Here is a 492848-nt window from a genome sequence, read left to right on the forward strand (position 1 = left end):
AATTTAACATCTGTCTTACATATGTGGAGTGTATCCCATATGTAACTACTGCTTCTTTTATATTTTTAAAGTCCCTAGTTGAAATTGGTTGTAATGTATATGTCATATATGGCTCGGGGTGTGTGTCATCAGTTGGCTTCTCATGGGTGATAACAGGATAAGCCATTGTATGAGAGCCATTTGGAGATATTACAACCTGTATGGTCTTGCCCTTCTGCTTATTAGGTCCCTTGTCATGTTTATTGAGAGTTTCCTCCAGGGCTTACAAATGAGCACCTAGGGTCTGTTCTAGGGAGTAAACCTCCTCTCTTACAAGGGATTCCAGATATCTCATGGAATCATAGAAGTTTTTATGTTCTTCTGAAACACATGATTCCATGGACCTTATCTTATCAATTAATGATAATCTTTCTTCCTTATATAGCATCTGAGTAGCCACAACTTCACTCTGGAGAGCCAGTGTTCTATCTATTAATTACTCATATTTATTATCAATAAAAAATTTTGGGTACAAGCCTGTTTTATAAATCCTGATTAGCAGATTCCTGAGGAGGAATCTTTTCCTGTAAGCCTTCACTGCTATCTTTGAAAGCCTGTAGATCCTGGTTAGCAGATTCCAGAGAGAGAATCTTTTTCTGTAAGCCTTCATTGCTATCTTTTAAAGCCTGTATAGGTCCCAATAATGACTCATCTTTGTTCTTATTATTAAACCAGTGTTTGAACACTGTGTGAATTATTACGATGAATGTCAAAATGGTACAGGCCAGATATGCCTTAGGAAGGTTGTATATTTCCAGGAAAATGTCATTGATCATACAGGCAAAAAGGTTTTTAAATTCTTGTGAGGTAATGTTGTCGGCCATATTACAAGAATTACTCAAAATTTGTTAGTCAGTTTTAAGGTGTAAAATTATCAAGTACTTTTACTAGAAATAAGACGCTGCTTTGCCTATCTTACCTTTCTGTGGTTTTTTTTTTTGGGGGGGGAGGGGGGGTGTAGTAGCACTTTTCAGCCAACAGGAGGCATTGATATAGCTCCAAAGCTGGTCCTGTTGAATGCCTTGGCTGGAGGCAGAGTGAGCACAGGCTGTAGACAGTTTTTCCTTTGACTCCCTGGAGCTTCAGGGAGAGGAGAGTTCCAGGCCGCTCTAAGCCCCTCTCCTGCCTCTACAGATGGGAGATCTGCCAGCAGGCATAGCTCCAAGCCCTCTCTGTGCCTCTGTAGGGTGCCAGGGACAGTGCCAAGTCTATTTTAACTAAGTGAAACTGTGGAAGCCTCAGGCTATTGCAGGGAGCCGGCATTCAAGGAGGAGGGGAAACACCTCACTCACAGCAGTTTCACTGGTCTGGGGGCTAAACTTGCTGTGGAACTGAGACCGGATTAGCTCTTTTTCAGGAATGGAACCCTGTAGTTTTTTCCTGGTTTTTTGGAGCTCTGCAGGTGGTACCCAGCAGCTTCAAGTGCCTGCCAGCCAAGGAGAAAGCTGAGGGCGGGAGCCACCCAGGCCTTTGGAATTTGCCCCATGTTGGGCACCAGATATTGGTGAAATTATTAAGGCCACTCCACATAGTTAAAAGGGGGGTTTATTTTGTGGGGTAACTTACAAGTGAAGGGATAGGTAACAGGGTCTGGGAAAGGTGTGTCACAGTCCAGTGGCGTTCTCTGGAGAACTCTGCTCAGTCCACCTGCAGTGTCCAGAGTCCAGGAACTAAGAGGGCCTGCACATCTGCATCTCGGGTCTTCAGGGTCCTCCCTTGGCCCCACCTTGTAGGCGTGACAGTTACCAAAGCCTCAATGGGGGTTGGAACTTCCAGATCAAAGCTGGAATGGCTACCCATTATAGTTGGAATGCAAATTTATATAGCCACTTTGGAAATTGATATATTGGTTCCTCAGAAAACTTGGATTCAATCTACTACAAGATCCACCTATACCACTCTTGGGCATATACCCAAGAATGCTCCATCATTCCATCAGGACACTTGCTCAACTGTGTTCATAGAAGCTTTATTTGTAATAGCCAGAAACTGGAAACAGACTAGATATCCCTCAACTGAGGAATGGATAAAGAAAATGTGGTATATTTGCACAATGGAGTATTACTCAGTTGTTAAAAATAATGACAACATGAAATTTGTAGGCAAATGGATAGAACTAGAAAAAATCATCTTGAGTAGATAACCCAGACCCAGAAAGACAAACATGGCACGTACTTACGCATAAGTGGATATTAGCTGTAAAATAAAGGATAATTACACTACAATCCCCAGAAGAAAGGCTAGGTAACAAGGACGGTTCAAGGGATAGTGGGTGAAGGGTAGGGAGGAATGCCCAGTCTCCTTAGGAAGAGGAAATAGAAGAGATTTCATGAGTAGACTGCAGGCGGATGGGGATGGGAACATGAGGAATTAGGTTGTTGAGGATGGAGCAGGGAGAATACTGAAAGAGTCTACTGGAAAGGGGGGTATATCAGGGTCATGTAGAAACCTGGCATAAGGGAATCTACAAGGATGACCCCAATTAAGACTTCTAGCAATGGATAATGTAGTCTGAAATGGCCATCTCCTGTGACCAGGCAAGACTTAAGCAGAGGGATTGGGTCATCAACCCAGGCACAAAACCTTCAGCTTATAGTCTGTCCTGCCTATGGGACGTGCTAGGTGGCCTTAGATTGAGGGAGTGACCAACTAGTGATTGGTCTAGCCTAATACCTATGCCAGAAGAGTAACCCTACCCTTGACACTGCAGGCTGGATGACCCAGAGACCTAGAATAGAACCAAACATGACTGGAGAAAAAAAATGTCAATGTAATAATGCCTAACGATATTCTGCCTAGCCTAGTTGTCCACAGAGAGTATTCATCCAGCAAATAATGGAAACAGGTACAGACCCACAGCCAAACATTAGGTGGAGCTTGGAGAATCCTGAAGAAGAGGGAAAGAAAGGATTGTAGGATTCAGAGGGTTCAAGGACACCACACAAAAACCAACTTGGGCTCCTAGGGGCTCACAGAGACTGAACCAACAACTAGGGAGCCTGCATGGGACTGACCTAGGCATTCTACATATATGTTGCAGTTGTGTAGCTTCGTCTACTTGTGGGACTCCTAACAGCAGGAACAGGGGCTGTCTCTAACTCTTTTCCTGGCTTTTGGGACCCTACTCCTCATACTGGGTCACCTTGTTCAGCCTTAACACATGGGGAGGTGCTTAGTCTTACTGCAACTTGGTGTGCCATGTTTTGTTGATATCCATGGGAGACCTGCCCCTTCCTGAACAGAAATGGAGAAGGAATGGATTTAGAGGGGATATAAAGGAGGGTGGGGAAGGGACTAGGAAGAGAGGAGGGAAGGGACACTGTGGTCAGGATGTAAAATCAATCAATCAATAAAAATATTCATAAGCAAAGAAGAAGAAAAGGAAGAGAAATAGAGTAAGAAGAAGAAACCCAGCTTAAAGGCCCAGAAAATATTTTCAATAAAATCATAAAAGAAAAATTTTTCTAATATAATAATAAGAGATGCCTAGAAAGATACATAACACCAAATAGAATGGACCAGAAAAGTTTCCTCAGCACATAATAATCTAAACAGTAAACGTATAGAACAAAGAAAGATTATTAAAAGTTGCAAGAGAAAAAGACCAAGTAACATAAAAGCAGACCTATTAGAATTACATCTGACATCTCAGTAAAGACTCTAAAACCTGGAAGGGCCTGGACAGATGTGCCACAGACTCCAAGAGTCCACAGATGCCACCCCAGACTACGATACCCAGCAAAACCTTCAATCACCATAGATAGAGAAAAAAGAAGATATACCATGATAAAATCAAATTTAAACAATGTTTACTTACAAATTCAGCTCCACAGAAGGTGCTAGAAGGAAAACTCCAAGCTAAGGAGGTTAACTACATCCATGAAAACACAGGGAATAAGTAATCTTAGACCAGCAATGGCAAAAGAAGGAAAGTACACACGTCCTCTCCCTACCCCACCTCTCTCTCACACACACACACACGACACACACACACACACACACACACACACACACACACACACACACACACACCATCATCACAACCACTACCAAAACCAACAACAACAAAAAAGCTCAGCAGTCATTGGTCATTGATGTGTCTCAATATATATACTCTCTATTCCCTAATAAAAAAGACACAGACTAACAGAATAGATGCAAAAACAGGATCCATCCTCTGCTATATCTAAGAAACATACCTCAACATCAAGGATAGATATTACCTCAGGATAAAGGTATTCTAAGCAAATGACCTACGAAGCAAACTGGTATAGCCATTTTAATCTTTAACAAAACAGACTTTAAATCAAAACTACTCCAAAGAAATACGGAATGACACTACATACCCATCAAAGGAAAAAAATCCACCAAAATGACATTTCTATTCTTTTTTTTTAAAGATTTATTTATTTATTTACTATGTATACAGTGTTCTGCCTGCAGGTATCCCTGCAGGCCAGAAGAGGGCACCAGATCTCATTATGGATGGTTGTGAGCCACCATGTGATGACTGGTAATTGAACTCAGAAGCTCTGGAAGAGCAGCCAGTGCTCTTAACTGCTTAGCCATCTCTCTAGCCCCGACATTGCAATTCTTAAGATCTATATCCCAATCCCTAGGGCACATAAGCTTGTAAAAAAATATTACTACAGCTTAAATTATATATTTACCCTCACACACTGATATTACCCTCTTCTCACCAATAGATGGGTCATCCAGAAAAAAACTAAACAGAGAAATGCTGGTGTTAATAGATATTATAAAGCAAATGGAGTAACATATATCTACAGAATATTTCACCCAAACAAAAAATAATATAGCTTTTTCTCTGCACCTCATGGAACTTTCTCCAAAACTGACCATATATCAGACATAAAGCAAGTATCACATATACAACAAAACTGAAATAATTCCCTTTAACCTATCTGACCACCATAGGTTAAAGTTGGATATAAACAACAGAAACAATGGAAAGCTTACAAACTCATGGAAACTCAACAACTCCCCATTGAGTAAAAAAATGGGTCAAGAAAGAAATTAAAGACTTTCTGTAATTTAATGAAAATTAGTATACAATATACCCAAACTTATGAGACAACAACGAAAGTTGTGCTAAGAAGCAAGTTCATAGAAGTAAGTGCCTACTTTAAAAAACTGGAGGGATCTCTTATTAGCAATTTAACAGTACACCTGAAAGTGTTGTACTCAGTGTGAGTAGACAGTAAGAAATAATCAAAGTCAGGGCTGAGATTAATAAAATAGAGACAAAGAAATTAACACAAAGAATCGATAAAACAAAGAATTCTTTGAGAAAATCAATAGAATCAGCAAACCCTTATCCAAATTAACTAAAAGGCTGTGAGAAAATATCCAAGTTAACAAACTCAGAAATGAAAAGGTGAGCATAACAACAGATACCTAGGAAATCCAGAGAAACACAAGGACATAGTTTAAAAACATGTACTCTACCTATCTGGAAAATTGAAAAGAAATGGATAATTTTCTCAATAGATTCTGCTTGCCAAAGTTAAATCAAGCCCAGATAAGCAATTTAAAGGGACCTATAATCCCCAGTGAAATAGAAGCAGTCATTAAAAGTCTCCCAAGCAAAAAAGGCCCAGCCATGGTCAGATGGTTTCAGTGAAGAATTCTAGCAGACTTTCAAAGAAAAGCTAATACCAGTACTACTCAAATTATTGTAGAAAATAGAAACAGAGGGACATTGCCTAATTCATTTTGAGGCCACAGTCACCCTGATACATAAATCACATAAAGACTCAATAAAGAAAGAGAATGACAGACCAATTGACCTTATGAACATAGATGTAAAAATATTCAACAAAATACTCTCAAAATGAATCCAGGAACACATCAAAAACATCATCCACAATGATAAAGTAAGCTTTATCCCAGAGATGGAGAGATGGTTCAATATATGAAAATCTGTCAATGTAATCCACCCTATAAACAAACTGAAAGAAAAAAACACATGATCATCTCATTAGATGCAGAAAAGACCTTTGACAAAATCCAACAGCCCTTCATGATAAAGTCCTGGAGAGATCAGGAATATAAAGAACATACATCAACATATAAAGGCAGTTTACAGCAAGCCCATACCCAACATCAACCTAAATAGAAAGAACTCAAAGCAATTCCACTAAAACCAAGGATGAGACAAGGTTGGCTTCTCTCTCTAAACCTATTCAGTAAAGTATTTGAAGTCTTATATAAAGCAAAAAGACAACAAAATAAGGTCAAGGGATACAAACTGGAAAGGAAGATGTCAAAGTATCTTTATTTGCAGATGATATGGTAAAGGACATAAGTGACTCTAAAAATTCCACCAGGGAACTCCAACAGCTGATAAACACTTTCAGCAAAGTAGCTGGATACAAAATTAACTCACAAAAATCAGTGGCCCCCCTACATACAAATGACAAACTGGCTGAGAAAGAATTCAGGGAAACAACACCTTTCACAATAGCCTCAAATAATATAAAGTTTCTTGGGGTAACTATAGCCAAGCAAGTGAAAAGACTTGTATTATAAAATCTTTAAATCTCTGAAGAAAGAATTTGAAAAGCTATCAGAAGATGGAAAGATCTCCCATTTTTATTGACTGGTGGGATTATCATAGTAAAAATGTTTGCCCTAACAAAAACAATCTACAGATTCAATGCATCAAAATTCCAACACAGTTCTTCACAGATATCTGAAAGGACAATAGTCAACTTCATGCACAAATACAAAAATCCAGGATAGCTAAAACAATCCTGAACAATAAAAGAACTTCTAGAGGTATCAACATTTCCAATTTCAAGTTATAGTACAAAGCTATAGTAATAATAGCAGCATAGTATGTAAACAGACACATTGGTCAATGGAATCAAATTGAAGACATAATTTGACACAGCTATGGTCACATGATTTTAGATAAAGAAGTCAGAAATTTATACTGAAAAAAAAAAAGACAGCATCTTCAACAAATGATGATGGTCAAACTAGTTGCCTGCAAGTAGAAGAATGCAAGAGAGTCATACTTTTCACCCTGCACCAAACTCAAGTCCAAGTGGATCAAAGACTCAGTGTAAGACCAGACACACTGAATCTGCTAGAAGAGAAAGGTGGGAAATAGCCTTTGAGCTACAGGAAAAGACTTTTTGAACAGAACACAGACAGTGCAGGCACTAAGATCAAAAATTAATAAATGGCACCTCATGAAACTGAAAAGCGTCTGTAAGGCAAAGGACACTGTCATTTGGACAAGCAGGACACTACAGAAAGATTTTCACTAACTTCATATCCAAAAACATATAAAGTACTCGAGAAACTAGATATCCCAAACCCAAATAATCCAATTTAAAATGGGGTACAGATCTAGTCATAGAATTCTAGAGGAAACTCAGCTGGCTGAGAAACACTTAAAAAAAGGTTTAACTTTAACCATCCAACAAATGCAAATCGAAACTACTTTGAGATTCCATCTTCACACCTGTCAGAATGGCTAAAATCAAAAACACAATTGATTGCTCATGCTGGTGAAGCTGTGGAGCAAGGTGAACACTCCTCCACTACTGGTGAAGGGCAAACTTGTATAGCCACTATGGAAATCAGTATGGTCGTCCCTCAGAAACACTGGAATCAACCTACCTACCTCAAGATCCAAGTAGACTACTCTTGGATATATCCAAAGGATGCTTCATCCTTCCACAAGGACACTTGCTCAACCTTGTTCATTGCTGCTCTATTCATAGTAGCCAGAAATTGGAAACAATCAGGTAACAGTTATCATTGGGGGAAGTCAAAGCAAGAATTCAAGCAAGGCAGGTACCTGGAGGTCGACACTGAACCAGAAGCCGTGGAAGATTAATCCATGTTATTAATGTTTTTAGGATTAATCTTTGATATTAAGACTACTTACTGTGCTTCTTACTAGCTTGTTTCTCGTGGCTTGCTTAGCTTGCTTTCTTATAATACCCACTACTACCAGTCCAGGGTGGCACCACCCACAGCGAGATGGTTAATCACACATCAATCATAAGTGAAGAAACCATAAGCCAATGTGGTAGGGACGTTTTCTCAACTGGTGTTTCCTCTTCCTCAATCACACTAGATTGTGTCAAGTTTCCTAAAAACAAGGCAGCACAAGGTATGTACATTTCTAGAAAAATTGCCAGTGTGACATTGACTGTGACTAGAATTGTTTTGCTGCAGTAAAACCAGCTTTCTGCAGTTCAGGAACTGAAGGGGAGGCATGGAGTCAGCGAACTAACCACTCACACAATTACTTTTTTATCTGAATGGGTAAAATTGCTCTGGGGCTGGCGAGCAGGGTAAAAGTTAATTCTCTAGGGCTGGTGAAAAAGGGAAACACACACACACACACACACACACACACACACACTTAACATGTTAGGGTCTCTCTATCCTCTTTACTTCTCCCTTTACCCACTTCCTGGTGTTTCCCTTTACATCTCTCCTGATGTTTACCTCCTGTATTCTTTAATTCTTTTTCCCTTACAGCTTATATACAGCAGCAAAATCTTTCAAGCAATATAAGAATTACAATGTGGTTACATTCTGTTTTTTAAGTGAATGATTACAATGCACACAAGTAAAAAACAGCATGTTTCCCATTTCCCTTACATGATAAACATTAAATATTAAAGGTAAAAACAAATTATTTCCAAGGACCCACATATGTTCATATCTAAGCAACTTGTTATGGATTAGCAAAATGTAAGCAAGCAAGGTGTTTTTCTCAGCCAGTTCTTTTACTGGAAGGCTGCATTTTGCAGTTACAATCATTTCACTATTTATCTCAAAAGGTAATCTTTTAAAAAAAATCTTAAAAGAATCACAAATTTAAACTTTTATATATGAAAAATATCTCTACTTTAAAATCCTCAGGGTGTATACTCACTCATCAAGAGGTTTTTTTTTTTTTTTTTTTTTTTTATTAAATCATATCAGGAAGCCGAGGGCAGAAATGGATACAAGGAATTAATCATTACCCTTCATGACCAACCAAGAGGTACATCTTCTGTGGGATGAGGACCAGAGAAACTTCTGGCTACATGCATCATCTAGCAATAGCCAGGCTGTTATTGTTCCTGTTCCCTGACCTCCACGTCCCTCACTCAATTATTAAGTGTGCCTTTCTAAACTTTAAACCCCCCCCCAAGATTTTCTACATCAGAGCCATTAACAAAAACATCTTAACCTAACTTTACTAACAATCTACATGTCTAAATTCTTTCTAGGGGTGATGGTTGAATCATTAATCTGCTCTAGCATCAATGCTTGGAAAAAGTCGATCACTGTTATGATGTACCAGTAACACTGCCCAGTGAGAGGTTCAAAACTCCCTTAAGGTTTTCATAGAACTTTCTATGTACATATGATTAGGAGGGACATGGTGACCTCGCAGGCAATAAGCAGAGCTATGTCAGTAATAACAGCATGCTGTTATGTAGTCCTCAGGGCTCCTGCTGTTTGCTGTTCCTCTCAAAACAATGACATCTGCGCACAATGAGTCAGAAGCTGAGTGGTAGCCTTTGTTCTGAGTAACTTACTCATATATGAGGTGGACACTTAAAATGTTTTGCCACATTTTTCTGTGTTCAGTTACAGACTGTGTTGAGGGTGCAGCGATAAACAGTGAGCTAAACTCCACTACATCATTGTATTAGTCTTTACTTTGTTATCATTTACTACATCGGAAAACAGTTTCACTATATTCAGCGCACATCTCTATGTGTCTCTTCATGAATTTTAATGCTGTCTTTGCTGGCAACTATCCTTGACTTCACCTATCAGCTGTTCTTCCTCCAAAAATAGTTTCTGTAGATGTCTTGCAAACAAGCAAAAGTTAGATACTGATTTTTTTCTAAAATAATAACTACTTAGTGATTTTAGTGAAAACAGTGTCTTGTTGGGAAAACGGTGTCCAGTGGATCTTACTGCCACTTGAAGAGTGGGAATACAGTGGTGGTTACAGCAGCTTCTGTCAGCTCAGGAAGGGCAGCATTTCTCTCCCCTTTGATGGTGAGCTTGACTTACACAGCATCCTAAGAAGAACTTAATCCCATCTTATTCCTTCTCTCCTTGATGTCACTCACGCCATTTACTATTTGTAGCCTATTCAACTCTGAAAGGTAGTTCTGAGGGAAAATTCTCCAGTTTGTATTCTGAGAAGCCACTGTATACTTATTTGAAGTCATATGAACACAGCAAGATGTAAGAAAGGAAAGAGGAATGGAGCAGTGTAGTACATGCTGTAATTCCAGCACTCAGAAGCATGAAGCCACAGGACTGCCATGAGTTCAAGACAGCCTGGGCTTTACACAGCAAATAAAAAATTCAGCCAGTATTATACGACAAAGTTTTGTCTCAAAACTCAGGAAAAAAAGGTGTGTTGGGGGTGGGAAAGAGAGGAAACAAGGAAAGAAGTCACATTTTGTGCTGACTTTTCTCTGCTCGCTCAGTCCTTTCTCGTACTGAAATCCTTCAGCTCAGGCCCAGCCGCACTAACAATTTCCCATTCATGTGAGAAGCAAGCAGCAGTCAGAAGTTTCCCGACACTCTGTGAGAACTCCTGAGTTTCCCCAATGCCCTTCTCAGAGCTCCAGTCACATCCTTGTTCCTCAGGCTGTAGATGAGGGGGTTCAGCATGGGTGTGAGGATGGTATAGAACACAGAAAAAATCTTGTCTTGGGATGGTGAATGGTAAGAATGTGGCACCATGTAGGTGTAAATGGCAGCCCCATAGAACAAGGTCACCACAGTCATGTGAGATGAACAGGTAGCAAATGCTTTCTTCCTCCCTTCCACAGAGCTCATATGGTAGACAGTGGTCAGAATCCGGGCATAGGAACAGATAACTACAGAGAACGGAATCAGCAGCATCAGAACACAACACACATACATCACTGTCTCGTAGAGGGCTGTGTCTGCACACGCCAACTTCAGCACAGCAGGTGCCTCACAGAAAAAGTGATTAATCTCTCGAGAACTACAGAAAGGAAAACTCATGGTGATTGGGGTGAGGAGGAAGCCATCCAAAGATCCGCCAAACCAGGAGCCTGCTATGATAATCCAGCAGATTCGGCGGCTCATGAGGACAGGGTATCTTAGTGGATTGCAGATGGCCACATAGCGATCATAAGCCATGAGGCCCAGAAGAAAGAACTCGGCTCCCACAAGGGTGAGGTAGAGAAAGTGTTGAGCTGTGCATCCCACAAAGGAAATGGTCCTTTGCCCTAGCAGATAGTCGATCAACATCTTGGGCACAATGGTTGAGATGTACATCATGTCAATGAACGACAAGTGACTGAGGAGGAAGTACATAGGGGTGTGGAGGTGAGTGTCCGTCCGGATCAGAAAGATCATAATCCCATTGGCCACCAGAGCAGTGAGGAAGATGACAGAGATGGTGGCAAACACCAGACCCGAGGTTTCCTCTGTGTTAAACAGCCCCATGAAAGTGAAGTCTGTAGATGATGTGTTGTACCCTTCCATTGATCCTATGATGCTGCTGATAAGATATAAAACTTTCCCAATAAGATGGTGATACTTCCAGAGAATTTAAATTACAACCTACGGATTCAGTAAAAGAAACCATTCAAAACTGGTTCCTTGATATTTTTAAATTGATATACAACAACTGACTCATATAAGAATATTAGTATCTACAAGTTTTAAGCACAATTTATCATTATTAATCAATAATTCCTTAAGTACATTGAGGAAGATGTCAGTAGATGTTACTATACCATAGTCATACTCATATTTTACATCACCTAAACTTATGTATTATACCATAGTCTAATGTGTGTAAAGTTGGGTACCACTCATCTTACCTTAGGTGAAACTTGCTTGGTATTTTTTTAAAGGTATCTTAGCAAGGGCCAGCATAGCCACCATCATCAAAACATTCCTGACCCTGGCTGTGCATTGTTTCTCTACCATTTAGCCCTGAGTGCATGTAATCTAACATTAGCACCATGTTATATTATGAGAGCACATTTGCTTCTGTTCACACATGTAACAATGAAGTGTGTAAGGCAAAATGCACTGGGAAGGCAGAGTGCTCTTGAAAACTCAGATATCAAAGGGTCTGAAAAACATTCTTACTTTTAAGAACAAAATTTTATCTTAGGATGATGAGGAAATAGAGTTATGATTATGATTAGCATAAGCATTAGTGAGTGAGATTAGCAATTAGGATTCAGAGTAAAGAGCACAAAGAAGTACATAAAATGTATATTAGATTTTGAGCTACAATACACTTTTTTTTGGAAAGAATTTTTTTTTTTTTTTGAGATAGGGTTTTTCTGTGTAACCCTGGCTGTCCTGGAACTCTCTCTGTAGACCAGGCTGGCCTTGAACTCATAGATATCTGCCTGCCTCTGCTTCCTGAGTGCTGGGATTAAAGATATGTGCCACCACTGCCAAGAGAAATTTGAATTTTTGTAGTGTTCATAATTAACAAAAACTCAGTGACTGTGTCGCATAATCTCAGATATGAGTAAGGGAAAACATCATCACTTCAATGTATGTGAAAGACAAAGATGATCTTTTATGTGCTTTATGGCTAAGGTTACAGGAGACCTTTTCCCAAACTACCTGTCATTTAATTCTAATCTGATGCTCCACTAAACACTCTAAACCCATGAGCATTTGAGATGATTGCAAGAAAACGACAGTGAGGACATTGTGGAGAGTATAGTTGCAGGTGCTGTGTATCCATCGATTACCTTTCCTAAATCAAGAGTGAGGACCAGTGAAACTCCCTTTTCTGGAGGTCTGGAAGCTATGCCTGTCTGGTTGGCAGCTTGTTTGAGGGATTTCTCAAACAGGAGGAGTCTCAATTCATTCTGTGTTCTCACCATCTCCCAGAGCAGCAGCTTGGCATTTGCTATAGCTATCACATATGTGTCAAATATATGGATCTGCTTATTTTAGATATGTATGATCATTAACTTGATTGATGAAAATCATTTACAATGGGGCAATGCTATAAATTGTTATAGCAAGGAGTGCTTCATCTTAAGCATTCAAGGTTACCATACTTACTTTATTTTTCTGATTTCAAAATGTTTGGTACTAGATTTAATAACTTACTCTAATACTATATAAGATTTAATTATTACTTACAATAGTCCTACTTATTTTACCTTTCTAATTTATTTAATAGAGTTTATTAAGATATGTAAGTACATAAAAATGCTGGTAAGTTATAGAATAGCCTACACTATTCACATTCTGACCGTTTGCATGCTTCATAACTTTGAGTCTATGAGATCTTCTGACCCATGAGGATAGCCATATGTTGTTCTTCATATTTAAACACTTACCTCTACCCTTCAAACTCACTCCTAAACAGATCTTTAGAATTTTCTGCTGTCCATCATTTTTCAGTAGCCAGCTGGTCTTCACATCACAGCACAGTGAAGACTAAATCTAAAAAACATTCCTCATCACAGCTGCCAGCCCTCTCCTTCTGTCTGCACAGGAAAGAGCTCATTTGTTGAAGAGAAGCTCCTTGCTGTGAATTAATAGGCTAAATAAACTGTCCCGACACGTTTATTATCATCTGCACACTCATTAGGAGGGAAGATCACAAGCCAAACTGTACTTGTTAAATTCTGCTGGTCACAGATTGTGTCCATTTGTAATGATTTAGTACACAAGAAAGGAGTCAGAAAACACCTGTAATGGTTCTGTACTTTCATTCATAAATGTGCCTCTGGGGCGACATAGCACACATGCAGTAAGACAAAATTTGAAAATAGTGAATTGAGTTCTTTTCCTGGTTATAATGTAAATTAATTCTCTGACCTGGAATTTTCTCTTTGGACTCTGAGTTTCAGTGTTTACTTAAATTAGATTGATCTAATAAAGCAGTCAGAGTTAATGATAGATTTGTCATATTTTTTCTAGTATTGAGTACAGGAAGAATATTTCTTCTCTGTTTTTATACTAGACCCATCCTATTGCTGACACAGTATTTATACATTAAGTTTACAGGCAAGGCATATAGAGTTTTGCAAATTTGAAATTAAATAAGAAAACAGTATGTGATTATATTATGCCATACAGAGTATTGGCAATAGTTTGTAAAACTATTGAGAAATATGTTTCCCTCTCTGATAATAAGGAAAGAGCCTGGGCTTAAAATGAGAGGATCTGCAAAAGCTGCCTTTTTGTTACATAAAAAAACCCCCAGTTCCCCAACCAGCCCTGTCCTTACACCCCCAGTTCCCCAACCAGCCCTGTCCTTACACCCTCAGTTCTCCAACCAGCCCTGCCCTTGACTGTGATGTGGGGGTGAGAATAAAGAACACTTCATTGTGCAGAGAATCAAGGTGCCTATGTTTAAATGTGTTTTATCTGTGACTCTCAAATAGCTTTTTAAACTTTTTGAATTTTTTGACATAATTACATTTCTCCCTTCCCTTTCCTCCCTGAAAACTCTCCCCCACACCCTTCCTTTCTAATATTTTGTTGTGAATCAATCTAGTTCTCAAGACCAACATTTAGTTACTTCTTAAGGAATAAAGGGTGCCAAATGAAGTACTTAGATACATAAATGTATTATAGAAGATGTATTGCACTTTCTGTATTCCATGGTGCCCTTTCCTGTGACATTTGCTTCATATTCCAACAGGAAACCTGATTCTGAGAACACTTCATGTTTGGTTTGGGAGGTGTGAGATGATCACAGAGTCAGCAAATTGCTTTTGATTTGTATTCCAGAACCTGAGAGAAATGGTGTTGGGTTAGAGCACACGGGGATAAATTCAACCGACCCTCTCAGTGCTGTGGAAGGCCAGTCTTCATGTGCTGTGCTACTGAAGTGATGCTGAGGAGTCATCACCTCTTTGTCTTTCCCTTCTTAAATTCCTGACCAATTTCAACAGGAACAGTTCTTCAATGTGAGGTGGAATAAACAAAAACTTGTCTAAGTACAGCAGAGAAACTCCTAGATTGTTCATCACATGGCTTAATTTAATCTATAATTTCATACTGTTTTAAAGAAAACCAAGCTGGGTGGTGGTGGCACAAATCTTTAATCCCAGCACTAGGGAGGCAGAGGAAGGCAGATCTCTGTGAGTTCAAGGCCAGGCTGGTCTACAAATTGAGTTCCAGGATAGACAGAGAAACCTTGTTTCAAAAAAACCAAAAAAAAAAAAAAAAAAAAGAAAAGAAAAGAAAAGAAATAGAAAAGAAAACCACAAATTATTCATCCAATACTTTGAATTTTAAAAGCCTTAAAATAATTTGCTCATTTTCCCTGTATCACTACAAATCTCCAATCTTTTCTTACCATACAATCTAAATACTAGCTATTAAGCACATCACAACACACACATTTCTTTTGGTAAAAATTATAGAAAAAACACATATCATTGATATCTAACACCATTCATTTGATGATAAACTGCTCCAACTAAGTGAGATCATCTGACATGTGAGATCAGTTCTCTGCCACATCCATTCAATATAGAAGGCATGTCTTAAAGGTGGGAAGAGTTACACATGATTTAACAAAATTTCCAGCAAACTACTACAATTTTACATTAATAAATACATTGTTAGAGTGAGAAAGGACTTTTTAGAAGATGAAAGGTATTCTGTTTCTACAGGAAAATATTGCTTCAATTAATAGACTTTCAGTTTGTACTGAGATTCAAATACACAAGCAATCCACCATTATGTAACTCCATAACAGGATATAGTCCACCTATGTGATCAGCTTTTGTCAGAACATAACTAGACAAGATCCAGCACACACAGACCTTTACATATATTTAAGGACTAGAGGTGTTCTTCATATGCATGTCCTTCATGCATAAACAGATGCATACAAGTTTGTAAGAACTGTAACTTTAGTAATAGCAATCAGCCAAAGACAGCATCATTAAAGAAAAAATAATGCATACCTAAATCCCCCAAACAGCATGTAATACTGGACCAAGAACACAGATTCTTCAGCCTCCAAGAGAAATGTAACATTGCTTGCTTCCAATTGCTAGAGGGAAATATTTTGCAACTGAAGAAGAATAAATACCTGTGAACAACTTTTTCTGTTCTTTTAGGAGGAAAATCTCATGCCATTAAAGGATACTGGATTCATTTGGAGTTTCTGGTTGGAGGTCACTGGTAAGATAGGAAGTACCAGAGTGAGAAGATGAGGCATTAAATAGTTTTCTGGAAAGCCACAGATAGAGACAGACAGAGCAGGTCTCTTCTCAGCAGTCCTCAGGGGACTTTGCTGACAGGCTAGCTTCATCCAATGGGACATTTTCTGATGGAGGAGAATGTATCTAAAGTCACGTGGGCTTTGAAAAAGTCTTTCTGCTGCTGATTTCAAAGTGTTGATGAAGTATGACAAATTCATATGCTAAATGTGATTTCCTGAGGATTTCTTCAGAAATTTCCTGCCATTTCCCCATCAAAACAAATGTTATAAACAAGTGAAAAATAGATTTTTGTAATAGTTTAGTGTTTTATTAATATTTTAATAATTATTGATTTTGAAAGTGTTAATTACTATGTGCCAGAAATGTATAAAGAAAGCATAGGAAGTCCTCTTTTTCCATAATAGCATAAATATTCATAAAATATTGTATGGATAACTATTACATATGGATATATGAATTTGGGCTTATGTGTTTAGTTTCTTATGTGTGTGTATAACTATTCTAATGCTAATTATTATGCATCAACATAGATATACATATGCCTCTGTATAATGTGCTTTGTATTTACATATAATCAACAATTTGTGTAGTTCTTAAAATATATCACAGGCTCCTTCAAGTGTAACAAATTATACCATGAACTATTCTTTTTCATTGAAAACGATTTAAAACAATATTCTGATCATAATTTCCCTCCTAAGCCATGAACCCAAGGAAACAATAGCATTTTTTTTCAAATGATCTATCTTCAACACATGTATTGTTTAAATTAATGGGATTGGCAAACTATGTACTGATGAATGTCATTTTTGGGATAGACCATTAAGTGTTTCCCTCAAAATGTCTTCAATTTGAAATACCAAATAAATTTTTATAAACAACATGGATTATGATGCTAACTTTTCAGTTAAAATATTACAAATTTGTCCTTCATCCTCATAGATTCCATTTCACTGGAGCACTTCGTGACTCTATCTCTGTTTCATCTCTAAGAATGAATGAATGAATGAATGAATGAATGAATGAATGAATGTCTTTCACTTCTTTATTTAGACTTTTGAGGCTGCTGTGAATGAGATTGGTTTCCTGATTTCTTTTTTGGTATGTTTGTCATTTGTGTGTAGGAAAACTACTGATCTCTGTTTGTTAATCTTGCATCCTGCTACATTGTGGAATGCATTTATCAGATGTAAGAATTTCTGGTGGAATATTTAGAATCTTTTATGTTTAGAATCATCCAATCTGCAAATAAAGGTAATTTGATTCTTCTCTCCCTAATTCCTTTATTTTTTTTACCTTTCTTGTTGCTCCAGCTAAGACTTCAAGCACTATATTGAACAGAAATGGTAAGAGTGGACATCCTTTCTTGGTTCTTGATTTCTATTTTAGTTGGTGTTTCTACTGCTGTGAAGAGACACCATGACCATGGCAATTCTTATAAAGGAAAACATTTAATTGAGGTGGCAGTTTACTGTTTCAGGGGTTTAGTCCATTATTATCATGGTGGGGAACATGGCAGCTAGGAGTATGGTGGCATGCAGGCAGACATGGTACTGGAGAAGGAGCTGAGTATTCTACATCTTGATCCAAAGGCAATAAGAAGTGAACTAAAACACTGGGTGTGGCTTGAGCATATATGAGACCTCAAAGCCCACACCTACAATGACATACTTCCTCTAATAAGGCCACTTGTTATATATTTTTGTCACAAAGAGATATTGGATTTTGCCTAACAGTCTTTTTTTATCCAATGAGATGATCATGTGGTTTCTGACCTTGAGTCTGTTTATGTGGTAGATTATGTTAATTGACTTATATATATTAAATCATTGCTGTATCTCTGGGATTAAACCAAATTGATCATGGTGAATAATCCTTTTTATGGGTTCTTGAGTTCCATTTGCAAGTATTTTATAGAGAATTTTTGTATCTATGATAGACGATTAATTTTCATTTTTTGTTGGATCTTTCATTTCGTTGGACCTTTTTGATGGTAATCCCAGCTTCAAAAAAATAGTTTGGAATTGTTCCCTAACTTTCCTATTTGATGGAATAATTTGAAGAGTTTTGCTGTTAGTTGTTTGAAGGTCTACTCAAATCTTTTGATGCCTCCAGCTGAACCTAGGCTGTTTCAGTTGTGAGGTTGTTTTAGGTTTTCCAGTTCAGTGGAGTATAGATTTAAAAGTAAATATATGTCCATATGATTCTCTGAGTTTCCACAGTATCTATTCACCTATGATTTTATTAAATTGGGTCTTCTCTCTTATCTAGTTAATATTTTCAAATAACCATTTCTTGGTTTCACCTTAAAATTTTTCAAAGATTTGGACATTTTGGGGTCCTCATTTTAAATGTTGACAAGTCACCCAAATTTGTCACACTCAGGGATAGGTTCTATAGTTATGACCCCAGACCTGCAGATGTATATCATTTGGACCTCCAAGAATCTGTAACATTCCATATTATCATATTGGAGAGAATCCAGACAGGAAGTGTGAATGAGTCATGTGCTTTATCTTTTGGACTTCCTTGAATCTGTAGCTTCCTATCCTGTGTCTCCAAGGAACTGTAGATTCTAATAGAAGATGAGTCATGTGCCTCATGCCTTTGTGAGAATTTAGATCTTGGGCTATTTGTGCTTTTTTTGACAGACTAAACAGAAAGAAGTGGAGTTACTGGGCATATTGTCATGGAACCCAAAAGCACTGTGTTCCACAGGGGACACTATACATCAACATTAATCTTTCCAAGTAATTGATTAATCTGATCAAAAGATACCCCTACAGAATCATTATGCATTTTCTTATGTTCTCTTTTCTCCCTGCATTGACTCCTGCTGACTCCTAAGTTTTGCCCTCTTCTGCCACACTCAGGTTGTAGTCCCCCTCTTTCACTGGAAACAGAAGCTAGAAGACATGATAAGGTGATTAGTTATTTGTATTTGTCAGAGTTCTGTGAAGGATTAGAACCAATAGAAAGAATAAATACTAAAAGGAGGAATTATTAGTTTGAATTAATCAGCTGCCATCAAGGCTCCAAGGGGCCTGCGGTGGAGGAATGAGGTATTTTTAGGTCTGACATAATCACCCCCAATACACACCCATCAACCACATCATGGTGCTTACAGTTGCTCCAGGCTGAACACAGCAATGCAAGAGTTAATGCTATTCTTGGAGAAGGACAAGTCTGAGAGAAATACCTTGGCATGGCCACCACATACCCTGCTGTCATTCTTTGGGGACTTTCTATGCCCAAGAAGGCCCCTACCTGGGGGTAGGTAACCCAGGGACATAGAAAAAGTAGAATAGGTGGTCACGCAGACACCGCTCTCCCATCCACACCAGGCATATAAGCTGTTCCTTCCCAGGACTTCCCTAGCCAACCCCAAGGTCTGCAGGAGAATGACTAAATGGTAGTGGTCCAATCTGTAATCTTAGTGTTTGGGAGACAGAAATAGGATGATCACAAGTTCAAAGCCAGGTTGGTCTACATCATGAAATGCTGTCTTAAACATATATATATATATATATATATATATATATATATATATATATATATGTGTGTGTGTGTGTGTGTGTGTGTGTGTGTATGTATATATGTATATATGTATATATGTATATATACATACACACACATACAGTGTATATTATCCATAGTTAAACAGTTATTTCCCAAAATGTTCTCACTAGAATATGTTTCTAAAATATAAATTTTATGAGTCATCAATAATAAAAAATAAAATTGAGAGACTAGCCCCCAGCTCCCATCCAGCTGGAGCTCCCATCCAGATCAGAGACACCCCCCCCCCCCGCAGTGGACCCTACAATCTACATGCCCTGCCACCACACCCATCTGCCCAAGACCCCCACACACACTTCTTGAGAATTGGAGACAGCCCCCAGCTCCCATCCGACCCAGAGCTCCCATTCGGCCCAGAGGTGAGTATCTATCTGGGGTCATACCCAGGGAGGCCTGCCCCTAGGTCCCATCCCTGGGCACCAGCCATTCTTGGGGAAGACCTGGCCAACTTGGCCCAGTTTCTGGCCATCTGGCACACACACACCCTGCAGGAAGGTTCCCCTGCCCCAAGACCTCCCGGCAGACCCTGCAATCTACACAACCTGCCCCCACACCCATCCACCCTGAGACCCCCGCCACTTCCTGAGACTTAGTGACCAGCCCCCAGCTCCCATCTGGCCCAGAGCTCCTATCTGGCCCAGAGAGCTCCCATCTGGCCCAGAGAGCTCTCATCAGGCCCAGAGAGCTCCCATCTAGCCCAGAGAGCTTCCACCTGGCCCAGAGAAAAAGAGAGCTCTCATTGGAAAAAGAGCCATCATTGGACCAAGAGTAAACTCAAGAGACAGGGAATCTGCCAGCCCTGATTAGACCAAGAGTGGCTTTCTGAGAAGCAGAATCCATCAGCTCGGTCTGGACCAAGAGCGCTGATAAGACCAAGAATGAATCCACAAGGAGATGGGTAGATGTCAAGGCAGAAGTATATACAACAAAATAAAGAGCAATACAGCATCACCAGAACCTAGCCCTCCTCCAACAGCAAGACCTGAACATCACAAAATGGAAGAAGCAGAAGAAAGCAACCTCAAGAACAACATCATGAAGATGCTAGAGGCTTTTAAAGAAGAAATCAAAAATGAAATGGAGGAAAAGACAAACAAAAAAGTGGAGGAAATCAATAAAGAACATAAAAAGTCAAACAAAAAATGTAAAGAATGCTATAAAAAAAACTAGAGGAAAGGACAAATAAAGCAGAAGAAAACAATAAATCCCTGAAAGAAAGCCATGAAAAAGCAATTAAACAGATGAGGGAAACAGTCCAAGACCTGAAAGGGGAAATAGAAAAAATGAACAAGACACAAACAGAGGGAATGCTGGAAATAGAAAACCTGAGTAAATGAACAGGAAACAAAGATGCAAGCATAACCAAGAGAATACAAGAGATAGAAGAGAGGATCTCTGGTGTAGAAGATACAGTAGAGGAAATGGATTCGTCAGTCAAAGAAAATACCAATGCCAAAAAAATTATAACACAAAATGTCCAAGAAATCTGGGATACCATGAAAAGACCAAACCTATGGATAATAGGAATAGAGGAAGGAGAAGAATACTAACTCAAAGGCACAGAAAATATTTTCAACAAGATCATAGAAGAAAACTTTCCCAACTTAAAGAAGGAAATGCCTATGAAGATACAAGAAGCCTATAGAACACCAAACAGACTAGATCCCCCAAAAAGGCCCCACGCCACATAATAATTAAATAACTAAACATACAGAATAAAGAAAAAATATTAAGAACTGCAAAGGAAAAAGGCCAAGTGACTTATAAAGGCAAACCCATCAGAATAACACCCAATTTCTCAATGGAGACTTTGAAAGCCAGAAGGACCTAGACAGATGTAATGCAGACACTAAGAGACCATGGATGCCAGCCTAGACTAATATACCCAGCAAAACTTTCAATCATCATAGACGGAGTGAACAAGACATTTCAAGACAAACCTAGACTTAACCAATACTTATTGATAAACCCAGCCCTACAGAAAGCACTAGAAGGAAAATTCCAACCTAAGGAAGTCAGATACACCCACGAAAACACAGGTAATAGATAACCCCACAGCAGTAAACCCCAAAGAAGAGAAGTACACACACACTACTACCAAAAAATAACAGTGATGAACAATCACTGGTCATTAATATCACTTAATATCAATGAACTTAATTCACCTATAAAAAGACACAGGCTAACAGAATGGATGCAAAAGCAGGACCCATCATTCTGCTGCATACAAAAAACACACCTCAAATTCAAAGATAGACACTAGCTAAGAATAAAAGGCTGGGAATAGACTTTCTAATCAAATGGTCTTAAGAAGCAAGCGGGTGTAGCCATCCTAATATCCAGCAAAATAGACTTCAAACTAAAATCAATCAAAAGAGATCAAGAAGGGTATTACATACTCATCACAGGAAAGATCCACCAAGATGAAGTTTCAATTATGAACATTTATGCCCCAAACACAAGGGCACCCACATATGTAAAAGACACATTACAAAAGCTTAAATCACATATAAAACCCTACACATTAATAGTGGGAGACTTCAACACCCCACTTTCACCACTGGACAGATCTGCCAAATTGAAACTTAACAGAGAAATAAAGGGCTTAACTGATGTCATGACTCAAATGGACTTAATCGATATCTACAAAACATTCCATCCTAACAAAAAAGAATATACCTTCTTTTCAGCACCCCATGGAACCTTCTCTAAAATTGACCACATACTTGGCCACAAAGCAAATCTCAACAGATTCAAAACAATTGGGATAACCTCCTGTGCTCTATCAGACCACCATGGTTTAAAGTTAGATTTCAACAACAACTACAGAAAGCCTACAATCTCATGGAAATTGAATAATGCTCAACTGAATCACCAATAAGGAAGAAATAAAGAAAAAAATTAAAGACTTCCTAGAGATCAATGAAAATGAATATACCACATACCCAAACTTATGGGACACTATGAAAGCAGTACTAAGAGGGAAATTCATAGCACTAAATGCCCACAAAAAGAAGTTGGAGAAATCTCACACTAGTGACTTAATAGCACACCTGAAAGCTCTAGAACAAGAAGAAGAAACAAACTCACCCAGGAGGAATAGACACCAGGAAATAATCAAATTGAGATCTGAAATCAATTAAATAGAAACAAAAAGAACAATACAAAAAAATTAATGAAACAAAGAGTTGGTTCTTTGAGAAAATCAACAAGATAGACAAGCTCTTATCCAAACTAACAAAAACAGAGAGAGAGAGAGAGAGAGAGAGAGAGAGAGAGAGAGAGAGAGAGAGAGAGAGAGAGAGAGAAAGAGAGTCCAAATTAACAAAATCAGAAATGAAAAGGGAAACATAACAACTAACACTGAAGGAATCCAGAAAATCATCAGGCCATACTTCAAAAACATCTACTCCACAAAACTGGAAAATCTAAAAGAAATGGCTAATTTTCTAGATAGGTACCACATACCTAAGTTAAATCAAGACCAGATAAACTATTTAAATAGTCCAATAACCCCTAAGAAAATAGAATCAGTCATTAAAAGTCTCCTAACCAAAAAAAGCCCAGGACCAGATGGTTTTAGCACAAAATTCTACCAGATCTTCAAAGAAGAGTTAATACCAATACTCTTTAAATTGTTCCACACAATAGAAACAGAAGAAACATTACCAAACTCCTTCTATGAGGCTACAATTACCCTGATTCCCAAGCCAGACAAAGATGCAACAAAGAAAGAGAACTACAGACCAATCTCCCTCATCAACATTGATGCAAAAATACTCAATAAAATACTGGCAAACAGACTTCAAGAACACATCAAAACAATTATCCACCATGATCAAGTAGGCTTCATTCCAGAGATGTAAGGGTAGTTCAACATACGAAAGTCGGTCAATGTAATACACTATATAAACAAACTGAAAGAAAAAAAACCACATGATCATAGATTTAGATGCTGAAAAAGCATTTGACAAAATCCAACACCCCTTCATGATAAAGGTCTTGGAGAGATCAGGAATACAGGGAACATACCTAATCATAATAAAGGCAATTTACATCAGGCAAACAGCCAACATCAAAGTAAATGGAGAGAAACTCAAAGCGATTCCACTAAAATCAGAAACAAGAAAGACAAGGCTGTCAGCTTTCCCCATACTTATTCAATATAGTACTTGAAGTTCTAGCCAGAGCAATAAGACAACATAAGGAGATTAAGGGGATACAAATTGGAAAGGAAGAAGTCAAGCTTTCCCTATTTGCAGATGACATGATAGTATACACGAGTGACCACAAGGAACTGATACAGCTTATAAACACCTTCAGCAACATAGCAGGATACAAGATCAACTCAAAAAAAAAAATCAGTAGCCCTCCTATATACAGTTGACAAACAGGCTGAGAAGGAAATCAGAGATACATGATCCTTTACAATAGCCACAAATGATATAAAATACCTTGGGGTAACTCTAACTAAGCAAGTGAAGGGCCTATATGACAAGAACTTTAAGTCCCTGAAAAAAGAAATTGAAGAAGATGTCAGAAAATGGAAAGATCTCCCATGCTCATGGATAGGCAGGATTAACATAGTAAACATGGCAATCTTACCAAAAGCAATCTACAGATTTAATGCAATCCCCATCAAAACACCAACACAATTCTTCAAAGACCTAGAAAAAACAACACTCAACTTCATATGGAAAAACAAAAAATCCAGGATAGCCAAAAGAATCCTGTACAATAAAACAACCTCTGGAGGCATCATGATCCCTGACCTCAAGCTCTACTATAGAGCTACAGTAATAAAAACAACATAGTACTGGCATAAAAACCTACATGTGGACCAATGGAATCGAATTGAAGACCCTGACATTAATCTGCACACCTATGAACATATAATTTTTGACAAAGAAGCCAAAACTGTACAATGGAAAAAAGAAAGCATCTTCAACAAATGGTGCTGGCATAACTGGATGTCAACATGTAGAAGGCTGCAAATAGATTCATATCTGTCACTGTGCACAAAACTTAAGTCCAAGTGGATCAAAGACCTCAACATAAATCCTGATAGAAGAGAAAGTAGGAAGTAGTTTTGAATGCATTGGCACAGGAGATCACTTCCTAAATATAAAACCAGTAGCACAGACACTGAGAGAAACAATCAATCAATGGGACCTCTTGAAACTGAGAAGCTTTTGTAGAGCAAAGGACATGGTCAACAAGACAAAGCGACAGCCTACAGAATGGGAAAAGATCTTCAACCCTACATCTGACAGAGGAATGATATCCAGAATATATAAAGAACTCAAGAAATTAGACATCAAAATGCCCAACACTCCAATTAAGAAATGGGCTATAGAGCTAAACAGAGAATTCTCAACAGAGGAAGCTCAAATGGCTGAAAGACATTTAAGGAATTGTTCAACATCCCTAATCATCAGGGAAATGCAAATCAAAATGACTCTGATATACCACCTTACACCTGCCAGAATGGCTAAGATCAAAAACACCCAAAACAGCTTATGCTGGAGAGGATGTGGAGCAAGGGGAACTCTCCTCCACTGTTGGTGGGAATGCAAGCTTGTACAGCTACTTTGGAAATCAATATGGTGCTTTCTTAGAAAATTGGGAATCAATCTCCCCCAAGACCCAGCTATACCACTTTTGGGTATATTTCCAAGGAATGCTCAATCATACCACAAGAGCACATGCTCAGCTATGTTCATAGCAGCATTATTTGAAATAGCCAGAACCTGGAAACAACCTAGATGCTCTTCAACTGAAGAATGGATAAAGAAAATGTGGTACATATACACAATGGAGTACTACTCAGCAGAGAAAAACAATGACATCATGAGGTTTGCAGGCAAATGGATGGATCTAGAAAAAAATCATCCTGAGTGAGGTAACCCAGACTCAGAAAGACAAACATGGTATGTACTCACTCATAGGAGGATACTAGATGAGCTGGGTGGTGGTGGTGCACACCTTTAATCCCAGCACTCGGGAGGCAGAGCCAGGCAGATCTCTGTGAGTTCAAGGCCAGCCTGGACTACTAAGTGAGTTCCAGGAAAGGCACAAAGCTACACAGAGAAACCCTGTCTCAAAAAACCAAAAAAAAAAGGAGGATACTAGATATAAAACAAAGGATGACTAGACTGCTACTCACAATCCAGGGAGGCTATCTAGAAAACAGAAAACAGGACCCTAAGAAAGACACAGGGATCATCCAACAACAGAGAAATTGATGATATCTACATGAGCAAACTGGAAGTGGGGGTGGGGGTAATGAAGGGCAAGGGTCAAGGGAAAGGGAGCTTAGGGGAGCGGGAGATCCCAGCTGGATCAAGAACAGAGAGGGAGAACAAGGAAAAAGAGACCATAATAAATGAAGACCCCATGGGAATATAAAGAAGTAAAGTGCTAGAGAGGTCTCTAAAAATCCACAAAGATACCTCTACAATAGACTGCTGTCAATGCTCGAGAGAAAGCCTGAACTGACCTACTCTGGTGATTGGATGGCCACACAACCTAACTCATGCTAGAACTCTCATCCAATGACTGATGGAAGCGGATGCAGAAATCCATGGCCAGGTACCAGGTGGAGCTCTGGGAGTCCAGTCGGCAAGAAAGAGGAGGGATTGTATGAGAGAGAATCGTTGAAACCATGATTGGAAAAAGCACCGGAACAAATAGTCAAACTAGTGGAAACACATGAACTATGAACCAATAGCTGAGGAGCCCCCAACCAGATCAGGCCCTCTGGATAAGTGAGACAGTTGATTAACTTGAATGGTTTGGGAGGTCTCCATACAGTGGGACAGGAACCTGTCCTTAGTGCATGAGCTGGCTGTTTGGAACCTGGGGCCTATGCAGGGACACTTGGCTCAGCCTGGGTGAAGGGAGGAGGGGACTGGATCTGCCTGGACTGAATCTACCAGGCTGAGCTGAATCCCCAGTAGAGTCCTTGCCCTGGAGGAGATGGGAATGTGGGGGGGAGTGTGGTGGGGGGGCTGAAGGAGGGAGGACAGGGAAATCTGTAGCTGATATGTAAAATTAAATTAAATTATAAAATAAATTAAAAAAATAATAAAATTACAGATACTTAGGGAATAATGGACCAAATTGTGTTCACCATGATTTCCTGGAAATCAAACTTCCAGTATGAGTTTATTCTGGAAAAAAATTTTTAAGCTATGTAATCAAGGTTAAGTGAGTTCTTCAGGGTGGGGCCTCACTCCAATAAAAGTATCATGTTAATAAGAAGTGAGTAGGCATAAGCGCCATTGAATGAGTATGTAAGGAACAGCAAGAAGATAGTCAGTCATCTGAAAACCACACAGCAATAATCCAGAAAAGATCAAACCTACTTGTCACCCCAATATTGGATGCCTAGCCACTACATCATACGGAAGTAAATTTCTATGTTTAAAACTTCCCAACCTGCGCTTTTGCTACAGCAGCAACCCATATGCAGGTGTCACATCCCAATGCTGTTGTTGTAGCAGTAGTTCATATACAAGCTTTGATGGTTGTCTTCCTGTGTAGAAATGAAGTGTATGTAGTCACACGATGTTTTCTCTGTTGCAGATCATAGGGCTTCTTTCTCTCTCTGAACTGAAGATGGATTCACACCATATTCTGGATTAATGGCTGTGGTCCTTCAAAACTTGGAGCCCTTCTTGCATTTAAATTTTCTATTAAGTGCCAAGCTATGATTCCGATGGTCCTGTTTCTTCTTCTATAACTTTTTATTTTTCCATGACAGCTTGCTTTTTATTCAAATTTTATTGTCTCTAATTGAAATAGAATTATGGCACTTCCTTCAGCCCTTCCCTCCCACCCTCCCAGTTACCCTCTTGACCCCTCCCATCCTCAAGTTGATAGCTTATTTTTCTTTTATTATATTTATTACACACAAATGTATGAAAAAATGTATATAAATAGAGCCTGCTGGGTTCATTTTTGTTGCTTGTATATATATGGTTTCAAGACTGACAACTCTGCGTTGGACAACCAATAAGGGGGCTCATTCCTGATGCACCAATTGCTCTATATATTTAGTGTTTTATTTTGGTAGAATGTGAGACATTTGTTTTCTGGTTCTGCTTGGTTTTTCCATATGCCTTTGGTACCTGGATAATCTGATATTTCTCTTGACTTAGATGTTGGACATTGTCTGAATGTATTGAAAATATTTTCTATGATTTTGGTATAGAGTTCTCATATGCCCATAATTCATAGAACTGATCTTTTGTGGTGTCCCAAAGCTCTCACATGCTCTGTTAATACATTTAAGACTTAGTGTCCTTGACTAAATGTACCAATTATTCCACCTTGTCTAGAAAATTAATACCCTGTTCTCTGTCCTCACTATGTCCCATACTGTTATTGGGGTTTTGTTTTTAAGCTTTATATTTGATTTGTTGAACTATTCATTTCCAGCATCCCAGGCTTTTTTCTCAAGTATTTTTAATTCAGTTCTCATATCCTATAATGACTTCACTTTTTCATTCAGCTGTTTATTTGTGTTCTTATTCGTTTTTTGAATATACTCATAATCACCATTTTTATTATTTTTTTTTTACTGAAAATTTTTTACACAATGTATTTGGATCACACGGTTTTCCATCACTGACATTGCTCAAGTGGTCAAGAACCTGAGAATTGATAGGTCAAGGGTCTGGGGAACCCAAATTCTACTGTTCTGCTGTGGGAACGTAGCAATAAAAAAGACTCCTAAGGCGTTCTTCTAGTTTACTCATAGATCAGTGTCTCACTCAGCCATCATTAGAGAAGCTTCCTCCTGCACTAGATGAGAACAAATACAGAGACTTACAGCCAGAAAATGTACAGAGAGTGAGAGACCTTGGAACACTCAGTCCTAAATAGGATGTCTCCATCTAATCCACGCCCTGCCTCAGGGTTCAGGGAACCCTGCAGAAGAGAAAGAGGGAAGATATTATGAGTCAGGGGGGGTGGATGATACACAATGAGACAAAATCCATATGAACTCACAGAGTCTGAGGCAGAAGGCACAGGGCCTACATAGGTCTAAGCCAGATCAGGTCCCAGCACCGAGTATGAAGTGTGCATGAGCTCTCATCCCTAACCAAGAAACTGACTCCTGTTGACAACCATTTGCAAAGAAAAAAAAATTAGTTTTATCCAACAGAGTCTCACTGGTTATATAAACCACACAAAGGCGGGTCCCATGCCCCAAAGTAGGTGGCCAACACAGAACTCACTCAATGGTATTATGGGAGATTTTTTTTCTCATATTGCTTTGTGTAGGTATTGTTTAGTGGTCTTTTACTTGTATATTATGGTTATTAATTTTGTGTTTATATGTTTGTGTATATGTGGGTGTGTGAGTGTGAGTTTCTTGTGCTTCTCATTTTCTTTATTCTGGTTTGTTTGTTTTATTGCCTGTTTCTTTTCTTTTTAAACTTAAATAGACTTGTTTTATTTAGAAATTATTTCCTTTATTCTTCACATCTCTTAAATGATAAATGTTTCTTTTTAAATTTTTCACGGTTAAGCCACAACCTTCCCTTTCTTCACCCCCAAGATCGCACTTACTAGTGACATCACAATATAAAACATTTACAAACATAGTCACAAAATCTTACAAATTCAAACATTAAAAGTTCAGTATCGAAGATGGCGGAGACAAGCAGACGCAGGTAGACCTGTGGCAGCGGCCCGCAGAGGTAGACAGGTCCGGCGGCAGCGGCCGACAGGGACATTCAGGCCCGGCGGCAGCTGGCAGAGACATTCAGGCTCAGCGGTGGTCCACAGAGGTGGACAGGCCCTGCGGCAGAGATAAGCAGACGGAGATGGACAGGCCACGCGGCGGAGACAGGCGGACGCAGGTCGGCGACCTGCGGAGGTGGACGGGCCTGGTGGCAGCCCACAGGGACATACAGGCCCAGCGGCAACCGGCAGAGACATACAGGCATGATGGCAGTTCGCAGAGGTGGATGGGCCCGGCAGCAGTGACAAGCAGAGGTAGGTAGGCCCGTGGTGGCAGCCGGCAGAGACATACAGGCCCATCGGCGGCCCTCAGAGGCAGACAGACCCAGCAGCAGCTGACAGGGACATACAGGCCCTGTCACACAGGTGGGCCTGTGGCGGCGGGCTGCAGGGGTGGACAGGCCCGGGGATGGAGAGGGGCAGACGCAGCTTGGAGCGGGGACGCCCCTAGCCCCAACACCTGGGGAAAAGGCTATATCTGTGGGTCGGAACCAGGGCGAGTCTGGGCAATACCTCTGGGGACAACCCAGGGCCCAACTGCTGATCCTGTGAAACCCAACAACTTGGAGGTGTTGGTGAGACTACCCTGCTCAGCTGAAACCCATCTGAGAGAGGATTCAGATGCCTACAGTTTGAAGTCTGAAGAAACAAGATCAGCTGAGGAGTTGACAAATGAACAAAACGTGACCTGGGAACACAGAAGAAGGCACTACCCAGCCACTAAACCAGATCACCAGAATCATAAGTATATAATTCACCGACTGAAATCAGCTGTCCCTGAAGAAACAGCCCAATAGCACCAATTTAACCAAGAACCCCTACTAAACCAAGACTAAAAATTAGAACAAGAGAGGCACTCTCAGACATAGACACCACCTGCACCGCACAGAGGAAAAGATGAGTAGACACCAGCGCAAAAATACAGGCAACAACATAAAGACCTATATGGCAACATCAGAACCTAGTGATTCTACACCTGCAAGACCTAAACATACCATGACAGAAGAAACAGAAGAGATCAACCCTAAAAATGACTTTAAGAAGATGATAGAGACCCTTAAAGAAGAAATAAAACATTCCCTCAATGAGGAAATAAAAACTTTCCTTAAAGAGGAAATGAAAAACTACCTTAAAGAGGAAATAAAAACTTTCCTTAAAGAGGAAATGAAAAACTCTCTTAAAGAGGAAATAAAAACTTCCCTTAAAGAGGAAATGAAAAACTCCATTAAAGAGGAAATAAAAAACTCCCTTAAAGAAATGGAAGAAAAAACGAACAAAAAATGGGAAGAAATCAAATCAAGCCAAGAAAGAGCAATTAAACAGATGAAAGAAACATTCCAAGATCTGAAAAATGAATTTGAGACAATAAAGAAAACACATGCTGAGGGAATGCTGGAAATAGAAATCCTGACTAAACGAACAGGAACTACAGAAACAAGCATAACCAACCGATTGCAAGAGATGGAACAGAGAATCTCTGACACTGAAGACACGATAGAGAAAATAGATTCGTCAGTCAAAGAAAACACTAAAGACAAAAAAGTCGTAACACAAAACATCCAGGAAATTTGGGACACCATGAAAAGACCAAACCTAAGAATAATAGGGATAGAAGAAGGAGAAGAATACCAACTCAAAGGCACAGAAAATATATTCAACAAAATCATAGAAGAAAACTTTCCTAACCTAAAGAAAGAAATACCTATGAATATACAAGAAGCTTACAGAATACCGAATAGGCTGGATCCAAAAAAAAAAAAGTCCCCTCGCCACATAATAATCAAAACACTAAACACACAGAACAAAGAAAAAAATATTAAGAGCCGCAAAGGAAAAAGACCAAGTAACATATAAAGGTAAACCCATCAGAATAACACCAGACTACTCAATAGAGACTATGAAAGCTAGAAGATCATGGACAAATCTCATGCAGACACTAAGAGACCACGGATGCCAACCCAGACTATTATACCCAGCAAAACTCTTTTTTTTTTTTTTTTTTTGGTTCTTGGTAGCCCAGGCTGGCCTCGAACTCACAGAGATCCGCCTGGCTCTGCCTCCCAAGTGCTGGGATTAAAGGCGTGCGCCACCAACGCCCGGCCCAGCAAAACTCTTAATCACCATAGGCAGAGTAAACAAAATATTCCAGGATAAAACCAGATTTAATCAATACCTGTCTACAAATCCAGCCCTACAGAAAGCACTAGAAGGGAAAATTCAACCCAAAGAAGCTAAACACATCCATGAAAAATCAAGCAATAGATAATCCCACACCAACATACACCACAGAAGAAACAAGCTGGTGTAGCTATCCTAATATCTAGAGAAAAAGGATGTTTCAAAAGAGAAGAAGTCTTGTGGCAATGCCTCAGTGGTCCAGGTAACTACCAGAACTCGGAAAAGTTGGTTGAACTTGGGATTGACTGGGAGGCCAAAGATTTAAAAAGCAGAAGATTCTCTCAAGACACAAGTTGTGTGATAATAGCGTGTTTTGTGTGTGTGAATGAGAATTTGTAAATGTTGAATTCTAGGCTTTGACAATCATTGTCAGTGCAGATTAAGCTGCAAGTATTTATGTTTTAAAACTTAAATTATAAAGCTAGTTACGTCTTTCTAACAACTAGTTTTAATGTTTATGAGCATATTTTACCTACATTACCTTTTCAGGATGTTGAGAAAGATGCATCACAAGCACAGGCTGGAGGCTGGGGGCTAGATGGTTTTGAGGAAGAGGTCTTGGTGGACTCTTTCATAGAGCAAAGGGAAGCAATGCCTTCTGGGAAATGAGCTAAGTTTTAATCTAGTCTTTAAGATTAGAAGTCAAAAACAAAAATATTAAGGAAAGAAAAACCTAATTGATCTTTGAAGTATTGTTATGTGGAATTGAGTGGGACTTTTGAGGCCTTTCTTCCAGAAAACAAGGACTTGGTTGTCAGGCCTATATTAGGCCTAAACCTTGGTGCCATGTAGTTGTACTTAAATCATTTCAATGGGAAGTGTCTTAGTGATTGGAACTTCTAGTGCAGTTTGGAGTTCTTCCATTTGAAAAGTGTGATATTTGCGTGGGATTGTTTGAATCTTGTTTTCTAGTCCCTCCCCATCACCACCCTCATAGTCTGAAGGTAGATTTTTCTCTTGATAAAGGAACAAAAAAAGTGAACATCTTGTTTGTAAATAGGTATCTAGTAACTAGTGGTAAACTTGAAATGGTAGAATTCTTTAAAGCCTAATTCTAGGTAGCCTTAAGAAAATGTATCTTAATTATTTTTGAACCTGTATTCACCTTGTTTTTTTCAAATATCTTAAGTTATATTTTCTTTTTCAGAGCTGCTTCTTATTTGGGGCTCCTTTTTTTTTTTTTTTTAATTGAGGCGTAATTCATAAAAGGGTATATTGTTTTGATGAGACGTTTTACAACTGTGGCTGGATGTCTTTCTTTAGTCTTCCAAGAAGGGCCATTTTACTTTTTTAGAGTTACTTTTTAAAGTCATGAGGTCAACAACTTGGACTACTATGCATGTAAGTGCTAATGCAAATTAAAGCCCAAGTTGACCTCCAGCAGCAGTTCATTCTATGTTGACAGTGAGAGAACACTTTGCCTGTTAGGATACTGTTACTCGTGGACTGAAATGCTGAAGAACCCCCCCCCCCATTTTGTTTTTTGCAAAAATCAAGGTATATTCTAGGGTTTCCTGGTTGACCTCAACAGATAAACTGAGATGATAGTCTTAGTTCAGAAATGATCTGAATGTAGATTTACAGTCTACGTGTACAGCTGGCTAAGTGAGATCACTTTCACAGTTCTGCTGTATCCCATCGGCTCCCCATTAGTCACTGAACTCTTAAAACTGGTATTGTAACATTATCACAATGTTTTGCGCCAATTTTATAAACTTTACAGTGCATTATGTGTTCCTTTTCTGAGGCAAACCAAAGGTATATTTCTCAAGGTTCTGCTGCTATCAGCAGCGTTGATGGAGGATTTTTTTATACATTTGTAATAGATAGAAATAAACCAGAAAAAAAGAAGAAGAAAAAAGTGGTGGAGGAAAAGGTGAACACTGCAAGAATACTCAAAAGGGCTGAGAGTTGCAAACGCCAAGAATGGCTTTGCATAGTAAATGGAATAGAACAGCTCTGAACTATAGCTAACTTTTCCTGGTTTGGTCTGACAGAATGATTGAATGCTTTTGTACAAAAATCAGAGCCTTAAAAACAAGGATTTGGTGAGATTGTAAAATGGTGTGCCACTTTGGCAAAACAGTTTGGTGGTTGGTCAAAATGCAAAACATTGTTACTCTGTTACTCAACAATTCTACCCTTGGGAATATATCCTCAAACTACTGAAAATGTGCACCTATGAAACATGTACATGAAGGTTTACAGCAGTGTGTTGCTAATAGTAAAAAAGTTAAAATAACTCAAATAGCTATCAAATACTGGAGAGAAATAAAATGTGGCTTATTCATACAATAGAATATTATTAAGACATAAAAATGAATGAGAAACTGACAGATTAAATGACTTTGGTGAACCTTCATAATTTCATTTGTAGATCTTTCCATTTCTAATTTATAAATACATTTGGGGTTATAAATTATAAATGTACTGCCTCCTGTCAACATTGTATACTTCTATTTGATGATTTCTGTGTCAAACATTATATGGAGATGTTTCCAAGTATTTTCTGTATTAACTGTGAATGAATAGAACAAAATAAATTGCCTGTGATGGAAAAAAAAGTTCAGTATCTTTTAAAAACTCAAAAGCCTCTTTTAAAATCTAAAGTCTCTCAACTGTGAGCTCCTATAAAATCAAAAATATGTTAAATACTTTCTTGGGGTTTTTTTTGTATGTGTCATTGAAAATAGGTTTCTTTTCATTCAATATATTGTGATTGTGGTTACCCCCACCCCAGGTTCATATCCTTTCTTGCTCTTTCTCTCTCTCATTAGAACACAAGTATTTAAGAAAGGAAGAAAGGAAAGCAGGCAGGCAGGCAGAAAGAAGAAGAAAGGAAGGAAGGAAGGAAGGAAGGAAGGAAGGAAGGAAGGAAGGAAGGAAGGAAGGAAGGAAGGAAGGAAGAAAATAAAGGAGGAAGGAAGGAAAAGAAAGGAGGAAAGAAAGAAAGAAAGAAATGTCCAGACAAAGCATTATTAGACAAAAAAAAAAAAAAAGCCTTCAAAAATACCATGAAGTTCTTTTTGTATTGGGGCCTGGCCTTAAGAGTTGTTTGTATGCCCAGTGAGACTTGAGAAAACTAATTTTTCATTTGTGCTGAGCAGTTATCAGTTTGAGAAGCTTCTGGGTTGGGGATGGAAGCGTGTGTCCACTTCCACTCCCAGCACTGAGATCCCATCAGGCTGAGGCTTATGGATGCCCTGTGCATGCTGCCACAGTCTCTGTGAGTGCACATTGGCACTAGGCCTATAGTGTTTAGAGGGCTTTGTTTCCTTATCATTTTCCATCTGCTCTTGTCCTTACAACTTTTCCTCTTCCTTTTTTCCTGAGCCATTGGAGGAAAGAATTGATGGAGACATACATCTCCAGGATGTAGGACTGAGTTTTCCAAGTTCTCCTACTCTCTGCACCTTGTCCAGCTGCAGGCCTCTGTATTTGTTCCCATTAACTGTGGGATGAAGCTCCTCTGATAATGGCTGAGCAAGGCACTGATCTACGAGTATAGCAGAATGTCATCAGAAGTCATTTTATTACTACATTCCTTTAGTGAAGCAGTAATATTTGGTTTTCTCCTAATTCGCTGGCCTATCTATTCTCAAGTTCTTAGCAACCCTATCAGTTTCAAGAATGAGTTCCACTCATGGAGTGGGCCTTAAATCCGATCAGATATTAGTTAGTTAGTTCCTTAAGCTTTGTGCCTCTATTGCACTGTGCATCTTGCATGCAGATCGCCATTGTACATCAGAGGTTTTGTGTTTACTTTTCTTCTTTAGTAGTGTGCATAGTATCAACAATATTCTGAACACCAGTCAGTAGGGGTGAAGGCAATAGGTAGGCACCAGCTCAACCTGTCTATGTTCAGTGAGTTGTGTGGGTGTTGTCTTCAATGATAGGGCTTTACCATCAGTTTGCAGAAGGCAACCAATAGTCTTGGCAACAGCCTAGGTTATTTGGGGGTTCTCACAGAACCCCTTGGGTCAACAACTGGGTTAGATAGAACTCATTCACAGAACTGGAGTGTTCATTTGTTTATGAGTGATGTCCAGCTGGGGCTCCATCTTTTCTGTTACTTGGATATTCCATTTAGATCACCTTTATATTTGTTAATATAAAGCTTCTATTGTGCTAGACTTCCATACAACCCCTCAAATGGACCTTGGCTTTGGTTGCCTCTCCTCATATTCCCTCCCTTCCCCTCGCCCCATCTTTCCTCCCCTTTTCCATTTGGTCCTCCAATTACAGTACCCCATCTACCCACAACTATTTATTCTATTTCCTCTTCCTATGGTGATCCAATCCTCCTAAAGTTTCTTACTTTATATTTAACTGCAGTGATTATATAAACTGCAGCCTGCTTATAGAAAGACTTAACAGCTAGTATCCATATGTAAGTGAATGCATACCATACTTGTCTTTTGGGGTTTGGGTTACCTCACTTGGGATGATTTTTTCCTAACTCCATTCATTTACTTGTGGATTTCATGATTTCATTTTTAAAAGCTGAATAGTATTCCATTGCATAAATACACCACATTTTCTTCATTCATTCATCTACTATTTCACTTTGTCCAATTTCTGGCTATTATGAATAGAGAAGCAGTAAATATGGCTGAGCAAGTGTCTCTGAAATAGGATGTAGAGTTCTTTGGATACATGCCCTAGAATGGTACAGCTAGTCGTTGAGGTAGATTCACAGCCTCCTGAGAAATCACCACACTGATTTCCACAGTAGCTATTTAAGTTTGCACCCTGACAATTTATCAGCAATGAATGAATTCCCCTTATTCCATACCCTCGCCAACATGAGCTGTCATTTGGTTTGTTCATCTTAGCCATTATGACTGATGTAAGATGAAATCTCAAAGTCGTACTGTTTTGCATTTCCCTAGAGAACTCCCTATCAGATGTTCCCTGGCTCTTACCATCTTTCCTCCTGCTCTTCTGCATAGTTCACTGAGTTCTGTGTATTTCTCACCTCTGCATGGTTTATTCCTATTTTTACTTCTCTCTTTAAAGACTTGACTTTATTTTTTTTTAACTACAATTTTTCTTTTTTTTTTTTTTCTGGTTTTTCGAGACAGGGTTTCTCTGTGTAGCTTTGCGCCTTTCCTGGAACTCGCTTTGGAGACCAGGCTGGCCTCGAACTCACAGAGATCCACCTGCCTCTGCCTCCCGAGTGCTGGGATTACAGGTGTGCGCCGCCGCCGCCGCCGCTGCCACCACCCGGCAAAACTACAATTTTTCTATGACTGTCTATATCCTTTCTTTTTTCTTAAGCCTACACACATTGTTAAACACATTGTAACCTATTTAGAGATTTTTTTTTCCATTTGGACCTCTTTACTGCGTATCTCTAGTCTTTTTTGACTGCATGAGCCTTTAAACTACTAAGCAGCTTGGCTAAGATGTCCCCTATAGCATGAGTGGCTAGTTCTGCTCATTGAGAACCAAGCCTAAAGCTCATAGCTTGGTTGGAGATATGTGACTGGGAACTGCATTCAACCACCCAGAGCTCTAGAATGCCAATGGTTGCCAATGCTTGTGCCACAGCAAGCATTTTTCACTTAGCTTTTGTTTTGTTTTGTTTTGTTTTTAACTTAATGTACTGGCTGCTTAAGGGCTTGCTGTAAGGCAGAAACTCTTATGGGAGCCATGTCCAGGTTTTTGTTTTCAGCTTTCTCAGGCCCTGCATGGAAATATGGGCCCATGTTGGAACACCAATATATAATTAGTGGGTTTTTTTTTAACCATTTACTCTTTGGGGGCCCCCATTCAGCTCCCAAATAAACACACAGTGACTTATTCTTACTTATAAATGCCAGGCCTTAGCTTGGCTTATTTCTAGCCGGCTTTTTTTAAATTATACCATCTACCTTTTGCCTTTTGGATTTTGCATTTCTCTATTCTATATTTCTTTCCTTCCTTCTTACTTCATGTAATTTTTTATTACATAAGTCTTTTACTTGCTTGATTTATTCATGTCCTCTTTAAGGTCCTTGAACTTATTCATGAGAAGGGTTAGGCACTAATCTCATGAAAATATTCATCTACTACAAACAATATACAGATGAAATATAATATGTAAAATACTAATATCATTAATCATATAATAAATTATAAGTCTAAAAATTGTATGAAATTACAAGACTGTGTAGTCAATGAAATCTCATGTAAAAATTATAAAACTGGAGTTTTCATACTATGTTACTTAAAAGACTAGAAAACTATAGAATAACCAAATTGGTATGTCACTAGCTTACAAGCAGAAAAATAAAATGAGTGGCAGAGCCCAGAACTAAATCAACCAACTGATGTTCCACAGAAATCTGAAGAATACAAAATGAGGAAAGAACAGCTTCTCCCATAAATGCTACTGAGAAATCAGGCTATCAATAGGCAAAAGAATGAAAGTAGATCCCTATCTCTTACCATGTACAAAATCCTTCTTTGTATAGACAGAATACTCAAAGAGAAGACCCCAAGCTACCAGGCTTGCATAATAAATGACAAGGGAAGTGCCACAAGACACCATGGAATATCTTTTGTTAAGACGCTTACATAATAATTTAAACATAAATTGCCAAAAATGAAACCCAATTAATAGTAGTGCTTCAAACTAAAATAACTTTGCCACAGCAAGGTAAAAACAAAATATAGAGACAATCCAAAGGTACATATAACATTCTCAATCCAGATATGTGATAATGAGTTAAAACCTAGAATGTATAAAGACATTAACTAAATAGGACAGCATAAACAATTTAATTTAAAAGTGAGCAAGTGACACAAGTAGCCATTTTTCAAAAGAACATATACAAATGACCATAAGATACATGAAGAACACTAAAAATTATTAGCAATAAAGGAAATGTAAATCAAAACCACAATTATCTATCTTAACAATAATGGCCACAGTCATAAAATAGAAATTAACAAATGTTAAGTGAAGATGTTGAGAAATAAGAGCTCTGAATATATCTGATGAGAATGTAAGCTGCTACAGTCATTATGGAAAACAGTATGGGGGTTCCAGAAAAGAAACATATATTGAAATAATATGACACTCTGGATGTATGTTCAGAGAAATTAAATCAAGATATCAATGACAAAGTTGTCCTACTGTGTGAATTGTAACAATGTTTAACTGGAAAAGTTAAACATTAAAGAATAAAGTTAATGGGCATATAAAGTAATGTATATAGAATATGTGGAATCCATTTCGTTCATAATGGAATACTATTTGACCTTCAAAAATGAGATATAACCATATCATTAAAAATCACGTGGATGATATGGTAAGCATTACATCAAGGGAAATAAAGCAGACTTCAAAAACAAATGCTAAGAAATCTAACCAGTGTGTGTGTGTGTGTGTGTGTGTGTGTGTGTGTGTGTGTGTGTGTGTGTGTTTTACAGTTGATCTTATGTGAGCTTAACACCAAATAGCAATACTAAAGGTTGTGGAGGATAAAAGGGAAGCAGACTTTATAGATTGTGTGTAAGGCTCAGGAACATCTTAAAAGAGATGTTTTAGTAAATGTTGGAACCCAGCGATGGGGAGAAGGGTTATGAATTCCTGTCTTCTGAGCACGACATGGCCATTGCAATCATTAATTTATAATAACTGTGGTTGCCTCTACTGGGTCTCCACAAGGCTGGACCTCTCAATTTTCAGTAACAGATTACTTACCCTATCTGAGGAGCTATTGGCTGTTGACGGATGCTGGAGAGTCACTATCTTTAATTGTATATCCACTGGTGAACCCAGCATGTTTCAATCAATAATTCCACACCTATGCATACACAAATAAAATAAAAACAAAAATACATCAAAAGGGATAAGAACTCTTGGGACGGAGGGGTTGATATGATTAGAGGGTGATAGGAGCAAGGATAAGGATAATAAAAAAAGTATAAAATACACATATGAAACTGTTAGAGAATAAATTAAAATAAATAAAAATCAAAACTTCTTTGAGAGTTATGTCAGTAAAATGGCAATTGCCAAGGATACAACTGACAGCAAATGATGGTGAAGATGTGCTAAAAGGGGGACATGTGTATACTGTTGGTGGAATAAACTGGTACAACCACTGTGGAAATCAAAGTGGAGATTTCACTAAGTACTAAAAATTGAATACATATACCACCCATGGGCATATATCCAAAGGGGCCTAAACACTATGTCATAGACATCTACACAGCCATATCAATTGCTCTCCTATTCACAGTGGCCAGAAAGTAGAATCAGCCTTGATGACTATCACCTGATGAACAGTGTCATACAATACTGTTCTAAGAACCAAGAAAACTGTATTGTGGGGCATTCATCTGTGCCCCCCTGCAAAAAACCATCCCAGCTGAGCTTGCTGACTGTTTATGCCTTCTCCTGGAGGGGCAAAGAAGGTCAAGAGACCCTCACTTGAGTATCCAGCTGCTCTCTTACCTGTTTTTGTATCTAATTACATGTGGCCTTGGGGAAGAGCATATAGACAGAGGAAGACTAGGGAAGGCGGACGCTGTTGATGTAGCTACAGAGATGCCCTTATGCCTGATGGGTAAGGCTTTTCAGGTGTGATTGGCTGGGGGGAGCATCAGCACCCCTGTAAGCAACTTCTCACATGTGCTCTGTAAAGAAGCCCAACAAACGCACTGGTTCCTTCAAAGTTAACTAATAAATCCCCCCAAGGGCCCTCCTTGAGGAGATTTCTATCAGGGTCCTTAACAGATGCTACAAGTGGCTAAGGATAATAATCTGAGGGACATCAAATGAATCTAAGCACACTGAGTTCTTTAGTCCATCCACTTTATTCTTCTAAGTCAATTCTATCTACACAGTTTCAGCCCTGTCCTCACATTGAGCTCCTCTCTGTGCCCAGTTTTCCTGTCCTCATAGTTTTAGTGAGCTCTTATGCTTTTGACCTGGTCTTCATCATCTTCCTTTGTCCTCCATCTATATCCTTGCTGGCTCCTTACCCCTGGCCCTGATAAACTCTACAAGAGATCTGCTTTACCTCTACTGAACCTCTGTCTTTCTGTCTTCTCTCTGCCCATGTGATCCTGTGTCTGCTGTTCCTGCCTTACCCTTCCCTCTTCCTCTCCTCTCTCTGGCCACATGGTTCTGTGTCTGCCTGTGGAATTCTGCTCCAGTCCTTACTGCACCTGGTTATGTAAAATGCCCTATTGTCCTCAGTCAATCTCTGCCATGCCCCCAGGCCCAGAGGAAGGGGATGATCTGAGCTTCATTTGCACAAGAAACAAAGCTATGCATCTATATCCTGCTTGTCTCCTAGGCTGGGGGAGGGGTAGTTAGTACCAAGTAGAACAGTGTCTGAGAAGTTGATCTGTTTGCCAAATGGTCTATAGTATTTGGGCACACAAGAATTTCATAGCAGAAAACAGCTGAAATATTAAAAACTGGATAACACCAAATATTCCATAGTAAATGGCTTGCCTTTTGTCAGAATCTTGGCTGATCAAAGTATAACTTTAATACACAGCTGAATCTCCATAATATATTCTTGTGGGCCCGTAAGAGTGAACTTTGAAATTCTGCCTCAGTTTGTCTTGGGACCTTAGGAGAATGGGCAGACATTGCTAAAGTCTACCTTTGGGTTACCTCACTCAAAATCACATTGGCATTCTATTTTTTGGGTCTTGTTTAGGCAGCCATATTGTCTGTAGTATCATTGGTGTATGTTCCCTGTCATTTATAGGAGACAGTCTCACAGTTGACTTCCTGGCCCTTTGGCTGTTAAAATATTTCTGCTCCCTCATCTGTGATGTTCCCTGAGCTGTAAGTGTGTTGTAGATGTAGCCGATGGGGCTGTGCAACCTTGTGATCAGTTGTTCTCTGTATTTTGACCAACTGTGGCTTTCTATGATTGTTTCCATCTGATTCAAAGAGAAGCTTCTTTGATGAGGGGTGAGAGCCACTCTTATCTGTGGGTATAAGGAGAAATATTTAGAATGCAATTAGGAATTATGCTGGTTTGGTAAATTGATTGTTGTAGGTTCACCTCTAAGATCGATGACCTCACTAGTCATAGATAATTGATTAGTTTTCCAGTACCAGACATGATTTTCCTCCTGTTGAATAGGTCTTGATATCAATTAGAGGTAAGTTGGTTACCACCAAGATAGCAGTCCACTATTGTATCTCATTATTACAGGGCTAGCATTGTTGTGATTCATAGGCATCATAGTTGGGTAGCTCCTAGGCAGATTGTATAACAAGCACACACACACACACACACACACACACACACACACACACACACACACACACACACATAATTAATCTATCTCTCACATATATATCAAATGTATCATATATATATATATGATATATATATATATATATAATATCATATCATGTGTGTAGCAGGAAAACTCTAACTACATATGTGTTATATGTAATTTTAGGTAAATATAAAATAATGTTTCCTTAGAGCTTTTTAAACATCTTTAGTGTTATATCCCTCTTTCCTCCTTCCTCTCCAATTAAAGTGCTCCTCCCCACTCTTCCCATCCTCTACTTCATATCACTTGTATCTTCTTATTTCTCTCTCTAGGGCCTTTCACTCCCCATGAACCTCTTTTGCTTTCCTGGTTTCTGTGATTACTCTAATTCTCTCCCAGCTTCATGTCTATTATCATTATCATTATCATTATCATTATTACTATATCATTATTATTATTATCAACCCAATGAGTTCAGTAATGCTGTGATGTGTGAATGAGTGTGAGACTATCTGCTGGGGTACTGGAAACCTACCAGAAATCACTAATGTGATTAGTAAACTCCAAGGAGCCTTGTTTATACCTGAACTATGCATTTTTACTTAAAAAACTAGTCAACATGTCATTGTAAAGCATTATATCAGCATATTCATAATATTAACTGTGCTCTTATCAGTATACTTGAAATATTTTAAGAAAAATAAGAAGTTATTTTAATAAATTATTCTGTTTATAAGGTATGTAAACATAATTTAATTGTTGACATTAATAAAAATACAAAATTGTACTATTAGATTGTCAGTTTTGAAGAATACCCAAAGTAAATCTGCATAAATGTCCAATGACCCTTCATGAACTCACATCATGGAATATCTTCTCTAAGCATATTGAAAGGAAGTAGATTTTACCAAATGTGCTTTATGTGTACCAGATTAATTATCAAAATGAATATATGAATAACATTTTGAATTGAACACTTGTTTTTCATGCGCCTAATTGCTTTTATATTTCTTAGTTTAAATTATTGTATAATATCTTGACTTTGTTTTAGGGCAACAGAGTTAAGTTAGAAGTTAGCAATCAATGCATACAAAGCAGAGGCCATCTAGCAGACAATTAGTTTAATATTTAGTTCATAGAATAGTAACTATTGCTATGAGACTCATTTCTCTGCTTACTGCAACTGCATCAAATGCAACTTTGTATGTTTTGAATTTGCTAGTAAAAGGTCCATATTGTTTCAAGACAATTCACTACAGTTTCTTTAATATATTGAGGATCCAATTAACCACAAGTCATAAGGGGAAAAATAAAGTTTTAACTCTTGATAATTGGGAAGCTATTTAGCAAGGCTCCCTGGGAACTCAGTGTTATCAAACTCATTAAAAGTTTTCTTCCACAATCCCCAAAGCATGACTTAATGGGTCTCTGAAAAAAATACTCTTATTAAGAACTCTCTGTTCCATAACTCACGCAGGGACATACATTTTCCTTTGATTGGTGCCTTACTGCCTTTGTTAGTGAACATCCCTACTCCCATGTGTGTAAAACTTAAAAATTAATTTAAATTTCTGGTTATTGAAGAAATTGTTTTATGTATTAGATATTCTTTGCATTTTTGTTTAGTATAAATTAACTTGTTATGTGGGCCCTTGTTTTAATGCCCTTGACTCATGAATGTATTTTTAATGGAAATATTAAAATGTTTTAATTACTATAGAATTAATAACTACTTAATTTTTGTAAAAATTGCACCTTTACAACACACTCTGAGTCAGGTAATTTGATGATTCAGTACTTTTGCGCTAGATTTTTTTTGGCATATTTGTGGGTCATATGAATGTTACAATTAATTTTTTCAGCTTATTTACAAAGTTGCATTAGAGTTCTTTATATTAAATATATTTTAATATTAACTTATACAATTTTACATACACATATAAGGCATTTAACTCAACTGCTGAATATAATTCCATAAAAAAATAAATACCTAAAAGAGAAAAATTAAGTGGACTAAGAGTACAAAATACACATAATATATTAGAAGTATTTTATTTTATAAAAATTAATGAAAGGTATGTTTTGGATCATAAGCATGTGTATACATGATAGGCAATCTGAAGAAAATCTTGGAAAATCCAAGAGGAAGAAAGTAAGTCCTAAAATTCATTTCTCTTATGAGCAGAAGTTAGTGTTAACATGCATACAGTATACAATAGGAACAATGCTATCATGATTAATTATTTGCTGTATTATTTATAATAGGTACCAAGGAGTTCCCACTCCATTCGCTTATAAAAATAGGACTTTACATTTTCTTTATTATAATTAAAAATTATCTTTTTTGACATTAAATAATGTTTGTCATAAATTATGGGTAAGGAAATTCAAGTGAGAAATGATGAATTTTTCAAACTACGGAAGCCCATTATTGTATTCCCTAAGCTGTCACGAATGCCTTCTATTGTCTACTGCTCATAACCAACTTTTCCCCTCATAGTTCCACGTTTTCCTACACAGAGATTTTCTTTGTTTTTATTTAAAATTAAAACACAATTACACCATTTCTCCTTTCCCTTTCCTCCCTTCAGTACCATCCATGGATAACCTGCACTGCTTCCTCTCAAAATCGTGGCTTCTTTCTCTGTAGTTGTCATAGTAACACACACACACAAATATATGCATGTATATATGTATATACATATGGATAAATATGTCAATAAAACATGCTCTATCTGTCTTATATCATTGTGTGTATATGATTTCAAGACCACTTGGTATCAGAGGGCTCATCCCTGGAGAGGAATGTTTCTCCCACTCTCTGCATTCCTTAGTTGCCTGTATTCTTTGTCTAGGAGTGGAGCCCTGTGAGACTTGACCTTTCCATGTTAGCATGTCTATTGTTATTCTCCAGGTCTTCTTTTGGCAGCCACATTCCTTGTTGAGGTATCATGGAGAAAGCCTCCCTGTCATTTTTAGGAGACACAATCTCACAGCAGCTTTCCTGGTCCTCTAGCTCCTACAATTTTTCTTCCCCCTCTTCTGTGATAATCTCTGATCCTTAGATGCAGGAGTTGTTTTATGTATGGATCCTTTAAGCCTGAACGCCCCACGATTACTGGTTCTCTGTATTTTGAATAGTTGTTGTTTAGTGTAATGGCCTTCTGTTGAAAAGAGAAGCTGCTTTGATGACAGGTGAAAGCTATACTTACTTGTGGGTGTAAGGGTAGGTTTTAGAATGCAGTTAGGGTTAGGCTGGTCTAGTAAAGTGAGGATCCGTGTTCTTGTCTAGAATCTGTGACCTCACTAGCCCCAGATGGTTGGCTAGGTTTCTACTATCAGGCATGATTTCCTCTTGTTGAATGGGCCTTGAGTCTAACTATAGGAGATGTTGGTCACCACCAAGATCTGAGCCCCACTATTGCACTCTTGGGCTATCATGCCATGGTCATTGTGGTCATACTATCACAGCTGGGCAGGTAGGGCTATTGGTTCCTATCTGCCCTTGGAAACTTGTATAGCATCTTCTTCTACTATGAAACTAATCTTCAGGGAGGATACTTTCAGCTCACATCTTTCCAAACTTGTTTTTGAATTTCATGGTGTCTTAAAAGTAGGGCCTTACCTTTAACCTCTGGGAGGCAACCAAAGGCAACATCAATAGCCTATCATATTTTAACAGTCTCTTGGACAACTCTGACCAACAATTTGTAAGGGGGCTTTTCATGCCTGGTGTTGGGGGTTTTGTTAGATGGCCTATGGCTTTTGGGGAGGGGGAAATCATTGCCAGCCCAAATGGGAAACTTAATTGAACTCTATGTATATGTATACACATAGAATTACATGTATAGTATGTAATTTAGATAAATGAATAATAATATGATTTCTCATGACTTTTTCCTATATCCTTGGTTAGTCTACCCTCAGTCCTTGCTCTCTTGTCGTGGTCTTCCTCCCCTAACCTCAGTTAAACTCCTACTTTATACACTTCCCCCTCCCAAACCATTTGTATCCCTTCTCTAGTGATCCTCATTCCACCGTAGTCCCCTTTACCTCCCCTGACCTGTGGTTACTCTAGGCTGTATACTCACATCAGAAAATCTGTGGCTAAGAACCACAGATGAGAGAGAACGTGTAATTTGCTTTTCTGCATCTGGTTTACTGCACCCCATGTAGTATCTTCTAGTTCCTGATGCAAAATGTACAGGACCAGGCAGGGCTAAAAATCTAATGCACAATTAGATTTTTATTGGGAATGAATTATTTATAGATCACTTTTATATGGATAGATAGCTAAAACATGGAATACAATTTATTTTATTGCAATCTATTAACTTCCTATAATCTAGTTTTAAGTGTATGGATTTTTTACCTACCTGGTTAAATTGATTCCTCTTTTTATATTTATTGTAAAGGTGATATATTTTTCATATATATGTCATATTTATATCTACAGATATAGGTACAATGCTTACTTATGAGTCAAAATGTCAAAACTTTTGAATCAAAAGCCCCAATAAAGGGACAACAATTAACAGACTGAATTAGAAAACATGACACATCTTTTTGCATCAGTGATAAGCATCATATTAGGGTAAAGAATGGGAAAGGTATTAAAAAAAAAACCCAAAGAGGACACCATCATCCAAGGTGGGTGTTTATGAATTCAAGCACTAACTAATTTAACTCTCACCATGTGTAAATGACTACTTTCCTACTCTCTTCTACTCCTTGATGTTTCCTTAGTTAAGGCCTAAAGGAGACGGCTCTTTTTGCACTTCATCAAGCCAAGCATGCCTGCATAGCATTTTATTTAGCCCTAGCTAGCTAAGATTCTGTACCTTCTTATCCTGCTCCTAGGATTCCTGGTGTGGCAACACATACTTAACTGGATAGTTGGGACTCCTCGGACACCAACCATGCCTCCTTCCTGCCATACACTGGGGAAGCTGTGTCACTACAAGATCAGTTGTCCATCCCTGCCTTGTCCTCTTGTCCACCCCAACTCCCCTTCCAGGATAAAGGCTCTGATGGCCTTGACAGTCTAAAAGGACAGGGGAAACCTTTAACATGTAAGAAAAGGAGATATCCCCTCTGGGATGCACAAATCACACCCCTGCCATGCATGGAGTGGGGGTAGTGTTGGTCTGGCCCAGGAAATCCGCTCTCTTAGCCTCCTACCATCCTCAGCAACCCCCAGGCGTTCCTGAACCGACTGTTATGACTGCCGGGGGCCAGGCTTAATGGAGCTCGAGGACTCGACTGTTCGAGCCTCAGATGAACATTAAGTAAGCACCGAGTGCACAGTAGGGACAGCGCTTCGTTTCTTCTGTCCTCCCTTTCATAGCAGATTAAGTGACACAGTCTAACCCAGCAGCTGCCATTGCCTAAGAAAATGGGCTAACCCTGCGTTGATTTCATATTCAAAGGACATCTGCTAACGGCAGCCCTTACGGACTTACAAGCCTTTATTTCCTTGTATGTGAGAAGACACACCACATGCCATGGTGCTATGAACCCATGAGTCAGGGAAGGGGTTCAGGCTTTGGAGTCAGTGGTTCTCAACCTCCCCAATGTTGCAACCATTTGTTCCTCATGTGTGGTGACCGCAACCATAAAATTATTTTCATTGCTACTTCCTAAGTGTAATTTTTCTACTGTTACGAATAATAATGTAAACATTGGTGTTTTCCAATGGTCTTAGGAGACCCCCATGAAAAGGTTGTTTGACCCCCCCCCCCAGGGGTCACAACCCACAGGTTGAAAAAGCACTGCCCTAGAGGCTGACTTCTAGTTGCCCAGCTTACAGGCTCCACAATTCCAGGTGAGTTTCTGAGATGTTCAGTCTGTTTCCTCCTTAGAGAAATGACATCATGGCCTTGCCTATTTTATAAGATTGGTATGAGGGTCGAAGGAACTGATGTACTTACTGCTTTGCCATGGCAAACAACTCTTTAAAGTCTCAGTGATAATATTTATTCTATTTTATTATGATTATACAAAGGCCAACAAGAGGAGGAAAATACAGTAGAACAGAGAAGAGGGAGAGGGGAGGGAGCCATGAAAGGAGCGTGTCATGAAACCAAGGGGAAGGATGCCAGGAAGGAGGGAGACCACAGAAAAGGCCACTCAGAGGCCAGATGCTTCTGACAAGACAAAAAGTCATTTTCAGCCCATCGTGACCAGTGAGGGTGGAGGGAGAAGGGGGAAGATAAGCCTTTAGATTGGAAGGAAAGTATTACAGTCAGATTGCCCTAGTCACCTTCCTTTAGCAGTCTCAGTGGTCCATCTGAAAACCCACATACCCAACCTGAGAAAACTGTGCTTTTCTTGCATAAAGGAAGGGGTGCTATCTTATAACATGAAGTAAAAGAAAGAATGGCAGTTAGGTTAGCAGAAATTTTGAAGTAAACAGTTTTGATGTGCACAAGAGAGGCTGGGGAGGGCTGAGAGAGACAACACCCAAGGATCCCAGAAGGGATGTTCTAAGCACTGCTCTAGCTCCAGTGAGGACAGTCATGAACAGCCAGGACTTAATTCTTTTCCTTTCTGTGTTTCTACCCTTCCTGGGCCAGAAAACAATGCTGGTACCATAGTCTATGTCTATGGGCAGAGCATTCTACAAGTATTTAAAGAGTGAAATCGAACAAAGTTGATTTGGAACATAGAACTTTTTAAAAGCTGTGCTAGACACTGGGGACAGGTATTTAGCAAGGGAAGATGTAATGCTTAATTTTCATTGTCAGCTTGACTGGATCACTATGGAAACACATCTCTGGGGATGTCTATGATTGTGTTTCCAGAAAAGTTCAGCTGTAGAGGGAAGACCCATCCTGTATGTGGGCGGCACTATCCACCCATAAGTTGAAGTCTTAAATGGAATTAAAAAGGAAAGGCAGATGAGCATTGTTATGCCCAGATCTCAGGGACCCACAAAAGACCACCACGGAGACTGAATCCCATATGGAAAAGCAAAGAGCCTTTATTTCAAGCTTGGAGGTTGGTCTCTATGTCTGTCTGATGCAGTGGTGAGAGCAGAGGACCCAGAGCCCAGGCAGGGTGGGGTTTTTATCATAGCAGAGGTTGGGGTGAGGAGAATTCCAGGGTTCAGGACTCTGATTAGCTGACATTTGTCAATGGGTATAGGGAATGTTTGGAAAGTTTTTTCCCCTTAGATGCAGGCCCTCCCTGGGTGGAGTCAGCTTATGGCTTTCCTGGGTCCAGGTGTTGCCTGCCAGTAAGCCTGTCACAGAAGTTGTGTCTGGGCCTCTAAGTCTGCCATGGCAGCTGTGTGGTCAAGCTGTTTTGGGCCCCCACAAGCACAGCACTCGCCTCTCTGTTTCCTGACTGAAGGTGCAGCATGACAAACTGCTTCATACTCATGCTACCATGTGTTCTCCACCGTGATGGAGTGCACTGCCAAACTGTGAGCCAAAACAAACTCTTCCAAACAAATAAAAATAAGACCACAGATGAGCCCCAATACTGTCTGCAGGGAATCGTGGAACTGGAGCTGTTAGCTGCCTTGAGACCATATTTCGTAGGTTTTTCAGGTGAGAGTCCGTGGCCCCTGGGGCACTGTGTAACTTTTAGTTCCTGAGAAACCGAGGCACACCCTCAGGCAGTGGAGCAATCAGGCCACCTGTGCATCTCCGCATTCCCCAGCAGTCAGCAAAGCATAGAAGTCTGGCAGAACAATAATTCTTCTGTTAATCTGTGTGCCCAGTATGGCTTGCATATGTCATTGTGTCTGACAACTACAGCTGTAGTCTTCCTGGCAAACTGCCATTATATCCTGATAAGGGTATAAAGGGCCTGATTGCTTACAATAAACTGGTCTCAGCCTCAGTCTTGCTGAGACTCCTCAGAACCAACCTGGTTTTAGTTCTACTCACCTCATCAGGAGAACCTGGTTCAGTAGGTGGTGGCACTTGCAGGTGGCACTTGAACAGAAAACTGAAACATGGGTGTTAGTTATTTAGCTGCGTTGTGTTCTTACCCTGCAAGGAAACATCACGAAACACGACAGAATCCGCTTATAAGAGTTTATTAGAGATAAAGGGATAGAGAGTGCACAGGCCTGTGGGAGAGACACGTGCATGGAGAAGAGGGAGGACTGGGAAGCATGGCGCTCCACTTTAAAACCGGCTGGGGGCGTGGCCAGGTCACGTCACTACTCCACGCGTGTGCGTAGATCACATGGTCACGTTGCACGCTAACGTGACCATGTAACGTCATGGACCCTGATCATGCGAGACCCCTTGGCCCGGAACTTGCTAGGTGGAGATGTCTGGGTCCACCGGGTATCCTGGCTATGAGAGACGCTTTGATCCGGAAATGGCTAGGCGGAAGTGTCCGCCTGGTAAATAAACCCTTCAATGGGAATTAAAACAAAATTAAAGTAAAGACCTCCTGGTTGTGGTGCATGCACAAGTGTAATAAGGCAGGAGATTAATTCATAGAAGGTAATATGGGACAGACAGGGTCGAAGGAGGGACATTTGTTTACAGAAGTTCTGTGAACTTTGTTGCTGGAAGGAGTTAATGTAGGATACCATCAACTGATGAAATTTCTGGAGTTCATTAGTGAACTTCAGCCTTTTTTCCCTGAAGAGGAATCTCTGAATCATAGAACTTAGTCCCAGTTAAGAAGAGCAATTCAGGGAGAATTAGATGCAAGAGAAACAGTGAAAAATCCTAGTAATGCTTTTCAGCTTTGGAAAGAAGTAAAAACAGTAACTGATAAAACTGATGTAGATAAAATTAAAAATGAAAGAGATCAGAAAGTAACATTGGGAATAGAAAAAAATTAGCACCCTAGAATATATGCTCTAGTGTCTCTCTCTGTGATAAAGTTGACTGTTTGCTCTTTCGTGTGCTGATTTTACCCCTCCACCTCCTGCTCTGATTCCCTCCATTCCTAACCTCTTGTAGTGCTTAATATAAAGGACTGTTTCAATACTAGATCTTTACATCCTAAAAATTGTAAAAGATTTGCCCTTAGTGTACCTTCTCTTAACTTATATGAACAAATGAAAAGATATCATTGGAAAATTTTGCCTCAGGGAATGTCAAATTGCCCAACTTTGTGTCAAAAATCTGCTGCTGCTGCTGCTGCTGCTGCTGCTGCTGCACAGGACAAAGTTAGGTGGAAGAGCCAAAGTAAGAATGCTGGGAATAAGGGCAGAGTCTGGAATAGCCAGCCAGATGCAGAAAGAGCAGGAGATGAACATGCCATGCTAATAAAGGTACCATCATATGGCAGAACATAAATAAGAAATATGGGTTAACTTAAAGTGTAAGAGCTGGTTAGTAATAAGCCTGAGCTACTGGCCAATCATTTATAATTTATATAAACCTCTGAGTTGAGCCAGTTATTTGGGAAGTGGCTGCCAGGTATTTGGGAGCAGGAGGGCAGGAAAGAAATGTCTGATTACACATGGCACTCCACCATGGGGCCAAAATTTCCAGACAAAGCTTAAAAAAAAGGTTCCAGATACACAAGAATGGAGTCAATCATGGCTTCTTGGTAGCTGCCTTTTCTCAGGTAGGCTCTTTTTCTGGCAGTGAGCATAGGCATGGCTCCTTTAAGAGACAGCTTACTAGCTCAGAGCTAGTGGCAAAAATGGCAAGGCTCTTTTGAGAGGCCCTGGTACTGAACACTTGGATGGGGTTTGTGAGCAGCAGGCAGCGTGCTGCTCAGTGGCAGCATGGACTCAGAAGCTTCTCAGAGTTGGGGTGGCAAACATGGCTCTTGCCAGTGCCTCTTCCATGAAGGTGAGCTATTAGGGAACCAGGTAGGGTAGAACCAGCTGTCAGGGTGGAGGCAGAGGTCCTAGGCATGCCACTTACCAGTTTAAAGACCCATGTGGTCAGAAAAAGTTAGAGATCTACAGTAAAGCCAGATTCAGATTTGGAAAAAAAAAACTCGAAATGATTTGCAATGGGTTTAAAAATATACATAGGTTTGGGAGAGAGAAGAGATTATATACAGTCTTAGATGAAAAAATACAGTTTTAAAATAATAAATTCCTTTAAAAAAAGGAATAGAAAGATAAAAAATATAAAAAGCCAAGTAAAGATGGAGAATTCACATAGAGTCTGGATACTGTATATTATTGTGTTGTCTTTGAATTGTTTGCCTGCTGAAGAAGGAGCAACAGCTGTTAGGAGACATTTGATTATAAATGTTGCTGGATTAATCCAACCTACATATTTAAAAAAATGTCTTGACTGTAAAATTTAACTCAAAATTTGCATTACTTTGGGGGAGAGATTTTGCTTTTACTTCCACAGGAAAGGAGAGGCTGTAGATTCATTGCAGGTTAAAGGAAATCAGGTTTGATCAAGGACGACCCCCTGTAATCCTGACTACAGACATAAAAAAGCAAACCTAGAAGAACTATAAGACATGTGATGCATATTTTACTTGCTGAAACACATAACAAAAATCATCTTTGGCTGACTTTTGTAAAACACACAATCTATACTCATATTCATGCAGATATATATTTTACTGTTGCTTGAATCCTAATTGGGCTCAATAAAAACCTGGAGCCAGATATCAGGCTGAAAGCTGAATGATCAGAGAAGTAGAGAAAGCCACAGCCACCACCTCTTACCTCACCAACTCCTCAGCCTGAAAGAACAAGAGTTCCTGTCTCCTCCCATTTTATATTCCTTTCTCTGCCGAGCCATATCCTTTCTCAACCTTCCTAGTGCTTGGATTAAAGATGTGTTTTTTCAAGTGCTGGAATTAAAGGTGTGTGCCACCACTGCCTGGCTCTGTTCCTCTTTTAGACTGGATTAATCTCATGTATCCCAGTGTGGCTTTGAATTCATAGAAATCCAGATGGATCTCTGCCTCTGCCTCCCAAGTGCTAGGCTTAAAGGTGTGTGCCACTACTGCCTAACCTCTATGGCTAACTGTATGGCTGGCACAGTCTTCTGATGTTCAGACAAGCTTTATTTCTTAGATTACAAATATATTACCACATTTCCCCCTTTTGTCTAAAATAATCAAAAGTTATAATTAATATAAGAAAAACTATATACAATAAGTATAAGTATATATAATATACACAGCCAAGAATTACATTAATAATGTCCAGTCCATTAACATTTGGCAAATTCAGAGAAATTGCTTCATTATTTATTCTATTTTGGTGAGTCCAAGGGTAATGAAGACTACTGGGGTCCAGCCTCTCTATGGCCTTCTCCCAGAGTTCCAGAAGAGATGCTACCAGTGGCAGATTAATTAAGCTGAGGGATTCTCAAATAAATCTATATACATGAAATCTTTAGTCTGTTCATTTTATTCTTCTGAGTCAGTTTTCTCTATATACAGTTTTAATTCTGTTCTCATACTTAGCTCCTCTCTGCCCCTTTCTCTCCTGTCTTCCAGTTGTTCTATCTAAGTTCCTTCCATCTTTGTTCTCTTCCTCTCTCTCCCCAGTCCAATTTAAATACACATACAATCTGCAATTCTCTGGCTCCACCACTTTCTGCTTAGATGGGGCAAGTCTGTTCAGTGGCTAGGAAACCTGCGCCATAGCTTGATGCACCTGGTATGTAAAAAAAGCCCTTTAATTCTGAGTTAATTGTTAAAATAGAAGTCTAAAGATACTATTAAGGCTATGAGAGAAAGGAGGGTTAAGTTTAATTTGAACAAGAAATAAAAAAGTATACCTAACATCCACCTGACCTTGGCATTTGTCTCTGGATGGATATTTACATTATTTTAAGAGACTAACAGATGATCTGGAATGTTTATCTGTCTGCAGTAATTACTTGGAATTTTGAAAAATCTTAGACAAAATGCATTTGTCTGGAGATGACCCTGGCCCCAGATACTTGCTAATGAAAATAATTACAGAAGACAGATATCTGAGTCTAATGCTAAAAAGGGAAGTTATATGACTGTTGTCAATACAGTTGGGGCAAGTATCCAAATACCTTAATTGTGTGGGGAAAAATTGTGCCCAATAAATGATCAAACACACTGTAAATAGTTCTAAGGAATAAGAATCAGGTGGGAAACTATAATAGCAAACATAAACTCATTGCAGGAAACAGGAGATATATACAAAATCTAAATAACACCAATATTCTTTGAGCCTTGGCTTCCTCTGGAAAAAGTCTTTGATTTCTTCAGGATTCTTTGTCATAGTAAGCTGAATTCCTACATCATATTTCTCTGGCCCACAGCACAATTAGGTATTGTACCTAATTCACTTTCTATCCTGTCTTATATTATCAATGGAAAACTATCTTTTGATGTCTTTCAAACTTATGAACTTTACACCTCTTTAGTTTCTTTTCTGAATTTGTTAACAAGAAAAACTATAACTATCTAGTCTTCAACTCCCTCAGAGACCCAAGAAAAAAATAATATTAACTGAGTAAGCAGGAAGCGCAAGCAAGTGACTTCCAAAAAATGTGAGAAGTGACAGAAACAGCTGGCTGCCTGGACAGTCACCCACGGTTCCTCTGCAGTGTTGGTCTACATCCATCTTTGGTCTACAGGCCAAGCATATCTGACAGGCTCATCGGTGAAGCAGGATTTTCTACAGCACTGTCCTACCTTGTCTTGGCAAAGTTTGTCAGTCCTTTCTTTTGTGTCCTGCTTTTCCCATTTGGACTGCATACTGTCAGCAGTCACGGGAAGGGCACTTTCTTGCTCAGTGGCTAACGTTTGCCACAAGAAAGAAAACTCCATAATGAGTTTCTTCAGTGCCCATCATCTTCTCTGAAATAGACTGATGCTGCCAGAAGCAGACATGTCTCACTATCATTAAAAAAAAGAATCTATGTTTTTAAAACATCTTAAATGTTTTATTTATTTTTGTTTTTTTTATTTTTCTGTATTGATTTTATTTCTTTTTTTTTTTCATTTTTCTTTATTAAGAAATTTCTACTCACTCTACATACCACCCAAAGATTTCCCCTCCTCTCTCCTCCCACTCCCCAGCTCTCTCTCCCTAGCCACCCTAAATCCCCACATCCCCCAAATCAAGGTCTCCTATGGGGAGTCAACAGAGCCCAGCACACTGAGCCTAGGTAGGTCCAACCCCTCTCCACTGTACCAAGGCTGCACAAGGCATCATACCACAGTCACTGGGCTCCCAAAAGCCTGCCCATGCACCAGGGATGGATCCCTATCTCCCTGCCTGGGTGCCCCCCAAACAGTTTGAACCAAACAACTGTTCCCCTGCTCCACATCCTCTCCAACATAAGCTGTCTTCAGTGTTTTTGATCTTAGCCATTCTGACAGGTGCAAGATGGTATCTCAGAGTTGTTTTGATTTGCATTTCCCAGATGACTAAGGATGTTGAACAATTCCTTAAATTCTTAAATGTCTTTCGGCCATTTGAGATTCTTCTGTTAAGCTCTGTAGCCCATTTATTAATTGTTGCTCTCAGTGCCTGTGCTCCTGGTATTACATTTAGGAATTGGTCTCCTGTGCCGATGCATTCAAGACTACTTCCTACTTTCTCTTGAATGTTTTATATTATAATCTATATTCTATAGATCTCTGAAGTATTTGAAGACAACCTATCTAAAATATATCTGTTTGATCTTGAAAACATACCTAACATGACTACAGGTTTGATTGTAATGACTAACTACTAACTTTCATTTCTTTATATCCTAATTAGTTGATAATAATAACTTTCAAGGACTATAAATTTGCGTTACTTTGGTTCTTCGGTTTTTGTTTTTTTTGTTGTTGTTGTTGTTGTTGTTGTTTTTGTTTTTGTTTTTGTTTTTGTTTTTTCGAGACAGGGTTTCTCTGTGTAGCTTTGCCCCTTTCCTGGAACTCACTTGGTAGCCCAGACTGGCCTTGAACTCACAGAGATCCGCCTGCCTCTGCCTCCTGAGTGCTGGGATTAAAGGCTTGCACCACCACCGCCCAGCTGCGTTACTTTGTTAAATGAGCTGTATCAATACAATACCTTGAACAAGAGTAGAAATATATATAAAGTATATTCTAACAAAATTAATCTCAAATTTGTATCAATATACACAAATGCAATCCAATGTAAAATATTTAAAACTAGTAGTAGATTCAATAATCTACCTTTTTATTTTACATCTATATTCCTGTTTTTTTCTTTTCAGAGTAGATTCCATAATCTATTCTTTTATCCTATCATATCTGTATCCATCTTTTTTCTTTTAAAAACAAGAAGCCTGAACCTAATCTCCTTTGTTTAGCTTTTTCCTGACCATTACCAATAACAACTTATAACCAACCATCCTAAACAATGACAATTATCTATAACTCATTGAACAACCAAAAACCACCCACCCCACCTCTTGGGAAAGTGGGCATTGTGTCCTTAAAATTACTTCCTGCTGTCTGGAGGTAAAGAAAGCTTTAGGAGATCCCAAAGAGAGAAATTTAGGGTTAATTGTCAAGTCCTGGGAGAGGGACCTATATCATCTGTTTTCCAATCTCCGCATAATGGAAAAGTACAGGGCTTGTCTCAAGTCGGGGCTAGAGTATTCTGTGAGGCTGGATCATCTCAGCTAGCCATCTCGAAATTGTTCTGAGCAGTTTATAGTCAAAGCTGATCTTTGGGTAGTGTTTGTCAGCTTAATGATTATTACAGTCCATGTGGAATCATCATTGTGGACTCCTATCATCTTTTTGGAGACTTCAGAGATTGCATTAGGTCAGATTATTTCTTTTCTTGGTAATTGTTTCCTGATAGTTCTTCCTTCTTCTTTGGATGCTTATTTGTCGAAAGGTCTTTCAATTTTTAAGATAGTTGTTTTTATTTTCCTGAAAAGATAAAAGCAAATCCTTCCCCAACTCTAACTTTGGGGAGTTTTCAAATCTAATCTTTACAAATTTTGATTTGTGATTTCTCCTTAAATTTTTGTTTTATTTTCTAAAGCTGTTCTATCATCCAGAGCAGTATGGTATTTTACAAAAGGAATGAGATTCTTTAACTGCTCTGGGAAGGAGTTTCCTCTATGATGACAGGAAATGACTGAACTGAATTTGACATGGGGGTCTACAAGAGGCCCCTCAGGGAGTTTCCTGATGGCAAAGGCAAGGGATTACCTTGCTTGTTCCTTGTTGATCTACATTTGTGAGTCCAATGTCTACCATTTCCATACCTTCACATAATCCAGAAGGGAGAGGCATTTTGTTAGAATTATTTCTTTAAAATACATTGTTTCTAGGAACGCTCTGTTTACACTCTCTTTTTAGGTGACCTTGTTTACCACAATTGAAACCTTTGACATTTCAATTTTGGTTCAAACTTCTGGAAATCACTTCTCCTACCCAAGCATCATCATGACCATGAGATTCAATATTGATTCTATCTCAGATCCATTCCTCCAAGGGTGCTGATCCTGCCTTTAATGGCCTAATTATACTTTTTATTGTGCATTAGCATTTTCAAAAGCCAGAGATTCAATTATTATTTCTCTAGCTTCTGAATTTGGTATCACTCTATTTATTGCTGAAGTCAATCTTTGCAAGAAAACAATGAAGGTTTCTTTTGGGCCCTATATAACTTTTATGAATGACTCAATTTTCTTTCCTACTTCTTCAATTTTGTCCCAAGCATTCAAGGCTGCTGTGTGGCATAAAGCCAGAGTGTGATCATCATATAAAGACTGTCTTTGTATATCAGTATAATTAATTGCTCTCTCCAAGAAATAGATCTTGGAATATTTCAAAACCTCTAGCCCTACTTTGTTGTTCAATGGTCCTAGCCTTATCTTTACACCAGGCCCTCCATTGTAATTTGGGACCAGACTCCTAGAGTGCTGTAACCAATTCTCTCCAGTCTTGAGGGATAATTCTATTATAAGTTGACCAGGAGTTTAACATCTGCTTCACAAAAGGTGAAAGCATGCTGCCATATGAGACTATTTTTTTCCTTGAATCTCTTCAAACCTAACATTTGCGTACGAGTCCATTCAGTTCTTACACAATCTTGGGGATATCTATCATTTGGCAGATCCTGTAAAGTTACTGGATAAATTAAGGTTGGCTGTTGGAAAGCCTTAGGCTGTTTCTCTGTAACCTTATAATGCAATGCTGAAACTGGTTCTCCCTTAAGTTCTTCTGTCTGGGTCTGAATATCTCTATGATCTGTTTTAATAAGTTTTTCTAAGACTTGTATCTTGGCATTCATATTAACCAACTTTTTAGGGATAAAACAAGAATGATCAAACCAATAATGTTTATAATTGACATTATATAAATCCCATGTAAGTTAATTGTCCTCTCATTTAATTGTTCCATGTTCAAACCACCTAGCATATTATCAAACAGAGACCAAACTCCTTCCATTGTAATGGTGTTTCCCATTTTTTAATATGGGAAAATTCTCTGACTTTTTTAAACCAATCCCCCACCTTTAAAAAATCCCATTTGACACACCAAGTCTGCTGACAATAATGATTCAAATAATGGCAAAGTGAGGCAGCCACCTCGTGTGGCTGCAGCTGGAGGAGGGGCTCCAGTGAAAGCCACAACCCATCAGGACAGACAAGAAGTGAACAAGTCAGTTGTCTAACTGGCTGTGTGAAATGTGTGAAAGCTGCTAATTCTTGTGACTTTTGAAGCTCAAAAGTCTATGGAGTTTGCTGAAGATAGGCTGTAACAGAAACCTAGCCAGCAGGGAAGGGACTCTGACCCAAGTAGGGTGGAGACTCTGGCCATATGCAGCTCCAGCCTGAGCCAGTGGCTACAAAGCCACAAGGCAAGCTGCTTTTTCATGAATTTGTGACCCAAAAGTTGGATGCCAGATATTGATAGAATCCTAATTGGTCATAATAAAAACCTGGAGCCAGGGGAGAGACACTGCAGCCACTGCCAGGACAAGCAGCATGTAAAGACTCTGGTAAGCCACCAGCCACTTGGCAAGGTATAGATTTGTAGAAATGGGTTGATTTAAGATATAAGAACAGTTAGCAAGAAGTGTGCCATGGCCATACAGTTTATAAGTGATATAAGCGTCTGAGTGATTATTTTATATGTGGATTGTGGGACTGCGGGGCTTGGTGGAACCTGGAGAGAAGCTCTCCAGCAACAAATGGCGCCCAACGGCTCCAGTTTCCACGTTAAACCTGAAAATATTTAATAACCAATTCTAAACAGAGCCAAAACCAGGTTCTTGCTTCATGTCTATAAGGGCAGCTAGACGCCGCAAAAGGCAGGTTTCAACTACTGACAGGTTCCTGGCGTTTTCGTTTGACTGGCAGTATGGCGGTAATGAGGTGTCTGCCAGCGGCACATTATGCTATGTGGTAGATTTAGTCTTTACTAGTATTAAAAAAAAAAAAAAGGTTTCTGGGCTACACACTGCTTTGATGAAAGCTTAGACCCATTATTTCTGAGACTTGATGACTCACAAAACTGGCGGAAAACGCCATGTTGGTAAGCTGAAATGGGCGGAGCCAGCAGCCACAGCTCCGGTTTAGTCTTAGAATACTGCAGTTTAAAGCAATACATTCACAATACGTAGGATTGAAAGAAACAAAAAAAGATAAATTAATATAAAAAGCCACGTAAAGATGAATATTACACAGACAATCTGGATTGTGTTGTCTTTGGGATTTTTTTTTTGCAATGTGAAAATAAGGTTTATTGACAAGCATTATGGATTTCTTGAGTACAGAAGGGGCCCCAGAGCTGGGGAAAACACCAACCCTAAGGAGTTTGGATTTTTATTTGGGTTTAGGGTGTCCTATTGGTGATTCCCTCTTCTCTCTTTTTTCTGTTGGTCTAAAGCCCTTCTATAGCAGGGATTGGATCTGTCTCTGTAATTGATGATTGGCTGGGTTGAGAGTGGTCACCTCAACCTTCTCTGTTCTTTGTGGTATAACAAGTACAGAGAGACTCACTGTGTATGAGACATGGGCTACATTTCAGAGAAATAGAAACTTATTGCTGGACACAAAAAACCCACAAAGACATGAAGGCTTACTGCCTATTGCTGGGGGCAGAAAGGCATAACAAAATCTCAGACTGGGATGTGTATGTTCCTTCTTCCATCCTAGATCTGACAGCCTCCCCCCTCCCTCCCTCCCTCCCTTCTTTCTTTCTGTCTGTTGGTTCTTGGCTTCAGGCCTCTTCAGCATCCAGCTGACCCATGTGAGGGCTAAAAATAAAACACAGAGGCCTCACCACTGTGTTATCCCTTAGCCCCTGAAGTCTACAGTCACTTTTGAAAACATTTGTTAATGGACTGTAAATCAGCTATCATCCCTTTTCCTTGTTTTTTTCCTCTCCCACTTTTAGCATCTTTTCTGGCTACCTATAAACTTATTTCTAGGGTCTGAGCTTTGTTTAGGAGTTGTGAGAGAACATGTCTACAATATTATCTCCTGAAAGTGGAAGCTGCACTTGATTTTTTTTTGTGATATATATTTTTTTATTTTACAATACCATTCAGTTCTACATATCAGCCACGGGTTCCCCTATTCTCCCCCCTCCCACGCCCTCCCCCTACCCCCAGCCCACCCTCCATTCCCTCCTCCTCCAGGACAAGTTCTCCCCCGAGGACTGTGATCAACTTGGTAGACTCAGTCCAGGGAGGTCCAGTCCCTTCCTCCCAGACTAAGCCAAGTGTCTCTGCATAAGTTCCAGGTTTCAAACAGCCAACTCATGCAATGAGCACAGGACTTGGTCCCACTGCCTAGATGCCTCCCAAACTGATCAAGCCAATCAACTGTCTCACCTATTCAGAGGGCCTGATCCAGCTGGGAGCCCCTCAGCCTTTGGTTCATAGTTCATGTGTTTCCATTCATTTGGCTATTTTTTTTTCAATAATTGAGTAAAACTGAAATTTGTTATATGCCACAGTCATCCTAGGGACCTCCATGCTATATATATAGCCTCTATGGTTCTATGGGTTATGGTCTGATTGTTCTCTATTTTATATCTAGAATCCACCAATGAGTGAGTACATACCATAACTGTCTTTCTGGGTTTGGGTTACCTCACTCAGGATGATTTTTCCTAGTTCCATCCATTTGCCTGCAAATTTCATGCTTTCATTGTTTTTCTCTGCTGAGTAGTACTCCATTGTGTATATGTACCACATTTTTTTCATCCATTCTTCATTGATGGGCATCTAGGTTGTTTCCAGGTTCTGGCTATTACAAATAGTGCTGCTATGAACATAGCTGAGCATGTATCTTTATGGTATGAATCAGCATTCCTTGGGTATATTCCCAAGAGTGGGATGGCTGGGTCTTCAGGTAGTTCGATTCCTAATTTTCTGAGAAACCGCCATACTGATTTCCACAGTGGTTGTACAAGTTTACATTCCCACCAACAGTGGAGGAGTGTTCCCTTTGCTCCACATCCTCTCCAACATTGGTTGTCATTGGTGTTTTTGATCGTAGCCATTCTAACAGGTGTAAGGTGGTATCTCAGAGTCGTTTTGATTTGCATTTCTCTGATGATTAAGGATGTTGAGCATTTCTTTAAATGTCTTTCAGCCATTTGTAGTTCTTGTTTTGTGAATTCTCTGTTTAGCTCTTTAGCCCATTTTTTAATTGGATTGTTCAGTGCTTTGATGTCTAGTTTCTTGAGTTCTTTATATATTGTGGAGATCAATCCTCTGTCAGATGTGGGGTTGGTGAAGATCTTTTCCCAATCTGTTGGCTGTCTTTTTGTCTTATTGACTGTGTCTTTTGCCCTGCAAAAGCTTCTCAGTTTCGAGAGGTCCCATTTACTAATGGTTGTGCTCAGGGTCTGTGCTGTCGGTGTTTTATTTAGGAAATGGTCTCCGGTGCCAATGCGTTCAAGAGTGCTTCCTATTTTCTTTTCTATTAAGTTTAGTGTAACTGGATTTATGTTTAGGTCTTTGATCCACTTGGACTTGAGTTTTGTGCATGGTGACAGATATGGATCTATTTGTAATCTTTTACATATTGACATCCAGTTATGCCAGCACCATTTGTTGAAGATACTTTCTTTGTTCCATTGTATAGTTTTGGCTCCTTTGTCAAAAACCACGTGTTCATATGTGCATGGATTAATGTCAGGGTCTTCAATTCGATTCCATTGGTCCATATGTCGGTTTTTATACCAGTACCAAGCTGTTTTTATTACTATAGCTCTATAGTAGAGTTTGAGGTCCGGGATGGTGATGCCTCCAAGGGTTGCTTTATCGTATAGGATTCTTTTAGCTATCCTGGGTCTTTTGTTTTTCCATATAAAGTTGAATATTTTTCTTTCCAAGTCTGTGAAGAATTGTGTTGGGATTTTGATGGGGATTGCATTGAATCTGTAGATTGCTTTTGGTAAGATTGCCATTTTTACTATGTTAATCCTACCTATCCATGAGCATGGGAGATCCTTCCATTTTCTGATATCTTCTTCAATTCTTTCTTTAGAGATTTAAAGTTCTTATCAAAAAGGCCTTTCACTTGTTTAGTTAGTGTTATCCCAAGGTATTTTATATTATTTGTGGCTATTGTAAAGGGTGATGTTTCTCTGACTTCTTTCTCAGCCCTTGTATCATTTGTGTATAGGAGGGCTACTGATTTTTTTGAGTTGATCTTGTATCCTGCCATTTTACTGAAGGAGTTTATCAGCTGTAGAAGTTCCCTGGTAGAGTTTTTGGGGTCACTTATGTATACTATCATATCATCTGCAAATAGTGAAAGTTTGACTTCTTCCTTGCCAATTTGTATCCCTTTGATCTCCTTTTGTTGTCTTATTGCTCTAGCTAGGACTTCTAGTACTATATTGAATAAATATGGGGAGAGTGGACAGCCTTGTCTTGTTCCTGAATTTAGTGGTATCGCTTTGAGTTTCTCTCCATTTAATTTGATGTTTGCTGTTGGCTTGCTATAAATTGCTTTTGTTATGTTTAGAAATGTTCCTTGTATTCCTAATCTTTCTAAGACCTTTATCATGAAGGGGTGTTGGATTTTGTCAAAGGCTTTTTCAGCATCTAATGTGATGATCATGTGGTTTTTTTCTTTCAGTTTGTTTATATGGTGTATTACATTGACTGATTTCCGTATGTTGAACCATCCTTGCATCCCTGGGATGAATCCTACTTGGTCGTGATGGATGATTGTTTTGATGTATTCTTGGATTCGGTTTGCCAATATTTTGTTGAGTATTTTTGCATCAATGTTCATGAGGGAGATTGGTCTGTAGTTCTCTTTCTTTGTTGCATCTTTGTGTGGTTTGGGTATCAGGGTAATTGTAGCCTCATAAAAAGAGTTTGGTAGTGTTCCTTCTGTTTCTATTGTGTGGAACACTTTGAAGAGTATTGGTATTAGTTCTTCTTTGAAAGTCTGGTAGAATTCTGCACTGAAACCATCTGGTCCTGGGCTTTTTTTTGGTTGGGAGACTTTTGATGACTGTTTCTATTTCTTTAGGGGTTATTGGTCTATTTAAATGGTTTATCTGGTCTTGATTTAATTTTGGTATGTGGTATTTATCCAGAAAATTGTTCATTTCTTCCTGGTTTTCCATTTTTGTGGAGTACAGGTTTTTGAAGTATGATCTGATGATTCTCTGGATTTCCTCATTGTCTGTTGTTATGTCTCCCTTTTCATTTCTGATTTTGTGAATTTGGGTGCTCTCTCTTTGCCTTTTGGTTAATTTGGCTAGTGGTTTGTCTATCTTGTTGATTTTTTTCAAAGAACCAACTCTTTGTTTCATTGATTTTTTGTATTGTTCTCTTGTTTTCTATTTCGTTGATTTCAGCCCTCAATTTGATTATTTCCTGGCATCTATTTCTCCTGGGTGAGTTTGTTTCTTTTTGTTCTAGAGCTTTCAGTTGTGCTGTTAATTCATTGGTATGGGATTGCTCCATCTTCTTTATGTGTGCATTTAGAGCTATGAATTTTCCTCTTAGCACTGCTTTCATAGTGTCCCATAAGTTTGGGTATGTTGTACTTTCATTTTCATTGAATTCTAGGAACTCTTTAATTTCTGTCTTTATTTCTTCCTTGACCCATTGATGTTTCAGGTGGGCATTATTCAGTTTCCATGAGTTTGTGGGTTTTCTATAATTTTTGTTGTTATTGAGTTCTAACTTTAAGGCATGGTGGTCTGATAAGATACAGGAGGTTATTCCAATTTTTTTGTATCTGTTGAGATTTGTTTTGTGTCCAAGCATGTGGTCAATTTTTGAGAAGGTTCCATGAGGTACTGAGAAGAAGGTATATTCTTTTGTGTTAGGATGGAATATTCTGTAGATATCTATTAGGTCCATTTGAGTCATAACATCTGTTAGGTCCTTTATTTCTTTGTTAAGTTTCAGTCTGGTAGATCTATCTTTTGGTGAGAGTGGTGTGTTAAAATCTCCCACTACTAATGTGTGGGGTTTGATGTGCGTTTTAAACTTTAGTAGTGTTTCTTTTATGAATGTGGGTGCTTTTGTATTTGGAGCATAAATGTTTAGAATCGAGACTTCATCTTGGTGGATTTTTCCCGTGATGAATATGTAATGTCCATCCTGGTCTCTTTTGATTGATTTTAGTTTGAAGTCTATTTTATTAGATATTAGGATAGCTACACCAGCTTGTTTCTTAGGTCCATTTGCTTGGAAAACCTTTTCCCAGCCCTTTACTCGGAGGTAGTGTCTGTCTTTGGAATTAAGGTGTGTTTCTTGTATGCAGCATATGGATGGGTCCTGTTTTCTTATCCATTCTGTTAGCCTGTGTCTTTTTATAGGTGAGTTGAGACCATTGATATTGATGGATATTAATGACCAGTGATTGTTAATTCCTGTTATTTTTTTGGTTGTGTTGTGTTGTCCTTCTGTGGTGTATGTTGGTGTAGGATTATCTATTGCTTGATTTTTCATGGATGTGTTTAACTTCTTTGGGTTGAATTTTCCCTTCTAGTGCTTTCTGTAGGGCTGGGTTTGTGGACAGGTATTGATTAAATCTGGTTTTATCCTGGAATATTTTGTTTACTCCGCCTATGGTGATTGAGAGTTTTGCTGGATATAATAGTCTGGGTTGGCATCCGTGGTCTCTTAGTGTCTGCATGAGGTTTGTCCATGATCTTCTAGCTTTCATAGTCTCTCTTGAGTAGTCTGGTGTTATTCTGATGGGTTTGCCTTTATATGTTACTTGGTCTTTTTCCTTTGCAGCTTTTAATATTTTTTCTTTATTCTGTGTGTTTAGTGTTTTGATTATTATGTGGCGAGGGGACTTTTTTTTGGATCCAGCCTATTCGGTGTTCTGTAAGCTTCTTGTATCTTCATAGGTATTTCTTTCTTTAGGTTAGGAAAGTTTTCTTCTATGATTTTGTTGAATATATTTTCTGTGCCTTTGAGTTGGTATTCTTCTCCTTCTTCTATCCCTATTATTCTTAGGTTTGGTCTTTTCATGGTGTCCCAAATTTCCTGGACGTTTTGTGTTACAACTTTTTGTCTTTAGTGTTTTCTTTGACTGACGAATCTATTTTCTCTATCGTGTCTTCAGTGTCAGAGATTCTCTGTTCCATCTCTTGCAATCGGTTGGTTATGCTTGTTTCTGTAGTTCCTGTTCGTTTAGTCAGGATTTCTATTTCCAGCATTCCCTCAGCATGTGTTTTCTTTATTGTCTCAAATTCATTTTTCAGATCTTGGAATGTTTCTTTCATCTGTTTAATTGCTTTTTCTTAGCTTGGTTTGATTTCTTCCCATTTTTTGTTAGTTTTTTCTTCCATTTCTTTAAGGGAGTTTTTTATTTCCTCTTTAATGGAGTTTTTCATTTCCTCTTTAAGGGAAGTTTTTATTTCCTCTTTAAGGGAGTTTTTTATTTCCTCTTTAAGGAAAGTTTTTATTTCCTCTTTAAGGTAGTTTTTCATTTCCTCTTTAAGGAAAGTTTTTATTTCCTCATTGAGGGAATGTTTTATTTCTTCTTTAAGGACCTCTATCATCTTCTTAAAGTCATTTTTAGGGTTGATCTCTTCTGTTTCTTCTGTCATGGTATGTTTAGGTCTTGCAGGTGTAGAATCACTAGGTTCTGATGTTGCCATATAGGTCTTTATGTTGTTGCCTGTATTTTTGCACTGGCATCTACTCATCTCTTCCTCTGTGCAGTGCAGGTGGTGTCTGTGTCTGAGAGTGCCTCTCTTGTTCTAATTTTTAGTCTTGGTTTAGTAGGGGTTCTTGGTTAAATTGGTGCTATTGGGCTATTTCTTCAGGGGCAGCTGATTTCAATCGGTGAATTATATACTTATGATTCTGGTGATCTGGTTTGGTGTCTGGGTAGCGCCTTCTTCTGTGTTCCCAGGTCACGTTTTGTTCATTTGTCAACTCCTCAGCTGATCTTGTTTCTTCAGACTTTAAACTGTAGGCATCTGAATCCTCTCCCAGATGGGTTTCAGCTAAGCAGGGTAGTCTCACCAACACCTCCAAGTTGTTGGGTTTCACAGGATCAGCAGCTGGGCCCTGGGTTGTCCTCAGACGGAGTGTTCAGATTCGTTCTGGTTCTGACCCACGGAGATAGCTTCTTCCCCAGATGTTGGGGTTAGGGGCGTCCCTGTTCCAAGCTGCGTCTGCTTGTCTTTGTCCCTGGGCCTGTCTACCTCTGCGGTCCGCCGCCGGGCCTGTATGTCCCTGTCAGCTGCCACTGGGTCTGTCTGCCTCTGGGGGCCGCCACCGGGCCTGAATGTCTCTGCCGTCTGCTGCCGGGTCTGAATATCCCTGTCGGCTGCCGCCGCTGGGCCCGTCTCGTCTTTGGGATTTTTAACTGCAAAAAAACATTTGATCGTAAAAGATGTTGAATTAAACCAATATGGTGTGGGACAGAGATAAACCAATATTTTTATTTAAAACAGGTTGATTATAAATGTGATCTCTTTCTAAAAAAGAAAAGGGGATATGATATAGATATATAGGAGGATATAGAGATGATAAGATAAAAGGGTAGATTAATGAACCTACTTTTAAACAACAACTTGTTTAAAATGTTTTACATTTGTATAGATTTTAGTTTATGTTTAAAATGTTTTACATTGGTATAAATTTTAGTTTATTGATACAAACTTGAAGTTAATTTTGTTATATTGTATATATATATTTCTATTCTTGTTTGAGGTATTATGTTTATGTAACTCATTTAAAATTGTAATGGATAATTAAAAAATAGATTAATAATTAGTCATCTATGATAATCATATTTGTAGCCATGTTAGTTAAGTCTTCTAGGTATACATAGATATATTTCAGATAGATAGGTAATCTTCAAACACTTCATAGACCTAGAGAATATGGCATTTAAATAACTTAGAATTCTGTTGACGTGAGACACAATTGCTCCTGGCTGCACCAATTGATCCCAAGAGAATGTTGGGCTTCTAAGACATTTCCATTTAGAAGTTTGTCTTTTTGGCACAAAATGGCCTACTGGGCAAAGAACTGCCCTTGCCTTGATGGCTCACAGTACAAATGCAACGCTGTCCTTTCTGGACAAGCGGGACACAAGGAAAGCGACCACTGTACTCTGCCAAGACAGGGTAAGATGGTCTTTCAGAATTCCTGCTTCTGAAAATGGTCTGTCAGATACTCTAGGCCTGTAGCCAGTTTGAATGCACCAACAATGCTGAGAAATATTAGGTGACTGTCCAGGCTGCCAGCTGTCTTGGTCTACTCTTGCAAGATTCCCGAAAGTTGCTTACATCCATCTACCATTTCTCAGGTACCATTATGTTCCTTCTCAGGTCTTTGATGTGGTTAAAGACTAGATAGTTATAATCTCCTCAGTTATGATAAAAGATAAGGTAGATATAAAACCTTAAACTCACAAATATAAGATAGATAGGACATCTTCTTTAGTATTGTAACTGCAATTCTTGCTTGATAATTGTTTTTTAATATGTAATTTTACCATGTTAAAGTTAAAACCTTCCTTTTTAAAAAAAGAAAAAAAAGGGGAAATGCTGTGGATCTCTCTCTCTCTCTCTCTCTCTATATATATATATATATATCCAGGCAGCCAGATGTCCCTGTCATTAGGTAACATTTCACCCTTCTGGGGTCTTTGATGGAGTTAAAGGCTAAATAGTTAGACTTATAGTTTTCTTTAGTTAAAATAGAAAGCAAATTAGGTATAAAACTTTAGACTCACCAAGATAGGATAGATGATTATTTTGTCTGTATTTGCCCAATATAAATAGACTGGATATTTTAACTGTGATTCTTACTTAATAACTCTTTTTGTTGTATGCAATTTTACTATGTTAAAATTAAAACCTTTTTTTATTAAACAAAAGGGGGAAAATGCTATGCAATCATCCTTTTGTATAGTGAAGATTTGTCATTTGTCATTTGTCATGGTTGAATAAAGAAGCTGACTGGCCAATAGCTGAATAGGATAAAATTAGGCAGAAAAGCCAAACTGAAAATGGTAGGAAGAAGAAGGGCAGAGTCTGTAGTAGCCAGTCAGATGCAGAGAGCAGGAGATGAACACATCATGCCAATAAAGGTACCACCATGTGGCAGAGGGTAAATAAGAAGCATAGGTTAACTTAAAATGTAAGAGCTAGCTAGTAATAAGCCTGCATCATTGGCCTAGCATTTATAATTTATATTAAGCCTCTTAGTCAATTATTTGAAAAACAGCTGCCAGATATTTGGGAATAGGCAGGTGGGAAAGAAATGTTCATTTGCAGGCCTAGGTTAAAAAAAACCCACACCACAAATACAACCTTTATTTGATGTTTTTAAGGGGAATTCTGATCCTTCATCTCCTAGGGAATGGACTGAACCTGAACATATAGAATTATAGTCAGTGGAAAACGAGTGTAAGAATGAATGCTCACCGTCAGTGCATCTCAAATTCCTATGCTGTTGCTGCATCATTAGTTATCATTTCTTCCAACACCCCAGAGAGTTGCTCTGAAACAAGGTGCCAAGATACATCTAGGATGAGAGACTCGTCTGTCTATCATTCCAAAAAAGATTATCACTCCATATTGGCTTATAGTTGCTGAATTGATAATTCTTGAGAGGTCTCATGCAAAGTAATTATTTGGACAAGAGCTTATAAAAATTTTTATTCTTTTATGTATGTATTTTTTTAGGTATGAGTGCTCTCTCTGCACATATGCCTGCATTCCAGAAGAGGGCATCAGATTTCATTATAGATGGCTGTGAGCCACTATGTGGTTGCTCAGGATTGAACTCAGGACCTCTGGAAGAGCAGCCAGTGCTCTTAAACACTGAGCCATCTCTCAAGCCCAAAATTTTTATTCTTTATAAGAAAAAACAGGACTTTTTGTTAAATACCTCAGATAAGTTAGCAATGGCTTTTCCTGTATATTCTTTTCCAATTAATAGTCATTTCCCTGCAAGCAAGCTTATTGATTTTGCATCCTAACATGCTCTTTTATTTCCTAGAAGTACCAGGCTTCAGCCAATACCCTCTGCACAAGTCATATTTGTAGATGGCACAAAAGATGGTAGGATGCCCTTGTTTCTAGAGATGCTTCACTGATTTTAATCACCCAGCTGTTTCTGCACAACAGATGGAATTACACATGACTTACATCACCTTTCAATGTTACCCTCAACCTCAAAACATATATTCTGATTCACAGCATGCAGTCCGGGCAGTGCAGAGTCTAAAAACAGTATGGATCACTTCATCAGGGACCTCTGGTCATGATTTGTTACAACTAATTCAACAGGAATTGCAGACATGGGAAAACCCAATTTGTTTTGGCTATATTGGATCACATTCTAATCTTCTAGGACCTTAGTCTGAAGATAATGCAAAGGCAGAATCCCTCTTAACACTGTCTCTTTTCCTAGGAACTAACAACCTAAAAGAAGCATGAGAATCTTTTGCACACTTTCATCAAAATGCTTCAACATTAAAAAAACATTTTTCACTAACTAAAGAGCAAGCTCCTTTGATAGTTAAGGAATGACCTTCATGTATAAAAATTAATATCATGCCTCTTCCTTCCTATGCCATAACTCCCCAAGGAATATTGACAAATCATATTTGGCACATGGATGTTACTCGTGTCCTAGTTTGGGAAAGTTAAAATATGTTCATGTCATTGTAGACACCTATTCATTGCTCATTTTCACTGTTCCCCTATCAGCAGATAGGGTGTTATCACCTTTTTACTGAGAGCTTTTGCTGTTTTAGGTCCCTGTGAAATATTAAAAACTGACAATGCTACCACATATACTGCCAAGTCTTTTCAGGAATTTTGCCAGCAGTATGCTATAAGCCACATCACAGGCATTCCACATAACCCTCAGGGTCAATATTTTTGGAAAGAGCTAGTGTACAACTTAAATGTTATTTAAAAATAAAGGAAGGGGGAAGGGTAGCATGGCTACTCCTCACAATACTGATCTCCTATTTTATATGCTTAAAATTTTTTAATTTGGGCAAGGATGATTTTACTGCTACAGAACATTTTGGGCCCCTCCAAAACAACTCAAGGTCACAGTTCTCTGATGAGATACTATGTCTGATCAATGGAGTGGCCCAGGTACTACAAGGTGCTGAAAAGCCAGTGTGGAGAGCTGAAAGACAGACTTGAGTTGTGGAAGATGGATGAAGAGGTTCCAAAGCATCTGCAGAGGTTACACCTGAAGAGAAGGGAGAGAATGGGGTGACATCAAGCCATGAAGAACAGAGTCTGCCTATGAACACTGGCTCAGATGAAGAAACTAGTGACTGAAGGAGAAGATTTAGTAAAATCTTGTGGGAAGGATCTGTCTGTAGAATTGCTATTTCTTGCTATGTTGTCTTTGCTGAATGCATCTGTTACTGCTGAGATATACTGGGCTTATGTGTCGGATCCTCCTGGGCTTCACATTGTTAACTGGGAAGAGAACAAATTTCCTGTTTATGTCAATTATTTTCAGACTTTGAGTGCCCCTACTGCTGATAATATTGTTTCCCAGACAAATATGGTCACTTAATAGTTTAAGTATTGATGTGCAAGCCTTGCATGATGAAATATTAACTGTTCAACATTCAAAGTAAGATGGATTGCCCTCCTCCATTACTGTACAAAACCTTGCAAAGAATTTTGGTTATTTATTTTTCTGTCTTTAGCTGGATTTCTAAACTGTGGTCCATAAGAATGTCTCTGGGAAATTTGTTATTGGTTATACTGGGAAGCATAATAATTTTAAGATTAATTTGCTACTCCATGTCTGTTTTGAAGATTGACTTGCACGGCCTGAAATTAAAAAACAAAAAGGGAAAAACTGCAGGGGATTATGGAGTTGGCCTGGTCTAACTGCTTTGAGAAGTATGCATCATACGATTTTCAGGTGAGAGCCTGTGGCTCCTCTGACAATGTGTGTCTTTCAGTTCCTGAGAAACCAAGACACTCCCTCAGGCATTGGAGCATTCTGGGCACCTGTGTGTCTCTGCATTCTCTAGAAGTCAGCAAAGCATGTAGACATTTGGCAGAGAAATTAGTCCTAGAGATTAATCTTGTATGCTCTGGATGGGTTGCAAACCTCATTGTATCCTGGTACCTACAATTGTTCTCTTTCTGGCAACCACCTTTATGTTCTTTTTTTTCTGATAAGGGTATAAAAGTCTAATTGATTGCAATAAACTTATCTTAGCCTCAGTCTTGCTGAGACTTCTCCAACACAACCTGGTTTTAATTCCCACCAACCATATCAGGAGAACCTGGTTCAGTAAGTGCTTTCTCTTACAACTGTAGTTATAGGGTTATATAGAGAATGGAAGTGTTCCATTCTCAACAGTAGATAGGCCATTTGGTCAAAAATTAAGCAAACGTTGTAGTTAATGGGCTCGTGAGTCTAATGGACCTAATGGAAATCTATAGAACATTCTACCTAAACAATAAAGAACACACATTCTCCTCAGCAGTCCATGTAACTTTCTCAAAAATTAATTACATATGGGAATACAAAGCAAATCTCAACCAGCATAGGAAAATAAGATAATATCCTGCATTCTATGTGTCCACAATGGAGGAAAGTTAGATATTAACAATAATGGAAAGGAAACAAGTCCTGGAAGCCGAGTAACACACAATTAAATGACATTTGGTCATAGAAGAACTGAAGTAGAAAATTTAAAAATTTCTTGAACTAAATGAAAATAAAAACACAATATATCAAAATACATGAGACATAATGAAGGCACCCCTAGTGGGAAAATTTTTAGTGTTAAAAGTCAACATAAAATATTTTAGGAGATTAATGATTTTAATGAATAAGTTATGGTTTTAAGGTTTTGGAAAAGCAAGAACATTCAAAATCCCCAAACAGTAGATGAGGAGAGAAAAACAAAATCAGGGCTGCAATTAATTAAATAGGAATGAAGAAAATTATATAAAGAAAACAAAGAGAGGTTCTTTGAAAGGATAAACAAGATTAATAAGCCCATACCCAATCAATGAAAATGAGAGAAAACACAAATTATTAAAATTATAAATGAAAAGGGAGATGTCAAGCAGATACTAATTAAATTCAAAGAAGTATAAGGACATACTTTGAAAATTCCTGTTCAATGAAATTGGAAGCTTAAAAGAAATGGATAAATATCTAGATGCATAACATTCCAAAATTAAACCAAAACAGTGCAAATAATTGACCAGAAATTAGACTGAATCTGTAATAAATGCTCTTACAACAAAAAAGCCCAGAACTTCAAAAAAGAACTAAAACTAATACTACTAAAATCATCTCATAAAATTAAAAAAAGAAAAGAAGGTTTCCAAATTCCGTTTATAAAGGTAATATCTTATACTTGCAAAAAACTACTGTTTATAAGTATTACATTGGTACCAAAAGAAGATAAAGATATAACAGAAAGCTACATATTGATCTTGATAAACCTACATAGATACATTCTCAATAAAATACTTCCAAAGAAAATTTAATATCACAACAAAAAATTATTCATCATGACCAAGTTGGTTTTATTTAAGAGATGCAGGATGGTTCAACATACAAAAACCAATAAATGATTCCCATCACATAAATAGACTCAAAGACAGAACTTGCCAGGCAGTGGTGGCACATGTCTTTAAGAAAAACTCAGTTCCCAACTTAGACCAGGAACAAAATGAGAATATCTACCAGTCTCTCAAATATAATCTGACATAGAGCCTTAATTCTTACCTAGATCAATAAAACACAAAGAAGAAGAAAATAACATGGATAAGAGTAGAAAGAGAAGTCGAAGTACTACTATTTGTGAATGGTATCATTTATCTACATAAGAAACTCTAAAACCCACTAAAAGAATCTTAGAACTGATAAATGTTTTCAGCAAAGTGGCATAATACAAAATTAACACAAAGAGCCCAGTAAATACTGTCTTTGTGTTCTATTGCTGTGGACAGACACCATGGCATGGCAACTCTTAGGAAAAAAAGATTTTGAGACTTGCTTACAGTTTCAGAGGTTTAGTGCATTATCATCATGGCATAGAGCATGACTGAATGCAGGCAGACATGGTGTTTGAGAAGTAACTGAGAATTCTACATCAGGATTCATGGACAGCAGAAAAAAATAGTAAGCCACTCACTGGGCCTGGTTTGGGCTTCTGAAACCTCAAAGACCACCCCCAATGACACATTTTCTCCAACAAGGACACATCTAATCCTTCTCAAATAGTGCCACTCCTTAATGACCAAGTTTTCAAATCTGTGACCCTACAGGACCACCACCACATTCCACTCCCTGGCTCCCATAGGCTTGTATCTATTTCATAATGCCAAAAAAAATACATTCAGTCCAACTTCAAAAGTCCCCAGTTTATAACCATCTCAATACTGTTCAAAAGTCTGAAGTTCAAAGTATCTTCTGAGACTCATTGCAATCTGTTACCCCTACAAAATCAAGATCAAAAAGCAGATCACATACTTCCAACAAACCATACATAATATACATTACTATTCCAAAATGGAGGAAATGTAGCATAGTAAGGAAATACTGGAAAGCAAAATGGAAAACCATCAGTGTAAACTCCAAATTCTGCATCTCCATGTCTGATGTCAAAGCACTCTAACTCATTTTAGCTTTGTTGACTGTAACACACTTCTTTCTTTTGGACTTTTTTCACTTCCTGTTAGCAGCTCTCCTTGACAAGTATCCCACAGCTTGACTATCTTCAACATTTTGGGATTTCCAAGGCAATCCAGGCTTACCTTCACTGCTTCACACAATAGCCTCTCTAGGCCTCCATGCAAGAACACCCTGACACATGCCTGGCCTTAGTGGATTTCTTTAGCCATGGAGGTAGATTCCATGACCCCTTTCTTCTATCCTTGACTCTAAGTCAGAACCATGTGGTTGAAGCTTCCTACTTCTTCTGTTCTCTGGGGCCAGACCTTGGGCCCTTGTTCAAATACATTTTTATCAGTTTTCTGTTTTTAATGGTTTCCTTCACTACTTAAGCTTATCTTTAATTTCTTTTCACAAGTTGGAAGCTTATCTGGGCAGGATCTTTCCCTGAGGTCACCACTCCCTTTATCTACTTAGCATCAGGCTTTTCTTTAAAGTTTTTATCTCCTCGGGCACTGGACTTGAATCCATTACATTTCCTGGTACCCCTTTTCTCCTCAAACTGTATATTATGTATTTTCCCTTGCTCAGCTTCCTCCTTCTCATTATAAATCTGACTAAGTGGTTCTAGTACTAGAGCCACTAATAACTATGTGATACAGTCAATACGATAGTTTTGACAACATCTCTGCCAATGCCATTAATCCAAAAGTCACCAATTTAGTCTCAGGCATATTTTTCAGATAAGAGCAAAAAGCAGCCACATTATTTGCCAAAAAAATTACAGGAATTGCTTCTAGGCCGCTTACTAATCTTCTTATCCTCTAAAACCTCTTGATCCAGGCTCCCACATTCCACATTGCGCTCAGCACCATTATCTTCCCTGCTTCTACTATTAAGGCCCATTAAACCTAGCTTAAAGTATCTGGCCAATTTCCTAGTCTCAAGTCCCAAACTCTTTCATAGTACCCCCACAAACAGCATGAGGTTGTGGCAATACCTCACTCCTGGCACCAATTTCTGTCTTACCCAGTGTTCTACTGATATGAAAAGACACCATAGCTACAGCAACTCTTAAAAAGAAAGGCATTTAATGGTGCTTGTTTACAGTTTAAGAAATTTAGTTCATTGTCATCATGGTAGGGAACCTGGCCACATGCAGGCAAATGTGGTGTTGGAGAAGTAGCTGGGAGTTCTACATCTGGATCTTCAGGCATTAGAAAGAGGGAGCCACTGGGCCTTGCTCGGGCTTCTGAAACTGCAAAGCCCACCCCCAATGGCACATTTTCTCCAACAAGGACATACGTCCTAATTCTTCTCAAGTAGAACCACTCCTTAATGAGCAAGCATTCAAATATATGAACTATAGAAGCCTTCCTTATTAAAACCACCATAGACAGACATACTGAAAAAGAAGACAATTCCATTCACAGTATACACACACACACACACACACACACACACACACACACACACACACACACCTTGAAATAAACCTAACTGCTGGTGGCCATGTCAAAGGAGCAGTAGGTGGCAATTGAAGTTCAAGGTGTCAGCCAATCAGGAGGAAACTCTCTGATGGGTGAATCTTGGATAGGCAAGGTTCCAAGACCCCAGACCCCAGAATGTCTTTTGCTTCTGCTGTGCCTTTACATGTTTGGTGCTACTATCTTTCTCTAGTATCTGGCATGGTGTGAATGGGTATGGGGAGATGCCCACTACCTGTAATGTAGTATGTTTATCTCATGGAAACATCCCATTCTACAGGGTATTTTACCTGTGGACTATTGTTAAGATGATTTCTTCCTAAGCTGTACTGTCTGAATGATAATAATGTTAGTTTAAATAGTTTTGATTATTACAAATATAAATAAGGAAGTGTCACACTGCTATAAAAAAACACATGAGTTTATATTGAGGAGCCATATAGACTGTGGCTTAGGTTAATGATTAAGAAAAACAATTGAGTGCCAGTTAGCCCAGCTAGTTTAAATTTTTTTTTACCTTAATGTTGAGAGATGTGTTCACAGGTTTCAGAGTGTATTGTAGCTGAAACAAATCTTTGAAAACAACTTAAAGTTAAACTAAGTTGTTTTTTGTCAAATAGCTTTGAGGTGAAAAACCCAAGAAGATAATATAAAGTTTTAGAAAGGCACAGAGTTGAAGGCAGAACTCTTTAAGGTCAGGGAACAAAAACAAATCAACCCAATTATTGTTAGCTGATGTACTTTTCTTGCTAGCATTGGTTAATGGCCAAAGGTTATGATCAAAAAAAAAAAAACCTATTTTTGCCCTCCATCTCCTGATATAATAAACTATTGATGAGTAGGTATGCATCCCAAAGATTTAAAGTAAAATAGAGCTAACTGATTCTTTTTCATATATAAAAGTTTAGGTTTGTGATTCCTTTAAGACCACCTTTAAAGATAAGTAATAAAGTAATTGGCCCTTTCTTTGTAACTGCAAAATGCAGCCTGCCAGTAAAAGATCTGATGAGAAGAATACCTTGCTTGCCCACACAGTTGATCTATAATGAGTTGCTTAGGTGTGAATGTACATAGATTCTTAGGATAATTTGTTTTTCAACTGTAATAAGTAAAACATTTAATCATGCAATGGATATGGAAAACATGTTGCATTTTACTGTTTGTTTTGTATTCATTGTAATCATTCACTTGGAAAACAGAATGTAAGCACGTTGTAATTTTTATATTGCCAAAAAAAATTTGCTGGGGTGTATAAGCTGTGAGGGAAAAAAATAGAGATAGAGTTAGGGAAGGTTAAAATGGGCTAAAGGGAAAATATTAAGAATGAGAGTTAGAAGGAACTAGAAGGAAAACATCAAGAATAAAGATAGAGCTAGAAGGAAAACATCATGAATGAGAGGAGGAAATCACCAGGAAAATAAAGAATAGAGAATGCAAAAGAAGAATAAAGAAAAGGGCTGAAGGAAACCATCAAGAGAGTGTGTGGGTGTCTTTTTCCCTTAACTCCCTCAGATAAGAAAGTCACCTCAGATAAACCTATTCGCTGACTCTGGACTCCTTCCAAGCCCTGTACTGCAGAAGGCTGACCCCCCATGCAGCGATACCTAACCAGGAAAACAAGAGAGATGTTTTTAATGAAAACTTTAAGTCACTGAAGAAAGAAATTGAGGAAGAAAACAGAAGTTAGAAATACTACCCAGGGTCATAGATTGGAAGACTTTTAATCTTATGAAAATGGCTATCCTATCAAAAACAACCTACAGATTGCATTCAATCCAGTGCAAAATATTGGGACCTTTTTTTCACAGATATAGAAAAAAAAACAACACTAAAATGTGTGAGAGCCTGAACACCATTGAGTATTAGAAAACCAATTGGTATGATCTTTGTAGAAAAGCCTATTTCTCCAACTTTCAGCATTCCTGTTATACATATACAAAATGGAAAATTATTCAGCTTAATAGAAAAATATTTTTTTATTTTTAGGTAATGAACATTTAGAAATGTTCAGGTAAATGAATAGAACTGGAAAATTTATACTGAATGAGATCATCCAGGCTCCAAAACACAAAAACCCATGTTCTCTTTTTTAGCTGACTTAGTCTTATGTTTTATTTTTTTATAACTTGGATTATATCTGGAATTAGGAAACTGAAAAGGGGCCATTTGCAGGGCTCAATTAAGGGTGTATTGGGGCATAATAGGAAATAGGTGAAATAAAAATAAAGAGTAGTATTATAAGAATAAATAATTGGGACAGAAGGGACAAAGACACAACAATAACAATGAAAATTATGAGCCTGAGTCCTTGATGAACACTGGTGGGAAAAAATTCTTAATAAAATATTTGTAAACAAAATTTAAGAATATGTCAAAAAGCTTATTCATCATGAAGGTTATTTGTAAATGCTTTGCTTCTGTATACATGAGACCCTAAACTTTAGGGCCTAAAGGCACCAGAAAATTCTCAAAACTGTTAAATACTTTTAGCAAAGTGTCAGGATACCAAGATGATATTCAATACCATGAAGGTGGCTTCATTCAAGGGATGTGAGAATAGTCTGACATATGAAGATGTATAAATACAATATACCACATAAATGGACTCAAGGACAGAAATCACCTGATCATCTTAAGAGATAAAGAAAATTCTTGTGACAAAATCTAATACCTCATCCCAATAAAAGCCCCAAAGAAAATAGAAGAAAATGAATAAAGCATAACAAAAGCTATACACGGCAAACCTGTTGTCGTGGTTTGAATAAGAATGGTCCCCACAGGCTATTGCATACTTGGTCATCATGGTGTAGCATTATTTGAAAGGATCAGGAGATGTGGCCCTGTATACTAGGGTCATTGTATGTTGGAAGTATGTAAATTTGGTTTTAGTTATGTGGGATTTCAGTTAAGAGATTATTGCAGTAAGTCCCTTAAGAAACTTTGCGGGGAATAAAGCTTAACAAGAAAAAAAGCCTAATAAATTGATTCAATGTAAGTTTTCTATGACATTGAGGCCTTCAGCATAAAAATCTGAATGTTTGGTGGGTCCTATGTATTTTTCTGGGTGGCCAAGCAGAAATTAGAGTGTAGGACAGTGGGAATGATCTAACAGCCATAACCTGGGAGAATATGGTGATTTCAATAGAATGACTCACTCTGGCTCATCGATTTGACTTCTTGGATGCCTGGAAGTGCCACTATTTGAAAGAATTAGAAGGTGTGGCATTGTTGGAGAAAGTGTGTCACTGGGAGTGGGCTTTGAGATTTCAAACAGCCCATTCCAGGCCCAGGGTCTCTCTCTTCCTGCTGTGTGCAGATTCAGATGTAGAACTCTCAGCTACTTCTCCAGTACCATGTCTGACTGAGTGCCACCATGCTACCTGCCATGATGACAATGAACTAAACCTCTGAAAATGTAAGCAAGCCCCAGTTAAATGTTTTCTTTTATAAGAGTTGTCATGGTTACAGTATCTCTTCAGAGCAATAGTAACCTTAATGGAGATACCTATAGTCACCATTATACAAAATGATAGAAATATAAGTCATAGCCACAAAATGCTTTCTCTACTTTTTGAATATAGTGCTGTAGGTCTTGCCTAGGTCAAAACAAAAAAAGTACAAAATAGCAAAGGAAGAAATCATAGCACACTTTTTTGCAAATGCTTTGCTTCTCTGCATACGAGACATGAAACTAAGGGCCTAAAGGTCCAGAAAATTTTCAAAACTGAAAAACACTTTCAGCAAAGTGCCAGGATACTAAGGTGATATGCAGTGATCTGTAAGTAGCCTTTATGCCAATACCAATCACATTCAATAACCTTCCAAATCATAAAATGCTTTGGAGCAAATGTAACAACAGCCATGAAATACCTCCACAGTGAAACTTTAAGACACCAAAAGAAAGAAATTGAAGAACACACTAGAGAATAGGAAGACCTCCCATGTCTATGGAGCATCAGAGTCAATGTTGTGAAAATGATTATGCTCTCAAGTGCAATCTACATTTCCAATACACAACCTGTCAAGATGCCAATGGAATTCTTTACAGAAATAGCAAAAACAGTCAGACAAATAATTCCAGAACAAAATGAATAAAGCTGGAGGTATCACCAATCATGATGTCAAGTTATATTTTAGACCAAAAGTGACCAAAAAAATCACATGATCCTGACACAAAAAGTAGACACATAGATCAATGGACTATAATATAGAATTCAAACTCATCTACCTGGATTCACATGATTTTTGATACAGATGACTAAACCATAATTTGGAGAAATGGCATCTTCTTCATCCAAAATGCTAGAAAAACTGAATATCCACATGATGCTAGATCCATATCTCTCACCGTGTATTTAAAAAATATGTCAGCAAGGCAGTGGTGGTGCATGCCTTTAATCCCAGCACTTGGGAAGTAGAGCCAGGCAGATCTCTGTGAGTTTGAGGCCAGCCTGGTCTATAGAGCGAGAGCCAGAACAGACACCAAAACTACACAGAGAAACCCTGTCTCAAAAAAAAAAAAAAAAAAAAAAAAAAAGTCAAGTCAAAATGTACCAACATTCACATAAATCCTAATAGCCTGAAACTTTTAGATGAAAATACCTTAAAGCATATTCATGGGAAAGAACTTTTTTTTCTTTTTTTCCTTTAGAGCATCTAACTTTTTATTATTAAGAAATCTTCTATCCATTTTACATACCAACCAAGATTCCTCTGTCCTCCCTACTCTGACCCCCAACCCACTGCCATTCCCACCTCCTCTAAGGCAAGGTCTCCCTTGGGGAGTCAGCAGAGCCTGGTACATTCAGTTGAGGTAGGTCCAAGGCCCTCCTCCCTGCACCAAGGCTTCTCAAAGTGTCTTCACTATAGGCACTAGGCTCCAAAAGGCTGGCTCATGCCCTAGGGACAGGTCTCTATCCCACTACCTGGGGGCCTCCTATACAGTTCAAGCTTATCCAGAGGACCTAATCCAGCACCATGGGGGCTCTTCAGCTATTGGTCCACAGTTCATGCATTTCCACTAGTTTAGCTAGTTGTCTCTGTACTTTTTCCAGTCATGATCTCGATATCCCTTGCTCAGAGTCTCTCTCTCTCTCTCTCTCTCTCTCTCTCTCTCTCTCTCTCTCTCTCTCTCTCTCTCTCTCTTTCTCTCATCGATTAGACTCCTGGAGCTCCACCTGGAACCCAGCTTTGGATCTCTGCATCTGCTTCCATAAGTCACTGGAAGAGGGTTCTATGATGACTGTTAGGGTATTCAGCCATCTGATCACCAGAGTAGGCCAGCTCAGGCACCCTCTCCACCATTGCCAGTAGTCTATGTTGGAGTCATTTTTGTGGTTTCCTGGGAACCTCCTTAGCATTCTGCTTCTCCTTGTTCCCATGATGTCTTCATTTATCATGGTATATACTTCCTTGCTCTCCCACTCTGTTCTTGTTCCAGCTTGAACCTCCTGCTCCCCTAAGCTCTCTTCCCCCCATCCCTTGCCCTCCATTAGCCCCCCACCCCCAGTTTGCTAATGTAGATCTCATCCATTTCTCCATCACTGGGCAATCCATGCATCCTTCCTAGGGTCCTCCTTACCAGCTAGCCTTCCTGGAGCTATGGGTTGCAGTCTGGTTATCCTTTGCTTTATATCTAGTATCCACTTATGAGTGAGTACATACCATGTTTGTCCTTCTGAGTCTGGGTTACCTCACTCAGGATGATATTTTCTAGTTCCATCCATTTGCCTGCAAATTTTGTGATGTCATTGTTTTTCTCTGCTGAGTAGTACTCCATTGTGTATATCTACCACATTTTCTTTATTGATTCTTCAGTTGACAGGCATCTAGGTTGTTTCCAGGTTGTTTCTGGCTATTACAAATAATGCTGCTATGAACATAGTTGAGCTTGTGTCCTTGTGGTATGATTGAGCACTCTTTGGGTATATACACAAGAGTGGTATAGCTGGGTCTTGAGGAAGATTGATTCCCAATTTTTTGAGAAACTGCCATACTGATTTCCAAAGTGGCTGTACAAGTTTGCATTCCCACAAACAGTGGAGGAGTGTTCCCTTTGCTCCATATCCTCTCCAACATAAGCTGTCGTCAGTGTTTTTGATCTTAGCCATTCTGACAGGTGCAAGATGGTATCTCAGAGTCATTTTGATTTGCATTTCCCTGATGACTAAGGATGTTGAGCAATTCCTTAAATGTCTTTCAACCATTTGAGATTCTTCTGTTGAGAATTCTCTTTTTAGCTCTGTAGCCTATTTTTTAAATTGGACTGTTAGGTATTTAGATGTCTAGTTTCTTGAGTTCTTTATATATTCTGGAGATCAGCCCTCTGCCAGATGTGGGGTTGGTGAAGATCTTTTCCCATTCTGTAGGCTATCATTTAGTCTTATTGACCATGTTCTTTGCCCTACAAAAGCTTTTTAGTTTCAAGAGGTCCCATATATTAATTGTTGCTCTCAGTGTCTGTACTACTGGTATTATATTTAGGAAGTGATCTCTGGTGCCAATGCATTCAAGAGTACTTTCTACTTTCTCTTCTATCAGGTTCAGAGAAACTGGATTTATGTTGAGGTCTTTGTTATGCATGGTGACAGATATTGATCGATTTGCAATCTTCTACATTTTGACATCCAGTTATGCCGGCACCATTTGTTGAAGATGTTTTCTTTTTTTCATTGTACAGTTTTGGCTTTTTTTGGTCAAAAATTAGGTGTTCATATGTGTGCAGATTAATGTCAGGGTCTTCAATTTGATTCCATTGGTCCACATGTCAGTACCAAGCTGTTTTTTATTACTGTAGCTCTATAGTAGAGCTTGAAGTCAGGGATCATGATGCTTCCAGAGGTTGCTTTATTGTATAAGATTCTTTGAGGTATCCTGGGATTTTTGTTTTTCCATATGAAGTTGAGTATTGTTCTTTCCAGGTCTGTGAATAATTGTGTTGGGATTTTGATGAAGATTGCATTGAATCTGCAGATTGCTTTTGGTAAGATTACCATTTTTACTATGTTAATCCTACCTATCCATGAGCATGGGAGATCTTTCCATTTTCTGATATCTTCTTCAATTTCTTTCTTCAGAGACTTAAAGTTCTTGTCATACATGTCCTTCACTTGCTTAGTTAGTGTTACCCCAAGGTAGTTTATGTTATTTGTGGCTCTTGTGAAGGGTCATGTTTCTCTGATTTCTTTCTCAGCCCTTTTATCTTTTGCATATAGGAGGGCTACCAATTTTTTAAAATAAATCTTGTATTCTGCCACATTACTGAAGGTGTTTATCAGTTGTAGGAGTTCCCTGGCAGAATTTTTGGGGTCACTTATGTACACTATCATATCATCTGCAAATAGTGAAAGTTTGACTTCTTCCTTTCCTATTTCTATCCCTTTGGTCTCCTTTTGTTGTCTTATTGCTCTAGCTAGAACTTCAAGTACTATACTGAATAAATATGGGGAGAGTGGACACCTTGACTTGTGTCTGATTTTAGTGGAATCACTTTGAGTTTCTCTCCATTTAATTTGATGTTAGCTGTTGTCTTGCTGTAAATTGCCTTTGTTATGTTTAGGTGTGTTCCTTGTATTCCTGATCTTTCTAAGACCTTTATCATGAAGGGGTGTTGGATTTTGTTAAATGCTTTTTCAGCATCTAATGAGATAATCATGTGGTTTTTTTTCTTTCAGTTTGTTTATATGGTATATTACATTGACAAATTTTCATATATTGAACCATCCTTGCATCTCTGGGATGAAGCCTACTTGATCACGGTGGATAATTTTTTATGTGCTCTTGGATTTGGTTTGTCAATATTTTATTGAGTATTTTTGAAACAATGTTCATGAGGGAGGCAGACTCATCTGTAATTCTCTTTCTTTGTTGCATCTTTGTGTGGTTTGGGTATCAGGATAACTGTAGCCTCATAAAAAGAGTTTGGCAGTGTTCCTTCTGTTTCTATTGTGTGGAACAATTTGAAAAATATTGGTATTAACACTTCTTTAAAATTCTGGTAGAATTCTACACTGAAACCATCTGGTCCTGGATTTTTTTTTGGTTAGGAGACTTTTAATGACTGTTTATATTTCATTGAGAGTCATTGGCCTATTTAAATAGTTTATCTGGTCTTGATTTAACTTTGGTATGTGGTATTTATCCAGAAAATTGTTAATTTCTTTCAGATTTTCCAATTTTATGGAGTACAGGTTTTTGAAATATGACCTGACAGTTCTCTGGATTTCTTCATTGTCTGTTGTTACGTCTCTCCTTTCATTTCTGATTTTGTTGATTTGGATGCCCTGTCTCTGCCTTTTGGTTAATCTGGATTATTAACCAAAGGCCTTATCTATCTTCTTGATTTTTTTTGAAAGAATCAACTCTATGTTTTATTGATACGTTGTATTGTTCTGTTTCTTTTCCATTGATTCCAGCCCTCAATTTGATTATTTCCTGGTGTCAATTCCTCCTGGGTGAGTTTGCTTTGTTTTGTTCTAGAGCTTTCAGGTGTGTTGTTAAGTCACTAGTGTGATATTTCTCCATCTTCTTTATGTGGGTATTTAGTGCTATGAATTTTCCTCTTAGCACTGCTTTCATAGTGTCCTATAAGCATGGGTATGTTGTACTTTCATTGAATTCTAGGAAATCTTTAATCCCTTTCTTTATTTCTTTCTTGACCCATTGGTGATTCATTTGGGCATTGTTCAGTTTCCATGAGATTGTAGGCTTTCTGTAAATTTTGTTGTTGTTGAAATCTAACTTTAAGCCATGGTGGTCTGAAAAAAATAGAGAAAGTTATTCCAATTTTTTTGTATCTGTTGAGATTTGTTTTGTGACCAAGCATGTGTTCAATTTCAGAGAAGTTTCTATGGTGTGCTGAGAAGAAGGTATATTTCTTTGTGTTAGGGTGGAATGTTCTGTAGATATCTACTAAGTCCATCTGATTCATAACTTCTGTTAGGTCCCTTATTTCTCTGTTAAGTTTCAGTCTGGCAGATCTATCCAGTGGTGAGAGTGGGGTGTTGGAAACTCCCACTATTAGTGTGTGGGGTTTGATGTGCAATTTAAGCTTTAGTGATGTTTCTATTACAAGTGTGGGTGTCCTTGTATTTGGGGCATAAATGTTCAGAAATGAGAATTCATCTTGGTGAATTTTCCCTGTGATACGTATGCAATGTCCTTCCTGATCTCTTTTGATTGATTTTAGTTTGAAGTTTATTTTATTAGATATTAGGATAGTTATTCCAGCTTGCTTCTTAAGTCTATTTGATTGGAAAGTATTTTTCCAGTCTTTTACTATGAGGTAGTGTCTGTCTTCAAAGTTGAGGTGTGTTTCTTGTATGCAGCAGAAAGATGGATCCTTGTTTTTGTATCCGTTCTGTCAGCCTGTGTCTTTTTATAGGCGAATTGAGACCATTGATATTAATGGATATTAATGATCAGTGATTGCTGATTCCTGTTATCTTTTGTTGGTAGTGTTGTGTGTTTCTTTTCTTTGGTATTTGTTGGTGTGGGATTATCTATTGCCTATATTTTCATGGTTGTATCTAACTTCCTTACATTGGATTTTTCCTTCTAGTGCTTTATGTAGGGCTGGATTTGTGGATAGGTATTGTTTAAATCTGGTTTTATCATGGAATATTTTTTTTACTCCATCCATGGCAATTGAGAGTTTTGCTGGATATAATAGTCTGAGTTGGCATCCATGGTCTCTTAGTGTCTGCATAACATCTGTCCAGGACCTTATGGCTTTCAGAGTATCCATTGAGAAATCAGGTGTTATTCTTATGGGTCTGCCTTTATATATTACTTGGCCTTTTTCCTTTGCAGCTCTTAATATTTTTTCTTTATTCTGTATGTTTAGTTGTTTGATTATTATGTGGTGATGGGTCTTTGTTTTGGATCCAGTCTATTTGGTGTTCTGTAAGCTTCTTGTACCTTCATAGGCATTTCCTTCTCTAAGTTGGGAAAGTTTTCTTCTATAATTTTGTTGAATATATTTTCTGTGCCTTTGAGTTGGTATTCTTCTCCTTCTTTTATCCCTATTATTCTTAGGTTTGTTCTTTTCATGGTATCCCAAATTTCCTGGATGCTTGTGTTATGAATTTTTTTTTTGCTTAGTGTTTTCTTTGATTGATGAATCTATTTCTGCTATTGTATCTTCAATGCCAGAGATCTGCTCTTTCATCTCTTGCATTCTGTTGGTTATGCTTGCATCTGTAGTTCCTGTTCATTTACTCAGATTTTCCATTTCTAGCCTTCCCTCAGTTTGTATCTTTTTTATTGCCTCTATTTCAGTTTTCAAATCTTGGACTTTTTCATTCACCTGTTTAATTGCTTTTTCTTGGTTTTCTTTAAAGGATTTATTGATTTCTTCCAATTTTTTATTTGTCTTTTCTTTGAATTCTTTAAGGGTAGTTTTCACTTCCTCTTTAAAGGCTTTTATCATCTTCTTAAAGTCATTTTTAATGTCTATTTCTTCTGCTTCTTCTGTTTTGGGATATTCAGGTCTTGCTGATTTAGCACCACTAGGTTCTGATGGTGCCATATTGGTCTTTATGTTGTTGACTGTATTTTTGCACCGGCATCTACCCATTTCTTCCTCCACTCCATGCAACTGCTGTCTGTGTGAGGGAGCCTCTTTTGGTCTGATTGATACTCTTGGTCTATTGGTAGCTCTTGGTCTAATCCAGGCTCTTGGTCCAATCAGTGCTGATGGATTCTGTGTCTCAGAGAGCAGATCTTAGTCCAATGGGCACCAGTGGGCTCTGTCTCAGGGAGAGCTATTCCCAATCAGCACAGGGTGAGGCCTGTTTTCTGTTCCCAATTGGTACAAGATCGGCTTATGTCTTCTGTTTTCACTGATGTCACAGGGGGCTGTTTTCTTGGTGATGGGGCAAGGGAAGGGGCATCTGGCCAGTCCCTGGGACTCCAATGGCTTGGAGAGGGGCATAGGATGTGCCCCCAGGGCCTAGGGACTAGGGACCTGGTCTGCCCAATCCAGAGATAGGGTCTTACCTCTTCCTAATTGGTGTAGGGTGGCAGGAAAGAACTTTATAAAAAGAACTCCAGTTGCTTAGGATATTGTGTTCATAAATAATAAATAAGTTTGCATAAAATTAGAAAATTATAGATGTAAAGAAAGCAATTTATTGAGTGAAAAGACACCTAAGGGGTAGAAGAAAATTTTTGCTTACAATACATTCAACAGAGGATTCTTATCCAAATTGAAATAAATAAATGAATGAAACTCATGACTCAATCAACAATGGGCATTTGAAATGAACAGAGATTTCCCAAAAAGTAAAGTAGAAATGGCTAGTAAGGATGTGAAAGTTTGTGATGTCACTAGCCGTCAGAGTGGCACAAACAGCATTCACCTGAGATTTTGTCTTGCCCTGTTAAAACTGTAATCATCATGAATATGGATAACAGTGAATATTTGAGAGGAAACAGAGAACATAAAACTTTTGTATGCTGCTGGAAGAAATGTTAATTAGTCTGTCCTGAGATATCATAATCCATATCTCAAAGGTAGAAGTAAAGAACTTTGAAGAACCAAAGAAAATTTATAAGATATAAAAAGCAAAATAATGAACACATAAAGTATTAACAATTTCTTTGACAGAAAAGAAACTTTACAGGCCAGAGGAGGGGAGCATAATGTTTTCACAATAATGAGAGAAAATAAAAGATAATCCTGCCAACAGAGACTATAATGCCCAGAAATTTATTTTTTAGGGATAAAGGTTGGGTAAATATCTTATCCAAACAAAGCCTGAAAAAAGGTACCTCCATCTTATCTGTCATTTAAAAATGTTTACATTTATAAGACTTAAAGAAAAACACATCAAAGAAAACACAGAAATGTACAAAATTCACTAGTAAGAGAACAGACAAAATCAGAATGTTGTAATATTTCAAACATTAGTTATGCACCATTCATATCTTTTCTATAAAGAAAACAACAATAGTAACTACTTTAATATGTTAAGAGATAAGCAATATAAGATTTAAAGATATCAAAAATTCAAAAATCTCAGGAAGATTGTAATGCAATTGTAAACAGTATATTTTTAAATTATTAATGCTTTGAGAAATTTGTACAATGTATCATAATCATATTCACCCTTAATTCCTCCCAGATCTGCCTCCTCCTCTCTACTCCTCCCTTTGTGGTTTTTTTTTTTTTTTTAAATAGACTGTTTTTCAGCAGATTCCCTGGTCCTTTGGCTCTTACAATCTTCCCCCCCACCCCCCGCCCCACGTTCGGCAATGTTCCCTGAGCCTTAGGTGTAGAGGTTCTTGTAAATGTGCTGGTTAGGGCCAGACACCCTCAAGGGCAGCTCATTTCTATATCTGAACATTTGTGGCTTTCTGTAGTGATATCATTCTGCTGCCAAAAGAAGTTATTTAGATGAGGGGTGAGGACCACACATACTTGTGGGTATAAGAATAATTATTTACAATGTCGTTAGAAATGGTACTGTTTGGAATGTGGCAGTGGCTCTAGGTTCTGTGGCATCACCAACCACAGGTTGTGGGCTAAGTTTGCAGTCCAACCATAACCTCCCTCCTTTTGAGTGGGCCTCGAGTGTAATTAGGTGACTACTGGTTACCCCCAGGATGTTAGTGTCACTACTGCACCTTTCAGAGTATCTTGCCATGCTAGTCATCACAGGCTGAAATCCCATAAGGAGGCTCTCATGTCTGTGAAGTATTGGACTTGCTAGTAAGGTGAGAGCAAGCAGGTGAAAAGCAAAATTTTCTTCTTCCATGTCCTTGTATAGGGTTCCAGCAGAAGGTATGGTCCATATTAGACCTGGATTAAAGATCTGGACTGAAGATGTGTCTTTCTGCCTCAAAGATCTGAATTAGAGGTAGATTTTCCCTGTTCAAATTAAACAGAAATCCCTCAAAGGCATACCCTCTATTTTGAGGTTTTAGTTAATTCCAGATGTAGTCAATTTGACAACCAAGAATAGCCATCACACCCAACTAAAAGCAAAAACAAGGACCAGAGAGACTGTAGAGTTATACAAGAACTTCAAAGAATAACTAATAACAATGTACTCAAAGTATTCAATAAAAGTAAAAGAAAGGAAGTTTTCCAAATATTTTTAATGAAGTCTCAGTATTACCATGATACCAAATCAGATAAAGATACCACAAAAGAGAGAAAATTATAGACCAAACTCCTGATGAACATATATGCAAAATTATCAATAAAATACAAACCAAATTCAGTATGACATCAACAATTTCATTCTTCTTGACTAAGTTGTGTGGTGGTATTGTGTTCACCAAAATATTGTGTACTCTAATAAATTTATCTGGGGTCAGAGAACAGACAGCCACTAGATACAAAGGCTAGAAAATGGTGGCACTCACACCTTTAATCCTAGCATTCCAGAGATAGAAATCCCTCTGGATCTCTGTGAGTTCAAGGCCACATGGTGACACGCCTTTAATCCCAGAAAGCCAGCCTTTAATCCCAGGGAGTGGTGATAGAAAAGAGAAAGATATTATAAGGTGTGACGACCAGAAACTAGAGGCATTTGGCTGGTTAAGATTTTGGCTGGTTAAGCATTCAGGCTTTTGAGCAGTAATTCAGCTGAGGCCCATTCCGGATGAGGACTCAGGCCTCCAGTCTGAGGAGACAAGACCAGCTGAGGAACTGGCAAGGAACCTTTAAGATTCCTGCTACATCTGGCGCCCAACGTTCGTATTACGAATTCATGAAAAAGCTGTTTGCCTGTGGCCTTGTGAGCTCCAGCTCAGGCCCAAGCTACACTCAGGCGGTTGTGGTGGCGCACACCGGTAGGATTTGCTGAAGGAGACAGAGGCAGTAGGATCCCGAGTTTGAGGCCGGCCTAGGAGGCTTGGGAGAAGCTTTGGCCCGGATTGAACCACAAACAGTGGTGGGACCATGGAAGCAGTGGCTACTGCTCCACATTGCCAGCTCCTTCTCATGGTGTTGGTGACTGCAGTGATGCTGCTACCTGGAACAAAAGGTTTACTGCTGCTGGTTCAGAGAAGAATTGCCAGGACCATCGTGTTATAAGAAAGCATCGGCAAAGGTCAGTTTGGAAAAGTTTGGCAAGACAAATGGTGGGGAGAAATTGTGAAGATTTTCTGTTCTAGGGAAGAATGTTCATGGTTCCGAGAGACAGACATTTATCAGACTGTGATTGCTCCAAACCACAGAGGAGGCACAAAAAAAAAAAAAAAAAAAAAAAAGTCTGCAGGAAACCATGACCATGCCTAACAGTGACTTTGAAATCTTCAAAAAGATGACAGGATCCTACAATGATGATTCCACATGGACTATGATAAAGCCATTAAGCCGATTAACACCATGGAAAAATCGACTTTGGACAACAAACTGGTCAGAACAATTTCGAGAGGACTAGTTGAGATGATCCAGCCTGACAGACTACTCAAACAAGGACTTGAAACAAGCCCTGAACTTTCCTATTATCCAGAGACTGGACAAATGATACAGGACTTGATGATTAACCCCAAAATTTTCTTTTCAAGAGTCCCTAAAGATATCTTCACCCCTAGAAAGCAAAAAGAAAAAGAGAATATAGATATGAGATAGATCATCGAATCTACTCTGAAAAAAAAAAGATAAAGAAATAATAGGATAAATAGGTGGATCATTGAATCTACACTGAAGAAAAAGGGGAAGATATAAAAATGACAAAAGGTAGACTAATGAATCTATTATGAAAAGAAAAAAGAGAAAATATGGATATGATAAGATAAAAAGGGAAATTATGGAATCTACTTTTAAAAAAGAACTACTTGTTTTAAATAAGATAAGTAATGAAAATGTTTTGGTCTGAGTTTATCAGATGTTACTGGACTGGACATTGTTAATATATATAATGGAGTTTTTTGTCTGGATCTGTCAAATGTTAATGGACTAGACATTGTTAATGTAATCTTGACTGTATATTGCATATGCTTATTGAAGATAGTTTTTCTTGTATTAGTTATAAGCTTTTTAAATTTTAGACAAAAAGAGAGGAAATGTGGTGGTATTGTGTTCACCAAAATATTGTGTACTCTAATAAATTTATCTGGGGTCAGAGAACAGACAGCCACTAGATACAAAGGCTAGAAAATGGTGGCACTCACACCTTTAATCCTAGCATTCCAGAGATAGAAATCCCTCTGGATCTCTGTGAGTTCAAGGCCACATTGGAAATAGCCAAGCATGGTGACACGCCTTTAATCCCAGAAAGCCAGCCTTTAATCCCAGGGAGTGGTGATAGAAAAGAGAAAGATATATAAGGTGTGACGACCAGAAACTAGAGGCATTTGGCTGGTTAAGATTTTGGCTGGTTAAGCATTCAGGCTTTTGAGCAGTAATTCAGCTGAGGCCCATTCCGGATGAGGACTCAGGCCTCCAGTCTGAGGAGACAAGACCAGCTGAGGAACTGGCAAGGAACCTTTAAGATTCCTGCTACAAAGTTGATTTTATTCTAGTGATTCAGGAATCGATCAACATACATAAATCAGTAAAGGTAATTCATCACAAGAGTAGACTCAAAGATAGAAAATACATGGTCATATCAGTAGATGTAGAAAACATCTTTGACAAAATCTAGAATCTCTTCATGATAAATATCATGGAAAGAACAGGGATAGAGGCAATATATAGAAAGGCTATGTACAACAAACCTATTGGTAACATTTTGCTAAATGGAGAAAAATTCAGAATATTTCCACTTAGATCAGGAACAAGAATGTCCACTCTCTCCACTTCAATTCAATATAATCCTTAAAGTCTTATCTAGAGCAATACCACAAGAGAAGAGACTATAAAGAATATAAAGGGAAAAGAAGAAGAAAGAGTTGCCACCAAAAGTCTCTTAGAACTCAAAAGAGATGTTACAGGGTACAAAATTAACATGTGAATAAATAACTTTCATGACAAACATACAGAAAAAGGAGACAATTTTACTCACAACACACACACACACACACACACACACACACATATCCTAGGAATAACCAAGACAATAAAAGACCTCTACAATGAAATTTTTAAGACTCTCAAGAAAGAAGACAACAAAATATGGGAGAATGCCCCATGGTGATGGATTGGAAGAGTTAATGTAAAACTGGCCATATTACTAAAAGAAATTTAGTGATTCAATGCAGCTTCATTCAAAGCACTAGAAGTCTTTTCACAGACAGAAAATGCAATCTAAAAGTATATACAGAGACCCAAAAAATCAGGGCAAAGTAAGCCTCGACAAAAAGAATATTGCAGAAAGTATCACCATACTTGATTTCAAATTATACTAAGGTGAGCTATGGTAATAAAACAATGTGGTACTAGTATAAAAACAGACACATAACATAAATCAATGGACTAGGTATGTGCAAACTACTCTTATAAATGTACTTTTAAGCCTGTCATCTGGATGATTTTCTTCTTCAACACTTTCTTATTTAACAAGTTCAGTCACCACTTTTAGCAGATACAACTTAAGAATTTTTGCTCAGTCAATTTCCCACAACCTGATTTATTCATAACTTTGTGCATGCTCAGTTGAAGTTGTAATTGAATAATCACATCTTTGTTCTAATATGTGTTTGCATACAGGTGTGTATATGTATATATACTTATATATTTTACATAATTGTAGGTAAACATAAAATTATGATTCCCTATGGCTTTTTCAAATACCCTTAGTGTTACTTATCACTCTCCCCTCCCTCTGTATTGTCCTCCACCCACAGCCCCAGTTAAAGCCCCCCTCATTTTTCATTTTCTTCTTCATAATACTGGTATCCTGCTATTGCCCTCTCTAAGGCTCCTCCCCATTTCCACCCCATGGTGCTCTTTACTTTTGGCTTCTGCACTTACTCTAATTTATATGCACACATGTGAAATTCTCAGTGAATCATATTGCATCAAAAGAAGAAATCCACTTAAAACATCTTGGAACTAGAGCAATTATCAGTAATCAAGCAATTTCCAGATTCAGTTTCCTCATCTATGACCTCTAGTTCAAGAAAATATAAACTTTCTTGTATTCTGAATTAAACAATTTGTTTAATACATAATATTTTATGATTTCCAAATGAACCCCTCTATTTCTTGCTCTTTACTTCATTATCTTGATTCTATTATATTTTGTATTCTACTATTCATTTCCTAAAATTTTCTTTTCAGTATTAGATTATAGGGAGTTGGGAATATGGCTTAGTTGGTGAATGCTGTGAGTGCTTGCTTAATATGCCTAAAGTCCTGGATTCCAGTTCCAGAACTGCATAAAGTTGGGCATGTTGGCACATCTCTGTGATACAGTACTTGGGAGATAGATAAGGGAGGGTAAGAGTTCAGGCACTTTCTCTGCCCCCTACTGGTAATCCTTCTTATAGCTGCGATTTCCCCACTTTTGGGGTAACCACCTACTTACTGTTGGACTAGTATATTTTAAAAGTGCCCCTTGATCTATGATATTATTGTTTTATTATTACAAAACTATCAAACTGCTACCATGTTAGAATATCTTTCCCAGTCCATTGACACTTATATTTAGCTTCAGAATAAATTATCTCTTATTACCCTGTGGTGATATTTTATTTGTGCTGAAATGTGATATTTTATTTGTATGTTAATAATAAGTTTGCCTGGAGATCAGAGGTCGGTGGTGGTAGCACATGCCCTTAATCCAATCACATGGCAGGCAGGGTCTTTGTGTGGTCAAGGACACAGCTAAGCATGATGACACACACCTTTAATCCCAGTACCAACCATAGAGACCTGGAAGTCTATATATACAGGCAGTGATGAGTAAGTGATGTGGCTGGGCTTACAGCCAATGAGAAGGCAGAACAGAAAGGCAATAAAGGAACAGGTTAGGCAGGAAGAAGCTCTCTTGGGAAGCTACAGCGAAGGTGGTAGGCTAAGGCTAGTTGTGCCTATTCGCTATTTCTCTGATCCCTTCGGCTATTACCCCTGTATTTGGCTCTGTGTTTCTTATTTAATAAGACTGTTTAGAAATTTGTATACATTACCCTTTATGTGAAAGCTGTTTGTTTTTGTGTAGACACTGTGCACCCTCTATGGTTATCATTAGTTTTTTAATTCAAACACTGACTCTCTGGATTTCTTCTTGAGGTCCAAGGGGAAAGAAAATTTCTGGCATATGAAGATTCTCCTGACACATTTCTTAAACATATTTACTTCTGCAAAGGTTTCTCTTTATTCAGTGGGACCCACAGAAGGTACAATTTTTCTGTGTACAGGTCTTCACTTTGAACAGTAAGTGCTCCAGTTTCCTCCTCATTTCTTACATCACCTCCATTTAAAGCCTCCCTGCCAGGCTACTGAACCAGTAGCCTGGAAAATGCTACAGGAAAAAGGGAACATCCACCATTGTAGATGTAACCAATCGTCTTATTAAAATAAGAAACACAGAGCCAATGTAAAAGAGAAAGCCGAGAGGTCAGAGCTCAGAGATAAAATCTTACCTCCTGCAGTGCTCCTAGCTTCCCCGAGAGAGAGCTACTTCCTGTTTGTCTGTGTTTAAATAGTCTTTCTGTTCTGCCTTCTCATTGGTTGTAAACCCAACCACATGACTGCCTCATCACTGCCTGTAAGTACCGCCCTCCAGGTCTTAAAGGCGTATGTCTCCAATACTGGCTGTATCCCTGAACACACAGAAATCTACCTAGCTCTTCTAACCACCACGCTCTTGCTATGGCTCTAATAGCTCTGACCCCAGGGCAACTTTATTTATTAACATAAAATTAAAATAACATTTCAGTACAAATAAAATATCACCATATTTCCCCTTTTCTATTTTAATAAAAAGAAAAAAGGCAAAAGGTTATAACTAACAAAAGAAGAACTATATACAAAAGTACAATAACTATATACAATATATACAAGTAACAAATACCTAAACGATGTCTAGTCCATTTGTATTTGACAAATCAGAGAAAATAATTCCCTTATCTATCCTATTTTAGTAAGTCCAAAATGTATCTAATTCACTTTCTATCCTAATTAATCTTCAAGTATAACTAACTAATCTTCAACTCCCTCAGAGACCCAAGAAGGAAATAATATTAGCTAACAAAAATAAAAACAAGAAGAGCACAAAAGCAACTTCCAAAAATTTTGTGAGTTGACAGAAACAGCCAGCTGCCTGGACAGTCACCTGAGGTTTCTTCACAGCGCTGGGGCATCATCTTCAGCCTATAGGCCTATCGTATCCGACAGACTCATCTGTGAAGTAGGCTGTACACAAGGTCAACAGTTCAACCTCACATTGGGTGAGAGCAGTCCATGTACCAGAAACACCTGAATTCCACTAGTGTCATGTCATGATTCAGGATTTTAAATTCTGGAAATTGTTGATGGTTTTTGAATTCAGCTGTCCATTCTTCTTGGCTGTGTATATATGGCTTCATCTCAGCATCCCCTTCTTCTCCACATCCGTCTATTAAATGCCAGTCTACTATTGAGAGGCGTGAGCTTTAGTTGCTGTTCCATTGCACAACAGAAGCCATCGGCCCACTGCCTGTTCAGCTGCCTTCGAAGAAAAGGACACTGTACCTTTTCCGGATTGTGAAGTCCACTTCAGGGATGGTGCCATATTGTCCTGGCCTCAGAAGATGCCTTTTGATAAAGCCATAACCACACTTGTTTTGGCAAGAATCAGTAGTCCTTTGTTTCGTGTTCTGTCTGTCCATTTTGTCCTGTTGATTTGAGGATACTTTGTTGTCCAGTGGCTAACTTTTGCCACAATGAAAGTTAACTCCATATGCAGTTTCTTCAATGCCCATATTTTCTCTGAAGTAGATTAGTACTGCCAGGAGCTGACATGTCTCAAAAAAGAAAAATTTCTAAGTTATTAAAACATTTTAAATGCCATATTCGGTAGATCTCTGAAGGGTTTGAAGATGACCTGTTTAAAACATATCTGCTCAATTTTTAAAACGTATCTAATATGACTACAATTTCTATTGTAATGTCTATAACTACTAACTTTCATTTCTTTATATCCTAATAGTTGGTAATAATGTAAAGTATTTAAAACTAGTAATTATCTTTTTCTTTTCTTTTCTTTCTTTCTTTCTTTTTTTTTTAAACAAGAACCTTTAATCTAATCTCCTTTGCTTAGCCTTTTTCCTAACCCTTGACAACAACTTGTAACCAACCCCCCTAAACAATGAAAATTATCCCAGACCCAAAACCCATTAAAAGAACCAAAAAACCACCTGCCCCACACCACTTCTTTGGCAATGTGGGTGTCATATTCTTAAAATTGTTTCCTGCTGGGTATGGGCAAAGTTATCTTTATCCTGAAAGAAAAATTTAGGTTAATTGTCAAATTCTAGGAAAGGTAACTATATCCTTCATTATTATCCAGTCTATGTATAAAGCCAAAGTTCAGGGTTTATCTCAAGTCCTTATTCAAGTAGTCTTTGAGACTGGATCATCTCAGCTAGTCATCTCAAAATTGCTCTGAGCACCTTGTAGTTCAAAGCTGATCTGTAGATGATGTTTGTCAGCTTAGTTATATTATTATTGTCCACGTGGAATTGTTGTTGTTGTTGTTGTTGTTGTGGGGCCCCATCTTCTTTCCAGAGACTTCAGTTGATGTTAGGCCTGGCCGTGATTTCCTGCAGAAAACTGATAAGAGACTCGAACACAAAGACATATATATGCAGCTAATTGAAGCCTTTTTTCTAGAATTAGTTAGTACTCTATATGACCATTCATATCTTAACAAAGTTTAAAATGTATATATATATATTAATCTTGTAAATTTTGATATAAAATTTATACTTTAAGAAAAGTTTAAAGAATCAGAATAGAATCAAAGAGTTGAGATTAGTAATAGAATAGTCCCTTAATTAATTTGGCTTTTGTCCTGTCCCATAGCAGAAAATGGCTCTTTTATTCTGGCATGATACAGGGAGTTTGTATTTTCCTTTTAACAACATGCTTGAGTTTAGAGAAGGAGAGAGCCATTCTCCAACTCCAAAGTCAGCTTTAAATTTTAATTGAACTGGGACTATTAGAAGACCAATAGTGTTAAATCTTTAGAGAAAAGCAGAAACAAACATTTAAGAAGACATAAATTTTTTTTTTTTTTTAGATAATATATACCCATACGCCGTTTCACTCTGTTTCCTGGGATAGATGATTTGTCCCTTTTCTTCAGTTGTATCATTTGTCTTGTGTTCTTCAGATTCCTTAACCTTCATCCTCCTAAAAGACAAAAAACAAAAACCTTTCCCCAAGACTAATTTTGGGGATGTTCCTTTTTGGCAAGTTATTATCTGATTAAATGAAAAGACATGTGTTACTGGTACAAGTTAGTTTAAATTGGATGTTCATGCTGGTTGATGAACTATCACCTCCTCTAATTAAGAGGTTTTTCTTGTTCAAATCGAACCTTTATCAATTTTGATGGTATCCACAGCTTATCTTCTCCTGTAGAAACAAAAGCAAAACCTCGTCCCCAACGTAATACATACCCTGGCTTCCATTCTGAGGTCAGCACATCATTAAAGTATATAGGCTGATTTAATTCTGTAGTTTTTTTCTATTATCCAATGTCTCTCTGCAGCTGTTGTTCCTTTCTCATTGGCATTCAGAAAATTCAAAGTTAGTAGAGCATTATGCAGTCTATTTCTGGGGTATTTTGTTACCCCTTTCTGTTTACTTAGCATATCCTTTAGAGTTCTGTTTGATCTTTCTATAACTGCTTGACCTGTAGGATTATGTGGTATACCTGTAATATGCTTTATATTGTAATAAGCAAAAAACTGTTTCATTTTAACAGAGACATATGATGGAGCATTGTCAGTTTTGATTTGTGCAGGTATACCCATGATGGCCATAACTTCTAGCAAATGAGTGATTACAGAATCAGCTTTTTCAGAACTCAAAGCAGTTGCCCATTGAAATCCTGAATAAGTATCAATGGTGTGGTGTACATAATTCAATTTTCCAAATTCTGCAAAGTGAAACACATCCATCTGCCAGATTTCATTCCTCTGAGTACCCTTTGGGTTACATCCTGCTGGTAATGGCGTTTGATTATAGAAGGAACAAGTAGGACATTTCTTTACTATTTCTTTGGCTTGTTGCCAGGTTATGGAAAAATCCTTTTGTAAACCTTTACTATTGACATGATGTTTTTTATGAAATTCTGAGGCCTCCAGCACATTTCCTATCAATAATTTATCAATCTCGTCATTGCCTTGTGCTAAAGGGCCTGGCAGACCAGTATGAGATCAGATGTGAGTTATATATAAAGGATGACTCCTTTTCCTGATTGTATCTTGTAATTGAATAAATAGTGAAGTTAATTCTGAAGCATCAGGGATAAATTCTGCAGTCTCAATATGTAATACCACTCTTTCATCATACTGAGAGTCAGTTACTATGTTGAGAGGTTCTGAAAAATCCATTAATACCAACAGCTCTACCTTTAAAATGGTTAACAGACAAGCCTGTATGGGTTCAACAATGGCCTTTAACAACAGAGGAACTCCAGGCTTTAGAAGAGCTGGTAGAAGAACAGTTAAATGCTCAGCATATTGAACAGTCAACCAGCCCTTGGAATTCTCCTGTATTTGTTATTAAAAAGAAATCTGGTAAATGGAGAATGGTAACAGACCTTAGAGCAATTAACAAAGTAATTCAGCCAATGGGCTCTCTACAATCTGGAATTCCTTTGCCTACTCTGTTACCAAAAGGATGGCCTCTCATAGTTATTGATTTAAAAGACTGTTTCTTTTCAATACCCTTACAAGAAAAAGACAAAGAAAGATTTGCTTTCACAGTGCCTACTTATAATAATTCTCAACCGGTTAAAAGATTTCAATGGAGGGTCCTCCCACAGGGAATGTTAAATAGCCCAACTCTGTGCCAATATTTTGTACAACAGCCATTGGAAGTGATACGTAAAAAATTTCCTAAATCTATAATTTATCATTATATGGACGATATTTTACTAGCTGACTCAAATGCAGATACTTTAGAAAGAATGTTTGAAGAAGTAAAGAAAATTTTGCCTTGCTGGGGATTACAAATTGCTCCTGAAAAAATACAAAGAGGGGATTCCATTAATTATTTAGGATATAAAATAGAGCTACAAAAAATTAGACCCCAAAAGGTGCAAATTCGGAGAGATAGACTACAGACTCTTAATGACTTTCAAAGATTATTTGGAGATATTTCTCATCTACGAACTATTGTTGGGGTAAAAAATGATGAACTGACTAATTTGTTCAAAACCTTAGAAGGTGACAAGGACTTAAATAGTCCAAGAGAATTATCACCTGAAGCTGAGAAAGAATTGGCCTTGGTAGAAAAGAAAGTACATGAAGGGCACGTGGATCGTATTGATCCAAAGCTGGATTGCATTTTGGTTATTTTACCTTCTAGGCATTCTCCTACTGGAATATTAATGCAGAGGGAAGATATTATATTGGAATGGATATTCTTACCAAATAAACCAAATAAAAAATTAAAAACTTATGGGGAAAAAAATCTCTGACTTGATTTGGAAAGGAAAATTGAGACTTCGTCAATTAGCAGGAATAGACCCAGCAGAAATTGTCGTACCTTTAACTAAGGAGGACATTGAAAAATTATGGACAGAAAGTGAACCTTGGCAAAGAGCTTGCAGTAATTTTTTGGGAGAAATTAACAGCAAATATCCCAAAAGCAACAGAATTGATTTTATAAAGAGAGCTGATTGGATCTTGCCTCGAATTGTACGGCAAAAACCCATATCTGGAGTTCGTACATTTTATACAGATGCCAACAAACAAGGAAAGGCAGGTTACAAATCAGAAAATTTAAGTAAAGTGGTACAAAGTCCTTATAATTCAGTGCAAAAATCAGAATTGTACACCATTTCTTCTTTTGACCAAAATCTCTGAACTTTAAAGATCACTGAATCACTGAATGGTAAATAGGAAAAAAATTACTTGCTAAAAATCCTTTATGGCTTACTATGTGATCCATGTTGAAGAAATTAAAATAAAATTGAGTGCACTAAATTCAACCCAGAAGAGGAATCATCTCTGCTTGGTATGAAGACAGCAGAGTCTGTTCCAGGCCACCTTACCCCCTCTTATCTCCACATATTACTATGGCTCCTTTTAGTTTCAGCTGTCCAGGACCTGTAAGGTTATTTACTTATGAGTCTCAAGATCATCCTTCGTCCCTCCAGGAGGGAGTGTCTCAATTTCAAAGAAATTATTGTATAGCATCCCCCTTGGCCACCTTCTTCTCTATCTCTGCCTTCCCATTCCTGTTCAAACCTTTACACTGCAGAATCCCCCCTCTTGGTTTTCATGGTACCTATGTTCTATTATCCCCCTCTATATTGCTTTAGGCTTTTGTTGCTGTGATAAAACACCATGCCAAAAACAACTTGTGAAGGAAAGGGTATATTTCAACTTAAAATTCATATTACATTCTATCACTGAAAGAAGTCAGGACAGGAATTTGAGGCAGAAACTCAAAGAGGAACACTGCTGACTGGCCTCTTCCTGGTGGTTTGCTCAGCCTGTTTTCTTATATGGCCCAGGACTACCTTCTCTTGCTTGTGTTAAGTTGACAAAACACTAACCGTCACACCTTTCTCTAAGGCATTCTCCACACCAAGGGCCCCTTGCTAGTTTCCTGGCTTCTCCAGACACTCCAGGTCAAACATGTGGACCTAAAGAGTCAGTTCTGGGATCTACATAAGAGAGATAGTGTGCAATATTTGTTTTTCTGGGCCTGGATTATTTCACTCAGTATAATTCTTTTCAGTACCATCCATTTACTTCCAAATTTCATAATCCCACTTTTCTTTATAGTTGGATAAAATTCCACTGTATATATGTACTACATGATTACCCATTCATCAGTTGATGGACAAACAGATAATATTCCTAAAATCCATAGGTTATTAAACAAACATACTAGTCCTAGATGTGGCATATCTCCTTATAGTTCCTGCTTCAGGATGTTAAGAGTGACCCAAAGGGCCCTAAATCAGTGAAGTTCTTTTCATTTCTCTTGGTTGACCATGAGAACTGGTTGCTAAAACTCTATTGCTGAAGACATGACACACCTTGATTGCAAGAAATAGGGAAACCAAGCTGGAACTGAACCAGAAACTTGTTCACTGCAGGCTAGCTTTTACAGCACCAGAAAATGCTGTGTAGCATCCTGAACTTAAAAAAAAAAAAAGAAAGAAAGCATCGGTGGTCTTACACAGCAATGAACACTGTGAACTCCAATGCCAACTCCCAAGCCAAGATGTGCCCCTTGATGCAACAGTGCATAACTGCTGTTGAGGTGACCAATAGCTCTCTGACTGTCTCTGAGGCCCCTTGCCTAGTGTAGTTGGAAGTTTTCCTGTGTCCCGCCCAATCCTGCAGTCACTTGGACCCAAATAAACACACAGAGGCTAATATTAATTACAAACTGTTTGGCCATGGCCTATGGCTCAAGCTTCTTGCTAGCTAGCTCTTATACTTAACTCAGCCTGTTTTTATTAATCTATATGTTGCCATGTTTTCCATGGCTTTACCTGTGTGCCATTACATGCTGCTCCCTGGAAGACAGGATGGTGTGTTTTCAGCCTCTCCTTTCCTCTTCCTCTATCTCCAGTTGGAATGTACTGCCTAACCTTATTCTGCCTCACCATTGGCCAAACAGCTTTATTTATCAACCAGTCAGAGCAACACATATTCACAACATACAGAAAGGCATCCCACAGCACTTCCCCTTTTCTGTCTAATCAAAAAGGAAGGTTTTAACTTTAACCTAGTAAAATTACATATATAAACTGGACATGCAGGACCCATAGGAAGGTGATCACTGAACTGTAGTGGGTAGCCATTCCAGCTTAGATCTGGAAGTTCCAATCCCCCTTGAGACTCTGGCAACTGTCACACCTACAAGGCGGGGCCAGGGAAGGCACCTGGAGACCAGAGACCTGGAAGGGCGAGTGCGCTCTCTTGGTTCCTGGACCCTGGACACTGGAGGTAGACAGAGCAGAGTTCTCCAGAGAACACCACTGGACTGCATGCGCACGCCTTTCCCAGACCCTGTAAACTATCCCTTCACTTGTAAGTTACTTCATAAAAATAAACCCCCCTTTTAACTACGTGGAGTGGCCTTAATAATTTCACCAATATCTGGCCCCCAACATGGGGCAAATTCCAAAGGCCTGGGTGGCTCCCACCCTCAGCTTCCTCCCTGGCTGGCTGGCGGGAACTTGAAGCTGCAGGGTACCTCCTGCAGAGCTCCGTAAAACCAGGAAAAACCTACACAGTTCCATTCCTGAAAAGGAGCTAATCCTGTCTCAGTTCCGCAAGTTTAGCCCCCAGACCCGCCAAACCACTGTGAATGAGGTGTTTCTCCTCCTCCTTGAATGCCAGCTCCCCCCCAGCCCGAGGTTTCCACAGTTTCACCTAGTTAAAATAGACAAGGCACTGTCCCTGGTGGCAGCTTCACAAAATAAACCTCCCTTTTAACTACATGGAGTGGCCTTAATAATTTCACCAATACTGAACTTTGCAAGGCAAGATGGTCCTTCAAGTTCCTGCTTCACAGAAGAAACTGCCAGACATTCATTCTACAGGACACAGAGAGAAGCAACTGAGAGACTCTAGACATATAGACTGAAGATGGATGCCCCAACATTGCAGAGGAACTTTGGGTGACTGTCCAGGAAGCCAGCTGTCTCTGTCATTCTAGATTTTGGGGAGTTGCTTACAATGCACTTCCTCTGTACTTAGGTAATATTATATCCTTCTGGGGTCTTTGATGTAGTTGAAGACTAGATAATTATAATTGTAATTTTTCTTTGTTATGATAAAAGATAAATTGGATATGAAACTTTAGACTCACAAATATAGGATAGATAGAATATTTTCTTTAATTTTGCCAAATACAAGTAGACTAGATATTGTAACTGTAATTCTTGCTTGATAACTGTTCCATTATATGTAATTTTACTATGTTAAAGTTAAAAATCTTCCTTTTTGATTGGACAGAAAAGGGGAAATGCCGTGGGATAATGCTCTTGCACACTGGTTTAATAAAGCACTGATTGGCCAGTAGCCAGACAGGATGTATAAGTAGGGCAAGCAGACAAGGAGAATTCTGGGAAGAGGAAGGGTTGAGTCAGGAGTCACCAGCCAAACACAGAGGAGGCAAGATGACAAGGCAGAACTGAGAAAAAGGTAACAAGCCATATGGCTAAACATAGATAAGAATTATGGGTTAATTTAAGTGTAAGAGCCAGTCAGTAATAAGCCTGAGCCAAGCAGTTATAATTAATATAAGCTTCTGAGTGATTATTTTGTAAGTGGGCCACAGGACTGTGGGGGCCTGATGGGACGAGAGAAGAACCTCTGACTACAGCCTGGTACTGTAAAACCAATAAAAAAAATTGCTGGGGAAGTAATAGGCCCTAGGGGAAAACTAAGTACTGTTGGCTAGTTAAACTGACTTAGTATCAAACTACTTTCTAAATATCTGTGTTTATTCCTATAGACAAATATTACTCTCCTTGTTGATCACAGAAGTCTCTCTCTCTCCAGTTAACAGCAATAAATGCAGAGATTCACAGATGTTCAAGGTGCTAAGTACAAGTGATGGTGCTCAGCCCTAAACAAGGCTATCCCTTTTAGGGCTCAGAGAACATTGCAGAAATCAGGTAGGGACAGAAAGAATGTAGTAGCCAGAAAACAGGAAGGAAGGCTGAAAAAGCCACCATCTGGGCATGAAATAGCCCTGAACACATGAACTCACATCAGATGTTGTTTCCTTCATGGCCCTGTGTAGCTAGAGTTTTCCTGCCTTGCCCACAGTCAGCACAAATCTTTGTCACCCGCCAGTCCCACAGCCGCTCAGACCCAACCAAGTAAACACAGAGACTTATATTGCATACAAACTGTATGGCCATGGCAGGCTTCTTGCTAACTGTTCTTACAGCTTAAATTAATCCATTTCCATAAATCTATACCTTGCCACGTGGCTGGTGGCTTACCGGCATCTTCACATGCTGCTGGTCATGGCGGCGGCTGCAGTGTCTCTCCGCATCAGCCTTCCACTTCCCAGAATTCTCCTCTCTCCTTGTCCCACCTACTTCCTGCCTGGCCACTGGCCAACCAGTGTTTTATTTATTGACCAATGAGAGCAATTTGACATACAGACCGTCCCACAGCACTTCCCCTTTCTTTTTTTTTTTTTAAAGGAAGGTTTTAACTTTTACACATCTCCAAAGTCAGCTTGGTATATTTGGGAATTTGGGCGTAGCATCTCTTACTACTTCCTGCTGGAGGGGGGCGCTGTATCTTATGGGGACACAAAGAAAATTTTAGGATCATGGAGTAGTCCGTGAGACCGTATCGTCTGAGCCAGTTGCCTTGAAACGATTCTGGATGTTGGATCATCTGGGCCATGGTGTCATCGGAGACCTTTCAGGTGGTCTTGGCTGGTCAAACCTGATGTATCTTAATCTGGAACAAATCCATAGCCTCTGGCTTTCTGTGGAAAAAAAAGCAGAGCCTCCTTTCCAAAGCAACATATCCTTACATCCAAATTTTGAAGTTAAGGTATCTTTAAAATACACATTTTGGCATAACTCAACAGCTTTTGCAATCAAATGTTTCTCTTTAGTTACGAATATCAAAGAGAACATAATCCAGATTCTCTGTGTGGTAGCCATTTTTATGTGGCTTATGTTTTATATTACCTTGAGCCTATTGCTTTAAACTGCAGCCTTCTAAGCCTGAAATGGCGCTGTGGCTGCTGGCTCCGCCCACTTCAGCTTCCCAACATGGCGGTGGTACGTTTTCTGCCAGCTCTGGGATCCATCGTGGGTCTATGCTTTTATCCAAGCAGCATGTAGCCCAGAAACCTCCTTTTTTTGTTTTGTACTAGCAAAGGCTAAATCCACCATGCAGCTTAATGTGCCCCTTGCAGAGGCCTCATTCCTGCCATACTGCAGGTCAAGCGCACACGCCAGGAACCCGCCAGAAACTCAAACCGGCAGCCGCTGCTCATTTGAGAGAGACAATTAGGAAGCTGTTTTTAGTTCCGTTTTAGAATCTTTTCTCAGGTTTTAGGTAGAAACTCTTGCCAACACGTTGGGCGCCATTTGTTGCTTGAGTTTTCCTGCCTTGCCCACAGTCAGCACAAATCTTTGTCACCCGCCAGTCCCACAGCCGCTCAGACCCAACCAAGTAAACACAGAGACTTATATTGCATACAAACTGTATGGCCATGGCAGGCTTCTTGCTAACTGTTCTTACAGCTTAAATTAATCCATTTCCATAAATCTATACCTTGCCACGTGGCTGGTGGCTTACTGGCATCTTCACATGCTGCTGGTCATGGCGGCGGCTGCAGTGTCTCTCCGCATCAGCCTTCCACTTCCCAGAATTCTCCTCTCTCCTTGTCCCACCTACTTCCTGCCTGGCCACTGGCCAACCAGTGTTTTATTTATTGACCAATGAAAGCAATTTGACATACAGACCGTCCCACAGCAGCCCTGCACAAGACTGGCCCTGTCAACAATCAGTAATGAATAGGGGATACAATCATAGAGCCCTACTGTTCCCTGCAGTCTACTGATACATTCTGAGAAATGGGGAGGCATTGTTGTATACCCACTGGCAACCCCACTAGGTTCCAGTGAATAACTCCAACCCAATTCTTACCTGGTTGAGCCTGGTTAAACTCAGTGGGTCACCAAACAAGTATGCATGAATACTGGAGAAAATAGTTTATAAGGAGAGAGAGTTCCCATGAGTGGCAGGAAGATAGGAGAGGGTGGCATGAGAGTAATTGGAGTGTCTTATGTACATGTATGTAATGGCAAAGAATAAACAGTAAAAGTTATAAAAATAGTTCAGACTGCAGTGGTAAAAGTGATAATTATGAAGATATTGCTACAGCCATTTTAGTAGTCTTACACATAAATAAATAATGTATACCTATTGCATACATAGCCACACACCAGAAGAGTAGGACCTAACTAAAGGAATAGAAAATCTCCTGTACATTATTGAGGATGCTGTAAATGTACCTTGAAGTTCATTTGGCCTGGTTATTTCTGTCTCTTGACCACATCTTGGGAATCTTTCTGAAGATGAAAAACTGTTTATAGGTATTTCTACAGTTATTCATAACTGCTGCCCATAATGGCTCATAAAGGAACCATGGTAAATAGATTTTAAAGACTACATTTTATATCATTTACTTCAAGGCTGTTAAACTAAAATTATAAAAGTGCAAGACTGTTTATAATGCATTTTGAAATTAACAAATTGACTAGACATATTTAATTATGTGGCTTAGCGATGATGTAGCATCCTTTTAAAAGCACATATCCCAAAATAACACTGGATTTGTGGTTGGTAGAATGGCATAGTTTTAATTATGATCACTTTTACCCAAAACCTGTAAATCTTCCATCTCTAGAGAGAAAATGGGTGAGTACTGTAAACTTTTCCAGCAGCTCATTTCAATTATAACAAGAAATTACTCTAAAATGACTTACTGCCTTAAAAAAAAAAAAAAAAAAGGAAAAATGGCTTTGTAGGCCTGAAGAGATGACTTAGGAGTTAAGAGCACTAGCTGCTCTTCCAGAAGTCATACATTCACTTCCCAGCATCACTGGCACAGCTCACAACTGCATGCAGTCCCTGGGATCTGATGCCCTCTTCTGGTGTATAGATGTACATGCAGGATGAGATATCTATATGCATAAAATACACTAACAAAAAATCTTTTTTAAAATGACTTTGTGAAACTGTGTATTCTTTATTAAATGAGAACTCTCAATCTAGGTTAAAATAGGGTTTTGTTTTGTTTTGTTTTTAACAATTTGATTTTCAATTGCATACTTAAAAGTGTTCAACAGCAATACTTTCCATAAATTGAATTGTTGCTTTAGTTCAACTATTAAGCAAAATCTTGCCTTGAGCTGTTTTCTTCTCAGATTTCTCTTTGTCTCTGCTGAATTGATGAAAATTGGCTGACCATTCTCAAAGGATAAAACACAAATGTCCAATAAACATGAAAACAATGTTCCACCTCACTAGCCATCAGAGAAATGCAGACTGAAAATACACTGAGATTCCATCTATTTCCAGCCAGAAAGGCACTGATTAAGAGAACAAAAGAAATGGCTGGAGAGTTGGCTCAGTCCTGAGTTCAATTCCCAGCAACCACATGGTGGCTCACAACCATCTATAATGTCATATATGCAGGAGCATATGCAAATAGAGTATATATATATATATATATATATATAGAGAGAGAGAGAGAGAGAGAGAGAGAGAGGGAGGGAGGGAGGGAGGGAGGGAGGGAGGGAGGGAGGGAGGGAGGGAGGGAAGAAGGAAGGAAGGAAGGAAGGAAGGAAGGAAGGAAGGAAGGAAGGAAGGAAGGAAGGAAGGAAGGAAGGAAGGAAGGAAGGAAGGAAATGACAAGAGCTAGTCAGGACATGGATACAGGGACTTACACTCTTCTGATGAGAGTGTCAACTAGTCTAGCCATTACGTTAGTCAGTATGGAAGTTGCTCAAAATGCTAAAAATTATCCTGCTGTGTGACCTAGCTCTTCCTCTCTCGGGTGTGTAGCTGAAGGATTAAGCTGTCACAGAGATATCAGCACATCAGTGTTTACCATAGTGCTATGCACAAAGCTACAGAATCAACCTTGGTGTTCTGTAGCAGAGTCACAGGTCATGAAAGTATGGTATACACATAAGAAAGATTGTTTTCACCCATAAAGAATGAAATTGTGCCATTTGCAGGGAAATGGACACAACTGGAAATAATCATACAAAAAGTCAAATATTATGTTGTCTCTCAATTGTGGGTCCTAGGATTTACATACACACAAAATCTTACGTGAATAGATGACATGAAATTGGAAACTGTCTAAGGGAGCAAAGGGGCCTCGTGAGTGGGAACAGGAGCAGGGAGGCTAGTGTGGTATGAGGGGTGGGCATGGGGGGTTGGCATGAATTGCATGATACACTTGCTTGAAAATAGCCCCATATCACCCATCTAAGGTTTGTAAAAATCTTTACTTATTTGTATTTAGTTAATGAATGATAGTAATTGGGAAGCTACTTCATAGAAGAGAAAAATGGGAGTGCTAGAATTCTGAATGTAAAGTGCCTAATTGAGTGAGTACATGAACTGCTTCCTTTCTTTGGCAACATTCCAAATATTACTAAGTTAGACTCTAGAGATATGAGGGACATAAGGATTCTGGTGATGAAACATTCTCTCAACAGTTATCCTCAAGCTGTTAATTAAAAGTGAAGTTCTCTTCAAAGATGGCCTGTTCTCTGCTTGCTATCTGGCATTGTGAGTGAAGGGTCTGCTTTCAGGCTGGGCCAGTTTAATTGATACCCTCTGGATTCTTAGACATTTTTCCTATGAGAAATCTCAGGCTTGTTATGATGTCCTTTTCTAAGTTATTTAAACTTTCCCTTCCTTGGTTGCCTAGCACTGTGTACTCCAACTTTGTGTAGTGATCAAGTGGAAAGCCAATGGCTCAGGTAAGTGGCCATCTTCACAGGTTCTAAGTAACTGTCCTTCCTTGATGCTCTGTGCTTTTCAGCCTGGATCTCAGAGAGAGAGAGAGAGAGAGAGAGAGAGAGAGAGAGAGAGAGAGAGAGAGAGAGAGAGAGAGAGAGAGAGAGAAATATGAGCACAGAAAACAGGAAAGCCAGATAAAAACTCGTTTACCTCTTCGATTTCTAAAATCATATCTCTTTTGAAGGTTGTTGTAACTGATTTTGGCTTTAACTAATATTCCTCTTTCTAGCTATGTTAAACTTATAAGTGATCCATGTCACCATCTTCCACTTTCATCCTGAAGGCAAGAAGGTCACACATCTATCTTGGATCATGTCTAAGTAGAACTATAGATAAGGGAGATTCCCCATTTGGGACCACTCACATAACTTGTAGTTTTTGAAGTGACACAAACTTTCTATAAGAATGACACACAGGGACACTGGATAGGACTGGGAAGTGAAGTCTTTTCTGGTGCTGTAATAAGGATGCTCACCTTACAGAGACTGGGTCAGAAACAGACAAAACATATCCAGCAGTACAAAGATAATTATTTATCTGGGTTTAATACATTAAAAACTTCAGTCAAAAGTTTAGTTCTCAAACACAGAAATAGATTTTTTAGCTCACTCGGAGATACATTTCTGATAGGAGTGAAATACTTACAGTCAGCAGTAGACCATAAGAGTCGAAAGATGGGAAAGATTGCAAATGTTCCGCAGCTTTACGTACCAAATGAAGCACTTGCCTGTCTGTGAAACAAACCTGACTTCACTACACAGTGCCTGGACTGGACATAGGATGGACTGCCCTGCAGGCATTGTGATACTGAAAATTGGCTATAATGGGGACAGATTTTACTTATGACTTTGATGGTTCATTCAAGACACACCATGAAACAGACCTGGAGCATAGGCACACTCTCACTGTGAGGTGGTTTATGTATATATGTATGATATGAACATATCCATTATAGGGAGATTGGTCAGATGCCATCAGTCACACTGTATTGAAACTACAGGCTTGACGTACTCAATTGAGTTAGAAGAGAGCAAATGATCTGCACATTTTTATTTCCTCTGATTGTTGGTGTCATCTTCCTTTCTGTTCTCAAGGTCTCTCTCTTTCAGACTCAGGTTAGTCCTTTTTGTGATGTTAGATAATAGAGAAGAACAAGGTAAATACATCTTCGGGCTTTTGTTCTCTCACTTAAGAGTACCAAGTTTGGGGTAGAAAATTATTGCCTATAACATCATTAAACTCTAGAAGTGATCAATGTATTGACTAGCTAATGGCTGTGGGTACAAAGACCATTTAAAGAAGACTACATTCACAAATATAACACGTTTGAAGATGTATAAATGTGGAATAAGTAACCCGGGACATCAACATGACTTGTAGAAGAAAAATAAAGACGTACTGAGAACAAGGGCAATGGGGATTCCTCTTGGACAGAGTTAGAGCACCATAAAGTAGAAAGGGTCTGCATGGCCTCTATAGAGCAGCAGAGTCTAGTTTTACTAGGTTTCAAGACATAAAATATATAGTTATTAGCATACAGCTAAGTAAACTACCTAGTTTATTTAATATTTTTACATATATCTCTGGCTTTATGCTATGTTCTTTATGTTTAAGAATAAATTCCTAAAAGTGGTTGAAACACAGATGATCTTCTAATAACTTCAACACATTTTACCAAATACTCCCACAAAATTGTTTGTTTAAATTCACAGTAGTAGCACATGGTATCACCTACATCCTCACCTTGAAGCTTATAAATGATGCTGTGATCACACACACACACACACACACACACACACACACACAAACAAACAAACAAACAAACATGTATATGTTCTTTTGCCATTTTGCTATCAGTGCAGAGAAATATTTTGTTAATAGTTTGGCAATGTGAAAATTGTTGGCATATATACACACACATAAATATTCTGCTGTTAAAATAGTATACCTTTTGCTAGAGAGATTCAAACAGTATACAAAATTGTCTTTAAATACATATTTTTACTCATATTTTTGAGCCACTTAGTCTAAAGATTTTATTGTTTAAAAGTCTTATTCTACATCTTGAAGCTTCAATTTTTGTTTCCATGTACATATTGTAAATTCCATCATTTGAACTCTTATGTATGTGAAAAAAATCCATTATGGGGATTTTGTATAGTTTCTTTGGCAGTTTTGATAATTATTTCTAGATCTTCTTTTCTGTCCAGTTGTTCAACCCCTATTGTTTTGTTGTGTTCTGTGGATTGTAGTCATGTTTTTAGATCCACCCAGAAAAACAACCACCAATGGTCATTCTTCAGATTGCATTTTAGATGAATTTTGTAAACACTTCCTAGAAGAATTTCTGTTGGAGTTTAAGACTGCAATTCTATTAACTTTATAATTTTCCTTCAAGTTTTAGTAAATGTACCAGCTATTTCAGTTTGTATTGTTACTGCATAGATGTTTTCTGTTGATATGTCATTGATACAATTAAAGCAAGCTTATTGGCATATGACGGGGCATGTGAAGCAGGTATGTATCCCAAAGTGACTTCCTGAAGTGTATATATATATATATATATAAAGAGAAGTCAAGATCTGGAATTGCTCAAACAGATGAGGAGAGAGGGAGTCTGTTCTGGGCAGAGTTCCTCAGTCAAGTTGTTTCCTAAGAGCCAAATGTTAGTGATTGAAAGCCCTGGAGAGCCAGAGCCCTGTCCAGGTCTCTTACCAACCTGTGAACTGCACTCAGGATGTTTTCTTTAGCCAACAATTATTGCAGAATGTTCTAAGGGAATTGAGAAGCCAGTGGACATTTATTAAAAAGTGTGTATATGTGTGGTTATTGATGAACTGCTGAGGTTAGATAACATTCATATGTAAGTGAGATGGGTTTATAGTTACGGATGTTATAAATAAATAAAAATTACACTTTTCTGCATAAATAATTTTGGAATATTTTACTCTTAGAAGAATTTCATTTCTTTATTAGTGTGTAGTAATTATATCAAGAGCTTAATTATAACCATGTTATAAACATGGTTGTTATAAACATGGTTATAACATAATTTGATCACATCTACAATCCTTATATTAATGCTCCCTTCCTCCCCCCCCCCTTTCCTGTTTGGTCCTCTCTCTCCTCTTCCATAGCCTCCCTCTGCTTTCTTTTTCTTCACCCCACTCTATTCCACATCAGAAGAAGGAAGCATTCAGTGCTTGCCCTCCTGAGTCTAGATTGTTTCATTTAACATGGTTTACATTTCCATCTCTGTTTCCTGAAAATAGTGTGATTCCATTCTTTTTTATAGCCGAATGCAACTCTACTGTGGGAGCTAGGAAATGTCTCTCTGTAGTAGACCACTTTGTCAGGTCTTGGGTTTCTGGACCCAGAACTGATAAAAATGGAGGTCTCTTCCCATACACCACATTCTCTATCTATTCAACCACTGATTGGCACCGAGGTCGAATCTGTGGCTTTGCTCCTGTATCTGGTGGAGTGAAAGCACAGGTAGGTATATCATTATCATGCACTGGCTCTGATCCCTTCAGGTATAGACAGAGCAATGGTGTTGCTGGCTCACTCAGATATCTGCTCTGTCCTGTGAGGAGCTTCCAGAATGACTTCCATGGTGGCGACACTAATTTAGGACAGGTAACTTTTCTCCTGTGCCTTACCAGCTGCTTATTTTTTTAATTTTTAGTTTTTCTTGGTGGTAGTCATTTTGAATAGGATGAAATGGATCTCAGTGTAATATCATTGTGTTTCCCTGATGGCTAAAGATGTTAAATATTTTAAAGATGTATTCATTGACCCTTTTTACTTCTTCTGGAAACTGTTTGGCTCATTTGATGATTTATTGAATAGATTTGGGTTTGGGTGTTTGCTTGTCTGAGTTCTGTGTTTGTCTCTATGTTACTAGATGGTAAATGAAGAGCTTGCTAAGCCTTTCTGTCTCTAAGCTGTCTTCACTGCGCTGTTTCCTCTGCTGTGCAGGACTTTTAATGTGATGTGGTATGGTTTGTTTTGAGTTGCCATGGTCTGGATTACTGGAGTCCTGGGAACCCCAAGCCTGTACCTACATATTGAAGAGTTTTCTCTCTTTTCTTAAGGTAGCTTGAAACTTCCAGGTTCTTATACTGAAGTCTTTAATTCATTTTTAGTTGATTTTTTTAAATGAGATGAGAGAAAAAATTCTAACTTCAATTTTAGGGGTGTTATTAGTTGCTTTCTCAAGTAGAAAATTTAAAGGTCCATAGTTCTACTTTTAAAAATTCCCATGTCTTTCACATTTATAGATACTAGTTAACATTTTTAGATTTATTTATATATGCATGTTTATACATTGTACCTATATCTAACATGCCTATTATATATACATATGCTAATAAACACATAAAATTAGCTTCATTGGAATTTCCAAATATATCCATATAAACTTAACATATTTACTTCAATAAATATGTTGCTCTTGTCTTATCTGTGGCTCAACTGTTTATTTTTATTTTTAAATCATTTTCTTCCAACTATTATTAGCATGGAGAAATATGGGTGAATTTTATCTCTGTTTCAAAGAAACATGTTTTTATTTAATTCATTTTGAGTAAGGATGTTCCTTTTCCAAAATGGATATGATGGATGCTAATGTGATAAATGACTTATTTAAGAAAGACTCTGGAGGGCAAGGCCAACTCACGCCTGTGAAGTATCAGTGGAATCCTTGGAGCCTTAGTAAGTCTCAGAGACAGGCAATAGAGGGAGGGAGAAGCCCTCCCTACTCACCCCCTACCCCACCCCTTTACCCCACCCAAGCCCCCATAGGACCTGAAGGTGAAGCATCCAGGGAGGTCAAGTAGCAGGCCCTTCACCCAGTGCCTGGGGTGTGGCAGTGTGAGTGAAAACGCTGGTGGGATAGGCCAGTAGTAGCTGGCTTTCAGGAGCCACACAGGTGGTTTGTCTGGTCTAACACACTCCTACCCAACCACTCCTGTATCTCAGGGTCTGCTCCACCCTCCGTCTGCTTCTAGTCCTGCCTTAGTGATGGTACTCTGACCCTTTATAGGAGATGTAGGTGGCACATCTTCTCTGTCACGCAGGTCTGATCCCATGGCAACACATAGTGAGTATCAGGCAGGGATGCAGGTCCAGACTCTCTTCAGTGACTTTAGATGAGGTCTGTGTAGTGGTAAACATGGTCCCCTCAAGTGCCACATGGCCCTGCACAGCCCACCATCAATTTCAGAATACATAGGCATTTACCTTAGAGTCCATGGGTGTCTGTTGCATATTTTTAGTTTAAGACTAGTTTTAGAATTTCATATATGAGTATTGTATTTACATAATTTCTACCTTTTTGTTCCTTGCCCTCCAACTCCTACTATGCCTCTGACTCCCTCTCAAACTCATTAGGACATATTCAGCATTTGTCATATGCATTTTGGGTACAGACTGATAGGTGGATGTGTGGATGTGCAGTGTCATAACAACATTTTTAAAAATTACCATTGTCATTTTTGCAACTCCCCTTCACGTGTGTGTGTGTGTGTGTGTGTGTGTGTGTGTGTGTGTGTGTGTGTGATGAGAACATCAGCTATTTTCCAGTTACTTTGAAATACACAATGCGCTATTACTCACTATGGTTGTCCTGACATATGTGAATGTATTCAGATATATATATATACACACACACACATATATATATATATACGTACTTTGTATAAAAGGTGACAATCTTCACACCTTGAACCCTCTCCTTGCCCTTGCTATCTACTAGATCTCTCTATTCTGAACTTCCAGGATGTCAATTTTATATTCTGCATATGAGAAAAAGCCTGTGATATTTATTATTTCATGTGAGTTACTTAATGTCATTTCATTATAGTTATATCTGAGCTGTATTCTGTTGTGTGTGTATATATGTGTCCTTACCCACTCATTCATATTTGGACAGCTATGTGGCTTCCATTCAGTGACTGCTGCACTGTGGGAGTTAGTGCTGCCATTAGTATGGGAAGGCAGCCATCAGCACTTGTTATTTTGTCTTTTTGACAATAACCATTAGCTGGCAGTGATACTGATTCATGATTTTGATTTGAATTTCCCTGATTATTAGTGATACTGAGCAGTGGTGCTGGGATAAAATCCAGAGCCACATGCATGCTAGGTGTTACAGTTAGGATATAAAATAGTCCCAACAAACTCATATTAAATATTTGGACTCTAGCTGTTTGTAGCAGTGGGCTTTGTAGAATTTTTGCAAGGTGAATATATCTGGGAATCAGGCCATGAGGCGTATAGTCTAGCCCATTTTTCTGTCCCATCTCTGTTTCCTGATCTGCCCAGATGTGAATAAGTGCCTTCTGTCACAGCTGCAAGCGGCAACCTACAGCCAAGCCTTCCCTGCATGAGAGCTGCACCCTCCAACATGTGCCCAAATAAGTCTTTCCTTTAAGCTGCTTCCTGTCAGTGACAAGTTCACAGCAAGGATAGAGGTGTCTGATAAGCTAGGTATGTGTTCTGCAACCTAGGTCTCTGCAAGTCAGGTGTGATTTGCCCTACACAATGGTCTCAACCCTACACAAAGAACTACATGTGGGCCAGGGGTGTAGTGGTGCACATCCTTGATCACAGCACTCATGAGACAGAGGCAGGTAGATCTCTATGAGTTCAAGTGTAGCCTTATCTACATAGTGAGTTTCAGGACAGCCAGGGCTACATAGTGAGACCCAGTCTCAAAAGAAGAAGGAAGAGGAAAAAGAGAAGGAGGAAGAAAGGAGGAGGAGGAGAAGAAGGAGAAGGAGGAGAAGGAGAAAAGGAGAAGGAGGAGGAGGAGGAGGAGGAGGAGAAGAAAAGAAGAAGAAGAAGAAGAAGAAGAAGAAGAAGAAGAAGAAGAAGAAGAAGAAGAAGAAGAAGAAGAAGAAGAAACAGTACAAATGTTGAGAAGGGAGGATTTCCTAAAATATCAGGATAACCATGTAAAATATTATGTAATTTCTTAAAATCGAACCACAGTTCATTACACTGGTAATATTTAAAAAATTAATTTGAGCTCCTTACTCTGGCCCCCTTACTTTGAGAAACTGACTACCAATCCCTCGCTATCCCTTTCCCTGTTTTCTGTCTGTGTAATGTGGTGCTGAAGATGGTACCCAGGGCTTCACATATACTAAGCAAGTGCCCTACGACTGGGCTCAGCCCTCAGCTCCTCCCCCACAGTCAGTTCGCCTCCTGAGTTGGCTTTTGATTCCTCCATAGACTGAGTTCTGTTCTGCTTTCCAATATACAGTTGTCTTCTGTAATAAAAGCCCAACTCAAAGTCTACTAGTGGTCATTTTATGTCCATTCCGTGATAATGTTCTCCCCCTAGCTCTTATTAGCGCTATCCAAATGCATTTCCCCTCCTCTGTTACTTCTATCAGTGTTTGTCTTCCAAGAAAATATTAACACAAATGAAACACACTCCTTGTCATCTACAACATTGTCACCAAAATTTATGCACAGGTGTCACTGTATAGACAGAATATGGCTGTAAATTAACAAGAAATTGACTAATGATCATGGTCAGTTATGAATGATATTGTTATCCAATTCACTACAGCTTATTAGTTTTCAGCAGAGTCCACACGTTATGGTATTTCTAGTGGAATTGGTAAGTTTTAATATTTCTTTTAAAAGCATTATCACATTTTTTTTGTCTAGCATGTATGAGGGGGCATCCTGGCATGGATGTAGGCATCAGAAGAGAGCTTCCAGGAGTCAGCTTTCTCCTTCCATCATGAGTTCCGGGCTCAAACTCAGGTCATCAAGCTTGGTGATGAGCACCTTCATCTGCTGATCCATCTTTATGTCTAGCCTGGGATTGACAAATTTTAAAACTGGGAAGAAAATTCACAATCTGATCAAATATCATTTTGATTATGTGGTTGTATATATGAATTTAAAGTATCAATTGTTTTGCTGTTCAATATACATTTTAAGTAATTAGGCTGTGCTCCAAGAAAAGGAGCCTCTCTGAGACCCAGATTCTATGCAATGAAAATGAAACTTTATTGTATTAACTACTCTTTGTCAAATATCCACTCAATTTTGGGAAGCAGACTTTTGGGTTACTCTCCAACAAGAAGAAACGGTCAAAAGCAAAGCTGCAACTGACTTCCCAGAAAGCGCTTGACATTAGACAGATGAGTCTCCCTTAAGGATCTCATTCATAGATTTGTAATGACTCCTCTTACCTTCATGATTACAATAACTCCTGCTTCTCTCTTAATGCTTCCAGCTCAGGAATAGACATATGGATGGAAACAAAACTTTTCCCAGTGACTTCACCTTCGTGGGGCTCTTTACTCACAACAAATCCTCAGGATTCCTTTTCAGTGTTATCTGTGCCACATTCTTCATGGCCATAATGGCTAATGGGGTCATGATTTTTCTCATTCACATAGATCCTCACCTCCACACCCCCATGTATTTCCTCCTCAGCCACCTCTCCTTCATCGACATGATGTATATCTCCACTATTGTGCCTAAGATACTGATTGATTACCTTGTGGGCAAAGGGACCATCTCCTTTGCCGCCTGTACAGCGCAGTACTTTCTCTACATGGGCTTTGTAGGGGCTGAGTTCTTCCTGCTGGGACTTATGGCCTATGACCGATATGTAGCCATCTGCAACCCACTCCGTTATCCTGTCCTCATGAGTCGGAGGGTCTGCTGGTTTATTTTGACCAGCTCTTGGTTTGGTGGTGCTTTGGACAGTTTTCTCCTCACTCCCATCACCATGAGTCTCCCATTCTGTGCATCCCACAAGATCAACCACTTTTTCTGCGAGGCTCCCACGATGCTGAGGCTGGCCTGTGGTGACAAAGCCGCATATGAAATGGTGATGTACATCTGCTGTGTTGTGATGCTGTTGGTCCCCTTCTCAGTGGTGATCACATCCTATGCACGGATACTTGTCACAGTACATCAGATAAAGTCAGAGGAAGGGAGGAAGAAGGCTTTTGCCACTTGCTCATCACATGTGATTGTTGTGACTTTATTTTATGGGGCTGCTTTGTACACCTATATGCTTCCCCAATCCTACCACACCCCACTCAAAGATAAAATCTTCTCAGCCTTTTACACTATCCTCACCCCCTTACTAAATCCTGTTATTTACAGTCTGAGGAACAGAGATGTGGCAGGTGCTTTGAAGAGAGTGATAGTAAGACATAGAGGGACTTGCAGTGTGGAGAGGAAATAATTACAAGAAGCTAAAATTCCTGTGCCTATCTGGGATAAATCATGGATAATGTGGATATGCTACAGTGATTTCAAAAGCCAGTTCCATAAAATAATGCATCATCAGTGTTTACATCAAAGATAAGGAGCTGTGACCACATTTCACTCATAAATGATGCTAACTTCACATCAGTATCACTTATTTTCAACTCCTTTGTTTCCACTGGCTTTAATTCACTTTTAGGAATTTTTTTTTTTGGTTTTTCGAGACAGGGTTTCTCTGTGTAGCTTTGCGCCTTTCCTGGAACTCGCTTTGTAGACCAGGCTGGCCTCGAACTCACAGAGATCCACCTGCCTCTGCCTCCCGAGTGCTGGGATTAAAGGCGTGCGCCACCACCGCCTGGCTTAGGAAAGTTCTTATTGAAATTTATGTACATAGAGGTCCCAAAGTGTGTGGTTAATGTTACATAGCAACCATCAGTGGCCTTATAAGAACCTGTGAACTTAAAAACATTGTTTAAACTATTCAATAATATATTTTATGAAACTCTTATGAATGTCAAAATTTAAAGGACAATAACACATTACTATAAATCTCCACAGGGAATACCTACAGATACTCAACAATAGAATTTATAAAATCCAGACATTCCTTTATGGAATAGCAATTGAAAAATTCTCCTTTATCTAAGCTTGAAGGTGGAACAAAAGGAACCATATTAATATAGCAATTCAAAGACCAAATTATCACAGAGCAAGTGTCCTATTGTATTTCCTGCTCATTATATTAGGGTATGTAGGGTATATAGTTGAGAAAGAAGTAGCTCATGCAAGAGAAAATTCTACAAGTCTACAAACGTCCCAGGTTCTTTTCCAAATCATTGTGATTCTTGGGCTCTCAGTGTAAATGTTAGAGATCAGAGGGACAATGCCATCTTCTTTCCACATCCAGAAAAAGGCTGTTTTCTTCTCCACAGGCTTTTTCACTGGATACATATAAGGAGGAAAACGGTTAACTCAGCTTTGTATTTGTAAGTCACAACTAGAAAATCCCTTTTGGAGATAATCTAATATCATTTCTGTTTTAGGAAATTAAAAACTGGTAAAAGTATTTAGAGTGGACACAGTCATAAAGACCACACACACCCCTTCTTGGACCAACTCTGTGTGGTACAGTGCCAGGCTTCGTACCTCTGCCTATTGGACAAAATCCAAGCTGTGTCTAGTGATGTCCCACTGCTCTGATAATAGTGTGTAGATTGAACAGAGCCAGACTCTTGTTGTACTGAAATGTTGCTGGGTATTAGACACAAAATAGTCAAACTGAGTGGTCTTCTCAGAGTTCTCAAACTGAGCAATTTTCTCAGAGTTCTGTGCTGGGCTACCAGCTGACTCGGGAGAAAGACCCAGTCCTGTTTGCCTGTGCAGTTTACCACCTTTAAGAAGAAAAGCAGCCTCTCTGAGACTCCGTCGGGAGAATTTTGTGTACTTTAAACTTGTGAGGTTAGTTCAGAACATACCGTATGTTGGAATGTAAAGTTGACTAGCCATTATGGAAGTCAGAATGGAGGTTTCTCAAAAAACAAAAACAAAAACAAAAAACCAGGAGTTGTACCATATGACCCATCTATACTCTGTTGGGTGAACACAGAGTTGCTGGTGTAATACTTGTATACTAGTTTATTGTGGCACTGTTCACAGCAGCTAAGCTACGGAGCCACCCAGCATCCATAACAGAGGAACGGATGAGAAAAACATGGCATACACACACAATGGGTTTCTTTTTTTTTTTTTTTTTTTTTTTTTTTTTTTTTTTTTACTCACTAAGAAGAATGACATTGTATTGGTTTGGGAAAAATGGGTGCAACCTGAGATAACCATACTAAGCGAACCAAAGGCAGTCATAGAAAAAGAAATGCATGCTTTTCTCATTTGTAGTTTCTAGATTGTTTACTGATACATAAAATCGTATGCATGCATACACATACACACATATGTAAAACTTGCCACTGGAATGTGATTTCCAATCTAGGAAATGACATTCGAAAGGCCTAATAAATGAGGAAGGATGGAGAGGACTAATGCATGATAGCTGTGTATCCATTTCTAGTATATGCTTGGTCATTAACTGGCTTTGGTTATTGGGGCTGATAACCCAAAGTAACAGAAAATTATTTTAAAAATAGATGATTCAGGCTGGTTTTCCTCCCTCTCCTCTCAGGCATTGCCTCTTTGCCAAGGGCCACATATTGTTGGGGGCTGTTTCATAGGCATCTCAAGGAATTAGCTCTGCTAAAAGACACCAAAATAAAAACTAGGAACTACAGGATTGCCTGTCTTTACAGCTACTTCTGCTGTGGGACTATCAGTGGGGACCATTACAAGAACTAGCAGGACTCCCACTAGTGCAGAAGGCAATGACCATGAACAATGCCACTCTGGGGAGTAAGATCACCATATCCAGCCCCCACTTTACAGCACCAGGAGAAAATCAGTATACAAGATGGAGCCAGTCCAGATATGCACAGGAGATGTACCTTCTTCCCAGGGCCACCCCAAGTAGAGACCAGTATCCATATAAAAGCTAAGCCAGTTTTTCTAGAAACTATGCAAGTCTAATATTATATTTTAGCTAATAAGTCACTAGAAGCTATTGCCAAATAATTGTAGAAGTTTAGGGACTAGGGTGGACCTGGACATGACAAAAGTTTGTTCATAAAACTAGGCTTGGGCTTATGAGTATTTAGTTGAAGACCGTGTAGCTAGTATTTATTGAACATGAAAAGTAATAAGAAAAAGATGAAGTAAATTTTAGCTTCCCACATTGGAGATATAGTGGTATAATAATTTGTAATCCATGTTCTAAATTAGCTTCTATACTGGTTGCTAATGCACTGTCTTTGTACAGAGGGGAGATAAGTGGTTTGTTTTAAGAGAATAAAACATTCTACCCCAAATGTTTCCTGTCATGTTTCAAGTTTTTCAGATGCTGCAGACCTCTGAGGACAGAAATGGCTCTGAACAACTGTCTTTTCATAATAAGAAATTCACATCTGCATTAGTACAGCGAATAAAGACTGTTGCCTCTTACCTGGTATCACCACCTCCTCTCCTGAATAGCAAGGGTATGCCATGGCCACACAGACATTACGAGAGGGCTGCTACCTGGACATCTATCTGCACAGTGACAACTCTTTCTTACTGTACACATTCTCCCCAGACCTCCATCACCCATCTCCTTCATCCAGAGACTTGGGCATCCCTTTGCTCAAATCTGCATGGAGTTAAATGACCATTTCACCTGTCCTTAGGTTTCACAGTCCCAGGCCTCCATCTTGTAATAGAGCATGCATACTTTTTTTTTTAACTCTTGTCTATTGTCAGTTTATTTCATGGACCAAAAGTATTTAATCCTCAAAGGAAAAATATTTCATGTAAAACATAAATGCCCTGCAGTGTATTTCTGTGAGATCTGCAGGTCCCTTCTTACCAGAGTCAACAGCCTATTGAACCAAGGCTGTTAGAGAGAATTGTCTTTTCTTTTCTTTTCTTTTTTTTCTCGAGACAGGGTTTCTCTGTGTAGCTTTGCGCCTTTCCTGGAACTCGCTTGGTAGCCCAGGCTGGCCTCGAACTCACAAAGATCTGCCTGCCTCTGCCTCCCGAGTGCTGGGATTAAAGGCGTGCGCCACCACGAGAATTGTCTTTTCTAATTGATATGACTAGTTGGTTATTTGTCTTTGTGGTACTTCATCCTTCATTGTAAGTCTCAACCCCTAAAAGTTCTCTCAAAGGACTATGTAGTTTAAGTGGTTATCGCTGTGAGAAACTAAATGGAATTTTAGATTAGCCCATTTCTCCTCTCAGTCATCATGCAAGAACTTGCACTCCTTTGTGGACCCCTGTGAGGATCTGACATGTCAGGCACTTACTCCTCTGTGAGCCTTTTGCCTGTGTCTGAATGAGACTTATTTCCGTGTCTAGGACGGTGAAAATCTTAGGATTTTGTGCTCCTAGTAAAAAGAAATTAGTGAAACGTGTAATTTATATTCATAGAAGAATCACTCAAGAATGGAGAAAGAGTATTTAAAGATGTTATATATGTGTTTGCAGCCTTTTACTAAATATCTCCCTCATGCTGACCCCTAATAACTAGGGGAGAATGGAAGGATTGTAACCTGGCAATGACATAAGAATGCAGAACTCTAGAACACCAACCCAATGTAAGATGAAGCAGAGAGCAAACCAAAGATATCAAATGCTTAATTGGCTCTAGGGCCTTAGCATTTGACCAGACTGTAACTTCTTGGAGATCTTCTTATTCCCCTGAAGAACTGCGTTAATTCACATTACCTACTGCAAGATATACTTCCAATTGATTTTATGGCTGTATGCCCAGGAAATCTATATTTCTCACTCACATATTCCCATGATAAGTATCAAGAGCCTGACTGTAGCATGAATCTTAACAGTTCTTATTAATAAAATCAAACTTGGGGCCAGTTATTGGGGTGAAATGCTGGTTGGCAGAGAGACAGAACAAGCCACAGCTAACCTCACCTTGCCAGATCCTTAGCTTGTCTTGTTTCCTCAGACTGGAAGCCTCTGTGTCCTCATATCCGAATGGCTCTCAGCTGAACTGTGCTGCTAGAAGCCTGAAAGCTTAACCAGCCAAATGCTTAACCGGCCAAATACTTCTAGTTTCTGGTCCTCATGCCTTATATACCTTTCTGCTTTCTACCACCACTCCCTGGGATTAAGGGCTTGCTTTCTGGGATTAAAGGCATGATGAGTCATTATGCCTGACAGTATCTTTGAACACATGGATTTCTGCCTCTGGAATGCTAGGATTAAAGGTGTGTGCTACCACTGCCTATCCTTTATGATTAATATTGTGGCTGCTCTGTCTCTGACCCTAGATAAGTTTATTAGCATGCACAATATTTGGGGGAATACAATACCACACCTGACATTGTCAATAGGTGTTTACATGTGAATCCTTTCTCTCTCCTTTCATGTATATTCCTTCTAACACACATGTGAACACACCTCCAGATAACATATAGGGTTGTTTTCATCTTGACTCATCACTATTGGTGCTCAAGGGAAACCATAATGGAGAAAATGTAGATCAGGTGTTGAAGACTCTACGTAAGATTAAAATCATTTTATAGTGTTCTTGTAGAGTTTTTTAATGCTTAGTTTAAGTTATAGTTTTTCTAAGATCATAAATAATTGAGTATGGACCTCCTTTTCAATTTGGGGGAAAATATTCTTGTCTGTTTAGAAGTTTTCTCAAGATGCCAAATCCTTGCCACTTAGGACCAATGGGACAGTACTCCTTTCTGTCCAGGAGTCTTGGTCCCCCCATTCCTCTGAGATTGACCAACTCTCATAGAAGAGAGCCAATAATGGCTCAAAGAGGAATATTTCTGATGACCTTACTCAGGGCAGTATGATAAGGAATGTTCTCTGTGTTGTCTCATGAAACTTTATGGATCAACATTGACCTGTAGGTTGCAGGGTATACAGCACATCGTCCAACTTTACCCAGCTTCTGAATTCCTCTCTTCAAGGTGCTTGTTTTCACTAACTATAAGATAAAATAATTCAAGCTCCAATAGTTTTTAATTTTTTAAAAAATTTATTTATTTTTATTTTACATTTATATGCTGTTGGTTGTTTTTTGGCTCTTTTCTCTTTTGGGGGCCCCATGAAGGCCTATTCTTAATTATGAATGCCTGGACTTAGCATAGCTTGTTGCTAGCCAGCTTTCCTTAACTTAACCTATCTGTCTTTTGTCTCTGGGCTTTTCCTGTTCTCTTACTTTTATAAATCTTACTCTTACTCCATGACTTGCTGTGTAGCTGGGTGGCTGGTCTCTAATGTCCTCCTCCTTCTCTGGTTCTTTCTTCCTTTTCCCATACTTCTCCTTCTAGTTATCTTCTCTGCCTGCCAGCCCCACCTATTTCTCTCTCCTTCCTCACTATTGACCATTCAATTCTTTACTAGATCATCAGGTGTTTTACACAGGCACAGTAACACAGCTTCACAGAGTTAAACAAATGCAGCATAAACAAAAGTAACACATCTTAAAATAATATTCTACAACATTTCCCCCATTTTGTCTAAATAAAAAGAAAGATTTTAACATTAACATAGTATAACTACATATGACAAAAACAGTTACCAAATAAGAAATAATTTACAATATTCAATCCATTTACATTTAGCAAATTCAGAGAAAGCACTCCACCATCCATCCATCTTAGTGACTCCAAAGATTTATACATAATCTACTTTCTATCATAACTAAGGAAAACTGTAATTATAACTATCTTGTATTCATATCTTTCAAAGATACAGAAGGATGTAATATTATATTATCTAACAACATTTGGTTGCCTGGACAGTCACCCAAAGTTCCTCTGCAATGTTGGGGCATCCATCTTCAGCCTATAGGCCTAGAGTATCTGGCAGATTTTTCTATGAAGCAGAAAATTTGGACTGTTCTGCATTGTTTTGGCAAAGTTCATCAGTCACTTTCCTCTGTATCCTGCAGAATGTCTGGTAGTAGTTTCTTCTGTGAAATATAAACCCTGAAAGACCACCCTGCCCTGTTCTGGCAAAGTTCAGTGGTCATTTTCCTGTGGGTCCTGCATGTCCAGTCTGCACAGCATGCAGTCAAGCAGTCAAGACAAAAGCAGTTTCTTTGCCAAGTGGCTAGCCTTGCCACAAAGAAAGCAAATTCCAATAGGGTTTCGTCAATGCCCATCATCTCTGAAGCAAATTGGTACTGCCAGGAACAGATGTGTCACATTATAATGAAAAGCCCTAAATTAGCAAAACATTTTAAATGCCATATTGTGTAGGTCTTTGAAGCGCTTGAAAACCATTTACTATGTAAAATATATCTCTTTATGATCTTGAAAGCACACCTAAAGTATCTACGAATTTGATCCTCATAAATGACTAACTACTAACCTATATTTCTTGATTGTCCTGTATAGTTTATAATAATAGCTTTCAAAAACTAGAACTTTATCTTCCATTTTTAAATGAGCTGAATAGATATAATACCTTAACCAAGAGTAGAAACATATATACACTATGTTACAACAAAAATAACCTTGAATTTGTATCAATATACAAAAATTCTTTAAACAAGAGTTAAAATATATATACAGTGTAAAAAAAACTTTAAATTTGTATCAATATACTATATCCACCTAAATGATAACAAATATCCATAACCCATCAAATAACCAAAAACCACCTATACCCCCCAACTTTTAGGAATGTGGGTGTAGTTTTCTCTAAAGTGCTTCCTGCTGTCTGTGGATGAAGCATCTTTAGGGTCTCAGAGAGAAAATTTTGAGATAATGACCAAGTCCTGGGAAGACCAGCAGTAACCTTTGCTGATAGATATCACCTGTCAAGTTTCAGGAGGTCTTGCCTGATCAAACCTGATCCATATTAACCCTGAAGGAATCCACAGCCTCTCATCTCCTGTGGGAACAAAACTACAAAGCATTTTTTATTTCCTTTTGGACTTTTTAAAAGCTAAAGCATTCCTAAAGTATAGAGGCTGATTTTTTTCAACAGTACCTCTTTCAATTCCAGGTCTCTTTGCAGCTATCCTTTGCTTTTCAATAATCAAAAAATTCAAAATCAACACAATAACATACAAGATGCAGACTCCCTGTGTATTTCCCATCTTATATGGTTTTCTTCTTTTATTTTGGTTTTACTCTCTCTTTAAAGACTTTATTTTTGAACTATGTATTTCTTTCTATAACCGTTTATACCAATATTCTTTATATCTTAAGCCTATGCACATTGTAAAACACACTGGAACCTGTTTAGAGATTTTTTTTTCCATCTTGACTTCTTTTACTGCATATCTTTTAGCCTTTTTGACCATGTGAGCAAACCTTTAAACTGGTTTAAAGTCTATGCCTGGATCCTCTATAGACAGCTCTCAGTTGGCTCTGCCTGCTTCTCAGGTCATGAATGTCAAGTGTGAAACTTGAAGCCCGTCAGAGGTTTGTCTGACCAGGAACTTCATTCAACATTCCTAGAGTACTAGAATGTCAATGCTTGCACTGTGGCAGGCATCTTTTCTGAGTTTTTTTTCCTACTTAACATACTGTCTGCTCAAGGGCTTGTGATCAGGCAGATACTCTTAAAGAAGTCGTATCTTCTTTTTTTCCTAAGCGTTTTCAGTCACTATGTAAATTTTGAGCCCCATGTTAGGCACCCAAATGTTGGTTGGTGTTGCTCTTTTGGAGGGCCTGCCACCCAAATCCCAAATAAATACACATGGAGGCTTAGTTTTAATTATAAATGCCCAGCCTTAGCTTAGCTTAGCTTATTGCTAGTCAGCTTTCCTTAACTTAACCTATCTGTCTTTTGTCTCTGAGCTTTTCCTGTTCTCTTACTTCTATAAATCTTATTCTTACTCCATGACTTGCTGTGAAGCTGGGTGGCTGGTCTCTGATGTCCTCCTCCTTCTCTGGTTCTTTCTTCCTTTTCCCAGGTTTCTCGTTGTGTCTATCCTGTCTGCCTGACAGCCCCACCTATTTCTCTCTCCTTCCTCACTATTGACCATTCAGTTCTTTACTAGATCATCAGGTCTTTTACATCAGCAAAGTAACACAGCTTCATAGAGTTAAACAAATGCAGCATAAACAAAAGTAATACACCTTTGACTAATATTCTAAAGCACTTATGGGTGTTTTGACTGCATGTTTGTCAATGAACCATGTACGTGCTGTGCCCAAACAGGCCAGAAGAGAGTATTAGATCCCCAGAACTGGTGTTATAGTGCTGGGAACTGGACGCTGTTCCTCTAGAAGTGTATTAAGTTCTGTTAATCATTGAGCCTTCTCTTTAGCTCCTCAAGTTCCAATATAAAGATTACCAAAGGTACTATATTATTTAATTTGGGGTAATAATTCCTTATAAGTCACTTGATATCCATCTTTATATGTCAGGGAAAGGAGGTATCTGTATGTTTTCCACGGGGGTTCCACTTTCCCTTTATCATTGGTATTGGGGAAATGAATATTTTTTTTACTATGATGTACCCATTACATTTTAGTAAATTTTATATTACTATTGTGTATGTGTGTGCATGAACATGTACATGCATGCATGTGTGTGCGTGTGTGAGAGAGGGAGGAAGGAGAGATCTATTTGCTCTCATCATCCTCTGGATGCAGAAAAAGAGAGTAGAAATGACTGCACCCATGCCTGTGTAGTCCTAAGTTAAAGAGCCAGGATAGGAACGGAAGCACATGGCCCCAGTAATAAGGTTATTCATTACTCAGCTTTTATCAGACATCATTAATTACTCTCCGAAGGAATTCCATGATCTCTATAAACACTTAAGCTTCTTTGAGCCTATATAAACCCTATATACTATCTGCAGTGTAAGATAGTGGCAGTGACCCATAAATCAAGAATGGAATCACTATACTAAGATAATGGATTTTATTACAATCATTATCTGGAAAGCACATGGAAAGCCCTGATGCTTTTGGACAGGTCACATATTCTGAAAGTTGGCACACACTACTTAGGATACCCAGTGAATCTCTGCCAATACTATGACCCTCCTAAGCACATGCCCCAACACTTGTAAAAAAAAGGGGGGGGGATAATCCATTCATGGTTTTTGAAAATTATTAAATATACATTTATCATAGAAAGTGATGCATTTCATAGTGACATTTTTGTCCATGTACATCAAGTACCACATTTTGACCATAGTCACTCTGTTACTCTTTCCAAGTCCACTGTCCCTCTCTCTCTGGTCCTCTTGTTTTTCCAAAAAGTCTCCCTCTTCGATTTTTATGCCAACATCGTTCTCTAAAATAGGAATAGTAACTTAATTTCCTTTTTAATGTTTAATATTGTGTCCATTATAGGTAATTATGTCTATTTAGGTAATGTTTACTTCGGAGGAAGAGAATCTTACCAACTGATACCTGATTCAAAAGGGAATATAGAATTGTCAGACATGGGTTAATGATTGTATGCTGAGGTGACCTGGTAAGGTTTATGTCATATATCTAGATAAATATCCAGTAGTCCAGTATAATTCTCAGTGACAAATCTTTCTTTCTTTCTTCCTTCCTCTCTTTCTTTCTTTCTTTCTTTCTTTCTTTCTTTCTTTCTTTCTCTCTCTCTCTCTCTCTCTCTCTCTCTCTCTCCCTTTCTTTCTTTCTTTCTTTCTTTCTTTCTTTCTTTCTTTCTTTCTTTCTTTCTTTCTTTCTTTCTTTCTTGAGACAGGGTTTCTCTGTGTAGCTTTGGCATCTTTTCTGAAACTCACTCTGTAGCCCAAGCTGACCTTGAACTCACAGAGATCTGCCTGCCTCTGCCTCCCAAGTGCTGGGATTAAAGGTATGCACCACCACCGCCTGGCTGATAATTTTTTTATTAGTGTATGCTTATATTGCTGGATGTGGCAACACATGCCTTTAATTCCAGCATTTGGAAAGTGGAGGCAAGTGGATCTCTGTGAGTATGAGGCCAGTCTGATCTACACAGTGAGTTCCAGCTAGAGCTATGTGGAGAGACCTGCCAGGGACCAGCCTCAGCAGTTTCGGGGTTCTGAAAGGATGGGATACCTGGACGGCACAATAACAACTCAGAGACAATGTTCGTGCAAGCTGACAGGGCACTTCGGGCTTCTGCAGTTGCTAAGTTTCCTTTGCTTCCCTGGCTTCTCTTAGGGTCTCTTAGTTTCTCTTAGCTTCTTTTAGCTTTTGAAACAGCTTCTTTAGCTTCTGCTTTTGCCCTGGTGACCTCAGTCTCTTATTATCATAAGCAAGGGGGAACAGAAAGGAAAGGGGAAATCACCCAATACAAAATGTTCTCATGATTCCAAAGGTTATTCTTAGAAAATCTCCAATATATTCTTCATCATCTTTTACTAAACACAGGAACTATCCTAGACTTAACACCAAAGCAAGCATAATCTATTTTTATTATTAATGACTATACAATCTTTTGAGCACTTGACCCAAAGGCTAGAAACATGCAATTTTGCAAAAAAAAAAAAAAAAAAAAAAGTAAAAATAAGAACCATGGTCATGCTGGAGAGATAGATGGCTCAGTGGTTAAGAGCACAGACTGCTCTTCCAGAGGTCCTGAGTTCAATTCCCAGCAACCACATGGTGGCTCACAACCATCTGTAATGAGATCTGGTGCCTTCTTCTGTCCTGCAGTCATACATGCTGTATACATAATAAATAAATAAATAAATAAATAAATAAATAAATAAATAAATAAATAAATAAATAAATAAATAAATAAATCTTTTTAAAAAAAAGAAGAAGAAGAAGAACCATGGTCAATGTACCAGACAGTCATTTCCCTCTCACACAGCCTGCTCCAACCTCAAGACCCCTGCAGCCACCTAAGTTCCTCCTCAGCCCTCTGCAAACACCAAGCCCCATGACAGGTGGGCCACAATGACCTCAGACAAGAATCTGTCCCTGCAAGTCAGCAACTTCTGTCCTTCTACATCCAACAATTCCAAGGAACACTGATCTAATTTTTAGAGCTTCTATGAAAGGAAGCTCACCTTTCTTGGCAGCTCTTTTCAACCTAGGAACCCAGTAAAACTTACAGCAATCTCTCCATCAATTGTCACATTATCTCCACACTCCTTCAGGAGGAATAAAAAATATCTGAATTAAAGTTGCCATCTCCCTTTCTTGGAAGAGGCCACTATTTTCCTCCTATTGTAGGTTCCAACACTTTAGTTTGACATCCCATCTGCATGTTACTCCATCCACAGTCTTCAGCCAATACCCTTTAGGGTCTCAAGTTTTACACAATGTCCTTGGAATATCCTCAGAAACTGAATTATTCGTCATGGCCAATTTAAGTCCATTGTGTTGATACACATCATACCATGTGCTGTAGTTGACCACACATTCGGTACAGTTTATCCAAGCCTGAAAAGCTTCCCTAGGCTGCAGGTTCTTTTCCATGAACTACATAACTGCCTCAACCCCAGTCTGAGTGAGAGATGCTGGAGGTAGACCAAGCGGAGTTCTCCAGAGAACACCACTGGATTATGCTACACTTTGCCCACAGCATCTCTGTATAATTTCTGTGAAATTTACTTCACTCCTTTCTGCATCACAGAAATCACCAATGATCTATGAACACAGGACATGAAGATCAGATAGAAGAAAAAGACTAGCATTACAAGAAGTATTTATATGGAGGAGGGCATGACATGTGCATGCCATAAAGCATGACCTTGGGACGTGTAGGCATTTCTGCCTTGGCCCTCTAGAGGCATGCTAAGCAAAACATCTGGAGGGGATCAAACGGAGGGTTGGTGTTCCACAATCTCGGGTCCCCTTTTCTCCAATCTCTGCTGGCAGCATGTCAGCCATCTTATATGCCTTCCCCGGCAGAGACCCTGTCTCAAAAAATAATTATTATATCATTTTCCGCTCCCTCTTTCCTTCCAATACCTCTAATGACCCTCCCACTGCTTCCTCTCAAATTCATGGACAATTTTTCTTTATTGTTGTTACATATTTATTATATTGTGGAATGACTCAGCCCTAACAGGCCTGAGGGCCAGCCAGCCCAAACCAGTAGTGAGAGCATCCACATAACATACTTCCTGAGATCCAACCTGGGTCTGCTTGAGGGCCTTGACAATGGTATCTCAGTGGTGGCATGAGATAACCTGGACCAATGAGGGGGAGCCACGTTACATCAACAGATACCTGTGAAACAGACCTCCCCAGGTATGGTGGAGGGTATATAAAACTTGCTCCTTCTGGAATAAATTGACCTGACTCTCAGCATCTATTGGTTGTAGTATTAAGGCAACTCTACATGGTTAAAAGAGAGGTTCATTTTGTGGGGTAACTTAGGAGTAAAGGGATAGGTTACAGGGTCCAGGAAAAGTGTAGCATAGTCCAGCGGTGTTCTCTAGAGAACTCTGCTTGGTCTACCTCCAGCATCCAGGATCCAGGAACCAAGTGAGCCAGCACATCTGGATCTCGGGTCTTAAGGGCTAATGTCTCAGCCCTACCTTGTAGGTGTGACAGTTACCAAAGCCTCAATAGAGGTAGTACTTCCCAGTCAAAGCTGGAACAGCTACCCACTACATCTCCCCCTTTTGTCTAAATAAGAAGGTTCTGATCTAATACAAGACTATATACAATAGGAATGATTATCAAATATTGTCCAGGAGGAATAAGGGATAATGATGTAGATAAGATGGAACTACAACCAATGCGAACAATATCAAACAAGGGACACATACTAAAATTCAGAGAAGTCTGGAGCATAGGTAAATGGCATGTTACAAAGATCATTCCAAAAGATGTTCTATCCTAAAGAATCTAAAAGCTACCCAATACAGGCATCTGTGTTATTGATGCTGTGCCTTCTCATTCCCTCCCCTGAGGGAGCCATTAGGACTCAGCAACAGCCGGCACCTGAACAGGGTTCTGCTCCTCTCCCTGTCCTCACCCACAACACTGGTCGAATGCCCCCTTGAATGGTGCATTTCGGTGAGTAGGCCCCTTCATGTTCATTGTTTTTGGTCCTAGTGGCTAGGTAACTGTCAGGACCCCCTCTCCTCTCCTTGTTGTTTGTCTTGTTTATGAGTCTGTCTGTACAGAAGGGTGGCACATACTTTTGTTCAGGTTTCCCCACATTTCCATATAAGGGCTGGCCACACAGGAAATGGAGTTATGGTCTGAGTCCCGACAGTCAACCCTTGTTTGGAGACACTTGGGTCTGACACCCACTTTCACTCTCTGTTGTCTATTGTACCTTCTACTGCTATGGATAACCTCCCCACTCACTGTAAAGAGGCTCCTATTGGAGCCCTCAAGTCCCTCCTAACCAACAGAGGGCTCTGGGTTACAACACCGAACTAGAAAGGTTTTGGATGGAGGCTGGAGTGCTTGGCCCATGGATCTCTTCAAAAAATCTTAAAAGTTCTTATAATTAAAAAGAAGACCTGAAGCCAGATATTGGGGTAAAAGCTGAAAGATCAGAGAAACAGAACAAGCCAGCCATGTTCTTACCTCTATGAAATTCTCAGCCTCAAGAGAGTGAGGTCCTATTTCCTCACGCCTTATATACCTTTCTCTGCCCTGCCATCTTACTTTCTTCCTAGTGCTGGGATTAAAGGCATGTGCCACCATGCCTGGCTCTGTTCCCAGTGTGGCCTTGAACTCACAGAGATTTGGATGGATCTCTGTTTTCTGAATGCTAGGATTAAAGGCATGTGCTACCACTGCCTGACCTCTATGTTTAATGTGGTGGCTGGCTTTGTTTGCCCTCTGATCCCCAGGCACACTTTATTGGCGTACACAATAAAATATATCACCACACAGATGATAGGGTCTTCTTTGATGATATTGTTGTCCATGAAAAAAATGGACCTTACTGACTAAGACCCAGAGCAGCACCCCCAACTCTAAGGGCCACTGTCTTTCCAAAGTCCAGTGCCACTAAACAACCAGATCCTATTGCAATCAATTGGCCTTCTAACCAAAATATATGGGTGGAACAGTGGCCCATTATTGAGCTTAAATTATCAATATTAAAACAGGTGGTAGAGGAACAACTATGTGCTGGACATATAGAGCCATCCACCAGCAGAAATAATACTCCAATATTTGTTATTCCAAAAAAGTCAGGAAAGTATTGTCTATTGCAAGACCTCCATGCAGTCAATGATCAGATGGGGAAAAAAATGGGTTCAGTGCAACCAGGCCTCCCGCATCCCAGCATAATTCCTCCTTCCCATTATATCACAATAGTAGACGTCAAGGACTGCTTTTTCCAGATTCCCCTAGTGCAACAAGATAGGAATCACTTCGCCTTTACAGTCTGGCAGCCAAGCATGCATAAGCCGGCAAAGAGATATCAGTGGGTGGTCCTCCCACAGGGAATGAAAAACAGCCCTCGATATGTCATTTACATGTTGCTCAAGCCTAGTTAATATTCCTAAGGATGTTGTAATAGTACACTATATTGATGATTTGCTATTGGCACATCCTGATTCGACTTATTTACAACAAATCATTAAATCAATAATACAAGACTTGGCTTCCTTAAAGTTAATTGTGGCACCAGATAAAAATCCAAATAGTACCTCCCTTTTTGTTCTTGGGCTTAGTTATTGCTAAGGATGTTCGCCCCTTGTCCTTCAAATTAGATATAAAAGACAGATACTCCCTTTTTGAACTACAACAATTATGTGGGACAATGAATTGGCTTAAACCCTTCCTACCTGTTCTGGAACAGGAAATGAGGGAACCGTTCTCACTTTTAGAGGATCCTACATGCCCCTTACAGAATGTCAAGCTCACTACTGGGGAGAAAAAAAAATGTTCTAGAAAAGGCTCTTACTATACTATTCACTGTCAACCTGCAGCACCACTGTTAAAATGATGGTATCAGTTATCTCATTCCCCTTGACTAAGATTCCTGGCAGTTTGGAATGTGACTGAATATATGATAAATAACAGGGCTTAATTCTTTGATTCAAAACATCTTGTATTAAGAGCATTGTATTGGCTATTGGATTTAGAGCATCTTTAACCCTTGAGAATGCCAACACTCTTATTGCCTGTAGCATACTGACTATCATAAAAGATGTTAACAGGCTTATTTTGACACTCCACTGGGATTTTGAAAAGTGCCAATAATTCTCCCAGCTGCACAGAACCATTAGTGTTGATTCACATGCACACATGCATGAACACATGCATGCATATGCACATACTAACAGCTTATAGCTCTTCATCTAGGGGTAGGGCCCTGTAAGATTTGCCACTTCTACATCAACTTATCTGTTGGTACTAATGTTGCTCAGGTTTTGTTTAGGCAGCCATATTGTTGATGTTTCATAAGACAGTGCCCCTGTCTTTATAGGAGATGTAATCTTGAAGAAGACTTCCTGGTCCTCTGCCTCTTACAGTCTTAGTACCCCCTCTTCCACAGTATTCACTGAGCTTTAAATATGTATGTTATATAGTAGGTGTATCAAGCCAGGATGAGCATCCCATGGTGAGTTCTTCTCTGCATTTTGACCATTTGTGGTTTCTTGTAATTGTCTCTGTGTGCTGCAAAGAGAAACTTCTTTGGTGAGGGGGTAAGAGTATAAGGGTAAATGTTTGCAATGTAGTTAGGAATCATGCTTGTCTAGTTAAGTGCCAGATGTAGGTTCTCCTCTAAGATATATGACCTCGCTAGCCATAGGTTTTTGACTAGATTTCCAGTATAAGACATGGTTTTCTTCCTGCTGAACAATTGGACAGTTGTTGATGACCACAAAGATGCCATTAGGACACCTTTAAAGATATCTTGCTATGGTTCATATCCCAGTATCTGCCATCACCCAGATCATATGCTCACATCTGAAGATTTGGAGCCAGGACCCACAGATGAGAGAGAACACGTGGCATTTGTCTTTCTGGGTCTGGGTTAACTCATTCAATAATATTTTCTAGTTCCATCCATTTACCTGAAAATGTCATGATTTCATTTTTCTTTATTGCTAAATAGTAGCCCACTGGGTATATGTACACATGTTCATTATCCATTCATTAGTTAGAGGACATCTAGGTTGTATAGAAGAGTAATATTAAGAATCATTTCATTGCCTTTTTTCCAGTCATGTTTGGGTCTATCCTGTATCTCTGGGCTATCCGGCTTCCAGTTCCTGGCCATCCAGGCTGTGTCAGGTGTGGGCTTCCTCTGTGGTGTGGTCCACAGGTTGGACCAGTCATTGGTTGGCCACCCCCACAAGTTCTCTGCCACTGTTACTCTAGCATGTCTTGCAGGCAGGACCCAGTCCCACCACTGGAAACCTTGCCTGGTTACAGAAGATGGCTGGTTCAGGCTCTATATACCCCATAACTAGGAGTCTTTGCTAGGGTTACTCTTATAGATTCCAGGGTGTTCCCATTGCACTAGGTTGCCATATCACTCCCCAAATGCCCCCCAATTACAGCTGTCTCTCCCAGGACTCTCACCCTTCATGCCTTCTCCCACCCCCTTACCTGATCCCTCCTGTTCCCATCAGCCCACAGTCCACCCACAATATCTATTCTATTTCCCCTTCCCAGGGAGATTCAAGCCTCCCACATTGAGCCTTTATTTTTACCTAGCCTCTCTGGGTCTATGGATTATAGTATGGTTATCCTTTACTTTACAGCTAATATTCACTTATAAGTGAGTACATACCATGTTTGTCTTTCTGGGTCTGTGTTACCTCATTTGGGATGATCTTTTTTAGCTCCATGCACTTCCAGTAAATTTCATGATGTCATTGCTTTTAACAGCTGAATAATACTCCATTGTGTAATGTACCACACTTTCTCCTTTCTTCAATTGAGGAACATCTGGGTTGTTTTCAGGTTATGGTTATTATGAATGAAGCTGAAATGAACATAGTTGAGCAAGTATCCTTGTGGTAGGAAGGAGTGGCATGGCTGTGTCTTGGGTGTAGATGGATTCCCAATTTCTGAGGAACCACCATATTGATTTCCAAAGTGGCTGTACAATGCACTTTCATAAGCAATGGATGAGTGTTCCCTTACTCCACACCCTCACGACATGAGCTGTCACTTTTGTTTTTGATCTTAGCCATTCTAACAGGTGTAAAATGGAATCTCAAAGTTGTTTTTATTTGCATTTCCCTGATGGCTAAGGATGTTGAACATTTCTTCAAGTGTTTTTCAGCCATTTGAGATTCCTCTGTTAAAAATTCTCCATTTAGATCTGTAGCCCCATTTTAAATTGGATTATTTGGCTTGTTGGTGTTTGGTTTCCTAAGTTCTTTATATGTTTTGGAAATCAGCCCTCTGTTGGATGTGGGGTTGGTGAAAATCTTTTCCCTTTCTGTAGGCTCTTGTATTGTCCTATTGACGGTGTTCATTGCCTTACAGAAGCTTTTCAATTTCATGAGGTCTCCTTTATAAATGTCCATTTCAGTGACTCTGCCAATGTGTTCAAGGCTATTTCCAACTTTTTCTTCTGTCATGTTCAGTGTATCTGGATTTATGAAGTCTTTGACCCACTTGAACTTGAGTATTGTGCAGAGTGATAGATATGGATCTTTTTGGACTCTTCTATGTGGTAACATCCAGTTAGACCAGCATCATTTGTTGAAGATGTTTTCTCTTTTCCATTGTATATTTCTGGATACTTTATCAAAAATCAGGTATCCATGGGTGTGTGGATTTAAGTCTGGGTCTTCGATTCAATTACGTTGATCAACCTGTCTGTTTTTATGCCAATATCATCTGGTTTTTATTATTATTACTCTGCAGCACAACTTGAAATCAGGGATGGTGATACCTCTGGAAATACTTTTATTGTACAGGATTGTTTTAGCTATTCTGAAGTTTTTGTTTTTCCATATGAAGTTGAGTATTGTTCTTTTAAAGTTTATAAAAAATTGTGTTGGAATTTTGATGGGGATTGCATTGAATCTGTAGATTGCTTTTGGTAAGATGTTCAATTTTACTGTTAATCCTACTTATTCACGAGAATGGGAGATCTTTCCATCTTCTGATATCTTTTTCAATTTCTTTCTTCAAATACTTGAAGTTCTTTGTCATATAGGTCTTTCACTGGCTTGGTTAGAGTTACTCTTTAAGATATTTTGTATTATTTGAGGTTATTGTGAAGGGTGTTGTTTCCCTGATTACTTTCTCAACTCATTTGTCTTTTGTATATAGGAGGGTTACTGATTTTTTTAAAGTTATTCTTGTTTCCAGCCACTTCACTGAAGATGTTTAGAACTAGTAGAACTTTTGGGGTTGCTTATGTATGCTATCATATCATCTATGAATAGTGATACTTTGACTTCTTCCTTTCCATTTTGTATCCCCTTGACTCCTTTTGTTGTCTTAAGGCTCTAGCTAGAACTTCAAGTACTATATTGAATAGATATGGAAAGAATGGACAGCCTTGACCTGTGGGATTGCTTTGAGTTTCTCTCCATTTGATTTGATATTTGTTGGCTGTTGGCTTGCTATATATTGCCTTTATTGTATTTAATTATGCCCCTTATATCCCTGATCTCTCCAAAACTTTTATCATGAAGGGGTGTTGGATTTTGTCAAAATCTAATGAAATGATCATGTGGTTTTTCTTTTCCTTTCAGTTTGTTTCTGATATAGATATGGATCTTTTTGTAATTTATGTAATCTATGGTAGATTACATTGACAGATTTTCATATGTTGAACCATCCATGCATCTCTAGGATGAAGCCTACTTGATAATGGTGGATTTTTTTATGTGTTCTTCAATTTGGTCTGGAAGTATTTTATTGCATATTTTTGCTTTAATTTTTATGAGGGAAATTGGTCTGTAATTCTCTGTCTTTGTTGAATCTGTGTGGTTTTGGTGTCAGGGTGACTGGCCTCATAAAATGGTTTTGACAATGTTCCTTCTGTTTCTATTTTGCATAATAATTTGAGGAGTATTGTCCCATAAGTTTGGGTATGTTGTGCATTCATTTTCATTGAATTCTAGGAAGTCTTTAATTTCTTTCTTTATCTCTGTCTTGACTCAGTAGTCATTCAATAGAGAATTATTCAGTTTACATGAGTTTATAGGCTTTCTTTTGTTTCTGTTATTGTTGAAATCTAGCTTTGATCCATGGTGGTTTGATAGGATGTGGGGGATTATTTCAATTCCTATTCTTGAATGTATTGAGACTTCCTATGTGTGTGAGTGCATGGCCAACTTTGGAGAAAGTTATATGGGGTGCTGAGAAGAAGGTGTATTCTTTGTGTTTGAGTGAAATGTTCTGTAGATATCTGTCAGGTCCATTGGTTTCATAACATCTGTTTGCTCCAGTATTTCTCTGTTTAGTTTTTGTCTGAATGATATGTCTATTGATGAGAGTGGAGTATTGAAGTGTATGAGGGTCAATGTGTGATTCAAGTTTTAGTAATATTTCTTTTACAAATGTGGGTGCCCTTGCATTTGGGGCATAGATATTAAGAATAAAATGTCATCTTCATGGATTTCACCTTAATATTTTAGTTAATTCTTAAATATTTCATATTCTTTGATGCTATTGTCATTTGGAGGGTGACCATGACCTCTCATTTATCTTCTGATAGTATGTGGAAAGGCTACTGACTTTTGTAAGTGAATTTTATATCCTGCCACTTTGCTGACCTCATTGGTAATTTCTAATTTTCTTGTGGAAATGTTAGAATCTCTTACACATAATATGGTATCATCAGCAAATAAGAATAATTTGAATCCTTGTTTTTCCATTTTTGCTCCTTTAATTTCCTTCTCTTGCCTTATTACTCCATATGGTACTTTGAGTACAATATTGAAAAGGAAGGGGATAAAGGACAGTCCTGTCTCATTACTGATTCTAATGGAATTGTTTCAAGTTTTTCTCCATTTAAGATTATGTTGACTGTGGATTTCCTACATATAGTCTTTATTATGTTGAGACAGGCTTTGCTTTCAGTTCAACTTTGTAACTATATATTGAAATGTACTCCCTGACTTTTTCTCTAGCAGTTTCAGGGTATCATATCTTTATTCTTTTTAAGATTTTAATTAATTAATTTATTTTTTATGCACATTGGTGTTTTGCCTGCATGAATGTCTGTGTGAGGGTTTCAAATCTCCTGGAACTGGAGTTATGGACAGTTGTGAGCTGCCATATGGGGGGTGGGAATTGAACTCAGGTCCTCTGGAAGAGCAGCTTGTACTCCTAACTACTCAGCCATCTCTCCAGGCCCTTAGTGTATCACATTTTATACTGAATTCACTGACTCATTTGATGTTGAGGTTTGTGCAGGGTGAGATATAGGGATTTGTTTCATTCTTCTTCATGGTTTCATTCCATTGATGTCCAGGATTCCCCTCACCATTTGTTGAAGGTGCTGTATTTTCCTCAGTGTTTCACTTCTTCATTAAAAATTGAGTGTCTGTGGTCATGTGTACTTATGTATGCATCTTCTATTCTATCTCATTAACTTATGTCTGCTTTTACACCAGCACCATGCTGGTTTAATTACTATGGCTCCACAAAGTATTCTTTTTACTTGAGATTGTTTTGTCTATCTTTGGTCTTTTGTGTTTCCATATAAACTTGAACATTCTCAAAAATTACTAAAGGGCAGCCTTAATAATCTTCTTCCCAGGGGCCCAGAAAAGAGCCTATGAACAGCTAGAATTATTTTCGGGAATACATTAAGTACACTAAGCTCTTTTGCCCATCTGCTTTATTCCTTTGGAATAAAATTCTGTCTACACAGCTTCAGTTCTGCTCTCATGCCTAGCTCCTTCCTTGCCTGATTTGTCTTTATATTTATCTGCTGTCCTCTCTAAGTTCTATCTTAATTCTCTCATCTTAGTTCTGCCCCATGTATGGTCCCATCCATCTAATTCTTTCCTATCTAAGCTCCTCTTCCATCTCCTTCTTTCTCATCTTGTTCCTTCTCATCTTGTTCTTCCCCATCTAGTTCTTCCTCATCTTCCTAATAGTCCTCTCTTCTACCCCTTCAATTTAGTTCTTCCCCATCTCAGTTTGCCCCTCTCCAGTTCTTACCCATCTAGTTCCTCCATTCTCTTTTCTCTTCTCCCTCTAGTCCTCCTAAGTCTCTGAGGTTTACAGTTATATATCCATGCAATAATAATGCTCTGGTTAAAGCAAGGTCACCCAGCTTGAATTCCCTCAGGGTAAAAAGGAGGGACAATAAGATCCACACAAAAGAGCAGTAATTGACAGCCATCATCTGCAACCCAAAAGGGAAATGACTACCAGGGAATAGAATCAACTGAGGGTTAAATTCAGTTAGTATCTGAGCAAGGGAGATTTTATGTGCTCAACTATATTCTTAGAAGTGGTTAAAGTGCTAGGAGTGTATCAATGACAAATGAAAACAAAACTGCCTTATTTTCCTTTGGTCCCTTATCTGTCCAAGTTATCTTAGCTACTGTAGTTTCTAGTATGGCAGGGGAGTGAACTCAGTGGCTGGGCAACCTGAGTCAGCTTGATGTACCTGTAAGTAGAAACCCTTTAGTTCTGAGTTAATAGTTAAAGGTAGATCTAAAACTAGAGATAAGACTTTGGAAAGGGAGAAAAGTTAAGCTTAATTAGCATATCTGTCAGGCCTTCTCAAGCAGATAGTCTGGATGCTTAAGTCTGTTCTTAGAGAGTACAGTGGTATCTCTGATGAGATACTTTTGTTGGTCCAGAGATGGTCCTGGCCAGATGCTGCTAGTGACAATAATGATAGAAAGGCCTGAAAGTAGGGATCCTGGCTGTGTTACTGTACAGAAGGTTATCTAAATATTCCATTAGTAGAGGCAAAATTGTGCTCAATAAACGATGGAAAGGTTACAATAGCACACAAGAAATTCATGGTAGGAAATGGTTAATAACCAAAAACCAATATCACAAAGGCTCCTTGAGCCTAGCTTGACCTCTGGAAGGCTCTTGGCTTCTTCCAGGAATTAGCTTTTCATAATCAGTTGAAATCCTACTTCATATATTTTTGCAGCTTACAGCAAAAGATTTATTTCAAGGTCTGTGAAGATGATTCCTTGAATCTAATTGGCATTGTATTGAATCTCTAGATACAATATAACCTTTTGTAGCAAGGCCACTTTTACAATATTGATTATCCTAATCCATGAACATGGGAGGTCTTTTCATATTCTAGTGTCTTCCTCAATTTCTTGAGTGTCTTCAGGTTTTTATTGTAGAAGTTTGTCATAGGTTGGGCAGTGGTAGCGCATGCCTTTAATCTCAGCACTCAGGAGGCAGAGGCAGGCAGATCTCTATGAGTTCGAGGCCAGCCTGGTCTACAGAGAGAGAGATCCAGGACAGCCACCAAAACTGCACAGAGAAACCCTGTCTTCAAAAAACCAAACAAAAAAAAAGGAAGTTTGTCATAGAACTCTTCATTTCCTCAGTTACATTTATGCCCAGGGGTTTGTTTTTTGTTTTTTGTTTGTTTTTTTTGAGGGGTCTTTGTAAGTGTGTGTGTTGTTTATTGTCGTGGGACAGTTTCACTTATGGTTTTCATTATGTTTTCTTTAATATTTAGGAAGGCTACTAATTTTGGTGTGAACTTTGTGTGGTGCTTTGAGTGAGAGTGGTTCACATAGAACTTTATGTTGGTGGAACTGTTTGGGAAGGATTAGGAGGTGTATTCGAGGAGGTGTGTCACAGGGGTGGACATCCAGGCTTCAACCGCATCCTCTCATCCCCACTGCATTCTCTGCTTCCTGCTGCAGATCAAAAAGTGAATTCTCAGTTTTTCTTGTCGCTCTGCCATCATGGACTCCAACCCTCTGGAATCCTAACCCCACTTCAACACTTTTCTTTTATAAGTTGCCTTGGTCATGGTGTTTTCTATAGCAATAGAAAAGTCACTAAGACACTATATCATGACACTTCGCTGAAGGTGTTCATTATCTCTAAGAGATTTTGGTGGAGTCTCTAGGATCTTTTATGTATAGGATCATATCATCTGCAAAATAGGGTCCTTTCACTCTTTTTTCCCCCAATTTGTATCCCTTTTATTTCCTTCTTTTCTCTTAAGGTTCTGTCTAATGCTTTAAGTACATTGATCAGTAATGGAGAGAGTGGACATCTTTGTCTTGTTCCTGATCTTATTGGGAATGCTTTGAGTTCACCTCCAATTAGTATGCTGTTGGCTGTGTTTGTGTTATACAGCTTTTATAATGCTGAGATTTAATGGATGCAGTATTCCTGTATTGTATACTATCTCAAATCAGATGCCCTGGTCTTCCAGATCTTACAAATTTCCATCCCTCTTCCAGGATGTTATTGAGCTTTCTGTGTGTGGGTTGTTTTGTAGATGTATCAAAAGGGGTTGGGCACCACAGTCAGTTTTGTTCCTTGCATTTTGATCAGCTATGTTTTTCTGTAATGTTCTGATGCTTCAAAAGACGCTTCTTTGATGAAAAGTAAAAGCTACACTTCTTTTAGATCTTTTGTATTATGGAAAGATTTTCTTTCTTATTCAACCATGACAGATAAATTTGCTGGGTATTGTAGTCTAAGTTGGCATCCCTGCTCTTCAGGAACTCGAAGTGCCTTGCTCCAGACTCTTCTGCTATTTAAATTTTCCATTGAGAAATCAGCTGCATTCTCATGGTTTTTCCTTTGTATGTGATTATTTTTTCTGTTTTTTTTTATTTTACCTTATCTTTGTTCTGTATATTTAGTGTTTTAACCGTAATATTTCTGTTTTCTTTGGCATCACTCAGGCATTAATAGTCTTTTTAAAGTTCATTGAGCTATTTTTGCATTTGTTCTTTAAATTACTTAAATTGTTTTATGATTTTTTATTGTTATTTTAAATTATGTGTTCTGAAGTTCATTTATATAATCCTCATTGGAAAACTGTTTCCATGCTGCAAGCAGGTTTGAGTGTATACATATTGTCTTGGTCATTTATGCTGTGTTTTGGGGATGTGACCTGGGCATCTGAACTCCTTCCTTTGCCTGTGTTTGTGTATCTGATATGAGAATCCAGCCTGCCTCAGTGTGGCCTGGGAAGGAGTGGCATGATGAGGACTAGGCCCCTGGGTGTGGAGATGGTGTGAGGGCCTGGAGGGAGCACAGCCTGTATTCTTCAGTTCTGTTTGCCAGTATTTTATTGAGAATGTTTGCATCTCTATTCAATAGTTGATAATTTTTTTCTTTATTGGATCTTTATCTGGTTTTGGTATCAGGATAATACTGACTTTACAAAAGGAATTTCAGTGTTCCTGTCTTATTTTGTGGAAAAATTTAGACTATTTGTATTAGTCTTTGAAGGTCTGCTAGAATTCTGCAATGTATTCAAGAGGGCCTGGGCTTCTTTTGGTTGGAAATTTTTTAATTGTTTATTCTATCTCATTGGTTGGAATGTATAGGAAAGAGAGGGTACATATGGAAGGAGTTATAGGTGAATATAGCCAAAATACATTGTACGGAATTCTAAAAAAATTAAAGTATTATTTTAAAAATAAAATTGAAGACGATATGAGAAGATGCATGCTCACTGACTGGCAAAATTAATAATGTAAAAATATCTATATTACTAAAAATAATTTATAGTTTCCATGCAATTTCCCTCAATACTTTTTGATATAAAAATATATTTTGTTATCAAGTTTTGAGAATATTTACAAAAGTGGGTTGTGATAAAAATATACTAAGCAGTGTCATTATACACTACTTTGAATGAAAATTATCATGTTCCCAAGAACCAATTACTTCTTATGCAATACAACTTGGCTTTAAAACAAAGACAAAAGGCTATGTGGGTCAAACAGTGGAGTAGCTACTCAACTCCAGGTTACCTGGCCCTGCCTTTGCACTATCTTTCTCCTTAGACAGCACAGGGCTTCCACAAAAAGAGTGTAATTAAGTTCATGGCTTATAAAGTTTGATTATAGAAGTACAGCAAATGAACAGTCACTACAGTAAGTTTTCACCTCACACTGCAAAGCAACAATGTTGCTGAGGGATGCAGAACTGTTCTGTCTTGTACATGTTGGTCAAGCAGACCTTGTAGAAATTGAGGGAAGTCATTACCTATCACAGGGAAAGTCCATTCATAGAAGTTTCATAAAATTACTCTTCAAAACTGCTGTATGAGAACAATTACAGAGATATGTGCAAAGTCACCTGGCGCCACTCACAGATGTACAGTGCGTCATCAATGGTTGGGACAGGTAAAAGGGACATAGGCCTGGGTTCAAATCCATGTTTGGACTCTATGAACAGCTGACCTTATGCCTCAGTTTCTTTAAACTTTCTTGGCCATGTGGCTACTGTGAGGACAGTTTAAAGCATAAGAACTTACAACACAGAGACAGCCCATAATGTCTGTTTCTTCTTGGACGTTTTTAATTTTCTGCAGCTCCCTGCAGCTACTTTTTCACCTATGAAAGCACCATCAATCTTGATTTGCTCACACATGAGACCGTTTCCTCTTAGCTCTCTCTGAATCAGTGTTAACTAGCAATACTGACATTCCAGTTTGTCAGAGATGCTCACACATGCCCCTCTTCACGGTCACACTGAGGAAGGGAAACAGGAATTTATGATCTCAATTCTACAGACTGAGAAACCAAGCCAAGACTTGGGTTTTCTGACTCCAAATTTCTACTCTTATTGCAGTAAAGGAATAAAACAAGAATAAAACCTACTCTTGGCAACTTCTGAGCAATGAAGAAACAAAAGACTCTATATTTCTTGGGAGAAGGTGGTCCTGGATCTTTACTTTTCTTTGGGTAAAGCACAGATTGAATCCTTCAATATTGTAATGACATTCCTAATAGAAAAAAAAAACTAAAATATAAGCAGAAATACCAAGGGCCATACATAACCAAAGTCATCCTAACAAGAAACTATGGTGATATTTTATTTGTATTGAAATGTGATTTTATTTGTATGTTGATAAATAAAGTTGCCTGGGGGTCAGAGCTAATAGTAAGCCATAGCAGAGCTGGGCGGTCGTGGCACACACCTTTAATCCCTGCACTTGGTAAGCACAGTTAGGTAGATCTCTGTGTGGTCAAGGATACAGCCAGCATTGGAGACACACGCCTTTAATCTCAATACCAACCATAGAAGACCTGGAGGTCTGTACAGACAGGCAGTGATGAGGCAGTCATGTGGTTGGGTTTACAACCAATGAGAAGGCAGAACAGAAAGTCGATATAAAGACAAACACTCAGAAAGTAGGTCTCTCTTGGCTGCAGAGGATAGCTGAAGCAGGAAGGGTAAGGCTCTTAGCTCTGACCTCTTGGGCTTTTATCTTTACATTGGCTCTGTGTTTCTTATTTAATAAGATGGTTACTTCTAAAAGAAACAGCAATATCAAAAATATCACCATGTCTGATCACAAGCTATTCTACAAACACATAGTAATAAAAATAGATACTAGCATTTAAAATATATTGTGGTGATATTTTGATGTACCGTAATAAAATTTACCTGAAGATCAGAGGACAGAACAAGCCACTAGATTAAACATAGAGGCCAGGCAATGGTGGTACACACCTTTAATCCTAGCACTCAGGAAGCAGAGATCCATCTGGAGTTCAAAGCCACCCTAGACTATATGAGATTGACTCAGTCTAGGAGAGAAACAGAGCCAGGCAGTGGTGGCCCACACCTTTAATCCCAGTACTTGGGAATCACATGCCTTTAATCCCAGCACTTGAGGTCTCATGCCTCGGCTACCAGTATTTGGGAAGCACACATGCCCTTAATCCCAGCACTAGGAAGGAGGTGCTATGGCTGGCAGAGGAAGGCGTATGAGGCGTGAGGAGCCGGGAAGCAGAGCCTTTTGGGCAGAAGCCCTGTCTCACTGGAGCCCTTTTCGGCTGGACGCCTTTCTGTTGAGGACTCAGAGACTTTCAGTCAGAGGACTGGTGGAGTTGGTGAGGTGAGAAGTAGCTGTGGCTTGTTCCTTTGTCTCTCTGATCTTTCAGCATTTGCTCCAATATCTGGCTATGGGTTTTTTATTAAAAGATCTATTAGATTTCATGTTACAATATATGTAAACTAATGGACTGAAGTGGAGGACCTCAAAGTAAAATCACATAGTTACAGCCACCTATATTTTGACAAAGGTGTCAAAAACATTTATTTGAAAAAAAGGTAGCCTCTTTTAAAAATCGTTCTTGGAAAATTGGAGGTAGCCCTTTATAAAGAATGAAACTAAGCCCGGCGGTGGTGGCGCACGCCTTTAATCCCAGCACTCGGGAGGCAGAGGCAGGCAGATCTCTGTGAGTTCGAGGCCAGCCTAGGCTACCAATTGAGTTCCAGGAAAGGTGCAAAGCTACATAGAGAAACCCTGTCTCGAAAAACAAAACAAAACAAAACAAAACAAAAAGAAAAAAAAAGAAAAAAAAAAAAAGAATGAAACTAGACCCGGATCTCACACACTAAAAAAAAAAATCAATTCAATTTGATTGTACCAAAATGTATCCAAGCAGCGAACATAAATCCTGAAGTTTAGAAACTGCTAGAGGGAAGATAAAGGGAAGACACTGAACATAGGCAAGTACTTTCAGAAAATTCATCCAAGAAGACAAATCACACTCCCCCAAACTGACAAATATGATTGCATAAACTTGAGAAGATTCTGTTCACCAAAGAAAACCATTAGTAAAGTGAGGAGACAGCCTACCAAATGAGAAAAAAAATGCTTCCCAACAGTGTTAAGACAGGAAATTAGCATTCAGAATTGAAAAGAACTATAAATATCAAATACCAAAAAACAAATGACAAGTTCACCAACCAAGCCCTTAGGTGCTGATGGCTATCTTACTCTGGAAGGGTCTGTCCTTCTGTGGGAAGACTGACAATCATCAGCTGGTCCTTGAGGTTTGCGGTCCTGTACTAGGAAGCATGGAGAATTGGGACTGTGCTGTGGGCAAACATTAGGGGCAATCAGCAGGATCTGAACTTGCTAACAATGGCTCCATCACTAAGACACTTACTTATCTTTTACACACACTGAACATATGCAAATGAACCTTACTCCAGCATATTTACTCATTTTGATCATTTTTCTAACTCTAGCAAAATGTAAACATATAATAACTCCATTATAAATAAGCTTGCATAACAAACATGTAGGCATGTGATTATACATATCAGCTCCTAGCATCTCAGGAATCAAATCATTAACCTCAGGCTAAAGAAACAGCTCAATTGGTAAAGAGATGGCCTTAAAAGTACAACAACCTGTGTTTGGTCTCCAGAACCCACATATGGAAGTAGGGCATGATGGCACACACTTCTAAGCTCAACGCAGAAGAAGCAGAAACAAGCAGGGTCCTGCTGCTTGCTTAACCTGGCTTAACCTAATTGGTGATCTCCAGTCCAATGAGAGACTGTCTCAGGAAACATGGTGGCTGGTTCCTGAGGAACAACAAGCGTGTGAGGTTGACTTCCAGCCTCCGTATTCACATGTGTTGGCATATATGTGCACCCAAATGAACATGTACACACACACACACACACACACACACACACACACGCACACGCACACGCACACACACGCACACACACGCACACGCACATGCACACAATGCTAAATACTTTGGTAAATTAATTATGCATTAATAAAATGTTGAGATATTAGAAGAAATTCTTTATTTTAACAGAATCATATATATAGAACATCTCATATACAATATAATATATCTCATATATATATATATATTCCTCTTAAAACATATATGCTATGTAACTCATAAGAATACGGCAGAGGCAGTAGAGGTACAGGGAGGCATTTTTCAGGACACACTCCAGTTCAGCTATTATTAAAGCTGTAAATTCAGAAGGAGAAACTTGTAGCCACCAAAATTTTCAGAGCACCAGCCTCTAGACTAGGAAGGACTCCGTATACCTTCAGTATTTATAGAAATCTGAGATGCTTCATTTTTCTTTCATATTTGAGTTAGATTTTTATCCTGCAGATTCATGTCTGTCTTGTGCAGGGAACTTAGAGTATTACAGAAAAAAAATACTTTACAAAGAGTGCTACACAATATTACTGGCTGTCTCTCAGAAGATTGAAATATCCATTTAAGAGACAGTATAATCAGCCCTAAAGGATGCCTAGCTCAGGGCACATGGGTCACACAGGTCAGCACCAATAAGAATGCAAAATCTCAGACAGTTCTGCCTCTTGCCAGTCCTGTGACTTCCAGTGCCTGCTCTTCTTCATGACTTATTTCCTAGTCTTTCTAATGGGAAATTGTAACTAAAGTTAACTGAACATAACAGCAAATGGCTGTTAAAATTATGTTTATTTAGGGGCATTAGTGTTATTTTTATAAAGTTGACTCAAGGAACTGACATGCCAACTGACGAACATGTCTTCAGTCTGTATATTAAAACAAACCCAGGAAATAAGGTGTTGAATATTTCCCTTACCATTTTTAGGGATACATCTCCCCTCCACATATGCAGGGAAGACTGACAGAAAGTGTCTTAGACTCTCCACACCAGGCTAGGGCCTACCTGTTGCTGGGAACTGCTAGTCTCTCCTCTTTATCTGGAACCACATCCTGTAAAATTAAATCCAGCTGCTATTTTCACCCATAGTTCTTTTGAATACCAGGAGATACCAAATACTCGCTAGACAGGTACATGTTCAGACAGAGAAAGCCCTAGATTATTGGGGGGGTTCATAGATCTGATTTTAGTGTAAACAGATGGTGGAACACTTATAGCAACAGTAAAAAAAAAATACAAAAGCAAAGAGTTGGTGAAGTTGCCTGGTGGGTACACTTGGGGACTCATGCTTAGATGTCAACTCAGAACAGAAGGATGAGGACCCCAAAGCTCACAAAGAGAGAGGTCAACCAAGGAGATGAGATATCTCTTTTTAGATATCATGTGTGCACTTAGTGTGGGTGACCTCATTAACAAAGAAGAGCTGGTTAGTGAAGAACATGTCAATAGGTGGAGTCAGGTTGGAGTAGACAATCAGGGTGAAGAAGACAACCGAGCAGATTGTCTCCATCATCTCACAGGGATCTGTAGCAAGCTTGGTTGTCAGTTGCCAGCTCACAAACAATGACACAGAGACTTCTTATTAGTTATGAAAGCTTGGCCTTAGCTTAGGCTTGTCCCACTAGCTCTTATAACTTAAATTAACCAATTTATGTTAATCTACATTTTGCCTCATGGCTTTTTACCTTTCTTTCATTCGGTATGTCTGACTCCCTCCATGTCTTGTTGGCATCTCCCACATTCCTAGATTCATCTCTTTCCTTTCTCTCTTCCTGGAAGTTCTGCCTATACCTCCTGCCTAGCGATTGGACATTCACTTCTTTATTAAACCAATCACAGTACAAATATCCCACAATAGGGATCCCTGGAGCGTGGACTGTTGTGCTCCATGTAGAATGTATGGATATTGATAGATTCTTTGGATTTGTCTGCTTCTGTTAGCCACCATTCTCTAGGTATCACAGTATTTTTAGCTTCATTCTGGGTCTTTCTGCCAAACAAGAAACCAAAGTGTTTTAGGATGAAGTTGAGAAAACTATGAATGGCCATGAATAATCATGGCTTCTTGCTAGAGAGAGATCACACTATTAGGACGTCTGCATGGAGGCAATGCTTTTGGTAACTACTCTATTGTAGTTTGGATATGAAATGCTCTATAAAAGCTCATGTTTTAAAAGGCTTGAGTCCCAGCCACTGGTGACATTGAGAAGTGATTGACTTACAGGGGTACTGTCCATCAATTTGTTAATGCCTTGAGTTGTAGTTGAATGGGCTACTAGAGGGTGCAGGTGTATTGAGTCACTGGTTTTTTTTTTATGAAAGTATACCCTTATCACAGGCCAGAGTAAACATTTTCAGTTCCTTACCCCCTCAGGTATTTAATCATGGTGACAGACGTGACCAGCTCATACACCTTGGAAGAATTGGGTCCATTCAGGTCTCCATCACTAATGCAGGTGTTGTGGGGAAGGGTGACCATGGCCCATGGCACAGAGCTCTTCTGAGAGCAGGTCGGGACTATAAGACACACTGTAACGGAAAGGACTTTCTCCCTGATCTCTTGTTCCTTTATGTCTGTGAACTTCAGACTTATACACAAGATGCATATGAGAAAGAAAGGCTGACTGAAAGTTGATGTTTTTGGGTAGACAGCATCTTTAGACAGGACTTTTGTTGTTGTTGAGTCAGGGTCTCACTATGTTGCCCTGGAACACACTATGAAGAGCAGGCTGACCTCAAATTTACAGAGATTTTCCTGTCTCTGCCTCCCAGTTACTAGGAGTAAAGGCATCCATAAGAATGCCCAAGAAGGGGGCACCCAGGCAGGGAGATCCGGATCTGTCCCTGGTGCATGGGCAGGCTTCTGGAACCCAGTGCCTGTGGTGTGACACCTTGCACAGCCTTGGTGCAGTGGGGAGGGGCTTGGACCTGCCTAAGCTCAGTGTGCCTGGCTCTGCTGACTCCCTATGGAAGACCTTGATTTGGGGGATGTGGGGATGTGGGGTGGCTTGGGAAAGAGGGCTGGGGGTGGGAGGAGGGAGGAGGGGGCAGTCTGTGGATAGCATGTGGAATGAGTAGAAAATTTCTTAATAAAGAAAATGAAAAACAAAAAAAAATTCTAAAAAAAAAAATGCCCAGGAAGACTGACCTTTATGGAAAGTGGAGCTTGGATTTCTTTGCTAAAGGCATGGCCATTCACTGTGTGTTTCTTGGAACTAACAGCCCAGTCTTCATATGCATCTTTGCTTATGAGTAGATTCTGGACACCGTTTTATTCACATACCATGTATAGTATGGACTCAGTCTTTGCACGATCCTTATAGTTACAAAGGGGCTTGATATAAAGCTCCAGTTCCTCCGGACCTATACACATTCGTGGAAGTCTTAGGATGACCTCCACAGTACCTCTTTTGTGGGGATTGAGGATCAGTTTCCATATAAAGTTATAACATTCTGGTAGCATAAAATAGACTGCCCCTTAGCACCAATTTCAGCAAATCTTTGGATTCTACTTTCACAAAAGTCAAGCATATGGTAACCATCACAAAGAGCATGACCCTTGGATCCACACATCCTTCATGGGACATCATGCCTCAGGACCCAGAAGAGTTTAAGGCCAGCATAAGAAGTCAGCTATACAAAGTATTCAGTTTGAGTCCAAAGATAAACTTTGTTGTGAACCCAGAGTTTACATTAATTAGAAAAAAACCTGGGGTTAAGAGGTGGAACCAACAACTTGTTGATAGAGAGTAATCACAGAGAGTCATAGGGTGTCTATAAGACTATAGAGGGATGCACAGTGGGGAGGGACTGTGAGTCTTTTTTGGTTTGGATGTTCAGGAACTCAGACCGCGCCAGGTGCTCCCGCCAGTGTCCACGAGGGGACGCTGCAGGCGGCGGAGTCAGAGAGGCAACCGGAAGTCAGGCTGGCGGCTACAGGCGCCTTCCGACTCCTCCTGCTTCCGCTGGTGGTGCCGGACGGCGGGCGCTCCGTTCCTGCGTTGGCTCCTCGGTCGTCGCCATGCCGCTGGAAAACCTGGAGGAAGAGGGTCTGCCCAAGAACCCCGACCTGCGCATCGCGCAGCTGCGTTTCCTGCTCAGCCTGCCCGAGCACCGCGGGAACGCGGCGGTGCGCGAGGAGCTGATGGCGGCCGTCCGGGAAAACAGTGAGGCCCGGGAGCGCCGAGTCAGCGGCCTAGGCCGGGGCGGTCCGGGGGGCCTGGCTGGGCGTCTCCCGCTGGGGCTTTTCGGGGAACCCTGGGGCGCCCTCCTAGTGCCGAGGGGGCCCTGCCTCAGTGGTTCGTTCCTGCTGCGGGCTGCTCAGGGCAAGCCTCGGGTGCTTGTCGAGGTTAGGCTCCCAGCAAAGGCTGCGCGGGTTTTGTTTGACAGTTTGTCAGTGTTGCGCTCCCTGTCAAGGGACAAGTGGGGTCTGTCCCTAGCAGTACGTGTCGAATATGTGTGCTGTCCCTGACATAGGGACTCCTTTGGAACAGGAGCTGGATAGAGCGTGCTTAGGAGCGATCGGCCTTCAAGCAGGCCTCTCACTTGCAAAGCCTTAGCAGTGCTATGCCAGGCCCACAGTTGGTAGGCGTCTGCTGGCTGACCTTTGGTGGGATGGGAGGAAGCAGGCGGGCACTCATATGCGGCCTCACGATGCACGATTTGTGGCTTTTAGATATGGCTCCTTATTATGAGGCCTTGTGCAAATCCCTGGACTGGCAGGTGGACGGGGATCTCCTCAGTAAAATGAAGAAGGCAAATGAAGAGGAGTTGAAACGCTTGGATGAGGAGCTGGAGGATGCAGAGAAGAATCTGGGAGAGAGTGAAATTCGAGACGCAATGATGGCCAAAGCGGAGTACCTCTGTCAGATAGGGGACAAGGTCAGTCTCTGGAGGTATAGACTGATGTTGGGGACCAGCGCAGATGGGTAATAGTTCACTGAATAAATGAACTTTTTTGTTGTTTTTTCAAGACAGGGTTTGTCTGTGTAGCTCTGGCTGTGCTGGAACTCACTCTGTAGACCAGGCTGGCCATGAACTGACAGAGATCTGCCTGCCTCTGCCTCCTGGGTGCTTAAAGGAGTGGGCCACCACCGCCTGGCAACTCTTTTTAAAAGGATAATCCTGTTTGCCTTTACTAAAGAGTCAGTATAAAGACAGTAAATACATGATAACGTTGCAACACCCGATTCCCTGCAACCACCAGTAGCCAGGTGTACATTACTTCTCATTTCTGTGTCGTTAAAAACAGGTGCACATGGGGCTGGAGCTGTGGCTCCGTGGTTTAAGAGTGTGTACTGTCTGGCAGAGGACATGAGTTTAGTTCCTAGCACCCACATCAAGAGGGTCGCAGCTCCAGCTCCAAGGGATCTGATGCCTTTAGCCTCCGAGGGCACCTGCACTCGTGTGCACACACCCCCAGACAGACAGAAACAAGACTTGAAAATAATAAAAATAAATCTCCAAAACAAAACAAGTGCACAGCTAGAGGTTTTGGTCACTCCTTTTACAGCATTGGGGTCATTAGCAGTAGTTCACTTGTTTGGTTGGGAAGCATTTTATCGTATATTTTAAAAGGTGTACAGTAGGGGAATGGAGAGATGGCTCAGGTTGAGAGCATCGGTTGCTCTCACAGACAACCTAGGTTTGATTCCCAGCATCCACAGGACAGCTTGCAGCCCACTTGACTTCCAGTTCAGGAAACCCCACACCATCCTCTGAACACCGCTGGCATCAACCAGGCAAGCACATAGTGTACAGATATGCGCCGGGCGGTGGTGGCGCACGCCTTTAATCCCAGCACTCGGGAGGCAGAGGCAGGCGGATCTCTGTGAGTTCGAGGCCAGCCTGGGCTACCAAGTGAGTTCCAGGAAAGGCGCAAAGCTACACAGAGAAACCTTGTCTCGAAAAACCAAAAAAAAAAAAAAAAACAAAAAACAGATATGCATATAGGCAAAACACTCATACACATAAATCTAAAAACTTCACTGATTTTTTCCATCCGAGGATCTATGACAATAGATGCTGCAGTCTGACTTTTTCTTCTTCTATACCTTGAGAGAGAAGCTCGCTCAGTGTGCAGTTATTCACATGTGTATGCATGTCTTGTAGAAAGTGAGGAGTAAACACTTTTATGTCCTTGAGACCACAGTTTGTTCCAGGAGCCCTCTTCATCCTTTCATCTATGACTGCATTTGAGAGAACTTTGTTAACCTTCTGGTTCACTGCCGCCTCACCCACTGTGGAGCAGGTCGTCTGTTGTTACAGGACACACACACACACTTTCAGTTGCCTTTGCTTTAAGCAGCTGTAAAAGCTGATTATCTTAAACAGGTTGCTGTAGTGAACAACGTGTTCACATGTTTTCTCGTGATTAAAGGCTAGTGTTGCTTTAGGATGCTGATTAGTCAGTGAGGAGAAATTGCTGGCATAGTGAGCATTTATTTTCCTATGTTTGGCCAGTTAGTCTACATAATCCTAGTGTTGGATCCACTCTTTAGTATTTAGATGTAGAGTGACATGGTTCCAATATTTAAAATAGTGTGAGTTCTTGGATAAGTTTTCTTGGGCTGTGTTTCTAGCTTGAGTATCATTATTTACTGCACCTTCGGTTTTCTTGGGTAAAATAGGATGTCTTTCTGCCTAATGCTGATTAAAGAGAGAGGCAGAGAGTTTAGAATTGCACTTGCTCAAAGGAAGGGCTTAAATTAGAAGCTATTGAATTTAAATTGAAAACATCTGTTTTTTAAGTTTAGTACTTGTTCATTTTAAAAACTTGGAAATATAGACAAAATTAAAAACATTGTGTGGTTTTATTTCAAAGATTAATCAGTATTATATGTGAATGAGAGATTTGAAGGTTTTGACTCAGGTCTTGAATTTAATCAAGATTATGGGTGAGGCAGCATCAGGCGATTATGATTGTATACTGATGCTATATTCCTTCCATGTTGATGATTCAGCAGCATCCTGAATAGGATAGAATAGAAAGGTCAGTTTCTATTTTGACTTTAAATGTTGAATGGCTGCAGTGGCGTTTCTTGTTTATCACCCGTGGTTTTTATGGTGCTGAGTTTGTTGCAGATGTGTCAGTGGAGTCCCTTTAGCACAGTCCCCTTGTCCTTTTAACGCCATCTTCTCATGCTCACCTTTCTCTTTGATATGAGGTGGCATAAACTCACTGCTATTTTAATTCACTCTGCAAACTTGCAGTTGTTTCTCCCCAAATCCTGTTTCCTAGTGAGGAACAGAATTACCTATCCAGGTCTGGGTACTAGGTACAATGCTGCTGTTCTGACAGTCCCTTTTATACATTTATAAAGCATGACTAATAACTGAAACAGACTAGCTAGTCACGCTCTGAAAAACACCAGGTATAAACATCTGATTTTATCAGTGTTTTTGTAAAGAGCAGGAACATTTTATTTCAGTTGAGATGAACTTGCATATGCATGGATGCAATGGTATTTAATATAATCAGTGATATGTCTCTTCTTATAATGATTAATAATTTATAGTGAACTTATTTTGAAGTAGTGTAATTGTTAAAGGCAGAAACACAACAGTACCATTGTGTATACCCAGTGCTTTTCATGTCATTCTCAGAGTGAAGTAGCCCCTGGGCATTGTCTATACTTTGTACAGCTGAAGGAACCCCCTGGTCCTTCCTTCAAGTACAGCAGTGACGCTTTCACTACCGTGTTATTTCACCTCTGCTTCCTAGTTTACCCAGCCACTCTTGCAGGAAAATCCGGGAAGCTGATGGCATTGCTAAATTGTGTACTTTTCTCCCCTTTGGTCTTGAATTTGACAGGAGGGAGCTCTGACAGCCTTTCGCAAGACATATGATAAGACTGTGGCCCTGGGTCACCGACTAGATATTGTATTTTATCTCCTAAGGATCGGCCTCTTTTATATGGATAATGACCTCATCACTCGAAACACAGAAAAGGCCAAAAGGTACTTTTAGCAGTGGGTATGACCTGGAGGTAATGGGCTGTTAAAAAGTCAGTAGGCCTAAGCTTACCCATTTTGTTTTGTTTACAGTTATGGAGTTTGGTCAAATAGTTGACATTTATGGAAATACTTCAATTAAAATTTTTTTCTTTAAAACAAAAGCTTTAAGAATTAACATTATCTGTTTCATTTGTGTTATTTGCTAGCCTAATAGAAGAAGGTGGAGACTGGGACAGGAGAAATAGGCTGAAAGTGTACCAAGGTCTATACTGTGTGGCTATCCGTGACTTCAAACAGGCTGCAGAGCTCTTTCTTGATACGGTTTCTACATTTACATCCTATGAGCTCATGGACTATAAGACATTTGTGACTTACACTGTTTACGTCAGTATGATTGCGTTAGAAAGACCAGATCTCAGGGAAAAGGTAAAGAATGAAACCATAATACCTATAAACACTGTTTCATGCTTTCCTAATTTAAAAACACAGAAATCATTAAAATGTGTTTATTGGTTTTATCTTTTGCTTTTTTTTTAATACCCAGGTCATTAAAGGAGCAGAGATTCTTGAAGTGTTACACAGTCTTCCGGCAGTTCGGCAGTATCTGTTTTCTCTCTATGAATGCCGTTACTCAGTTTTCTTTCAATCATTAGGTAAGGATTGATTATCGTCTTTATCTTCTGATCCTGTGGGTAAATAAGCAAAGCTGCATTTTTCACATCTAAGAGATAACTGCAGGTCTTCTCATTTTCTGCCTCTTTTGCTTAGAGGAATGTCAGCAAACTTGATGTGTATTTATGTATCTCCAAATGTAAGAACGATTGTGTGTGTGTGTTGTGTGCACATTTATGCCAAGTGCCATGTACGAAAGTCAAGACAACTTTCAGGAGTTGCTTCCCTTCCACTGTGTGGGTCCTGGGCATTGAACTCAGGTCATGAGGCTTGGTGGTAGATGTCTTTACCTGCTACACTAGCTCACTGGTCTGATTTTTGGGTTTTTAAAGTGGCATTTAAAACAATCGAAAAAGAATGCATGACAAAGAGCTATGTGTTTGGCAAAGCCCAAAACTGTTGTCTGCCCTGTGATGTGGGAGTTTGCCTGACCTGAGGTTTAGTCTTGAGGAATAAAGCGACTATGAACAGATAGTCTAGTATTGGGTGTGGTGAAGGATGGAGGGATTTGGCGTCCCTTGAGACCAAGATTAGTTGTCACTCCAGTCAAGGATTCTTTTTTCCATTTTTAAATAATAGCTAGGTCTGTGGATTGAAAGCATCATCTGTGGACAATTCTTATGTTTCTTCCCAGCTCATTTACAGAGCCCCGTGGACACCAGTTTGCTTCTTTTGGGGACTGTACTCCCTCCTGGCCATTTGGTTTGCTACTGGTGACTAAATTACTAAGATGATAAAGGCATCCTCCTCAAATGCTTTCCCTGAAACTGTTCATGACAAATGCTGCTGCTGTTTTATAGGGAAGTGTGTTCTTTCTAGTGCAACTAAATTGATGACTTTGGTAAGCTTTTGGATGTTAGGGCATCAGTCTTTCCCACTCACTCTGTTCTTCACCTTTTATTCAAGTAGTTCTGAATGAAAGATTTTAGGTTTAATAAATTTGTACACTTCCCAGGTGTATTAAATGCAGAAAACAATAAAGTTCTTATTTTTCATTTGCACTCATGAACCATGTAAAGCTTGTTGAGTTTTGTGAGATTAATTCTTAAATAATCATAGACTAGTGTGTTTACACTTCAGCTGCAAAGGCAGGGAGTGTGCTTTTGAGATCCCGTAGACGTAAGTGACTCTCATGGACCGAGTGCAGAGTGTTCAACTGACTGGAGTTCTTTAGAGCTCCTCCCTGAGCATGCCATGTGCCTCGGTTTACTGTCTGATAGACAGTTCTGAGGTCAGCTTAGCCTGTCAAGTCGTCTGGTTTTGAACATGCAGCTAGCACTGCCGTTCCACTTCTTAGGTGGAGTCGAAGAAATCAAGTGAGTGTTAATTTAACACCTGGGCCATGCTGCCTGCCCCTAGAAAATTGGTGCCACTTTGTGAGCATAGCATTTATACTTCTCTCATTTTATAGTATTTGAAAGAACCCATCTCCACATTTTAATAAAATTTTAGGCAACTTGAGAGAAAAAAAGGAATTTTATTGGTCCTACGTATCCGTATCTTACTGTTGGTGAGAGTGTACCACCATCTTAGTGCTGCTCCTTGTCATCATCCTGTCTTACTGGACAGAGGACCATCCTTCAGTTTTCAGTTTTGTTCACTTGGTTAACATACTCTTTTCTTTGGACCTTCCTTTCAGTGACTGACTGCTTTTGTTGCCCCTGCCTTGCCTCTGTCCTCTTTTAGAAACTATAGCTGGATGGCTGTGTGCCCCAGATTCCTGGTTCTAGTCCTCAGCCTTCATCAAATACTAGACCCATGCCTGACCCCTCCTTCATATCTTTAAAGGCTTGTCTGATGGGCACATCCACTTGAACAGTGCCACAGTATATTTGAACCTCATTCTTTACCCTCTAAAAAACATTAACTGCCAAACAGACTACACCCGAAATTGTTGCTTTTCCTGGGATTTTCAACTTGTTCACACCAAATTCCCTTATTCACCTTGTCTCTACCCTCTTACATTTTTGCAGTCTTTTTTTTTTTTTTTTTTTTTTTTTTTTTAATTTCTGAACTTAGTCACACCTTTCCTGCCTTTGGACTAATGGTTACTAACGCTGCTAATAATGGTCTCTACTAAGTTTCTCAGTTCTTACCTGTCTATTGCCCCAGACGAGGGCTTTGTAATCCTGCAGCCACTGCCATTTTCTTTATATGACTTACTAATTTTGTGTCATCACTGGGGATCCAGAGCAGAAGGATTTTAGTAAGGTAATTTATATTCCTGAGGCTTGCCCATTAGTATCCCGTGTATACTTAACAAAATTTCAGTTTTGTTGTTAACTTACTCTGTTACATAAGCCTTCTAATTTATAATTTGTCCTCAAACTCTACATTTCTTATAATAGGTTTCATCACTATAGTTTTGTGACTTCATAAAAATGTCTTTTTGGTTTTTGTCTTTCATTTTTTACTGTCCCTGCTGTTTCTGTTATAATTATACATGAAACTACTGAATTTTGCTTGAATACATAAAAAAGTTCCCCAATGGGTATGCCATAATCTGGTGATAGTTCAGTGGGTATGTCTTCGGTGCTGCCCATCCATTGTTGGATGGTGTGAAAGGACAGTGATACATACTGGACTCAGAGCTATTAAACTTCCAATTTCTTAGGTGAGACTTGTAATTTGTCATCTTATTTCTTGTAGCGATCGTGGAACAGGAAATGAAAAAGGATTGGCTTTTTGCGCCTCATTACCGATACTACGTAAGGGAAATGAGAATTCATGCATACAGCCAGCTGCTGGAATCATATAGGTCTTTAACCCTTGGCTATATGGCAGAAGCATTTGGTGTGGGTGTGGAATTCATTGACCAGTAAGTTTAACATGTTTATGCATAAAAGCTGCCTTTTAATGTGTGGTTTTCTACATTTTCTGAATTTGTACTGCTTCTCTCAGTTTTATGGAAGAAAACAGAGTGAAGACTTTCTGAAGTATTTTAACAGTGGCATGTGTCCATGTCCTTGGGATATAGTTTCTAGTGAGATGAGAGAAGCAAGGCATGGAAAGTGCTATGAGTAATTTCACAGTTTTCCCAGGGTTGCAGAGGATCACACTGCACTGTGCTCACAGTGCTGCCCAGATCTTGTTTTGTATTTTGTATTTAGTGGCATTTCCTCTGATAATGTTGGAGTTAGGTTGTTGACAAAATGTGGGACTGGAATCATTGATTCATCAAATACTGAGCTGTTCATGTTTGGTGCTGTTGTAGATCTCTTAATAATGCACCTTCATTCAAGTAAACAAATCAGTACTGGAGTGTAGCTAGCACAGCGGAACTGTCTGCTTCAGATATGACATGCCTAAAGAGAGAAAGTCTGCTCTGACTTGAGAAATGTCAGCCATATGAAGATCTCCACATGTAGAAAAGGAAAAAGAACAAACACAGCTTACAGATGGGAGTAAGTTGTACCATAGTTGTGGAATAGCAATCGACTGTGGTCTTACAGTTTAAGGTATAGAGCTTAGATTTTTGAATCTGTGCTATGGGATACCATAGGAGGGTTTTTACATGAGAGCAACATGGTTCCATCCTTTATCTTCAAACAGTGAGGGGACCTAGAGAGCAACTGGCTATCAAATAGCACACAGAAAATGTTAGTGTGGTTTAAGATGTGCTAGGTGTTGATGTTGATTGTTCATAGTCTACAATGAAAAAGTGATAGCACTTTTCATTTAAACCTCACTATTCTCTTGTGTGGCATACATTTTTAAATTATAGTTTAAGAAAATTAAATTCTAAATAGTACAGTGAATTTTCTCTTGTTACACTTTCTGAACCCAAATAACTTCCAGGCAAATTTCAGACGTCAACAGATGTTTCTAAGATATTACTACGCCTTCTTTGGGGTAAAGTCTGTCTTCAGCGAGATGTGTAGATCTTAAATAACTCAAAGCCCCTGTGGAGTGCTTCACTCATTTTAGCTTTTCAGATCTCCCTCACCAGCATAAAGGGCGGTTGCCCACATTTTTCTTTTTCTTTTTTTTTTCCACTTCTGAAAGAACCTGCTCTGATGTCCAGGTGTGACTGCCACTGCAGGCTGTCAGGTGTGTGTCTCATGGCTGGTGGAAGGAGTGGCTTGTGAAAGGTTCATGAACCAAGGACTAGACCTGCCTTCTGATTTTACTCTGCAACTAAACTACTGTGGCCTTGGTCAGTTTTTCTTTCTTCCTGTCTTTGGCGGGTCAGTCTTGTTCTGTAGTCCTGGCTAGCGAGGGACTCATGAGAGCAGCTATCCTGCTGCCGTATCCTGAAAGCTGAGGTTACACTGTCTCCCCCTTTCGTGTCTTTAAAGCCTTCTCTAGGAATAAGGGGACAGTATGACCCTCAACCCAGATGCTTACAGGTGACACACTGAAGTGACCATGCTTTAAGAGCTGCTGTCGGATTCTTTAAATTGTGTTGAGAAGTGGGGGCAAAGCAGGCTGTTTTTCATTTGTGTTCTCAGCATAACCTGGATTTTTGGGGAAGGAATAAGCTGCTTTTCCAGTACAGGCAGCTGTTGCATTTCGGGCCAGGGTTTGCTGGTTCTGTAAGTTGATTCCTGTCTGAAGTTTTGTTCTGAGCACTCCACCTTGTGGTATTTTATTCTAGTGATGATTCAAGTCCGCAACAAGTCGGGGATGTCGCTGCTGTTACGCGGCAGTTGAAGCTGGAGGAAAGTGAGATCTTGCCTGTAAGACAGAGTTCAGTTCTTCTGACTCTTCTTGGAAACTAATGGGGAATTGCTTTTCTTTTTCTGAATCAGGGAACTGTCCAGGTTTATTGCTGCTGGAAGACTACACTGCAAAATTGATAAAGTAAATGAAATAGTAGAAACCAACAGGTATTCTTGTTTCCATCATTTCCTATTGCTGAGACTGGGGGAGTTTAAGTGCCTGTGTATACAAGTAGGTAGCTCTTGTCATGGAGTCATGTGGCTGCTAACTAATTCATTTTTTCCCTTAACTTTATTTATAGACCGGATAGCAAGAACTGGCAATACCAAGAAACCATCAAGAAAGGAGACTTGCTGCTAAACAGGGTTCAGAAATTGTCCAGAGTAATTAACATGTAAAACTATTTAAAAATGTATTCCCTTACAGATGTTACTTGAAGCTTTCAAAAATTTCTTCACTTTGTGCCCACTTCAACAGCATCAAATAAATATGCCATTGTTTCTTTAATTTTTGTTTTCTTAAACATACATGTCTTTAGTACTGGGTCCACTTATGCCATCTGAATTATTAATAAAAAGTGTTCTTAGACTTTTGCCTACCACAATAGAAAGGCTATAGTCAGACTTACTCGATACAACTCTGCCTTATTAGTAAATTAGGAGGTAACACAAGCCCATTATCTCTTGGTTTTAGATACTTTTAACCCACAACTCACCAGTAATTCCCACTTAGAATATAAAATGGAAATTTCTCTTGACACAGTCTTGTTTTAAAAAAGTGGTGCCCCTCTCTAAGAAGCTGGCATGAACTTGATTCTAGAATATGACTTACCTGAACAGATAAAGTCCTGTAGAAATATTAGCAAAATGAATCTTTTTTTTTTTTTTTTAAATAGCACAGTGAGCGTGAAGTAATCAAAATTGTGCCTTATCTTCTAAGATACGAAAGCACATAAAGGGGATACAGGTTGTGAAGCGAGCTCTCTTCTGTGCATTACTTGAGTGTAAGAACATGCAAATTGCTGCCTGCCTAAGGGAGTGGGGAGACAGTGGGGACACTGGACAAAGGGTGACCAGGTTGGACTGAGTGTTTTGCTCTGTCACTACATTCAGTTGGGAGTACTCACCAGGTAGAGGCAGCAAGATTAGTAAAGGTAGAGTAAGGCAGGGGACGGGTATAATGGGCCAAAGGAGATCCCTTAAGTTAACGATGAATGTCACCCTAAAGAGTCTTGATGGAGGCCAATTATGAGTTTTACCATAAAAGGCAAGGGAGGAAGAGGGAGAGAAGAGGTTTCTGGTGCTTTAAGAACACATTCATTCATAGGAATGACCAATTAATGTATTAATGAAGATACAACATCTCACCCGACTGAAAATAAAATTCAGCATTTCTCCATTAAAAAAAAAAAAAACTCGACAGGAATTAATGAGATGAGAAATCAGAGACCCACATTGTAAAAGAGATACTCCATGCCAAAATGTTAGAAGCATGATCTTCAAAGTCAAGACCATGTCCTCAGAAGGAATGGCCACTGATATGAAGTAAGGGTAACATGGCCAGAGTTGTACTTAAAAGGAGTTCTTGGAGGTGCTGTGGTGGGCAGGAAGGAGGCTTGATGGATATGCCTAAAGTATTTAAAAATACCAAGTCAAGGATTTCTAAAAGTGTTTATCTTGATAACTTTGATAAATTGCTTATTAGACTTTTTGTCAAGATTAAGTATAAAATCTGTTTAGAAATGAAAGAATTGAGTTGCTGAGTGCAGTTTCTGTAAGAACTTACTCTGTTCCTCAGCCCTAAATGGGATGTCTCCAATAATTCCCTCCCTGCCCAGGGAACTCCTTGGGAAAGCAGGCAATGTATGAGCCAGAGGGGATGGAGAACACCAAGAAAACAAGGCCCTCTGAATCAACACAATTAAAGCTCATGAAGTCACAGAGAGACAGCATGCTCAGGGCTTGCACAGGTCCTCTGCATGTACATTATGGTTTCCAGTTTAGTGTTTTTATGGAATTCATGAGCATGCAGTGGGTCTCTGATTCTTGTGCCTTCTTGGGCTTTTTTTCTTCTGTTGTTTTGTCCAATTCTGATGTGTGTGTTTTGTTCTGTCTTACATTTTGTTATCCCTTAGAAACCTGTTTTCTAATGAGAGACAAAGGCAGTGATCAGGGAGGAGGGGAGAAGAGGTAGGGGAAACCCTAGTGAAGATGTATTAGGTGAGGAGAAAAAAAAAATGTATATCCAGGAAAAGGAAAAAGAGAACGTACCAGGTTCTTTTAAAATTAGTATAATTTTTTTTTTTTTTTTTAAAGTCACGTTTTCCAGCTTGCGTGTGAAATCAGCTTGGCCTGTTGTGGTCACAATTGGCTTTCAAGGTCAGACAATGCCCTGCCCACATTGTTCTTACTTAAAATGTGCTCAGTTTTACTTTTACCCAGTAGCAGCAGAAATAATCCAACCTTCAGGGGAAGAAGTCAGTGCTTTTCTTTTTTTTTCATAAAAAGTAATAAATGTTCATTGAGAAAGAAATCCAAGCACTTAAAAGTAGAACTACTTGGGCTGGAGAGATGGCTCAGAGGTTAAGAGCACAGGCTGCACTTTCAGAGATCCTGAGTTCAATTCCCAGCACCCACATGGTGGCTCACAACCATCTATAATGAGAGCTGATGCCCTCTTCTGGCATGAGGGCATACATGCAGGCAGAACACTGTATACTTAATAAATAAATAAATCTTAAAAAAAAAAGTTCAAGGACATTGTTAGTTACACAGGAAGTTTGAGGCCTATCTGGGCTTCATGATTTAAAAAAAAAAAAAAGAACTACTTTAAAATTATCTTCTGAATAGAACAATGTAGGAATAGTTCTCTGTAAAATAACAACATTGTGATTATTTTGTGTTCACAATCTGCATATAACATTTATAATACAAAATTGGAGGCCTTATTATATAGTTTAATTATTCCAAGTAAACCCTCCAAGTGTCAGCTTAGAACTGAAAATAAAACAAGAACTCAACATTTTTTCTTTAAAGATTTTTATTCATGTGTATGGATGTATGCACATCTGTGGAATGTATGCCATGTGTATGTGGGTTGTATTCAGGAGGCCAGTAGTAACTCTTGGATTCCCCTGGAATTGGAGTTAGAGGAAGTTGTAAGTTCTGGGAACCAAACTTGGGTCCTCTCAATAGTAAATGCTATTATCCTTGACAGAGCCATCTAGCTCCCAACATCTCTGAAATATGGCTATAAGATGTGGGAGAAACTGCTCCCTGTGTACTGTCAATCTATACCCAGAAAAATCACTGTGATTCTATTTCGGCATCTATAGAAAGTGGGCTATAATCATGTTCCTCCTGAGGTTTATTTTACACTCAAACCTCAAAGTCGGATACTTATAGAACCATGCTTCTGTGAAGAATGTTAACGGAGGTCGCTGCTACACTAGCATTATTACTGAACCAAGTCATCTAGACCAATGTCATGAAACTGACTTAAAAGTTTGCAACAAATGTAAATCTGTTATTAAGATTACACAGACTGGTCATTTCCAGCTTTGATATTCTGTCTCTTGGCCTTTTGATTTTAAAACATGCCACTGAAGGGAATTTCCCAGCTCATGGCCCTATGTCCCATGGAAAACTAAAACAGAAAGCAAGGGAGGCTTCCTGATGCCACAAAGTTGCATACTGGTTACCTGTAAGTTTCACTGGGCCATTTAGATATATTCTAAGGAGAGAAAAAAAGTATGGCCACCATCTAAACACTAATAGTTTTCAGGCAACCACACCTAGTCACATTAACCTTGAACTCACAGTTCTATGTGTTCTTCATATTCAGATTCTAGATGCAAAATAATGGCCCCTTCTGGCAAATGAGTTTGTTTTCTCTGCACCTGTGAAGCTGCAAATCAGCAGCTTGTATTAGAAAAATTAGCCAAATAATTCTTAACTCTCACCTATGGTTGCTTTAATTTATAGAGTTTGCTTTTTCTATCTTACTTAAGGGTCCTTTACAGAATAGAAAAGAAGGAAAAATAAGTAAATAGTAAACTGGTGCAGAGCTAAAACAATGTAGCTCCTTTTTAATACTGGTGAATGTTGAAATATGTGGCATATCAAAGTATGGTTTTAAGAACGAAAGAATACACCACACATACTACTGCGTATTTTTCCAGGTACAGTCAGCCACTTCCTTGACACGGCTGTTTCACAGCTCCATTCAGACAGCAGCCACCCGAGTGATGCTCCTATCGCAGCTTCCTTCTCGTGCACTTCCTTCTCTGTCCCAGGTTGCACATTTCCCTTAAAGCTCATCACTTGGTAGGTTTGGCCAATCTAGAAATCCTGTGGACATGTAACTAGACCTCAAGTTCTCTGAAATTATTTCCAGAATTATTTCTCTTCCTGCCCTTGGCAGTTTAGAGACCCAGCAGCACTTACCTAGCTCACTGCAGCAGGCTTGCAGTTCACGCTGGGCCTCAGAGTCTGTCCTGTCCTGTGTGCCTCCCACCCCCAATTCTCTCTCCAGTAGTTACTGGAGTAAACTAGAAGTGATGGAGATAGTTTTAAGGCAAAAATATGAAGTGTTTGAGTGTCCTGAAAAATTCTACTTTGACTGAATCATGACACTAAGAGATTCTAGAAGTATCCACTTTGGTCCATGAGCTTTGGCTGTATTAAATGAGGATAACAAGGTCCAGTAACTAGCTTTATAAGATCAATGTCTTAAACTGCTTACAGCAACAAGAACATCAAGACCTTAGAAGAAAGATGGGAGGAAGAGTAGTTTTGGGTTTTTTTTGTGTGTTTTTTTAATTTCTCTGTGTGTAAGAACACATGTATGTATACATGCTGTGGTGCATGTATAGTTAGTAGATAGCTTGGAGAAGTCTGTTAATTTACAATGTATATCATGGGGATCAAACTCAGGTCTTCAGGATTGGCAGCAGGTACCTGTACCTACTGAGCCACCTTGCTGCCCCAGGAACCACCTTCCAATTAGGAGTTGGAAGAGTGAAAAGAGACTGACAGTGCAGTAAACAGGGAAGGAAGAGTCCTGCATGCCTTTGACTTCCAGGCTGCTCTGGAGACCTAAGGGGCCAGCTGCACAGACCCAGGAAGTGTCTCTCTGGGTTTTAGTGGTTACATCTAAATCAGTGTCAACTTGCTCCTTATGTTCCTGAGGACAAAGGCTCAAGACAGCCAACAATGACAGCTCCATCAGCAGCACCTCCTCTCCTGTCCAGCAAGTTTCATGAATAATCTCCCACGTTTCTCACACTTTGTCCTGTTAGCTCCTTCACAGAGTGCATTTCTGCATTTCCACCTGTCAAATCCCATAGGACAAGATCCCAAAACTGCTAACTCTACCCTTGAGATTTTTTTTTTTTTTCTTTTTCTTTTTTGCCATCCAGGGTCAAGTTACCTTCAAAAGAAAGGCAGTAGCCAAAGTAATTGGGTAGTTGAGCCTCTTCTTTGATGGCCTAGAGACCCTCGGTGAGAGGATTTATCCACAGGGAGATTTGTCATTCATCATCTCACTAACCAGCCAGAGAAGGAACTGGAAAGCTGACAAGGCAGTGAAGGGTTGGTACAGTTTGGCTAGTTCATGTACAATGTAAGTGTTTTTCTAAATGAGTGGCTTCTTTTATTTTAAGCAACAACAAAATTTAGAATGACTATCTATACAATTATATTGTACTCTGAATAAAACAAAAATGAATGTGTATGGCTAGTAATGGGGGAGGGCACAAAAAATATATCAAAGAAGAGACTATGTGAGCTCCAAATTTAAAACCTCCCTAGCAGGTAAAAATCTAACACAAACTTAAGTACATGCATCAAATTCACAACGGAGCAAGTTGAAGTAGAATGTTGTTTCTGCACTACTGACTTCATCTCCTTCAGGGTCCAACACTGTCTGCTTACACAGGGATTAACGTCATCCAAGGCAAAGCAGTGTGAGGTCTCTAGAGAATTCACCTGTCCTGTATGAGGGCTGAAGCAAAGATGTCTGATGTGAAGCTCATGGGAAAGGTACTAAGTGAGAGGGCTTAGTACCACAACAAGGCAGAAACATGTAAAATAGTTCATGCAGCCAACCTTATTTATTGAGAAGTCCTAATTTTATTGCCCATTTAATAACATGTTTGTTCAACAAACTAATTTCTCATAAAGCAAAGCACAACTTTTCTTATAAATAGTATAAATTATTTTATTTACAGAAACTTGTTACAAAACAAATAGACTATATATTTCTTCTCTTTTAAATATCCAAAGTAATTTTCTATCCCTTGACGTTTGTTCATTTCTATACAGCAGCCAACACAAAGTCCAGCTGAGATGCTCTTGATTATGTGTACACATTTATCAAACTACTCACACATTTTAACACAGGAGGATTGCTTTTATAACCAAGCTTTAAAAAAAAAAAAAAAAAAAAAAAAGCAAAATTCTTTCAAGGCCCTGCATTCACACTGACAATATGTAGTGCTCATTTCAGTGATCTGAAAAGGTAAAATGTTTTACAATAAGATGTAAAAATGATTATTTTCTTTTAAACAATGAAACTTTTAACAATCATTTTTCAAAGCCTAACTTTTCCCCGGCCTGGGACAGAATGGAGACAGACATTAAGAAACCCCTTGGCAACAGAACTCTTACAGGAGACAGCTGCCTTTATAAGTTACATTGTTTTTCAAATTAAACATTTTGTCAATGTTCTCAGAGGTACTTCTTGTATTTTTTTAATACAAAATATTTTAAATATCCTATCTTAAACTCTGTATTTCATGAGTAACAAACAGCTGCTGGCTGACAACAGTTGATAACCCTTGGTGGCACTGGGCAGTCCATTGCCAGGTAGATGACTGTGAACCAAAATGTCTTAATTTTAAAACCCCTTATAAAAAATTACCAGCCTTGATGGCTTTTAACTTCTCCCCTAAAACTTTAGAAATAATATTTAGGTGGAAAAGCAAACTCCAGAAGTTCAACTCAGCATTCAAGTCTTTAAAGAGAATCTGTCTGAGCTTCAACTAGGTTCAGGCACTTTCAGTTTTGTTTCGTTTTGTTTTCCCATTAGTTTAAACCACGTCACATACTAATAACACAAGTGTGCTCAGAGTGTTACACACACACACACACACACACACACACACACACACACACACACACACACACACACAAACTAAAAGAAAAGCAGTGTGTCACTTAGTTCCATGTAGTCTATCTGGAAATCAGGCAACTGAGAGAAGCTACGCCCAATTCATCTGCATGAATCCACTCCAGAGACACTAAAAAGGACAGAGACTTTCACAGAACAGAGGCATCCCTTAACTGTAAAGGAAGCGGTTTCTAAACTATTGGCTTGGCAGTGAACCACTTCAAATTATAAAAAGGTATTTATTTTTATTAATTAATAAATAAATACTAGATGATCTCAATTGTACCAAAACAGGATATCAGAAAAAAAGACCTGTGCAAAAATACATATTTAAATATGTACAATTCATTTTTAACAAAATATGTCTTCTGAAATAGGGATACTTCCATATTTATAATAGAACAAGAAATTCCAAAATAAAGATACAAAAGTAGTTGTTTTTTTTTTTTAATAATTCTTTGTTCATCATTGCAGCACTTTTTTTTTTTTTTAAAGTTTAAGAAACTGCAGAAACTGTCAAGAATTCTATTGGAAAGAATATAAAAATTATCTTAGTTTTAAATTGACACCGAAGTCTGTCTAGAAACAATCCAAGTACTGCAAATTTGGTTTTTGCAAGTTAATCTAATTCAAAAAATATTTGTACTCCCATATTTTAAGTGGTCTTAACTGTTCATCATCATAAAAAGTAGTTGTCAGAGAAAATAAAATATCTGAACAGTCTAAACTTTAGTAGCACTGTTTAGAATATGTCTGTTTGTGGCAGGCAGAATCCAAAATGGCTTTTCCTAATCCCGAGGCTCTGTGTTACCTGGAGATATAATGAAGTTCAATTAAAACCCCAGTCTAAGAAATCAAATGATAACACTCACTAATCTAAGTCTCTACTTTATTCTGAATAAACTTCCAATTGTGGCTCCTATTCACATCTTTCGGAACAACATGACCTGTCTATAAATTCCATCATTAAAAGCAACTTAATTTATAACCATCAAGTCCCCTTGGCTCTGAGAATCAATTCTACCCACACCCCATTGCACTTGTCACCAAGTAATTACTATGTAACTGAGCCCCTCCTACCTTCTCCTCCACCACTGGGATGAACAACAGACCGGCCCTCCTAACCTGACCACACTGGTCATCCATGTTCTCTCCTTATAGCTCGCTTCTAGCGTCATCTTTAAAACATTCACTGACTGATTGCATAATAAGTGAATAAGATTCTGTTTTCCCTCCCTTAAAAAATTCAACATTTTACATTAATTTATAGTTAAAGTATCTGCATAAAGTCTTTGTGTTCTTACAGAGTAAAAGTGTAGCAATTCACATTATGAGGCTGGTAACCAAGTCTTTATTCATTCTACCTGTTGTTGACTGAAATTCCCTGAAACTCTAGTTTGTTACCAAGAACTGAAGGGAAAGGATGCACTGACTGGACTCTGCCCAGACACCGGCCAGGACAAGGAGCAGAGCCCCGGGGACCGGACTCTTTTGGCCACTCGACTGTCCTCTCCTAAGCCAGAGGACTTGGTTGTCTGTGCAGGAGCTGTGGTACTGGCCCTAGATCCTCCCCAAATTCACTGGTAGACAACTTTTCAAGCAATGTTAAACATTCTTTGGGAGTGGGGTACTGAAAAATCGTAAGAGGGATTTACATCTCACTGAAGGAAGATGGCTGTCACTATCATGAGGAAGGAGGGTGTGCGTGAGTGAACACTGCTGACCCTCACGAGCTGCTCCCCTCCCCGGGCACACCCAAGGCTCTCTGACTACCCTTCCTTGTGTCTGCTTCTTGGCCCACTTGCATCCACATCAAATCTCTAGTGGCCTGAAGGGGGCTGTGACACACACAAGGATGGCAGTCCTGAAAGCAGACACCTACACTTCTCCAAACATTTCTGAAAGAGGAAATGGGAGTAATGCCTTGGAAATATTTAAGGACATCATAATAACTTTAAAAAGGCAAATCTTAAAAAGCAGACTGAGTAAGACAATCAGCCCACTCTGACACACTGTTCAACATGAATGCATTGAGAAGAGAAGTCCGTGTCTTTGGAAATCCTGTAAGGTTTGCCCCACTTCATGATTTTTTTTCACCTCCCCAAATCCGGTGTCCCAGCTGGTTTTTCATCACCAAAACTAGTTTTCCTTGTCTCTCCGTCTTCCTTTTCTTCATTGTTCTTTATTTCTCTCCTTTTATCACACATGCTTTTGTACCATGAAAACTAAGCTTCTGAGATACTTTCAACTTAATATCCGGTTATGAGCAGCTTCAAACCAGTTCTTAAGTTTGAAGAACTTGACAAGCTTCTTATCCCACATTACTTGGAAAGGGCTTGGCTACTATGTCATGATGTATTGACCAACATCAGTATTCTATTCCTGAACACTGCTATAAAAAATCTAAAGCCAGATATCCTCTAGGAGGCTAGTCAGGATGCAACTCGCTGCCCTTTCTTTGGAAGGCCTCCAGTCTCCAGTTAAAGTGCCTACCTCCTGGAGAGTGACCTACAGGTGAGAATGTGTTCAAAAACAATTCTGGCAGAGAAAGGAGGAAGAGACAGAATGCTCTTGCCAAAACATTCTTTTGCCCAGCCAGTCTACTTCAAGAGTGGCTCCATGATATGCTGTAAATTAAAAACAAAATGGAAAAAACAAAACACAAACAAAAACTTCTCACAGATTGGTAGCAAGCAGTCCAGACCACTTTAACACTGATGAAGCAATCCGGTGGCTGAACTTGATCCAGTGTCCTTTGTGAGTACTCACGGCTACAGACACAGCTTCAGGAAATCCTTGTCAAACAGCCACAGGTTACCCTGGAGCCCACACGAGTTTACAAAGACTCAAAGGCATCGTGGGGTCCAGAGTGCAGAGTAGAGGTGTAACTTGTCTTCAAAAATGTCTGGATTATTCCTTCCAGTGGTACTGTCAGCTGTCAGGGACGTGCCTTTGGCTTTCAAAAGAGAGTGAGAAAATAGTAAGTAATTGGCTAAAATGCTGTGCTCCCAATTCTACACCAAGAGATCTCACACTGAAGCTCCCCTGACCTGCTGGGGCCAGGGAGAGGCCCTCACAGGGCCGGCCTCAAGCTTTGTAAAGACTTCCTTCGGAAAACCGGCAACAAGAGGCGCCTGCCTGGGTTTCCAGCTCTCAAGTTTACCTAGTCTAAGTGTTTTGAAATTTGTACCTTTAACGGCATTCTAGGATATTAATTTGGAACAGAACAACATGTGCTAACACACAGGTGTGGCAGTTGACACCAAGGCACTGCCCACAGCACTGGAAAGAAACTCTGCCCTTCTCATGGGGTAAAATAAGGCCTATTGGCCAAGAACAGACCGAGGGAGGGGGCACTACTACTCATTGCCATGGCTTGGGCTTCCCATATCCCTTCTGTGTTCAAAGACCAGCCAGCCTGAGCAACACCATTTTAAAAGCCGTCTCCTCAGGGAACAACAAGATGGCGTTTCTACTTTTCCAGAAACAGTGTTTGTTTTCAGACAAAATCTCTCTGTGTAGCCCTGGCTGTCCTAGAACTTAGTATGTAGAACAGGCTGGCCTTGAACTCAGAACTGCCTGCCTCTCTCTCCCAAGTGCTGCGATTTAAGATGCATGTCCCCGTGCCCACTTCTAGAGACAGCATCCTTTAAAGTGCTTTTAAGCCACGTGTTCCTCTGAGATTTTTATGCAGCTTTTTAGATCCCTCCCAGTCAGATAAAACACTATGTAAGGTTCACAATTACCTCAGATTGCAAGCCACAGGGTCTCCACAATTTGTGAAGTATAATTAAAAATAAAAGACAAAAGCATCCTCAACAGAGAAAATCTATACCATAAACTTGAGCTGCAATTGATTTTAAGAATCCAAACTTGAACTGTCTGGATCTTCCTAGTAAACAACCCCCAACCCCATATGGGAAAATTAACTGGCAGAGCATAAACCAAATTGTCCAAGATATGTAGGCTGTACTACTACTATATGTAGGGAGCAAATTTCACACCCAAGCCTAGCTCTGCAATTTCTCTTTAAACTGGTCCCATGTTGGTGGGACCATACTCCACTCCCAGATCTCCCATAAGCATTAAGTCCCTGCTGCCTCCAACACCCACCTCTACCTCCACCTCTCCCATCTGTTACTTGTGGGGAAGAGGAAGGTCTATACAAGCCCAACAGTTTAAATGAAGACTGTGCTCTATGCTGCAAACGTGGAGTTGATCTTACAACCTCTCCTGTAGAGATATCAACCCACAGGATCCACGCTCAGAGGGGGTTTAGGGGTGACTATATTTTTCCTTGCTGAGTTTGTACTTCTGCCACATGAACTATATGAATAACCACAACATAAGCAAAAGCAAAGTTCACATTTGCCCAAGTACTCCTACTCTGAAAGGCCAAACTTAAGCAGGTACTTTGAATTTAAATAGGTATCTCCCCCATTAATTTTGACACTGTCAATTCACACAAATACTGGAGCAAAGTAAATTACAATAGGAAATGCCTTGACATTTTTCCAAAATAACCCTAAGTACTTAAGTTCTGAGGATGAGGAAAAGGAAAAATAACATAAAAGAGAGCCTCACTTTTTAAGTCAGGGCTCTGGGGTGCTGCTGCTGCAATTCCTGTTCGTAAGCAAGGAGAGAAGATATCCTGATGAATGAAATAACAAGATGAGAGATGAGCTGAAGTTGGGGCAAAAGAAGCTGGAAGAAAGAACTACATGAGCGACAGTCAGAAGAAACCAACAAGAAGGCTGGGGAACAGACAAGACACAGCACAAGCAAGGCACGACTACTATGCACCCAGTGAGCCGCCTCCTAGTGATGGGCTGCACAGTACAGGTCCTCTGAACGTCTCACCTGGACAGGTTTCGGTCTTCAGCTGTGCCAACCCTGAATCTTATTTCCCACCTCCCTTGAAAGCAGGGAGGAGAAAATATGGGTGCAATTTAACTAGAATATCTGAAATTGCTCAAGATGAAAAACATTTCAAGCTCTTTTTTTTTTTTTTTTTTTTTTTTTTTTAAGGTTTAAAGTAATCGCTTACTAGAGTCAGTTGGTTTCAGCCTAGCTTTTTTCCTGGGAACATATTAGAACCACTGCACAGATTGAAAATGCTCCCTTCACTAACAGCGTCAGTCAGGACACCAGCTCTGTGTCCTTTGCGGTCATGCCTGACGCTTTCTTCAGGTCCTGAAGGCACATTTGCTTTATCTATTCACTAACATCTTTGAAAGGTACTAGACATTCTGTAGAGATGTTTCCCTTCAGATGGACATAGACTTTCCTTGGTTAAAGATTACCACGAAAGCTGGACATCCATTATGGGCAAACCAACCAACCCAAGCATAGTTTTCAAAGCTGGCAAAAGACCCCAACAAAGAGGCAGCAGACACCTCCAGAAGGTCAGAGTCCACGTCCTACCTGATGGAGGAGGGAATTGTTCGTCAGTCCCTGGGCCCCTGGGATGGCGCCTGTGTGTTTCATGTGGACGTTGTTCATGGCTGGCAACCTGGCAACCTTTGGAGGTTTGCTGCCACTGTTGCTGACGTTGCTAGAGCCCGGAGAGCATTTTCTTTTCTTTCCTATGAGTTTGTCTAGAGGAGTGTGCGAGTGTGAAAAACTGCCCTGTGAGTTGACAGGCAGTTCACTGGACTGATGAATGAATGGGCCAAGGGAAAGAGTGGAGTCGCTGCTATTCACCATTACACTCATCCTCTTGATGGACTCTGCAGAGCTCACACCAGGGGGACCCCGTCCTGCCTGCTCATGCCGCAGGCTCACCGAGAGGGCTTTATTTGTCACACAGTTGAGGCTGATGCTGTGGGTCGATGTTGCTGCAGACAGGTATGGAGTCCCAGAGTGAGCCACACAGTTTTTCCTAAAAGAGTCCACGGAATGAGAAGAGGAGGAGGATGACGAGGAGGATGACGAATGAACTAACAGTGGGGAATTGCTTTTGCGTTTCTTTCCTGAGCCACCACTGGTACTGCTACTGGCATTGTGACAGTTACTGCTGTTAGCATAAGATTCCTTGGGCCTTACAGACTTGCTAGGTTTCAATTTCTGAGGTTTTCTGGACAGAGGGGAGGAAGGGACTGAAGAGAGGCTGGAGGGTGTGGAGGGAGATGAGGATGAAGCAGATACTTGTCTGGATTGCATACTGCACACAGGATCCATTGCTCCAGAAACAGCAGGCTGTGCATTTAGAGTGGTTCCATGAGCTGGTACCGATTTGCTATTTGGGGAGATGCAGGTGGATGACAGCAGAACTGGGGATGTAGAGACAGTGGTTGCTGCAAAATAGCTGATCCCACCTTGTGATGTCGGCACAGAATTTGTCCGGTGAGGAATACGGGCAGAAACAGGTGATGTGCTACAGGGCACCGGTGGGATTTTCCTGTAAAAAGGAGATACCATGGGCAATAATTAACAAAGCTAGCCATGGATGGTTACAGATGGGCACCCCATTATCTTTGGCACTGAGAAACATACCCTCATCAAAGATCAATCCAAAACACAAACCCAATCCTGATGTATCTTTCCTTCCAATTCTTTATGCTTCCTGGAGTTCTGGAAACACACTGTGTATGCCTCACTCCGGTTACAATTCTAGCTTCATACCGCCACTGCTGATCTTTCTTACACCCCAAGCACATGCCATAATGCAAGAACTCCTGCATGTCCTCTTTCTGGGCCACGGCAGTTAGCTCTGGTCTCTGCTCATCACTTTAGTTTCAACTCATCACACTTCCTTAAGAAGTCTGCCCTGGGGGCTGGGGAGATGGCTCAGTGGTTAAGGACACTGGATGCTCTTCAATTCCCAGTACCCACATGGCAACTCACAACTGTCTGTAATCCAGCCCCAAGTTATTTGACACCTTCATACAAACATGCAGGTAAAACCATGTGATAGATTTTGTGAGACTGGAGGTGACTTGAATATGTGACTACAAATCACTTACTCTCTTGCAGATGTTGTAACCCACAGCTTATATACCATTTTATCCATACAGTATTCAAACACTGAGGAAATTCAAGCAAGGATGAGTTAATTAAGCAATAGGCAGGTGTGACTACTGGCCAGGACACTGCATAGGGGACTTTGTTTGGGTGGTATGAGGAACTATTATTATGTTTGTAATGTCTGGGCAAAGTACTGAGTAGGGGATGAGAGATGTTTGGAGAGTCAAACACAAGACATCCCCCTTTTATTTTAGCACTGAATTTTTAAAATGTGACAGCATAAAAGAAAACCTAATGAGCCTGATAGCAGCAAGAAAATTCAGGTGGTAACAGCTGGACATAAAGGTCCCGACAAGAGAGAAAGCTGGAAGATGACAACTGCTTGAACCAAGGGATGAAGCCATTTGGTCAAATGAGACCTGCACCTATTCAAAACAATACAATGGGCCAGCAGAGACTCTGTCCAGACCATCCTACCTTAGCCTGGATGCAGGGACCCTGGCTGATCCAGTGATGCGGGCTGAAATGCTGCCATGTGAATTCACTGCTAGCTCGAGGAATGAATGACTGTGTTTCTAAATCCCACACTGCACGTGGGCTTCTCCACTCAGCGGCACATTACAAGCACTTATGGAGCTTAAGCCACAACCATACTTACCACACAGGAAATCTCAGCATGAGCACACAGACATCAGCCAGTTCTCAAGTCTCTCTAGCAGAGCCCAAGGTGAAGCCCACAGTGAGAAGCCTGGCTCTATCCTTGTGATACTCACTGATATTACCTAAGAGATCTGCCAGAAACGTGAATTCCCAGGCCTCAGCCCAGACAACCTCAGCAGAATCTGTCTCTGAACAAGGTACCCAGGCAAGTTCTTGAGTGTAGGTTGCTCACTGGATGCAGTACCTGACTATGGCCACTGGGTGGCTCGTGAGGCTGGGACTTAAAGACTGGCTGCCTGAAAACAAACCCCAAGAAAAGATTTCTTCCATAGGCAACACGTGAACCTCTTGGAACGATATAACTGCTTCCTCTTTTAAAATATCTAATGAGCTAGATAAAGGTATAAAAGAAAATAATAAAAAGAGTACTATATGTGGAAATAGGAAGGTAGGAGATGGGGGAACTGTAAAATATCTTTGGGTGACATCTGTCCCCTGCCCTTCCAGATCAGGGGCAGGTTTCAGAGAGCACAGGAGCTTGAGATGGTCTCGAGATCCAGAGAAAGGGCTGGTGGAATTCCACTACTGTTCAGAGCACCCAGGAGCTACGGAGGATTCATTTTAGGCTCACACTCTGTCTCTGACACCCAAATTTATTACAACAACGGAAGCATAAGGCTACGAGAGTGCTGCTCAGACGGGGTCTTCTCAAAGGAAAGCGCTTCGCTGAGCCAGTGTGACAGGCCCAGGACACTGTGACAGTACCCTGCAGTGTCTCACAGAGGCCGTGAGCAGTTCCCTGGGCGAGAAGTGCTAAGCTCCCCCAGTATATTAAGGGCCATGAGAAAAGGTTGGCCAGAAATCAACTTACAGCGCTTTGGCTGCAGGAAGCATTTCTAGAACACTTATGGCTGGGTCCCAATCCACGTCCCTATCCACCTCAAGTTAGCTCATCACTGAACCACACATATTCCCCATTGCTTTACTGACTTTTAAAAACAAGTCCTGACGCTAGGATGTATGTAGCTCGGTGGGTAGAATGCTTACTGAGCATACATTCAGCTATGGGTTCGATCCACAACACCACATAAAACCAGGCATGGTGTGCCTGTAAGGCCAGCACCCAAAAGGTATAGACTAGAAGATCAGAGTTCAAGGTCAACTTTAGCTTCATAGCAATACTGAGGCCAGCCTGGGATAAAAAAAGTAGCTACTGTGAATGAATAAACCAGAGTTCATGTTAATGGATAGGAGGAATAAGTAATGAGGTGGTCATCCTTGACAGACCCTGCCAGAGCAGAAGGGCTCAATCTCAGAAACCTGCCCTTTCAGAACTCATGACTCCTGTCCACACAAACCACTAGGAACTGAAACCTACTCCATTGCTGGCTGCAGATCACTTACTGATCCAGGAAGATTAGCAGTGTGAGCAAGTGTGCTGTCCCTCAAAACGGAGGAAGTACAGGAAGAAGGGGAGAGCCACACTGGCTGCCCTCAGCCTACTCACCGCTGCTCCATCTGAGTCCTACCAACGTCATGGAGACAGACTTTCTGACTAGAGTTGAAGGCCCCAACCAGCTGTAGCTGACTATCAGGAAACCAAGCCATGAGGGCAAATGGCCTATCATCCATTCAAAAGGTGCTAGCCAATGATACCCGCATGGTGAACCCTGGATGGACAGGGGATGACTTGAGAGTCCCCTGTAATAAAATATCCCACTGAACACAAGTTTTCCCAAACATTCTTCTAAAAGACATCCCAAAGTCAAAGGAGCTTTGGAAATGTTCTTCAGTACAAAGATATCTCCTGCGCTGACAGTTGCAGCACTTAGTGCTGCGTATCAAAGTAAGCTTGCTTGACATGCTGAATTAAAGATTTTTTTTTTTTTTGGTCAAGAATCCCTTATTTTTCTTATAAGCTTTTTAGTAAATATTAGCATACACACTACTACACAAGATTTTTCAAGGGTGGGATGACACAGCTAAGTGAATGGAGTGCTTAGCTATCCTGAGGACTCTGTTCCATCCCATCACGACAAAAAACAAAAACTCCTGATGTAAAGCTACAGATCCAAGCTTGTTGTGGGATGTCTGTCCGTACGCTTGTGAATGTGTTGCTCTTATTGAATAATTAATAAGCTGTTTTGGCCTATGACAAGAAAGCTTACAGCCAGGTGGGGAATCCAAGAGAGGCACAGAGAGAAGAGGGCGGATTCGAGAGAGATGTGATCCAGCCATCCAAGAAGGAAGATGTGAAAGTACCAGTAAGCTACAAAGTCATGTGGCAAGACACAGATTAGTAGGAATGGGTTGAATTAAGTTGAAAGAGCTAGCTAATATACGCTGGATCTATAGGCCACACAGTTTATAATTAATATAAGCTTCTGTGTAGTTATCTTCTAAGTGGCTGTGGGACCGGGAAACTTCGTCTACACAAGCTCGCGACTCCTCTACTTAAACCAGCTCCCTCTGCACCCAGCAGCTCCAGTGCTGCCCGGCCCTGCTAGTCTCGTGGGCCCTGTCTTGTCATGTACTCACGCTCTTGCTGTTTCTCAAGGCATCACCTTTTCTGACTAGGGACCTTCACACATAGGTCTCTCCTCTGGAGAGAAACACTGCTCACGCCCTAGTGACAGCTCTTCCAGACCCATAGTCTATTATTTTCCCATAGAAGCTCTGTTTGGAAACAAACTGCCACCCAGCAGTCCCACCACTAACCTGTACATCTGCTTAATTAACTAAAAAAGAGGAAAAAAGGATAATCATCATCATGTAGCAAAGACTTGTACAAATTCAATAGTTAACAGTCCCCAGCATACAGCTAGCTCCCAGTAGGTGTAGTGGTGACTGTTTCTTCCAGTATCTCTCTGACAAGCTGTAATCTCTACTGTTGACTCATTTTTGTGTCCCTACTGACATGACGAGGTCCTTACGTGCGGGAGTCCTTCTACTTTGAGCCCAGAACAAGACGTGGTTGCTGAGAGTGAATGAATATATGAAAGAGTAGTACTTCCTTCCTACAGCTAGCTAACGGCAGAGTCTTAAAAACAGAACTGAGGTCACCAAGAAAATGCAGCCCTGGGACAGGTCACCTCACCACCACCACCACAAGGCACTTACTTCCATAGCTGCGCATTCAAATGCTTCTCTACCATGAGGTTAAGGGCACAGCGAAGCCGGTTCCACCTGGAGTCAAACACGTAGTAACCTCTTCCAATCTGCCGGCTCCCAAATGTGCAAAACTGAAAGAGAGCAGAGTGTCCCTGCGTGTCACCTCTGCTGCCAGCACAGGGGCCAGGGGTCTTTCACATTTAAGAAAGAAACAAGACACCACAGAAAAGACAGCTGAAATGCCTTGAGGACCAGAAGCTATGAGACATGAGAGCAACAATGCCTAGCACTCAATTTTGAGGAAGGAAAATATGAGGGGCCCAGGATAAGTACATCGCACTCTAAGGTGCTCCATGGACAGCCCGGCCAGGGCTCGGCCACCACCGCTCAGTGCCCTGTCTATCTATGCTGCACTGGGGAGGCCACCACAGTGGATGCAGAACTTACCGATGCTGGCTGAGGATGATGACCTGAATAATGACAGTCCAGTTTTTCAACAGACTCTTCTTTGTCATCGCCTTCACCCTCCTCACTAGACAACCGAGAAACTGGCTCAGTGGCAGGCAAGGGAGGGTGTGGAGACTCGTGGCCTGGAGGAGGGTCAATGGGGGTACTCCCGCTTTGCTGAGCAGGGCAGCCTGGAGGCCTGAATGAGGAAACAGCACAGCACGGCTCAGAACAGAAGCACAAGCTGGTCATCAGCATCCTTAACTCAGACACATATCTAAAACCACAGAGGACAGAGGAGAGGAAGCAGGTCCACCAGCCCTGAGGCAGCATGCTGTGTGTGTGTGTGTGTGTGTGTGTGTGTGTGTGTGTGTGTGTGTGTGTGTGTGTGTGTGTCTCTGTCTCCGGGGGGGTGGAGGTGGGGTAGGGGGTGAGGGCAGGTGGGCATGTGAAGCAAGTCCATCAGCTCTAAGGCAGCATGCTGACTCTGTGTGGGGTGGGGCTTTCCTTAGCATCTCAGTTCTAAGGTTAGTGTCTGGCAGATACAGCCAAAGGCAGCTGTAACTGTTCTTCCCCTGGGGCCATCGGGGTCCAAGCCCTTCTTCCACTCTCCCTAAAGAACAGGGACACGTGTGAAACCTAAGAGGATTCTTTCATTGCTACTCTTCACATTTTCAAAGTATTTTAAACAATATCTGATTTGTAATTGGCAAAGTACTCTAGTATAACCTAAAGGGACAGAAGGAGAGGAAGACTGAAGTCTCATCACTGCTTCCCCAAGGTCAGCCTGGACATCATTACTCAAGGGTAATGATATTTCTTCCTACATCTAGGATAGCCAGTGGTTTCTAGGCAAATCTTACTTCAGATGAAAAATCTTCATTGAGAAGATGCCAAAGAAAGAACGCGTAAGGAATTTTGGTCTGAGGCCTGACTGTCTTCTTGGAAGCCTCCACTGACTTCTCTACACCTTGTTTCTAACCACAGGGCTCATGCTGGGCTGCTCTGACTTGGCCAAGTGTACACTTAGGTTATCTAGAGGAAGATGTGTCTACCTTAACGGAGTCATCCCAAGGACCAGATACAAGAGGGAAAAAATTCAGCAGCAGTAGCCAGGGGCTGGCACACCAGCAGAAGCCCTGTGGCCAACTGCTAAAGCACACACTGCATCCTCACACCTCAGCCCTCCCCCGACCCTTCTCTGGAAAAGGGTCCAAAGTCCTGTACTTCAGCTTCGTTAAACAAGCACACATACATACCGCCATCACTGTCTGAGTTATGAACACAGTAAATTCTTATTAAATCACTCTGACCCACTGCTTTCTAGGCTGCTAAAATGCCTACTTGATGTTGAAGACAAAGTCCCACATTGAGTAAATGAAAATCCATGTTGATAAATAGATGCTATTAACGCTATATGCTTGTCTACAAGATTTCTCACTACTTTAATTTGCAAAGAAAACCTAAGAAATAAATGGCCAAAGCCATCTGAAACATTCCTACTAGGAACCGGAAGGCAAGACCCCATCTCAGCTCTGCTTATCAAGAGACCAGGCACAGGACCACCGCAGGGCAGGCACTTCTAACTTTACACTAGTGTTTGCATTTAGACCTAGGAGCCCTTGTCAAAAGTTATTGAAGACTTCAACAGTTTTTACAGTAAAACCCAATTTTAAAAATGCCAACTCCTACTGTGACAGTGGTGTAGACTTCTTGATGGCACAGCTGTGCAGGAGATGGAGAGGTACATAGGACACAGGGTGTCTAGACATCCATTCCCTGAAGGCTTGGCTTACCTTGGAAGACTAGGGGTATGAGGTTTCGGTTTACTAGCTACGAAAGGCTTTGCTTCTGAAGAAGGGTGTGGTTCCTGTGGCGTCCGAGGAGGGATAGGATGCGGGTCCCTGAGAGGATGTGGTGGTTGCTGAGAGTCTGGATGGCGAATCAATTCCTTTTCCCTGGTTTTGTTTTTGTGCTCGGCCAGTAACACATCAAATCGTTTTCTTCTACCCTGAACAGCTCTCCGCTGGGTTAAGGAATGTGTCTACAACAGACACACGCAAACAAAAACAACAAACACAGAAACCGAGGAATTTCAATAAAAAGTTTAATATGCTGTATATCCCAAGCATAACCCTGTAAAAAAGCATGCTATAGCTTTCAAAGATGAGATGTCTCCACATTTACTAAACGGAAATCTCTTCAGAGAAGCTGGAATCACACTCTAGCTTTAACCATACCAACTTGGGCATGCTATGCCTCCTGCGGAGAGCAGCAGCACTCCGTGTTACCAGGACAGGCACGCATGCTTTGTGCCATTAAAGCAACTCACGGGCTCTTAGGAACTTCATTACATGTACAGCATTTTTTGAGTAACTGAGGACAAAAATTAAACAAGGCTGCTTTTCTCTGCTCTAGCAAAATAAGGAATGGAGAGAGGGGCTCAGAGAATCGTGAAGACGGCCTGGGGCAGCCAAGAAAGACTGAGAAAGAGAAGAACGCAAGGCAGAAAGGGAAAGAGCTGTGAACAGGAGACAGAGCGCAGTAGCCACCACAGACACACAATGGCATCTGGCTCTCATGAGTCCAGTCAGTATTTCAGAGACAGGAGATAGGCACACAGAGGATGTGGCAGTTCTGGCTTTAAAAAGGTGACTAATATAAGCCAACTCTTGATCACATCTTACAAGAAAACACATTATCAAATGCACTTGGTCCTCCATGTGTATGCTGTGGTACTCACACACAAAAATGTACCCAAAAATAAATGAAAAGTTTAAGAAAAATAAAAGCAAAGCCTCTCACACTGGTACAGAGTCATGGTAACTCACATAGCATTTTATTAAATTGGGATTTTTTTTTTTTTTTTTTTTTTGTCACAAGTAATTTATACAACCCAGGGACCCAGAGAACACTGGCTCCCTATGGGTTAAGAGAGCAGTGGGAAAGTGATGGTACTAACAGCCCTGTATACACCAGCCCTGACTTCAGCTACAGAAAGCACCTACCTTGCAAGTCAAAGACCTGGTGCAGGGCTTCTTGGTATCCAGATCAATGACCCCGCAGTGGATGTCAGGATCAAACTCTCTTTCTGCCAGGAGCACACAAACGTTATTGCAGTAGGTGTACCAAACCCATCCTTCATTGTTTAAATAAGAGGAAATCTCAAGGCAGACAAACTAAAGCAGTAGGAAGTGCCATGTTATTAATGAATACACTGCAGATGAGGTTTGAGCATTGTAATGACATTATTATCCTCACTGAAAGGCTACAACTACTACCAGATGCCTGAAAAAACATTTACTTATTTTGCATAAGAATATTTATATTCAGAAAAATCTTGAACAAATTTTCATTACAGCACACAAGTGTGTGCACACACAAGCAAGCATGCTCTTTAAAACTAAGAGTAAAGATGGGTCCACCCTGAAGGACTCTCTCCCCATGGCTCAAGCTGACCAGCTTTAAGAAGGCCTTTCATTTACAGCCTGTGCACACCCAACTTTCTATAGACAGCTTAAGAGAGAGCTGTAATGTTACCTGATAATCTCTTATTTAAAAACTTCCTGTTATTAGAACCGTCTTCCGATTTCTTTTCCAGAGTGGGCGTTGCAGGCAGCCCTTTGCCATTCAGAATCTGTCCAGGTGAAGGCAAGGTTGGCTTTGGTATTGAGGGGCAGTTAAGGCCAGGCTTGACTGCAGAGCTCACAGGAGCAGGACAGGCTGGCCCCACTGTGGATTTCAGTAGTGTGCCATCCATCTTCGGATGTGTCCTTTCCACCTTCACAGAGGGCGCCATGCTGTTGTAGGGGAAGTGAGAACCAATCAACAAGTGTCCTGTTCATTCCAAAGGGATGGAAGCAGAGACTAGCTCTACCTGAGTATGCACAGGTCTGGGAATGCCCTTGTACATTTTGTTTGAACCTCTAAGAAAGGTGAATGGTGATGTTCACAGCTCTTTTGACAAAAAGCCCAGTGGATAAAACTGACCTGTTTCAGAAACATTTTCCCATGGGCTGACCAATGGGGAACTCAGACCTAAGAGTCAATGCAGTTTCTTTTCTTTTTTTCTTGTTTTGGTTTAACAAGTGTTCATTTACTGATTAGTGGGAATACAGTCCATCAGAACACATGGCATGCACTTGGGGGAGAATCGGATCAACTGCACCGCAGCCCTTCAGTGAACCTGCTAGTCAATGCAGATCTGAATCAACTGTGCACTGCAGCCTTCAGTCAACCTGCCGGTCAATGCAGATGCTGCAGGCACAACATGAATGCAGCATTCTAGAAAGGACCAAGATGACACCACAGAATCCAAGAGAATACCTCACAAGAACTCTCACTTTAACAAAGGGAATTATTAAAACAAACACGACTGAGTACATGTCACTCAAGTCTGCAGCAACTGTTTCTGCCAACAAGGAAGAGTGCTGACTCAGCACACGGTGCTACCAATCGGGTTCCCCAGTCCCTGAGCTCAGGCTCCGAGGACGTGAGCTTAGGGTAGACACACCTCGCAAGTGGTGGGTGAACAGGGAGACCTGTGCCACTAACAATTTCTCTTACGTTCCAAGTGACACTGTCACTTTGTTTCTTGGTAAAAATGATGTCAACAAATCCTAATGGTTCACACGGTCCCCCTTCTAAGCCTTCACATGACAATGGAAGTTTGGTGAGTGCAGGCAAACTCTGGTGGAGTCTGGACTCTAATAGCCATTAAGCTGGCAAGTGACTTAAACACTGCCCTGCTATTGTTTGTTTGTTTGTTTGTTTGTTTGTTTGTTTGTTTGTTTTTTGGCTTTCAGACAGCTACAGAAGTGAAAGCCAATTTCCCATGCTCATTCTCGATAAGTTGAGGCTGGGGGCTCAGCCACAAGGATAAACAGCGGTGAAGAGCAGCTGTATGTGTGGTAGCCTGGCAGCAACAAAGCTATTGCCAACTGTTCTGGGCTCTCTCAGCTGGCAAGACTCTTGAGTAACAGCAGGTAATGGACTGTTTTCGGGGATAACCAAGGGTATTAGATATTGGGAATGAATGGATGGCATACCCTCCCAAAGGAAAGCAGCCAAAGAAAGGCTGAGAGCTATCACGACAGAGCAAGATGTTTCTGTCAGTGTAGACTGCTGCTCCTTCAAGTGGCCTCAAGGAAGCTCCCAGGCCCAGACCCCCTCCGGAAGCTTGTCAAAGCCACAGCAGGCAAGTGAGAACTACTTCCAGTCTTTCCTCCTCACGCCGGCAGGAAACTGTTTTGTTGAAGACCACTGGGGGGTACTTCATTTTTTCTTACCTCTACTATTAGCACCAGAGGCAGCAGAAATGTCAGTGGCCACTCACTTGCTGTCTCCAACCGCTAAATGTACAAAAGTCAGGTGCCTGGCAGATCCTAAATACCTCCAACCCCACAGTGGCTGACGCCACAGACTCACTTCCACCAGGAAGGAACCGAAGCAGGATTTGATCCCAGACATATATGACTTAAAGGCCTTCTGATATAGAGCATCTCAACCTGTGCTTCCTTTTCCCTTGTGAAAAAAGGGATAGCAATACATAATTCCACAGGGGCGTTATAGTCAATATATGACATCACAAATACAACTCACACAGGAAAAGATCAATAAATATTACCAGCCATATTATTATTGTGATAACTAACTTGAATAGCTTCCAACACAAGGTAGGGAAACAGAAACAGTTAACAGTGTCCTTGCCCCCTCCCCCAAGTGAACTCTTTACGATGACTCACAGGCAACCCTGGATGGCGCCTACACAGGATTCATCCTAGCAGCCAAGCCGTACTTACACTCTACCGTGGGGGACTTTAGTCTGTTGCATGGGATGCATGGGCCTGATGTTCCCCCTGAGCTGCAGTTTCTCTTTGGGTAATTTGAGTAACTTGGAGCTTGACGAGGATGTGCAAAGGACCCCTCCACTGGAAGACCGGCTGTTTCCACTGGCACTGCTGCCTTTGCTTTTGGACAGAGAAGGGAAGAGGGAAAATACTGAAGTGTGAGGAACAGTCAAGGAAGGCTTGCTAGATGAGCTATGTCTTCTTTCTGAAACAGAAACCAAAGACAAAAAAAAAGAAAGAAAGAAAGAGCATGTTTCAGGTAAGCCTCAAATGGAGAGCTGAGCCAATTCTTTGAAATCAACACACATTTATATCAAAACATAAGTCATCAAGTAAAGCATGCTAAATCCAGCAGAGGTTTTTGTTTTGTTTTGCTTTTCAAGACAGTTTCTTTCTTTTCCCCCCCTAAAGACAGGGTTTCTCTGTAGCCCTGGCTGTCCTGGAACTCGCTCTGTAGACCAGGCTGGTCTTGAACTCAGAGATCCCTGGCCTCTGCCTCCCGAGTGCTGGGAGGGCACCACCACCGTCCGTCAAAACCAGCAGTTGAAGAAAGCTCTTCTTATGCAGGCCCCACAGCCTACCTAGGACAGTCCCTCTGTTTCCAATGTATATTAACATAAAAGGCTTACCATGTTAACCCATTTGGAAATCGAACAATCATTCTAAACATGAGCAGAGCGCCTTGTGGGTCTCGGACACAGCAATTCACACTGATAGGAAACTATCTGCTCACCTGCAAAACTCTGTTAACTGACACTGACTGGGTGCCTTCATCCTTTCTAGCACTCACAATACCTCTGATTCTCAGAAAAGGAAACTGTAAAAAACTCACCCACCAAGCAACCTATGACACCAAACAAGAATGTTTCTAGGACCATCTTATCGCTCCCTAAGAATCTGTTAAACTTTTCCAGTCAATCTTTTCAAACCCCTCCCACCTTTTTAAAAATAATCTCACGACTACAGATGGCATAACTCTGCTTCACACCACTAAGATGCCAAAGACTAAAGACAAAAATATCATAAAGAGCTACGCCTGTTTCTTTTTCTTCTTTTGAAACCAGGAAGTAATTTATGAGTAAGTACAGTCTACAAAGGTGTAACTGAGAATAAATCTACCTACCTGAATATAAGGTTTTCTGAGAGTAGATGGAAACTACTGTAAATCAAGAGCTACTGAAAATGCTACCATAAGAACACAGTTAGTCATTTGATAATGCTGTTTGAGGACCCTGTGGTAGTAGTTTAGTAGCAGCCTTTAACTCAGAATTTAAAACCACGGTGTCTTAATTTAAGGATTTTTATAAGATATGCGAACCATCAAATTAACAATATGGAAAGCCGTAGAGATACTTAAAACACTGTGTTGGAATCAGTGACTACAAGCATCATTTAAATAGCTAATTTCCAAATCTTCTTGTCTCAGTGAACCTATGACTTCCAAAGGGCTAGTGGCTCTGTAGTCTTTTTTTTCTTTATTTGAGGCAGGGTTTCTCTACCTTGAACACAGGATCTTTCTGCTTCTGCCTTCCAAGTGCTGGGATTAAAGGCGTGTGCCACCACTGCCTGGCTAGTTCTGTAGTTTTTACCAAGTACTTCAGGGCCAGGTTCCCATCAAGACAAATGATGCTAACAACCAGAAAAATGCAAATTCTCCAGACCAATGCCATGGATGCTACAACTGAGTGAAGAGGCTAAACCGAGAGCCAACTGCTCTCACCCCCACTCCTGCCCCATGAGACTTAGGTGTACAAGGAGGAACATAAGCTCAGTTTAACACTTTCTCCTCTTTGGTACCTAGGCTGTTCTGCTCTGACTTTAGTTTTCTTAGCTTGGAATGGCAGTGCTTGGTCCCTACACAGAAGGCTGAGGAAGGCTGAAAGCCAGCCTAGGCTGATGACTAGACCAGTACTAACTGCACAATGCCCCACCACAGACAGACTCAGACAGACAGACAGCTGTGAATGCGCATAGACACACATTAAAAACAAGGAAATGCAGTTCGGCTACAGCCACGGCTCAGGTTCTAAGTTCAACTCCTAGCATTGCAAATCTATTTAATTTTTAAAAAGTCAGAGACCAGTCAAATTTAGCCCTTCTCTTCTGTTATTCCAAAATGCTCTGAGCATGTACCCAAGCTTCAGCATTTTTCAGCAACAAGTGTAAAGATATATTAATAGTTTTGCCACCTGCCCAACATAGCACGCATTTCCAGGAGCCCTGTCTCTTACCCAAAAAATAGGCCTTCAGTTAACATTATTAAGACTAGTACAGCTTTTCTTTGGATAAGACTATAGTCGCCCAGGGGTTCTCAATCTTGGCTATACCAGCACGATTCAAAGAGCTTTCAAAACGCTCATGAGTCTGAACATGGTGGCTGTACCTGTAAGCCAGACTTGGAGAGGTGGACACAGAAGGATCAAGAGCTGCAGGATGGCCTCACATTCAAGGCTAAGTAAGACTGAATGCAAACACAGGGTAGAAGATGTGAAGAAAAAAGGTGCTGCTGTGGTAAGTTGGTTTGATTTTTTTTTTCTCTTCTCTGAGTATTACTGAGAAGGGAGAGCCCTCAAGAACAGGCCGCTCATGATAAAGATCTATGAATAACGGCTATCCAAACCAAGAAATGTGCAATTCACAACATAAACACACACACACACACACACACACACACACACACACACACACACACCCATAAAAAAGCAAGTCAACAAAACTCCTCTAAAGGATTGCTACCAATCAACTACTGAATTTAAAAAATACTAAAATGGGCACAATGTTGCAAGATGTAAAAGTGTATTAAGAAAACGAAGAAGAAAATGTCAATAAAATAACATTTTCAGAAAAGAAAAGGTAATTAGGGTACTGCAATTGAAAGAAGAATATAGAAATGCTGGAAATGGGCATCACCATCCCTAACATCAAGCTCTACTATAGAGCTATGGTAATAAAAACAGCTTGGTACTAGTATAAAAACCGACATACAGACCAATGGAATTGAATTGAAGACCCTGACATTAATCCACACATATATGAACACCTGATTTTTGACAAAAAAGACAAAACTATACAATGGAAAAAAGAAAGTATCTTCAACAAATGGTGCTGGCATAACTGGATGTCAATATATAAAAGATTACAAACAGATCCATATCTGTCACCATGCACAAAACTCAAGTCCAAGTGGATCAAAGACCTGAACATAAATCCAGTTACACTAAACTTAATAGAAGAGAAAGTAGGAAGTACTCTTGAACGCATTTGCACAGGAGATCACTTCCTAAATGTAACACCAGTAGCACAGACACTGAGAACAACAAAGTAAATGGGACCTCTTGAAACTGAGAAGCTTTTGTAGGGCAAAAGACACGGTCAATAAGACAAAAAGACAACCTACAGAATGGGAAAAGACCTTCACCAATCCCACATCTGACAGAGGACTAATGTCCAAAGTATATAAAGAACTCAAGAAACTAGACATCAAAATACTGAACAATCCAATTAAAAAATGGGCTAAAGAGCTAAACAGAATTCTCAAAAGAAGAATCACAAATGGCTGAAAGACATTTAAAGAAATGCTCAATATCCTTAATCATCAGAGAAATGCAAATCAAAACGACTCTGAGATACCACCTTACACCTGTCAGAATGGCCATGATCAAAAACACCAATGACAGTCAATGTTGGAGAGGATGTGGAACTCGGGGAACTCTCCTCCACTGTTAGTGGGAATGCAAAATTGTACAGCCACTGTGGAAATCAGTATGGCAGTTTCTCAGAAAATTGGGAATCGATCTACCTCAAGACCCAGCTATACCACTCTTGGGCATATACCCAAGGAATGCTCAATTGTACCACAAAGTTACATGCTCAACTATGTTCATAGCAGCACTATTTGTAATAGCCAGAACCTGGAAACAACCCAGATGCCCATCAACTGAAGAATGGATTAAGAAAATGTGGCATATATACACAATGGAGTACTGCTCAGCAGAGAAAAACAATGACATCATAAAGTTTTCAGGCAAATGGATGGAACTAGAAAATATCATCCTGAGTGAGGTAACCCAAACCCAGAAGAACAAACATGGTATGTACTCACTCATAAGTGGATACTAGATATAAAGCAAAGAACAATCAGACTGCAACCCACAGAACCAGGGAGGCTACTTAGCAGGGGGGACCCTAGGATGACTGTGGCTTAGAATAAGTTTTGGTTTTACTCACTTACTGGGCAAGCCTTAATCAAACATTTCACTATTAGGGTAAGAATTTATACTGTATCAAGGGGCTGGAGGGAAGGCTCAGCAGTTAAGAGCACTGCTTGTTCTTCCAGAGGTCCTGAGTTCAATTCCCAGAAACCACATGGTGGCTTACAATTACTTGTAATGAGATCTGTTGCCCTCTTCTGGTCTGCAGGTGTACATGCAGATAGAGCACTGTATACGTAATAAATAAATAAATAAATCTTTAAAAAAAGATTTTATACTGTATCAAACTGATAATAGAAAAATAAATAAATAAATAAATAAATAAATAAATAAATAAAATGGGGGAAAATAAGTAAATAAATATTAATTAAAAAAAAAGAAATGCTGGAAATGAAAAATACAGTGGAAAGTATTACTATGGACTTGATCAGGAAATAAAGATGACATTTAAACGATAAAGAAAAAAAACTAGACGTCAACTAGGAAGAGCTGACCACACATCTAAAACATCTGGACATAAACAAGAGATCACCCCTAAGAGTCCATGAAAGCACTACAGAAATGAAAGAAGAAGTCATCGACTTCCTAACACAAAAGTATTTAGAGCCTAAATAGACGTGATCATAGAATCAACTCTCCCACAAAATACTATGTAAGATGTTAAAAATCACAAAAGCAAACAAACAGCCAGCACCAAGGGGAAAATGCCAACAAAGGCAAACACTCCAAAACAATATCTTACCTCTCATAAGCAGCTCCCAAACTCTCTGCAGGAGGCAAGAGGCTTCTTTCTTTTTCAAAGATGTAGTTTTAAATGTTTGTTTATGTTTGGATGTGTATGCCACGTGTATGCAGATGCCTGCAAAGTGACACGTGGTTGTGAACTACCCAACATGGGTGCTGGGGTGATACTTGGCCTCTAGAAGAACAGCAAGAGCACTCAACTGCTGAGCCATCTCTCTTGCCCCTTATGCAATATATTCCCAAATTTGAAAAAGAGTACTGCCAATTGAATTTGCTATACAGCTAAACTTTGAACCTGAGGGAGAAATACATGTACTTCAAGACAAGCTAAAGCAACTCATGACTAGCAAGTTAACAATGCAACAGATAACTGAAAAGAATACTGTACATTCAAAAGGACAATGTCAATAATGAAACAGGAGAAAAATAAATTTTATTAGAGGAATTGATGGAAAGAGAGTAGTAAAAGGAGGGAATCCACCATGTCAAATACAAGTGTGGTATGTCACAGAACTAGGGAAAAAAAATCCTAAAATTCGTACAGAAGCACAAATGATCCCACAGAGGAATCCTATGCAGAAAGTAATGTTGGAGGTATCACAACACATGAATTCAAGTTTAACTACAGAGCTACAGGAACAAAACCAGTATGGCACTGGCACAGACAGACGTACAGATCAATGAGAAAGAAAAGAGGACACAGAAATATGACCATACAGTCACAGCCACCATACAGCCACAGCCACCTAACCTTTGAAAAAGGTGTCAAAAACATCCACTGGGAAAATAAAGGCATGAAAACTCCATAGACACATGTGAAACAATGAAACCAGATCACAGCTCTTACCTCTTACAAAAATCAATTCAAAATGGATCAAAGACCTTAAATGTAATATTTTAAACTCTGAAAACTGCTACAAGAAAATGTAGGTAAAACACTGCAAGGTATAGGCAAGGACCTTCTGACAGGGATTCCCACAGGGAGGAAGCAACAGAGAACTGGTAATGGAATTGCCTAAGACTTCAATACTTCTGTGTAACACTGGAGCAACGTAAAGAGATTGTCTAGACAATGGGAAATACTTGCCAATCACATATCAGAGAGGATTAACATCTAGAAATGTATGAAGAACTTCAAAATTTAGATACCAATGAAAGCAGCTCATCATTCAATAAACAATGAAGACCAAGGACTGTACACATAGTTCTCCAATGATAAAATACAACTAGTAAATACTTGGAAAAGCACTCAACATCTTGGGCCCTCAAGGAAATGCAATTTATAATGCTTTAAGCTTCAGTTTTTTTACCCTAGTCTGAATGGCTGCCAAGAAAACAAAGGAGATGTAGCTCAAAGCCTAGCATGTACTGGAAGCCCAGAATCTCAGGAAATGGGTATAGTGGAGAATACCTATAATCCCAACACTGGAGAGGTTGATCAAGTCCAGCCTGGGATACATGAGATTTTAACTCAAACAAATAAAATGAAAAGACAACAAATGCTGACAAGGACATGGGAGAAAAGGAATCCGTACACACAGAGAGTATAAACTGTGAGAGTCACTATGGAAATCAGGAAGTTTCTCAAATCACTGAGAATAAAACTACCACATGACTCTGCTATGGCCACTCCAGGGTATATGCATGAAAGGTTCTAAGTCAGCCTACCATATTCCTCTGCACACTGTGAATATTACTCTCATTGGTTAATAAAGAAGCTGACTGGCCTATAGCAAGGCAGAATAAAGTTAGGTGGGACAATCAAATTGGGGATACTGGGATGAAGAGGGGTAGAGGCAGAGAGAGGAAGATGGGCATGCCATACTGAGAAAGGGTACCAATCCACATGGCAAAGCACAGAAAAGAAATGAGATAATTGAAGTGTAAGAGTTAGCTAGTAATAAGCCTGAGCTATCAGCTGAGCATTTATAATTAATATAAGCCTCTGTGTGGTAATTTGGAAGCAGCTGCTGGGATGGGAAAACTCTGCCTACACATCTATGTTTATTATTTAATTATTCACAACAGCCAAGATATAAAACTAGTACTGATTAACAGACAATGAAAATGCAGTACATACACACAGTTCAATTTTGTTCAACTATGAAAATTAAAATTGCGATGTTTGTAGGAAATGGAGCACTGTGTTTCCTCTCATTGGTAGAATGTAGACTCAAAATGCACATACACACAAAGTAGGAAGGACCATGAGAGGGGAAGAAATCTACAGGAATGAGGAAGGAGAAACAAGAGAGGTAATGGAATGTATCATGAAAACAGAAGGGGAAGAGTACTTCAGGGAAGAAGGAGAAACAACATGGTGCCATGAAGATGTATGGGGAGAGACGGGGGGGGGGGACACAAACCCCCCAAAGTATAATGATGTAAGTATGAAAATATCACAATAAATCAACTTCTTTGTATGCTACTTTAAAAAGCTTATTAAAAAAATTAAACACCAGCTAAAAAGATACCTGCTCTCTCTCAGACTGTGATGTATCTGGTTTGAAGCATGTCCAGGGCACTCAGACTTCCACAAGCTTCCCTGTGTGATAATATGTACAGCCTAGTCTGACAGCCTGTGCTAGACTAGGCTAAAGCGTCAAAAACCATTAACCATGGCTAAATGAGTTAAAATCTGCACAGGCTAAGGACATATGCCATACGGCACTATATACAGGGTTTATGAAATAGGGCTCACTGCTACTGCAAATCTTTAGTGTTTTCCAAACTTCTATGAAAAGCAACTTTTTATCCTTCTTACCAAAGCCACATAAAATACAGGTATTGTTGTTGTGGATTTAGATTTGTGTATGAATGTTCTGCCCACACGTGTGTATGTGTGTCACATGCATGCCCAGTACCAGTGGAAGTCAGAAGAGGGCATCAGATCCCCTGGAACTGGAGTTATGAACCTGGGTCCTCTGCAAGAGCAACAAAGTGCTCTCAACCCCAAGTCATCTCTCAGGCCTATTCTGTTGTGTGTTTTTAAAATCAACATTTTTGTGTAAGTTAATTTCAATTTTGCCACTTTCTCCTCCCCCTTTAACGAACTGCTCCTGAGGGCATTGCTGGTATCTTACGATGACTGTTCGTAAGTGTTTCAGGACACTTAGCATTCTTTTAATCACAGCAGTGCCTATCTGCTGTGGACAACTTTTCCCACATCATCATTTCCAAATGGGCTCCAGGGTGAAGTAACATGACTGTCAGCTGACAGCTACTTTCCAAAGCAATATGTCCTCGAAGCAATAATTTGAATGAGCTTGTCATATGTGACATTAAAACAGCTGCCTGTGGCAGTCTACATGTGCTTTCTGTTGCTGGGATAAAACACTGACCGAAAACAATGTGGTGAAGAAAGAGTTCACTTGGTTTACAGGTCACAGACTATCAAGGGAAGCTACACGAGAATTCAAGACAGGAACCTGGAGGCAGAAACTAAAACAGAGACCATGGAGGAAGAACACTCGCTTCTTTTGGCTTGCTCAGCCAACTTTCCTAATGCCCAGGTTTATCTGCCCAGGGTTGGCACTGCTCACAGTGGGCTGGGCCCCCTATATCAACCAGCAATCAAGAAAATGCCCCAAGACATGCCCACAGGCTAATCAAATGGAGGCCAATTCGTCAAACGAAGTTCCCTCCTCCCAAGTGTAGTAGTTTGAAAGAGAAACATCATCTCATCTGGGGTATTTGAATACTTGGTCCCAGTTGATGGTGCTGTTTGAGGGAGTTTTGGGGGTGTGTCCTAGCTTGAAGGAAGTATGTAACTGGTGGTGGTGAGGTGTCTTGGGAGCTTAAGGCCTCACCCCTGCTTGCAGTTTTGCCTCTGCTTAGTGCTTGCAGTTCAAGATGTGAGCTCTTAGCTACTGCCCCAGATGCCATGCCTCCACCCCACTCTCATGGACTCTTAGCCATATGGAACCAACCAGAAGTGAAAATAAGCTCTCTGTTTGCTTTTGTGTTTCAAGACAGGGTTTCTCTATGTAGGGGTGTTCTGGAACTCACTCTGTAGACCAGGCTGGCCTTGAACTCAAATAGCTCCACCTGCTTCTGCCTCTTGAGTGCTGAGATTAAAGGTGTGTGCCACCACACCCAGCTGAAACAAGCTCTTTCTTGGGTTGCCTCTGGTCATAGTGTTTCATCACAGCAAGAGTAAAGTAATGTACCAGGTCTATCAACTTGACAGCTGACGCTCTAACTGTAGACCACACAAAGACAAGATGCTTGTCTACCTGTTTAATGAACACACTGAAGGAATGACACCAGGTCTGTGGTACAGAAGAGAAAACCCCCTAGAATTGTGAAATTTTTTAATATGCTGAATATCAGATTTTCAAACAGGTGTCTCATAGCAAATGTATACAATTCAGGTCTCCAATTGAGTTAAGTCAACTTACCTTTATTTTTTTATTTCTTCTTCTTTACAATTTCATTATGGTGCTATAGTGATATCCACTCAGGAACACAGTGCTTGAATTCTTAATGTGCACTGTTTCTAAACTAAAATGCTCATATTAGGTATATTTAATGTATTCTTGACTTACAATTTCATCTTTCTACTTTTTAAAATAAGATTGCTAGCTATCATGTGCAATGTACTTTCTCTTAAGATCAAATGACTAGATAAAATGACCCATCCACTTAAATAAAATCATTTTGAGCATATTGCTTATTTTGAGAATGTAAATTTATTCCAAAGCCATCAATACACTATGGAATAATTTGGCCATAAAAAATTTTTGCATTTGCTGTATATGTAATATATATGAGGTGATAAAGTTTTTGGTCAGAGGTGTCTAGAGCACAACCTCCTCCAAACAATACACTATTGCCATTGCTCTTGGTTGCTCACCACAACTCAATGGTAAAACCCATTGCAGAAGACACCACATACTTTGACTATAGGACATGGAAAAATCGTTTTGGTACTGAAGAGGAGTCATAGTTCTGGATGTTGCTATGCAGGCTTCTGGGAAAAACTTGTCATCAACAGTCTTACCTAGCTATGAATCCCGTCAGCTACAGAATGACCAGCACAGTAAGGTATAGGGGGTAACCAATCACCCTCCTAAGGCCAGCACCACAGGAGGAAATGCATACCTGGTTCTCTTAAGTCTGGAGTAAGAACCTACGGTTGGGGAGCTCAGAGGGTTAGGGGAGAAGGATCTACTACTTTTATTTTGATAAGTGGACAGTGTACGAAAGTGCTCTCTAAATCAATATCTCTATGTGTGAGGCCAGCTCCCACATTTTAAAAGGGTTCCTCTGAGGAGGAGAGAGGGATAAGAAACTTTTAGAAAGATAGCAAAGAGGAGAAAGAAGCACAGGACAGCTTCGGGAGGACCTGGATCAAAACGGCCCCTTCTGCCTCTATAAAAAAGGGATTTTTATAACAATGCCAAAGGACGGGAGGTGGAGCGAGACCTTCCCCTTGCTAGATCAAAGCACACCACACAGCTGAGTGTAGACCCTTGCAAACACCTGGTAACCACATCCATGGCCAAATCATCCCCTTATGCAGCCCTGCAAGGGTAAAGCAAGCTCAGATTCTGGGACCCAGAGTAAATTCTCACTGGGAAACCTCTGTGGGTCTCTACATCTATGCTCACAAATTAGTGTAGCTGTCAGGCCTCATCAGAGAAACTTCTAGCCATGAACAGAGGTTGACACAGACACTCACAGCTGAGAAAACTGTAGAGAATAAGTGTCTATAGAATGCTGGCCACAATAGAACATCTATATCATATTTCTTTTCAAGGCTCATGGATCATCCAGGCTGAGGAAGGTGGGGAGACTATCAGACACAGAGGTTGGGAGGAACAGACCAAAACAGTGTCACATGGATGTGACAAGACCACAAGCATTCATGAATCAGCTGTGGTTGCCTGTACAAGATATGCACAAGATCAAGCCAGCCAGCATTCTAGCATGAGGGGGAGGAGAAGGCGCAGGAACTGAGTCACTACTGATAGCTGATGGCTTCTGGAGGAGGAAGAGCAAGGTCTTCTTAAGAGTGTGGTCCCTGGTAAGTCCTCCATTTAAGTACTAGTGGATGGCCCCATACCAGTTTAAGCACAGCACAAACTGGAACCAGTGGGCCATTATAAAAAGGGAGTTGAACACAAAGTTGGGAAGAAGTGGGGAAGTGGATCTGGGAAGCATTAGCAGGAGGAATTAGGGTGAATATGACCAAAATAATTATATGCACGCATGAAACTCTAAAAGAATTAAAAATATTTTAAGAGAAGAAATAGGGGGTGGGTGTAGAAAGCTACAAATGGCTGAACTAGCCACACAGAAATATATAAAATGCATACACCTTCAATACCCATGCATGCACTTCGGCTCACCATGGATATCATGGACTGTACCATCAATATCTGGTATTACATCTTTCTGTCCATCTTTATCACCTCCTCTACCACTTCTCAGCAATTTACAAATGGTGACCCTTTTCTACACCTACGCCACAGGGAAATGCCAGGTCTTTTCGGTGTCAAACTATGCCGCCATGCCATTTTCAGATCTATCTTTTCTCATCCTAGAAGGGTCTGCATGCTGTGCTATAACCTCATGTAGCTTTTATTGCATGATTTGTACAATGCAGTAATGCTTATAATGTATGTTGGGTTAGAGCATAACTTTTGGCTTGTTCTTTCAGCTTTCTACTGTCCTTGTTTTCTTTAGTTAACATCTTTTCTTGCCTATTAACTCTAAATAAGCATTACAGCAGTGGTTCTCAACCTCTTTAATGCTGTGACCCTTTCATACAGTTCCTTATGTTGTGACCCGAAGGATAAAATTATTTCGTTGCTACTTCACAACTATAACTTTGCTACTGTTAGGAACTGTAATGTAAATATCTGTTTTCCAATCGTCTTAGATGACCCCTGTGAAAGGGTTGCTTGACCCTCAGAGCGGTCTAGACCTACAGGTTGAGAACCACTGCATTAGAAAATCAAGACCCAAGATTTCTAATACTTACTTTGGAGGGTGTGCAGGATGTGTAATTTGTGTCTGTATCACATGTGTGTGCTCCTGCAAGCACAAATGTGGCAGGTACATGTACAGATGTTAGAGGAGACCCAAGGGCAGCACTCGAGAAAAGTCGTCTTTGCTGCTGTGCGCCTATGCCAAGGTGACGGGCCTGCTAGGCTCCAGTGTTTCCTCTTAGGATTACAGACTTACTGCAGTGTCCAGAGTTATGCAGGTTCTTGGAATCTGAACTCAGGACCTTACTCTGTCAACAATCACTCTATCCAGAACTAGATTTACAATGTGAAAAGTCTGCAGATATGTATTTCTCAACAATCATAATTCTTTCTTATTAAAAAAAATCATGGAATTTTAATTTACTGAAAAAACTGAGCCAGGCACTGGTAGCAGTGCACATCTTTAGTCCCAGCACTCAGCAGGCAGAGGCAGCAGAGCTCTGTGTCTGTGGGCCAGCCTGGGCTATAGAGTGAGTTCCATGACAGCCAGAGCTACAGGGAAATAGTGTCTAAAAAAAAAAAAAAAGAAAGAAAGAAAGATAGATAGGTAGACACACACTGTGTCATTGTGTATGACTTAGATAAAGGCAGAAAATACCAGCTCAAATATTTGTTATGTTATGCTCAAATACGAATTCAGGTGTTTCTTCACATGAGGAACTGGCACCTTACTCTGTGAAGAACAGCATCTGGCTTTCTCCTCAAGAGAAACTAAACTTAATTAGGTTTGCATTAGACTCCTCTAATCTTTCACAATATCTCCTTATTTTCATCAGATTTTAAGCTGAGAATATAGTTTTGTTTTTAATGAAGTTGTTCAGAGATCAAGTAAGAAATGCCATGGTTAGGGTAGAGTCGGTTAGGTAGACAGAGCAGTGGTGGGTGCTGAGCATAACTAGCATGTGTTCTGCTGAGGAGTCCAAGGTAAGTTTTCAAAGCACTCCTCTTTCTGCCATCCAGCTCCAGGCCAGAGCAAGCATACTTTGTTCCTGGAGGTACTATGAACAGCTCTACCAAGAGAAAGCCGTGCCCACCGTAGGCAGACAAACACAGCCACGGGAGAGACAGGGAAAGGAGGACACACTGTAGACAGGCGTGGGGTGGGATGGGGTGGGGGTACACAGAGTGAGGGATAAGCGGGTAGTGGGAGTAAGGGAGAGGAGACAGAGAGCAAGGGAGGTGAGAAAAAGAGAGATTAGGACACCCTCTACCAACACAGGTGTGACATGACTGGGGGGGGGGGTATGAGGGTCAGAGCAGGGAGGGTGAGAGGGAGGGAGTGCTTTCTCTAGTTTCCAAATAGAAGGCACGAGTACTGAGTTTATAATTCTGAATTCATGCTCAGTTGCCCCCCCCTGCCAATTATAAGTTTTAACACCCAGGTATAAATCAAAAGGAGTAAAGCAAATAATTATACCTTTTAATATTATAAATACTGCTTTGAAAACATATATATATATACACACACCAAGTATTTTTTAAGGTAGTTTACAAGTCCTTAAATTTTGAGAATTTTTCAATACTGAACAGAGTAGACATGATTATTAAACACATAACACTTTTTACAAAATGAATCTGGGCTCAGTGACCACCACATGAGGACCCCTCCTTCAGACATTCAGAATCTACATAGAACTGGGTGCAGCCCCATGCATCTGTAATCCAGCAGTAGGATGGCGGGACGACAGGAGAACCTCAGCTTACAACAGGCAGGTAGCCTGGCTTTTACACAGTGGCAAACAGAGGCGAGGACCTAGGACGGGCACCGGACCTCCACACTTCTGCTATGGCACATGGATGCTCCACACTCAAGCACATACACAGATACATACCATATACATATACTACCCTCCTGCCCCACAGAGAGAGAGAGAGGAGAGGGAGAGAAAAGAGGGGGAGAAAGATCTAAAGAATCTATTTAGAGTTCTAGTCTCAATTTATACATCCAAAATACAGCAAGGTATACCACCATCCATGACCATTCTATTAATTTGTCCTTTTCTCAATGAACATCATGCAAAAAAGGATAAGTGCTTAGAAAAGCCCCCTTAGCATAGGATTCTTTTCTTGTATCTTTTATTAAATGTTTGATTATTCTTTTATAATCTAAGCAACTAACTGGTGAACAATATATCTCACCACCACCAGCAGCAATTTGTGCCAAGCACAAGCACACTGTGGGAATAACAGGGCCTGTCTCAGTCCTGACCAATTTTCTCATCCAGCAGTAAAATGTCTCAGGCTGGAAAGGGTTCGTAGTGGAAAAAAGTTTTAAAAATACCATCTCTTGCCGGGCGGTTGTGGCGCATGCCTTTAATCCCAGCACTCGGGAGGCAGAGCCAGGAGGATCTCTGTGAGTTCGAGGCCAGCCTGGGCTACCAAGTGAGTTCCAGGAAAAGGCGCAAAGCTACACAGAGAAACCCTGTCTCAAAAAACCAAAAAAAAAAAAAAAGCATCTTTCGAATACTATATAGTACTGCCACAGTGTACTGCAGACTAATAGTGTACTCCAGACTACACAGTGTACCCCATACTAACAGCCCGTTCCCCATGACCTCACGGCTGACAGGAGGGCTACAGGCTCCTGTTACCCAGGATCCACAGACAGTAACAAACCAGCCATCCCTGATCTGGGAGAGATCAAAACGGGAACTCTGCATTTGGTTGTAGCAAATGTGGGTTTTACGAAGCTCCTCTGCTCAACTTGGGGGCAGGATCCACCATGCTAATGTCTCTTCAGACAGCAGTTTAGGGGAAACTTAGAACTCATCCAAAAATAAATAAATTCACAACAAAATGTTTATTCAAGCTAATTTCATTTTATAATTTTAAAAGTTGGCTTATTTTCCTGACAGGACTCAAGTGAAACTCAGGAAAAAATGGAGGTAGAACAGCAGAAGGTGGTCATGGTACACATTCAGCTTATTAACAAACCTATGACTTTCCTTTAAGTGAAACTCACATTTCAAGACACTGCCAGAAAAGGCTAAACAGTTTGCATTTGGCATCAAGCAATATAAACTTTCATATAGTCTCTGAAAGCCTCATTCCAAGAACATTCCAACAACACTCTCCATTAAAGCAAAGACTTAATATTCAGCCTTATATGTGGTCATAGCATGTAAAGTACATGTAAAACACAGATTCCTGCCAGGCATAACATGCAGCAATACATTTTATTGAAAGCTCGGTTTGGAATCTCTTTTTCATTCATAAGATGTCTTCACTGACTTATTCTAATCACTTATGTCCAGGTTGAAAATGCCACGTTACTAATGGTGCTCTTCCTCAACCCCAATTGTCAGACTCTACTTTCAACCTGCCAAAGGCCGCGAACAAAAACATCAATTGTATCATCTGTCCTTCCTTGCGATCGTGACCTCCTAAGGAACATCCAAGAAAAAGACCTGCAAAGAGGGGCACATCGAGACTTACATTCCCAGCAGTCCTTACTACACATCGACTCTGCACTACACCAGTGTTTCCCCTAAAGTTGTCATTCACATCCGAGTCATGCTTCACACCTTTCCTAACTCTCTACACTTGGTTTATTATCTACTGTGTTAAGTAAATGTAGTAACTGACTAGGGAATGACTGCTTCAGCACTGTTCTAAGCAATACCTATCAAGCAACGGCTTAGGTTTAATGTAGGAGTCCATATTTATTTTAAGAATAAATCTCAGCATGGATTGACCACTCGGGAACATTTCTATTTAACAGTGTCACAGCACTTTACAGGTACCAGCTTTTCCTGTCATCTTTTTAGAAGCACTCCTCCCATGCACTTGACCAGCAAGCACAGCTCTATCTGCTCCAGCCACGGTTATCACAGGTTCATTTCAGTTCTTGAGCTGCTTTCTCTTTGTTTCCGTATCTTTAGGTTCTCCTGGCACATGACAAGATGCTCGAGAGAAAGTCTGACACAGTCTAATTGCTGAAAGGGAAGCCACTGGTGGGACTGTCCGTGGAACATTCAAATTCTAAGTTGGGGAATCCAGAGCTGATCTCTGGCACGCAGTGCATCAAAGGACAACTAGCCGGGGCTGGGGCAGGGAGGCCTTCACAGCATGTGTTTAGGTGGGTTACAAACCGCACTGGAAAACACTGGGAAAGAAAACTCTTTACCACAAAGCCCTTGGCATCATTTCCACTAGAGAGATTTAACTGAAAGGGATGATTTCAATACTGGCTGCCCTAACAAATTAGTCTCCAACTGCTACCTCTGCCAAAGCATTTTCCTGTCCTCTAACGTAGAGGTGCTTTTTAAATTAAAACGTAAGTGGCAAGTGCAGAAAAGAGAGTCATTTAAAGCACTTGGGCCACTTGAAACAACTTTTCACCAAAGGTCTATAATCAAATTATCAAGCTCCTCAAGTCAGTGCTTTATGACGGAAATAAAGGCCTCACTAAAGAATCCGGGCCTCTTGGCATTTCCACATCTCTGGGCAGGGCTCACACTGCAGCACACCATTCACACTGCCGCATGAAAGAGAACAGATCACAAAGGGCAGATTACAAGGGAGAATGACTCCACTGGTGGGGGAAGGGACAAGCGTGAACGGACTGTAAATAATGTTGCTAAGAAAGGAGCAGGAATATGGCAACCTCAAATAATCCTCCTGCCAGGAATGCTTCCCAGAGGACTGTCCTTTAGCTGTGCTCTCAAGTATGTGAGAAATATGAAAACCTTGTGGGACATCTAGGGGTAGTTCTCCTTTGCCTGATTAACTTGCAGCATTCTGAAAGCATTTGTAAAATCACTTTTAAAAGGTACCCAATACATCACCAGAAATGACAGAGTACTGAATGTTATCAGCCCTCATCATTGTGACTAGGAGCAGCACCTCTTCTCCCTCAGGGCTGTCATGAGACACCATTTTGGAAGGAAAACTGAATGAACGCTCAAAGGCCAGCTGGGCTCCCCAGGGCATCCTATGTATAGTTCTGTAATCCAGCCACGGACTCAGACTTGTACTTGAGGGCTACTATCATCTCAGACACACTACAGAGAAAGGGCATGGTCGGAAAAAGCTGCTAGAGCTTAAATAAAACCCAACTGTTAAAATGTTTATGTCACCACTGTGATCTAAGTGTCACTATTTCTGATTACATCCACTGTCAATCCATGAATACCAAGCTGGCTGACACTTCTATTTTGCCAACAACAGTCATAGGGACTTCCCTGTCTTTGCTGTCCTCAGGAAACTAGGTATTATCCAAAGGATGTTGACAGAGTGCAGCCACCAATCACTGTGCCGGAAGTCGATATGACCTCACATCATCTCGGATATCCTATCACATTACTCCCTTGCAATGCTCCAGTTCTCAGGTATCAATATACGACAAGAAGAGGGAAAAGCAAAATACAAGAGGTGACACTCTGCAATCCATCCATCTCTAGGTACAACTATCTGTTGAGGGGGAATTTATCACCCTATAAATTCACCAGTTTGCCATTAAAATCTTAGCTGTCAGCTTATTATATAGGTATGATTGAAATACAAAAATAAAACTAAAGAAAATAATGAGCCAGAGGTAGTGATTCACACCTGTCATCCCTGTACTCGGGAAGCTGAGGCCAGAGAAGCACCACAGGGTCCAAGGCCAGTGTGGACTACAGCATTAACTTTAGGTTTACAAGTGACGAGAAAACATTCAAAACAACACGGCCAATTACAGACTTGATTTGTTGTCACTGCTTTTTAAAGGTGGAACTTTTGTGTAGAACCCCCAGCCAGTCTCATCTACCAGGTCAAGGAGGAGGCTCAACACCCAGAAGCAACAGACTCGGAGCAGCACCTGCTGAGTGCTGTGCTCAGTCTGTCTCAGAACCATAATTCTGCACCCTTATTATTTCATCTTATTCTGGACAGAGGACAGCAAACTTAATGAACTAAAACAGACTAAAACAGGGTGACAGCAAACCTCAGTGAGGACGGTGCCTAGCAGGCCCCGCCTCCACGCACCTGTCAGTCAGGAGTGAGGCAGGCAGGGTGCCTCTTTGTGGACAGTTTGTCTAACTCTCTTCTCTACAGAGAAAAGTGTCTGCTCTACCTGCAAGTGAAAAGCACCAGTGACCACAAAACCAAAACCAAAAACACCAACACTAAAGCCAGCAATTTTTAGAAAAATCATTTCACCAGCATTCTGATTAAAGATCTATTTCCATTTAAAATCCAAAAACTGGGGAGCTGTTTGTTTTAACCTGAACTGAAACCATCCAGTCAAGCACATTATCGAAGAAGGCATGAAATTTGAACCCAGTAAAAACTAAAGAACTTGGTTGTCATCTTACTCCGGCCCAAAGACAGAAGGAATGAGATAATTAGTTTAGTTCTGCTGGCGCTGCAACAATACAACCAAAAAAAAAAAAAAAATCAATAATTTGAGTAGAAAACCATAATGAAATACACACAATTTCAGCTGCTGAGTGACTTCCCAAGGTTATTTTGAAGTTGTTGTTCTTCACACAGTGTTCTATTTAAAATTTGACTGTGGATTTAAAGTATCGGACAAAACAACTTTCAAACACATTCTACAGGAAACACTGTGAGCTGTCATGAAACCTCACTCACCGCAAGATTAAAAAAACAAAACAAAACAGTCAAAGGGTGTTACAAGGCTCTTCCACTTTTAGGGAGAACTCCACGCTTTCTCCCTGTTCTGAAATCCCAGAGCTGTTTGATGCAAACCTCAGCATTTTCTAAGAGTTAATAGCAAACTCAACTCCTGCCTGCATCTGAACTTTGGCCAGATCACTCAAATGACATTTCAGAATGGCTCCTGTGGACAGCTTGCAGCAGCTAATCCCTCTGGCTGAGATTAGCACTGACCTCCCCCCCCCCCTCCCCAGCACTGCAGAACTCCCTCCCTCCAGCACTCCAGCAGCTGAGCCCTCCCCTCCAGGCCTGTTAGCAGGACAGGACAAACCCAGAAGGAAAAGAGGCCTTCATAAACTCTTCCAGACTCAGCTGGGCTCTAGGCGAGTTAGCAAAGTCCTAACCTATCTTCCACAGGCTTATTCAAACCAGGCCCCAGGCCAAACCCAGCTTCTGAAAACTGCCAGGAAAAACTCACCCAGCGGAGCTCTCTGCTTCTGTGCAGAGGAAGGGCTCCTCCCAAGAGGCTTCTTGCTACCTTCCATTCAGAGCTGGCTCTGCTTCATTGCACACTTGTTACTGCAAGCCTGCATCATGATTTGAGTCGGCCCACCAACTCCAAATATGCTCCATGTTTGAGCTTATGTAACATTTGCTACTACTGTAAAAAGCACTTGAATTACAAAGGTCCTGGCAGATCAACAGAAAAACAGGGGGTGGAGTCTAATTTCATCTAATATGGTCATACAAAGCATGCCGGGCTGGTATAAATTAATTTCTCTATTATCAGTGGTTCTCAACTTTCCTAATGCTGTGACCCTTTAATATAGCTCCTCATGTTGTGGTAACCCCAACTATAAAATTATTTTCGTTGCTTCATAACTGTAATTTTGCTATTGTTATGAATCATAATGTAAATTTCTGATGTGCAAGATATCAGTTATGTGACCCACAGGTTGAGAACCACTCTTCTGTATTAAAGGACAGGCAGTTTGTCAGAATTGAATAGGGAATTTAGAAATCTGCCTGCTACAATGTGAATTACTCCAGTTGTTTTCTAAATACCTGTAGATAAGCAATGCTACCATAGGGTTTACTAAAATAAAAGTAGGACTGATTTAAAACCTGAGTCCTTAGGGTATTTCTATAAACATTAGTAGCCTTTCTCCATGTTTTGTTTCTCTACACTAGCTACACTCACTAACGGTCAAGAATATTAAGCAAACTTTTTTTAAAGCCAGCTTTTCCTTCCTGAATCAAGTAACAACAATCTGGACTTGTTTTTGATACATATTTTCACAATCTGCCCAATATCATACATGCTTATTGTGTGGTTAACCATCCAATCCCTGGAAAGCCAAAGGGGAGAGAGCTTCTGCTCTCGATACAACTGCTCTCCGTGGCTCCTTGTCAGCAGGTGATGCTGGCATGGCTGTCCCCTACCTCAGCACTGTGACCATCTCCACAAACTACCCCTTCCTGTCACCGACAAACCTCAAGTTCAACAGACCTGAGAAAAACTGCCAGCTGACATGAGTTTTAGGGAATAATGAATGGCTCAGACACTTGGTGGGTCAGAATGAACACTTTAAATGTGAGAAGGGAGGGGGGGAGATGACAGGATTCCTGCATAAGAGAGGTTACCGTGAGTACCAGAAATAAGTTCTCAATTAACTCGAAAACAGAACTGCCACACTGCTTTACATTTACAGCAAGGATTCAGATTCCAACGAGATTGCAATTACAATTCCCATTCACTAGTGCATTGCTGGCAATCTACCCTCCATGTCTCACAGGTATAATCACAAACTCAAAACTACAGTAGCCCTGAAGACACTAGAGGAGAAGAGCAGGCTTCTAAGTACAAGATAAGGAAGGACACTACTCCTGAAATCCTTTAAATTTAATTAGCATAAGCAAAGATTTCAAGTGGGGGCATCTTGGTTCACACACTGTAGTCTCAGTTCTTGGATGACTGAAGAAGTGTCTCTGGGACTCTAGGGTAGCCTGGGCTACATATCGAGTTTCAGGCAAAAGTGGACTACTAAGTGAGACCCTACTTAGTAATAATAGTTAACAGTGAAGATTTCAGGCTAATCTGTTAGATTTCTTAAACTAGAAGAGAAGCAAACTGTATCATTTATGATCTAAATGCACAGTCCTTAGTTTGGTCCACAGTGACTCACGTGCCCACCTCAGGGGATGGTGGAAGGGTCTCTGGGACAAGGGGCCTTTCTGAAGCTAAGCCACAGTTCCACTGCACCCGTGGCATCAGCCTCCAGTGCCCGTTTGTGCAAGTGTCTGACTATCTTGTTTTATTTCAATTTATTTTAAATTTTATTACCACAAAATCACATACCCTAATTAATCAGACCCCGAGACTGCACAACTCAGCGAAATTCTATACAGTTACAGTGGCCACTTGTGACAGAAGCCATGGAGCTTCACACTGTCTTCCATACATTCACTACTGAATATATCCTATGCATTGCCACCAAAAACGAAAACTCCATGAGAGTTAGAATTAGAAAGACAACTGTCTTTCTATCCATCTTCATTTTAAGCAAGCATTCACTCCGCATTCCTAAGATTTGGTCTTTCTGGCTCTTTTCTACTTGTTATACAATATCCACAGATATACTTGTTTACATATAAACACTTTTATTTATTAGACTGTAAGGGAGAACATATGAGCCTTTTTCTTTCTAAGATTCTAAGACCTCATTTAATATTCTAAGTTTAAAGTCTATCCATTTCCTAGCAAATTTTGTGATTTCATTTTTCTTCAGAGTTGAATAGTATTCCGTTTTATTTAAACACACCACATTTTCATTATCCACTCATCTGCGGATGGACGACTAGACTGGCTGCATCTCCTTGCCATGGTGAATAAAGCAGCAGTAAACATGGAGATGCACTATCTCTACACAGGGCAAGAAGTTCTCTGTGTGCGCTCAGGAGTAAAATAGTGGGCTCGTATGGTAGGGGATTTTGGTTTGTTTTGTTGTTGTTTTTAATTTGGAGAAATCTCCAAACTGACTTGTACAATGGCTATATTAATTTGCACACTCACAAACAGTATATAAGGATTTCTTTCTTTCCAAATCTTTTTCAACATTTTTGTTATTTTTCAACATTATTGATGACAGCCATTCTGACTGGGGTGAAGTGGTATCTCCGAGTAGTTTTAATATGCATTTCCCTAATGGCTAGAAACAATGAGCAATTTAAGAACCGTCACTGTGCACTTGTGTGTATTTCTTGTGTACTTTTTTAACGTTCCCGTCTGTAAATAGGGACAGTGCTAGTAAGGAAAAGTCCTGAAAACAGTAACTCTGTAAGTGCTCTGAGACTAACTCAGGGCACTGTGCACAGCCGGGGGAGGTCTCGACAGCCTGCCCACTGTCTGCTTTATTTTGAGACAGTCCTGCTCATGATGAGGCTGGCCCTGAAACCCGTGACCTCCTACTTCAGCCTATAGGGCAGCTGCAATGTAGGCATGTTCGTGGATAAGAGGTATAATTTGAACTTGTTCTTTTTAACTATGTTAGAGAAAATATGAGTGATAGTGAAGGCCAAGAAAAATGTAATTTTGTACATTGAGAACGTATACATAAATACAAAAACTAAGAATAAAGATCAGATTTCAGATTAAACATTACTCAGTGCTCTGAAGAGAATCTTGTTTAAGCTGGTCCTGGCTTTATTTTTCTTGGAAAACATTATTATTTTGTTTAAATAATTTCCCAAGAGTATACACAAAGTTTTTTCTTTGTTTTTGTTTTGGTTGTGGCTTACTTTTTTCCTATGAAAATAATTAAGGAAACTTATTAAAAAGACAAAAATATCATTTTAATAAGAATAAATAACACCCTTACCTTACAGACCAAAAATCCTGTACCTGCCATAGTATGAATGGTATACACATAACCATTTTACTGAGGCGAAGAGTCATGAGTGGCCCTGCTGCTGTGGAAGTGTGATCTGGAAGGCCTAGCAGCCAGAGGGCAGTGCTGGCTTGGGAAGAAGGCACAGAGACCAGCCAGAGAACCTCCAACTGTATGGCCTAGGGAGAGAGGATCCCGGCCGGCTTCACTGGCATCATGCCTCCTCCTCCTCCAGGTGGGGAGTAAACCAGTGCAGTACCAAGTACACAGCAGGCATCCAGTGAGTCTTATCTATTATTGACGACAACCGAGGGGAAAATACAGGGTGGACAGCATTTGAAGAGACAGAATTAGAGTAACATACAAGTCTGTACTACAGAAATTAGTCTATCCTTCACAAACCTGGACATTTCCTAAAAAGCACCCCTAAAAGCCATAAGTGCCACCCTATGTTCTGCAGGGCACCAAACAAGCTGCTGGCAGTTATGAAATACTGTGTTCCGGTCACTGGTGTAGGCAGTTCTTCATCTTACAAGAACACAAGCCTCCACTAACTCCTCCGTCTCAGCAGGCCAGGCCGGTTATAATTGGCCTTAATTGGCACTTAAAGCAGCTTTAACATTCCTTAGCTGCTGCCAAGGAGCACTTGAAAGGGGAAGAAAGTATTTTCAAACTTGGAAATACCAAGTAATTCATTCAGCTGAGAGCCTGAAAGACTGCTATCTTAGAACCAGGTTAGCTTCACCAGGAAATGCAGCCATGCCATCATGTCATGCTCATTAGGAGAGCTGGGAAATGAAGTTTATATGAGACAATTAACCTTGGGGGCTGATCCTACAGAGTAGCTTTGCTCTGGCTTACGTCTTCTGATCTTTCTGGGCTAAATCAATACTTCATGTACACAAGGCAGACATTATACATTACTCTCATGGCCTGATTCCCAAAGATGTGTGTGAACCATCATCTGATCCCTAAGCTTTGTTTATCAATTCATAGGCAAACATGGACACTATTAAAAGGCAATCAATTACACCAAATGCAAAGAGGGTGTGAGCCCAGAAAAGTGGTGATACACTTTCCTTGGTCTTCCATTAATCCGGCCAAGCACTCCATCCTTAAGAGACTACACATTCTGCAGGGGAGAATCTTGAACTGAGAGAACTTTCTTCCCTAAGGTAAAAGCCATACAGAATGAACAGAAATTTCTCACAGATGCCAGAAAAATTATTTTGGTTTGAGTATTTCAAAGTCACTCATTTGAAGTATCTCTCTGCCTTACGTGACTAAATATTGCCTAGATTTAAGAGGCATTCTACTACACTAGCAGGAAGAAAGTACATGGGCTGAGAAATTTTCTTCCATCTCAGAATACAATTAAACATGTGAGTGTGTGTGTGTGAGTGTGTGTAAGAAAAAGTAAGTAGAAACTCAGCCAGTAAGTCCATCACCTCCTTCTAGTGGGATCAATATTCTCAGTGGCTAGTACAGTCCTAACAGCTCTCCATCTTTTCATAAAGCCATCGAGCAGCAGTTAGCGCGTGCGCGCTCTCTCTCTCTCTCTCTCTCTCTCTCTCTCTCTCTCTCTCTCTCTCTCTCTCTCTCTCTCTCTCGTACACGTATGTGTGCATATTTCTTTTATGAGACAGGGTTTCACTCTCTCTCAGGCAGCCCTTGAACTCATTACGTATCTTATCTTTCCCAAACCTCCACCGTGAAACAATCCTCCTGCATCTGCATCCTGGGTGCTGGGATTGTAGGTGTACACCATCACCCACGGTTGAGTATATATATTTAATATGCCCAGGAAAATACCTTTAAAGAAGGCTGTTTAACAATTTCTAGTATGAAAACTCATCCAGCTACATAAACAAATGTCCACGACACTGACCCCACTTCCTTTCCCACATTGCTCCTACTCCGTCCACAAGGACACCTCTCTGCTCCAGCTACCACAATCCTAATCTAAATGGTTTTTCTCATCCATCTTTAACCCTAGCCATGCAAAACAACATACCAACTGGTTTCTCTGGTTCCCTCGGTGGCCCCTATGTCCACCAAGCAACCAAAACTAGAGCCTGACACTTTTCAACAGTCCTCTAGTGACAATGCATGAGCACCGTTCAACTGGATCGCTCCCATACCTTACAGGAACCACCGCATCAACTGACCTGGTCTCCCTTTTCTAAGTTCAATCCAGACCCCTTTCCTCTTGGTACACTGTTCTGTCTCCTCATGAGCCATTCTGCCAAGCCTACTTCCAACTTCCATCCTGAACCTTTTTTTTTTTGGAGCTGAGAATCAAACCCAGGGCCTTGTGCTTGGTAGGCAAGCACTCTAGCACTGAGCTAAATCCCCTCCCCCCCCATCCTGAACCTTTTACAGTTGCTGTTTCACAAACCCTCTTCCTCTAGATCTCCAATGACTGGCTTTAACTCTTACAGAAGCTGTCTCTCACTAGTAAAGGAGCCCAGCTACTCCTCCTCACGTGATTCCCATGAAACACTCCTGCAAACACTCTAGCTTTGCCTTGTTGTCCTCTTTATCTCTACATCCCCTAAACAAATACAGACTGCATGATATCAGTTCCTCTTCTGATAACAGTACATAGAAATCCCTGGCATTTAACTGGAACAAAACAAATATTTGTTAAACATAAATGTCATGGATAATTTAATGTTTTCTAAAACAAATCCTAAAGACACAGATATTAATAGAAGCAGGTATGGATAGGAAGAAAAAGTCAATCTATTTTCTAACTAGAAATGAAAATGCTCCTTCAAAACATCAGTGTGGAGTTCTCTGATCACATAACAACAACAACAAAAAAGACAAAATGATGTTATCGAGAACAAGAACATTCTTTTCTCTGATGCTACTGAACTTGTAAGTTTTAACTAGCACTATTTGGCTTGTGGTAAAGAAAAATGTGAATTTATTTTACAACATGTAATTAGGCTACAAAGAGCGTGGGAGGAACTGTCCTCTTTGACTGACTTCCACAGACATTAAGTAGAGCATAGAAGGTTCACCCTGATGCCACTCCTGCTAGGATGTATCATTCTGCTTAGCACCTTGGCCCTCCCACTGCTGGGGAAAGACCTGGCACACGTTTCTTCTGCTCTGCAGTTGTAACAGTTTATCTATTAACTGTAGAAAGAAAGAAAGTAGTAAGTTCTCTCAAGAGCTACAGAGCCTTTTCTATAAAAAAGGGACCTTGGCTTTGGCTCACTGCCACGACTCTGGGTTAAATACATAGGCAGGCAATAGCCAGAAGAGAAGCGCAGTGACCGCTGAATCCAACAACTTTCAAGTACTAAAGGGTCTCTCTGATCTAACAGGTTTACAATGCTGATGCAGCTACTCTAAGCAAACTTAGAAAATTTACCTGAGACTAAACATCTGTCACTAATCACATAGTCCAGTACATGTAGAATTCATTTTATCTTCTTGGGTTTTTCTTTTAACTCTAACCATCCATATTACATGCAAAAAAAAAAATAGGTAGCTTAGTGTATTTTATCTGTGCAAATGAAACTCAATTTAGGACTTTGATCTATAAACCAGGAATAAAACAGAAAATGGAATAATATATGCAAAAATGCTTTGGAAATCATCAAGTACTATTAAAAATAATCAGCAGTCTGTAGAAATTAGATGTTTTAATTAATACCAATCTTAAAAAATATTAGTTATCAAAAAATTTCAAAGTAAAAAAAATACCATACTATCGTACTATAATTCATTGGCAAAATTTTTCCCACACTTAAAACATTTTTTCCTCATTCAAAAAGTCACCAAAATATTCAAATAAAATAAAAACACCCCAAGTCAGTCATCACTTCTTGTGTCTAAGTCAATCAGATCAGAGGGTCTGTTCTAGATTCAATAGCAAACTCTCTGTGAAGCAAAGTAACCCAGTCACATGACAGCAAATGCTGGTCACAAACGCCTGTCCATTTTGTCAACAATGAAACCAGGTCTAGTACAACAGATCAGGGTAAGAATCATTTAACTCTATATTAACATTCTTTGAAATCAATTAATTAGCACAATCACCAAGAGTGATTTCTCCTGAGTAAGTTACCCATACTCTGATGAAAATGACATTTTGTTGAATGTAATTTATGCTGGCACCCACAAAATACAGAGCACCCAATTCATGAAGTGCAAGATTCATCATCAAGAGGAAGGAGCTGTAAGGTGACAGTTTGTGGCTGTCATTTGTGAGCAGAGGTCTGACACAGGCTTGAGTTTCACACTAAGGCCTGACCAATGGATTCACATGCCACTTACAGTATGAGCAAGAGATGGATGACAAAGGTATTGGCATGTGAGCCTTCTGCATAGCAACAACAGAGTCCAGCATTCTGCTTCCCAAGTCTATCATTTCCCAGGGGTAAACTCCTAAATCAAAGGAAATAAAATCCAATAGCTTAAGCTGGTGTTTCCCAAAACATGGACTATACTTCACTCCTAACATTATTAATATTAAATCATAAGTAAAGCAAACACACTTTCCAAACCTCTTCTAATTCTGTGGCTAAACCATACTGTATGTGCATAACTGTTTTACTCCTAGCCGTTCAGGTCCTTTGAAACAAAAGGGGCAGGTCTCAGGTTTAGAGCCAACACTGGCAGACCATCAACAAAGACTAAATATTCTTTACCTTACACTGTCATCCTTTATGATAAACAACACTAGCCTTTTCCATGCCTCCCTTAGAGTTTTCTTTGTAAGTGATTTATACAAATAAAAACTGATTTAAAGAAAAGAAGTAGGTGAAATCAAGTCAGTAAATAAGTCAAATTTCATCAGCTAGAGTCTGATTAATATTGGGAATGACTGGCTTAGTCACAAGTTACTACCATGCCCTAGAAAACCAAGCAGATCCACAGGGTTAATGAGTGGATCGGCCTAACCAATCTAATGCAAAGTGCTCCAAAGGCTGACGTTTGATCAGGGTTTCAATTAACTATAGAGATTCTAAATATGGTAGCTGTCCAGGATCAATCAGTATCTCTCATCCATTTCTCTTACATTAGATCACTCCTACGTCTGTACAAAAAGTCATAGTGTGTGCCGGGGATGGCAAGTCAAGGCCCTCTTCCTAAACAAAAATGGTGAACAGAAGAGCACAGGGCAGTGGGGCCTCCCCAGGGACTCTGTGGAGTCGCTAGGAAGGACGCGTGCAACCGCAGGCCAGCGACAAGTCCTCTCTAGCTATACTCCATCGCCACCTGTGCAGATCCAGAGACAAGTGATGTGGCAAGACCAGTTATCCAGTAGCACATGGTCAGCAAACCCATCACTAACTCACTAAGATTCCCATTTCAAAAGAATGGCACATTCGGCTTTAGAGAAAGTTACCATCTTAGTCCTCATTCATGTTTACAGTTTCAGCAGCAATTAATGTGATGCTACCAGCCATGACACAAAGACCTCAAACAGGTTTCTAAAAACAGGGCCTCCTTCTCGGCAGCACTGCTGGTGTCAACAAGTCAGTAGGTGTGCACCATTCCCTGTGCCAGCCCCCTGAGCACTGTAACATTCCAAGAGTGAATAGTGTCTGTGAAAGCAGGGAGCGTTGGCCAACGTGCAAATCTCAAGCAGCCAAGGGAGCTCGGCACTGCCAGTTCCTGGGGTCTGCTCCTGGAGATCCCAATGTGGTAAGTCTGAAGTGGGTTTTGGAAAGTGGTCTAGTCAGAACACTCTCTTGATTCAGATGCAGGTGCTTTGAATCCACTTACTCAAATTATATCTTTGAAATCTGATATTAACCATAAGAAACATCCTGTACTTAAAAATACTGAGTAACTAATTGAAGATAAACATGAAGAATACTGGAGTATTTCAAAACATCACAGCAATATCAAGAAAACATGCATTACTATTACTATACAGTTTCAAGAAAGAAAATAGGTTATACCGCGAGAGCCTGGGAACACTACAGCGATACCAGCCATCACCGTCACTAGTCAAGTATTTCCTCCAAATGCAACTTGCTGGCAAAAAACATGTGGCCACTTCTCTAAGCAACAATGTGCTGTCCACCAATCTCCTCAACACCCATATCACCGATGTAAGTAACTTACAAGTGGCACCATGGCGTCCTTTCCTGTCCTGGCATCGGCTGTTTTCACCGAACTACCTGTAGGATTTCGCAGCAACTGCCTGCTTGTTCCTAAAAGTCATAGGTCAATACCAACAACACATGAATTCACAGAAAATTACTAACATGTTTTTGTCAAAAGATACACACTCACTCCATAGGCAGGTATGAGATTTTCTAAGACAAGCTCTGACTCCCAATGCTGAAATCTCCAGGAATCCAAAGCACTCAACAAAGTCAAGTAAGTAAGTAAGATTCATCACACCTGCAAGTGGGAATCGCTGGGAGATCACAGGAATGCTCATGCCGAAGCTGCCTTCCCACAGCCAGGGCAAAGTCAGATTCTTTTAATGACTTCCTTGACCACACAATGATGTGAAAACAATACACCTTCAGTAGAAGCTCTAGTTTGAATTGTGAATTCTGACCATTTTCCAGGCCTGATCCTGAGTGACAGCAATAGCCTATAGCTCCCAGCCAGCCACAATCTCAAGGGAAAAGTTTCTCTTGGCTACAAAATCGCTTACCTAGGTTTGTTCGAAGGATTAAAACGCATCTCCAACACCCAGTATTTTCAACTTACAGTGGCTTACTAGTATGTAGTCCCACCATTAGTTAATAGCATCAGTACTGTAATAAACAAATGACTGGCTACTTGGCAAGATTCTGATTTTGAAAAATTTTTGTATTTACCAACTATAGAAAGAGAATGCAAGAATAGTCCTCCTGGAATTTCATCAAAGAGGAAAGGGAGAAGGGAGGAAGTAAGACTGGTTTGCAAAAATAGTTTACCTTCCACAATTCCCACACACACAAGAAGTGACAGGGCAGCGCCAAGAGTGGTTCTCCTTGGCCCTAGGGCCCTGGGAACCCCCATCCAGGGAACACGGTGGCGGCCCTCCTCTACTTCACAATGCCCGGTGCCTGCCTGTGCTGCCTCATCTGCCTTCCTAACTCCACCAACACTCTGCCACTGCTGACTCAGAGAAAGGCCTCCAGGACACTCCTCCTCTGCCAGGACCTCTCTTCTCCTAACCTGTAATATTTCCCTGGCCACTAGAGGGACCTCAGCCTCCCGCTCAGGATCTTCGTTGTCACTCTGCACTAGGGATTGACAGAGAGAAAGGTAGACATGGGGAGATTAAATCTGGGCATAATATCGGCATTAAAATAATGGCTTTAAAAATACTTACATGTTGCTTCCTTGGTGCTCTGACAGTTCCCTACACTAAGCCTGCATCCCTAGACAGGAAACACACTAGGTAAAGTAGTCCTAGAAGATGACCAAGAATCCAAGAATTTTAAGCCTAAAAAAGTCCTGCAGGAGACAGCATGTTTAGAGTTTCCCTAGTGCTTCCTTCTAATCCAGTCTACCCATCAGTTCCCAGAAGCATCACTAAGTCAGATTCTGGTTCTGAGGATCTGCAACAGGTCTCCACTAACACACAGAAAAGGCCTGCGAGTTGCTCCCAGCCTACTTTTGTACAGGGCTCATCCACAAATGGGTACAGCAGTTCTGGCCAATGAGAACTGTCTAGCACATTCCAGACAGCCTGGATGTTCTTGGCGCAGAGCTTCCTCATGTCACTCTGAAACCAGCCTGGACCCACCAAATATGGTTGTTCAGTACATAAGCTGTGCAGCTGCCTGTGGGTGCCTTGTTAGTCTCATCCAAACACTTCCAGTTTCAGGGGCTTAAAGGCCATTACAAACTACATTTCCAAAACAGGCTTATAGAGCAAGTTTAAAAACGGAAAATATTAAACCTATAGACAGACAGCAAAGGATTTTCCTTTTCACATCCTCATGTGAAGGCTATTTTCTCTAAGAAGACTCTCAGTCCTTCACTATACTGGCTGGCAATGTGTTCTGCCTTATTCTTAGGCCCCGGGCTGTTTTAGCTCTAGACTAGACACAGACCTTCTTGTGTCTGGAGCTGGACCTCTGTCCACTCTGCTGACCCCACCCCTGCCCTTGGACCTGTGGTGTACTAAGCACTGCTGGTGGCACTCTGCAGTCTCAGCAGGAGCCTGAGGTTGCCACTACTTTCTGGACTGTAAAAAGCAAACTAAGGCTGGGTCATTTGCTTAAGGCAAAGAAAGAACCTGTTATTCTCACACGTTTAAACTGAAGTCCAATCTAGTCCAGGCTTCAAAGGCCTACGTCCAAATATTAGGCAACTGAATGGCTTTCTTTTCCAGTGTCAGTCTTCTGTGTGGTAGTGCACACCTTTAATCCCAGCACTTGGGAGGCAGAGGCAGGCAGATCTCTATGAGTTCAAGGCCAGCCTGGTCTACAAATCGAGTTCCAGGACAGCCAGGGATACAAAGATCCTTGTCTTAAAACACCAAAAAGCAAACTAACCACCAACCAAATGAACAAAAACACCTACTAAATTCACAACCAAGGACTCAAGAAAGAAACCTTTAACAATATTGGTGTAAAGTTTCAAGATACTTTCTCCTCAGATTTCAGGAAAAGCCAGAAAATGTAGATCAGAAAATAAAAATATAAAATTCAGAAATCACCCAACACGATAGCTTTCAGCTCTTTCTATGAATTGGAATGCCTACTTCCTGTGAGGAAAGGTGCAGATATCCTCCCCATTCAATCACTGGCCTTCAGTCACGCATGCGGCTTTACCTTTCCCTCCTGATGATTTTCATGATGCAACACTTACCATAATGAGATTGAAATGCCTGCGGTTTGACAACTTGGTTGCAGTCATTACACACCACCAAGTAGAAATCATCATGTGCCGGACAGAGACCAAATATTGGCATATCTGCAACAAAGAAACAGCCATCACTCATTTATCTGCTAGGCTTGGAAGCACTCGGAGGAACACTAGTTTCCAAAGGCAATGCCTCATTACAGTAAAGAGTACATGGACCATTTAGGAGCCTATCACAACTGAGAAAGAAATCAAACCAGGCTAAGGCCTTTACAAAGGGCTGAAATATGATGCATCAAAAGTTATTACAAGGTGTAAATAGAGCTATTAAAAGGTACACAATGAATACATTAACACAATAAAATGATTAAAGGTGAACTCTACCATGATTGAGGAACAATTTGCAAGAATATGAAATGTGATTAGTAATTCACAAAACTATAGTAAGGTTTTTATTTGCTTAAATATGTACTCTGTTCCAGTCAGCTGATCCCAAGTCCTATGGAGCAAATAAGAAAGGTGCAGAGATACCACCAGAGAGAGAAACTATCCTTTTCTCCACTGTGCCATATGAAGAAAAATTTTTTACTTCTTTTTAGGGACCAATAACCTCTTACATCTTGATTCCACCAGACTGACTTGGGTACAAACACATTAATTTGATTTTTCATAGTAGGGCAGACAAGTTTTATTTTGTTTTTAAACAACAGTGAAAACCAAACTATGTGCATATACATGAAAATGCAAAGTAATTTCATTTCCTGTAAATATGGCTAAATATAAAAAGCTTTAACCGTTAGATATTGTTAATAACAATCTAGGAATCTGCTCAAAGTTTAGATCCAGAATCTAAACTTTTTTGTTTTGTTTTGTTTTTTGAGACAGGGTTTCTCCATGTAGTTTTGGTGCCTGTCCTGTATCTAGCTCTGTAGACCAGGCTAGCCTGGAACTCAAAGAGATTCACCTGGCTCTGCCTCCTGAGTGCTGGGATTAAAGGCATGCTCCACCACAACCCAGCTAAACTTTTAAAATACTTCAAAATTACCAATTATAAGCAAGTATTTCAATGAGTGGATAAATAGCACATTTTAACTTGGCAAATATTTTAGCAGATCAAACTAAAGAAGGCAGGAAAGAACAAAGTCTGGGGATGTAGCTCAGTGGTAGAATGCTTGCCTAGCCTGAGCAAGGCCACACAAAATAAGTAACTAGTGAAAAAGTAAGTGGGAAGCTAAACAGCCTCTTTTTTCATTCCTATAGATTTAATTTCACTTTCCGTGCATAATGAATGGTATTGGCTTGAAAAGAAAAAGCAGTAAGAGATGTCAGAAAATGATGTCTAAGATATCAAACTGGTGATCTAGTCTTCACAAGTGGTTATCGCTAACACTTTCCTGACAGTGTCTATTATATTGAATTGCATGTAACAGCCACAAATCCAAAATGAACTGAGGACATCATGATTCTGGGATGCAGGCACCATCACTGAGTAGTCTGTCCTGATTTCTCACTTATCTGGACAGCTACTTACACAGGTTCCACTACGTCACTACTCCAGAGAGAGGAGACTGAGTCAGGCAGTGGTGAATCTAAAGCCAATATTCATCTAAAGCCAATAGCAGGGAATCAATACTAATACATACATTGGTTTGAACTTGGTCTCTTAAGACCAGAGAATGATTCCTAGGCATTCTAGATTCTAACAACAACCTGGAATGTCAGAGCCAAACACCTTTGATTATACAAACTGAGTAGATAATGTAAGGAACTTGCAGCACACTGTTATTTCCATGACTAAGCTTAAATAAATGAAAAGAACTAAACAAGGTACTATTTTCTTTAAAAGCATGCTTACTTTAGGGTAAACATAGTATATATTCGAGTAGGGTAAAGTTATAGTCCATGGAATGATGTACATATAATATGCTATTTTTCTTTTTCAAGACAGGGTTTTTCTGTGTAACAGCCCTGGCTATTCTGGCACTCACTTTGTAGTCCATGCTGGCCTCAAACTCACAGAGATCCACCTGCCTCTATCTCTTGAATGCTGGGATTAAATGTGTGTGCCACCATGCCCAGTTATAATATACTACTTTTCTAAGGCTATTGTTTGACATAGAAGTTGCATTACATCCCTGTGATAAGTATCCTAACAGGGATACTAATGAGAAAAATTCTAATTACTAGAGTGGCATGAATTTCATGTTCTGTGTTACAAAGTATAAAATGTCTTTAAATATCAAGTTAATAGTTTAACTGATGAAAACAAGCCAGTTAACCTTATTTAATAAACAAAAGTTAAACAGCATTTAAGAATGGTTGCAACTTCCTTTTAGCCTGTGATGAGCTGGTCTGTCGTTTCTTCCTGTGCTCAGTGATCGGCAACGTTCTGTGATACACACTCGTCAGGGAAGCACAGCAGCAGGAAATGATGGAACCCTGCACTCGGGAGGCTGAAGCAGTGGATGAGTGTGAAGCCAGCTTGGAACATAATAGTGCTACATAGCAAAGTGCTGTCGCAACAACCCAAATCAAATGCGTTTATATACACATTCAGACACTTCTGGTGGCTAACTCTCTACCCCTTTAAAACAAAGGCCATTTGAAAAACTAGGGCAGAGTGTAGTACAGTGGTAGAGTGCCTGCCTAAAATGCATGATGCTCTGAGAACAATACCCAGGGCTAGGAAAAGGAAGGAAGGAAGGAAGGAAGGAAGGAAGGAAGGAAGGAAGGAAGGAAGGAAGGAAGGAAGGAAGGAAGGAAGGAAGGAAGGAAGGAAGGAAGGAAGGAAGGAAGGAGATGAAAGAACTAAAGAGAGAAAATGTATAGATCCTTGCAAGTAACAGTGACTGATAGTGCCACAGGGACCTTTATAGAGAACATAGTGTCGTTGTCTTTAACCTGGTTTCTATCACCCTTTCAAAACCAGCGAAATGGAGAGGAGTTATTCTGTAAGGAATCTATATTTATGCTAAAATTTCAATTTCGTCAAAAATGTAAGATCACTTGAGATTTAAAACGACAATATGAGAGCCATAATCATAGTTGACTTTTAGTGACTGACACTATTTGCTATGACCTGTGCCAAGCACTTTTTATAAGGCTTATCACATTTGTTTCCTTCTCTTTTGTTCAGAGCCTATTTTATTATAACCTTTATTAATTGTATATATTAAGATTCACTCTACTGTTTCCACACAGGCATCAATCATGTCCATCCACTTTTCGACTCTCACTCTCGCCTCCCACTGCCCTATTCTATTTACATCTGAAAAGAATCCTACAATAGAATACTCTTTTGACTTCAGGAGAAATGAACCCGTCTAGTACCACCCAGTGAAAAAGCATGGCAGCAGGTCTGAGGTTTGCACGCTATAAGTGCCTCCTTAGCCATCAGTCACACCGTGTCTGGCTGGGCAGCATGTGCATACGTACACTGGCACAGTGGAGACCATGTGAAACGCTGAGTCCCACTTCAGACCACCCTGGGAAACCCAGTTCCTATTCCAAAATCTAAACAACTTTAGTTTTAATTTTGTAAATTATTTGGTTTTAGATAGTCATATCTGGGTATAAGCTAGAAAACACAAAATAATTTAAATAAAATGTCTTTGGGGTAGGTTCTATAACCATTTTCTGTACTAAGACATTCCAGAGTCCTTAGCAACAGGAACAGAGTGTAGAATGTTGTGGCAACCAAAAGAAACAAAGTGATTTATGAGAGAGGCAGTATGTATGTATATATACATACACATATTTAAATATATAAATATATAATATAAACATAAATATATATTATATAGTAATATATATTTAAATACATATATTTAAAGCATAAACTTCACAATCAACCCACCTACAAATTAACATATGGGTTCTATCAAAAAGGAGAAGTTTGACTTACAGCAGAAAAAATTATTTAATAAAAATGAAGTTTCTACTGATTTAAAGTTTACAAAATACACTTTGGACACATACATTAATTCATCAACTGGGTACTTAAAATAATGAAAAGCTTTGAAATTGTACTTGAGTTTATGAATATGAACTAATTTAAAATGAATAAATGCAGTTCTGGTAAGCCCTAAATTTTCCTCAAGATTTAGGTTAAATAAACGAGGACTGGCCCAGCACCTATATCTAGGCTATCACTTACTTTGGGGACCCTGCCACTGTCTCCGTGAGAACAAAGGCTGTGTCAGAGGCTAGTCCTCCAGCTGTAGAGAATATACTGAGTTCACTCTGGTGTTGGTACGTGGGAACGAAGGCCGTGTCAGAGGCTAGCCCTCCGGCTGTAGAGAATGTACAGAGTTAGCTCTGGTGTTGTCACCTTCACTTTGAGAACTTTGACAACAGAAATTCAGGTGTTGTAAGAAACCATTTAATCTTTTCAGGATCCTGAGTATCTCCCTTCTCACACACAACCCAAACTTCTATACATCAATGGCTCCCATCTTCAGCCCAGACTACCCCCAAGCTCTGTCTAAATCAGTGGTTCTCAACCTTCCTAATGCTGTGACACTTTAATATAGTTCTTCATGTTGTGGTGACCCCAACCATAAAATTATTTCATTGCTACTTCATAACTGTAATTTTACTACTGTTTTGAACCATAATGTAAATATCTGATATGCAGGATATCTGATATGCGACCCCTGTGAAGGGGTCATTCAACCTCCACCCCCTACTCCCCACCCCAAAAGGTCGTGACCAACAGATCTAGATTCTGTTTCCACCATGTACCAGATGCTATCCTCTAGCTACATACATCTCACACAAAACAATCAGGTACAAGAGAACCCATTGTTGACTCAGTCCTAGTTTTGTTTCCAATTATTTCCCCAATTCTGGGTAAATACTATTTATTCTTCAATGGCTGAAATTTAAAACTTAGGTACTAAGTCTCGGCATGTGTGAGGACCTCGGTTCAACACCCAGTAGGTCAACAACAGCAATGACAAACCCCAGGTACCTACCATCTTTGAATTCTCCCACCTAGGCTACCTGTAGATTCCTGGTCCGTTCTAAAACCTTGTCATGGCTCTCCAAGGCCACTGGTGCAGGGCTACTGCGGCACCATTCCCTGCCTGCCTGGACTCTGAAGAAGTCTCCCAAGTAGCTACCAGAATGCCCTTTAAAAGCTTCCATTAGGTCACAGTGGCATTTACAAATCAAGTCTGAGCCCTTATTAGCTCCCGAGGTGTGCTTAGGTGCCCTTTTCCCATTCCTCCTCTGTCTCCCCCAACCCCAATCCCTTACCCTCCTGCTTGGCTCCCCCTGCTTCAGGCACACTGACATCCTGTCCAGGGCTGGTGCTGCACTTGCTCCTTATGAATGCCTGGCAGTTTCTCACACATCAAGTCTCAGCTTCAGTGTCACGTCTTCAAAGGGCGACTCCCCTTTTCCAATAATCTACTCTATGACTGGGACTTCAGCAACGTGCTTAAGAGTGTGGGCTGCTATCACTCTGAATCTTGGTTTCCTAAAGACAGATGTGACTGTGGGCAATTTCTCTAACTTCCTTGAAGATCTTTGCTCGTCGAGAACTGATGACCACTGTGTCTTTTACACTGAATATCCACAAGGGAGACACATAAAGAGAGTGAACAGCAACACTTGAAGGACACCTGGCCCCTGAAGTGCTCACTCAGTGTTTTCCCTGTCTGTGGTAGAGAAACGCACTACTGTTGAAGTGGTCAGGAAACTCAAGCACAAGCTAGGAGATGACAGACCCAGGATTTGAACTCAGGCCTACTAGTCTCACAACTCCAGTACCCTTGCACAATCAGCCCCTTCTCCCCCAAGCTATATGTGCCTGGGCCCAGTTGGGGTTTGTTGCCCCCACACCCTTCCCCTGCTCCAGATCATCAGCCTATGACGCACCTGCACCGCTCCTTCACTTGAAAACACACTTGGGCTCCTGAGTGTCAGACTGAAGAGTCAACACATCCTGTGAGACGGATTCAGAATTCCATCAGCTTTCCTGATTTCCCCACGACGCCATCTGTGGATCAGAATGGCTCCCCACCTCTTTCCTACAAGGAAAGGGCTCTGATGCCCTGTCGGGTTTGTACTTGTGCTGTTCACACCTCTTAAAGCCTCACAAACTCAATAAAGACTGAAGACGTCTACAGTCCTTGCCAGACTCAAGAATGAGCTCTGGAGAGTTTGGTGCAGTGGCTGCCATCTGGAATATTTCTGTAGCTTGTTTTGAGAACTAAAAACTAGGATCCATGAACTGAACTCCAAGGCCCTAAATAAGCAGGCCAGCCTCTTGTGATCTGGCCTTTTAGCCTTAGCCTTCTCCTGGTGTGCTGGGACTCCAGACTAGTTTCCCCCGCTTTACTTTGTCCAGTCTTAGCCTCATCACTTCCCTGGAGACTTGTCTGTCGTAAGCCAATTCCTGTTACGTGGTCCTTGCCATAGACCGCCAGCACCCCTCAACATGTAACCAGCCATCTACCGTACATCTTCTAGTCTTCTCTAGAAGACACAATTTAGCTGTTTTTCCTCTGTCCTGGTAACATGTTTAACAAGAGCTATGAATACTTTAGCAATCTGAATAGCAGCTGTTCTAAGTGACGCCATCTTAAGCTATGAGGTTCCAATTATGCCTTAATGTTATTTAGCATCTGATGTGAGTAAACATTCAGGTTTGGTAGACCTCTTTGAACACACAATCCCACCATCTAAAAGCAGTTTCTGATTTTCAAATCTGCATACAGGAAATCCTCTTTGCCAGTTTTCCTGTGTAGTGATACCTAAGGGCAACTCTGAAGTCCAACTATTCGGATTAAAATCTCCAGTTTCTCTATTAGAAACAGAGAACAGTTAAAGCACTTAACCTCTGTAAACCTGTAAATTGCAGCTACTCAGAAGGCTGAGGCAGGAGGATCACAAATTTGAGATCAACTGGGCAGCACAGGGAGACTTCCACCACAAAAATCGAGGTTTATTTAACCCCCATGAACCTCAGTGTCCTTGATATAAAACAGACTTCAAAGGATCTGAATTTCATCTTACTGTGAGGATTAAACAGAGTAATCTATGGAGATCACTGAGGGCTGAGCTCGAAAACCACTAGAAATAGCACATCCCAGCTCTCAGGACACTGACACATACCAAAGAGCACTGGCTATTTACAACGTGAGCTGACCCTAGAGGGTTCCAGAGATCCCATTCCGGACCACACACATGCCCTAGAGGCCATTCGGGGACACCAGGGGAGATCTGTGGAGGCTCCTCTACACTGCAATTCAGGGAGAATCTAAGCCTTTCAGCAGGGCAGCCACATTCTAGAGAAGGTAGCTTAAGCATGAGTGTGCATCAGCTAGCGGAGGAGGGAGGGTGGTCACCAAGAAGACAGAGGCAGATGAAAGAGTGCAGAGCCGGCTCCTCAGCTCTCTCCTTTCTCCATGCAGCTACTTCAGATGCACAGCCTGGTAACAGGAACGGGAAGACTAGAGTGTATTATAACACCAGAACACTGAGGACTAAGACACAACCTCTACAGCCAAGTTAGATGTGGTCAGATCCTAGCCCTACGACTTTCCTAGCCTATACCTAACAGAACCCACCTCAGTCATGAGAAGACATGAGAATAAAACACTCAGGACACTGCCTGCCACACAGTAAGTGCTACAGAAGATTGGAACGTTTTTTCATCTTCCTCATGTCTGTCCTTTGGTCTTTGAGCTAAGCGGTTATGCTGACCTGGGCCCATTCTTCTCCCCAGGAACGAGAATGAGGTTCTAAAATCATAAATAGCACTTGGCCCAATTAAACCTCCTACTGGATCGCTAATGCAGTCATTATGAAAACTAGGGCTCAGAAAGCCTTATAATGCCTGCAGCCTTGGCTGGCACACCTACCTCCCCCTTTGGCATTGTGGTGTTCTGAGGTTCCCAGAACCACTTCAGGGCCTGCCTTCGCTAACGTGGTTTCCTCCAAGTGGAACGCTGCCTGGACAGCCCCAGAACTCAGCTTGTCCTTCACTAGATGACTCTTCCCTCACCGCCTACTTGAGGTAAGCACTTACTTTTTCAGACAAGTCTCTCTGCTATTCATTAGCTATTTGTGTTTGGGCTATTGCCTTGTCTGAAATAGAAATACTAGGAGGTCAGAGCTCAATGCTTGACACACAGGAGGTCTTTAACAACTAAAACTAGTCTCTGAAGTTAGCCTGCCTAAGCTCAAATCCAACCATGTCACATAAAAGGAGTGTGAGCTTGGGCCGTAAAGTACCCTGTGAAAAGGGAGACAACGGTAAGGGGGAGTTTAGAGAAGAGACAGTACACACACACACACACACACACACACACACACACACACCCCACAGGCCTCACGACTGTCTGTCTGGATCATGTGCAGGTGTGCCACGCTGACTACTGCTTTTATTGGGAGTAGAATATACCAACTGATACTCACAGTCTCCGTTTACCTGAAGCCACCAGCCCTTAGGCACACATTTAAGTATCATGGCAAGAATTTATATGTATTATTCATCATTAAAGCACTGTCTGTGTACTGGGGATTTATTTGCAAAGGAACCTCAAAAAGTTTGTCTGAGCTTTGATATATAAAAAGTAATCAGTTTGTAATTACTGAGTACTTCCTGCATACCAAGCACAATGTCAAATATTAAATAATATTATTTGACTTCTTGGGAATGACACCCCCATTTCAGAAAAACGTAAGCATGACACAGAAGGGTTGCCTGATTTTAGTCACAGAACCAGCAAGCTGAGAGCTCAGATTTGAAAGTAAATGCTGTCTCTACTGCTCCCTAAGGTTCTTGTCTTTCCCAAGGGATTTCTGCTCTTTATCAAGCTTCAAGTCATCCAAGTTGTTCCCATATAGCAGGAAGTTCTGTGGGTCCTTCTGGATTCTAGACTCTCACTGTTCAAAGTTTCCTAGGACTCACATTTATAGCTCCATCCATATTGGAGGTATTTCCAAATAACCTAAGGACTATAGAAACAGGTCTCTCTCAACAGCCTGAAGTGTGACGAGACTCAGCACTAGCTGTTTTCTTCTTTCAAACAGTAACTCTCAATAGAAGGCAACTAGAAAACTGTAATGTCTAGAAAGTTTTTAATTGCTGTTAAATACCACTGGAGTCTTAACCAGGAAAACATAAAACAGAACTTTATTTTTACCCATTAGGAACATCTTTGAGCATGCCTCAAATTCATATCACCTACTCTGACCATTAAAAGGAACTCTACCTGTTTATACCTAATGTTAAAGTTGAATCAAAGAACCAACCAGACCGAAAGACCAATGAGCAATCTGCCAAACTAATTATGGTTTGTTCTAAAGATCAGTCTAAAAAAATTATAGTGTGTTTGCATGTGCAAAAAGACGTTTCACATAGAAAGCAACCAACAAAAAACACCATAGAACCAAAAAGCTTACATAACAACAAACTACTGTAGAAAGAACACTCCATGATAGACAATGATCTCCCCAGAAGATATGTATTATGAATGATGAATACTTTACTGGTCGAGGAAGCCCAGAGACAGCCCTTCCCCCTGCAAAATAACAACAACAACAACAATACTCAGACTATCATCATTCCTCTTGTGCCAACCATAACTAGATGGTAAATCCTATTGCTAAAGACACTGCACTAAAGTTGTAGGACACAGAGAAATCAAACTGGAACCAAGACTTTTCACCCCTGACAGCTAGCTTTCATTGTGCTGTGATGTGCTATCCTGGCTACCAGGGGAGAAAATACTGTGGGATGTCTTTCTGTATGCTGTGAATATGTGTTGTTCCCATTGACTAGCAAAGCTGCACTGGCCTGTGGCAGGACAGAATGGAGCCAGGCAGAAAATCCAAAAGGGTTAGGGAGAGAAGAAAGATGGAGTTGGGGGAGACTGCTCTGAGCTGCTGCCAGGAGCAGCAAGATGTGAGAGAACAGGTAATGCCATGAGGCCATGTGACAAAACAGATTAATAGGAATGGGTTGAATTAAGTTGTAAGAGCTAGGTAGTAAGAAGCCTGAGTCACAGACCAAACAGTTTGTAATTAATATAAGCCTCTGTGCATTTTTCTTGGGACCAAGCGGCTGCAGGACCCAGAAGGACACAGAAAAACTTCTGGCTACATCTGGTGTTCCAATGTGGGGCAAGAATTTCCACCTAAAACCTGAGAAAGCTTTAAAAAGAGTTCTAAAATGGAGCCAAGAGCAGCTCTCTAGTTTGTGCCTCTCATGGGGCCTCGGCACAGAGACGCTGAGGCATTTGAGCTTGAGCACAGCATTGTGGATTCCCACCATGATACACAGAGGCCTCTCCAAACTGTGCAGTGCACTGAGGGGAGAGTTTAGCTTTTGCTAGTATAGACAAAAGAAAGGGTTTCTAGGCTACACACTGCTTGATAGAGGCATAGACCCACTGCTTCCCAGAGTTGGCGGTGAGCATGGCTCTCAGAGCTGGTGGTAAATGTACCTTTGCCATGTTGGGAAGCTGAACAGGGTGCAGCTTAGCAGTTTAAAAATTCTCCTGGTCAGAAAAGGATTATAGATACACAATAAGGTAGATTCAGATGGAATTAACCTCTAAAAGGTTTACAGTGTGTGTAAAATTGTACATAGGCTTGGAAGAGAAAGGAAAATAAGTATAGGCAGTTATATAAAGAAATAGTTTTAAAAGATAAAGTCTTTAAAGAAACAGTAAAAGTAATATAAAAGTTAAGCCACATAGGATGGAAAATACAGAGTCTGGATTATGTACATTATTGTGTTTTCTTTGAATTTTTTGACTGTTAATGAGCTAAATGCAGAAAGACATTTGACTGTAAAGGCTGCTAAGTTAATCCAATATATATTTTAAAGGTAATTTGAGTTCAAACTTTGGGTCTAAGGATATGCTGCTTTGGAAAAGAGGTTCTGCTTTTGTTTCCACAGAAGATGAGAGCCTGTAGATTGAGAAAAGACACTAATGGTCTTACCAAGAGCTGTTATGATACTAACCTGCCAATCATGGCATAATAGTACCACGACTAATAGGGATAATCAACCACTAACTGATTAAATCTGAGGATTATTCCATAGGAGAGAATTCATGTCTGACACTATAAATCTGGTCAAAAGTCCATGGCTCAGGGAGTCATAGACAGGAGGAAGAAAGAACCTGTGGTTCTGTTAAATGATCCTGTTGTACAACTGCCTTCTAAATAGCTGTTTTTGTACCTACATATCGGTGCTGCCCTCAACCTCGGCCAGAGAAGCTACTTTTTGCAGTGTGCACTGGTTCATGAAGACTCATCACTGGTCACAATGCTGAGAACAGATAACTATGCTATGTTCAGCTCCAACTGGGAGAGCCATATCAACCCCACCTGCAAAGGCTCAAGGAACATCAGAGAAAGGAGGCAAATAATGTAGGAGCAGGAGTGTGGGAAGAGTGCTGTGACACACTGTCTTCTGGACCTGGTAACTCATGAATTCACAGCAGCAAGGGTCATATAGAGAAGATCAGTCCACTTGAAACTCCAGACTGGAGAGAGGAGGCTAACAAGACCCCACCACCAGCTGAGGAGCTACTGTCAGCTGAGAGCTACTGGGTGAAGGAGAGACATTTGTCCTTGGGGGTTTGGCAGCTGGTAGGTTGTCTCTATTCCAGTGAATGCCTCCATACCCGTAAGCACAAGAGCAGCGGGAACTGGATTCAATGGATTAAAAGAAGACATGAAGTTGGGAAGAGGGATGTTAGAGCACAGGAGGAGGAGGAAGGTGGAGTGGGGGATGGATAGGATCAAAATACATTTATATACTTTTATGAAATTTTCAAAGAACCAGGTAAAATCATCTACTTCAAACACACCTATGTGACATTTACTAATCAACTATAAACAGCAAACATTTTAAGATATATTTTTGGTTTTTAAGAATTTAGCCGGGCCGTGGTGGCACACGCTTTAATCCCAGCACTCAGAAGGCAGAGCCAGGTGGATCTCTGTGAGTTTGAAGCCAGCCTGGCCTACAGAGCGAGATTTAGGACAGGCACCAAAACTACACAGAGAAACCATGTCTCAAAAAACAAAACAAAACAAACAAACAACAACAAAAAAAAGAACTTCCTACATACACACCATGCATTTTGACCATCTTGACCCCAACTCTTTGTTCCTCAACTCTCTCCAGTTTCACTCCCTCCCTCCCCTCCCTCTAACAACTGTGTCCTCTTTCTGTTTTTAATTATCCGCCAAGGAGTCCAATCTGTGCCGCCCACTCACTCATAGGTGTGTGACGATCCACTTGAGCCTTGGTGGTTCTGCCAGGGCCACACTAAGTAAACGGCCTCGCCCTTCCTCAGAAGCCATCAACTGCCTGTAGCTCCTCAGTTAGGGGTGGGGGCTCATGACCCCCTCCCCCATGCTGGAATGCTGACTGGCCCGATCCTGTGCAGGTGATCAGCTGCTGTGAGTGTTCAGGATTACAGTGGTCCTGTCAGGTCCAGAAGACATTGCTCACCCCAGTCCTCCCTCTGGCCCTCAACAGTCTTTCCACGTTCCTCTTCCACGAGCATCCCTGAGCCTTGGAGTAGATAAGGATGCTTTCGTCCTATCTAGGGCTAAGTACTTCACTGACACTCGGCACTTCGACAAGTTTCTGTGCTAACTGCTACCCTCTGCTCAAAGAAACTTCTCTATTGAGGTCTGAACGCTGAGCTGCAAATCTTATCCCAGTGACACTCCACAAGTCTGAAGTGCTTCTGTTGTCACTACTGAACTGACACAGCACCTGCAGCTGGAGAGCGACAGGTGTGAAAGCCCTGGGGATTTGGGTTCAGAAAGGCTGTAACAGTTACCAACACAATCCACATGCACAGCTGTAACAGTTACCAACACAATCCACATGCACGGCTGTAACAGTTACCAACACAATCCACATGCACGGCTATTGCATCTATCTCTTACATGTTTCCTCAAAATACTGCCAGCAAAGCCATGCCCTACAAATCAGAAATGAAGCTTTTAATAGCATGTGTCCCAACTATGAATGTAGACACCAAAATCCTTATGAAATTCTTTGCATCATAACCATTAAAAGTATCCTATGTTAAACTCACAGAATATGGGTTCTAAGAATCAACTGCCCAACTCTAACCTCAAGGTACACTATTTCTGCAATTGAAAAATCATGATAACAGTAGGTACTTTAGTTAAGTTGTTAGAGTAAATAAAATAATTCACATAAAATGCTTGCCTGTCTAAACAGTAAGTAGGGAGTAAATCAGAGCTCAATAAAAATGGCATTTATTGTTATCATTACTGTCACTGTGGTTAGTTCTACTGTCATGATTAAGTAAGAACACCATTTCACCTCTTGTTGAAAAGGCAGCTATAGCTAGAAGTTTTTCTGTGTCCCACCTGGTCCACAGCCACTCAAACCCAAGTAAACACACAGAGGCTTATATTAATTAAAACGGCTCGGCCATTAGCTCAGGCTTACTACTAACTAGCTCTTACATCTAAACTCAGCCCTTTTCTGTTAATCTATGTCACCACATGTTCTGTGGCTTTACCTGTGTGCCACTACATGCTGCTCCCTGGACGGTGGGCTGGCATCTCCTGACCCAGCCTTCCTCTTCCCAGAATTCTCCTTGTCTGTTTATCCCGCCTATACTTCCTGCCTGGCTACTGGCCAATCAGCGTTTTATTTATCAGCCAATCAAAGCAACACATTCATACAGTGCATACAGAACATCTCACAGTGCCTTCCCTTTTCTGTCTATTCAAAAAGGAAGGGTTTAACTTTACCATAGTAAAATTACATATAACAAAACAGTTATCAAGCAAGAATTAGTTACAATATCTAGTCTATTTATATTGGGCAAATTTAAAGAAAATTTTCTATTTATCCTATATATGTGAGTCTAAGTTTCTATAACTTATCTTTTATCATAACTAAGGAAAATTATAACTATCTAGCCTTCAACTACATCAAAGACCTCAGAAGGATATATTACCTAAGTAAACAGGAAGAGCATTGTAAGCAACTTTCAAAACTCTGAAAATGACAGAGAGAGCTGCCTGCCTGGACAGTTATCCAAAGTTCCTCTGCAGCATGGGGACATCCATCTTCAGCCCACAGGCCTAGTCTGTCAGTCATTTTTTTCTTTGTGTCTGTACAATGTCTGGCAGTTTTTAATGCGAAGCAGGAACCTGAAGGACCTGCTGTGGGACGGTCTGTATGTCAAATTGCTCTGATTGGTCAATAAATAAAACACTGATTGGCCAGTGGCCAGGCAGGAAGTAGGTGGGACAAGGAGAGAGGAGAATTGTGGGAAGCAGAAGGCTGAGGCGGAGAGACACTGCAGCCGCCGCCATGACCAGCAGCATGTGAAGATGCCGGTAAGCCACCAGCCACGTGGCAAGGTATAGATTTATGGAAATGGACTAATTTAAGCTACAAGCACAGTTAGCAAGAAGCCTGCCACAGCCATACAGTTTGTAAGCAATATAAGTCTCTGTGTTTACTTGGTTGGGTCTGAGCGGCTGTGGGACTGGCGGGTGACAAAGATTTGTCCTGACTGTGGGCAAGGCGGAAAACTCTAGCTACAAATGGCGCCCAACGTGTTGGCAAGAGTTTCTACCTAAAACCTGAGAAAAGATTCTAAAATGGAGCTAAAAACAGCTTCCTAATTGTCTCTCTCAAATGAGCGGCAGCCTGCCGGTTTGAGCTACTGGCGGGTTCCTGGCGTGGGAGCTCGATCTGCAGTATGGCGGGAATGAGGCCTCTGAAAGTGGCACATTAAGCTGCATGGTGGATTTAGCCTTTGCTAGTACAAAACAAAAAGAGGTTTCTGGGCTACACACTGCTTGGATAAAAGCATAGACCCAGGATGGCTCCCAGAGCTGGCGGAAAAGGTACCACCGCCATGTTGGGAAGCTGAAGTGGGCGGAGCCAGCAGCCGCAGCGCCGTTTCAGGCTTAAAAGGCTGCAGTTTAAGCAATAGGCTCAAGGTAATATAAAAAATAAGCCATGTAAAGATGGCTACCACACAGAGAATCTGGATTATGTTCTCTTTGATATTCGTAACTGAAGAAAAACATTTGATTGCAAAAGCTGTTGAGTTATGCCAAAATGTATATTTTAAAGGTACCTTGACTTCAAAATTTGGCTATAAGGATATGTTGCTTTGGAAAGGAGGCTCTGCTTTTGTTTCCACAGAAAGCCAGAGGCTATGGATTTGTTCCAGATTAAGATACATCAGGTTTGACCAGCCAAGACCACCTGAAAGGTCTCCGATGACACCATGGCCCAGATGATCCAACATTCAGAATCGTTTCAAGGCAACTGGCTCAGACGATACGGTCTCACGGACTACTCCATGATCCTAAAATTTTCTTTGTGTCCCCATAAGATACAGCGCCCCCCTCCAGCAGGAAGTAGTAAGAGAAGCTACGCCCAAATTCCCAAATATACCAAGCTGACTTTGGAGATGTGTAAAAGTTAAAACCTTCCTTTTAAAAAAAAGAAAGGGGAAGTGCTGTGGGACGGTCTGTATGTCAAATTGCTCTGATTGGTCAATAAATAAAACACTGATTGGCCAGTGGCCAGGCAGGAAGTAGGTGGGACAAGGAGAGAGGAGAATTGTGGGAAGCAGAAGGCTGAGGCGGAGAGACACTGCAGCCGCCGCCATGACCAGCAGCATGTGAAGATGCCGGTACGCCACCAGCCACGTGGCAAGGTATAGATTTATGGAAATGGACTAATTTAAGCTACAAGCACAGTTAGCAAGAAGCCTGCCACGGCCATACAGTTTGTAAGCAATATAAGTCTCTGTGTTTACTTGGTTGGGTCTGAGCGGCTGTGGGACTGGCGGGTGACAAAGATTTGTCCTGACTGTGGGCAAGGCGGAAAACTCTAGCTACAAGGACCATTTTGCCTTGCAAAGTTTAGTGGTCACCTTCCTATGGGTCCTGCATGTTCAGTCAATATAACATTGTCAAGCCTCTGTGCATTCACTTGAGTCTGAGTGGCTGTGGACTGGGTGGGACACAGAAAAACTTCTAGCTACAATGGCTCAAGTTTCCACCTTAGACCTGAAATACTTAATAAGCAATTCTAAACAGAGCCAAAAACAGGTTCCTGCTTCATGTCTCCTGTTGGCCCCAACATGTGGGCTTGAGCTACTCTATGGCAGGTTTCTGGGCTACACGCTGATAGAGGAATAGACCCACTGCCTCCCAGAGTCCTGTGGTGAGCATGGTTCCCCTAAAGCTGGCGGTAAACGTAGTTTCACCATGTTGGAAAGCTGAGGTGGGTGGAGCCAGCAGCCACAGTTGCCATTTTGGTCCTAGTAATGCTGCAGTTTAAAACAACAGGTTCTCAATAAAGGCAGATTCAGATGGAACAGTTTACAATGTGTGTAAAAATGTATGCATGCTTGGAAGAGAGAGAAAAAGGAATATATGGAGTTATATAAAGAAATAGATAGTTTTAAAAAAAAATCAAAGTCTTTAAAGAGACAGTAAAGGTAATATAAAAAACAAGCCATGTAAGGATTGATATTACACAGAGAATCTGGATTGCATTGTCTTTGGGATTTTTAACTGCATTAAGACATTTGATTGTAAAAGCTGCTGAGCTAAATCAATATGTATATTTTTAAAGATATCTTGATTTCAAAACTATGTCTAAGGATACGTTGTTTTGGAAAAGAGGCTCTGCTTTTGTTTCCACAAAAGATGAGAACCTGCAGATTGCTTCCAGGCTAGTAAGGTTTGATCAGCTAAGACCCCCTGAAAGATCTCCAATGATACCATGGCCCAGATCATCCAACAACCAAATTAACATCAAGGCAGCTGGCTGTTTCTGTCAACTCACATTTTTTTTGGAAGCTGCTTGTTTGCACTTCCTGTTTTACTAGGTAATATTATTTCCTTCTTGGGTCTCTATGGTTGGTACTGGGATTAAAGGCATGTGTCACCACGCCTGGCTGTGTCCTTGACCACACAGAAACTCTGCCTGCCTTGTGATGGGATTAAGGGTGTGTGCTACCACCACCTGAGTCTGTTTATGGCTGACTATGACCTCTGATCCCCAGGCAAACTTTACTTATTAACATACAAATAAAATATCACATTTCAGCACAAATAAAATATCACCACATGCAGACATTATTATTGCATCACCACATCTACCAAGGTTCTTCCATGTGGGATCCAGAAAACACAGCCTCTCATACAACTAAGAGTACTCACTATAGGGTAGAACTGGCCATTTATCTAGTATGGCTAACCTTCTATACATCATATACTTAAAAGAACTAAAACTATATTGTATATATTATCTGGATACAATGGAATTAAACTAGAAATCAATAGTGGATCTATGAACTTTCAAAAACATAAAAATTACTCAAAAAAATAAAAAGATATCTCAAATAACCCATTAGTCAAACAAACAGAAAGCCACAAGAGAAATTAAACAAATCAAGAAATCTGAAATGAATGCAGATAAAACATAGCATTTAATTCATGGACATGACAACAGGGATGCTGGGAAGGGGCAAACAAACCAGCTCATGCTTTCATGCAGAACAACAAGAAAGTTATGAATGAGTTATCTAAGCCAATGTTTTCTTTTTGTTTCATCCCATTCTGTAGTGCTGTGTTTATTTGTTTAGAGTCTCACCGTGTAGCCTAGGCTGTCCTGGAACTCCTAATCCTCCAACTAGTCACTAGAGTTCTGGAATTTTGAGCCTGTACCACCATGCCTGGCTTAAACCTTAAAATTTAATAACAAATTATATTGAAACTACGCAGAAATAATTTAAGTGTAGTTATCAATAGAATTCAAAGGGAGACTCGATAAAATAAAAAGCTAGTTGTTTTTTTTACAAAATCAGTAAAACTGGGTTTAGTCCAGGAATGCAGGAAAAGCTAGTGTGTAGCAGGAATATTAAAAGTTCTTATTAATAAAATCAAACCCGAGGCCAGTTATTGGGGTCAATGCTGGTAGATCAGAGAGACAGAACAAGCCACAGCTATCTCACCTCGCCGGATCCTCAGCTGGTCTTGTCTCCTCAGACTGGAGGCCTCTGAGTCCTCATCCGGAATGGGTCTCAGCTGAATTACTGCTCAAAAGCCTGAATGCTTAACCAGCCAAAAGCCTAACCAGCCAAAATCTTCTAGTTTCTGGTCCTCACACCTTATATATCTTTTTGCTTTCTACCACCACTCCCTGGGATTAAAGGCTGGCTTTCTGGGATTAAAGGCGTGTCACCATGCTTGGCTATTTCCAATGTGGCCTTGAACTCACAGAGATCCGAGGGATTTCTATCTCTGGAATGCTAGGATTAAAGGTGTGAGTGCCACCATTTTCTAGCTGTCTGTTTATTATCTAGTGGCTGTCTGTTCTCTGACCCCAGATAAGTTTATTAGGGTACACAATATTTTGGGGAACACAATACCACCACACTAGTGAGTGACTGAGAACTAGCAATGTAATCCGTGGTGTTACCAGACTACAAAACTTTGTGATTGTTATCAATTGATATAAAAAATCTTGATGAAATTCAATAGTTGTTCATTAAAAAAAATCGGAAAAGGGGTAACTAAGAATAGAGAAAATTTCCTGATTTTGATGGAGAAGAATCCCAAAAGCATCCAGCTAGGATATTACTTAGTTGAGAAAAGATGAAATCCTCCTAAAATCAGACACAAAGGAGCATCCCTCCACTCAGGGCTTTTACTAAAGCAGTGTTAGAATCTTAGCCACATAAACAAGAATGAATACTAGAAAGGGGGAAATATACTTGCCCCCTTTTGCAGGTAATATAATGGTCCATGTTTTAAAAAAAAATTCAAAAAAGTCCTAGAACTTAAGAGTTTAACAGGATTCACAGGGGGAAAAAGATACAAAACATACAAAAAGTCAGGCCAGGCATGACTGTCACACCTGTAAATCTCAGCACTGAGAAGTAGGCTTTGAGATCTGGGTTCAAACCATGTTAACTTTGTTTATGTTACATTGTGTCCAACACAATGAGAACCTTTTTGGGGTAGGAAGCAGAGCTAGTCAATTGTCTTCTGATAGATTAGCAATGACAATATGAAAGTAGAAATTAGTTGGCTAACCTTCACTTAGCCAAGCATGTTAACAAGCACACTGTTTTAGCATTCAGTGGGGAACTACCATATTATTAACATGCTGAGTTAGAGCTGAATATCATTCAGGAGTCTTGAGTGTAACAAACACACTGAACTGCTTTAAAGGTATTAGCTCATATTAGCAAAATCCCTTAGGAAAAGGACCAGAAACAACCCAAAAGAAGCACAGACAACGCAACATGTAGTAGTCAAGTCCTTGCACTGGGGTCCACACTCCTCCGTCAGAAGGAAAACACACCTGTGTTTTCTATCTTAACAGTCACAAAGAGAACTAAGGTGCATCTGGTCTTACGTTCACTTCAGAATGAAGCCTTGTGTCTCAGGTGTATTTCATGGACAACGGCCATTTTATCATCTGTACAGTCTCAGGCCCCAAACTGAACTTTTAAAAATACTCCCTGATGATTTATATACATACTTGAAAAGCACAGAACAGCAGGTTAGGGATCAAACAATTGCCTCACAGGCCACAAGGCACAAGGTTCAAAGCCAGCACAGGCCAAAAAACATACAAAAACAAAAAACAAACAAACAAACAACAACAACAACAAAAAAAAAAACCCAGCATCAAACAATCTAGAATAAAACCTGAGCAATACAATACTGAAAATTCTTCACATCACGGTCTTCTATGTGTTTCCACAATCTATCCATCCACCATGTATATATCAGGGCAAAACATCACTTCTTGGGATAGGGTCCATTAGGTGACAGTGTCTCCTCCTGCACGTAATCCCTTCATCACCCATCTATTTGCCTCATTTAGTTTGCTAGTGTACTGCTGAAGATTTCTGTCCTAGTCTTCTCAAGGGACACTGGTCTCCAGCTCTTGGCTCTTCTCTGTCTGCCAGGTTTTGCTACCAAGATAACTGGCTTCATAGAGTCAACTGAAAGTATTGTCTCCTTTCGCACTTATAAAAACCTCTGTGTAGCACTGCTGCTGACTCTTTTGTACACTTAGAGACTTCACCAGGAAAGCCACCCAGGCCTGGGCTTCTCCTGAGACATCCTGTCACTGATGCAAACTTCCTAGCCTGTCTTCAGGCTCTGCGGGAGTTTGGCAGCCCTTCCATGCGGTTTATCCTGCTCATCAGGACTGTCTCCTCAAGAAGGCTCCACTCCACCGGCAGCAGCCACAGCGCCCTCCCATTCCTGACTGTATACCACAGCACAGGCAAGTCTAGTCAAAGCCTCACCCTCTTACTGAGCTTGTCCAAGTACCACTTTCGGCTTCAATGATTTTTCTATTGCTTCTCTATTTTTACTCATTTATTTCCACTCTGATCTACACACCTTTTTCTTTCTGCTTGCTGTAGGTTTAGTGGTGAAATGTTGTTGATCTGAGCTTCCTTGTTTAATCAAGTTGCATATGCTTCCATAAAATTTTCCCTTAAACAATCACTATTTTGGTTATATTTTTATTTTACTATGTTGTATTTCAATTTCACTACTCTCAAAAATTATTTTCTAATTTCTCAAATTGCTTGTCTGACCCACTGCTCATTTAGAAATGTTTAACTTCCACATACTTATACATTTTGCCTATTTCTTCTTTTTATTAATGTCTGTTGTAATTACACTATGGTTATAGAATACACTCTATATATATGAATTTCAGTCCTTTACAATTACCGAGGGGTGTTTGACTGCAGCCTATCATGACCCTGGAGAGCAATGCATATAAACTTAAGGGTGTATACTATGGTGTTGTTGTTTGGGTCTAGTTATAATGTTACTCAAGTCTTCCACATTCTCTATCTAGTTGTATATGTTCTTTACAGTATAGGGTTAAAGTCTCCAACTATGATTGATAGATTGTCTATTTCTTCTTCTGGAGTCGGTTTTTGTTGTTTGTATTTGCTTTGTGTATTTGGAGCTATGCTGTAAGACTTTTATCTTTATTCTATTTGTTTTGTATTTTTCAGACAGGATTTCTTTGTGTAGCCGTGGCTGTCCTAGAACTTACTCTGTAGACCAGGCTGGCCCCAAACTCAGACATCTGCCTGCCTTGGCCTCCCAAGTGCTGGGATTAAAGGTGTGCACCACCACAGCATGGCTAAAACCTTGTTTCTTAAATTAACCTTTTCCTCATGAAAAGACCCATTCCTGGCTGCATCTCTACAGTTGTTTACAACAGGAAGTCAGTCTTGTCTGGAGTCAGTGTGCCTCTGGGGCTGATTCTCCAAGTGCCACTGTGAGTCTTCTGCAGCTCTCTGTCTTTCCAAGTGTCCCTTACACATACCAAAACAATTTTATCATTCTATGTTTAAAACCCACTGTCCAATTTGTCTTTTATTAGTGTTTGCTCCACTTATACTGAATGTTTTCTGGGGAGCTAGGATCCCCGCTTACCATTTTGTGACTGGCTTTCTATGTGCATTGTATCTGTTGTTGATGGGGTACTCTCTTCTTCTATACCATCTTTTATGGAAATTTTTCCAGCATTAAGAATGAAGATATAGCTGGGCGTTGGTGGCGCACACCTTTAATCCCAGCACTCGGGAGGCAGAGCCAGGCGGATCTCTGTGAGTTCGAGGCCAGCCTGGGCTACCAAGTGAGCTCCAGGAAAGGCGCAAAGCTACACAGAGAAACCCTGTCTCGAAAAACCAAAAAAAAAAAAAAAGAATGAAGATATAAATTTTTCTTAATGTTATTCTCTGGTCACTGCAGCTAATGTCTTAACATCAAATAAACTAATTTAAATGAAAGTCATCTTAATTTACCCAAGAAGCAAAACAAAGAAAATTTTAAGATAATGATTTTTACTTTAAAACTCCAAAAGCAAAGCTCAACAAGTATGACCACAGCTTCTCAGAAGCTTCTGTGCAAACGGGAGACATATGTGGAAACTACATTATGACAAGGGATTAGTATCCACAACACACAAGAATTCAAATATTCAACAAGCTCTGCAATAAAGAAGTGGGCAAAAGAGCTGGCATGTCTCAAAAGGAGACATGTGAACCATCCACAAGTACATGAACATCAACATTCCCTACTCATCTGAGAGATGCAAGGCAAAGTGACAGGAGACAGCATCTCACTCCAGATATAATGACTACAATAAAAATTGCAACAACAACAACAACAAATGCAGATAAGGATACAGAAAAAGGGGAACTATCATTCACTATGTGGGAATGCAAATTAGTACAGCCATTACATAAACAAAAATACAGAATGGAAGTTCCTTTAAAAATCTGAGAACAGAACCACTTAGAACAGCGTTTCTCAACCTTCCTAATGCTTCAGCCCTTTACCCTTTAATACAGTTCCTCATGTTGTGGTGACTCCCAAACATAAAATCATTTTTGTTGCTACTTCATAACTGTGATTTTGTTACCATTATGAATTGCAATGTAAATATCTGTGTTTTCCAATGGTCTCAGGTGACCACTGAAAGGGTTGTTTGACCCAAGATTGAGAACCACTGCACTAGATGTTCAAGCCACTTCACTGCTGGGTGCACACTGAAAGGACAGGACATCAATATCAAGAGAGACCTGTACTCCATGTAGATCATGACATTGTTCACAACAGTCAAGACAGGTGCAACTAAGGTGTCCATTTAGGAACGGACAAAGAAATCTTGGTGTAAGTACAAAACGAAGTATTAGTCATCCATAAAAATGAACAAGACTCTGTCTTTTGTGGGACATGTATGGAATGAAGGACATTGTGTTAAAATTGCCAGGCACAGAAAAACATGTCAAATTTCTCATATGTGGAATTGGAGAGAACAGTGGTCATCCACACCAGGGCACAAGGAAAATGAAGGGCAGGCTACTTAATAGGTTTAAAAAGAATTCCTGAAAGATTTCATCCAGAAAAACAATTCGATATCCTAAAAGTTAAAAAACAGAACAAAAACCCAACCCACTTCACCAGCGTGTCCAATGTGATGGTGTGGCTTTGCGCTCCACTGTCACTCCTCGGCTTTTCACTGCCTTTTGTTGAAGCTGGACTGTCCTAGGGCATGGGACGGGAGCGTGACAAACTGCTCTCCAGTCAGTCCCTGTCCAAGTCTGGTATTCCGTGCCGAGCCCCAGTGACTGTGCAGTTTTTCTTTATTTATCACCTTTGCGTGTACGTGTACGTGTGTGCATTTGGGCACACCACTGTGTATCTGTGTGCGCAGTTAGAGGATTTGCAGAGCCCACTTATCTCCTTGTGGGTTCCAAGAACTGCACTCAGATCACCAAGCTTGTATGGTAACTGTCTTTACCTGCTGAGCCATCTTACCAGCCCTTTATTTAGAAGAGTTCCATTATGCAGCCCCAACTGGCCTAAAATGAGAAATCCTTCTGCTTCCCTCTCCTGAGTACTACAAGTGTGTGCCATCATGTCTAGCTTGGAACATGACCTTTGTACAAGCATAATTCTGACCAAGAAGGCCAAGCACAGAGATGGTCTTAAAACCCTTTGAGCCAAATGAGTCTCTCAGCTTTTGCAAAGGGGCAGGTAGTTTATGACTTCTCCTTGACCTTTACTTTGGTCTTGCAGAGCCTCAAGGTCAGACACAGATAAGAGATAGGGCCTTCACAGGTCTTTCCTAGAAGTGTACAGCCATACATGAACCTAAGGTATTCAAGACTCTTTTAAAAACGTGTAGGTACTCTTCGGAGCCCAGGTGACATTCCATTTCTTAAGGTTTGCTTCCTATTCAACATCTCCCGCCCCACCCCAAGTCATGTTCTTGTTAGCTACAGCTGGTATTATTAGCTCAGGCCACTGTAATGGGAAATAATAGTTGGGGTTGTTTGTTTGTTTTTCTAAACAAATGCTGTTGGGACAGAGCATAGAATGAATTCTGAGCCAGACCAAAAAAAAAAAAAAAAAAAAAAAAAAAAAAAGAAGAAAAAAAAAGACAAGTCTTGGGTTGGAGTCTTTGGGGGGAGCTACCAGATAATCCTAAGTGACAACTCTCGAGGAAACAGCTTTGGGGTCTCCAAGCTAACTGTCCCCTCTGGCAGGTGTTACTCCGGTTAATGTCACTATCAACATTCAAAGCTATTGGTTTTCAAAGTTATGTAGTGGGAAAACTGAAGCTGAGTTCAAACAGCATACAGTTTTCGTATTTACAGAGATTCAGTTTTTTTTTTTTTCCTCAAATATTTATCAGATCTTGCAAGACTGCAAGATTAATTTTCAGGCTTCTGAAAATGCTGATTGTGACTAGTATTGTATTATTATTGCTTTTACAGAGGGACAAATTTTTAGAGGTCTTTCCTCTACCAGTCAGAAACACTCAACAGAGGCATGTTAAGAGTGGATAATTTCATCACATAATGTTATTATTTTCAGTACTGCTGAGACCACAGTGTACCAAGAAGGTGTTCCCAGTGCAGACCAACAATAGAAAGGCTGGTCTGGAGTGTCTGCAGCAGCACCTAGAGAGGCACGGGTAGCTTAGACTGGGGACAGCACTGAGAAGGGATTCAGAGATATTAAGGAGGACTGCTGCCATGATTTGGTAATGACCTGGATACAAGGTGGTGAGGTCAACGGTGCCTGGTTTCCCTTCCTGCAGAACAGGATGGAAGAGTAGGTCTAGTTTCTGAGAGAGAGAGACAGAGAGACAGAGACAGAGACAGAGAGACAGAGAACACCACCTGGAAGAATGCCAGGACTAAGGATGAAGAGCATATACTCAGAATGAGTTCTGGAGACCATGGCATAGCCCAGAAGAAACCAAGGATACCATCATCTTGAGATTCTTCTCTAACTTTAGGCAAATGTTTTTTAAGTCTGGTCCTAAAACTGCATCTTCTATCTGCAAACAAGTAAAAGGCCTGTATGTTAATTGTCAATCATCCAAAGTCAACCAGGAATTAGACTATGATCCCTAGAGTACTGCGGACTGTGCGTAAACGCCTGAGCCTTGATCACACTTGAGTAACCTAGTTTTCCCCAGAGGCAGCTGTATTGGAAGAGAAGTCATAATAAGAATAAAAATAAATCCTTGAATCTGAAAGACTGCTATCCTCACACACATGTCAATTAATGTTCTCTTGATGCCTCTGGAAACATCCTTCTTTACATCCCCATCCCTATCTCCCATAAACACTACCTCAGAGCTAACAGCACTTAGATTCAGACTGCAGGAAATAGGCAGGGCAATTCTAGGTCCCTGGAAAACGTGGCTTCTTTAGTTCTAATACTGACTCCTTTGAATATTCTCAGACCTTTTTAGTTCAGTATATTCTTTAGTCCACACTTTATGGAGATGTCTGTCTGGCCTGGAACTTAGATGCAAGAGACTTATACAGAACACAGAAGAAAGGAAAGGGGACCTTAAGCTGCTGGCTTAAGTATTATTTCTACTTCCATTCTCCCTACCTTCCATACTCCTGACTCCCACTGCAACATTGCAAAGTTTCATTTTCTTTTCTTTCTTTCTTTTTTTTTCTTTTCTTTTTTTTTTTGTTGAAATTATTATGTGCTGTCTGTTACCAACAGGAAACACTTCAATTGCAAATTTTGTTGTGTTTAAATCACTTGCTCATTTCTGCTTCACAGGCTAGCAGAATTAATGGGAAATACCCCCCTTAGACAGTCTGATGCAGTTGTATCTGTTTTACCTCTTCACACTCTGCAGTTTCAACTGATCAACATACCTCAACAAGGTACTCAAAGATCGTTTGCCACAGCCAAATTGCAAGCAGATGGGTTGGCTGATAACATCCAAATAGCCACATTTAAGACTGGCATCTCAACTCAAAGGCCTAGTTCTCCCCAAAATTTGTTTTATTTTGATTGTTTTTGAAGGAACCGGACAGATAAACATTTAAAATACAATATAACAACAGTAGCCCTTGTATCAAACATCTATTAAGCACTTAATGGGCCAGTGAGACTGATGATGTTACAGAATCCTCACAGCGACACTGTGGTACAGGCACTCAACCTGACCCAAATGGACAAATGAGGAAAGAGACACTGTAAAGAACTTGCTTATGAACACACGGCAGGAATGGGGTGAAGCCGGTCTTAGAGGTCACACCTGGCTGAACCAGATCTCAGCAAGTTCAAAGATTGGTCCCTACAGAAAGGAAAACTGCTTCTGTTATAAACTGGGTAAGATAGTTGTCTGTGGAAAACTATTTCATTTGTTATTTTATACAGAATACTGCTTAAAATGTAATATGGACTAATTTACCCCAATCACTTTAGATTACATTGTATAAAAATTATATTTAATTGGGCTAAGGGTACAGCTTAGAAGTAAAGTATGTATTATATATCAGACCCAATGTTTAATCCTTAGCATCAAAAAAAAAGAAAAAAGTGTTCAATGGTATTTGCAGAGAGAGGAAATGGGATCCATATCTTCAAGTAAGGTACAAAGCAGCCAAATATTTTATGAAAAATTAACATTATAATACACTTTCCCAAGGGAAATTTAAAACACAAGGAGCAGAGAAGGAGAGATGAAGGAGATGGAGAAGAGGAAGGGGAGGAGAGATGGAGGAAGAGGGGAGAAGAGGTAGAGAAAGGGAGGGGGAGAGGAAGGGGAAGAAATCATAATACATGCTAATATAAACAAAAACAAATTAATTTCCCACTAAGCTTTTGATCTGTTATTTTAATTAACATACTTCTGTCCTCCCTTGTTTCAGGAAAAAAAATGAAACAACAAAAAGCAGCCTACACTGCCTTACTTATTTATGCCCAAGCTTATCAGTGATGCCGCGGCCCTATTTCCGTAAACCGTTGGTTAATTAACGTGCACCCCATCTCTGGCAGCCTGCCTAAGCAAGTGAGGAGCACAAATAATGACATCGGCTGGGCAGGACACTGCACATTTCGTTTAGACTTCCTACCATGTGCTACAGAGAACATAGACCATGGTCATTCTAACGAGCTGATGACTGAACTAAAAAGAAAAACTAACCAAGCCCTGAATCTGGGCTGAGCAGAACCAGGCTTATACAAAGAACCCTGAGCTCTGTCCAGGACAGACTTCCCTCTGAGACAAATATTGACCTAGAACCTCCCCTGTCAATCCCTATGCGCCTACATCAAACTGAATGTGACAGTCACATAGGAGATTACCGGGAGCCTGAATTTTCCATCTGAAATCACAAAATCTCTCATCTACACTCTGAACTTCAAATGGAGTCACTGTAAGTCACCTAACAACAAACAAATGAGGTTCATGGCACTCTCTGTGTGACTAATGATTTGCATGTCTACTTTATTTTGGGGTTTTTTCCTTTTCTTTCTTTTTTTCTCTCTCTTTTTTTTTTTTTCAAGACAGGGTTTCTCTGTTTAACCTTAGATGTTCTGGAACTTGATCTGTAGAAGAGGCTGGCCTCAAACTATGAGAGATCCACCTGCCTCTGCTTCTCAAGTGGTAGGATTAAAGGTACATGCTGCCACAGCCCTGGCTCATTTGTTCTTTCAAGACGGGGTCTCACTCTATAGTTCTGACTGTCCTGGAAGTTGCTCTATGGACCAGACTGACATCGAACTCACAGAGATCCACCTGCCTATGCCTCCTGAGCGCTAGGATTAAAGATGCATGCTACTATACCTAGCATGCATATCTTAATTTTAACCGTGTAATCCACAATTCACAATGGTTTGGTTGGCAAGTCCTTAAAATAAACCTTGAAAACTTCTCATACCAAGGCTGAAATTAAAAATGACTGTTTCTAACACGTGAAGTGTAATAAGGCTATGAACATAAAAGCATAAAGTATACATAATGGCTGTGTTTTATTGGCCTTATTGTATGAATAAAAAGAAAAACAAAGCACAAAAAAATTTCTAAACTTCATATAATTAATACTAGAATACTAGGACAAAAAAATGTTTATATTTAAAGAGAAATTTATAGGAACTAACATAAAATAAAGGAACAGCAAACAATATTCCATAGCACCATGCACGCTATTCAAAGTACACACTCAACATGAAGCAACGGTGGTAAGAAAAATTCTGCCTTCATAGAACTTCACTCTGGTTGACTCATACCTCTTATTCCAAGTGTATTTCAAAATGATATGCACAGAATGACTAGTAAGAGAAGCACTGCACAGCCTACATAAGCTCCCAGCACTTACGGCACAGTTCTGCTGTATAAACCCTGGAAAATATCATCAATAATATCAAGACTACTACTAGTTTGCATTGTATATGCATCGCAGAGTAAGCAGAAGTCCTGAAGTGGTTAAATGTCCATATCCATATGCTGCTTCAAGTATAAAACAGTAACTACTGGGGTCGAGGGCAATGCTGGTACCACTCCTGGTAAACTCAACTGTCCTCAGCCATGTGAGTGAGCACACAAAACTAAGAGCATCGCCACAGGGCACACTATAACACAGGCTGTTCAGGTCTGAGGCTTTCTGTGAGAAATTGTGCTGACTCCTAGCAGAAAGGAAAGGCAGGACATCCTTTGCCCATAAAGAGCTTTAATCCAGTCACAAAAAGACAAATATTTTTTTAAAAAATCACATATTCTTTAATGTCAAAGCTGCCATTAGGTATAAACATCAGCTTCAGAAAACTTAAAAGTGCCCTCCAAATTGATAATAGAGAAAAACTGGGCATCCTGGATAAACCACCACTCAGTTCAGAGTTGCTACCCACGACCACTGAAACTGAGACCAAGAAGATGGACTTTCCCTGAAGCCACCCAAAAGAATCCTGTTTCTGTGGTACTGCAAGAGACCAGACGCCCCAGCTTTCCCAGAATGGGGCTGCTAATTAGGTAGGACCTTGGCCTCTTTAAGCAACAGAACTGACACCTACCCACACATTCCAACATTGACTATCTCATGCCCAACGCTTCTATACACTTGGGCTTTACATACATTAAAGTTGTGGTTCTCAAGCTGAGGTCATTTTTATCCCTACTTCCAGGGAGCACTAGTAATTTTAAGTTGTCACAACTAGAATCAAGTGGTAGAAGGCAGAAGGGTGGTAAGCACCCTACAATATACAGAACATTCTCCCAATGCCTCAGTGGTAAGGTCAAGAAATGCCTCGTTTCCTCGATCCTTAGGAAGGAGACCCTATTGGAATCCTGTACACATTTGAAGAAACTGTTCCCCAAAGTCAAAGGAAAGGAATGCATTCTACAGTCTAGAAATCTGATGCAACAAACTCAAGCTTCCTGCAGAACTCTTGGTGATCACAGGAATATAGAAAAGTAAAAACCTGAGTCACCACAAATATGCTTTTTGTCTGCCAGTATATATCCAGAATTTTTCTCTTTCTGCCTCTTACAAAGGACACTCCTCCCCTCAATCTAATTTTGATCTCTGAAAAGAGGAATAAATTGGATAACTGATGTAGCATCCTATGTTCAGAGTGGTCTATAAGCATAACAAAAACATCCTCTGCCTACCGGATCCTAGACCTAAGTGATTCTGTCCCTCACTCAGAGCATTCTCTTCCCTAAGTGGCAAAGACCAGAACACTAGGTGTTAAGGGGCAAGATTCAAAATCAGTCTCTCAGCAGCGAGAAAGGAGAGGCAGTGGCAGGTGGAGAGGCTGCCAGTGGCAACAAGTATAAAAGGACAGACACAGTTTTCAGACTTCCCCCTTTCCCAATTCCTGACGGAGTTAGTCTTCAGCCTTTCAAGGCAAACACAGTGTGGGCAATTCCTTGTAAATGAGTTAGGACAGCTGATGGTTCTGAAACAAGGATGAGCATCAGTGGTCCCTCAAAGGCAAAAAAATAAAAAATTAATGAATAGCCAGCAACTTCTGATCTGCTACACACACACACACACACACACACCAAACAAAAAAAATCCCCCAAACAAACAAACAAACAAAATCACCTCAGTGTCACACCTTAAATACCACATCAACTAACAGAAGCCAGTGACCTGGCCACTCCCTCAATAGGAGCTCACCAAGGCAGCCATCACCTTTCTGTGCACTCATCAGAAACCCTGCAACCCTCTCCTGTCTCAACAGGTTCACGTCAACTCCTAGTAGAGAATACCATTTCGTCTAGAAGGGAAACAGGCACTACCAGTTACCAAATCTTGTTAGCATTTTCAGGCTCACTCATCAAGGACTTTCTTGAGGAAGACCAAAACACCTTCTGCCTTTGAGACAGTGAAAACACAGAGGCGTGCAGAGTGCAAGAAGAGCATCAATGATAAGGTAGGAAAGACTTTCCTAGGCTCTATGCAGATTACAGCGCATATATCCTAGGATACGCTGACAGCTCAGAGGAAGATCATACTGTAACTAGGAAGCAGGTAATTTTACCGTTGAGGGAGAGTCAAGAGAAAGGAGAAGGAAGAAGGGAATGTATCTAAGGTAAGGAAAGTGACTGCCTGGGAACAGCACACCCTAGAGAGAAAAGCTAAGCTGACAGGAGGTTGTGTCAAATAAAACACTGTCCACCAGCCACAAAAAGTGTCATTAGCCTCGCCCAAGGGGAACAAGAATCAGTGAGTCACTTAAGTAGGAACAAAAGACTATTAGACTAGTGTTTTACAAGACTGCTTTGGCCACTGCTGAGACCCTACTGTCTACTCCTGATTCCCATTATTTTACACTTCAGTTCCAAAATTGCAGGCAGAATTAGACATGTTTATTTGGAATGGCACATACCTAACGTGATGCCGCTATGACTTCCCCCACCACCCCATTAAAAGGTCAGTTTCTCAGGCTGGCCCTCAATGCTAAGGATCAGAGCTCTAGCCTCATACAGTGTAAGTGTTCTACTCCCAGCAACCTTGAATGTAGCCAGAATACTACACACATACGTAGAGAAAAATGGCAAGAAATGATGCCTTGAAAACATCAGTTAATCAAAACAAAAAAATTATAAACCAAGTAAGGTTTTAAAATGATAGCTTGAGCATGGGAACATGGACAACAATAAAAATACCACTTTTATTACAATAAAATGATAGAGACTGGTAATTACCCTTTACACAGGCTGTATTTCTATATGCTGTGGCATACCCTAATAGGTCAAGACGGGCTCTGAAAATCTCACAGAACCATACTCCTTCTACATAAAAGTGTATCTATGCAAATTTAGATTTTTTGTTTGTTTGTTTTTTGTTTTTCAGGACAGGGTTTCTCTGTGTAGTTTTGGAGCCTGTCCTAGAACTTGTTCTGTTGACCTGGCTGGCCTCGAACTCACAGAGATCTGCCTGCCTCCTGAGTGCTCAATTTAGATAATATTTCATATTGCCCCATTATTTAAATAGTATGCTTGAAAACCTCTGATTTTAAAGCAACTATTCTTCACCATATGAAAGATTAAGGCTTTCCCCTTTGACACAGGTTTATCAAAGTCATAATTTATGCCTGTCACCTAGGTCATCTATATGACATAAGGGACATTAACATATAGGAAACTTAAAATGAACTCCTGAGGAATTAAAAGAGCAGTGGAGCAATCTACAGAGGAGATGGCAGAAAAAGAAAAGAAAACAAGAAATACTGTCGAAATAGCTGAAGGCAAAGCAAAGAGAAGCAAGGAGACTATGATGACGTCTTCTCTCTGAAAAGAAGAAAAGGGGGAACAACATGGTGTAGCAGCTTGTGATCTCAGCCCTGGGGAGGCTGAAGCAGGAGGGAGGATCAGGAATTTGAGGTCGGCAAGATGTCTCAAAATAATCTCCCAAAAAGGGGTGGTAGGGGGAATAAGGAACAGGAACACCGAGTCAGATGCTCAGAGCAAGGCCTTTCAGCTTGAATTTCTGCAACCAAGAAAGTCTATGACTGACCTCCACCACCCCAGAGGCTCCTGCCAGGCACTCGGTAAGCAGATTCCACCTGTAGCTACCATCTAAGACACATGAGTTTGGCTAAGCTCCAACTCTGAGCAACCAAGTTTCATCCGTAAGAGTAAAAGTTAGCTGCGGCTGGGCGGTGGTGGCGCACGCCTTTAATCCCAGCACTCGGGAGGCAGAAGCAGGAGGATCTCAGTGAGTTCAAGACAAGCCTGGTCTACAGAGCGAGTTCTAGGATAGAGCTATACAAAAACCCTGTCTTGAAAAAAACAAAAATAATAATAAAATAAAATAGAAAGTAAAACTGTTTCTTAACATGGGTGCTAAATTTTCTTGAAATTAAGCACAGAGCCAGCTAGCAATTAGAAGGCTAAGACAAGAGGAACTCTCCATGTTCAAGGACAGTATGGATCACATATATGAATCTAGGTCGCCCTGGGCTGCTGAACAGGAGCCTGTCTGAAAAACAAAACACAATGGGAAGGAGGGACCAGACAAACAGAAAGTAAAGAAGGGAAACAAGCACTTCCTTCTCGACATCATCAGCATTATCTGAGAACCATATTTATAAGACATACTTCTCTTGTTTTTTTAAAAAAGGGGGTGGGGATTGATTTAGTCACTACTTTTTCAAAACCATTATTTGCTATCAAAGGCTACAGAGAAAATAATGCCAGATTTAGGAAGAAGTGGGCTCTCTTAATCACCTTTGAAGTGACCACACCCATCATGAACGCACTGTATATACTTTGCTGGCATAGACTCTACAGCCACAAGATGGCCTGATCTTGAAACAACTCTAACGCCTTGTGCCAGTCATCACACACACACACACACACACACACACACACACACACACACACACACACACACGCAACACCACGGTGATGCAACATGGCCAAGACAAAACTAAACTGCATTAAATTAATATGTATTTATACAGTCTCCTTTTCATTACTGCTTGCATATATGAGCGATACTACCTTCAGGGTAAGCAAAAACGGGAAAAATGTACCAAAAGTCAGATCAAATATCAACATCAATCAGACTATGGCCTAGTTCCAAAGACATAAACTAGGAATTGTAATCTCAAAAGGAAGGCTCCCGAAAAATGACAAACTGCAGTGGCCTCTGAGTCACTCCTAAGAGGCAGCACTCAAGTGTTTATTTACCTCCAAGTGAGAGCCTGCCCCAGGTGGTTGACCTGCATGTTACTTCCATGATGGTTTAGAAATTTGTCAATTGTTTCATATACCTTAACTAAATAAACTATTATATACCTTAACGAAATAAACTATTGGAGCTTACTTTCTGAGAGTTAACCATTTATTCACCACCCATTATATAAAAGATGTGCACAACAGATCTTAAGTCAATCTTTCCATGGCATCATTCTCAGTCCAACACAATCAGGTTACTGCTCCATCTGAAAGCAGAAGACAACCCTAACTCCGTGCTACAATGTGGCTATTGCTGCTGCTCCAACAACTCAGCCGCTCCCTTTAATCTCCAGCGGCTGTCTAAAGGGTGCCTGAGACACTCACCAAAAAGTGAATGCCAACAGTTTTGAGTCGGCCAGATCAGAACTACAACTCTGCCTCCTAGAGACTGCAACTGACAAGTCATCTGACCCGAGTTTCAACTTCTCCTTAAAATGAAGGTAAGTGCCTGGTAGAACCATGCCGTGGCTGAGGCTGTCCCCGTGATGCTGTTCACACTAAGTGTGCAAATGCTCACTGCTGGAAGGATCAGCACTATTATGACTTGCTACTCAGGTCCTGACCGAAGCATCTTTCCACTAAAATGGATACACTCGGGCCCAACAAGAAGCCTAAGAGCACCAAGGACTTGCTGCCAGCCTGATGAACAGAAGTGCATCAGTATGTCCCTGGGATCCACAAGGTAGTGGGAGAAAATTGCCCTCTAATGGCCAGTTAGGTGCCTTTATACATCCCATCCCCCCCAAACACCCCCCCCCCCCGCTCATACACACAACAGAATAAATTGTAATAAAATATTTTTAAATGGGTACTGTATGGCTATCAGGATTTGTCATGTTTTCATAATTCTTAAATGCCATCCATCAAAATCCTGTATTTAAGAAGTGTCTCTTCACATTTACAAGGAGGAGGAAGAAAAGATCTTTGTGAAATGTCTAGACTTACATGAATTAAACCTTGTTTTATTGGTTTCCCTGGCATAACTGCCAGTATATGAGAATAACATGATTCATGAACAGATTATAAACTCACTAAGAGATTATCTTCAGCAACAACCATCAGCTTCTAAGAAACCATCTACTAATACAAGATCTTTAGAAGAACAGTTTTCTGCAGCTGGTCGCTGACAATGAAAAGCTTAATAGACCAAGATAGAGGGAACAAAAGGGTGGCCTAGAAAACCTACAGCAGCTCTGAGTCAAGCTCTGCTCCAGCAGTTCATCAGAGCAGAGAGATAACAGCCAAGAAACTGGACTAACGGCAAAGGCAGAAAATAACCCATTCAGAAGCTATAGAAAAAAGTTTATTTTGGGAAAGAAAATTCCAGTGATAGAAGACTTGTCACTTATTTATATAAGTAAATATCATTTATCCCTAAATTAAAAAAAAAAATGTTTTTTGTTTGCTTGAGACAGGGATTCTCTGTGTAGCCCTGGCTGTCCTGGAACTAGTTCTGCAGACCAGGCTGTGTTGAACTCAGAGATTCGCCTGCCTTTGCCTCCCCAGTGAAGGTCTAAAGTCATGTGCCACCACTGCCTGATTTCTCTTTCTTCACAGCATATTGCTACTCAACCAAAATACAAGGTGTAGAACACTGGAACAGAGACAGACAATGATCTTCCAAACCATAGTCAACAAGGGGACAGAATGCTACCCCACTGGATGATATCTATGTCCTTCAGGAAGGCTGGTGTTAATGGGGGATGGTCACTGGTTTTATGCCCCAGACAATTCTGCAAGTTTACCTACGACCTAGATAAACATTTCAGATTTATGTCCCAGAGTTGTCCATATCAGCTGTTCTGCTTTACACTGACATGAGACAGTAATGACTTTTGGTCAGTATTACAAAGCGAGGCGACTCCTAACCTAAGCACAACAGTCTGTAAACCAGTGGGAAGTGAAGCAGGAGAAGCACCGGCCCCATCAGAAAGGACAGACTGTGTTTCACGTGGGAAGAGTCTGTTGTGAGAGAGGAACCAGGACACCACTGTGCTGACGGTCACAGGAAGGAATGGAAGTGATAAGGTTAAACAAATTGGCAGGTCCAGTCCAGGCAGGCCATGGGCTAGGAAAAATACTTGTTCCAATGGCCTACAGTTGCCCTCTGCTTTCCAATAGTCTCCTAATTCTTCCATCCCTACCCTCTTCTATGGCTCTCTGGCCCACTCCAGCCCCCTGCCTGGACTTCAAAGCCACCAACCAGGCTCTCTCCCACCAGTCTTTTAACTTGAGATTCTGGAATCCACATGGCTTACACCCTCATGATATGTAGTTTCTCTTAAGTTTGTTTATTCTGTATTACATTTCTTGATTTGCACATGTTAAATCTACCTTACCTTTCTGAGATGAAGCCCACTTGATTATGAGGTATGATCTTAACATGTTCCTCAATTTGGTTTACAAGTATTTTGTTGAGAATTTTTGCACGTATGTCAAAGAAATTGGTCTCTGGTTTCTTTTTCTGTTGTGCCCTTACCTGCTTTTGAAATCAAAACACTTGCTTTGAATTGATTTGGTAGTGTTCCTTTTATTGTGTGGCTGTAACAGTAGTGAGTCTGTCTGGTCTTGGGTTTTTCTTTGAGAGGAGACTGATTACAGCTTCAATCTCATTGTGACACAAGGGTGAGAAGAAAAAAAAAACATTCTCAGCATTTTAAAAGGCAGCACCCACACTTTACCTTTCTCCTTCTAAATGTATCCCCTAACATGTACCTTTTGCTTTGTTTTTAACTGTTGCGTATCTCTGTCATTACAGTAGACGTTTCCTAAAAACTGGTATTTTCCTGAAAACCAGAACAGGTACACAGTAAAATATAGAGGAAATGAATGAATAAACACACAAGCTTAAATCATTCAATGATTTTGCCAGGTGAAAACAATCCATTTTTGATTGTATGAACACAGTTCATCATCTTACTTCCTTAGCTTATCAATACCTAGAAACACAGGCATTACACATGAGCTAGGCCACATGCCTCCAACCTGCTTTCCACCTCAGACTCCTAACTCAGCTCCACACTGACCAGTCACTCTTCCAACTCACTCATCCAGCACATTCACATCCACTCAGACCCACCCCCTGCCCCACAGCATCATCTTCCTGATCTGCAGAAACGCCTCAAGCCTAGAGCGGCTAACTCTCCCACTGCCTCCTCTAGGATGACTCTGGGACGAACTCTGCTCCCCAACCCAAGCACTCCAACAGCAGTTGACCACAACACGCTGAGATTCCTGGTTTTCTGGGCCCACATTCTCACTACTGGGAAATCCTTCTAAGTACACGTGGAAGCCTCACAAGGATGCATAACTGCCTGTTTAGCTGGGTATCTCCCTGTAAAGGTACTGTGAAGAAAAAAAAAAAAGACAGACAAAATTTCTCCTCCTCCCCACTCTCAATTCCAACCTCTCCCTTCTACAGAAGCGACACCAAACCATCTTCTACAATTGCGTATTGCTACCTGCAACTGAATTCACTGACTTTTCTTGCCATTACAAGGGTAGGTGGAAGGGTAGGGGTGGAATTTGATTATGTCCAAACATTACCTTCTTGTGGCTCCTCTGAGACTCATGTCCCTTGCCAACTCAAGGGTACCCTTATAGTTATCTATTCTCTCGTGGGTTCAACTATTCCTCACTTCTGCATCATTCACATTGGCTGCCAAATATCTGACAGTAACCAAGTTAAACTAAAATGAAGTAACTCTCCCCTTCATTCCCTTAGGCACTATACCCATCTCCTGCTAGAGTTTCATTTCTCCATTCCTTTTCAAAGCAAATTCTGAGATATCCACACTTCCCTCTCCACTTCTGCTTTAACTCTTAGAGCCTCACAACCAGGTATGTATGTGCCTTCCTGACTCTAAGGAAGGTCATTTATCAACCTACCACCAAAGCCAGAGATCATTTCTCTAACATAATTCTGCTCTACACAGTACCTGCTGGGCACCACAGTCAACATGTTTTTTTCTTTTCACAGTTCACATCACCACACTCATCTGATTTCCCCATCATTTCAGTGGAGATTTTTCCCTCATTCACCCTTCAGTGTGAACTGACCAGAAGCACAATCCTTGGCCCTAATGATTCTCTACAGATACCTTCTGGGACAAACTTAGCTTGCTTATAGTCTGTCAATTGATGATGCAGACTTGACCCCAAGAGTTCTGCTGTATGGGACTTCATCAAGTTCCAAACTATACATTCAGGGGCCGACTCATAGCTGTACATGGATGCCCAATCAATGCATCAAACAATGTAGTCAGTCCATCAGATCTCCAACTCAGACCTTAGCATGAGCTCCACCATATCTGAGCTCATTAACTGTGCCCTTCAATGGCTCAAGCCAAGTCCTAACTATCTCTCTCACCCACCACCAATTCTTCATTGATTCATGTGAAGGCCAAGTTCCAATTACATCTTGAACCTCTCTGCATGTCTACTGCCACCACCAAACCTTAGCCCACTATCACATCTGATAACACAGTCCCTCCACCCCACAAACAGTCTAACAGTGACTGTCATGCAGCACAGATTAGATCAGTCCATTCTCCTACAAGTGGATTCCCGTTACACTTATAATCCACCTGAATTCCTTACCTGGGCTTCTGTGGTCTGATCCATCCTCTCTGTCAGACTCCTCCTCAATGACCATTCTTTCTCATCACTATCCCTAGTTCAAATACTAAATCCCCAAGAAAGTCTCCCTTCATCATATTAACTCAAATCCACTTATTAGCATTCTTAATTGATTGTGAAGCACTTAGTCTGTAAAAATGTGTATTTATTGTGTTTCTAGAGAGCAAGCACTCCCCCCCCCCCCAGACAGGGTTTCTCTGTTGTAGCTTTGCGTCTTTCCTGGAACTCACTCTGTAGCCCAGGCTGGCCTTGAACTCACAGAGATCCGCCTGGCTCTGCCTCCAGAGTTCTGGGATTAAAGGCGTGCACCACCACCGCCCTGCTGAGAGCAAGCACTCTTTACCCAGTCTCCTACACCTACAAGAAAACCTGGCCCTTACAGTCCATAACTCTCTATATACACACCTGCTGATTGGTTTAGCTAATCTGGGAATTTCAACTATGCCTTCACAGTGGGTCTGTAATTCTATCTTCAGCCTCTAGCCCATGTAAGATCCAGGTGATTTGCTTTTCAAATGTCTTAGGGATGAAAGCTAAAGGCATGAAATAAGGCAGAGCTGGAAGAACGTGCTCAAGGCAGTCCTCACACTGCTAAAGCATCTACAACATCCTGGAAGAAAGATTTGCACTGTTAGGAATCTAACACCAAGTCTGTGGCCTGCCCACCAATAAGAACTCAAAGTAAGCTGGGGGTGCTGATGCACACCTTTAATTCCAGCACTTGGGAGGCAAAGGCAGGCAGATCTCTGTTGAGTTCGAGGCCAGCCTGGTCTACAAAGCAAGTTCCAGGACAGACAGACAGACAGGGCTCTGTTGAAGAGAGAAACCTTGTCTCAAAAAAGAATCCAAAGTAGTTACAAGACTGTCTTCAATCAACTGTGAATGGCACTAAATCCAAATCCTGTAACTGACAATTTAAAACTGGCCCAGTCTTAGAGACAAAAATCACACAATCATCCCAATGGATGCAAAAAAGGCCTGTGAAAACACCCAACATGCCTTCATGGTAAAAGTAGGAGAGTGGAGGGCTAGAGGGAACATAGCTCAACACAGTAAGCTATGTAACAGAAACCCAGAGCCAACATCATCCCACAGTAACGAGACGAGGATGCCCACTGTCAACGCTCCTTTTCATGAATGCACACACATCTGCTTGAAGCACTAGCTGGAGCAATAAGGCAAGCAATGGAAATTAAAGGGATACAAATAGGGAAAAAGTCCAACCATCCCTATTTGCAGATGCCATGATACTACAGAGATCCCCAAAAGTCTACCAGTATAAACAATAAACAAATTTGGCCATGGGTCAGGATACAGAATCAACTTGCCCACATCACTGGCTTTTCTACACACCAACAACAAACAGAGAAGATGATGGACAGACTCTCTCACACAATAATCTCAAAGAAAATAAAATATCTAAGATAAACCTGATCAAGGATGTTAAAGACCTCTAAAATGAAACTTTAAACCTCTGAAGAGATAAAGAGAAAATGGAAAGACACAAAAAAGTGGAAAGAGGGCGGCGGTGGCGCACACCTTTAATCCCAGCACTGGGGAGGCAGAGCCAGGCAGATCTCTGCAAGTTTGAGGCCAGCCTGGTCTACAGAGCGAGTTCTAGGACAGGAGAACCCTGTCTCAACACCCCCCCCCCAAAAAAAGGGAAGATTTTGGGTTTGAGGATTTAGCTCAGTGGTAGAGCACTTGCCTAGCAAGTGCAAGGCCCTAGGTTCAGTCCTCAGCCCAAGGAGGGGAGGGGTGGGAGTGTGGAAAGATATCCCATGCTCATGGATCAACATTGTGAAAAATGACCATTCTACTGAAAGCTATTCACAGATTCAATGAATCATAATCCAAATTCTCACCCCATTCTTCACAGAACCAAACCTGGATAGTCAAAACGCAGGCAAAAAGGACAGTGCTGGAGGGATGACAATCCCAGACCTTAACACACACTGCAGAGCCACAGTGATAGACACAGTATGACACTGGCACAAAGACAGGTGTGTACATCAATGAAACAAAACTGAAGACTCCAAACACTGAACATCTGACAAAGACGCCAAACACATATGCTAGAGAAAGCATCTTCAGCAAATGGTGCTGGGAAAGCCAGAAGCCCAGTTACACATACTCTAACACCTTGCACAGAAACTAACTCCAAATGGATCAAAGACCTAAATCTGAAACACTGAAACTGCTAGAAGAAAACATAGGCAGTACCCTATAGGATGTAAGTGTAGGAAAGGACTTCCTGAATAAAACTCCATTTGCACAAGAATTAAGGCCAACACCTAACAAGTGGGGCTTCATAAAACTAAAAAGCTTCTTCACAGCTGAAAAAACAATTATGTGAAGAGGAATGAGAAAGAATCTCCATCAGTTGTAATTCTGACAGGGAACATCCAGAATATATAATAAACTCAAAAACCAAGAGTGAAAAACAAAAGACCCAATCAAAAATGGGCCCGAATAGAGAGTTCTCAAAAGAAAAGGAAAAAAAATGGCTAAGAGCCATCTCAAACTGTTCATCATTCCTAACAATTAGGGAAATGTAAATCGATACAACTTTGAGATTTCATCTTACACAAGTCTGAATGGCCACAAACAACAGAACAGCCAACAAGTGGTAGAGGGCGCAGGGAAAAGGGGACCCTCACTGACTGTTCGCATGATTTCTAACTGGTACAGAGCAAGGAAATCTCAAATTTGAGAATTCTCAGAAAGCTAAAACTCAATATGCCCTATACCCAGCCACACCACTCACTTGGCACATGCACAAAGGACTCCACATCCTACTCCAGACACTTGCTCAGCTATGTTCACTGCTGCTCTATCCACGATAGCCAGGAAATGGAAACAACCTAATGTCCAACAAGCAACAATTAGAGAATGAAAATGTGATCTGTATGTACTGTGGAATACTACTCAGCTCTAAAGATAATGACGTCATGAACTTATGAAGGTAAATGTATGGGACTAGAAAAGATGATATTGAGTAGGGTTGCCCAGACCCAGGAAGAGAAATGCGGCATGTTATCTCTCATTAGAGGCACCTAGTTCCCACCCTTCAGATGTGAATACCCAGCCTGGAGTTACTGCAGAAACCAGGAAAGTAAAACAGAACCATTGCCCCGGAAGACTTCTGGGGAGCAATAAAGAGGAGAATACCAAGACACGAGTAATCTGATCACGGATTTGGGAAAGAGGCTGTTCTTCAGGGAGGGAGAAGGAGGTAATGCCCAAGGAGTTGGAGAGGGCGGAGAGGAATAGCAGGATACAAGTGACCTGACAGGAGACACAGAAAGAAGGGCTCTTCAGGGAGGAGAGAGGAAAATACAGAAGAGATGAATAACAATGAGGCATGTCTGAAAACCTGAAAGTAATTATACCATTAACTATTTACCTAAAAATGTGTAACATGTAACTCTGTATGTTTTCATGAACTTTACTCATCTCAGTAACAATTGTCCCTTCAAGAACCAAAGACCATCTAACAAAAACCTCACTACCAGACATGAGAAATCCTCTTTGGAAGTGTTGGCCAGGGCTGTCCAAGAGACTCCTAAATCATAGAGCCTATTGCTATTGCCCCTGTTCCTCCAAAAGTGGAAGTTCAGTCTCTTTGCTGAAGAAACCATGCACTTCTGAAACAGAACCGGGGACCATGAGCCAGAACTGACCTGAAAGCCTCCCTGAGGACTAGCTGTCATGGTACCTAGATGCGCCATCCAAGTTTCTAAAGGAGAGAGGCAACTAACAATCCTACCCTTTAGTGGGTAGCCATTCCAGCTTTGGTCTGGAAGTTCCAACCCCCGTTGAGGCTTCGGTAATGGTCACGCCTACAAAGTGGGGCCAAGAGAGGATCCTGAAGACCCGAGATCCGGATGCAGGGGCTCTCTTGGTTCCTGGACCCTGGATGCTGGAGGTAGACCGAGCAGAGTTCTCCAGAGAACACCGCCAGATTGCAACATACATTTCCCAAACCCTGTAACCTATCCCTTCACTTGTAAGTTACCCCACTAAATAAACCTCCCTTTTAACTACGTGGAGTGGCCTTAATAATTTCACTAATACTACCCAGTTATGATGTCTATCGTCTATGAACCACATCAACAACCAGCATGATACAACAATGTTAAGGGTGAAGTAGTGTCACATGTGCTGCGGCTGTAACCAACGACCTGTTCAACAAGAGGGAAACCATGACTAGTACTAGAAACCTAGCTAACTACTCAGTGCTAGTGAAGCCATGGATACTGGAGAATCTGCAACCACTACTAAATCAATATACTCTCCAATAACAATCTAAAGACGGGTCTTCATACCCTAAGATAAAGGTAGTCTTCATCCTTCAGCAAGGAAACGTCTCTTTGCAACAGACTACTATAAGAAAACCACAATCAAAATGCAAAGTTGTAGAGCCCAGTCCCAATAAATACATCTACAAAACACTCCTGCATCTAAGGCTCAGAGACGGCAGAGTTGGGGAAGGTTTTAAGAACCAGAAGAGCAAGGAGTTTACTGTGGGCTTGTGCCTCCTAATAATGTCAGAAGCCACAGCCATAAAGTCTCACCAGCATGACTGCCTAGGCATGAGCGGATCAAGGATGATAACAATGGATATGCCAAAAGAGATGAGGAAAAACTTAGGAGGCCTCAACCTTACAAAGAACTCCAGGCAACTGAGGAATGCTGGGAGAAATATCTTCCCCAGGGAAGAGCACACCAATTGGTTATGCAATATCAAATCGTTAGCCCTGAAAACATACATACAAGTAATATTATATTATATGGGCTGAGCAGGCTATATTTAGGAATATATATGTACATACATATATGCACGCCTAACAAATTAATGAAAAAAGAGGCCATAAATTTGAAAGAGAGAAAAGAGAAATATAAGGGAGGGTTTGGAGGGAAGAAAGGGAGGGGAGAAATGTTCTAATTAAGACAGACCTGAGCCAGGTGGTGGTGGTACACACCTTTAATCCCAGCACTCCAGGAGGCTGAGGTAGGTGGATCTCTATGAGCTCCGGGCCAGCCTGGTCTACAGAGTTCTGGATACCCAGCCCCTACACAAAGAACAGACCTCTGCAATGACCATGTGTTACTTTATATAATTATAGTGATATTTTTATTCATCATGATAAGACTCTTTATATAGTTCTAAAAAGAACAGGGTAACTTAAATGGAGAACTACTAGAAATAAAATGGAAATTTCTAAGAATTGAGAAGGTAATTTTCTAATTTCCCTCATTAGGCAGAAAACCCCAGATTATCTCTCCATATATAAAATCACATAAATAGCGTTCTCATTTCTCTCTCTGACCATTTTCCAATGCAGTGTGGATGACTTATTTTGTTGCCTATAGTTAATCTTTTTCTGCCCAGAAAATGGGGTTTAGATAGCATTCCAGGAAGAAGTCTAAATGTGTACAAACTAACGGCTCCCCCCAAAAAAGTATGTGCAAATCTGTACAAACAGAAAAAAATAAACACTCATACTGGGTTTCCCTCTGCAGTCAGAATGAAAAGAGACTGCTACAGGTGGGAGAAACCTCACCTCCCATTTCTTTCCTATCATCCAAGGAAGCATGAAACTTAGGCTCACTTGCTGCACTCTGGCCAGCAACCTAAGACTGCTGGTTCCCTCACAATGCCTACATCTTGTCTGTGAAAACGGGCATTTCACTTTCTGTTGCTCCTTGATAGCACCTCAGGACACTTAACTGAAGGCAGTGTTTTCCTTACTAACAACTTGCACAGTGTCACTTAGTGCTCCCAACTAGCAGGTATAATCGTATCTATTTACATGTAGTCAACCGAGACTAGGTAATGCAATGTAACTTTCTTCAAATCATTCCCCTGCTAGAGCTAAGATCTGAACGTAGATTTAACTCTGGAATGGAAGTTCCCAATACTGCCTCTTTAAAGCTAATTTTTGTAAATATGCCATACGGTGTGTCTTTCATCTATAGTATGTAATAACTGCACACACTACCTGAATACATTTTGAAGACAAGGATTCAGCACCGTGGTTCTCAAACATTACAGATTCTGATCTCTGGGAAGTCCATGTGGAAATGAACTAAATTAAGACAAGACAGTTATGAGTGTTTCCTAAAGCTAAGCATTTCCCAAATTATAGGGCTATCCTTTAGCCCAAAGTGATGTTGTTCATCTCATGATGGTGATACATATATGATGGTGATGCCTATACATGAATGATGTTAACTATGCCGGGGGTTCTCCATACATCTCTGAAACATCCTTGTTTAAAATATAAAGCCCAAGAGTCATAAGTTTTTCTACTCAAGTACAAACAAAACAAAGCAAGACAAAAACCTCCAGTTTTCACTAGAGCCCAGGATTACAGAAAATAACCAATAAAGCCTAGATCAGAAATGGTTGCTGACTTGGTTTTATTCTACCTGGTAATGATTGTTAGTATCTCCTTACCATACACAAGAGAAAAAGCATTTCATGCTTCCAAAGTCTTTATTACAAAGAGGAGTGAGAATGTTGAACCTAGTTACACATTATTAGTGCCTAAATCATTCTTTTCTTTCCTTTGCTCATTTATAATAATACTCGCTCCACAAGATGAATAAAAATGTAACCTTCTCCCTTTCTCTCAAAAGTAGAGTAACTCCGACTGTTAAGTCTACTAACAGCTTCTTTTTTTCCTTAGAACTTCAATTAAAATATACTTGAATAATCACAGGGGCACACTTATTAAAACTACTGCCATAAAGTTTGAATATCAATGTGATTAAAAGCAATCTTGCACTGAGCGGCTGTTAAAGAGTGAAATTTCACTTCTCCAAAATCCTTTAAAAGAAAGGATTTTTTTTAATGGTACAAATCCCAGATGATTATATTTACTATCTGCTACAACCTTAGCCTTCATTTAATCTCTCTTAAAAGCCGATCATTTCTAAAGCACACAGTTCACACACCTCAGCTCATGGCGGAAATGGCTCTGGCGGCCCAGAAAGACTTGTGTGGCTCTATTTTGTTTTGGGTTTTGTTTGTTCATTTGGCTTTTTAGTAAGGTTCCTATTTCTCAACCACATTAGGAAAACAAAGTTACAGTGACCTGTTCATGCTCCTGATAAGCAGGTGCACATGTGGAATGGTCTCAGCACAGCAGGGTGGCTAAGCATACAGGCTAGGGGACAGGCATACCCAGGTTTCAAGGCTACATGCTTTGTGATTTTCGTGAATTACTTCATAGTTCTCAAACTCTTCTCGTCTGTAAAATGGGAGACAATGGTGGTGGATGGCGCATTAACTGTGATGACTATACCATTGAACATATTCACAGCCGGGCAGGGGTGGCTCACGCCTTTAATCCCAGCACTCCTGAGGCAGAGCCAGGCGGATCTCTGTGAGTTCGAGGCCAGCCTGGTCTACAGAGTGAGATCCAGGACAGGCACCAAAACTACACAAACTCTGTCTCGAAAAAAACAAAACATATTCACTAAACTTGACCTGTTCTCATGTACATGGGAACATTGTGAGATGTGCAGGAAGGCGATTCTTATGAAAAAGAAATGTTGTGGGGGGGGCAACTATGAACAAAGTACAATGGTGTGTATGTATGAAAACGTCATAATGAGGTCCATTATTTACTATGCTAACTTTAAAAAAATGTGTTGGAAAGAGCAAAGAAAATAGTGACTGTAGAAAAGCAAAAATAAGATCCTACATCATATGTACGTCATCTGCTACAATGATTTGTACATCCTTATTCTTTCTTCTTGGGATAGTTCACAAGAACCTGTGAAAACTGGAGTGCAGTTCTCAGCAGGTAGCTATCCATGGTTTCCATGAACCAAGTCACTGAAGCTTGGGAATTCAGCAAAACTCTGGTTTCTTTAAATCAACTAAAGGACAGGAGAGGCTCTAAATAGTTGAAGTGAAAAAGTTTCACAAAACCTCTCGCCTCCTTTCCTGAATATTTACGGGCTATCATAGCAACTTAACAGAATCCAAGCATCAATGTCACAGCCACCATTCCTGGAAACCAGAATAATAAAGTTCTGCTGCTCTCCATGTGAACTGATCTAGGAAAGTATCTCAGAAAGCAACCATCGATGGCAAAAGTAGACAAGAATCCGGGCTGGGCGAGAGTTCAGATGGCTTCCTTAAATCACTTGTGTGGTTATTTTTATTAGTGAGCTAATCAGAATAAAGTGATTTGAAAAAATAAATAAGTAATTTTCAAGTAGACCAGATATGGCTAGGTGTGGTGGCACACACCTTTAATCCCAGCGCTTGGGAAGCTAGGCAGGATTCTTTGAGTTCAAGGACATTCTGATTTATATCCTGCTAGGCCAGTCAAGGATATGGAGAGACTCTGCCTAAAAATATTTTTTTCTAATTAAAAAACTGGATAAGACAAGGAACCTTCTAAAGCACAGCCTTTTTCCTCTCAATATATTTCCTTCTAATTCAAGGCTCCTCCAACAGTAAATAAGCTTTTGGTTCAGGAACATGGCTTCTCTTCCTCAACACAGCATGTCTAAGGAATATGTCAAGCATGCTCAGTGGAAGTGGTTCCTTTTCATCAACCACGGAACTTACAAGGTCAGTCATCTCCTATGGTGACCAGACAGTAAAGAGCTGAGATCCGTAAGTTGTGTGGCCTTGACTGCTTCCCTCTTAACACTGTATGGAGAAAGCAGCCACAGAATGTAAGCAAATGAGTGCCTGTGGCCATGTCCCAACACAATTTTCCCTAAGGACATTGATACACAAATTTCATGTCATTGTTACATATCATGATGCCATCTTTGAGGTTTTTCTTCAATTGTTTGGCAACATAAAAAGCCGCGGGTAGTCTCTGACTTCAGACTGTAGTTTGTTAGAATATCTATCGTGCTTAGAGGCAGGAAGGAAGCCTGTGGAAGAAGTGCCTGTCTGGATCTCTTGAGGGTCTTTCTCCCATGGTGGAGGGTGCAGCCTACAGCTGCAGGGCGCTCATATGAGGATGCTGCCCGTTCTGAAGGTAGCTGCTCTCACTCATTGCTGCAGCACTGGAGCTCGACTGCAGGCAGAGCCTGACTCTGCAGACACTCCACAGCAGAAGGCCAAGCTTTCCTCCACAGGGCATCTGCATGTAACAAGCCTCCAGATGTTCAGATGTTCAAAGGCAAAGAATGCGGACTTCAATGATACCTTAAGAGACTTGGTTTAAATCCCCACTTCACATGCTAATAGACTGCAAGGACTGTCACCTACAGAGACCTGCAACTGGGCGGGGCTGGGGGGGGGGATGCCTCAAAACAAAAGCATAATGTACAGAACAGCTCCATTCTATAGAATATAAGGTGAAGCCTAAGCAATAAGACAAAAACACGAAATGATCACTATGATGACTAGTGAGTGATACGCTTCAAAATAATTCACTATGGGGCAGAGATGAAGCAAAACTGGGCCATGACTCATTAGCCACTGAAGTGCTGTGATGGCTACAAGAAAGCTCACTAAAATGACTTCTGTTTTTCTATGTTTCAAATCACACATAAGAAAAGCTTGGTCGTGGAGACCAGATATGAGAATCATTAAAGAAAAATAAGAAGTATTTCAGGAAAAGGATTTTATGGCTATAATGTAGTACCTTTAAGAGTACTACAAATAAACACCTATCCATTTTCAATTAACTAATCACAAACCATTTTTCCCTACTAGAAAAGGAAAAGGGTATGTGATGAACAGTTTTTGTCAACTTGACATGAGCTAAAGTCATCTGAGAGGTGGGAACCTCAATTAAAGAAATACCTCCTTAGGATCAGGCTGTAGGCAAGCCCATAGAACATTTTCTTAATTAGTGATCCATGGGGGTGGGTCCAGCCCATTGTTCATAGTGACATCCTTGGGCTGGTGGTACTAAGTTCTATAAAAAGGCAGAGTAGCCCTGGTATTGGCTCATGTCTTTAATCCCAGCAATTGGAAAGCAGAGGCAGGAGGATCTCTGAGTTCCAGGCCAGTCTGGTATACAGAGTTCCAGGACAGGCAGGGCCATACAGAGAAACCCTGTCTTAAAAAACCAAAACCAACCAACAACAACAACAACAACAACAACAAAAAACAAAACAAAAAAAAAAAACCCAAAAAACAAACCAAACAAAAAACAGTTGAGCAAGCCATGAGGAACAAGCAGGGCCTCTGTATCAGCCCTGCCTCCAGGTTCCTGTCCTGCTTGAGTTCCTGTCCTGACTTCCTTTGATGAATTGTGATGTGGAAGTGTAAGCCAAATAATCCCTTTCCTCCTCAAGTTGCTTTGGTCATGGTGTTCTACCATAGCAATAGTAACCCTAGCTAGGACAGGGTGGTACTGCTGAGTTATCATGTCTGTGTTGAGACTATCTGTTGGGGAATATTACTATTTTAAGGTGCATTACTTTTGCTTATGTTTCATTTAACTCTGTGAAGCTGTGTTGCTGTGCCTGTCTAAAACACCTGATGGTCTAATAAAGAGCTGAACGGCCAATAGCAAGGCAGGAGAAAGAATAGTTAGGGCTGGCAGGTAGAGAGAATAAATAGGATAAGAGCTTTAAGAACAAGAAAGAAGGGAGAAATCAAGGAGCTAAAGGAGGAGGACTCCAGCGGCCAGGCACCCAGCTACACAGGAAGCCACGGAGTAAGAGTAAGATTTACAGAAGTAAGAAAATGGGGAAGCCCAGAGACAAAAGGGTAGACAGTGATAATTCAAAGTTTAAGAAAAGCTGGCTAGAAGAAACTAAGCCAAGCTAAGGCTAGGCATTCATAAGTAAGAATAAGCTTTTGGGAGCTGGGTGGCAGGCCCCTCGAAAGGAGCCAAAATACCCCCAACAATCGCTATCCACCTCACTAGCTTCAAAACACAACAGATCTAACTGCCCAGAGTACCTGCTGACCTCTTTCCATTCTGCTCAACAGCATCCCTATTACAAGTGAGGATATCATTCTGGATTGCTAGAATCTCCCATGCCTAAATATCACAACTAAGAAGTAGCATATGACTTTACCCTTTCTGGAAACTGTAAGTGGGCACTAAATTCAGGGAAAAGGAACACCAAGCACTGAAAACCTCTGGTCTCCCCTGGAGCCAAATCACAGTGTCCTACACATACCCCCACTCCCATGCCTGAATATGGAATATAGGTATCTTCTCTTTATAGAGTTGCAATACAATGGAAAGTCAGTCATCTGAACCAGTTACTCTATAGAGAGGTTCAGTCCAATCTTCCTACTTGTCCCATATATTTAACTTTTTAGCAAATGTTTACTGAACCCAACAGTGCCCCGAAGCCTTCATCTGCTCCCAGGAATGCACACAATAAAGAAGAGCCATCACATAATACGTATTTTCAAAGAGTGAAAGAGAACAAAACAAAAAAGCTCAGAGTGGCTTGGTATCATACAAGTGGACTTCAGTGAAGCTGCAGATGACTTCCCAAAGCAAAGAAAATGTCCCAGCATCATTGTGGACTCCCACCATGACATAATCTATTTGTGAAAGTCTGCTATGAAATTCAAGTATTTAACATTTTTATCCTTTAAATTTCCCTATTGGTGTAAGCATTAATATCAAATTCCTAGTCAGTTATTCACATTTTAATGCCACCTAAACATAAGTTTTGTTAAGTTTTATAAGTGAAAATTTTAAAGTAGAATTTCAATTTAAGCCTTTTGGTGGTGGAGCACACCTTTAATCCCAGCACTTAGGTGGTAGAGGCAGGAGGATCTCCATGAGTTAAAGGCCAGCCTGGTCCACAGAGTGAGTTCTAGGACAGCCAGGGCTACACAGAGAAACCTATCTCATAAAACTAAAACAAAAACAAACAAACAAAAAAGAATTTCAATTTAAAACTTTAAGGGAAAAAGGTAATACATCTTTTGAGTTCAGTCATTTAAACCTTAGCTCACCAAAACCCACTGTGCCATCAACTAATATTGTAACTTATAGAAAGAATGAGCCACAGGCTGATCTCTGAAAGGTAACTAGAGGAACTAACACATCATCCTAACATTCGCCAACTGTGCTACAAGAAAGACAGAACATGACATATTAGTCAAAGCAGAAATAATGCTATTTCCAACTAACTTCTTCGCTCCAAGCTTCCTCCACAGCATCAGTCTTTGGGCAGTTACGCCAAGCACAAACTGACTAAAGCAAGTTACAAAGGAAAAGAGAAAAAACACAAAAGCATCTAACTTTACAGTTCTGAACTTTGGCACTGAGAATCCAGGAAGTGGCGATGGCCACTTGTCCTAGACCGTAGGAACACACATTATTTTGTATACACTTTCGTGAGAACTTTGATCCTTGGAAGCCCATTCAAGGGTCCTAAGATAAAAAGATGCCCTAGATAAAGGACAAATTGCAGAGTCAGTTCTAACATCAGGAGTTGAAAGGATCAAAAGAAGTCACTGTGCAACAAGTGATTTTATGCTACCTAATTTATTTTCACCCTCTACAATAACCTTGGGAAATAGGCATTATCATCTCTTTCCCAAATAGGAAAAGTTATTTTCGGAGATGAAACAACTCTTTTCATACCCTATGTTTGCTATTTGCCAACTATCTGGCTCATAATCACAAACTAAAGAATTAAGGAATCAGGTATAAATCCTAAAGATCTTCCATAATGGAGAGATTCTCACTCTTAAGTGTTTCATTAATGTGGTCAATTTATCTACATATTTCTCCTCAATTTAACTTCATTGATAAAAGGAATTTATATAGATTTAATTCCACAACATCATTTACTGGTAGGAGATAATCTTAAGACAATGGTAAAAGTTAACTTCAGATGTCAGTCCTCTGGAGTCATCCACCTTGGTTTTTCATTTGTTTGTTTTTGGTTTTTCAAGACAGGGTTTCTTTGGGTAGCCCTGACTGTCTTAGAACTTACTCTGTAGACCAGGCCGGCCTCGAACTCAAGAGATCCACCTGCCTCTGCCTCCCAAGTGCTGGGATTAAAGGCCTGTGCCACTACCATCTAGCTCACCTTGTCTTTTTGAAACATGCTTTCTCACTAACCTGGAGCGCACCAAGTGGACCAGACTGGCTGGACAGGAAGCCCCAGGGATCCACCTCTCCCCTCCCCCATCCAGCAGTGGGATTAAGAGCATGCACCAACAGGCAAGCTTTTGGTGGGGAGTGGTGGGTAATGCAAATTCCAGGAATCAAACTCAGGTCCTCTCAGCCTTCCACAGTGAGCACTTTACCAACATAACTATTTCCCTGGCCTTTTTTTAAAAGTCAAGGGAGCCTCAATCTTTCATCGTTTGGACTTTTCAATCACAAATGAAGAACTGCCAGAATTAAAATTTCAGTCTTTACTCAAAATATGCAAGCTTAAGTTCCAGCCAACCTGACAGCTGAAGCATCTTTCATATTGGAGAGCAGCTTTTAAAAGGTGTTAAACTGAGTACACACCTTTAATCCCAACACTCTGGAACCCTGGAGGCAGAGGCTGGGAGATGTAAGTTTCAGGCCAGCTGATGATCTACACAGTGTTACAGAACAGTCAAGAGTTTCATAAGGGGACCCTGTCAAGAGTTTCATAGGGGGACCCTGCCAAAAAACAAACAACAAAAACCAACCAAACCAACCTCTAAAAAACTGATAATACAACCAGGAGGTTCCTGACCCCCTTTGGCCTTCTATAGGTAGACATGAGATCTTAGAGCTTTAGGACTGTATTTCCATTACAAGATGTGAAACGGAACAAAAGTGGGCTCAGCCACTCAATTCTGTTGCGTCTCAGAGATCAAGGCAGTCAGAGAAAGCATCCGTCATGTTCAAGGGAATCACCTACAATCGGCATCCTATGTTAGAGACTTAGAAGGCATTTAAGGGAAATACATCCACACCATGAATGAAAAGCAGAGCAAGAGTGATAGGTCCTTAGAGCTCTACTCTACCGCTTCCTACAAGGGTTGCCACCTAGTGATTTTAATTTTTCAAGCCCAGGCACACTGCCAAGTCGACACTAGAACCGGACTAACAACTGATTTTCCTATTGCAACATCACCAACTCGTCCTGTGCTTTCCCTCTCCCCCACCTCAAACAGCAGTCCTCGCTGAAATCAGCCACTTTGTTCTACCATCCCTTCCACCTGGAAGCACTCCTCGGCCAGCCACCAGTGCTCCTCTTCTTGGAATATCGACTGACCATGTGGCCAGCTGAAAAGGCCAAAGCAGGGAAAAGGAAGAAAAGATAAGAGCTAAAACCTGCAGCAACTGTGAGCCAGTTCTGCATTTAGAAATCCAGCTGCCAAAGTTCTACTTCTTGGGCCCTGAGCAAAAACTCTGCCAAAATAAACGGCTACAGGTGAGAAATCAAATTGCACGGGCATATGTAAACTCAGTACTCTATATCCCAAACTTGACTCAAGGCCATGACCTTTCTCACCACCCAGTGCCCAGGTAAGCATTAGGATTCATAGAAAAAGGGTCCTCTTAAGGTGGGATTTAATCCAGCTACCTAACCTGACTTTCACTGGCAGCATCCCTTTACCCACCTAAAGCAGCCTTCTACCAAACAACTTAAGATAGTAGAAAATTCCGGATTTCTGTCCCCTCACCTAGCAGGGCCAGTAATCACACAATTCCTACCGAGTGCACTCTTGGTCGCGATGATCTTTTGGCAGCATCCTAAACTTTCACTTTAAATCCCACACAAAAAAGAAAACAGGGAGATAAAATACTTTTATTTTTCAAGTTCAAATGCCCAGGTGTGGTGGCGCACGCCTTTAGTCCCAGCACCTGGGAGGCAGAGGCAGGCAGATCTCTGAGTTCGAGGCCAACCTGGTCTAAAAAGCACATTCCAGGATAGCCAAGGCCACAGAAAAACCCTCTCTCAAAAAAACCAAAATAAAACAATAATAATAATAATGTTCAAAATTCCTCTCTTTGCCTTAAGAAACCCAGGGCTGGTCAGGTTTTCTTCTCAAATATGTGTGGAACTACTTTTCGAGACTGAGAACTCTTTCCTCCCAGGTTGTTTTCCGTAACAAGGTCTGAACTGAAGGGATCTAGGTTCAACTCCTTGCAGGTTCCCTATGTTCATCACTTTGAGCTGCTGTTCTGGCTGCACCCAGGTTTCCGGAGAGGATCCAGTTCGCTCCCCGTTACAGAGAGCCCCTAGAAACCAGACTCCCAAATGCTGTCCACCCCCTTCTCTCCTCTTCAGCAGCATCCTCAATGTGGCAAACAGAAAGGTGGGCTGAAGCAACAAGAAAAGTTCCCCAGGGTTGGGTACAAACTCCACCAGGGGGACTGGACTCACCTTCCCGACAGAGCCCCATGACTTCGCGGTTTTTCCCAAACTCCTTGAAACTTTCATCCAATTCGGGCCCTAGGAGATATACACACACAGGAGGAGGGGAGAGGCAGGTCAGTGGCCAGGAGTGTGACGCACGCTCACGCACGCACAGGGTAGGTGTGGGCACCTCAGCGTTCCACACCCAGCAAAAGATAGCATCTCTGACCCCCGAGGGGGCGGGTCACAGGACACGGCGCGGGGGAGGGGAGCAGGGCCGGAGAGGGGGAGGCGGGGGGCGTGGGGAACGGGGAGGCGTGGACACTCACCATCCTTCCCAGGAAGTTTGGAAGCTTCCACCCACAGATTCCACGACTGTCCCAGCATCGCTTCGGGACTGGGCAGGGGCCTGCGCTCCCCCACCGTCGCCATGGCGGCGGCCGAGGTGCTGGCGGCCCCGGAGCCGCCGTCCTCCGGCCGTGGGCGCCGCGGCGGCGGGTGCTGCCGCTGGGGCTGCAGAGGCTGTGGCTGCTGCTGCTGCCGGGCGGCCGCTGCTCCGCCCGCCGCGCGGCGCGGCTCCCCCCTGACGTCATCCGCGGCCCGCTCCGACATTCTTTCCGCTCCTACAATGTAACAAAAAGGGGGAAAAGAGTGGCGCGGGGGCCGCTTTTAAGGAGGCGCCGCGGAGTTCCGGCGGCGTGCGCGGCCCGCAGGCCGGTGCTGCTGACAGCCCCCGGGCCCCCCGCCGCCGCCCCCGCCCGGGCGCAAAGTCCGCGGCGCAGCTGGCTTTCGCTTTCGCCTCCCGCGGCCCTCGTCGGGCGCCGACTGCGGCCGCCACTGCGGCGCTGGCTGCCCGGCCCTGCCCGCCTCCGGAGGCCGGCGCCCCGACCCACCCTGCCACAGCCTCAGGCCCGCCCGCGCCCCGGCCCGCGTTTGCCCACCCTGCGGCCGCTCGCATCCCGGCCCGGCCGGCAACCCCGCTCCTTCCTTCCGTCCGCGCGTCCGTCCGAGCGGCGGCGCCCGGCCGGCTCCCTTAAGCGGAGGCGCCTCCTGTCGCCTCCTCCCCCTCGCCGGTCCCTCCCTCTCTGCTCGCTCCGGCGAAGTTTGCACGTCAAGCCCCCGGAGTGGAGCCAGGGCGAAGTCGGAAACGCAGCCACCTATGGAAGAGCCGGCCGATCAGCCCCGGCGCAGCGACTAATGCGTCGCCGAGGCCCTCCCTCCGGAGCCTCGGGCACCGGCACTTCGCTCTGAGCTCGCAGGCAGCTGCACAGTAGCTGGAGCATGAATGAGAAGCCGCCACTGTGCGGACGCCCAGCAACTTAGGAGCCACCGGCAGGTGTGAAAATGCCACCCAGGTGTCAGCCCAGGTGTCTGCCTCAAGCCCCTACTGCAAGGGAAGCAGCCCACGTGTACCTCAGTGCCCACAACCGAAGGTCACACTGTGTGTCCAGGGAACTTAAATTTCTTCTCCAGCAAGAAGGGGCCCACGAAATCGGTGTATCCCTTTAACTTGAGTTGTTAGTCTCTTACTATTTACGGTTGTATTTCCTAGGATGAGATGAGAACCCATGGCTTAGGGAATATACAAAAGACAACTAACTGTGTTTGGTCAGATTTTAATCACCAAGTTAGGCACTAGCACATAAATTTAACACCCTCCCCTCAATATACACATACACAACTTTTTCGTAAGTGATGGGCTGAGGATCATTAAACAACTAAAGCATTCTTAGCAGTGGGCCACAAGGAGCCTATAGTAAATGTTGCCATTATTGCTGTGATCATCATGTTTCACATCTCAGTAAAGGAGCACTCTTCTAACCTGTTCAGAGCCTCTTGCTTACAGGTGTTTTCAGAGACTAGGTGAGGAGAAGGTGAGCTTTCCTGTATTTGCTGTTACTGCTACTTGTTCTTCTTTAGTCGCAAATATCTAGTAAGAGAGGTGTCCAACTTCTCTGTTGAAGAAGTGTCTAACTTACAAAAACCTTTAAAATGTTTAAACGAGAGCAAAAGAGAGTACAGGACAGGCATGGTGGCACACGCCTTTAATCCCAGCCCTCAGGAGGCAAAGGCTGGGGATCTCTGAGTTTGAGACCAGCCTGGTCTACAGAGTGAGTTCCAGGAGAGCCAGGACTACACAGGGATACCCTGTCTTGGAAAAACAAAACAAACAAAAAACAATAAAAAAAAAAGTGAGTACAGAAATGTTTTCACAATACATTAAAATCAAGACTCAGTGAAAAGGTTTTGATTCAGATGCAAATTGGAAAGCTTGAAGTGTGTGTTGTGGTATGTGCCCAGAGTCCCCAGTTTCTTGGGAGGCAGAGTAACTTCAGCATAGTAGTAGTTCCAGACAAGACTGAGAAACACAGTAAGAACTTGTCTTAAGTAAATAAAGCATCAACCCAATTTCTGATTAGACACGTTTAGAAATTAATATGCAGTACTTTTTACCTGGATTGCACACACATAAATCCCAAAAGGAATCTGATGAGTGCTCATCAAAGACAGCTGCTCCTTGAGCCCTCAGGCTCGACACCTACAGACTCAACTAGCTGCAGGTTCAAAATACAGTTTTGATAGTTTTTAAATTGTATCCATACTGAACACATACAGTTTTTTAAAAATTTCCCTAAATACAATGTTACAACTGTTTACATAGAATCTACAATTTAGTGAGTATTCTAAATAATCCAGAGATGATCTGATCTATATGGAAGGATGTGTGTTGTTTACATGCCTTTTTATAGAAGGGACTTGAGCGCTTGTCAATTTGGGTATCTGTGGTGATCCTGGAACCTAATGCCAAGGCATAGTTGTAACCAAAACTGATTGAGATGACTGGAAGATTTTTAAATTAAAAAAAAAAATTATAAGTTTTAACCTCCTATATAAAAGTATGCACCAGTGAAGGACAAGGTTAAAAACACATGTTATGTTACTAATTTAACATAGCTTGTGTGTCTCCAGTGCAGATGCTCAAAGTTTTCACTAATCACTGAAACAGTTGCATGATTATTTCCCAAGATACAATACCTACAATTTATTTATTACCTTTAATTTTGTAATTCCACATTTAAGATAAATTAAAATGTGAATTCCTTGGAACTGCTCACATAAAGCAAAGCTTAGGAGCACAATTATTTAAATACCAAGACCATAGCTGTGCTATACTAAGAAAAAAACCTCTCAGGTACCACAAGGAGCTGACATCTTGAGTACAAATGTTCTGATTGCTGAAAGTACAGGGTGAGAATGAAGATAAAAGGAAGAATGGCGACAATGCTTGATGCTTCTGCTTTCACAATGATAACTCCCAACCAATGAGGATCAATATGGCAATTTACAGGACTTCAGCTTCTAATTTCTGCTTGGTAATTCTTTTGTTTTCAAAGTTAACATATACAAAAGCAGAACAGAACTTAAAATTGTAAGTACTAAATTTCAGCATCATGCTAGTTATTAAGAAGCGTTATAATAGCTTTGAACACCTACAAGGTACAAGGGATATGCCATGGGTTCTCTAGTGCATTCACAGTTGTATAAGGTCAAAGTTGTGTTATTTATAACTGAGAAAGAGGCTAAGTGTGGTGGCACACACCTTTGACCCTAGCACCGGAGAGACAGAGGCAAGTGGATCTCTGTGAGCTCAAGGCCAGTCTGATCTACACAGTGAGTTCCAGAACAGCTAGAGCTACATAATAGAGATACCTTCTCAAAAAATGAATAAATGAAACAAAACAAAAAACCCAAACTAACAAGAGAAGAGAGGCGAGATTCCAAAGCCAGTCTTCTTAGTGCTGGATTGGTATTAGCTCTTCTACTCACAAATATGTAACCTTGAGCAAGTTACCTAGTTTCCCAGGATGTCAGCTTTCTAGTCTGTAAAATGGAGATAAAGCCAGGCTTCTGAGGACTACAGGAAAAGATCCTTTGAAAGCACTTGGTATCAAGCTTAAATGCTGTAAGTGACTTGCATCAGACTGAGCAATTCAGTTGACTCCTTATCAAATGACATTTCCTACCAAATGAAAGAGGATGGAGAGACATGCAGTTCCTGGCATTTCTACCCATCAAAAGCCCCAATATTTTCTAGAAAGAGTCAGGTGTTCTCCACAGCTTTTTTAGGTCTCCTAATTACTAGTTTGAAGGAGTCACCAATGAAAGCAAATAGAAAGTTCAGAGAGTAAGAAAGTGTGTTTGCTATTCAGATATTGGCAAGGTTTTTAAAGTAGTCCTTATACAAAGAACATTGTTTGTGAACAACAATACAATAGAAATCCAGATACTTACTTTTTCCTGTCAGGAAAGAAACGATGACCTTGTTTCTAAATATTGCACCCTCCATACCCACTCCCAAACTATAAAGAAAATGACCCATACAACTCATACACATTTAATGTATTGTCACGATATGCTAGTGTGTTTTATACAAAATCAGTACTTCAAGTACCTATCTATACCTTAAATGATACATATTTTAATAAGGTTTGAATAAGGAGGTTGCAATTCTCCAAGCAGTTCCTGAGTGCTTACTACCTGTTAGGCACTCTACTAGGCATCAGGGTAAAACAAAAAACAAAAAACAAAACAAAACAAAAAAAAAAAACTAATTTCATAGAATACAGGAAAAAATAAACAATTAAGCATTTATCAAAATGCCTATATTAAAAGCTGCCCATACCAATCAGAACGAATGCAGCTTAGAAAATGACTGAACAAGGGGCTCAGCAGTGAAAGCACTGACTCTTGCAGAGGACCTGGGTTCAATTCCCAGCACCCACATGGAAGCTCAAGGTCAGGTGTTCATATGCCCTCTTCTGGCTTCTGTGGGCACCAGGGTCAAATATGTATATATGTAAAAATATATCTTATTTTTTCTTTAAGAAAAAAAAAAAAGAAATGCCCAATTCTTACCATTTCATCTCTTTAAAGATGCATGAAGAACAAAAAGTCAGGCTCTTCACTATCCAAACAAGGGGCATCCTTGGAGGTGCTGGGCTAATGAGGTCTCTTTACCAGAAGATTCTTTTCCCAGTATATTTACCCAGGACATGATTCATTAAAGGTGTCACAATGCACAATAAAACAGAAGCAGAAGTTCATCTGCCTACCTTTTATATATAGTGTATTGTAAAAAAGAGTCTGAGACTGCCAGAACATCCTAAAACTGTTAAATGTGTAGCTCTGATTGGTTAAGAAAACTCCAGCTACAAATGGCGCCCAACGGGTTGGCAAGAGTTTCCACCTAAAACCTGAGAAAGAAGATTCCAAAATGGAGCTAAAAACAGCTTCCTAGTTGTCTCTCTCAAGTTAGTGGCAGCCTGTGGGTTTGAGCTACTCTATGGAGGGTTCATGGAATGCGAGCTTGACTGGCAGTATGGTGGGAATGAGGCGTCTACAAGTGGCACATTGCGCTGTGTGGTGAATTTAGTCTTTGTTAGTACAAAAACAAAAAGAGGTTTCTGGGCTACACGCTGCTTTGATAGAAGCATAGGCCCACTGTTTCTAAGAGTTGATGGCTCCCAGAACTGGCGGTAAACCACCACCATGTTGGGAAGCTGAGGTGGGTGGAGCCATCAGCCAAAGCTGCTATTTTAGCCCTAGTAATGCTGCAGTTTAAAACAACAGATTCACAATAAGACAGATTCAGATGGAACAAGACTTTAAATGCTTTACAATGTGTGTAAAAATGTACATACATAGGCTTGGAAGAAAGAGGAAAAAGGAATATATACAGTTATATAAAGAAAAAGTTTTTAAAAATAAAGTCTTTAAACAGACAGTAAAGGTAGTATAAAAAATAAGCCACATAAAGATGGATATTACACAGAGAATCTGGATTGTGTTGTCTTTGGGATTTTTAACTGCAGGAAAACATTTGATAGTAAAAGCTGTTGAGTTATACCAATATGTATATTTTAAAGGTAACTTGACTTCAAAATTTGGATGTAAGGATATGTTGCTTTGGAAAGGAGGCTCTGCTTTTGTTTCCACAGAAAGCCAGAAGCTATAGATTTGTTGCAGATTAATATACATCAGGTTTGACCAGCCAAGACCCCCTGAAAGGTCTCCGATGACACCATGGCCCAGATGATCCAACATCCAGAACGGTTTCAAGACAACTGGCTCAGACAATACACCCTCATGGACTACTCCATAATCCTAAAATTTTCTTTGTGTCCCCATAAGATACAGTGCCCCCCTCCAGCAGGAAGTAGTAAGAGAAGCTACGCCCAAATTCCCAAATATACCAAGTTGACTTTGGAGATGGAATTGGCTCGCACCTTCTCTAAACTCAAACATATTGCTAAAAAAAAAAAAAAAAAGGATGAGAGATTCTTTTGTCCCATATCAGAAGAGCCCTCTGGTGTGAGACAGAGAAAAACCACTATTTTTATTTAAATCAGGTTGATCATAAATGTGATCTCTTTCTAAAGAAGAAAAGGGGATATGATGTAAATATGATAGGATGAAAGGATAGATTATTGAATCTACTTTTAAAGAGCAACTTGTTTAAAATGTTTTACATTGCTATGGATTTTAGTCTATTGATACAAGTTTAAACAATTTTGCTATACTGTATATATATTTCTATTCTTGTTTGAGGTAATATGTTTATGTAACTCATTTAGATTGTAATGGATAACTAAGAAATACAGATTAATAATTAGTCTTATATGATAGTCAAACTAATAGTCATGTTGTTTTCTAGGTATATATAGCTGTAATTCAATTAGATAGGTAATCTTCAAACACTTCAAAGACCTATAGACTATGGCATTTAAAATGTTTTAAAATTTACACTTTCTGGACAATGAAACATGTCTGCTCCTGGCAGCACTGATTTACTTCAGAGAAGGAGGATGGGCATCAAAGACACTCCATATGGAGTTTATCTTCACCTTGGCAAAAATAGTCATTTGGGCAAGAAACTGTTCTTGCCTGGACTGCTTGAAAAAATGTATCCACTGGTCATGCACATAGGAAGGTAACTACTGAACTTTGCTTGGTAAAATGGTCCTTCAGGTTCCTGCTTCGCAGAGAAAACTGCCAGACATTCTACAGGACACAGAGAAAAGTGACTGAGAGATTCTAGGCCTGTGGGCTGAAGACAGATGCCCCAACATTACAAAGGAACTCTGGATAACTGTCCAGGCTGCCAGCTGTCTCTGTCTACTCTCGCAAGACTCCCGAAAGTTGCTTACATCTGTCTCCCATTTCTCAGGTGATATTTTATCCTTCTGAGGTCTTTGATGTTGCTGAAGACTAGATAGTTATAATTTTCCTTAGTTTTGATAAAAGATAAGTTAGATATGAAACCTTAGACTCACAAATATAGGATAGATAGGATATCTTCTTTAATTCTGCCAAATTCAAATAGACTAGATATTATAAATAGACTAGATATTGTAACTGTAATTCTTGCTTGATAATTGTTTTGCTAGATGTAATGTAATTTTACTATGTGAAAGTTAAAAACCTTCCTTTTTGAAAAAAAAGAAAGAAAAGGGGAAGTGCTGTGGATATCGCTCTGTATAAATAAAATGCTAATTGGCCAGAAGTATAGACGGGACAAGCAGAGAAGAGAATTCTGGGAATAGGAAGGCTGAGGCAGAGAGACGCTGCCAGCCGCTATGATGAGAAGCAACATGTTAAGGTACCGATAAACCACGAGCTACATGGCAAATTACAGATGAATAGAAATGGGTTAATTTAGCCGGGCGGTGGTGGCGCACGCCTTTAATCCCAGCACTCGGGAGGCAGAGCCAGGCGGATCTCTGTGAGTTCGAGGCCAGCCTGGGCTACCAAGTGAGTTCCAGGAAAGGCGCAAAGCTACACAGAGAAACCCTGTCTCAAAAAAACCAAAAAAAAAGAAAGAAATGGGTTAATTTAAGATATAAGAACAGTTAGCAAGAAGCCTGCCACAGCCATGCAGTTTGTAAGCAATATCTGTGTTTACTTGGTTGGGTCTGAGCAGCTACAGGACTGGCGGGTGAGAGAGATTTGTCCTGACCGTGGGCCAGGCAGGAAAACTCTAGCTACATAAAACCCAAGAGCCTACACAAGCATTTTTATTTTGAGGAAAACCACTAGTCCCAATACAATGTTTTAATAAACGTGGAAACTAATAAGTTAAGTATATTTATGTGTGTGAATTACAGGGTTGGTAACAGAGATTCTCTTTACCAACTTCAAAGGATTCAAGTTATTTGAGGAACAAGCAAATCAGATTTGCTGAATTAGGAATGTGTTGACTTTTTTTTAAGTTCCACTAAAATTTGCAGGGCCTTTGTTTGTTCCTCTAGCAAGACTCTCTCCCTTCTGTCTTCACCTAAGTGTCTGGGCTCTGCTCTCTCTGAGGGTCTCAGGCCTTTCCTTCACTGTGGTCTCTCTATTATGAGTGCATGAGTATCTAGGAGAGGAAAAATGGTGAGTAAACTGAACTCACAGCTGAGTAGCCGGAACTGCTGACAATCAAGTAGAAACTTGGAAATAGTAAGGAAAATTACAACAGTAGAGACCTAAAGATGACTATCTTTTTGAAGGTTTAACCTGTATACAAACTCATTCTATGAAATGCATTGCTTACTACTGTTCAAAGCCTTTGCTTACTTTTCTTTTTTTTTTTGGTTTTTCGAGACAGGGTTTCTCTGTGTAGTTTTAGTGCCTGTCCTGGAACTCACTCTGTAGACCAAGCTAACCTTGAACTCAGAAATCCACCTACCTCTGCCTCCTGAGTGCTGGGACTAAAGGTGTGCGCCACCGCTGCCCGGCTGACCTCGTATTTTTAGGTGGCTTTGCTGAAGTGCTTTACTTAACATCGGTCCTCGCTCCTGCACTCTGAGCGGCTCCCCCCAGACTACAGAAATAAATAAACACTTCTGTAAATAAATCACTCATGGATCTCTCCGGACTGCCCTGCTTCAACTCTGCCACTTCTGTATATTCAGTTCCTTCCCACAAGAATTCTAGATCCCACGCCAAGACTATACCTCAAGAGCTTCTCGTGTGTTCCAGCTTTCTGGTCCTGTCTCTGTTCATACAGGTCACCCTATCTAAAATATCCACACCCCCACACCCTAGCTAAAACTCTACCAGCCAATCAAGTGTATCCTGAAGTTTCATTTCTTTAAGAAAATCTGCCCTGATCTTCCCACTACACACGTGGGAAATCATCCCTACCATTAAATCAGAGAACTTCATAGCCAGGGTCAACAGTACATGCTCTGAAATCACAGGAGCAATGAGATCAGTACTTCAGTGTTCCAGGGATGGAAAGTGTGTCTCTGAATAAGGCCGTCACTTGAACCTGTAACTTACTTCCTCAAACTCTAATATGTAAACTGGTCCCCATGCCAGTCGGAGCTGAACTCTTAAATGGTCCAGGTGTGTTAGTACAAGATGGACAGGATAGCACAAATGTTTCTTCCCTCTTTCCTTGACAAAGCTCAGGTATTCAGCCTGCAGAGAGCAAGGCACTCTGCCTTTCCATTTTTCCTTTGCACCTTGATCCAGCAAATTTTCTGGGTTTGTATTGCTTCTGAAGAAACAAATTGTTAAACAAAACTTGCATTCCCTTTTTTCCCTCACAGTAGTCAGTCTTTCCTTAAGCAGAAGTAAAGAGACTGCAGATATGCAGTTTTAGGTTATTTTTCAGTAGTGTGTGTTTGAAGACCTGTGCATGACTGTGGGTCCCTGGTTTTCCCTTCTGGTAAGTGTGCACACTCTTGAGTACACACCACACCACACACACACACACACACACACACACACACACACACACAAATTCTCATATAAAAAGTGAGGCCGGAGTAAAAAAGGGGGGACTGGGGACTCATCATTCCTCTCCACATTCCATTCTTTCCCTTGTTTTATATATTTTAAATTTTTTATCGGTGGATTCTGCTGGAGGATCCGATACAGATAAGCACTGGAGAGATCCTGTTGCAAATCACCCTCTGGAGCGATGGAAAGATCTTTCTACTGGCACTTGGAGGAGACCCGATCTGATGTTGGTGTGGGCCCGGGGTTCTGTTTATGTCTTCCCTCAGGACAATGAGGTTCCTCTTTGGATTCCTGAGCGCTTTTGTGCCCTGTGGCTGCTGCTGAAACCCAACATGGTAGAAACCTACTGGGCCTTTGTGAAAAACTCTCCACTTCCAATGCCAATGGGGATTGAGAGCCCAATATGGCCAGCTTTGGCAAGCATTAATGTAAGCTTGGGAACTGTAGCCATGCTTTTGGATTCTCTAGAAGGTAATGTATGGTAACTGCTTTTTCAAGTATGTTTGAGAAAGTGTCACCCATACACCTTGGAGATCAAGGATAATCCTGAAGGTCACTGACCTCCATTTGTTAACAGTAGCATGCCAGCTAAGCCTTTTCATTTTCACAATCCTCTTCAAGCTGGTGTAGTACCTACTTTTTAGGAGTGGCTCTCTGCAACATTTATTGGCCTCCTGAAATTCATTTAGCCCCACTTTGAAGATACCTTAAAATTTATGAGCCTGAATGTAGCCATTATAAGAACATTAGTTATGCTCCTTATGAGCTGCCTTTTCTTTTTCTTTATGGTTCTTAGTTGTTCTTTTGCAGAGCTGCCAGCCAAAGTCGTGCTGGGATCAAGAAAAATGGGCCTTGGCGGTTCGTGTTCCTGGAGTTGTATCCATGCCAGTGGATGTCCACATGCTCCAGAAGAGAATTTGACATTGCTGCTGCCGTTGTTGCTGTTATAGCAGTGGTGGCCACCGCTGCTACTGTTTCTGGGATTACCATTTCATAATTGCTTACTACAGCTAGCACAGTGGAGACCCTGGCAGCAAAAGTAGCTACCACAGTTAGTTAATCTTTCATTCTATTTGGCATGATAAATTTAATTCAATAGTTATATACATTTCAATTGGCTTTGAAAATTATAAATTTATAAACTCAAGTTCCATTTGCTTTTGGGATACAATCTTACAAGGACTCCAGTTTGCAGTAAGGCTCGTTAAGGAAGGGAATGGCTCAGTTGCCTTTAGCCTACTGGCTATGGGTGGGATAGGACCTCTGTTGGTCTTTTCTGTGTCGAACACACAGATTGCAAGCCCAGTGCCACTTTGAGATCTTTGGCAGCAGTCACTCTACAGCTCACACACGATTGAGCCTGTATGATAATGAGTATTCAGAGATGGGTAATGCCTGGGGGATGCTCACCAACCTAAGACAGAGTGCCTGTGTGGCCTGGACAGGTGTCTCCATGACGGGTAAGGTGACCTGCTGATGTCCCACAGAATCTAAGTCAGAAGCTCATTTTTTAGTAAAAGGGGAACCTGTAGGGCCCTGGGCCCCGTTTTGAGTAACTGTTGCCTTGCTTGCAGACCTTGACCTTAATATCCTCCCTATGCTAATTTCCTGCCGGGTTCCACCCTCCTGAATGCTTAAGGGAAGTTCCTTGTCTGTGTATCCTGCATCATGGGCATTAACAGCTTAGATGCAAGATTGTAAAACATCGATAGCGAATTTCTGCCCTCTGGAGTTCTCCCATTAAAAAAAAAGAAAGAAAGAAATGGTCTTACACTTGATCACCTAGTTAGTACCAGTTTGGAAAAAAAAAAAAAAGACAGAAATTTAATGCCTATGCTTCCTTTAAAAAAAAAAAAGTGAGGCCATAGGCCAGATATGGTAGTGCACGCCTTTAATCCCAGAACTCAGAAGGCACAGGCAGGTGGATTCCTGTGAATTCCAAGACAACCAGGGCTACATAATGAGACCCTGGAGAGGGGAGAGTAAAGAAGAGAAAGAGAAGGGTTTGGGGGAAAAGAGGAGGGGAGGGAAGGGAGGAGAGGAAAAAAATAAATCCTATGAGAGTACCAATAATCCAAATGCCTTTCCAGAGGAACTACTCGTCCCTAACCTTCCATGCCAGAAATACAGAATCTTTGCACTCCTAAGGAAGGCCATTCAATTGTAAGTGTTATCATCAATAGCTGAGAGCAAAGACTGATGAAAAAGAACCTGGAGACTGACTCTTTGAATGCCCACCCCTGCACACCCTAACCACTACATGAAGGACTTTATGAGCAGAAAGGGGAACTGAAAGCCAGAGGAAAAAATCTGCCTTTCAATGAGTTCCAAAAGTTCTTGCCTTTCTCCAGAGAACAAGCCTTCCTCACAAAACACGAGCATTTTCCAAATGGCTTCTGTGACACTGGCAGCAGAGCAGCAATCATAAATGTGCCAGATTCCGACACAAGTGTTTCTTGGAGAGAACCAGATACCTTGGATTCCACTGAAAGTAAGTTCTTGTGATTCAAATCATCCTGATGAAAGCGAAAGATGAAGCGCCCACAGAATGGTTTTTATCCTTGGGGTTTGGTGCAGTTTGTTTTTATTTTATTTATTTATTTATTTATTTGGTTTTGAGACAGGGTTTCTCTGTGTAGCCCTGGCTGTCCTGGATCTCACTCTGTAGCCCAGGCTGGCCTTGAACTCAAAGATCTGCCTGCCTCTGCTTCCAAGTGCTAATATTAAAGATGTGTGCCACCACTGCCCAGCAGTGTTTTTTATTTTTGTTTTTCTTTTTATCAATAGTTTATCTGCTAAGCAACTTGTATCTAAAATATGTAACAATTATAAAATGGCAGTGGTGCAAGTACACCTGCACTCCACACACCTACACACACACACACACACACACACAATTTAAAATTAGACACCTGCACCCCACACACCTAAACACACACACACACACACACACACACACACACACAATTTAAAATTAGACTACACCTGCACTCCACACACACACACACACACAGACAATTTAAAATTAGACTACACCTGCACTACACACACACACACACACACACACACACACAATTTAAAATTAGACTACACCTGCACTACACACACACACACACACACACACACACACATACACACACACACAATTTAAAATTAGAGTATACCTGCACTACACACACACACACACAATTTAAAATTAGAGTACACCTGCATTCCACACACATACACAAACACACACACACACACAATTTAAAATTAGAGTACACCTGCACTCCACACACGTACACAAACACACATGTTGCTGGAGGGCTTCTCTCTAGGTTCTACCAAGCCCTGCAGTCCCACAATCCCAGCCACCGCCAGGACAAGAAACAAAAAGACACGGGTAAGCCACAAGCGACATGGCAAGGTATAGATTTATAGAAATGGGTTAATTTAAGATATAAAAACAGTTAACAAAAAGCCTGCCACGGCCATACAGTTTATAAGTAATATAAGCGTCTGAGTGATTATTTTATATGTGGATTGTGGGACTGCGGGGCTTGGTGGAACCTGGAGAGAAGCCTTCCAGCAACACACACACACACACACACACACACACACACAATTTAAAATTAGAATACACCTGCACCCCACACATCTACACAAACACATACACAATTTAAAATTAGAGTACACCTGCACTCCACACACATACACACACACACAATTTAAAATTAAAATACACCTGCACTACACACACCTACACAAACACACACACAATTTAAAATTAAAATACACCTGCACTCCACACACATACACAAACACACACACACACACACAATTTAAAATTAAAGTACACCTGTACTACACACACATACAAACACACAATTTAAAAAATTAAAAAAATATATACAGAGTCTGTACCCATCAGGACAGCTATACTTAAAGAAAAAAAAAAAAGATAACCACTCACAAAAGAATTCCATGCATGGGGGTAGGAATATAAAATCTTACAGCCACTTTGGGAAATAATATGAAAGTTACTCAAAAGGCTAAACAAAATTACCACGACCCAGCAATTCTGCTTCCGGGTGTGTAACAAAAGAATTTAAAGCACAGACTCAAACAGGCATTTAAAACCCAATTTTTACTATCAGCACTATTTGTAATAGCCAAGGTATGGGAACAACCAAGCTGTCCTTAATGGTTAATAAGCAGCTAAACAAATTGTATTCTCTCCATACAGCTCGCAACACATAGCTGAGCCCCCCAATGCGAGCACTGGTGAGATAGCTCATGAGAGAGGCACCTGCTTGCAAAACCTGACAGCCCAGTTAGTTCCCCTAGATCCCTGCGTGGTGAAAGCAGACACCAGCTCTTGCAAGTTGTCCTGTCATCTCCGACATGTGTCGAGGCAAGTACTCTTGTACAAACACACACACACACACACACACACACACACACACACACACACACACACGTATTTTTCTAAGTTTAAATTAGAAAAAATAAATATAACATTATATCTAGTGAAAAACACCAGACACTGAAAGTTACTGTATTGTTCTGGGTATGAACCCTCAGAGTCTTAAGTGCTAAAGACTTGGCTTCTGGTGCCTCAGAGCTCTTGCAGCCCACCCATCACTTCACAGCTGAATGGACAGGATGGAGGCTATAACTGGTGTGAGAGGCTCCTGAGGTGGGTAGCTCTCTGGGAACATTTACCTGTCTCTGTTATACTTCCTGGATTCTGTATCGTGAGCAACTTTGCTCTACAATGCTATCCAGTCAACATAGTGTTCTGTACCAGCACAGACCCCTAAACAATGGACCCATAAAGCCATGGAATTAAAACCGCCTCCAAAATCATGAACCAAAATAAATCTTCCCTCCATTCAAGTTATTTTTCTGAGTATTTGTCACAGCGACAGAACGCTAACATAATCACAATCATTATTATTATAAGATTCCATTTGCTCATATGTGAATTATTCGGAACAAACCAATCCATGGAGACAGAAGGAGAGCCAGTGGCTTCCAGGGTCCTGAAGAAAGGACATGAGGAGTCACAGTTAACACAGAGGATGTCTCCTTTGGAGAGGCTCACAATGTTGTGGAACTAGAGATAGTGGATGGCTGCACAAGAATGTGATTAGACTAAAAAGCAAAACAAAACATGAACTATGCATTTTTAAATGGGGAATTCAATAGTTTGAACTGCACCCCACAAGGGTTTTTTTTTTGTTTTTTTTTTTTGTAAAGCCAACATTTAAATTTGGAAAATTTCACAAAAAATTTATGATTGAAATAGTTCTGCAGAATTGTCACAACAGCTAAGGGCTGGAGGGAGTACCTGCCCTGGAGCTCATCTCAGACACTGCCTGCCTTAGGGGCAAGAAGGGACATAGTGTCTACACCAGTGCTTCTAAACCTTCCTAATGCTGCAACCCTTTAATACAGTTCTTCATGTTGAGGTGACCCTAACCATAAAACTCTTCTGTTGCTACTTCATAGTTGTAATTGTGTTACTGTTATGAATCATAATGTAATATCTGTGTTTTCCAATGGTCTTAGGTGACCCTGTGATAGGTTTGTTCCACCCCCAGAGGGATCTCAACCCCCAGGTTGAGAAGCAATGGTCTACGGGAGTTGATTGCTGTCTGGAGCCTGTTACATGAACAGGCTTACAAAGGGTCGGAATCCCTTCCTGCTTCTGCTCTTCCATAGGCACTACATAGTTTCACAGCCATCAGTAACTCAATTCCAAGGGATCTTTCGCCCTCTTCTGGCCTGCATAGATACTACATGCACATGGTAGACAGACATACATGCAGGTAAAACACCCATACACACAAAATAGTAAAATAATTTTTAAAAGGCTTAGAAAAGTGCTGAAACATAGTGCTTAGTAAATGTTGGAAATTTTTATGTTTTATTTATGATTTTTTATGATACCTCATACTGTTTGTTTGTTTGTTTTTGTTTTTCAAACAGGACCTCATGAAGCACAGGGTAGCCTCAAACTCACTATGCTGTCAAAGATGCCCTTGCATTTCTTTTTTTTTTTTTTTTTTGTGATATATATTTTTTATTTTACAATACCATTCAGTTCTACATATCAGCCATGGGTTCCCCTATTCTCCCCCCTCCCACGCCCTTCCCTTACCCCCAGCCCACCCTCCATTCCCACCTCCTCCAGGACAAGTCCTCCCCCGAGGACTGTGATCGACTTGGTAGAATCAGTCCAGGGAGGTCCAGTCCCTTCCTCCCAGACTAAGCCAAGTGTCCCTGCATAAGTTCCTGGTTTCAAACAGCCAACTCATGGAATGAGCACAGGACTTGGTCCCACTGCCTAGATGCCTCCCAAACTGATCAAGCCAATCAACTGTCTCACCTATTCAGAGGGCCTGATCCAGCTGGGAGCCCCTCAGTCTTTGGTTCATAGTTCATGTGTTTCCATTCATTTGGCTATTTTTTTTCAATAATTGAGTAAAACTGAAATTTATTATATGCCACAGTCGTCCTAGGGACCTCCATGCTATATATATAGCCTCTATGGTTCTATGGGTTGTGGTCTGATTGTTCATTTTATATCTAGAATCCACCAATGAGTGAGTACATACCATAACTGTCTTTCTGGGTTTGGGTTACCTCACTCAGGATGATTTTTTCTAGTTCCATCCATTTGCCTGCAAATTTCATGCTTTCATTGTTTTTCTCTGCTGAGTAGTACTCCATTGTGTATATGTACCACATTTTTTTCATCCATTCTTCCGTTGATGGGCATCTAGGTTGTTTCCAGGTTCTGGCTATTACAAATAGTGCTGCTATGAACATAGCTGAGCATGTATCTTTATGGTATGTATCAGCATTCTTTGGGTATATGCCCAAGAGTGGGATGGCTGGGTCTTGAGGTAGTTCGATTCCTAATTTTCTGAGAAACCGCCATACTGATTTCCATAGTGGTTGTACAAGTTTACATTCCCACCAACAGTGGAGGAGTGTTCCCTTTGCTCCACATCCTCTCCAACATTGGTTGTCATTGGTGTTTTTGATCTTAGCCATTCTAACAGGTGTAAGGTGGTATCTCAGAGTCGTTTTGATTTGCATTTCTCTGATGATTAAGGATGTTGAGCATTTCTTTAAATGTCTTTCAGCCATTTGTAGTTCTTGTTTTGTGAATTCTCTGTTTAGCTCTTTAGCCCATTTTTTAATTGGACTGTTCAGTGCTTTGATGTCTAGTTTCTTGAGTTCTTTATATATTGTGGAGATCAATCCTCTGTCAGATGTGGGGTTGGTGAAGATCTTTTCCCAATCTGTTGGCGGTCTTTTTGTCTTATTGACTGTGTCTTTTGCCCTGCAAAAGCTTCTCAGTTTTGAGAGGTCCCATTTATTAATGGTTGTGCTCAGGGTCTGTGCTGTCGGTGTTTTATTTAGGAAATGGTCTCCAGTGCCAATGCGTTCAAGAGTGCTTCCTATCTTCTTTTCTATTAAGTTTAGTGTAACTGGATTTATGTTTAGGTCTTTGATCCACTTGGACTTGAGTTTTGTGCATGGTGACAGATATGGATCTATTTGTAATCTTTTACATATTGACATCCAGTTATGCCAGCACCATTTGTTGAAGATACTTTCTTTGTTCCATTGTATAGTTTTGGCTCCTTTGTCAAAAACCAGGTGTTCATATGTGCATGGATTAATGTCAGGGTCTTCAATTCGATTCCATTGGTCCGTATGTCGGTTTTTATACCAGTACCAAGCTGTTTTTATTACTATAGCTCTATAGTAGAGTTTGAGGTCCGGGATGGTGATGCCTCCAAGGGTTGCTTTATCGTATAGGATTCTTTTAGCTATCCTGGGTCTTTTGTTTTTCCATATAAAGTTGAGTATTTTTCTTTCCAAGTCTGTGAAGAATTGTGTTGGGATTTTGATGGGGATTGCATTGAATCTGTAGATTGCTTTTGGTAAGATTGCCATTTTTACTATGTTAATCCTACCTATCCATGAGCATGGGAGATCCTTCCATTTTCTGATATCTTCTTCAATTTCTTTCTTTAGAGATTTAAAGTTCTTATCAAAAAGGTCTTTCACTTGTTTAGTTAGTGTTATCCCAAGGTATTTTATATTATTTGTGGCTATTGTAAAGGGTGATGTTTCTCTGACTTCTTTCTCAGCCCTTTTATCATTTGTGTATAGGAGGGCTACTGATTTTTTTGAGTTGATCTTGTATCCTGCCACTTTACTGAAGGAGTTTATCAGCTGTAGAAGTTCCCTGGTAGAGTTTTTGGGGTCACTTATGTATACTATCATATCATCTGCAAATAGTGAAAGTTTGACTTCTTCCTTGCCAATTTGTATCCCTTTGATCTCCTTTTGTTGTCTTATTGCTCTAGCTAGAACTTCTAGTACTATATTGAATAAATATGGGGAGAGTGGACAGCCTTGTCTTGTTCCTGAATTTAGTGGTATCGCTTTGAGTTTCTCTCCATTTAATTTGATGTTTGCTGTTGGCTTGCTATAAATTGCTTTTATTATGTTTAGAAATGTTCCTTGTATTCCTATTCTTTCTAAGACCTTTATCATGAAGGGGTGTTGGATTTTGTCAAAGGCTTTTTCAGCATCTAGGGAGATGATCATGTGGTTTTTTTCTTTCAGTTTGTTTATATGGTGTATTACATTGACTGATTTCCGTATGTTGAACCATCCTTGCATCCCTGGGATGAATCCTACTTGGTCGTGATGGATGATTGTTTTGATGTATTCTTGGATTCGGTTTGCCAATATTTTGTTGAGTATTTTTGCATCAATGTTCATGAGGGAGATTGGTCTGTAGTTCTCTTTCTTTGTTGCATCTTTGTGTGGCTTGGGTATCAGGGTAATTGTAGCCTCATAAAAAGAGTTTGGTAGTGTTCCTTCTGTTTCTATTGTGTGGAACACTTTGAAGAGGATTGGTATTAGTTCTTCTTTGAAAGTCAGGTAGAATTCTGCACTGAAACCATCTGGTCCTGGGCTTTTTTTAGTTGGGAGACTTTTGATGACTGTTTCTATTTCTTTAGGGGTTATTGGTCTATTTAAATGGTTTATCTGGTCTTGATTTAATTTTGGTATTTGGTATTTATCCAGAAAATTGTCCATTTCTTCCTGGTTTTCCATTTTTGTGGAGTACAGGTTTTTGAAGTATGATCTGATGATTCTCTGGATTTCCTCATTGTCTGTTGTTATGTCTCCCTTTTCATTTCTGATTTTGTGAATTTGGGTGTTCTCTCTTTGCCTTTTGGTTAATTTGGCTAGTGGTTTGTCTATCTTGTTGATTTTTTCAAAGAACCAACTCTTTGTTTCATTGATTTTTTGTATTGTTCTCTTGTTTTCTATTTCGTTGATTTCAGCCCTCAATTTGATTATTTCCTGGCGTCTATTTCTCCTGGGTGAGTTTGTTTCTTTTTGTTCTAGAGCTTTCAGTTGTGCTGTTAATTCATTGGTATGGGATTGCTCCATCTTCTTTATGTGTGCATTTAGAGCTATGAATTTTCCTCTTAGCACTGCTTTCATAGTGTCCCATAAGTTTGGGTATGTTGTACTTTCATTTTCATTGAATTCTAGGAACTCTTTAATTTCTGTCTTTATTTCTTCCTTGACCCATTGATGTTTCAGGTGGGTATTATTCAGTTTCCATGAGTTTGTGGGTTTTCTATAATTTTTGTTGTTATTGAGTTCTAACTTTAAGGCATGGTGGTCTGATAAAATACAGGAGGTTATTCCAATTTTTTTGTATCTGTTGAGATTTGTTTTGTGTCCAAGCATGTGGTCAATTTTTGAGAAGGTTCCATGGGGTGCTGAGAAGAAGGTATATTCTTTTGTGTTAGGATGGAATATTCTGTAGATATCTATTAGGTCCATTTGAGTCATAACATCTGTTAGGTCCTTTATTTCTTTGTTAAGTTTCAGTCTGGTAGATCTATCTTTTGGTGAGAGTGGTGTGTTAAAATCTCCCACTACTAATGTGTGGGGTTTGATGTGCGTTTTAAACTTTAGTAGTGTTTCTTTTATGAATGTGGGTGCTTTTGTATTTGGAGCATAAATGTTTAGAATCGAGACTTCATCTTGGTGGATTTTTCCTGTGATGAATATGTAATGTCCATCCTGGTCTCTTTTGATTGATTTTAGTTTGAAGTCTATTTTATTAGATATTAGGATAGCTACACCAGCTTGTTTCTTAGGTCCATTTGCTTGGAAAACCTTTTCCCAGCCCTTTACTCGGAGGTAGTGTCTGTCTTTGGAGTTAAGGTGTGTTTCTTGTATGCAGCAGATGGATGGGTCCTGTTTTCTAATCCATTCTGTTAGCCTGTGTCTTTTTATAGGTGAGTTGAGACCATTGATATTGATGGATATTAATGACCAGTGATTGCTAATTCCTGTTATTTTTTTGGTTGTGTTGTGTTGTCCTTCTGTGGTGTATGTTGGTGTAGGATTATCTATTGCTTGATTTTTCATGGATGTGTTTAGCTTCTTTGGGTTGAATTTTCCCTTCTAGTGCTTTCTGTAGGGCTGGGTTTGTGGACAGGTATTGATTAAATCTGGTTTTATCCTGGAATATTTTGTTTACTCCGCCTATGGTGATTAAGAGTTTTGCTGGGTATAATAGTCTGGGTTGGCATCCATGGTCTCTTAGTGTCTGCATGAGGTTTGTCCATGATCTTCTATCTTTCATAGTCTCTATTGAGTAGTCTGGTGTTATTCTGATGGGTTTGCCTTTATATGTTACTTGGTCCTTTTCCTTTGCAGCTCTTAATATTTTTTCTTTATTCTGTGTGTTTAGTGTTTTGATTATTATGTGGCGAGGGGACTTTTTTTTTGGATCCAGCCTATTCGGTGTTCTGTAAGCTTCTTGTATCTTCATAGGTATTTCTTTCTTTAGGTTAGGAAAGTTTTCTTCTATGATTTTGTTGAATATATTTTCTGTGCCTTTGAGTTGGTATTCTTCTCCTTCTTCTATCCCTATTATTCTTAGGTTTGGTCTTTTCATGGTGTCCCAAATTTCCTGGACGTTTTGTGTTAGGACTTTTTTGTCTTTATTGTTTTCTTTGACTGACGAATCTTTTTTCTCTATCGTGTCTTCAGTGTCAGAGATTCTCTGTTCCATCTCTTGCAATCGGTTGGTTATGCTTGTTTCTGTAGTTCCTGTTCGTTTTGTGAGGATTTCTATTTCCAGCATTCCCTCAGCATGTGTTTTCTTTATTGTCTCAAATTCATTTTTCAGATCTTGGAATGTTTCTTTCATCTGTTTAATTGCTTTTTCTTGGCTTTCTTTAATTTCTTCCCATTTTTTGTTCGTTTTTTCTTCCATTTCTTTAAGGGAGTTTTTTATTTCCTCTTTAATGGAGTTTTTCATTTCCTCTTTAAGGGAAGTTTTTATTTCCTCTTTAAGGGAGTTTTTTATTTCCTCTTTAAGGAAAGTTTTTATTTCCTCTTTAAGGTAGTTTTTCAATTCCTCTTTAAGGAAAGTTTTTATTTCCTCATTGAGGGAATGTTTTATTTCTTCTTTAAGGGCCTCTATCATCTTCTTAATGTCATTTTTAGGGTTGATTTCTTCTGTTTCTTCTGTCATGGTATGTTTAGGTCTTGCAGGTGTAGAATCACTAGGTTCTGATGTTGCCATATAGGTCTTTATGTTGTTGCCTGTATTTTTGCACTGGCGCCTACTCATCTCTTCCTCTGTGAGGTGCAGGTGGTGTCTGTGTCTGAGAGTGCCTCTCTTGTTCTAATTTTTAGTCTTGGTTTAGTAGGGGTTCTTGGTTAAATTGGTGCTTTTGGGCTATTTCTTCAGGGGCAGCTGATTTCGATCGGTGAATTATATACTTATGATTCTGGTGATCTGGTTTGGTGTCTGGGTAGCGCCTTCTTCTGTGATCTCAGGTCACTTTTTGTTCATTTGTCAACTCCTCAGCTGATCTTGTTTCTTCAGACTTTAAACTGTAGGCATCTGAATCCTCTCCCAGATGGGTTTCAGCTGAGCAGGGTAGTCTCACCAACACCTCCAAGTTGTTGGGTTTCACAGGATCAGCAGCTGGGCCCTGGGTTGTCCTCAGACGGAGTGTTCAGATTCGTTCTGGTTCTGACCCACGGAGATAGCTTCTTCCCCAGATGTTGGGGTTAGGGGCGTCCCTGTTCCAAGCTGTGTCTGCTTGTCTCCGTCCCTGGGCCTGTTTACCTCTGCGGTCCACCGCCGGGCCTGTATGTCCCTGTCAGCTGCCGCTGGGTCTGTCTGCCTCTGGGGGCCGCCACCGGGCCTGAATGTCCCTGTCGGCCGCTGCACGTCTACCTCAGCGGGCTGCCGCTGGGCCCGTCTTCCTCCACAGGCCTCCGCCACAGGCCTACCTGCGTCTGCTTGTCTTCGCCACCGGGCCTGTCTACCTCTGTGGACCGCCGCTGGGCCTGAATGTCTCTGCCGGCTGCCGCCGGGCCTGAATATCTCTGTCGGCTGCTGCCGCTGGGCCCGTCTACCTCAGCGGGCTGCTGCTGGGCCCGTCTACCTCCGCGGGCCGCCGCCGCAGGCCTACCTGCGTCTGCTTGTCTCTGCCGCTGGGCCTGTCTACCTCTGTGGGCCGCCGCTGGGCCTGAATGTCTCTGCCGGCTGCCGCCGGGTCTGAATATCCCTGTCGGCTGCCGCTGCTGGGCCCGTCTACCTCCACGGGCCCCCGCCGCAGGCCTACCTGCGTCTGCTTGTCTCTGCCGCCGGGCCTGTCTACCTCTATGGGCCGCCGCTGGGCCTGAATGTCTCTGCCAGCTGCCGCCGGGTCTGAATATCCCTGTCGGCTGCCGCCGCTGGGCCCGTCTACCTCAGCGGGCTGCTGCTGGGCCCGTCTACCTCTGTGGGCCTCCGCTGGGCCTGAATGTCTCTGCCAGCTGCCGCCGGGTCTGAATATCCCTGTCGGCTGCCGCCGCTGGGCCCGTCTACCTCAGCGGGCTGCTGCTGGGCCCGTCTACCTCCGCGGGCCGCCGCCGCAGGCCTCGCCCTTGCATTTCTGATATCACTGCTTCCACCTCACACATGCTGGGATTACAGGCATCGGCCATCATGACCCAGCTCCTTGTCCTCTTTCTAACAGAGGTCTGGAAAATTTACTTTTCAACTTTTTTTTTGTTGATTTTACAAATAAAAGTGCAGCATGTGATACTGAAGTCCAACAGAAAGAAGTGAAAAGATAACCAAGACAAGAATTTTAACACACTGTGCAGAATGTCACCTGCGACACAGGTGAGAGTGAATGAGGACAGGCCTGCGCAGAGAGCAGTGGAGATGTCTCTAGGCATGCAGGCGGTGGGGCGGCAAGCCTCAGCTCTGCACTTAGTAAGACGTCCTGCGTAGAGAACAGTCAGGTGACTCCAGACTTAAGAAAACAGGGTAACAAACTTACACTTAAAGGGACTTCATATAGTATTTATATTTAAACAATAAATATTTATAATCAGACTCTTCCAAAAGCTACTTTATAAAAGGAGAAACTAAATTTGAAGCTCTGCCGAGGGAACAGCAATAGCATGGTTTCATAAAATCAGAAGCCCTTTTCTGCCCTGAAACACAGCTTTTAACTTGTACTGTTCCCAAAGACCATTTTTCCTTTAGTTTCTCGTCCCTTGTGCCGCAATGCTTTCCAGCAGCGGAACCGGCTGAAGGCCCCGGCCCAGTGGTCAGTGTCCTTCACGACTCAACTCAGCCTTTCTCACCTCCTTACCCCATCCCCTTTTACAAACTCTATTCAGCGGAGCCAACTATATCGAGGATATAAACTATTCATCCATGAAAGATTTTGTAAATACTATTGTCTTTTTATTTTTATATTTTTAGTTTTTTTCCTGTGTCTTTGTGTATGTGTGGTGTACACAGGTCTGTGGCCTTGAAGGCCACAGGCTGATGTTAGGTGTCTTATTCCGTCACTGTCCACTCTGGTGTTTTCAGATATGGTTTCTCACTAATAGTGGACTCACCATTCAGCTAAGACTTCCTAGTCAGCATAGCCTGGAATCTGCCTGTCTAGACCGCAGCACTAGAGCCCAGGCACACAGTGCTTTACCTGGCTTTCTGCATGTTAGCTGGGGATCCTGACTGAGGTCCTTGCTTTACAACTGGTCCACCTCCCCAGTCCTACTATCATCTTTTACTCATTCATTTATTCATTCATTCCTTTATTTATTTAGGATTGTGGTAAAACTCACCATTTTAACCATTTTAAAATGTACAATTTAGGGGCTGGAGAGATGTCTCAGCAGTCAAGAGCACTGACTGTTTTTCCAGAGGACTCAGGTTCTATTCCCTGCACCCACGTGGCAACTCAAAACTGTAACTCCAGGATCCAACACCCTCACACAGACATACATACAGGCAAAACACCAATAAAATAAAAATAAATAAAAATTTAAAATGTATAATTTAAGGCATTTTATTATATTCACAGTGTGGTGCAACCCACATCATGAAGTTCCACAATATTTAGCACCCACAAGGAAACCCCAAGCCCATTAAGACATTCCAAGCTTCCTGTCCTATCTCTGCGGATATGACTATTAAGATATCTCATGTAATAATATATAGCCTTTAGTTCTGGCTTTCTTCATCTAGCACAACTTTTCAAGCTATCAGTGTTGAAGTATGTGTCAGTATTTTGTTCCTCTTAGGACTAAATAATACAGTAGTTCCCTTTGGTCCATAGTTTCACTTTCTATGGATTCAATTACTAGCGGACAACCTCTGTCTGCAAATAAATGGAAAATTCCAGAAATAAACAACTTAAAAGTTTTAAATTGTGTACTATTCTGAGGGATGTGGTGAAATGCCAGCTCACCCCTCAACAGCATGCTCAGGGTGAGAATCACCCCTTCATTCACTGGATCCACACTGTATATACTATTTGCCTGCTGGTTCTACAACTGAGATATCGAGCTCTTGTGCACAGCAGAATTTCACAACATAATTTAGTCTGACTCCAATAATTTTCTTTTCTTAGATAAGCCATTACTGTTTTACAAATCACTGAGGAATGCCTTATGGCCTGGATTTTATCCCTTATCATTTTTGGAGGTTTAGCAACCCCGCTGTCCTTTGCCTAAGCCACTACAGTAGCCTCTGTATAACCAGATCACTGTTTTCACCTTGCCGTTTGTAGCCTATCTCACTATACTGCAGTAGCTCCGGGGATTCTATTAACAGAGAACTGATATTTGTCCTGTACTTCTCTTGGAATAAAAGCTGAAGCCCATCTAAGGACTTGACTCTTTCTGTTACCTGCCTGCCTTCCTGCACTCCCACTCTCTCCCAAGTGCTCACTCACTCGGAGCTGCCTCTTCTGTCGTCCTACACTGTCTATGCATCTTCTGCCTTCATTCTTCATTAGCTGCATCATCCCCTCAGAGAGCTCAGCAGCTTACCCTTTCAGCATTAATGGCAAGTGTCACCTTCTCAGGGCCCTACCTGCTCACTGCAGTTGAAGTCAGGCCCCACCTCTTACAATGCTCAACAGCCTCCTAATCCTGCCGTATTCTTTTTTTTTTTTGGTTTTTCGAGACAGGGTTTCTCTGTGTAGATTTGCGCCTTTCCTGGAACTCACTTGGTAGCCCAGGCTGGCCTCGAACTCACAAAGATCCGCCTGCCTCTGCCTCCCGAGTGCTGGGATTAAAGGCGTGCGCCACCACCGCCCGGCATGTATTCTTTATTCTTTCTAAATAGCCATCATTTAACACAAGAAATACTGTATTTACTTATGTTTGTTGTTCTCTATCATTTCCCTTCCACTGAAAGGTAAAGTATAATATGGCCATTATAGAAACAAGATAAGAGGGTTCTCAAAAACATTTAAAAACAAAATTACCACATTCCTCAGCAAGATGAAAACCCAGCAGGAAAACACCAAAGCTTGCACTCCCTGTCCAGCCTCTGGGGTGATGGAACCAGGTGGGTAGCCCCTCCCCTGCAGCTCCATCCCATGCATGTAGCTTTCCTCAGCAGACAGCCCATGGTCCTGACATGACCAGCATTCTGGGATCTCCACTGAAATGTGGTCTTTATCTTCAAAGCTTTATGCAGTAGACTCCCAGGGTTTTCTTGCAGGAGATTGCCAGCCCTCAGCATCTCTCAGAAACTATGGTACTGGACTCCATGGCCCTCTCCAATCTTTTTTTGTTTTTGTTTTTGATTTTGTTTTGTTTTTCGAGACAGGGTTTCTCTGTGTAGCTTTGCGCCTTTCCTGGAACTCACTTGGTAGCCCAGGCTGGCCTCGAACTCACAGAGATCCGCCTGGCTCTGCCTCCCGAGTGCTGGGATTAAAGGCGTGCGCCACCACCGCCCGGCTGGCCCTCTCCAATCTTATCTCTTCCATGTGTGCATAACCAGTTCTACATGAGTGACACTGCAGAGCTCTGCTGCTAGTTAGGACGGAGCCTAGCCACGCTGAGCAGAACTGCATTAGCCTTCACGCTGAGCCAGACCTGCATCAGCCTTCGTGTACTAGCCCTGGGAAGACACTTCCCTGCCAGTTGTTTTCAAACGAAAACAGCACCCTCAGTTGGGCTGTCTCCTTCAAATGAATTTGCATTTTCACAAGATGGATCCTTCAGTGAATAGTCCTGCCCTTAAGGCACCTTTCCTATTACTACAGTGCAGCATTGTTTTTAATGGTACTAATCTCTTTAATGAATACAACTATTTTCAAACTGCCTGGTCCATTCACTATAAACTGACCCCCACTGTTTTTCTTGCCAAACTGTAGAGTTTGCATCATTCTGTTCCACCTGTTGCTCTCCCTCATTGTAAATCTAGATTGAGTACTGAGCACAGTCTGAATGTTATCCTATCTTCAAATTTCCTCTGTCAGACAAATTATTCCATTACTTTTCAAGTCAGCCTCATACAAGTGTTTAGAACACAAGCATAATAAGTCAGATTCTTTGCCATAACATAAGATGTTCTACCCAGGGCCCTCTTTCCTTTCTGAAACCTCACGAACCATTGCTGTGGGATGGTCTGTATGTCAAATTGCTCTGGTTGGTCAATAAATAAAACACTGATTGGCCAGTGGCCAGGCAGCAAGTATAGGCGGGACTAACAGAGAGGAGAATTGAGAGAACAGGAAGGTGGAGGGAGACACTGCCAGCCACCACCAGGACAAGCAGCATGTGAAGATGCCGGTAAGCCACGATCCACGTGGCAAGGTATAGATTTATGGAAATGGATTAATTTAAGCTATAAGAATAGTTAGCAAGAAGCCTGCCACAGCCATATAGTTTGTAAGCAATATAAGTCTCTGTGTTTACTTGGTTGGGTCTGAGCAGCTGTGGGACTGGCGGGTGACAGAGATTTGTCCTGACTGTGGGCCAGGCAGGAAAACTCTAGCTACAAACCATGCTGCCACTGTCTGCATTTCTCTCTGCATTCTGGTCTTCCAAGCTCCCACCAAAGTGGCCCATTGATCTCTGCCACATTATTTTAAGAATGATGAAAGGACGGGTTTTTGTTTTGTTTTGTTTCCCAGCTTCTAGTTTCAGGGATATAGTCCACTGCAACAGGGAAGGGATGGTGGCAGAATCATGAAGCACTGGTCACAGATTCCATGCCCAAGAAGCAGAGAGAGATGAATCTCTGCAGCTAGCTTCTTTGCCCTCGGGATGCTGCTGCATATGCTGTGAATGGGTCTTCATCCTCATTTAACCCAGACACAGAGTCTCCCTCAGAGCCATGCCCAGAGGTTTATCTACTCATTGATTCCGGATCCTGTCAAAATGAGAATGTTAGCCACCACATATGTAGTGAATTAACGTGGGGATAGAAGGGAGTAAGTCACAGTAAATATCTCACTTATTTCTGGAACCTAAAGAATGCTGAACTCAACAAACGATGGTGATTTTCAGACACTTGAAGTTAGGAGTAATGTAGATTACAGAATACAAAATCTTGGATAAATGAGAATAAGTTCAAGAAAATGATTCTATAATGTAAGGATTATAATTGATACATACCTCAAATGTATTTACTCATTTCATTGTATGTAATTCAAAGCAATATACAGTGTATAAAAATACATGTAACTTTTATTTATTGATTAAAATGTGAATTCAATTAAGAGGCCCTTGTATTCTTTTGGATTATCAAGTCATCTCTAGTGCCTGAAAGAGAGCACAGCACATCAACTGCCCCCTCTGTAAATACTGCCTGAGAGAAAGGGACTGGGGCTATGACACTTCAGACTGGTTTTGGACTTGACAGTTCTCACAGTTCCACTGGCCCACATGGCTCTGTTTTCTGTTTGCTCAGTATACTTCTTTCCTGTCGCTCGTTAGTGATTTCCTGGTAGTGTCATATAATGCTTCCATCAGTACAGCATTCCAGAGTGTAGTCCATGGATATTAGTTGCTACCCTCCTCTTTGTTCTCAAAAGATAATCTCTCTGACACAGTAGAACTGGAAAACATCTCTGCATTAGGAGCTTCTTTGGCATTTTTTCAAATGTTTTTTTTTTTTCATCTCTGATCCCACTATTGCCAAGTATCTGGCCACCATACAGGAAAAGCCCTGTCCCCTGTCCCCACCCTTTTTTTTAGTATCTGCCCAATATTTCACAGTGAATATCATACATTGTGATGGCTCTGATGATGCTCACTGAATGATTCTATTCATGTCCGCTCCTTCAACATAGAACTAGCACATTAAAAGGTGTATTGTATAAAGCATGAGTTTCATGACTGACCAGATCCTTGTTCTTTTAAATACAGAACTGCAGCATTCCTGAAGCTCACACTGGTTTGGTAATAGTGAAAGTGTTATCTTCGCAGATGAATGTGCATGTTGTATAAAATGTTCCCCATTTTTGCTACAGTTGCTTAGGACCTAATTAAAGCATGCATTTGTTGACTAAGTATATGCTGATCTATTTCTGAGGCTGAAATTTCTTTAGTCCTTCCTGTTGTAGAATATTACTTTAAGGTATGTTACTTTTGTTTATGCTGCATTTGTTTAGCTCTGGGAAGCTGTGTTACTGGGCTGGTCTTAAATACATGATGGTCTAATAAAGAACTGATTGGCCAATGGCAAGGGTAGGCAGGGCTGGCAGACAGAGAGAATATATAGAGGAAGAAATCCGGGAGGAGAAAAGATCAAGGAACTAGATAAAGAGAAGGAGGAGGATACCAGGGGCCAACCACCCAGCCACCCAGCCACCCAGCCAGGCACAGAGTAAGATTGACAGTAAGATTATAGAAGTAAGGAAAGGAAAACATTCATAGGCAAAAGTTAAACGGGATAATTTAAAGTTAAGAAAAGCTTGCTAGCAACAAGCCAAGCTAAGGCTAGGCATTTATAATTAATAAGCCTCTGTGAGTGATTTATTTGGGAGCTGGGTGGCAGGTGCCCCAAAAGAGTTAAAAAAAAAAAAAAAAGCACCTTCCTGTTTGAATTCTGTTCAGTTTTGTTCTCCAATGACTCATCTTAAACTGACTTTTAACTTGTAATCCCCTCCTCCCCAGGCCATTTTCTTCAAGGGTAGATGGAAAGGTGGTATTTTATCACTAATCTAAATTCTTCCAGGGGTCCCAGAGAGATCAAACACCAGGTAATGGTATTTGCCACAGAGTCTGATGCCCTGCGTTAGATTCCCAGACCCACAAGATAGAAGAGAAATCCTGCAGGCTGTCCTCTGACCTCCATGTGCATCCATGTGTACACACACACACACACACACACACACACACACACACACACACACACGACAGACAGATGGACACACAAAGAGACATACCATAAATAAATATAATAAAAAAAAATGTACCCACTAGAAGCTCTTCCAGGAATTCTTACCTTTTTTCAGATTCTGTGAAACTTAGCCATCTTCTCCTCAAATACATTTGCACAATGTCATACAAAGCTATTCTGACTGTGACAACTATAACTGCTTAAGAATTCCAGAGTTCCCTGTCAGCCTGGAAAGGCACCAGGCACCCCCAGTGTGCCTAACTCTTCTATCTTTACCAGTTTTGCTCAGGGTTTCCCTATCTCAGCATCTGTCTACACTGTGTGATGAGAGAGAGAAAGAGAGAGAATGAACTGGAGGAGCTAGATACTGGGGAAAAAACACAAGAGCATGCTGGACAACATCCTATGGAAAGAGTGGGCCTTGCTTAGGAGAGAGCTAGGAATCCTGTCTCTGAGAATTCCCGAAATAGGCTGGGCGTTGGTGGCACATGCCTTTAATCCCAGCACTAGGGAGGCAAAGGCAGGAGGTTCCCTAGGTTCAAGGCCAGCCTGGTCTACAGAGTGAGTTTCAGGAAAACCAGGGATACACAGAGAAATCCTGTCTTGAAAAACAAAAAAAAAACAAAAACAAAAGAGAGAGAGAGAGAGAGAGAGAGAGAGAGAGGGAGGGAGGGAGGGAGGGAGGGAGGGAGGGAGGGAGGGAGGGAGAGAGAGAGAGAGAGAGAGAGAGAGAGAGAGAGAAAGAAAGAAAGAAAGAAAGAAAGAAAGAAAGAAAGAAAGAAAGAAAGAAAGAAAGAAAGAAAGAAAGAAAGAAAGAAAGAAAGAAAGAAAGAAAGAGAAACAGGCAGGGCATGGTGGTGGTGGTGGTGGTGGTGGTGGTGGTGGTGGTGGTGGTGGTGGTGGTGGTGGTGGTGCATGCCTATAATTCCAGCAGGAGGCAGGCAGAGACAGCCAGATCTCTGTGGGTTCCAGGACAGCCAGAGAAACATTGAGAGACTTCGTTCAAAACAAAAAAACCAAACAAATTCCTGAAGCCTTAACAGATGTATGGGGAGGCCCTGTTCAGTAGTTTCTGAGCTCAGAGGCAAACACCCAGCAGCACTGTACTCCGTCTAGTCATTGGCACTAAACACTGAGAAGTCCATGTCTTTAAAGTTATGCTTCAAGTGAAAGACCCCCACAGACACTTAGTCATAAGAATTAGCACCCCGTGCAACACTCAGATCTGTTAGTACCGGAAGTGATATACTCGGCTATGCTACATCACAATAGTCAGTTACCTTTTCTTTGGAGCGTAGGCCAAAAATCCTAATCGATTTACCAGTGAATCTTCATCTGCTGGGATTGTGGAAGTACTTCCTTCTTAATTCTGTTAAAAAAATTAAAAATATATAAGGAATGAAATAGTAGACACAAAGCTAATCTGAAATCTATAAATCTTTTTTTTGTTCTTGTAATTTTTTTTTCTTTTTTCTTTTTTCTTTTTTTCTGGAGCTAGGGACTGAACCCACGGCCTTGTGCTTGCTGAGCTAAATCCCCAACCCTGTCCCCCCTTTTTTAAGACAGAGTTTCTCTGTGTGTAGTCCTGGCTGTCCTGGAACTCACACTGTAGACCAGGCTAGCCTCAAACTCACAGAGATGCACTTGCCTCTGCTTCCTAAGTGCTGAGATTAAAGGTGTGTACAACCAATGCCCAGCAGAAATCTATAACCTTAGTAGTTGCCACGAGTTCTAATTTTGAAGTATCAAACTGCTAAAATTCAAGGCACCTTATCAATTCATCAAAAAATGCAATTCGGTTTTTATTATGAACTTAATTCACTATATTTACAGTAAACTAGGAAGAAATGACTATTCAATATGTCCACAGAGACAACCTCTTTGGGCTTATAAATCATTGTGTGAAATTTCCACTAATGAGTTTCCACTTAATTTTTAAAACTGCTATTTGAAAGTCTGTTCTTATGAAACCTGTCAAATCATAGCTTTAAAATAACAGGAATACACACCAAATATCTGGAATGCTTACTCTGCCCTCTACACAGCATATAAGAGTAATATAGCTTTAAAACAAGAAAGAAAAACTCAATTAATTCACCTTCCTAAAAAGCCCAAGATTTGGGCAATGGTGGTGCACACTTTTAATCCCAGCACTGTGGAAGGAGAGGCAGAACTCTCTGTGAGTTCTAGGCCAATCTCATCTACAGAGAGAGTTCTAGGACAGCCAGGGCTATACAGAGAAACCCTGTCTTAGGGAGGCACAGGCACAAGGAAATTATGCCCTCCATTATCTTCCTGTATATGTATATATTACAGGAAGAATGGAGGGGGTACTTAATTTGGGGGGAAGCAGTGAGGTAAGGAATCAAAGGATTGAAGATTAACAAACTAAAGTTACAATTAAGATGATATTCAACCTATGAGAGCAGGAGACAGAAGGAGCAAATACAGGCAATGACATAGCTGTGGGACACATACTGTCGAGTTATAAACACAGGCACATGATAAAAGGGCTGAGAAAGAAGTCAGAGAAACATCACCCTTTACAATAGCCACAAATAATATAAAATACCTTGGGATAACACTAACTAAACAAGTGAAGGACCTTTTTGATAAGAACTTTAAATCTCTAAAGAAAGAAATTGAAGAAGATATCAGAAAATGGAAGGATCGCCGGGCGGTGGTGGCACACGCCTTTAATCCCAGCACTCGGGAGGCAGAGCCAGGCGGATCTCTGTGAGTTCGAGGCCAGCCTGGTCTCCAAAGCGAGTTCCAGGAAAGGTGCAAAGCTACGCAGAGAAACCCTGTCTCAAAAAAAAAAAAAAACCAAAAAAAAAAAAAAAAAAAAAAGACAGCAAAAAGAGCCGGGCGGTGGTGGCGCACGCCTTTAATCCCAGCACTCGGGAGGCAGAGCCAGGCGGATCTCTGTGAGTTCGAGGCCAGCCTGGGCTACCAAGTGAGCTCCAGGAAAGGCGCAAAGCTACGCAGAGAAACCCTGTCTCGAAAAACCAAAAAAAAAAAAAAAAAAAAAAAAAAAAAAAAAAAAAAAAGAAAATGGAAGGATCTCCCATGCTCATGGATAGGTAGGATTAACATAGTAAAAATGGCAATCTTACCAAAAGCAATCTACAGATTCAATGCAATCCCCATCAAAATCCCAACACAATTCTTCACAGACTTGGAAAGAAAAATATTCAACTTCATATGGAAAACAAAAGACCCAGGATAGCTAAAAGAATCCTATACGATAAAGCAATCTTTGGAGGCATCACCATCCCTGACCTCAAACTCTACTATAGAGCTATAGTAATAAAAACAGCTTGGTACTGGTATAAAAACCGACATACGGACCAATGGAATCGAATTGAAGACCCTGACATTAATCCATGCACATATGAACACCTGGTTTTTGACAAAGGAGCCAAAACTATACAATGGAACAAAAAAAGTATCTTCAACAAATGGTGCTGGCATAACTGGATGTCAATATGTAAAAGATTACAAATAGATCCATATCTGTCACCATGCACAAAACTCAAGTCCAAGTGGATCAAAGACCTGAACATAAATCCAGTTACACTAAACTTAATAGAAAAAAAAAGTAGGAAGCATTCTTGAACGCATTGGCACCGGAGACCATTTCCTAAATAAAACACCAACAGCACAGACCCTGAGCACAACAATTAATAAATGGGACCTCTCAAAATTGAGAAGCTTTTGCAGGGCAAAAGACACAGTCAATAAGACAAAAAGATAGCCAACAGAATGGGAAAAGATCTTCACCAACCCCACATCTGACAGAGGATTGATCTCCACAGTATATAAAGAACTCAAGAAACTATACATCAAAATACTGAACAGTCCAATTAAAAAAATGGGCTAAAGAGCTAAACAGAGAATTCACAAAACAAGAATCACAAATGGCTGAAAGACATTTAAAGAAATGCTCAGCATCCTTAATCATCAGAGAAATGCAAATCAAAATGACTCTGAGATACCACCTTACACCTGTCAGAATGGCTACGAACAAAAACACCAATGACAGTCAATGTTGGAGAGGATGTGGAGCAAAGGGAACACTCCTCCACTGTTGGTGGGAATGTAAACTTGTACAACCACTGTGCAAATCAGTATGGCAGTTTCTCAGAAAATTAGGAATCGAACTACCTCAAGACCCAGCCATCCCACTCTTGGGATGCTGATTCATACCATAAAGATACATGCTCAGCTATGTTCATAGCAGCACTATTTGTAATAGCCAGAACCTGGAAACAACCTAGATGCCCATCAACTGAAGAATGGATGAAAAAACGTGGTACATATACACAATGGAGTACTACTCAGCAGAGAAAAACAATGAAAGCATGAAATTTGCAGGCAAATGGATGGAACTAGAAAAAATCATCCTGAGTGAGGTAACCCAAACCCAGAAAGACAGTCATGGTATGTACTCACTCATAAGTGGATTCTAAATATAAAATAAAGAACAATCAGACCACAACCCATAGAACCATGGAGGCTATATATATATAGCATGGAGGTCCCTAGGACGACTGTGGCTTATAATAAATTTCGGTTTTACTCAATTATTAAAAAAAAAATAGCCAAACAAATGGAAACACATGAACTATGAACCAAAGGCTGAGGGGCCCCCAGCTGGATCAGGCCCTCTGAATACGTGAGACAGTTGATTGGCTTGATCAGTTTGGGAGGCAACTAGGCAGTGGGACCGAGTCCTGTGCTCATTGCATGAGTTGTCTGTTTGAAACCTGGAGCTTATGCAGGGACGCTTGGCTCAGCCTGGGAGGAGTGGACTGGACCTGCCTGGACTGAGTCTACCAGGTTAATCTCAGTCCTCGGGGGAGGCTTTGCCCTGGAGGAGGTGGGAATGGGGAGTGTGTTGGGGTTAAGGGGAGGGCGTGGGAGGGGGGAGAACAGGGGAACCCGTGGCTGATATGTAGAACTGAATGGTATTGTAAAATAAAATAAAAGGGAAAAAAAAAAAAAGACAAAGCTGGCAAGATGGCTCAGCAAGGAAAAAAAAAAGTATAAAAAAACAAAAACACAGGCACTCCAGGGATGGTGGCGCATGCCTTTAATCCCAGTATTCGAGAGGCAGAGGCTCAACTCTCTGTGAGTTGGAGGCCAGCCTGGTCCACATAGTGAGTTTCAGGAAAGCCAGAGCTACACAGTGAGACACAGGCAGGCAGGTTGATTTCTCACGGAAAATCCACTATGAATGCACTTCCTCTTACCACAGCCTCCACTGGCCACATGCAAGGGCAGTGGTGAGAATACTGTTTGATCAGCTTTTATTTCCACACGCTTCAAAATGGTAACACACATATTCCCACGACTTGAGATCCTAATACACTATCCCAGAATGTTAATCACTAAAATTCTATGTCATACTTTGATCACTTACTCCTAATCATCTTTATAGCTTTTAAATTAGTCTTGAGTTGTATTCCTCTCCCTCCCTTTAGCTTTGGTCTCACAAAATGCTACATAGGAATGTTGAAGGACCTTCCTATCTTTATAGGCTAGATGCCCCCTTCCCCAGATTTATAACTCTTTGCCAGTCTTCTATCTTTTAAAACTTTTCTGATACTGTTACTACAATGTCTTACTTTTAGTAAAAGCTTCTACCTCCTTCAACGTCTGTCTTGAGTCAAAATTGTTTTCTTTGCATTGTAAGCATCTTACAGGTATGCAAAAATCTTTACTCACAGTTATCTACAAAGGACTACAACAGACATGGTCAATACAGGTGTTAAGTTGGAAGCAGACCTTCTCCTCTCCTCTTTCCTTCATGACAAACTAGAGTTGGTACATCCACGCTCACTAGGACCTTAAGTCACCAGGCAAAGCCATTTCTCCGTTTTCTAGTAGGATACTCCAGCTATTTCCAAAGCATCCAAGGAAGTCACCAGCTCTTAGATGTGACGAAATCTTCTCTGAGATAAGTTTGGTTTTAAATTAATTCACCATTTATTAGTCAATATCTTTTAAAAATGTTTTACAGGAAACCTATCTTTACAGAAAAATGGTAGTGGTGTTTACTAACATAATCATTTTAAAATAGTAACTTCCTTGCTTAGAAAAGGGTCAGGGATCTTTAGTGGGAAAAACATTTTTACTTGTCTGAGTTCTCTCATCTGGCCCACAACAGCCCTGTTCAAAGTGCTGGCACTATGATCTCATTTACTAGAGAGGAGGCAGATGGAGACAGGTCATCATTTGCTCAGGATTGTTCAGTAGAGCAATGGTATAGAGTTGGAACTAGAATCCAGGCCTTGGGTGTTGGTTCATTTCCATTCCAGCACACCAAACTGCCTTAGCATCAACTTAATTTTGTTCTCCAAAAAGAAACAGTATAGCCAGGCGGTGGTAGTGCATGCCTTTAATCCCAGCACTCAGGAGGCAGAGGCAGGTGGATCTCGGTGAGTTCGGTGAGTTCGAGGCCAGCCTGGTCTACAAAAGGAGTTCCAGGACACCCAGAGCTAAACAGTGAAACCCTGTCTCAAAATAAAATGAAACAGTGTAAACAATGGGCTAAAAAGATTTTCTTAGGACCGGGCAGTGGTGGTGCACGCCTTTAATCCCAGCACTCGGGAGGCAGAGGCAGGCGGATCTTTGTGAGTTCAAGGCCAGCCCGGTCTACAGAGCGAGATCCAAGAAAGGCACAAAGCTACACAGAGAAACCCTGTCTTGAAAAACCAAAAAAAAAAAAAAAAAAAAGATTTTCTTAGGACCAAAACCTTCAAACCTTTATTTACTCAATACCTACTTATGTAGTAAGTGCTTAATTTTTAAAAATGATTTTATATAAAGGTTTGTTAGAAGTAGGAGAGGAGAAACTACTAAAAATGGACATCATGTTTTTTTCCAAAAATCCTGAGAAACGCAGGCTTCAATTTATTACTTCCCATGGTGCTTCCTCATCTCGAGACCCTCTTCTCTAATCAGCCATCATATTTGTTTTCGGGGTTCCAAATTCCTTAGAAACAGGAACTGGGAAAAATGGGTCTAGTTTAGTTTAGGCTGAGATAGCCCATGTGCTCACTAGTCCACAGGAAAGGGGCAGGTCAGTAAAGAGAGGACCAAAGAATAAATATGCTGGTCAGAATGAATGTGGCCTGAGAGGCCTCTGCCTGGCTTTCCTGTCCACAGCATAGTGCCCCAGTCCTTCAATTCCACAGCTCCCAACACTCCCACCTCAACCATGCAAGACTCCCTCCTAAGTAAGTTTGGTTTTTGGTAACTACAACAGCAACAACAAAATCTTGCCCAAGAAAGCAACAGATTTTAATCTAATAATAAGGCAGATACAAGTAGCACGTTACAAAACAAACAGATACCGCAGAATGCCCAAGTCTTCAGAAATCCACCCTCATTTACTTTAAACAGAGAGAAGTGCTCATGCTGCTACCTAGGCAGTGTTACATTGACTCTCACAGGGAAAATGGCTTATTTTCTGGGACTACCATGGGTGTGTCCTCTTCCAGATGCTGAGAGCGCTGTTGCAACCTTACCCACACAGTCTAGATTACTTCTTGTTATGTGATACAGTCTGTCAAAATCACACAACTACTGTCAAAGGAAGAAACAGCAAGTGATACCAAGACCGTGCTGGTTTGAAACATTAACAGCACAAGCTTCTTTTCTTTTCCTTTTTTTTTTTTTTTTTTTTTTTTTTTTTCCAGATAGGGTTTCTCTGTGTAGCTTTGCGCCTTTCCTGGAACTCACTTGTTAGCCCAGGCTGGCCTCAAACTCAGAGATCCGCCTGGCTCTGCCTCCTGAGTGCTGGGATTAAAGGCGTGCGCCACCACGGCCTGGCTCTTCCTGTTTCTTAAAGCTTCTTGACCTCTTAGCAAAGCCCCAGTGTCAACGTGAGACGGAGGTGGCAGAGACAGGCTGCACAGGTGGCCCCGGATGCTCAACCAGGATTCCGACCTGATCCTTTCAAAACCTGGAGCTGGAAAGAGTGAAAGCTCAGCAGCTGCCTCCAATCTCTCTTCCACACAGGAAAGATGGAAAGCCAAGAGGTTTTCTGAGATTGACCTACAAGTTCGAGGAGAAGTGCTGATGGTGTTCTCCGTCCTGCACAGTGCCTGTCTCTAGCAAAAGCATGGTATTCTGTGGCACACTAGTAGTGCCCCCTAATGGCCAGGTTTGTACTTTCTCTCTACCCTTTGATCCTACAAACACACAGCCCACATGTTTATTGTTGATGATTTTTGTTTTTGTTTTTTGGGTTTGTTTTTTTTTTTTTTTTTTTGTATCTTCCATGGTGATCTTGAGGGAAAAAAGTACAGATTTGTTGCTAACATTTAAACAGGGAAGATTCGCACACAACTTATGTTGGAAAGTCCAAACATCTGGCTCTAGCCAGCCCTCCTCCAGGGGTTAACTGACTGACACTGTACCATGGGCAAGAGCAATGGGCACACACTTTGCAAAGCACTCACCTGGCTGCCATGTCCATTTCTTTCTTAAGCCTGTTCCCTGTAGGAAGCTATGATCTGTACCTCCAGGGCCTGAAATGTTTTTTCTAAGCGTCTTTAAGATTAGGCTACATGTCAGCCGAGGCACATCCATAGGCAGGTACATCCCAACAACTATGGACTAACACAGTGCCCAACTTGCTTCCTTCTGACTTCAGTGGCAATTATTGTCACCCCAACTGGATTATTTCTTGGAAGACCAAAGTTGAAAACTGAGACATATACTTGGCACAACCTAAAGATCCCCTTCTTCAAAGGCCAAGCAGAGAGCATGAATTACTGACTGGGCCTTGAGGACTCCTCTCTAATCACCCCACTGGCCACTAAGAGTAGAAACAGACTCATGTAAAGAGTACCAAGGCCAACTCTAAGGGAGGATGCCAGCAGCTCTGGTCTAGCCCCAGGTACGTTTCAGTTCCTGTAGTCTGTTCTCTGGCCTTCTCCACCCACATTTTGACTCACTTCGTTTGGACTTTAGGCCTTTTGAGACAGGACCATACACTATAGCCCAGACAAGGCTGAATGACTTAGAGACCTTCCTGCCTTGTCCTCACCACTACCGGCATCACAGGCATTATGATGACTTGTTATTGAAGGAGTCTCATTTCCTGACAGCTGCTAAAGAGCTACACGAAATTCAATTGCTCTCCATTTCCCAATTGATCTTCACACATGTGCACAGCTCCTGGGCTTGCACACATATTTGCACTTTACAGGTGATGAGAACAACCATCAGAGATATTGTTTCCCTCCTCAGAACATCTGTTGTATTTATAACTTGAAAGATTTAATAATTATTTAATACCTTAGTATACATGTTGTACTGATAGGTTAAATAGTTTTCATTTGTGAAATGAGGTTTTTTCTTCTTAAATGTGTAATTTCTTTTACTGGTAAACATGTAATAAGTTAATATTTTTCTTAAATGGCTAATTTCTCTTATATTGATAAAAAGCTAAGAGGAAAAGAGATGAGTTATTACAACTGAATGTTCCCTATCATTCACTCATGCCTCATAAATATATACATGATTTAATATACACAGCTTTCTTTAAAATTTCCATCTATACATGAATATACACATATATCTGCATATACATATATGTGCCTATATACACACATGTAGTTACACACACTTAGGAGGCAACAGGTCTTCTAAGTATCTGTCCAAGAAAATTGGCTTATTTACTATTTAAAAAAGTGTTATGTATGCTGTTTGTTTTTGATCTGTCACTTAGTGAATGTCATTAATGTAATTTTCCACAAAATCAAACAAATGAATGTACATAAATATTTCACAGTGACTGGCAGATAGTTGATGGCCGGTGTTTGTTTCCTTTCCCCATCAACAGCTCTTCAAATACAGACATCATGCTGCTTGGGGAAAATAACAGGGGCACAGGATGACTTCATTACTAAGGTAGTTTCCTGCCTTGAAAGAAAGCTGTCTGAAATGTCAGAAGCCAGAGTTTTTCCCATTCATAAGAATCGTTGCTGACCACCTTTGGGATCATGAATTCTGGACAAGATGAACCAGTACTCAGCCTCTCCTTCACTGCCAATGAGCTGCAGACAGGCTGGCTCTAGAGAGCTGCCATCTACTTGTACAGATCTGATGTCAGTTTGGCCATATGGTCTTATCATTTGTAGCCAAATATTAATGTGCCCTCCTACAGATCCTAGAATACTTCCTATATTTTGTAAGACAAAAGAGAGACTTCTGGGGGAGATTTGTTCCTTCTGAGGCTGTTTGAACACAGACCTCACCTAATCATGGGATTCCATGTCTTATTCACAAGCACATTCAAAGAATTTTATAGTGACACTCACACTAATTACACTGAGCAATTCCATGACACAAGAGTTACATTAAGCAATTAATGCAACTATTTTTATCACCATTCATTTAAGTATCATTATATAAACAAAATTCTCTCCTTTGAAGATTGTCCAAGATGAAATGAAACATAATGGTCAAACTTTATATATTACATACATAATTAAACCATATGTCTAATTAAATATGCTTTTGGACTTTTAATCCCTGCTGTCGATCCTAATACATGCTGTGAGCAGCGCACACTTTCCCTGGAGTCCCTTTCCCCTTAACTTAGGTGTCATCTCTAACAGCCAGCCAAACAGCTAACGCTATGGTTGCAATGGGCCCACATACTTGACTTTACATGCTGGTCAAATGTGGCACTGCAGAGTTTGGAGTACTCTAGCTAGAAAAAAAAATCAAATGCTGGGTTACAACTTTTAAAATTTTTCCTTTTAAAAGTTAATCATAAATGGTCTTTTAAAAATGAAATTCTTCTTAAATGTTGAAAGAAAAGCCAATTTTAAACAATGTTATACAACATTATCAAAACAACAAAATGACAAGGTTGGAAATTAGCTTTGTGTCAGGCAGGTGTTTGGGCGCGCGGGTAATGAATGGGTGCAGGCAGGGCATAAGGGGCAGCACAGGGCAACATCTCCATCTAGACTGTCAAAGTGACTACTTGACAATACGAGTGATAAAACCACAAACTGCAGAGAGGGAGGTCACTGTCAATTTCTAAGTTTTGGACTGTGCTATACATAGATAATACCCAAGCCTATTTAAAAATTTTGTTATCTGACTTTCTGAACCTAAATGGACTGATTATCTTGACAGAGATAAGAAAGAAGTAGAAACAGAACACAAGCCTGGTTCTGGCTGTCAGATTACTGTTAGTGACAATGTCAGTAATCCAGAACTCTTTGGCAGCCAATACGGACGTCTCACAAAGAAGCTAGCAACACATTGTATAAAAAATAAAAAGTTTAAAGATTTTTTTTTGTATTTTAAACTATATAAGATCTTCCCATTAAAAACAGAGAGCCATGAATAGCATACTTTAAATATGAGTTTAAAATAAGAACATATTTGTGGTTTCTGTGTGCTACTCAAGATGCCACTAAGCCTATGATTATATGTCATTTTAAAGATATATTATTAGATTTACATGATTTCCATATAATGATTTTTGTGTAGACATGAGGATAGCTTCACTAATTCAAACCCAACTAAATTAATAAAAGTTTTCTACAATGTGACAATAAAAATTGAGACAAAGATTATTGCAGAAGCTATTTGATGCCATTTAAACAAATTTGGTGTAAATTTGTTGGAATTTATAACTGATAGGGACCACAATGCTCTATGATGACAACACTAATATAACCCCTGGTTCTTGCCTCTCATCCCTAGCCAGGCTCATCCCTGTTCCTAAAGACTCCAAGTAGAAAGCAGGGTTAACGACACTTCCTAAGCACCTTCCTGCTTGCCCCCTCTCTACTGTGATGCAACATGACCTACATGCCAGTGCCCACTGAGACTCCGTGGGAGGGGAAAAGAGAGTTCTTCCTTGCTCTTGTCCTCTGATTAACTAGGACAGCAAATACCACTCAAGGGACCGCTACTGGGCAGGAGCGAAGGGAAAAGTCATGCCAGTAGGAAATTCCACAGAAGGACATTTGGGAATGCTGTGTTCTTGGGTTCTGCAAACTCACTGTCACGGCTTTAAGACAACAGCCAAGGAAGAACTGCCCCACTTTCCATAAGAATCAGCCTAGAACCCAAAGTGATTTGATTTACTTCAGGCTCTCAGCAACATGAAATTAAACTTGAATTATCAACTCTTATCCTGGACATAAATTTCTTTAAACTTAATTTTAGAACTTTAAATTTAAAAAAAAAAAAGTTACAAAGATTCTATGGCATGTTCTTATTTATCTCCAATTTCTCCTGGTAACTTCTTCTCTAATTTTTTTTACATTCATTTCTTTCTTTATTGGGGGAGAGGCCAGCATCAGGACCACATTCGGCAACTGGAGGACATTTTGAGGCAGGTGGTGCTCTTCTGACATGCTGGTCCCCAAGATTAAACTCAGGCTCCATGCCACTGAGCCATCTGACTGTCTACTCCTCTTATAAAAATATGGTACATTTGTCATAGCTAATGATGTTATACCAACAGGCTAAATTTTATTTATTTTCTTTCAGCTTTTTAAGGCCTATGTGACAAATAAAAACTATATATACTTACCATGTGATCAGGTTCCAATTCATGTACATGAGCTATGATTAAAATGGAGCTAAGGACCATAGCCATCACCTCCCCTGTTCACCACTTTTTGGTAATGTCACATACACGTTACTAATTGCAGTCACTGTGCCTTTCAACCACAGCCCCTCAGGACGTAATGTGTCCATTAGAGTACAAACCTGTGAGAACAGAACTCTTCAAATGCTTGGACCAATCTCCCCATTCCCTCTCCATCACTCTCAGAACCTGACAACTGTCATGCTAGTTTCTGTGTGCCCAGTTTTCTTAGATTCAACATTAAATGAAATTAGACAATACTTGTCTTTCTGTGCCTGAATTATTATTATTATTTTGCACATAAAATAAAAATATATTAAAAAAGAACAATTGTCAAGTAAGGATTACATTTACAATGTCCAGTCCATTTGTATTTGGAAGAGAAATAATACAGAGAATAATACATAAGAAAAACTTCTGTATTATCTATCCTATCTTGGCGAGTTCAAAGTTTTATACCTAAATTATTTTCTATCTTAACTTGTATTACCAATCTAAAAATATTTTTTTGATGTTAAAACACTTTCTTTGATAAACAAGCTTTTATGTCCCTCAACCTCATAACTTTTATATCTCTTTTGTAAGTTTTTTTTTTTTTGATTCATGGCATGTACCATGAATCTCATGTATAGTGCTGTGAATTATTAAAAGAATTGATGAAAATATATATACATATCAATTGCCAGAATCCTGTGATCAGTAGCTGACAGTCTCTCAAACTTACTAACATGTTTTTCTTTCTAGTTAATATAGCCCTATTGAACTAGAGGTCAGGATGCAAGCTCAGTGGGCGAGTGCTTGCCTACAGGTTCAAGTCCTGGATTTGTTCCCTGGCATAAATAAATAACAATAAATGTAAAATTCGAGGAATGGCATCAATGTTTTTTAATTAATTATTTTTAATTATACTCATGATATTAATTACATTTGTGGTATTCATTGGTTCCATTCACTGAATTATTTCACTCTTATACTATTCTCTAGGTTTATCCATGTTGTTGGGAGGGGAAGGAGTCCCTTTAAAGGCAGACTAGTATTCCATTGTATACACACACCAAACATTCTCTTAACCATTCATCCACTGATGGATATTTAGGTTGATTCCTAATTTACCTCTTCTGAATAATGTTTCAGTGAACATGAATATTGGTGAAATTATTAAGGCCACTCCACATAGTTAAAAGGAAGATTTATTTAGTGGTTAAATTACAAAAAAGGGAAAGGTAGGTTGTGGGGTCTGGGGAAGGTGTATCCCAGTCCAGCGGTGTTCTCTGGAGCTCTGCTTGGTCCATCTCCACCGTCTAGAGTCCAGGAACAGAGAGAGCTGGCCCATCCAGATCTTGGGTCTTCAGGGTCCTCCCTTGGCCCCACCTTATAGGCATGACAGTTGCCAAAGCCTCAGTGGGGGTTGGAACTTCCAGATCAAAGCTGGAATGGCTGCCCACTACACATGGGAGTGCAGATGATTCCATGACGTTCTTTTTTGTTGTTGTTCCTTTGGCTATATACTCAGTAGTAAGATTACCAGACTGTATAGTAGCATTATTTTTAATTGGGGAACTTCTGTACTGTTTTCCATTCATGGCTGCACTAACTTGACATTCCTGGTGAGAGTGTGAAAAAGTTCCTTTCCCCATCCTCATCAACAGTTGTTACTTTTTCTCTTTCTGGTGACAGCCATCTCACAGATATGTAAGAATAGCTTATGTAGTTTGAATTTGCATTTGACTAGCAACAGTGGGCACTTTTCACCTCTTAACCATTTGTATGTCTTTTTTTTTTTTTTTTGAGAATGCACATCCAGCCTCTTTCCTATTTTTAAATTTGGACTATTTTGTTCTCTTCCGACTCAACTGAGTTCCTTATACTTTGGCTATCAGTGCCTTTTCAAATATACGGTTTGTTTTTCTTCTCTTCCTTGGATTGTCTCTTCACTATCAATTGTGTCTTTAGTTGTACAAAAAATATTTTACTTTGATGCAAGCTCATCTGTTTATTTTTTGCTTTTATTACAGGGCAATTTTGAAGTCACAGTTTAAGAAATCCCTGCTTAGGATAATATCAAAACTGTCTTCCCTCCATTTCCATCCTGAGCTCCTTGGAAGGAAGTCACTATACACAGCTCATACTTAAGGGACAAGTAGTTATAGTTTCCCTCCTCAAGGGGAGATTTGCATAAATCACTTGAAATTCTTGCAATGCTTTTATATGAAAGATTTGTCCAGTGTGCTCTTTCTCATATGTGGATCCTAGCTTTAGATTTTTAGATGTGTGTGTTTAATTTGGAACATCTATACAGTTTAGGAAGCCAGAAAGGGCCCATGAGAAAAGGGGGGAGGGTCTGAAGGGGTGAGGCGATATGAAGGTAGTGGGGAGGAATGTTAGGGGTTAAAAGTTTAAAAGCAGATATGGGGGTGACAGGACAGGGAAACCCACTCCTTCGTAAGCTATTTAAAAACTGTAAGTTTAAAAGGAGCTGAACACAGGCATCCTCTGTAGGTAGACAGTGATTCCTCCAGAAGATAAGGGTTATTAAATGGAAATTTCAGTTTTAGGAGTGGGATACCTCCCTCTAGTCATTAGTCAGGGAACCCCCAAATCAACACAAGCTACTGCCATTGTTCTTGGTTGCCCCCCCAGAACTAGACAGTAAGGAAAGACACTATGCACTTTGGTGGCAGGACATAACGAAATCAAACTGAAACTGACTTGAAGAGGACCTGCTGCTGGCTAGCTTTCACAGTGTTAAAACATGCTATGCAGGCTGCTGGGAAGCAACCATCACTGGTATTTCCCAGACATAAACCCTGCATAAGACAATACCAACCTCCCAGGCAAGATGTGCCATTGGTGCAACGGGGATTGTACAGGTAGCTGGCCACTTTTGGACTGGACTTAAGGTCTCCTCATAGAAGAGAATTCATGCATCACTGTATGCCCGGTCAAAAGCCCATGGTTAGAGCGGCCATGGGCCCTAGGGGGAACCTACTACTTTTGTCTTTTTAAATGAACATGCAATCAAACTGCCTTCTAAAGGTTTATGTTTTTATACATTGTGGTAGTTTGAATGTAACTGGCCCCTGTAAGTTCATAGGGAGTGGCACTGTTAGGGGCTGCGGCCTTGCTGAAGTAGGTGTGGTCTTGTTGGAGGAAGTGTGTCATTGTGGGGGTGGGCTTTGAGGTCTCCTATGCTCAATCTAGGAGGACAGTTCACTTCCTGTTGCCTGTGGATCAAGATTTAGGACTCTCAGCTCTTTCTCCAGTATCATGTCTGCCTGCATGCCACCATGTTCTGCCATGAAGATAATGGACTAAACCTCTGAAATTGTAAGCACCCCTCCCCACTTAAATGTTTTCCTTTACAAGAGTTACTGTGGTCATGGTGTCTCTTCACAGCAACAGAAACCCTAAGACACACACACACACACACACACACACAGCTTAGTGTTGTCCTCAGCAATGGCCAGAGACACTTCTTCAATGGTCAGCAACTAACACAGGAAGACATAACCAGTCACAGTGCAGGGAATAAGTAACTACTGAGTACTCAGCCCTAACTGGACAACCATCTCAATCCTTCCTCCCCAGGCTCAAGGAACAGTGAGGGAGTTGAAAGAATGAAAGAGGCAGAGGATGGAGCAAAACACTGTGACATACTGTCCCTGTAATCATGAATTCACAACAGCTATGGTTCCCTGTAACCAGCCAACAGTCAGCATTCCAATGGACAGCAAGAATTTGACTTGCGGTGCTCCCGATACAAAACAGAAGAAGGTATAAAGGGGGAAAGAAGGCCCACTGGGATTGCCTGAGGCTGGTGAAGGAGTCTAGTAAAACAACACTGTTTTACATATATATGAAATGGCCAAATGACTAACAAAATGTATTCCATCTTTTTATATCTATCTATCTATCTATCTATCTATCTATCTATCTATCTATCTATCTATCTATCTATCTATCTATCTATCTATCTATCTATCTATCTGAGACAGGATTTCTCCATGTACCCCTGGCTGTTCTGGAACTTGTTCTGTAGTTGAGGCTGACCTCAAACTCAGAGATCTGCCTATCTCTGCCTCCCAAATGCTGGGATTAAAGGTGTGTGCCATTACCACTCAGTAAAATACTCTGTTCTTAAAACGAGAGAGAGAGAGAGAGAGAGAGAGAGAGAGAGAGAGAGAGAGAGAGAGAGAGAGATTCTTTCCCATTTCTCTATCTATATACTTTTTTTCTATCAATATGGACTTGTGGGTATTTGTGCTACTTTATAAAATTTCTATTACATATATTAGTCTATTTTATATGTACAGTATATATTTATTTGTATTTGTTTTACATTTTAGGTTATAATCAAATAGTATGTTTTTTAGTTGCTCAACTGGCTCCAGCTTAATATGGTTCAGGGATGGAATACTTGCACAACATGAGCAATACCTAGAATTCAACTCTCTAGCACCACAAAATAAACAAACTAGCCAGCTCTAGCTTTATCCACTGAGTTCTTTCAGTTGGCTCTACGTCCTTCTCACACAACCCACGAGGGACTGTGGAGGCTGTGTGGAGGCAGTGGGGTACACATGTGCACAGTCAGCACTCTCTTATTTCTGGCACTGAAAGATCAGCCATGTCTAGTATATTTCTTTGGAAAGAGGTGTTAAGAAGTCAACATCTGCATTCTGGCGTGCTGCCTCAGCAGGTCAAGGGGCTTCTTGCCAAGCCTCAGGATCTGAGATCAATCACAGGACCCACAGGCAGAAAGAACCAACCCCATAAATTCCCCTCCCACTGCCATATACATGTCATATGTATACACGCACTCATGTACACACACACTCGTGTACACACACACACACACACACACACACACACACACACAAATGTAATTTACCATTATAAAAAAGAAATCGATATTTAAGCATTAAGTTTAACAGACCTTAAATGTTTCTATGTGAGCCACCTACCACCAGAGGAGTAAAACTTACACAAACTACTTCTGTAGTCAAAAATCACCACTGCCTTCTGAGCATCTTTTCTCCGGAGTATACCACAAGTGGATGCTGGGAACCAGACTATCATTGATTGGCTACCTTTCAGATTTCAAATGACTGGAAAGGCAACAATTAAATTCTTCAGGAGTTGTTTGTTTTTCTCTGTTCCTGTTTGTTAGAAGTCTCTCATGAAATGCTACCTGTTTGCTGTGCAGAGCTACCAGGAGTCCTTCTTCTTATTACTATTATGTGATAATTCCTCTGTGGCAACATGCAATGACTTGAGCTAAAGAAAAACACAAATATTACCCAGATACAGTTTGAAATACATGCGTAGTTTCCTATTGAGGTTTGTGTGTTTTAATGTCACTGGTTTTTTTTTTTATTATTATTGAAAATAAACTAATCAAACAAATACAAAGTCCAAGTCTGAAGCTTTTTAGACTCTGGGGGCCTGGTGTGAGATAACTAGATTGCTGGAGATGAGCAGATTGCCCAGATCAGCATTTCAATCAGGCAGCAGACACTGGGCAACTCCTTGCCTCAGATTACAGCCATTTGTCTGTGGTAAATGGCCTATGCCACGACTTTTAATTTCTGAAATAGAAAATGGCCTGGGGCCAGCCTTAATACTTTTCTCTGCCTTTTCTTACCTAACTGGAATACAATTAATGTTCAACAAACATTTACTGAGCTTCTGCTATATATTGACACACTAGACCTCATACCGCCAATTAATCTAATAGCTAACAGCTAATCCCCATTCTCTCTCCCAGCAGAGCTGCTGAGTGAGTAAGTCAATCCTTTAACAAAGCTGTGTACACAAAATGCTTCTGAGAAGCATATGGATTTATGTCAGGTCTACAGCGGCCTGATATCATCTTAGGGAAGTTCATGACTTTTCAGGTAGGACGTGTGAAAGAAGTCCTCCCATACAATGTTAGAGGACCTTCATGCTGTCCATTTCATACTTAGGTAACACTAATATTGCCCCCCTAAGGCCTCTCTGACTTTTTTGCATGGTCAATATTACTATCTTTGTATATCCTAAAACATTACTTTTAAAAAAAATGTCATTTCCTATGCCTCAGTCAAGTTGTCTGCAGACAATGTGAATTAATTTAAGAACTATGAGCCAGAACTGAAGCAGCAGTTAGCATTGCCTGAAAGCTGATCCAAGAGGCATTTTATGTGTTGCATAAGCTGAAAGGTAAACATTTCCAGGTGAAAAGCTAGAGAGATGTAGCCAGTGCAAGGTTGCTGACCATCAGGTCAGGCAAACTACTTTCACAGAAAAACAGTAAGAGCAGAATTACCACAAACAGCTTAACATAACTGATGACTGACCTCCAACACTGAGCCCTTTTCACTGTGTGCCAAAGTAGACTGAAGCAAATGTGTCGTTGCTAGACACATAAGCCACAAGGACTAGGTATACTTCAGGTCCTGAAAGGTACTCGAGACTTCTTGCTTTCAAAATGTTTTCAGTATATAGAAATAGCAGGATGTCTCAAAAGAGATTAGGGGAAGGAACAACTCCCTAGCTTAGCTGGCAGGATGTCTAACTTCTAGCCCCTCATTGGTAACTCTCAGTCCTGTGGAATACTCTCTTTAGAATGGACATCTGCACTATAATATGCTGACAGAGGCCCAGCTAACTTCCCCAAGAATCAGAGGTAGCCTACCTCTTCACACAGATGGAGTTAATATCATACCCCCATTCCCTAAAGCTCTACAGCCTGCTCACTAGCCAGCAAGGATTCTTATGTTTTAAAGACTTCCTCCCTTAGGAGGAGGGAGAGATGGCTCAGTGGTTAAGAGCCTAAAGGACCAGGGTTCAATTCCCAACAGCAAAGTGGTGATTCACAGCCATATTTAACTGCGGTTCCAGGGGACCCACCACCCTCTCTAGCCTCTGCAGGCACCAGGCAGGCACATGTTACACAGACATACATGCAGGTGAAACACCTATACACATAAAATAATAAAATAAAATAACAGGTTAAAGACTTTCTACTTCAGAGCTTACTCCTGAGACAATTATAAAAAGGCATAACTAAGAATAATCAGGTTTTGGAATTAGCTATGTGACTTCAAGCCAAGTCATTTCAAGTAATTGATTAGATAAAGCAAATAAAGCAGTGTCTGGCACATACTAAGCAGTCAATTAGTGACAGACACTCTCATCAGTATCCCCAGTCTGCAGAATACATAAAGTTAAATATGAACGGAGCGGGAACTGGTGAGTGTTGAGGAACACTTTTCCTCTGCAGTTCTCCATCATGCAAATGGTTGGCACTGAGGAGACAGATGTCAAACAGAGACAGTAATCCTGCTCTTCTGCTGTTTACACTCTAGTACACTGGTTCTCAACCTGTGGGTCATGACCCCTTTGGGGGTGGACTGACACTTTCACAGGGGTTGCCTAAGACCATCAGAAAACAGATACTTACATTACGATTCATAACAGTAGCGAAATTACAGCCATGAAGTAGCAACAAAAATAATTTTATGGTTGGAGTCACCACAACATGAGGAACTGTATTAAGGGGTCACAGCATTAGGATGGTTGAGAACCACTGCTCTAGTAAAAGACAGTCGTGAAACCTTTAAATACATTGAAAAGGGGCTTCAAAGGAGACAGGCAGGGTGCCTGTAGACCCTGAGTTTTAGAGTAAGTAATAAGATCATTAGCTTTTGTTAGGAAGGCTTGTATGAAGAGATGGCATTTAATGTGGGACCAACCACAAAGCAGAAGCTTTGTTAGAGATTTGGGGCAACAAGCGCATGAGGTAAAAGAACCCTAAAGAGAAAAGACTTAGCATGATATGTGATGAAGTAGAAAGCAGGGGCCAGGAACATCAATCTAGGATAAAGGCTCTGGATGCCATCCATCCCCAGTACAATGGGAAGACACCAAAAGACTGGCTGCCCCTAGTGGAAAAGAGAGAAAGACCTCATGACCCCAGGTACCTGCTGTCGGGCTACTTAATGCTAGTTTATCATTTCTATCCCGGAGCGCAGCAGCTGAAGACTTCTGGGAAATACTTGTGAGCTGTCTTAGAGCATCTTTAGGGAAGACAAGACTGAAACAGTTTTCCTTCTTTCTAACCCCCAGCTGATGCTTCATTCAAGTATCTATCTCTCTTACAGCTGGGAAAGGACCTCACTATTTGCTTTCAATTTCTGGAGAACAGAAAGTGGAAAAACATCTTCTCATCTCTTAGAGTCCAATGTTCATCAAAATTTTAGATTAAAACACTTTTTTTGATAAGCTAAAAATCTTTTCTTATATTTCTAGACAAACAGAGTAAAATTTTCTTGCAAATGTATTCCACTTCAAATCCATATGAAGGAATAATATGAAATGATTTATAAGTCCCACTTTTACATCTTAACCATAACAGCAAAAGAACTTCACCAATGTGTCATGAAAATTCTGTACTTCATATTTTAACATAAATCACTTGTACAGTGAATATGAGTGTCTTTTATTTAGTTATTTATTGGAGGCAGCATTTCACTGTGTTGCAGCTCTGACTGGCCAGAAACTCACTACCTACACCAGGTTGGCCTTGAGCTCACAGAGATCCCTCTGCCTTTGTCTCCAGGCATGCACCACCTTTAACAAATATAAATATTTGAAAAATTTTAGTTTAACTCTAGCAAGAACAAAATGTATCCCCCAAATGTCTCTCAGTAGTTTTCCAATTCTCCTGAGAATTATTCAGATTTGTTTGTTGACTAATTATGCTGGTAAGGTGAAGGCACTTGCTGCTGAGCCCGACCATATGAATAATTCAATCCCCAGATGTTCTCTGACCTCTCTATGTATACTGTGACACTACATACACACATACTCTATATAGATAAATAATTTAATTAATTAATAGAATTAAAATGTGATACTTTAAAAAGCAGTTTGGACTATTTCAAAAATGGAACTGAGTCATAATCAATAGGTCACATACTCTAAGTTTATTTGCATTTTTCCTTAAGGAAGCTAATGAGGTAAAATGATGAAAATGATTACTGAGAAGGGAATATGTGCCTAGCGATTATGTCTGATCCTCTTTGTGCTCCCAGAACAGTTCTTACCATTGTGGATGTTCTCTGCACTGCAAGAGACTGACTTCTACAGTTTAGCCCTAGTTACTTGCTGCCGAGCTACAGGAGTACTTGGCCAATAGGAAGGAGAGGGAGAAGGAGGAGGCAGAAGAGCCAGCAGGAGCGCTTGCCCTTCTGCTCCTTTCTGCTCCACACTGCTGTTCCTGACACAGGCTAATCCACCAGCACTCCAGCTCCTATATAAGGACCCCACTCTACGGCTACAACTCCAAGAAGCTGTCTGGCTGTCTGGGAGCCTGAGGAGTCAAGGAAGGCAGGAGGGCAAGCTACCTTGTACTGCCAGGCAGCTGCTCACTGCCATTCCTTTTTGCTCAGCGTTATCTTCCACAAATCTTCTCCAGCACCAAAGCAGATAGATGAACAGGCTGACAAAAGCCTGCTGTGTGAGCTCAGCCTGTCTCTTCCACAGTTCTGAGGAGATCTGGACATTCCTTTCGCAAAGGAGAGGGTAAGAACAAGAAATCTACTCTGAGCTCTTCTCAGAACTTTTCCTCTTACCACGTCAACTGGGTATAGGGCTATATAGTAACTGAAATTACCTGGGAGTCTCTACACACTCTAGCTTACTGTAACTTGGCACAAATAACCTGGAGGTTATTGTATTTCAGAATATTAAGGCATTCTTTTGAAGGAGAGCTGATTTAAAGAATTCTTCCATGGAATTGATAAGAATTGATGAGGCTTTTGTCAAAAAGCCCCCCCTCCCCCTCCAGAATGACTTCAAATGTCTCCCTCTGCAACCAGTAGGTGGGTCCGGGCTAGCCGAGTTGCTTCGATAAAGATGCAGGCAGGTAGTCTTCAGTGTGCAGGAAAAATGTGCCACTACACTACATGTGCGCCAAAGCTGGTCAATGAGTCATTCAACTTCCTTTCCATCCTGGAGGAGAAGCCGCTCTCATGGACTTGGAGGTCAGGCCTGGCAGGCAGTCTGAGAGGCAGCAGGATTAACAGAATATGTTCATCCTATAGTATCCATTTTTATAAGTCCGTGTCCTTAACTCTAAGCAACCGTTTTAACGGTTATTTTATTGGGAATCAAGAAGGTGAATAGATACACATCAAATCTTAATAAAATATCATCTGAGTAAGAAAAGTATGAGTTACTTCTGTTTTTTTCTGTGTATCTATGAAATTTACTGAATTTCTATAAACACATGATTTTTGTAATCAGAAACAAACTTAAATAAAAACTTCTGTGAGCACTGAGGTTTTCCACAAGAACTAAACTTACTTAATTCTTTTGGAAATCAAAACTCCAAGTTACTTGTTTAGCTGTTGCATTATTTTGTTTTTAAGTTAACTAATTAATGAATTTGTTTGTGTCATGTGTATGAGTGTTTTGTCTGTCTGTATGCCTGGGCACCATGTGCATGCCTGGTGCCTGAGGTGGCTAGAAAAGGGCATCACACCCTCTGGGACAGTTACAGAGTTGTGAGCTGTCATGTGAGTGCATGGGCCCTTCCTCCAGTGCTGCAAATTGAGCCTGAGCCATCTCTTAAGCCCCCTTTTTACTACTTTCTGTTGGTATAATCATTTTATGAACTCTGATGTTTAATTAAAAAAACACTCAAAATAATAATGCTACACTGCCTGTAACATGTAAATATTTTTCTGGTTTATATTACAACCTTAACTGAGATAATTTAGAACCTTTAAAGGCAAAGTTCACTAATTTTAAGATTGTGAAGTACTGCTAAGACAAAGAACAGGAACATAACTGCTTTTCTCTGCAGGGTACCATGATGGCACAGTATATGAAATGAAGTAGACAAGAGATTGGCGATAAACAGACCAGAGGTCTCTCCACAACGAATGTTAGCCAGTAAAGCCTTCCCAGCCTACAGTGGACTGGCACTTGCTGCCTTCCCTATGGAAAAGAAAGCTAACTGTTGTTGGCTAGTAGCTAAACAGACATACTAAGAATCCTGCCAACTACCAGATCATGACTGCTGTTGACTATGACAAGTGACTTTCCAATTTGGTGCCATTTATAGTACTGGACTATCTCTTCCGGGAGCTAACCTTTCTCATCATCTGTAATAGCTGAACATGTGTCATTCACTATCTTACAGTGTTGAAATATGTTAATAGGAATCTTGGTGCCATAAACACCTTTACTGGCTTCAGGAAGCTAGTAAATTCAAACAAGTGGTCCCTCTAAATTGTGCTAATAGAATGGCAAATGGTCTTTTCTAACTTCGATCTGCAAGTGATTTATAGTTTTAACTACTAGAACTATAATAATCAACAGACTAGGAAGGTGAAGGTACAGATAATAAAGCCTTGAGTATCTCTTATTAGAGGGACCGCAAAGAGCTATGAAGGCAAGCACTAAAATGCCTTTGTATTCAATCTGCCAAAATAGAAAGATACTAGTGAACACAGGAGAAGAAAAAGCATGTATTTTCCATTGTAGAACTTTGCTAACATTCTTTTCAGAATTAAATTTAAGGATTCTATGATTTGAAAACATCTTTAAAAACCATGAGACAAACTAAAAATGAAAAAAAAAATTAAAAAAAAAAAGCTTTTTTTCACTGGTGCTTAATAGAACATGGCTCCAGGCTGTAAAAACCTGTGCCTAAAACAAACTAGGAAAAGATGGCTTCAAAGACTAGCATTAAGTGCTAAAATAAGATTTTACAACCTGAGATGTCTCTGTAGGCAAAGATCTAACCAAACAAGACCCCTACATACTACTTTTACAGACCAGTTTCTAGATCAGATTACAATGAAATTTTAAAAGCAATGGGAATGGAAGAGCCAAACAGACAACCCTACTGTTAACAGAAACGCTCTGAAAGCCTTAGGTAAACGAGGGTCAAGCGTACCGCACCGCCTCTCCAAACTTCTTGTGGTGGCAAAGCTGAATGCTAGAGAACAGTGAGGGCCATTTAAAAGAAGAGTCCAGGGCCTGAGAGGGCATGCGACTACACCACAAGGTGGTAATTACACAGTGAACACGTAAAAAAAAGTCCAGACTCAAGGGCTCCAAGAGGTACTTCAAAACCAGCTAATAATCATGGCCAGGGACAGGAAAGTAAGTTCTCAAATGGCTACAGGAGGGGCGGGGGGTGGAATAAAGACACTGGGCAAGAAAAAGCTGCCACCAATTACCACAGTGACTACTAGATACTATCATTCCATACTGCCCTGTTTGAATATTTGTCGCCTCCAAATTCATTTGCTGAAATCCTGAACTCCGAGGACTGCTGTTGGAAGCTGCTATTAGGAGGTGTAATACTTGGAGAGTGCAGGAGGGTTGAGCCCTTAGGGATGGTGCAAGAGTTTTTAGAGTCAATGCAAGGGAGCTCGGTCGCCCCTTTCACAGCGTAAGCACGAAACCAGGGGGTTTCTTGAAGGCAAGATGCCTTCCTCACCCAGCCCTTACTATGTGGACCTCTTGATCTTGGATTCCCCAGGCTGCAGAGCTATGCATGACTTAACCTCTAGTAAAGAAGGCCAAACATTAGTCTACCCACTTAGAGAAAACCAGCGCCAACAGTTCATCAGTTAGCTCTACAATCACCTTTACCAAGCCTGGTCATCAAGCTGACTACCACTTCCAACAGTCTTGGGTCGAAGGGGAAACTGTTCTTTCTACCATATCACCAGCTGACAAACAGAGAACACTGGCTTTTTCCTGCCTTCTTAGGATCAGGAAACACAGAAAAACATTCATGAAAATACTACAAATAAAATCACACTGAATGTGAACAGTATTTGAAATGTGGTTTCACTTGCATCTGTAAAAACTATTTATAACTGCAAGTTGCTCCTTCAGCTTATGACCTACCTGTAGAGAAAAATGTCGAAAACATTAGTAATGTTGCAATGAAAGCGGGTAGATCATAGAACAGAAAACAACTGCAGGACAGTTTAGAGACTGGATTTATTTAATTGAGTCTTGACAAAATCTCTATCTGGTAAGAATGTAACAGTGAGGCTGCTACCAATGTTAAGTTAGAAAACATCAGTTTTGTTGTCTCAAAAGAGGAGGAGGAGCAGGAGGAAGAGTAATAAGGGAAAGGCTAAAATTAATGCTCATGTGTAATATCATTCACCTTGCAAGTAGAGGCCTTGAGTTCAACCCTCACCACAGTAAAACCTTAGCAACAGTTAAAAGTAAAGGAAACTGGGGAAATGCAAGACCTGGGAAAGAGAGCTTTACCACTTAGATGGTAAGCACAGATAAACTAACATGTAGTAGCAACACTTCCCAAACAGGGGTGGGGGTAAGAATCTTTGGAGGAACATGGATGGGGCAGGAGCTCACACTCCCACCCCTAGAGAAGGAGGTGTTGATAGTTCCCGACTTCTGGGAAAGGGAAAATCAGTTTCTTTTCAGAGTGTGTCCCTGGTAGTTTGACTACACTTCAGTGGATGGCCCCACACCTAAGACTATATGGGCTTGGTGGATTATTTTTTAAAAAGACAGGAGTTAAGAGGGGTAGCCGGAATGAGGGTGATCTGGGAGGAATTAGGAGGTAGAGTGAGAAAATAAATATGATTAAAATACATTGTATGCATTATGAAATTCTCAAAAATAATAGTATATTAAAAAATATGACAACTCCTCCTAAAAAAACACTTTGGAGATATATGGACTTGGGAAAAGGGTCAATTAAGGAGCATTCAAGTATTACAAATACTAGATGTGACAGACAATGCTAACGCAATTCACTCCTGGTGGTCTACCTTAAGATAACTACATGTCTGGTGGTTTACCTGCCCCACACCTTTTCCTACTGCTGGGGAATGGCAACTCTCCCACTGCATACCATCTCAGTGAGTCAACAAGCAAGGCACCTGTAGAACCCAGACTGGGGCTAATACACACTCTCAGAGGGCAATGGCATTAAAAACGATTGGAAAGGTTACTAGTTCACGGTCCTGAGAAGATGTCCCTATACTCCTGCTACCTGGGTTCCCAAAGCTACTCAAGGTCTTGTCAACTCTGACGCCTACTTCTCCAGCACCAGCATCAACATGGAAGCTGTACCATCTCCTTCTCCTTTCCATTCAGGCAGTCAGATTTCATTTCTACTGCTTACAACCAAAAACCTTTTCCTGATTGCTATAATTTTGAATCTAGGAGTTCATTTTCTTAAGAGACTTGAGGGATCAGTTTTAATTTGACTGGCAAAAACCTAATACTTTTATGGTAAGATAGGACTATATCACTGAGTCCAAAATTCATGCAAAATTTTAAGGTGTTAGGTTTTTTTGAGATCTTTGAAAAGATCTTCTCTTTTCCCTCTCCCATGTGAGTATTTATTGATAAGGTTAGGAAGTGCTGGTATAGGGCTCAACCAACCATAATATATAGATAGGACTTGCAACTAACTAGATAAATGTGAGCAAATGCTGTGGGAGGGTCTGTATGTCAAATGCTGATTGGTCAATAAATAAAACACTGATTGGCCAGTGGCCAGGCAGGAAGTATAGGCGGGACGAACAGAGAGAAGAATTGAGAGAACAGGGAGGTGGGAGGAGTCACTGCCAGCCACTGCCATGACAAGCAGCATGTGAAGACGCCGGTAAGCCACGAGCCAGGTATAGGCAAGGTATAGATTTATAGAAATGGATTAATTTACGCTATAAGAACAGTTAGCAAGAAGCCTGTCATGGCCATACAGTTTATAAGCAATATAAGTCTCTGTGTTTACTTGGTTGGGTCTGAGCGGCTGTGGGACTGGTGGGTGACAGAGATTTGTCCTGACTGTGGGCCAGGCAGGAAAACTCTAGCTACAAGCAAATACTATTTAAACCCCCAAAGGACCCTTCCCACACCTGTGTAATGTGATACGATCTACCTCATATGGGTATTACCCCTGCCCCAAGAGTTAACACTGAGAAAGAAGCATGCAGCACTGTTCTCAGAAGCAGTGTTCCAGCAGTCACAGCATAAGGCAAACAGGCAGTCGACTCTTCCCCCACAGATGACTAAGTCTGCTCTGCCTGTTTGTGGTCCTGCTCAATAAAACTGCACCATCTACTCTAACCCTTGGGACTTGCTCTGACCAGATCTGGCAGAGTGACACTGTGTGACTCTCAGATCTAGTCTTCAAAAAGCCTTTAACTCTTGCCTTCTTGGAACATGGTGCCTCTCTGCTTGGAAACCTGATCCCCTGCTGGAAGATGAGAACCCAGGAAGCTAAGAGGAGAATAGTCAGATGAAGAGTTCCAAGCTAGCAGATGACAAGGGCTGCATAAATCATGTCAGAGAAAGTAATCAGTGCAAGAACTGCACTGCCCTAAGCAGAAAAGCTAAAATGGGGTGGGGGTGGGGGCAGAAGACTCGGCAGTTGAAGGGGGCATCTTGTTCTTCCAAAGGACCCGAATTTGGTCACCAGCACCAACAGAGCAGTTCACCTATAGCTCCAGGGAATGTATCCAATGACCTATGCTCTCCCTTCGCTTGTACTCATATAAACACAGGTACACAAATAAAATATCTTAAGTGCCTTAAAAAAAATAAAATAAAATGATGGTTGTTTCAAGCCACAGTGTTTTGAAGTAGTTTGTTAGTAGGCAATACATAATTGATAGCTATGCTTCATTTATTATCATGTTGCAATATCTTATATTCCAAACATTTACTAAAATTTCCTATAATAACTTGTTAAATTTGTTACAATCAAAGAGTAACTATACCACAGCCAAATGTAGCCACATTTAACTCTTCATGACTATGTCAAGATTAATTCCATATAAACACTACACTGTATCTCAGGGGGAAAAAAATTGGGTCCCACTCTCAAGCAAAGGTAACAAGTGATACAAAAGTAAAAATTTGACCACGGTTAAGACAAGTACAAACATAGCTGAGTTAAATTGAAAATAAGTGGCTAATAAAACGAAGAAAACTTCACTTAACACCTAAAAATCAGCCTACATTCTCTTCTTTGCCAGCACCAGCATTTTCTTTTTAAAGATTTCAAAGATGGTGAAATTCTCAAAAGTTCAGCAGACATGGCAAAATGCAAACAGTTACATAAAGTCACCGTGCATTCAACAAATTTATGAAGTAGCAATTCCATGCTAGTGAGTTATTAACCCTAAACACTTCTTTGTTTGTTTGTTTTTGCATAGTGTCCACAAAGAGAGTGAGATTAGAAAACACACAGGTCTTGGTCAAATATCTGGTCTGGTTAATATGACGAATGTGCCCAGAAAGGCTTCTGCCCAAATGCAAGTCTGTATCTGCAGGAGACACCGGCAACTAGCTCCATTATTACTAACCAGTACTGCTGATAATTACTCCACCCCTATCCTTCAATGGCTTCTTCCTGATCAGCTGCTGCTAAGTATGTAGCACTCTGCTACACCTTATCTCATACTTCAACCTTCTCAACAATTTTGAAGTGCTAGTCTCTTGTTTTACAGATGAGGAAGGGGAGGCCTCCCTGGATGAAGTGGCAGAGTAAGCAGGAGAACACATGCTTTTCACTGCTCCACTCAGGCTACCTCTATGAGAAAAACTCTTTGAGACTACATAGGAATTCAAGCTAAAATAAGACACAGCATATTAGCTTTAGCAATGGAAAAGTCTGTATGTATGTTTAGAGCAAGTTCCTTTTAGTCCTGTATACATTCTCTTTCCCTATTGAAGGAGTCTAGAAAATATTAGTTATACAGAAAACCCCCTTAAAGCTACGTGCATGAGGAAGTATATTTATTTAATTGGTTCATTACAACATAGGCCATCAGTAGAATTAGTTATTACAGGGAATGAGAGCTCATTTAGTAACAAATAGGAAATGTTTTCAATTATTGTGCCTATTCTCTAATACCTTTATCATTTTCCCCTTGATTATAGAGGGAGCATAAGCTAGCTGAAATAAAGTAAACATGCAAAAGGTCATCCAAGATCTTACTACATCAAGTTGACAAGTTCCTGTTGGTTCAGAATCCATTTCCACAGCTATGTGTTTACAGGGTTTTGTCTACCTCTGAAAACTCCATTATACATACTCTCCTGCAATGCTATTTTCATCTAAATACGATTCATACTAATAAATGTTGACCCACGCCCTTCCTAAAGACTACACAGTACTTCACTCTACAAATGGGCCCTAATGTTCTTTACTAGAGGTATATTTAGAATACATTTTATGTTCTGATGCTCAAAATACATGGAAGGGGGTAGTCTGACGCATATGTCTGTGCATAATTGAGCAATTGTTTCCATCATTTCCCAGATGTATACTTAATATTTTCTTAATGGTTTGGGATTTGCATTTTCCAAATCATCATCCAAAATATACACCAAGTTTAGTTTTTTTCTTTTTTGGGGGGAGGGAGAAGGGGAGTCTCACTATGTATCCCTGGACCTCTATGTAAATGATCTGGCCTCAAACTCAGAGATCCGCCTGCCTCCAACCCTACCTCTGTCTTCCCAGTGCTGGGACTAAAGGCATTAGCCACTACGCTTGGCTTCAAATTTAATTTTTTAAAACAAGAAAACTCCTAAATGCCAAGAGTAAAATATCTTTCATTTAGATACTATCTTTTATCTAGACAGTACCTATATAAAAAGGAAACAAAATTTTAGATTGCATTCTATCACTAAATATGTAAAATACCAACTCACCTCTCTGACACTGTGTTAGGGTTATGCGTGCACAGGAGGAAATTCTAAAATTCCTTACACCATTGAGTTAGTATCTTGTAGCTTTAAAAAGTTAAGCTCTAAAACATACTAGCTTCAAAACAAGTAAATCAGTAAATAATGTTGAAAGATAGAAAAAGCAAAAAACCACAACAACCAGAGCAGTTTACCATGTCACCAGATCTGCATCCGGTACAAAAGAGAGCGGGTCAAAGGGAGTGAAAGGGAGACACTGAAAGAAGCTGTTCTCATGTCCAGTGAGATGACTTAGTGGACTTGTCACCAAGTCTGGTGACCTGAGTTCGATTCCCAATACCCACATGACGGAAGGAGAAACTGACTCTCACATTGACTCTGACCTATGCACATATTAAATAAATGAATGAATAAATAAATACATAAATAAAATTTAATTACGCTATCCTCAGAGCATCATGGACTGTCAGATAAATTACACACAGACACATGTATCTACATGTTAGGTACATGCCAATCTGGAGCTAATCTCCAGGGAGTAGAAGACAAGAGGAGTGTTTGTGTACTGTATTTAACCATATATACCATGCGGAAAAGATGAAGGGAACCAGGTTACAGATTTCCTTAAGGTAAGGCAGGGTCTAGTTAGCAGGTTGGGGGGCCATGTTAACTACTTTCCCTTCAGGGTAAAGGAGGGCAACAGGAACACTCTAAGACAGCAGCCAAAGGAGGGATTCTCTTCAAGGCCATCACACAGGATGGATTTCAATCACCAAGCTTTGCAGAAAATGGGCAGGGTGACAACTTTAGCAAATATAATTAATTAGTGACACATAGTAACATACTAAGACAGAAGTGCCACAAATGACTAGAGGTCTATCCTATTGGGAATACTGCATAACATCAAGATGCCATACCAAAAGCACAAAATCCATGGGTAGCAAACAGCAGTGAGTATACCTGTGTGGTAGAATGTGGCTTGGTGATGTTACTAATCTATAATAGTCTTCTTTTATTTCCTGGGGAAAGGGCTGGGATGGGGTCTCAGGTGGCTCAGGCTAGCTTCCAGCTTACTTTCTAGTTGAAGATGCCCTTGATTCTCCTGCCCCCATCTCCCACGTGCAAGGATTACAGGTATGTATCACTACCACACCTAACTGAATCTAGGAATGTGCAAGTGACAGTCCACAAGGCAATTCCCATGGCAATTCAAATTATGAATGGCTTTTATATTTTTAAATACTTGAAAAGAACTACCTTGTGGCATATAAAAACTTGTAAAATTCAGATGCTTGTGTCTATAAATAAAGTTTTACTGTAACAAAGCCACAGCCATTCATTTCTCACTATAATGGTAGGGTTGAGTAAGTAGAGAAAACTAGACAGATGGCATAGTTCAATATATTCACCCTCTGATCCTTCACAGACGCTGAACCATGGCTTCTCAACCATGAAACCAACTAACTTGTAAACAAATTGCAACTCAAAATTTGTGAGGTTTTCTTGGTTTGGCCAAAAACATAGCCAGAATTTTGACATAACCTTCCATTCTCACAGAGAGTAACTCTATGCCACAAACAATAAACAAGTGTTGATAGGCCCTATAGATGCTGGAGTGCCAAGCATGGTAATAACATGTGAAAGGACTTCCTGAATTGAAAGTAGGATGATGGGGCTACAAAGATGTGGGTAAAGGTGTTTGCCATCAGCCTAACATTCTTGAGTTTGATGCTTCGGAGAACCAATTTCTGCTAGTTATCCTCTGATCTCCACATGCACACCACAGCATGCTCACATACACACACAGACACAGACACAGAGACACAGACACACAGACACACAGACACACACACACACACACACACACACTTGTACACAAAATAATAATTAAAAAAATAAAAAAATTCATTAAAAGAAAAGATAGTTTGGTATGTCAATGAGAAAATGGGGATGATCAAAGATGTCTTTTGAAAGGGAATCTGATTATCTTTTCTAAAGATGAGAATTTAGTTATTTTCAAAATGTCTACCATCCTCAGGGCACTTAGGGCTCTAGGAAAGAGCAAGCTCTTTTGAATCTGTTAGCCTACTTAATAACCATCTTAACCATTTAAAAATTCTGGTCCATACTGGCCCAAGGTAAACAAACCAGAGATTCTGAGAGTCAAACCCCAATTCAGGGCTAAAGCTAACACTGATAATTATTACCCAACCCAAAATCAGTGACATGAATGATCTCCATGACTGAGAGGAAAAGCCAAAGGCCACAGAAACAGTCAAAGGAAGTTTATTTTAAAAGTTAAAGCATCCTTTGTTTGTTTTGTTCTGAAACAGAGTCTCTCTACATAGCCCTGGCTGTCCTGTAACTCACTGTGTAGACCAGGCTGGCCTAGAGATCCTCCTGCCTCTGTTTCTTCCTCTAGAGCTAGGATTAAAGGCATGTACCACCATGACAGGTCCACTAAGGCATTCTAGAGATGTCATCCATACCATCTCAATTTTTTTTTTATTCATAATGCCCCTGCTTCCTTCAACAATTAACTTTTTTTTTTTTACCTATAAAGAAAAATCAGCATAGATACTATGGTAGTTTGAATGTATTTGGCCCCCATAATCTCATAAGGAGTGGCACTATTAGGAGGTATGGCTTTGTTGGAGTGGGTATGGCCTTCTTGGAGGAAATGTGTCACTGTGGGGGTGGGCTTTGATGTTTCCTATGCTCAGGAAACTACCAGTGAATCAGCTGACTTCCTGTTTCCTGCAAGATGTAGCGCCCTCAGCTCCAGCACCACATCTGCCTGCACGCAGCCACGCTCCCTGTCATGGTGACAATGGACTGATCCTCTGACACTGTAAGAGAGCCATCTCAATTAAATGTTTTCTTTATAAGTGTTGCTGTGTTCATGGTGTCTGTTCACAGCAATAGAACCCCTAACTAAGACAGATACCCAAGTCACAAGGTCTTTTAAACATAGAGAGTTGGAAGTGCAACCAGTGATACACCAACTGCTTGTCATGTGTGAGATTCTGAATTCAATTCACACCACAGTGGGGGGAGAGGGGCACACTGGGCAACTAAAGTTACAGGTGTACCTTCTAACCAAAATGGAGGAGGTGATGACACACTTTTTAGGAATGATGAACTAGAAAACATGTTTTCATTTCTTAACTTATCTTTTTTTTTTCATTTAAACTACAAATGAAAAACAAATGTTAAAAAAAAAATCTCCCTCACAAAAAAGCATCTCCTTGTTCTCTTCCTGTGCACCAGCTACCGCTTCTGTTTTGCCAAATGCAGCATTTCCAACCTCCCCCATAAGTGTCTACAATATGAGAATCACTTACTCCTCTTCCATTTTTGAAAACTTGATTTTTAAAAAGCATTTTACACGATAATATCTAAGCTGTATGGGAATTAAAATGCATATTATTAACATATCCCACAATTGTACAGATTTATTCAGAAATGATTTAATGGTTTTGTAAACTAATCTTGTGGGCTAATCAATGGGCTCAGAACTTCATGCAGAGAACTCATAGCCATTAGAACACCTCTACTAGGTAGGCAACATCCAAAATGAAGTAAGAAGGCCAGCAAGAAAGGAGACACAGAAGCAGAAACCAAGCTTCAACTTCATTCTGTTTTCAATCAGAAGCTGTGTTTTTCTCACCAGGTTCTGTGCTGAACAAAGCACAAATACACTTCCTTAGCATCATTATCCCCCAGACAAATTGCAAAATTGCTACAGAGAAGTAAAAGAGTTGAGTTAAATTAACCATTTAGTTTAAAGGCTAGAGTCAAGAGTAACTCTGCTCATTCAACTGCAGTTAACCTAGGACAAATCTTTAGATATGATAAAGCCAGTCACAGTGAAGCGAGAATCAGTACGTCAGGCTGGCTTGCCGTGTGTGTGTGTGTGTGTGTGTGTGTGTGTGTGTGTGTGTGTGTGTGTGTGTGTGTGTGTGTGTACACATAATTTACCAACTAACTACCAAAGCTTTGCCATGGAACAAAACAGAAGTGCCTTTGCACCTTAGACACCACACAATCAGATCGACAACCACTTTTGAAAGGACTGAGCATAAGGATCTAAGTTTTTGATTTTGGTCTTAGAAACAATTCCTCATGGATGTCAGAAAAAGGCTAACATTGCTAGAGGGAATACAAACGTGCAGCCACTATGGAAATCAGCGTGTTAGCACCTCCAAAGGCTAGAAACAAATTTACCTCATGACCCAGCTATACCACTCCTGGACTTCATACCCTACTCCAGAGCACTCATTCATGTTCGCTGCTGCTCTACTCACAACAGCAGAAAAGTAGAAGCAGCCTAGGTGCCCATCAATGGATGAATGGACAGTGAAAATGTAGGTAGTATATTTACACAATATAATTCTATTCAGCCATAAAGATAAATGAATTTTGAAATTTGCAGGTAAATGGATGAAGCTAGAAGTAATTATTTTGACTGAGGTACCCAGACTGGGAAAGACAAATGCCACACATTTGTTCTCTCTCCTATGTGGATGCTAGCTTTGAATCTTTAGATATATGTACTTAAACTGCAGTACCCACAGAAGGCAGGAAACAGTACGGGGACATGAAAGGGGCAAGGTTTCAAGGCAAGGGGCTAGAACAATGGTGGAATGAAGGGAGAAAGGGGAATAATGGAAAAAGAAAGACTAATTGGGTTGGGACATGGGAAGCTAAGGTAGAGAGGGAAGGATAACACTGAAGATCTTTGTAGAGGCTTCCTAAAATGTACATATACACATAAAGGAGGTTTAAACAGAGTCACCTGGTAACAGGCAAGGGGAGTGGGAAGGGACAACATCCCCAGATATCCCAGGGTATCAAATAAAAAACCCAGAGCCAGGAATGAGTCACCTTTTCCTGAGCTTTTGGTCCATGAGCTCCTATAGACTCAACCCCCAAATTACAGGCTATTACCACTGTTCTAGGTCATCCTTCAGAAGTTGATGGTGAGACCCTATTGCTGAAGACACCACATGCCTGACACCACATAGATCATAGAAAAATCTAGCTGTTAATGACCTGGAAGCCACATCCCTACTTGCCAGTTTTCATGGTGTTAAAAGGTTTTATGTATGCTACAGGGGGAGAAAAGTCTTCAACAGCCTAGCCCAGCTGTAAGGTAGACAACTGGCCTCACAAAATATGCCTACTTTTACGAAGGTGGCAGGAACATTATGGGAGTAGCCAACCAGTTTTTGATTGGATTGAAAGCCTGCTCCACAACATGGAGCCTACATCAGATACTGACAACTGGGGCAAAAACATGTGGCTTCTAGGTGAAAGGCTCTAGAAGCCTGATACTATTACTCTACTAAATGAACAAAGTAAGAAACTGCCCCTTCAGTTCTCAGCTTTGTAGGCACAGATTTGTGTATCTCTCAGCACTCATCAGAGAAGCTTCTTTTTGCAGTAGATGGTGATTAATACAGAGACCTAAAACCAATCGATGCGCAAATGCTCCCATGTCTAAACGGGACATCTATACCACTCCCGCACCCCAAAGCTTAGGAAACAAGGAAGGATGTGGGTGAAAAGACTGTAGGAGCCACAGGGAGTACAAGATCAAGTCCACTAAAATCCCAAGATAGATGGGGAGAGGCTTATAAAGTCCCACCTCTAGGTGAGGAACTGTTGGCAACTGATAGCTGCTGTGAGAGGGAGCCAGTTTTCTTCAGAGATGGAAGTCCAGAGAGGCTACTCATGCGCAGTAAGTAGCCCCACGCTCATGTACACACAGGTAGAACAAAATGGACCAAGTTATTTTAAAAGAGGGGGGTGGAGGGCTGGAGAGATGGCTCAGTGGATAAGAACAATGGCTGCTTTTCTAGGGGACCCACATTTGACTCCCAGCACCCACATGGTATGCCATCAACACCTGTAACTCCAGTCCCAGGGGATCGGATACCCTCTTCTGGCCTCTATGGGCATTAGGCATATTCATGGTTTACAGACATACATGAAGCCAAACATTTACACACATGCAGTACAAATAAGTAAATATTAAGACAGAGTACATGAAGTTGGAAGAAAAGGGGGGATGTTGGAAAGCAGGGGTGTGGATTTGGTCAAAACACATTATATACACATATAGGGCTCAGCAGTTAAGATCACTTGTTGCTCTTGCAAAAGACCCGGGTTCAATTCCCAGTATCCACATGGTGGCTCACAACCATCTGGCACTCCAGTTCCCAGCTATCCAATGGCCTCTCCTGACCTCCACAGGCACCACACCCACGTGTGGTTGCAGCAGTGGAAACCCTGACCAACACACTGAGGGTAGTGACCAAACCATTGGGTCTCTCACTAGTCGTTGTATTTTCAAAAGGCAAATGTTAAATAAATTAACTCCTCAACTAATACCTCATAATCTCAAAAAAGGAGGAAGTAAGGAAACCACTAAAACTGTGGTTGACAAGTCCAAATCAGCTTCTTGGTAGCTTAAAACACATTACTTCCCAGTTCTCTGTTTCTGCCTGTTAAAGTTTCCCTTTAAAAAAACGAAAAGAAAAGAAAGAGAAGAAACATGAGCTTGAGTCCAGACTACTTTAACATTAGCATATGAAAAGATCATTTCTAAAATTCATTGCAAACTGTTCTCTCAATGTATATCATATAAGAGGAATTCTCAGATGCTCAACTCATAGATTCCTGTCAATGCTATAATGAATTAAATTATATGGTTTGAAGAAAACACCAGTGACTTCAAATGGCTCAGTTTATTTCCTACTACTCGGTCTCCCATCACCTGAGCCAAGAATGTTCAGGAATGTTTATTTTCAAGTGTTACTTATGGTTTTATTACTTTAAAAAGTTTCTAGCCCTGGTTAACAAAATTGTGAGCAATCAAATAAACTTAGGAAAGTGTTTGGCTATGGCTCATCTGTGAAAACCTGACAGTGTCTCATGGAAGCTTAAATCATAGAGGGCAGTGCAATTTTCTTATGAAAACATTAACAACGATTTGACATCACTAGATACTGTTTTGTTTCTTTTCTTTCTTTCTTTCTTTTTTTTTTTTTTGTTTTTGTTTATGTTTTGAGACAGGGTTTCTCTGTGTAGTTTTGGTGCCTGTCCTGGAGCTCACTCTGTAGACCAGGCTGGCCTCGAACTCACAGAGATCCACCTGGCTCTGCCTCCCAAGTGCTGGGATTAAAGGTGTGCACCACCACCGCCCAGCTGGATACTGTTTCTTAGTCAGCAAAATGCTGGTAAGGTCAAGAATTTTTTTTTTTTAAGCATCCTTTCACTACCTGCCAGTTTCCTTTGAAACAAGAAATCTCCCCTACCAAAATGCTGGGGCACCTACACAGCCCTACTGACCCAAAACTCCATATTTAGACCCAGACTGGCCATAGTCCTGCCAGCCCAGATGGCATTAAAGGCATGGCTACCACTGCCCTGATGAATTTAAGATTACCCCGGGCGGTGGTGGCACACGCCTTTAATCCCAGCACTGGGGAGGCAGAGCCAGCGGATCTCTGTGAGTTCCAGCCCAGCCTGGTCTACAGAGTGAGATCCAGGACAGGCTCTAAAACTGCACAGAGAAACCCTGTCTCTGGAAAAAAAAAAAAAAAAAAAAAGGAAAAAAGGAAGGAGGGTGGAGGGAGGGGGAGGGAGGGTGGAGGGAGGGGGAGGGAGGGGGAGAGAGGGAGAGAGAGAGAGAGAGAGAGAGAGAGAGAGAGAGAGAGAGAGAGAGAGAGAGAAAGAGAAAGAGAAAGAAAGGAAGGAAGAAAGAAAATGAACAGGTCCAAAGTCCAAGTTATGAACAGCTTATAGGCCAATACTATTTCAAAAAGTCAGGGATGGCAGCTTCAGCATTTAGAAGAGGTCAGTTATGCCTTGTAACAAAAGTCAGTAATGTATTTGACATACATAGTTCTGCCTAGAGGTTAAAACCCCTTCACTATCATATATAGTGATCTCAAGTCTCTGCTAAAGAACTGAGGGAACACAGGGCAGATGCACGGACCCCACTTCAGAAAAGAACCCTGAACAACCAAATTGACACCCACACAATTGCGTTATGCAGGATCAGAAGAGGCAAGGGCCTTGGGATCACGAAAACTGGAAAACAACGAAAACCTGGGTCCCAGAGTCGAACATGCATAGGAGTGTAACTCTACCTATCCTGTTGGAGGTCAAATCACAATACCAGGGCTTGTCTCTCACCACTTACGTGGTTCCATTTGGGAGACACTCATCAAAGTTGAATCGGTGATTTTTCTGCAGAGATGACAATAAACGTGCAGTGTGCTCCGGAAATGTGCCCTCCACATCCCAAGCAACGTTTTTAGTGAACAGCGCCACCTCCCCCAACACCTTCTACTTTCAACTTCCCTTTAAGAAGCATTTTTTGAAAAGCAAAGATAATATGGAAATGAAGGCACCCCATCTGGAGTCCAGCAGCGCGGGAGAGCTGGGTGAGGGGCGAGGACCGCGGGGACTGAGCTCCTGGTCCTGAGCAAAGTCCTCCCAAAGGTCGCCAAGTTTCTTCTCTCCCCCCCGCCCCCGCCCCACTTTCCCAGCACCAGCCAGAACGCAGGAGGGGAGGGTGGCTTGCCGCGCCCAACCGAGGGACCCCGGTTCGAGACCAGCCGCGACGCGCGTGGGCGCCCACTCGGCTGCAGTCGCCGCGGCCCGGTGCCACCGCGGCGAGCGGCCGCGGGGCGGCGGTCCCTGGGAGCGGCGGGCGCGGGGCCCCGCGAGCGCGCGCAGCCCGGAGCTCACCTGGCGGCTGGCCGCGGCCTCCAGGGCGGCCTGTGGGCGCGGGCCGGGCCGGGCGGGACGGCGGGGGGCGCGGGCCGAGCCGCCGCCGGCCGCCCGCCCGCCCGCCCGCCTCGCCCTTCACCCGCCGGCCGCTCCGCGCCCCGGGAGAGCAGCGAGCGCGGGCAGCGCGGGTCCCGCGGCGGCGGCGGCGGCGCGGCGCGGCTCAGGAGTCGGAGAGGGCGGCCGCGGGCGCCGCCGCCTCCTCCTCCATGACTGTTTACCCGGCTGCATTGTGGGAGTTTGACCTCCGCCGCCAACCGCCGCCTCAGCTCGCGCCGCCGCCGCCGCCGCCGCGCACGCCATGGGAGCCGTGACTGACGGTGAGGCCGCCGCGGGGTGCGGGGACGCGGGGCAGCGCCGGGATCCCGGCCGGCGGGGGTGGGGGCTCCCGGGGCGGCGCGCGGCGGGGAGCGGCGCGGGGCCGCTGGCGGAGCCCGGGGGGCCCGGGAGATGCAGTGCGCCGAGGGGGCCGCCTGGGGGGCTTCGCAGGCCGGGCTGGGGCGGGCCCGCAGGCCGGGCGCTGGGCCCCCGGCAGCGCTGGAGCTCGGGGTGCGGTGGAGCGAGGACCCAGAGCTGGGCACTGCCTCCCAGAGGAGCAGGGGCGTGTGGAGGGCCGGCCGGGAAGTGTACCTGGGCGACCTGCAAGGTAAAGCGCCCGGCGGCATGAGGCCGGGCTCGGAGCGGCGGCTCGGACCGCGGCCGCCGAAGGAGGGCGGGGTGCGAGGGGGCTTCGGAGGCCGGGAGGAATTGGGGTGCTGGGCTGTGCACGGTTGTTGTCCCTGGACCGAGAGCTGACATAAGAGGACACCGGGGAAGTGGGCAGATGCGTTGGGCAGCTGGAGCGAGAACTGGCTCTGGTACCTACTTTGGTGGAAGGGTTTCTGTGGCTTGGGGCTGTTCCCAGTGGAGAAACTGAGGACAGCCACAGGCCCACATTTGAGGACTGGTGGAGGAAATGTCTAGGTGGGGACGAATAGAGGAATTTTACCCTTATTTCATTCCGGTTCCGTTTATTCAGTAGGCATGTACTTTACTTCCAGTCACTGCTTTACTTACGGTTTGCAGCCCAGAACCGACAGGCAAAGCCGTTTCCTCTACGTTTGCAGTTTGCTGTGGCTGTAAGCGTTCAATAGGCCTGGCTGGCGGGTGACGGGATGTTTATTGTGTGTGTCTCTGCCGCTGGCTCTTTCTGGGTCCGTCCCCCCTCCCCCTTCACCCCTTCCCCCGGGCAGCCCACCCTGCACGTGTGGGTCCTGGGGATTGAACTGAGGTTGTTGTACATCCGTTTCCACTGGTGACTGGAAAACTTGAAAAGACTTCCTTCCCCGCTTCCTTTGGAGGATAAATAGGCACATTAGGACAGAAATTACAAGTGACCAACCACTTGTACAAGTCCCAAAATGCTGAAAGAAATTAAACATGTCAGGTACTAATTAGCTAGAACTTAGAAAAAGTTAAGCACCATGATTTTTTTAAGGTCAGGGAAAGCCATTGGAAGGCTTTTTGATTTGGTTTGGTTTGGGGTTTGGATTTTTTGAGATAGGCTGGCCTGGAACTCAGAGATCCCCACCCCTCTGTTTCTGCCTCCTGAGTGCTGGGACTAAAGGTACTTGCCACCACATCAGGCCAAGTTCTAAGCATTAGTGTGATGTGATCAGATCTGCTTCTACTTAATTAATTGAAGTATTTGCGATGCTGAGGGCAGAACCCATGCTCCTATCTTTAGGAAAGTGGTTTACACCCTCATCCTGCTCTAAGTCCTCAGCCCCAGCTTTGCATTTAAAAAGCACAGGAGAAGGGGGTTGCTGAAATCACTCTCCCCTTCATTAACATTTACATAGTACTCGTAGCATGGGTCAGGCAGTGTTGTAATTATCCCCATTTTATAGATGAAGCTGGTACCCAAAGAAATTAAGAAGCTTGTTCAGAGTTGCAGTGGTCTAAGTTCCAGAACCTGAGCTTGTATATTAACTGAGAGTTGTGTGTGTGTGTGTGTGTGTGTGTGTGTGTGTGTGTGTGTGTGTTGCCTGCATGTATGCTTGTGTACCACATGAGTCTGGTGTCTGGAGTCCAGAAGAGTGTCCAGCCTTGTAGGGCTGAAAGTACATGGTTGTGAGCTGGTGTGGAGCTGGGAGTTGAACTCATATCCCTGGAAGAACAGCCAGTGCTCTTAACTGTTGAGGCATCTCTGCCCGGCCAGTGTGCTCTGATCGCAGCTCCTGCTGCAGTGGTGCTAGGAAGGTAATGGGGCCAGCACTCCAACTAAGGGAATTGAGTAAGTGAGCAGAGTCATGCGGAATGTCAGGACTGGTCGGATGTGGTGGGATGTCAAAGATGATCGAGCTCATGTATCTGACCCGCATGATTTTGCTCCAAAGGAGTGATGGATTTGTTGGGTGAGAGAAGGGAAGGAACAATGAGTTATAAATCTACAACTTCAGCCCCCTAATCCTTAGAGGGCACAGGAACCCCACTTTACAACTGCCGGCTTCTTTCTGGCCTTGTACCTAGCTTCTTTGAGCATCAGTTTTGTTCTCTGTAAATTAAGATACTAATAAAATCTGCCTCGGAGTGCTGTTTTGGAAATAATCAAACACATGCTATATGCAGTAAATAGCTCTCCATGCAGAAGTTACTTTCCTAGCCTCTTCTTCACTCCCCATGGAGAACTGTATCTGTACTGATTGTCCTCCCTGTCTTGTTTTGGGGGAAGAAAACTGAACTGAGTAAGTACTAAGTAAGCAGTCAACCAGTATGAAGTGCTAGGTACAGAAGGAAATTAGAGAGTGGGGAGGTCCTAGAAGATAGATATCAGGTGCGTTGTGTGTGTATGTGTGTGCTGGTTGGAGTGAACTAAGGCCCCTTTGCGTTGAGTAAGCTACATCCCCAGCACTGTCCTGTATCGATGAGGAAATGGGGTGAGGGGGTCCTGGGGGGTTAGTGACTTAGTAGGGCAGCTCGCTTCTGGTTTGGCCAACGGAAAACGAGTTAAGATATGTCACTGTTAATTTAAATTATTCTAACAGCTTATATGTTGTAGGTGATACTTTAAAGTGTGTTAAATTGTGTTAGAACCCTTTTTGTAGTAAAGAGAACATTAAGTAGATATTGATATCTAGAGCAACAGATGGGAAGTGAGAAAATAGGTAAGATGTGATTCTGTGTTTCATTTAATAGAGCTGTTTGACTTTAACAGCTTTCATAGACATATACATATTAAATTTAAAATGATTTTAAAATGCTCACAGACAATATGACAGAATAATGGAACTATACAATAATGTAATTGTATACACTTTCCAGTGAAGGCAAAGATGACACCGGTCATCTGTAAATGGACAATGACAGCACAGACTTTATGGGGTCACTTCAAGGATACAGTGTGATAATTCATGGAAGCACTTTGAAATTGAATGGCTGTTTATTAACTAAGCCAGTACACTTCTGGGTGAGCGGAGACGGATGGGAGTAAACATTGTAGAAGTGTTTGCTACTACAGCGTCCACTTCAAGTGATCCAGCGTTCAGCACCTTTGTTCACCAGTGCCAAGACATTCATCCTGCTTGCTCCATTGGCTGTGGACTGGTTCAACTAGTCAATCATTTCTTTTTAGCTAAGATAGTTTTTGAAACAGAATTGGAGTTTTATCCTTAAAGTATGCAGTTGACAATCCTCCTGCTTTAGCTTGCAATACTGGGATTGTAGGCATGGCTGGCTTAAAAATTGTTTAACTTAATTTTGGTTTTACCATCAACAGTTTGTTTAAACAGGACTTAAGTATCTCAGATGAGAGTCCAACTACCTTGGTTACTCATTCTGTCTCCCTTTATGTACAGTCTTAGTATTGTTGATCTTAAAAATCATCCTAATGATTTTAAACTCATGAAGGGTGGGGACAGGGGTTCTGACATGAGGAATGCAACAAATGGGCATATGTAATTCACCTTAATAACTCCTGAGTGGTGGTAATATAATGATAAATCTAGTAGGAATTTATGTAAACATTATCTTTGTATGATCATAGTTCCTCCTCATTTACTATCAGTAAAATAGTTTCTAAATTGCTTTTGCTTATTTGTTTTTATAGAATGGGCTCCAAGGCCTGGTGGGATTAGTACAAGCAACCAGATTACTTACAGAAAGCTTCAATCATGGTAATTTAGGAAGTGAAAATGTTTTAGGAGCCCAGAGGTGGTGGTGCACACCTTTCTTCGGCACTCTGGAGGTAGGCAGGCAGATCTCTGAGGCCGGCCTGGTTTGCCAGCCAGGACTACACACAGAGAAACCCTATTTCAAAAAAAAAAAGTTTTAGATATGTTCAGTATAGACCTAAACGATTAGGTGTTGCTAAAAATAAAAATGCTCATGCCATACGTGTTAAGAAACTAAGGAGAAGCTATTCTCAAGCCTTTCTTTGTTAGAGTATACGCTACAAGGCATATGTTGTAGCAGTAATTTTTGTCTAGTTCTCTAGGCAGTAACTGTCCATAAAACATTAAGAAAGGAATGCTGTGACCTTGCTGTAAGTTTGAGACAAGCAATCATGACTGGGCAAAATTTTGAATACATAGCATGTATCTACATAGATAAATAGCTGTATAACTGTCTTCATATACTCCTGTAAAGTTTTAGGACATTGAAAGTTGTGAGTTAAAAAAATTTTTTTTTCAATTTTATCCTGGCATGATCAGACACCGGACGGCCTGGGAATTGAACCCCGATCCTCTGGAACAGCAGTCAGTGATCTTAACCGCTGAGCCATCTATCTCCTCTGGGTTAAAATTTAACAAGAAAAGGATAGTGTGTTTTGGGCGTTTTCCTATGGACAAGCATTATTTTCTTTCACTTTTGTTTTCAAGATGCTTCTTACCAGTCCTACAAACTAGATAGTTTATTCTTAGTTTACAGAAGTTACAAGTTGATCTCATATGCAAACTTTAGGTACACAACTAAAACCATTGTCTCCAAGTTTCGACTTTTGGCCCAGAGCTTTAAAAAATGTGCTTCAAGAGGAATAGGGCTGAAGTGCAAGGAGGGTCTGAGCCTGCCTAGATAAGAAGCCTCTGCAGTGCCAGACTAGTTTTCCCACTCAGTCCCACCTGCTCAGTCCTAACCTGCCTTCCGAAACCTGTGATTCTCCTTTTAGGCCAAGTAGTTCCTAACTGCATGTGGCCTGCTAACCTCCTGACTAGCCTTCTTGCTTATGGGCTTTTCCCAGTTGCCTTGCTTCTGCCAGATAGCTCTGCCCATGCATCTACCAACAAATACCAGCCTCTCACAATGTAACCTGCATATTACCATTTGTATTGTTGGATTGCATTGTCTTCCTCATCTAGTCTCTACGGTTTTGATGTACCTATTCCCCCAACTCTGCTAGAGCTCACAGCTTTCTACCTACCTGTTGGGGAGGCATGAAATGGAAAGACTTTATTAAGCATTCTTTCTTGTAGAACAGAATAGCTCCCAGATTTTGAGTACTCTTCAGGTACTCAAATCAAACTATATGTTTCTCCATCTTCTAGTCTGTCCTCCATTTTTTTATTGGCCCCTCTCTTGATAACCCCCTTTATTTGTTCTTTTATATCATTCCAGGGTGTCTATGCAAATACATGCATATGTAAATATACTTCCATTTTTATTTGAATAACAGCATACTATACATTCTTTGTCTTGTATCTTAATTTATCTCTGTATCAAAAAGTACTTCCTCATTCTTTGTTTCCAGCTTAATAATACTCCATCCTGTTCTTATACCAAAGTTCAGCTTGTTCACCCACTTATAGACATTTGGGATGTTTTTCATTTATTATTAAAATGTTAACAGTGTGTAAATGACATTCTTTAGTTCAACTATATCTGATACTGCCTAATGAAACCTATATTAGAAATTTTGAGAAGTATTAATAAAGAGCCACTCAAATCCCACCCCGTCAGATTGCCCCCAACTCATCAGTAATGTGTACTCTTTTAGCTACCACAGCCACCTCAGTGTGTGTGTTGATGTGGATGATATTTCTGCACTGAGAGTGAAAGACTTCCTATCCTCAGAATTTACACTTACATCTTGTGTACAAGTTTTGCTCACACCTTTTGTACAAGTACTTGTTGCTATGACAATGAAAATAAGGGCCGCTAGTCTTTGTTAGTGTTTAACAGGAGCAGTGCTCTTTAGAAGGCCTCTGTATGCATCACAAACCCAATTTTAAAATACGGAAGTCAGGCTAGGCATGGCATCACTCCTTTTATTCCAACACTCCAGAGGCAGAGATTGAGTGACCTCTGTGAGTTCAAGACCTTGAGTGATCTCTGTGAGTTCAAGACCAGCCAAATGAGTTCCAGGGCAACCAAGACTACATAGAGAGAGAGACTCTGTCTAAAAAAAAAAAAAAAAAAGATCTTGAAGCCTATCATGGTACCTCACCTATAACTGCAATTAGGAGGCCAAGGCAGGAATGAGTTGCAGGCTGGCTGAACTACATACTTTCAGGGCAGCCTGAGCTGTGGAGGAAAGTCAAATTGGGTGGGGCTGTTGATTTGGTTTATTTGGCTTGTGAATGTTTTCCCAATTGGAGTACTGCATTCATATGTAAAGATGCATAGGTCTTAAAGTGTGCACCTGGGGTGACCACAACACATAGTTTAAATTGTTTTAGTTACTGGCTTAAGATATCAGTTGTGGTGGTAGCTCCTGTCTGTTTCCTATTGCATTTACGTTTGACATCCCAGGTCTCTAAAGTAGGAAGCCCCAGCATCCAGGAAGAAGGGAAGAATAGAGAGGAGAGAAAGCATCTGAACAGCACTGTTACCTCCAGATTCCTGAACAAAATGGTTGCTCCTCTTGTCCTATTTAAACAGTCAAAAAGTTGCCGTGCATGTTAGCACACACTTTTGAGATTTATTTTTTCATTCTTCATGTGTGTGCATGTGCATGAGCTTGTGCACTCGTGTGCTCATGAGTACAAGTGCTGGAGGAGTCAGGGAGTGATAGAGCCTTGGAGCTAGGGTGACAGGTGGTTGCAAACTGTCAGGCTTGAGTACTGAGAACTGAATGCTACTCCTCCAGAAGAGCAATACTCATTCTTAACCACTGAGCTCTCCAGTCCCAAGGTGGCCTTTACTACCAGCACTTGACAGAAGCAGACTGCTGTCTGTCATGTGCTGGGAGTTTGAGGCCAATAAGGTCTACATAGCAAGTTTCAGGAGAGCCAGGACTACAAAGTGAGACCTTGTCTCAAAATGTGTGTGCATATGTGTTTGTACGAGTTTGCACACGCAAGCACTTAAAGTCAAAAATGTATTATTCTGTATTTTAACCTCTTTTTTGGTTTTTCGAACAGAGTTTCTCTATGTAACAGTTCTGGCTGTCGTGGAACTCACTTTGTAGACCAGGCTGACCTTGAACTCACTAAGATCTGCCTGCCTCTGCCTCCTGAGTGCTAGAATTAAAGGCATGCGGCACCACTGCCAGACCATTTTAATCTTTTAAAGGACTATTATCTGGGTCTCTTCAAATAACATTGTTTGGTGATTAAAGCTTGAAAACTTTACTATTTTTGAGAAATAAAGTTAAATAATCAGATGAATCTGTAGCTTGAACAGCCTTTCAGAGAAACCCATTCTAAAAGTGTCTACCTAAGGATGTCCTACAGTGGGCCCATCTCCACTTCACCTGTGCTTACAAGTACTTGTGCCTACACACACAAGAGCTCTTGTCAAAGACTTTGCTGTTGATTCATGCAGGCTCTCCAGAAATTATTCATACTTTAAATTTGTATTCAAAATATAATGCATTTAGTTAAAAAGAAAATGAAAACCCAGAAAACAAACCAAAAAATAATAAAATGGTATCTAAGAAAATAATTTTCATTTCTGTAGTTCCCTTATCAGAAACAGTCATGAATGTCATCCATTACCAGTGAATCCTTCCAGAGATAATTTTTGCATGCATGCATACATGTCTGCACATACTTTTTTTTACATTTCCTTACACATTGGACAGCAGCATACTCTGCTTCTCTTTAATTATCTAAAGAGATTGTTTGGGTTTTGCATTTTCAGTCTTTGTACTAAACAACACTGCTAAAAACATCTTACATCTGTTGTGCATGATGGTGTACACCTATAACTCCAGCCTCTGCCAGAGGTTCACAATAAGCTGGGTAGCTGCAGAGATAGCTCCTATCTCAAAACCCAAAAGGAAAAAAAAATTCTATGCTTGTGGGGCAGAAGCTGTGTCCATTTCAAGCATTGTTGATTATATCCATGTCCCTGCGTGTTTAACAATGTGTGTAGGTACACTTTCCGAACATCTTGCCAATAGTTTTGTTACCAAGTTATGATATAGCTGGCATATAAGATCTGATATATGGAAATGATTTTTTTCCCATTTCCATTTGTCTTTCTGATTACGGCCCAGCATTATTTGGTCCCCGTAAGAACTCTAGCTCAGAAATACCACACAAGCTGGTGTGGACCCCAGTTTGTTCCGCCACCATTTGCATTACTTTTGTATTCTATTTTCTCTTTGCGCTAGGGCACAGATGAGACATGGAAGTCAGGTGTAGTGGCATACTCCTGTCATCCTGTCTGTCACATGGACGGCAGAGACTGCACAGTGAAGTCCAGGCCAGCCTGCCTGTGCTGCCTCAAACAAGAACATGACCTTTTTCTCTGACCTGTCCTCCCTTTTCTAACGTGATGCTGCACACTAGGAACCTCCCTGTCTGTTCTTCTGTCAGTGCCTCTCACTTAGAGATGCGTGCAGTCCTGGCTACCATTGGTTTGGACAGGTTTTTTCAAAAGTAGTTCTCTTGTCAGTTACTGGCTTAGCTTTTCTGTTGTACTGAAAATTTCAACAACCCATAGAATGCCAATTCTGGGGCAGAGTTTCACCTGTGACCTCATCCCTTAGAACAGTGCCAGACATGCCATAGACAATCACTTTTCTTTGAGGGAAAAAAAGACTTTTTTAATTGTGGCAAGATGCAAATAAATTTACCAATTTTACCTGCTTGCTTTTAAGTGTCAGCCCAGCTGGTGGCATTAAATATACTTGTATTTCAAATAATTTCCTTTAGAATGAGTGAATGAGTAGTGATACTGGTTGTCGAAAATTGCTCAGAACAAAATGTTGTTTTAATTCTCACTTATCCTTTTTTCCTCTAGACGAAGTCATACGGAAGCGTCTTCTGATTGATGGAGATGGTGCTGGGGATGATCGGAGAATTAATCTCCTTGTGAAAAGCTTCATTAAATGGTGCAACTCTGGATCCCAAGAGGAAGGGTACTTTTTCCACTGCTCTTTCTGTACCAGTGTCCTGGGGGAGTTTTATCAAGGCCGTGTTAAGTAGTTCTGTTCACCTTCTCTGGCCAGTGCAGCCACTTCTTGGTTGATCAAAAGCATTCTTTTATGTGCAGAAAGCTCAATAGTCAAAGAAGAAATAAAGATTAAACTCAGGCTTAATAGTTTGATTGCTTTTCACAAATCAATATTTGCTTAGTATCTCTAAGTGAAGGTTTCTCTTTTGTTAATAAATAAGTTAATAATATATAAGTTGCTGCAAAACGATTACGTATCAATTTTATGAAGTTTTTTTTTCTGCATTTACTTTCAGCTTAAATGACTGTATAGAGGAGGAAAGTTGTGAGGCCAGAATTCTGAAGAAAACTCCTAATCACAGTATTGTTAAGGGTGATTGAAATAGTTCAGACAGGTCACTTGGCCTGAGCCTGTATTGAGGAGAGCAGTTGTTTCATCTTGCCTTTGTAAGCAGAGCAGGGTGTAGGTTCAAGAACACCATAGCTGACAAAGCAAATAGCAAGGGCAGGTGTTCTAAGCAACTTTAATACAATAAATAATTGTCAGAACTTGGTTTCATTTAGATTACAGTTTTTTTTTATTCTCTTTCTTTTTCATTAGATATAGCCAGTACCAACGTATGCTGAGCACTCTGTCTCAATGTGAATTTTCAATGGGCAAAACTTTGCTGGTATATGATATGAATCTCAGAGAAATGGAAAATTATGAAAAAATATACAAAGAAATAGGTAAATAATCTTTCTTTGTATAATTGTATTTTTGTGGTTTGAAGGAAAAGCTGTCTGATAATATCTGCATTATAGTAAAACTGTCTAGGTAATTACAGTGGTAAGAAAGGATCTGGTAAATGGCCGCTGCCACAGTGTCAGGTATTAATAAAGGAGCACTATGTGTTGTAGAATGTCAGTGTCTGTTGTGGTACCTGTGGAACTTGTACTTAAAAGCACAGATTATTATAATTACCTTCTTAAAACTACCTTTTTGTATAGAATGTAGTATTGCGGGAGCACATGAAAAAATTGCTGAGTGTAAAAAGCAAATTCTTCAAGCAAAACGAATACGGAAAAATCGACAAGGTGAGAATGATTTGAAAGATTTTGTGCAGATATTTTATTCCCGAGTACAATTTCCATGAAGTTTTTAATATTGAAAAGTAAAATCTGCAGTGTGAATCAGTTTATAAACAATGACTCAATTGTATTTAATTCTTAAAACTCTGTTACTTAAAATAGAAAAGGCAAGGTATGCTGAAAAAGATTTCATTTTGCTAAGTTTATTGGTTGCCCAAGTATTTCCCAGACTTTTTTCCTATCTTCAGATCCTTTTTCCTAAGCAGTGCTATAGTTAATCCCCAAAGGTGAGCTCTGCAGCAGATTGAGGTGTTTATCTGCTAGTTTAATGAAGCTACTTTCTTTCTTTCTTTCTTTCTTTTTTTTTGTTTTTTGTTTTGTTTTTTCAGTTTTTCAAGACAAGGTTTCTCTGTGTAGTTTTGGTGCCTGTCCTGGATCTCACTCTGTAGACCAGGCTGGCCTCAAACTCACAGAGATCCACCTGGCTCTACCTCCCAAGTGCTGGGATTAAAGGTGTGTGCCACCACTGCCCAGCTGAAGCTACTTTCAAAAAATGGAAAAGAATTTAAACATTTTGTTAAGCACAAAGCAAGAACATTATCTACAAAATGACCTAGTAGAAAAGTTCAAGTTTAGGGGACAGAAAGTTGGCCCATTAGACAAAAGCACTTGCCACCACCTATGGCCACCTGAGTTTGAGCCCCGAGGTGCACGTGGTAGGAGAGAGCTGAGTCCCTCTGTGTCACACCATCTCACATACATAAATACACTGGAGTAAAGTAAAATAAATGGAAATGGTTTAAAGATAGACTAAAGTTTAGATTTACTCTAATCTCCTGTCTTTTAAAGTTAGAATCATCTTCATTTGGTTCATAAAATATTTGAAAATAATTTTAATTTTTTATATGTGTCTATGTACACATGAGTGCAGGTGCCAGAAGTGGCCATCTTATCTCTGGAGTTGAGGCAGTTGTGAGCTGCACATGAACTGAGAACTGAATTTGGGTGAAATAACAGTATATGCTGTTAACTGCTGAGCTGTCTTTCTAGCCTCAGAAATTATTTTTGATGGCAGGAACATTGATCCTCCCGTTATATAAGTTGGAAGAAGTAAAAATAAAGAGCAGCGTTTAAACTGTCCGTGGTGGTACATACTTGAAATCTCATCACTTGGCTAAGGCAAGAGGATTACAAATTCTAGATAAGTCTGGGTCTAGTGGAAACTTAATGACAGATAGATAGATAGATAGATAGATAGATAGATAGATAGATAGATAGATAGATAGACACACATACATACATACATACATACATACATACATACATAGATGGATGATAACCATAACTATGATAGCATTGTGAAAAACTAAATGGAAATAGAACATATTGTTAGTTATTTGGTGATGGTGAGGTTTTGTGGCTTAGATTCTTCATTTCTGTTTTATTTTATACTGAAAATATATTGTTTTATAATGCAAAAAGATTATTTAGAATAAAATCAGTTTTACTGAATTAATATGCTGTGTTCCAAAACAATGAGTTGCATGTTTTAGTGAGCTAATCAGTATTTTACCACCGTCACCACTACCCTCCCTTTTCTTTTCCTGAGACAGGGTTTGTCTGGGTAGCTCTGGCTGTCCTGGAACTCACTCTGTAGACCAGGCTGATCTCAAACTCAGAGATCCTCCTCTGTCTGCCTCCCATGTGCTAGGACTAGAGTTGTGCACCACCACTGGTCGGCTTTTAATCCCCCCTTTGAAGAAGTGGTTTTTGCATCTAGTTATAGGATTTGTGGTGAAGTTTCCGTGGTTAATTTATAGCAAGTATACAAATACAAAGCTATAGCAAATAGCTTACAAAATAACATCAATTCTAAGTGATTTAAAATGTTTGTGCAGTATTTGGACAAGTTTTAAAATTAATTTATAATTTTATAATAAAGGTTAGCAGAAGCTACATGATTTAATGTACAGATTTCAGTGGAGCATAAATAATAACATGAATTTTAAATCACTTCAGCTTCTGAAATTTCTAACATAAAAATGATCTAGATACTAGATCTTAGTGGTTTTCATCCTTTCTAACACTAACACTGTGACCCTTGTGTTTTGGTACCCCCAACCATAAATTTATTTCATTGCCATTCGTAACTGTAATTTTGCTAGTTATGAATTGTAGTGTAAAAATACCTGATATGCCACCCTCAAAGGGGTTGAGACCCATAGGTTGAGCATCACTGGTCTAAAAGGATGTATTTTCCTCGGTGTTTTTTCTGTTTGTTTGTTTGTTTGTTTGTTTGGGTGAGGGTGGTGAAAAACAGTTAATAACATCCTTTCCAAATCAGTCATTCAGTGGTGATACCAAGTTCATTTATACTACTTCCAACCTCTTATATTTTGTCACATGAATGGAAAACCAGAAGTGAGAGATGAAATCCCTGCTTGGAGCACTGTTAAGTCATGTATGATTGTGATCATGGTTGAATTAAGGGAATTGCCAGTGCTCTCCATCACCATCGCCTTTTATTTTATTTACTTATTTATTTATTAGTTTTTTGAGACAGGTTCTCTATGTAACATCCCTGGCTGTCCTGAAATGTGCTTTGTAGACCAGGCTAGCCTTGAACTAACATAGGTCCACTGGCCTCTGCCTCCCCTGTGCTTACGCCACCTCGCCTGGCTCATTATTATCATGTCTTTACTTAGGAAAGTGAATATTTTTCATTTATGCATTTTGTTTTGATTAATTTGGCAAATATTTTCATGTCTTTCAGAATATGATGCTTTGGCAAAAGTGATTCAGCATCATCCAGACAGGCATGAGACCTTAAAGTAAGTTGAGAGCATCATAGGGAGCTGCTTCTCCAGAACTGTTGAAGATCTACTCTGCACATTTCATTTTCAGAGAAGCACTCAGCATCCATCAGAAGGAAGGGCCGGTCATATTTTCAGTGTTACATATTCTTAGGCCGCTTGACTAGATCCTCGTCTCTCTCCAGTGTCACTAGCTCAGAGGAAATGGATATGCGTACTCTATTCTAGTGCTATAACAGAACACTGAATACCAGTACAAACTATGCTAGATACACATTTTTATAACAGCTCAAGACAAACAGTAAAAAAGACATTTAAAGAATTTCAGTTTATGAAACATATGCATCTCATTTATGAAAATTAGAAACTCTCTCTCAAATGTTATGTGCTAATACTGTATATTATTTAGAGATATAAATAGATGTATCTAAAAGAAATTACAATGATACTTGGGGTATCTGAGTGGGAAGTAGAGCAGAGAAATAGGTGTGAGACAGAAAAGACTGGGAGTCAGGTTCATGGCTGAGTTCGTCTTTCTTTACCAAAATAAAAACTGAAGTTGGTGTGCAAAATATATCTGTTCATGGGTTTTATTCTATATAACTATATTTTTATGTCATATTAAAATTTGTATCTAAAAGTATAGTTGTAATAAATACAGTACAGTTTAGGAGATCAGAAATCATTCTCAGTTTCTAAAATCTTACCACAGGAGTTAGACTCCTTATTCTTTTCGTTTTCACTTTTACGTGTTATGGATGCTGTGTCTGCATGCGTGTCTATGAACCACTTGCATGCCTGGTGTCCGTAGTGGCCAAAAGAGGGTGTCAGATCCCTGTGACTAGAATTACAGACAGTTGTGAACCACCATGTCGGTGCTGAGAGTAGAACCTGGGTCCTCTAAAAGAGAAGCAGGCGCTCTAACTGCTGAGTCATCTCTCAAAACCCTTTTCTTTTCAGAGTATTATTTAGTGGCCCAAATAGTATATAAGTTCTCTTCCCTTAAGTAGCAAAATATAACATTGTGTTGTTGTTTCCCCCACAGGGAGCTAGAGGCTCTGGGCAAAGAATTGGAGCATCTCTCACATATTAAAGAAAGTGTTGAAGATAAGGTATTTGAATATATCCATTATCGTGTGAGTGTGTGTGAGTGTGTGAGTGTGTGTGTGTGTGTGTGTGTGTGTGTGTGTGTGTGTAAACCAACTTATATAAGTTGTTTCCTTCTTAACACAGCTGGAATTGAGACGGAAACAATTCCATGTTCTTCTTAGTACCATCCACGAACTTCAACAAACATTGGAGAGTAAGTAAAAAACCATTTCAAAATTATTTCCTATGAAGATTTTAAATGATCAGGGTATGTGTCTTTAGAATACTTTGCCTAAAGAGTCTTCCTCCAGAGTCTAGTGGTATAGCTGGATGGCGTTAGAAAACGCTCCTTTGTCAACCTTCTGGATGCATGCAGAAGAGCGGTAACGTTGTAGTCTGTGCTTTGCATACGTGTCTAGTAGTAAGAAAACCTAAGGGGTGATGGGGAGTGTTTCCTGGCCAAGGTACTGCAAGTCATCAGTATGTTAGACTGCCTACGTGGCTAGCAAGTAGGGTACGCCAAGATTTTTGAAGACTTGATCTTTCTTGTGACTATAACCAACTGGAATTTTCTGTGTTCCCTGATGTCTGATTATTTTCTTAAAAAAATCAGGCTAAGACCTAGATTTTGGTTGGTTTGTTTTTAATGGAATTTATCACACAAATTTTATATCCTCAGTAATAAGTAAGAATAACTGAATCAGCCTTTTAAAACGGTATCACAATTGTGTGTGTGTGTTTTGGGGAGAGGGTTGCACACATAGCTGTGGCGTGGGTGTAGAGGAGAGGACAGTGTAGAAGTGAGTTCTCCTCTTCCCTTGTGGGTCCCAGGAGCTGCCCGAGTCCTAGGCTCAGCAGGGCAGGTGTGCCTGCCATTACTGTTGAGCCGTTCACAGCCTCGCTTGTCACTCGCCGTCTTTGCTTTAAATGTAGCTGCTAATGCGAAATACAACTGTGCATGCGTGCACTGGGCATAAAATCTAGGCAACATTGAATGAGGGTTTGTATCTTCTTACAGATGATGACAAACTGTCAGAGGTGGATGAAGCTCAAGAAAGTACCATGGAAGCAGACCCTAAACCATAGACATCAACAGGCTGACTGTCGCCATTGGCAGGGTGGTGGAAAGCCGCACGGCTTACTGGGCTCAGCTTGTTGTCGTTGTGAGATACTTCAGCTTTGTGAAATGCTTTGCTTTTCAATATTAACTCATGTCTCACTCATATTTCTTCACACAAAGGGAATGTGTTTGGTGTATGTGTATTTTTTAAATGCATTTTTATCATTCAAGGTAGAGTTCAACATCTGAAAATATTTAATAAAATGTCTCAAGCTGGATCATTGTGCTTATTTAAAACTAGGTAGCTAGTAACAGTTGCCTTATAAAATCAGCCGGGGACTCTAAGATTGCATCTGGGATACACATGAGGAACCACTTTTGGAAATGTAGTCCTTGAGCAGGCTTTAGGGGGCCATAATCAATACGTGTGCTATGTGTTCGTTGACACACTGTTGGGACAGTTTACACACTGTTGGGAATTGCTGGTGTATGAGATCAATCCATCTGCATTGCTTTTCTGCTTATTTTTCTGTTAGTGCTTGAGAAATGTGGTTAGTAATGTCTCCTCTCCACCCTGTTGTTCTTCAGGAGTCATTTTTAAAGTACTTATTGTTGTGCCTGTGTGCACGATACATACGTTCACGTGCTGGTGTGGGGGGAGTGCACTGCTGGAGCATAAGTCAGGTTCAGAGGTTGGCCTCGGCTCTTGCTGCTTGTCTTCCACCTTGTTGAGGCAGCCTCTGTTGGCTCCTGGGCTGTGCACTTGGGTCTCAGAAGCAGCAGCAGGTGCATGGGAAGCATGCACTCCTCAGCTTGAACTTCCTGGTGGTTCTCTTGGAAAGCCTTTGGAACTGCTTCGAAGACTGAAGGATCTCAGCCCCTAGAAACTCACAGTGCTGAAGCTCAGCATGTCTTTGGGCCAGAAGCTTCATGGATTTGTCAGTCACTCTTTCTATGAGGTCATCCACCTATGATGGACACAAAGAAAGGAAACCGCTAGAAGCAAAGGCAAGGTTGTTTTCCCAAGAGTGCCAAAGTAGTATTCTAATCAGCTCATAGCAAACAGAGCTTGAAAACGGATTTACACACAGGGGTTAAGGCGACCTCATTCCTTACCAAGCCTGTGTGTGCCTCATTTTAATGGAATTCTCTTAATATTTATTAGACACTCAGTGTCATCCCAGGTCCCCTTAACACTCCCTTAGCCACTCTCAGAAGCCCCCCACTGGCAGTATTTCTTAATGGTGAGTGTTAATTATGTCCTGCTCCATGCTGTCTTACAGGGCAAGCGGTTGAGTTAAGCCTGCTCTCTGGTGCCTCTGAAACAGAAAAGAAGTCTTTGCCTGCATTTGAAGTTTTCCCACTGTCAGGTCTGGTTTCTGGAGGATGTCTTCCATGCTCTGTTTCTTCTTTTTAAGTGCTGGAAAGTGTAGTCTCTTTTTTGATGAATATGGTACCTATTGTCAAAATGCAAAACATCCCATTAGGAAATAACTGTCAGTTCTACACTGGCAATCAGCATGCACCCTCGGACGTTCTATCACAAAGTGGTTGTGTGCCAGGTAACACAGAGGTGTATTCATATTCTCTGTGCCCCATATCTTTCTTTTGTGCCCAGAGCTCTCTTTGAAGAGTTCTGCGGGGTGCAAAGAAATGAGACTGGTGGGCCCCGGAAGGATAGACAGTGTCAGGAAAAAAGCAGGTCATCGGAAAAGACAAGAAGAGTTGGCTCTGGCTGCTAAGCACAGGGAGTGCTGGGCTGGTGTGGGCCAGTGCACAGAGAGCTCATTACATTGCATCCAATTGTTCCTTGGCTCTCATGTCTCTCAGTCTCCTTATTTTCATGGCAGTCCAGACATAAAGAAGCCCTGGATTCTTCTGCCTAGGCCGGGCATATTTTCCTTGTCCCTGACTTCCTATTACAAGTGCCTATGGGAAACCATTCCTGGATGCTGAGACTTGCTGGCTGCATTCTCCATTCCCTTGTGCATGACAATCAGCTGCACAGAGAGCAGATTGTGGGGTCACATTTAGGTCCTACCCTTTGAAAGAAAGATGTGCAGAACCTGCCAGCTTGCCCATACTGAACTTTCCCAGATCCATCTAAAAAGCCCATTAGAGAAGCTTGGGGTTTTGTTTTCTCCGTCGCTGTGTAGGCCCAGGCTAGCCTAGAACTCACCCTGTACCCCAGTCTGGCCTCAATTCAAGACCCTCTGCCTTTGTCTCCTGAGTGTACCACTCTGTCATGCTAAAATCCCACTCTTCTCATACCCAACTAATTTTTTTCTACTACTCATCATCTATCTTAATTGGTGGTTACTAAGTATTCCTGTGCTTGCTCAGGATGACTGTTGCAAAGTTGGGTGCTGAGGAAGGTTTTGTAAACCAGGATGAATGAGGAGGCGTGGCCCAGAGAGAACAGGCCTTCTGTGGAGGACACCTCTTTGCAATCCCTTCTAGTTTCCCTAAGGCATTGTGTTTCTGAAGCTTCCAATTTTTCAAAAGTTGGAAACCTGCATTTTTATTTGAAATGTCCTGCTTTTGCAATTTGGACAAGTAATTCATACATAATTTGGGGAGCATTGTAAGAGCTAGCTTGTATAGCAGTTGACAGCCCCTGATTTAATATCTTTTGGTATGCAGGAATCCTTAATTATAGCTAGCATTTTCCATCCTCTCATCAGTGCCATTTATACCCTGAGAAGACCGTGTCGTAAATAATGATCTTACTGTCCTGAAGTTTAGATTGTTGTTGCCTTTCCCAGTTAGCTCTGTAGCTCACCAGGAGTTGGACTGGTCTATGGGATGAGACTAGGGGATCAAGTTTCACTTTTCCTGTATGCATATCCATTTGACCCCCTGCCATTCTACAAGATTGTCCTTACCCACTGCTCTACAGTATTTGGTAAGTTCACCCTCTTTTGGACTGTAATTTCCATAAAAGCAAGACAACGTCCATCAGCTCTTCCCCGTAGTCCCCAAACCAGAGGTTGCCTAGAATAGAGTAGAAGCACAATGGTTGCCTGGCAACCCTACAGCAGAACTCAAAATTGCTTTTATGCATGGACAGTGATAGTCTAGAGTACTGCTGGTCGGAAACTTCTGCCCTTCTGGAAGGGTGGAAATGTTTGTGCTTTTCAGTACAAAAAGACACAAGCTACATGCAGTTTTGAGCACTTAAGTAGCTAGTCATTTTTTTTGGGGGGGGGGGCGGGGGAGTGTTGTTTGAGACAGTATAGACAGCTGTCCTGCTCTGTGGACCATGCTGGCCTCCAATTCAAGATCTGCCAGCCTTTGCCTCCTTAGTGCTGAGATTAAAGCCATGTGCCACTGCCACCCAGCCTGAGAAAGTACACATTTAATTCCATCTAATTTAAGTTAATATAGTCATAGGTAGCTATGTACACAGTATTTAAGAATGTGGTTCGGGAGGGGGAGGAAGCTGGCTCATCAGTAGAAGACATGCTTGTTAGGTGTGAGGCCTGAATTCAATTCCCAGAACCATGATAAAAGAAAAGAATGAGAGAGAAAATATGAATAAGAATCCTCAGCCTTTATTGGAAATCTGATTTTCCCACTCATTTTTACAAATTAGCAAACTCCTAGAGTTATCCCTAAAAAAAGGTATTACTACCTTACAGAATTGTAATGATTTTCTGTGTTGAAAATTTTAAGCACTTAGAACAGCCTGGACCTGAGTGCCAGTGTTAAATAAGTGGTTATTATAATGATAATAGTTCAGGGTTCTGTTTTTAAAATAGTCTAAACAACTAGGAAGGGAGATACCCACAGTCTGCTACTCAGGAAACTGAGGCAGGGGGGTTGTTGGATTTGGAGAATTTGAAACCAGCTAGAGCAACAAAATGAGATCCTGTCTCAAACCATCTAAACAACAACAACAAAAAACGAAACCAAGCTGGTTGTGGTGGCACATACCTTCAACCCCAGCACTCAGAAGGCAAAAGGCAGACAGATCTCTTAAGTTTGAGACCAGCCAGGACTGTAGAGTGAGAGTCTAGAAGTAAATAATAACTTTATAAAAAGCTGGATCAGCAGCTGAAGGTACCACCAAGCCTGAGGACCTGAGTTAGAGCTCCCAAGACCTACATGGTGAAGGAGAGAGCCAACCAAGGCAAGCTGTTCTCAGGCCTCCACACACATATTGTGGTCTGTGCACCCCTCCCCTCACAGAATAAACAAACGCAGTAAAAATAAAATAAAGGCATCTTTGGTTTAGACTCAAGATTGCCTACAAAGTTTATACTTGAAAATCAAGCCACTAAGATACAAAATCAATAAATATATCACAGGGACTTGGGGGGATAGTTCAGTAGGTAAAGTGCTTGCTTGCTGTGTATATATGAGGCCCAGAACTCAATCCTGAGAACCCAAGTTTAAAAAAAAATCCAAGCATGGTGGTGCACTCTCATAATCCCAGCTCTGGGAAAACAGACACAGGCAGGTATCTGAGGCTTGGTGGCCAGACATCCTTGACTAATCTCTGTGCTCAGACCAAATCTCAGAGCAAAATGAACAGTTTCTGAAGTGAACAGCAGAGGTTGTCCTCTGGCTCCCAGGTGCACACATGCATATGCACACCAACATGTTAGAGCATTCCATATATGGAAAAAAACAAACAAAACAAAAAAACCCTCAATGCTTTAAGTTTACAAATTTGAATTTATTCTAGGCTACATTCAGTTTGTCTGCAGGCTGGACATACCTGGATCATCTAGCCATGATAATGTCTTATGTTGTAAATGTAGCCATTTGAATTAATTCACTTTTGATTTTAGATTAAAATTAAATAATACTAATTCAGTTACTTACTGACACTAGCCACATTTCACTCTCAAACGGTATATGTGATGAATAGCTACTTTATCAGATGAATGATGATGCCTTTTTGAAGTTGTTGGGCAACACCACCCTCCATATAGCATCTGGATCGACCAGATTCCTAGTGTGTGACTTCAACTTTTGAGCAATTCAATGAGTCTGCAACAAAGCTCCAGACTAATGTAGGCCAAGCTGTGGAAAGGGGCTGAACAGTTGAGTCAGAAGTAAAAAAATCTGATATGGAAAAATACCTTCCTTATGCCTTAAATTCTTGGTTGGAGGACACAAACAGCAGATGTACGGGGTTACAGTGGGCGAGTGAAGCTAAAAGAGGACTTGGTTTTTGGCAAGCTCCAGAGAAACCGATTTATGTAGGTCTTTCATGGCAAATGAAGCTAGCACCTTACCTTCTGCAGCCCTGAAGGAAGGGAAGTCACAGATAACCGCTTGGTGGTTCTTCTTGCTCGGAGGAGCCGGGTTCCTGTGGTTACCTCTTCTGCCTCTGCTTCTACAACATCAAGCTGTATAGTTGCTTGAAGAGGAGAAGGAAGAAGAAAGAACATATGAGGATAGCAATTGCAAACATGGTCTTGTGGGAAAATGCAGTGATGTGCTGCTATACTGCCTTGGAAACTTTTCTGGTGTTAGACTGCTTACTGCACACGGTTGCCTCTCAGTGGTCATAGTCCCGCCACGGTGATGACCTCTTCTGGACGCTTCACTTTGCCCTGTGTGGTTTTCACTTTGGCCGTGATGGAGTTAGGAAAAGGGACCTTCAACTAGGAGAGTTAAATTAGTGTAACGAAGCAAGTTTTACTTGTTCTCCAGAAATGCAGCCAAGACTCAGTCACTCACATGCCATCAAAATGGATGACCCATGTCTAGGAGCCTTTTCTGAAACATTTTTAAAGGGATTTTTTCATGTTTATAAGATTTTATGTTTTTCTTTTTTTTTTTTTTTAAGTGTTTTATGTTTTGCCTGAATGTATGCAAGTACACCAAATGTGTAGTGCCTACAGAGACCAGAAAATGGTATCAGATTCCCGTGTGGGTACTAAGAACTGCTTTGCAAAACAGCAAATGCTGAACCATCTCGCTAGTTCCAACTGGGAGCATTCTTAATTATTTTCTTCTGTGAAGTCAAACTCAACTCAGTGGACATTGTAAAGGCAAATTTACAATGCTACCATAGGGCCAGTGAGAAAGACTGAGTTCAATCCCCAGGATTGAATCCCCATGGTTGAAAGAGAGAACCAGCTCCCACAAGTTGTCCTCTGACCTCCACATGAAAACTTACACACACACACACACACACACACACACACACACACACACACACACACACATTTCTAAAAGATTTATTTTAGTGTGGGTATGGATATATGCGCTCATAGAGGTCAGAGAAGGCATCATATCTGCTGGGCTGCAGCTACAGGCAGTTGAGAGCCTACCAACATAAGTGTTGGAAACTGGCTCATAAACCATGGAACCATCTTTCTAGTTCCACAATGAATAGGGGCTGCAAAGGGGGCTCAGTGGTTAGAAACACTGTCTCTTCTTCCAGAGGATTTGGGTTCAATTCCCAGAACCCACATGGCAGCTCATAACCATCTCTGGTTCCGGGGGATCTGATGCCCTCTTCTGGTCTCTGCAGGTACCAGGCACACACACAGTGTACTGACATATATGCAAGCAAAACATCCATATGCATAAAATAAAATACATAAATATAAAAATGTAATAAAATAATAAAGTTATACCATGCGACTCCTAGGTAAGATGGCCAACTAGGACCTGTATCGGTGTGACTTGGTGAAAGAGGATAGCTGGAATATGAAACTGGATTAAGAAATCCACAAAAAGACAGCCAAAAGTGCACTGAAAATGACTGGTAATATACCAAAAAGGACTAAGTCGAGCTGAACACAGGCTCCAGCTCCAGATGCCCACTGGGAGAGAGGGAGGGAAGCAGAAGTGTCATTCAAAAGCTAACCTGGGCAATCCTGCTGAACGGAGATGGGCAGTCCTCCTCAAGACAGGCCTGCAGCCTCTCAAGCAGAAAAACATAGGTTTTGTTGAGACAGGTTTCCTTTATCAACAAGTGAGCAGTTGAGTGAGAGGAATTCTATTTTTTCCCCACTCTGTCTGATTCCAAGGAATCATTGTTTAAAATTGAATTACCCTGGGGCTCTGAGAAGAGCCTAAACTTAACCTCCACATTCTCAAGAATTAGAAGTAACCCTGGGAGGCAGTTGTGGAGAGCAGGAGGACAAGATGTTGACAAACTGAAAAGCCGAGTAATCTGAGCAGAGAGCTTGGCTCAGGCAGTGCAGTTAACAGGGAAAGGTAGTCAATCCCCAGTGGTAGCCCTGAACCCACAGTCAGCAGGCAGATCAAGTTCTGGACCCACATATCTGCCATACTCAACATTTAAACCCAGCTTAAGATATATGAGACCCTGTCTCAAAAGTAAATAAATAGACAAAAATTTAAAAATCACTAGCTGATTGGTTATAAACCAATAACAAAATTTCCAAAGAAGAAATGAAGGAAAAATTCCCATTCACAATTGCTTCAAATGAATGAACAGACAACAAAACCAACAATTAATATCTATGAGTTAAACTGAGTGAAAGATTTCTACAGTAAAAGCCTTCAAACACTAAAGAATGGATGGAAGAATTTACTTTCCACACTGGAATAGGATTCTCCAGGGCAGCAGTTCTCAACCTGTGGGTCATGACCCCATCAGATATCCTGCATATCAGATATTCACATTTCAATTCATAACAGTAGTAAAATTACAGTTATGAGGGAAGGAGCAATGAAATAATTTTATGGTGGGGGGTTACTACAACATGAGGAACTGTATTAAAGGGTTGAGTATTAGGAAGGTTGAGGACCACTGCTCTAGAAAAACAGAACTGATAGAATAATATAGACAGGGGTGAGGGTTTTATTAGTGTCTCACAGGGTGTGGTCCAGCTAGTCCAGCACTGACTGTCCACCAACAGAAAGTCGAAGAATCTGGTTGTTCTGTCCACAAGGCTGAATGTCTCAGCTAGTCTTTAAGTGTACACTAGAATCCTGAAGACAGACTAATGCCAGTGAAGGAATGGACTTGCCAGCCATAGTAAGAGAGGAGGTAAAGAGAGAAAAGGGGGAGGGGGAGGGAGTTTCCTTCTTAGGTCTTTTATATAGGCTACCACAAGAAGGTATGGCCCAGATTAAAGGTGCATCTTCCCACCTCAAAAGATTCAGATTCAAAGGGGGTCTTCCCACTTCAAATGATTTAATTAAGAAGAAACTTCTTACAGGAGCACCCAGCTACTTGGGTTTTAGTTCATTTCAGAGGTAGTTAAGTTGACAATCAAGAATAACCATCACACAGGCTTATGAATTTTTAGAATTAATATTCTGAAAATGCACCTATTACCAAAAATCATCTATAGATTCAACAAAATTTCGACCAAAATTCTGATTGCATTCTTCACAGAGAGGGCAAAACCATCCCATAATTCATATGGAAGCACAAATAACTCCAAGTAGCATAGCTGAGCAGGAAGAGAGAGCCAGAGTCATCCCAATGCCTGTCTCAATCTTCACTACAGAGCCATAGTGACAAAACCAGTGTAGCACTGGCACGCACGCGCACACACACACACACACACACACACACACACACACACACACACACACACACACGGAGGATCAGAAATGCACGCGCGTAACTATAGCCACCTAACATTTAACGAAAGTGTCAAAAACAACCACCCCCAAACCAGCAAGCCTCATCAACAAAACTGGATATCTACATTCAAAACAATGAAACTGAATCTGTAGCTCTCCCCATACACAACAAAACAGTTCAAAGTTCACGTAAGATCCCAAACCCTGAAACTGTGGCAGGAAAACGTGTGTAAAACATTTCAAGCTATTGGCATAGAGAAGGTCTTCCTGAATACAACTCTGATAGTGTGGGAGAATAATACAAAAACTGTCAAATGAGTTTGCATGACATTAAAAGGTTTAATTAAAATTAATGAGGATGGAATAGAAACTCGCTTAGTACAAGGACAAAATCATCAGTAACACAAAGCAAGAGAGTACCAGCCACTTCACCCCAAGCTAAAACACATGCTTCTAACTAAACAATACGTGGTCAGGGTTTGAGTACCATGCTTGTCTGGCTGGAGACTAACAAGCATGAGAGACTATCAGCTCCTAGGCAAGAAGTAGAACTGAGGCTGAGAGCCACAAGTTGGCTTTCCAAATCTGACAATTATTTAAAAAATGTGTGAAGGTCATCTTTTGAGAGAGAGAATCATTTAAAAGCTTCTCATTTTGATTTATATCTTTATAAAAAAAAAAAAAACACACTGCCCATCTGATTTGACAACACTGAGCAACATTCCCAACTTTAGTGGTAAAATCATTAAGTAGCACTTTCTGTAGATGACTGGCCATGCACAGACGTTCACTTAGCTTCATCAAACTTCTACGCTTGGTTCTTTGCTGTGCCCCTCAATATTCCATTGCTCCTTATTTCTGTTGACTGTAAGAAGTTAAGACAGTGAGTACATCCTTAGACTATGAAATCTGTGGTACCACTTCTCTATATTTTTTAAATGGGCATGTGTTTTAATTTAACTGATGCTAATTTTTATCCAGAGCAAATTTGTTGAACACTTACTCCTTTGTGCTGTGCATATATGAATTTCTTCCCATATCCATTAGTTGAATTGACTTAAGATGAGATTAACAAAAAATGGCCTGTGAGGTAGGTAGCTCATGGCTTATATCTGTAAATAAACTTTCATTGGAACACTGTCGTGTGTGTGTGTGTGTGTGTGTGTGTAGATGTTACAGTGAAACCATTTCATTATAAGGTAACCACAAAAGAAGGATCTTTTTTCCTTGGTAGGCAAAACAAAAGTGTTTTCAATTGAAAACCAGCATCATAAATACCATTAAAATGGATGTGGCATAAAAATAAATCTAGGGCTAGGAAGAGAGCTGTCTGTAAAATGCTTGCTGTACAAGTGTGAGGATGCCAGTTCAGGCCCCACAGCCCTTGTGAAAAATACAGAGAGGCTCAAACACGTGCATCTCTGTGGCTCTGCCACCAGCCACCCTAGCTTCAGTGAGCCCCTGTCTCAAAATAGAAAGCAGTACATGGCACTTGAAGAGAATTCTTAGCAGAAAGACTGAATATCCCAACCAAGATGAGAATAGTGCATTGATTAGCAGAGATTTCTGATGCAGCTCAGTGGTAGAGACTTGCGTTCTCTGTATCCTGATGGACTTTTCCAGTAACGTGATAGGATATTTTCTCTGAGCCCACCAACATTATGTTACAGGTGGGGGGACTCATCCCCCTCTCCCCGCCCCCACACAGGGATTACTGGAAGTTAATGGTTGCTGGGAGATTGGAGTGTCATTTTCTTCAAAGGCATAGCCACTAATACATTGTCCAAATAAACTTCCACCCATGCTCATGCAAACAACCCTAGTCTGTCTGTCTGTCTGTCTGTCTGTCTGTCTGTCTCTCTCTCTCTCTCTCTCTCTCTCTCTCTCTCACACACACACACACACACACACACACACACACACACACACACAGACATGAAAATAGGAAGGGAGCTTGTGGGAAGTGGGGAAGGGGTTTCAGCAGGAGAGAAGTAGTGATGAAAGAGGATGTGGGGTAAAGCAATCACCCCAAACATAAGCATTCGATGAAGTTGTCAAAGAATAAAAATAAATAAGTAGGTTTTTAAATTATATAAATGATGGGTCTGGACAGATGTCTCAGTGATTAAAGGCACCGGCTGCCTTTCAGAGGACCTGAGTTCAATTCTCAGCACACATATGATAGCTCACAACTATCTCTAAGTCAGATAACTGCAGATTTGATGCCCTCTTTTGGTCTCTGTGGAGCATCCAGCAAGCATGTGGAACACAGACATATGCAGGCAAAATAAAATATATGCATAAAATTTAAAAATATATAAACAAAATCAAGCCTCCTTTATGTGTTGCCAAATTATAGATTTCATTCCCCCAATTCTCCATGCAGCCTCTGCTGTTGGAACTGGCCATTTGGAAGGCTGTGTTGTACTTCCTATAGATGGAAAACAAGAATCCCACCATAGTTTCATTTTCTAGTGTATGTGTGTGTGTGTGTGTATGTCCACACTTGTGCACATGTGTGCATGTACATTCAAATTAAAAGTGAGTTTAGAAGCAGGGCAGTGGTGATCAGGCCTTTAATTCCAGCAGACAGATCTCCGTGAGTTCCAGGCCTGCTTACAGAGCAAGTTCCAGAATAGCCAGGTCTACAAAAAAAACTGTCTTGAAAACAAACCAAAACAAATGGACAAAGTGAATTTAGAACAACTTGATAACTTATTAACCAGACTCAGAGGAACCTTAAAGACAATATAATCTATTTTTTCTCAAATTTTATACATATATTAAATTGTATACATATATTAATGAGCCAACTGAGGGGGCTCCCAGTAGAGTATAGAGTTTGACTCAGTTGACCTAGGTGTAGCCAAAGATTTTGCATTTTAGACAAGCTCCTCAGAATTGCCATTCCTAGAGGAGAAGGTTAAGTTTTTGACACTCTAACAAAATGCCTGAGATAATTAACCTGTGAAGAAAAACAGTTCTTTTGGTTCAGGTCTTAGATTTTCAAGCCCATGACCCAACAGACCCAATGCTTTTAGGCCTCTGTTAGGGGTAACAAACAGCAACAGTGGGTAGTGTGTAATGGAGCAAAGCCACACTTTATGATCAGGAAGTCAAGGAGGAAGACAATGAGTTTGGTTGGATCTTGCATTCCTCTTGCTAGGGCATGTTTCCAATGACTTAGGGAAATCCCCATCAACCCTACTTCCTGATATCAACACCCAAAGAGACAAGCCAATGCAAGTGTCTTTGGGCACATTCAACATCTAAATTTCAGTCCCTACTCATTTTACTGTTCCTCTTGGCTACTTAATATTAAATTGTCATTGGTTACCATTCTGTGAGAGCTTTCTCATCTTCGGCTTTGTAAACAACCTGGGAGATGGAAGCTCCTTGACAAGTCTAGGCAGCAGGCCTTGTGTGTTGGAGTGGGTGGCTTCCGTCTGCGCTGCAGGGCTCTCTCTGCCAGCACGGGCTGACTGGCTTCCACACTTGCAGGACAGCATTTTCCCAAAAGCACTCTTCATTTTCTTCATCAGGTTTCTTTTCTGATTATTTTGATTTTCATGAAACTCCAAGTCACTTTCACTCAATGATTCCTCTTTGGGGACCAACATGTTTTGTTTAGCTAAGTTGGTAGACACAGCTCTATGCCATCTAAACAAAAATGTAAACAAACTGCATTAATGATATAAAAAAAATTGAGGGCCAGAGACATGGCTCAATCAGTAAAGAGCTTGCTGTGCAGGTATGGGGACCTAAGTTCGGGTCCCTAGAACATACATAAAATGTTTGGTGGGCATGGAGACAGGAAGGTCACCAGGGCTGGCTGAACAGTCAGCCTAGTGGAAGAACAGCACGTCCCAGGATATGAGAGACCTTGTCTCAAGGGCATAAGGCAGAGAGCCACAGAGTAAGACAATTGATATCCTCCTCTGCCCTCTGTACTAGCACACACAGGCACACACACCTACACACACACACACACACACACACACACACACACACACACACACACACACAAACACAAACACGCACAACTACTCACAGATTCTCCCATTGGCTGCTATTCATTCCTCCACGGATATCATCTAAATGGAACCATGCAGTGGGAAGCATCCCAAGCCTCCAGCATTTGTCTCTGCTTTATTTTATTTTATCTTATTTTATTTTTATTGGTGCTGGGGGTAGAATGCACAACCTTGGAATGCTAAACAAGTATTGTACTAATAAGCCCTCCCCTCAGCTCTAGGACGTACATGTTTGTTATAGAATTCTGTGGAGCCAGTGCTTCCCCTCTTTTCATTGCTGAGTGGTACACCACAATATGGATATGCCATGCTGTGTTCATAACCATTTGGGAGCTATTATGAACAAAACTATAAACATTAGGGTACAAGCTTTTCTGCGTACATAAATCTTCATTTCCTCAGCATGAAATCCAGCTATAGTATGACATGATTGTAGTGCTACACTGTACGATAGCATGTTTATATGTTATACGTGTTTCTAACTTGGATTAAAAGAAATTAATGACCATTAAATAGTTCTTCATATACTACCTAATGTATCTCAGGTACCACCATAAGGGTGTTTTTACTTTCCAGCAAAACATTGCTCCCACGTGGGTATAGATCTCTCAGCATCAGAGACAATCATCGTCGGGAGAGATTCTAGTGGGCATGTGCTCACTGGAGGTTGATGATGTCGATCTCAGAACCATACCTTTGGACTGAACACCCTTGGGCATGTTATTTAATTCTTACAAGTTTTAGTTTTCTCATTTGAAAATGGGTGTACTCTTAAGAGAAATCTGAAAATAGAAGGAAATAATTTGTATGTTTGGATCCTAATAAAGCCTTCAATATGTGACAGGCTTTATTAGCCTATGGATAAAATGAGGAAACACATTCTAGAGGTAAAAGGAAGGCAGCCTCATGGGCTGAACTCCTTCTCTCCAGGAGAAAGGCCACAGAAGGAAATAGGCACCTTCTGGGGTCACCATTCACCCCGAGTCCTAATGGTTGTGCAGAGCTGTTTCAGTAAAGGGTCCCGAGGAAGAGGCTCCATTTCCTTACTTACCCAATGATAACTTGTCAGCCAGGATCAACCTTCTGTGGACCCCCTGAGACTTAGTAACTTTAATGTTTTAATAACTTATACTGCCATGAATATATCCATAGCCACTCACATACAATAGAAACACATCTCAGGACATTAATAGATCCCGAAGGCCCTCTGTGTAGCTGCTCAGGTTAAGACAAATACTTTGCTTTAAGCAGGCAGTGGTGGCACAAATCTTTTCCCCTCAGCACACAGGACCCTAATGTGAGAGGACTGAGCACAAAGCCAGCCTGGGCTGTTACAGAGCCACCAGCCTCAGAAACAGCAAATAAACACTCACGTCGTGTCTGAGTTATAAACCACGGTTAGAGAAGGTAGCTTATTCCAGGACCTAGGAAAAGAATGCCTGTAGTGTCTGTAACAGAGAGGAACTTTCCTTTTCAAGTTTTTTGCTTGCTTTTGTTCTTGTTTGTTTGTAATGGATTTATTTGCCCATTGTTTCCTCCTTAAACCTGATTTCTTTGTGGAAGTGAACAGCCAGCCCTACAATATTTTACTTTATGCATGCAAGTGTAGAAACATGACCTGTGACACCCCAGCACCTCAGATAAACACCTCATCTGCATTTCTCAGAGCTGTGGCTTATGGGTCTACTACAGAAGGTGCCCAAAGACAATGGAAACTGAACTGCCAAACTGAAATTCAAAATGAAAATGTGGCACTATTGTTCTTTATGGTTTTGTCATTGGCAATTTTGATGTTTTACTGAAGAGAGTTCAGTGGTAAAATGGGGTTAGGACACATTTCAACAGTGAAAGTTGCTTTAGCAGGGAACAGAAAGCATTGATCGTGTTTGTACACAGATTGCATTAATATATTTTCAAAATTGCATATTCATTGGTGTGGGATGTGAGAAGACTAAAATACTGATATTGAAAAGGTATCAACTTAATACTGAAATTAATCTCATAAGACACATTAAAACTCAAATTCAGGTGGAAAGTAAAGCTTTTTCTTTGTTAAAATTGAGACACTAATAACTGCAAAACATGATTTCAATAGCACTCTAGATCCTGAGCCAATGCAGCACCTCCTCCTTCCTAGAACACATACAGTCTGGATTTTTAAATTATACTGCTTAAATGGAGACAGCACCTTCTCCGGTCATCATAATGAATCTTATATAACGAAAGACCCCAAAAGTAACCATGGGAAAGGAAGCGAGTCCTTGTCACTTACCTTTCTATCCCCTTCCCTTTGAATGAGCCATTTTTCCTTTTGGGTTGCTGAATTCTGCGGTACTGGCCAATCTTCCCATAGGCAAGCCTTAGGGGTTCAGGTCGGCACAACTGAGGGTACTCCATTCTGTCGGTTCCACCTCTGATAACCACTTTGGAGTTTTTTAGCTCTTGAGCTAAGAACTTCTAAACAAAATCATCCCATGACAGAGAGCACTGCCTAATTTTTGGATGTTTGGAGCAAAATACGTAGGAAAATTTTGGAATCTCCTCCTTCTCCAGGTGTGGGACTGGCCATAATTTACTTCAGAGGCCTCCAGTGATGCATGTAACAGAAGTGTGGGGAATTCCACAGTACCTTGTGAAATACTACACAGAGAAGGCACATTCAGAATAAAAGGTCACAGCATAATTGATAATCATATTAGATATTCTTGTGTGAGGAAGAGACTGGGTCTTGAGCTTTTCTGTTAGACCTGTTAGCAAAGAAATGTTGTTCCATAGGACACGCATGAAGAGGCAAGCTGCTGTCTGGCTGTCTTTGGGGTCACTGAAAGGGTGATTTCATTACATCTTGAATTTCTGTTGAAGACGCTTAAAGCTCAAGGTTTAAAAAGTTCAGTACCAGCACCACCTGCACATTCTTTCTGCATTTATTTTATGGATAAGGGCAAATCGCACCTAGGTGAGAATCCACCACAAGGTGGCAGCAGACACTAGGCTATAGGTTGGCCTCATTGCTCATTGGCCCTCGGAGTTACTGAGTTCAACAGGATTGGATGCTTAAAAGGAAAGCCTCTGGAAAGCCGATGAAAGTAAACATAATTTACTCTGCTTCCTGTGTTTGTAGCCATCAGTAATTTATATTATTTAAATGGATAGCATTTAGTTGGGGGTCTTATTCAAATGCTGATTTCAATACAGTATGAGATGGGACCCAATATACAAGTCTCAGATTCTCAGGTGGTGCTGATAATTTTGGTACATGGGATTTTGTATGTTTCAGTATCTTGGAGAAGAGCTTCAGATGAAGCAAGGGCCTGGTGCTATGACCTAGGGTTGAGCACATGCTTAACACCCCTGAGACTGGGTTCAAAACTCAACACACACACACACACACACACACACACACACACACACACACACACAGCAGAAATAAAAAGTGTATCATGGAGGTGCTAAGATGGAGTGAGTGTTCAGACAGGACCTCTGAACTCCTGCTCCAGCCTGGTGGTGTGACCTGACTCAGGTCACCTCACCTGTGCGTACTTATTTTCTCATCTCTCAAATAGGAATGCTACGTGTGCCATCAATGCTCTATAGTGAGATTCAAAGTAGAAACTCTGCCCTAGCAAGAAATGGACCTTAGGGAACATGCTGGACGTCTCAGGATGCAGATGACCTCTGGCTCGCACTGGAGGGGCCTGCACTACTCTGTGATTGAGCTGCTTGGTCCCTTTGAGCCCTTTCCAGTCTGGTTTTCCTTTAGGTGAAAATTATAGGTATTAGAATGAACAGATACATAAATTTGCAATTCCTTCAAGCAGGATTTTTCACACAGTGATTGGTGTTGCATCTTTATTCTGTTGGATTCAATCAAATATGTGGTCGGCTGTGGCTAAATTTTATGTCAGGAAGAAAGAGGTTATTTTATTCATGTGAATGTGTGTTCATGTTTGCACATGTCTCTCTGTGGGTAAATCTGCCTGCGTGAAATAGGCCAAAACATGTGAGGCTGTCACTTCCTGTAGGTCACAGAACAATCCTGAAGCATATAATCTGGCTAAAAAAATGTCCAGGGAAGAAGAACTAGGATACACACATATATCAGTTTTGAAGTCAGGCTCAAAGTCTGGTTCAAACACAGCATCCCTTGCTCTCAACATTATCCGTCTGTTGAACACACATGAGATTGCATAATCCTATTTCAGTTACCATGGCAACAGTTGACTCCTATAGAGATAGCAATTGATTGAAATCTCTAAATCAGAGATTGCGAACATGACTCCCTGCAGGAGCCTGGAATGCATTTGTGAGAAGCAATGGCATGTGGTAGGGAGGGGTAGGAACTCAGGCAAGCTGTAAAGTATTGGGATAATCAAATGTTACTGAACCACACATTTTTTGAGCTTTGTGAGTATAAAAATATGATTCACAGCCTGTAGTTAGCTTGGAGGTCACCACTCTGCTGTCTTTTCCAGGTATTTTTGTGTTAACTCTCCAAGCAGCCAGGTCTTGTGAAGGGGCCCCAAAACAGCTAGACCACACAGCAGCCATGACAGGCTTAGGGGCCTAGACACAGCTTTTGTGACAGGCTTACTGGCAGGCAACACCCAGATCCAGGAAAAGCCTTAAGCTGATACCACCCAGGGATCCACCCAGGAATGAGGAAGTACCTAACATCATAAACACTGCAACCATTAGATAAGGTGGCCAGATGTCCTTGAGTCTAGCACACACCTATTTTTTGTTTTATAGATACCCCTAGACATATGTTAGCCAGTCATGGTCCTGGACCCTAGAAATCCCCTCACCTCAACCTCTGCTATGATAAAAACTCTGCCCCACCTGAGTTCAGGTCTCTCTGCTCTCATTACTATGTTGGACAGACAGAGGGACTGAGCTCTGGAGCTTGAAATAAAGGCTCTTTGCTTTTACATGTGGAATTTGGTCTCTGTGGTGGTCTTTTGGGGACCCTGCGATCTGGGCATAACAGTCTTTGCCACTGATACTCTCAGATCTGGTCCTCCTACGGCCCAGGTTTCAACTTGGACTCATAACATTCAGATGGCTCTTGGCCACTTTCAGGCTGTTTTTGCATTTTACCTCTAATCTGGTCTGCTTAGCAACTTGCAAGTCCTCTGCAAATCCTGTAAACTGAGACTCTGGCTCTTGATTTTAAGCCTGGGTGTAATGAACACACCAAGCAAAGCTGGACGATGTGGACCAGGGTCACTAGTAAATGATATCCTTTCAAATCTTAATGAGCCAAGTGAGCTCATTTCTGAAAAGCCCTACTAATGCTAGCCACCCCCACCTTCACCACAAACACCCATCTCCACCCCAGACCCCTGAATCAGAGTTTGTTTTCCACCACGCTTAAGTAAATCCCTTTGCTGGAGCTTTAGCACTAAGTGGAGAGGTGTCGCTTTACAGATCACGGAAGTGTGTACGTGGTGCCTAGAGACAGTGGTCTCATAAGGAGATCTGCACCAACAGTGTGGACACCTTAGAAGTCAGCCAGGAAGGGTTGGAACACAGTGTCTGAAGCCAGCGGAGCCCTGAGTCAACCATGCTTTCTGCCCATTTCCTCCTTGTATTGCTTGCTGCCTCAGGTTAGTGCTTCTGACTTTGGACTCCCACTAATGAAGCAACAGTTGGATTGTCTTCCACTGAGCTCCTTGTCGCACGTTCTAGCACTTTCTTGGGGTTGGTCTTGTGAACTCAGATGCTCCATGGTTGTACCTCATTGGACAATCTACCTTTCTATCAATGCTTTCATACATGCCGCTTACAAAGGGGAATAGGGCAAGCTCTCTGGGAGACAATGGCCATTTCTACTAGGGTCTGAAATCTGGAACCTCAGAGGTGAACGCCCATGGAAGGCTTACCTATAAAACTGCACAGTGATAAAAAAAATTATGGGCCTCATTTGTAATATCAAGAACTAGGAGAAATATTGTCGGTAGTGTAATGACATTGGTTCATGGGAGGCCCTGGTGGGTTGGGCCAAGGTGAGGGCGGGATGGTGATGGGTGAGGGAGACCACCATGCAGATGCAGCAGCAGGTGGAAGGTTACTTAGACCGTGCAGACACAGCATCCACCCACGTGGAGAGTTTATTTTTCAGGGAGGGTAGAGGGGATAGAAGGAGGGAGAGAGAGGGAAAGGGAAAGCAGAGGTGTGCACACCTCATGGTGAGAAAGGGAGGAAGGAGAGGAGAAGAAGGGAAGTTTTTTTTTTAAGGAGGCTTTTATGTAAATGAGGTCAGGATGCTGACAAGGAGACAATCAAAATGGCTGGTACTGCAGATGGTTGGAAGTGTGAATTCCAGAATATCTCTTTTAAATGTCTATTTGATTCATAATGAGGTAGGCATAGAAAGTCCTGGAAACACATATACTAAGAATTTAGTAGTGATTATTTTTTAGGTTACAGGTAGAAGTGGTAGAGTTGGAAAAATGGGGAAGAATATATAGGTGATTTGAGTTTTACTTTCCTTTATATATATTTTTTTATTTAATTAAAGTAACATAAGTTCTATTTTGCATGAAAAAAGCATGTAACATGTCTTAGTAATACTTTAAAATATTGATTCATGTTGGAATGTTATTTAAGTACTTTGGATCAAGTAAAATCACCTTTAATTTTTACCATCTTTTAAAAAGGACTTCCAACAATGTGGTTACTAGGAAACTTTAAATTACATGTTGGATAGACTTTTAATTCTAAAGTCTTTATATGAATTTTTCTCTCTCTTTTTTTTTCTTTTTTCTTTTTTTTTTTTTTTAAGAAAGGGTCTCACTGAGTGGCCCTGGTAAGTCTGAAACTTACTCTGTAGGGTGGCCTTGAATTTACTGACATCCACCTGCCTCTGTATCCTGCATGCTGGATTAAAGGTGTGCACCGTCAACTTTTGCTGACCTATGCATATCTGTCTGCAAGACCTGGAATTTTGAGGATCTTGATGAATGGGGTGGATAACAGTCTAATGCTATTGAAAACTTACTTCAGTTTCAATGTATTTTTATACATGAATGAAATAAAGAAAGCATGATACAAGGAAGGTTGCTTGAGTTCACAAAAACATGGTCAGGAAAACATGGAAATAAATGCCAGTAAGTACATACTCAGTATTGACAGAGCAATCCTTTCCAGAACTTTCTCAGGAAAAACTAATTTAAACATAATTCCCTGGCATGTACTATAGGTTATGGAAAAGGCATGTACTGGGAAAGCACGGAAGCAAGGCAGAAGGCCGTGTCCAGACCCAGGGCACACTGACCAGACTGGGTCCCATAGCTGTGTTCCCACGTCCAACAAGAATAAACATGTCCTTTAAGTTGAAGATAAATTCAGTTGTAAACACGGAAGTCATGAAATCACACCCAAGAACAATCCAGGGAACAAAATGCACCTGAGGTAAAAGGCCCTCTGCTTTTTTCCTCAGCCTCTCGCACAGTTCCCCATGGGGCATTCTTTTCAGTATGTTCCATGGATACAGCCTCTGTTTTGATTTTTGAAACAAGATCTCATTGCAGCCCAAACTGCCCTGCAGCACAGGGTGCTCTGGCCTCAGCCTCTCGGCTAGCACAATAACCTGGTGTCACTGTTCCCTTCCTGGCAGAACTTTTTTGAAGTGTTTAGAATACTGTGCTTGAATCCAGTGCTCTTTTGGTAAACACACACACACACACACACACACACACACACACACACACACACACACGTCTGATAAAATATTTTCTACATGAATTTTCATATTTTGAAAAGCCTGTGTTTCTAAATTCCCATAGAGCAGGGCCTTCGTGCCCACATGAGCTGAGCAGCAGCCACGCCTGTTACATAGGGGTCACTGTCAGTTTTCTGCAGTGCTCGCCAGTCTCTGATGTCTGGCAAGGAATGGAGCTGCTTTTCTGACCTGTTTTGCCATGAAACCAGGTTCTTGATTTTGACACAAAAATGTATTAAAGAAAAAGTTAAAACACAATTGCTTCTTCACTGCAATGGCCAGCAAGGCATTATTAGATGCAAAAATAAGCAACTAGCTACATGGCTCAACCTGTAGAATTGAACCATAAAATCTGACCCAATTAAATGACATGTAGTTACAAGCTTTCAGATACAGTCAATGTCACATAAAATCTACATAATTAGTGAGGAAGAATCACTTCATTTACTCTGTTACTCACTCAGTTAACAAGTATTAACTGAGTATATACTGTGGGCAGACACTGTTCTTGGACCTGGGAACACAGCAAATGCCTGTCTCAGATCCTTGAAGCTTGTATTTGAGGTGGAATTGCAAGAAACGGTGCTCACAGTGTGGCCAGATCACTATTTGTCCAAAGACTTCAGGCACAGTGACTCTTTATGAGAGACATAAAGGAAATGAGTGAGCTGTAGACATCCTGGAAGGATGCGTTTTGAACTTGCTTAGTATGTATGAGGAACAGGGAAGTTCATATGGCTGGAACAGAGTGAGCGGAGCAAGGGGAATCAAATGTAAGGTCAGACAGACAAAGCAAGGACCACCCTGTGGGTTTTACATTTTTATTTCATCCTTTTGTGAGTGTTTGGTTAGAAGAAGATAACCTCTGATGTATGCCAGGCTGGCTGCTAGCTTCTGGGATTCTCTTGCCTCTGCCTCTCACCTCACTTTAGGAATTGTTGAGACAGACAGGAGCACACACAGCTGGCTTTAAAATAGGTTCTAGAGAACAGAACTCACGTCTTCATGTTTGTGCAAGTGCCTGACCCACTGAGCCGTCTTCCTCGCCCTCCCTGCCCCCTGAGCTTTAGGGGCCAGCAGAAGAACTCGACCTTTTGTTCCATGTAAGACGTGAGGCTGATGGCCGACCTCCGGAAAGGCAGTGATGTTGCCTGACCTGGGCTTTGGCACACTGCCATCTCTGCTGTGGGGAGCACAGTCATGTACATTACACTCATCAATATTTTCTTACATAATGTAAATAATGTCTGTGTTCATTTTCTTTTGTTGTTGTCCTAGTTTGTCAAACATCATGTATTTGTGGTTAGATGTCTGACATGTCTCACAGGGCTAAAATGAAAATTTTCAGAGTTGTGATCCTTCAGGAGTCTTCAGGATAGGTTCATGTCTTTGCCCTTTCTGGCCTCTAGAGGCTGTTCATACTTCTTGTCTCTGTTATAAAAGCCATCAGTGACTTATCTTTCTCCCTGTTCACATTTTTTTTTTGTTTGGTTTTTTTTTTTTTGCTTCCTTCTTATACTTTAAAAATCCTTAAGATGGACGGGTCCATGCATGTAATCCAAGACAGCTTCTTCCCTAAGAACTTCAGCTAAATCACAACTTCAAGGTCCATTGTGCCATGAAGAGTATATTATGTTGTGGGGTCTAGGAACTAGGTATTTTGGCTATGACAAAGGGGCCATTCTGTCACAAGTTCCAAATGTTACTAAATAACCCCCACCGCCAGCATACACATGTCTCTAGAGTGCATATTTTAATCACAGAGAAAAAGTTCTAAACCAGGCTTTGAAATATAGAGAGGGAAATCTGTAGACAAAACTGTGGTTTGGAATTTTTCAGAAAGCTCTTGAGCAGAGAGACCGAACATGCCCTGAAGCATGTACCTGGAAGTAGAGGAGGTAGAGGAGAGAGCGTTCTGAAACTCATGGCTGCAGAGAGCTCTGAACCTTTAGAAACACATTTCCAAACTTGCAAGAGTCAGAAAAGGCCTCTTTGGAGTGCAGGCATATGAACGCTGGAGGACACTGTCAAGCCCAAAGGGACAGCTGTGGGCAGATGGAAGCTGCATCTCTGCACACCGAAATAGTAAAATCTAAAATGGAGTTTGTACACACTGAGGACATCTGCCTAGATCCTCTTCCCTGAGTACAGCATCCTTCCCTTCTTAGTAACTCGGAGTGGGAATGGAAACAGATGGAGATGTAATTCTTAAGTTCCCTAACACCTGGCCTACCTCAGCATCCACACTTGGCCAAGTAAACTAAAGTGGTAAATTTGTTTACTTATAACCCCTTATTTAACTTGTGAGCAAAATTGATTTCTCTTGTCTTCTAAGTGAATTATTCTTAAAATAATCCTTCTCTTTATTTGTAAGCTCTTATCATTTATAAATAAGGATCTTTGATTTTTTTTTCTCTGTGTCCACTTTATCTCTTTTCATTGTCTTATGACTCTCTAGCTCGGACTTCAGTTACAATATTGAATAGGAGTGGGAAAAGTGAATGTCCCTATCTTATTCCTGCTTTTAGTGGAAATGCTTTGATGTTTTTCCACTTAGTATGATGCTGACTGTGGGTTTATTCTGTATTGCCTTCATTATATTGAGATATGTCCCAGTAGTCCTAGATTTTCTAGAACTTTGATTATGAGATATATTGGATTTTGTCAGAGGCCTTATCTGCCTCCAATGAGATGATCATGTGATTTCTTTGAGCCCATTTATGTGATTATTACATTTATTGATTTGTATTTGTCAAAACACACTGCCTCTCTTTTGATGAATTCTTGAATTTGGTTTGCAGGTATTTTGTTGAGAATTTTTGCTTCTACGTTCATTGGAGAGACTGGGCTCTAATTTAATTTTTTTGTTGGGACATTATCTGGCTTTGGTATTATGGCAATACTGATTTCACAAAAAGAATTTGGAAATATTCTTTCTGTTTTTATTTTATGGATTCTTTGAGGAGTACTGACGTTAGTCTTTCCTTGAGGTTCTGGTAGAATTTTGCACCGAATCCCTCTTGTCCTGGGATTTTTTTTAAAACTCAGATGATGTTTAACTGCTGTTTCTATTTGCTTGGTTGCTATGGGTCTACTTAAATTATTTACTTCGTCTTGATTTCACAATAATAGGTCATATACATATAGAAAGTTACCCATTTCTTTCTTTTTTAAATTTTTATTTATTGATTTTACATACCAACCATAGATCCCCCTCTCACATCCCTCCTCACCCCCAAGCTTCCCCCTCCTCCCCTCCTCTAACAGGGTAACTTCTCCCATGGGGGGACAGCTAAGCTTGGTACATTCAGTTGAGGCAGGACCAAGCCCCTCCCCAATTTATCAGTGTGAGCAAGGCGTCCATCTATAGGTAATGGGATCCAGAAAGCTGGCTCATGCACCAGGGATAGATCCTGATCACACTGCCAGGGGCCCCTGAAACAGACAAAGCTACACAACTGTCTCCCGTATGCAGAGGGCCTACTCCAGTCCCATGCAGGTTCCACAGCTGTCAGTCTAAAGTTCGTGAGTTCCCATGAGCTTGGTTCAGTAGTCTCTGTAGATTTCCCCATTATGATCTTGATCCCCCCTTGCTCATAGAATCCCTCTTTTCTCTCTTTGACTGGACTCTCAGAGCTCAGCCTGGTGCATGGCTGTGGATCTCTGCACCTGCTTCCATCAGTTACTGGATGAAGGTACTATGATGACAGTTAGGGTATTCACCAATTTGATTACCAGGTTAGTCCAGTTCAGGCACCCTCTCCACTATTGCTAGTAGTCTAATCTGGGGTCATTCTTGTGGATTCCCGGGAATTTCCCTAGCACCAGGTTTCTCCCTAACCCCATAATGTCTCCCTCTATCAAGATATCTCTTTCATTGCTCTCCCACTCTGTTCCTCCCCCAGCTTGACCATCCCATTCCCTCATGTTCTCATCCCCCATCCCCTACCCTCTATTACCCCCCTCATCCCCCTTCCCTTTATTGCCCCCCCCAATCCCCAGTTTACTCATCAGGATTTCCTCTGTTTTCCTTGTCCCAAGGTGATCGGTAAATTCCTCAGGTCCTCCTTGTTTTCTAGCTTCTTTGAAGGATTGTAGTCTGATTATCCTTTGTTTTACATCTAGTATCCACTTATGAGTGAGAACATACCATGTTTGTCCTTCTGAGTCTGGGTTACCTCACTCAGGATATTTCCTAGTTCCATTCAGCTTAGTGGAGTATGGATTTTAAAAGTATGTCCTTTATATTCTATGACGTTTTTTACTGTCTGTTATCTTTCCCTTTTCATTTCTAGTTTTATTAATTTGGGTCTTCTCTTTCTTTCTTTTGGTTAAATTTGTCTAAAGTTTTGTTACTCTTGTTAATATTTTTAAAGAACAAACTTCATTTCATTGATACTTTGTATTGTTTTATTTTTTTCATTTCTATTTCATTAATTTCAGTGTTAATTTTAATTATCTCTTCCTGTTTACAATTTTTGGGTGTTTTTCTTGCTTTTTAAATGACTTCAGGTGCATCATTAAGTTATTAATTTGAGATCTCTCTAATATTTTACGTAGGGACATAATGCTGTAAGCTTTCCCCTTAGGGTGACTTCGTTGTTCTCACAGATTTCAGTGTGTTTTGTCCCATTCTGGTTTTTAAATTTTTAAAATTTCCTTCTCTGACTCATTATCATGTTGTTTAGTTTGTACACTTTCTGTATATTCTATTGTTGTTTATAAAGCTTTATTCTATTGTGGTCAGATAGAATGCAGAGTGTTATTTCAGTTTTCCTCTGTTTTTTTTTTTTTTTTTTTTTTTGAGACTTGCTTTCTGTCCTAATATGTGGTTGATTTTGGAGAAAGTTTCATGGAATGATGAAAAGAAAGTGTTCTCTTTAATGTTTAAGTGGAATGTTTTGTAGATGTTTATTAGATCCATTTAATTGATGATATCATGGGCACTTCTAGGTTTGGGAAAGTTTCTTCTTCGATTGTACTGAAAATACTCTCTATGCCTTTGTTATGGTATTCGTCGCCTGTACCCATAACTCAAAAATTAGGTCTTTTTATGGTGTTCCCAAACTCTCCCATGTTATGTTTATATATTTATTTAAACATTCTCATAGATTTTTACTGAGCCATCCAATTCCTCTACTTTTTCCTATAGCCCCACTTTCTGTTGGGGAGACTTTCCAGTAGTTTTTAATTTGGCTTATTGAGTTTTTATTTCCCAGCATCATTTCAGTTTAGCTTTTCTTCAGCAATTCTATGTCTTTTTTAAATTAAATTTTCATATCTTGGATTGACTCCCTTATTTAATTCAGCTCTTTTTTGAGGGATGTTCTTTGCATTATTTGTTCATAGTTATAATTATTCTTTGAAAGATCTTCCAGGTCATTTCCCATAGAATTTATTACTATGGGGTTAGTAACTTTTGTTGGGACATGTTGTCTTGTTTTCATCTCTTTGGTTTCTGTATCAGGACTCATGCATCTGAAGTAGTGGGCTAGTTGCTTATTTCTTTTTGCACAAATAATCTTTCCTATTACCAGGTAGACACATGCAATGTTCAGGAATTCCTCTGAGCATTTGAGACTTTGTTTTCTTATGTGGAACTTGAGGATTCCAGGTTCTATCCCTAGACTTTTGAGGGTCCTCTGCTCTCTGCCTGAACAGTATTCAAAGGACAGCACATTCCTTGCTGGTCTTCTCCTCTACTGTCTTCTGATGTGGTCTGTAAGACTAGCGTTCTGCGTGGAGTGAGCTCTGTGCAATCCAAGGCTGGGGACAGGAGATGTAGGGGAGTTAGGTGTGTAGCCAGGAGGTCTGTGGGAGGGATGCAGCTCCTTGGGTAGTCAGGCTGGGGTCTGCAAGGTGGGCTGTGCTACCTGTATGAGGTGCATGGCTCTAACTTGTCTTCAGGTACCAGGAGCTGATATTTATGGTGGGTGGTGCTAGTTGTATGTGGTGCACAGGTCTCCAGAGTTCTCTGGTGGTGTCATGGGCTGAGGTGGGCAGTGATACTTGTGAGGTGTGATGGCTCCATGAGGTCTTCAGGGGGTGGGCCTAAAATGATCATTTTAAGAGTGGAGGGGCAGTGGTTTCTGTTCTCAGGGTGCCAACTTACTATTTTCATTTTCCAAAGTTATGAGAGTCTAGCCAGAGTCTACCTTAACTAAAGACAAGAGTCAGTTGAAATTAAGGAGAAAAAACAAAGAAAGAGGGAAAACAAGAATCAAAGTAGACAACTTCAGTAAGGTATGTAGTAGCCAGTTGCTCTGAATGCATTGTGAATTTTAGTGTTAAGTAATTTCTCAATACTACTTGGTAGATGATACTCACAGCAAACAATGCCATTTGGGGAACTATTCTTACCAGCCTTCCACACAGTGTCTAATAAAATATATAATGAACTGTTGTAAGATGAGATTTACAACTGCCATGACTATGAATGGGGAAATCTGTATTAAGAATAATGACCAATGATCCACATAGCTTCTCTCTTAAATGGTGGTGACTGGATGTCCATGAGGTTAAGACAAAGGCATTTCTTATGAAGTGACAATAGTTGGTCTCCAGCTTTAGAAAATAATGAGTGTTTGCCTAAGTGTCCATATGGCTAGTGACCTGCAAGGCTGGGACCTGAGTCAAAGTGTTTGTGAAATTCAAAAGCGCCCCTTTAATCAGTTCCCCTTCTTCACCCTCAGAGCTACTGTTATCTCTTTGTAGGTAGATGCATTTCCCATATTTGATGCTCTGAGCTTTTGATTTTCCAACTTTTTATTCCTCCCTAATTTACTCCAATTCACAAAATAATTTCAACCATATAAGAGAATAGGATATGAATCTGGCAATTTTGGGTTAAAATTCTAGCTCTGCCATTGGTTAACTGTGACACATAAGGCCATTCTTGTGCCGTTAACTTTCTTCAGCATAAAACAGAACTGACAGTAGTTGTCTCAAGCTAACGTGTTAGCTCGTGAGTAACAGAGGCCCCAGATCCTCAACAATCCTACCAACCCAACTCAATTCATTATCAAGAATCCCAAGCCAAAAAAAAAAAAAAAAAAAAAAAATGTACTCAGTATGCATTGTGCTTTTCCTCTGTGGCTTCAAATACGAAAGATGTTGGGAAGCCTAACAGAAGTCTTTATAAAGTATAGTTTTGTGTTTTCTCTAAGGTGTTCGAACTGCTCCGACTTTTTTTGTGGAGAATGCTAGCTCCCTCCTGGAAAACGCCTCTGATCACACACCAGTTGCCATGGTCACTGTGTCTCTCTCACCTCATACTTCTCTGATTGGAGATCCTGTTATTCTTAATGCCAGCCCTGTGGTGCATCCTTTTGTGCTGGTTCATAGATTCTCACATCGGTGGGATGTAAGTATGGAGGCAGGTAGTATTAGTACACCTTAAGAGAGCTAAATGAAACCATATTCTCTGTAGTACTTTCTACTGCTTATGTAATTTGTACTCGTGTGCGTGTGTGTGTGTGTGTGTGTGTGTGTGTGTGTGTGTGTGTGTGTTGTTTGTTTCAGCCTTTTTATTTTCTGAGACAGGGTTTCTCTCTGTGTGTAGCCCCTGGCTGCCCTGGAACTCACTCTATAGACCAGGCTGGCCTTGAACTCACAGAGATCCTCCTGCCTCTGCCTCCCAAGTGCTGGGATTAAAGGTGTACATCACCACATCTGGCTAGTTTTAGCCTTTTGAGATTATATAGTTTAAGGTGGCCTTGAACCCCTGATCCTCCTTTCTTGCCATTCCAAATCCGGGCATTATAGGTCCTCTTGCATGCTTTTAATGAATTTAACATTCTACTTTTTTGGGACCCTATGATGTGTCAAATATTCTCAGAATCCGTGAGAATAACCAGGAGCACCAGTTTTGCAGGTACTTATTAAGGCTCTAGTCAGATGCAAGGTAATGCCTCCTTCCCATTGCATCTACTTGTTTGTAGGAATACATGCCAATTAAGTGTATACACACAAATATGAAATTGTCAATATTACCTGAGCAATGAAATACAAATTCTCAGATAGTGAGAGTACCAAACAAGGACATAGGATATAGTCAGGGTTCCCTTCAAGTAGAATTATATGAAAAGCAGTCTGTAGAATGGGCAGGAATTGAATAAATGAAGGAGAGAATGTTATAGGTCATGTCCAACGGTGATATAGGAAGAAGGATCTTGATAAAGAGAAGGGACTAAAGGATCAGTGTGACCAGATTTGAACAGGGAGTGTGGTGGGAAGTCTGACTGCCAAGGAGATGAAGGACAGAGCTTGCAGGGCCTGAGAGATGTGCTAGGAAATGCTATTTATTATTTTGATCTAATAAAGCTAATTCTCCTAATGGGGTGATGTTCAGATAGTCATATTGCTCATTATAAGAGCTTTGGGGTCCCTAAGATCAGGGTTACTCAAATATGCTGTAAAGCTATTGGATGCATAGCATTCACCTGGTCCCTTTGCATTGCCCCCGGAGACTGACAAGAGGATTCAGTGTCACACACCTTCAGACACAGTTGAACTGCCCTAGGCTGGTTTGGCCCCAGGCTGTGCTTCTCTCTCCCTCCAGGCATTCAGTACAGTTACTGGCAGAAGCATCTTCCATCAGGGAGAAAGAAAGCAAGAGGATACTTGCCTGCGCCCATGTGCACATTTAAAGACTCTCATCTACTCATAGGCTATTGACTGAAGCAAGTCACATGTCCAAACCAAAGAACTGCAAAGTCACATGGCAAGGGCATGAGTACAGGAAAGAGCAAAGCATGAGAAACATAAAAACTGTGGAGTGTGCCAGAAAAGAGACATGATCTGCTAATGCTCTAAAAGGATCAGCTAGAAGGTGCAATGGGCACATATTCTAGGACAGTGGTTCTCAACCTTCCTAATGCTTCGACCCTTTAATACAGTTCCTCATGTTATGGTGGCCCCAACCATAGAATTATTTTCATTGCTACTTCATGACTGTAATTTTGATAATGTTATGAATTGTATTGTAAATGTCTGATGTGCAGGGTATCTGATATTTGACCCCTGTGAAAGAGTTGTTTGACTCCCAATGGGTCACAATCCATAGGTTGAGAATCACTGTTCTAGAGGGACAAGGAAGGTATTTAATAGGACCTGGGGTATCCTTACCAAGCCTTGGCATTGCCAACCTTTAAAATTTGATTCCACTATGAATTTGGTATAAAATGCTGTCTTGCACTTGTTCTCCATTCAGCTTCTATTATAAGCCCAACCAGCAAAATGGTGCCAAGACTGTAATCTTGCTGATCACCATTTCCTGTTGTTATAATCTTGAGATAAACTGAGAAGCCTACTTTTCCTCCATGGCTCCTCTGGTTATGAGCAATATGAACCTGGGTAAATTACTTCGATGTTTCTGTTGTTTTTTTTCTCTAAAATGAGATTAACAGTAATCATATTACCTCACTTGGGTTGCTGATAAACCAATTCTGTGAGATAGTATATGTAAAGTTCCATGCTGCTGCTTAGCCTGTTATAAACAGTTGATACCTAGTATTTGTTCTATATAAATATACTTATAATTCAATACTCCACTATGTTACAATTATTAAAAAACAAGAAATGTGGCCACATAATTAAAATGATATCCTCACTATGTGTGGAAATATACCCCTTTAATCCCAGTACTAAGGACTGAGGATATAGAATCACAACTTTGAGCCTGTCTGCATACATGATGAGGCCTTTGGTGTTGGAACAAAATCAAATTGTCAAGTGTGGTGGCTCACAGTTGTAATCCTAGAATTTGAGAGGCTGAGTCAGAAGGATTGCTTGAATTTAAAGCCATCTTGTTTTAGAAATCGAGATATAGGTCTACCTGGGCTATTGTATGAGACTATGTCTCAACAAACTAGCTAATCAACCAACTACTAAAACAAAAAGACCAAACCCAAACCAAAAAAATACAGTATCATAGACTAGCACTAGATAGCATTAACATCAGTTTGATGGTGAAATAACTTCATAGTATAAGCCATGCCTGCAAATGAAGATCCACCTTTACTATTGCACAGTAGAAGAGGGCACCCTCCATCTTACATCTATGTCTTCATCCTTTCTTCTTTGCTCTCTCTATATGAAGCCAATCATTTGATCCTTCTTTATTGTGCTTTTTTTTTTTTTTTTTTTTTTTTTTTTTTTTTTTTTTTTACAATTTTAGTTAATTATCACTGGAGTACCCAAGCTGGACTTTGAGGTGGTAGCACTCTATTCCTTGACAATATATGCCAAAGACAGTCACGAGGCAACAGCATCACAGACCATTTTTGTTCAGATTGAAGATGTGAATGAGCCACCTACTTTCACTGGATCGCTTGCTCAGGAAGATCAAGGTACTAGGGGTCTGTTTTGGGGAAAGGAAGCCCTGTGGACGTAGATATAGGTCCTATGTCTTATGTGCTTTTATGGTACCTTGGCTATAAAACAAAAGGGGAATAATAATTGGCAACGGTTGTGCTGGTGTGATGGCTCAGCAGGTATTTGTGATGTAAGCCTGATGATCAGGATTTGACCTGGGAACCCATGGTAGAAGTAGAGAATCGACTCCTGAAAGTAGTCTCCTGAACTCCACACACATTATGACATATGCATGCTCCCCTACACACACACACACACACACACACACACACACACACACACACACACACACATTAAATAGCTGATGTGTACTGGGCCACGACTGTGTACAAACACCATCCCGAAATCTTTAAGTGGATTGTTTTGTTTAATGCTCACAACACTAGAGGTAAGTTCTTCAGTCCCTTAGTTCCACCACACAGAAAATAGACTTAGGTGAAGTGACTTGCTTAGTACCAAAAACTATCCATGTATTTGATCACAGTGTGCTAAAATCAATATCTTAAATGTGTCTAGTTGTTAAATTAAAAGTGTCATGAGGCCTGTGGTGATGGTCTTTTTTGCTCCTTGCTCTCTTACAATGTAGGTATCTCTTTCTGTCACTCTTTCTCATTCTATGAAGTCAAATATTTAATTCCTACTTGTGGAAAAAATCCATACTGTTCAACTAAAATATAAAATGGTTCAGATGTAGGTATGCCTACTAACTGGACTTGGTTACTTGTCTTGTGTCAATGAAGTCAGTCTCTTCATTGCTCACTTAGATGGAAACTATTCCCCACAGGTTCATGTTTCAGCAATCATCCCTAGCAGGTGGCACTGTTTTGGGAGGTCATGAATGTTTGGGAGGTGGAGCATTACTGGGGGAAGCAGATCACTTGAGGCCTTACAGTTTACTTCCCATCTGTGGTTGATATATTGTGCACCCCAATAAACTTTTCTGGGGTCAGAGAACAGAACAGCCACCATATTAAACATAGATTTAGGCAGTGGTAGCCCACGCCTTTAATCCTAGCATTCAGGAGGCAAATATCCGTCTGGATCTCTGTGAGTTCAAAGCCACACTGGAAACAGCCAGGCATGGTGACACACACCTTTAATCCCAGGAAGTGATGACAGGAAGCAGAAAGGTATGTAAGGCGTGTGGACCAGGAACTAGAGCTGGTTAAGCTTTTAGGCTTTTTAGCAGCAGTTCAGCTGAGATCCATTCAGATGAGGACTCAGAGGCTTCCAGTTTGAGGAAACAAGATCAGCTGAGAAGTTGGCCAGGTGAGGTTAGCTGTGGCTTGTTCTGCTTCTCTGACCTTTCAGAATTCACCCCAATACCTGGATTCTGGGTTTGTTTTATTATTAATAAGACCCTTTAAGATTCGTGCTATACCCATCTACTTTGTTTTCTGTTCTGTGGGGAAATAAGTAAAGTGTTCTCCCTGCACAGTTCCACTGATATGGAGTCCCAGCTACCATCCTTTTCCCCATGATATACTTTATCCTCTCAAAATATCAGCTAAACAAATCCATCCACCTCTAAGTAGCCTCTTGCCAGGAATTTAGTCATAGCAAGGAGAAAAGTAACTATCAAAATCATTGATTCAACTGAGATGTCAATCCTGCTTTGATGCAAGTCTTAGTTAGAGTTACTATTGATGTGATAAAACATCATGACCAAAAAGTAATTTGGGGAGTGTGGTGGTTTGAAAGAAAATGATCCCCAAAGGGAGCGGCACTCTTGGGAGGTATGGTCTTGTTGGAATAGGATTGGCCTTGTTGGGGGAAGTGTGTCACAGTTGGGTTGAACTTTGAAGTCTCCTTTGCTCAAGCTGCACCCAGTGAAGTAGACCACTTCCTGCTGCCTACATATTAAGATGTAAAACTCTCAGCTCCTTCTCCAGCACCATGTCTGCCTGTATGCTGTCATGTCCCACCATGATGATAATGGACTAAACCTGTAAGCTACCCCATTAAATATTTATATTCCTTCATAAGAGTTACTATGATCAAAGTGTTTCTTCATAGCAATAGAAACTCTAAGACAGAAGTTAGTACTAGGGACTAGGGTATTGTTGTGATAAGCTGGACCATGCTTTGTTTGAAGGAGTATGGACCTTGCAACTGTGAATCAGAAAAGCAGTTCAATGCTTTAAGTGCTGCTTAATGGGGCATCCTAGTATGAGCATGGAAGACAAGTTAATTTGAGTGTCTTTTTGAGTGTGATTTGAATCGTGGGTTCTGGATCAAGAGGTTTCATGTTAGTATGTGGCTTAGCAATCCTCCTTGTGGTATTTTGGTGAAGAATGTGACTGCCTTTTGCCATTGTCTGAAGGGTCTCCTAAGGCTAAAGTGAAGAGTTTCAGATTAATTCTATTGGTAGAGGAAATCTCAAAACAGCAAGGTATAGATTCTGTCATATGCTTAGTTATTAGTGCTAACTCTAATGAAGATTTATAATGAAAAGGAGCAAGCTGAGCAGGGTAAATCACAAAATGTAAAATTTGAGGAGAAAAAGAGTGGAAGGGAGCCAAATCCTGCGTTCAAGGAAATAAATGGATTAAGAAATGGAATAAAGGGAGTGGTGACCTCAAGGCAAGATCCCATCCAGCTAAGTTTCCCACTTGTGAAAAGGAATTAAAGAAAAGTTTAGGTCCAGGTGTAGTGGTGAACGAACACCTTTAATCTCACTACTGCCTCTGCAGAGGCTGGTGGATATCTTGAATTTGAGTCCAGCCTGGTCTACAGAGCAATTCCAGAAGAGCCAAGCTCTGGCAGTGAAAGGAATCATGGAAAAACATATAGCTGGTGAAGCTGTAATTGAACAAGGGGCCATGTTCCAGCCCCATCAAGCAGCAGAACATGGCAGCTTTGGCTGCATGACTCTGGCTTTAGAGTAAAGGATAGAAGAAAGGCATTACGGAATCTCCCCCACAACTAAGGAAAACTGCTGAGGCCAGGCATGTGTCAGGAGTGTCCCTGAATGGAGGACTAGAGAGCCATTGAGTGAAGCTGTGAAGTTGAAGTCTGAATAGCCTTAGAGACCGCAGTATGTTACCAGAACTGTGGGATAGCTGCTGAGGAGAGCTGCTAACAGGGAGCAGAACCACCCCAAGAGAAAGAAGTGTGCTTCAGTCAACAAAGCTGAAAGGAGTTGGAGATCTAAAGAGTGTTTTGACATCAAACATGGAGATGCAGAGTTTGGAGTTTGTCCAGCTGGTTTTTAGTCTTGCTTTGGTCCAGTATTTCCTCACTATGATCCCTTCCCTATGTTTTGGAATGGTAATATATACCCTGTGCCATTATATGTTGAGAGTATGTGATCTGCTTTTTGATTTTAATTTTATAGGAGATTAAAGTAAAGAAATTGCATGAATCTCAGAAAATACTTTGAAGTTTGGACTTTAAAACATTGTTGAGACTATGGGGGCTTGTGAAGTTGGACTGAAATGCATTTTGCATTATGATATGGTTATAAGCTTATGGGGGCCAAGGAATGGAATATGGTAGTTTGAATGTAACTGGCCCCCATAATCTCATAGAGAGTGGCACTATTAGGAGGTGTGGCCTTGTTAAAGTAGGTGTTGTGGTGATATTTTTTTTTTCTGTGTACCTCAATAAAGTTTATCTGAGGATCAGAAGAAAAAGCCAGCCACTATAGTAAACATAGAGGTCAGGCAATGGTAGCACATACCTTAAATCCTATCACTCGGAAGACAGACAGGAAGTAACAGAGCTGGGCAGGAAGAGGAAGTAATGTAGCTGGGCAGAGAGAGGAAATGAGATGGCAGAATAGAAAGACATATAGGTATAGTTATACAGGAAGTAGGTCTCTTTGGCTGAGAATCTCCAAGTGGTGAGAATGTGGCTGGCTTCTTTTTGCTTTTCTGATCTCTCGGTTTTAACCCCAATATCTGGCTCTGGGTTTTTTTGGTTCTTTTTTTTTTATTATTATTAATAAGACTGTTTGGCAATTTGTCAACAAAGTGTGGCCTTGTTGGAGGAAATGTGTCACTGTAGGGTTGGGCTTTGAGGTTTCGTTTGCTCAAGCTACACCCAGTGAGATAGACCACTTCCTATTGTCTGCATATCAACATGTAAAATTCTCAGCTTCTTTTCTAGCACCATGTCTACCTGTTGCTGCCATGACCCACCATGACAATAATGGACTAAATTTCTGAATGCAAGCCACGCCACTAACTGCTTTCCTTTATAAGAGTTCCCATGGTCATGGCATCTCTTCACAGCAATAGAAACCCTAACTAAGACAGGGAGTAAAAAGTTTATTTAGCTTACACTTCTGCATTGTAGTTCGTCATTAAAGGAAGGTAGGACAGGAACTCAAACAGGGCAGTAACTTGGAGGCAGGAGCTGAAGCAGAGGCCGTGAAGGGGTGTGGCTCTGTTTCTTTTTCCTTAGGATCATTGGCTGCATTGGATCACAGGGGTGGAGAGAACAGAAGTGGGCAACAGGGTTCAGGATGGGTATGGATGGATATAACAGAGACAGCCCTCCAGGAGATGACTTCAGTGAATCAGCTCAACTTTATTCCATTGTATAGCAAATACATAGGATTGGGGAGCCTGGGGACAAACCCTAATTTATATTAAGTGGCACGCTCCTATCACAAGGCTTCCTATGTAGCAGTAGGGTCCTACAGCACAGCTCCTAGCACAAATCTTCTAGCAGGAGACCCTGTGCCAAGGGTCAAGCTAAAGATAAATCAGGCATCTGGCTTAGAGACAGCTTTCAGATAGGTCAGTCATTTGGGCCCAGGAATTTCTCCAGATAAGGGCAGGTAGAGGCAGGCGGTTTCTCTGGGGAGGGAGGGAGTGTCCATGTTGCGACACTGTTGGAAAAAGCTGCTGGGCCATGAGAGACTGCAACCTTGACTAGCCATGCTTTCCAACAGAGGGGTGCTGCTTGTTCAACATGGTTTGTTCAGCTTCCTTTCTTACAGAACCCAGGACTACCAGCTCAAGCATAGCAACACATAGCACTCTCCCATCAGTCACTAATTAAGAAAATGCCTTAAGGCCGGATCTTATGGAGGTTTTTTTTTTTTTTTTTTTCAATTGAGGTTCCCTCCTCTCAGATAAATTTAGCTTGTGTCAAGTCAATATAATCCTATCCAGTACAATGCCTATGGTATTTGGAAGTGCCAAATAATGTGTGGACATAATTAGTGCTCCATGGATATCAATATCTCTCTTTCTCTTCCCCAAACACATGAAGTCTTTGGTAGATTCAAGGTTGAATCATGCTCATTTGACTTCTCAAACAGTGAGCCAGGTGCCAGAGTGCTTGTGGGTAAGCACAAGGATTACCAACAGGTAACCACAAGGGTTGTCTGTTGAAAGTGTAGGCCTATGTGGCCATGGTCCAAGTAGGCCTTGAAGACCTCCCTGGTATCCAGAAGTACTGCCTTTCTCACAAAATGGGGCAGCAATAAGTATGGATGTTCTCCTCTGGATTCAAGAGTCTCACATTTCCCAGCTTTATTAATTCCCCCAAAGACTCATACATTTGCAAGCTTGCAGTTATTACTATTATCTTAAAATGTAGCAAGTGGGCATGTGGCTCAGAGATAGAACATGTGCTTAACATGTGTGAGGCCCTAGCTTTCTCCACAATATATATGGGAATAGGGAAAACTTAAGAAGAAAACAAATATTGAAAAAACATTGATGTGTTGGCTCTGTAGCCTTGGGCTTGTTAGTACTTTTTAAATCACAATAAAACTAGAATGATAAAAATCACCAACAATGTTAAGTGCTTAGCTATTAATAAGTATTAAAATTGTTTAATATTGTTATTTAAAAATTTTAAATCTCCTTGTATGCATGAATGATGATAGACAATACAGTATTGTCTGTAATCATTATTGTTACTACTGGATTAACTGGAATCACTGTATAAAGCATCTATCTGTACTGAGTAAGTACCGTACTTTAAGATTTTAATTTTTATTATCATATATTTATTATGTATAATAATTTTATTATGACATTTTCATGCTTGTACATGATATATTTTGATCACCTTTATCCCCTGTTATGCTTTATTCACACAATGAATGAACTGTTTGGGGAGTTAGTACTCAGAGACTCAGAGAATCATGTCTATTGTACTTTTTTTGGGCAGTTACTGAGATTTACATCACAGAAGACACTGCCCCTGGCACCATCATTTATAAAGCAGCGGCCAAGGACCCAGAGGATGCTGTGTTGGAGGTAATTTGTGTTTTGGAATAAAGATTATCAATGCCTGGTAGTCTGTACATGATTATATTTAAATATAAAGACATAAAAACAATCAAGTTATTTATACCTTTCAATTAATTCCCAAACTCACCTTTGACTTATCAGGATATTTCAGGTGAAATGACTGAAGTTATCTAGGTAATTGTTTCTATTCTATTGCATCCAGTTCTGTGTAGGCAGACCCAGCCTAACTCTCAGGTACTTTTAAAGAAAAGATGTTGAGATATTTCATTTCATTTTTAGGGATCTTGGCTGCCCATACTGTAGAGAGACAAACCCAGCTTTCTGAGATTACTGTGTATTTCAGAACCTTAGGTCTTATCCTCAGACTTCTTAACACCCCAGGGAGGAAAGAGAGGTGGAACCTCAAGGCTTCAGATTAACTTCTGACTTTACCAGTGGAGATCACTTACCACTTCTGCTTTGCTAGTTCAACTGCAGAGTTGTGGAAATGCCACATGCCTGCTTTATCTTCTCTTGTGTGGCTCTCTCATTGTAATCAAACATCATAAAGGATTTTAAAGTAGTTTTTAAAATGTGAAACATTTTGTAAATGGCAGGATTTATAATACTGTTTTAATTTTTGATACCATATGAAATCATTATGGCATTAAGCCAGGATGTTTTTGACTTAAATGGGTTGATAGGCAAGAATAACATGTTTTAAATTTTTAATGTTGTATCTTTTTTTCAAAGTGGCTAAAAGTGAGAGGCTTGTTCATGTTGATACTGTATTTTCAACATTTGCAAATAACTGGATTCTTCTTCAAGGCAACTAAGTCTTAGAAAATTTTATTTATGCAGTAGATGGCCACTCACATCTGGCACAGTGTCCACCTGGCTTTTAAAATTACAATGGAACACTATGGTTGTCAAGATCCCCCACACACATTTGTCTCTTCCTCCTCCCAAGCACAATGCCACCTCCAGGATGGGACTAGAAAGGTCACAGTTTGCTTTACAACATGCAATTAAACAACCTAATCATGCATATTGCTCCAAATTAACATGTTCCAGATTATAGTATTAAATCCAGTACCTAGCAACTGCAGCTACACAGAAATCAGCTAGTAAGCAGCAATTCAGGGTTCTTCATGATAGCTCCCCACAATGTTGACATTTTAGTATAGAAAATATGTGACAGTCCAATAGGTTTTAGTTGCGACTCTAACATGCAATCCAAATGTCTTACTAGCCAATTAACACAAGTAATTAATTTCAAATGATGGACTCCCAGTTGCTTGCTCATACAGATTAAACATTTCTGGTCCTGGCCCTATATTTTTCTTAGAAGAGGACTGATTCCTGGAACACATTTGGAAGGCCCATGTAATGTTCTTTGTGAATTTTACCAAACACGGAATGACATTTCAGTAGTGATATAGGCTGTGGAAACTTCGATTTAGACACACTCCTACACACATCCTCTGACACAGTAGATTAGACCAGATGTGTTATTTAAATACTATGACTGGATAGTTCATTTGTTTGAACATTTATATTGACTCAGAGATAAACTTACTCTAATGTGGAGAAGAGCTTGTCCCTCTTCTGAGGCCTGAGAGATAGTGTTGATGACATAAATAACTGTATCATGATAGGCATATATTTTTATTATTAAATCACCATGATATCATTAAAGTAGACAATACCATTTGCTGTGCTATAACTTAGTGAATCAATAGCAAAAGCATCATGTCTTAAATTCATAGACAAAGGCGTTTGTTTAAACAGGAAGTTGTAGAGTTAATTCAACTCCATGCCCAGCTGTCTCTAAATCTTATTGTTTCCTAGCTCACTAACAGTTCCCAAAGTTTATTTCAAAAGCTATGAGTTCTATCATATGCACAATGAGAGAAATGAAAAATCACATGTGTTGTTTTGTTGTTTTTGCTCTTTTGGGGGCCCACCACCTATTTCCCAAATAAATCACACAGAGAGGCTTAATTATAAAGCCCCAGCCTTAGCTTGGCTTCTTTCTTTCTTTTTTTTTTCTTTAAAAGTTTTTTTTTTTTTATTTTACATACCAACCACAGTTCCCCCTTCTTCCCTCTCCTCTCCCCCTCCCCCCTCATCCACTTCTCAGAGAGGGATAAGGCCTCTCATGGGGAGACAACAAAGATTGGCATATCAAGTTGAGGCAGGACCAAGTCCCTCCCCACTGTGTCAAGGCTGAACAAGATATCCCTCCAGAGGTAATGGGCCAGTTCATGCACTAGGGATAAATCCTGGTCCCACTGCCACAGGCCCCACCAACTGCCCAAGCCACACAACTGTTGCCCACATTCAGAGGGCCTAGTTCAGTCGTATGCAGGTTCCCCAGCTGTCAGTCCAGAGTCCATGAGCTCCCATTAGCTCTGGTCAGCTGTCTCTGTAGGTTTCCCCATCATGAACTTGACCCTCCTTGCTCCTATAATCTCTTCCTGCTTCCTTCAACTGGATTTCAGGAGCTCAGCCCAGTGCTTGGCTGTGGATCTCTGTATCTGCTTCCATCGGTTATTGGATGAAGTTTCTATAATTACAATTAGGGAAGTCATCAATCTGATTACAGGGGAATGCCAGTTCAGGCACATTATCTACTATTGCTTGGAGTTTTAACTGGGGTCATTCTTGTGGGTTCCTGGGAATTTCCCTAGCATCCGGTTTCTCCCTAACCCTATAATGACTCTCTCTATCAGGCTATCTCTTTCCTTGCTCTTCCTCTCTGTTCCTCCCCCAACTCAACCATCCTGTTCCCTCATGTTCTCATGCCTCTCCCTTCCCCAAGCACTCCCAGTTTATCCAGGAGATCTTTTCTATTTCGCCTTCCTAGGGCAATCCATGCATGTCCCTCTTAGTGTCCTCCTTGTTACCTAGCTTTTCTAGGGTTGCGGTTTGTAGCCTGGTTATCCTTTGTTTTATGTCTAATATTCATTTATGAGTGAGAACATACCATGTTTGTCTTTCTGGGTCTGGATTACCTCACTCAGGATGTGTTTTTCTAGTTCCATCCACTTGCCTGCAAATTTCATGATGTTATTGTTTTTCACCACTGAGTAATACTCCATTATGTAAATGTACTACACTTTCTTTTTTTTTTCTACTCTTGACTTTTTTTTAAATTTAATTTTATTTTATTTTACAATACAATTCAGTTCCACATATCAGCCACGGATTCCCTTGTTCTCCCCCCTCCTGCTCCCCTCCCCTTCCCCCCAGCCTACCTCCCATTCCCACCTCCTCCAGGGCAAAGCCTCCCCCAAGGACTGAGATCAACCTGGTAGACTCAGTCCAGGCAGGTCTAGTCCCCTCCTCCCAGGCCGAGCCAAGCCACCCTGCATAAGCCCCAGGTTTCAAACAGCCAACTCATGCAATGAGCACAGGACAAGATCCCAAGAAAGACATGGGGATCACCCAATGAGAAGTGGATGAGATCTACATGAACAGCCTGGACATGAGTGGGGGTAATGAAGGGCGAGGGTTGAGAGAAAGAGAGCTTGGGGGAGCAGGAGGTACCACATTTTCTTTATTCATTCTCCCATTGAGGGGCATCTAGGTTGTTTCCATGTTCTGGCTATTATGAATAATGGTGCTATGAACACAGTTGAGCAAGTGTCCTTGTGGTATGATTGTGCATCCTTTGGGTATATGCCCAAGAGTGGTATTGCTGGGTCTTGAGGTAGATTGATTCCCACTTTTCTAAGGAACTGCCATACTGATTTCCAAAGTGGCTGTACAAGTTTGCACTCCTACCAACAGTGGAGGAGTGTTCCCCTTGCTCCACATCCTCTCCAACATAAGCTGTCATCAATGTTTTTAATCTTAGCCATTCTGACAGGTGTAAGATGGTATCTCAGAGTTGTTTTGTTTTGCATTTCCCTGATGACTAAGGATGTTGAGCAATTCCTTAAATGTCTTTCAGCCATTAGAGATTCTTCTGTTGAGAATTCTCTGTTTAGACCTGTACCCCATTTTTAAAATTGGATTATTTGGTATTTTGATAACTAATTTTTTGAGTCCTTTATATATTTTGGATAATAACCCTCTATCAGATGTAGAATTGGTAAATATCTTTTCCCATTCTGTAGGCTGCTGCTTTGTCCAAATGATGGTGTCCTTTGCCTTACAGAAGCTTTTCAGGTTCATGAGGTCTCATTTATTAATTTTGATTTTAGTGCCTGCACCATTGACATTCTATTCAGAATGTTGTCTCCTGTGCCAATGTGTTCAAGGCTGTTCCCCACTTTATCTTCTTCTCTCAGGTTCAGTGTAATTGGATTTATGTTGAGGTCTTTGATCCACTTGGACTTGAGTTTTGTGCATGACAATAGATATGGATCTATTTGTATTCTTCTACGTGTTGACATCCAGTTATGCCAGCACCATTTGTTAAAGATGCTTTCTTTTTTCCATTGTACAATTTTGGCTTCTTTGTCAAAAATCAGGTGTTCATAGATGTGTGGATTAATGTCATAGTCTTCAAGCTTGGCTTGTTTCTTGCTAACTTTTCTTAACTTTAAATTATCCTATCTATCTTTTGCCCCTGTCTATTTCTGTATACCTTTTCCTTTTTTCTTACTGTGTCTGGCTGTGGTGCTGGGTGGCTGGGTGGCTGAGTGGGTGGCCAAGAAGTTCTTTCTCCTTGTAGTCATTCTTTCTTTTTCTTCCCAGATTTCTCCTCCTATTTATTCTCTCTGCCTGCCTGTCCCGCCTATCCTTTCTCCTGCCTGGCTACTGGCCATTCAGCTCTTTATTAGTCCATTAGGTGTTTTAGACAGTTTTAGATGGTAACACAGCTTCACAGAGTTAAACAAATGCAACATAAAAGAATGCAACACATCTTCGAATTGTTAAACAAATGTTCCACAGCATAAACAAATGTAACACATCTTAAATTAATATTCTACAATACACATGACCTCAAGATCTTAGAAATGTCAACTACATATCTTTTTTAAATTTATAATGTACTGTATATTAAATGCTCACAGAGTTGTCTAATAGAGGCTTGTTTTCTTAATAAGTTTTGTTTTAATTATTTGTCATTAGTACTTATAAATGTATCATCTGTTAACATGTTGTAATGTTTAATTAGCATTTCATTAAGTGCAAAGTTTATATTAGGTCTTAGTCTAAAAATAATGTGACCTATCACTGGCATCATAATAATGATGAAAGATGAGAGAGAGGATGTTGTTTACAGACCAAATGTTAATGTCCTGAGGCTGGGTTTCATCAACATTCAGGCTACCTGAACCTCAGGACCTGACTTCTTCCTGCTGTGCCACTATTACCCAGGGTATATATTAAGGATATCTGACATTATGGTGCAGTAGATATTCTCAGACACAGAAATTGCGAGACTAATCATCTTTATAACAAAGAAAATCTGAACAAAAAGAAAATCAACATTTTTCTTGGGCTCACCCAGGCACACTGCTACCCTAAGACCTGGAAGGACTAGGAAATCCATTTTATCACACCTTAGCTCAGCCCACCTGGAACAGAAGGTCAAAGTCTGCCGGAAGACTCATAGTAATTACTAGAGGCTGAGTGAATTCACATGAGAATGAAAAACTGGGAGCAGTCTTAGTTAGGAATACACTTTCATGGATTTTAAATCAAGGAGCTCCACTGGATTTTCACAGTGCATACCCCAAAAAGAGCACCTGTGTGTCTAGCAGAGTGAAAAAGGATTATCTCAAAACAAACAAACAAAAACACAAACAAAAATCTCAAGCCCTTTCTTGTCCATTCAAAGCTTATCTCTCCATTTGAGAGAAAGGAGATTTTGATGGAGGTTTTTCCCATCTGGAATATACATACATAATTTTATATGTATGTACAGGAATGTATATGCACATACTTCTAGACATATTCATATATATAAAGTGATACAGTATTATTTATAGCTGCATGTAGATTAGTTGAAATGTATATTGGAAACTCAGAGGAAACAACTGAAAAATCTTGTAACTGATACATTATGGGAGAAAATAAAATAATGCAAAATACCCAGTGAGAACAATAAGGGAGAAAAAGAACAATTATAACTCATGGAAAACAATTATGACAATTTTAGATATTAATTTAATTAACAAAAATTCAAAGAAACTGTCATGGTGAATTAAGAGATTGGAGGCTCAACCATATGTTGTCTACATGAAACTTATTTTAAATATAAAAACTCACATTGGTTAAAAGGAAAAAGATAGAGAAACGATATATCCCTCTAAACCAAGCTAGGTAAAGATGTACTAATAAAGCAATGTTCGTTAGAACAAGCCAAGGATGTCTTGATTTCATCAGGGAGTGATTAAATGTTGCCATAGAGAACTCTACTCTCTTCATGTATCACATTCACAAGGCTGGGGGTGTCAGATGATGATGTTGTTGGCTTTCACTTGAGACTGAAAATATTCCTCTCTGTGGTAATTATTTAGATGCCTCACTGGTTTTCCCCAGCTCTACCTTGATAGTCTACATCACATACCATCCTCACCACACAGACCTCCCCACCTCAGCCCATGAGACCTTATCTTTCCCAGTAACACAGTAGTGGCAGTACTACTTTTAGGAATCAGCATGTATCTTTCTTGGCTATTATCTCAAAATTTAGTTGAAAGTCTGAGCACACTGTCACAATTCCATTCTGCTTTAAGCAAAATCTTTTTTTAAGAACAATATAAATGCTTTGAAATAAGAAATGGGGAATAGAATAGCTTATTCAACATTTATTGGGTCATTGCCCTTCTTAGTGGTGAAATAAATGTATGACCCAAAAGGAAACTCTCTAATGCGTCTTGCCTAGTGTGCTTTTGGGAACAGTCAATGAGCATTGGGTGAAATAGGTCCAGGCTCTCAAATGATAACAGATGAGAATGAGTGGAGGGCAGAAAGAATGACATTGGAATGTGTCGCAAGCAAGAAGGTAGATAAGATGCATGTAGTTAGTATAACAAAAGTTATATTTTATTATGCTGAGGGTCATCATACTATGTTCACACTCTAAATTTCTAACTACCATCTTAAGCCTATTACCTATCTCCCCAAGGTTGTTCATCTGTGCAACAACATCTTAGCTGAAGGTTAAATCCCATCTCAAACAAAAGTCTCTGTTTTGAGAGTCAGGATCTTGGGAGAGATGCTCCAGCCATAGGACAGATCAAGGTGGCGTCTCTCCAGATATGCAGAGCAGAGCATTGCTCTTGGTCTCTGCTTATGGACCGTCCAGTGGGCATCATGGGGTCTAGGACTGTATCTGCTTATCTCGAGTGAGTGATGTCACAGAGTTCCGGCTATCGTGCAGCTTTGGGTATAGTGGGGCTCCTGACTAAGCTATTTTTACATGTCTAAAAGGCACTTTACTATGCTCATTACTGACTGTGATAGGGCTTTTCCCATAAATACGATTCAACTAGCTCAAGGTACCTAGTTTGAGTGACAAGTCTCAGGACATAGATATTAGGATATGTGATGGTGTTCTGTATACTTTTATTTTCTTTCAGATATTAGGAAGTACTGTTGAACCTGAGTTCTAATAACTTACTGGAGAGACTTAAAAGTCCCAAATAGGCAATAATTTCCGAAAATTTCATTATAGTCATTGAAACAGAAAGAGCCATACCATTCTGTGATTGATAAAAAGTCTCCTTCTATGTCTTCATTATTTTTGTCTCTTTGCTAACTGTGATGACTCAATGTAACCTGCAGATTATATGCAGAAATAAACAATATTTTCTGTTCAGTGAAATGCATTGACTGAAAGCTGACAATGATCAGATTTTTAAGGGGAAGTGATATTTGGAAATTTTAAGGGGCATAATTAGTGATGGGATCATCAAAAGACTCAACAATTATACTGTAGCCAAGCTTTTAATTATGGGTCTGAAGATTTTAATTACATACTTCTATTTTATAACACAGCTGTAAAATAAACATTAAAGGCAAGAAAAAGATGAGTCTGTTGCATTAGAAACTAGAATATGTAAATTTTTGCTTTGTGATTCTTCTTTGAATGCATTGTTCTAACATATAATAATTTTGGGGAAGAAAGAAACCCATATCCTTTGAATAGCACCTACATTTTCTAATTTTCTGTTTCATTAATAGGGGAAAACATACATCAAATAGGTCAAATGTAGTCACCTGGTAGAAGTATGAGATCATGTCATTTCCATTCATTCATTTCCATCAAAATTAGTAAGCAGGAGCTTCTTTCTTACATGGATCTTAGACATTTGGAGAATATATTAGGACTCTTGTGGTTGCAATTCATAGAAAACTTGACACAAATAAGATCTGTGGCTGCAACCCCTGGAATGGCCAGATGTACAGACCAAGTTTCCAGCACAGTGACTTCAAGTTTGCATGTTAACAGGGTGATGCTCACTCCAGAATCGATGAACTTGGTTTGCCCTGTCCTCTTTAGAAATAGCTGATAGATGGCAGGTTGTGGTGGCATGTATCTCAATCCTAGCACTTTGGAAACAGAGGCAGGCAAATCTCTGAAGTTTCAGGATGACAAGAGCTACACAGGAAAATCTTGTCTCAGAAAAATGAAAGAAAGAAAGAGAGAAAGGAAGGGAGGGAGGGAAAGAGGGAGGGAGGAAAAGGAAATTAGGCACTCCTGTCTGAACCAGAAGATCCTCATTATGGTGAGGTTTTCTTCAGAACTTTCAGGACTGGCTGGCAATATAAGCTCAAGTTTATTCCAAATACTCTGTCTCCACAAGCCTCTTCTGAGTTCCAGATCCCTCCTCTGCATTTACTGGCCTGTGACTCTGCATGGCTCTGGGCAGAATACCTTTGGGCGCACCAGTCCCAGCCTCCTATGTTATACTTATGGCCACAAATGCACCAAGATACATCACACCCCGAGCTTATAGCCTGCCAAAACTAGCGTAGCACTATTAGGGCCAGGTTCTGTGCTGCTAGTGACTTTCAGTGGTTGGGATGGACTTGTGGTTCAAGATAGCTGCAACCAGATCCAGGTGTTGCTAGCTGGGATGGAAGTCTGATATTTTGAGGCTATATATCTTCCCTTGGCTTTGGAGCTATTTCAGATGCTCCACTGGCTGTCTAAAGGTGGACAGTTAGGATCTTTTCAGGGTTAGATTCACCACCCCAGCATTAAGTTCCAGGGTCTTACTTCTAGCAAGAGTGGTCTTAAACCATGCTGTGCTGCTCAAGGTTTGGATTGTGTTGGGTTGCAGTCCTTTGTGGCCTAGGATGATGCTAAGTTCTGTCATACCTGAGTTTTACAGTTGCAATGTCCTGCTGTCTTAGAAATACGATGGGGTCCAAGATGCCAGTAGCACTGACTAAATGTAAGGTCAAAACACAAGTCTGTCCCACTGAGGCACAAATATTTGCTTATTCCCCTCTGTGAGCCACTGAGGCCTGATGGATGGTGGAAATAGTTCTTTGACCATCGCTGTGATGGGCCTGGTGCTGGGTGTGATGTCTAAGTCCTGAACTCCTCTCTCCTTCTCAAAGCCCCTTCCCCACAGCTGGCTGCTTGGAGTAGAGGAGGGATAAGTAGACCAACTCTTGAACTTCCTACTTTCGATGGTCTTTTCCGTTAGCTATACTGGACGCATGTACATGGCCCCTCCCCTGGTGTCTTTGGCTCTCATAGAGAGAGTCTGCTGTGTCTGTGCAGTGTGTGAGAGAGGGACTTAGTGGTCATCTTGTTCTCTTTTTGAGGTTTTTTTTTTTTGGGGGGGGAGGGGTTGATCCACCCATTGGCAGTCATCAAATCTTGCTTTTTGCTCTGTATAGAAAACTTCATTTAAAATTTTAAATTTTCAAATTCTCCATTATTTCTGTGTTGAGACATATTATTAAAATCACTTTTAAGATCTGGTCACAGTGGCTCAAGTCTGTGATTTCACTGATTTACTGGAGTATCTGGAATTCAAAACTAGTCTGGACCATGTTAACAAGATCCTGCCTCAAAAGAAAAAAGACTGAAACACAGGAAAGCCCGCACGAAAACAGCCTCCGAACTGTTGCTTACTCTTCAGAAATGGTTAAAGGACAGAAATGATTTGAAACTTTCATCTTTTAGTCCGTGGCACTGCATCACAGAGAAATCATTTTTTTCTGCCTTTTCATTGCCCTAACTACATATTGTCAATTGAAAAACGCCTTTCATGAAGTTACCAGCTCCATAAAAGCAGAGATTAAGTGCATCTTGTTGATAACAGTACCTTGGCGTTCTTAAACAAAGTATCAGAAAAAGCCTTTAAATTAAATGTTTTCCAATGTTTTGATATCAACCATAACTTTCAAAACTCTTGAAAAGATATTTACTGCAGAACACAGTTAAGACACTTCTGAATTCTCTTCCAGTTTTATTGCACAGGTAGCTATGAAATGCCTGCTCTGAATATGCTGGTCTAGTGGCAGGACGGTACAACTGAGTACAATATTTATAAGACTTCTAAAGCCATGAGCTTCACAGTCCAGCGAAGAAAACTGACAACAATCAAACAGCAAATAAATTTTATTTATAATAAGTGCTACGGGGATGTGGCAAAGGGAAAAGGAGCAGAAGTGGAGACAATGGTGGATGTGATTGTATAATGGTGTACGTGTGCACCAGTGCACCAGGAAGAAAGCTTGGGTAGAGTATTTCAGACAAAGGTAGCAGAAGTCCCAAAGCAGCAGCTTAGCATTGCTCAGACAATAGAAACACACCAATGTGACTGTCAAATGAAGGGTGAGTGAAAGAATGATGGGATGCAACTAGGAATCAGTTTACAGGAGCCCTTTAAAATACAAGAAAAGATGCCGTATTTTCTGATTGGTTTGGGACTTTGTTTGCATGGGGGGATATATAGTATAATATACATAAGAAATAACAAGAAAGATTCCGTGTGAATAAAAAAGAAAGATACACAGTCTACAAAGTGAGTTCCAGGACAACCAGAGCTGTAACATAGAGAAACCCTGTCTTGAAAAACCCCACACTTGTATTTTATATATATATATATATATATATATATATATATATATATAAAATATATAAATAAATAATATATATATATATATATATATATATATATATATATATATATATAAAATACAAGTGTGGGGACCATTTGAGGTGAAAGCAATAATAGTCATGGGGAGAAAGGATGAGGACTTAGCCTAGGATATTGATAGTTGAAGTAGTTGGAAATTATTTAATTTATGTATTTTCCCAATGTTTTACTATGAAAAATTTGAACATACAGAAAATTTCAAAGCTTGAAAGACTTATTATCAATAGCCCCACCATACAGCATCATCCACCCAATCATAGCTTTTCTGTCTATGTGTCCATCTGTCTACCTTTTCTTCATTCTCTTGTTTCCCTTAGACAGGTCAAGTCTCTGGAGCAATGCAAGGACTCAGCACTGAGTTTCTTTACTTACTGGTTAAGTGTGTGTGTGTGTGTGTGTGTGTGTGTGTGTGTGTGTGTGTGTGTGCGCGTGTGGTGTGCAGTGTATGTGTTAGAGGTCAGAGAACAATTTCTAGACATTATCTCATTCTTCCACATGGGTTTCAGGAATCAAACTTCAGTTGACACACTTGGTGGCAAGCATCTTTATCCACTGAGTCACCTGAGAAGCCTGCTTCTCCCTTTTTATTGGGTGAAATACCTCATTATTCAAATGGCACTACCTACATTTAAGGTGGGTCTTCCACTATCAAGTAACCCAGTCTGGAAACTCCATCACAGACATGGCCAGGTATTGTTTCCATGGCAATTCTAAATGCCAAACTGATAGTCAAGATTAACTTGACTATCTCACCAATTAATTTTGCTCAGTGGAGTAGGGGGAGTGAAGGTGTGACTAGGGACACACTAAGAGAAGAATGTAGGAGCAACCAGAAGGAACAATTTTCAAATAATTTTCCCTAAGAGGTAGAGTAGACAAATGGGACAGTAGCTGGGGGAAAAGGTGGAGTCATGAGAAACTTTTCATTTTGGAAAAATGAGAACTATTATTATGTTCTATGCTGAAGGAGATAATCCAGGAAAGGGGAGAGAAAAATAATAATTCAAGCTAGGATAATTGCTAGAGTAGGGGCAGTGGCAGAGGACAAAAGCATCCAGGCAGGGGAGAAGGAGCTGTATAGAAAATATGGCCAAAGGGCACAGGTACAAAATTTTCCTAAATGTTCACGGCATTTTCTCTTTCTTGCTAACTTATGAATTAGTTATTGGGTGCAAGACAATCTTCTAGAGAAAATCCACACTCAAGGAAGAAGACAGAGCTCCATGTTACTCCGAGGTAGTCCAGCAGCAGAAGGAGCCACTGCAAAGAGGAGCTAAGCCATTCCACAAAGAATTAGCTTACAGTTTTACAAATGATAATAATTAAAATAGACAGTGCTCTATTTTGATTTGTGAAATCCTTCAGAACTCCTTCCATTTTCCTCAGCAAAGTAGGTGAAAAGGCCAGAGACTGAGGGTGGAGAGAGAGATGTGGTGCTAGGAAATGCTGGAACTTTGAGGGCAGTAGAGAAGACATCCACATAAGGGATAATTCTTGATGTTAACAGAGAAAAGGAAAGATAAAAGGAACATTCAGAGAAGAGGGAGATCTCCTGACATAAGACTGAATTCTCAAGGATACACTGGAGAGTTCTGGTGGGTAAATTGTATTGAACAATTGTTCTGGTCCTGAGGGTTAAATTGGTGACTGATGCATGTGACACATACATGACTTGATGATCACTTGAGTGGGGACAGATGTAGAGTCTGTACTGATTGATGCTTGTGCTTTGAATGGATTCTTGGAAAATTTAGATTTAAATTTTAGCTAGCCATTGAGAAAAGAATCAGGGAAACCATGTTGTTGGGAGCAGGAAGTGTTTTGGGAACTCCTTCAGAACTGCTTTTGTAGATGTTAAGAGAGAGAAGATGTGGGGGGAGGGACGAACAAGTATTCCAAGGGTTACTATGTAGGAATCTATAATTTAGGATTAATCATAGGAAAATGGATATTTGGCAGTGATTTGCCTGTACAAACCAACACCAATAAGATAAAATAAAATTAACAAAAGTATTTTGATGCTTACTTGGAAAGTGCCTATCTACATAAATCTGTTCACTTATGAAAAAGAAGCCCAATGCCAAGCAACATAATATACTGTCATTGGGATAAAATACCATGACCAAAAGCAACTTAAGGAAGAATGGCTTTACTGTAGCTTATGGTTCCAGGAGTTTAGAACCCTCCCTGTGAGGAAGGAATGGCATGGTGGCAAGAACAGGGAGCTGGCTGATCACATTTTATCCACACATAGAAAGTAGGTCAAGGATCTAAAGTCCTAAATCCTCAGTGATGCTCTACCTCCTAAAGATTCCATAACCCCCTTTAAACAGTGTTACTAACCTGGGACAATGTGTTCAAATACATGAGCCTATGGGAGACATTTATCATTCATCTCATACATAGTAAAGGAATGACTTGCTTATGCCTCATTGACATGTGGTGGTGTAGACATATCAATACTCTTGCAATATTGATTGCTGTGTTTGCATTTTCATTTCACAGAGATAGGCACTGGCCTTGTTCTTCATTCATGTCAGACTGTCCGGAAATGTTTTACAAAAATCACTGGAAAATTAATTTTTAAGTTATACCCAGTACTTAATGACACTTTAGAAATTTGTTTCCTTGTGATACAAAGATATTAGGGGATGGAGTAGAGGGGGAGAATGGAGTCACATAATAAAGTATTTTCAGAAAGTTCTGATATGTGATGAAATATTTAGTTTAAGACTATAATAGCCAAACAAATTTGAGAATGGAGACAATTATCTGAATTATTCAAGCTAAAACACAATTTTGCTTGAAATAACTATGTGATTGGGGTAAAGTGATTTTAGGAAAAGCTTTAATTATCTAGAAAAATGTCTTTAATTCTCAACATGAAAGGCAGATGATTGGAGAAAACCATAATCATGTTCTTAATACATTTTTGGCTCAGTATTTACTTCACAATTGCACATCTTGCAACATCCTCCACGAGATGGCAGTTTGTGACACACTATAACCAGCAGTTGCACCATTGCTTGATGTCATTTTGTAATAAGCAATAAATACCAAACAGTTGCACAATAAGTTATTACCAGTTAGTCTTATCAATTGCAAATGTATAGATTCTGTTGATGTTTTCTATGAATTAAGGCTTTTATCTTATAAAGATACAGTTACCTAACTGTGACTATTTTCAGGATATGCAAAGTGAAGGAAAATGAAGATTTGGTAACGATTTAATCACATAGTAATTATAAAGGTGTAATAGTAATTTAAGTCTATTCATGCAAGGCAGATGAAGATCCACTGTCAATTGGCCCATTTAAAGTCAACACTGCAAGGGAGGTCCAAGAAGATGAGACAAGGAAAATATTCAACACCCATTAAAACATGTATCGAAGACTGTATGGGTCCAGAGTTTTAGAAGAGACAGAGATGCTACCAGTGTTGAAAATTAATCTGAGGGATGTTGAATGAATCTAAGCACACTGAGCTCTTTAGTCCATTCACTTTATTCTTCTAAGTCAAAATCTATCTACACAGCTTCATTTCTGTTCTCATACTTAGTTCCTCTTTGTCCCTTCTTCTATTATCCTCTCATTGTCCTATCTTAGTTCTCTTCATCTTCATCCTTTCAAGTCCAAAATTCCCCCAGTGTTGTCAGGGTACTGGTATGCATACACTTACAAGCAGTAATACTTTGACAACGCAATGCGAGGCTTTCAGGGTTGTAAAGAGAGGTGAAAAGATCCACACAGAGAGCAGTGATTGTCAGCTTCATTTACAACCCAAAGATGAGTGACTAAAGGAGGTGGGGTCAACTAAGTGCTAAAATCGGTTAAAAGATCTAAAAAGAGAATTCATGTGCTCAAACTATATATTCTTAAAAGTGGTTAGGTAAAATGTTAGGAGTTTTATGTCCCTATAAGTCATGAGTAAAATAAAACTGCCTTTTTTTCCTTTGGAGCTGTATCTCTCTCAGTTTATCTTGGCTGAGCTGTTTTCTGGCAGGGTAGGGAAAGTGTACTTGTAGCTAGGTAGCCTGTGTCACAGCTTGATGTACCTTGTATGTAAAAGCCCTTTTGTTCTGAGTTAATTGGGGGACTTGGGCTATGGGGGAAAGGAGAGTTTAAGCTAATTTGCACAAGAACAAAGCTTTGCATCTAACATCTGCCTGGCCTTGGTGGTTGTCAGAAGACTAGCAGGTGGTCTGGAAGCTTATCTATCTGTAGTCTGTCCTTGGATGTTTGAGAAGTATCTCAGATAAAGTGCTTTTGTCCAGAGATGACCTGATGTTTGCTAATGGAGATAATTACAGAAGCCAGACTTCTGAGTGCAAATATAAACAGGAGGAACAAAAGACTGAAAAAAGGAGGTCTTGAATGTGTGGCTGTTGTCAACATACTTGGGGGATGTTATCCAAACACTCCAATTGTGTAGAAGAAAACTGTGCCCAAAGAATGATCAACCATACTGTTAGAAGTTCTTGGGAAAAGAATCACATGGGAAAGCTACAATAGCACACAGGAAATTCACTTCAGGAAACAGCTAATACATTCAAAAGCCAGTATCACCAAGACTCCTTGGGTATTGGTTTTATCCTCTGGAAGAGCCCTGCTTTTCCAGGTATTAGCTTTTGCCATTGTCAGCTGAATTCCTACTTCATATTTCTGTGGCTCACAGCAAACATGATACTCACTTTGGGGAGAATTTATTTCATTATTTTAAGATATCCTTGAAGACATTTTTTGGGACAAATAAGAAATAGTATGATAATTCAATAATTGCAATAATAAGATAAAGTGGGATGCTTTAAACAAATATAGATGCTAGATCTCTTTCTGATACCAATGAAATCCAAATCTCTGGCAGTGGGCACAGGCATAAGTACTGTGAAAGTCTCCCTAGGCATTCTAATGGCACCTTATACATCATCATTCCCTGACTGTTTCGTCATGTCTTTTCACTTGCTGGCAGGAGGCATCACTAATTGAATATAACACTCCTTCCACTTGGGCTCAACCTCTTCTCTATTCAGTGCTTCAGGTGTTCCTGTCTTAGTTTTTTTCTGTTACTATGACAAAATACTCTGACAAAAGCAACTTAAGGGAGGAAGGGTTTATTCCACCTTATAGTTTCAGGTTTTCATTCATCATGGCAGGGAAGTCAAGAGAAGAGTAAATGCATGCATGCTGCCTTTCATGTCCCCTTCTCCATTTACATAGCCCAGGACCCCCTGCACAGAGAATGGTACCATCCACAGTGGGTAGATCTTTCCACATCAATTAATAAAATCAAGGCATGTTCAAAGGCTCATCTCTCATGTGAGACCTAGATTCTGACAAGTTGACAAATAACACTAATTTTTACAGTTAAAAACAATTTAGAGTTTAAATAAAACTTTTCCCCTTTGTAGTTACAGGAGAACATGGGACAGAATTAAATGTTAATCACATATAAAGTAATTGGTTTCAAAATATAATTGCTAACCCTACTTCCTAGTAGGATTTCGGCTTCTGTAACAAAAGAAGTTTCAAAGAGTGTAGTGGACTGTAACTGTGTTCTTCCTGATGTCTTTGGGCAAATTTCACCTCTTCTTCCTTGGATGGGACAGTCCCAAGGATGCTGGGGAAGGATGAGGCTGGATTGCCTCTGAAGGACTCTGAGATGGCACTTTGGCTTGGGTTCCTCTCCCTTTCCTTTTGCTTCAGTTTTCTAGCAGTGCTAAATCACTTGTATACTCATTCCCATATCAGGATCTGTTTCTGGGGAACCCCTAAGATATACACCAAAACCAGAGACTACCAGGTCAAGATATCAAACCAGACACACTATATAATACAGCGTCTTTGATTTAGCTAGTTACTGGGATAATACATGGCAAGCACACAGAAGCATCAGGAAGAAGCAGGATCTTATGTAATTTAGTGCACATTGGAAAACTATTGCTTTTGTTTATAAAGGGAGTATACTTCAGAGGAAACAAAATGATGCCTGTAAAACCCCAAGACTTTCAGGTGTAACATGGATTCCCTGTTTCAGAAAATGCTCAGGGCAGATGGTCAAGGAGGCACACTTCTTCAGCTGCCATGGTCAGTAGACTGAGGCAAGAAGATACCAAGTTCAAGGCTAGCCTGCTGAAATCATATCTGTATTGATGCTCCTTCAGAAATATTTCCCTGGGTTAGCCTACCAAATGAGACATAGTTCATCCAAACATCAGCACATTCTAATTTTACAGAGTCTATATTAGAATTTGGACTTTCTACTTTCTGGCTGTGTATCTCTAGGCAAGTCTTATAATTTCTCTGTAATTTAGTTTCTTTAATTATAAAACAATTATTAATGGTACCTATCTTGAGGTTATAATGAAGATTAAACTAGATTATACATATGAAAGGTTAGCTTAGAATGACTAACATGTGGTCTGGGGGTAGCATGGATCCCAGCAAACATGTGACTGAGGCCCAACACATTTGTTGAGCACATTGTTGTGTCACCAACAGGTTGACATCACTGATCACTTGGCAGAGGCTACTCCACAAACATTAGCTAATGTCAACACTGTTTCAGGAAAACAATAATCTTGATTTTCCTCCTTCTCTAGTCTCTTATTTTCATTGTTTGAGACTCTCACATAATTATATCTGTTTTGATGGAATCCATCACCACTCCCTTCTCTCTAATTCCCTCACATCCCTCCACTGCTTTCCCTCCCAACTTCATAATACTCTTTTTCTTTCAATGAAAATAGATCTCATACAATATATTATGATTATAGTTCCCCCTCCTCCTACTCCTCTCAGTTCCTACCTACCTCCCATCCCATCTAGATCCACACCCTTTCTGTTTCTTGTTTAAAAAAACAGGCATCCAGGAATAATAATAAAATAAAATGAGACAAATAAAAACCAAACTAATTGAAATATAACAAAAATATCAAAAAAGAAAAAGAGCCAAAGAAAAAGCACAAGAAACGCGCGCGCGCGCGTGCGCGCGCGCGCACACACACACACACATATATGCACACACAGTCACAGATATGGGAATCCCATAAAAGCCGCAAACTGGAAGTCATAATATATATGCAAAGGACCTGTAGGTAGAAACAACAAGAAATCCCTGACTTAATGTTATAAGACAGCACTCGAAAAAAAAACCTTCAACTTAAAGAGGTTAACCATACCCAAGAAAAAAGGAATAAACAATATCAGACAAGCAAATCAGAAGAAGGGAAAAACCCACACTACAATAATAAAATAAAAGAAATCAACAAATACTGTTTATTGATAACTCTCAACATCAAGGGTGCCAATTCCCCAATAAAAAGACACAGACTAAAAGAATGGATGTGAAAACATGATCCATCCTTCTGATGCCTCCAAGAAACATAACATCAATGATAGACATCACCATAAGAAAAAAAAGAAAGAAAAAATATTCCAAGCAAATGGACCTAAGAAGCAAGCTGATGTAGCCATTTTAATATCTGACAAAATAGACTTCAAACCAAAACTAGTCAGAAGATTTAGGGAAGATAACTATATACTCATCCAAGGAAAAATCCATGAAGAAGACATTGCAATTAACATCCATGCACAAAACAGAAGGGCAACAAAGTTCATAAAAGAAACATTATTATAGCTTAAATCACATATTGACTCTTGCACAATGATAGTTGGAGACTTCAATACCCCACTCTGTAGACAGATCATCCAGTCAAAACTAAACAGAGAAATGCTGCCACTAACAGACATTATAAACCAAATGGATCTAACAGATATTGACAGAACATTTTCCCAAAATATGAAAGAATATACTGTCTTCTCTGCATCTCATGGAACTTTCTCCAAAATCGACCATATACTTGAACACAAAGTAAAAAGTCTCAACAGATACAAGAAAACTGAAATAACACTCTGCACCATATCTGACCATCATGAATTAAAACTGGATATCAACAATAACAGAAACAACAGAAATATTATAAACTCATGAAAACTGAACAACTCATTATTGAATAAAAAATGGGTCAAGACAGAAATAAAAGACTTTTAGGAATTAAACAGAAATGAAAACACAGCTTAAGTTTCCCAAACTTTTGGAGCACACTGAAGGTTGTTCTAATAGGCAAGTTCATAACACCAAAAGCCTACATTTAAAACTTGGAGCTGGGCGGTGGTGGCATACGCAGTTAATCTCAGCACTTAGAAGATAGAGGCAGGTGAATCTCTGAGTTGGAGGCCAGCTTGGTTTACAGAATAAGTTTCAGGACACCCAGGGCTACACAAAGAAACTCTGTTTCAAAAAATACAAAGCAAGACAAACCCAAAACAAAACAAAACACAAAAAACTTGGAGAGATCTCATATTAGTAAATTAATGGCATCTAGAGTAAAAGGAAGAATTAACCTCCCAAAGGAGTAGATGGCAAGCAATAATCAAACTCCAGGATAAAACAGAAAAAAATAATAGAAGGAATCAAGGAAACAAAAAGCTGATTCTTTGAGAAAATAAAACCTTTAACCAAGTTAACTGAAAGGTAGGGAGAGAAGATCCAAATTTACAAAATTAAAAGGGGGACATAACAACAGATACTGAGGAAATCCAGAGAATCATAAGAACATACTTTAAAAACCTGTACTTCACCAAATTGGAAAATCTAAAAGAAATGGATAACTTTCTTGATATATATCACCTACCAACATTAAATCAAGATCAGATAAGTAATTTAAACAGACATACCCTCCAGTGAAATAGAAGCAGTTAAATTCTCCCCAACAACAAAAACAATAAAGCCCAGGGCTAGATGGTTTTAGCACAGAATTCTACCAGAATTTCAATGAAAAGTTAATGCCAATCCTCCTTAAACTATTCCACAAAATAGAAACAGAAGAAACCTTGCCCAATTCTTCTTATGAGGCCACTGCTACTCTGACACCTAAAGCACATAAAGACTCAACAAAGATTGAGAAGTACAGAGCAATTTCTCTTATGAACATAGATGCAAAAATACTCAATAAGATACTTGTAAATTGAATCCAAGAATACACACCAAAAAAAAAAAAAAAAAAATCCACCATGATCAAGATGCAGGGATACAGGGATGCAGGAATAGCTCAACACAGGTAAATTGGTAAATGTAATTCATCCATATAAACAAATGGAAAGAACCCCCCCACACACACACACCAGATCATCTCATTAGATGCAGAAAAAGCCTTTGACAAAATCTAACACCCTTTCATGATAAAAGTCCTAGAGTTAGGGAAGCGGAAGGCTGAGAAGGAGAGACACTGCAGCTGCTGCCATGACCAGCAGCATGTGAAGATGCCGAAGCCAGAAGAAGGCATCAGATCCCTGAACCTGAAGGTGCAGATGGTTGTGAACTGCCACATGAATACTGGCCCAGCGGCGGAGACAAGCAGACGCAGGTAGGCCTGTGGCGGCGGCCCGTGGAGGTAGACGGGCCCAGTGGCGGCAGCCGACAGGGATATTCAGACCCGGCGGCAGCCGGCAGAGACATTCAGGCCCAGCAGCGGCCAACAGAGGTAGACAGACACGGCGGCGAAGACAAGCAGACGCAGGTAGGCCTGCGGCGGCGGCCCGCTGAGGTAGACGGGCCCAGCGGCGGCAGCCAACAGGGACATTCAGGCCCAGCGGCGGCCCACAGAGGTAGACAGGCCCGGCGGCAGAGACAAGCAGATGCAGGTAGGCCTGTGGCGGCGGCCGGCCCGTGGAGGTAGACGTGCCCAGCGGCGGCAGCCGACAGGGATACTCAGACCGGGCGGCAGCAGGCAGAGACATTCAGGCCCAGCGGCGGCCCACAGAGGTAGACAGGCCCAGCGGCGGCCCGCTGAGGTAAACGGGCCCGGCGGCAGCGGCCAACAGGGACATTCAGTCCCGGCGGCAGCCGGCAGAGACATTCAGGCCCGGTGACGGCCCCCATAGGCAGACAGACCCAGCGGCAGCTGACAGGGACATACAGGCCCGGCGGCGGACCGCAGAGGTAGACAGGCCCAGGGACGGAGACAAGCAGACGCAGCTTGGAACAGGGACGCCCCTAACCCCAACATCTGGGGAAGAAGCTATCTCTGTGGGTCAGAACCAGAACGAATCTGAACACTCCGTCTGAGGACAACCCAGGGCCCAGCTGCTGATCCTGTGAAACCCAACAACTTGGAGGTGTTGGTGAGACTACCCTGCTCAGCTGAAACCCATCTGGGAGAGGATTCAGATGCCTACAGTTTAAAGTCTGAAGAAACAAGATCAGCTGAGGAGTTGACAAATGAACAAAACGTGACCTGGGAACACAGAAGAAGGCGCTACCCAGACACCAAACCAGATCACCAGAATCATAAGTATATAATTCACCGATCGAAATCAGCTGCCCCTGAAGAAATAGCCCAATAGCACCAATTTAACCAAGAACCCCTACTAAACCAAGACTAAAAATTAGAACAAGAGAGGCACTCTCAGACACAGACACCACCTGCACCGCACAGAGGAAGAGATGAGTAGATGCCAGTGCAAAAATACAGGCAACAACATAAAGACCTATATGGCAACATCAGAACCTAGTGATTCTACACCTGCAAGACCTAAACATACCATGACAGAAGAAACAGAAGAAATCAACCCTAAAAATGACATTAAGAAGATGATAGAGGCCCTTAAAGAAGAAATAAAACATTCCCTCAATGAGGAAATAAAAACTTTCCTTAAAGAGGAAATGAAAAACTACCTTAAAGAGGAAATAAAAACTTTCCTTAAAGAGGAAATAAAAAACTCCCTTAAAGAGGAAACAAAAACTTCCCTTAAAGAGGAAATGAAAAACTCCATTAAAGAGGAAATAAAAATCTCCCTTAAAGAAATGGAAGAAAAAACGAACAAAAAATGGGAAGAAATCAAATCAAGCCAAGAAAAAGCAATTAAACAGATGAAAGAAACATTCCAAGATCTGAAAAATGAATTTGAGACAATAAAGAAAACACATGCTGAGGGAATGCTGGAAATAGAAATCCTGACTAAACGAACAGGAACTACAGAAACAAGCATAACCAACCGATTGCAAGAGATGGAACAGAGAATCTCTGACACTGAAGACACGATAGAGAAAATAGATTCGTCAGTCAAAGAAAACACTAAAGACAAAAAAGTCCTAACACAAAACGTCCAGGAAATTTGGGACACCATGAAAAGACCAAACCTAAGAATAATAGGGATAGAAGAAGGAGAAGAATACCAACTCAAAGGCACAGAAAATATATTCAACAAAATCATAGAAGAAAACTTTCCTAACCTAAAGAAAGAAATACCTATGAAGATACAAGAAGCTTACAGAACACCGAATAGGCTGGATCCAAAAAAAAAGTCCCCTCGCCACATAATAATCAAAACACTAAACACACAGAATAAAGAAAAAATATTAAGAGCTGCAAAGGAAAAGGACCAAGTAACATATAAAGGCAAACCCATCAGAATAACACCAGACTACTCAATAGAGACTATGAAAGCTAGAAGATCATGGATAAACCTCATGCAGACACTAAGAGACCACGATGCCAACCCAGACTATTATACCCAGCAAAACTCTCAATCACCATAGGCGGAGTAAACAAAATATTCCAGGATAAAACCAGATTTAATCAATACCTGTTCACAAACCCAGCCCTACAGAAAGCACTAGAAGGGAAAATCCAGCCCAAAGAAGCTAAACACATCCATGAAAAATCAAGCAATAGATAATCCTACACCAACATACACCACAGAAGGACAATACAACACAACCAAAAAAATAACAGGAATTAACAATCACTGGTCATTAATATCCATCAATATCAATGGTCTCAACTCACCTATAAAAAGACACAGGCTAACAGAATGGATAAGAAAACAGGACCCATCCATCTGCTGCATACAAGAAACACACCTTAACTCCAAAGACAGACACTACCTCCGAGTAAAGGGCTGGGAAAAGGTTTTCCAAGCAAATGGACCTAAGAAACAAGCTGGTGTAGCTATCCTAATATCTAATAAAATAGACTTCAAACTAAAATCAATCAAAAGAGACCAGGATGGACATTACATATTCATCACGGGAAAAATCCACCAAGATGAAGTCTCGATTCTAAACATTTATGCTCCAAATACAAAAGCACCCACATTCATAAAAGAAACACTACTAAAGTTTAAAACGCACATCAAACCCCACACATTAGTAGTGGGAGATTTTAACACACCACTCTCACCAAAAGATAGATCTACCAGACTGAAACTTAACAAAGAAATAAAGGACCTAACAGATGTTATGACTCAAATGGACCTAATAGATATCTACAGAATATTCCATCCTAACACAAAAGAATATACCTTCTTCTCAGCACCCCATGGAACCTTCTCAAAAATTGACCACATGCTTGGACACAAAACAAATCTCAACAGATACAAAAAAATTGGAATAACCTCCTGTATCTTATCAGACCACCATGCCTTAAAGTTAGAACTCAATAACAACAAAAATTATAGAAAACCCACAAACTCATGGAAACTGAATAATGCCCACCTGAAACATCAATGGGTCAAGGAAGAAATAAAGACAGAAATTAAAGAGTTCCTAGAATTCAATGAAAATGAAAGTACAACATACCCAAACTTATGGGACACTATGAAAGCAGTGCTAAGAGGAAAATTCATAGCTCTAAATGCACACATAAAGAAGATGGAGCAATCCCATACCAATGAATTAACAGCACAACTAAAAGCTCTAGAACAAAAAGAAACAAACTCACCCAGGAGAAATAGACGCCAGGAAATAATCAAATTGAGGGCTGAAATCAACGAAATAGAAAACAAGAGAACAATACAAAAAATCAATGAAACAAAGAGTTGGTTCTTTGAAAAAATCAACAAGATAGACAAACCACTAGCCAAATTAACCAAAAGGCAAAGAGAGAGCACCCAAATTCACAAAATCAGAAATGAAAAGGGAGACATAACAACAGACAATGAGGAAATCCAGAGAATCATCAGATCATACTTCAAAAACCTGTACTCCACAAAAATGGAAAACCAGGAAGAAATGGACAATTTTCTGGATAAATACCACATACCAAAATTAAATCAAGACCAGATAAACCATTTAAATAGACCAATAACCCCTAAAGAAATAGAAACAGTCATCAAAAGTCTCCCAACCAAGAAAAAAGCCCAGGACCAGATGGTTTCAGTGCAGAATTCTACCAAACTTTCAAAGAAGAACTAATACCAATCCTCTTCAAAGTGTTCCACACAATAGAAACAGAAGGAACACTACCAAACTCTTTTTATGAGGCTACAATTACCCTGATACCCAAGCCACACAAAGATGCAACAAAGAAAGAGAACTACAGACCAATCTCCCTCATGAACATTGATGCAAAAATACTCAACAAAATATTGGCAAACCGAATCCAAGAATACATCAAAACAATCATCCATCACGACCAAGTAGGATTCATCCCAGGGATGCAAGGATGGTTCAACATACGGAAATCAGTCAATGTAATACACCATATAAACAAACTGAAAGAAAAAAACCACATGATCATCTCCTTAGATGCTGAAAAAGCCTTTGACAAAATCCAACACCCCTTCATGATAAAGGTCTTAGAAAGATTAGGAATACAAGGAACATTTCTAAACATAATAAAAGCAATTTATAGCAAGCCAACAGCAAACATCAAATTAAATGGAGAGAAACTCAAAGCGATACCACTAAATTCAGGAACAAGACAAGGCTGTCCACTCTCCCCATATTTATTCAATATAGTACTAGAAGTTCTAGCTAGAGCAATAAGACAACAAAAGGAGATCAAAGGGATACAAATTGGCAAGGAAGAAGTCAAACTTTCACTATTTGCAGATGATATGATAGTATACATAAGTGACCCCAAAAACTCTACCAGGGAACTCCTACAGCTGATAAACTCCTTCAGTAAAGTGGCAGGATACAAGATCAACTCAAAAAAATCAGTAGCCCTCCTATACACAAATGATGAAAGGGCTGAGAAAGAAGTCAGAGAAACATCACCCTTTACAATAGCCACAAATAATATAAAATACCTTGGGATAACACTAACTAAACAAGTGAAAGACCTTTTTGATAAGAACTTTAAATATCTAAAGAAAGAAATTGAAGAAGATATCAGAAAATGGAAGGATCTCCCATGCTCATGGATAGGTAGGATTAACATAGTAAAAATGGCAATCTTACCAAAAGCAATCTACAGATTCAATGCAATCCCCATCAAAATCCCAACACAATTCTTCACAGACTTGGAAAGAAAAATACTCAACTTTATATGGAAAAACAAAAGACCCAGGATAGCTAAAAGAATCCTATACGATAAAGCAACCCTTGGAGGCATCACCATCCCGGACCTCAAACTCTACTATAGAGCTATAGTAATAAAAACAGCTTGGTACTGGTATAAAAACCGACATACGGACCAATGGAATCGAATTGAAGACCCTGACATTAATCCATGCACATATGAACACCTGGTTTTTGACAAAGGAGCCAAAACTATACAATGGAAAAAAGAAAGTATCTTCAACAAATGGTGCTGGCATAACTGGATGTCAATATGTAAAAGATTACAAATAGATCCATATCTGTCACCATGCACAAAACTCAAGTCCAAGTGGATCAAAGACCTAAACATAAATCCAGTTACACTAAACTTAATAGAAAAGAAAATAGGAAGCACTCTTGAACGCATTGGCACCGGAGACCATTTCCTAAATAAAACACCGACAGCACAGACCCTGAGCACAACCATTAATAAATGGGACCTCTCAAAACTGAGAAGCTTTTGCAGGGCAAAAGACACAGTCAATAAGACAAAAAGATAGCCAACAGATTGGGAAAAGATCTTCACCAACCCCACATCTGACAGAGGATTGATCTCCACAATATATAAAGAACTCAAGAAACTAGACATCAAAGCACTGAACAGTCCAATTAAAAAATGGGCTAAAGAGTTAAACAGAGAATTCACAAAACAAGAACTACAAATGGCTGAAAGACATTTAAAGAAATGCTCAACATCCTTAATCATCAGAGAAATGCAAATCAAAACGACTCTGAGATACCACCTTACAGCTGTTAGAATGGCTACGATCAAAAACACCAATGACAACCAATGTTGGAGAGGATGTGGAGCAAAGGGAACACTCCTCCACTGTTGGTGGGAATGTAAACTTGTACAACCACTGTGGAAATCAGTATGGCAGTTTCTCAGAAAATTAGGAATCGAACTACCTCAAGACCTAGCCATCCCACTCTTGGGCATATACCCAAGGAATGCTGATTCATACCATAAAGATACATGCTCAGCTATGTTCATAGCAGCACTATTTGTAATAGCCAGAACCTGGAAACAACCTAGATGCCCATCAACGGAAGAATGGATGAAAAAAATGTGGTACATATACACAATGGAGTACTACTCAGCAGAGAAAAACAAAGCATGAAATTTGCAGGCAAATGGATGGAACTAGAAAAAATCATCCTGAGTGAAGTAACCCAAACCCAGAAAGACAGTTATGGTATGTACTCACTCATTGGTGGATTCTAGATATAAAATAAAGAACAATCAGACCACAACCCATAGAACCATAGAAGCTATATATATAGCATGGAGGTCCCTAGGACGACTGTGGCATATAATAAATTTCAGTTTTACTCAATTATTAAAAAAAAATAGCCAAATGAATGGAAACACATGAACTATGAACCAAAGGCTGAGGGGCCCCCAGCTGGATCAGGCCCTCTGAATAGGTGAGACAGTTGATTGGCTTGATCAGTTTGGGAGGCTACTAGGCAGTGGGACCAAGTCCTGTGCTCATGGCATGAGTTGGCTGTTTGAAACCTGGAACTTATGCAGGGACACTTGGCTCAGTCTGGGAGGAAGGGACTGGACCTCCCTGGACTGAGTCTACCAAGTTGATCACAGTCCTCGGGGGAGGACTTGTCCTGGAGGAGGTGGGAATGGAGGGTAGGCTGGGGGTAAGGGGAGGGGGTGGGAGGGGGGAGAATAGGGGAACCTATGGCTGATATGTAGAACTGAATGGTATTGTAAAATAAAAAATATATATCACAAAAAAAAGTCCTAGAGTTACTAGGAATAAAAGGACATGCCACGACATTATGAAGGCAGCTTACAGTAAACCCATAGCCAACTTAAATGGAGAGAAACACAAAGTAATTCCACTAAAATCAGGAACAGGACAAGGATATCCACACTCTCCCTACCTATTCTTTAGTACTTGAAGTCTTAGCTAGAGCAATAAGACAACTGAAAGAGATCAAGGAAAGACATCAAAGTTCTTTGTTTGCAGATGATATGACGGTATACATAAATGACCCTAAAACTTCCTCCGGGAAATTCCAACAATTCAGCAAATTAGCTGGATACAAAATTAACAAACAAAAATACATAGTCCTCCTATATTCAATTTGGCAAACAAAATCAGAAAGAAATTAGGAAAATGGCACTTTCACATAGCCTTAAAAACATAAAATATCTTGGGGTAACTCTAAACAAGCAAGTGAAATTTATGATTAAAAACTTCCAAGTTTTTGAAGAAATTGAAGAAGACATCAGAAGATGAAAAGATCTTTTATACTCATGAAACTGATCAGTAGGATTAATATAGTAAAAATGGCCATCCAACCAAAAGTAATCTACAGATTCAATGCAATACTCATGAAAATTTCAACACAGTTCTTCACAGACTTTGAAAGGACAATGTTCAGCTTTGTATGGAAACACAAAAAGCCAGTATAGATAAAACACTCTTGAGTGAGTAAAACAACAACAGCTAAGATAAAAACTGCTGGAGGAATCACCATCCCTGGTTTCAGGTTGTACTACAGAGCTATAGTAATAAAAACAACGTGATAATGTCACAAAAACTGACATATTGATCAATGGAATCAAATTGACCCAGACATAAATCTACATATCTGTGGACACCTGATTTTTTTGATAAAAGCTAGAAATACACACTAGAAAAAAAGGATATTCAACAAATGGTGTTGGTCAAACTGGATGGCTGCATGTAGATGAATGCAAATAGAACTTTACTGATCACCCTGCACAAAACTGAACTCCAAATGGATCAACATAAGGCCAGATATATGGCCTTTATAGAAGAGAAAGTGAGGAATAATCTTGAACTCATTGGAACTGGAGAAGACTTTCTGAACAGAATACCATTAGCATAGGCACTAAGAACAACAATTAACAAATGGGACCTCATAAAACTGAAAAGCTTCTATATGTCATAGGACACTGTCATTCAAACAAAGCAGCAGCTTACAGAATGGGGAAAGATTTTTATCAACTATATATCTGATAGAGAGCTAATATCCAAAATAAATAAAGAACTAAAAAAACTGGACTTCATGGAAACAAATAAACAAATTATTAAAATGGGGTTTAGATCTAAACTGAGAACTACTGAAAGAGGAAACAAACTGTTCACACTTAAAGAAATGTTCAATATCCTTAGCCATCAGAGAAATGCAAATCAAAACTACTTTGAGATTTCACCTTATTTACACCAATAAGAATGGCTAAGATCAATAACATAAATGAAAGCTCTTACTGGTAAAGATGTGGGGTAAGGGGAATTGTCATTCATTATTGGTGGGAGAGCAAACTTGTATAACCACTATGGAAATCAGTCTGGTGGTTCATCATAAAGATGGGAATCAATCTACCTCAAGAGCCAGCTACACCCTTTTGGATCTCTCTCTCTCTCTCTCTCTCTCTCTCTCTCTCTCTCTATATATATATATATATATATATATATATATATATATACACTCCTTCAACCATGTTTATTGCTGTTCTATTCACAATAGCCAGAAATTGGAAACAACTTAAATGTCCATCAATGGATGAATGGATAAAGAAAATGTGGTACATTTATATAATGGAATATTACTCAGCCGTTAAATTACTCAGCCATTAAATAAAATAAAAATTGCAGTAAATTGATGGAACTAGAAAAAAAATCATTCTGAGTGAGATGAATCAGACTCAGAAAGACAAATACGGTATCCATTTGCTTATGTGTGAATTTTAGCTGTTAGATCATTGATATTTAATCTACAGTCTGTACAGCTACAGAGGTTAGGTAGAAAAGTAAGGGACTAGGGATAGAGATGGATCTCCCTAGGAAGGGGAATAAAATAGACAGTTATGGATGGATGGGTGTGTGGACTGGAATGGGAGGAGCAAACAGGGAGTTGGAGGAAAGAGTGGGGAGAGGGAGGCAATGTGGGGAGTAATAGCTAAAACTAAGGGTCGTTTGTGGTATCATATGGAATTCTAATACAGTAGAAGCCTCCTATAATATACACATATACAAAGGTGATCTAATGAAATTGCCAAATAACTGGAAGACAAAGCTCCAACTGGACAAATCTTGTCACCAAATGAAGCTTCCAGTACTGGGACTGGGTTACATCTCATTGAGTTACTGACCGAATGGGTTCCATGGGAACCCCCAGACAATCCAGGCTACTGCCAAAGCTATTGGTGCCTCTCCACAAACTGGTGGTAGGGTGTTATTGCTGAAGACTCATTGCACGTGGAGAAGTCAAGCTTATGCCTACATAGACTCTTCATCCTTTATAGACTAGTGTTCATGGCACTGGAAGGTGCTCTGCATGCTACTAAAGGAGAAAGGTAAACACCAACACAACCACACACCTTTTTCAATCTATAAAAGTGACTTCCCTTCAAAATACACTGGGGCAACAGTGGCACAAAGCTTGTGGGAATAACTAACCAATATCTGATTTGAGTTAAGGTCCACTCCATGAGATGAAGTCCATACCCAATGTTGCTTGGGTAGCTAAGAACCTGAGAACAGATAGGTCAGGGACTGAGGGGGAAAACCAAATACTACTATTCTGCTAAAGGATCATAGGAATAAAATGACCCCTAAAGACAGTTTGCTATGTTCATAGATGGCTTTGCCCAGCCATTATCAGAGAGTCTTCCACCTGCAGCAGATGTGGACAAATACAGGGACCCATAGGGAGACAATATGCAGAGAATGAGAAACCTTGGAACATTCAGTCCTAAAAGTGGTGTCTCCATCAAATCCTTCCCCTCAGAGCTCAGAGAATCCTGGAGAAGAGGAGTCAGAAAGAGTGTAAGAGCCAGAGGGAATGGAGGGCACCAAAGAATCAAGGCCTTTTAGACACAACAGGGCTGGTGCCTATATGAACCCACGTAGACTATGGCAACATGCACAGGTCCTGCATGGGTCTGTACCAGGTGGGGTACTAGAGCTGAAAGAAGTGAACACATGCCCCAATCCCTAACCCAGAAGCTGTCTCTAATTGATAGCTACTTGCAACTGAAAAATCAGTTTTCTTTTCCCAAGGGAGTCTCACTGGGGGAAACAAACCACTCTTAAAGGTGAGCTTAAGGCCGGAAGTAGATGGCCAACAGACAACACACTTTTTCTTTCTTTTTTTCTCTTTGTTTATTTTTTGTTTTTATATCCCAAAGTTTTCCCTCCCTCCCCTCTTACCGGGTCCTCCCCACTCTCCACCTTCACCCCACCCCATTCACTCTTCCTCCACTGTTTTTCTTCAGATACAGGCAGGCCTCCCATGGATATCAGCCAGCCACGGCCTATCAAGTTGCAGTGAGACTAGGCACCTCCTCTTCTATTAAGGCTGGATGAGCAATTCTGTAGGAGGAATGGGTCTCAAAAGCAGGCAACAGAGTCAGAGACAGTCCCTGCTCCCACTGTTAGGGAGCACGTGAAGACCAAGTTACACAACTGTAAAATATATACGGAGGGCCTAGGTCAGACCCATGCAGGCTCCCTGGTTATCGGTTCAGTCTCTGTAAGGCCAGGCTAGTTTGTTCTGTGGGTTTTCTTGTGGTGCTCTTGACATCATTGGGTCCTACAATCCTCCCTCTCCTCTTCTGCAGGATTCCAGGGAGGTTTACCTAATGGTTGGCTATGTGATAAGTTTTTGCACCTCAATAAGCCTCTCTGCCAATGCAGCAATCCAAATCAAACCAAATCAGACCGAACTAGAAAAGCCCCAGTTTAATGGGTAAAGAATTTCCGGGTGATTCCCGGTCCCTCAGGGAGGAGACCATGATGAGAGACTGGAAGAACCATGTGTCTGTGTTCCGGGTGCAGCTTATATACCCGTGGGAGTGGTCTTGAGCCTCTCTCGGGGAGGAGCTGTGTTTGCCGGGCTTTGAAGGGGTGAGTTTGGGGAGGAGCTGTGTTTGCCGGGCTTTGAAGGGGTGAGTTTGGGGAGGAGCTATGTTGGGCAGGCTTTGAAGGGGTGGGTTTGGGGAAAGATGTGGGGAGGGAAGTTCAGGTGGATCTTTCACCAGAACATTCCAAACTCTTTGGGTATAGGATGCCAGTGTGCCAGGGGATGACGAGGAGCTCCCCCCACCTAAACACTGCCAGCCCCTGTATCTGTTTCCATCAGTTGCTAGGTGAAGCCTCTTTGATGACAGTTGGTCTAGACATCAATCTATGCATATATCATTAAATTTAATAAGAAACCATTTCATTGACCTTTATTTTGCCATTCATGTTTGGTTCTATCCTAGGTTTCTGGGGTATCCAGCTTTGGATGCTGGCCCTCAGGGACCAGCTCCCATGCAGGGTATGGGTCTCCAGCTGGGCCAGTCAACAGTTGGTCACTTCCACAATTTCTGTGCCGTCTTTACCTCAGCAGTCTTTTTTTTTTTTTTTCTATATAAAGATTTATTTATTTATTATGCATACGCTCTGCTTGCACGAATGCCTGCAGGCCACAAGAGGGCACCAGATCTCATTACGGATGCTTGTGAACCACCATGTAGTTCCTGGGAATTGTACTCAGGACCTCTGGAAGAGCAGCCAGTGCTCTTAACCACTGAGCTATCTCTCCACCCCACCCCGGCCGCCAGCACATCTTGTAGGCAGGACAGATTGCAGGACAGATCAATTAAGGATGATGGTTATGGCTGGGTGGTTTGTGGGGTTGTGTGTTTTTGTTTTTGTTTTTGTCTTTTAACCTTAAGTTTTGAGTTAAAACATTTTTAGATGTTTGAGAGGGAACATCCTCATAAAAGGGTCCTTGTGCTTGCCTTCCAGGGAGGTGGTCCTGAGCAGGTGAACACAGCATTTGTGCCTATGGTCTATGCAGACTGCACCTTCTCTTCCCCAGCCTTTGCTCGTGGGTTGTTACTACTTCCCCTTACTTTGCTAATTTCTATAGTTAAGTTGGTTTTATTTGAATGATTCATGTTTAGGGGAAAAAAGAAAAACACCCTTAAGTTTTTGTTTCAACTCCTCCTACAAATAAAAACAATAAATGAAGTGACAGATGTGAAAAAAAAAAGATTTATTTATTTATTATGCATACAGGGCTCTGCTTGCACACATGCCTGCAGGCCAGAAGAGGGCACCAGATCTCATTATGGATGCTTGTGAGCCACCATGTGGTTCCTGGGAATTGTACTCAGGACCTCTGGAAGAGCAACCAGTGCTCTTAACCACTGAGCTATCTCTCTAGTCCCCTCTCCCTCCCCCCCAGAACATCTTGTAGGCAGGACAGATTGTAGGTTGAAAGGTTTGTGGTTGGGTTAGTGTCCCAGTTCCTCCCCTGGAAGTCTTGTCTGGTTATAGGAGATGGCCAGTTCAGGCTCCATTATCCTCTATTGCTAGGAGTCTTAGCTAGGGTCACCCTCATGGATTCCTGGGAGTTCCCACTGCACTAGGTTTCTAGCTCATCCCAGAGATTTCCCCCAGAGTCTAGTTGTCTCTCTCAGTACTATCTCACCCTATCCTCCTTCAACCTGATCCCTCCTGTTCCCATCCCCACCCCCTCTTCCCACCCCTTCCCCATCTATTTCCCCTTCACAGTGAGATTCATGCATCCCTTCCCCCCTCAGCCCTCCTTGTTATTTAGCTTTCCTGGGTCTGTGGGTTGTATCATGATTCTCCTTTACTTTATGGCTCTTATTCACTTACAAGTGAGTACCTAACCATGTTTGTCTTTCTGGGTCTGGGTTATTTCACTCAGAATGATCTTTTCTAGTTCTTTTCATTTGTCAGCGTATTTCCTTAGTCAGTAATTCCACTTAGTGCTGACAGCATGTTCATAGATATAGGGCCATCTACTAGAGCATGGGCAGCTTATCAGGGACTCCATTTCTGGAAAAAAAATGTAACTCTCTCCCTCTCTCAGCAACCATCATTTGCCCAAAGCTCCTCAGAAAGGGATGGGACTTTTTGAGGTCCTCCACTATCCGTGCCAGAATTTTGGCTGGCTTGGTACTGTGCAAGTCTTATGCATGCAGTTTCAGCTTCTCTAAATTTGTGTGTGTATTGATGTTGTTGTGTCTAGAGTATACAGTTTCTCTGCAATCCTCCACTACCTATGGCTCTTTAACCTTTCTGCCCCCTTTTCCATGGTGATTCCTGAACTTTGGGAGGATGTAGATGTCCTATTTAGGGCCAAGCACTTGAACACTAGTTCTCTGAATGTTGACCAGTTGTGAATCTCTGTATTAATCACCTACCAGAAAAAAAATAAAAGCTTCTCTGATGAAGGTTGAGAGCTGCAGTAATCTATTGGTATATAGATAAGTACATAGGAGATAGTTTAATATACTATGCCCATTTAGCAGAACAACAGAAGTAAATTGTCTCCTAGGTCTATGACACACCCAGCTTTAGGATTTTGGCCTAGCTCATAGGCATAAATTCCATCTAGGGATGCTAGCCTTAAAACCAATCAGAAAGTGGTTGGTTGCTCCCATAACATTTGTGCCCTGATTGCATCAATGGGCATATCTTTCCAATGTAATTATTATTGTAGCTCACAGCATCCACAACTGGGTAATATTAATAGTTACTTTTCTCCCCTGGAGCCTGACTGGTACCTTCCATCACTATAAAAGCTAGCCGGTAGGGATGAATCTTCCAGGTAGGTACCATCTTGATTTCTCCATGTCCTGTGACTAAAGTGTGTGGTGTCTCTAGTAATAAAGTCTTTCCATTGAGTTCTTCATGGCAATCAAGAGCAAGGAAAACAGTTTTGGGGTTCTGCAGGATCTCTCACTGATCAACATCTTGAAAATACATAACCCACACCTGAAGCTGGGATTTTTATTTAATAGTCTATGTTGTCTGGGAAAAGAACTGCTGCACCCCATTACAACCAGTGTGTGTGTGTGTGTGTGTGTGTGTGTGTGTGTGTGTGTGTGTGTGTGTGTGTGTGTATCTGTTAGGAAGCTTCTATAGTGGTAGGTTTCATTGTGGCTTTCAAAAGTAGTGTTAGTTATCCTTCCCCATAACCACTCCTGTATCTTACCTTTCCACTCCCACCCCAACTAACTCCTTTTTGCTTCCTTATTTGCCTCTTCCCCTGCTTACTGCCTATGTTCTATCTACTCACACAGTTATTGTTATTGTTATTTGACTGAAACTCAAGGCATGAAGAGATCCAGCCATAGCTCCTGTGACCTGCTCTTGAGCCATCAAAGCCTCTAACTCTTCCTCAACTTTGGGTCATTTCTAATTCCCTAGCTACCCAGAGAACAAACAATCATGACCAAGCATTCAAACGGGATAAAGTGGCTTCTGAATGAGTGCATTCAGGTAGACTGAAGGCTTGCACCTCTGCTCTGCATCTCTTCAGGCCCTGGAGTCTCTCCTCATCCCTTGGAATCTGAGAATGGGGGAACCAGGGCTACTTTGATGGCCAAATAGTTCTCCACATATTTATGCCAATTACAGCCAAAATGCTAATAAAACAGCTCCAGGGAAATGAATATAATTTGCCTAGCCCCAGAGAATTAATTTCTCATCCCTTAGACTGCATTCCTGTTCAGGGCATTCTTCTTTTAGGTGGCTTTCCTAGTGATTGCCCTGGCTGCTTAGCAACCACCATTTCCAGCCTTCCCTGAACACAAAAAGAATCGCTCATCTTAGCACCATAAGATGTTTTGTGAAGAGTACTTTATTTTGTGGAAAATCAACTGTACAAAAACATGACTTTCCAATATTGATTGTTTGAAAAAATGCTGACACCCATGTAATACTTAAATTAAATTTGAAATTGCAAATTTTGAGTAGCTACAAACAGAAATGTGGGTGTCTTTTAAAAAATTATGTGCATGTGTATATAGGCAGACAATGTTGGTGAGCCTCTTAGATCATTTAATTTCAAGCCATCCACTGTTGTTCCCTTATAAATCAGGCATCATTATCCCCATGTTTGCCCTAAAAGGAAGTATGTGATGGATTTGCCTGACATTCTTGAATGCTAATATTCTACATTGTTCTAAAGAAGCAGCAGCAATCAGCTCAATCTTATTTAGATGGGTAGGCATGGAAGGTATGAACTGAAATTAGTCAGAATATGGTGATTCATCAGAAAATCAATCAATGTAAAGGTCACTAATTTCTCCAAATGATTTTTAGTCTGCTTTGCAGTCCTTCTGGGTTTAATTTTCTCTACTAAACCATCCCCAAGTATACACAATTATTAAGTCAGAAGCACTTGCTGTAATTAATTCTTGATATTAAGCCTCTTGTGGACTTCTTTTCTCCTGGCTTTTTCTGTAAGTTGATTCTCACCTGTATTAGAACCCTGACCTCATCTGCTCTGTTGGCCAGGAACTTGTCTTAGGGATGCAGGTCAAGACAAGACACTGGAATTTTCCAAGCCTTGGATTTCCTGTTTGTGAAATGAGATGACATCAACACCTATGACTTAGGATGCTGAGACTCCAATGTCAATATACTTGGAGCACTTAGTAAAACAGCTGAAAGGAAGGGAGATGAGGTAAAAAGTCATTGAGGCTATGGGAAACTTGATGAGACACTGTCTGTACCTGAACAGACAAAATCTAATGAGTGGATGCTGAGGGTGTTCGATTTCCTTCTTCCCATAGATCCTTGATTCACTTCCAGCCCCCAAAGCCAGTGCTCACCATCCATACAGATCATCTCAGTGTTCATTAAACACTTGGTGTGGGTTTCTGATTGAACTCCATTTTCTTTACTTTTAGCTTTGAGTGGGGTGTTATAAGAAATACAGAATGTAGAGACCAGAAAAGATTTTTTGTTAGCATTTAAGAGCATGTTGTCTGATCTGAAGTTAGTTGAATATAATAGTTTCATCATCATCATCATCATCATCATCGTCATCAAAATCATCATCACCACCATCATCAAAATCATCATCATCACCACCACCACCATCACCACTACCACCACCACCACCAGCAGCAGCAGCAGCCAACTGCTACTGCTACCACCAACATTTTCTGAGCATCTCTGACATGGGACTTGTGGCTGATGAGTCAGTCACACAGAGTACGCAAAGATTTCAGGCTTAGTTCTTAGAGGTTAAGGAACCTCATCAGGGAATCAGTTGTGTCTCTGTAATATTTTGTTTTTGTTTTCTATCCAACAAACAGTACTTCATTTCCCCGGAGAGCTTCGGCTTCATCATTGACAGCACTGGGGCAATTTCCACAGCTTCAGCTTTGGATTTTGAGAGGGGCATGAGAAGGTAATGTTGTGCTGGGTTTTCTCTGGAAATGCTGGTCCTTTGGCTTATAGTTCCCCTTTTGAAAACATTTCTCCTTCTCTGATCTTAATGTGCTCCTCACATGAAGTCACTCGATACTCATTTGTAATTGTACTGTTGCTGCTTTGGATGTCTGTGAGGACCCTCTTCACTTGCTTTCATCATGGTGAAGCATGAAGACTATTTTGGTAGTTTTATTTGTACCCTGCCACAGAAGTGTGCAGGTTACCTCTCCAGATACCTGTAATATAGAATTGCTTTCTACTGTAGTAATCAGCATTCTTGAGAAGTTAACACATGGCCACTTTGTTATTTCCTCTGCATCAGCTAAGTGGGCTCCCACTGGTTCAAGTTAGCATTTTTATTTTTATAATGATTTAATGGCTACCTATTTCAGTTATATATTTTGCATCAAAGTGCTTCATAGGAGAAGGAAGTGAACTCTGAAGGCATTCCAATAAACTTTCTCCCTGATACACATTTGCTTGGGTTGCTGAGTTGACCTTTACTGAAATAAGGGAAATTTTGATAAAAACTGATTTTTATCAATTCTCTCTCTCTCTCTCTCTCTCTCTCTCTCTCTCTCTCTCTCTCTCTCTCTCTCTTTCACACACCCACACACACACACAATCTTTATTTTGTGTATGTGTGTGAAGTGTGGCAGGGCACACATGCCATGGTGTACCTGAGGAAGTCTGAGCAGAGCATTGTGAAGTTACTTCTCCCCTTCTATCCTTACTTGAGTTCTAGGGGTCAAGCTCAGGTAGAGGCAGGCAATTTACCTGCAGAGCCACCTCACTAACACTAATATAATTTTCTAATTGTTAATTCTTAAAATTTAAAAATTCAAAATCCTTTTCTTGAAAGGAGGTATAGGGCTATGAGATCACTTGTTTGAATCCTTATGAAAGTATTTGGAAGGATCATCATGGCTTCACTCTCTATCATCATCATCCAGCCATGAAAGCATTAGGAAGGATCATTGTGGCATTACTCGATCATCATCCAGACATGAAAACATTAGGAAGAATCATCATGGTTTCATTCTCTATCATCATCCAGCCATGAAAACATTAGGAAGAATCATCATGGCTTCACTCTCTATCATCATTCAGCCATGAAAGCATTATGGAGGATCATCATGGCTTCACTCTCTATCATCATCCAGCCATGAAAGTATTAGGAAGGATCATCATGGTATCATTCTCTGTCATCATCCAGACATGAAAGCATTAGGGGGGATCACCATGGCTTCACTCTCTATCATCATCCAGCCACACCAAAACAAAATCTGAATTTGAGTTATAGTGCTATGAATATTGTCCATACTGTATCCCCATTGTTGTAGTTAAGACTTCTCAGAATTATATTATTATTATTTTGAGGCAGTGTCTCACTGTGTATCCTTAGCTGGCCTGGAACTCCCTATGTTGACCAGACTTCCCTTTAACTTGCAGAGAACAACTCGCCTTTACCTCTCAAATGCTGGAATTAAAGACATGTGCTACCATTCTTGGCTAGAAATATTTTTTAAAATGTCTATTTGTTTAGGTAAAATAGCTTTTTGCTTTTTGCTAATACTTTTTTTTCATAAGTCATCAACTTCTTGAAAGACAAATTATAAAATAAGAAATTGAGAAGTGGTTACACATTGGTGTGGAGAGGAGAGGGAATCTTGGCATCAATTTTGGTATATCAAGGTAAAATAGATTTTTTTTTTTTTCCTGAAAAAGAAAGTAACGCTCTCAATTGGCCTGGAACTAGAGTTTGTTGGGTTCAAATCTGAACACACTGGGAAAGTTAGGAGCTATGATTGCAAGGAGGGTCACAGTCTAGGGATGAGAGCAGTTGTCATTAATAAAGAAAATTTCATTTTCTTCATTTCATTACAGTCATTCCTCAAACCCCCACATATCTTCGGGAAATAAAAACTTGTTAATTGTTTAACAATCCTAATGTTTCTTACAGTGATTAGTTTTTTGGGGGTGGTTTCTTCTTTTTTTTATTTGTGTGTTTAAGTCTCCCTATAGACTTGAACTCTCTCTCCTCCTGCCTGGAAATGTCATCCTGGATGACAGGATGATGTGTCCCTGACCACACTGGGGCACTTCTAACATTTTAACCTCGACATCTGTTAGTCTTTAATAAAAGAAATCAATGTCTAAAGGGCACAAACCCATAGCTATGAATGATTTGTTTGCTACAAAATGCTAAGGAATTTCCATAGCCACCTCCCCCTCCACCTATTTATAGGAAATAACAAACTTTTAAAAAGTTGTTTTTTTTTTTTTTTTTTTTTTTTTTTTTTTTTTTTTAACACTTCATGAATTTGTGTGTCATCCTTGTTAGGGTTAGGGCCCATGCTAACCTCTGTAGTGTTTCAGTTTTAGTGTATGTACCGCCAAAGCCAGCACTTGGCAAACTTTAAAAGTTCCTGCTTCTCCTGTCAGGTGATTTGATCCATTTGTTTTTTTACAAAGTGTTAGCCATTCCAGCTGCTGAAGCACCTGGCCTGACTGACATCTTAACTAAAGGAATCAATTGCTGTAGCTGGCCAGTTAAGTCTGCTAGGTTTTGCTTCTGGGGAAGCCTATTTATCATTTAGCTGTGTTTTTGTGACTGTGTCTCCAGTTTTTCACTGGTCATTAAAGTGGTTGATCCTGGAGGACTGTTTGCTACTGGAAATCTGAAGATTTTCCTTATCAACATCAACAATAAAGACCCCACTCTTGCCTGCAGGTAAGAAAATACAGCATATTATTTGATTTGACCTTGGAAACATGGTCTTTCCTTCCTTCTTTTTAGCTGAGGACAATAAGCAAGCATTGTATAAACAACCACATAAGATAAAAGAATCCAAAGAAAAGTCTTACTTAAAAACTAAAAGCAAAAATAGTTTTAAAGTATAAACTATATTGAAATTGCAATAAAACGAGGTGTTATTCATGCAGTACATCCTTAATGTCCGACTTTTTCTGTCTTAGCACTTGTTTCTCTTAAGGGAGATTTTAGTCAATGTTATAACCAGGGAATTTATAAAAGCATTTTGAGGGTCAGCAGCTCTATGAAGGTCACTCGTACTTGAAGGGTAAGAACACAGTGATCATGCACACAGGTTCTAGAGCAAAAGAAGCTTGTGGTCTAATCCTCTCTCAGCCACCTTCTGAAAGTTACTTTATTTCTTGAGTTCTCAGTTTTCACATCTATAAAATGGAGACAGACATGGTCCTTACTTCCTAGGGAAGTGCCTGCTGGCAAGAGTGCGAATCCCTTGATAGGTCTTAGGATTTTATGTAAACTGTAGCTAAGTGATCAGTAAGTGGCTTAGATACTTCTGTCATGTCAGCAGTCTATTCAATCTGCTACACCGTTACCAACACACGGTACCGAAATGACAGCATGTGATGAGTGCCACGCTAATAACATTTCCTGTTAAAATCAGCTTCTTCAACACTGAAAACGGGATCTTGAGAGTTACCTCCACAAACTCAACTCTGCATCATAAAGTCAACATCACACTGGACGAAGAAATTCCAATTGGGAAGATGATTGCAATGTGCCAGGCAGCTGATGAAGATAACTTGGGAGGTTTAACCTTTGAACTGGAGACAGTGGATAATTATTTTGCAGTAGACAAAGGTAGGTTGAGAACTGTGCTGCCCTAAGTAATTGCATTTCTATTATCTACACACCCAGTTTCTGGAGGGGAGGTAGAAAGACTAAAACCTCATCATGAAACATCTCTTGGACACTTCGGAAATGTCTGCTGAGTAATTCTACAGGGTCAACAACCTACTTACTCTCTCTGCTAATCTGTGTCTCTTCATGACTGTTATGAATATTATTAACTCTGCACTTTATATGCCCTTTTAGCACAAATTCTTAGACCTAAGTCAACTCCATTCTACTTTAGGGTCAAATGTTTGTGAGGGAGAAACTGATTTGACTAGTTAGAGCTAGTCTTTCCTTCCTTATCCAATCAGGCTTGGGGATGGGGTGAAAAATATGTGGTGTTTAAAGCCCGAGTTGCTGAGCGGAGAAGAAGAGTGTTGAGTTATGATTAGCACATATAGAAGTTAGCCACTGAAGCAGATATTGTCATTGTCCTACTCACATCAGCTCAGGGCAGTATCTGCTTGATGGATTGCTTAGGATCAGCAGCTTCATTTCCTTTTTTCTCCCACAAGTCCCAGGCTGGACTTGGAGAAAGTCTGCTACTCAGGACTTGGTGTAGAAATCCTTCAGCTATTTTCTCTGCCATAGAACAGTTCCCAGTATGAACTACTCCGGCTCACAGAATTCCTCAGTGAGATGAGGCTATTGTGGCAACGGTACTGGTTGATGATGCTCTTTTATTGGGACTGTTTTTTTCTCTGCTCCTCTTTCCAACATCACATTGCCCTGGATTGCCTCCCAAATAATCTGCTTACACTCACAGTCTGATCTCAGATTCCTCCTGATCTCTTTTTCGGGGTGCTTCTTTTCCAGTTAACTGCTAAGCATCTTCACAGAGCCACTAGTGATTTTTTTTTTAAATACTCAAATTGGGTCATATTTATTCTCTATGAAAAAATCCTCTCAATTCACTTTTTGCACTTGAAATTTGGCCCAGATTTCTTACCTTATCACAGAGGTCTTGTTTCTGTGACCCTTGCCTTGTTCTCAACTACCCCTGCCACCCCCCCCCCCCGCATCCCCCATGCCACCCAGATTCTTTCTTCCTTTGCCTGTGAGCCAGCAGGTAGGCTGTCTGCCTTGAGACTGCTCCCTTGCATGTTCTAAGCACCTGACCATTAGATATTATTATCTGTAAAAAATCATATTATAGCACTCATTTCCATAATAACACCATTTGAACTTTTTTGTTTTTCTGCACATGTTGAGCTCTGCCTCCCAGCTTTGAATATGAATTCCATAAATATGGAGATTTTATGTCATCATGCTGAATATAGTAGCTACCATGCTTCCTGCTACATAGATGACACTCGGAAAATGTTTGTTGGATTTAAGTGATGGCTGAGCAATAGCAGTCATGTCCAGCAGTGTCTTCATCTATGATTCTCTGTGGGAATCATCTTCCATTTACTGACATTTTCTTCTGCTATGTAATCTTCAAGTCCTAGAATGAGAATTTCTTCTAGAGATCTTCTCTAGTCTCCTAAGCCAAAACAACTTTGTTATCCTGTCATTAACATAATATGATCAATAGCATATTTCAGTGATAAATAATGTAACAGTATGCATACACTTTGAGTCAGCCCCTTGGTTCTAGTGGACAGGACATGATTTTTACTTTCTCTTTTCTGTAGCTACACATGTAATGAAGTAATTTTGAAAATGACAACCTGGTCCATTCTGAGCAGGATGTGTTGTTTCATTGCAGAGAAAGGGACTGTGGTTACAACTACCCGCCTCGATGTGGAGAAAGCTGGATTTGCAAGTGTTCTGTCCTTCTCCATCAAGGCATGTGATGATGACAAGAAGTGTGCAACAATTCCAGTGACTACCTATATTCATGGCATTAACGACAATGCGCCCTTCTGTGATCAGTATCTGATTCGGTAAGCAGGCAGCAGGTGAACAAGAAGTAAGTCAGAGAAGGCAGGGAGAAGGAAGGACTGTCAGATTTATTGGCTAACTCTGACATACAGTTGATCCTCAAGTTGAATCTTGGTTACTCAGAAATGTTCCTCACAAACGGCCTACTGATGTTGTTCATGACTGGAAGTTGAGTTTCTTTCTTTTTTCTTATTTGGTTTTTTCGAGACAGGGTTTCTCTATGTAGTTTTGGTGCCTGCCCTGGATCTCGCTCTGTACACCAGGTTGTACTTGAACTCACAGAGATCTGCCTGGCTTTGCCTCCCGAGTGCTGGGATTAAAGGCATGTGCCACCACCACCCGGCAGAAAGTTGAGTTTCTAAGATCTGCAAGTGAGATCTGAGATTATAGTGACTCTACTCTTATCATCATTAACTGAAGCCCTTTAGTTTTGCTTTGTAAAATGGGATACCAATAGAACTCTTTGAAGAATGGTTGTGAAGAATTAATGGGTTGACTTTTGGTACTGTTTCAGCACAGTGCTGAGCAGATGCTATTTCATTATGGTTCATATTATACGCCTGTTAGTATTACCAGAAACCCTCCTTACCACTGAGTAGGTTTCTAGTTAAAGATTTTGTTCTTGGGACAAGAGAATGTCTCAGTAAAATGCTTTCCTTGCAAGCACAAGGACATGAGTTCAGTGCCTATGACACACATAAAAATACCAGATGGGGTAGCAAGTTCTCAGCACTGGGGAAGTGGAGACAGGCAAGTCCCCAAGGCCCACTGGCCAGGCAGTCTAGCTTTCTTAGTAAGTTCAAGACCAGTGAGAGACTCTGTTAAAAAAAAAAAAAAAAGAGCAAGATCCAAAAGATCCAAACAAAATGGTGGACAGTCTGTGTGCTGTGTGGAATAATATTCGAGGTTGTCCTCTGGCCTTCACATGCATGGACACACATGTGCATGAGTACACACATGGACCTGCATACCCACACACACCTGCACACACAGCACAAACACACAGAGTTTTGTCCTTGGTTCATACTAAACATTGTATAACTTTCTAAGTGGGAGGATAGTAGATCTCCATATTCAAATCACTGTAAATGGAAGAAAAAATGATCTGACAGTGTGGGCAAATCCTGATGTGAAATATTTCATGCAGGGTGAGGATTTGTTGCCAAGTAAGTGATGAAAAAAATCTGAGTTTTAGAACTTTGGGATTTTGATATGGCGATAAGAGGTTTTCATTGTTTCCCATGTGGTTTTTCTGTTCTTCCTTCTCCCCCACTCACCCAGCCATCTGCCTGAGAACCCACCTTTTTTGTTTCTACTATTACCCCTCTCCTTCCTTAAGACCTGCTCTCATGCCTCCCATGACCTATACCTACCTACACTCACTCTCCCATATAAGAATCAGAAGCTAGGAGCTTCAAATGAGGGAGAATATTTGTCTTTTTGAGACTGGAATACCTCACTTAACATAATAATAATAATTTTCACATCAATCTATTTTCCTGAAATTTACATAATTTTATTTTTATTTACAACTGAATAAAATTCCACCATGCATATGTACTACATTTTTACTATTCATCCATTAGTTGATGGACATCGAGGCTGCTTTCATTTTTAGCTATTGTGATGAGAGCAGCCATAAATCTGGATGTGCAAGTATTTCCATGGTAGGATATAAAGATCTTTGGGTGTGTGCTCAGAGGTGGTACGGCTAAGTCACATAGTGGTTATGTTTCAAATTTGAGGAGCTTCTACACTTCTTTCCACAGTAGCTACACCAGTTCACCCTCCCACCAGCAGTGCGCAGTGAGTCCTCTTTTTCTCACATTCTCCCCAGCGTTCGTTATCACTGTTTTCCTTTGGTATGCTCTTTCTGACTGTGGTGAGATGGGATCTCAAAGCGGTTTTAATTTCATTTCCCTGGTGGACAAGATGTTTAACAGTTTATAGGCAATATATTGGCCATTTGTGCTTCTTCTGTTGAGAGCTGTCGGTTCAACTCATTAGCGCATTTATTGATTGGCAAGAGTGTTTACACTATTTTTTCAGTTATGTATTCTAGATATAACCTCCTGTCTGAAGTATAGCTGGTCAAGACTGACCCCCACCCTGTAGGCTGTTTGCTTTGCTGATGATTTTCTCTGCTGTGCAGAGGATTTTTAATTTCACGTAAAACCTGTTTTTCACTTTCATGGGTGGATTCCAGTTCTGTTGGGATCATACTTAGAAAGTTCTTGTTTGAGCCTCTGTGAGTCTCTTTACATAAGGAAAACTGTCCCTGTGTTCCTTAAACATTACTCCTGAAAAACCGAAACTTAGCCTTGCTCCTTCCCCATGTGGACCTGTTTGATCCTAGTTACAATTCTCCAGTGGAGATAAGAGCAGTATCTAACTTATTTCATTGTTATAAAGAACAAATACAATCTGCATTTGGAGTCTATTTAGTACAGAAATTCGCCAATATTTTCTCCTTCTGCTAACTCCCGTTTATTCTCGCAGGAGGATCATAGTTAAGCAGCCAAGCATCTCCTCCAGGCTGTGTCCTGCTGCAGCTTCTGCTCTGCCTGTTTGCTGTGATGGGACTCTATCTTATCAGGGTCATACAACAACAACAACAAAAAACCTTGTAAAGCAGCAACAAAAAATTAAACAGCTAAAAACCCACAGAACAAAATGCCAAAGGACATGATCCTAAGCCCTTTGTGCCATGTTTCAGCTGTGGGGAGAAGATTGTGTGGCTTCTGTGGGAGTCAGGGAAGTTTCCTGAAGAAAGAGAACTAGATCTGTCATTGCAGGTCCATAGTATTTAGAAGCTAAAGACTGATCACATGGGGCAGTGAGATCCAAGATGGATAGATGCATAGAAAGGTGAATAAATCTATTGTGATTATAGAATGGCAAGGACCATCTGTCTCTCTTTGTCACGTGTATTCGTTCCTTTCTCATAGCTTTGATTTGCCCAACAGAACAACTTAAGGGAGGAAAGATGGATTTGGGCTCACAGTTCAAATGCATCATGACATGGAAGGCATAGAGGAGCATTACAGTTCATGGAAAGGAAAGCATGTGGCCTAGGCTGTTCACATGTGGACAGGGAAGTGGTGGGCAAGGCAGGAACAAGGGGTGGAGTTTCACTTTCCACGGCCTGTCTCTAGTAAACTGCATTTTCCGGCTAGACCCTATGTCCTAAAGCCTCCAAGAACAGTGCCACCAGCGGGGCACCTTGTGTTTGAAACATAAATCTGTGGAGACAATTTTAGAGTCAGACCATATCCACCATCCAGATGTTCCAGAGTACAGTAATCCCAGAGAATGAACTGATTCCTAACGGAGCTTTCTCCAAGGGTGTGGTGGCCTTGATCAATTTTTCTTTCCCAAAAAAATGTCCAGCTGGGTGCAGAAAGGAACTTTCTAGGAAATGGTCATCTAAATGATGTTCTAAGGAGGGTCTGCCTGATGCAGGGTAAATAGGGCACACATGTAGACTTTATCAAAACTAGTGGATATTTACAGAGAAAAAAATCACCTTGTAAGAGAATGGCCACCTAAACTGATTTTTCCTCTTGAACAATTAAACAGGTACACGGGCAAGGAGGAGATTGCAAAAGACACAATCATTGCAAAGCTCACATGCCATGACCTTGACAAGCCTCCTGACACAGTTCATTATGCTCCAAGCTCAGGCCCAGTAGGTTCTGGACAACTATTTGAGCAAGTGCCAAATGCTGACAATTTCATCCAGGTGAGTCCCGGGGGCTATCATTCCAGGGAGCTTTCCCAAGAAAATGGGGTAAGGTGTGGTCAATTGGAACTGTTCTAGAAGGTAACAAAGTGGAGAGTCCTGATGCAGTAGAGGAGAATTCTGAGCTCCTCTGCTGTCTTGCCAGAAGGCATTTGGGCAAGTTCTTAATTATCTTGTTCCTGCCATCATTTTATCCATTTTCTAATGAGCACACAGTAATTCACTTCCTATTTAGCTGGGAGAATCAGAAGCTATACCACATGCTGATTTCCTTAGAGTCAAGTCTCTATGGCAGCAGGAGTGACAATGGCTTGCTCTCCTGGCACTGGAAGTCACTGATGTCAGCTCCTCTTCTAGAGTCAGGCTTTCCATTGGCAGAGTAGGAAGACTATAGATTTTTTTCTTTCTCTACACATAATTCTGCCTGTTCTTAACTCCCAATTTCCATGGCTTTTATTTCAGAGTGCCAATGTGTGATAACTTTGGCAGTTCCTTGTTCCCCCCATCACTCAACCTACCTATTCCTGCACTTAGCCAGAAATATATGACCGAGAAACCTATAGATGAGCCCCTCATTTCCCTGATCCTAACCCCAAATTTTCTTGTCAAAGTCCACAGCTACAAGGTAAGTTCTTGCATGCACGTGAAGTTTGGAAATTTGGGCACAGAACCAGAAGGCTTACTGGGTTGATATTCATTTTGCAATACAAATCCAAACTGTCATCTTTAAAATGGAGTTTGGATAAAGATGGAGGATTTTTAAGCAGTATTCTAAGACTCAAGCGTTCACACAGGCTTGATCTGTAGCTGAATGAATGCCTTTATCCATCATCTACCTCTAAATGACTTCTGTGTCTGCATGTTTATCACGTAGGTATAAATGCCATTTATTATCTCCTGCCATCGTAACAGTGCAGCTTGCATGCCACAATGAAAACATTTAATTTACATTTACAACTATTTAGTTGTTGATCGTGTTAGATTGTAAGATTTACACATGTTTCTAAGTGGTTATCATTTGTGGACTAAAATTTGCTATAGTGCTTGGTTCACAGAGGACACTAAGTATAACTTCCTGAATGGTGAATGAGCCATATGCTAAATTTTGAAAGAGAAGCTCTTTCTGAACTTGGGAATTCTTGGTGCCATATTGATTCATTTATTTTTGCCAAGCAGAGATCCGTGCTAATGCTACTACACTAGATATTTTCAAGCTTCTGATATGGGACCATCTTATTGTTAGAGCCCTAATGCCTATAGCTTTAACTGAAACCTAATTAGTACTCAGAAATACTTTGAAGTGATATAATAGGAATAGCTTACATTTTATTTATTTATTGGTGTATTTTATGTATATGAGTGCTTTGCATGTACATCTGCACACTAGAAGAGGAAAGCAAATCCTCTGGGACTACAGGTAGATGCTTTACCTATAGCAACACAATTAGCATGCAATGTAGGTTATGATCTGTATTTTCTTCTATGCTGGAATGTTTCCTCCAAAAGTAAGCTACTCTGGAAGGGAAACTGTGGCATCCTACTGTTCCACCAAAATGCTCAAAAAAAAAAAATGCTCACCTATATGTATCAGATTCACACATTCTGAGATGTCATCCCTAGGAAATAAAAATGGCCATATGCACTTTTCCAGACTGACTTTTAATAAATAACTTTATTTTATGTGCATTGGCATGAAGATGACTGATCCTAGGGAACTGGAGTTACAGACAGCTGTGAGCTGCCATGTGGGTGCTGGGAATTGAACCCAGGTCCTCTGAAAGAGCAGCCAGTGCTCTTAGCCTCTGAGCTACCTCTACAGCACCCAGACTGACTTTTAAAAGCATGTACAATAAAAATTCTGGGCCAGTTAGGAGACTCATTGGGTGAAGGCACCTGCCTGCCAATTTGAATTCCATCCCAAGTATCTGCAAAATGGAAAGAATGGACTCCTTCAAGTTGTCCTTTGATTGCCATACATAAACTATAGCACATGCCTGCACACACACACACACACACACACAAAAACAGATTAAAAAAATTTTAATTTTTTTCTGAAATAATGTTGTTTTATAAGGTTACCAAAGAACTGGATTATGAAAACCCAGAGGTGGTTGCAGCAGGACACATTTATGAAATGATGATTTCAGTATTTGATGACCTACATCCATCTCATACAGGTAATCATGATAGACTTTTCAAACTGGTCAATGTGTTACAAAAATTCATCATATTGGGAGAATGAGATAGACTGATGGAAGTTTCCATCCCTGGGAAAACTTTGCACCTCTTAGTAGCACTTTAAGTAATATACAGTTCTTATATCCTGGTCTGGCTAGAGATGTTGGCATTGGAAAAAGTGAGGGGTGTGGGTTCCAGTTCTGATTTTATTTATATGTATATGTGTATGTGTATGTATATGTATATGAATATATTTGTGTAATTCTTTAGGCTAAATAATACCAAAAATCCCTGGAAAGAACTTGGTATCAAGGCAACATGTAGCTCAAACATAGGTAATTGGATGTTTTAAAAAACATTTTACTTGAATGATATTGCGTGACATAAAGTTATTATTGATGCAAATAATGAGCCACTTGCCAAGTTCTATAGCTCATCAACTTGGGGAATGTGCTGGGCATGGCTACTGCTCTCTCACACAAGGTCTTCCCATAACTTTCCCACCATTTTGTGCCAGCCTATGGTAAATGAGCCTTTGGGGCAGTGGGCTTCAGACTGCTTGGTTATAAAATCCTTGGCTCTGTAGATTTAATACTTGTAGTTTTGCTGATAGTGAACTAATATTCTTTGGGGGTGCATGTTTGAATTTGGTGCTAAGGATTTAGGTAGAGCAATTAGGAAGTGCTGTGCTAAGTGAACTGCCTGGTGCCTATTTTTTGTTACTCTTGTACAAATGAAAACATACATCTAGTTTCCCAAGGGATTGGTACTTGTTCAATCAATAGTTCTAGTCTTTATTTATTTGTTTGTTTTTGATATAGAGATTTTTCTGAGAAGAGATATTCTCAGAATTTCCAAGTTACATCTGCCATTAACACTGTATCTCTCATACCTGAAAATCACTGTGATAAAGTGGCACTGAAGAGTACTGAAAAACCAAAAGTTGTGGAAGAAAACTCAAGTTTAATAGGAGAAGGGCGTTGTCTGACAGGGAAGAACCCAGGATAAGGGCGACAGTTGGGTTTCTTCTCTTGTAAGAACTCTGAATCTCTGCTGATGGTTGTCTTGATCATTGGGTTGAGATGGATTCTGAGGTTGCATCTGAGACAAATAAGGAAGAGTTATTGTCTTTCACGGATGTAGAAGGATGGAATTATAGAAGATGCTTGTTTTTCAACCAAATGAAACTTAACAGTGAACTGTAATCAATACACCCAGGATGCATTCAATCCTTGATTCACTGATATAAGAATTTCAGTGGAGTTGCTATGATTGAAGAGACATGCTCCCCACAGTGTTTGAGCACTTGATTTCCAGGTGGTGACATTGTTTTGGGAGGTCGTGGAACTTCTTTGAAGTGGCTCTTGCTGGAGGAAGTGAGTCATTAGGGGTGGGTCATGACATTCATATCTTGATCCTATTTGCTGCTGTCTTTCTGTTTCCTGATCTGCTGAGACATGAACAAATGTCCCTCACTTCCTCCTGCATACTTTTCCAGCTTTAACCAAGAGTCAAAATCCTTTCTCCATTAAGTATCTTCTTTATTCCAGCAATCAGAAATGTTACTAATACAGAGACTAAGTTTAAATGGTGATTTATAGATTTATCCAGCTACCTGGAGAAATGCTATGTTAGGGTCAGGAACCAAGGCATGACATCTTACCCAGAAGTATTTCTGACTTTTCTTTAATGGTATTGGTAGAGCATCATGAAGAAGTCTGTCATACAGCTTAAGAGACCTTTTAGGTATATGCTTTTTTTCTCATAGCTAAATAACTTCCCCATCTCACCAGATTTGAACCTTTCTTGAACAGGAAAGAGATAAAACATCTTTTTCAGTAACATATCCCCTCTGGTCTTCACACCCCAATATATTCACAGTAATTGCTCATAAAATATGCTTGCAACATTGCACATTTAGTTCCTTCTGTTTTTATAGGCCAGCTAATTCACACGATTTGGAGTCTTTAAGGATGCCATAAAAATCATAGTATGGCAGAGCTGTAGTGGTACCTGCTCTTGCAACACGTAAGTGGATTTATTGAAAGAAATGTCCAGGTTTAAAGTAAACCACTTGTTTTTGTAGACTAGCACTCTTTAAACTTTCTTAGGAATCGGGGTACTTTTGAGATTGTGATGAAAGTTGGAGATATTATCCTTGAAGTGCATATAATAGCATATGCTGGAAGGTGAAGCATGCCGTAGAATCTCTGGAATCAAGGTCATGTAGTATAGATGTAACCAACCGTCTTATTAAATAAGAAACACAGAAACAATGCAAAAGAGAAAGCCGAGAGGTCAGAGCTCAGAGCTAAAATCTCACCCTTTCGCCTGCGGTGTCCCAGCTTCCCGAATGAGCCCTCGCTTCCTGTCTGTTCGTCTATTTAAAGTATTTTGTTCTGCCTTCTCATTGGTTGTAAACCCAAACACGTGACTGCCTCGTCACTGTCTGAATGTACAGCCCCCTAGGTCTTAAAGGCATATGTCTCCAATGTTGGCTATATCCCTGAACACACAGATATCTATGGGATTAAAGGCGTGTGCCACCACCGCCACACTCTTGCTATGGCTCTAATAGCTCTGACCCCCGGGCACTTTATTTATTAACATACAATCAAAATCACATTTCAGTACAATTAGATTACCACCACAATGTAGATCTCAGGTTAAATTTTACTATTTGACCTACATTGCACAGAGTTTTAGGACAGGTGACATATGAGAATTCTTTTGTCCATGAGTGCTAGAGATAATCACCTAAAGGAGATCTCCATACAAGACAAGTCTGGGGAAGATGCACCTGGAGATGCTCAACACTCACAGAGCAGGAACCTCAAGAAGTCTTGCCATAAAAGCCTCTTAATTTTTATTTAATTTAGGACTTTGCGTTTGGCACATTAATATCTCAGAGACGATATTAACCAATATAGCTTGTTCTGGCATCTACTCCTTGAATTTTTTCCTTTGTTGCGTTGGACCATGAACTTTCTTCTGCTCATCTCAGTTTCTTTCTTGTAAAACTGGGATAGTAATACCAATGTTCCACTTAGTGTTTTGTATACTACATTATAATCTTAACTTAAAATTTCCCTGATTTCAAGTTGTTTCCTCTTATGTTTTAATACCACAATATTTCTTTTCAACAGCTCTCTAATAGGATACCTTAGCTTGTTAGCCCCAAATCAGAGTTCCTTCTTTTACATGCAATGTGCAAAAATTACAATAAATCCTTTATTTTTTTTACTGTACTTAATTATTTGATTATATATGTGTGTCAGGGTGTAGGGTATGCCATAATGTGCATGTTGAGGTCAGATACAACTTACTGGCATAGGTTCCCTCCTTCCACCATTTGAGTCTTGGAGAACGAACTCAAGTCAGTAAGCTTAGGATCAGGCATCATTACCTACTGACCAATCTGGCTGGCCAATAGTAACTGCTTTTGTCACCTTTTATCATTTGAAAATCTTTCTTGATTACGATCTCCCTTGACTTTAAATCCACACTGTGATGTAGGAGATCAACACTGACTTGATTGACTGATGAGGAAACTGAGTTTCCTAGAAGTTCAACCTAGTTTAAGGCCATAGAATTTGCATTAATTCCAAGTATTAAACATGGGTTTTCTGAGACTCTTTCCATTTCACCTTCTAGGTTTTAAAGCATAGTGCTGTATAATGTATTATATAGCTCTATGTAGAATGTATTAGGTATAATTATAGTATTAAATATTTATGTTATAATTACATATTTTCTACAAGAGCACTTATGTTTACTAGGGGACAATAAATGTGGCAGTAAGAGTGGAATGTGGCCAGTCACACTGCTTCCACAGTCAGGTAGTAGAGACTGAACAGGAAGTGGGGTCAGGCTATAAAACCTTAAGGCTCACTCCCCAGTGACCCACTTCCTTCAAGGAAAATCCTCCACCTACAGTGTCTACAACCTTCCCAAACAGAAGAAAGTCCCATCAGTTGGGAACTAAGTATTTAAACACACGAGTCTGTGGGGACATTTCACATTCAAACACCACCGGTCCCCTGAGAACACACATTGTGGGAACACCAATCATTTGGAAGTATGAGACTCCTATGCCAGTTTCATAATCCTTTGCCAATTCTGTAGTTGGAGACACGTTTCAGTTTGTAGAATAAAACAACAAAAAGTATTAATATACTGTCCAATTTTACAGTGACTGTGACTATCCTTGTGGAGATTGCTCCTGACAATGATTTCAGCCCCAAATTTCAAGCCTCACATTATGCATTTTCAGTTCCAGAAACATCAGGAGGTAAGAATGTTCTCATTTCTTTAACATTCAAGTGTCCACAAGGAAACACTTACCAGGTCTCTACTGAGTGACCAGTGGAACAGGAGCAGGAATATTTACAGAATCGAAGTAGATGTAGGAGTCTGTGGGCATCAGAGCTTCTGGGAAATGTTTACTTTCTCTGGTGATATTCTCAGAGTATCATCCTGGTGATGTACCAAAGGCTACCTTGAGATTTGATGTCAGTTTTAGGTTTTGTTTCTGTGGTGGGCAAATGCACATTATTGACTTTACTTCATTTCTCACTCTTTTTGCCTCAAAACTATGACCAAGGGACAATGTGGTTGTTATCCATACAACACAAATTTCATGAACAACTGGGGTCAAAGATTTCGGCCAAAGTCAGTATTATGGCTAAGGTTCTGTCTATCAGTTCTAAATTAGATATGAGTTAGGACATACTGGTTAGTCTCGTTCTATTTGGAAAATAGTGCAGTGGTAATAGTTGTGCCTCTGTCATCTAAGACAAGAAAAACAGTTCATTTCTCAGTAACTCTGGACACTGAATCCCCCAGGCTTGACTTCAAGGGATAGAACTGACTGTGCCCTGAAATCAAGTCAAAGGGCTTTGTAAGCGCCCCATGTTGTAGCAGGAAGACCACATGTGCAGGGTCAAAGGAAGCAGGCTTCAAACATGTCTCTGTACCATGAGTTAACAATCTTGGTGTAACTCACATCCCTGTGTATCTTTGAGGGTTTAATTTTGTTGTAAATTCATAAGGCTTAATTTTTATAGTATAAAATATTTGGAGTAGTAAATTTCGCTAATTTCTTAATAAATAAAATTAGTTACTTCCTAAAATATAAACATCCCAAATAAACTGCCCATGCTGTTTTGGTATAGAGATACCAGTACTTACTTACCAGAAAGGGTATCTTGGTTTATTTAGGGGTAAGGTTTTCATTTGTCCGAAGTACTCCAGAAAAAGAGCCAGGCCATTATTCTTTTTAAAACTTCACCCCTTCATTTAGTTTCTGCACTTGAATAGAAAAATCACTAGTTCCTTTAAAATATTGTCTTTTGGACCAGGCCACGGTAAAGTTCTGAAATATCTGAAAATATTTGGCTTGGTAAAAGAGTTTTCTTGAGATTTGGAACAATCATTCACCACTTTGTGTTTGAAGACATGCCTCAGCAAACTTCTCTAGAGGTTTGGAAAAAAGCTCAGGACCTAGGCTCTTGGAAGGAGCTGCTGCTGGCGGTACACCAACCAAGGGGGTGAGGGCAGCTCGCAGGCACACTGCACACAGCACCTTTGAAGTGCTGCAGTCATCTGAGAGACTAAATAATAGCTTCCAAGCCCCAGTTCTCATCTCCTGGCTTTGATGTCCCTGAGCAGATGGCATTCTTTTCTTCAGCTCAGTCCAGTAATGCTCTGCAGAAAACTCCATGACTCCTCCTCGTGTGTGTATGTGTGTGTGTGTGTGTGTGTGTGTGTGTGTGTGTGTGTGTGTGAATGTTGTTAGAGATTCAAACACAGGGTTTCCAGAGCTTTGGGCAAACAAATTGTAGTCCAAGTCCTGTGTTTTTGAGTTCCCATCTGTAAAGTAAGGATAACAGTTACATCATAGAGCTGAGATGAGGCTTGTGTGTATGACTGACATTCCATATACGATGACCACAGTACATGTTAGTTGTTACATATTAGGAATCTTTAATTATATGTCTGTGTGGAAGTATGCACACGGGTGTAGGTGATCACAGAAGCCAGAGGTGCTAGATCCCCTCAGAGCTAGAGTTTATAGGCAGCTGGAAGCCATCAACCACAAGTTTTGGCAACTGAATTTGGGCCCTCTGCAACAGCACTATGTGCGCTTAACAGCTGAGCCATCTTTCCAGTCACTAGGCTGGATTCTTTTCCCACTGCCAACGGTAGCGGTACTGCTGATGTCTCCCAAGTGTGGGCAGTTTTCAGTGTGCTAGAACATATTCCTTCCTTTTTTTTTTTTTTTCTTTTTCTCTAAAACAAAAACCAAAAAATACCCCTTGGTCTTTGTTATAGGTTAAAGGTGGAAAGGCAACCTTGGCAGGTTGGAGCCAAGGGGCACCAGAAAGTCACACCACGAAAGAGAGCTAATTGGGGGAAGGGAAGGAAGAGAGCAGAGACGGGCAGAGAAAAGAGAAAGGGAAATGGGAGGAGCGTGCCTTTATAAGGGGACTTAGGGCATGTGCACAGGGATTGGCCATAGATGATGACATGTTCTGTAAGGACCCTGAGCAGGCCAGTGTAAATGCCTGAGTACTAACAAGCGCATGTGCACAGGGGGTACTCTTAGTGGCTGCAGTTGGAAGGCCCTGAGGGTGGGTCAGCATAAGTGCCTGAATGCTAACATTCCTCCCTTTTGTTTATTATAAAAAGGTGAGGAAATGGGAAGGTTGGCAGATGAGATGGGAATGAGGGCGCTGACCTGGGGAAGTTGGCAACTTTGGAGGAAACTGAGAAAGCTGCAATGCTGGCCATGTCCTGGGATAGCTTTCTGTTTCACTTCATTGTCCAGGCTGTGTGGGATTGTCTGGCACTGCTTGGACCTGGCAAGATGCTTAAAGCAGAAGATAATGTTAAGTTTAGGGGGAAATTTTTTAGGTCTTGGTAATTGAGGAAGGGGAGTCTCAAGACCAGGGAAAGGTGGATAAATTTAGGCTGTTGATTGACAGTACTTATCTGGAGTGCCTCTGACTTGTTTGAGATGGATCCAAGTTGACTCCCCGGAGCATTACAAGCATAATGCCTGAATGATAACAGTTTCCCCTCTTAGAGCACACAACTTGAATGGGATTGAGTTGTTGGGATTATTGCTTGTTTTTTTGTTTTGTGTCACAGTTGTCTTGAATAATTTTCTTTCTTTTATTTTTTATAATATAATTAATTACATCATTTATCCTTTCCCTTTCTCGCCAAACTCTCTTATATATTTTTTTCTTGCTCTCTTTCAAATTCATGGCCTGTTTTTTTAATTGCTGTTACATACATACATACATACATACATACATAAACACACATTGAGATATTTACAGAAGAGGCAAAACCTCCACACTATCCTTGCAGTGTCCTTAGGAGGACATTGAAAATGTCCAAGTACTCTGAACACAAACCCCCCTCAGAATATCAAATGCTAGGTCTATAGACTTTGAGGATGTTTAAATACCACATTAATGAGCTGGGCATGGTGGGACTCGCCTGTAGTCCCAGCACTTGGGAGGCAGAGGCAGGTGGACCTCTGGAAATTTGAGGCCAGCCTGCTTTCCACAGAGAGTTTCAGGCCAGCTCAAAACAAAACAAAAACCTACATTAATAGAATTTTTTTCCATGTTGAGTTGATTAGCACAGAGGACTTAAATATGTCTAGCAGATTACATGAAAATCATAATTATGGAGCTCTATAACATTTGAAGTAAAAAAAATTGATGATATGTGACTAACTAAAATCTATGGAGGGAAGTAGGTGTAGGCAAAAGAACTCCTTTATCAGTAGTGACTTAGAAGAAACACGAAAATTGAATCAGCTGGGTTGCAGGTCATAAGGGAAAGTGCATTCCTTTTTCAGTATATTTTGATGAGGTTTGGCAGCATTCAGAGCTCCATAATTACTCTATTTAAAATTCAGCTAAAGATGCTCAAGATAACACTTAGACTTTATTGAAAGGTTAATTTTACACCTTCAGAAGAATACTCTTCTCATTGTATTTAAGCAGGTGTTAAATGTGGAAATGATCCCATCATTTTCCATGTCTGTAAGACAGTGATCAGTTTTATTGTATATGCTTCTACATGACCATGTATCCATTGCAATAACCTTTTCTTAAAAATGATGGTCTCACTCAATCAGTAGATGCTTTCCCTTCTGGAACTGGCATAATTAGAAATCTTCTTTTCCATGAATGTGCTTCTTCTGTTGTTGATATCATAGCTATGTTCACGGTCTGCTTAATAATTCATTACGAGAGATGAATCTTGATTAAAGGAGGATGCCAGATAAGGAAATGGCCTTTGAGTTTAAAAGTGATGGGGATGGCACATGAAATGCTTTCTTCTTCATCACTGCTCAGTGGAAACACCCATACATCTCTTGGTGAACTAGATAATTATGTATCAGAGCTTATGATTTAAGTATAAAATGATTGAAGAGAGACCTATAATAACTGTAATCTATTGCCATAAGTATGCTATGTAATGAACCCCATAAAAGTTAGAGTAACATAGCAATAAGCATTTTTTCCAGCTCACACATCTGAGAATTGGACTATCTTTCTGGTCTTGCTCAAACTTGTGAGAGTCAGCTAGTTTTCAATGCTCTGTCCTGGTTTAGTTAGGATGAATGGGGTAAGGTACTTTGGGCCCTCGCTCATCCTTTCATCCTTAGGCTAAACTGAGTATGTTTCTCTGAGTGAAGAAAGAGGTATAGTCACAACTAGAGTCACTTTCTTTTCTTTCTTTCTTTTTTTTTTTTTAAAGATTTATTTATTTATTAAATATACAGCATGTATGACTGCAGGCCAGAAGAGGGCACCAGATCTCATTACAGATGGTTGTGAGCCACTATGTGGTTGCTGGGAATTGAACTCAGGACCTCTGGAAGAACAGTCAGTGCTCTTAACCTCTGAGCCATCTCTAGAGTCACTTTCATAGAGCATTTTAACAATCAGGAATGGGGGCTTGATATGTGGCAAGAGAGCGGCAATCAAATCTCTCAAATGCTTCTCATACTGTTGCCTGCACCAGGTTCACTAAAATCTCATTGATCAAAGCAAGTCACAAGCCAGAGTGCTAGGGTTGCCTGCATGGCTAGTAATGTGAGCACAGAAAGGGCAAAGAATTTGGGCACATGAGTTTAACCAATGTTAAATGGTCGTTTTTCTGAGAGATCATATGTGAATACTAACTGGAAATATTGTGAGGCTATTTTAAATCTGGCTGTAGAATTAGTAGACACAGACTTGAGCCTGACTCTACCACAACTATGTCTGTGGTCTTGGGAGAGTTAACATAATGCTAAGGTGAAGCTAATTATTAGTATTATAAAGTTACTTTAAATTGTTTCATTTGAGTGAAACCAGTGGTCTAAAGTGGCTGAGAATTCTCTGTAAATCTATTTGCCATCATGTGGAGTGTTACTTTTCAAACAGTCATTATTACCCAAAAGGATTTATGTTATCACTTGGGAAAATTCAGGTTATCATTTGGAAAAAATAAACATGGTAAACCTTCATAGTAATGTATGTACATGAGAAAAATAAACATTGTAAAACATTGGCAGCCTTCTACAAAGTTGGGCAAGTGACTGCCATTGATGAGGACCACCCACCAAATTGTCTGACATACAAGATAATCAATGGAGACATCCAGGCTGTACAAAGGTTCTGGATTGACCCTCTTTCTGGAGTGATTGAACTCACCAGTCAGCCGGACTATGAGTCAGTGAGGCAATATAACCTCACAGTGCAAGCTGTGGATTGTGACAGAGCCCATCTACGAACTGCAGTGACCACGGTAAGTTGAAACATGCAGATTTTCTGTCTATATGACTGAGCAATGTATTAAGTTCTAATTTATCATATTGTGGTGATCAGGTCATAATAGTAGTAGGGAATGGAGAAACTTGTGAATTTCTCCTACTTCTCAAGTGTTCCATAACTTTTGCATGAATTTACCTTTGGAAGTCTGAACAGGGAAGGAGGAACTGGCTAACTTCTCTCTCTGGTGTGAATGTATTCTCAAAAGCGTACATGAATCATTTTGGATAACAAAGACATGAGGAAGTTGGTACTTACTTTAATGTGAAATAGGCAGTATTCTACTCACTTCCACCATACAGATGAGGAGACTGAGGCACAGAGTTTAGAAAATGTACCCAGGGTTAATATAAGATGCACAGTTCTAGCATTAAATCCAGGCTGCCTCTACCGCAAGACAATGTTTGTAATGCCATGTGCATTCTTTTTGTATTGAGATAAAAGAATCTGTGTGTCTCTAAATTATTTTAGCAAGGTCAAGACTCTTGAGGGACATCAGGAATATATGATGTTTTATTTATTTTTAGGGTACATGTTATTAATGGAGCTAAAGCTTTGTTATTGCACAACAACCCTTTTTTGAGTGAGTGTGTCACTGTGAGGAAAATATGAGACCTATTCACATCAATTAGAAGGACTTCCAGAGTGCCGAGGGGGCAGCCTTGAGGCTAGAATTATGAGGGTTCCCAGTCTTAGGATGATGCTCACGAGAGTGATTTTTAACATGAGGTATCTTGGCCAGTTTTCTTATAGAAACTTATAAATTCTTCACATAGTATAGGATGACACAACTTGCAATTACCATTCATGTTTTAGGATGAAAAGGGAAAGTATATTTAATATACACAGAAACTCCAAGTAACTTTCTTCTCATAAAAAGAATTTATGTTTTGCTGGAAGATAAAGAAGAACTTGCTCGTTATTTTTTCCTCTTAATGGATATTTATTAAATGTTTATGTACAGAATCATGGGTTACAAAAGTGTAAGACATTGTCACAATATGCCTTTGGGGAGCTCAATATACCAAGTGCCAAAATGATCATGCTAATGAATTTGACTTTTCAGTATGAAAAAGATCTTCAATCTCCAGAATTGAGGGATCCATCCTCATCATTATCACCACCATCACCCTCATATAATTTTTATTAAGAACCCAATACAAATCAAGTGTTATATATGATAAGCTCTAATTATATAATTCATTCTCAATCTCACATTGCAAGCTAGTTTTGAACACCCACCCCCCTTTTTAACACAAGGAAGCATTTTATTTACAAGGCTTGGTTGCTGTAGAACCTATTTGAGGTTACTCATCTCAAAGAGACAGGATGAAGTCTGGGAACTTTTCCCCTGTCATATGCCCCAAATCCTTTCTTGAGTCCTTCAGACAATCTCTTCTCTCCACTTCTCACCCATCTATTGCTAACAACCTGACTGTGCCCCCATTGCCTGTACTTGGTCTGATAAAGCAGGCTGCTTTCTAGAACCATGTCTCGGCTTATGGCCACGAAGTTCACCAGGATGACTCTTGAAAAAGGTCCACTGTCTGTCCTATGACCACTCCACATCACACTGGACCAAGCTCCAGCATCATTCCCAAGGTCCACAGTGTTTGAATAATCTGGGTCTGGCTACATTTAGCTTCTGTTCTTACTCAATCCAACCACTCAATTTTCTTTCTGTATTTTCAATACATCAAAACTAGTGCTTATCCTCTAGGACTCACATTATCAACCTAATAATATTGATGAGTTTTAGTGGGTAAATGATCTGAGAAGGAAGGACAAATTAACTCTACAGACAGCAGCACAGGAAGGGGGTCTGGGGGGCTTTGTGAGAAAAGTGGGAAATAGAAGATTGGCAAAGACAGCAAAGAATCTGTCCCAGTTATGTAACATTGCTGCCACTAGACACCTGGCAGGAAGCAACCTGTGTGTGTGTGTGTGTGTGTGTATGTGTGTGTGTGTGTATGTGTGTGTGTGTGTGTGTGTGTGTGTGTGTGTGTGTGTGTGTGTGTGTAGGATGTTTTTGTTAAGAAGGGACACAATCCAGCCAAGCAGGAAAGGCATGCAACAGGAGCACGAGGCAGCTGGTGACACCACAGCTACAGCCAGGAAGCAAGCAGAGAGACGACAGGGAGTCAGGCTGGACCAGAAATCTCCAGGGTCTGCCTCCAGTGTCGCACTTCCTCTGGTGATGCTTTGCTTCCTAAAGATGCCACAGAACTTTCCAAAAACAGTGCCATCTGCTTCTGGGGACCGGGTTTTCAAACACAGTCTATGGGGACAGTCTACGTCCAACCCATGACAAGATTGTTTATGCAGACCAGAATCACACCGAACACCATGTCTTTTGACAATACGTACTTGCATAAGGACATGATTCAAATACAAAGGAGCAGTAGGAACTGGAAGAGTGTGTCAACAAAGAGAGTCTGCCACATATTGTCAATTGCTATACGGCATTACTAAATATATTATTAATCCATATGCCACTTATTGTTTGGTTCTCCTGTAGACTATGAGCTGTAGTAATTCAGAGACTTGGTTTGGTTCACAATCTTAGTGTCAGTGTGTAGGTCAGATGCTTGGTGTGTAGTAAGCATTCTATCCAATAATAGTCAGCAAATGGATGAATTTACCTTCTCAATGGCCATAGGAAGGAAAGGAAAAGCAATGTAACTTGTACCAAATGAAAGACGTAATGAGTGGCAAGCTTAGGATTTTAATGAAGATTCCTGGTTCAAGTCCAAGTCTATTTCCGTTATATCACAGAAATCACACTAATCTGTTTACTTAATGTTGAAAATACCCTGCACTTATAATATCAGGCATGGATTCCCTTTTACAAAGTGGGCCTTAAGTGCCATGGTTAGAGAGGTCATAGACCCTAGAGGAGAACCTACTATTTTCCTAACCCAATAAAATTTCTAACGGCTTTCTAAGTACTTACATCCATTGATAGGTGTGACTTTCAGCTTTCATCAAGGAAGCTTCTCTTTGCAGCAGGAAGAGGCTACCATGGAGATCTACAACTAGCCCAAATTGAGAGAATTAGTGGTTATGGGGTATCAGGCTCCATTTGGTACATCTACAGTGCAACCCTTACACCTAAAGCTCAGGGAGCATCACAGAAGGGGGTGACAATACCCTAAGAGCCGAGGACCAGGACACCTGCTACTAGATGTTGTCTTACAGACATGGCATAGAAGCTGTACCCAGGACATCTCAAAAATGTGGCTAACTAAGCCAAACCTCATGATGACAACACCAGTTCACATGCCAAAGTGGATGGGGGAAATTTCACAAGGCCCCAGCCCTAGATGAAGAGTTACTGGCAGTCAATATCTGCTGAGAGAAGGAATGTTCATTTTTCTCCTAACCAAATAGTACGCCTTAAATACATGTATGTAAGAGGGACACTAGGGGTTCAGTAGGTTGTACAGGTGCACATATACTTACATATGTACATATGTGTGTGACATTAGTAATTATAAAAGAGGTCCTGAGCTTGGAGGGGAGCATGGGAAGAGTTAGAGGGGAAAAGGGAGGGGTGGGAGTTATTATGCAAATTCAGTACACATACATAAAATTCTAAAAAAAACCCTAAAAATAATTAAATTAAGATTAAATAAAAATTAACAAAAAACTCAGGCCAATAAGATGGCTCAGCAGGTAAAGCCACCTGCCACCAAGCTTGACAATCTGGTTTGATCCCTGTGGACACACATGGTGGAAGGAGAGACCAACTTCTGAAAGTTGACATCTAACATTACACGTATAGTGCTGTAGTATGCACATGCTCACAAACATATGTACACAAAATAAATAATTTAGATGTAATTTAAAAAATTTCACATATTCAATACAACATTTAACTGTATTCAACCTACAGAGAAGTAACATCAAGAAATGCAGGATTTCTTCCAAGAACTTAACTATGTTATTAAAACATTCCATCAAACATTTTTGAAAAGAGAATTCTTGCAGATGTAGACACACCAGGGATTCTTCTGCTAATGTTATTGGGAAAACTATTAGTCATTGGAGAGGTGGGCAGATAGCCTTTCAAGGATGACTGGAATTTGATCACTGACATTTTCAAATCCTTGATATTTCGATCTTTTCCCTTGGAAATCACAGCTTCTTGGTTTATGGTAATTTAATTAGGAAAAGGTTGATAATAGCCCTCATTAAGGCCAGATATACATCCTGCTTGAGAAAACAGTACAGAAGAGGTTCTTAATTAAGGGAAGTACTTTCTGGGTGTGTCTGCCACTGAACATGGACAGTTTAGAGAGTCCAGGGCACTTCAGCTTCAAAGACAGCATTCTTCAGCATTGCCTTTTTAATCATATGTATAACTGTGCTTTCCATGAAGGTCCCTCTGATGAGCCCAAAATTCTTCCTAAAGGGTACATAGACTGTCTTAACTGACCCAAGAATAATAAACCACTGACTAGTGATTGACAGCCATAATCCATATCTATAAGAACATGTCTGCAAACTCAGAAAAACTTAGACTTTTTATTTAATAATTCTGGATGATGTGCCCCCCCAACCAGATGCTCATTTCTGATTTTGTTTATAAATAGTCTCATGATGTGGATGTGATATTTCTTTTCCCTTCATCACTGACAGGTCACTGTTGACATTGAAGATGAGAATGATGAAGCACCCGTCTGCATACCCTATCTATATAAGGCAGTCATCTCTGATGATGTTGTTGCTGGGACAAACGTCAATGGCCTCAAATTAAACTGTCATGACAGAGATTCACATGATTTTGAGATGCGCTTTGAAATGGCTTCTGGTGGATACTTTATTTCTTTTAATCACAAGTACATGTCAAGATGACATTAGCTATACAACGTCAGACATGATATGTAACACTGCAAGTGACTGTTCATAAAGGCTACACTATTTCATAGCTACAGTATCTTGTTTCCTCGTGGCACCCTTTCATGTCTACAGATGTGACTCAATTGCTGCTGTGACTTCTGAGCTTGGGGAAATGCTATAGGTTTTAGTACAAGAAATTAAGTTTGTTATCCATGGAGCTAGCTGAAAACAGAATCCATCTTTCCACCTGATGATGCTGTTACAAGCTCACAAGGCGAGATGGTTTTGATTGATTATTGTTGGATCTTCACAGATTCACATAGACATTACAATCACCAACTTGTCATCTATAGGGGATCTTCCTTTATTTGAGACCACATGTATCAGGCATTGTTCTTAGAAATTATTACACAGAACCTTGAACTCTTGATTCTCTTGCTTTTCCCTTCCAAGTGCTAGGATTGTAGGCTTATCCTAACATGCCTAGTTTAAAATACTTTTCCCCTATACGTATTAATTATTTGATTTCAACTTTATTATAAGCTATTTATAGATATGGAAATTTATAGTATAACACAAATTTTAATCTATGTACACATTCTGTGTTTTAATTTCATTTAAAGGTAGCTCGAGACCATCTGATGTATTATAAAATAATTCTAACTTTCCCATTATTCCTTTTAAAGGAAATGAAAACCTTCATTTCCAATTAGACCCAAATCGGGGTACAAATACTCCAAAATTAATCGTGAAGAATCCTTTCAACTTTGAATCTGGAGCTGAACTGCAGCAGCAATACCATCTTGTGGTACATGTAATCGATGACAACCTGAAATCTGGCAAAGCCGTCAAGCCCAAGACAGGAACTGCTGTCATAGATATTTATGTGAGAAGAATCAGCCCATCACCTCCTCCAACCAGTTCTGAAGTAAAGAGTTACAAAATTTAATTTGGATCTCTATGTTGTAAATATTTTACTGCAAAGTCAAATATCAGCCAGAAATCCTAAAAGAATGACCAGGCCATCACTGTCCCTTATATGCCTTTAGACTCTTGCACTAACCCAAACAACACTAGACTCTCTTGGACACTGTGCATCTGTGAATAAACACTGTGTGCACAAGAATTAGTGAAAATTACATGTACATATGTAAAGGACCACTAAACTGCCTATAGAGGTCTCCTAAACTGCTGGCTGAATAACATGAAGGTCTTGCTCCATAGAAAGAAGCACTATTCAGTGAATTATAGCTATTAAAAACCTCTACAAATGGACACTTTAAAATGACTATGCCATCATAATAATGGACACCTACGGTGTGCCAGGCATTGCACTACATGCCTTATGGCCACCATTTCATCTCATTTTCAGTACAACTCTACAACATTTAGCAGACCTTTTAGTATTTTATCCTTTACTAAGCAGATATGGGAAAGCTCTGCTGAATTATCAGCCAGCCAAGGATGAAAGCTCCTGCTCAGTAGACTTTAGGGTGTATTTTATTGTTTTGTGGCCTTTAAAATACAAATCCAAAAGTCTTTTTCCTTGTGTATTTGATTTTCAAGAATGTACTATTACCTCAAGCTACACAAGGGCGTAGATAATAGGGACATGCAAGCCTAAAAAGGCCCTCATATATCATCCAGCTCAACCTCTGAATTTTATAGATCAAAGGACTCAGGTGGAAAGAAAGACACAATTAGCTTTGGATCACAGAGTAGCCATTCCATGCAGGTCTCTTCTCTACATTATTAACTTGGTGGCTCTTGTGTGTCATCATGTTTCTCACTGTTACCTGCATACTTAGGAAATATGGATGAGCACGGATCCCACCACCTGTTAAGACGGAGGTTCTATACAGATGCTATGCCATGTAAACAGATGTGTTTTGAAAACAGGGACTAACACTCTGTCTGCTTTGAAATAATTTTCTAGCAAAGAAAAGGTCTGACCATTGTGTACACAGCTATCAACACGTACAAAAACAGTGACTGGTACATCCCTTTTATCTTCACTCTGATGGCTGTTTTCTTTGTTGGATTGTTTTCCTGGATGTGTTTTCTACTTTGGAGATATGGAAACATAAAAAGCTGCTCTCAGAAATTGGCCAAAGACGACTCCAAGTTGAAACCCAAGTATGTGATTTTTCTCTAAGCTTTTGATATAAAAAATTAATTAAAGTTTCCTAATCTTAGCTCTCAGTGATTCGCCTAAGTGTGCATTAGAGAGACAAAATAGTAGGGATACAAAACTCAGTGTTCTCTTTTACCAGAGATTCCAAACCCACTCTATCCCTGAACTAGTTGGGAGGCATTCTTTAGTAAAGGGCGATGCTTTAGGAGACACAGTCTCGAAGCAAACTACCTGACTCCTGGTTCTTTTACCTCCGTTTCCACAATGATCTCTGAACGTCAGGTGCAGGAGCTGCACTGTAGATGTATCAGTTGGAAAAGGAGCTCACAGTTCTGCATTTTGATTGGTTGTGGTTTTCCTTCTGTGTTGCAGAGATGTTTCCTTGGTGAGTAGTGAGGACTTCACTTATCTACGGGTATAAGGTCAAGTACTTAGATATCGTTAGTGATTATACTGGCTCACTAAAGTGTGGGCTTGTGAGCTGAACAAGGACATGCCAGTGTGAAGGGGAGTGGTGCAGAAGTTCAGGAGGCCTCAGCCTTATGCAAAGAACTACAGACAACTAAGGAATGCTGAGTGCAGGAGAATTATTCCTTCAGGAAAGGCAGACCAATTGGTTATCCAGCACCAAATGGTTAGCCCTGAAAACATGCATACAACTATTATTATACATATGGAGCAGGTTGTATAATACATACATACATACACACACACACACACACACACACACACACACACACACACACACGTAATGCAATTAATGAAAAAGAGGCCATGAATTTGAAAGAGAGCAAGGAGGCATATATGAGTGGGTTTGGAGAGAGGAAAAGGAAAGAAGAAATTATACAATTATATTATAATTAAAAGAAAATTAAAAAGCCAAGAACAGATGTTAGTTTGGTGGTATTTATGAGATGGAGGCAGGAACTACATAGTATATTTGAGGCCAGCCTTAGCCTCAATGCTGAGACCTTGTCAAACACACACACAAACCAAAACCAAAACCAAGCAAACAAACAGGTGGGTATAGACACGGCCTAGAAATTAACAGCACTGGCTGCTCTTGCAGAGAACTGGAGTTTAGTTTTTAGCACCAACTTTGAGTGATTTACAATTTCTTGTAACTCCAGTTCCAAAGAATCTGATTCTAGCCCTCATGGGAACCTGCCCACCAATTAAAAATAAAATAATAAATCTTAAAAAACCAAACTACCAAATAAAAACAAGAACAAGAACAAAAACAAAAACAAAATCCTACCCAAACTGAATAGCAACAATAAATTACTAGGCAATACTGTAGAATATATTATCTGTGAGAATTTTTAAAAAACAAATAAATTTATGAAAAAAACAGACACCTCATATTATCTTGAGGCAAAGTGGTTTCATGGGCAGATGTTTTACAATCACCAGGAATTAATTTAAAGACTGGTAGGTGATAAGTATCAGTTTCGTCTCCACACAATTGATTGGTTTTAAAGCTCATTGAGGCCAAAGAAATGGATAGAAAACACACCTGCTTTTGTGGTCATTGATCAATACAGTTCTTCAGGGTAGAGAATGCCATAGCTTCAAAGTGGAGTAGGAACTAGGTTTAGAGGCACAGGCCTATAATCGCAGGTCCTTGGTAGGATGAGGCAGGAGGATTGCAGATTGAAACCAGCATGAGTTGGACCATTCATATCAAAAGGAAAAGGCAAAGGAAGGATGGGGATGAGAGTTACTGGCTGAGTGTCTAACTGGCATGTTCAAGGCTCTGGATTCAATCTCAGTAACACACACACACACACACACACACACACACTGCACACACATGCACACATACCATACCACACACACATATACCACACACACACACACACACACACACACCACACTACACACATATACCACACATACACACACCACACACACCCACACACCACATACACACATCACACACACACACCACACACACACCACACACATATACCACACATACACACACCACACACACACACCACATACACACACCACACACACCACACACACACATATACACCACACACATACACCACACACACACCACACACACACACATATACCACACACATATACCACATACACACACACACACTACACACACTACACACACACACACACCACACATATACACCACTGAACTTCCATGCAGGGTCACATACACATTTAAAACTTGTATTTTTGTTAACCACACAGGATTTTTAAAAATGGTGCAGTAAAGCAGATGAAAACGGCCAGTGAAAGCTACATCATTGTTTCTTTTCAAAAATCAGCTGTGATAAGAGTCACATGTTAACTATTGAATGAAATTATTTTCAACATACACTGTCATAGTTTAACTGATGTTTTATCAAATTTTCTTTTTATACAGAGGAATGAAGTATGTTGTAGGTAAGATGATTTACTAATTATTCTTGAATTATGTAATTTAAAAATTACATGTATTTATTTTAATACAATATTTTCTTTACTTTTTGAGAATTTCTTGAAATGAATTTTTGATCATAGTCACCTCCATTCTTTCTCACTAGCCTAAAATGCATTCAGAAAGCAATTGTTTATCCTATAACGTTTGTGTGGCTCTTGCACTCATGGCCATACCTTGCCAAGCTGGTGGCTGTTGTAGCTCACAGGGTCACAGCTGGGGATGCTGGTGACAGTTTCTTACCCCCAACAGCTTTCATGGCACTCTGGGCTACTGTGGATTTTATGTAGTAGGGAGGCTTCGTGGTTAATAGCAACTTGAGTTCTCCCCGTCCTGTGACCAATGTGTATGCTGTCTTCAGCAAAGAGTATCACCATCAAGTTTTAGTAGGCAACCAAGGGCAGTGACAAGGAGCCCATATTTTTGGGGAGAGCTCCAGGACACTCCAACTAATAACTTGAAGAGAAGTATCCTATGTCTGTTGTTGAGCTTTTTATTTATTTATTTATTTATTTATTTATTTTATTTTATTTTATTTTATTATTTTTTTTCAAGACAGGGTTTCTCTGTGTAGCCCTGACTGTCCTGGAACTTGGTCCATAGACCAGACTGGCCTTGAACTCACAGAGATCCACCTGCCTCTGCCTCCCAAGTGCTGGGACTAAAGACATGAGTCACCACCATACGGTGGTGCTGGGCTCTTTACTTGGCAATCGGTGTAACCCAATTAAATTATTTTATATGAATATATCTGTATCTAAATGAACCTTATGAATACTAGGTTTTTATATGCCATTTTCAAACACCGTTAGTGTTGTTTTAAAGTATGGACTGTATCACAGATTTGCTTGTCATCCTTGTAGAAGGGCCACGCTGGTCACTTCAGCGTTAGTGTGTGTATTTTAATTTTTAACTTTGTGGGAGGATACAGAAGAGCTAGTGGGAGTCGGACTTTCCCTTTCTACCCTGTGGGCACCAATCTTAGGTTGCCACGCTTATCAGCAAGCACCCCAACCCTTAGTCATCTTGCCAGTCCAAACTGCCTTTTAAAAATGCCACCCACTACATACTTGCCATTTAGTTATTCATAACTTTATGTTTTAAATAGGAGACAGGAGTCAAAAAGAAAAAAATGTTATCACAGAAACCAGAAATAAAAAGCTGGAAGTACTAACAGTGAGTACATTTTTGTCTATTTTTGTTGCATATTAAAAAGTTTTTCCTTCTAAGGATATGGTGAAATCCATACAAACTTCATAGGAAGGAAACAAAATCATTTTAGTTCATCATTTTTGCTGAATTAGTATGTGTTACAAAGCTAGGATTTCAGATTAAATTCAAATTAAATTGTAGAAACTTGGTGAGGGCAAAATTTACCTAAAATATATGTGCATATAGCAAAAATGACTGTAGACAAATGTAGATCTAGCATTATTTAATACTACTTAGAATTTAAAACTGTATTTGAAATTATTATTCATGTGACAGACCTGGGGAAATTCCTCTACCTTATAGTCTTTAGAAGATGGTAAATTTACACCCAGAGAAGGCAAACCAGTTCCAACTGGCCAAGGCATAATCGCCCAACAATCCACATAAATACAGCAGGGAGGGCTGGCTCTCAGACCCTCAGCACAGCAGAGAACAAGACAGGGCGCCTTTGGATTTGTTCCCCTGCCTCCTGTACACTCTGGACGTTCCTACGAGAGTCCTGGCTGGCCATGGCCTGTTTCACAGGCTGGCTCCCTGTCAGTGTTCCACTCTCTGCCTTTTCTGTAAGGAGGCTGACACCATCCAATCTTCTGAATTAGTTTTCTAGTGTTTCCCTAACTGAATACTTTGGATTGGGTGGCTTAAACAACAGAGATTCATTAGTCAGAGTCCTAGTGTCGAGACGCCCATGGTTCTGCTGAGGTCCTTTGGACTTGAGGACAGTCTGTTGTCTGTACCCTCATTTGCTCTTATAATATTGATCATATTGGGCTAATATCCATAACTTCATTTTACTTCACTACCTCTTTAAAATATTTCCAAATGTAGTGACATTCTGAGGTACTGGAGAGTCAGGAAGCTGGCATACAGATTTAGAAGGAAGGTACAGTGTGACCTATAACACATCTCATACAAGATTCCCATGAGAAGTGTCTGAGTTAACAGAGGTCAGGGCAGGTCTACCATCGCAGGGGAGATTGTTGAGAGAGGTAAAACTGACAGAAAGTTTTAGTCCCTACACTGCTAATCTTCTACAGATTAAAAAGATGGGAGAACTTATAAGAAATGATGTCCTAGACTTATTTCTGTTGATGTAATAAAATATCCTGACAAAAATTCCACTTGCAGAAGAAAGTTTATTTTCTCTTACAAGTTCCTTGCAAGTGGCAGGAACTTGGAGCAGCTAGTCACATCATAGTCAGCAGCAGAGAGCAATAAATGTATGGAGGCTTAGGATTCAGCTAGTCCCCCCCCCCTTAACTGTCTGGAGCCCCAAACCAGGGAATGGTGCCACACACTTTCAGGCCGGGCCTTCCCACATCAAAAACATACTTAAGACACCCCTCCAAGACAGCTCACAGTCCAATCTGATCTAGATAGCCCTCTACTGAGACTCTTTCCAGGTGATTCTAGGCTATATCAACTTGATAAAAATTAGAACTAACCATTACAAATAATTTGCTTAAAATATTCACCACATGACAAAAGTAATTTTATCAAGTTGACTTTATTACTAATGTGGACTTTTTTTTTTTTAAAGGAAACCACTGTATATGAGACTGTGTTTGATGGAGAAGCCATTGATCCAGGTATGATGCTTTGTATCTTTTGAATTAAATCCAGTTTGTGGATTTAGATACTCAAAACTATGAATGGATTGATTGTTCACTATACTTTGCAAAATAAGAATGCTGGAGAAACTTACTCTAGGGCTAAGAAGGGACCAGATTAAAAAAAAAAATGCCTGGAGGACATCACCCTTACTCAGTCCTATCAAATTATTGCCACCTAGAGGTAGGCCAGGAATTTAGAATTTTTAGGCAAAAGGAACTGGACATCTACCTTATTATATATGAAATATGCATCTTTTAAATTTGGGTAACAACTTTAACTCCATTTAAAATAAATAAATAAAATATTTTTATTCCTGATTATATATTTCTGGGTACCAAACCACCCCAAAAGTTACTAACTTAGGATAATAACCATCTTATTATAACTTATACTTTAGTGTATCAGGAATGTGATTAACTATTGCCTGGGCAGTTCTTTATCTTTATGTGGATAAGTGATGTCTCTCCAGTACTATTATCCCAGCAGCCCGTCTGATGTGGTGGGTCCAGAGTAGTGATACTCACAGCTTGACATCATGGGAAGACATTTGCAGGGTGGGTGTAGTTGGGTCCTCTGGCCTCTTCATGTAATTTCTCTGTCAGGATTAGCTGGGCACTGGGCATGGTAGCTTGGATTTCTAGATAGAGTTCCAGGGACCTTGTCACCTTTTGAGACTCAGGCCTAGAAATCACATGACATCACTTCTGCTGGTCTATTGGCTAAGCCACCAATGTCTACCCAGGTTCTAAGCAAGTGGCATTTCAAACCTTTTCAAGGGTCAAGCTCAAACACTGTTTTAGCTATCTTTATTAGCCTCCATATCTATAGGCCTATGGGTCATAGATTCGCAACTCTTATTCTACCATTTGTCTGTTATGAATCCTGGGGTTGCAAATCAGACCATACCTTCATTTTATAAAATGATGCACAAGCTTTTCTTTTCCATGCACTTCATTCCTAAGGGAAGAAAGAGAACTCAGGAATGCTTAGAGGCTCAAGACAAGCCACAGATCTGGAATTAGAATCCCAAGGCTTTGAAGTTGATGTAATCAACCTTTTCATATGATCTTGGAGGAAGCATTTAACATTCCAGAGTCTCCCTTTTCACAGCTGAAAAATGGGTATGATACAGGCTTTGCCTGTCTCATGAGGATTACTCTACAATTTAAACACAACTATAATATATATAATTCTTATATATAATATATATAAGAATTACTTTGTCAAATGTCATATAACATGAGGCATTAGTTACACCAGACTCACTAGTACTACAGAATCTTGTGATATTTGCTCTGTAATTTACCCCCTGCCAGCTCTGAATGTCTTGACATGAAATTAGTGATGTTTTATTGCTAACTTCCAGGTTTTCCCCAAATAAAGTAACCATTTAAAATATTTTATTAATTGAAAACATATCACTCACCCAAAAATATTTTATTAATTGAAAACATATCACTCACCCATTGTACGTTAAATAGGCTCCTAGGAATTTCAGTTTTCAGTAAATCATTAAAAATGTATGTGTGTTGTTGGTTGTTTTGCTGTTTTGGGGAGCCTGCCACCCAGCTCCCAAATAAATCACACACAGAGTCTTGTTATAACTTATAAATGCCTGGCCTTAGTTTGGCTTGTTTCTTGCCAGCTTTTTGTAACTTTAAATTATCCCATCTACCTTTTACCTCTGGGCTTTTTCCTTTTCTTACTTCTGTAATATTACTTTCACTGGTTGGCTGTGTGGCTGTGTGGCTGGCCCCTAGCATCCTCTCTCTCTCTGTCCTGCTTCTCCTCCCAGATCTCTCCTTCTATATATTCTCTCTGCCTGCCAGCCCCACCTATCCTTTTTCCTGCCTTGCTATCAGCCATTCAGCTCTTCATTAGACCATCAGGTGTTTTAGACAGGCAAAGTAACACAGCTTCACAGAGTTAAACAAAGGCAACATAAACAAAAGCAACACATTTCAAAATAATATTCCCCAACATATGTGACCAAATACAGAGTACTTCCTGATGCCAAATGTCACTTGCTATTCTTATTTTTTTACAACAATGAAGGTTGCATTTGATTTCCAGATTCCTATGATGGGAATACCATCACTGTCCCTTTTTAATAAGGACTGAGTCAGAGGCTCAGAGAATGGGGCACAGTCATATGGCTTTCTTTACTTTCAAAGGCAGGGAGGAAAAGAGTTGATATGACTCTTCAGGGCAGAGACTGGATCTTAAGAAGCAGTAAGGCAAAGGCAGATGAGAAGGGTACAAGAGCAGTAGGTGACTAATAAGTGCCTATAAGCAGGTGATGTCTTTTACCAGACTTCCTAGCATGAGAATAGGAGAGCAGCTTGTGAGACTCCAGGCCCTCTCCTTGTCTCCTCTATTGTCACTATTGTTGCTATTTTCCATTGCTTGGATTGAACCTGAGATGTTGCACACACTAGGCAAGTGGTCCATCACTGTGGGATCTTGCATGAACTAGGCAAGTGGCCCATCACTGTGGGATCTTGCATGGACTAGGCAAGTGGTCCATCACTGTGGGACATTTCACACACTAGGCAAGTGGTCCATCACTGAGCTATAATCCCAGCCCATTACTTTATCATTATTATTGGAAACAATTAACATTTTTCTTGCCATTTTTTTTGGTTTCCTCAAAAATAGAACTATGTATACATTTAATCAACATACCATGTGCCAGGCTTATAGGTGCTTTATAAACATAATCTCTTTCATTTTTATCATGTTAAATATTCACAATTACAAAATTATGATTTTTACTAAAAACCACTTTAATCACTTTGTGTTTGTGTATGTGTATTTTCCTCAATTGCTCTCTTCTTACTTTTGAGACAAAGTCTCCCACTGAACCTGGACTTCATTAATTTAGCTAGAGTGGGTGGCCAGTGAACTCCAGGAACCTGCTTGTTTTTCCATCCCACTACACCCCACTGGAGTTATAGGTGTGTTCCTCTGTGCCCAAATTATCACTACTTTTTTCTAAGAAAAGTTCAAACATTTCATGCATGTAACTCACTTTAAATAAATTCACCCCCCTTCTCATTTCTAGCTTCTCCCCTCTCCATCTCCCAACACATTTTCTTCCCAACTTAATGTACTTGTTTTTTAAATAAACAAAACACCAAAACAACAACAGCAGCAACAACTCACTGAGTCTACCTAGTGTTGCCTGTGTGTGTCTAGGGCCGTCTACTGGAGCCTGGGCAGCTTCTCAGCAGCCATGCCCACCAAGAAAACTGGCTGTCCCAACCCCAGGACCCAGTTAGTAACAGACCCTCCCACGGACACACTGAAATTATGACTGGCTTGATCTTGTATGTAGTCACAGCCACTTAGCTTGTTTTGAACCCTACCGTTAGATGCACAACTTAGGTATCCTTTTCAATTTCCAATGTAAACGGTTGGATAAGGGTATAGTGTGTGTGTGTGTGGGGGGGCAGGGTTCAGTGAAGAATGCTATCCATATGCACATTAGAGGAAGAAACATCCTTCAGTGAATGGATTTTGAGGAGCTGGCTCAACATAGTACAGCTTTACAGGACACTGATATTAACCTACATGTGTTGTTTCATATCATTTTTTACTAAATGTTCAGTAGGACCTAGAATATGAGGTATAAAGTCCAGTTTGTTTTTGGATTCAAATAAACAGATCACAACACAACTTCCTTCTTACCTTTGGCTGTTAGTTTTAAAGATCTGTAGTCCCTTACAGATGACTTAACATTGTCAATTAACAAATGTGTGCCTCAGTCTCCTCATTTCTAATATGTAAGCCCCTCTCCAGCATATTAGGTGTCTTTGTCATGAAAACACTGCAGATACTCCCTAAGTACTTCTACTATAAGACAAAACTACAGGAATCATTTTTCTACTATTGTTAATTTTTATCTAGCCATCTCATAAACAGCCATGATATTCTTCTTTCAAACCTTACCTCCACATTCTTTCTCCAATATTTCATTATTATTTCTATAGAGATTGATTAATAAATCCTCAGATTAATTAAGGAACCTGCAGAGGACTTGGTGACAGTTTTGAGTTTTTCTTTTTTTAACCACTAAAAAGTAATTAGAGGCTCACAAAACTGTCAAAAACCAGTACAGAATTACAGCATACCTATCTGTTACCAAGGTTCTCCTAAAGCAGTGGTCCTCAACCTACCTGGTGCTTCAACCCTTTAATATAGTTCGTTATGTTGTGGTGACCCCCCCCCCCATAAAATTATTTTCATTGCTACTTCATAACTAATTTTGCTACTGTTATGAATCATAGTGTAAGTATCTTATATACAGGATATCTGATATGTGACTCTGTGAAAGAGTCATTTGACCCCCAAAAGGGTCATGACCCACAGGTTGTGGGACCCACTGTCCTAAAGGGAATATCTTTGATAATTACAATACATTGTCCAAAGCAAGAACCTGACATTGGCAAGGTACAATCAATTAGACCAGAGGCTTCAGACTCCATCTTTTTTTGCATGTTCTAAAAATACACCTCTTTATGCAGAGCCAGTCATCTTTGGAGATTAATGTAACTGCTGAATGTATCGGTATATAGTATTGTTCTTCCCACCAAGAATTCACTAGAAGGTGCAGATTTTTAAATGCATGTGAAGTCACAAGCTGCCTACTTTTGCTTCTTTTTTCTTTTCTCTTGGTAAAGAAAGCAAGACTTGAGAAGGCAACTAGCCACTCTCTGGACTGCACAGCATGTGTTTAATAAACCCTTGGTGTAAGCCTGTCGTAACTCCTTTTCTCTGTGTTGTGTGCTTTCTTTCCCTCAGTCTCTGGGAATGTGTATGCCTACAACAGCCGGACAGGTGCAAGAAAGTGGAAGGTGCTCGTTGAGCACCAGGAGGAGTCCTTTGGAAGCACATATTCCCTCTCAGAGGCCCGTCCCTTCAAGGAGTCAACATCCTTGAAAATTCCTGTGCAACAGCAGTTCCTCTGAGTGATGGCATTTTTGTGGATGTGACTGGCATGACTGCCTAAGTTAAGGCTGTACACCTGAGGTCAGCAGCTCTGTCGGTGATTACAGCTTTCTAAGATCAGCTAGTCCAGACAGAGGGCGACAAGAGGTGTCGGCTGTGAGTCTCCAGCCATGTTGTGCTGAAAACTAGAAACTAGATCTGCTTACATCTGTGTCAGACCTTGCTATGTAGAGTATGGCTCTTTTAGATCTCACACGGTTTTTCTCACTGCTGGAGTCCAGCACATGCTCGGCACAGAGTAGGACTCTATTCCTATTTGGTAAATAAAAGAATTTGAATATCTGAATTTAGACCTCTTGCCACTGGTCACTTATTCCACTGTGACTTACAGAACAGAAATGGCAATCATCTTCAGGTAAGGTAATTTGTTTTGTTTCATTTCATTTCTTGTAGTCATAAAAAATGTAGGATTTTACAGAAGCACAATTGATCTTGCTTTTAATTTTCTTTTTATAGGTCTATGGAGGATGACCACCTGAAGACTTTACTTATTAATGACTTGCTAAGGAAATGCCAGTGTCAAGCTTTTTGAAATCTGTATACATAGACAGCTTTTTAAATCTCTATGGGCTTTCTGGTGACCTCTGGCCTGGATCCCAGCAGACCCGAGAGCAGGACACAAGCACTGTTGAGAGGCTGTGTCAACATTCCACAAGGAAACTGGCTTGGGATAGTTTTACTCATAATTAATCTTAACCAAAGTAATATATACACCGTGAGCAATAAACTAATATTTGAATCTGAAGATATCAGGCACTTGAATGACCACAGGTGCTTTAGTATTCATCTCTGTTTGCACAAGTTCGAGGGTTGGGAGACATGATCTCCCAAGAGCAAATACTTGAAATGTAGCGGGATGATTTCTTACTTATATCTACCTTGAGAGAAGATTCATAAGAGGTGTTGTAGTATGGAGGGTAACAATGACTTTGAAGTGTGACAAGTCCTTTAGTCACTCTGAAGTCCAATATTTCTTGTAGAAAACATACATAGTAACCACAGATTTGTTTTTTTTTTTATTTAGGTGTGTGTTCATGTGTATTTTGTAGGCATAGATGCATGTCAGGTATGTGTGCATATGTGTGGAGGTCAGAAGTTAATGTCAGATGTCTTCTCCAATACTCCACTTAAAATTTTTTTTAAAAGACCATTATATAGCTATAACTGTCCTGAAATTCACTATATAGGCCAGACTGGCCTTGAACTCACAGAGATCAGTCTGCCTTTGCCTCCTGAGTGCTGGAATTCAAGGCACATGTAACTATGCCTCGTTTTCCATCTTGTTTTTGAGACAGGCTCTCTCACTAAACCAGGAGCTCATTGATTTGGCCAGGCTGACTGGCCTGCCATCGCCAGGGATCTTCCTGTCTCGGGCGCCTCAGCACTGGGATTACAGTCATGCACTGCTCTCCCTAGAGTTGCCCATGGCTGCTGGAGATTTCTGTATTTGTGTGGCAAACACTGACCAAGTAATCCACATCCCCAGCCTTCACGGCTTTACTTCAGTCTCATAGTTGAGTCGCGAGAAGAAGCACCAAGCGGCTCAGAGTCGTCCTGTGGCAGCACTTTCTAACCTGTAAACAGAATACGGAGGGGGTCAGTATGGAGTTCTGGGCTATGTAAGTTGGAACCAGATGCTAATTAGCTTACCAATGTCTGCGAAAGGAGCAGTCTGCTTCTTTCCAGATGGCAGGATAATTCTCCTTCAGGGGAGAGACCAAGGATTGTCTGGGAAACTGCTCTTCCCTCTCCAGCAAGGCTCTCTTAGGATCAATTATGATTTGATGAATAGAGGCTCCTGAGTCTCCATCTGCCACCACCTGGGTTTTCAGGGAAAAGCACAAACACTTAGAAACTTTCTTTTCAAAGTGTAGATTGGATCAATTTGTATTGGATTTGCCTGTGCCAAAACAAAACAAAACAAAACAAAACAAAATGTTAAGTTGGTATTTGTTATCAACACAAACAGGCTTGTTTCAACTTGTTTGGTAGTTTAGAATCCAGTTGCAGACCTGCCAGCCAAAAAGGCCTGGAATGGAAACAGTCTAGCAACAGTGGAACACTTGGCCTCAGGGCCAGGCCCTGTGGTGGAATCATTGTGTCTTTGTCAACTTGCCTCCAAACCACACTCATTTCTGATGTCGCTATGTGTCCAATTTAATAATAATTATTTTATCAGTTTCCTGAAGCGCCCTTGACACTACCACAAACTATGCAACTTAAAGTATCAGAGGTGTTTGTATCCCTGCATTGTTCTGGAAGCTTCGATGCTGTGTGTGGTTGTTAACAGGGCAGATGTTCATCGGAGTTCCTGGGGAAGAAGCACTTTTGTCTCTTCCAGTCTCTGATGGCTGCAGCCCTGGACTTCAGGTGCACCACTCTATGTGTCAGCTACATAGTTAACCTTTTCCTTTATGTGTCTGTCAAACTTCCTCCTGCTGCACAGCTACTTGTCATTGTTCAGGATGCAATTTTTATCTTGCCCTTTCTATTTCATGCTGATACAGCACCTGCTTTGGGGTGTGGGCTTGGATAACCATGATAAAAGAATGTTTGCAGAGATTCATGTTCACAGAATCCAGAAGATAGGACATGAGCATTCCATTTTGGAAGTTTGCCATTTAATCTGCTATGGGGATTTTAAAATACTTAGTGTGATTGTTAGACCTATTGTCTAATGCCTAGAAACCAAGTATTTGGAAGATGAAACACAATGATCACCATGAGTTTGAGGCCAGCCTTGTCTACAGAGTGAGTTCTAGGCCACCATAGGTTATAAAGTAGAACCCTGACTCAAAAGAACTGTCAATCATCCACTTACCCAGTGAAATAATGTAATTTTTATGATAGACAATAAGACAATTTTAGTTTTATTGAGTGCCTACTCTATGCCAAGAATTTTTCATTGGTAAAAATGCAAATATCATTGATTTGGCAATTTCACTGTTTATACAATAAATATAAGCTAGATACAATAAAATATACTTATACAATAACTACAGGATTTATTTGGATGATTTCTAAAATAGCATTGTTTAGAGAGAATAGCGATAATAATCAAAGTATTCATTACTACAGGGCTTGGGTGGGAAGTCACACACTATCCATGTTATAGGATGGATGATATAGCAAAAGAACCAGGCATGGATTGGTAGTAAGCAGTAGAACTGGCAAATTATGGAATTTTAGAATATAAATAATCTGTGTGTATCATGGTTGGCATACACATACACATCAGAGAGAAGTGAGAAGTCTGGAACTATTACTAAATGATCCCCTGAGAACATTCGCTGGGAAGGGAAAGGCAGAGTGTATGGAACTGCTGCTGTCATGATATCATGGAAATTGACCTTGTAGACATGCTATTTTTATTATTTAATGTAATTAATAGAGGTTATGTAGTGATGACAATTTAGGGCATTATTTTCTTTCTAAAATCTGTCTGTCTCTGTCTGTCTGTCATTCTCTTGCATGTGTGTGTGTGTGTGTGTGTGTGTGTGTGTGTGTAGGCCTGTGTGCAGGCCACGTGTTCCATGGCACATGATGAGGAAATCAGAGGACAGCTTTAGCCATTGGCATTTCTCTTCCACCTTGTTGGGGACAAGGTCCCTTGTTCGATCTGTGTAGGCCAGGGATTCTGTCTCCACCTCTCATCATGCTTCAGGAATGCTGGGACTGCAGACATGCTGCCATACTCACACTGGGCAGCCAGTATTTTACCCACTGAGACATCTTCCTAGCCCAAGTATTATTTTCTTTTTAAAGATAATTTGTTTCTGGGGTTCCAGGATCTTCTGAGGTCCAGTGGTCTTCTTTCAAATTATACAAGTTATAGATTCAAGTCCCTCTAGTGTTTGGGGTATTTTCTTCCTCAATTATATAACCACTATTGATTTTTTTAATCCTTTTTTTCTTAGCAAATGAATTCTTTCTATTTTCAGATTTAGTGTCTAAATCTTTCTCCATCTTCCCATGTTTCCAGCTCCTCCAGTCTCTGTTTCACTGTTACAGACTTCCTTCATGGCCCGCTAAATTCAGACCTCACCAGTGACAGCCTCAGCTTCAGCTCACCTGCTCATTTTTAGTTTTGTTTTGTTTTGCTTTTTGAGACAGGGTTTCTCTGTGTAACAGCCCTGGCTGTCCTGGAACTCACTCTGTAGACCAGGCTGGCCTCAAACTCACAGAGATCTGCTAGCCTCTGCCTCCCAAGTTCTGGGATTAAAGACATGTGCTACCACCACCTGGCAAATGCTGACTTTTTTTAAGTTTTAAAGTCACATTTTGAAGAAGAAAGAAGAAGGAGGAAGGGGAGGAGGACGATGAGAAGAAGAAGAGTTCTGTACTTGTGTTTGTTTGAACACACATGGGGACAAGGAGTGCACATTATGCATGCATCTGAGCCTCTGGGTATCTGTCTGTTGAAGTTGTTATCTGCCTTTTTTTAAACAGTTCCATGTCAGAAGAGGTCTATTCTGAATATTTTATTTGCTCCCCCTTAGGGTTCTTGCCTCCCTTTGGTAGAGCCTCTTGGACTTCCTATTTTCTATCTGTTTTAGGGTTGAGGTGCAGATGCCATGGGTCTCCCTGAGGTGAGAACACAGGCAATGATGGGAGCTGATAGTCTAGTGAGGCAGGCCACCAGCTCTGTCATGACAGTTGATCTTCCTTTGGTCTCTCAGTTCCAATAGTAAGGAACATTGTCCTTAAATACTTTCAATGTATTTCATTTAAATGGCTTTAAATACATTGTCCTCTATCTTGTCTGGTCTTTGATTGTCTTTGGCATCAGGGAGACACAGAATCCCTTTGTTAGTTCATGTCCAATTCTCTGTTGTGAAGGGGAGGCCCAGTGAACTTCTTATCCCTGAGAGAAAGTCTATTTGTATTCAAGCTCCAGGGTGTCCTGTGCTGGTCCTTTGGTACACTTCTAGTCCAGGAAGGGAAAATCTGCCAACTTTTCAATGACTCCATCAGGTCCCTGCCCACGAACCATCGGCATCCTCTTTGACCCCATGCAGCCTAGGGCACAACTCCAACCCACCTGCAGATATACAAGTCCAATCAGAATAATAAGCAAATGTACCCACCAGAGGCTCACCTGGGCCAGTCCCCCTGCAGCCTTCCTTCATCCTTGTGAGCTGTAACAACATAGTCAGAATCACTGGTCTTATGCAACAATAACTAATTCATGTAGAAGGAAAGGCGAGGTGAAGTCTTCCTATAGTGCTTTCTATATTTAAAATTACATATAAAAAAAGTGCAATTAAAATTTGGGCCCAAAGAAAATATTTAACATAGGAGGAGCTATCTGCTATAAATTTTACTAAGATGCATTTGTAGGATCTGGGTAAAAAGGGATTCATAGACTATTTTGTTTGATGTTAGGAGCTATGACTTGCAGGAAGTTCTGCCCTATAGGGCCTGGCCCAAGGGAAGAGACTAACAAATAAATAACCCTTGACCTGTTTCTAGGTAAATTCTGTCTGTTAGGCTGCTAAGGGGTGAATTATTCCCCATAGAGTATTCCTGTGCTGATCTTGTGTGTCCTTAGTTGTCATATGGACTGGCACTCAGTTCTGCCTTCTGCTCTGAGTAGCAGCAGTACTAATTCATATTACTTTACTGAAGCAGAAATCTAATTGATAAGACACAACATGTGCTTAAAAATCAAAAGCCACATTCCCACTCATGAAGAAATCTCCTTGAATCACACAGTCTCAGAAGTTGATGACAGAGAGGCTTTGGGACACATGCATAAGAGACTGCTTTCAATTCTACCACCTAATACTCCAGATCTAGCATGACACCATTTCATCTGTAATAAACAAATGATCCCTTTTGGATTAAAATTACCTAGGAATGTATTTGACAGCATTTCATCTATGAGCTTATCATCTCAGATGTCTGTGCTGGCTTTAAATACAGTTTTATTGTCTGCTTGATCTGTCTCTAATATAGCTATTACTACACTTGACCATATGGCCAGCCCAGATATTCCCCAAACAAGTTTAGTTTGTTTCTGTTGCAGTGAACAGTAGCATTAGTTATACCCATCTGGGCTGGAGGGATGACTTGGTGGAGAGGACTGAGGTTCAATTCCCAGTACCCACATGTCAGCTAAGAACTGTTCAGGGGATCTGGTGCTGTCTTCTGGTCCTGCATGTCCTGCATGCATGTGGTGCTTAGATACACATGCAGGCCCACTCATACAAATAAAAAGAAAGAACATCTCAAAAAAAAATCAAGGATACTCATCTGTTTGACTTGGGGATAAAAACTAAACTGAGATCTTTATATCTTTCATCCTTTTAATTTTAAAAAGTAAGTATGGAATGCTCTTTATAAACTGGTAAGCAAAAATACTTGACCACAGTGCTGGAAAACTGTCACTAGTTGCATTTATGTTAATCACTAGCTGCTAGAACTGTTACTGCTATTAGTTGTGTGCTTTCCAGCTCCTTGTTCAACACTGGATCTTCAAACACTTCCTTTCTGTCACCTTCATTCTCCTTTTTCCACACATATTAGATTGTAATCAAACTCTGAGAAATAATGTGAATATGGGAATAAGCCTTCTCCTTACCTGGCTTCTCCAAATTCAAAGCTAGCGAGGCTTAGAGATGAAGGATTGGTGGGATCTCAAAGCCTCATTCATCACGGCCTTTCCTAGTTAGGGCTGCCAAAGATGAAAAGTGATTGATGGCACAAATAAAACTAACAGGGAAAACCCCAAAGCTGCTCCACAGATCTGAACTCCGTTATTTACTTGTTATCATTTCCTTCATGTACCAGCTTCATGCTTGGCATATGATGGGCACTTGATTGGTGCATGTAGAATAAGCAAAGCAAGGCAGTGCAGTTCCTCATCAGAGGCTGAAAGGATGATTCTATGGTTTGAATAAAAAAAAACCTCTCCATGGGCTCATGTGTTTGAACACTTGGTCCCCAGAAGATGGCACTGTTTGGGGAGACCGTGTAAGTTCTGATGTGGGAGGCAGGTTGGTCATTGGGAGAGGGCCTTTGAATGTTAGCCCAGCCCACCCTGGCTGGAGCTATGTACTTCCCAGTCAGTAGTCAAGTGAGAAGCTGTTGCCATGAGCTCCTGTGACTACAGGCCAATCTGCTCCAGCCACTATTCCTTCCTCACACTCTCTGAAACTGTGACCACTAGGTATTTTGTCAGAGTGATGAGAAAAGCAGTTGATAGAGTGGCTTGAATGTTGCTTTTGGACTTCTTTAAGACCCAGTTAGTTTTCATGTCTCACCATGATACTGAAATGATAGTCTTTATTTTTTGGCCTATGTTTCTAATGTGGAGTTGCCAAATGCCTGACAGATGTTCCGCACCTACTTCATGGCAGACATTACTAATGGATTGTAGCATGCCTTTTCACTGGGAATGGAGTACCTGTGGTACTCATGGAGATGTATAATCTTGACTGCTTTCAAGGAGAGGTTTGCTTTCAAGGGACAAGGAATATAGTTAACTGAGAGTCCAGTTGTTAACACATGGGGGTCGACTTCAGCTGCACTGTAGCTTCCAACTGAAAGTCATGCCTTTTCTGGGGTAGTCCTCCCCATGATGGTCTGGGCCAGGGTGGTGACCATAAGAGGGCATTTATAAAGACCCAAATGCCTAGGCCACTCCTAGTCAGCTCTTTGTGGAAACACTGGCTCCAGTGCTCTCCCAGAGGGTGGAGGCTTTGTTAGGCTCACACTGTATTCACACCCAATCCCATCTAATCCTAACTCTCCTCCTTCCTTTTCATATGTGTTGATTTCTAATAACTATCTCATACGTTAACCTCCAACTCCAGGTGCCTTGAGAAAACCCAAGCTAGAAGTTCCTGCCAACAGACTGGAGCTGGCAGGTAGAAGTAGCTTTCTTTCCTTGGATGCTTATGTTGCATGGTAAAATCAAGGAAAGTGACTCTGTTTTGGCCTGCTGACTGTGGAAGGGATGTATCAGTTATCTGGGTCTCTCTATAACAACAACAAAGCACACACACACACACAAAATGCCTGTCTTCAAAGCATCTAAGTCATTTCCTCCATTGTCCCACACAGGATTTCTCAATTTTGGCACTGTTGACTTTGGGCAGAATGAGCCTGCCTTGTCCTATGCACTGCCAGACAGCTGCCAGTATTCCCAGCATCTCCTCCTACATGCCAGCCATACCCCATGTACACCTTGCCAGATATCTTCCAGAGAGGGAAAGTATCTGCCCAGTTGAGACCATTGGCTTAAGAGTTCTGCCTGAGGAGGCAGTTTCCAGGAAAAGGAAACCAAACTCTCAGAATGCTTTGAAATTCTCCTTTTTTTTCATGGGCTGTTTTGAGATCTTTCCTTGGAAGGGGAGCATACTTCCTTGAATTGATCATCAAGCAGACAGAAAATCTGATTATGCTTTGAACACTGTCTCCCAGTTAACAGGTGGAATTTCTACAGAGGCTGCTGGCAGCTGTTTGAAATCTGAGAGCCAGTGTTTTGACTCGTGTGACCCACTCTTGGGTCCTTGGGAATGGTGTCTCACCCCCACACAACTGCATGAGGGTGGTGGCGTCTGCTTTCCTAGCTAGGAGAGGCTGCATTTCTCTTCTGACGAGAGTACCAGGAACTGGACTTCTGTGTTTAGGACTAATTTGAACTTGAAGGAAAAACTGAGTTTCTTGGGAACTTCTAAAAACAATTAGCATTTACAGTTTGTTGGGATGTTTGAAATCAAATGAGTTAATGCAAGTGTACACTGACCTGGTCACTTCAAGGGTTCCTTTGATACCTTATTTTATTTATTTTTATGTTTTATTACATTTCTTTTTGTGTGTGTGTGTGTGTGTGTGTGTGTGTGTGTGTGTGTGTGTGTGTGTGTAGGTCAGAGGACAAATTTGGGAGTCAGTTCTCTCTTTCCTTCCAACTTCTGGATTTTGGGAAGGACACTTATGTGTCTGGCTTGCAAGCAAGTGCCTTTATCCACTGAGCCATCTCTTTGGCCCTCTTGGCTCTTGGATAACTTTTTATATAAAGAATGAATATCCACTGAAGAGTATTCAAAATCATAGATGGCTGGCTGTGGCAGCATATCCTGGTGATCCCAGCACTTAAAGGGGCAGAAGCAGGAGGTTCCATACTGGCCTACATGGAATCCTGCCTCAAAAAAACAAGGGCTGGGGCTGGGATGTAGCTCAGCTGGTTGAGTGCTTGCCTAGAATGCATGGAGCCTGGGTTTGATTCCTGTGTCTCACATGATGAATGGAGAGAACTGACTCCACATGTATGTGCATGTGCAGGCATGCCCATGAATTCATGCACACATGTACACAATAAATGAATAAAAATAATTTTTAAAAACCAGGGGTTGAGACTACAACCCATAGTTCCAGAGAAGCTAGCTAACAAGGAGGACCCTAAGAGGGATGCATGGATCTCCTTGGGAAGGGGAAATAGATGAGATCTCCATGAACAAACTGAGGGTGAGAGGGGCAAGAGAGGGTAGGGGATGGGGGATGAGAACATAAGGGAAGCAGATGTTCAAGCTGGAACAGGGACGTAGTGGGAGAGGAAGGAAAGAGATATCATGATAGATGGAGATATCATGGGAATAGGGAGAAACAGGGTGCTAGGGAAGTTCCCCGGAATCCACAAGGATGACCCCAGCTTAGACTACTAGCAGTAGTGGAGATGGTACCTGAACTGGCCTACTCCGGTAATCAGATTGGTGAATACATTAACTGTCATCATAGAGCCTTCATCTGATGGAAGCAGATGCAGAGATCCATAGTCAAGCACCAAGCCGAGCTCCAGGAGTCCAGTCAATGAGCAAGGGACATCAAGGTCATGATGGGGAAACATACAGAGACAACCAAACCAAACTAGTGTGAACTCATGAACTGTGGACCAATAGCTGTGGAGCCCCCATGGGACTGGACCAAGCCCCCTGATAGGCCATAGGCGAGGCTGTTGTTTAGCTTGAACTGTTTAAAAGGCCTCTTGGCAGTGAGATCAGGATCTGTTCCTGGTATATGAGCAGGGTTTTTGGAGGCCAGTGCCTATGGTGAGACCTGCCTTAACTGAATGGACCAGGCTCTGCTAACTCCCTATGGGAGGCCTTGCCTTGGAGGAGGTGGGTTGGAAGGGAAGGTTAGTGGGGGGAGGAGAGAGGAGAGGAGGATTTGTGGTTGGTATGTAAAATGAATAGAAAATTTCTTAATAATAAAAAAAATAGAAAAGATAAAACCAGGGGTTGAGGATGTGGCTCAGTGGTAACACATTGGTATAGCTCGTAGAAGGTTGAATCACTAGACCCCAATAAGAAGTAAAAGTAAAAACAAAATAATATAAAAAAGAAAAAAACTATAGATTCACCAGAAGTAGAAGAATTAAAAATATTTATATTATTCCAACTTAATGCTAAATAGTCAATATTTTGAGAACTAGCTGTTTGAAGTTTCCTTCTATATGCTAAAATTATTCTTTGTGATATAAATCAGATCATATTGAAATTGTTTTCAACTCTCTTTGGCTCTCTGTGCATAGAATTAGCAATATTCTTGGGTTCAGCATATTCTCTCTCTCTCTCTCTCTCTCTCTCTCTCTCTCTCTCTCTCTCTCTCTCTCTCTCTCTCTCTCTCTCTCTCTCTCCCACCTCTGAATAACTTCATTCTGACATCTGAAAGGGATATCTCAGAAAGCAAGAGTTGCTGCCTGTGTTCTTGGCTGACAACCTGTCATATTCCCTTAGTCCTGGGTATAGAACACTAGCTACAATGAACTTCGATGATTCTCCTGGAAAAATTGAAGACGGCCCTGGGAGAAAATCTCTCCTGATCATATAATAGCTATACTAGAGCTTAGAGCCTTGAAATAGCATCTGCAGAGGCTGGCTCCTGGGCTGTTAACACCGCTTACATCGCTTCAATCAATCTACAGGATTTACAAGGTAATAGAAAATGTTTCCCATAAAATCAAACTTTTTTTTTTTTTATCTGCCAAAGTAAGTTTTTAATAAAAATGCTCGGGGCTGATCTTTGAAAACATGTTTTTCTCAAGAACAGTGGATTGACCTGAGGGAGGCTTTTAAGGAATTTCTGGAAGGTTCTAGGGCAATATGGTCTGATTTGCATGTTGGTAATTAGTAACTAGAAGTGATCTATCCATAGTTATTCCTATGACCTTGAGCCAATCACTTTCTCTAGACTTTCTGTGGGAGTCCACAGAGGTTTCCTAGTGAGATCTGAGTTTGCTTTCCACAGCAAGGCTGCATAAGGGGATGGATTGACCACATGCATGGTTACCAGGTGTCTGGAAGGGTCTGAACTTGGCTGTGCTAGTGGGAGGTCTTTTGTTCCACCCCTTGGCATTCCTTTAAATAGCCCTTTAGCAGAGACAGAAGGGGCTGGTGGGTTTTGACCCAGGCCCTCCCAAGGCTATCCTGTGTTTCTATATGTTTCTCTCCTCTGTATATCTATCTAAATATTTCCCACTTCTCCTATCCCAAGAGCACCCTGGCGGAAAAAGTGGGAGCAGGTTTCCCACAATGTTCATTTTCCTTAGTACAAGTATATATGCATGTATGTATGTATGTATGTATGTATGTATGTATGTATGTATTTGTAGCTGGAGTTTTCTCCAGTCCTACTTGATCCACAGTCAGGACAAATCTCTCTTACCCTCCAGTCCCACAGCTGCTTAGACCCAACCGAGTAAACACATAGAGACTTATAGTTAAAACCTTCCTTTTTTAAAAAAAAAGAAGAAAAGGGGAAGTGATGTGGATATTGCTCTGTATAAATAAAATGCTGATTGGCCAGTAGCCAGGCAGAAAGTATAGGCAGGACAAAGAGAGAGGAGAATTCTGGGAAGTGGAAGGCTGAGGCAGAGAGACACTGACAGCTTCCATATGACAAGGGAGCTGTAAGGTACCAGTAAGCCATGAGCCACATGGCAAAGTGTAGATTAATAGAAATGGGCTAATTTAAGATATAAGAACAGTTAACAAGAAGCCTGAGCCATTAGGCCAAACAGTTTAAATAATATAAGTGTCTGTGTGTTTATTTTATAAGTGGGCTGTCAGACTGCAGAGGCTTGGTGGGAGCTGGAGAGAAGCTCTCTACCAGCTACATTTATTTACAAAATGGATCTCCCTGTGTAGCCTAAGGTGGCCTTCAATTTGTAATACTTTTGCCTCAGCCTCTTGAGTGTCAGAATTACAGGTGTACACTGCCATACCTGGGTCTAATATTGTTTATAAAAATCACAATGTGGCAGGATTCAATCCATGCTCTTCCTGACTAAAGTGCTCAGTGCTGCTTGTCTGGGTTGGATGCTTAGGTTTTTTTTCCAAATTGACACAAGCTAGAGTCATCTGGGAAGAAGAAACATCACTTGAGAAAGTGCCTCCACCATACTGGTCTGTAGGCAAGTCTGTGGGAGCATTTCCTTCCTTGTGCTAAAGGAGGGCCTGGTCCGCTGCAGGCAGTACTGTGCCTGGGAGGGTGGTCTACATTACGTCAGAAAGGGAGCTGAACACACCTGGGAGAGCAGACCAGTAAGCAGCGGTCCTGCATGGCCTCTGTTTCTGTTCCTGCCTTGAGTTCCTGCTCTGACTTCCCTTCATGATGGACTGTAAGTTGTAAGATGAAATAAGCCCTCTCCTCCCTAAGTTGCTTTTGGTCATGTTGTTTATCACAACAATAGAAGGCAAACTAAGAGAGATTGGGTTGGAAAGTGATGATAATCTGTGTTCCAGGTCTTTTTTCAGTTTCCATGTCTTACATCATTATGCTTACGAATAAGCCCAAGAACCCCTTTCTACCATTGCTCTTGTTAACTATGCTCATCCTTTACAGTCCAGCAAACCTTGACCTCCTGCTCACACTCACCCAAATATTCATATCTACTCTTTTCTCTTTTTTTTTTCTTTCCTAGCATTGCCTTGTAAGCATAACTATTAACTAGGGAAGACTCTCATGAAGCAAAATGGCAGAAATTTGGGGTTAGCATGAAGACTTGGAATTGGAGTACATGATCATCTCAGGAGGAACTAATGAAGGAAATTATCATTTTGGAATCAGTTGTAATCCTGATCCTCTCCCAGAAAATTAAGCATCTTTGTGTGGCTCATTGCAAGACTCATATATTATGAAGACATTGCTCTTTGCACATATGAACTGGATGTCTATTCCATAGACCTGCAGACTTTTCCTGTCATGGACCATAGAGACATAAAGTTCAATTGTTGTCTTTATAGCACTTAGCAGCTGTGACACTATATTTTGGAAGAGGATATAGGAGGAATATACACTGTAGCTGCACTTCAAACCTTTATTCATGGATACTGTCAATTGAGCTCCATGTAATTTCATGTGTCATGGGATAGTATTACTGCTTTTCTTTTAACAATTTCAAAATATGAAAACCATATGTTGCTTGTGGGCCAGATCCAGCTTACTTGAATGTTTTGTCATCCCCTAGTTTACCCTGTGTAGTTAGAAGTTTTGTCTGGTCCTGCCTGTCACTGCAGTCCTGCAGCCACTTATAAAATAATCACTCAGAAGCTTATATTAATTATAACTGCTTGGCCATTAGCTCAGGCTTATTACTGACTAGCTCTTACACTTAAATTAACCCATAATTCTTATCTATGCTTAGCCACGTGGCTTGGTACCTTTTCTCAGTTCTGCTTTGTCATCTTGCTACCTCTGTGTCTGGCTGGCATCACCTCACTCAGCCTTCCTCTTCCCAGAATTCTCCTATTCTGCTTATCCTGCCTATACTTCCTGCCTGGCTACTGGCCAATCAGTGTTTTATTGAACCAGTGTGCAAGAGCATTATCCCTCAGAATTTACCTTTTTTAAATTAAATTAAATTAAATTAAATTTAAATTAAAAAGGAAGGTTTTAACTTTAACATGGTAAAATTACTTATAACAGTTATCAAGCAACAATTACAGTTATAATATCTAGTCTATTTGTATTTGGCAAAATTAAAGAGAATATTCTATCTATCCTATATTTGTGAGTCTAAAATATTATATCTAATTTATCTTTTATAATAATCAAGGAAAATTATAACTATTTAGTCTTCAACTACATCAAAGACCCCAGAAGGATATAATAATACCTAAGTAAACAGGAAATGCATTGTAAACAACTTCCAAAAATCTGGAATGACAGAGAAAGCTGGATGCCTGGACAGTCACCTGAAGTTCCTCTGCAATGTTGGGGCATCCATTTTTAGCCCACAGGCCTAGTCTCTCAGTCACTTTTTCCTGTGTCCTGTAGAATGTCTGGCAGACTCCTCTGCAAAGCAGGAACCTAAAGGACCATCTCATCTTGTTTTGGCAAAATTTAGTGGTCATTTTTCCATAGGTCCTGCATGTCCAGTCCATACAACATTTTGTCAAGCAGTCCAGGCAAGAACAGTTTCTTGCCTAAATGGCTAACTTTTGCCATAAGGAAAGCAAACTCCATATAGAGTTTCTTTGATGCCCATCATCTTCTTTGAAGTAAATCAGTGCGGCCAGGAGCAGATATGTCTCACTGTCTAGAAAGTGTAAGTTTTTAAAAACATTTTTTCAATGCCATATTCCATAGGTCTCTGAAGTGTTTGAAGATTACCTACCTATCTGAAATATATCTCTGCATATCTAGAAAACCTAATTAACATGACTATAAGTTTGACTATTATAGATGACTATTAATTTGTATTTTTTAAATTATATATTACAATTTTAAATGAGTTGCATAAACATAATACATTAAACAAGAGTAGAAATATATATATATATATATATATATACATGTATACAGTATAGTAAAATTAACTTTAAATTTGTATCAATAAATTAAAATCCATAGCATTGTAAAACATTTCAAACAAGTTGTTGCTCTTTAAAGGTAGACTAAATAATCTACCCTCTTTCCCTATCATATCTATAGTATCATCCTGTTTATTCTTTAGAAAGAGATTGCATTTATAATAAACCTGCTCTAAATAAAAATAAACATTCATAAACAATATTTTGGGAGTTTGGGGGTAGCTTCTCATACTTCTTCCTGCTGGTTAGGGGCACTGCAATCTTATGGGGATCCTGAGAAAATTAAGAATTACGGTCAAGTCCTGACTGGAGTAGTCTGTGAGGCTGCATTGTCTGAGCCAGTTGCCTTGAAGCTGTTCTAGATGTTAGAGTATCTGGAGACCTCTCAAGGGGTCTTCCTTGATCAAACCACATTAGCCTGTAATCAATCCACAGGTTCTCATCTTCTGTGTAAACAAAAAAGGAAGCTCTTTTCCAAAGCAATGTATCCTTAGACACAAATTTTGAAGTCAAGATACCTTTAATATATATATATATATATATATATATATATATATATATATATATATAATATGTATATTATATATATATATGTATGTATAATATTGGTTTAACTCAGAAGCCTTTACAATCAAATGTCTTTCTGCAGTTAAAAATCCCAAAGACAATATAATCCAGATTATCTGTGTAATTTCCATTTTTACATAGCTTAACTTTTATATTACTTTTACTGTCTATTTAAAGACTTTATTTTTTAAGACTATCTATTTCTTTATATAACTGTCTATCCTCCTTTTCCTCTTTCTCCCAAGCCTGCATACATTTTTTTTTTCCGAGACAGGGTTTCTCTGTGTAGCTTTGCGCCTTTCCTGGAGCTCACTTGGTAGCCCAGGCTGGACTCGAACTCACAGAGATCCGCCTGGCTCTGCCTCCCGAGTGCTGGGATTAAAGGCGTGCGCCACCAACACCCAGCTCACCTGCATACATTTTTATACATATTCTAAACTGTTTAGACTTTTATTCCATCTGAATCTGTCTTATTGTGAATCTACAATCCTTCTCTGACCAGGAGAGATTTTAAACTGTAAAACTGCATGGCTAGGACCAATGTGGCAGCCTTGGCTGCTGATTCTGCCCACCTCAACTTCCCAACATGGCAGAGGTACATCTATGGCCAACTCTGGGAAGCAGCGGGTCTATGCCTCCAACAAGCAGAGTGTAGCCCAGAAACCACTTTTTTTTTGTACCAGTAAAAGCTAAATCCTCCATGCAGTGTGCTGTGCACGGCTTTGGAGATGCCTCTGTGTACCATGGCAGGAATCCGTCATGCTGTAGGTCAAGCCCACATGCCTGAAATTCGCCATGCTGTAACTCAAGCTGGTGTGCCAAGGTGTCTCTCACGTGAGAGACACAACTAGGAAGCTGTTCTTGGCTCTGTTTTAGAAACATTTTTTAAAGCTTTCTCAGGTTTTAGGTGGAAATTCTTACCAAACATTTGGGTGTCACATGTAGTGGAGTGTTTCTCTGGTCTCACCCTGGCCCCAAGATCTCACAGCCACTTATAAAACAATCATTCAGAGGCTTAATATTATCAGTTGCATGACCTATGGCAGGCTTTTTGCTAGCTAGCTCTTACAACTTGACCCATTTCTATTAATCTGTAAGTTGCCATGTGACTGTGGCTTACTGGTATTTTCATATCTTGCTTCTCCTGGTGGTACTGGTGTCTCTCTCCTCTCTGCCATTCTTCTTCCTGTCTCTCTCTTCAATTTTCCACCTAGCTATAACCAGCCCTGTCATAGCCAAATGACTTTATTTATCAACCAATCAGAGCAGCACATATTCACAGCATACAGGATGACATCCCACAGCACTTCCCCTTTTCTGTCTAATCAAAAAGGACTGTACCAAGCACTGTTAACAAATGGGCCCGGAAGGAACCCTCACAGAGCTTTCCTGAAATTCTTCAGGTTATCTGAGCTGTAACACTTGCACACACACACACACACACACACACACACACACACACACACACAAGTCTATATTCAAAACCACGAGGAGATCCTGAGTTTGAGCAGTCTTTCTTGTCAGATACAGTATGACAAATGCCACTGTGAATTTCTAAGATGTGATAACAGGAGATAGACTTGCAAGGACAAACTTATGTTAGATCTCTTCAGAACACAGAACACTCGCGGAGTCTGAGATAGGAAACCCCCTTCTTTTCATTAGGAAAATGAAGTCACTTAGACAGTGACCTAGTTGCATGATTAAATCTGTACCTGAGTCTTCATTCTCCATCTCCCAGTGACCAGACATTATAGTAGAGTGACCTACACTATTTTAAAATGTTGATTGTGTGTATTTGTCACAGGACATTTTCATACAAGTAAGCACTGTACATTGAGCCAACCCCCCCCCTGTCCTTTTACCTTAACTTTTCTTCCACATTCCTCCCCAAACCAACATGGTCAGGTTCTTCTACATATTCCTTAGTCTGTTAGCCTTCTCTATTCCCATTCTCATTTGTCAGATAGCTTTCTTCATCCATCTTCTTTCATTTTTCTCCTATGATGAAAAACTCAGGGTTCAAAGTGACAGTGTGGTCTGGCAACCTGTCACACTTGCAGAAGAAACTCCTGCAAAGTATTGGATGTGATCCTCTTGCTACCTCACAATGGAGATGTGCTCAAAGAAACAATACAATTGGAAAACTAAGAAATACTCAAACATCCTGTGAATGTGGGCTCCCTGGCACCTCAAAGTGGAAACATATCCGAAGAGACAGAGGAAAAGGAGCAAGTTATAAACATCCTTTCCCCTCCACATCTACCATGTTGACAGATGTCAAAGCAGTGTCGTGCTCTCCTGTTTCAGAACCAAAAAAGAAAGAGAAAGATGACAAACGGCACAGGGTATGATACTAAAACAGCAAAAACCAAAGCAAGCCCTGAGGCTCCCTAGGAGACAGAAGGCAGTGTGCAAAGCTAGCAGACAGGAAGGAGGGCAGTGATGGGTCCAGGCGCCCCAGGACTGACAGGTGTTTTTGAGGACACCTCATTTGTCACTCTGCCTAATCTCATCAGTGAAAACACTCTGAAGACTGTGAAAGAAATGGTTTCCATGAACATGACCAAAAACTAGGACAGAAGTATCAGGTTATTTTGGGAGGCAGGGATCTACCAAGTGCAAAAACAAAGAGTGGCAAATGCCTAGCTCACTGCTCTCATCCCTATGATTAAGCTAAAAATCCCTGCCTAGGAATGGAACAGCATCCCTGATTCTCTAATCTCCAAGAGAACTGGCCGTGCAGACCTTTGGTGTTCTCAAGTTGCTAATGACACACCATGTTCACACACATAGCTAGCTCATCATGGGCAGGAGTAACCGAGCTGCCAAAGCACAGAAGCTTGCAAATGGAATCAATATCACAGCTGCAATCCACAGGCAGAACATCCCAGGGTTGATGCACAAAATCGTAGAGTGTCTGGTTATTGATGAGTCTGATTGTATCTTGGATGCTGGGTTTGAAGAGGAATGAAAACAAATTATTAAAGAATTTTGCCAACACACAGTCATACTATCATTTTTCTTCCACACAAATGGTAGAAATTTGAAGGTGGTGTGAGAAATTCTCTGAAAATGGAGCTTGTTATATAAGATTCTTGATGATGATAAAGCCACACACATGTGCACACACTCACATGCACACTGCTTTCACATTCCTTAAAAACTGAAAGAAGGGTCTCTCCACCATGAATGAGGAGAACTTTGACTCTCTGTGAAGCACATTTGTCTGTCTTGGCGATGCATGGAAGGCAGAATCCAAATAAGTAAAAAACTATGTTCTTCCATTTCTGCAACTTAGATTCAGGGATATCTGTACAGACACCACTGAGAGAGAGCATGACATACCTGGAGAGGACTGGACTATTCAGTATGACCCTCCAGATGGCCCTAAGAAATACTCATTGTGTGGGTAGAACAGTCAGGGGCCTGAATGGAAGAGTACACCCCTATCATTCTGTGTAGAGGTGAGTTGGGTTTCCTTCCCTACTTGAAGCTATCCACATGGTTCCATTGAATCAGTTTGACTTTCCTTGGCCAGAAATTCCTGACATTCAGTTTCATATGGAAAAATCGAGAAGTGCTTAAATCAGAGCAAGAAGCATATAATTGGTGTGTGTATGAGTGTGCGCGTGTGTGTGTGCGTGCGCGTGTGTGTGTGTGTGCGTGCGCGTGCGTGCGTGCGTGCGTGCGCGCACGCCTCCCATTTTCTGAAGTACATTTTTTATGTGAAGGACTTAAATTTGCCTCAGGAGCTGTTTGAGGCCACAGGGTGCCTCCTTTAGTTTGTTCTGTGCTGCAGTAAGGTCAAGCACACAGAGAGGAGGTGTTGGTGGCTTCGGCAACCAGAAAACTAAAAAAGTGAAGTCCATCGCTGTAGAATATAAGTTCTGAGCTCACTTCTGGGTTTGAAAACTTACCAAAAGCTACTAGTTCCTTAGCTTAAAATCCCACTAATCCCCACGCTGGAAATCTATACCCTGAAAAACTTCTCTGCCAAGAAACCCCGTATAAACCCCGTCTCCTGCTCAGTTTCCTGATGCTTCTCACCTGAGCAGAGGCAGCCACCCTCTTGTGTCTCTCCCAATAAATCTCTCATGTGAGGTGTGCTGTCCAGTGTGACTCTGTGGCATTTCTTGGCTCCTGACTGCCAGGACACCTTTCTCTTCAGAGCTGTAACACTTGCGTTGGGGGAGCCTTTCACCTCAGAGGTGGAGCACTTACAGTCTCACAGAAGGAAGGAAATATTCTTCCACCTGAAAGAACTTTCCCTACTGTTTACCTGACTTTCTTTACAAAAAAACTTTTGTTTCTTTTGTAATCCTTTTGGTCTTTTATTCAGGATGATATTATTTTAATTTAAAACATTTTAAAATTTAAAACAAATTGTGTTGTTTTAATGGGTTCTTTTGCATCTCTCCTCTCTGGCATGTGGAGAGTTCTGTGGTTGAATTTCTAGGCAGCTCTAAGTGACTTATAGTGAACAGGTGGGCGTGATGTACAGCAAAACAGAACAACAACCCCAACCATGCCCATGTAGTCTCCCTTGGGGCTGTTTCCTCTGAATTGAAACACTCCCCTTCTGAGGGAGCAGAGGGGTCTAAGCCTGGGAAGTAAATAGAACTCTAAAGTTCTTCCCCAAGATTAAGTGAGAAGGAAGGGCTCTCCATCCAGCCGAGCTGACTGCAAGGTGTCCAGGGAGCTCCAGGGATTCAGCTTTTGTGATTCTTAACCTTGCTGGGGAATGCTTTTAGATGAAGCAGCTGCCTTGAGTTATCCCTGCTGTAGTAACTCCTCAGCAGTGTTCCAGCAGGTAGCCCCAATAAGCACATTGGTGTTGCATTCCTTTATGTTGCATTTGTTTAACGCTGTGAAGCTGTGTTACTGTACCTGCCTAAAACACCTGATTGGTCTAATAAAGAGATGAATGGCCAATAGCTAGGAAGGAAAAAGTGTAGGTGGGGCTGGCAGGCAGAGGGAATAAATAGAAGGAGAAAAAGAAGAAAAGATCAAGGAGCAGGATAAGGAGGAGGACTCCCGGAGCCAGCCACCCAGCTACACAGCAAGCCACGGAGTAGGAAGTAAAGAAAGGTATTCAGGATAAAGATATAAGCCCAGAGACTAAAGGTGGACAGGATTGTTTGGCTGGGAAGCTCCACCTCAGCTCTCTCCTCCCTCTCCAAACCCTGCCCCTCAGAAAGCCCATCAAGCATTGGCTCCTCCCTGGGGCTGCTTAAGACTGAGCCTACAGGGTATTGAAGCTCCATTCCATAGACCTGTCATGTGATTTCTTCTTCCCTCAAGATTACCCAGGAATGCTTTGCTCATTAAACCTGGACTTTTAATTCAGTTTGATTTGGTTTACTCTAACACCAAACCTAACACCAGGGATCCAAAAGTACTTATTAGGCATAATTTAAGTTAAGAAAAGCTGGCAAGAAATAAGCCAAGCTAAGGCCAGGCATTCATAAGAAAGAATAAGTCTCCATGTATTTATTTGGGAGCTGGGTGCCATGGTGGGCCCCCAAAGAGCCAAAACAATAAAGAGCCAAAGAATAAAAACAACAACTGCATTTTGGCTCATCAAAGTAGACTTGGGTGGAGTCACTTCTTTGGCCAGTGCCCTGCCTAGAAGGAGTGGAAGAGTGCTCACATTTCCCTAGAAAGTCACAGAACACCATTACTGAAATCTTTGGACAGAGGTTAATGTTTGGATGGCATAAATAAATACATAATTCTCCTAATGGAGATACCCACACACACACTTTTCACTTTGTACCTAGCAAGAAGGATCTTGTGAGACCTGGGTTTTTGTTTTTTAATTCTAATAGAGTTCATTCATTAGTAAATATTTAAAAGAACTGAAAGAGACTGCTAATGGACAGTAAGTAGCCTTGTTCTACAAATAATGTGGATCTGTGAGGAGGGTGGAAGATGAATTCTCACCGAGAGTACAGCCTAGAATTGAATAGAAAAAAGAATTACAATTCTATTAGCCATATTTTATACACCCAGAGCCCGTAGCTTGCCCAAGGCTTGGGCAGAGGACTCTGCACATTTGTTCTCACTAAATCTTCACAGATTACCAGATAGGAGGCATCTTTGGCCCCTTTGCCAGGTCAGAATATTGAAGCTTAAGAAGTTGTTAAAGGCAGAGACCTGAATGGTTGATTGTGCGGTATAGGAAATCCAAGAGCCCAGAAATAAGACATTTGTGTGCTTCAAGGAACCACAGTCTTCACAAAGAAAACAGTCAAGAAACTTCAGCACAGACATGAAGTTCATGTGCTTTTGTAAGGAGGGGACCATTCAGAATATGTTTGGAAATAATGCTTTTTTCACTGTTCTTTACTGTATAATTACTGAGTCTAACTTGTGCCAAGCTTTAGAGTAGGAGCAGGGGGTAGGATTAGAAAATGGTTCCTGCTCTTGCAGGGCATAGGATGTAGTGTGGGAAATGGATGGAGAAGTTAGGATGGTGATATCAGGAAAATGACTCCAGCACTGTAAGGGCACCTGAGTGTGCAATGCCAGAGTGGGAATGCCCAGAAAGAAAGCAGAGCTTTCCTGAGGATGAAGTGTTTCCATTTATTTCAGCATAATGGAAGAGAATTGACAGATAAAAATCATACCTGTTCAAAGTGTGCAATGTGATGTTTTGATATCCATAAACCTTGTGAAATCACAACCATATAGAAGCTCTTTATTAACCACTGCTTCATAGAGTTATCTTGTTTTTCATAGTGAAAAAAACTTACCTACTCTGCTGATAGGTTTCAAGTACAGAGAATACTATGATCAACTATAACCCCCATTTGTACCCTGAATTATAACTGAAAGTTTCTAAACTTAGACCACCATTTTCCCATTCCCCCACCCCTATTTTGATATACAACCGTTTTTCTACTGTTTTTGAGTTCGGATTTTTTAAAATGGAATGAGATTATGTGATTTTTGTGTTCTTTTCTCAGCTTATCTCATTTAGCATAATGTTCTCCAGACTAATCTAGGTATTTGTAAATGGCTTGATTTCCCACTTTGGAAAGTTGGATAATATTCCACTGCACACACATGTGCATGTATGCCTCCCCAATGCACATGCATGTGCACATGCAGACACACACACACATGCACACACACACAAAATGTTCTTTATTTGTTTATCAATTGACAGGTTATTTCCATGTCTTGGTTACCATGAATGAAGTTGTAGCTAACACAAAAACAAAGATACCATTTAGATATTCTTGATATATTTGTGTGCATATATATGTATGTGTGTATATAAGCATAAGACATTTCAGTATGCCCAATTCCATGCTAAATACCTTGAATCTTGAATAAAGTTCTTAATTATTTATCTATAACTCTGAATTATATTACCATTATCATTGTACTTTACAGATGGGAAAAATAAGGCATAGAGATGTTTAATAGCATATTTAAGGAAATAGACATTATTGTAAACCAGACTTTCAGATTTCAAATATCTCACTTTCAATCTATGTTTCCAACCCCCATGTGAAAGTGTTTAGAGGAGGAAGGCCTAAGACTTTACCTTCCTAAACAGTCTAGTTCTGCTCCACCTCAGTAAATGACACTGCAGTGCTCTTATTTGCTCAAACAACCTGGGTTTCATCCATACATCTTCATTTATAGCCTACAAAGTATGCCACCAAAGTCATCCAAATTCCTTTCTTATTTTACCTGAGGCAGCCAGGCCACCACCATCTTTCTCCTGAACACTGCAACAACTTCCCAGTAGATCCTCCCATCTCCAGTCTTATTCCTCCAATAACCCTCCATCTACTCCATGCTGAAGCGATCTTATTAAGCTGCAAGTCATACTTCTACTTCCAATGCCCAAATAAGCCCCATCTACTGTGGAGCACTTAGTGTGAGTCAGACATTCCTTAATGGATCTTACATATATTATTTGTATATTAATAATTTTACATGGGATTAGTTTATACCAGATTCTGGGCAGAAGTTGTGGCAGGCAATCTTTTTTTTTTCTCTCTCTCTCTCTCTTAAAAACGTGTCACTTTAAAGCTTACGTTCAGTTAAGTTTTAGTGTGACTTTTGGAAAGCATAAACATCAGGTCCAACCTGGTTTTGTCTGATCATTTCTTGTGCTCTGAATATTCCAAAGAGAATTTCCTACAATTGATGACTCATTAATAGCTTCTAATACCACATTTCTTACCAAAGTCCTGCAAGTTCTGTCCTTACTTCTCATTACGTATCTTTCTTTCTTTAATTTTTATTTTATATGTATTGGTGTTTTGCTGTGGGTGTCAGGTCCCCTAGAACTGGAATTGCAGATAATTGTGAGTTGCTTTATGGGTGCTGGGAATTGAACTCAGGTCCTCTGGAAGAGCAGTCAGTGCTCTTAACCACTTAGTTATATCTCCAGCCCCACATGCCGTGATTTCTAAGACTTTCTAATTTTCTCTCCACAGAAGAGCTAGGAAGAAAAGTACAAACCCCAGTCTCCACCTCTCTCCCTCCTTCCCTTTCCCTATGCTTGCACAGAAATGCACATACACACACTTCCCGAGCTTTCAGATGCATCTCAGCTGCTCTTTATTACCTCTATCTTCAACTCATTAAACATTTATTGTGCTTCTTTAGTGACGTTACTTGTGATTGCTTGGATATTTCCCTCTGTCTAGCCTCTCCAGAAACATTCATCTTTATACTTACCAAGATCAATAAACTCAACATTTAGGGATTTGAAATTAAACATTGGTCTCTAGTTCGCACATTAAAAAAGATTCACCTTCAACAAAGGTGGAATTTAATTTCATTTGGTTGGGATGATAGGTTGGAGGAGGGCTGGAAAATCTTTGGAAATTACTTTTTGGCTAATCTTCTGCAGGGAGGATGACTATTCACTAGGGCTGTGCTGCAGGTAGGAAGCTTCTGAAATGAAGACAAGTAGAGCCATTCATCCCGAGCGACTCACAAGCAATCATGCCGCTTCCAGCATTCAATTAGATCTGCCACCACTTTGATCTAGCAAAGGAATTTGTTATTTCCCTGATCTGTTCGACGCTGTGTCATTTCCAATCTGCAGGCTGGGACACTGGTTGGCAACATCATGTCAAAGTGGAGCACAACTTAACTGACAGCCTGGCAGAGGCCTGTGGGAAGACAAGGGGTCCTTTTATGCCTTTGTGATTAGTCAGAGGCACTCTATGCATAGAGTGCCCAGGCTTCACTCTGGGGCTGCCACAAGACATTGTGACCTTGGGCCATGTAACCTCCCTTTTTCAGGTTCTGACATGAGTAATATAGGACAGGAGGTATGCATACCTGGTAACACTGGCCCTGCCCATCATTGATCCATCGTTGCGGTCTCTTCTGCAAGGTAGCCTGAAAAATTGTCAAATATATGTGAACTCTCTTCCTGTGAGCTGAGTTCTTCCTCAGGCTGGCACCAGGCTTTGATCTTTTCCTTATCCTAGCATGGGGAAATTTTATTCTTTGGTCCATTTTTATATAGTTTGATAGACATAGTATCCAAGTATCTCTTTACATTATCTCCTTTGCTGTCAGAACCATTACACTGTGTGAGAACATTAATTGTATATAAAACATTTGGAGTGAATTGTGTCTACAATTAATGCTCACTGCATGCTTTTACGATCACCTGTGTTAACTGTGCCAGCCTATTAAGTATTTGTCTGACTTTCTACGATAGTTCTGAATTTACCCTGGTACGTGGCATACTCTTAGATATAACTGAATGAGTACATGAATAAACTGGACAGAAGAAAAGACACAACTGCACTAAAAATCAGGAACCAATAATAAGCCAATATTTTTCATGAGGCAAAGTAGCATAGTGTACTTCACTGACTCTCTCATTCCTCAGACAAATCCCAGATGGTCACTTTTGCTGCCACATTTTACACATAAGGCAGTTGAAGTCCAGGGGTGTGAAACCATCAACCAAGGCCACTGGATGATGGGGTTAGCATCTTGTGTACTGAGGCTTGTCTGGTTTCAGGGCTAGACTATTTACAAACAGTCTGTATGTCTTTTCAGGGTCTTTCAGGCCCCTTTCCTTTTTCATGTTAAATCCTCATGTCACACTTGGAATAGACTGAGGGATGCAACAGAGGCCAAAGACTGCCCATCCCCAGTGAGTCAGTGGGGAACAATGTAATACCCAAAGTTAACCTGTAAGCACCACATGCCCAACGACCAGGCGACCTGCTGGAATGCCTCATGGGAAGATGCAGTGGCTTTGTGGATTTGTCCTTAAATGGCTCTGCTACACGCTTGTTGGGGGAGGGGGCACTCATCTGGGAATTCCAGGGAGTGTCCCTGACCAAAGTCCATCTTAAATTTTGGCTCAAAATGGTGGAATTGGTTTTTGTTTGATGAATCTTAGGATTAACAACATTAGTAAGGCAATTAATTGCAAAAATAGTGTCATTTGCTCTTCCTGAGGAGAGGGAAGGCCTGAACAAAGATGGCCACTGGAAAGGGAAGGCCTTCTATTCTCAGTAGCAGTGGTTGGTGAGCTGCAGAGGGTCTCAGCCGTTGCCTCATCAAGTACTCAGCTTCCACACGTCAAACAGCTCCCCCATCATTCCCTTCCACCACAGGCCCAGAAACAATAGAGCCAGCAGAGCATGAACTGTAACCTCTGAGTCTCTGAACCAAAACAAACCCTTCCTATTACCATTCTGTCATCTGTTAGAGTGGTGGCCTTGCAGAAGCAGGTGGGAGGAGCCCACACCGGAACCCTCAAAGGGCTGCAGCCCTTCCAGTGAGGCACAGAGACCTTCAAAACAAGTCTGTTTTTCTCTGAAGAAGGGTGAATCAAGGAAAGTAATCGCATTATTATTCTGGGCTTTGCAGAGCCCCTTTATGCTTATCCCTGAGCTACCTCAAGGGATCCCACCCCAAACAGTTTCTTCCTCTTGAGTTGGTGAAAGAGGGGGAAAAAGCCAAAGCTCGCCTTAACACTGCAGCTCTACCTGGAGGAGATACACTTGAAATTGCAAATGTCACTGATAGCAGATGTTTTGGAAATCATTCTTTATATATATAAACAAATTTTTTTAATTATTTTTTTTTCATTTTACATACCAATCACAGTTCCTGCTCCCTCTCCTTTTCCTGCTCTCCTCCCCCCTCCATCTACTCCTCAGAGGGAGTAAGGCCTCCCTTGGGGAGTCAACAAAGTCTGGCATACCAAGTTGAGGCAGGACCAAGCCCCATGCATCAAGGCTGAACACTATATCCCACTATAGGGAATGGTCTCTAAAAGGCTAGTTCATATACCTGGGCTAAGTCCTGGTCTCACTGCCAGGGACCCTACAAACAGACCAAGCCACATAACTGTCAACCACATTCAGAGGGCCCAGTTTGGTCCCATGCAGGCTCCCCAGCTGTCAGTCCAGAGTCCATGAACTCCCATTAGCTTGGGTCAGCTATTTCTGTGGTTTTCCACATCATGATCTTGACCCCTGTTGCTCATATGATTCCTCCTCCCTCTCTTCAACAGAACTCTAGGAGCTCAGCCCAGTGCTTAGCTATGGATCTCTGCATCTACTTCCATCAGTCACTAGATGAAGGTTCTATGATGACAATTAGGGTAGTCATCAATTTGATTACAGGGGAAGGCCAGTTCAGGCACCCTCTCCACTACTGCTAGTAGCCTTAGAAGGGGTCATCCTGTAGATTCATGGGATTTTCCCTGGCACCAGGTTTCTCTTTAACCCCATAATGATTCCCTCTATGAAGATAACTCTTTCATTGCTCTCCTTCTCTGTTCCTCTCTGTCCATTCCCCAACTCGGTCATCCCTCATGTTCCCATACCCTATCCCTCCCTTCTACCCCCTTCCCAGTTTACCCAGAAGATCTTAACTATTTCCCCTTCCTGCGGTGGTCCACACATGTCACTCTTAGAGTCTTTCTTTTTACTTAGCTTCTGTGGGGTTGTGGATTGTAGCCTGGTTATTCTTTGCATCGCATCTAATATCCACTTATGAATGAGTACGTACCATGATGTCTTTCTGGGTCTGAGTTACCTCACCCAGGGTGATTTTTGTCTAGTTCCACCCATTTGCCTACAAATTTCATGATGTCATTATTTTTTAACCACTGAGTAATACTCCATTGTTTAAATGTACCACATTTAAAAAAATCCATTCTTTGGTTGAGGGGCATCTAGGTTTTTCCAGGTTCTGGCTATTATAAATAATGCTGCTATGAACATAGCTGAGCAAGTGTCCTTGTGGTATGCTTGAGCATATTTTTGGTATATGCACAAGAGTGGTATTGCTGGGTCTTGAGGTAGATTGATTCCCAGTTTTCTGAGAAACCACCATACTGATTTCCAGAGTGGTTGTACCAGTTTGCATTCCCACCAACAGTGGAAGAATGTTCCCTTTGCTCCACATCCTCTCCAACATAAACTATCATCGGTGTTTTTTATCTTAGTTATTTTGACAGGTGTAAGATGATATTGCAGAGTCATTTTGATATGCATATCCCTGATGGCTAAGGATGTTGAGCAATTTCTTAAATGTCTTTCAGCCATTTAAAATTCGTCTGTTGAGAATTCTCTGTTTAGATCCGTAACCCATTTTTTAACTTGATTGTTCGATATTTTGATGCCTAGTTTCTTGAGTTCTTTATATATTTTGGAGATCATCCTTCTGTCAGGTGTGGGGTTAGTGAAGATCTTTTCCCATTTTGCAGGCTGCCATTTTGTCTTACTGACCACGTCCTTTGCCTTATAGAAGCATCTCAGTTTCAGGAGGTCCCATTTATTAATTGTTGCTGTCAGTGTCTGTGCTACTGGTATTATATTTAGGAAGTAGTCTTCTGTGCTAATGTATTCAAGGCTACTTCCCACTTTCTCTTCTATCAGGTTCAGTATAACTGGATTAATGTTAAGGTCTTTGATCCATTTTGACTTGAGTTTTGTGCATGGTGATAGATATGTATCTATTTGCATTCTTCTACATGATGACATCCAGTTATGCCAGCACCATTTGTTGAAGATGCTTTCTTTTTTCTATTGTACAATTTTGGCTTCTTTGTCTAAAATCATATGTTCATAGGTATGTGGATTAATGTCAGGTCTTCAATTCAATTCCATTGATCCACATGTCTGTTTGTGCCAATACCAAGCTGCTTTTATTACTACAACTCTCTAGTAAAGCTTGAAGTCAGGGATGGTGATACCTCCAAAATTCCTTTATTGTACGGGATTGTTTTGTCTATCCTGAGTTTTTTTTTTTCCCATAAGAAGTTGAGTATTGTTCTTTCCAGGTCTGTGAAGA

The 492848-nt window shown here is 40.6% G+C and overlaps 7 protein-coding genes, 1 long non-coding RNA gene and 1 pseudogene across 23 annotated transcripts; 5 read left to right on the forward strand and 4 right to left on the reverse strand.

Annotated features, from left to right (window-relative positions):
• Positions 1 to 10608: 10608 nt before the first annotated feature.
• On the reverse strand, positions 10609 to 11577 carry LOC102912843 (olfactory receptor 2T1). The gene has a single exon (XM_006975093.2). It carries the CDS (start codon positions 11560 to 11562, stop codon positions 10609 to 10611), a length of 954 nt encoding a protein of 317 aa, XP_006975155.1. The 5' UTR covers positions 11563 to 11577.
• Positions 11578 to 116334: 104757 nt separating this feature from the next.
• On the forward strand, positions 116335 to 121775 carry LOC102912534 (olfactory receptor 2T6-like). The gene is made up of 2 exons (XM_015993978.1): positions 116335 to 117240; positions 121764 to 121775. The coding sequence occupies exons 1-2, from the start codon at positions 116335 to 116337 to the stop codon at positions 121773 to 121775; spliced, it is 918 nt and encodes a 305-aa protein (XP_015849464.1).
• Positions 121776 to 150225: 28450 nt separating this feature from the next.
• Psmd6 (proteasome 26S subunit, non-ATPase 6) lies at positions 150226 to 160111 on the forward strand. The gene is made up of 8 exons (XM_006975091.4): positions 150226 to 150480; positions 150990 to 151195; positions 154128 to 154273; positions 154477 to 154696; positions 154815 to 154923; positions 157592 to 157760; positions 159694 to 159771; positions 159906 to 160111. The coding sequence occupies exons 1-8, from the start codon at positions 150336 to 150338 to the stop codon at positions 160000 to 160002; spliced, it is 1170 nt and encodes a 389-aa protein (XP_006975153.1). The 5' UTR covers positions 150226 to 150335; the 3' UTR covers positions 160003 to 160111.
• Positions 160112 to 165697: 5586 nt separating this feature from the next.
• On the reverse strand, positions 165698 to 336753 carry Atxn7 (ataxin 7). Of its 9 annotated transcripts, XM_076544484.1 has the most exons (16): positions 336622 to 336753; positions 298793 to 298881; positions 269420 to 269554; positions 268948 to 269163; positions 268336 to 268629; positions 268034 to 268102; positions 215035 to 215139; positions 183760 to 184012; positions 181499 to 181758; positions 180967 to 181049; positions 179755 to 180002; positions 177959 to 178157; positions 177521 to 177642; positions 172199 to 173174; positions 171359 to 171425; positions 165698 to 169730 (listed from the first exon to the last, which is right to left on the reverse strand). In XM_076544484.1, the coding sequence occupies exons 5-16, from the start codon at positions 268616 to 268618 to the stop codon at positions 169621 to 169623; spliced, it is 2775 nt and encodes a 924-aa protein (XP_076400599.1). In that variant the 5' UTR covers positions 268619 to 268629; positions 268948 to 269163; positions 269420 to 269554; positions 298793 to 298881; positions 336622 to 336753; the 3' UTR covers positions 165698 to 169620. The 9 variants fall into 9 exon arrangements, with proteins under 9 accessions (XP_076400599.1, XP_076400600.1, XP_076400602.1 ...); XM_076544485.1 differs by lacking the exon at positions 268948 to 269163; XM_076544487.1 differs by lacking the exons at positions 268948 to 269163; positions 269420 to 269554 and having other exon boundaries at positions 171359 to 171397.
• On the forward strand, positions 336115 to 352289 carry Thoc7 (THO complex subunit 7). 5 transcript variants are annotated; one of them, XM_015993999.2, is made up of 8 exons: positions 336115 to 336314; positions 345826 to 345943; positions 346580 to 346707; positions 346969 to 347055; positions 349823 to 349880; positions 350908 to 350974; positions 351096 to 351165; positions 351970 to 352289. In XM_015993999.2, the coding sequence occupies exons 1-8, from the start codon at positions 336266 to 336268 to the stop codon at positions 352035 to 352037; spliced, it is 645 nt and encodes a 214-aa protein (XP_015849485.1). In that variant the 5' UTR covers positions 336115 to 336265; the 3' UTR covers positions 352038 to 352289. The 5 variants fall into 5 exon arrangements, with proteins under 5 accessions (XP_015849485.1, XP_076400610.1, XP_076400611.1 ...); XM_076544495.1 differs by lacking the exon at positions 336115 to 336314 and adding an exon at positions 336841 to 336980; XM_006975088.4 differs by lacking the exon at positions 336115 to 336314 and adding an exon at positions 337096 to 337306.
• On the reverse strand, positions 351555 to 367026 carry C9H3orf49 (chromosome 9 C3orf49 homolog). Of its 2 annotated transcripts, XM_076544493.1 has the most exons (5): positions 366847 to 367026; positions 363878 to 364200; positions 357258 to 357382; positions 353355 to 353468; positions 351555 to 352979 (listed from the first exon to the last, which is right to left on the reverse strand). In XM_076544493.1, the coding sequence occupies exons 1-5, from the start codon at positions 366969 to 366971 to the stop codon at positions 352782 to 352784; spliced, it is 885 nt and encodes a 294-aa protein (XP_076400608.1). In that variant the 5' UTR covers positions 366972 to 367026; the 3' UTR covers positions 351555 to 352781. The 2 variants fall into 2 exon arrangements, 1 of the variants encoding a protein (XP_076400608.1); XR_013042230.1 differs by lacking the exons at positions 351555 to 352979; positions 357258 to 357382; positions 363878 to 364200; positions 366847 to 367026 and adding an exon at positions 354897 to 355019 and having other exon boundaries at positions 352992 to 353468.
• LOC107401016 (cadherin-related family member 3) lies at positions 352662 to 464849 on the forward strand. 3 transcript variants are annotated; one of them, XM_042284257.2, is made up of 20 exons: positions 352662 to 353019; positions 353295 to 353381; positions 379464 to 379660; positions 382475 to 382646; positions 388804 to 388892; positions 425463 to 425557; positions 428207 to 428314; positions 429018 to 429214; positions 430959 to 431136; positions 434714 to 434876; positions 436951 to 437053; positions 441247 to 441345; positions 446641 to 446873; positions 451538 to 451709; positions 452425 to 452666; positions 453675 to 453874; positions 456265 to 456284; positions 457427 to 457494; positions 459071 to 459119; positions 463948 to 464848. In XM_042284257.2, the coding sequence occupies exons 3-20, from the start codon at positions 379544 to 379546 to the stop codon at positions 464112 to 464114; spliced, it is 2472 nt and encodes an 823-aa protein (XP_042140191.2). In that variant the 5' UTR covers positions 352662 to 353019; positions 353295 to 353381; positions 379464 to 379543; the 3' UTR covers positions 464115 to 464848. The 3 variants fall into 3 exon arrangements, with proteins under 3 accessions (XP_042140191.2, XP_076400606.1, XP_076400607.1); XM_076544491.1 differs by lacking the exons at positions 352662 to 353019; positions 353295 to 353381 and adding an exon at positions 369970 to 370180 and having other exon boundaries at positions 463948 to 464849; XM_076544492.1 differs by lacking the exons at positions 352662 to 353019; positions 353295 to 353381; positions 379464 to 379660; positions 382475 to 382646 and adding an exon at positions 369970 to 370180 and having other exon boundaries at positions 463948 to 464849.
• On the reverse strand, positions 438030 to 443450 carry LOC143267270 (uncharacterized). The gene is made up of 3 exons (XR_013042232.1): positions 442249 to 443450; positions 441399 to 441585; positions 438030 to 438155 (listed from the first exon to the last, which is right to left on the reverse strand). It is a non-coding gene; the product is annotated as an uncharacterized LOC143267270 (long non-coding RNA).
• Positions 464850 to 481982: 17133 nt separating the features above from the next.
• LOC121832147 (ATP-dependent RNA helicase DDX18 pseudogene) lies at positions 481983 to 482579 on the forward strand (annotated as a pseudogene).
• The last annotated feature ends 10269 nt before the right edge of the window (positions 482580 to 492848 follow it).

The sequence above is a fragment of the Peromyscus maniculatus genome, chromosome 9, assembly GCF_049852395.1.
Source record: "Peromyscus maniculatus bairdii isolate BWxNUB_F1_BW_parent chromosome 9, HU_Pman_BW_mat_3.1, whole genome shotgun sequence".
NCBI classification, from domain to species: Eukaryota; Metazoa; Chordata; class Mammalia; order Rodentia; family Cricetidae; genus Peromyscus; species Peromyscus maniculatus.

Bases quoted from the DNA above. Each gene is read 5' to 3' on its own strand.
- LOC102912843 (XM_006975093.2), bottom strand. From the start codon at position 11,562: ATGGAAGGGTACAACACATCATCTACAGACTTCACTTTCATGGGGCTG.
- LOC102912534 (XM_015993978.1), top strand. From the start codon at position 116,335: ATGGATGGAAACAAAACTTTTCCCAGTGACTTCACCTTCGTGGGGCTC.
- Psmd6 (XM_006975091.4), top strand. From the start codon at position 150,336: ATGCCGCTGGAAAACCTGGAGGAAGAGGGTCTGCCCAAGAACCCCGAC. The intron at 150,481-150,989 runs GTGAGGCCCGGG...TGTGGCTTTTAG, and splicing joins GGCGGCCGTCCGGGAAAACA to ATATGGCTCCTTATTATGAG. The intron at 154,274-154,476 runs GTACTTTTAGCA...GTTATTTGCTAG, and splicing joins AACACAGAAAAGGCCAAAAG to CCTAATAGAAGAAGGTGGAG.
- Atxn7 (XM_076544483.1), bottom strand. From the start codon at position 268,618: ATGTCGGAGCGGGCCGCGGATGACGTCAGGGGGGAGCCGCGCCGCGCG. The intron at 268,103-268,335 runs GTGAGTGTCCAC...TATATCTCCTAG, and splicing joins CAAACTTCCTGGGAAGGATG to GGCCCGAATTGGATGAAAGT. The intron at 181,759-183,759 runs GTAAGTACGGCT...CCCCTACAACAG, and splicing joins AAAGTCCCCCACGGTAGAGT to CATGGCGCCCTCTGTGAAGG.
- Thoc7 (XM_006975088.4), top strand. From the start codon at position 337,111: ATGCAGTGCGCCGAGGGGGCCGCCTGGGGGGCTTCGCAGGCCGGGCTG. The intron at 337,307-345,825 runs GTAAAGCGCCCG...TTTTTCCTCTAG, and splicing joins GTACCTGGGCGACCTGCAAG to ACGAAGTCATACGGAAGCGT. The intron at 350,975-351,095 runs GTATTTGAATAT...TTCTTAACACAG, and splicing joins AAGAAAGTGTTGAAGATAAG to CTGGAATTGAGACGGAAACA.
- C9H3orf49 (XM_076544493.1), bottom strand. From the start codon at position 366,971: ATGGAGTACCCTCAGTTGTGCCGACCTGAACCCCTAAGGCTTGCCTAT. The intron at 364,201-366,846 runs GTAAGTGACAAG...ATTTTTGTTTAG, and splicing joins AAAGGGAAGGGGATAGAAAG to ATGGCATAGAGCTGTGTCTA. The intron at 352,980-353,354 runs GCAAAGACTTCT...TGTCCATCATAG, and splicing joins TGGGAAAACTTCAAATGCAG to GTGGATGACCTCATAGAAAG.
- LOC107401016 (XM_076544491.1), top strand. From the start codon at position 370,138: ATGCTTTCTGCCCATTTCCTCCTTGTATTGCTTGCTGCCTCAG. The intron at 431,137-434,713 runs GTAAGCAGGCAG...ACAATTAAACAG, and splicing joins TGTGATCAGTATCTGATTCG to GTACACGGGCAAGGAGGAGA. The intron at 434,877-436,950 runs GTGAGTCCCGGG...TTGTTTTATAAG, and splicing joins ATGCTGACAATTTCATCCAG to GTTACCAAAGAACTGGATTA.